Source organism: Clytia hemisphaerica, unplaced genomic scaffold, assembly GCF_902728285.1.
Source record: "Clytia hemisphaerica strain Z4C2 unplaced genomic scaffold, Clytia hemisphaerica genome assembly, whole genome shotgun sequence".
Lineage (NCBI taxonomy): Eukaryota > Metazoa > Cnidaria > Hydrozoa > Leptothecata > Clytiidae > Clytia > Clytia hemisphaerica.
The window spans coordinates 939245-1464641 of record NW_027104192.1 but is presented as its reverse complement, the minus strand read 5'-3'; the positions used below and the strand labels follow the sequence as shown (position 1 = coordinate 1464641).

General features: G+C 35.6%; 21 protein-coding genes and 3 long non-coding RNA genes across 27 annotated transcripts; 12 read left to right on the top strand and 12 right to left on the bottom strand.

Moving 5' to 3' along the window:
* The first annotated feature begins 11232 nt into the window (after positions 1-11232).
* LOC136815175 (uncharacterized) lies at positions 11233-19380 on the top strand. Its single transcript, XM_067071628.1, has 12 exons — positions 11233-11294; positions 11573-11647; positions 11914-11998; positions 12719-12904; positions 13250-13379; positions 14097-14223; positions 14360-14503; positions 15060-15213; positions 15482-15507; positions 15646-17850; positions 18386-18834; positions 19241-19380. The coding sequence occupies exons 1-11, from the start codon at positions 11262-11264 to the stop codon at positions 18821-18823; spliced, it is 3603 nt and encodes a 1200-aa protein (XP_066927729.1). The 5' UTR covers positions 11233-11261; the 3' UTR covers positions 18824-18834; positions 19241-19380.
* A 1445-nt stretch (positions 19381-20825) lies between these two features.
* Positions 20826-48611, top strand: LOC136815174 (early endosome antigen 1-like). 2 transcript variants are annotated; one of them, XM_067071627.1, is made up of 39 exons: positions 20826-20913; positions 21583-21663; positions 21966-22103; positions 22391-22555; positions 22740-22814; positions 23141-23207; positions 23538-23617; positions 24402-24488; positions 24798-24856; positions 25174-25326; positions 25662-25724; positions 26101-26293; positions 26766-26942; positions 27290-27343; positions 27656-27886; positions 28743-28877; positions 29322-29450; positions 30110-30265; positions 30425-30481; positions 31080-31163; positions 31565-31660; positions 31955-32002; positions 32304-32393; positions 32530-32613; positions 32777-32839; positions 33184-33291; positions 41034-41123; positions 42022-42083; positions 42357-42426; positions 42757-42852; positions 43219-43308; positions 43813-43926; positions 44688-44778; positions 45020-45074; positions 45321-45441; positions 46633-46731; positions 47308-47327; positions 47749-47869; positions 48343-48611. In XM_067071627.1, the coding sequence occupies exons 1-39, from the start codon at positions 20884-20886 to the stop codon at positions 48403-48405; spliced, it is 3795 nt and encodes a 1264-aa protein (XP_066927728.1). In that variant the 5' UTR covers positions 20826-20883; the 3' UTR covers positions 48406-48611. The 2 variants fall into 2 exon arrangements, with proteins under 2 accessions (XP_066927728.1, XP_066927727.1); XM_067071626.1 differs by having other exon boundaries at positions 31080-31178.
* Positions 48612-50697: 2086 nt separating this feature from the next.
* LOC136815173 (macrophage metalloelastase-like) lies at positions 50698-57702 on the bottom strand. Its single transcript, XM_067071624.1, has 10 exons — positions 57502-57702; positions 56709-56820; positions 56101-56243; positions 55315-55513; positions 54706-54855; positions 53900-54292; positions 52860-53397; positions 52293-52456; positions 51647-51821; positions 50698-50914 (listed from the first exon to the last, which is right to left on the bottom strand). Exons 1-10 carry the CDS (start codon positions 57601-57603, stop codon positions 50860-50862), a joined length of 2031 nt encoding a protein of 676 aa, XP_066927725.1. The 5' UTR covers positions 57604-57702; the 3' UTR covers positions 50698-50859.
* Positions 57703-60686: 2984 nt separating this feature from the next.
* LOC136815172 (uncharacterized) lies at positions 60687-65606 on the bottom strand. Its single transcript, XM_067071623.1, has 8 exons — positions 65259-65606; positions 64487-64752; positions 64066-64201; positions 63381-63538; positions 63042-63157; positions 62147-62288; positions 61631-61870; positions 60687-60987 (listed from the first exon to the last, which is right to left on the bottom strand). Exons 1-8 carry the CDS (start codon positions 65551-65553, stop codon positions 60835-60837), a joined length of 1506 nt encoding a protein of 501 aa, XP_066927724.1. The 5' UTR covers positions 65554-65606; the 3' UTR covers positions 60687-60834.
* Positions 65607-69661: 4055 nt separating this feature from the next.
* Positions 69662-78885, bottom strand: LOC136815171 (uncharacterized). Its single transcript, XM_067071622.1, has 12 exons — positions 78572-78885; positions 78027-78280; positions 77441-77597; positions 76930-76976; positions 76192-76450; positions 75337-75686; positions 74877-75066; positions 74086-74162; positions 73618-73760; positions 73018-73079; positions 71562-71641; positions 69662-71180 (listed from the first exon to the last, which is right to left on the bottom strand). The coding sequence occupies exons 1-12, from the start codon at positions 78873-78875 to the stop codon at positions 70356-70358; spliced, it is 2748 nt and encodes a 915-aa protein (XP_066927723.1). The 5' UTR covers positions 78876-78885; the 3' UTR covers positions 69662-70355.
* Positions 78886-88331: 9446 nt separating this feature from the next.
* LOC136815170 (DNA replication licensing factor mcm2-like) lies at positions 88332-109671 on the bottom strand. Its single transcript, XM_067071621.1, has 16 exons — positions 109535-109671; positions 99574-99755; positions 98249-98418; positions 96287-96785; positions 95910-96117; positions 95640-95774; positions 94572-94763; positions 93955-94048; positions 93551-93801; positions 91617-91706; positions 91407-91481; positions 90799-90972; positions 90449-90595; positions 90007-90189; positions 89282-89437; positions 88332-88944 (listed from the first exon to the last, which is right to left on the bottom strand). Exons 1-16 carry the CDS (start codon positions 109538-109540, stop codon positions 88834-88836), a joined length of 2673 nt encoding a protein of 890 aa, XP_066927722.1. The 5' UTR covers positions 109541-109671; the 3' UTR covers positions 88332-88833.
* Positions 109672-110072: 401 nt separating this feature from the next.
* LOC136815169 (E3 ubiquitin-protein ligase HUWE1-like) lies at positions 110073-159893 on the top strand. Of its 2 annotated transcripts, none has more exons than XM_067071620.1 (66): positions 110073-110254; positions 113212-113310; positions 113943-114077; positions 114513-114605; positions 115148-115300; positions 115642-115692; positions 115891-115968; positions 116221-116340; positions 116456-116555; positions 116797-116903; positions 117101-117251; positions 117562-117725; positions 117931-118032; positions 118263-118428; positions 118623-118877; positions 119231-119849; positions 120962-121016; positions 121376-121552; positions 121895-122137; positions 122406-122613; positions 122968-123256; positions 123644-123766; positions 124153-124217; positions 124542-124699; positions 125247-125522; positions 125919-126104; positions 126771-126857; positions 127346-127495; positions 127886-128140; positions 128533-128663; positions 129134-129209; positions 129533-129648; positions 132577-132628; positions 132908-133163; positions 133491-133536; positions 133877-134040; positions 134266-134874; positions 135194-135462; positions 135832-136423; positions 136708-136779; positions 137067-137150; positions 137367-137477; positions 137915-138175; positions 138957-139094; positions 139348-139467; positions 139670-139915; positions 140142-140483; positions 140622-141629; positions 141890-141992; positions 142642-142815; positions 143146-143335; positions 143536-145051; positions 145372-145554; positions 145783-146099; positions 146353-146505; positions 146853-147018; positions 148868-149073; positions 149733-149787; positions 150310-150402; positions 152288-152596; positions 153014-153165; positions 153409-153553; positions 153826-154181; positions 157077-157376; positions 158660-158850; positions 159130-159893. In XM_067071620.1, exons 1-66 carry the CDS (start codon positions 110210-110212, stop codon positions 159230-159232), a joined length of 14115 nt encoding a protein of 4704 aa, XP_066927721.1. In that variant the 5' UTR covers positions 110073-110209; the 3' UTR covers positions 159233-159893. The 2 variants fall into 2 exon arrangements, with proteins under 2 accessions (XP_066927721.1, XP_066927720.1); XM_067071619.1 differs by having other exon boundaries at positions 137064-137150.
* A 2795-nt stretch (positions 159894-162688) lies between these two features.
* On the top strand, positions 162689-234242 carry LOC136815166 (beta-1,3-galactosyl-O-glycosyl-glycoprotein beta-1,6-N-acetylglucosaminyltransferase 4-like). Its single transcript, XM_067071615.1, has 3 exons — positions 162689-162849; positions 177156-177210; positions 232609-234242. The coding sequence occupies exon 3, from the start codon at positions 232689-232691 to the stop codon at positions 234186-234188; it is 1500 nt and encodes a 499-aa protein (XP_066927716.1). The 5' UTR covers positions 162689-162849; positions 177156-177210; positions 232609-232688; the 3' UTR covers positions 234189-234242.
* On the top strand, positions 180602-193095 carry LOC136815167 (bone morphogenetic protein 4-like). Its single transcript, XM_067071616.1, has 2 exons — positions 180602-181573; positions 191568-193095. The coding sequence occupies exons 1-2, from the start codon at positions 181312-181314 to the stop codon at positions 192458-192460; spliced, it is 1155 nt and encodes a 384-aa protein (XP_066927717.1). The 5' UTR covers positions 180602-181311; the 3' UTR covers positions 192461-193095.
* LOC136815113 (putative uncharacterized protein DDB_G0277255) lies at positions 227383-231274 on the bottom strand. Its single transcript, XM_067071553.1, has 3 exons — positions 230187-231274; positions 228240-228471; positions 227383-227444 (listed from the first exon to the last, which is right to left on the bottom strand). The coding sequence occupies exon 1, from the start codon at positions 231272-231274 to the stop codon at positions 230189-230191; it is 1086 nt and encodes a 361-aa protein (XP_066927654.1). The 3' UTR covers positions 227383-227444; positions 228240-228471; positions 230187-230188.
* Positions 234243-239552: 5310 nt separating the features above from the next.
* LOC136815165 (centrosomal protein of 41 kDa B-like) lies at positions 239553-251648 on the bottom strand. The gene is made up of 12 exons (XM_067071614.1): positions 251543-251648; positions 246419-246476; positions 244811-244858; positions 244485-244546; positions 244280-244364; positions 243888-243942; positions 243392-243582; positions 242965-243032; positions 242587-242701; positions 242070-242222; positions 240957-241010; positions 239553-240688 (listed from the first exon to the last, which is right to left on the bottom strand). The coding sequence occupies exons 1-12, from the start codon at positions 251603-251605 to the stop codon at positions 240600-240602; spliced, it is 1041 nt and encodes a 346-aa protein (XP_066927715.1). The 5' UTR covers positions 251606-251648; the 3' UTR covers positions 239553-240599.
* A 150-nt stretch (positions 251649-251798) lies between these two features.
* On the top strand, positions 251799-266233 carry LOC136815162 (uncharacterized). 2 transcript variants are annotated; one of them, XR_010847681.1, is made up of 5 exons: positions 251799-251934; positions 264447-264547; positions 264774-264856; positions 265182-265328; positions 265999-266233. XR_010847681.1 is itself a non-coding variant. In XM_067071612.1 (5 exons), the coding sequence occupies exons 1-4, from the start codon at positions 260255-260257 to the stop codon at positions 265322-265324; spliced, it is 435 nt and encodes a 144-aa protein (XP_066927713.1). In that variant the 5' UTR covers positions 260215-260254; the 3' UTR covers positions 265325-265328; positions 265999-266233. The 2 variants fall into 2 exon arrangements, 1 of the variants encoding a protein (XP_066927713.1); XM_067071612.1 differs by lacking the exon at positions 251799-251934 and adding an exon at positions 260215-260362.
* A 1515-nt stretch (positions 266234-267748) lies between these two features.
* LOC136815163 (AN1-type zinc finger protein 1-like) lies at positions 267749-268586 on the top strand. Its single transcript, XM_067071613.1, has one exon. It carries the CDS (start codon positions 267799-267801, stop codon positions 268582-268584), a length of 786 nt encoding a protein of 261 aa, XP_066927714.1. The 5' UTR covers positions 267749-267798; the 3' UTR covers positions 268585-268586.
* Positions 268587-269529: 943 nt separating this feature from the next.
* LOC136815168 (uncharacterized) lies at positions 269530-299138 on the top strand. The gene is made up of 15 exons (XM_067071618.1): positions 269530-269641; positions 269971-270060; positions 288245-288325; positions 288721-289261; positions 290261-290583; positions 291818-291934; positions 292455-292595; positions 292978-293246; positions 293552-293638; positions 294048-294161; positions 294904-295051; positions 296276-296414; positions 297000-297136; positions 297820-297897; positions 298382-299138. Exons 3-15 carry the CDS (start codon positions 288271-288273, stop codon positions 298471-298473), a joined length of 2241 nt encoding a protein of 746 aa, XP_066927719.1. The 5' UTR covers positions 269530-269641; positions 269971-270060; positions 288245-288270; the 3' UTR covers positions 298474-299138.
* A 9323-nt stretch (positions 299139-308461) lies between these two features.
* LOC136815161 (uncharacterized) lies at positions 308462-316099 on the bottom strand. Its single transcript, XM_067071611.1, has 10 exons — positions 315900-316099; positions 314981-315200; positions 314316-314407; positions 313689-313852; positions 313041-313243; positions 312159-312281; positions 311253-311850; positions 310172-310432; positions 309705-309878; positions 308462-308764 (listed from the first exon to the last, which is right to left on the bottom strand). The coding sequence occupies exons 1-10, from the start codon at positions 316059-316061 to the stop codon at positions 308674-308676; spliced, it is 2088 nt and encodes a 695-aa protein (XP_066927712.1). The 5' UTR covers positions 316062-316099; the 3' UTR covers positions 308462-308673.
* Positions 316100-319640: 3541 nt separating this feature from the next.
* On the bottom strand, positions 319641-335275 carry LOC136815112 (tryptophan 2,3-dioxygenase-like). Its single transcript, XM_067071551.1, has 11 exons — positions 335101-335275; positions 334310-334352; positions 333813-333888; positions 332899-332969; positions 331290-331411; positions 330997-331072; positions 330598-330714; positions 329368-329484; positions 329000-329054; positions 320237-320374; positions 319641-319753 (listed from the first exon to the last, which is right to left on the bottom strand). Exons 1-11 carry the CDS (start codon positions 335154-335156, stop codon positions 319641-319643), a joined length of 984 nt encoding a protein of 327 aa, XP_066927652.1. The 5' UTR covers positions 335157-335275.
* Positions 335276-349167: 13892 nt separating this feature from the next.
* Positions 349168-355323, bottom strand: LOC136815111 (uncharacterized). Its single transcript, XM_067071550.1, has one exon. It carries the CDS (start codon positions 355321-355323, stop codon positions 349168-349170), a length of 6156 nt encoding a protein of 2051 aa, XP_066927651.1.
* A 41568-nt stretch (positions 355324-396891) lies between these two features.
* Positions 396892-398517, top strand: LOC136815086 (uncharacterized). Its single transcript, XR_010847674.1, has 3 exons — positions 396892-397164; positions 397533-397689; positions 398254-398517. It is a non-coding gene; the product is annotated as an uncharacterized lncRNA (long non-coding RNA).
* A 21247-nt stretch (positions 398518-419764) lies between these two features.
* Positions 419765-420690, top strand: LOC136815109 (uncharacterized). The gene is made up of 2 exons (XM_067071549.1): positions 419765-420198; positions 420437-420690. Exons 1-2 carry the CDS (start codon positions 419928-419930, stop codon positions 420688-420690), a joined length of 525 nt encoding a protein of 174 aa, XP_066927650.1. The 5' UTR covers positions 419765-419927.
* Positions 420691-420696: 6 nt separating this feature from the next.
* On the top strand, positions 420697-421646 carry LOC136815160 (uncharacterized). The gene is made up of 2 exons (XR_010847680.1): positions 420697-420741; positions 420916-421646. It is a non-coding gene; the product is annotated as an uncharacterized lncRNA (long non-coding RNA).
* A 9762-nt stretch (positions 421647-431408) lies between these two features.
* Positions 431409-433498, bottom strand: LOC136815159 (uncharacterized). Its single transcript, XR_010847679.1, has 3 exons — positions 433107-433498; positions 432352-432466; positions 431409-432128 (listed from the first exon to the last, which is right to left on the bottom strand). It is a non-coding gene; the product is annotated as an uncharacterized lncRNA (long non-coding RNA).
* An 18636-nt stretch (positions 433499-452134) lies between these two features.
* On the top strand, positions 452135-453076 carry LOC136815108 (putative uncharacterized protein DDB_G0290521). Its single transcript, XM_067071548.1, has one exon. The coding sequence runs from the start codon at positions 452135-452137 to the stop codon at positions 453074-453076; it is 942 nt and encodes a 313-aa protein (XP_066927649.1).
* Positions 453077-459426: 6350 nt separating this feature from the next.
* Positions 459427-461358, bottom strand: LOC136815107 (uncharacterized). The gene is made up of 2 exons (XM_067071547.1): positions 461304-461358; positions 459427-460513 (listed from the first exon to the last, which is right to left on the bottom strand). The coding sequence occupies exon 2, from the start codon at positions 460504-460506 to the stop codon at positions 459427-459429; it is 1080 nt and encodes a 359-aa protein (XP_066927648.1). The 5' UTR covers positions 460507-460513; positions 461304-461358.
* A 329-nt stretch (positions 461359-461687) lies between these two features.
* On the bottom strand, positions 461688-463671 carry LOC136815106 (ATP-dependent DNA helicase pif1-like). Its single transcript, XM_067071546.1, has 2 exons — positions 462016-463671; positions 461688-461708 (listed from the first exon to the last, which is right to left on the bottom strand). The coding sequence occupies exons 1-2, from the start codon at positions 463669-463671 to the stop codon at positions 461688-461690; spliced, it is 1677 nt and encodes a 558-aa protein (XP_066927647.1).
* Positions 463672-525397: the final 61726 nt, after the last annotated feature.

Here is a 525397-nt window from a genome sequence, read left to right as displayed (position 1 = left end):
AGCTTTTCAGCCATTAGAACCTAGTATACCATCTCTTAAAATGTGCTACCTCTTTATGATATCATTCACTTCAAATGTAGTATCAATTTTCCGAAAGGAATCAGCAGCCTAGCAATAATTCCAGTAACTTATCAACTAGTGAGATTTTTGAGGATGAAATTTGTATTTTGTGAGTTATTTTGCGATATTGTGTGTTCAGCAAAAAGATGTTCCCAATATTTCTTTATAAATCAATCCAAACCAGTCCAAACTAATTTTTTCAAGAAACCTTGCCTTGCAGAAAAAAATTCAAAACTTTCTATATCATATAAGTATATTAAAGTAATGCCTTTACTATTTATTAAGGCGGTAATAATAAGCGTTATCTACAAACGATTAATTCCTTCTCTTGAAGGGGCGCCAAATAAGAACAAATAACTATCGTGCGATTAGACAAGAAGCACAACCACTCCCAACAAGTCAAAGAGTTATGAAAATATAAGTTGATTTGCCGGTAAAAAACACTTTTTTGTAAAAGATATCTTGTTTGAAAATATATTTGAGCTAGCATCAAAAGTAACATATCGGTACTTTATCATTTAAAGTGTCTTTTGGGCTAAAGTCATCAATCATGCTTTTGTTCACTTTACTGTCGTACAAATATAAATCGGCATTATTCTAATTGATGATGATCAAGCTCCAATGTTAAACAAAAATCTCTCGAGAGTCAGCAAGCGATAAAATGGAATCAACAATCAATCAAGGCAAATCAAAATGATTCCATTCATTATCGAATAAATATTGAAGAAATCTTCAATGACGAAAATAATAGCAACTAGTAATTATCATTTTGATTCTGCTTTCCAGTACAGTCTTCTCTTTTGTCTCGTAAACATTGCACGGAATAACATGGAACTGGCACAATTTATATTCAGCAGGTCAGGACCATTTTTATTATTCTCCATCAATCACAATCTGTTTATACAGTCATAATGCTATGTACCGTGAGTGGTCCTAAATCCGACAGCCCTGCCTAAATCCGATGGGGTCTTTCAAAGATACAAACTAAAAAAAACGAACAACTTCGCTGTGACGCAATGAAGATACCAAAGTGTCAACTAAACTGAGAGATTTGATACACTGAACCAATTGAACCAAAACAATAATTGCTTCTTATACAAAAAATAATTTTTTATTACAAAATTGTTTAACGTTTTAAACACGAACAAAGGATTCAGAAAAATATAAAAGAGGTAATTATTTTTACAACTCACACTTTTTTGATCACATTAATTGACATTTTGACATTATAGTCATCTTGCATCTTGTTAGATGTTTTGTTTCGAGAGTTCTTTCAATAGTTTATTGTTCAACTTGGAGAGGGAATATTTGTACACATAGAATTTTTTTTCACAACAGTTATTTGGGGGGTCGGATTTAGGCAGGGTTGTCGGATTTAGGACCACTCACGGTATATTTTGGCTTTATGCTGCTTCTTTGTTGTGCACGTTCACCCACCAAAACTCTGAAACACTGCTGATTCAGCCAGTCGGCCGATCGGTAGTTAAAAGTCACCCATTACATCAATCAAGCTCCTTCACCTGAACCCTGAAGACAGAGAAAAGAGATGAAAATAATTATAGTTAGAGTAAAATTGAATAAACACACGACCCATATTAATAAAAATAAGCCTGTGGAAAGATGGCCATATGATAGCCATGAAACACATGGCCGAGAAAAAAACATTTTGTTTTATGAGATGAAATCCAATTTAATACAAAAAAGTCAACACAAAGAAAAAGTACTAATGTAACATTCCAAAGGTAGTTGAAACTATAAAGGTGAAAAAAACTGAAGATTTACCTTTCAATGGGCCATAATCAATCCAAAGGTTAATGCATGCACCTCAAAAACCGAAGAGATTCGTTGGTTTTCAGGGCCATCTTTGTTGTTTTGAAAATGAAACGCAGAAAAAATGACTGGGCCCAGACATCTGGAACAAGCGGGAAAAAAGCAAAGGAGATAAAGCTTTGACACTCTTACTATTAATTGTACAAAAGTTGCAATTTTAATCAAAAGTCTTACTTTATAATACTTTTGATATCAATCATATTCTATTGCAATAATTATTTTTACAAAACAGATACTTTTAATAGTGCTACAGAAAATTGATCCCATCCAACACGAAGCAAAGTCGATATGTCACCCTACGATTTTTTTTGAAATTTTCGTACATATAACATATACAAATTTTTTACGCCACACGCCCAGATCTAGAGAAAGGATGCTACACTCCCTATTCGGGCGCTTCGCGCCCTCAAAACGGTCGTTCCGCAAATATGGTACCATTTTTTCAAAATTCAACCTCAGTCAGTGTTCTTCTAAATCATCAAAAAATCTTGAAAGATACGGTTTTTTTTTTGTCTTTTCGAATTACTTCGAATTTTGAAAATGGGCCATTCCAGAATTAGCTAGACAGGAAAATCGTCCTGTATTTTTTTATAAGGCGGTAATCGAACTAGTGTATATGTATAAGAATTGCGAAGTGATCCAGGCAAGTCACTCGATTCGCAAGTTGCAAGCAAAATATTTATAGGGTCACACACTTAGAAATTGCAAGTTAAATAGATTCATATAGATCTACCTTATTGGAACTAATTTTCGCGGTCAACAAAAATATCCCAAAAATTGCATTTTGCGGGCTTTAATTTTCACGGTTTTTTCCATTCTGGAATTTTCGTGGATTTTAATTTTCGCGCTTTTGCCCTTTTTTGGACAAATTTCTTTCATTTTCCTAGGGATTTTTCAAATTTTTCGATAAAATTGGAAAAAATTGTATTTCTATGTCCGAACTCTGCTCGAGGGAACGTATGAAAAACTGATGTCAACATTTTTCATTCCTTTTGAAGGAACAAGGTCAACCACAACTTTTGAAAGTGTTTGCCCTTGACTCTTATGCACTGTATATACAGGCAAACGCAGGAACAAGAGGAAAATGAACCCGCTTCACTGACTTTTTTTTCCGAACTGGACTGTAAAAGATCTGTAAAAGATCTTGTAAAAGATTTTGGTGCATTTGAACGTTTGCATTTTGCCATTCATGTTATTTATAATTTTATATATAATTTATTATATTTAGCTAAACGAAATAAAGTTGTAGAATTGAACTATAGCAGTGAGGCTGGAACTTCGATTTTTGAGGATTACGATTTTACCAGTTTTTTAGCGATTTTTGCCTCGCTAGCCCAAATCTCGCAACCTCTTTACCTTAAAGGAAGATCGAAATTAGAGTTTTTCAGTGTTCCGAAAAAAACGCATAGCAGAAATTTTTTCATCTTCACATGATCGATTCTCAACAACAAAATACATCTTTTGGTCTTTGGGTTTGTTTCTGACGTTTTTTCTTCAAAGAATATCGATCACTTTCCTTTTCCCCTTGAGCGCGCGAGAAAAAAAATGACTAGCTCGTTTCGTGCGGGCGAATTAAGATGAGGCGGCAATCTTGCACTGAGGTGCTACTTAGTTTCCGCCCTATTTTGCGCCCCCGATAGAATGGTCCAAACACGGGGGTAGTCTAAATGATAAACTATGTCGTTCTGTAAGTGTTTATTTTCTGAGAGATATAAATAGTATATTTGAATATTATTAACTTATTTATTAAAGTATTTTTGAGCGCAAATTTAATTATATGGTTAAATAAAAAACGAATGATAACAGTTCTGTTTATTCCTCAAACCCCCGGGAGAAGTTTTTTTGTTGACTTAGCTATTTTACAAATCTCGGAAAAGAACTCCCATAGGAATTCCGATACCTAACCCGATTGGTTAATTTCGGAACGACTTCAAGAAAGTCATAATGGCAGATAATTTTAAAAGTTTCTGAGGGAATGTGTGTAATTTATCGATGTTGATGGCTTGTTGATTCTTTAAAGAAAAAAGATAACAGGTATAGCTTTTTCTAATCCTGGAATATCGAGGTTCCAGCTACACTGTATAGTGGAAAAACACCCCAGATATTCACCCAAGGAGCAAGTGTGCCAAATTTCAGCCAAATCTGACCATTTTTGAAGTCTCCAGGCAGCCCCAAAGTTTTAGCCTGGTTTTGGCAAAAAACTCGTCCCCAGGCCCCAAAAATCAAAATTTTCAAAAAATGAAAAAAAATCCTCCAAATATTCACCCAAGGAACAAGTGTGCCAAATTTCAGCCAAATCCAAGTATTTTTGAAGTCTCCAGGCTGCCCTAAAGTTTTTGTGACAGACAGACAGACAGTAAGTTTTAAGCCGCTAACAGCGGCCCTTAGCGTACATTAGCGGCCATTAGCAGCCCTTAGCGGCTCTTAGTTTTGTTTTTCAATTTACTTACATTTTCAAGTACATCTGGAACAAAGAAAGATTTTTTCAGAAATAAAAAAGGGCTAAACAAAAAAAAGATAAAAGGGAGGGCGCTCAAAATAAAGAAGGACCTAAGAAGCCATCAAATGTTGTAAAATAAAATAAAATGATTGCTTCCCCAGTAGAGGAGAGGGAAAGCTTCCAAAAGGGCATCTCACAGGCTTTGATTTCTTATAAGCTCCTGATTTGTCACAAGCTCCTGATCTGTGACCTTTCAAATGTGTGATGTAACTTTTAGAATGCGAGAGAGAGAAAAAGTGAAAATCACGTGAAAAGAAAGAGAACACACTCAGAAGGAGTGTATTTCATCACTATTTTTGGTAAAATATCACATGATACACGAAGGAAAGCACGCAGAGGGAGCTCAATGTAAACAAACATTTAGTAAAAGTCTGCACTCTGCTCGTTCGTTGTGGGTCATGCTGGGCTCGGCTGAACCTCAAGATATTTGGTCTCTCGACAGACGTTTTTCTTGCTTTCCAATTCTATATTATGATTTGAAAAGAAATGTAAGAGAGCAAAGTATTTTGCTATTTAAAAATACTAGATAAACAAATTCAGAATCTGTAAGTAGCTAAAAGAACAATTTTCAAGATAACCCTGTCTCACCACGAGCGATCCTTTTGTTAATATCCCCGTCTCAGTCAGTGGAATTCTCTATTATTATTTTAGACAGTGTAAAATTCTTTATAGCTGAAATTCGGTAAAACTATAACAGAATTCCACAAGCTTAAGCTGAATTCAATAATTACTTTTACTGAATTAGTTAAACTTTTTACTGAAGCGATTCGGTTAAACAGCCGAATTTAACCAAAACCATTTTACCGAAATTCAGTTATATTTTTTCGAAGATCCCTAAGATAAAAGCGAAAAAGGCTTAATAGACGATATCGGCTTAACCGAATTCTCCCCGAATGATTACCCATGATGCATTGCGCAAAAAAATTCACGGACGATAATCCTAACCCTAACAATGCATCATGGGTAATCATTCGGGGAGAATTCGGAAAGCCGATATCTTCTATTAATCGAATACAAGGATTAAAATAATCGAATATGGGAGATTAAAAATAATCGAATATAGGAGATTTAAAAAATAGTCGAATCATTAATCAAACTTCATAAACGAAAATCGATTATATTTTTGAGAAGATCCCTAAAGAAGGCCGCTAATAGGTCAAGAAAAAGCCTCTAATAGAGGCCTTGAGGCCGTTCTTGGAAAAATTTCATTGGCCACTTCATGGCCGACCTTTTAAAATGTCAGGCCGCTTGAACGATCGAATGTAAACAGCAGTAGAACGTCTTCATTTTGTACCGGCGCGCGCTTGTATCCTTTGTTTTTTGCATAGGCGGAAACGATAGCGTCATAAATTCATGCCAGTCAGAGCCATTGGAATTGGTAAGTCATGTATTGATGTTTTTCATATTTGGACTGAAAAAAAAATAGAAATAATGAAAACTTTTTAAATAATAAAAATTTTTAAGCGCTAGCTCAAACACACGCGGGCAGGTAACGGTAAACTAATACCTGACTTTCCTTCGCCTTATAGAAGGCGCTTCCCAGAGCGCCTGGAAGCAATCAGTAGAAGACCACTTTCGTTTTTGTTGCAGATTTCACTATAATAAGCTTCTCTCACGAATTACTTGTCAATGTGTTGTGTCAACTTGTCAGCATTGTATTGTTGTTAAGGGTAAGATAAAAGAAGTAAGACTAGCCTAGTTTCTAATCCTCTGATATAGAAGTTTAAGTATAGACTGTTTTGGATCAAAAATTTTCAGGTGGGATTTGGGAATTTTCAGGTTTTAGGTGGGAGAAACAAGTTAAGATAGTAGTTGGTGGATTTCAACACACTAGCAATGTGGAGATGGTTTTCTCCCAATTCACTGTCTCTGACCAGTCAGTAGACAAGAATTCACTTCCAGCTTTACCGATTGGCAATTGAGTCCTCGAGTTCCACATGGACCCGTAGCTCAATGGTAGAGCAAATACCCATGAATGGCATGGTTGTGACTTCGAGTAATGCCGGATCCGTTGGTTTTCCAACGGTTCTGGTGCCTGAGAGCGACTGTATTCACTTCAAAGAAGTCAATGCTTCAATCTCAAAGATTGCTTGGAATGAGTAATTATCGTTGATGCAATGGGAAACAATCGGTGCTAAGATCTCAAAGTCCATCAATATTTTGCCACTTGCATTGGGAAGCATCACCAGTGATTTTGAGACAATGGACCTCATCACACCCAACTGCTTAAAATTGGGTAGGAACAACGAACGCAGCCCTGTTGGTAAGATGATTATTACCAACAAATCAGACATACTCTAGTGGCTGAGTTAGGTCTCATATGCGCATCGGCGTATGGTCATTTTTTCTTTTGATCATGAAAGTATAGTCCTTGAAGAGTCAGAAAATGTGTCATGGCTCCGACTGGGGTCCCCCCTGAGAACAAGGTCCCCCCAGCCTAATAAAATATTAGGTCCCAGTATAGGGGAAAATTTTTATGGCATTCACAAAGCTCTATTTTATGTGTGTGCACTTTTAGAGAATGCAATAGAATGTCTTCATTTTTGTATTTTAAGGATCAGATCACACTTTGCATGAAAACATAAAGGTTTAGAGAAATTAAAAACCAACAGTAAAGAAAAATATTTAGGAAGTGTTATTTAGCCCCCAGAGTTACATAAACTAATGCAGGCCCCCCCCCCAAGATAGAGCTCCCCCCCGTCTGTTGGGAAAAGCAAGCAGGCTCCCACCTCTTATATGGCAAATTTTAGGTGTAGCTCCCCCGTTATTTGGATCAGGCACAAATTTCCATAATGGCGGATTTTAAATTTTCAACCCTTTTTAGCCCTCTTGCTTGAAAAAATTTCCTTATCAAGAGATATGAAGTACTTACGTTTTCTAAGTTTTGAAAACGAAAGTACTTCATATGCAGGGTTTTAAGCTCAAAAGAATATTTTTCTTTGGCTAGCAGAGCCTAAGAGCCCATGTGACGAAAGAAAGTTTTGAATCCGCCATTATGGATTTCAAAATTCATGTAAAAAAATGAATTTTCCTGAATTTTATTATTTGAACGGTAGGAAAGACCCTCCAAAAATTTCAAGTAAATCAAGTAAGCCAATCAAATGTAACAGCCACGCAAATTTGGAACCAAAAGTAGTCCTTTCAAAAAATCAAAATCGAAAGTGCTTCATATCTCCAGATAACGAAATTTTCAGATCATGGTTCTGACATTTTTCTTAATCAGCATAAAATTTGTGATCGATTGGTATTAATATGTCTATGTTTAAAGTTAAAAAAAAATTTTTTCAAGCAAGAGCGCTAAAAAGGGTTGAAAATCTAAAATCCGCCATTATGGAAATTTGTGCCTGATCCAAATAACGCCACACACGTTTTCTGACTCTTCAAGGACTATACTTTCATGATCAAAAGAAAAATTGACTATACGCCAATGTGCATACGAGACCTAACTGAGCCCCTAGAATAACAAGGTCATCATGGAAAATTCTCGTATCTTTGATGCATGGTTCGAAAATTGGCTTCAAAACCATGTACATGTACCCAAATTGATGGATCAACCAAAATGGTTTTCAACGGAAGACAGATGCAAAGGAGACGTTGTACTCTTTCTGAAAATTGAATCGAAGCTATCAAATACTTATCAATTTGGAGTTGTGGAGAACCTTGAACCTACCGATAGTGATGGAATCATTCGTAAGGTTGACGTAAAGTATAGGAATAGCAACGAAAACGTGTTTCGAGTGGCAAGAAGAGCTGTTCGTTCATTGGTCAAAATCAAGTCTTGTTATCGAGATCGGTCAAATGGCTTGTATTGCTAACAAAATTGTTTAATTGACTTTTGTGGGGAGTGTGAAATGGTTGTATCTTTTCATTTAAGTAATTATCAATTTGTTTTGATTTTATGTTTAGTAATTAAGACATCATTTCAGTTTAGTATCATTTTTATGTCTCTAGGGTAATTATATATTTTGATAAAAGTGATGTGCAGTGAAACTTTCTTGTTCAAAGAAATCAGTTCTTAAGAGAGGTATGAGTAAGGTTCTGTGTGTGTTTACACATTTCAAAACGCCTTCTCTACTCTAAGAAACTTGGTCGCCAAAGTTATGCTTGGTAAAGCATGTTTTTGTCTTGATCAATTTTTCCTTAAGTCTCTAATTTTCTATGTTTATAGTCCAAATTTCTAGCATTCAGTTGTCTATGTTCATAGCCTAGCATTTCATCACATCCATTTTGATAGTTTTCTTTTGTATTCAATTTTTAGTTTGAATTACTCTGCAAAGATTGTTTCAAACAGGCACATTTTTGTTGTTCTCCCGTCGCCCTTCTCAGACCACACATTTTATATGCATATTGTACGGTCAAGATAAAAACTTTCCGGTTGACATAGTCCCTGAATACAATGTGAATGTTCCCCAAGTGTTTGGAACTTTAAAGATATGAATTTTGCACCTTTAAAATTGTTTGAATAAAAATAAACCAGCAGAGGCTGGAAGGTCAGCCAAAAAGCTTAGCTTAGAAGGTCTAGAGCGCAAAGGGAAGCAAGAAATGATCAAACCGATGAAAACTTTGACAAAAATTTCATTACTCTCAACTAGAATGAGTAGAATGAATCTTGAATGTCATTGTATAGAGACTGAATTAAAAGAAGCATTAACAATGTTTTAGCATTCCTAAGTTACAGTGTTTTTTGTCAGTAATTTTTTTCTTTATTTTGTTTTTGCATAATTAGTGATATTTTGTGAAAGCTACTTTTATTTATCAATCAATCTAGGGGGCTTGTAGCCTTTTTTGTTAACATGGAAATTAAGTAAGTAATTGGGAGGTTTTAATCCATAAAATTAAATGTTCTGAATACACTTAATTAAACATATAATTGCATTATAAATCAATGAGTTACAGGTAAAACCAAGTAAAACCATTGAAAACAAACTTAAAACTTTTGCTTCATAAATTCAATTTCGCAAGAGTTTTTTGAAAATTTTCTATATGTGTCCCTGCACGCGATTTGGAGCACATTGAAAATGGGCCGATCCTTAAAAAGCCGAACTTTTGGCCGATCGGTCTGGACCGTTCCTGGCCGATGTTGACCGATCTGGGCCAATCTAGGCCGATCTTAGCTGAGCCATGTTTCTTAATCTTTTCTCTAAACAAAGGCCGATCTAGACCGGTCCAAATCGGCCAAATTCGGCCAAGTCCGGTCTGAAAACAAACAAGCAAATCTTTTTCGTATGACGGTATTTTTTTGTTTACATTTTCGAGTGCCTAAAAACTTTCGAATCTTTTTGTTAAGTGTTCGAATGAACTCCAGAGAACGTTCAAATGTTTTGAAAAGTCTCTGACTCTTAAACAAAAGCAAAAGGAAAAGTACCACAACAGAAGCAAGAAGGTGGAAGTATTTTTATTTTTATGTTTTCACTAGAGTGAAAACCGTCACGAGAATAATTTTTCATGAGCTAAAAATTAAGATTATAAATTATCAAGATAACTGTATTATTGGAATATCAGCAAAGGAAAAGGCAAGTAACAGTTTCTTTTTGAGAGATTAAGCTGTCGTTAGTTAAAAGGTCGAAACAACCAATTGTTCAATTTGGTTTTGGTCTTACTTTACTAGCTGTATATGAAATACGAAGAAAAATATTGACATGCAAGTTTTAACAGGGGAGATAGATATATGTAAATGAAACAGGGATGTCTAAATAAACTAACGAAGGGACACAGTGCAATTCTATTCTAAGGAGGATTTCTAATAATCTTTTCTAAATGGATTCATAAGAGCGAGTGAGTCAAGGTTATGAAATACAGGGGAGTATGTCATTTACGACGAAAAAACTGTTTGAAAACAATTTTGCTTATAATCAGTATTTTGGCTTCTGTAAAACGTTCTGGACCGGTTTGTATCGGCCTGGACCGGACCATATCAGCCTAGACCGGTCTTACATTGGCCGAACATCACTGTTTTTGTTTTATCAGGTTTGTAACTTAACAAAACCGGACCTGGGCCGTTATTGGCCGATCCAGACCGGACTTGGCCGATCCGAACCGGACCTGGCCGAACTAGGCCGATTTTGGCCGTAGAATTACTTGGCCGATGCTGGCCGATCTTGAATGTGCTCTAAATCGCTTGCAGCGACACATATGTTATGCTTTTTGATTTTTACCATGAATCGACAAAAAGCATTCGTGACTGAAATATTTCTCTACAAACACAAGAATAACAAATACATGGAAGAAAATTTATTCCATACTTTCACGCATAATTATCTCCCCTTTCGCAAAACATCGTTACGTCACATTTTTTATCATCAAAATATTAACAAAAGAGAATTTTTATGAATATACCACCAGTTCAACATGTACGGTTAGAACAAAAGAAAATAGCCATTGCGAGTCTTTCTAAATGTTCATATGTCTATGTATTTACATTTCTTTGAAAGCTTGTGAAAAGTTCTTTGTTGTCTAACATTTCGTTACCAGGATCTCCGAGCAATATCGCTTTTTGATTGGCTAAAAACTTTTTACATCCTAATCCTCTATGGCCAAGCATAAAATCAAGCTCCAGGTCGCCAGGCGATCGGGCTGGTTCCCCGATAATCCAAGGAAGAAATCGAAAGTGAAATCAGGTTAACACTTTTTTTCGTCTTCCCCTGAAAATGCGTAAATGAATGCTCAGCTTTGGCTGACCAAAAATCATTTTGGCATGTAAAGCTTTCATATTGGAATTATTGTGAAAATAATGGGACTTTTCACCCGTCGATTCAGTGCTGCTGCAAATTTGATATATTCAATAGTTTCTTGAAGGCAGATATGTCATGTAATAATATGTTATTTATCTGATTCTTTAAGCCAGTTAAAAAAAAAAGGCTTGGCTGATGAAATGGATGTTACGTTAATCAGAGACTGTGAAAAGGTAATACATTATGTTTTGTTGCTGAATACTTGATTTGTTTAATGATAAAAAACCTTGGTCTTTTGACTCTGACTTTTTGTTAGCTTTTCCTTTGTTTATAATAAAAGATGATCAAAAAGTGATCCAAGTCTTAATTTAAGAGCAAATAATTAGAAGGTAATCGAAACAAAAGAACTTTTTTATAGTTGTACACATGCTGTCATAAAATCTATGACCTTTCTTTTGAACAGTTTTGATATTTAATTTGAATTTTGAATATTATAATTGGTCACTTCTAGGAAATTCAGAAGAAGTTGGATGGATTACTAGAGTTGACAAATGCTTTAGAAAATGCCCTTGTTGCCCTCAAAAAGGTAAAGGTTTTTAGACAATTTCAAATTTTTATTAATTGACACACAGTTTTTGTGCTGCAACAAATTTTTAGCTTGGTAGTCTTTAGATGGACTTTAGGAAGCCTTGTGCTAAATTTCATATTTTTGAAATTATACATGGAATGTCAATGAACTTCCATTTCAAAATAATCATACTTTATGTCATTAATAATTCAGGCAATTATGAATGCAATCAAGAACATTAAATTTCATATGTATTTAAAATCTCTTTTATGTCTATTATTCAGGTTAAAGAATTATCACTTGATATTGATCAAGTCAATGTCACTGAATATCTTCAGGGTATTCTCAAAACTTGTGTTCGAAGAAAAGGTACTTTTTTATTTGCTAAAAGTTTATTTTGTAAGTGTATTTGATTAAGTGTGCATTCATTTTCTCATTTCTCAAGGTCAAACAGTGATTCAATTTTTCAATTTTCAAGATATCATTAGACCTACCTCTGAGCCAGTTTTGCTTTTTATTGAATTTTTTCATCATCAGGTCCAATCAGCATATTCAGCTTGTCGACAATATTAAATTTTTAGTAACTCTAAGTTTAAGTATGTACCAAAAACGTTTTTAGCACCAAAGTAAGGAAAAAGCTCTTTTTTCCTCATTTTCATAATTTTGCTCAAAAACTATAGTGCTGTGAATCATCTTTTCAAGGTAATTTGACAATATTTTTAAGCAAGCAAAGCAAAAAAAGACATTGCCCGCTTTTTTAAGCTACTGAACTTTTAAGAATTTTCATGGAAAAGGAGTGTTTTGAGTTGAGTTGAAGAAGTTTGTGCTGTTGAATTTGAAACTAACAAACATCATCCAATCCTCTCAAGAAGTTCTATTTTTTTGGTAAAAAAGTTACTTTGAAAACCAGAAGGTATTTTTGAATAATGTTTAAATATGGAAATGAGGATTTTTAAATCGTCTTTACAATTTCAGATTGAAATGATTTTCACTTTTTATCTCAACTTAGTTTGGGCTCTTGTACTCTTTTTATTTCTGTAAAATATATAGCATTGTGGTATCTATAAATATGTTTTATTGGTTGCTTAGAACTACCACAGCAAGATGAAAAAGAGCAAAAGCTGAAACCAAAAACAGACATCAATAGCGAATTAAATCAGGGAGAAATCAAAGAGGAAAAGAGTGAAGCCACTGTTCAAAAGACTAATCCACAAGAAAATGATTATATTTTACTAGACAATGATAAATTTATCACTGAACTGATGTGCACTTCAGGTAAGAGAATTATATATCACTTTGTGATACAGCTCGTTCAATTGAGCCTTAAGAAGTCCTTCATTAATTTAATGCTTTCTGCAATGTACCAGTGAATTACTAAATTTAGAAATCTTAATTACAAGAATTTTTGGTAATCTTTATGGAGATCTTTGGCTTTGTTTATTTCGAAGTAAATTCATTTATGTCATCTACTTCTCCTCAATGATGAAGAATAAGCTATGTAATTTGCATTATAATACAAGTAAAGAAAATTGCCTGAATATGAAGATTCTTACAAAAATTCTGCAGTATAACTAAAATGGTGGACATGGCTTTCCATTTATTTATAATTTAACTTTTCAGGGGCAAAGGTTGGGGTAAAGTATAAAGTGGAAGTGACAAGCCCTTTGCAAGTTGATGGTACTTTCTGGGCTTCTAATGTTGAAACTGGTTTCATGCAAGATAAACTTGAACCCCTTTCTGAAAAGCTAAGGTATAAAGTTTAATCATTTGCAGAGACAATGTATTTTTAACGCTTTAACTGCCGTGCATATTTTTTAAGGTTCGACCTATTTGCCAGATGTCGGCATATGCCGACATGGGCAAAAGGTAGCGATTTTGACTTCATTTTCTGAATAATATATGAAGTATCAGCCAAGGACTATAATTTTGAGTTGAACATTGTTGAATAGTTATTTTTGAACATAGAAAAGCTTTTAACTATTATCTTTTTTCATTTCAAACCATCTAATACAAAATCTTTGTAGAAGTGTTAAATTTTGCGGCAAAGAAATGGAAAGTGCCCATGTCGGCAAATTCCGACATCGGCAAAGAAATTGAAAGTGCTCATGTCGGGATATGCCGACATCGGTAGTTAAAGGGTTAACCTTCTCAAAAGCAAAAAAGGCATGATTCAATTTGCTTAATAATGATCTTTCTTAAGAAACTGATTGATGAGGAGAAATTGATAATTCATAAAATAGAGACTGGATAGTTATGAAATTTCTAGTATCATTGGAACTACCTGAGTTTTTCCTCCATCTGACTGTCTGTTCCACTTTTTTTCTGTTTCCAGCTTTTCTCTGGATAACCTCACTTTTTCTGATTTGAAAAGTCCCAGAAAGTATGCAAGAAAAATGGCTTTTTGGGATTTTATCGTTCATTGAGATTTCACTGTTCATCGACCCCAACTTTGTTTATATCTTCGCAGACAGGGAACCATGAAAGACAGAGAACTTTGGGTTGTTGATGATTATTCCAAAATGGTTTGTGTAAAGTCCTCCCAAAATAATCTTTGGATGAGGGCAAAAGTTATCAAAGATGTTAATCAAAGTACTGTGAGTATTAAATTTTCTTTATTACTAATTCCCAATGAGTTGTATTAAAAAAGCTATCAATGTTATTTATTTATTTCAATTCTACCAGAAATAAGCTGTCGTGGAAAATAACATTCTACTTTTATAATATTTTTAGGTTCGTGTTCAATTCATTGATATTGGTAGATCAGAGGAATGCGCAAAAAGTAAATTGTCACTAGTTCCCGAAGGTTTTGAAAAAATACCCTACATGGCATTCCATTGCACCCTATCAGAAGACAAAGTGAAAATCGATTATGAGGTTTGTGGTTTACAAAGAGAATTTTGATAAGACTGGATTTTAAAAAATGTTGGTTTGTCGACCGGCGACTCTTCTCCAACCTTGCCAATCTAAAACCATTTCAACGAAGAGAATTTTTTTTTCAAAATTACAAAATGTAGACAAAAATTCCATTGAATGACCAAAATAAATAAAAAATTCCAACCAACCAACCCACCTCCAAAATCTAAGGTCGGGTGACGGCAAACCAGGAATTTTTTAAGTCCAACCTAATTCTTGAAAAATAATTACTGTTTCCAATTTCAGTATGGTTGACTAGAAAAAATTTTGCACAATGCTAGTAAAATCATGCCAAAAATCAAAATTATTTTCTGTCAATATGAAGATCATGCATCCCAGAAAGCTTTTTTAGTACTACATTTGTTATGACGATGATGTTAGAGATCTTTTGGTAAGGAATTTCTAATGGCGTGAACGCTTTTCTATAACTATTAATTTCAATATCCACATTGTTTATCCGATTATTATAAATGTGCAGTTCTTTGCAAGTGTATCACATTCATTTTTCATGTTTCAGTTAAAATGGAAATTCAGTGATTTGGTCAAGAAGAAAGTATTGAATTTCACTGTTCAGAAATTGATCGATAGAGACAATGAAAAGTTTGCACTTGGAAAACTGGAAACTATTCTTGATTCACCACCAGTTATTATAAATGAACAAATTCTTTCAGGTGTGATATGTTATTAAGGCTTTGTTTTGGTTTTGTAAAGATGAAAATATTCTGGTTTTCTTTTAGCTCTAGCCCTCTTGATGCTTTTAAGTAGCACTCTTCTTTGTCAGCTTGGTGAGAGTAATTTCCTTGGTTTCCATATGGGGGCAAAAGCGAGTGCACACTTTAAATTTAAAGGACTTTGATTAGTTAATTAATTGATATTTTGTTTTATGTTTCTTTGTTTCTTATTTGGCCTTTTCAACCTCATCTAATTTTGTTTTTCAAGGTTGCTCTAATTCACAAGGAAGAAAGGTATGATTTAGATTAAAAAACCAAAAGTTTTTAAAGCAAAGGATATTGCAATGTTTTTAACAGAAGATTCATTTTACAAAGAAGACTTTCTACAATAAATTTACTTCTTTAACTTGAGGTTTCCAATTTTTTTTTCAGGATCAATCAAAACCTGACAGTATTAAGTCAAGAGATATACGTGTTCATGAAGGAGATCAAGACATAACATCAGTATCAGCAGTCATACGAAACAACAGTGTCAGCAGTTCAAAAGAGGATAAAATTACAGAGAAACCAAAAGAGGAAGCTAATAAATCTTCAGATGAGAAAAAAACCGCCACTTTGCCTTCAAAAGAATCAATACAAGATGCACAACAAGACATAACACCAGAAAAATGTAACAAGGACACTACAGAACAGGCCAACCCTAATAAAGAAGCCCCATCCTTGCCACCCATCAAAATCCCTGAGAGAACAAGCTCAGATGTCGACTGGGGTGAGAGCAAAACACCAGGAGCAGAAGAGCATTTTCAAATATCGCCTTTGGATGATAATGCTTTTGACAGTCCTAATAACAGCATGGGAGAAGGGCAACTTAAAAATGCATTGTTGGGTAAACCATCAACCGAAACAACAAATGCGCCAACACATCAGAATGCAGAACAAATCTCTAAACTCGAGCAACAATTGAGTGATTTGATTCAACAAAAAGACATTATTTTGCAAAAATCTCCTCCAGCTGAAAGAGATCAGGCTATTCAAGGACTGTTGTTACAGATTTTTAACATCCAGCAGCAAATCAAACAAGAGTCAGAATCTCGTGGTAGACCAGTTCTTCCACCAAGTTTTCTTCATCAACCTTCTACATCTCGAGGCCATCAACCATCAATGAATAATCTCGAGCCAGCAAACTTCACTCCACCTCAGTCTTTTAACCCTTTTGGCACTAGATCTCCAAGACCTGGGCAATTCAATAACCAACAAGGAATTCCCGAACAAGGAATTCCCCAACAAGGAATTCCCCAACAAGGAATTCCCCAACAAGGAATTCCCCAACAAGGAATTCCCCAACAAGGAATTCCCCAACAAGGAATTCCCCAACAAGGAATTCCCCAACAAGGAGTTCCCCAACAAGGAGTTCCCCAACAAGGAATTCCCCAACAACCTGTTATGGGGAACGTTTCGAATCCTGTATTATCTGGGAATGATTTTAATGTGAAAATACAACAGCTGGAGGCAATCAAAAGATGCCTTCAAATGCCAAGTGGACTTCTTGATCAAAATCAAATACAAAATTTGCATGTTATGAAACAGCAATTAGAGCAGCAATTTAAAGCTGAAAATCTACGCCAGATGCAAATGGGTATTACACAACCAACTGCTTTACCGCCAAATCTACAACCGCACCCTACAATGCCCCCTCTAACTTCAAACTTGCCTCCTCTCCCAGCCATGCAACCCAAATCACCACCCTTACCGACACATCTACAACCGCACCCTACAATGCCCCCTCTAACTTCAAACTTGCATCCTCTCCCAGCCATGCAACCCAAATCACCACCCTTACCGACAAATCTACAACCACAGGTCACTGTGCCTTCTCTAACTTCAAACTTGTCTCCTCCTCCACCAACTATAGAGAATCAACCTCCAAGTAATTTATGTAGTACAGAATTTCTGGATGAAATCAACCGTGAAACAGAGGAGTTTCGTAAACAAATGATATCTCCAGGTAAAAGTACAGATAGTCTTGGTGGTTCACGTCACTCGAATGCAGCTTCAAAAGAAATGTTAAACAAATCGATGGAGGAAGTCAAAAAAACGAAAAGCTTCATAGTACCAAGCTATCAAACTATTTCCACAGAATCAAAAGCAGACTGGACAGCACGTGAATTGAGAAATTTATCTAATCCTTTACTTTCAGACCCAACTGCGAGATTCTTTTCAACCATTGTATCAGAAAGAGAAGGAAAGTTTTTTCCAAGTTTGTTGAAAACTGCACAAAACGGACACTTCCTTTTTATTGATTCTGACGCAGCTATATTCGAAAGAGAATGGGCTAAAACGAAGGGTCCAAAATTCTTGATCGTCAAACACAAGCTAACTGATGGAACATGGGTTGCTGGTGGTGTTTTGGAGGTCATATCCAAAGTTAAAAGACGTTCTGGACCACTATCTGCTCAATGCGAAGTTAATATCATTAGCTCAGCTATGGCCAGTGATACCCCTTGGTTTCGCTCTGAAAAAGCAACCAGAGAAATCAGATCTGATATTGCTGAAAGATACATTGAGATGGTTGTTGACAAGCTAAAGAATGGAAAATCAACGACACTGTTTCGTTTTCAAGAAAAACAACTCCAACAGGTTCCTTAAATACTTTTAATAAATGAATCAACAATTTGAACACAAAAATTTCTAAGGAGCTACTTTTCCTCTAGAAAATAGCACGAGAAATATTGAAAATAGAAGCTTTTTCTTAGAATTTTCACTTCTATAATACACTCTCTTTTTTATAAGCATACAAGAAAATCGGGTCGAGGCTCAATATGTTCATCGAAATCTCATTTTCACTCTTAATTTATGCATAATTATATGCTTAGACTTCGATTTGTTGATTTGCTTTGGGATCATGAAAATTTTGAATTTTAAGTCGAAACTTTGATTCAGCTCATAAAAATGCAAGTTTTCTTTGTAACTTGGTGCTGCAGGCAAAAATGTTTGGGCTAAGAAAGCTCAAACAGCTTTAAAAGTAACCCTAAAAGGTCAGCATTTTAGAAAAGCTGCACGAATTTTTATGCATTCCAGCTTGAAAGTATGCTTAGCATTATCCTTATTTTTTACCGAATTTTAGCCTAAGTATGCTTATAAAAAAAGAGTGTATTAAAATTTTGTTTTCTAGAGTGCCGAACTCGCTCAAAAACAATCCAGACCCAACAATCCACCCATACTACCGCAAAGCAGCTCATACTTCTCCGACTCTATTACTACACCAAAAACTAACAAGACATCACAGCCATCAATGGAGATTGACACTGCATCGAGATCTAAGAACAATACCAACAGCAGCCAACAGTCATCGATTGGAGCGACAAATCCCAGCATTCAATTGTCAAACCCTCATTCTCTTCATCAAGCAGATGAAGATTGGGAATCTGAGCTATCACCCAAACCAACATCGCCAAAACCAGACTCGACCAATCTTCAACCAACACCATCAAATCATTTGAATGTCGATACAGGTTCCACTGAATATTTAGAGAACTCTGAGGACGAAAGTGAACGTAATATGAATGCTGAATATGAAACGTTTGGCTTGAGTGAAGATGATTTCAGCTAATCATATATGAGGTAGGTGTGAATACTTCCAATACAATCCAATCTTTTTAGGTTTTCAGAGGATGGAATTGAAGTAGTATTGTAGTCCAGTGTTCCAAGTTCAAATGATCTTCTTTCTTAAAACCTGAAGAATCTGTTTGTATAAACAAGAGTGCGTTGGTCTGGTAGCTCTTCCGATTGACCATTCTCATTGCAATCCACGGTTCTATTCCAAGTCAACAACAGCTGATTAACAAACTTTTTTGCTCACTTTATATCAATGTTTATAAGTGTCGCTTAACATTAGAACATTTCCTGGAGTAGCCTGTTTTAACCATAACTCTCCCTTACCAGGCATTAGAAATTCAGAAAAGGTAGTGCTACAATTAGGAATTGAATACTGTCAAAGATTCATCGATAAACTTTTTTTGAATTCCAGAGATGAGGACTTTCGTGAATCGAACGGATGTAATATATGTTGTATTTCTATCTTTTGTTGTGTTTAAACTCTTTTGTTTCAATTTTGTACATAAGAACTTTATCACACCCCTGTCTCAGTGCCCCGGTGGCATGGTTTCAGTACATGATCTTTTCCTACGTCACTGCAGTAATCAAATTTTTATTGCACTCATTTGTGAATTGAGATATAAATTGAATAAAGACAGCGACAATAAAAAACAGTTCTTGAATTCCCAAGCCATTTAGGATGATTACAAATGAGTGCAATAAAAATTTGATTACTGCAGTGACGTAGGAAAAAATCATGTACTGAAACCATGTACTGAAAAAAATCATGTATTGAAATCATGCCACCGGGGCACTGAGACAGGGGTGTTTTATCTTAAAGTGTTTTATGTTTTAGTACAGTTTTTGAAAATAATTATAGCTTCACATCACAATTGAAAGTTTTTTACCTTATTACATTAATTGCAAGGTAGATTTAATGCCAAACTGCAATTAAATGTAGCTTTTTAACTGCTTTAGCAATTTTAGTAAATTATAACAAGAAGGATAACATAATGTTCAAAGTTCTATCGTGTCTGACATAGTGAGTTACCACTTTAAATACTGTTTTGATTTTCCCATTAACTTTTATGAACATTTTCATCACCATTTTATTGGAAGTGAGAGTTTTTATTGTTATTTTTTATGAAATCTCTTTTTTTTAGATTTTTTTATTTTCTTCTGTTTTAACATATCTTTTAAGGTCGTCCTGACAGTAAGGCTGTTTCCAGATGCAAGACATTTTAAAAAATGAATTAAGATTTTTTATAGCTTTAAACAATGCTAAAGTTTTAAGTTTTGTTTCAAAGTGAAACGCATCGAAAATAGTTGAATAGTTAAATAAAGACGACCTCGTTAAGTTGTTCTTTCAAGTTGTATCCAAGCAATCATTGCTTTAAACTGATATCTTTCAGTATATGTTTTGATTTTCAAAACGTTTTGATATTTTTTTAATTGAGCTTGATTTACTTTGATTTTATTATGATTTAAAGCTTTGTTTTTGAGCGCTCAAGATAATTATTATATTTCATGATTTTGTTATTCTCATTTATGGTATCATCAAGTATTTTTTAGTATTTTTTCTTGATTTTGAAAGAAACTCAGGTAACATTTTTGGCTTTGTTTGGCTTCTTTTTCTTTGGCTCAATATTTTCAGTGAAGGTAGAGAGTGCTTCCCTAACCCTCTGCCAGGAAGTGTTTTGGATTTTAACACAGTCCAACCATCGGGGTGCTGTGATTCAGCTTCAACACTACCGATCGGCAGAATGTTAGTTGTGTGCAATGATAGCCTTATCTAAATGGCGAATGAATTTATACCAGACTTACACTGCAATGGACGGTGTTTTATTACCAAACACTTTGGGGTGGTTATAAGAAGCAACATTAGTTCAAATCTAGTTGTTTCAGAAATATATTCACAATCAGTTAAATAGGATGTCTAAGAAAGTGGGATAGGTCAGTACTCCTACTGGTTTTTTTTTTCATAGATCATTTTTTCTTACATTTATTTGTATTTTTTTAGAGTATTAAACTAACAAAAAGTTCATAAAATCACGTAGAAGAGCATCATTCAATAAGATGTTTAACCGTTTAAGAAAGAATTTGCCTGTAAGTAATCATTACATTCGAATTTGTTTGTTTATAATACTATTGAAACCATTTGGTTACCTTAATGCCATTAATTTTTGCCCCCTTTTTTTCACGCAGAATACGTGCTCGAAGATAAAAGGGGCTCGAAATAGGGATATTTTTGCGCGAATTCTTGGCTGTGCGAGAATTAAAGGTTCTGAATGTGAAGAAATCTTAGGGCTCTTTTAATAAAAAAAAATCTCGATTTATGTTAAATATGCCTATCTAATATAACATAGAATTTAGCTGAAATGCACACAAAACTCCTGATTTCTTATGTTTTTGCCCTCTTTACCTATATTTATCTTCGAAAACACTTTAAAAATGTCCCATACATTTTAAGATGCGTGAAAATTAAAGGATGCGCAAATATCCAATTTTACGTGGTGCGTGGAAAATAAAATGGAATTGCATGATGTCGTCATTAACTTAGAAAATTTACTTGAGAGGTCTTGCACTTAAAGTTTTTCATTGACTTCAAATGTCTCTTTCTTCCCTTGCATTCTCTTTGAAATTTTTTTGCTTCAATTTAACAATTTAAACGATTCTTTGATGATATTTTAAATAATACCGAACCTTCTATGCTATAAACATGTGCCTGGCCATTTGTTTTGAACTCTTGATTTGATCACATATCTTATTTTTCAGAGTAGGGGAGGAGGTGGGCAACAACAACAACCAAAAGATACATCTACTGAAGATCAGAAAGAAGATGAACCTGATACACAAGTACCTTCAGTTTCTTTATCTGCTCTCACCAGTGTCTAGTTTTAAAATTCTCCTTTTTACTGTACAGCGACGGTGGATTAACTAAAGTCAATATTTTATCTATTACAAATTTTGTCCCCGGGAAATTTGAGTAAGGTCCCTGGAAATTTTAAATATTTTCTTATAGCTCTTGGAATAAAAACGATGCAAAAATTACTTTTTTGACGACCCCATGAAAAAATGTTCGTGCACCCTCATGTATGAAAGTACAATGGAATGGCACTTTAACTAAATCTATTAAACTTTCTTCTTCTGGTTCTCAGGCTGGGTTCATCTGTCCAATGTGTATGGCAGCATTACCAGGACCAGCAGAATTACAAGTTCATTTCGAGAAAGTGCACAGTGAAGGTGGAAGCGATGCTGAGGGCAAACTTATCGATATTGACACGTCTGAAGATCAGGTTTTTGTTCTGTTTTTATTTTGGACAGTTAAAGTAGAGTTTGAGGTTTAGAGGTTTTTTCTTCTGAGAAACGTTTGTTTTGATCCCCAAATGTATGATTGAAGGGGAACCCCGGGTTGTTTACACCAATTCCAAATCAAATTTAGCTCAAAGATTGTTGAAATTTCGTATAACCAAGGAGAAACCAATTTTTTTATGAATGACCTAAAACTTCTTGTGTATTTATAATCCAGCATACTTGCAGCAACTAAAAAACTGGGAAATAACGATTCCTTAATCTTTTACAGACTGATGCTTTGCCGGATCAGATTCAAGAAGACCTTGCAATGAGCCCAAGCAATGATTTCTCCAAGAGTCAATTGGAAATGACTCTTGATTCCAATGCTCCGGACACTGAAAAAGAAGTCGTCCTTCTGCAACAAGAATTGTCCGAGATCAGTTCCCAATTAAAGGTTTTCATTAAAAGAAAAAAACAATTCACCATTGTGTTGCAACCTTTTACCTTTTAAAAAGTACTTTATCTGAAGTCAAGAATGGTTGATGCAATAATTATAAATATAATTTATGAAAATCGTTTAATACAAGCTACGCCTTGAATAGTTTTTGAAAATAATTGTTTTCACTTTTGAATTTCAGGAAGAAAAATGGTATTCTGGTCAACTCAAATTGGAGCTAGACAAAGTCTCAAAAGAACGAGATAAATTGGAAGAGGTTGGAAAACCTGGGCATGTGTAGACCTCTACCTATTTTGCTTGAAATGGACAGAATAGGCCTTTTTATGAATTATTTTGAGTGGAATAACTGCCTTGTTTTAAACCATTACCAAGGTGGTTAAATCCCTTGACTCTTCAGATAGAATGAACTTCTTATGAACTCCTCTGAGAGTCAATTACCATAGCAATATTTTGAAAATGAGGTAAGTGTCGCTCGTGATGTAATTTATGAAAAGGTCTATGAAAGAGAAAGACCACATACAAGAGGAGAGATCTGGGGGAATGCTCATCTCACTAAAATGTCATCACTTTACCTCTTCACAGGACAAACAGATGGTCGAGGAAGAATTTAGTTCGCAATTACGTTCCGCTGAAGCTGGTTATCTTCAAGGTTTGATTGCAGAACATTCCCAATATTCTTGTGCTCAAACGGCTTATTATATTAGATTGCTAAACACATTATGAACTCAATTTCCTACTTTAACCTGCGAAAACCATGCTGTTTCTGCCTGCTGTTAGAGTGCATACCGTCAGCTCTTTATAATTCGAACTTTTATAATTCGAACCTCTATATAATTCGAATACTTTTGTAATTCGAGCTAAAACATAGGTCCCCTTGACTGAAAAAGAAAAGTCTTTGTCCCTTAAAGATCGAATTATAGAGAGGCGATTGTTAATTGTAATTTTTTAAACAACCATTATTGGTCATTTCCATTTTCAGTGGCCCAAGAGAATGAGAAGTTAAAACAAGAACTGACATATGCTGACTACAAAACCACCAAAGACCGTCATGAAAAACTAGTAAGCTAAAGAAAATAATAGACAACCTGTTCATTGGTTAATTATTTTGATCATCAAGTAAAAAAATATTGATACCATGAAGGAAGAAATAATTCTGTTCTCTGTAAAATTGGAACTATTATGGTGAATTTCTAATGGAATTACTCTCGGGTACCTAATAGCCGGGGGGGTTGGAATAAGCGGGGAGGTTGGAAAAAATCTCAAAACTTAATAAGCGGGGGGGTTGGAATAAAAATGTCTTGGGTGGAAAATTTTTGAAAAGGAGGCTAATACAGCTGAATTAGGACAAAAAAGGGAACTTTTAAAAATCTTTCCCAAAAATTAATAAGCGGGGGGGTTGGAATAAGAATGTCCTGGGTGGAAAATTTTCGAAAAATTAATTAGCGGGGGGGGACGGCTATTAAGTACCCGAGAGTAGCTTATTAACGAACTTACATATATATTTAATGGAAGGTTATTCTGAAACAAATATTTTGTGAACCCTTCTCTTTATGAAACTTCGAAACCATTTTTTACGTATGCACCACCCAAATGTGATAAGCTCGTTTCAAGTCACAGTTTTTACTGAAAAATCTATTAAGAAAGAGATTATAAGATGATTTTTAATTTTTGAACTGCAGAAATCTCATTAGGTTCTTCCGTGGAATAAAATACCCCTTCCAAGGTTTAGATATGATAGAAGTCTAAAGTTTTTATTTTATTTTGGATACAGTTTTTGAGTGTTTGCTTATCCCAACTATTAGTTACTGGCAATTTATTACCAATTTGATCTTTTTCTCTTCAGCAACAAGAGATGCAAGCTTACAAGAATGATGCAGTAGAAGAAAAACAAAGGCGAATGGCTCTCGAAGAAAGTTTCAAATTGTTGCAGGTATAGTTCATTTTTTCTACTAAGCTAAAGACTTATTATTCATTCTTATATCATCCTCAAAGCTATTCAAGGTAAAAAGTTTGTCGGTAAAATCTTTTTATCGATGAATGTTATAGAAAAAGGAACGCTGGAAACATAGTAAAACGCCAGTCGGCTTGAAAAAATTTGTCGGTCATCAAAGAATTTTCTCGTCTCTTCTTGCCACAAACATTTTTACCAATAAGGTACAAGATCGTACTGCAATCAATAAGTCTGAAAGATTGCTTGCATGTAAATCAATACTGAATTTTTTCTCTCCTGTTTTGATAGGAAGATTATAACGAAGAACAAATGAAAAGCTCCAAAGTCGAAGAACAACTTCAGGCTAGGTATATTGAAATAAGAAAACAATGGTACACTTATTTTGTAGATATGTATTTTACCCCTCCTTAAAATATAGGAGATGTAGAAACTATGCCACTTAGAACTTTGAATTTCAAAGCAGCCTACATGCTTGTAGCCTGAGATTTATGAGGCCATTTTAGTATCATTGAAAATTTATTTTTATATTTTTTCTGAAAACATTTCCCCTTTAAATAAAATTGTCAAGAAATGACCCAATGTTATGGATTTGGTTTTTTATCATACCGCGTCCCTTGTTGTCTAACAAATTGATGATTACAAATAATTTCTTATCACATTGAAGACCTTCTAGCGATGTGATTGATGGGTTGGATAAGCAAGTTAAAGACTTACAAGCAGAAATAAATTCAATGAAACAGAAACATCAACAAGAATTGAATGAGTTCAAACAGAATGCGAAAACCAAAGAAGTGGATTTTGAAAAGGAAAAATCAAGGTATTGCAGATTTTCTTGTTCGTAAACAGAGCCGATGTTTCTACGGAAATTTCAAAATTCCTTGCCGTACAACGCTACGATAGGCGATACTCTGGTACAAAGTTCAAGTTGCTTTTCTAATCTATTTTTACATGTGGCAAAATTTAATTGTCGTTGAAGCATTACTGTATATTGCTATCCACTTTTCTCATGGTTCAAATTTATGAAAATTCAAATGCAGAGAGGTCAGCTTTTGTGTCACTAATCGCCCCATAGTCATAGGTAGAACCATCTTTTGGGATAGTAAATTAAGCCACCAGTATTTTTTCTAGATTACTATTTGTACTTATTTTCAGTTTGAACATGACAATTAAAGAATTGAAAGTTGAACGTGATTCTAAAGAAGAGCACATTTCCAGGTAAGAAATAAGAAGAAATAAAAATTCGATTAACTCATTAACTTGTGTCTGTGTCTGTTGCCTAATTCCAAATTTAACGGGTGTCGTTAGAAGTCAGACACACCTCTCATACCTAAGCCTTTGGTAAGAGTTCACCAGGAAGAACTAACGTCAAATGTCTTAAGTCTTGCGGTGATTTTCTCATAGACAAATTGACGTCATTCCTTCTTGGTAAATTCTTACCCAGTCTCTTGTCTCTTGTCGTGTGGTATACTACGTAACTAAATAAAATCATTCTTTTGATCGAATTCTCCACACGTGCACTTTAATTGATGATAGACCTCGTTGATTGGCTCTCAGCCATGGTGTAAAGATGAAAATTGATATCCATTTTCAGTCTACAGACAGCTGTGTCTACTTCATCCGAAGCCAGCAGTTTCTCGAAACAACAATTAAACGATAAACAACAACAAATCATCGAGCTTCAAAAGAATCTTTCCGAACAAGAAAACAATATGAAAGATAAGGATAACACCGTATCAACTTTGGAAAAGGAAATCAACTCGTTGAAGATCTTATCTGTGAATGAAGTGAGCAATTGAATCTTTAAAGGATTAAGGACTAAGCTCTGGACACGAGAACAATTTTTTGGTATAAAAAACTAAGTTGACCATGAGCTTCTATGATTTGTAGAATGTACAGTGCTGGGCCCAAGGGCTCGATACTTTTAGATATGTCAATGAATGTGTGAATCTTAAAGCTATTCGTATTAAAGTAAGATCTAGGAGAGGCAACTGCCCTACATTTGCGTGAAAAGGGAGTCTTCGGGCCACCCTCGATTGCGGTCTCTAACGTACTTTACTGTTGTGCACTTAATCAAAACAATGTGAACTAAGTCAGCAAAGTGCTCAATAACAAGCAGTTCAAAATTATATGTTCTTAGAATCTAGAAGAACATTATACTACCAACTGTACATCTGGTAAGTATCTGTGGCATGGAACAGTAGTAATGTACTTCTATCTATTTTGGAGCTATAATGTGCACTATTATCTCTTCTATAGACCTCGTCCAAAGAGCGACTGCAAGACGAACTGAATAACACTACCAGCAAGTTAGACGAGATGACACGTCTTCGTGAGAGCACAGAAAACAAACTTTCGGAGGTGGAAAATAAACTGGGTCAACAGAAAGATGAAATTGTAAGGTTGGAAAAGGAACGCATAGAACTCATCGCGAAGGTATTTACTTTTCCTGTACAGGTAGACCGGATTCGTTTATAATTTGTAATACAGTAATATGGGTGTTATAGAAATGATATTACGATAGTTGTTATCAGTTTGTATAAACTACAATTTGTCACTTTCATTATTTTTTAATGTTCTACGGAATGTGAATTGCAGTTTCAACACCCTGGTGATTCACTCACTTTTTATTATCATTATTTGAACAAGGAAAATAATTATTTGGAAAGCATATTATCTTCAGCTTGTCATCACTAGCGGTTTACTCTAAATGAATATAACGTTTTAACAACTTGAAATTGGAAAGCTTGACAAGTGTCTTCTTCTTTTCTTTGGAACTTCAGATTGAGGCAGGAGAAGGCACAGATACAGTTATACAACAACTGACTCAGGAAAAGGTATTGCTGTGTAGAGTACAATATGAACTTTTTCTTTTTAAAGGAGATAAGTTTCATATTCATAAGCTTATCTGTATGAGCGACTGATTCAGAAGTGTCTTCGAAAATGTTCATTTTAAACCTTTTTTGAAATTTTACTATATACATTTATAACCTTTACAGGAAATTGAAGCCAGAAAGATTTGAAAATCTAAGAGAACCGACGAAAGATTTATTTTTTTACCCTGTAGGAACGACTGTGACTCAACTTGACTTTAAAAGAGATTGCTCCGATTCGACAACATGCAAATTAAAAGCTTTCATTTCTCATAGAACAAGTTGCTTGAAACGATGACGTCATTGGAGAAATCATTGGCTGACCAAATGAAGCAACACCAGTCCGAGTTGGACGTCATACGAAAAGACAAAGGGGAAATAACAAACGAGTTACAACAGTCGAAACAGGATTACGAGAAAGTTCAATTATCGTGCAAAGAATTTGAAATGAAGCACGAGGTTGCTCAAGAGAGTATTGCAAACTTGAAGAAAGACCTCAAAAGCAAGGTACGCAACATATATTTCAGTTTCAACAGGTTTCAAGACACAATACGTTTAGAGAACAATACTACTTACAATATAAACAAACAAAGAATAAAAAGACCCTCAAATATAAAAAGTAGTCCACGAACATCACCGAAAGTTTGTTTAACAAACTTGAAGAAAGACTTATAAAAAGGTTTAAAAAATTAACGGCTATATTAATGTCCATGTAGTCTCATTTTATCTACTAGAGGTCACTTTTGTCTTTGCTTCTTAATCATCCATTAACCTGTTAACTTGCCATTTACATTATATGAGATCGCCCGATTTTAACGGTGACCAGTGAGATCAGGTCGAGGTCGACAATCTTTTCTTTGTTCGGGTGTATACACGACTATTTTGAAATGCTGAAGTGAAGGAGGGTAAATTCTTCATTAGCTAGAAATATATATATGAATGATAATCACACGATGAGTAATTTTTTCTTATTTGGTGCGCCTTCAAAGAGAGCAATTAATCGTTACTCTCACTCTTCGATGCCGCGCCAATGTTTGCAAAATTGATTTTAATGTATCTTCTCACATATTTTTTTTCCATCGAACGTTTAAATTGTATTCGAAATTCTTTTTGTGAGAAAGAAAATCTATATTAAACAAAAATAAAAGAAAAACGTAGAGAGAAGAAAAAAATATAAAACTCATTGTAATTTACTTTTCTAACGGGGATAAAGTAGTGAAATCCCACTGTGGGATTAGCTCGAAATCACATACTAACTGTAAATTCCAAATTATTTTTCAATGCAGCCTTTTCTATCTGCGGGACTAAAATTTAACGAGAATTTGAGTGTTTTATTTATGAATTTGCTTCCCACGTTTTTAAGAATGACGATTACTTTCAAATGGAATCTCACCATGCCAACGAGAAAACTCAATTGAACGAACAAATCTCACAACTGACAAAGACCAATGTGGAAATTAATGTGGAATTTGAGAAGACCAAAGAAAAATTGACACAGGTACTCTTTCCCTTGAGGGGTGAATTCTAAGTTCCTTTATGTAATTCAATAAAAACTAGTCAGATATTCAAAAGTACTGTCAGATCTTCAAAGATGCTTTGTATTCAAGTGCAACCTCAAAAGCTTGCCATTGTTGTCTTGAAAAATTTACCTTTTTCCAAATAATGATAAAAAGCTAGTAAACAAGTTATTAGGATAGCTTGAGATTTAAAAGCTAGAGTATTGAAACTCCAAGTTTTCAAACTTTTTGTCACTTGGAATTTGAATTAGAGAAAGTCAGCTATACTTTCATATTGGTTGGATCCCACCGAAGGTTTGTAAATTACCTTAAATGGAGGAAGCTTTATTTCAAAAGTTTCACTGACGATGGAACTTGAATAAGGCCGAAACATCTGAAAAAGATTTTATTATTTTAACACTAACATGAAGAAGTACATCTTTCAGGCTTTGAATGATTTGAACAAGAGCGACAAGAACCAAGCACAACAAGCATCATGGATTGAAACCAAAAACAACGCCATCGCTGAAATGACTGGCAAAATATCCTCATTACAAGAACAATTAAATTCCAAGGTATCGTTTTGGTATTGGTTCAGACATCATCACATTTTTCTCGTGACTATTTAAAGACCATTTATTTTCCCTTTAATTCAGTGCGGACAGACTTAAACATTTCCTTTTTTTGCGGCATCTCCATAATAATTCTTTAATCGGTCGTATTTAGAGAAATAACGCATCGGGCCCGAAGCTAGAATTTTCAACCTTTCTCAAGTGTATATGTATAAGAATTGGGAAGCGATCCAGGCTAGTCATTCGATTCGCCAGTTGCAAGCAAAAAATTTATAGGGTCGCGCACTAGAAATTGCGAGTTTGAATTGATTCGTAATCAATTCGTAAATGTAAACCTCGCGAAACCCCGACAACTCCACAGGTCCAGGAAGACCGGCCCCTTTAGAGATTTACTCAAACGCTTCATGCGTAAATACTTCAAATCCTCAGAGATTTTCCCGAGGAAGGGGAAATCCATCCTATTCTGTTAAGAACATTTAGGTGATTTCCTCAAAGCATTCTATAATCTTAATTTGTTGTTTGACGGGTAGGCAACCAAAGGACTTTCCAGGGTTATAAGGTGCAAAAACCTTTTTGGTTGCATTTTCATGGTTGGGTTGTACCAAGACTATGCATTTCTATTTCGCACTTGTAATTTGATAAATGTGTTTGCTGTTTTTTAGAACAATGATCTCACTGCTCTTAACCAATCAATGAATGAGAGAGTGGACGCACTCACTAAAGAAAAAGGATTACTCGAACTGAACTTAGAAGCATTAAATAAAGATTTGAGGGAAGTGAAAGCTCAGAAAGTCGACGCAGAAAAACTTATCGAATCCGTAAGTGGCTCACCTTTTCTTTCTTTTGCTTTATGGTATTACAACATTGTAACCTTAATTCCTACAACTCTGCGTAAATAAAAAGGCCAAATTGACGTTCAGAATCTGCAATGGTTGGTGACTTCAAATTTGTTAACAGAAATATGTTTGTTTTTATAGATCAGAGTGGAAAAAGAATCACTGGAAAAGATCGAAGCTCGCCTTCTCGAGAAACAGGTAACATACCGTTTCATATGCTCCACCCCCCCCCCAAGAAATTGTGGGTACCTTAAAAAAGGTGTTAAAAAAGCCAGGTACCTGGAAGTATTCTTAAATTTAGGGGGTACCTGATATGTTTGGGGGTACCTGCATTTTCATTAGGGGGCGGGGACTGTCGTTTTTGTATGAAGTATTTGATCCTTTACTAACCCAATTTTCCAATTTTGAGAGTTGGGGGGGGTTACTTTAGAATTCTAAAATATTTTGGGGTGCAAAAATGATTAGGGATACCTAAATGATTAGGGGTACCTAAATTTTTGGGGGTGCCTGAACCCTGGAGGATCCTATGCGTTTTCATTAAATTGATAAAAAAATGATTTTCTTCAGAGCGTAGAAAGCGTAAGATAAATAAAATAGTTTAAACAATTACAAATGCAAGTGAAAAACTGTGGTATACAAATATACTTAAGGTAACCGCCCTGTCTTCAAATTGAAATACACCTCTGTGTCTCCATGTGTTTCATTCTCAACAATGTTTCAATGAATGTTCATGTGTTCTTTACTCCTTCTATGAAAAGAAAAGCCTGTTCATAAAACGTTTCTTTGTTTCGCACAGGACGAATTAACAAAAGAAGTAGAAGATTTAAGAACAACATCCAAAGCACAAGAAGAAGAACTCCGTGCAGATAAAGAAAAGACTGTGAATGAACTTCAAGTAATTTTTTAAACCCCACGCAAGATTGAAAAGACTTCTGGCAGGAGAAGTCTGGAAAAAATTTTTGCAACTGACTGTCACTTTAAGGGCCATTCCAAGAATTATGCGCGATAAAAAATATATCTAGCAAAGCCGCCTCTATGTTAAGAGTGCTATCGAATAATAGATGGGTCGGGGCGCTCTTAGATCTTGACTGGTGGTATCCAATCAAAAATGAGCATGACATAACGTACTACTTAATTTGGAATTACTGATTACTTGAATTAGACTGAGCGATTATGGCTTTTGGAAATATGTAGGAGGAGGAGGAGTCATTCTCACCTATTACTGATCAGGTTAGACATTGTTGTATAGACAATCTATTACTTTCTGTTGCTTACCTTCAGGCTTCACATACATCAGCTCTGGATGGCTTGAAAAACGAATTGAGTGAAGTCAAAAACCAACTTGATGAGACAAAAATCAATCTTGAAAATACACAGGTACTAAATTGTTACTGTCCGGTATCTTTAAACAATCTTATTTAAGTCGTTCAATGTTGTTCTAGGTAATATGTCGAATGAGACATTTAAGAGCGCATTTATTAGTAGATGCGGTATTAATTATGACCTAATTCATGCAAGATTGATAATTTTTTGACATGCTTGAAGTAGATGTACATGCATCTCTCAAATCGCTGCAATCTCCCATAGAGGGAATTCAAAATGACATATTTATCTAAATTCTATCTTTCTTTTGTGAGTTACCCATTTAACCTAAGTCATGTTTTCTTTCAGCTAAATTTGGAGTCTGAAATCGTCAAGCGTAATAAAGCAGAAAAAAACGTAGGTTAATTATTTCCTTCGTTTCTCTTTCGGTCCATTTGTTTTGATAATGGGTGCTCAAGGTGTTTGATTCCTAGAGGTGCTTTCAAGCGAAAAGGTTCCTCAAGAACAACTTAACTATACAATAATTACACTATTTTTCATAAGAACCATAGGCTCGAAATCGACAAAGAATAAGAACAAGATGAATTGAGTCTCGAAGTTCCAAAAAATAAGTCTGAACTAAATCTAACGGTTACAGTTAAATAAAATTACAAAGGTATAGCTAGCTTTTCATTTTACATAGCTTTTCATTTCATAGATGATGGAGCTGGAACAAAAATATGCGCGCATCGAAAGCAGTTTGGAGCAAAAAGATGATGTGTTACGATCTGTGCAAGAAGAGCTGGAGGTTTCTTTTATAAAACTTATGAATAACATAGTCATCGTGATAGCACTGACGTAACCCTTTAACTAGTGTCAACTAATTTTCCCATTTGTTTCACATTCATCAAATTTAAGTGACCAACTTTTTCTGTTTATTGTAGGTTGCACAAAAAGAATTGAAAAAGCCTTGCGAAAGCTGCAAAAACTACGAGATTCAACTTTGCCGCTTGCAAGAGGCCACAAGGGTAAGAATCTTTTTCTCTCAGTTGCTGCTTGTCTCAATTGTGAGCTACTTATAAAAGAACAGTGGAATATTTTGGCTTTCTTCATTCATTATGACACTTTGAAATTTCACTATTACTTTGTGTAAACTATTATTATGTGCACCTTCCCATGGTTTTGTTGCAGGACCAAAGTGGACAAATCGAGAGATTAAACACTAAACTTGAAGAGGTTGAGACAAACTTAAAAGTAAGTAGAACTTGTCAAATGACCCCAGTTGAGAGTAACAGGAGTGGCAAGAATGCCGCCTTGTCAAGAAGAGTTTTTACTTCGAAAAATTTCAGTTATTTTTCTCTGAATTCTTTATAAAGTTTCTGCCCTGAAATAGTTTTTGAATAAGACGTTATTAACGTGGCTCACTGCTAAAAAACTAATTTTTTCAGGATACTTTTACGTACAATATCTTCTCTCATTACGTCACTTATGAGAATAGCTGATTGGTTGCAAGTGAGGTATAGGGGAGAAAAAGTAGTAAACTCTAATATTTCCTGAAGTCGTTGCAGTGGTGCATATCAATACAAATTCTTCTTCAGGAAAAGACAACAGAACACGAATCAAAATGCAAAGAATTCGAAAAATTAACTCATAATCATGAAGCCAAAGCAAACGAGTTAAATGGCCAGCTAAACAAGTTTAAGGAGGTTTGTTCAATTATATATTTTATATACATCACATTAAACGCGACTAGGTCTAAAAATTGACCTTTATATACCCTGAAGGCAGACTCAATCCCGGCCAAGCAAAATATTTTGATATTTTTTTGAAAAATACTTGTGACGATGTTGCGACGTTTGACGTTAACTTTTAACACGCAGCGGCTTCTTTGCGGGTACCAATAAATTCCGAACAAAGATGGCAGAAAAAGCTTTGTCCAGGGTTTATAAAGGTCAGTGGATATGAAAGTAAAACAGTTGCTTTGTTTTCTTTATCGACTTATTTTACCGGTAAAACTGACAAGGCGTTCACAATGTATCTATCAAGCTGCAAGGTGTTTGAAAGGGATTGAGTTGACGTGGATGATCAAGACACATCCCTGTCTAGATAGGGTTAATTTTCGACAATTTGTCGATTGTCATAGTTTATTTCTGTGTCCCAATTACTCATGAACAGTCTTGGGTCTTCAAAAATCGTTGAAATTCGATGAAACCGTTCACACTTGATCCTTTGATGACAATCTGGAGATTTTCCTTTGAACGAGTTTTCACAGCTGCTGGGACTGGGCCCTTCGAAGAGTTGCAGCCGTGGTATCAAAAGTCTTGAAAATGTAACAAAACATAATTTCAAAGATTTGATGTAATAGAAACTGAAAACATTATCTACATTCTCCATTAACAGCAGAAATGTTTTTTAGCATACTTCCTTAACTTTGCATCTTTATAAATGTAAATCAACGAATTTGCTGTAGTGCTCATGTAAACGAATACTTGAAGCCGAAAAAAATATTCCTTGACTTTATCTAAAAGTTCGAAATTATCTTTGACGACAACCATGATGATATTGACTATGGATGGAGGAAGTATTGTTATTATGTAAATGATCGAAATCCATAGCAGAGTTGAAACAGCATTTCGATTGCGTGCTTGAACTTGAGGATTTTGGATTTCAGTTGTTTCCCTTTGGGGTTTATCACGGAGATAATAAGCTGACGAGCAGTTTAAACCAACGAGCAAAATAATCTCGAGAATCTTCGAAGAACTACTGAAGCTCCAATAAGCAGTGGCGAGATAATATGAATTGTAAGACTGTGTGTTGACGAAAAACGTCATTAGGCTTTTCAAAACCATGTATAAATTCCAGCTGAAAAGTATTATTTTTACGTTGCTACCCGTTAACGAGTTTTCCAATGGCTTACGTATCGCCATGAATCGCATTAGGGAGATAATCAGAAATGTGCCCCATCCAAGCCCAAACAAGTAAACGATAAGCGCGGCAAATAAACTCCAAGCGAAACAAATCAGTTCTGGGTAAAATCTTATTATACCCAAACAGCAAGGAAACAAACATCCAACAGTGATATCTGTGATCGATAAATAAATGTAGAGTTTCTGGGATAGCGTTAGTCTTTTCTTGTAGACTTTCTTGAGAGAAACGGCAAGAAAAACGTTACAGAAAAGCACTACAAAACATGCAATCGTAAATATGCAATCCCACACACTGAAATCACTGTTGACTGAAAGTTTGTAAAATAGTTTTGTGTCATTCTTTCCAGTAAGGTCGGGTCGATATATAGTGACACAAACATGATTTCCAGCCATTTTCAAATATCAAGTCAACCTGATCTGAAATATGATTGATGGCGATCGATGAATATGAATTGAATTTTTTCATAAAAGTTAACTCGCAATTTTAATTTCACTTTCCTCCCTTCCTTCCTTTATTTTCCTTTCTTTTCTGATTCACACTGTGTTGTTGTTGTTGGCAGCTGATCAAGAAACTCGGTTTCTATCTCAGGGGCTTTTTTAATTAAGGAATTGTAAATAAATTCTTATTTCCACAATTCAACCGACTAAACTTTTGCTTTAGTGTTAGGTAGTGACCAAAGGGTATACACCTCCTTACAATAGTTTTGCCAACGAGGTGAAAATATAAAGTTATTAACTAAATACATACAATTTTAATTCTTTGACCCTTACTCTCTTTGAATTTAGACCGTCCAAGGTTAATATAAAATTAAAATATAAAATAATATTGTTTGTACATCAATTATTCTTATATTGATTTTCAGCCTCGTTGCTCCCAAGTAAAATTAGTTGAAATTGTTTCCACTGTCTTCTAAGATATGACTTCACTTTTGGTCTTTTGTATATAAACAGTTTATCTCACTTGGAACTTTTTTGAGCTTTGGATCCCGGGGACCTCTTCGGACGCTAGAGCACTTGAAAATCATTGGGTTTTCCAAGTTTTTATGGGAATCCCCTTCTTCAAACATCGTGACTTTGATTGTAGCAAGTCGAGTTTGGCCTCCATCTCATGGGATTGAGAATTTTTTTCCATCGATATTTTAATCAATATTCAGGTAGGTCCATTCAGCATGTAGCTTGTTTCGCACAGCTGAGAATTAACTAAAACATGTTCCTAAATAAATTATCAAAATGTTTTCTCTATTGCAATTAATCATACTAGTAAAAAATTTGTGAAAGAGATATATTTATTTCTCATCTCTACTCAAATAGTATCCATTAGAAAATGATCTCAGGAGATCTCAATTTGTTTAGTATATTTAAAGTATAATAGAAAACATAAAAAAATGAAGCGACTGCTTAAATAGAAATTTTCGTCATCTTTCGTGACTTCATCAGCATCATAAGCATAAAGTATGATACATATTAGTAAGGGGCCAAGCCTGGGGTCCTATGACATCTTTTTTACGACCTAGCCATTTTTAGTCCATTCCAAAGAACAGTATGTTAAAAGATATTTTGAGAGGGAGGGCGTGGATTAGGCCCGGGAAAACTTTTATGACCATAATAGTGACGCTAATAGCAAAACTGCTGATTTTCTTAAGTCAAAATAAACGAAAATTATTGGTACCATCTGAAAGAGCATGAAATTCTCAGCAAAAAAATCTATTACAACAACTCTCTGACTAAAACGCACAAAGAAATACAACCGCTTTAAGACCAACTAACTGTCAGCTCTACTGTGATTTGACGTCAAATCTTGTCTCGATCGTACTTCTTTGATCGTACTGGCGTCGATATGTTTTTGGACCTACCCCGGTGGGGTGGAGGTCCTATAAATTCACCTCTGTCCGTTCGTCCGTCCGTCCGTTCGTTACCAGCTTTTCTCGAGATTGAATCATAGGAATCAATTGATTTTTGGTACAAAGGTGCAAAACGGTGGTGGCCAAAATGTGACGGAGCCAGATTTTTCGACATTTTGGACAAATTTGGGCCAAAAAACGGCTAAAAAACGGGACTTTGTGAAAAATTGAATCATTCAATTTTTTTTGATTTTTTGCATGAAAGTAGGGTACCATCATAGGTAAAAGATGGCTCAAGCAGATTTTTTCAAAAAAATTTATTTGCCTTAAAAAACGCATGTTTATCTATAAGAATCACTATTAATAAGCATACATCAATGTTCTTTGTCAAATTACTCAATTTCTTTATGAGAGAGAAGTTTTTTTTTGCTCATGAAGGCTTACTTTTGAAGAATATGTGTGTTTAGACATGAAATTTTGGTTGCTTGGCGTGTTTTTATAGAAAAACTGGCCAAATTCGATATCTTTTTATAAGCACATTATCAATTACTTAGTTATTAGCTTTTCTCGAGACTGTCTCTTTCCTTCTTTAAGACTTTTTGCACAAAGATGCATAACTATAAACCCTCGAATGTGACGGAGCCCAATTTTCGAAAAAAAAAATGTTTTTGGGCAAATTTCAGCCAAAAAACGGCTAAAAAGCGGGCTTTTTGGACTTTGTGAAAAATTGGATCATTGATTTTTTCAGATTTTTTGCATGGAAGTAGGGTACCATCATAGGTAAAAGATGGCTCAAGCAGATTTTTGCAAAAAAATTTGTTGGCTCAAAAAAGCATGTTTATCTATAAGAATCACTATTAATAAGCATACATTAATGTTCTTAGTCAAATTACTCAATTTTTTTATGAGATACAGTTCACGCTCTCTAATTCGACATTCTACTATTCGATAGGCTCCCTTATTCGATGAAATTTAAAGTCCCTGTCAACAAGAAACCCTCATAAACGACGCTCCCTTATTCGATAAGCTCCCTTATTCGATGATAATCCAATTCCCCTTCAAGATCGAATAGAGAGGGTCAACTGTAGATGTTTTTTTTTGCTCACGAGGGCTTACTTTTGAAGTATATGTGTGTTTAGACATGAAATTTTGGTTACTTGGCGTGTTTTTATAGAAAAACTGGCCAAATTCGATATTTTTTTATAAACACATTATCAATTACTTAGGTATTAGCTTTTCTCGAGATTGGCTCTTTCATTCTTTATGATTTTATGCACAAAGATGCATAACTATAAACCGTCGAATGTGACTGAGCCCGATTTTCGAAAAGCTAAAAAACGGCTAAAAAAAGGGTTTTTTGGACTTTGTGAAATATTGGATCGTTGTTTTTTCTGATTTTTTGCATGAAAGTAGGTAAAAGATGGGTCAAGCAGATTTTTGTAAAAAAACTTTTCAGCTCAAAAAACGCATCTTTATCTATAAGAATCACTATTAATAAGCATACATCAATGTTCTTAGCCAAATTACTCAATTTTTTGATCAGATAGATGTCTTTTTATGCTCACGAAGTCTTGAATATGAAAGAATATTTCAAGAGCATGAAATTTTGGTTTCTAAACGTTTTTTTATAAGAAACAAACGACTAATTTTATTAAATCGTCACTATGTTCTGAATGATTGTTTAACGTTCATGCTCACGTAGATATCAATTATATATGTGTTAAATGCATAACCAGGTAGGTCCATAAAAGTATCACTTGTTGAACTTCAAGAGGCTGTATTTCTTTTTGTGTTGGAGTCAGAGAGTTGATGTAATACATTTTTTTGCTCAGAATTTCATGCTCTTTTAGAATCATCTAAAAATGCATGAAATTCTGAGCAAATCTTTTTCGTTTATTTCGAATTTTGAAAATCAGCTATTATCACGTCACTATTATGGTCATAAAAGGTTTTCCCGGGCCTAATCGGCGTCCTTCCTCTCAAAAATATCTTTTAATATACTTGAATAGATATACTTTGGAATAGACCTAAAATGGCTAGGTCGTAAAAAAGATGTCCTTTACTATACGTCTGTTAAGTTAATTAAAGTAATCGATCACGTAAAGAGGAAACTCAGTTATGGATAACCTAACGATTTGTTTGACGATTTATCAAAATCGTAACTAACTAACGTAATCGTAATCGTAAACGAATAGCAACAGCCAGTGGCGTGGTGGGAAAATTTCGCTGGGGTGGCCAAGGCAAATATGGCGCCCTTTTTAAAGATTTTTTGTTTTTGGCGCTCCTCTCTATACGCTCATTATGAACCCAAAAAGGGAGTGTGCGCATGTTGAAAAAGTGTTTTGTTGTTTTGTTGTCGTCAATCAACCTTTGGAATTGATAGAACATTTTCACAGCAACATTAGAAACTCACAGAAAAGATGACACTCGCAGATGACTTAGAAACAGAATTCTCTTACACATACAACTTCACACGTATTGCTTTTAGCCAAGGTGTGGATACACGCTTTTTTATAAGAACACTCACGAAACAAGACAATGCTGAATTTTAAGAGAAACAAAGGGTCAAAGAAGTGAAAATTTGATATAAAGCTTAAAAAACACCTGAATTTAAGAACAGCCGAGCCTCTGCAAAGATTTTCTGCTTTAATTAGAAAGAAATGGCTTCAAAATTTGCAGACCTGCCTCTAAACAAGTTGCTTGGTGATAAAGGATGACTTTTAATGGCGAAAGTTGATGTATGTGTGTTTAATGTATATATTCTTTAAAGTCGAAAAATGTGTACAAATCTGTACTAGCTTTAAAGCTAATAGAGTTCGACTGCCTATTTTACAAAATGAATCATTCATCATCATCTGTTAATGCCCAATCGCTGACGATTTCTTCTGTAGAGCGTTTTTGTTTATAATTTGAAGATATTTTTGTTCGGTTTTGTAATTTTTTAACGAAGCGTAGTTTTGTTCTTGGGCTTCCTCTTACGCACCAGTTGAATCCTTTATTGTTATTGTCTTTGTTAAGTTTCTTCGCTTGTTCGTGCATCTCCTTGATCTTTTTCCGTTCGTTGATTGTGAAATCTTCTGTTATACTTACCTGAAAGAAACAAGTTTCTTTTAGCATGTGTAAATTCTTCATGATAAGATCTTTGTCATGTTGACTTTGCAGGGTGACTTTCAGAGGACGGCCATTCTTTGTTTTTCTGTCTCCTAATCTGTGGTGAGTAACATTGATTTTTGGAACATTGATGTCATCTAGGAGTTCTCGGAACCGAAATATGTCATATTTTTTCCCATTTTCTTCTTCTTCCTTATCTGGGCCTGATTCGAGAAACCCGTGAACGATCATATTTAGTTTTCTAGATTCTATGTCTCTCTTTTCACTTTCTTCCTTCCGTTTTTGTTCTTCGGCAGATTTTAAGTCTTCTTTGTGCTTCTTGGTAATCTCAGCGTATGTTTTCTTTGATGTTTCCGTTATTATTTCTGATGTGTGCTTTATTTCCTCTTTAATCATGCTTCTTGTCTTCTCCTCCATCTCTTGCAGTTTTCCTGCCAGAAAGGTTTTGAGGTCATTTTTAATGGAATCACGGGTTTTGGTGTTGGTGTTGACCTCGTTGTTCAGTTTTTGTATGACGTCGTCTTTCTTTTTAAGTTCATTTTGCATCATATGTTGAGTGTTTTTTCCCACTTTATTTCTTAGGTTTTTCGTTATTCGTACGCAGTTTGAACATAAGTAATGGTCGTTGTAGGATGTCACAAATATTTGTAGTTGATACAGGGGTAACTGTGTGCACTCATAATGAACTGATCTTTTACATTTTTTGCATGTTAAGCAATCCAGGTCTTCGTCTTCAGTACATCTTGACGGCGTGCAAGCTTGAGGTGGTGAGGCTGCTTCGAAAGGCTGATCTTTATCCATTTTGATGTTATTTTCATGAATTTTGATGTTTTTGATGTTTTTATTGGTTTTCAGCCATTTTTTCGAAGAGCGTTGCAAAAGCGTCTGATCTAGTTGACGTGATGGGATGCTGAGACAATCGACTTGAGGCGTAATACCATCATCACCAATATATTGATTTTGTATATACATTAATTGACTCAAATTATAATTATATTGAAATTTATCTATCCAAATTTGCCCGTGGGAAATCAAGAAATAATTTATAGCAAATGAAATGCACAAAAAAACATTTAATGAGATCCGTAATTAATTGAGCTAAAGAGATTACTCTCATATAGGTGGGGGAAATTGTTATTAAAAGTCTTATTATATATAAAGGATTTCACAGCTGGAAATTATTATGAGTTTCGATGAATTCCTACCTGTCAAAAGTATATCATCGAGGTTATTTAGGACCGAGTTTCGTAAGTTTTATATGGTCACTTTCCTTTTTTTCCAATTTTTCTGTAAGAAAAATACCGTATCATTCAGTTTGATGTTTTTTATTCCAAGCCACATTCAGATTTGACTTGATTACCCAATTTCGATGGATGTTAACTTTTATGGTGGGAAGCGTTCGATTTGCGTAAAAAGTCGCCTCTACAAATTCGAATGTTGGCTTCCAAAAGATTCCAAGATTTTCTCTTATTACATGTTACATAATTTTGCCAAAACCTAAAAACCTCTACAACCAAAACAATGCCATTGAAAATTCAATCTCTTAAATATAGTATTTATTCATTGTAGGATATTGTTCACCATTTAGAAGAGATCGAAAGTCTGAAGAGTGAAATCGAGAACCTCAAGCAACAAATCAACGTCTCCAACGATGAAAAGGTATAGAGTTGATTTAGTATCCTCATAAACAATGGTTGTCGTAGCCAGACGATCTGGCTCTGGTGACTAAAGCCGTTACTAAAGCCATTGTCTTTTATACAAAAATCAGTAAGATTGCATTCAGCAAACGGGTTTTCGTCGCCAGGTTTCCGGCCTATGTCGGTAAAACGAAAAAGGACGTTAGCCTGAAGATTACGACTGTCCTCCATCGCCTAAGCGCAAGGCTTGGGTACGAGTCTTTGAAAAGAATAGTTTCTTGATTATTTAACCTTTTCTTGATTTTGGGATATGTACACGGATTGATGATCTATTGAAGAAAGCTCCATTCATTTATTTGGTGTCTGCATTTTTCCAAACTATATAAGGCTTCAATGGCCAAAATTATAAGAACAAGCTTAGAACATTTTAAGGCTTTATTGACTCTAAAACACCCAATTTCTTAGTAAATGGAGTGGACCTAAATAGTCACAATATGGTGAGAATAAGAACATACTAAGAATATTTTCAGGCTTATAACTCAAAAAGTTAAGAATATCCGAAGGCTTCGAAAATTTTAGATGTTCTTATAAAAAACGTGCCAGAATCGTTTGGGGGTTAGTAAATAATAACAATCGCATATCTTCTCTCATTAAACGTGCAATCAAATGTAATTGATTCCCTTAAAACAAAATATAATTTCAATTGTAAAATGTGTTGAATTTCACACCTACTGAAAATTGTCGAACATTTCTCTAACAACATTTCGATAGTGCAGGTAAAATGTGCTGCTTTGAATTGTCATCAAGTTTGACTTTACTGTAAAATGTTTCTTCACCACTCTTCGTTTTCATTGAAAAAGGTCGTTCTCAAATGGATAATCTTACTAGTCTCATGTGTAATAATGGTCTTTGATCTTCAGAATCAAACAAAGTTGTTGCTAAGCGAAGAAACGGAGAAAAAGCAAACATTAAAGACAGAAAAGTGAGTTTATTTTGTTTTTAATTAATGTATTGTCTAGCTTGAACGAGCATCGAACAAACATTTCCTACTTCTACTTTCATAAAATTGTCTTCTTAGAAGTGAACTGGAGAATGAAGTACTCGACTTGAAAGCAGAAAATTGTTTTTTTAGAAGTGAACTGGAGAATGAAGTACTCGACTTGAAAGCAGAAAATTGTTTTTTTAGAAGTGAACTGGAGAATGAGTGACTGGAGAATGAAGTACTCGACTTGAAAGCAGAAAATTGTTTTTTTAGAAGTGAACTGGAGAATGAAGTACTCGACTTGAAAGCAGAAGTTGAACTCAACAATGAAAGCATACAACAGGTGATAATAATAAGTCTACTACCCTTATCTTTCCATCTATGGCAAAATGTTCGTTAGTTATCCTAGTAAATTTGTAAATAAAGTTTTCAGCCACTCCACTTTTGTATCAGTTCCGTGGCCCCTGTAAGCGGTTTTTTGTAATGGTCGTTGTACACCTGGTTTTCTTTAGCCTCTAGAATCGGAAGACTGGTAGAAGTTGGTATTTTTGCGTCACTCACAAAATTAAGATGACGGTTTTAGTCTTGATCGTGTGGCCAGGTGCATTCTTTCAGGTGCATTTTCATAGATTTCGGGGTAATTCATCTTAATTTAAATCGATCTTTTCAACAGCTTGAAGACTCTTTAAAGGAAAAGGATGAAGCTTTGAAACAGCAAAGCGATGAGAACCAAAAGAAAATAGAAGACCTCCAACAGAAGCTCCATAATGTAAGATTCTTTAGTCTGTTAGTCTGACTGTCTTTTTTATTGCGACGAGATATTAAGTAAAAGAGCGTGTATCAAACTCTACAATAAGCAGACACTTGACACAAAATACTTCCTTGCAAATGTTTAGAATGATTCGCATAGCTAAGATTCTATATGTTCGATGAAAAAATAATTTTCCTTAGGATGAGCAGAGCTCTTCATGTTAAGTGTGGCCCAGACCTTTAGAGGGATTCTCAGAATTTATCAGAGGAGCTTATTCTTTTTGTAAATATCTTCTAGAGATTCAAGGTCATATTTTTATGTGTAAGATAAGTGTCATCCAAGTAAATGAGTTATCTTCAGAATTATCTCTTTGAATATATCCAGGAGACTGAAGTGCACCAAGCAAGCAAAACAACTATGGCTTCCATCCAACAAACGCTGAAAGATGAATCTGTAGCTCTCCAAAATAAACTGGTAAACTGGTCTTAATTGGTTTATAGCCTCAAAGAAATGTCTTAAGTTCTGACCATTTCAAAGTATGGCTTTGAACTAAAAAATTTGGCGTTTTCTGCTGTAAAAGTAAGGTTTTATTAAAGGTTTTATTTTTACATAAACATGTTCCCGTTTCATATCAGACACATGTGTCATATTAGGACAGTGTCTGCCTATTGTTAAATTGTGCTGAATAAACAAAAAATAGTTCTTTTCCTTTTTCTGACCAATCTTGCTCCACATCCGTGTCAATTCAATGTAAAAAAGCTTGTAAGTTGAAATTAATGAGTAAGCAAACGATTGTCACTCTTATTTAAAAACAAAACCTTTAAGACCTATTTTTGGTTGATGGGGCTACTCATCTTTCTAAAACTAGTTTTAAACTAAATACAGTACTTGACATCCAATTTTTCATCGGCTATATATTTCATCGGCTATATATTTCCAACAATCGACGGACAAGGCGAATTTCCCATTATTTTTTAGGACGCAGCGACCAAAGAAACAATGCAAGTTCGACGTATGAAAGATGAAAGCGAGAAAAGTCATAACGAAGAACTACAAAATATCAAGAATGCCCTCAAGAGACAAGAGCAGGAAGTATGACCACAGATATCTTTTATAAAACACTAGATGGAGCTACTTGGTCCCTGGCTGAAGCAAAATGGTCGACTTAGTAATCTTAAAAGTAAATCACAGTTCAGTGACAACAATTCGATCAATAAATATTATTCCCGCGCCTCCTCGTTTCCCGCCATGTCAGTTGTTTTTTGGTATTGAACAAATTGCCGATGCCGAACTGTATTCTAATAGAAAACTGTAGCCTACTCATCAAAGATGGGACATTATTTTGCTTAAACTGCCGTGGATTGAGAAAGACAAAGTAGCTCTATCTAGGGTTTTTATGTAAGATATCTGTGGGTACGGCACCATTGCAATAGTTTGTAATAGATGGTGACAACAATCGTTGGAATGGACTTTTAAGGATCAGCATTAATCATAGAAGATCGTCTATCTTTTCTGCGTTCAATGGAATCGAACTCGTCAATTCAATTATCTTCAAAAACATAAGACTGTTTTGATATTATTCAGTTGATCTTTTGTCAACCTTCGTTCAAAATTAGAAGATTCAAAGCAGAGAATCAGCTGTTAGTTTACGCTAGAAAATCATCAAAGCGGAACTCACCAAGAAACGGAATGAAAAATCCCGGTATTTGGTTAGGTGCTCGCTAAGTCAGCTGTTAATCAGAGTTAATTCTTTTGGTCTCTTACCGGCAAGCCTTACGTCAGTTTTGGACTTTCACATTCTGTTACAAAAGCTGTAGAGGGTCCGAAATATTTATGCCAGCTTACTTTTTTAGATACAAAACCGTGACCGGAGGTTGAACGAAAACGAGTTAGCAATCAAAACCATCGAGAAAGAAAGAAATGATATCAAAGGAGAATTAACAGGTGAAAATTCAAGTTTTTATTCATTTGCTGACAGTTTTGAAGAATTCTGTAAAATATTAATCATTCCTCGCTGACACTCGACAACCCTTCCCCAATCAAATTTGATAATGTCGAGTGGCTGTAAAGGATCAAAAACTGTGAAAATATCCCAACTTGTGACAAATATTAGTTTGTAGTTTGGTTTTCTTTTCAATAATGGTCTTGAAGTCCCATACACGGAAATTTTTTTTTCTGTATTTAGTATCCCAAGCCAAATTGGAGAATAGCAAAGATGAAAACAAGCTCTTGATGGAAAGGTAATAGTTGATGTTGATAGAAAAATCCCCCTCCATTTCCACTTCCTTGTAACGACTGGCAATATATCTTCAAGATTTTGCTCGCAATATTGATTAATTTAGATTTAAACCTTTTTTTGTCCTAGCAATCAAGACCCACGCCATTCTTTCACTGGAATTTGGAAGTCATGTATTCGTAAATTCTCTCTTGGTACAAGATTTCCAAATTGATCATAAGGTTATTTCTAACTAATGTTGTATCTTTAGATTGATTGAATCAGAAGAAAAGGAAACGAAAGCTAAGCAGAAATATTCTGAAACCAACCGAAAGCTAGAACAAGCTTTGGGTGGTCTACAAGAGCTTGGTCAAGAAAATCAAAACATTCAAGTAAGTCTCTTAACCATATCAATCTATTATATCTAGTATTTTAAAAACTTCAAAATTTTGAAATGATGACCTTTCCGTGCTCTGAAATCCCTTGAAAAGAGTTAATATCTAAATCTATTCATCATTTTTGGACCTACCTCCGGGTGCCCCGGTGGAGGTTCTATAAATTAACCCATGTCCGTTCGTTCGTTCGTTCGTCCGTCTGTTACCAGCTTTTCTCAGGATTGGCTCATTAACTTTTTCTGATTTTATGCACAATGATGCAAAATGGCAATGCCCAGAACGTGACGGAGCCCGATTTTTGAGAAAAAATTTATTTGGGCAAATTTGGGCCAAAAACTACCTAAAAATAGGGTTTTTTTGGACTTTGTGCAAAATCCTGTCATTACTTTTTTCTGATTTCTTGTACAAAGATGGAGGACAAGATTCTCTAAAGAATGACTGAAGTGGTTTTTCCCGAAAAATTCTTTTTCGCCTTAAAAAACGGATTTTCGTATTTTGGGGAAATTCCCTTTAACCAAATAAGAAAATATAGCTTTTCTCAAAGTTGACTCATTATTTTTTTCTGGTTTTTTGCACAATGATGCAAAATGGCAATGCCTAAAATGTGACGAAGCCAGATTTTCAAAAAAAAATATATTTGGGCAAATTTGGCCCAAAAAGTGCCTGAAATACGGTTTTTTGGACTTTGTGCAAAATCCTGTTATTACTTTTTTCTGATTTTTTATACGAAGATGGAAGGCAAGATTTTCTAAAGAATGACTGAAGTGGTTTCTCCCGGGAAATTCTTATTCGCCTTAAAAGACGGATTTTCGTATTTTGGGGAAATCCCCTTTAACCAAATAAGAAAATATAGCTTTTCTCAATGTTGACTCCTAATATTTTTCTGATTTTTTGCACAATGATGCAAAATGGCATTGCCCAAAATGTGACGGAGCCAGATTTTTAAGGAAAATTATTTTGGGCAAATTTGGGCCAAAAACAGCTTAAAAGGTTTTTTGGGCCTGAATGGTTTTAGTGATTTTCGTATTTGGGGAAATTCCTTTTTACCATTTTACATTATTCAACACACAAGCTTTATTTTTCCATTCTGAATTTTTGTACAATTATTGTCACTTTTTCCTTATTTTCATCTGATGTTAATCATTAGGTAGGTCTATTCAGCATGTTGCTTGTTTGTTTTGACTTCAGGTACAGCAACAAATGAAATCGACACGACAATGGGAAAATGATGCAGATATATCAAACTGTAAAAAATGTGACAAATCTTTCTCTTTTTCTGTTAGAAAGGTGAGTTAGCCCAACAAAATAGTTTCAAATTTTTTCAGAAAAAAAAAACTTTTGATGGGCCATTCCATTAACAATGATAAAAAAGAAAAGGCTTAAAAATCTTCTAGCAATAAAATTATACATGGGGAAGTTAAAAGAATTTAGGCTACGTCATATCTTCCTTCGTTTCGAGCGTAAAACTCCTACTCTTTGGGCTATGAGCACTGCTCTTGTTTTGAATATTGAAATTCTCCAGATAAATCGCATGCGCACTGAGGTTTTAATGAAACAATAGAGAGTTTCGAAACCTAAGCCAATCAGCTGTGTTTTAAACATTCTTTCATTTAAAATCTCTATTGATAAACATCTTTTGTGAATGTTGTCTATTTTGTTTAAACCTATTAATACGCAATTCCCGGTGGGGGTCACTAGTGGCCGCCTATAGCAGTGCCTATAGACCAAGAGTAAGGCCTAAAAGCCTGGATCTGTCTATTGTGTAGACTAAAAGAATTCAGCTCACAGTTATGAGTAAACAACATATTGACCCCTTTAAATTACGGTTAAAAACCTGAAAGATACGCTTTCTTTTCTTTTTAGCACCATTGCAGAAACTGCGGGTAAGTTTGAATAAAGGTTACGTCATCTTCAATTTGAAGAACTACATTCAACTTAGTCATAATTTAGTCGTCTTTCTGCCCTGCCTATTATAATTATTAGAGTAGGCAAAAGTGGGTAGAAATTTGGCAGCTAACCAACTAAAATCTTTTCTTGAAAGAAGTTATTGCATTAACGTCAGAAGAGGTCAATCATCGATCATTGACTTCAGATAGTCAACTTTCTGCCAACTTTAATTCAGAATTTGAATAGGTAGGGCAAAAAGTGGGCCATCTAAACCAGAGCTTGTCACTTGTCGTTTGTCCTGGGAAAACTTTTCTCAGAAGAAAATCTAGATTTTTTGCTTATTCTCCTCAAACCAAATTCGTAGTTACGTCTCTAGATAATTTTTGTTTTAAAAAGCCATTCCCTATTTAATTACAGATGTATTTTCTGCAAAGACTGTTCAGCATGGTCAGCAGTATTGGCGTCCAGCAAGAAACCAGTGCGTGTGTGTGAACATTGCTCTATGGAGTTGAATAACGTACGAGGATCCAGTGTCAGGGTATGTAATGATAGAAATATAATAATAACATCTGTTTTAAGTGACGTGCTTCAAAGTACTTCAAATTTTGTAAGCAGCTGAAGAATCTTTCCACGAAAGCCATTTCGAAAACTGAAACAAGAACGACATAAAGATGAACAAAAAATAAATATTTATTGAAACAAAAAAGGATTTATATGTAACCAAAGATTTAGTAACCAAACAATTTTAATCTCGAGATTCTAAGTGGGCCTCGCACCCCCCACCCCACCAAGATGCTTCCCCTAGTAAAAAAAAATTGAAGATGCTCGAAGGGTTATAACTGATGTGTTATGAACGAATAGTCACTCGTTGATACCTGACACAAAACAGCACTAAACCTTTCTAATGAATTTCAGCTCTTTTATTCTCTTTGGGGATTTACGGTATGACAAGATATCAACTGAACTTAAACTATGATTTTAAAGAAAATTTGTTCTTCCCTTATATTTCAGCGACTATCAACGACGTCCATTCAATCAACCGCGTCATCGGTTGCATCGCCGTACCGACCGTAAACTGAAAGTTACTCGTAACATATATTGTGGAATGTAATAATGGGTTGTTAAAAAGTCTTATATCTTAAATTGTATATAATCTTGACATGGGTTTGGTACGATATATGGTAAGTAAGTCGACAGGCTTTAAATCTCAAAAACACAGTTGCTGTCTGGATAATCATGCTTGCTTGAAGAAGAAGAAGTGAAACTAGAAACGCGTAATGTCTTGTGAGAACCTGGCATTGTCTATGGTGATTACATAATCGTTACTTGTACAGTGAAGTGTTGTTATACAAGTGCCCTTGATGATCTCAATGTTTGTAATGTTGAACTTGCTAGCAGCTATTTTTTTACAAATTTTTTGTTTATTTCAATTATGCATTCTCTCTATTCACATACAAATTACAGTCATAGATTCTTAATTATCGTTATTCATCCAAAGTCTTCTGTATTGAAAACCCAAGAAGCTTGAATTTGACCCCCTGTTTGTTAAATTTAGAAAATATATACAGTATAGCTGTCAAAAGTTAAGTCTCTTATTTTGCTCTAAGTTGCCTCATTTTCACTATGTTTAACTTATCTCGGGGAGATAGATTTTTAGTCCGTTTGGTAACTTCGTCCCTGTTTATTAATATCATCTTGTAAATCTCATAGATGCTCAATTTTTGTACAGAGATATATTTTTATCACATTTAATCAATGCTGTGAAGTCTGTCTTAATTGTGCGTGGGCTCTTTTCTGCATTAATGTGAGAACCAGGGCCATTGGTATCTTCTCGATTTAAAAACGATCGCAACGTACGAGTGGACAAAAAGTAAGAAATTGAACCTTTGCAATGCAGAGGAGGCTTAAAAAATGGTCTGATTTTTCAAATATTAGACCCTGAAAAACTTTTTTAAAATCCGAATCTTCAGTCTGGTCGGGAAGGGTCTTCGCACTCTTAGGGTAGACTTAAATTAATCTTATCATTTTGAATTAGGAACTTAAACAATTCAAGCAATTCTTCATATTTTATCCACGTTCAATGTCACTGTCTTACTGTATTTGAGATGTCATCCAGTCTGGACCATAATTTTGCCCTTCACGTTCTTCTACCTTGTTTTATTGTTGGCCCTTTTGATACCGACCCCTTCATGATTGTGCTTACCCTTAGATTACGCCACTGTCAATTACGCTCACAAATAACTGAAGAGAAAATACAATTCGGTTTCAAAACAACAAATATTGTGAACATTTTAATTGAAGTTTTTGGAGAATACTTTTTACCGTAACTTTTTTAAGCATCAGAGGGTTTTGGATAATTTTTCATATTTGAAAAAAAACAAAAACGCCTGGGGTAGTTTTAACATATTTAGGGTGAATGGATTGGTACGGGGTTGTTCCGCAGGAAACTCGGGCAGTCCATCATAAAGTGACTTTTTTTGGATAAAACAAGAAAATTTTGGATTCCAATTCAGGGTATCTTTATACACAAACTCCAAATAAGACCTACTTTGAACTTCAGCGTCATACTGTGTAAGGGGTAGCACGCCTTTCCTGGGAGAAAAAGATTGCGCAATTGTTAGGAGAAATAAACTCGCAACGTTTGAAACATCCTCCGTTCTTAGTAAACAAAAAAGACTAGCTTTTCGAATGTTTTCTGAAAGACATCCTATTCCTCCTATTCAAGAAATTGACTACTTAAATTATTTCACAATATTTTTACCAATCAAATCGCGCTGTTTAAATGACTTGTGTTATATCTCGTTTTTGATTGGCTCTTTCTTTTCCGAAACATGATAAGATTCGATCTCTTGTCATTTCGAAATATTATATACAAACAAGTGAAAGAAAGTGTGCAAGCGTAGAAATATTGTGACAAAAAATATTACATTCATGCAACATATACATGATAAGATATTTCAATGAGAACGTTAGGAAATCTGAACTTTTGGAACCGACGAGGAATGGATCTTTCTTATTCTTCTGTTTTTCTTTTAGTTTATTGTTGTACTAAGAATATGTAAAAAAATAAAAAGAAGATTTGGATTTTTGGAATTGATTTTGCTGTCAAAGAATCGGATAGACGCAGGAAATAAATGGGGATGGAAAAACTTTTTCAATTTGGACGTAAGTTTCAGTTATTTCTTTGTTTCATGTTTAAATAGACAGATTGTTTAAATAGACAGATTGTTACAACATCCCCGTTGCTTTGGAGAAAAAGTTCCTCATAAAAATCTGGATCCAAAACGTAAGACGCAAGTTTATATAGTATCCCAGCGTTGTCTCACGTTGTTTGGAAGTTGGATGGTATTGTTTTTGACGTTTGTGTCACTGGGTTGAACGATCTCAATAATAATGAAAAAAAGTTTGGAGGAGGGTTTCGAGGGTTTTGGTCTTTGTACATCTCTTTTGGCTCTTTTGCATTTTGCATTTTGGATATAATAATATAAGTATTTTATCTTTGCTGTTTGTTGTTATAAGGTCATTTTTTCATGGGCATTTCAAGAATTCTGCAACTGTCATCGTCTCCCTTACATAACCAGTTCTAAAGTAAAAGAAAACTTTCCTTTGCTATAGGGTATGAACATTGAGTTTCAAGCCGAAAACTAAAGTGGACCGGTTTGAATTTATCACTTTCTTTGTTTTCGCGTTTTACTTTTTTATTATTCTACCGGTAAATGTTATTTCCAGTCCATCATTTGTATGAAAACCGTGCGGGTCGCACCACATATGTAGGAAATAATTGGCTTCGAATCCTACATAGGAGATTCGATTCCTTCATCGGCTATATATTTTAAAGTTTTAAAGTAGATAGTACTCAACAGACACTTCATTATCGAAGAGTATACTTTAGATTAATAGAATACCACGGGATTTGTTTACCTTATTGGAACTAATTTTCGCGGGTTTTAATTTTAGCGTTTTTCGCGGTTTTTCGTCGAAATCGCGAAAATTTGATCCCGCGAAAAATTCTGAGAGTTAAGAACCGCGAAAATTAATTCCCGCGAAATACAATTTGTTTCCAATTTTATCGAAAAATTTGAAAAATCCCTAGGAAAATGAAAGAAATTTGTCCAAAAAAGGGCAAAACCGCAAAAATTAAAACCCGCGAAAATTCCAGAATGGAAAAAACCGCGAAAATTAAGACCCGCGAAATGCAATTTTTCGGTTATTTTTTTTCGACCGCGAAAATTAGTTCCCGCGAAAATTAGTTCCAATAAGGTAGTTGCATTCTTGGGGGTACATAAGATTTGGAACTGATGGTAACAAGTTTTACCTATCATTGAGAATGTAGACCATATCGCCAGAAATGAAATAAGTGACATCCAAATCTTCCGAAGACAATGCTGCATCGACTTGATCTGGAATTCCCTCCCATCTGGTTTTGATTTGTTTTGGATAGCCGTCCGCCATCTTCTTTTGTTTTGCATCATATTTCCAATACAGTGCATCTAATAGAGAAATTCAACTTTTATTTTTGTAGTCCTCATTCTTTCAGTTAGTGAAGATTCCGGAACATAATGGAATGAGTGTACAGTCAAGGCTTTAACCGACTGATATAAGGACATTTCAGAGGAATGGACCATTGCATGTCACGACTCATGCACATTCAATATTGCCAATAGAAGCAGGTCAATCAGGCATGTAGACTTGGAGATTTGAATAGGGAGGATGTTTTCCATTATGAATACCATTACAAATATCGCTCAAGGGAGGGCTAAAACACATGGAATTTAATAAATTTGGAGGATGACCAAAACCCTTCAAAACTGAAACTCAATAGGGTTGAATTTTTTTAATTTTGTAAAAGAATTCCAGAGGGTTTGAACTTGCAACTGATATTTCAGGAGCATATAGTATTCTTTGCTATATCATAGCCAAATTCAGCAATTTTTAATAATTGACGAAAGAAATAAACTCACCGGTGAAGAAATAGGTCATGCCATCAGAAGTCCATGTCATTGCTGCATCAATTTTCTTGACCCATCTTGGGAATTGAAAGTTCATTGGATTTTCCTCATCATGTATAGAGTAAGGTCCAGCCTTCTTGAAAACGTTCGAGACGAAATCTCGATAAAGATAGTAGCTGAAAAATAATACTCGTTAAGTAAGTAAAGTAAGTATATTCATCTGGTGGCAGTTTATCCTCTTTTCTATTTGCATTAGGCCTGGGAGATTGAATGCTGAAGTGGAGTGCCACTCAGATCCCCATTACTTACCGCCCATATCACAGCAAATAATCTAAGCTACTCTTTCGGCTGAGTTGGTGGTGACCAGGGATCGAACCCACAACACTTGGCGAATGCTCGACCGATTGAGGTACCCGCTCTAATATTTAAATTACAGTGAATATTCTTACTAAGGTCTTATTGTTCTTATCCATAATAAATACACACGCAAATTTTTGTCTTATGAGTTTTTCCTAGAACTACAATTGGACTCAGACACTCAGACACTAAATATGAGATTCCATGGCATTGATATCTTACCTTTCACCAGAGAAGATGATTTGGTATGGCCCTCTATTCTCACCATCAATATTCAACACAGCATCAATGCCATCTCGGATCTTTGGTAGGTAGTTAAACCTGCTCACTACAAGAACTTCCAACGAATTCGGTCTTACAAAAGATAGCATGTTATTCTCATTGAAAACGAAAGTAATCCCATATCTCGAGCTGTGATAAACTGCTTCGATCTGGTCGACAGCTCTTGGACATGTCAAAGTATTAACATCTTTCGTAGTTCCTGCTTTTTCCTCATTTTCGTTTGATTTTGTTGTCTCTATTGAGTTAATCGTTGATGAGATTTCTGTGGTGGAAGGTATAATCATTGCAGGCTGCGTACTCGATTCAAAAGGGTTAATGCTTGACCCCTCCATCACTGCGTTAGATACTTCCTTAAATTCAGTGGCTGGTTGATTGGTGCTTGTCATGGTTGATGACGTCTCTACGGTGGGCTCCTGGTAATTAGTTGTCGATGTCTGCAGGGTTTCTGTTGGATCCCCTGACTCAGATTTTGTTGAGACTATTGAGGGAAAAAAAGATTTCTATTTTTAAGGCTTGTTTCTCAGAAGTCAGAAGAGTTAAGCTGCTAGAATCGTAAAGACTACACATAGTTCGGACCCCCCTCCTTTCTTAAGGGGGGGGGGATGACACCTTCCAAAAAAGTGAAGAAGGGGGGGATCAGAAATTTTCACTAAAAAGGGGGGGTAGCAAGGAGGGGGGGCTTACATATATTGTAGATTATTTTCCAGCACTGTTATGAAATTTGGTCTGCATGAAAGGAAGTTCTTTATTTTCACTAAAAAGTTGGATAATATTTGCCAGACTAAATTTTTCGTTACTGTTTCCCTTCCCTTTTTACCATAAAAATTTAGCCCGAAACCCTTGGGGATAGGCATTTTTAAAGGTTGGGGGGATGTCAAGAAGGGGGGATCATTTAAGAAGGGGGGATCAGACCCCTTTCCGCACTATGCTACAAAATCAGTTTTCCACTCTTTACTTTCCATCGGAAAGTCGTCTCCTACCTTTTGGAGTGGCTGTGGATGTTAAAGAAAGTGTTGTTTCGTGTGTTGTGACAGGTTCACCGGTCGTTGAAACCTCAGTACTCGTTGAATCCTCGCTACTCGTTGAAACTCCTTCACTTCTTATTCTCCCTGTTGTTCTCATTGGACCAATAGAAGCCTCCAAAGTTGACTCGGGGTTTGTTGTAAATATCAAACTAGGGGTCTTCATATCAGTACTTGGCGTACTAAGGCCACTTGAGGTCGTAGGTGGGGCCAATTCAACGTTCTTATATAATCTTCTTAGAGCACGGATATCGCTTTTGTGAAGTTTAACCATTTTGTGTTTTTGTTTGTCGTACCATGGAAACATAACTGAGCCTTTGATTTGCGAATGACGGAGTCCAAGTGAATGACCTATGAAGAGAAAGCAAATTTTTTATTTAGGGTCAGGACTTAGCCATTATCGCTGAATGCCCGATCTGCGTTTTTTTCACTCAATGCTGGAGTAAAAGTAACATTTAAGAAAGCATTGTTGAATCTGTCATCGAAATTGCGGATTCGATTTTAAACGTTAGCCATGGCAGTAGCGCTTCAGCATGATTTGCCCCTCTCGTTTCGGTTTTACTTCGATCATAAATCACAATAAGGTCACAAGTAGAAATAACGCTTCCTTAATTTAGTTAGCTCTTTCACCCGAACCTATAAATTGATAAAGATATCGTGCAAAATCTAGCAAGTCAATTAAAATACTCTCCGTAATTCGAAGACGACTCTTGGTCTCGTGAAGATCGAATTAGAGATAGTCAACTCTGTATTTCTTTTCTTACCAATTTCATGAGTAGCAAGCCATACAAAATAGTTTCGTCCCTCTTTACTTTGAGCTTCAAATTGTTCAGCATTATCAAAGTGAATATCTCCAACCAGTGTTTCACTACCTTGTTTTCCTGATTGTGGGTAAAACGCATGCGCAAGAATTCCTGAAGAAAGATTTGATACCTGTTTCTTTATGGGATAATATTTCAGGGGTTTGTAATAAATAAGTAAAATTAAGTAGTAATTTTTAGTAGCCATTGAAAGATTGTGTCACGGGGGGGGATGTTTGCCTGTCTCTCAGAGTAGTTCAAATCGTTTTCTAGAAGGAATCATGCTCGCCCCTCCCATTACAATTTCAACCTTCTTCCCTCAGTTCGGTCAAATTGATCTCAATATTTGATATTTTTCAGTATATTAAACTTCCCTTTCGGAAATTTCAAATTCTGTTGTCTACGTCTGAAATATATATCCATAGGGGGTCTTCATACTTTTAATATCGGGATGGGAGGTTATGTTAGTTTTCCAATCGAGATTAAATAATCAATTCTGAAGTAGTCTCTAAAGCAAGTTTCCAACTGGTGAAATTCGTTTTTCCAACATCCCTGAAATCCCCGAATATTTACCTCCTCTCCCATCAAAATAATTTCCGTCGCCATGTCCTCGACTCTGAAAGCTGATTTCAATATCAGGATTGTTTCGCACTTGTTTAAAACGAATATCGCACGCAGAAGACCAAAGTTTGAATGCTTTCGTGATGATGTGAACAACCTTTGCTTTTGTTATCTGTTGACCTCCATTCTTGACTGACCATGTTAGCAATTTCTATTACGTGAAAAAGATAAAAACTATTATTACACAATATTAATTCTGTACTCTCTTTCACCTCTTACGTTTCTACCAAACATATCTCAAATAGGAAATTATAATTCTGAGCCTTGTATACTTAGAACCTATAGTAAAGAGATTTTATGGAAGGGAAGATCCTCATAACTAATCCTCACTCTTTAACGGGCAAGGGGAGGGTAACTAAGACAAAAATAGGTGTTGAGTATGTGCGGACGGTAAAGTTCGGTTTTTTACCTCCGCAAATCTCTCAAATGGTAGGAACAAAAGGTCTCAGTAATCTTTCTAAGGGTCGGAATTTCCCCTCTTTGTGTTAACCATGAAAAGACAAAAACGTCTCTCTAAGGTGATGAAATTTTTTTAATTAATCTTGGGTCACTATTTCCCGGACTGTGTCTCTGTAAGAGTAACTTTTTCGCAATAATCGGAAGTCCGGTCCGCAAATACTCTTCAACATACAACATACAACCCAAATTTTAGCCTCTCACTGTAAAATTATTGCAAGCTAGAAGCTAAAGTTACGGTTATTTTTCTGACGTATTTTACTGTATGGAATTTGGACGGACCTCCTCTCTCTTGTCAAACAGTGAGAGCCATGATGTGGTTCTTTGACTTGTTTTTATCTTGTTTTCATTTTGTTGTTCAACTTCATCGATCATACCACATCTTGGTTGGCGCATCTGTTGAAATGTTCTGCCATCCAAAATACCTATGAGAAGGCTAAGTATTCTAAATAGTGCGGCCAACTCCCTATTTTTAAACCAGTAGGAAAAATGATCTTCATCGTCAAATTAAGCAATTTTCCTTGAAAGTAACTTTCAAACGATGCATAATTTTTTAATCTAGCATAAGTACGATAAGAAGATGTTTGAAAACAAATTGCTCACTTTTGAGACAAGCTTGCCTGATAGTTTTTCAAATGGCCTGTTCCATTAAATTTCCATACAGGGAGATGGACGAATCTTTTCACGTTTCACGTGAAATGTGAAGAAAAACCTTTTAACTGAGGGTGGACGAACTAAAATCAGTCTGGAGCAAGTTTTCAACTCCTAGAAAGACGAAAAAAATTCCTTTGGACCCCAAGAAAATTCTTCCCGGGTTACCCCTGGAATTATTCGTACACCCGCCCTCCGTATGCATCCATATAAAATGGAATGGCCCACTATACTCTTACCTGTCAAGGGGAGGCCTGCAAACTTTTGGAAACTTGTGATGGTATTTGACTTCAATGGTAGATTTTCTGTGAAATCGTTGGTAGACACATACCCATACTTGAACAAATAGACCTGTCGAGAAAATACCAGTGACGGATTTAATGAGAGGTTCAAAATTACTGATGGAGAGCGTTTCTTTTAGTCAAACTCCTTATAAGGAAATGAAAACTCGACTAGCACCGCTGTAACACATTCTTGGTCGACCAGCACCGCTGTAACACATTCTTGGTCGACCAGCACCGCTGTAACACATTCTTGGTCGACCAGCACACTGTAACACATCTTGGTCGACCACACACTGTAACACATTCTTGGTCGACCAGCACCGCTGTAACACATTCTTGGTCGACCAGCACCACTGTAACACATTCTTGGTCGACCAGCACCACTGTAACACATTCTTGGTACGTCGTTATAATTTCGACGTAGAAGTTATGAGAGGAGTTTTGCTATGAGTTTTTGTTGGGAAATGTTTGAAAATGTTCAAATTAGCAGAAAGTCCTGTGGTAGGTATTTTGCGCAGATAATTCATAAAAATATAGTTTACCTACCTACCTTACCTTTACCGTGTAAAGACTTTTTTGAGGTTTCTGTTTGAGTTCCCAGTCAAGTTAGTTTAGTATAAAGTCTATCTTTGAACCAGCCGACTTTAAAGGCCATTTCCCTAGTCATTATAAATAAAGTCGTGAAGTCATTATAGACTTAATAGTGTTCAAACATTTTTTGAGTCAATTTCAATTAATGTGAACTCACCAGAGGCTGCACTGTTCCTTTTGATTTAACAGGTTTCTGACATTCTGTGATAACCAAGTAATGCAGTGTCAGCAAAATAAACTTTTGCATCAACATTTTCATATCCAAACTTTACTAGTACTGGTGTAAATCTCACTTATAGACCTTTAGAGTTTCATGCCTGTAGAAAACTTTTATGTAAAAGGTTGCGAGAAAATAGCAAAAGTTTGAAAGGCTATCTCTTTTAGAAAATACTTTGTCAAAAAATGTTATATCTGTAACACTTTTCTTTCTTTCTTACTTTAAATATAAGCTTATCCCCGAAGTTAGCTATACTTAACTTTGTCCACCAAATAAGAACTCGTATTTTTAATAATGCTAAAACATTCGGGCTTAATTTTTGTTTGAGTCAAGTGCAGTCAAAATATGTACTCATAAAGCCATCAATTTTGCCATGAGTCGACGCCCAAATAGGATAATTCCGAATTTGTTTTTATTTTAGACTACAAATACGTTCATGGACGATATTCTCGCTTCTTGAATATCATTGCTTAGCGTGAAAATGTTATTTTTATATCTCCAAACTAAGATTGATTGATCAATGAAAATCAACTGTTATATTTGAGGTCATAAAAGCTGAACAACAAAAAAGATATAAAGGTGACTAGATTTTTCATCATATTCCATAGATTCTTCATTTTATCCCAACTGGCTAAAAAACTATAACTGGAATACTGACACAGGGGTGTACGGTTTCATTCCGTTGTTTCCCGGTGGGAGGGGCACTCGATTAAAAACGCAACTACCTCATGTGTATTAATTTTTGCGGGGATTAAATTTGGCGGATTTGGCGGTTTTTGGTAGAATCCGCCAAATTAAATACCCGCCAAAATTTTGATAATTTACCACCCGCTGAATTAAATACCTGCTAAATTTAACAAAAATCTAGGCTTCTGCTCATCCTCTAGCGAAAAAATCTCTTATATAGGAAGCATATCTATAGAGGTCTTCGATTCAGACTAACAAAATATCTTTAAGAATTTCTATATGGAATCATCAATTTTTAAGTAAAAGCTGTTAAAATACCAAGTAATTTTTTATTTACAGTGCCTTAAATATCCCCGTCCGCCAAAAATCGCATTTCTGGCCAACCGCCAGATTTAGTACACGCGAAAATTAATACACTTAAGGGCTCTGACCATAGTGAATTTTTCATAATTGCCGTGTTTAAAATGTGTTTTCTGACTGATGTAACCAACAAAACTATGGCATGTTATACATTTTCTGTTAGACAAACTATTCCTGAATCTGAAAATTCAAAAAGTGCATTGAAAAAATTTGATGAAGAAGAAAATGAAGACTTTTGCGAGGAAGAGTATTTCAACTTTGAAGAGCTTAGTTTCGGCGAAGAAAAAACATTTTGAAAAGATTTTCGCAGTAGATGGTGTATCTTTTACCGAACAATAAAAAATTTTGCGGAAAATTTTTGTAAATGCTTCTTTGTCTCAAAATCTTCAAAATAGTGGATTTTCATCAATTTTTCATCTGGATTTTGCTTGAAAAAACAGTCATAACTTTTGACACATCTTTTTAGAAAAATTTTCCGCAAAATCTAAAATAGTTCAATTCTTTGCGGACAGTTTGAAAAAACTTCGAAACAAAAAGGTTAATTACCCATTAAAACTTAGCACTTTTTATAAAAGAAGGTGATGCAACATATTATTAACGTCTTTTTAAAGTTCATAACGTCATTTTTGCAATTAAGTTCTTAATTACTCTTAAGGGATTTGATTTAAAAGCAATTTATAAAGGCAATTCTTTGTTAAAAGTGTTAAAGAATCTAAAACATAACTTTCATGTTCAGATGCTAAAATCAATATATTCCGACTATGGTCAGAGCCCTTAAGACAATGTGCGACCCATATTAGACCTTTAATGTCGGACTCTTATAGTCCGAAGAAAATTAAGCCCAATTTGATAGATCTTCCAAAGTTTTGCTCACAAACTTTTTATTCACATACACCCCTAGAGTGTACTCTCTCTCATTTCTATCTTTAAAGTGTACTTTGGAAATCCTGGAAAACTCACCCTAAAAGGTAAACGATGCTATCGTCCGTATAATATGTTATTATGATATAACATATTGTATATTATATAAAACGTAATATGTTTCGCGGCGGATAGAGTCTGTGTTTACAACAGCTACTCCCGTAAAAAATTCCCGTCTCATATGTTTGTTCCTCTTTGATGAAACTCGTCTTTAAAAGGAAACTTCTCTTGACTGTCCCCTCCCCCTTCCTTGCGATTGTTTCCTTCTGGATGCCGCAAAAGAAATTGGTTAAGTTAAAAGCCATTTTTTTCCTTGAATTCTATTTCCACCTATTTACAATTTGCTATAAAAACAAATTTTCCCTAATCTGTTGATAAAAGCCTCTAAGAAAATTACGTAAAAAATCTAAAAACCCTCAATAAAATGTCCATTAAGTCTTTAATTTTCTTGTTTCCACATACAATCTCGGTCAAAATATATTGAGAATTTTGGTTAATTCGTCGATTTTAGCAATCTCAAGTTTGGGCGAGAAAATGGCTTTTGGGCTAATTGATAAATTTATTCGAATATTTCAATTCGGGAGGGGTTTTTAGACTTCCAGGCTATATTCAGAGCCCTATTGGACCATTCTTGGACTTTTGGATCCTCAGATCCTAGGTTCGTAAGTCTTAAGTCTAGCGTTAAAAGTAACCTAATTTAGAGCGCTTCTAAATCGTTTGTGGTGTAAAATTTCGTGGGGATTTCCTTTTTTTCTCAAATATTATTACCTTGATTGTAGAAGCGAGCAAGAATAGGCGATTAAAGCAAATAGACTTTAAAACAGTAGCAATAATAAATGTCTACAAAGATAATCAGTTGCGTGTCAATGACTCTCCTTGTACCAAAATTTTGTCTTTCTTGTCTCCCCTAAAACATGTATCGACAAACGGCTGTGGTTCATCAGTAACAAAGCCCCAGCTAATTAAGGTATGATATGAAGTTTGGAAATTTCACTCGTATTAGTGGTCATCGGCCGCTCAATAATGGTTTCAGAAGTATCCGCGCGAGGTAAATTGAACCCTGCACAAACCATGACGTTTTTCCATTGTTGTTGTACTTGTCATAGACAGTAGACAATAATTTAGCAAACACCATTCACTTTGATTTAATTGTATCGTGATGTTTTATTGATTTTATCTGAAACAAGGTATCTCATACCACGAGCTGTTTGTTTATCGCAACACTACACATCACTCCACATCTTTAATCAACTTGATCGTGATGTTTATTCTGGAACTAAAAACCTTAACAGACCAAAAGGCTATTCACCTCAACACATTTCCAACCTCTTCGTATTTTTCACCATCATTATCAACACCTCCAACTTGATCGTATCCTAACGGGGGTCTAGCTGCTGGTCGCCCTTTCATTCGTCCAGGTGCTGGCTGCGAATTTTCCCACGGCTCCTTTTTAACGATCTAAAGACAGGTTAAATATCTTGTTGAAAGAGATGCAATGAATAGTTAAACCTTAAAACATGTGATTTCACGATTTCTTCTTTTGTAAAAAAGGAATCTTTAGCATCATGAAAAAGTTGAAAAGTCACTAGACTGGCACTGTCGGGCGGGAACGATGACAGGCGGGAAAAGTGAGCGGTTAATGTGTCAGGTAAAAGTAGGAAGAAAATTTGTAGACGGGAGGGACCGAAAGGGAATTAGCATTATCTTCTTGCTCAATAAATTAAAACCGATTGTATAAGCAACACGACTTGTATATTTTCTCTAATTAATCAATTGTAAGAAAAAGCCGTCATTCGTCATAAGGAAAAAGAGGCCATGTAGCATCTGACTCCTAATAGAGGTAGCTTTTTCGTCTGTTGTAGAGATGGTAAACAATTTTAGATTCGATACTTTACGTGGATAGCATAGTAATCTCGAACTTTTCGATTGTTTTCACTAGGTCGACGGCCAGCCAGAGCTCAGTTATATATGAACATTGGAAGGGACGGAGATTTGAAGCAGGAATCCCTGGTTTGAGGCGTTAACCCCCTTATCACTCGGCCATTTCTTCCTAAAACCGTTTCTTATTTACGTTACAACACATAACTGTAATTATTGTTACCTTAGTATAACCACCTTCTCTCTCAAAAGTAGCATTAGCTGGTATGGCTTGATACAGATGGCCTGCATTCGGGTCTTCATATTCTGCCTCTTCGCTAATATCAGTTGGTTTTGTCAGATCTACGGTAGTAGGCTCATAATGATTTTGACTCCTTTGTCGTGAGGGTGCTTGTTTATTTTTGAAAGACACTTTTGGATCTTCATTTGATGGTTGGTAATAAAGATTTTCTGAAGATTGACCCTTTAAGACGAGGATAGGAGAAATATAAGTTTAGAAGAAGAATGGCTGTCTCGTTTACCTGTTTTTAAACTGTTCACTCTCAAAACGTTCGTCTTTTTCCACTTTTTGAAGACTATCCGTCTTTTGAAGTGTTTCTTAATCTGAGAGGAACTATATAATCACAAATAAATCGCCAATTTTTTAAATTTTTGAGAAAAGAATTTACGAATTAGGTAACTGTATAATAGTAATTGTATAAGTAACTGTTATAAGTTTATAGTGGTGAAGGTTATTTACCAAATCTTTAGGTGACGCATAATTGGTAGCAACTGATGTATAATCATTTTCACGTTTTTCTGACCTCCTTGAAGGTGATGCAACGTCTTCCATTTGTAAATCCCTGGAATCCGCGTTCACCAAGTGCCCATGTAACTGTTTCCTGCGTATTAGACGAAAGAAATGAAAGTTGAATGTAACTTTGCGCACGTGATTTGATTCTTTTCTCGTGCTTGCTTGCTATTTGGCATGGTGACGAACAGTCACCTGTTCCGCGGACGAAGGGGCCTTTTTGACCTCCTGGACCCCGCTTTAATAAAGGCCGCTACCCACTCAGCATTTTATGGTCGACGAACAAGGCGCGCGGTTTAATTATTGCATAAATTACATAAATCAAGCCTTCAAAGGCTATCGCTTTGAGCGCATCAAGAGTTGAAACTTTTCAACTTTTTTCGCTAGGCTGTGCAGCTTCCCTATTGTTAATTTTAAAATAGCCAATCAGAGGAAACATTTAAGTTTTTTGTACCGTGTGGAAAAGAATTTCCAAACAAAAGAGAAAAGAAAAATGTGCAGCACATCTCCCCTTTATTTTGGATCAGTGGAATGAGAAAAGCGTTCAGCGACCAAAGCGCCCGAGCCGTGCGCCTTGTTCACCGAACATAAAATGCTGAGTGGATAGCGGCCTTTAGATTTGTAAAATCAAGAGACCTAATTCCAATTCCCCCACTAGACCATGCAATAAGGAAAGGGAAAGGTTTTTGGGACTTCCAAGATTGGAATTATGCGCAAACAAATTTTCTTTTTAGAAATTGGGTGACACCCACAAATATTGTGACCACTGCAAATAAAACATCCAGATAAAACAGATCGCGGGAATGCTTGTTTGGGTATGGGAAGTCGTCAGAGGTTTCTTTACCTTTGTCTTCTCCTTCGTACAACGAATACAATGATAACGATGACCACCACTAAAAGTAAAACCACGATGACGATTATGATGATGGTCGTCGTTGAGGAATCCTCAGATGATGTCTCCTAAAAGGAAAAACACATGAACAATCGAAAATTTCAATTCTCCATTTCTTTTCCTTTCCACGACCTCTCCACACATTTCTCCAGTGAATAAAATTCTATATTGAAATAGCTTTATTAGGTGGTCACGTATCGAAAATTTTCGGTTTTTCACCGCGAAGTATTGAAAGAATCCAACTTTTCACCCGACATGTCAAGTTTATTTTGTTTGTGGATTTGTACCCACCTTCGTTATCCCGCTGTTCTTTCCATCCATTGTTGAGTTAGTTGTAGTTGGTGATGTCGTTGCTTCATGTGTCGGTTTGATTGGTGCTTTCGTTGTGGTGGTGGATGTTTCCTTGGTTACCGGTGGTAGCGTGGGTGGAAGAGTGGGTGCTACTGATTCTAAACGAAGGTTTCGTAAATAATGTTTAAGGAATGCTTCTTAACAAGTACTGTAGCATAAAAATACACTTAATTTTTCAATTTAGCTTTCTCTGAAATTTAACTTGTGACACACGGACTGTAAGAATTCTAACGCACAGGTCTCAATCGCATTACTATTCAAAGAAACGAAGATGGAGAGCCCATAGCATCATTTAAGCTTAAGGAAATAGACTATACAATTACCTATATCTAGTTTCAGCAATTTTCACGAGTTTCCTTTTCGAAAGAGATCCTTTTTTAACATTCCCGAGTTTATCCGATTCTAAAGTGTGTAACATTGATTGGCTCGGCCTTTATTCAAGATCATGGGTAATTGCCTTGGTTACTTTTGTTCTTGCTGTATGCACGCTGATTAGAATCGATGTTTGTCCTCACAGTGTAAGATTCATACACTCTGATTCTCACGGTAGGTAAAGATGGGTAAAACATCAGAGATATTCCATTCATGGATTCCCCCGAAAATAAAAGGCTACAATTTGTCTTACTGTCAACATCGAGTCTTCCACTTCTGTGAAAAAGTAAACAGTGATCGTCGTCGTTGTTCAAATTCTGACATGTAAACAAGACTTTAACAATTTGACCATTCCATGATCCAAAGTCACATTTGTTGCCTGATGTGCACTGAAATATGGAGTCAGAAAATGGACGAAATATAATGGTTTTATTTTTTGCCATTCGGTGATATTTTTGTCCCCAATTAATCAGTTAACAACTCAATTATTATCACTCTAGGCTCACAGTATTTTTTTCATTCGTCGTTCTTTTTTCTCTCCGTTAATCAGTTCGTTGTCCTAAATCATATGACTGCTCAAAAGCATTATCTTCAACAAAAGCAGACAATATGTACCGATATTGGGTCTTTGAAATATATTTGACAGACGCGATATGGGTATACTTTTGGCTTACCTTCACACAATATTCAAATATCCCATTGGCTGTATGTTGTAAATGTCCAAATTCTAAATCGTATCGCTGCTCAAAAGCGTTATCTTCAACAAAAGTGGACGATCCTTGATCGTACAGTAAGACTTTATCGAACTGGCAATTACTGTATGGGTTTACATATTGATCGACGTGTGTGAAATATACACATTTCTCTGTTTTAGGGCTGAATCCTGGATGTAGAATTACGTCACCTACTGTGTTTGTGTTAGGAGGCCAGCATGGTTTACCTAAAAGAAGGAAAGTTTTGATTGGATATAGTCAAGAACTTTTGGACAATGTATTGGTGGTTTTCACGAGGTCCACAGTCAGCCGGCTCGCATATCTATGAACTAATCGGAACATTGAAAGGAACGGAGGTTTAAACCAGGAACCTCTATATTGCTATGCTTGCATTTTGTATCACTCGGTGGTCATCGTTCCTCGTGACCTTACATATTTGACCTGAATAACAGACTACTACAAGGTTTTGATTAAGTAGCACGTATTCGTTAGTGGATGCCGGTTTTCGATTATCAGTATTTTTCAAATAGGGCTTTAAAATACACCGGCAAATTTCACCACAGTAGACCAAAGTTCGGCGCCGGCAAATAGCTCAATCAAAACGATCAACAAGCATGGTGAGAAACAAGGAAATTATAAATTGACACTGATGGTCTACTTTTTAAAGAATTTGCTTCGGCGGGGACGTACAAGCTCCATCTAGTGTTTCATATAGATATCTGTGTAATGATACCTGGACTTAACGTTGTCATAGCTTTAGCATTATCCATGCATCCATATTTATATGAGATGAACATTTTAGATTCTCCTGGCCTCTCGTTACATTGACACTGATGGCATTCTTGATCAAAACATTCCCCGTTCAATTGTACACAAAATCGTTCATCCGACCATGGGTTTTCAAACAGATCATTCACTCGCCAAAAACGAGTGCTACCGACTTTAGTCGTTTTTTGTCGATCGATTGTAATTTTATCTGCGTTCAAGCAAATTAGTAATGCAGAGATGACAACAAGTGCTTTGTACATTATGCTTTTTGTTTTACTACTGTATAAAAATGAAACTTTAAAGTAGAATATTAACTGAAATAATATAGGATTGGAAGAAAAACTGATCGAATGAATTTCTACTTACTACTCTTACTTTCTGCTCGCCAACTAAAGATTTATAGCCTCAATCAGGGATCCTGACTTTCCTCTTTCTGTCACAATTACAAATCATTACTAGTTATTTTGAGACCGATTTCAACTATGCTATCGTCCGTAAAGCTTTATTAGCGCGGGAAAATATGGTTCGCGTCTTTGCATTTGTTCCTCTTACACACCCCTGCCTCTGTGACCCAGTGGGATCCACCCCACTGGCCACCCCAGTGAAATTTTTTACCAAAAATGGCTCATTTTTTAGCCTCACTGGACAAATCACTCACCCCAATGGAATGTTGTAGTAAAAAAACAGCCCATTGAAAATGATGAAAAGTTTACACACAACCCACTCGAAATGCCCTTATTTTAACGTACCCCAGTAGAACTTTTCTTTCAAAAAATCACTAGAATTTTGTCCTTCCCCTTCTTTAAAGGTGAAATATCCAAAAAAGCCAAAAAAATCTACTCGCTTCGCTCGCTTGCCATAAAATGTTCCACTTCAATATATTAACTGTATTGAACCCGACTTCTATCGTCATTGTCATGGTCATTTTAAAACGTAGAAAATGAAACGAGACGGGGTTGAAAATCAAAAATTTCTGTCAGCGCAAACCACAGTAGTACTTGTACCTTTCTTTCTTTAAAGCTAGGTTATAGCCTGAAAGATTTTCGAGAGGCTTTCTCACTTGTGTAGATACTGAAAGAAAGACCTCTACTTAAATCATGTTGACTAAACATTACTAGGTTCCAGAGTTCATAAAATTTGATATAACGTACTGCTCCTCTATACCGGGGGGGGGGTACTAGAGTTGCGAGCTGACGGGGGTGCCGCCCGACTTTCGACCCTTACCGGGACTAAAAAGGAGAAAACAAAGGAGAATTTTGGGAATTTTGCGTCTCTTAGCGGGACAAATTTGACCAATTTTGACCAAATTTCGATCTTTCAGGGGGTAAAATGTCGAAATTGTCCTATTTTTCTGACCCTTAGCGGGACTTTGTAAGTCCAAAAAGGTACCCTTAAGGGCGGCACATAACGTGCCCTCAAATTGCCTAAGTACCCCCCCCCCAGGCCTCTAGAGCCCCCTTCCCCCAGACCTCATTACATTTCATGTTACAGTGATTACAGAGTAGATCCACCTGATTAAAATGATATTTCTAGTGATATTTAGTAGCATGTAAGAAGCAGATTTTTACTAGCACTAAACCAAAAGTTAGCCATCACCTTCGAAGCGGTCTACAGTCTAACACACAGGCTAACGAAAATTTAACTCATGCAAAAGATTCTTTCTCACCCCAGTGAATGTCAAGGAAATTTTCGCCACCCCACTCAATATTTGAAAGAATACTTTTGACCCCAGTGAATTTCAGGTTTTTGATTCTCACCCACTGGGGCACAGAGACAGGGGTGTTCTTACATGGAACTCGTCTCAGACTATAAATTGTCCAGTTTACAATCAGTATCAAATCAGGGAAATGCAAAACATGGTGTCTAAATGACCTCAAATTAAAAATTTATCTGTTTGTTCCTAGACCATTGATCCGGTTCGGAAAGTCAGTAGTATAATTAGAACGCTGGTTGGCTTTTAGTTCAACGAAAACACAGCATTTCAGCGTCTTTCTACATTCATCATTCAGCTTTGTTGGCTCATTTCAAATCGATTGATCTACCGTTCTTGTTTCAAAATAAAACTTGTGTGAATATGTCAAAATTTTACTTTTGATGACGTAATAAAAATACACCAAACTTATAACGTTAGTAACATTTAGTAACGTTGATGACATGAAGTCATCTCACCATGTCCATGTCCATGTCACATTTGAGCTCATCTTTCGAGCAGACCTTCTATCAGTCTGTAAACTTTTTGGAAACTTTCTGGAAACATAAAAATCTTACAACGGTAAAAATGTAAGGACGTTAAGTTTTTCAAATTGTGTCACTTTTTTGGATATGCCACCCCTCATCCACCAACAAAGCTTCTGACAAATGGGTTATAAGCCCTGAGAATGTATTTCATAAGTACTGTTTCAGTTATGTTTAGATTCTCCTACAGACAAATGCAGAAAGCGAAAGTACAATTCCTGATGTTAAAATGTTTCTAATTTTTGAAACAAACAAATAAAGCCTATATACACTATTGATTGTCGACTGTAATACTGTACTGCAACAACAAATTATTTGTTTGAGAAGCTTGGATGGTGAATCACGGTAAGTGTCTTGGGTGTATTCAAGAGAAAAAAGGTACAAACCACTGTAACACAACATCGACAAATTACTCAAAAATTATCAAAAATTGCCAATCACACAAAAATGATGTATGTAGTACATAAAAGTATATAACCATCACAGGTTCATATTACATTTTCGTTGAGAAACCAAAACACAACATTACTGCACTCATATGACACTGAACATAATATGACAAAACACACTTTTAATAACAAGAAAATGTCAAGGACATTTATTCATAGATCAGTCACTAACCAGACGAAGAGGGATATTTAATAACCTTTGGAATAATAAGTCGATGACGTATACCACATATTATACTCGCATGATAGTATTTGAGGTATTATTAGTTATTTATAAGCACAACTTCACATTTTAGTCTGTTATCACGTTATACTTGTATGACGGTATGTAGACGTTCTTTATAAGAACGCCCAAGATTCTAAAAGCCTTCGGATGTTCATAAGTTTTTGAGTTTTAACCCTTTAAGCGCCACGGTCGTTTTTTCTAAGTTTTTTAAAGAAAATCGCTAGTTCAAACTTTAAAGGCTTATATCTCCGGATCTAGGAGTTTGAAGCTCGTTTTTAGTCCGTTGAATAGCTGCACGGACCTGCCTGAATGATAGGTTCCCAGTGGTAAAACTTCAAATCAATTCGCTAGAGGACAGAATCAAGTAAATCAGGGCCAAATATGGAGGTTCTTGGCTCACTCGTTGACCTAAAATGGTCAATCAAATCTTAAAAAAGTTGATTTTTGTCAATATTTGCATTTTTCTGACTTTTTAGCTTAAAATCTCGCTGAAAAGACTCACTTTTGATTTTTTTCCTTGACGATAAAACCCAATCCAATTCCTACGAGTTAGATCAAAAATGACAATTTCTAACTCAAACTGGACTAAGGCTTCGCCCTCCTACATAGTCCATGTCTGATTTATACGACATCGGCACTTAAAGGGTTAAGCGTAAAAATGTTTGCTTAAAAATTTTTTTACTTTCAATATTTTCCGAATATTAAAAACCTAACTTGATGTTTTTAGAGTCAGCAAAGCCCGGGGGCACTTGATTTTTAAATGGTGACATGTGCCGCCAAAAAGATGGCTTTAAAAATCGGACCCTTACAGTGAAGCCTTTTAGCAGTGAAATAGTACCCTTACAGTGCATTTTACCGAACGATTATGACCCTTACAGTGTAGTTCGATTTCATATACTATTTTGCTGGAGCCACCTGAAAACAAGCCCGAGAAGTCGACACAATGTGCAAAATAAATCAATATTGGTGCGAGTCACAATTATAAAGATAAATCAGATTTTTACTGTCAGACTTCAATTCAGCAGTCCTCAAAACACCCTTACAGTGTAATATAATGTCCGGGTAAAAGAAGACCCTCTAGACACTATCAAAAGTACACCCTTACAGTGCATTTCGAGGGTCTCGAAAACCTACCCTTAAGGGCGGCACGTGTCGTGGGTCGGAACATACGAGTGCCCCTCCCCCCGGGCAGCAAAGTCTTATAATGTCTTGACTTGTTATCATTTTATACATCAACTTTGCCACCACCTATTTCATTTCAAATTTAACTATTTCATTCCTGGGTATTTTCTAGCTAGACTTAAATACATAAGGGGTATAGAGTTCCCATTATCTTCATATTTTAAAATTCTGGAAGAAAATATTTTCATGATATTCCACTCTGGGTTGTCTTTCCAAAAAGTTTAAAATCGGTATCTCATTGAATTATCTCAAAAGTAGTAATTAGTTTAACAATTTACTGATAATCGGCCTAGACAAGTAGGCTTGTCTATATCTCTCTTCTAATATAGCCTATAAAACTCATAGGTCTGAAAGAATAGCGAAATTAACTATTTTTGAAATACTTAAAATAAAATGTATTTTTCTTTGGATTTTTAAAAGTAAACATGATCAAAATGTACAGGATTTTTATTTACAAAATGATGTTTTAGTCAAAATACTTGTTAATACTACGAAAATGTTTGTATCATCTACAGAAATACAAACAATAAGTGCGGATGGGGGTAAAATTCGGTAAAGAAAAATACTGCAAGTGGTGACCAAAATTCATGACGGAGAGTGTCCCTTTTAGCTATACTCCTGATAAGAAAATCAAGGCTCCCCGTCATAAAATCTAAGCACCTCCTCCTCAGATCCGCCACTGTCTGAATTATGATGTAAGTAATGTCAATAATAGAGAAAAAATCTTGAGCAGTGTGTCCCAAAAAGTAAGACCCCTTTCATCTTAAATTTAAAGTAGGTAAAACTTTCTATTCTTTTTTAATCTGTAATCTATGAAATATTGAATTGGCTAACATTGCATCAATTAAAAGTGCAACTCTTATTTTCTTACAGTTTTTTCCTAATTTTACCTTGCATTTTTAGTTATCAATTAAAGTTTTAACGTTTTTCAATACCACCTGTTTTAGACACCTGAGATTTTTTTTTTTGGTTAACATCTCTTATCAGAAGCATACGCATATTCTGAGTCTTTTTGATTGACAGAATCCATATTTCCGTAATACGGTTCTTTAATATTCTGTCCCTTTCCGTAATACAAGTTTCCGGTCTCTCGGTCATGACTTTGGTTGTTAATTGGTTTGATATCTTTCAGCTGGCTCATCCTGAGCATCTTTGGCGTATCATAGTCGGAGTTACCTGTATTTGTAATTTTCCCCGGAGGTTGATATCCAGTATTTAGATCGCTGACTGTTCCGTATAGATGTGGGTCTTCGGGCTCTGTTTCTTCGTAGAGATTGTAGGTCGGAACTTGTGGAGATATCATGTTCTTGTTTTGATATTGGGGAGTTAATGGTTTGTCAGTAGAAGCGTACAAATGTTCTGTCTGTGGATGTTGAGATGATGGAATACTTGCATTACTAAATTGTGGAGATAATTGCTTATCCACAACTGCATATCCAGCCTGTTGGGTATCAGTTGTAGCACATAAATTCCCTGGTGAAGGAAATATGGTCTGATCAGTAACACCAGCATAGAGATGACCCGAAACTTGACTTTGTGGAGGTAAGCCAAAGTTTAATTCAGCTTCAGATTTTGGATTTAACAGGTTCGTAGCAGTGCTATACATGTTGTTTTGACTTTCAAGAGTTGAGTTTGCACCGTGTAAAGTACCATACTCTACTCCATACATATCATTTTCGTTTTGTAGATAACCCGCCTGTGATATTTCATTTTCAGTGTATAGACTGTTGACTTTCACATCCCCCATGCTGGACGCTTCGTAGTATAAATTTTCTTTCCCTTTCAAAGTTGTGTCCTGTGAACGAGTCAAAAAATATAGTTTGTCAGCAAAAAGCTAGACTAGCAAGCGTCGCCATGCCTTGGACACAGAAATGTGGGAATACTGCTTATAAAGAATTCTCATAGAAAAGATAAATGACCGCGGGAAAGTGCTTTGGAAAGTCATTGTTGTATTTAGCAAACGTAGTGAGCCCATTGCAAGCGTAAACTTTCTCACAGTCCTGCTTAAATTGACCGAGAGAACTTCTTCTTATTCCCTTTGGACAGTTTCTCCCAAAATAAAAAAGAACTCGTTAGGGTAACTCGTGTAAGATTTTTTCACAAACAAAAGAAAAATCTTTGAAATTTTACAATTTAGAAAAACCGGAGCAATAACCTTTGTAGTAGTAAACCTTACTTGGTCCGTGTTTCTTTGTTGTAAAATGGCGACTTCGGAGTATTTATTGCCTTTTGATTTGCCTTTGAGTTGGACAAAATCTGAAATGATAAAGTATTATCGGTCTTAGCTTGGTTTTTGTGGTACTTGAGTACAGTGCATTTATCAAAAGTCTATACTCACACTGCATTTTTGCTACCTTGAAAAACATACCCTTAACCGCCGTACATACTCGTCAGTCAATTTGCCTGACTGCCCTCCCCCTCCTCGGGCTTGCTTCGAATCATGATGCTCGAATATATCCGCGTATGAAATTGATTTTGCGTGGATTGAATTTCGCGATTTTAAGATCTGATTTCGTGGATGACTGTATTGTGAGATAATATTTTCATGATTCTGAGCATGTTTTTGCTATTTTACTGCCAAAATATGCATGTTGGTTATGAAATACACATTATTACCGCTTCTTTGATGGCGGGCGGTAAACATGTTAAAATTGTCATATTTAAAATTTGAACAGGGGGGGGTCAGTGTACCAGAAGGTGGCATGTATCCTGGGGTGGGTGGGTGTTTGAGAAAAAAATTTGTCATGTACTACCTGTGTACTATAATTGGGGTGCTGGGTCCAAAATCGAATTTGATTTTTACTACCTGTGTACCAAAATAGGGGTGTTGGGTCCAAAATCGATGTTAAAAGTGTGGAAACAAAAAGGTTCAGAAATTATCTGCTAAAATAGAAATGTAAAGTTGTTCTATCATAAATTGATCAAGCCAAGTTTGTCCAAGATCATTCTTCCAAACTTCTTGGAATGAATTGAAATCCTACTAGATCCCACTGAAATGAAGGTTTATCGAGTCAATGTAAACATTCGAACATTTGAATTCAAACATTCAACATTGGTGCCAACTCTCACGCATTGGGTGTGAGACTCATGCATTTCCACATGGTCTCGCGTAATTTTGAAAAGTTTGATTTCTCACGCATTTTGCATTTTTGAGAAAAATTTTCCTGTTTTTCCGATTTTTGGAAAAAAGTTTTCCCAATTTCCCGATTTCCCGATTTTTGGAAAAATGTTTACCCGATTTTCCGATTTTCTGAAAAAGTTTCTTTATTTTCCGGATTTTTCTAGGTAGTGCCCGGTAGTAAATGGGGGGTATGGGGTTGTTTTGGTTTTTTCCAGGTACTACCCGGTAGTAAATAGGGGGTATGGGGTGGTTTTGGGATTTTTCCATGTAGTATAGTGTACTTCAGGGGTGGGTGGGTGTCAAGTATTGAAAAATACCTTGTAGTACACATACATGCCACCTTCTAGTACACTGACCCCCCTGATTTGAACAACATTTTTCAACAGACTTTTCAGTAGTAGATAACTTAGTCGAATGTATTATTGAAAGAACTAATAAAGTCAACTTATTATTAACATATAAAAACCGACAATGCCATACACGCATCATAGAGAATTGGTCCAGAACTTACTCATATCCTCTTCTTCATCTCTTTCGTCCGATATATAATGATGACCGCATTTCGTTCTCTTCCTAAAAATAATAAAATTTGACGTTTTTTAAAATGTAATTTTAAATGGCCTGCCTGGCTACCGAAATTGAGTAAGTAATCAGAAAAACGGTTTTTGTACGGCACCAGCGGACTACATTTTATTTTAAACTGTGATTAGTTGTCGTTACACCCAAAAATAACTAAAACCTTTAGTAGTGTTATGTGTAGAGATGTGTCTTATTGTTTTCTAATATCAGAAATTTGTGAAAATATGAGAAACGGGAGCGTAGGATAGACAGGGAAATTGTTCCCCTCTCCCCAGTAGTTTTCACGATCACATGATGTCTTTTTGGCGTGCTGGCGTGATCTATAAGTTCAAAAAGCGTGATGCGTGATAGCCTCTATCATGGTGTCGAGGAAAAAGCCGTGGTCGTCTGGTACAGGCAAGACGCGTGTTTAATGAGAGAATCTTTTTGTTAAATTACGTTATGAAAGAATTTTTTCGAGTAATGGTGTGTTAAATTTTTTTTGGTGTGATGTCGTGATCGGGGATTGGAGCTCGTTGATAGACTAACTTACTTCCTCAGATATCTCTTTCTCGTATGTACCAGTAATGCAATCATTACAATCAAAACCACAACCAATGAACTGAGAATCCCGATGACGGTTGTTGATTTGAAACTTGAACTTGATCTCCCAGAACTTGCATGGTTCTGCTGTTTCTGAAAGTTGAGAATGTTATCGCGTGATTGCTGGCTGACATGTGTCGTAATTAAAATATCTACGGTGTTTTTATTATGATTTGCTGGAATTAGATTAAACCTTTATTAGACTTTTGTAAATCAGCATAAAAATTCACGAGATTTAATTTTGCTAAGTCGAAAACTCGCGTAATTTTCTGTCTCCTGCATTTCAATGTTCAAATTTTACGTGTAAGCAGTCTCGTCCGATAATCATCTCCGTGAAAAAAAAAGGCAAAAATTCGAGAGCGTCAAAGAAAATCCATGAAAATTACTGAATACGGGTTGAATTCTGAAATAAACCTACGGTGAATGGTGCAAAGGTACTTGCAGTAGTTGGTACCACAACCTCTTTCTCCTCAAAAATATCTGCGTACGCGGAGGCTAAACAAAGGGAAAACAAGACAAGTGAAAAATGAAATTTTATTTCATAAATTATTTTAAGTGCAACGGTTGCCTCGTTTTGAAACCATTAGGATGGTAATTATATCCTTCTAGTTTTATGCTATTTAAAAAAGAGTAAACTTCTTATGAACTCTTTTGGTACTCTTCGCTTTGCCATGGCAATATTTTGAAATAAGGTAAGCGTTGATCATTACGTAATTTACGAAAAGGTTTATTGATGAAAACTTCTCAACATCATACAAAGGCAAACTCATTTTTTTTGTGGGAATGTGTTTATTTTAAATTTGTTATCTCTTTTACAAGAGTTAAGTAGAAATTGGGTGTTTAAAAGTCTGTGAAGCCTTAAAATGCTTTTGCTTGTTCTTAATATCATGGTCAGTCTTTATAAAAAAACCTGTAGCGATGCTTTGGCCAAATTTGCCGATGGAGAGAGGAGCCCACCGGGTTTCTGATATAATGATTTCTAAACCTGTGTTCGCCTAAGTAACTTAAGGAAGTAGCCTGACCAAAAAGTACCTTTCCTTTACATGTTTCAAACAGAAGATGTAATATTTTATACAGAAGCACCCAAAAAAGACCAGGTTTTTGACACTTTTTCTGAATTTAAACAATAAAGATAGTGGAAAATCCCCGGAAAAATCCCGGGCTATATTGTGTCATGAATATCAAGAATATTTCATTGTGCATTCTTACCATTAACATATGATTCACCAGTGAACTTGAATACAATGGAACTGCTATGACCTTCGCCATATTCTACAACATCTTCAAAAGATTCATTTCTTCTCTCATCTTTATTATTCTGGATTTTTCCGGTGCATGTTATTTCGATTTGCATGACCAAAGATGAGAATGGTGTAAGGTCACATGTGAAGTTTTTGCACTGTAAGAAATCAAAGATAGACCGATGATAAAAGTCCAAATCAGGCATCACGGCTAAAAAAAGATTTTAGTCAATGGACACTTTAGCCTCACATAACAGGGCTATGGCATTCTTTCCAGGTGAACTTACAATAGTACACGTTGGTTTAAACGCGTTTTGAGTTATAACGAGCTTCTCGGACGTTGTTTTTTGGACGTTTTAGTATTCTGAAATACTCAACTTTTCACAATTAAAATGACAAACTGTAAATAATCACGGTCTTTTCTTTACCTTTAAACAATAAGAATCTTTACCAATCGTCGACAACGACATCAACTCAAAAGGTTGCTCAAAACCATCTTCCCCATCTAACAACTGTCCTTCAACAATGTTAACACTGGACACCTTTGTGATATTGCAAGTTCTGTTTGCTGTCCGAAAAAAAGGTTTCTCTTCGTGTTCGTTCTCTTTTAACTTGCTTAATGAAGATAACCCTTCTTGATATGAACAACCAGGATCGATGTTTATTGCAATACATGTTCCAAACATAAACAAATCTGTGTTGAATTGTGGAACTTCGTTCGCACTGAAAGTTTTGTTGTTGATTTCCAAAGATGAATCTGTCGTTGTCTTACCTGTAACTATAAAGTAAAGCATTTTAACCCCGTTTTAACTAATAAATTCCCATAGTTCGATCGACATTTACATAGAAATTTGACAAAGACATCTCGCATACTGCTAGAAACTTTACAACCACAAATCTCTTATATTAAACACTGGAATGTTCTTGTCTGAAGCTCTTTATCAGAAGACCACAGTTCGGCAATTTCATCAATCAAAAACATTCTCCTAACTCGTTTCCCGCCATTCTACGTTGCACAAGATATCTGTGGCTACAAATGATGTTGAAAATCGTAACTAAGTACTCATATGTAAAAGTTCAAGGTTTCAACTTTCTCATGCCTAAGAATGAAGATTAACATTCAAACCCTTCCGGTGCTGTAGCCCTGGTTTCGCTTAAGGTTTTTCAATAGACGTGGAACGGCGTGTCAGTACTTCATTGTACTCGTCATTCAAAATGATCAAAGTTGAGCAAGAAGCAGACTCTAGTTTAAATCAAATGATTTTAACTGGTAAAATGCTTACTTTTGAAGAGTTCTTTTATTTTTGATTCACTTTGACAGCCGTGTTTGAATGATACGAATATCGTGTCATCTGGGCATTGACAAAAGTTGCATTCCGTTCCATTACCAGTTGTCAATGAAGTGACGTTCAATGCGCAATGTCCGTTGAATTGACCACAAAATCCTTCTTTATCTCTTGTATAAGTGTTTTGGAAAATGTCTTTGAAAGAGAAATCAAGACTTGTTTCCAAGCTGTTGACAGAAATGTAATCTGATGAGCCCTATAATGAAGAAGGTCAGTGCTGGAGAATCAAAATGTTTTCAACGCAATGTTTGAAATGGTATTTGAAAAAGGGTATTCGGTTATTAAAGTCTCTGTCGTTAAGTTTAAATTCCCGAAGTTGTTGGAGTTAAAACTCTCGGATGGAAAGCCACTTATTTCGCTTTCGCCAGATTGAAAAAAAAAGATCCATCGCTAAATTTGATGCCGCTTAAAAAACACAGAAAGCGCTTGATGCAATCCGTCAAATCTTAATAAGACTTCACTTTTCCTTGCTTTAGAAAGGTTGTAATTCCTCTCTAGCCCATGTCGGGGCTTTAAACTCGATGGTCTCTGTACTTCTAACACGAGGAGGAAATAAATTTGCTTGAGTTACTATGAAAAGTTAATAAGGATTTGTTAAACCGAGTTCACCTGAAAACAGGTTCATCCTTCGCCTGGAAACACAGAAATGAAAAACAAATCGTAACCGTTTCTTACGTTGGAAACAGGAGCAGGTTTTGTAACTGTTGGGATGTCTGTTGGCACTGAAATCATATTTATATAAGAATATAACCACTAAAGGTTCTGCTCAAAACCAGATTCTCGCTTGCAATCCTATCAATTATTATATTAAACCCAGAAGTTAGGATATCTTGCTACAGGAAAGTTTCGTAAAAACTATAAAATCTAAGTTCTGTAAGTTAAGTTCTCCTTTCAATAAAAGACAAAAACCAATCAAATCCATCTTTTTACCCATCAAAAGTAAAAATTTCGATTTCTTTTCTTACATTACTAAAGAGTCGAGATTAGACCATTTAAAATCTTTAGAAATAGGTTCTTACACGGTTCTTACCTCAAAATTATATTTTTCTCTTTATCTTGAAGAGTTGGGCAGAAAGATTTGAAGGTTTTGCTCCAGGACCATTGAAATAATTTACAGGAAAAGTATCTTAAAACAATCCAATTATCCCTTTAAGGAAATGTCTGTCCTCTGTCTGTCTACACTCACCATTTAGTATGGTATTTCCATCACCTTTTCCAAGAACCGCCATCTTCGTGATCGTCTTGTCAGTGCCATAACTTGTACATGTTATCTGTACGCTACCTACTTTCCCTTTGAACGACTCTTTGCATATGTCAAGGTCGTGTCCATCAAATCTGTTGCACTGTTGTAAAATAAAACTAGATATATGATTTATATCTGATTATATGATTTTTAGCTCCCTAGGGTAATGATATCTTTCACGAGGTGAATAGCACTCAAAGTTTGATAGGCGCGGTGATAAAGTTGAATTTGTAGGTTCCTGGGGAGGAGCTTTAAAGTTCTAATTTTGAGGTCCTAATTTTTGTTTGCGCTTTTGTTTTCAATCATGTAGCCCCTGGATGGGAGGCTGAGGAGCATCTGCTAGAACTTTTCAATCTTATTTTCTTATTTTCTTATCTTTCAAGGTTTTGGTCTGTTTACATTGCTTAGACGCACATACCGTCAGTTGTCCCCCTCACCGGGGCAGAATTCAAATCTTCACTTCCCAATCCATATAGAAGTATACTCGCAATTGCACCATTAGTTGCCCTGTAAAAGTTTAAAATCTTACCTTGACTCGGTAGTAATATTTTCCATCAGTACCGGGATTTTTACTGACTATCATCATACGGTTTCGGTTCGGTTTCATCACCAGCTGGGATGTCCCCTCATCAATCAACTCCATTTGATCTACATTGCAAACACCACGTATGTACTTATATGCAAACGATGGATCAAGCATCATGTTAAGGTACGGGATGACGCCTGTAGACTCTATAGCCCCTGAATACCAAGGCTCCATAGATGGTGGAAAGACATTTGTATCTGAAAAAAGTAAGGAGTTATTATGCGATAGTTCTCTCTTTCATTTTTTTTTTCGTTAGAAGATTTCACAATATTGCATGTCCAAAGAATTTGAAGGTTGTGACGAGCATAGAATGAGAACCCTTTATCGGCTTCTTTGGGATTCAGAAGCAACATCCATAGTGCAGTCTTTAGATAAACGAGAAAAAACTTCTTACAAAGGGGCGTCAACGCAAGCTTCACAGAAGAATCTACCCAGGTTGATGGAGCGCGCTACTGAAGACAAGTGTTGGTGTGTTTACATTTACTAACCTCCAGTCAAAAGCTTCTTTGACGCTTCAAAACTCATGCATCCATAAGTATAGGAGATGAAATTTTCGAAGCCAACTTGACACGTACACTCCTTGCAATCTGTGCCTGAACAACGAGCGTTACGAATTGAGCAAAATAATTCCGCTTTCAACGGGTTTTCGAAATAGTCTTTGGTTTCACAAAATTCTTCCATGTAGAGACAAAATCGATCTAGCTGTTCTCTACGGATTCTCAGTGTACCCATCATTGGTCTCCATATCATTGATAGGAACGCGAAAATGACGACTTGTCTAAGTTTGAACATACTCTAAACTAACATTTAGTTGTTAAATAAAAAACATAATTCTAAATTCGATTATAATCGCATCTCGGGGATGGGAGGATGTGCCAAAGCTCGAAATTCAAAGTTTTGTAGATTTAGTCAAATTTTTGACGTTTTGACAATGTATTTTACTACTTTACTATGATTTTCACAACTTTGAAACCTTTATAAAGACTGAATTGTTTTTACTTTTGGATTTCTACTGAAGTATGAAATGGGACCCTTGGGGCTTACACATATCCAGCACCCGTTTCCTCTTAAGTGTACCCCCTCCCGTCGGCCTCTAAATACAATAGATTATAACTAGCCGTATGCGCAGCGTCGCACGCTGCGTGTCCCAATCCAGTGAATCACTACACATCTGAAAAATTCTAAGGGAAGAAAGATAACCGCCGATTGATGATTTGATTTTGATTTTAGGAAATAAAGGAGAAAAAAAGATAACGTTGCATTGCAATTTTTAACCACAGTTAAATAAATGGCTTAGCAAAAGTATATTTTAAATATTCTTAGCCATCGTGGCTGGCCATCGTGGTTGAACATTCGAGGGTGACTTTGAAATACTTTGAAAAGTTATGGAAGTGATAAGGTAGCCGCTATTGTAAACAGACATTTTTTTATAAGAGCATCTGAATAAGAATTCTTTAAAATGACAAAAAACATTGGGAAGAAGGTTGGTTTTAACCCATCAAGCTCCAAATGAATGGTGAATAGAAAATAGTATCTTGGGGTCTCAAAGTTAGTCTAGTGGTGGGAAATCTGCTTAAGGAGCAAAAAGATGATGGTTCAACGCCATGAAGAGGAGGCTTTGTAGAGCTTTGTTAGATTTTCGAAAACTTTTTACAAAACGTTGTAAACACACACGTTTAAGCGTATTAATATATAGACAGGAACCCGTCTGCGTATTTTTTTTAAATCTGATGAATACTTGACGGGTCAGAGCTGTGAGTCCGATTTTGGACTCAAAAAAATTATAGTGGGAAATTCGAATTTAGCGCTGTCCTCACTTACTAAAATAAAAACCAAATTTCGGAACTTGGGCTTTCTTTAAGAAAGTGTGACCAGTGAAACAATAACAGGATTTGATTGGCTGTGTTTTTAACCGTTATTAGGATATGGGAAATTCAAACTGTCAGCCCAAACCATGCTATATATTTCGCCATCAGTATATAGAATAAGAAATCATAGCATGGATCTCCAGGCTAATTAATATATAGATTCATTTGTGCCTTTTGAAATTTTCAAGTGCAAATCGTACAATGAATAGCCACAATACAAAACAATTGCAAACAATATTTTCGCTCAATTTTCCCAACCATCAATTTAAGGGAGATGAAAAGTTATAATACTTGGATCCCACAATATTCTTTGAAAACCTTTGAACGGCAAAATTATCAAGATTATCATAATCAATATGCTGTGACAAGCTTTTTCGCGAGAAAGTTTTTTATCTTATCACGAGGCAAACATACGAAGATGTATTTTGCTGTGTACAAAATTGGACATGTTTAACTAAGTTTATCACTTTGCAAATATACGGAAAACAAAATAATGCCATGTCAATATATTAAATTTCGTAAAACTAAATAGAGTATTTTAGATAAAAATTAGGGTAACTTTAAAAAGTTACGAAAAAAAACTTAATTTAGACATGTGAATTATTTTGACGAGACATAACAGCAACTTTTTGATTTTGACGTGAACTAATTTTTCGCGCATTTTTGCATTCGTCAAAATTAGTTCCCTTACGAGGTCAAAAACAACATTTTTACGTCAAATGTTCACCACTCACAACGAAAACCTTTAATGCGATAAAATAATCAATTTTGATATTATTAATGAAATCTACAAGCAACCTTAGCTAATATATTACTGAAGTACATCATAAATCTTGGAGCTAATGTTAATTCAACCCAATAGCCTCAACCCCCAAACACCATGCTAAACGATGAGTGTTTTTAAATAGATTTTTCTTGATATTTATTTTTGCGGAGGATTTATTATGCAATGTCAACTTAGAAATGTTTGACTATTTGTCTTATGGTATGTGATATTTTCGCATGTCTGCTCAGACTTGCCAAACCTTTCGAGAAGCCACTTTCTTACCATAACAAAACAGAGTTATAATTCAAATTCAAAGGAAATGAAAGGCAATCATATTTTTGGTTGGTTTTCCGTTCCCACTCATCCTTTTTTTGTACTTTCGCTTAGCCCCGTTGAAAGTCATTTTAATTAGTGACATGACTAGTTCGTATCAGTTAATGAAAAAAAGATACTAGTCTGCATTCAAAACTGTTCGCATATAATTCTCCAAAATAAATTAGTTCATTCAAGCCAGTCTTGCCAGGATAAAATATATAAAGTCTGTCAAAAAGATAAGGGGGAGTTTAGTTATCGTTTTTTTAGAATAACCTTTTGTCACAAAGTCGGCTAGATCCCCTCTCCTATCAAATTTAGCCAAAAAGTAATTGCAGTTGTTAAAATACCCTTATATGAACGAAATGAAAGCATTCACATGGCGTTTTATAGCTTAAAACAATAGATTTTATACCCCCTTAGGAATTTTTACCTCAGCTGAGTTATAAAAAGTTCCATCAAAGCAATGTTACAGGGGTGTAATAGGATTCCCCTTTACCACTGTAGTAGCGCAAGGACTGTTAAATTTTTCAAAGATAGATATAGATAGATATGATCATATGATCCAAATGCATTCGGGATGGGTCCTACCCACGAAGGAGTAGAAATCACGGCGCTGACAGACATTGCGACTTGACAGACGTGAGCTGCCAAGCCATGGCGTATACCATGACACTCGAACGACACTAAGAGAGCGATGCTCACACCAGGCCGAACCTTATGAGTGCCACAGCACGTCACAACGTCCGTCTTATCTACCCACACTTGTATCAGAGTAATGGTACCCAATTCCCCTCAGATGGCATGGGTTGACTCGTGCGAAGGTATATTCTCTTGCCAAGTGAATAGTAGAGACACGGTGGCTATCGATCTCGGGCTCCCCAGGCGGGAGTCGAGGATGATAAACACTATACCACTACGCCTAATTTTGTCAAAGATGAAAAAACACCTTTACAGTTAAACTGTCAGATCTTTTGTCATTAGTTGTCATAATCTTGGGGTCTATCTAGAACTCTGCCTTTAAGTCCTCATAATATTTCTAAAAACCACAAAATAAGCTGTAATGTACCGGTGCACCACAAAAAACTGAAAAAAGTTTCTCGAGTTCTTTGACTCTTAAAAAACTGAACCCTTGTCTACTGGAAAGAGGAAAGATAAACTCAATTTTTTTGGGTCATTCGTCAAATTTGGTTCATTGAATTGAAAGTTATGACAAACCTGAAAAACTTACTTATCGAAATTTAAATTCTAATTATCACTTTTAATCACTAGAACAAAAAAACTGAACCAAATTTAAAGTCCGTATTAGTAACTCCATTACGTCCCTTGCTCTTTTTTATCTTATTCAACGATTTCCCGGATAGTCAAAAAATCATTATTATGTACGCAGACGACACCGTCATATAATGGAACGGACAATCGAAAACGCAAATTAATGGCCAAATTTTTCCAGTGAATGTGATCTGAACCTGACTTGCAGAAAATCTCAGAATACTTCGAAAAAATGAAACTATGCTCTTTGGAACTGCAAAACGGATTGTCTATGGTCGACAAATTTCTCAATGTTTTCTACACAGAGGCCAACAAATCAATTACGTACAAATCTTAACTTCAATAAAATCTTTGAAACCTCCTACAAAATTGCTTCAGGTAGATTGAGACTTCTTCACAAACTCCGCCTATGACAAGTACAATCACAGGAAAAAATCTTGAAATCCCATGCTAGAAAAATGGCCATATTCCGGGTGGGATTTGCCCTGGAAAAGTGAGACACCTCCTAGGCAAATTCCAACCTGGAAATCGGCACTTTCCCAGTACTGGGTTTAAAAGATTTCGGAGTTCCAGGCCTGGACTTTTCAAATTCAGGGTGGAAAATGGCCATTTTCCATGCTTGGACTTTTCAAATTCGGGGTGGAAAATGGCAATTTCCAGGGCAAATTCTAACCTGGAAATCGGCACTTTCCCAGCACTGGGTTTGTAAAATTTCGGAGTTCCAGACCTGGACTTTTCAAATTCAGGGCGGAAAATGGCCGAAAATCCGCCGAATCCTGCATCTCAATATCCATCCCATTCTTGTCGAGTCTTTATTAGAGCCTCGCATACGAAATTTTGTGTATGATAATCCGCTGTGTGTATCATTAAAACTGTGATTCTCGATTAATTTTCTGAGATTTCTGATGAATATTTATCTATTTACACATTGTACACGTTTATTTTTATTACATTTCCGATTTTAATTTTTGTATGTGTTTGAAGCGAAGGAGATATGACTTATATGTATAAAGTCAGATCGGTGTCAAAATCAAAACGTCGGGCCGTAATGTCAAACCATTAGATCGTGAAGCCTGAAGCCTTTGCTCAATTATAAATCTTGTTGCAGTGGGTGAAGTAAATTCTTTTGGGTCAAAGGGTCAGGTCGTGATGTCAAAAGGTCGGGTCGTAATATCGAACGGTCGGATCGAAGCGTCGAGTCAGACCGCCGGTTTAAACAGCCGGGATCCAATGCCGGTTTATCGGGATATTTAACATCGTTCTGTAAAATATCATTTTTTAAGGCCCGATGTACATCATCGCTTTTTTATTTTTTTGACGTTTTTAGAATAAATCTAGCCTGGAGTCCACTTAGTGCTTATTGATAGACTGGATGATGCTCTAAAACTATCAGAGAAAGCAAAGTTCAGCCGCCAGGAGTAGACTCTAGTCTAAGAATAATCCTAAATATCTTTCTCTCTGTTGTTACTCTTCTGTGCTTAATTGTAGGGTTGTAGGGGGCTATACACCCTTGCTTTATTCTTTAATCTTTGGAAGACCAAAGACAATATAATTACAGAGGTAATGCTTAATGTAACTGCTGTAAATTGAAACTGATACCAAAATTTTCGTTTTTAGTTTGATTGTTACACAGCTTTTGAATCCGATAAGCCCGATAAACCCGATAATCCGGCATTGTATCCCCGCAGTTTAACCCGGCTGTCTGGTTCGACGCTACGACCCGGCCGTTCGACATCGCGGCCCGACCCGACCTTTTGATATTACGACCCGAGCCTTTGATATTACGACCTGACCTTTTGACATTACGACCTGACGGTTCGGCCCGACGATCTAACGGTTTGACATTACGACCCGATGTTTTGATTTTGACACCGATCTGACTTTATATATACAGTATGAGTTTTGAGTTTTCAAGCCACCGAAATAAAATCTGTCATTCTGAAGCGTAATGTATTGATATACTCTCCATTGGAAATCCAAAAGAATTTACTTCACCCACTGCAACAAGATTTATAATTGAGCAAAGGCTTCAGTTAAAAGTTTTTCTACAATAACAACATAACGATGATAACAGTTTTGAAGGTAGAACGATTGCATGGCTGCGTCTATACTGAATTTGTTTCCATTTCACGTGTTTTTATTCTAAAAACAAAATAAAAACATTAGATAATGTGAAAAAAATATAACTTTACGAGCCAGAAATTCAACCAAAACTCAACACCACTTCATCTACCTAAGGACTTTTGAGAGAAATAACGAAATAAACATACAAACTTTCCACATGTCCGCTCAAAATCACATGATTGAGTACTCGCATTTGGATTGGCTGGAGATATTGTATAAATTATTTTAATAATTATTTTTGACCGACTAAAGTGGTTTCAATTGGTAAATTTTATATGGAAAAACTTGCTTTTAAATTTTAAAAGCGATAAGAATGGAATAAAATTGATATGACTTACCTGAAAAAAGTTTTTAAAAATAAGACGCATCAAACTTCGTTTGCTATTTTCTTCTGTACAAAAACTCAACACGATGTTTATTGAATTAAGATAATAATAAACCACGTTTTCTTTCTTTCTTTCGTTTTCTTTCGTTGAAAATGTTAAACAAAATGCGGCCTCATTCGTTCGCAATGGACTTACGTCGCATGGGCTCAGTGGATCGGTGAGACGGGTTTGAGGTCATTAAGTTGGCTCTCAGGTGCAGCTCCGCTGATGTGAAAAAAGTGCCGGGATTCTCAAAATAGCGTAATTACATGACAGAACGAATGGGAGCTAACAAACCAATGCTCAAAAAATGATCAAATACATTTAACAATTTATTAAACGTAATTCAAAGTTTTTTCGAGGTGTAAAATGGTCATTTTCGGGGTGGGATTCATTTTTCAAAAAATCAGAGATTTGAAAACCCACCCCGAAAATGGGCATTTCCCAGGCCTGAGATTTTTCGGGGTGTAAAAGTTCCATTTTCGGGGTGGCTTTTCAAATATTTAATTTCACCCCGAAAATGGCAATTTTCAGGCTAGATCAAAAAATAAATTACCTCCACGAAAGATGTTTGAGGATAGTGTATTCTGATCATACATCTACTTTTGAGCAGCTTTTAGAGAAAGACGGTGCCATCAAATTCTACCATAAAAATCTTCAGTTGTTAGCAATAGAACTTTTCAAATGTAAAAATAACATATCAGATCTAACTAAAGAAATTTTCAAACATGATAAAAATATCAAAGTAAATCGCAAAACACCTTACTTCAGATCAAGAGAAATAAATTTTGTTTTTCACGGTTCAGAGTCACTTTCATTTTTAGGGCCAAAAGTTTGGGAATTAATTCCGGATGAGTATAGAGATATAGTTGATCTTAGTATCTTTAAGGAAAATATTAAGCAGTGGAGGCCTACATCATGCCCGTGTAGAAACTGCCGGACCTATATTGACGGTGTCGGCTTTTTGTAATCACCTTACAAATCGTAAAGTAGCGTTGACTTTTATTAGCCTTTGTTGCTACCTGTTCGTCAACTTGAAATAAACTATTACATACAAACATACATACATCCCGAGAAATTCCAGGCCTGGGAAATGCCCATTTTCGGGTTAGGATTTCAGGAAAAAATCCCACCTTCAAAATGGCCATTTTAACAACCCAAAAAATCCCAGGCCTGGGAAATGGTCATTTTCGGGGTGGGATTTTTTTAATCAAAAATTGGAAATTCCAGGCTTGTAAAATGGTCATTTTCAGGGTGGAGTTTCAAATCTCCAAATTTTGCTTCGAAAAAAATTCCACCCGGAAAATGACCATTTTCCAAGCATGGGATTTGAAGATTTTTTCCTGTGAATACAATACAATAGATGCCTATCATATTCAATATTCACTATGATGCACAGGGGTCCGATTAAGCTAAAATTCACCGAAACACATATGAAACAGTTTAAATCCTTCGAACCAAGAGCTCATTGGTTGGCAGGGAAACGTATTCCATCGATACTTAACCTGATACACGTAGAAGCATTGAAAGTTGGTCAAACTTGTTCAAATCTCAATGGTTATTTTAAACTGAGAATACATACCAAAACGAGAAACGTAGGGTTTTTGATGGAGACTTCAAAAATGAAACATGAACTTGGAAAACAAAGCTTCAAATACAGTGGAGTAAAATCTTTTAAGAGGCCCCCCCCCCAGCGGTTGGCGTGATGGCGCGATGTTTTTCGTGGCGTGATGGCGTGAAATTTTGGAAAAAACGGCGTGATGGCGTGAAAATGAAGTGCCGGCGTGATCGTGAAATCGAGTTTTTTTAGGCGTGATGGCGTGAAATTTGCAGTTCAGCGTGATCGTGAAAATTATATTTATTACTTGAATCGTAATTCTATGTCCAATTTACATTTATCCTTGTAACTTCCAATTGTTTTTAGCAATTGCTAGCTCTGTTAGCTAGTCTTCAAAATAAAGTCGAATGCTATGAGTAGGGTCGAAAATTGAAAATTTCTCCCGTCGGCGCAAACCATGGTTGCGCTTCCTCCGTAACTAACATTTTCCTCTCTTTCTTAGATGCATCAAAGACATCAGGTCCTTTATTTCAGGAAAATATATATTTGTAGCAAAGCCTTAAACAGAAAGAAGCAACAGGTTTATTTTGAATATGAGGTGCAATTTTGAGCAGATTGGCATTGATCAAAGGAATCCTGTGATGTTTTTAAACCATATTTTGAAAAAAAGAGAGTAAATGAGGCGGAATTTTAGCCATACTAAATTGAAAATTTCTCCTGGCGTGCGCAAACCATGGTTGCGCCTCCTCGTTCCCCTTTTGAAAACTATTCACAATAATTCACAATTAATTCCTATGGGTCCTGTCAATGGGGGGTACCAGAGGGCATGGCCCCTCATGATTGTACCAAAAAAGCTACTTGTACGTTTAAAAGATTTCCATTATTTTTACATGAATTCTTTTTCAAATTGAATTGAAATGGGTCCTAAAATAGCACTTTGAGCCCTTCAAAATTCAAAAATTTTCTCCGTTGCCCAATCATAGTGGGCTTTGTCAATTTACTCGAATATACCTCAGGCCCTAAAACCTGGGCCCTTTGATGTGACCCACCAGTTGTCAAACAATTTTTGATATGCATAAGTCAAGATTACGTCATTTTTCCTATCCGAAACACCCAAAAAAACTAGAATTTGACCCCTGTGTATTACTAAAAATAGAAAAACAGAGGTCAAATTCCTTCCAGATTTTTCGGGTGTTTCCGATAGAAAAAATGATATAATCTTGACTTATGCGCTTGAGAATGCTGAAAAACTGATTGACAGAAAAATCAAGTTTATATAACGCCATTTTATCCATACCAATGGGTCTAAACGTGGTCTAAAACTGAATTTATCCTGAGAATATGAGCGTGAAACAAAATTTTCTAGGAGAAATGGCGTGAAATCGAAAAAAATTGGCGTGATCGTGAAAATCAAATTTTTCAGGCGTGATGGCGTGAAATCGAAAAAAAATTGGCGTGATGGCGTGAATTTTGGGTCCGCTGGGGGGCCTCTTTTAACGATCTACCATTTGACGTTAGGAAAACTATTTCAAATAAAGATTTTTCTGCCACAATGAAGAAGCACCTGAAAGTTTAAGCAATATCGCTTTCAGATGTAGGTTTTTCTTTTGGAAGCTCTTCATAAAGTTTTACTATTTTTAGGTGCAAGCTATTTTATATCTTTCAATTATATATATTTTCTGGCCTATCATATTCTATCACCTATCGTCCACATTTATCTTCAAAAGAAATGGAATAAACCATCCAAATTAAAGTTTAACTTTGCTTTTTCCAATGGGGGGGGGGGGTGGAGGATATTTTGTCCGGGGGTAGCCAAAAATCATCAAAATTTGCCTTGTCCGGGGGGTAAAACCCGTTGCCCGGGGGCCAAAAGTCAAGCCCAATGCAACAAAGTACCTACGCACCTGCGAGTATATTATATACAGCAAACTTCATGTGTTATCGAGCCTCGGCTCAAAGTAAGCGAGAAGAAGATAATAATGATACCTTGTAGAAATCTTTTTTATAAATATGTCAAATATTTTTGTGTATTATTTTACAAACCTATAGTACTTTATAATAAAATGAAACATGAAAAAGCTTAATAATAATTCTCTATGTTTCTAAAAAAGTTAAAAAAAATTAATCTGAAACCTCTATCTTGAGGAGAGTATATTGCAAAGTCAGAAAAAATGTTGCAAAGCTAAACCTGCCCGTCTGATATCCTGAATATCTGGAAGACTTTTTTTTTCAGGAAGAGAGTGGTACAATTATGTATATCCAATTATTCCGGAAGGTAAAGTTAAAACTTCTTGATACAATCGTGTTTCATTTTAGTCTTCACATAGGAGACTTTTCGCACATCATTTTTTTAGTATAAATGTTCACGGATAATCTTCCAGTCCTCGGGACCATCAGTAGTAGGGGGCATCGGCATAGTGTCGCCACATGAACGTCCCCTGGTCCAGTTTTATATAGGTGTTATTTACGTAGCAGATTGAAACATTTACAGGTTTTGGATGACACATTTTCGTTTTTTATCGTGAGTGAAACGATTGGATGTGAACAAAGGACTTTCGTAGAACGTCGCCAGGCTATGGATGTTGATTTGTCGCGCCTGGAAAAACATTAAGAAATGAAAATATCAAGATTAAGTTGTGAGAATATCCGATGATAACAATCATTTTTGTCTAATTCGATTTTTAAAAATCATCAATTTTAATCATTTCGGGGATTAGGAGTTCTGCCTACAACGTCATTTTTTGCCCATAAAAACTTTTCCCAGGCCTAATTCGCGGTCTCCTCTCAAAAAAGTTTCAAAATCCTATTTACTTTCGAACCAATCACGTGCGATTGAGTTCCACAAAAGATGCTACGGATCATAAGGTACTACTATACACGAATCTTTCTTGAGAACAAGAAAGGTGATGAATTTGTGAAAGAACTAATCTTACCCTTTCCATGAAGTCCTCTTCCTCGATTTCGATGATGTCTGGTTCACTACGGTATCGGTTCTTGTAATAACTCACTTGATCACGCACCAATTGTTTGAGCACGAACAATAATAACTCGTTATTATCTCGTTTGAACGATAAGTAGCTGGCGAAGGTCTAGAGAGATGCAAAACAACACGTAAAATAAAGACTGCTTGATTTCTCGCGAAACAAGGGATATGGCCACTTATTTAACGAAACGACATATACCTGATAATAAAATTAAACATTTTGGAGAAAATGATTTGGAAATTATAATGAAAGCATCTCTATTTGGAGGAACTATCAACACTTTTGAAAAAGACTTTTGAAAAAGAGTTACAGATCCGCTTTTTGAGCCAATAAATTCTTTCGGCTTCAGCGAACTTTTACTTCCATGCAAAAAAAAGAGAAACATTTTATGATCCAATTTTTCGCCAAATCCAAAAAAATTTACCCAAATTTTTTTTTTTTGAAAATTGAGCCGATCTCGAGAAAAGCTGGTAACGAACAAACGAACAAACAACGGTTAATTTATAGGACCACCTCAAGGTAGGCCAATTATAACTTAGTGTGACTGTGAGCTTTACTAAAATCTAAATATCAATACTGATTTAATGCGATGGCAAGCATGCTTCGAAATAAAGATAGCATGGTTTTTTTTTAAATGATTCCTCATAATTTGCAGGAAATAAAAACACATCTACCTTTTTCATGTTCCTCATGACGGAGAATTTCTGCGTGTCAATGAAACTTTCCAACATTACACGAATGGCCATATTGACGTCGTCTTCGTGAACGTACTCACGTAAATGCATACGCGCGTGCGCTTCCGACATACGGATCATTGACTCGATGTGACGCACTGTAATTGGGATACTGCCGGTAATCTACAAAGGAAAATGAGAATTCAAAACAAATTTAGAATAGACAGGAACTAGGTTACTCTTTTTTATGAAACACTAAAAGCGAGGAGGTAAAAAAAGGGAAAAATACAGAATACCCAATCTTATTTCAGCCCTTTAATCTGCTTTAATGCATTTTTTCTTCTTTCTCTGCCTCAACCACTTTGAAACTCTGGAAAAAGTACACTGATAGAAATTGGTGCAATAAAGTTTTCTGTAAATATCATGAAGAAATGTGACTTACCATTGATTCTCGTCTCAGTGAAGCGAACATTTTGGACACTTTATCTTGATCCATGTTCAGGAGATTGGGTGTGACTTTGTCTTTTGCGTAAATAATATATTTCTTTAGCATCTCTTGTGATAGCTGTTCAACTTTGCTCTCGCCAGCCTGTATGAGAGAAATATGAAAAGGTTGAAGAAATTTATCATCTGACGGAGGCCAATATTTAGAGGCTTGTTAATTAAGTCAATGATTACGATGAGTCATCGCTTTTTGAAGCAAAGCAGAGTTCAATAAGGGATGTGCGAGTTACCAATGTGAAATTGCACCGAAAAACCTCACAATACACACAAAAAAAAGGATTTCATTACCGTGTTTTCTTCTTCTTTATCTTCCTCTTCTTCATCTTCCAATCCGTTAGGATGATGTCTGACGTGACTTCCAACCACAAAACGCGCCAACATTTCGTCTTGCACGGGATCGACAACGTCTCGCACCACACACAAAATGTCGAAACGAGAAAGAATGGGCTCTGTGAGGTCGACCTAAACAAGTTAGAAAAGTCATGTAAAAATCAGCTACAAATGTTACAAAAATATCAGCTCGCATATACAGTTTGTTTACTGAAAGGGCCAAGCAACTTGTTTGAGTTATTACAATGCCACATGAGCTAAAACACACAATTTTCGATAAAATTAATGGTTCCCTTAACCAAGTTAGCTATAAATACATGTTTCTTTTTACAAGCAAGTGTCTGCCCCTATATCAGGCTCGCATTATACTTAGTATTCTATTGTTCTCAAACAATAGAGCCATTTTTAACATTAATCCCTTGATCTCCCAAAATATTGCTTCTTACAAGAAAAGTTGTGTGATATAACGTTTGGAACTTTTTACATAATGAGTAAACAAGCCTAGGACTCTGAATTTACCAAGTAATATTTGGCAGTAAATTTAAACTGTGAAAAATAATACTTACATTTTCAGCAAAAGTAAGCGAGGCGTCATATCTTCCTCCGATCGGGTTAGCAGCAGCTATAATACTGCACCTTGCCTGACATAAACGAGATCAATCAAATATTGAAGAATGAGACAGGCGAAATAAGGAGAAATTTTTAAATGCAGATCTTGAAAACCGGTAGGCTCAAATGAATAGCAAAAATCCAAAAGGCATTGATGAGCGAAATACCTGTAACGAGGTCACGATACCAGCTTTGGAAATAGAGATTGATTGTTGTTCCATTGCTTCGTGAATACTTGTACGATCAGCATCGTTCATCTAAAAATGGTCAAAACAATACACAATTGACAAAGAGACCCATTAACATTTCGATGTTGTGGCCAAAATTAAGGATTGAATAAACCTTCTGACAAAATTTATTATTGATGACTTCATTGACGCCTAATGATGTTATCAATACGTGTATGTTAAGGACCGACCCAAATTTAACCGAAATTATATATTTCTCAGGTTTGAGAAATGCTATTTACTTAAGACTTTATTTTGACAATATAAGCCCACTGTTAAAATTTCTGCTAAATTTGACAACAAACTATGTAGAGTGAGAATTTTAGATAAAATACTGACAGGTCTCTAAAATTAAAATACAGGAAGCTAACCGTAATAACTAATTTTCAGTGAGCCAATAAAATTGCTCCGTCCTAAGCTTATAATAGGAAGAATAGCGAAGGGTTAAAAGTATATGCTCTGCAGAATCGATTATTGATGAAAAAGTCAGTTGCTACAGAAACAGACACTTTTAAAGGAAAATTGTAAATGTAAACAATGTCATTTTGATATTTGGCTCTGCAGACGTATTATGGAGCACTCTTAAGAATGAAAGAAAACAGAATCAACTTTTTTCTGGCTCTCATGTTCCATTTTCCCTCATTCTATACCAACGTCGGAGGTTGTAGGGAGAGCAAAAAAGAGCATAAGCAAAATATGGAGTTCGATAAAAACGAAAAATGCGATGTTTCGCGCGAGAAAGAAGAGTTACGTGCGATGAAAGTCCGTTTCGAAAAAATGGAAGACAAGCATACCATTGAAATATTGAAAAAGGAGAACAAAATCGGAGAACTAGAAAAGAGAGTTGCAGAGTTAGAGACAATAATATCGAATAAAGACAATCGCATCCTGAAATACGATTTCGACATAAAACAGTTGATAAAAGACCAAGAAAGGTTTTCGAAAAAAAGGAAACTTGAGAGTAGTTCAGCTGAACATTCGAGTCGTGATGTTGACAAGAGATTGAAAGTATTAGAAGAAAAGGTCAATGACAATCAAACCAAGATAACCGAACTCACCCAAGAAACAAGCAAGTTACAAACACAAATCGAGGTGTTCGAAAAAACAATTGATATCAAAACAGAAGACAAAGTCGAGGAAAAAGGAGCTGCAGAAGCGACAGTAAGCCATGATGACCGACAAACGTTGATCGGTGGAGCTATCAAGCTATCATGCTATCAAGCCTTCAAGCTTCATGACAGCAAACAGACAGGCCAGGGGATCTCGCGTAAATCTTATGAAGAATGGCACCGATGTTTTACTGCAGTTTTTAAAGATCGTCCCTCTGGAATTTACGCTGACGGAGATTACGTGTTTATCAAACATGAAGTAAAAGGCTTAATAACACGCTTGGGGCTCCTCATGATGAAAGAAGGATGTGTTGGCCGGCACGACGAACGAATTACCGTTCAGTTCATCAAACCTTGCAAAGACGCAAGATTTATCCTTCTTCATCCTAAGAAAATTGGAAAGTTGTTTTGTCGCTTGGAGCAGAGAAAAGAACGACCGAGAGAAGACAGTGAGGATTGGCACGCAGAACAAATTACCAAAGATTTTTATAAACAAGACACTGGAGATTTCGTTCTAGTTTTAGGAATTTTGAAATGAACAATAAATACACAGTGATCTCAGATATATAGACTCTTTTTTATGGACTATATTTTTTTGGGATACGTAACTAAAAAAGACATTTTATGAATTATAGCTTTTTTCTTGTGTAATCAAATATAGATGTAGATTTAATTGTAAAGAAGATAAAAGGATTTAGCATACTTTCAGCATTAATGGGGACGTACTATATTGAACTTAAGAACTGTAAATGAAAAATTACAAACCTTATCGAACTCATCAATAAGACATACACCACGATCAGCAAGTACCAACGCACCAGCCTCTAGTGTCCATTCTTTAGTTACAGGATGTCTTTGTACGTAAGCAGTTAAACCCACAGCACTTGCACCTTGACCGGTCGTGAACACAGGTCTGATAGCAGTCTTTTCAAGGTATTTCAAAAATTGTGATTTGGCAGTTCCAGGGTCTCCACATAATAAGATGTTAATATCTCCACGAAGTTTGTGTTTGCCTCCTGTAAGGATAAAAAACAACAACTCGATATCATGTTGCATCTCTCTTGTTTTTATTAGATCAAAGATACAGAATTAAAAAAAACAACGTCAGCCCAACACTGATTAAATTAATTATAAAAATTTTTTTCTCCAGTTGAAAATTCTCTGCTCACCTGGATTTTTAGGTACGCCACCAAACAATGCTAAAGCAATGCCACGCTTGATATCATCATGACCATAAATGGATGGTGCGATACTTGCCATGATCTACGAATAGCAGGTGGACATGGGTAATCAAATATTTGATGTGTAACGAGGTGAGTACTGAAATAACTCAGTTTAAATCAACGGATAGTGGTATCGATTCCACTCAGTTCTCAATATTCCGCATTGTTGCGGTTTTTTGCAACGTTTCAACCGGGATGCGTTGCTATTCTACGCAACGCTCCCGATTGAAACTTGTGATTTGAAATTATAAAGGCCGATCAATTTTTTCTAAACACAAGCAAAATCAGGAAAAATCTCGCTATTTTGAATAAAGTAGCTTTACTTTCAAGACTGATGTTCTTAATTACACCATTTCGTGAGTGTTTTTGTGCAATTTTCAAAGGAAAAGGGTGTTTTAGAGTCCATATAGCCTCAAAAAGTTTTTATAACTTGATGTTCTCAATATTTTTGTCATCAAAGCCTGATGTTCTTATATTGTTTATTCTTATAAAAAAACGTAGAAAATATGATCCTGACTGACCAGTTGAAAATAATGACTTGAGAAACACACAACTCTACTAACTCTGTCAGCAATCTTTTCGTCTTTTGAAAGCTTAATGATTTCCCGAACATCTTCATCTGTGAGATTAGTGACCGCCATTTTGTCATCTTGTTTAGTCACGTGATTGGCTTCGATGACAGTTGCGAAAACAGGGAAACCGTTTGCAGTGTTGAGTGAACCATCATAATTATTCCGATAGATACCGGTAACCTCCTACAATGGGAAATAAAAAACATTTCCTTTTCTCTTTTAAGATATATACTGGTGTTCGTTTTTCAGGTGAAAAATACATAGGAGTACCTTAAGTGGATTAAATATCGCGTGGATTGATTTTCGCAAAAAGTTTAAAATCCCAAAATTGGCCAAAAATGAAAAAAATGAAGGAGTTTAGAGAACAGAGGCAAATTCGAAATTTTTGTCCACGCAAAAAATTTTAGATTCTCGATTTGCGAAGAAAAAGTCCGCGCGAGAATTAATCCACTTCAGGTCTGCCGTGATCTGACAAAAGGAAGTAAATGCATTTTTCTTATTTTGAGATAATTGCATAAACGAGTTGACCTTATTCAAGATTAATGGTATCATTTTAAGATCAAAACTTTTGCTGATTGTGAAAGACCAAACCCTAGAATAGTATAATATTTAAAAGGAAGGGAGTTATAAAAGGAGTTTATTTTTTTTCTCCAAGCCACTAAATCATGATTCAAAATAAATAAACAACACAAAAATTTTGATTTTATTCAAACAAAGCTTTTCGAGTCTTAACTGCTCATCATCAGGTTAAAAATGAAATTTCTAGGTTGAAAAATGTATCTACATATATTTTTAACCTGATGATGAGCAGTTAAGACTCGAAAAGCTTTGTTTGAATAAAATCAAAATTTTTGTGTTGTTTATTTATTTTGAAAAAAGGAGTTTAACATCTTGATTTTTGCAAAAAATATGAATCTTCAAAAATTGATGGTTACTTCCTTTTGTCACATCATAGCAGAGGTATGATGCCATCCCAAATAAAAAACATGACAAAATCACATTGCATTCAAAGAAATTAGCACGTTTAGCCTTCGACGTGAAGGAAGGAAATAAACATACGATTTCGTCGCCCGGTTTGCATGCATCAACAAGATCAGCAAGCAGTACGACATCTTTTGACCTTGGTAGACGACCGGCTGCAACTTTTGATGGACTTTCTTGTATTTTGATCTTTTGGTAATTTTGATACAGAGTCTGAGTAAAAGAACAAATATTAACATGGTTGGTTAACAATGAAAGAAGAAAGTATTTTTTCTAGATCTTTGCACTTTTTCAACCAAAGCCTAAAAAAGGTTAAAAATGTTGCGAAGAAAAGAAAAACATGTTTACCTGTTCCATGTTGATTTCAAATGGACCTCTAGATTGACATTGAGGGCACGATCCTGGTTTCAGTTCTTGGTTTTGTCCTTGAAAGAATGGACCCAGCACAAACCGGCATTTAACACAATCATATTTAACCATGTTCAATTGTGGAAGAATGCCAGAGCTACAAGTCACCACACCACCTGTGCGGATCAATTGATTCAAATGAAGTTGTCTACAAATAAAAGAAAGTTTCACCGATCATTTTCTAAAATTGTGTTTCTATAAATTGCATATAACATCTTATGGATAAAATAACATATAATTTTACATTAGTCATTCACAAAATAAGGGACATTTCCTATGCATTTTGAAAGAGATATTTAGGCATATAGCCAACTTACCTTAGTGAACGTAAGTCTTCCATTAAAGGCAGCTCACTGACCCTAACATGAATATCAGGTGCAATACGTTCATAATTTTTGAACATAGACAAAACAACTTCTTTTGCTGCTTCATCAAAGATTTTCAACATTTCAGCAGGTGCTTCTGGTAAGAAATAAGCCAAAACTTGATGTTCGTTAGCAAGAGTGTTGTAGTCAACTGTCAAGCTTTGTTTATTGTTTTCACACATTTGTTTGATTTTGGTACGATAAACGTTCTCTCCTCTTTCATCACAGAAAGTCTTTAAAAATTGTTTGAATCTGTTTTTGATTTCTAGACGTGGCGCTGCAAGTGAGACCCATTCACGAACAGAGTGTCCCTTCATATCTTCCAGGTTTTCAATACTCTCAATCATCTCATCATCATCATCTGCATATTCTCTTTCTGCAGCTCTTTCAGCAGCCATTCTTCTTCGTCTTGAAGCAGTTGGTTCTGCTGCTTCATCTTCTTCACTCTCGTCTGAAAAGTAACAAATGAAAGAAAATGCAACAAGAAAAGAGGTCCGGAAAACCCAAGTTACAAAAACCCGAGTTACGACGAATGTGACGTCACAAGTCTCAAATTATGACGTCATAAGTGGGCTTTTTAACACGAAAAAGTTTTTTACTGTTGTTTTGTAACTCTAAATATTTTTTTAAAATTTTGTTTTAGAGTTATGTAACTCGAAAATAAATTTTAATTTCATTTTTCGAGTTACGTAACTTGAAATTGCAGTACATTATTTGAACTTTCGAGTTATCTTCAGGTGAAACCAAGTAGACCAAAAATTCTAGAATTCATATTATTAATAAATATACACCATTTCTTTCGAAAAGAATCAATAGATCCGATTAGAATAGAAACTTATTTTAAAGCGGAAATGATAGAAACAGCCAGAAACAGCGCCAAAAGATCTAATTTACAAAACGATATAATAGACCAGAAGAGCAGGCATTATAAACATGATTTTGAACAATCAGAAAAATATTTTAAACAATTATTCTAAACATTTATTTTAACGATTACAATTGATTATATTATTTTTGTACATTGCGCAATCGAGAATCTTTTCAACGAAATATGTGTTGTGTTTTTTTATAAGAACATCTAAAAATTCGAAGCCTTCGGATCTTTAGTTTTTTAGTCGAGCCTTAAAATTTTCTTAAAATGTTCCTTTTTCACTATTAGCATTACAGGTGAGTATTTTCTGCAATTTTCAAAGAAATTAGGTGTTTTTGAGTCCATAAGGCCTTAAAATGTCAAGAAACGTTCTTAACTTATTGTTACTATTTTAGCCCTCGCAAACCTTACTGTTCTCGTATGGTTTGTTCTTAAAAATGTGTGAAAAACCTAAAGAAACTACAAGTTCTACCGAAGTTTTTAGTTTTTAGCGAAATGACAATGAATTTATTTGAATTTAACAATGTGGAATACAAAATGTATTTCGAGTAATCGAATCTTTTAGATTTTAGTCTGCTTCACCCAACAAAACTTTCAGAAATTCCCATCAAAATAGAGGTATATAAGTTTCAAGAAAATTACAGAAAATTGTTTACTGTTCCCTTTCATTTTTATTCCCTTCCATCTTCTCTACTTTTAGTTTTATAGATCAAAAACCCCATTCGTAAACTAAAAGAAAAAAAGCGTTATGTAACTCTAAAACAAAATTTTAAAAAAATATTTAGAGTTACAAAAGAACAGTAAGTAACTTTTTCGAGTTAAGAAGTCCCCTTATGACCTCATAATTTGAGACTTATGACGTCACATTCGTCGTAACTCGGGTCTTTGTAACTCTGGTTTTTGTAACTCGAGTTTTTGTAACTCAGGTCTTCCGGGCCTCACAAGATAATCCACATGGTTATCAAAATGTGAAAATTGGATATACTAAAAGATTATAGAAAAATAAAGGGCTAAGAACTCAATCATCAACATAGAGTTATTACCATAAAGCAAGCCTCTTCTCATACGACCACCAGCAAAACCGTCTTCTCTATCCCTTTTGCGCATGGCACGTTCTGCCTCCACTCGGCCGTCCACGCTAAGCTCACTTTGATCTTCATCATCAAGAATAGATTGATCATAAGTGTCAAGTTGAGGTATGGGTCGGTAATCACTAAAAAAGAATTGAAAACAAAACTCAAACCAAGGCTACAAAAAATCTAATTGAGATATTTATCAACTCCAAGAGGAGTCTGCTAAATTACGTGGGTTACGTGCGTATCGTGGGTTCGTGCCCTTGTGGGTGTTCGTGGGTTAAAATGTCTCGTGGGTTCGTGGGTTCGTGGGTCAAAATATCTCGTGGGTTCGTGGGTCAAAAAAAAATCACGTGGGTTGAAATTGCTCGTGGGTTCGTGGGTCAAAATCGCTCGTGGGTCCAAATTTTCCCGTATTTCAGCTAGTTGATAAAGAAGAATTGTTAATGTTGGTTATATATGGTTATATATGACTTTTTATAAATACCCAGGAAATGTTTTTAATAAAACGAAACCATTCTTTTAAAAATATCTTGTATTAATTGTGTGGTAGGAGGAACATGGTAAACCTTAAAGGGAGATAAAAATAAGATTCCTCATAGTGACGTTAATTGGGCTATATATATTATAAATCTTTTGATGGAAGTCGTTTTTTTAAGGTCAGCGGTAGAAATATTGATATTAAAATCAGATCAGCTGGAGATGTTTCTTGACATTTTCCATTTCGCTCTTTCTTCTCATAAAAACTATTGAAGAACGAAGAACAATGAGGAAGTTTTTCAATTTTAAACTTTTACAATTTTTGCTTTACTATAGGTCGTAGATAGCGTTTTCGACTACTCTAAAAAATACCCGATGACCCATACAAATTTTTATTTTTTATTTTTATTTTTGGAAAATTATTGGAATTTTTGAACCCACGAGAAACTTTGGACCCACGAGAAACTTTGGACCCACGAACCCACGAACCCACGAGCAATTTCAACCCACGTGATTTTTTTTTGGACCCACGAACCCACGAACCCACGAGATATTTTGACCCACGAACCCACGAGACATTTTAACCCACGAACACCCACGAGGGCACAAACCCACGAACCCACGACACGCACGTAACCCACGTAATTTAGCAGACTCCTCCAAGAGTTGTGATATAAAATGATAACATTTTCATTTTACATGAGAGCCAATAATGACCAAACATCCCACACTTTTTGAACTTCTCCATTTAAGGAAAGACTGTTGTTATCAAAGAAAGGCAACACAATAACAATGGAACAAATCTTCTTTCATACTTTTCCATGTCATCACCAAAAAGTTCTTCTCCATCTCCCTCTTCTTCATCTGGTGCTTCATTCCCAAGAAGAGCATCAGTTTCATCTTCAAACGGTGCAAGGTCATCACGACCAGGACTGGAAGTTACAACACCAGTTCTTGGACTTTCTCCACCTCTTCTTTCTGGAGTTCCAGGCTCATCCTATAATTCAAAGTTTGGGTTTTTTTACATACGTTTTATGAATTTTAATGGCAAAAAAGGTGAATATAGGTAGAGAAAGACCAGGGAATGGCACTCTAAAGGCACTCTTGTTTACGCTTGTAAACGAACAAAAAGTTTATTCATCCCTGTTTCAGAGCAGCTTGTGAAGCTACTTCATAAGAGAGCTCATGTTATACAATTTTCATTCACAAAGCTACCGTACCTACTACTAAAAATGTTATAAATCTAAACTTTACACCATCAGAAAATAGAAAAACTTGAATTTGCTACACCTGGCTACACCTGTTCAAAAGTTATGTAGAAAATTCGAAAAAATTCTCTTTCAAAAAAGGGTTATTTTGAGAAAAAAGTGTGGATCAATTAGCTAATTTTATGGTGAAGATTTCAAGTCATATTCTCACATTCAATTTGAAGCATAGAAAGGTATTTACGAGAAATCTTCTGACTACTCAATATACTCCCGTGGTTGATGATGATGAAAACTAATTCAAATTTCCCTTAGAATTAAACCCTAAGGGCTTTTGATGCGCAAGCTAAACCGGCGTTTGCGACGACGGGAACCGTTTAGTTTTCTCTATTTCTCTTTTGTACAAGAAACCAAAAAAAGAGAGCTCTTTCTCTTTTGTACAAGAAAAGAGAGCATTTTGAGTTTTGAGTTTTTTTGACAAATCTGCGAAATGAAATTTGCAAAACAGGAATATTCTCAGGATTTAAAAAATCACCTATAACATTGGTCTTTTTAGGGCAAAATAGGCCATATTATAAACAAAAAGTTCTCTCAACCGCGAAATTAAATTCCGGCAAAATTTCTTCCCACAAAAACTACTTTGATTAAGGTAACATTTTCATTAGGCCAAAATTAAAAAAATGTAGTGTTTCTGGAAACCGGCAGGGTGAAAAAAGAGATTTTTCTGACCCGGCCGCAGACTATGGGGTTCATCTATATGTTTCATCATATGTTTCATCTTATTTCGTAGAGGTCGATAGACCTGTGAAATATAATTCTATGAATAAAAATAAAAATAAAGAAAATCAAGTTTATCGTTCAAGCTATCAAATGTCGTTTGGTTAGATATCCCGGCTTGTAAATCAAGTTTTGTTCACTAGTAGTTGATACATTAGTATTCAAGGCTTACTTCATACTGTTTATACATAAAAGTTATCTTTAAAGTTCTATTTCAATCTTAAGTTATCAAAAATAGCTAAAAAAAAATTTTCAGAGCTTTTTCATTCATCTGCATTCCGGAAACACTACATTTTTTTATTTTCGCCTAAGATCAATTTTTTTTCTTAGGGTTTTTTTCAAATTCTCAGCACAATATCATGAATTGGTCAGATGTCCACAACTCTTATCCAATAAACCTTTTACTACTCTACCATTTTGACTCACTAATTAGCGGCACAAACATTACGTAATGATTGAAAAAAAAGCGGTACAATAAGCTGATAATAGATTTTAATTTTCACGCATTTTTGTATCTTACTGTGTTTCTTAAACAAAGCGTTCACATGCCCAGCCTAAAAGTACACATACAAACATTAAGTCTACTACAAGACAGTATGACACTTACTACCATGGTGGTACTGTTTTCAAAAATTTTGAGTTTGTCAAAACACTTGTTATACATTTTTGGAAAGCTAAGGGGTAGGGGAATCGAAATAACTTGGGTGCCAATTTCGGACACTTCGGTGTGATTTTCGGACCAAAAATCTCAGGCAAAAATTATTATATTTAATAATTAAATTGAAAATTCATGAAAATTTTAGCTTGAGAAAATAGAGACCTGTTGTATATTTTTGGAAAGCTCTCAAAAAATTAAGATTAGAGATATATTGCGAATGTAGGTGATTTCAGTACCTAACTCGAGATATTGAGCTTCAAAAAGCACAAAGACTGGACAAAACAGCTGTTTCTGGCTTAAAAACACTGCTTTTAAGGGTTAATATCTAACTTGGAACGATTGGTCGAAATATGGGACTGCTGATATCTGGCCTGTATTTTCACTTACTATTAAATCTCTTTGACAACAAATTTATTTTGATAACTCCACCAAGTTTATCAATCATACTTTCTGTCATAACATGTCACGATAACTTTCACTGATACTGTGAAGTCGGGTAACTTGCATCAGTGGAGGGAAACTTGCATAGCCATCAAATGACTGACCAATCAAAGCAGCAAAATTTCAAAACAAATGAACTACGCAGCTCGCAGCTCTTCTTTACCATTTTTGTTTTGATTTAACTTTGTATTTTAATGACCAGCCAGGCCTATGCATGTTTGCCTCCACTGATGCAAGTTACCCGATCTCACGGTAGCGTGCCCTTTTTAACTTTTTTGTTTTCATTCAAAATGACCGGACACCGATTGGAGAATTAGAGAACACCTGCCGCCTAACCGCTTATCGCCTGGTGGAACTATATTTTCCTAATTTCCAGAAACATTTTGTTCATCAATAGTTGCAACTTTTTTCTTTCCCGTTGCAGACAAATTTTGAAATATTGCAAAAATGTTTGGTACTTTACCAATTTGCCATCTAGCCCGTGTCCCCTTCGTCCACAGTGTTATATACCGTTGGAAAGCTAAGATCCAGGCTTTCTTTCAGTAAAAACCGGAACGCTTTAGCATACAATAGAAAATAAACCAGCTCCGCTGCAAGCTTAAGAGATTAAAAGATGTGAAGAATGAGTTTATTGAGTTGTGTTAGAACGTTACCCACAAACTAATAATCAGAAAGCAAAGTAATAATTTTATTGTAGAGCGAGTATGGGAAATAATCTTAATGAATAAATAAACCAGCTGGAAGTTTAACTCTTCTAAGTGATTACACATGCAATTTCTTGCCTAAAGTGCCAACCCAACCCCCCTCCCCACTCATCCCCCCGACTAAAAAGTACAAAATTGGATCTAAAGGAGATAAACGTCAATAGAAGTCAATATTTCCAAGTTCTTATAAATTTATATTTTTCTAAACTAGCTAATAGCCAAGCCATGATGCGTCCGTTGATTTGATTGTCCGGACCGGGAGAAAAATAGCCTAAATTAGAGGCCACAGCTTTTAGCTAAGCATTATTCTGTTGAGATAATACTTGGAGGAGACTAGGATAAATCAAATAAAATGGTACAATAGTGTGTATGTAATAGTAGTATGTTTGGAAAAAACCTGTGTCCGGTTTAAAAAATCTTCAAAAGGAACGGTTGCCCAAGCCTTCGAAATTATGACAAAGTCCAAAAAATGATCATTTTCAGCCACAATACTGTGAAAATTTCTCCGATCTTGTTCAAATTTACACAGGAATTGTGTTTTAGTATCCTTTTTTGAATTCCTACAGTGGTATGTTTGGAAAGAATCTGTGTCGGGCTTGAAAAATCAAAAGGAACGGTCGCCAGCCGATGATGAATACGACAATAACAAAGTCCAAAACAGGATCATTTTCAGCCATACATAACACCACAACTACTCAGATCGTTTTCAAATTTACACTGTAATCGTAATTTAGTATTCTCTTTTGAATTTCAATGGCTGTGTGTTTGAAAGTTTCATTGTCAAGTTTGAAAATCCAAAAGGGACGACCACCAATTATATCATCATCACATCATGAAAAATGACAAAGTCCAAAATATGATCATTTTTACAGCATAAAATCATGAGAAATGCACCTTCAATCTTACTCAAATTTACACACAAGTAGTATACTGAATTCAAATATATTAATAGTTTGCTCTCAAAAAGTTTCCATCAATCTTGAAAAAACAGAGTTTTTGGGTTTTGTGCATCTAGAAGAGAAGTTAGCCATAGTTATATGTATTATAAACACTCGATCAGCTGAAGATTCATGGCAAAAATTTCTCCAAAGTCTTTCCACATTGTTAGAGAGCCAGTATGCATCAAACTTCTCATAAATCATGTCCAAAACATCATGAATAATGATGAAAATGATCAATTTGCCAGTATTTGCTACACAGTCAGCTAGTCCACTTTCGGCAGCAATCTTTTTCTAAATACTTTCGGCCAATCAAATCACAGTATTATCGGAATCAGTGATCCGCTTTTGTTAAATCGGACTGGATCATCGGATTAGATAAACAAACAAAAATGTCTTGACCGTCAGAAGAGAAAATTAAAGGCTCCTAGGCCGGAGTAAAAAGTTAGAAGGGTTCAAAGTTCACGGAAAAATGAAACATTTGGTTTGACGTCAACAAAAGTTGTGTGACTTCTGGAGTTGCTAAAATGGTGGCCGAATTGCCGTCCCATGTTATGTCAGTTACGACCCTGGACACCGCTGTACATTGTACGGTGTTGTCTGGGGGGCGTTATTTAATGTACGGTGGGATTTTAGCTTTCGGATCGCTCGTAAAAACGCGTGTCCCTGGTCAACTGCAGTCTTTAAAATTTTTTTGGGTTTTCTCTGTTTTAGAAAACAATCTAGTATAAATCTGATCACGTTCAATCTTTTTTGCGTGGTTTGTTTTCATTTTGTTGATTTTCCGTCTTCCCTCATGTCCTTTACTTCGTAGGTCAGGCGGGGACAAATCTTGAAAGAGGGCGGAAGTGCTATATGGCGTTATATGAGTCAAAAGCGGCTACACCGGACGAGTACGGTGGGAATAAATCTTTGAGGAATAGCCGCCGTACCTTGTACGGTGCATGTGCGTTTGGTTTGGGAATGCGAAACACGAACGCAAACTACCCATGTCTAAACTTTTCAATACATCTCCAGAACTAACAAATTTTTTGAAATTCTGTAATTAAAGGTCCAAGTTCCTGGATAGTTTTACTATGTTCTGTGAAAAAATCATAACCATCAGTGAAATACTCGTTCATCTACCTTAAGTGGATAAATTTTCGCGTGGATTAATTTTCGCGATTTTCGCGTATTTTGGCCATTTTCGCGAAATTTTGTCCACGCGAAAAATTTAAAATTATGATTTTTGCCAAAACCCCTAGGAAAATGAAAGAAATTAGGTGAAAAAGAGGCTGATTCGCGAAATTTAGTCCACGCGAAAATTTTCGATTTTCGATTCGCGAAAAAAAGTCCACGCGAAAATTTATCCACTTAAGGTATTTAAGATTGAAGACAAAAATTTGCGAAGAAAAATATAAATCTTGAGCACAAAAAATGCTTTTTTAAACACTTTTTTCCACCGAAAAACAAATAACTTTTATAGACTTACCTTCCCCAAACATTGAAGAAGCCTCTACTAATTAAAGTAAATGAGATAAGATAAGATAAAACCTTAAAATCAACCAGAATTTACAACCTTTCGTCCAAAGCAAAAGACGTGCTTTTCTCGCCGCCATCTTGTTTTAGAATGAGAATTCCAGAGAATTCCATTCGGTTCCAGCTCCCACCGTCTTTTTTCATCCAATCAGATTGCGAGATTTCACTTTCGCTTTCTCTAGTCCAATAAGACTGCAAGATTTGAGTCACGTGACATCTATATTGAAAACCCCGCGCCGAATAAAATAGAAATACAGGGGGTCACACTATTGGCTACAGGAACTGAAAGCAAGCAATTAAGGCCAATATTTTTGGTTTTTCTGAAGGACAGGAAGCTTTACTGAAGGAGGGATAAGGCTGGGACTATCTATTTAAAAGATATGGACAAAAAAATGCACTTTTTTGGGTGATAATTAAGATTTTACTTAGAAACTTTAATTCTCTTACCTCTCGGGCCCCTCTGATATGAGCAAGGGAACCATGTTGGCCAATTCGATTTTTGCATTTCGCCATTTTACATAACGCACGTGGGTGGTCAAAATAGGTTGACTTGTTCCCACCGTACGCCCACCGAACAACACCGTACAATAATGTACGGCGGTGTACAAGGTCGTTATCAGTCCCAAGTTAGAGCAGTTGACGGTAATCTGGAGTTAGTTGAGTGAGTATTTGATCACAGATAAAATCGATAGGTGGTCACTGATCACCTTCGATTACTATTGATCATTATCAATTACTTCGATCACAATCGAATGTTCAATTGGTACCGTCTGTTGCAATTGCTCGAGTCGAAGAATGGAGAATTTAAAAAATTGATGTTTTTGGTGGGAAAAATTAAACAAGCAACATGCTGAATGGACCTACCTAATGATTAACATCAGATGAAAATAAGAAAAAAGTGACAATAATTGTAAAAAAATTCAGAATGGAAAAATAAAGCTTGTGTGTTGAATAATGTAAAATGGTAAAAAGGAATTTCCCCAAATACGAAAATCACTTAAACCATTCAGGCCCAAAAAACCTTTTAAGCTGTTTTTGGCCCAAATTTGCCCAAAAAAATTTTCCTTAAAAATCTGACTCCTTCACATTTTGGGCATTGCCATTTTGCATCATTGTGCAAAAAATCAGAAAAAAATTATGAGTCAACATTGAGAAAAGCTATATTTTCTTATTTGGTTAAAGGGAATTTCCCCCAAAATACGAAAAATCCATCTTTTAAGGCGAATAAGAATTTTCCAGGAAAAACCACTTCAGCCATTCTTTAGAGAATCTTGCCCTCCATCTTTGTACAAAAAATCAGAAAAAAGTAGTGACAGGATTTTGCACAAAGTCCAAAAAACCCTATTTTTAGGCAGTTTTTTGCCCAAATTTGCCCAAATATATTTTTTTTCGAAAATCGGGCTCCGTCACATTTTAGGCATTGCCATTTTGCATCATTGTGCAAAAAATCAGAAAAAAATAATGAGTCAACTTTGAGAAAAGCTATATTTTCTTATTTGGTTAAAGGGAATTTCCCCAAAATACGAAAATCCGTTTTTTAAGGCGAATAAGAATTTTCCGGGAAAAACCACTTTAGCCATTCTTTAGAGAATCTTGCCCTCCATCTTTGTACAAAAAATCAGAAAAAAGTAATGACAGGATTTTGCACAAAGTCCAAAAAACCCTATTTTTAGGCAGTTTTTGGCCCAAATTTGCCCAAATATATATTTTTTCGAAAATCGGGCTCCAACACATTTTAGGCATTGTCATTTTGCATCATTGTGCAAAAAATCAGAAAAAAATAATGAGTCAACTTTGAGAAAAGCTATATTTTCTTATTTGGTTAAAGGGAATTTCCCCAAAATACGAAAATCTGTTTTTTAAGGCGAATAAGAATTTTCCAGGAAAAACCACTTTAGCCATTCTTTAGAGAATCTTGCCCTCCATCTTTGTACAAAAAATCAGAAAAAATAACGACAGGATTTTGCACAAAGTCCAAAAAACCCTATTTTTAGGCAGTTTTTGGCCCAAATTTGCGCAAATATATTTTTTTTCGAAAATCGGGCTCCGACACATTTTAGGCATTGCCATTTTGCATCATTGTGCAAAAAATTAGAAAAAAATAACGAGTCAACATTGATAAAAGCTATATTTTCTTATTTGGTTAAAGGGAATTTCCCCAAAATACGAAAATCCGTTTTTTAAGGCGAATAAGAATTTTCCGGGAAAAACCACTTCAGCCATTCTTTAGAGAATCTTGCCCTCCATCTTTGTACAAAAATCAGAAAAAAGTAATGACAGGATTTTGCACAAAGTCCAAAAAACCCTATTTTTAGGTAGTTTTTGGCCCAAATTTGCCCAAATAAATTTTTTCTCAAAAATCGGGCTCCGTCACGTTCTGGGCATTGCCATTTTGCATCATTGTGCAAAAAATCAGAAAAAACTAATGAGCCAATCCTGAGAAAAGCTGGTAACAGACGGACGGACGAACGAACGGACATGGGTTAAATTTATAGAACCTCCACCGGGGTACCCGGAGGTAGGTCCAAAAAGTTTCCATTTTAGCTACCGACTGACAGACCGACCGACCCATTTTTTTAAAGCTTCTAGGACACAAACCAAACAATCAATTGGGCAAGCCCAGGCGGTGTCAACCGAACCCTATCGAACTTTATCAAACAAAATAGAAAGATAGCTGTTCGATTACCGAACCCGATCAAAACACAGGCACCGTATGCTTCACTCATTATTGGTCATTTGAAATAATAGAGATAACACTTTTTTTAAAGGAAGTAATAAAAATGAAAATCTTTGTTTTTACAAATTAACGACCAAAGAGCTTGTATGTAAAAGCTCCAGCTTGTCCCCCATCCGATGGGATAGAATATATAGTATGGCCCGCGAGAATGGCCCGCGAGAATGACCCGTGGACGGCCCCGCCAATACGCCCTCGGAATGTAAATAAAAAATTGGGCAGCAAGGTATAAATCGATTTAATCGAACCAACCAAACTTCATCGATCTTAATAGACCTTTTTTCAAAGAGGCAACCCTGTTGAATAATTATGTAGTCCAGCCATACAAACAATGATAGGGTGGTCAGAGGAAACTTCAAACTTACTTGCAGAATACCAAACCAAGTTTAATGGAAAGCCATAACCATCAGAAGAAAAATGAGGGGTCATTTACCTTCCAATTCTTTAAAGTTCCAAAGATATTACATTTTGCAGTTCAATTTTTCAAGCATTTTCGTGCACGCATCGCCAGCCATTTTGTACCTTCATTACGGCACCAAAAGCGAAAGTGTTTTATGAAAAATTCCGCGCGGGAAGTTTGGTGCGAGTTTTATTTTCCGTAGATGTAGCTGAAACGGGGGTAATTACACCATAATCTTTCCCTTAGCGCTTGCCACCGGAAACAGCTTGATTCTTACTTTTTTCACATTTGGAAAGAAAAAACATTGTTCTTTCAAAAAAATTCACGTTCGATAAAAAAAATTGATTTTTTCAATGAAAAAAACGCATTTTAAGTACATAATTTGACTTCCTGAAAAATATACGTTGCTCCAACCAACGAACGTGGTACGTCTCAAAAGCTAAACGTCGAAACGATTGCGGGGAGCGATGCAAAAAATTCCAGGTCGATAGCTATTTCGGGTGGCTAGCGCTTTGGATTTTAGAACCCCCGGATAAAAAATTTTGCCGTGCTGCGAACAAGAAGTTTGAAAAAAACTCACCCGGGAGTACTCATTTTCAAATTTTGAAGGAACATGAAGACATGATGTGCTGATTTTTTCTGCAAAAGAAAGCTGAATAAATTCTCTACACTTTGGAAAAAATACTTATGTTAAAAGAGGTTTCCTTCCTTGAGATATGTAAGCTTGAATATTTTTTTTCAAAAATCTATGTTTTGTTAGGGGTCACTCACATATCGATTCTTCCCACGACTAACGTCAAATTGACGCTAATTTGAAAACCCCCCCACCCCCACCTCTTAACGTCAAAGTTCAAAAATTATCGAAAATCGATGAAAATCTAAATTTTCTCCTTCACTTTCATCGTTGTTTCGTCAGCCATCGGTTTGCGTCAGTACGGCTTGCTCAGGCAGTTTACATTTTAAAAATAATGGAGATAATTTCTAAACTTTTTTCAAAGTTGCCGGAATTAATTATCTCCATTATCATTATCAACAGAAAAGCAAAAAAAGTTGACAAAAAAAAGAAATTCAAGGGCCGTGCGGACCGTCTGAACAAAAGGAACTTGAGACATAAACATCGGGCCGTTTGTTTTGGTTAAAATTTCTGTAAAATAGCGAAGCGAATGAATTTTTAGGTATGTAAAAGGAGGAAAAGAAATATGGAAAGTAACATTTGTCACGGAATAAACGTATTAAAAATCGATATTTCTGGTGAAATTTCTTAACGTCAAAGACTTCGATAATCGAACAGTTCGATTGACACCGTCTGCAAATAAAAAAAAAGTGGTGTAGAAGCTGATTCAGAGCTACTTGGCTGATTGAAATATAGCAAAAAAAAAGTCAAGTTCGTTAAATACTTACAGACATAGTTCCAGGATTTGATTTTTGGTTTAAAAAAGAATTTGTGAGTGCTGGTGATTCGTATTTGGTATTTCACTCGTCTTTTTCTTAACTGACTGATTTTGTCCGGCTAAAAACAACAACAGATATTTTCCCGCGCGTTTGGAGCAAAATGGCCACACAGTACCGATATCCCTAATATGAACTATAATCGATTTCATATCAAGTGAGTGTGGGCAATATTAGAAACTCGAGTCACATGTTCCATCGTTCTATTGATTTGCAGAGTCAGCAGGATTATTACACTATGTACAGGAATATGATCGTTCACCTTGTGTTATGACTGTTCGCAGAAATGGCACTCGGCAATTGTGTACTTAGCTAAATATGTCCCGTACGGCAAAGGTTAGACGACAAGATGGCGACTTTTTCGGGTCAGCAAATTCCAAAATGCAAGGACCGGCGAAATAACTATCAAAATGCATAAAATATATCTCCTGGTAGGTCAAAGAGAGCGAATTAATCTAGCCCAACTAACCTTTATACAATCTTTTATTATAGATACATCATATTGAATTGCTACATATCTAGACAAAATGACGTGAGTTGTGAAAAACAAACAAAAAACACTTTCAAATATTTCATAAATTTTTGAGCCAATGACAAAGGAAGAACAACTCTTTGGATCTTGCAACTATGAAAATAGATCGCTCCAAGATAAAGAAAAGCTCATCTGAAGTGGTAAGTTAATATTATTTTATATCAGAAGCTTGGGGAGAAAGCCCGCCGAAGGGCTAGATCAATCAGGGCTTCCTTGGCATTTTTTAGCATTAGTTCGGATAGAATGAAAACATACCTGATCAACACAACCAAAGCTTGTGTCTTCTGTTACTCTTTCCTTCTCAACAACTTTCGCTTTTGGTTATGTACTGTCAACTGCTCTAACTTGGGACTATCTGACAAAACATGGGACTGCTGCGATTCGGCCACCATTTCACCGAACCTTCAAAAGTCATCATTTGATTTGTATTTGAGTTAATGAACGGTGTATTAAAAAAAACACGATTTCTCTTTCGCACCGAGTAGGGTTTTAAATCGAAATGTGAAAAAATCCGTAGTGGAGAACACGATGGAGCAGCAAGTTACACATTCTTTATGGCGGCAATCAAAAATATGTTGCGTTCGGGTCGTCCAACAGACTGTTTATTTACAAGAAAACCCGATTCGGAAAGTTGGTAAAATCATCAGGTTTTTTTAGGGCGCTGTTCGCAGGTTTGGATCTTTCCCATAATGGCGGGCACGGGCAAACGGAGCATGTCTTTGAATCATTATTCTTTGTTTACTTAACCCACATTGAGTCTGGGTCAAGTTTTTTCATGTACCCTTATTGAAATTTTCATATCAAAATTCAGCAACGCGGTAGGGCCAATATCCTGGGGGCCGAAAATAAGGGCTGCTTTAAGGTTTTAACACATGTGCGCGCACATTTAGTTTGGCAAAATAAAGATGGCGTCATAAGATTCTGTTGATTGCCGACTTGATTCATCGGGATTTACTAGATCTTAAAAATCCGACAAAATTTACTACCGACCAACCGACCGACTGGATTTGAAGATGTTTTGGGACCCGAATGGAACATATTTTTGATTGCCGCCTACCGTAACTTGGTCTATTTTCGACATCCCTCTTCTAATTTCGACACCCTTTTTTAGAGATAGGAATAGTAGAAAGATTGGAATCGCTTATGGAAACTATATTTCTTTGCTTAGCTACCAGAGAAGAAAAAATCTTTTGTCTATCAGTGATTCTGACCTTACTATTATTCCTATCGCTAAAACTGGGTGTCGGAATTAGAAGAGGGATGTCAAAATTAGACCAACTTACGGTATTTGTTAATCCCATCGAGCGATAGGCGGTTAGGCGGCGGTGGATGGCGGTGGGCAGCGGTGGGCAGCGGGCATTCTCTAATTCTCCAATCGGTGTCTGGTCATTTTGAATGAAAATAAAAAAGTTTAAAAGGGCGTGCTATCAGTGAAAGTTATCGTGATATGTTATGACAGAAAGTATGATTGATAAACTTGGTGGAGTTATCAAAACAAATTTGCTGTCAAAGAGATTTGACAGTAAGTGAAAATACAGGCCAGATTATCAACAGCCCCATGTTTTGACCAATCGTCCCAAGTTAGAGCAGTTGACGGTAGGTTTTAAAATCCACAAGTAATGAACCTCTGATAGCTTTATCTAAATAAATCTTGTTGAAAACCTTCTGTCAGGTTTCATTCCGTACCATAACTTGGTTTAATGTTGGCACCCCTCCTCTAATTCCAACACCCTTTTTATCAGCAGAAATTTATAGAAACTGTTTTTCTTTGCTTAGTCAGTGAGGCTGGAACTTCGATTTTTGAGGATTACGATTTTACCAGCTTTTTAGCGATTTTTGCCTCGCTTACCCAAATCTTGCAACCTCTTTTACAAGGAAGATCAAAATTAGAGTTTTTCAGCGTTCCGAAAAAAAAGGCATAGTAGAAATTTTTTTATCTTCACAGGATCGATTCTCAACAACAAAATACATCTTTTGGTCTTTGGGTTTGTTTCTGACGTTTTTCCTTCAAAGAATATCGATCACTTTCCTTTTCTCCTTGAGTGCGCAAAAAAAACGATTAGCTTGCATTCTCGCGCAGGCGAATAAAGATGAGGCAGCAATCTTTTCCTCTTTTTCTGTTAAAAATTTGGGGCAAAAACTGCCTGAAAATGGGGTTGTAGAGGAACGGTTCTTTACAGTTTTTATTTTTAAATCTGACAGAGCCTAATCTTATAAAAATGTTTCAGCAAATGTGGGCCAAATTTTGGACTTTTCTCAAAATTGTTTCATTGGTTTTCTTCCCGATAAAAAAGGATTATTTATGTTTACTGTATGCATAGCTTCAGCTCCCCCCTTTCTTGTTTTTTTTTGGGGGGGGGGGCTAAGAAATATTTTGGCCTTTGAAGGCTAAAATTACCAAAATATTTGGGGGGACCTAGATGATCTGACTGAGACTCTGGGGGCTGTTCAGCTAATTTCAAAAGATCTCTTATCTTACTATTAAATCAAATATAAAAAGCAAAAGATTTGTAAACATAAATATTAATACAAGTAAAATTTAGTTTTCATTTATCAGTACTGTACACTTGCATATATTTTTTATTGACTTCTCTCTACGGGGAGGGGAGAACAATGTTTTTGTTTTAGGTTATCTTGCTTAGGGGACCTAGCACAAGGCAACTTTTTGGGGGGAGCTAAATTGTTGGGGGGAGCTAGAAACCTGGCTGAAGCTATGGTATGCCGAAAACATAGCATGGTTTGATTTCCAAAAAATAATTTTATTTGGGGCTAAATTATTACCTCTTAAACAAGGGAATCCATCGTAGAACAAATTTTTTTCATCTTTTCAAGCTTGCACATCTTTGTGCATTGCTGTTAACTTTCTTTATTTTGTTTGAACATTTTCATCATCATTCAGCATGTGCCTTGATGTCCTGCATGTTCCTCTGTAAATCTAATATATTTATGGGATTTACTCTTTCAAATTTGGCTGCAAACTGCCATATTGATCACTTTGATTGTTTTCTGAAAATAGTGCTGGGAAAACAGAAAATATTGAAATCTTAAAATGGATAAATAATGTATTATTGAATTAATTAAATATTTTTCTGTCTAGCCTGGAGACTGTCAGAAAGTCATCCAATTCTTGAAGACTTGCAGCGATGAAGAGCTTCTGCAAAAATTGGAACAAATCAATGTTTGGTATTTTGGCAAGGTAAGATATTATTCAAGCAGGACTGCCACTATAACAGGGCTCGAAATAACGGTCGGACATCGGACATTGTCTGACCCAATTGCTGAAATGTCCGCCCAAATCGATTCTAGTCGGACATCATGTCCGACCCAATTACTTTCGGTGCCTTCAAATAAATTGTCAGATGCGTTGTGAACTTTCCAAAAGAAATTATAATTTACATAGAATTAGTAACTTCTTTATTTACACACAAAAACTCTCCAAGTTGCGATCATTAGTGTCAGATATTCATTTTGTGTGATGCTTTTTCTCAACAAATGAAAGTATGCTTCAAGTAAAAATCATGGGCTTCTGACCATTAATTGGCATCGGTTTAGCTTCTTCGTGATCAATGTGAAATTCTATCAGAAACTTTTATTAGACATGAAGTATACCCCACATAAAAATCAATCGGACATGTCCGACCCATTTTACTTTAAAAGCCTTAGGACATGTCCGACCCAAATCAATTTTTGATCGGACAATGTGTCCGACCACCTAAATATCGTTATTTCGAGCCCTGCTATAAAACAAAGGTGTGAGGTCTTTAGAATGAATTCTTTATCAGCTCATTGAGTAATCTGAACCAAATTTTTTAATTTTTATTTCATTAGTGTGAACTTTATCACTGGATTGATGTGCTTGACCGCTTTGATGACATCTTGGCAACTGTTGCAAAACCCACTGATGGGCATCAATGGATTTTTCAATTTGATATGTTAAAAAATATCCTTGGTGATCATCAAGGCGTAAGGAATTCCCCAACTTATCTATCATACCTTAAGTGGATTTTCTTTTCTTTTTTTTTTGGCGAATCAAGTATCCATTTTTTGTATGGACAAAATTTCACAGATCAGCCTCTTATCACCCAATTTCTTTCATTTCATTTTTTTGGGATTTTGGCCGAATCCAGATTTTAAGTAGGACTAATTTTGGTCAAATGGCAAAATTTCGCAAAAATTTAATCCACATTAAAATTCAATCCACTTTAAGGTATCTTTTGAGGTATTATGGGTCATTCAAAAATGCGTATATGCTCCTTTTGGAGAGTGGGTCAATTTCACAATATTATATTTTGTGCGTAAACTCCAAAAGTAAATTTATTTGTTGTGTGATTCAAATTTTAACAACAAAAACTTGTATTTTTGTATTATTTCCATAATTTCGTCAATTTTCTTTTTTAGACACAACATCAGAGCTTGATATTTCACATTTTGAAATTTACTGCACTGTTGATTGAGCATTCCTATGCCAGACATCTTTACAATTCTGTTGAAGTAGGTACTCTTTTCTTTTTGCGTCTTCATACTCATCCTGACCTTCTCATAAACAGAAGCATATCTCTTTAAAATTCTTCCAATATACTGATACTGACAAATCTATCGGCTGTTGACTGGCAATTTGCCAGAAACAAAGAAAAATCTCTGGCAATTTGCTGGTACAAAAGAAGACACTTTTTACAACCTATGACAGCTGGCAATTTGCCAGCTACTGTTATTACAATGTCGGCTACACCAAACAAATAACCAGCTAATGGTTGGCAAAAACAAAGCTGGATAGTTGCTGACAAAAATTTCATGTCCTTTGAATGGCATGTATAGTCACATTTCTGTAATATGTTTCAACTAGAGGTATAACTAAAGCCTGATTGTATTTTTTTAAATACTGTAGTTGTTAATATCATGCCAGGTATAACTTTAGTAATGGCAGTTAGCGTTCACTAGAAGGCTATTTATTGTAATTTTTTCTCACAATTCAATAAGACAGAAAGCATCTATTAACCAGACCCTAGTAGTTTGATTTGTTGTTTGATCTCTAGCACTTGATCACTCTTCTGGATTGTGCTGATGGTGACATCATCCTGGCTGTACTCAACTTGATATACGTCTTCAGTAAACGATCAAATTATCTCTCTCGTTTACCATCTGAGAAGAAGAAAGTTTTGCAAGAAAAGTTGGTCGATTTAGCTCAGGTAAGAAGATAAAGATATCTGATAATGTTCTCTTTACTTCATAAGTTGTGTGAAATTGAAAAATTAATCTGGGATTATATCTAGGCTGAATTTCATTTTACTTCTACAAATATTCTGAATTAGGATGGACTAAACAGGATTTCGAAATAAGGATCAGACATTTTGTCCAACTTTTCAGACACAAAATTAGTCATAGTTTTTGATTGAAATGTACAGTTTGATTCTTTGCATTTGGTGCAATTCTTTATCCTATGTACCTTCTTTCACTAGTGTCTCTCTTCGAGTTTTTCTACTTAGCTTTAAAAATCTAAGGAGAAATGATAATTCACACTCTTTTTTAGACATGGGGAGGTTTGGAAGCAGGTTGTGCACTTGAGCAGTGTTGTTCAGAGGTATCATAAGTTTTATTAACAAGTTTTAAAACCTCATAATCTTTACTCTAAAACATACAGATCTTTTATCTTACATTTATTTAACAAACATTTTGCTGTACTAAAAGTGTCACATCCTAGTGCAATAAGAATGAATTCAATAAGCAATTTTTCAAGTGTGGCTTCCCTAAAACATCTAGGATAACCTTTTTCATTTAGGATGTCCCAACTGGAGCTGGGAATGTTTATTTTGAGTATTATGTGAATGACACAGATGGGAGCAGTGAAAACAGCAAGGTGAATTTTGATTTTAAGTTTAAATTTATAAGAACATAAGAGAGAGAGAGTGAACCATCCTAGATCATTAGGAATTGGCCTAGAAAAATTAAATATTAAATAAAATATCTCTAGGAAATTACTACGCGTAATAAGAACATAACTTATATTAATAGTAACTTGGCTTTTTAAAAATAACCACTTTATTTCTCACCACATGAATAATTTGACAAGAAAAGGAGAATGATGACATGTTCTTATGTAAATTTTAAGGGAAACGGATCTACAAGGTTTTGTATTGACCTTAAAAACATTCATCAAATATCAACCAGTAATGTTGGTGAACTCATGGAGAGCATTATCAAAGCTAAAAAGATTCCTGATAATATACAGGTAATAAATTATCAACATTCAGATGGTTTTAGATTATATTCTTTGTAGAGGCATGGTGTCATAAGATGAGAGAATAGTTACTGAAGAATATATTGCTATTTATCTATCTTTTTAGATGGCATTTTATCACAGATTGCGGTTGGCTCATGCTATGACAACTTACACTAAAAGGCTGCAATTTGTACAAGCTCGACTTCAAGCTTTGTCTATTTTGGGTAATAATTTTAACATTGTATTTTTTATTTCATAAAAGAGTTGAAGTATAAAGCCTGGCCTATTTCCAAACTATTATTTTAGGCTTTGTCTTTTGCAAAATTCGTACTATGTAGTAGAAATCTAGTTTTATGACCTATTTTTGATCACACACTTACATCGCATACTTTGAAACTTGCAGGTGATGCAGTCTTGCTATAAAATAGGTTAAATATTAAATTTATTTTTCAATCTTATGTTAAGTGTACTCCAATGCTGCAGTCCATGTTAACACTTTGGTCTACGATGGACTGATAGAAGAAATTGTAAATACACTAAAACATAATGAAATTGGATACAAAAAGCTAGCAGTAAGTCTGCTTTTTATAATTTGATTTAGCCATGCTTGTTGGCAAAGCCTGGATTTAATTTTAGTTAATTTTTATCAAGGAGATTTAATAGAGAAGGTTATTTTTCTCTTTATCGATGCCTTTCCCTTTTTGCTTCTTTCAGAGACAAACACCTTTCCAACAAAAAGTGACTTAGAAAATTACCTTAATTTTTACAGGAAGTCAAGGCATCTTGTTTAAAAACACTGACTGCAATAATTCATCTGGACCGTAATCCTCGCTTGCAATCCATTATTGACAGTACAGGAGCAACATCTTATCATGGGTTCTTACCAACACTTGTTCGACAGTGCATTCAGCACATGACAAGTAAGGCTATTTCACGACCTTACCAGTTGCACAATCTTTCAATCCCTTACTTGACTTCAATTTCATCTTTTTGTCAAAACAAGTTGATGCTATGCTGCAAGCTTTGTACTCCAACTTCTTAATAGATAGTTTGAATTTGATAGTTTTATACTTGAATACTACAAAATTGTTGGATGCAAAATTCTCTATTCAATCCCTTTAAAGTTTTAGTATAATTTTTATGACCATTCTTGACCCTTCTCAAATTCATGCGCATTGCAATCTGCTGCATTGATTATGATATTAACCATTAAAAAATCTTTAATTTTAGGAGCTGATCTGGAGCCTTTTCCACAACAGCTAGCAACATCACTTTTTTCATTTCTCTATCACTTGGCAAGTTATGAGTCAGGATGTGAAGCCTTAGTTGCATCAGGACTGATTGAACCACTTCTGAAAGTTGTTTTATGGCCTGGCCAAGACGATCATATCACAGTAAGTTTGGTGTAGAAAGAGAGTTCAATTTGAATTCTTTGTCAATAAAATTTAATTTAGATTACATCTAGATTACTTCTCTTCATTCCAGAATTTCTTTCACCTTATTTTTTATCAAAATTTATTTATAAGTTTGTAATAATAATAATCTCAAACTATAAACTGCCAAGACATTGCAAACCAGATTATGGAATTATCTTTCCAGTTTGTTACAAGAGCAGTACGTGTCATTGATCTCATCACCAATCTTGATATGGCAGCTTTTCAAACACATAATGGCCTAAATGCCCTTGTTGGAAGATTACAGGTATGATTTTTGTTTTTTCTAATTGCTCTCACTTGCTCTTTTGATTCCAACCTAGAAAACGAATTTGATTTACTTGAAAGAAACTTGTGTGTGGTGGCGCAGTCGCACAAAATAAGACTTTTTGTGTACCTTTTTGGAAATCTCAATTTAGACACAAAAAGCTCTTTCACAAAAGACATGGATAAAATTTATTTGATTGACAAATTTGATTCTTTTTTCTTCATTTTTAGAATGAAGTAAAACTATGTAGTGGTTTTCATGGTCCATCATTACCATCAACACCACCAATCCCACCAACAGGTAGCAGCGATGATGACTGTACAATGTCAACAGGATTGAATGAAAATGTCACAGAAACAGCCGCCAGTGGAACCGCCAGTGATGTGGAAATGAAAGGTGAGAAAGCATTATTTTTATACATTGATACTTAAAATGTGTTCTAAAGAAATTCTTGACTTTGTAAAGATACTTTAAATCCTTTCTTTAAAGCTATTTTCACAATGTTAACAACAATATTAGAAAAGTTGTTAAGCAATGCACACACACTGACCTGTTATAAACTTGTGCATGTAAACCGTATTTCTTTATAGAAGATGAGCCAACCACTTCCACATCAACATCAACACCATCATCAGCAACAATAATAACAAAACGAAACAATCACAATCAATGCCTGCCACAACGTGCTGCTCTTCTGAAGTCCATTTTGAATTTTCTGAAGAAAGCTATCCCAGATGCTGCATTTGTTGACATTACCCGCTCACTCATGGATGAGAACTTACAAAACGCTCTCAAAATGATCATCAGTAATGCTGAGTATTATGGTGCATTGTTGTTTTTACTTGGTAAGATTAAAGTTAGCCCCTTAACAATTTCAAGTCTAGGTTTGAAACCTTTGAAAGCCTTACTTAAAGGTCAAACCCAAACTTTCAGTGACTTATAGATTTAGGCTTGTTCATTTGAAGGCTGGCCAACTGGAGTTGGCTTGAATGAACCTTATTTGTTACAAAAGAGTTCAATGCAAAATACCATATAGCCAACTTGGCCCAGAGAATAAACATAACACTTAATAATATATTTATTTATATTAATAGTTTATTAAAGTCTATTCAGTTGTTCCTAATCAAGTGTTTTGCATAGTTTTACAGAGAAATATACAAATTAGATCTACTCACTTCAATTCCTTTTTCTTTAACAGCAACTGATGTTGTGACAGTCTTCATTTTCCATGAGCCCTCTATGTTATCAAGTCTTCAAGACAGTGGTTTGACATGGGTTGTTTTGAGAGCTCTTATAGTGAAAGATGTTCCTGCAACGCGTGAGAACCTTGCATCATTGCCAAACACTCTGAGTGCTTTATGCTTGAACACAAGAGGATTAGAGGCTTTCGTTCAGTGCAAACCGTTTGAACGACTGTTCCAAATTCTGGTCAGCCCTGAATATCTCCCTGCCATGAAACGCAGGAGAAGTTCTGATCCACAAGGTGACACTGCAATGCACTTAGGCTCTGCAATGGACGAGTTGATGCGTCATCAACCAACTCTGAAAACAGATGCTATGAAAGCAATAATCAAGCTCTTACAACGGTTATCAGAAATGGGTGCAGACAACAAGATCATTGCCTTCCATCCAACGGATACTTCAAAATCTACCAAAATGACTTCAAAAGAATCTCAAGAGACGTCTGCAGCAGTCTCAGCAACTCCTGAGGAACCTCTTTCTGATGATGAGATGGAGGAGGAATATCAATCACTTCTTATACGAAAACAAGACAAGAAAGAACATGAAGATACAGAACCACCTGTAGATCAAACCAAGTAGGTCTTTCTATTCGGTTTTTGTAAACAGTCACAAGGTCTTATCATTGGAAAGGTATCATCAGATAGAAAATAAATTCAAGCTTAAAGGCGCCCTAAGTAATTTTCATGACGTTAATGACTATAAACTAAAACTATCAAATATTTTGACAAACTAACGTTCGGAAGCTAAGATTTGAAATCCCAGACTCGCATTCCACACGTACTCGCGTTGAAATTCTTTATGTTTCTGAGCAAAAATCCTTTTCGATAAATATGGGTTGCATACTTCTACTATTGTAGGTATTCGTGGATTGAAGGTTTTTCTCAATCAAAGGTGGACTTATTGAATTGCTTAAAATCATGAAATGCAATATATTAAAATCATCGATTTGCTTATTTATCAAAAGATCATTTGTAGTATGAATATAAAATCCTTGACAAAGCAGTGATAATGAGATTCTTAAAACTACTTCTTTCTATCTCATATTTTTGTGTACAGTACCTGTTATGAGTTATCCATGACTTCTACATGTTTCATTTGTGTGTTCATCATTCAGAAAAACCACAACCTAGATAGTATGATAACGATGCAATTAAAGCACCAAAAACTTTCAGAACTCTCCAAGTAGATACTTACATCAAAGAGCTACAAAGTAAATCAAAGTGTGAAAGTGAGATCCGTGAAAGTGACATTTTATAACATCGCAATTAAAAGTCTTGCTGTATCCATATAAACTCGAGAAAAGTAAAGATAAAAATAACTTTAAAGATTTTTTGTTTGTTGACTTTCTTAACCCCAACCATTTCTAGTCTACACAATAGACTCGAAATAAGCTCGAAACAAAGGAAGATATGACATAAGCCTTAGACCATTTCAATTTCGATTTCAAGTCTTTTCAAAACAAAACATTCGAATCTTGAACTAAACATTCGAAAGCGCATTCGTCAATATGCAATGTCTTCTTTTTTTTCTCAATCGAACGCGAGGGAGACAGGATACGGTATATATCCCACCTCCACGCGATGTCTTTTGACCAATGAAATCGCTAGAATTTTACTGATTCGGGATAAGATATTAATGAGATATGAGATATTTATCACTCAATAAATCAATTTTGTTGTTTTTTTAGGTCAAAAACATCAGAAAGGAAGTTTGTTCCTGTTGTAGATTACGTGCTCAATGTGGTAAGTAAACATCACTTTCTTTATCGATTTAATGTAAAGTTGAAGTAGACTTTTTGTTCAGCTTATTATCAATGAGAGAACAGTTCTATTCAGCAGCATCAAAACGAAAAAGTTGAAGTTTTAGAAAGTGTCCTTTTTTCGGCATTTTTAAAAACGATGACATCTTCGATTTTCATTTGAATCTGCAAAACGTTGTATGGAAGAAAATTGAATATAGTCGCTAATTTCAAACAACAGGAGCTATATTATATGTGGCAGCATCTGACTCCAGTAAATCAGGAGTCAGTTTTCTCGTCGAGTTAGGGTTGAATGTTGTTAGATACTTTTCTGATGTTGTGGTACGTTCTCTCTTTTAACAGACGAAGTTTCTTGACAACATCCTCAGCAACAATGGTACAGATGATCACTGCGTCGAATTCGTTCGTTTGGACGGATTGCAACCTTTATACGGTTTGCTACAGATGCCCAACTTCCCACTTGAATTTCCACTAATGACTGCATGCCAATCAATCGCTCAAGTCTCCAAGTCTATAGCTGTAAGTTTATTTTCAATAGAACAGTAGTGGGGTAGTGTCTCTTTTTCAAATTCTTCTTCCTGTTACCCACTGACATTAGATCATCTCTTAACTTTTACTCTAGATTCGCCTATCTATAGTCCTGGATCCCCTGTATTTTACTACTAGTTTACCCTCCTGGTTCACCTTAAAACTACATGCATTCCCTGGGTTCACGTTTCACAAACATAAATCCTCCTATAGACCATTGAATTCAGGAATTCCATTGAATTCAGGAATTCTTTCCTTTTTTGGGGGTGGTATATCCATCTATTAAGTAATGAACTTTTTTACCATTTCATTTTCTGTATGTTTCATTTCCAGATGTTATCACAAGAAACAAAGGTCTTTAAAGAAGGGTTGAAGCAGCTTAACGACCTGATGGACAACTTAGATCAACTGTATGCAAACGTCAAAACATCTGGTTCAGTCCTTCTAAACGAATTAGCAGGCACTGACAACCCACTGGAAGCTCTGTACGACTCCACACAGACGCCCATCGTTCATGCAATGTCGGCTGTGCATGCTTATATCAACGTCTTTGTCTACCTTAGCCGTGGCGCTCAGGTATGAAGCACGCTTTTTTATAAGAACGGTTTTATAAGAACTCGATTCCAAATTTTAGCAATAACGTTGTTGACAATCTAGGCCTCGGATTTAAGAAATTTTTCAGCAATTAGTTAAATTGCCTAGTTCTAATCCCTAAGGAAATAAGAAGATGATGGCTATGTAAAAACATGTAGCGAATTTTTTTTACTATACCATGAATAAATTACTTTATGAAATCCATTTCTATTGTCTGAAATGCTTTGAATTACAATAACAATTTTCACAGTCTGACGTTCGAAACATGTCCATCCAAAACTGGGGCTCTGAACTTGGCAAGACCGTACTGGAGAAACTCAGTACGCTATACATGAAACTGGTGTGGGAAAGCAGTGCATTGTTAACCCTATGCACACCAAATATTGCTTCACAAGAAGACCTGTCCTTTGCTGCTGAAGACTTGGAGAAATTGACTATGAAAAAGATAGAGAAAGAAGGTATGGTTATTTTCGTAGTACCCCTTCTCTTTTAGCGATTTCACAGTCAAAATGAATCATGGGTATTCAGGACTGATTGTACCCACATTACGGCCTCCCGCTGGTTACACGCAAAAACATCGAAAATTTCATGCTAACAGAAAGTCGTTATTAGAGCACGTTGATCCCACAATTACCATGATCGAACGTAATGGTTGGAAAAATTAGAATGAACTCAATCACCTTTTTTTCAAGCAAAATAAATTACTTACAATTGATTCTTTCAAAAAGCAAAAAGTATTGGAGCCATTTGTGTCATCGGTACTATTCACGTTTGAGTCCAATTCATGTTTATTTTATAATTCAACTTTTTAGAAAGTGGCGAAGTGAGCAACAAGAAAGGGATGACACAAATCACACTCATGAAATGGTTACTCACTTCTTCCTCGCATCTTGGGCGAGCTCTTGCCGAATTGTTCGGCCTCTTAGTTCATCAATGTGTCGGTATGGACCAAGGTTCTCGTCTCCGAAGACACGCGCCCAACTCTAATCAACCTGTTGCACCATCTGTCAAAGCACGGTCCATTGCAACGTTGTTAACAAGACTTCTTATGAAGGGATTGTCTTGGAAATGCCCGGATAGCATCAAAGTTCCTCGGTTGAGGTTAGTAGGGTTCACCAACATGGTTTCATCCTAGTTTTTATGTTGAATTGAAACTCTTTGTTCTTTTGTCAGTTTGGGTGCGAGCTAAGCGATAAAAAAACAAGCAAGAAATCTAACACATGTGAATTCATTATAGTTATGCCATGAAAATCCTTCAGTAGAAAAATGATTCCTTGGTAGCACGAATAATACATTCTATTAAGTTGTCGATGATTAGGACACAGGGTAGTCCATTCGGAGACAAAATCTGTTTTTTTTTTCAAATAAAAAAAAGCCAATATTTTGAATAAACTGAAGATCAAATCTTGAGTCAAATAGGGCTCTTTAGAGAAGATTTAAAATGAAACTTTATAAACTGTCTGAAATGTTTTTTCTCCTTTTTTACAGGTTGACGTTTTACATTTGTTCTGTTGGATTTTCGACACCGATGCTATTTGACAATCTGAAAAATCCATATCATCTCATGCTGCAAGAATTCCAAAAAGCTGGTGGTTTAGAAGCTCTTTTTGAGTAAGTGATCTTTGTAAATCACTTAGAAACCTGCATTTGCTGACCTAACCGACCAGAGATGGCATTCTCTATTTGCTTTAGTTCCTGTTAGTTCACAAATCTATAGTATTCAATGCCCGCTTAACTACATTCAACTCCTCTAATTCGAATTTCTAATCTGAATCTTTCTGTAAATCGAACTAAAACATTGGTCCCTAACTGTAAAGTAGTGTAAACGGTCTCTATAACTCGAAACTTTCTCTAATTTGATGAAAGTTAATTAGTCCTTTGAAAATCGAATTTTAGAGAGAGGCAACTGTAGTAATACCTGTCACACACAAACCTTTACCCTAAGCTCTCTCACTCACTACCAAGAAAAGTCTATGAAATTTCCTAAACTTTTCTAGCGCATTTGACGTTGTATTACAAGAATATATCATTGGTAAAAGACACGAAGATATCAAATCTACAGGTTCGATTTCATTTACAATAACCGATTTATACCACAATTTGTCCCATGATGTGAAGATCTAATTTTACGTCACCGACGTGTATTGACAGCTTTTTTGTGCTTGCTATCTTATCCTGACCTTAAAACTAATACTCGAGATACGAACCGCTCCATTTGACAGAGTGAGATATTTTTGAGTCAATGCAACAGCTTCAGACATTTTTTGACGCGTTTTGACGTCATTCCTACTGGTGAACACGGACCCAGTTTCATCAAGCTTTTAAGGGTTGGTGGAAATAGGTGTAGTGTATTTAACTGTGTTTTTAAATACGATTCTTTCTTCAGTGGGTATTGGTGAATTCCTGGAAGGATGGCTTGGTTTGGTCAACCGTTTGGCGAATACTAAATATTTATTCGAATCAACGCATACATTGCCGACCACGTCTTTTGTACCTGGTCACGAGCCTTTCAATTCTGCCGAGTTCATGGTTTACGTTCATAAGGTATGTGTGAGGAATTACCTCATAATTAGAGTGCGAATCGCTTTCTGTTTTTGCTTTCTGTTTTGTAACAATTAGGCTGACTAAGGCACTGAAGAGCTTAACCCTAACACTGGGAATTCGAGGGACGACGCTATTTCATGCATGGTTAGCATCCAAATTCATTCCAGACAGTAGTCGAGAGCGATACTATGCTCCTCCTGTTGATTATGTATCACAACCATTAATCCTCTAAAGGTCTTCTCACTCCACCTCGCCCCAAAAAGCTTAATAAAACTTGGCTAAATCTTTGTGAGAATGAAACTTACGAGACTATCTTTTTTAAATTGATATATTGTCTTCTTTGTGGCATTTTTTCAAATTTTCTTTAATAGCAATTGAAAACCTACAAAGGTGTGTCCAATTTTAAGTAGGAAGTAAAATTTCAACAAGGAACATTTATTTACTGTAAATCTTCTTTTGCCTTATACTGAATTATTAATAAAAGGTTTGCTTTCCTACTTTCATATCCCAGAATAATATTTTCACATACATTGTATTATGTTTACAGTATGCTTTCAACTCGATTATGAAATTATGGGATGAAAGAGTCTTCAAGAATTCTGACAATCATCTCGTTGCTGAGCGTATCCTCAGTATTTTTTGTCACATTCTAAAAGGCGAATCACAGCTACCCGAGAAATTTTTACAATCAGCAGCCAGTAAAGGAGCAGACGAGAAATCAAAAAAGAACGGATTATTGACTGAGATTTACCGGACCCCAGCACCGACCACTTTCGGCACACAGTCTACAGCAGAAATTGTTAATGAAACTTTCGTGCAGCAGGTTCGTTCTTATTCAAGTTGTTCTAATTAGAGTTTTATTAATTCCAGCCAACATTTCGTATTAAAGGTTGGACCAGATCTCGTGCTAGGTTTTTACGTGGGAACGTGAGGACGCTGCTTGTATATCTAATGTCCTTCGACAAAATCAGCGTAATGAAAAATTATGAAAATAGAGTTGTCGGTACCAGTACCAGTAGTCAGTTGTTAAAAAGTCGTCTGGCTGATTGAAATGTTAAGATGATATCTTCTTTCAGTCAAAAATTACTGCTTAAACTTTTACGTCTGTAGACTGAAATCAATTTAGTTAAAATTTATTGAGGATTTCCGGGTGCAAAAATGAAAAATCTGGTGACCTCTGTACTTTCCAGGTATTTTTTTGTTGTGTTGTCTTTTATAGTTCGTGGACATGGGTTTCTCCGCTCAACACGCTCGTGAAGCCTTACTACATGCAAACAACAATTTTGACGCAGCCACAGAATACCTCCTAACAACTCCTGCACCTGCGGTTCCCGCTGAGAGTGGCAGCGGTGGTGCCACAGGAACTGAGTCTGCTGCTATTGCTGCTGCTACCAATACTCAAGAGGTGAGTGAATTCATGCAATGGGCATTTTGGGTTTCACAAATTATCGCCTCATCGAATTCGAGTCGAATTTCTTGCGTAGTGGAGGATGTTCCACTAAGTTACAAACTTTGTCAAACCCGGAAGGTTCTTCATTTTATCAGCGTTTAGATTTCGAAGCTATGCTAGAGCTTACCAACGAAAGATAAATCATTAGCGACTATTTGTTTGTTTAATGTAGCGGAGACGGTCAGTTTTTCATTTGTCTATATCCTGTTTGACTGGCGACGATGGTAAATTAGTAATTTAATGCCATCCTTAATTGTGCGGGTCTAAACTGCGTGTCGCTCCAAATTGTTCCAGTCACTTTGCCGTCCCCAAAAGGGAGCTCGCTATTCAATGCATTGACGCGGAAAAAAAAATTAAGTTAAAAGAAAATTTTCCGGGGGATACAAGAATGTCGCTTTCTGATAACATGACGTTGCTTGATGTTGGGCTTAGCTTGTTAAATACTAATTTGCGCTTGATCAACATGAAGTCATCATATACGGTGATACAGAAAGACGAAAATCAAAGAAGAATTTATATCGATTTCTTCTTGACAACAAAGAACAAAGAGTTGAAAAGTCGAATGAACGGGGTCAATTTAGGAAGAGTCTACTGAATTTATTTAATGTGGTTTCTCTGCAGGGAATGGACGTAGACGTGATGTCTGAAGATGAGATGATGATCCAAGCCATCGCCCTGTCGCTTGCCACTACACAAGAGACTACCAAGGTATGTATTGCTCCCATGTACCCAAGCACTTAGGCTCCGGTTATGAAAATTTCAAATGCATAACAATTTAAATAAAATAATAAATAAAAGAAATAACGTAGATCACCCCTGGTCATTGAAGTAAATTGTTATCCATTTGAAATTTTCATAACCGGAGCCTAAGCGCCAGGGTTAATAAGAGCAATTACAAACAGTAACAAAATAACCTTTAACCCTTCGTTTAGTTTATACATGGAAGAAAATGGAGATCGGGATTACCAGGGTCAAATAGCGTCAAACGTCGGAACATTTAAAATATTTTATATGTATGTTTTTTGCCTTTTTTTGCCCCTGTTTCTAAGATTTTGCCTTCAAACCGAAAGTGAAACCACAAAAAGTAAAAGTGAAAACGGTCTGCACACTAAATCCTGATATATATCTTGATATAGGAGTTTTAGTTTTACCTATCAGTGTTAATAGGAAAATTGCTTATTTATTTTTAAACAAAGGAAGGAGCATCATCAAGCATTGCATCCTCATCCTCCACAGAACAACAAGACACGTCTCCAACACCACCTAAGCTGACGGTTGACGACCTCACCAACTTCCAAAGCCTTGTGGTGGAAAACATGAAGGGAATCTTCTTCGGATCTCTGGAGGTAAACAAGATGACGTCTATCCACCCTAGTCCGAATGCCGCTCTACGGGAACTATCATAGAAAAATACAGTCGACGCACGCTTTCTAATTCGGTGTTCTACTATTCGATAAGCTCCATTATTCAATAATTGAAAGGCACAGTCAGCGGGCAGCTCTCATAAACGACAATCTACTATTTCGATGAAAACCTTATTCCCTTATACAAATAAGAGTGTCAACTGTAGGAATGCAGTTTATTTTAAGTGTAATTCTTCAAATTCTCTGCCTTTATTTGTTATTGTATAATATAGAAATCGAGTTAAAATTGGCTTCAGAAGTATTAGTATAACTCGAGGTCCCTACTAAGAGTTAAGCACTTTCAAGTCAAACTCGTCTTCAAATTCTCTTCAGCTTCTTGACGCCGTCCCCAGTGCCGTCCACACAGTCTGTGATCTTCACTTAGCGATGGCCAGTAAGAATGGCGAAGAATGGCGAAGAGAAACACTTGGTGAACTCACCGAACAGATCATGAGGAATTCTCAAGTGATTTGTGATAAGATTTTATCCTCCAACGAAACTGAACAATCCCTTATGAAGTTTCTATGTGAAAGTAAAGAATCGCAACAATTGGCTACTAGGCTGCATTTATTCTTGTTAATGTCACAAGTAAGTTTATGTTCAACTCCCTAACCATACCGGTACGATTAGCCTGAGGTCTAACTAAGGCCTTTTGTTGGACCGAATAGTGCGATTAATCCACTGAACTCTCAAAAGTTAAGCTCAGCCAGAAGTAGACTCAGTCTATTGGGTCGTTTGCTATTACTTGACTGTAATTTTGTGGTTACAGAATTTGAATCTGAATTGTTACCCTGTTTGCTTTAGGGACTTCTTAATTGGATAGAGAATGGCCGAGCTTTTATCTATAATACGTTTTCTGTTCTTATATTTTGATTGGTCAAAAGTCGTTGTCTTGACACACGAGCCGACCCTTCTCCATGACATAACTTCCATAAGACTGAATTTATATGACACATGCTAAACCACTTTTATCAACTCAGGGACTTGGTAATGTGTGGGGAAATGTTTTACAGACAGGAAATCCATTCAACTTACTCATCATGTTGTTGAAGATGGTCTCCAACGTTCTTACCAAAGTCAAACAGATCGGATTGGAAGTGAAAACACCAGAGTAAGCTGCCCTTGATTCATTCACTCGGACACTTCTTTTCTCGATTAAATATTTAATGTCTTCTTTTTTTGCGTTTTATTTTCTCATGAAATTGAGGGCTTAAAGTAAGTACCCATATCGCCTAATAAATGCCCCCGGCTTGTTAACTTTTTCGATTTTTTGCCCTCCCCCCTCTCTGTTTATTAATTTAAAAAAATATTCGCCTGTCAAAAGAAGAGCCCCTTATTTTGCTCTTACTTAAAAGCCTAGTTTTTTTCTCAAGAATTTACCTTATTTTGGTATTTTAGAGATTTCCATCCCCCAGCAATTAGGCCAACCCGTTTATTAGGCACCTGGGAGTGGTTATCTATAAAGTTGCATCCGTCCTGAGTGGGGCATAAGCTCATAAGCTGGTTAGAAAAATTGTGATCTAGTGCAAGTTGACTTCTCCTAAAGTTTTTAACGCCCCCCTCAATTTTTTTGTCAACCAGATTGCTATCACCACTGCTGCTCACGTTTGACCAATACGAGAAAGTGGTTTTGTTCTCCAAACGCAAACAAAAGCAGGTATAATTATATTTTAGTCTTTCACCAAAGCACTCTGACTTTCCATCCTCATTTCATTTTAAAATGTGTGCCTCCTTTGATGGTTCACATTTTTATTAATTTTTCATAAGAAATTTTCGCATACAATGCCTTAGGTTAAATTCCTTTCCATACAGTTCCATAAGGAAGATTCAGCCTGTAGCAAACACTACTTTACCGAAAACATGACCACCATATAATAATTTCTAAAAGACCAAATTGCTCATTGTGGTACATACATGCTATATACCTATGCGTAAGTTTTTGAAATACTAACCTTTTCTATCTGCTTTTTTTGATCTCAGGAAAAAAGTCACACATGGAAATGGTTCGATGATCGTAGTGGGCGTTGGTGTAATTACAGTGTCAGTAACAACACATCCATTGATACTGCTTACCAAGCTGGCGAGTCAACTGTTAGGTAATGTTTCAATGAAAATTGTATCCTAAATTGTTTACAAGCGTACTACAAAGCCTCATACTACGCTTAAGAGCCATTTTTTTTAAGAGTCTTCAGGGTGTGATACCTCACCCTCTTGGATTTTGCTGAAATTTAGACCAAATGATCTATCACACAAGAAAATAAGACTCTGAAAATTTCACCTTGATATCTCAAGTAGTTTTGAAGATACAGCGTCTCAAAGATAGGCTACTAAGCGAAAATTGACCCCTAAAAATCATGAACTCTGGTGGGGAGCAGATTTTGAAAGCCAATGAATTTTTATTCAAGTACATTAGAAAGCTGATTTACAGTGGATTTGAAGAACTTTTTGTAGGGAATCAGAAAAAATCAAATTGAGTCTCCAAAATTTTCCCCGAAAATCTCTAGCACCTCCTGTAGAGGGCTTCAAACTTTGCGTAATCTGGGTTTGGAAGCACTTTTAGCTGGCTGCTGATGGTCCTTGGGACTTTTTTGAAGTAAACTTTTGACCTGGAGTGGTTTACTGGTGGGTTTTGGCCACAAAAATAACATTTTCAGGATTTCCATCTTTGCGTAACTGTCAAAAATGGCCGAAAAAATTGCTATTTTGGCAGACCTGGAGCAAAATTCAAGATGGCGTATCTTTTTAAGGCAACACCAAATTTTTTTGAAATTTTCAGCAAGGCTTCCTTAGTAGGTCTAGTTTATAGCCTCAAAAAAATCTCAATGGGCTTTTGAAGTCTCTTAAAGATATGATCGATTGAAAATTTGCTTAACTTCGTTGTTTTCTCCCTCTTAAAATGCTAAATCAGGCCCACTTAAGGGCTCTAACAGGTTAATTTTTGTCAAAATATTGGTTGATCTTCTCTAGCCAACTAATCATTGGCATTAGGGGAACAACTGAAAAAGATTTCAGGTCATTTCCATCAACAGATGACATTTTATGACTGTTTCTTTATTTTTAAGTACAGAATATGTAAAAAAATGAGACTGGCATCTGGCCTTTCCTACCATTCCAGAGCCCATATTTCCAGGAAACGCCTCAACCTTTCACAGTTTGGTGAATAATAATCTTAAATATAAGCAGGCTACTTCAACTAAATGGGTTTAACAGTACTTAATTCCTATTCAAAAACTGTTTAGACTCATTCAGAAATCCTACTTTGACAATAATTTGCGCTGTACCGCAAAATTTCTAAGTCCAAGTGTTGTGATTAGCTTTAGACTGTCCAATATTTCTTGTCCAGAAGATTTAAACAGCATTGTTTGCAGTATCTCATAAATTATCACCCTAGTAATGTTGCTTAGTTATTTAAGAATCAACAAGTAAGACTGTTAGTGTACACTATTATAGAGATATTGGACAGTCTAAAAGCTAATCACGACACTTGGACTTAGAAATTTTGCGGTAAAGCGCAAATTATTGTCAAAGTAGGATTTCTGAATGAGTCTAAAAAGTTTTTGAATAGGAATTGAGTACTGTTAAACACATTAAGTTGAAGTAACCTGCTTATATTTAAGATTAATATTCACCAAACTGTGAAAGGTTGAGTTTTTTTCTGGAAATATAGGCCCTGGAATGGTAGGAAACGCCAGATGGCAGTCTCATTTTTTTACATATTCTGTACTTAAAAATAAAGAAACTGTCATAAAATGTCATCTGTTGAAGGAAATGACCTGAAATCTTTTTCAGTTGTTCCCCTAATGCCAATGATTAGTTGGCTAGAGAAGATCAACCAATATTTTGACAAAAATTAACCTGTTAGAGCCCTTAAGTGGGCCTGATTTAGCATTTTAAGAGGGAGAAAACAACGAAGTTAAGCAAATTTTCAATCGATCATATCTTTAAGAGACTTCCAAAGCCCATTGAGATTTTTTTGAGGCTATAAACTAGACCTACTAAGGAAGCCTTGCTGAAAATTTCAAAAAAATTTGGTGTTGCCTTAAAAAGATACGCCATCTTGAATTTTGCTCCAGGTCTGCCAAAATAGCAATTTTTTCGGCCATTTTTGACGGTTACGCAAAGATGGAAATCCTGAAAATGTTATTTTTGTGGCCAAAACCCACCAGTAAACCACTCCAGGTCAAAAGTTTACTTCAAAAAAGTCCCAAGGACCATCAGCAGCCAGCTAAAAGTGCTTCCAAACCCAGATTACGCAAAGTTTGAAGCCCTCTACAGGAGGTGCTAGAGATTTTCGGGGAAAATTTTGGAGACTCAATTTGATTTTTTCTGATTCCCTACAAAAAGTTCTTGAAATCCACTGTAAATCAGCTTTCTAATGTACTTGAATAAAAATTCATTGGCTTTCAAAATCTGCTCCCCACCAGAGTTCATGATTTTTAGGGGTCAATTTTCGCTTAGTAGCCTATCTTTGAGACGCTGTATCTTCAAAACTACTTGAGATATCAAGGTGAAATTTTCAGAGTCTTATTTTCTTGTGTGATAGATCATTTGGTCAAAATTTCATCAAAATCTAAGAGGGTGAGGTATCAGACTTTCTTTATTCTGAAGATTTTTAAAAAAAATGGCTCTTAAGGCTATTTTCATCAAATGTTTTGTACCTTTTGAGCCAGTTTGAGCGGTTCCTAGTTTTTCTGCTCTTTTAACTGAACATTTTTTATATAATCTTGTCAACCTACGCTCTAAGCACAACCTTCTCTACCAGAAATTTCTTTGATGCACAGCGGATGATGACAAATTAGGCCGAGTCTGACAAACGGAATTTATTGTCAAAAATGCTGGAGACTTCTTTGGAAGCTCGCATGGATTGATAACGATTCTAAGTGATTATAACCACCGATTTGCGATTTGACTGACGCTGTATAATAGTGTGTGTTTTAGGTAACCAGACCAGCTGAAAAAACAAGCATGTTATGGAGATTATGTTATGACCCATCTCAACTTTTGCTTCTCTTATACTTTTCTAGGTTCACAGCCGGTAGAAGACGCTACATGGTTTTCTTTAAGACTTTGGTTCAGGTAATGACCTGATTTTTTTCGTTTTGAAAACTTAACAATTTGTTGATGTCCAATGTGAAATCAGCACTCACCGCAATGAGATAATCTTCTTACGTCCCATCTAAGTATATACTAAAGAGACGCATCCGTCTCGAATTCTGCATAGGTACACCAAAATCTCAAGAATATGTGCTAATTTGCTGTATAAAATCCACTTTCCCGTCTCAGACCACTGTTTAAATCATCTTCCAGGGGCCATTCTTAAATCAAAATTTCTTTCCTTTACTTCAACTCTCTTAGATCAACGAAGACACGGGCAACAGACGGCCCATCATGCTCGACGTATTGCAAAAGAAAACTAACAATACCAAGACTACGGAAAACAACAAATCAACGGACGCCAATAACGCGGAAACGTCCTCCTCATCCAAATCGAAAACAGATGTTGTGATGACTCCCGTTGAAAGACCGAGCGGCAAATCGTTGAAGCGAAAGTTAAGTCGAGAAGAACCGGCCTCTTCTTCTTCAACCAGTTTGCCTGAACCGAAGAAAATTGGTACTCATGAGTTTTTATTTGTTTTTTTAAATTATAGTCAGTATAAGTGAGCATATAAGATGCTGTCATTGCTGGTACACGACTTCATAAACTTCACACATAATGCAATCACTCTGTAACTCAATCCAAATGTGCACACACACCCCAACTAAGATATTTTCTAGCTGCTTTCCATACAGTTTTTTTATCTCGTGTGATGCTAGCCTAGTGGCACTCAACTCAAAGTAAATAATTGACGAACCTTTCTTGTTAGAATTTTGAACTTAAAAATATAAGTCTGTTGCGAGAATTGAATAGATCATTAAAATCTGTTTTGTTTAATTTTAGAAGTACTGGAAGGATTGAACAATGCTCAAATTGAATCCATTATCGAGTAAGTGAAAAAAAAACTTTGTGCTTGATAACCTAGTGGTTGAAATTGATTGCTCAATTATCTTACTAAGAAAATCAGTGTTTCACATCTGATTCTCCCATTACAGTTTCATTTTGACCCGATGTATGAAAGGTCGTTAAACCACCGATCAACCCTTGCGCCAAATGGTAAAGGAGTATGGGTTTGAGTAAAGGGTCAAATGACGGAAAATATGTGAAGCCATTGCATATGCCGCCCACAAATAACGCAAATCCGCCATATATTCAACCCTAGACCCTTTTTGCATTACGGTTATAATAGGTTTATTGTAGTAGTAACCAAATAACTAATCTTTTTCTAGGTATTGTGTCGATCTGCTTTCTCTTCAAGTCAATTCGAACACTTTGAACGCCATCATGAGGTTATTACTGCGCTTCACAAGAGATTACAACATGGCGCAAGCTTTTGCTCATGGAAATGGTGTACAGCATCTTCTCAACTTGACTGAAGCATCCAGTTTTCCTGGTATACTTTAATGTTTTTTAGAAAGATCTTTTTGCCGTCGCCGGGTAGCTTAATCAATATATGTCACAATAAAAGAATTGTCACTGCCAACTCTGCGAATGAGATAGGAGGAGGAGATAAGTGCATTGACTCGAAGCTCTGAGTAAATGGGGGTATTTCACTGCCCCTTTTTCTTATCTTAACCTTGTCCACTGAAACTTCTAATAATTTTTTCCTGTTTTTTAGGTGCTTTACATTTATCGTCGCTACTTCTCCGCCATATTGTGGAAGATACGGAAACTATGAAAAATGCCGTCAACCGAGCCGTTGCCTTGGCATCAAACGGGGGTGTTCCCAACATGTTTTGCGGTGTCGGTCAAAATTCAGTCGGTGCAAAAGAACTACATTATCTACTTAGGGCGCTTGGTCCAATCGCTTGTAGGAACGCCGACTTGTACAACGAAAGCACAAGAAAAGTTATGAGAATTTCTACCAATTCTTGGAGAGGCCAGCTCGACAAAGGATTGCCTCCTAGTATCACTCAAATCGTGAAAGTTCCACAAGACATGAAAACGATAGGACTGAACGGTAACGTCAAACCAACTACCGTAATATCCGATTTCGTATACATCTTGTTAACGACACTTGCCGAACGATATGCGCTGGAGCGTAACTCACCAACTAAACAGACGGAAAAGGTGACTTCAAAAACGACAGCGACCTCATCCAAGAAGACGGACGACGGGCGTAAATTAATGGCGACAGACAGCCATTTGACGGCGTCGAGAACACCGCAGTTGACGTTGGTGAGAAGGTTGACGGGAGAGCATATTGATGAAGATGAAATGACTATATGTAAGCGTTCTTAATTTTAGTAGTTATTAAGTTATTTTATAGTTGTAGACTGACGGACTGACTAGTTCTTTAAAGTCTTCATTTTATAAGAATTTCTCTCGATTTCAAAGCTCTTTCTTATGATATCTTTATAGTGTGATGTATCATCGACTTTTTATTAGATAGTAAATTTTTACTTTTAGTTATGCAATATATTATGATATCAGTCTCCTAAAAAGTCGATTTGCTTTTATCCATCAAACTCTCTCTCCAAACTCTCCAATCTCAAACGGGTCGAAGAGAAAGCCTCTATTATGTTTCAAATTTATCACTATCAAAGGTACCCCACAACAAGCGACAACTTCTCAAGCCACGACTAGCAGTAAATTACCGATCGACGACTCTGTAAAAGGCCAGGAAGATTCTTCGTCAACAACACCGGATTCATCTAATACAGACGAAGCTAAAAAGAAGCCGCTACTATCAGCGTCCGCCATCTTGAAGCTGTTGGCTGAGTTATCGAAAAGTTACGCCGCGGTCGCACGAATCATCGTCGATTTTGTTTACGATACGTCGAACTTGTCGCAAAGTGCCCGCAGTTACGTTAATGTAAGTGATATCACTTAGTATCCCCAGAAAAATTTACCCCTCCTATGTCGAAGAACTCGTATTTTCCGTCCGGAGGGAACTCTTAAGAGCTCCTGTGATATCCCTGAAATTTAAACAAAAATCCAGGGAGATATAGTAGAAACATTTGCTGAAAATCCAGGAGGGTTTGAATTTTCAAAATGATCTCCTTTCAAGATAAGATGGTTATATTTTTTCTTGAATAGCCATTTAAATCTTTGTGAGGTTTCCGTTTTCAACCAGCCTGTTTATTAATGCCTGCTCATCCTCGATATAGAGAAAATTGTCGTTCTTACTGTCTAATAAAGAGACACCGTCAAGATTTTATATTTTGTCTTAACGACTCTCCAGGATGGATCCACGGCCCTGTGTTTTATCTTCGATCGCTTGCTACCTTACTCAACGCGTGACCCTACACAAGCAACCACCGAAAACACCAAAGATAATAAACCATCAGTCATCTCGACACTGGCGCGTCAACTTCTCTCCGTCCTCGGTTCATACTGGCACAACGTGGACATTCAAAACGTTTTCATCACTGAACTCAAAAGTGCGTTATCAAGGACGCTACAATATCCAGAAAGTCGCTCAAAACATCTTCATTTGCAAGCTCTATTTAACTTAATCACTTCCATGATTGAATCTGCAGCTCCTATCTCGTTCTCGTCCCAGCCTCCCTTACAAAACACGACCTTCGTCAAACTTCTTATCAAACGAGGCTTGATATCCGATCTAGCTAAAATCACGCACAGTCTCGATTTATCAAGTCACGATCTAGTCCCTACTGTAAATCTCATGTTGAAACCGCTCGAAAAATTATCGAATTTGGCCAACTGTCAAAATGTGCAGAACAATAACAAAGGAGATAAAGAGAAAGACGGTGCAACGCCCTCTATCAACGCTATCACAATGGGTGGTTCTTCAAATTCAAATGCGAACCAAGGTAACCTAACATTTCATTGAGATCTAAACAATCTTTTAAACCTTCCTTTTATTTGAGTCGATATGTTTGATAAATTCCCGCTCCCGTTTTAAGTTTATTTTCGAGAAACACAATAATTATAGTTTTGGATAATCGTTAACGGCTTCCAACTTTCTTTCCACTATAAAAAAAAATGCTTGTAAAAAATTATCAGATGATAGTGGACGGACTATATCCTGAGAAACACATCTCCCCTAAAAGCCTGACTTTGGGGAAAACTTTCAAACTCAACTCCAATCCAATAGATAATGCGATGGATAATGGTGTAACCACCAACTCGTCTTCTAACATTCAACAATCAACAGAAAGCATCAGAGGTACATACATACAGTGCACTTTTTTTTTCACATTTCTTTACTTCTTCCGCTCTATGATATTTTTTTTCAAAAGCTACACTGGGATCGAGTTCACTTTCACTAGTGTTATTAGGACCAGCAGTCTCTCTTGTTAATGTTTTTCATAAATTATTTGAAAACACTCGAAAACACGGCTTTTTTTTTGTCATTTGATATCAAAAAATTTTGGTGCCAAAAACCCTGTCTTTTTATTTCGTTCCTGTGCAAAAGAATATGTCATGAATTACATTCTCCTTATCTCTCAGTAGGAAGTTCAGTAGCAGAAGACCCAGTAGTGTCACAACCTCAAGGTTTGGAAGATATTGTTGAAGTAATGGTTGGTGATGGAAATGGTAAACCCTTTGGTAGTTTTAATACAAACCTCCTATGAGGATTATTACACCACGAATCTCCATTCAGATTTGTGATCTCCATTCGGATTTGTGACTTTGTGACTCGTTTTATAACAATATCCGCACAGGCTCTCATTTATCATATTAGGAAACCAGATATCAATAAAAATTTATTTATTTTGGCCATGGTTTTATAAAGTTTATTGATTTTTTTAGGGGAATCGAACGTTTTCGGAGAGACTCTGATCACGCAATCAAACAATGGTGGTGATAATCTAGTCATGGCAACCAGTGGTCCAAACGCCGATTGGTCCTCTGATGATGAAGGTGAAATAAAAATCTATTATCTGGACCTTCAGTGGACTGGCCCTCTTCACGTTAATATTGGTTCGCTGTGAAAATTTAATCTTGACTGTTTTGAAGCCAATGTAGGGCTAAGCTTATATTTGGGCATGGGCGAATTAAGGGCTGGCGTAAAAGGTGTATTTACGAGAAAGATGCTTAACATTCTTGACCAACAACTAGCTTCCCTAGGAAAGGCATGAGAAAGGGATTGTTCAACAAATGTTTGTAAACAAGATAGTCTCACAGTGTGTCTTTAGCATGTATTTGTTGTGATGCTGCCACTATAATATTGAAGCGTTTTCTTCTTTTCAACTGGAGTTGTACGAAAAAGATTCTCTCAACATTTTGAGTTGAGAACGTTCGCAAATGCGGCATCTCCTGGGCTGAAAATTTTAACGAATTTCTACCTTTTTACACAGGAGCAAATGACACAATGAATGATGATGACGACACGAACATCGTTTCACAAGACGACGTTTCCGCTCTCATTACTGTCACGACGGGCCTGGATGACGACGACTTGGAAGCGGACTTATTAGACCATCCGAACGCTACTTCATCCCAAGTGGTGGCAGAAGGAGATGGAGATGAACTTATCAACGCTTTAGAGTTGATTTCTCAACAAGAACAACAAGACGATGATGACTCCCAATACGCTGATACCATCATCATCGAACCAGGTAATCCGATTTCCTATCCGATATTCCGATTTTTTAAGTTAGCCTGATTTTGCATTTAAGCCAGTTTGTAGAGCATGCTTGCTCGAGATCTTGAGTACTTACCCCACAAATACTGGTGAAAATTATTCGGTTTCCAGCACACAGGTTTTTAACCTCAAGTGCCGAAGTTTGCTACTCTTTCATCGTGTTCAGCAAATGTTTAGCAATTTTAAAAGATTTCTAGCTTATTTAGGTGAATACTTGATGTCTACAGGGTGACCTGCAAAATATAAAAGGGCTCGATAGTTTACTTTACCTGCATTGATGAAAACTTTGAATTTCAAGTTTGAATTTTTGTTAAATTCTTTCAATTGGTCCTTTGGTGAATTCATGGGGTATTATCATAATTGAGTGATGCAAAAGATACCGGAGTTGAACCAAATTACGGACACAATTAACCCATATACCAACCCACTTTTTTGTGTCACCCAATAGTTGCACCTTGTCCCCCACCAAATGTAGCAGAAATTTTAACTATCGAATTTATCTTTGTGCTGTTGTCCGACCATACTCTGCAAACTAGTCTCCTCGACATCTACGGTGGAGTCTCTTTAACTCATGCCTCGAATGTCTCCTTAACTCGAGCAAGTTTTATGGTCCCTTCTAAACAACAATGCATTACGAACCTTACTCCATAATTCGAACAAATTTGTGTTCCCATTGTGTGTTTGAGAATCCACTGTATATATTCCAAACTGATTCAACAAGGAGTCAACTGTAATTCGATTTCCCCTATTTGTAGGTGTGGGAGATGACGGGGAAGGTGAGGAAGATGAGGATCAAGATGTGTTGGCAAATGAAGAAGACGAAGAAGATGACGATGACGATGATGATGAAACCGATGATGAGGATGAAAATGAAAACGACGAAGATGATGAAGGTAAACCCAGTTTCCCCGACTTTCGACCTATTATTTTTCGTAAAAGATGAAAATAGTCGGATGTAAATGGTAACGAAGAAAAGATTTCCCGAAAAACAAAACCGAATCTCATCGATTCTTTTGTTTTAGTTTTTCTTATGATAGCCTATACCTTCCCAAAAGCTTTGATCAAGTTGAAAAGAAGATGAACGCAACGGTTTTCCGATCTGACCAATGATGAAATCTGAATTTTGTCTCTTCTTTTCAATCACAGGAAGCGATATGGAAGCGGACGACACGATCGCTGCAGCAGACGATAACGTCATTTTTGGTGAAGAAGGAGACGAAGGTGGTGATGACGTCACTGATCCTTTCGCCGACCTCGATGATAATTGTAAGGCATACAAACTCAGATTTCTGGAAAAGTTATCAATTCCCTTTGCTGAATAACATTATTAGTCCTAGAAATTAGTTATTCATGCGTCTGCTTATGACAAAGTCATTTCATTCTCTGAGTGTTCAAGTTGGGCTTTTTTCCGTTAGTAGAAAGCTCTAATATTTATTATTTCTGACATTATTTTACTATCTCATTTAAGCTGGAGTGTTGGAGATTAATTTCCCACAAAGACCTTTCACAGTGCACATCCCTCAAGTCACAGATACTGGGATGACAGATAACCTTCAATCGCGCTCTTCCATTCTCTCACATCCACTCATGGTTCGACAGAACGAACAACCAAATCGAACAAACGAGCGCTCGTCTCGTGGCCGCGCGGGTAGAGTAGATCGCGCTCTTACTCGTCAACATGGTAACACGATACACATCCACGGCGGTAATTCAGGTACATCATTAATTCTTGTTATCTTTTGAATAGGCCAATTTTTCAAGCTTAAAGATTGGAATTTGTTGAGGTTTTTTAACGTTTTGTCTTCTTATTCATATTAAATTTTTGGCATGACTTACATGATTTTTCGGCTGGCGATAGCTGCGAATTTCATGGAATTGATGTCAGAAGATTGTGTTCTCAAAATTCATTTTTTAATAATGCTATTTCAATATTTTAACAGGTTTCGCTCGTATCTTGATCGGTGATGAGTTACGACCCACCAATTCACGATCAGTGGACAACACTTTAATCCCTGGGGACGACGTCTTTTTCGACATCTTTGGAGACGGTTATGAAACACCTTCAGGCCTTCTTAACTCTGTACCCAGCGCTCTATCCCGGTGGACCGTAGAAAGCCGCTTGTTGGACGGTTCCAGTGTCCATGATTGTGTGAACACCCTCAAACCTGATATTATCAAGCACCTGGAGAAACTACAAATGGTGGAGATTCAAGAAAAAATCGCCGAAGAAAAAGCGAAAAAAGAGGAAAGCAAACGAGCGGCTGCCGAAAAAGCGAAATCAAGTAAGTGATTTTTTTCGTTTTCCTGTGCAATAAAAAGTGTAATGTTTTGATTTGAATGTTTGATGGTTTTTAGGAGGCTCTCTTTACATTCAGTTTTCTATGGCTTTAATGTTGACATGACCTGTGTTGCTCTTTCAGGTCAAAGCACCACAACAAGTACCACTGCCTCTTCGAATACGACATCAACCACAACGACTTCAAACACACTTACAACCATCACCTCATCAGCAGCAGTTACTTTAAGTGTCGAGCCATCAAACGCTACGGCAGCTCATACTTCCACGCCGTCTCTTGAAAGCTCTACGAGGTCTCCACGCCTCGTCTCAAGCCGACTCACGACCCAAGACTTCACAGCGCCAAGTAACAATATTACGTCAGCCGATAACCAAGAATCCGGAGATCAAGAGGCCAATCAAATGGACGTTTCACCTTCTTCGAGCTCAACCGTTGCAGATATACCGCCTCCCATCGCGGAAACGCCCGCTTCGGCGGAATCTACAATTGCATATGACACGCCCTTCAACCCAATGCCTGAATTCATACCAAACGCCCCACAACGTGAAGAGCCCACCTCAAACGCAGGGGCGCAAGCCACTCCAGCAGCTGGGCGACCGCTCATCAATAGCTCACAGTCAATGATGGAAATTCTAGCTGTTTCACCAGGCCGTGTGTCTGCAATGGAAACGCCCCATGACATAAATCGCATGAATCAATTACGAGGATCAGACCAAAACGCATTGACTGGTGGTTTAGGATTTACGCCCCGTATACCAAACTCGGCAATGACCACGCCCAATATTGAACCAAGAAGCATTTCGGAGATTCTAGCCACACCCCACGACATTCCAAGTTTACCACATCTAAGGAACGGCTCTCTTTTCCCCGCTTCCTCGAGTTCGCTCGCTTCAACGAATGCTACCCCAGTGTTGCCACCAAGTCTCAGAAATACACTTTCAAGTCAAAACGCACCCAGTCCATTAACGATTGAAACAAATTCGACGCCGTCATCCAGCGCCTCTATATCGGGTTCCTCAACAAGCGGAACAAATTCAGTGGTCGCTGCTGATCTGGCTGCCGCCATTATGTCCCAACTGGTGACATCATCGCCTACACCGTCAATCTCCACAACTGCTAACACTACGGATAGTAAGACATGTGGTTTTTCTATCAATACACTTCTAAAAAGGAACAATAAGTTTTGAACTGTTTTACTACTAATCCCCACTCGAACTCAAGTTTTTTCAGGTTTTGCTAAAATTACGCAATTTAAGCGACATTCGACATCACGAAAGCAAACGTTCGAATTCGTAAATAAATTCTCCAATTTAGACTTTTGCTTCCATATGGCGGATAGTCAACAACTGAAAAACTCTATTAACCCTCCTTTGTATTTTCAATCAATTTAGATATGCAATCAACTACGACGACTTTCGTATCGTCAGAGAACACACAACAAGTCACTTCAACTACCTCCACCACTGCACAAGACCTCTCTTCAACTAATGCAACGTACGCCTTTCTATAAATACAGTTGACACTCTCTAATTTGATTTTAAAGGGGAATCGGATATTCATCGGATAAGGGAGCGTATGGAACATGAGAGCGGCAGTTATGAGGGTTTATCGCTGAAAATAGTAGAACGTCGAGCTAGAGAGCGTCAACTGTAGTTTGTAGTTTGTCTTTGTTTGACTTACGTAGTTTTTCTTTAGCGGTAGTTACTGTTTGATCTTTGTTAATTATCTATTATTAGACAGTTGACACTTTCTGTTCCGTGTTTCTTCGTTATTGCTGAATATCAACAGCAAGTCGAACGTCTAAAGTCAATAAAATTGCTTCTTCGAATCCTTGTTAAACAAAAGTCAGTGCTGCAAAAAACGGCCGGTGACCGGTAATTACATAAAAGCCAATCGAAGTGTCATTTCAAACTCTGCTCCGCCCCCAACAACCCCCTTTTCATTTTTTTAATGCTACGCTCGCAAAATTACCGGTCAACTGAAATTTCCTTATTTGCAGCACTGAAAGTAGTATTAACCGACTTCTCGTCGGTCTTCTGGTGCCTCTCGTATCATACGTCGGCGAGGTAGAAAATACAGCCGTCTAGATGTAGTATATGGTTATATCTTATTTCCAAAGAAAAATTAAACTCCTCCTCTTCAGGGTGATATCGACGGAAGGCACAATACAGGCAGAAGTGAGTTCAACAGACGATGCAACTCCTGGCCCATCGAGCTCACAAACGACTGCAGACCAAATCCGACGAGAATTGGAAAGTTTAGGAATGCCAGAGGGAGTTGACCCTTCGTTCTTAGCCGCCCTTCCCGACAACATAAGGTGGATTTTTGTTTGTTTATTTTCCCGCAGTGAAGCTACTTCTCGTATTTCGAGGAACTTACACTCCTATTTATGGGGGTGTTAAACCAAACGTTAAACTGTATTACAAACCTAAGCCAAAATAAATAAAATAAAATACTATATTCACTTTTCAAAATTAATTTCCTAGTTCCCAAAGGTTTTCAAAGTAGCCTCTATTGTGATTTTGATCTGGCTGTTTAGTAAAGGGGAGAAATTCGGTAGAAAATATTGAAATAACAACCCCATAAAGATTCCAGTTCTGCTAACTTTTTGCAATAATTTAATGGTGCCAAAATTATTTTGTCATAGGGAAGAGGTCCTGCGCGAGCAGTTTGGAATCCGTTTACAATCGACGCGTGCGACAACGGGAAGCAGCAGCTCTGGTGCAGGTCCTTCGTTATCTTTACTACAACAAGGCGCTGCTGCTGTTACAAGTGATCCGCCACAAGAAGTCTCACCTGAATTCTTAGCAGCTCTTCCTGAAGAATTTCAACGGGAGGTGAGTCGGTTCATTTCATTTCACTCAACGATGCGAACAATTTAAATGACAGTCAAAGCGGCGAAGAAATGTTTCTTTTTCTCTCTAAATTTTTATCTTGAAAGGGTAATAGACAAGAAAGTAGACCAATCAAGGCACATGATTTTGCCTGTTGCTCGTTTTTGTCTTTTGGGTGCATCATTTTTTCGTTCTTCAATCAGGTTCTCGAGCAGCAACGTATGGAACAAGCCCGTTTCACTGCTGCCCAACAAACGCCGGACGTACCCGTTGATGCAGCAGAATTCGTCCGGAATTTACCCCCGCCGTTACGACGACAAGTTTTGGCAGACATGGACGATACGGTATTGGCCGTTTTACCAGCGGAACTCAGCACTGAGGCTCAAGGACTACGTCGAGAGCTCGAGCAACGGCGTGCTAATCAGACTCGCACCGACTTTTCGCAAATTCTACGACACACTGGTATGGCGCGTAGTGGTGGAGCCAGCTTTCAATCCATTGCTCGCCTTTTCCCGCGTGGTGGCCCAATGAGCTCGTGGAAGGTCACAGACGGACACCCGAACTCTAGTGGACAAAAGAAACTTGGCAGACAATTATTAGATCCTGAAAGTTTAACTTGTCTTTTAGTTCTGCTATTCTTGAATGACTCTACACTGAACGCTACACGGCTGCATCGTATTCTACGAAATTTGAGTTATCACAACCCAACGAAACAGTGGATCATTTTAGCGCTCATATCCATATTACGTCGAACGAGTAGTTTAAACCAAGAAAACATGGTCGCCCTTAATAAGCAATTTGCAGCGCCAACCTCAACCCCGACTACGTCTTCGACTAACAAATCACCGAAATCATCAAAAAGGGTGGTCAAATCGGGTGATTTTTGTGAAGAACTTCCACCTAATAGTAACGTCTCTCAGTCTTCAGTTCACGAGCACTGGTTATCCAGGACACTAAATCTCGCGTTCGGAGGTTGTGTTAATATTTTTCAAATACACAAAGAGAGTGAGAGCAGTCGTAAACCATGGGACTATTTTGTTACCGTACACCAACAAGCCTGTCTTGATGTAAGTAAACAGACTTTAGAAGCACTTTCGTTTTTGGCCAAGAACTTCCCGTCGAGTTTCACGCCGCAGCTCGAAAAGAACAAAGAGGAGGAGAGCCAAGGAGAATCAGGGGTTAAAGAACCCGACGCAGATGCTAGCTCACAGAGTGAGTTCTGGGACGTTCTGGTGCGCTTAAATTCATCACGTAGTGGTCAGAAAGGAAAAGCTCCCTCGAAATGTTTGAAAGAATTTCCGAAAGTTGAGAACTCGACGTCTTTTGTTGGTTCCCCTTTGGTGAAAATTTTAAGCATGCTTTCACATCCTGTAATTAAACAAAGCACCTTATTGACGGATAAACTTTTGAGATTATTAGCCGTTATTTCCATGTCACTACCGGAAAGGCCGAAACAACTACAAGCGCGTCAAGTCGACAATATCCACGATTCGGAGACGCAAAGTCAGCCTCCGGATAACCCTGTTTTACCTCCGGAAATGCCGCCCCATCACACCGTGACGTTTGCTGATAGGGACGACGTTCTTTCGTCTCGGGAACCGTACGATGATTCGATTGAGTACGACCGTGATCAAAACGTAGCGGAATCCGTCACAGCGTGTTCGGAAACTGCGTCCGTTACGTCTTCATTGTATGTTGAACCACCTGAAATCGCTGAAGGTAAAATTTCTTGTTTAACAAAACTTTCGATTTAATAACCCTTTAGGTTTGATTGCTTTTTCTATAAATGGGGGAAATCAACATTAAATATTTCAAAATAAGTCACCTTTTTTTAATCATCAACGCCTTTTTGTTTTAAACTTGTGTGCTGTGCTTGGAAAAATTAATACTCTTGACAATGTTGTAGAAGTTTGAAAGTAGATAGCACTTTGATACTTTTTTGAAAGATAGCCTGTTAAATATTGCATGGCCAAGAGACAGACGTTACAAGCAAAACTCTTAACCCGAAAAAATAGGCAACGGATCTCTTATTTTTACAGGTCGGATGCTTCTACCACGAGACGTCCGGTCACCTCAAGCATCCATATTCTCTGCTTTCTCGGACAGTACAGCGGTACACAGTGACGTAACCGGTGAGCACCAAACGGAACATGGACACGAGTCAATGACAATGGATGTTGATGCTGTGTCACACGCTATCTCTGATACTTCGTCTGCTGGAGGTATAAATAGAATATTTTTGTACTATGTGATCGCGAGACAGCTGAACGCACGAAACCAATGTCTGGTTTTAAAAGGTTTTTTTTTCGGCCCTATGCATTATATGCAGCTAATCAGCTGTGGTAAAAAGACGTAATTTTGGAGGACATTGCATTGGTTCATATCGTGAATTCCATCCTACTGTATCACCCTGTATAAGTTATTCAATATCTCAAATCACTGTTTTCTAGACAATCGTTCTTCGCCGGCTCTCTCCATGGTTCAAATGTCACCCGAGAAAGAACCGTCTATTCTGATCGGTCAATTACGTCTTGCAGTAAACGTTCTCACAGCTGGTACGTGCTCCGACGAGGGTCTGGAAGACGCTACAACCCTTCTCTTGCACCTTTCACGAACGGAGCCCGTCACACGTGACAGTATCTTAGAGTTGTTACTGGAGGGTGCACAAGAGACGGCTAATTGCTTGCAACTGGAGATCAAGAGTCTTCTCAACGAGTTGAAAGAACGAAACTTGAAAGCAGGAAAACAACCAGCCTCAGAGAATAAGGTGAGCGTCCCTTTGTCTTTCCTAGCCGTTTTCTAGTGACTTTATCTGAAAAGGGGCTGGGTTTCAGTTTACTTTCGAATGATGTCAATTTCTGACGCATTTACATATGATGGGCATTTGACAATTCTCTATTCGCGATAGGGTTAATTGGTATTATACAATTTTTAAAATTACAGAAATTGTAAAATAAGTGTAAAAAAAAGCGCCTACAATTCTGTTGTTTAATTAATGGATTGTTTTCTTCATTTTACAGTCGTCGAAACAGAACGTCCCAGTCATCGTCAACCCTTCGTTATCACGCAGCCAGCCGTGGAGAGGGCGTGGCGCCCGCTCTAACACCCAATCAAGGCGGAGAGGTGGTTTAACAATGGGTGGTCAAACACAAAGACGTAATGTTCCTAAGCCGGTAAGATGATTCGATGTAAATCTTGATTGCCGTTATTTCGAATTTTTGTCTAAATACGGCGTTGTATTTTTTCATCCTTTATGTTTTTGGCTTTCAAAATGAACTGACGTTTCCATAATACCGACCGTATTTATTTGACAAATCCATCTTCTTTTAAACGAACGCGTGGTTGTTTCATACACCAGTGAAAGTAAGTAAAGATGAATTAACATAACAAGCTTCATCCATAAACATCCTTCTTTCTATATGCTTTTCTCTAACCCTAAACTTGACTTAGCTTTATAGCTTTTTCCAAGAATTTATTTCAGTCAGATGTTTGAATTCTTATTCTGGCCACTTTCAAACAGGTGATCTACGACCTTCATTTACCAGCGATGGCTACTCTAACAGCAAAGCGATCCAACCAATCTTTGTTTTTACGCATCTTGAAAGTCATCTTACAATTGCGTGATGCTGCAAAGAAGATCGCAAAGAAACCACAAGGTTCTAGTAACCCAACTAGTAGACCAAGAGGTAGGGTTTGTTAATAAATCTCTCTATTACATAATACCCCATATCGTCGCATCAAAATAAGAAAGCCTTAAGTCCATTTTTTCAAAAATTGAGTTATGACCATACCGATGCTTTACACCCCATTTTTTATCGAATTTTTGGCTTAAATCCATCAAAAACCAACCTAAAGTGGCCTAATTTTAAGTTTTTTGAAAAATAAGAATTTTTATTTTTGAAATTTTCTCAAGTTAAGAAAGTCTTAAGTCCATTGTCATTTTAGTTGGACTTTAGGACCTTTTAGATTAAGGTTTTAGTTAAAGAGTTCAAAAAAGTTAAGAAAGTTTAAAGCAAGAAAGTCTTAAGTCCATTTTGGAGTTAAGACACTTTTTCACTGGAAATTTTTCAAATTTTCAGTTTTAATCAAGGAAATTTACATAGAAAAAAAGGTTTAAGTCCATTCTCGAAAAACATGCTATGAAGAAGCATTCATATCTCCGCAATGGTATAAGTGACAATGTTGATACTTTAGAACTTGAAAGATCTTTCTTCATTTATATTCATATCAAAAAAGCAGCTAGCTAGCCCAACATGGTCAAAAATGGCAGCCATTTCAAACCTTTAAACTTGATTTTCTCAAAACTACAAAAATGGACTTAAGGCTTTCTTATTTTGATGCGACGATATGCCCCCCATAATACCTGTGTAGTAAAAGTACCACCACTAAAATCCTTCAAAATTCTAGATCACTGGTTACTGAAGAGTTATTTTCATATGCTACTGTAGTTTTATTGGCCGTTTAAAAAGAGTTAACTTCGAAGCAAATTTAACGCTATTATTATCAGGCTTTTTCGGATTTTGTATTCTCAAGGGGGGGGGGGGTGTTTTCCACCAGCCTTGCATAACTTTTGATCTAGAAAAGATATGGACTTGAAATTTAGCAGAAATGTTCTTTACCATAAAAGGAGTTCATAGAAAAAGATTTGGGTTGATGACGTCATCATAAAGGTGATGACGTCATCACAAAGTTTCACAATTATCGATGACCAATGAAAAAGTACTATTCAATAAAATAGCAATTAAAGTAGAACAAATGGAGATTTTTCAATTCTGTTTTGAATTTCTAAAAGCCAAAATAAATAATTTTCACATATTTGCCGGTTTTTAACATACTAATAAAATTGACGTTTAAAATTTATGCAGAAAATGAGTAATTTTTTTCAAAAAATAATGACGTCATTTTTGATGACGTCAGCAGTTAATCAGAATTTTTAAAATATTTTTTAAAATTTATTATTGATACCTAAAACCTGTCAAAATTTGAAGTCAGTTGGATATCTAGATCCAAAGTTATGCTAAATTTAAGATTTTGGGATTTTACAGGGTTTTAGCTGGATTTTATGATATGCCTGCACAAAAAAGTCATAAAACCTGATCTGGTCAGTGTATAATTGTAAAATTTGGTATACATGCTGCTAATAGAATTATATTAAAAGTCAAAAACTTTCAAAGTGTTAAAAGTTTTTTTCGGTGAGCTATTAGCAAAAGAATGCCAGCCTGGTGGAAAACACCCCCCCCCCTGATAAAAATAGGGTTAAGCAAAAGCTTGTTACAATGCAATGTCTTCTAAGATAGGTGTATGTAAAGTCTATAAACGAATCACAAAGTTTGTCAAAATTTTCCCCTGGTTTTATGAAAATATTCTTTTGACAAATAAAGCTGCGTTTGATAATATACTAATGTACTTTGTTTCATCGGAAATTTGACCTAGATGCATATAGTTTGATTGAATGCGCAAATGTTCAAAGTTATTGGGTTCTTGTGATTTGAGTCAAGTTTTTATGTATTTTTCCTCAATTCTTTTGTGTTTTAGGTTTCCGCCTCATAGAGCGCTTACACCACGGTGGAAGCAGTCTACGTGAAGTCGTGGCCGCCCTCGAAGCCGACATGGAAGCTATGTATGATATGATTGACCGCTTTGGCGGAGGCAATGCTGGCGCGGGCGCAGAGGGCGGAGCCGGATCAAGAAACCGGACTGGTGCTGACAGTAATGCTGGAAATAACGCCGGCAATAACGCTGTAAGGAATGATCTCGTTTTTCTTATCTGTAGGAAAATTTCGTCGGTGAAAAAACTCGTCGATAAAAATGTTCGTCACGTTTTGCCGACAAATCTTCTACCGATAAGGTATCGAATATTACAACATCTTGGCTCAAATCAATAAAATTTTATTTCAATGGTTCATTATTAATAGAGAATATCTCAATACACCAATCAACCCTCAGCGGTGCGATCGGCTTTTTAGGGGACTGGTAACGAATTTACAAGAAACATTTGTTTTCGGTGCACGACATTTTTAGACTGCAACTAAATCAAACTAAGCAACTTCCTGCAAGCACTTTAGAGACATTTTCCCAGATATCTAGAATCTGCAAACTATTTAACATATGAATAACTTAACCATATTGTTGTTACTTTATCACATCGCTGCAAGGGTATCTCACACTTGTGTTTTCGATATCGTCTTCGTTACTTTCGTTTCGCTGTCTGCGACATGAAATGTTGATGGATGTCTTATAAAAGGTGTCGATTACTTTGAGATGTCTTTGAGCATACAAATATGCGTAAGGTATAAGGATTGTTGATATCCTCCCATGTTGTTAATCCGAAGTTTAATTTTCTTTCTCTTAAATGAGGAACTTTTATATGAGGAACTTTTTATAATTTTTTTTATTTCAGTCAAACGATCAGGCAGGAAACAATGAAGATAGCGCTGCAGGCTCCTCAAATCAAGGTACCCATAAAACTATAATCAACCAATGCTTATTTTACTTTTCGTAAATGTATCTTCATAAATTACTTTCGGCTCGGAAGTTGAATGACTGCTCAGAGCTGAAACCTTACGTTGACAGCGACATTACGTATTCTTATACGTCGCCGTGTCTAACAAACATGAATGTCGAGTTTTAAGACGTCACAGTTAACTTGACGTATATTTATGAAACCGACGATTTCGTTCACCCATATATCGCGAAGCTGCCAACAAAATCATCGACATCGTTGGCATATTTTCCAGAATTATGATTCCACAAAAAAACATACAGTAAACGTTATACGTCATGTTTTAGAGGGCAATACCAACGTCAAAAGTATAGCTTGAGCTTGCAAGGGATTAACGACAGGCGGAGATGTCTGTTTTGTGCCTGTTCAATAATTGCCATCATCTTCCAAATCTTGTCTTTTAAAATCCGATGCTTTTACAACATTGAAACAAACTATACATTGCTTATACCATTCATTCGCTTTTTCCCAACAGAAGACAAGCCTGCAGAAGAAGAAGAACCAGAAATGCCGAAATTCCCTGCTCTCAGTTCGCAACTTCAACTAGATGCTTTATGGGATGTGTTAGGTAAATTAATCCTTTTCTTCCCAAGACTGACCATTAAATGATGTTCAGGGTGAGCTAGACCCACTTGTAGAAACCTTCACTTGAGAAATAAGTTATAAGAAAAGTTTGAGGAACAACACATTTTCGGCTAATTTTTTTACGCCCTTCAGGTACCATGTAACTAACAACGTATTTCAACATTTTTGTCAACATTTTCTTTCAGTTAGGATTCCTTTTATTATTTTCACAAGTCATTTAATAACCGCGATCACAGCACTCAAAATTCTTTATTTTATTGGTGCATTTCTCAGCCAAAATTGGGAATTAATCGACTTATAGTTATTGCGAAATTCGTATTAATTCCTTTTTAATGAAATCAATCGAAAGTGACGCTGTATTGATTGGAAGTCTCAAAATAATTTAGCTGGAAACATTTCAAGAAGAAAAAATCGAGCCAGGCATTATTTATTGCAATCAGCGATCAAAGAGACCGCCTGCTTATCAATTAATGGATTTGCTAATTTATTCGTGTCTGACTTTGACTCAACTAAAACTATTTAATATATTGGCCCTCCTTTTCTGTCAACTCAAATAACCATAAAACCGCCAAATTTTTCTTGTTGTCTTCGATCCTTGTTTTCGTTGACTACTTTAATTTTCTTGACAATGACCATTTGCGGGAGTAGGCAAGACGACAGGTCTAGCTATTCATAGTTTAAGGTCCTCATACTTGAAGCAATCGGTTCCTTCTATATTTGAAATTCTCCTAGAGAGGGATCAGTGCTACGATCTCAGTGTTTGTGACGTTTAGTGACGTTGTATACCAAGAGAACTTAAATCCTTTTAGAATCAATCTTGTGGTACTCGGATATCATAAGAAGTGTTGTATAGAGGAAAATTAGTCATTTCTGTCAATATTTGAATTATATTTTTATCTTTTCATCTTTCCTACGAAAGCTTATTTTTTACACAAAGTCGAATCTCTGAAAGGTTTCATTCCAGTTAAAAAGTTGGTGCCTTAAAAAAAAAAGAACTTTGAAAGCTGGTCCTAAAATTAGGTCGAGGAATATCCCAAATACCACTTCACGCAATTGTGGAGATTGTATTTCTCAAAAATTCCTTAAAATTCTTTTAGTCTTCAAATATGACTAAGATTTTGCGTGCTGTCACCCAGTACCAATAGTTCCTCTATGATAACTGAAAAACTTGCTTTAAATTTAGGATTGAGACGTTCAGTAATTAACATTAAATGCAGTAATGCAACCTCACTAATATCGCTTTCTGACCTTTTCTGATAATTATTTTAACCAGTAACGTCACTACATTTTTGCAGTAAGCTTTGTAATACCCTGCAATCATATTTTCTTCCAGCATTCAGTGCTAGATTTCTAAATGTTTTGTATATAGTGCAGTAGATTGATAATACGCCCCAGTTAAAGATATCAAGTGTTAAAGGTTCCAGTTATGGCTGTTCCACTTTATTCCTGGTACGCAATCGATTACCTTAAGGGAACTAATTTTCGTGGTAACTAATCTTCGCGGAACCAATTTTACGCGTTTTTGGGTGTCTACCGCGAAAATTAGTTCCGTGAAATGCAATTTTTACTATATATTCTCGAAAACTCCTAGGAAAATGAAAGAATTTCGACAAAAGTGAATGTCAAACGCGAAAATTAGTTTCGAAAAAGACGCAAAATTTCATATCCTCGCTACGCAAAAATAAGCTCTGCGAAAACTAGTTATCGCGAAAATTAGTTCCCTTAAAAAAGGTACAATCGCTGAAATCTCGGCAGACCAATGCAAAGGTCGCATAGTGTAATGTATCTATAATAATATAAGGTACTAATGTGCACAAAGAAAGATGAAATTCGCCTTCACTTTATATTCTTTTTTTTTTTCATTTTAGGCGACGCGTTAGCAGAACTGGCAGAGACAACCGATACCAACGCTGTGTTAGTTTTACAACCAGCCGTTGAATCTTTCTTCCTCGTTCACGGTTCAGAAAAAGAAGAAAGTGCTGATAAAAACAAAGACCAGAACACGTCACGTGACGCGTTACAGTCCACGTCGTCCATCGATATTCCACCTAGCCCGGGTCCCTACTCTCCTGGTAGCTCTTTGAGTCCGGCTAGTTCAAGGCATGGTTCTCAAAGTGTCACGACGACGTCGTACGCTAATCTTCCACCAGATACGCAGAAGTTCTTACGCTTCGCAGGTTAGTTCTCAATCCTTTGACTAGCTCATCGTTTTTTCATGAATTAAGGAAAAATATAACCAATTGACAAAAACTAAAAACCATTCTAAGCTCAAAATGTTCGACTGAATACAAAATACAGCCAATTCTCTCTCTAATTCGAACCCACATTATTCGATTCTCTCTAATTCGAAATGAAATATCGATCGCAACAGTTCGAAAGTTTCATGAAAAACTCTACATGATTAGAATCTTTCTCACATTTGAAGAAAATTGCTGGTCCCTGAAAGGCGGAATTAGAGAGAGGGAGAGTCCACTCTATGTATTGTCAACTAATGAATTTGAGCACCAAGTTGTGGCGAAAACAATTTGAGCCAATCTAAAATTTCATCATTCTAAAAAATTAAACTAACTGATAATAAAACGAATTTCTTATAGAGACGCATCGTACCGTATTGAACCAGATCTTGAGACAATCAAACAGTACCTTAGCTGAAGGTCCGTTTGCTGTGTTGGTGAATCACACCAGGTTGTTGGATTTCGACATCAAGAGACGTCATTTCCGACAAGAACTGGATAAACAAGATAAGGTACCAATCTCGTTTTTTTTAGAAATCTTTGAACCTTTTTAGACTTGAAACGTTAAATTATTATGTCACACTTTAAAAAACAACTGTGAAAATAAGAAAAAGTACTAACAACCAATCAATTGCTGTGAAATTGGGATAACGCCTGAAAAATTGCAGGAGTGTATATCTTGAATTGGGCCAAAATTTACTTCATCGATCCTTCTAATTTAAACATGATTTCTATCTTCCCTTCAACAAAAACAGGGTCATAGACGTGAAGATATGGCAGTGCACATCCGACGTGACCGGGTGTTCGAAGATTCTTTCCGCGAGCTGCACAGGCGGTCAGCAGAAGAGATGAAGAACAGATTGTATATCGTGTTCGATGGGGAAGAAGGTCAAGATGCAGGTACGGGTTTTTGTCGATCGAACTTCGCACCATCTCTTTAGCAAAGGAGATGTTGGTAGAGTAGCGCTTCGGTGTTGCCTGTTTTTCCGACAAATGTTCTCGAATAAAGGCTACTTTTTTTCTTGGTCTTTAATTCTAATATCTGAGTATTTTTGTTTTGACTACGATCATTTTATGGTTCTCTATCGTTCTGAAACGAAATCATATGTCAGCCAATCAAATTCATTTATTTTCGCAACGATTTATATCACCTCTTTTCTTTTATACCATAGGTGGATTACTCCGTGAATGGTACGGCATCATGGCACGAGAACTTTTCAACCCTGATTACGCTCTCTTCATGACATCACAAGGAGAGAAAGCAACCTATCTTCCAAACCGAAACTCCGAATGTAACCCCAACCATTTATCCTACTTCAAATTCGCTGGACGTATCGTCGCCAAAGCCATCTTTGACAACAAATTACTGGACTGTTATTTCACTCGATCTTTTTACAAACACATCCTTGGCAAAGCAGTCTCCTACACTGATATGGAGATCGAAGATTATTCATTCTACCAAGGTTTGGTGTATCTTCTTGAGCATGATATTGCGGATCTCGGATACGAGGTGACATTCTCACTCGAGGTTAGTTGATTTGGCAAAATGATTATTCTTAATTCTTAATATTTCATTATTTTAAGTCCAACACTCGTTAGAGTGTTTTGGAAATCAGAAGGGGAAGTATTTAAGTGGCCAAATTTTACTTTAGTTTTGCCACAGAACGTTATTAGTTGGATCTGTAAGTTTTTTTACAACTATAGTTCTTTAGACATACGAGGAAGCCTCTTAACGAATACTACTCTTTTGTGAAATAGTTGGCAACTTGCCAATCGTTTCATCTGACTTAATTGATATTTTCCATAAATATGTTACTGTTTTCTCCTATTCTCAACTTCAGTTGAGCTATAATCTGAGAATGTCTGTATGTCTGTCTGTATGTATGTATGTCCGTCCGAAAACTTTAGGGCAGGCTGGACACTTCAAAAAAGGTCGGATTTGGCTGAAATTTGGCACACTTGTTCCTTGGGTGAATATCTGGGGGTGTTTTTTTCATTTTTTGAAAATTTTGATTTTTGGGGCCTGGGGACGAGTTTTTCGCCAAAACGAGGCTAAAACTTTGGGGCAGCCTGGACACTTCAAAAAAGGTCGGATTTGGCTGAAATTTGGCACACTTGTTCCTTGGGTGAATATCTGGGGGTTGTTTTTTTCATTTTTTGAAAATTTTGATTTTTGGGGCCTGGGGACGAGTTTTTCGCCAAAACGAGGCTAAAACTTTGGGGCAGCCTGGACACTTCAAAAAAGGTCGGATTTGACTGAAATTTGGCACACTTGTTCCTTGGGTGAATGAATATCTGGGGGTGTTTTTTTCATTTTTTGAAAATTTTGATTTTTGGGGCCTGGGGACGAGTTTTTCACCAAAACGAGGCTGGCAGCCTGGACACTTCAAAAAAGGTCGGATTTAGCTGAAATTTTGCTCACTTGTTCCTTGGGTGAATATCTGGGGGGACTTTTTTCATTTTTTGAAAATTTTGATTTTTGGGGCCTGGGGACAAGTTTTTCACCAAAACGAGGCTGGCAGCTTGGAGACTTTAAAAACGGTCCGATTTGGCTGAAATTTGGCACACTTGTTCCTTGGGTGAATATCTGGGGGTGTTTTTTTCATTTTTTGAAAATTTTGATTTTTGGGGCCTGGGGACGAGTTTTTCACCAAAACGAGGCTGGCAGCTTGGAGACTTGTGTGAACAAAAGCCACAAAAGGTTCGAGGAACTTTCTCCTAAGTTATTTATTTTGAAAGGCTCTTAGGACGAGGACACTATTCTAACGCACATAAAAGAATGAAAAAATTAAGATAAAAACACCCCCAGGTATTCACCCAAGGAACAAGTGTACCAAATTTCAGCCAAAACGGACAAAGTATATTTGCTACCTAATACTAAATATTTGAAATGTTACAATTGGGCCTTCTAATAACGGGAAAATCTGAAGTTGAGCCCAGTGCGGTGCGCACGTTCGACTATTTCAAACTGAAGACATTAATATACATTTTATGAAATTCTGTGGCCAATCCATTAAAATCTTTCGGGAGCAAATCTCTTCCCACGTAACGTAAACCCAAAAAAGCCTGTATTTAGATTTTTATGAAGCCGGAAATGATAATGAGCCACAGTGGTATGTGAGTTATTAATCTGCCTTGTGTAATCATACCTTTTTACGGTAAATGAACTGAGATTTGGCCAACGATTACTCTCGTACAACTACCCTCGAGTTCCTAACAAATGGTATGGTAGCGAATAGAAAGCAAAAGATCAATTATTGACCTCCTAACATAAGCGAAAGGATCCCTTAATTAGGTTTTTACACCTCTTTTTCGACCATGTTGAGAAAAACTCAATTGCCAAAGATAGGAAAGGGAATAAGCAACTTGAAATAGAGTAGCTGATAATGTTCATTCAAATCAATAAACATACTGTAACTGAGAGGAGAGTATCATAACGAAATGCTTCGTGTGTTGTAATTAAAGCCTCAAAATCTTTCGTGTATCCTTCCAAGTTATTACAGTCAAATAGTGACGATTAAAATTAAAACGACCAATACGATTGCTACAGACTGTATGCAAACTAGTGTTGAAAATCTAATGTTTTCTATGTAAGCGCTAAGACATACTCGTTGAAAATCTTCTCATCAGCTCTTTGTTTTTCGCCCGCCCTTCAAAATACAATAGAAGTTTTTGTCTACAGACACAATCTGTTACACAATGATAGTTATTCTTGAAAACAAATTTGAATGTTTCGAAAGCCATAAAAAAACCATGAAATCCTCATCTTGGAATATTAAGTATCTCTCAATTAAATTGTTTGTTACATTTTTTGGTGTAACGATTTTCAAAATAATCCCAAGAAATGAGCAATTAAAAAACCATCAGTACTATTTTAGTACTCAATTGAAACCAGATAATGATATGCTCCTTTATCTCTCGAAAATTATCTTTCTTTTTGATATCAATTCTAAGATATTCTTTTGGTCCCTTTAGTATCGTGGTACTGCGTATAATTTTGTCACCTTTTTCAAACAGTGAATTCGATTTGAATTTTTGATTGTTTTTTAGAAAGGTTTTTTAGGTTTCCAGGTTTGCTTGAGTTGCAAACTACCGCCATTGCTTTCTCAATAACTCGAAAATGTCTTTATCCATAATGGTGGATTTTCAGCTAAGTAACTTTGGAAAAACCTCGTCTGGTCTGATATATTTTTGCCACTATGACAAAAAAACATCCGAGTTACGTAAGGAATCGCCTCCTCAAATTCGAACTTTTTTCCATATGGGCGGTGGATTTCCACCATAGTAACTTCGCAAGAACCTTCAAAGCGCATAAAAGATCGTCTCCTCAGATTCAAATGTTTTCTTCCATTATGGGGTATTTCCTGCTAGCTGACATAACCTTCTTAAACTTGAAAGCTGAGAACACTCGTATTCTTTACAGGTACAACGTTTTGGGTTGAATGAAGTACACGACCTCAAACCGAACGGACGTAACATCCCCGTCACGGAAGACACCAAACGCCAATATGTCAAATTGGTTTGTATCGAGAAAATGACCAACTCCATACAACAACAAATCGACAGTTTCTTAGAAGGTTTTTACGAGATCATCCCCAAAAGATTGATTTCGATTTTTGATGAGCAAGAGCTGGAGTTGTTGATTGCTGGCTTACACACCATCGATATTGAAGATCTTAAACTGAACACGGAGTACCATAAATACACAGAGTCCTCACTACAGGTACCAACTTTACCAAGAAATTTTATACATTTTATACAGGTTTATTTAGGCGACCTGACATTATGTCAGCTTTAAAACTGGGCACACTCCCTGTCATGGGACGCCTGATCAAGTCACAAATATTTGGAGGAAAGTGTGATATCCTTGGTCAACACTTTTAAGTAATCATCGCGCTAGTCAAAAGCTTTTAGGTAAGCAATGCGACGTAAAAATATTCATTTACAAAGTTTTTACGAGGCGGAAAACTGAAACTGTGGTTACATATCTGTCAAGTTTCTCCAAGATTAAATGATGTCCTTACCAAATTTCACTGGACTGGTAGAAGTATCTTTCTATAAACTTTGGGGCATCTTTCCAAACCTCCAAGTATCTTGTTTAAGATAGTTTATTGACGCAAATGTAATATTTGGAATTCCTTTTCCAAAACGACAAATTTCTCCAGAGACTTGTACCTTGCCCTAAATTAAGAAAGGCTCTTCTACCTCACAAAATTCCCGATTGCTGCATGCATATAATATGCCTGGATGTCATATGGATCTAAACCTGTGTTCGTCCGTTCGTCCCTCCTTACCAGCATTTTTCGGGATTGGCTCATCTACACTTTTACTTTTTCGGCACAAAAATGCAAAATGGCCCGTTTGTCGAAAAAAATTCTGCTCAACAGATCCGGAAATGTCCTAAAATATTCGTTTTCAGGATTTTCTCGAGATTTTCTTATTTTGATTTGATGCGAATTAGTCCTTTAATCAATATGTTGGAAACTGTTTCCTGAAGAAAATGTTTGACCGGTCTGTAGAACCCGAAATATGCCGGAAATGATGACTCTTTTTCATAATTCAGCGACATTTCTTCATTTTTATATGATTATTTCTTTGCAGAAAAAGGTACTAAATGATGGTGCATGCATCGTTTGATTACCATAATAATAGTTTTTCAACCCGTAACTCTTTAAAAATCGCCGGAACAGCCAAAAACCGGCGTAAAACGGGCTTCTTTCAATTTTTCGAGCTAAGCTCGACAAATGTTCATGACATTTTGCACAATTAGGCAAAATAGTAATTTCCTTTTTATGGAATTCTTCGAGATTTTCTTAATTAGTTTTCCCTGATTTTTCGTTTATCTTTTTATGTTTTTTGGTCAGCCAGGTAGGTCCATAAAAGTATTAGTTTACAAATTTAGTTTACGACACACAACTATCCCATAAAATCAACGAAGATTCTTGACATTCAGATGCGATTTGAAAGTATCTCGGTGTTTTCTTCAATAACTTTTCTTATTTTCAGATTCAATGGTTCTGGCGTGCTTTGCGCTCATTCGATCAAGCAGACCGCGCCAAATTCCTACAATTCGTCACCGGAACATCCAAAGTTCCGCTTCTTGGTTTTGCAAAACTTGAAGGGATGAATGGAGTTCAGAAATTCCAGATTCATCGTGATGATCGATCCACTGACCGACTTCCATGCGCTCACACTTGGTAAGTTTTGATATTACGTGCAAAAACAATTTTTACGCGAGGGAGCGGTAACTTTTTTTTCATACAAAAAGGCTCTAAGAAATTCAATTAAACGAATTAAGTAAACGTCAAGTTTAATACACTTATTAGGACATGCAATTTTGTTACCCGTAATAGACCAAAATTCTACTTTCCAGGGGAGATTTGTGTCCTAATGTCCCTGGAAGCCTCTAGATCAAATCTGACCGAATCTCTTATTCCCTTCGCCTTAATACTTTCTCTTTTCCATTATCTCTTTAGTTTCAATCAATTGGATTTACCAGCGTATGAGACCTACGATAAACTGTTTTCACAGTTACTTAAGGCTATTCAAGAGTGTACTGAAGGTTTTGGTTTGGCTTGAGAAATTTCTTGTTCGTCATAAAGTTTCCTGTAGTAAAGCTTCAGGAGTGTGTTTGGGCCATCGAGGCTTTTCGATTCCTAAGAACAGGTTGGTCTCGTTTACACCTGGTACAAATTGACTGCAAAGAAGAAATTTGTAAAAATAAATAACGTTCAATCGTCGTGTTGGTTTTGAAAGGAAATTTGTAGAATCGTTTGGTCACTGGCTCAACAAGGCCAGTGTTAAGCGCCGCAAAAGCGCCGTGTTTTTAGTCATTGTTTTTCTTAAAACATAAAATTATTGTATATACGTTTAGTGTAATACTAAAAATAGCTGAAGATTTTCAAAGGATAGTATTGGTTGAAAAAGTTTGTTTTCATTGATCAAGTTCATAACTCGGCTTAAGACTAAGTCACCGAGTTTTTCTTACTAAACCTTTGGCATCTTTTTGCTGATTCATCAAAAATCGTTTTGTTTTTTTAAAAAACGATTTACTTTCTAGATAGGTTACGGTTTAGTTAAATTATATATTTTGCCAGCTTACTTACTTTTTTCGATTTTATTATTACTTATATACTATTGTTTAGCATTTTTCTTAATTTCTACCCTTATGCTAAGTTGAAATGTGCTCTAAAAATATTTGAGATTTTTTTGAAGAAAATTACGAATTCAAGAATTTGAATACTCCTGTCTCAATTTTTTGTTTTGGTTTCCTAAAAGTGCTCTTATAAATAGCTTTTCCATATAGATTTTTGTGTTAATTTATTATGCGGAAATACCCGAAAAGACCGGCCTTTGCCACTAGTGTAATTGTTTAATTTAGCACTCCAAAAAACAGTATTTCTATACTCATACGATAGCGTCATGATTCATGAATATCTGGATAGCAATTTTACTTCTCAACTAAATTTGAAACCTCAAACCATGGTTTTGTTGCAGTTTTTCTAACAGATTCTTTTTCCCAGTCTGTTGGCCTGCACGTTTACCTAGACTATGTTTCCTGCGACCGCTAGAACTAGCATGTGACTTTCTTTTTGATTATTTGGGAATTTTTGATGTGACCACAATTCATTTAAAGAATTCGCCTTTACGCATTTTTTAACATAAATCATGAACAATATGTGTGTAGGAGTGACAGATATTAACTTTTTTTCGCAACCTGCAAAGGTTAAATAGTAACCATCTCAATAAATTAGAATTCTACGTCTGTATCTAAAAATGCATAAAAGAAAACGCTCAAAAATTCTCCTGCAAATTGCCGTTTCGAATTCCGGGTACTAGTCTAATTTAGTCAAGAATAGTCACTGCATTGACTTCATCAAAGAAACCAACTATGACTTAACTCGTGATGAATTTACTGAGTGTTAAGAGTGTAAAATCTCCCTCGGAAAAAAAGAATCTATTATCTTTAGAAATCCTTTTACGCGTCACTCTTTGTTTATATTACCTGCCCTTTTAATGTCTTTTATTCGACACTGACACTGCCAAATTTCTAGCTTTAACGTCAATAAGAACCGGCGTCTGAAGGGTATCTGAATTCTTTATTTTAATTTCAATTCTCCGCCCTTAAAGTTTACTTGCCACGAATGCTGCAAGCTGTGTTGAATGCAGACAATAAAATGTAGCAAACCTATCAAAAAGCCATTCACCTTGGAGCCTTTGCTCATTAACTTTACACCAAGAATAGTAACAAGCGCAAATCTAAAAAGAAATAATTATTTAAAAAACCAGAATTACCGTCCTGTACTGACGGCAATTTGGAACTTTGCCAACATTCTTGAGTCTTTTAATAACTCATTAAAAACCATTAATTTATTTTGCTAACAATTCCATTCATATTGAAATTTTCCTTTTTCGGATATTTTGGTTTTTTATCATTAGTGACCAAAAATATTTCTTAAACATAATCCAACGTGTTTGCAGGGAGTAAGAGTTTTTATAAGAAATGATTTCATTGGTAGAAACTTGCTATGAGGCAAGGCGAGATAGACAATTGCCCAATTCTTTTATTTACTGCTTCTGACTCGATTTTACCACGTTTTGATCTGCCTCCTTAAAAACATGCTCCATGCTCCTTTATTTTATCCAATCAGAAAAATGTCAGCAAATTTCAATGAATGATCATTTATCATTAAAATTTGTTAATTTTGGACTTAATTTCTTTTAGCCGACATTTCAACCTCACTCGTGCCTTGGTAATTGCATTGTTTACTCTTTTCCGCCAAATTTACGTCTAGTTTTTATTATGCAATTTGGTGTAGAATAAATGTATCAATATTTTTTCAGTACCTTATCGGCCCTTTTTACGCCTGCCCTTATTGGCGTTATTTTTAGGCTCTTGGCGTAATAAAGGCCGGTTTAAAAAGAGCCCAAATTCTGCAAATTTTACTTAAAAGTGGCGTTAATTTTTAACCATTTTTCTCTATTTAAGGATTTTGGGTATGATTCGAAGACAAAAAAATTATTCATTGTTTTACTCCATATCTAAAACTTCGCAAAGATCTGTCATTTTCAATGGAATTTTCAACAGCTTACTACTGAAAAATTATATTTTAATGTAAAGTCTGTCTCAAAATAATTTGCAACTGGAGAAAAAAATGGCTGTAACTTTTGATAGAATTGGAATCAAGCTGCGATTTTGTGCTCGTTAAAAAGATATTTGTGAGTGGAATATTATCAAGTAAAAAATTTGAGAAAAAAAAGGAAAATGAAAATGAAAAATGAAGAAGAAAAAAATCAACTTTTTGTAGAAATGTGGTATAATTACCATTTTCACAGGAGTGACTCTTTAATCTTAGATCATCATCACTGTGAAAAATTTTTTCAAAAATATTCATTCAATCAAAAGATATCAAACAAAGTTTATTGCTGGTTGATCGACAAAAGGCTGTTTTTTGTCGTTTTTTAACGTTTTTTACTACTATATAGAGTCAACCAGCAATAAACTTTGTTTGATATCTTTTGATTGAATGAATATTTTTGAAAACTTTTTTGACAGTGATGATGATCTAAGATTGAAGAGTCACTTTTGTGAAAATGGTAATTATACCACATTTCTACAAAAAGTTGATTTTTTTCTTCTTCATTTTTCATTTTCATTTTCCTTTTTTTTTTCAAAATTTTTTACTTGATAATATTCCACTCACAAATATCTTTTTAACGAGCACAAAATCGCAACTTGATTCCAATTTTATCAAAAGTTACAGCCATTTTTGTTTCCAGCTGCAAATTATTTTGAGACAGACTTTAAATTGAAGCATAAATAGCCATTCTAGCAAATTTTGGCGTTATTTACGGCCTAATTGGCGTAAGCCCTAAATCAGGCTGTGGCGTTAAATAAGGGCCGGCGTAAAAAGGGCCGATAAGGTATTTAGATTCAATGAAATTGCTTCTGCTGGTTTTCCTCTGAATGTCATCATATTTTTTAACAAGTTTAACATTTTATGACTACTAATCTTTGTGTCTTTTCTCTTTTTCAGTTTTTGTACTTAGAAAAATAAATTCGAATAAGAAAAATAATTATTACACAATGAGGACGACAGACGAAGATTTTCATGTTTTGGTCAAGATTGGTCAATATCCACTCAACAGAATCACATGAGAACACCAAACAATGTCCTAAATTTTGGGGTTATCTTGTAAGTGAAACGTTTATTTTCTTTACGAACTGGTAAGTTTTAGCTCAAAAAATGTTTGAAGATGTTCTAATAAATTCGGTTTAGGTTTTTACCCGCCTCTTTCGGGGAAAATTTTTTTCTGGTTTATAGAACTGGAAATATGCCGGAAATGGCTGTGTTTTTTGGATTTCCACGACATTTTTAGATTCAATTTGATCTTATCCTAAAACAGAAAAAGGTATCCCATGGTGATGCCTAAATCTTTGCCTCGTTTGATTTCCAAAACTTTTTTAAACTCGAAACTCCTTAAAATCACCGGAACAACCGAAAACCGGCGTAAACGGGTTTCCTTATTTTTTGAGTTGCACTTGACAAATTTTCGTGATTCGTGAAAATTTCGGTCGACGGATGATCCGGAAATTTCCAGAAAGAAGTATTTTTTTTCTTATTTTCTTTTAATGTTAATGTTTTCTGTTTATATGTTAAGTATGTCTATACAAAGTCTTGTTTTTTTCATGGAAAGGTTTATAATGATGCTGTCATCAGAAAATTTTACACCTCGAAAACTTATTCGATTTAACATTAGATTTCGAATATTTTAAAAACAATAATTTTTGCTTAGCCACCTGATGACGTCATTTTGCAGGTAGCTAGGTGACATAAGTCAGTTTTTGAGTCAAATCTGTCTGTCGGACAGCTTATTACTTCTAAATATGTAGCGATCCTCGGTTGGCCAAGCTTTCGTTATTTTCAAAAAGATGAAGAGGCTTGTGTTGACGGGATTTAGGATAATTGTTTTGAACTCTACTTAGCTATCTCAAAAGTGACCCTGTAAAATTTGCGCGCCAAATTAATCAAAGCAAACATCTTGTCTTGACATCAAAATGACTGGCAGTTTCAGCCCATTTAAAATATTTTTAAAATAATGATGTGCATAAAAATGTAATGTGGAGGCAGATTAATTGGTTTTCATATATAGATCCCTTTTTAAATGACTTTTTGTGCCTTGTTTGATTTACACGAGTTGCCGTATTACATTGATGGGTTTTAAATCGATTAGGAACGTCTCTTGATCTTGTCCTTATTTGGCGAGATAAATCATTCATTCTGCTGACACAGCAGAATTAGCAGCGAGAAAATAATTTGAATGTGATTGTTCAATGCAGGTTATGGGTCTGGTTTTGCCATTCGAACGTTTTTTTCTTCACAGTACATTGTTTCCGGAAAGAAACGGAATATGGGTTACATTCGTTACCCTCGCCCAGATTGAAAAACTCTTACGAAAAAGTGAAAAAATATGTTTTCTATGAACAGGGTGTTCCGTCCTCAGGTTATCTGATTTCTTCCATCGAAGAGACTTCATCATTATTGTCATTTAAAACATAAAGTGAAAGGTTTTCTGTTTACATAAATTCTGATCCGCTTTCTTTACGGACACACTGTATTCGACCCTTCTTGATGTTCATTTCTTTTTCTTCTTTACTTACTAGTTTCTTCTTCTGTGCTGTGTTTCTATCATATTCTTACCACAGCACGACATTACATTTATTACATTTTCGCTTGGGACACTTCACAGTCCAAACTCAGTTGCTGCCCATAGAGTTCGTTTTTCCCTTTTACCTATAAAATAGTTAACTAATCCTAATATAATAAAATTTATATTTTAATGAAAATTTAATCATCAAAGCTCCTTCTATTGTGGAAGAAATGAATCACTAAAGATCTGCAAAAATAAAGTAGTTTAAAACTGAAGCATTTTACAAAAGCATATCTACAAAACATACAAAGTGCTGTATCTTAAAGGTGAAAAAATTCAAAGGATTATCATTCAGACAAACTCTCTCGAATTGTTCACAATATTTAGTCTACGAGTAAAGATGTGAATCCTAGAAACTATCGGGCAAATTATTTCCGTTCGCAGAGTGATATTGACCTTTTAAAGATGCCGTACCAACCTGGAAAGAATAACATTTTTGGTTTCGTTACCATATGTTTTGGTGTTTTATCACTATGGTTACTTTTAATTACGGCCGGTGGAAACAACATGCTAACCTTAACTTCGACTCAGCCATCACCAACTATCAATCATACTCAACCGAAACATCAAACGAAATTTCGAATCGATCTATGGAAGATATGCCAAATACAACGTTCAAGACGCAACGGCTTGCCTCGGTTCGCATCGTGTCGTGCGTTCGATGATTCCGTACCAAGCTGGAGTATGCTCCAAGTTTGCCGTATATCGTGCGTTATTGCACTTTCAATCACTTTTCTCGGAATCATTTTAAATACGGGACATCTTATTAACCATAAACTCTCCTTGTGGTTTGCTTTCTCATTTTACGCATGCGCGTTTACATTTCAAGCAATTTCAACATTGCTCTGGGTGAAAAACGCTAGACCGTTTCTGGTTGAGTGGATAGGAGGAAATTCAACACATGGTTGGACTTTTTATGTTAGTGTGGCTGCTGTCACTTCCCTTGTGATGACAGCTCTCTTTTCTGCGCTTGCGCAAACGAGAATTTGTAGAAGACGCTCTTCAAGATTTCGCTCAGTCAAATCTCGTGCTTTGCTGACTGATTTTCAAAAGAATTAAAACTTAGTTGAAGATAGTTGAATTCTTGTAGTAATCTAATCGGGAATCTTTGTTAGATTTTGGGGGAACATTCGCCATGTAAAATTTCATTCAATCATCCCAACAAAACGTTATAAGGAACTGAGCTTGCATTGGTGTTGCATCGGTGTTGCATCAGTGAGTGTTCGATGAGGTTAAATGTCTGAAAAGATAGACAAGACGCGCATACTTTTGATTTCATTTTACTTCATTATTTAAATTTGGAGATGCGATTCGCCTTAAATGGAAGAAATTTTTGTAGAAAGAAATGAAAAGTTCCAGACAGTGTTCACCCTTTTCCAGATAAAATATACATTTAGAATTGTGATAAAATAATCTAAAATGATAGGTTATTAACCAAAATAAAATCCACCAAATCGTATTAAAATTAAAACCTTAGTTAAAACCTTAAATTAAAAAATTGGCAAATTCGTCAAAAAGTATTTTGAATAAATGGTGACCTTAAACCCAATAAACCGGTGATATTTTACCCCCCCTTCTTTTTTTTAAGAGGTAAAACTAGGATTTTATCAAATGAAATGAAATTGAAAATGAAAAAAGGTTTGAAAGCAGATTGAATTTAGAATCTCAAAAGGTGGCCATTTGTGTCGATGCTGCTTCTTCATATATTTTACAATATGACCGAGTATATTTCGTGTTATAGAACATTCAGCGGGTAACGTTGAATAAGACATTTTAATCTAATAACTACACTAGTAATTTATCGTACTTTACAGCTGTAAATTAGACTGTAATTATTGGAAAGATTATCTGGAATTAACCGCTGAACAAATCTTATTAAAATGTAACATAATCTCATTATCGACCTTTTCCCGCTAATACTCCGTTTCTGATCAAAATCTCTTAGTGATCGGCCCGCTAAGCTAGGATAATTTCTTGTAAACAGGAATCAATTAGAGGAAGGATGTGGTGGCTACCGGAAGATATAAGTTACGGAGTTTCCTGTCTAACGGTCGATTTCAGACGATAGCGCTTCCTTGTTAGTTCTTAATTCTTAAGACGTCGGTTAAATAGATTTGAATTGATTAGTGCAAAGATTATGTGGTATAAGTTGATCAAAATTCTTCAATATTTGTTGAGTCATACATTCTTCTTTATGCCTGTCCACGAGTTACGTCATCATTAAACAACACTTGTTTTCGAAATAATTCTATGTGATAATAACCAATGAGATTTAGCGAAGTCAGGAGTCGAATCTCATGTGTACTACAGTTTCAGGGTGTCTACGGGACCTTGAAAACCTTGAAAACCTTGAAAGTGAATGTAATTTCAGAGAATTCCTTGAAAACCTTGAAAAAGCATGATTGTGATTGTATAGTTGTCTTGTATTGGCATCTGAAGTTTCGGTCTATGCTAATGCTCTAAAAATTTTCTTGCTTGCTTCACTCGCAATCATTGTTTCTAAATCAAACGCTGGTAGTCACCTTTATTGCACCTTGTCAAGACAGTCATATCCTACTATTTAAGTCTATTTTACTTCTGAAAAACCTTAAAAAACACTAAAACTTTGCCAAAAGAACCTTGAAAACCTTGAAAATGGTGAAAAATAATCCGTAGACACCCTGATAGTTTTGAGCTATTCAATTTCTACATAAGTTCCGCGACCTACGCTGTTTTCATATACGCGCTTAGGGGCCACTCACATATCGATGTTTCCCACGACTAACGTTAAATTGACGCGAAGGTTGGGGGGGGGGGGGTTCACGGGTAGCGACGCTAAGAAAATCAATCAAAACATCGATTTTTAAAAATGTAAAAGAAATTCGTCATCAAACCATGGTGGGCGACCCTTTCTTTTCCTTAAACTTTTGTATCCTAACTTCAAACAGTTTGCCGAGGTCCTTTTAAAAAAGGAAGATTTTTTCAAATGGATTGTTCAAAAATCTCGATCGAGTCTCTCTGATTGTACATCTATTCGTTTTTTCTTATAATACGTGACATTATTAATCTCAGTTTATCAATACTTTTCGTTAAAACCTCTCCATTAACCGTGGATAAGATGATATCAAAAGGCTGTCTTAATGACCACGTGACTGCTTGAATGTCATCGCACGTGGGCTTTCTTCTTCATTTCAAGTACTATGTAAAACCAGACTTTTGTCACAAACAATTTTTAAGGATTACATGTCTTTTTTATGAAGCAAGTATCTACCGCTAAACCAGGCTCACATTCTATTCTATTGTTCTCTAAAACAAAAAGAGCGATTGTTTAGGCACCAAAAACTGATCCTGCGTATGCATATAAACGTTATGCTTATGGAGAAAAAAACATGTACACTCCGAGAAAAGAAGACTGTCAGGGACACAGGTTTTGACAGACGATAGTAATGTGCCCGTTGGAAGCGCTAAATTTACTTTGCATCTTCCGTAGATAGCGTTTACAGACAATATTTAATTTGACCTTTCCAAATTTTACTGATATTTTTATAACGCTTGATTTTTGAATCCTCACCATAAAATTGAAAAGGTGATCTTTCCAAGGGTCGTGTTTCGACCTTGTTTTTCACAATTGAAGGGAAGGGAAAAAACCCGAGGTCAGGCCAAAAACATTTTAGAGCCACATTTTAAGCCCTTCGGGCTTGAAACTCGATGGTTTTTACAGGGTTTAGCATTCAACGGGTGACGGAATCTGGGCCGTGCGGCCGTCCGCGTACGAATGATAAGAAAGCACATGACAGATTATTCCAACTGATAAAGTGACGTGTCTTTCAATTAAGCGTTATTAAACATGCGGTCGAAGCGAAATTTGCAAAAGTTTATCGATCTCTGTGTGTTTCATGATTTTATCAACCTAATTTGATTAGATTGTGACTTTGCTGTGTGATTCTTTCTACCCACTCGTATCCGTGTCTTTGGAAAAACGGCGTGAAAAAGGTCATCAAACCTATATCTATATAGCGTCGAGTGGCCCTGTTTACGCCGGTGACTTATAGAGCGACCCTTGTATGTCGCAACCATAATTTGAGTGAAGCTTATGCGAACAATCTCAACACTCTGGACTTTTTTTACATTTCACCAACACTCATTGGACCATTATATTTTACATCCGTATGGACGAACATTTCCAGAGGGTAATCCGAGAAAATTTCCAGGGGGTGCTTTTTCATTTTTCCAAGGGGGGTAAAAAGCTATGTAAAGATTTCCAGGGAGTAAAAGACTGATTTTAGTTCGTCCACCCTCACTTTAAGGTATAAAAATAATTTTTCCAAGGGTATTTTTGCAAATTTTGCCATTTTCCAGGGGTTATCCACACATTTTCAATAATTTCTTTTTGACTTAAAAAGATTCGTCTAACCCCCTGTTTTTTATGGAACAGCCCATTTTGCGAGGTCGTAGACCAACCAACTACTTCAATGGGATAGCGCTTCTTTGATGCCATTAAAAGTAGTTTATTTGACATTTTTTAGTTTTGTTTAAAAATATTTCGCGGACAAGACCTTTCCAAATTTCCTTTGGGATTTAATTTTTTAATGACACTCAAATTCGCGAAATCCGCGAAATTTAATCCCCACGAAATTTTATCCCATATAAAATAAGAGAAGAATTTTCGGCAAGAAGATATTTTAGCAAATCCTATCTAACTTTTTAATCCTATCTGACTGGAGGTATAATACTAAGTATTTCAGCTGAAAAAGTTTTTCGATAAAATTCTAAACCAAAGCTAAAGAAAATTGAATTTGGCGAGAATTGAGGTTTGGCGAGAATTGAGGTTTGGCGAGTTTAGCGAATTTCTGATTGCTTGGAGAAAATTAGCTTGAAAGGAAATTATTATTATAAGAATGGTCAACTAAAAATGCTTATATAATGCTTGGTAAGAATTTTTGATCACTCACTCTCACATGTCATTAATTCCATTTAATTTATCTCTTAATTACAAATTATTCATTTGAAGTGGAAAATGAAATCTTATCACGATTATCAAAGAGAAAACAATATGGGAACCATTTGATATCAACGTTGAGAAAGTGTGATTTCCGATATATTTTGAAAAAATAATCCGGAAATCGAATATCTTATACGGTTCCGGACGAAAGTACCGGCATGCGAATTCTTGAGCATGCGCTATAAAAGGGAGAGATTAGTAGACGTGTCATCTCATTGCAACGCAAAGGTCGTGTACTTAAACCGTATTTAATTATTTGACGTATTTCTTTTTTCATTTACGCGTTCTTACCACGTAAAATGACGGACAACAGCTGACCGACTGAGAAGACACAGAAGCAGAACCGAGAAAATCGATACGGGTACGAGGAGGAGATTCACCGGCAGATTTATTTATTTATTTAACGACCCAAGGTTTTTGTCCTGCCAAAAGATCGGTCAGATTGGCGAACGAAGGCCGACCCCTATAGCTCGAGGGAGGTAGGTTTTCGTCCAAGGGAGGAGCTCGTTAGTTCAGGGAGTTCCTTAGGTTTATTTATAATTATACAAGGATAAGGAAGATCAAGATACATAGACAACGGTCACCATAAAACGAAGAAAATTGAGATATAATGAGAAATGATTTAAGACGGACTTAATTTAGAGACTTAGCATATACATACTTGACCGGAGAGATGAGAAAAATGTTTGTTCGTCATACAATTGATCTTGTTTATAGATAATATATAATACATTTCTTGTGATTATGTAATTCGTTTAACTTTATTCATATTATCTATTTATATTATGTATAATTATATATTACAGGCCTTGCCTTACAAAGATAATCCAATTGTCTCCAAGAGAGAGTAGTCATGTTTAATGTCTGGATATTGTGTACTGATAAGGAGGAAAAGTTAAGATTACTGATTATTGATCTGATTTCCGCTCAGATAAGCTATTGGCAACACATGGTAGTATGTTTCTATATTTTTTGAGGGGTGGAGGCTTTTCACTTGGAAATGTGCGACATTGATATACAGCTGGAAAATTACTTGTGTAAACTATTTCAGAAAAAAATATTCTCAAACTTTTTTTAACTTTTAAGAAATTTTGTGAACATTTTCAAAGCTGAACTGCAGAATTTCAACTACTTTTTCATCACTGAAATAAATTTTTCCATAGCTTAGAAAATAACATCTCAAAGTTGAGCGAGCCTGCCTGTGTTATAAGAATACACGTTTTTTTATAAGAACAAACTATGTTAGAACTTGAAGTTTCGATGGCTAAAATATTAAGAACATGGTTAAGAAAACTTTTGGGCGAAAAACTAAAAAAAGTTAAGAACATCCTAAGGCTTCAAATTTTCGACTGTTCTTATAAAAAAACGTGTATTATAAGTTGAATACCGTATTTATTTCGAATAAACGACCCCTTCTTTTAAACGCCCCTTCTAATTAACGCCCCTCTTTTAAGGAAAAACCTTTAATGGACGTCCCCTCGAGTAAACGCCCCCCTTCGAATGAAAGTATGATATGAAGAATAACTTACATATACAACAATAATTGTATTGAACTGGTTTTGACCCATTTCTACATCCTTAAATTGACATATTTGCGGAACGACCGTTTTGAGGGCGCGAAGCGCCCGAAAGGGAGTGTAGCATCCTTTCTCTAGATCTGGGCGTGTGGCGTAAAAAATTTGTATATGCACGAAATTTTCAAAAAAAATCGTCCGGTGACATATCGACTTTGCTTCGTGTTGGATGGGATCAATTTTCTGTAGCACTATTAAAAGTATCTGTTTTGTAAAAATATTTATTGCAATAGAATATGATTGATATCAAAAGTATTATAAAGTAAGACTTTTGATTAAAATTGCAACTTTTGTACAATTAATAGTAAGAGTGTCAAAGCTTTATCTTCTTTGCTTTTTTTCCCCGCCTGTTCTAAATTTCGGTCCTAGGCCTTTTCTGCGTTTCATTTTCAAAACAACAAAGATGGCCTTGAAAACCAACGAATCTCTTCGGTTTTTGAGGTGCACGCATTAACCTTTGGACTGATTATGGCCCATTGAAAGGTAAATCTTAATTTTTTTTCACCTCTATAGTTTCAACGACCTCTGGAATGTTACATTATAGTACTTTTTCTTTGTGTTGACTTTTTTGTATTAAATTGGATTTCATCTCAAAAACAAATGTTTTTTTCTCGGCCATGTGTTTCATGGATATCATATGGCCATGTTTTCTTTCCACAGGCTTATTTTTATTCATATGGGTCGTGTGTTTATTCCATTTTACTCTAACTATAATTATTTTCATCTCTTCTGTCTTCAGGGTTCAGGTGAAGGAGCTTGATTGATGTGATGCGATCGGCCGACGACTGGCTGAATCAGCAGTGTTTCAGAGTTTTGGTGGGTGAACGTGCACAACAAAGAAGCAGCATAAAACCAAATTATACATAGCATTATGACTGTTGACTGTATGAACAGATTGTGATTGATGGAGAATAATAAAATGGTACTGCTGAATATAAATTGTGCCAGTTCCATGTTATTCTGTGCAATGTTTACGAGACAAAAGAGAAGACTGTACTGGAAAGCAGAATCAAAATGATAATTACTAGTTGCTATTTTTGTCATTGAAGATTTCTTCAATATTTATTCGATAATGGAATCATTTTGATTTGGCTTGATTGATTGTTGATTCCGACTCTCGAGAAATTTTTGTTTCACATAACATTGGAGCTTGATCATCATCAATTACACGTCTTTTTTTTTTTAAGAAACACACTTGCTTTTAAGAAACATAAGGCTCAGAATGCATGCCTAAAAACTAAGAAACATTTAAGAAACATGCTGAGGCTGAGAATGGGAAAATAACATTTTTTAATTCGGTTTTTTATAAGAACCTTCCAATCAAGGCTAATGTCAAAAAGTTTAGAAACATGTAAGAAACATTTAAGGCTCAAAAGGCCGATTTCTTAAGAAACATTGAGGCTGCTTGGTAAAACTAGTTTCTTAAAAAAACAAAACGTGTAGAATAATGCCGATTTATATTTGTACGATAAAGTGATAACAAAAGCATGATTGATGGCTTTAGCCCAAAAGACAATTAAATGATAAAAGTACCTATATGTTACTTTTGATGCTAGCTCGAATATATTTTCAAACAAGATATCTTTCACAAAAAAGTGTTTTTACCGGCGAATCAACTTATATTTTCATAAACTCTTTGACATGAGATTGTAGATAACGCTTGTTATTATTACCGCCTAATAAATAGTAATGGCATTACTTTAATATACTTATATATATATGAATTATAGAAGTTTTTGAATTTTATTCTGCAAGGCAAGGTTCTTGAAAAAATTAGTTTTGACTGGTTTGGATTGATTTTATAAATGAAACATTGGGAACATCTTTTTGCCGAACACACAATATCGCAAAAATAGACTCACAAAAAGAAAAAATTTCATCACACAAAAAAATCTCACTACTGTAGTCTTGATAAGTTACTGGAAATTATTGCTAGGCTGCTGATTCCTTTTCGCAAAATTGATGCTACATTTTAAGTGAATGATATCATAAAGAGGTAGCACATTTTGAGAGATTGTATACTAGGTTCTAATGGCTGAAAAGCTCAAGATCATCTTTCAAACTACGCACTATTTTCTTTTAAATTTTGAAGGGAAATGTATAATATAATTTTTGAATTGTTGTTAAATTTGTCTTTGTAAAAGTTTTATAGAGAGCTAAGTAATTGTTTCAAAAACTCACAAAAAGATGGGATAAAAGTCTTTCAATTTATTCAGATAAACTACCAGCCTAAAACCTAATGTAATATCTTTGTTGTTGGTCATTCAGCCATTGCACAAAAAACATGTGTGTTCTTTTTTGTCACTTGCACTCTTTTTTATAAGAACCAGTAAATTTTTTTAAAGGTTTGGCTGTCCTTTTTTGCACTTTGAGCCTGAAATTGTTTTTGAATTGCTCAAAACCCGGCGTATTTAACTTTTGAGCCTCGTATTGTTCTTATAAAAAAGAAAGAGTTGAGTTGGAAAACATTATCAATAAAAGTTTGACTTATAAAAATAATTTGTTAGTGTCGAAACTTCTTCGCTTTGCGAAAACGGAACGGTCGTTCCGCAACCCCTTTTATGTTGATTTTACCCAAACAATAATGAAAAGGCAAAATAAGGTTCCAACAAGTTACTAAAATGATCTTGTCTCTAAATCATTTAATAAACGCCCTCATTCTTTTAAACACCCCCTCAAATAAACGCCCTCTTAAGAACCAAAAAATTTAACAAACGCCCTGGGCGTTTATTCGAAGTCATACGGTGCCAACTTTTTTACACTATTCCATACTTTCTAGACAAAATTTAGAAACGTAAGCTGGAGTTGCTTATAAAAAACATGTAAAGGTCTTTTCTATCACTACCCCTTACCTCGGACTGCGAAAATTAACTCTCGAAGTTGTTGTCCAAATTTCCAGCTGGAAATACAGAGCTGTTCCTATTAAGTATCATAGAACTTTTTTCCACGCAAAGCATTGTGGGCAATTCTCGGAGGTCAAATCTGAGTTTTCACGTTAAGCCGATATCGTCTATTGTTGTATTATGCTGATATAAACAAAAAAATTTTCTTTCCCTCGTTCTGATCATCTTGCTCCGCAACCGTGTCAATCCAATGTGAAAAAGTGTAAATTAAAATTGATGAGTAAGCAAACGATATCACTCTTATTTAAAAACAAAGCTTTTATAAAACTCTACTGCCAAAATAATTTATATGTGCGCATGTGCACATTCCCAGCGAGCACTAATCACCTTTTAAAGCACTGTTAATGACCAAATCATTTTCTTAAAGATATTTTAGTATGACCCCACATTGAAATTTTCATTCATAATTTTAGTCTAATAGCTCTTTATTTCTTGTTGGCTCTGCTCCAAGTCACTATATTGCTGTCCAAATTTTTCTGTCTAAAGTCATTTTTGTCACAACTCTCTTGTACGGTTTTATCTACTACAGTGTGTCCAAAGCAAAGTGGAAAAGATTAAAATTGACACAATTTGACTTTCTATAATAATGTTGTTTTTCATTTCATTAGATTTAAATCATTTCATAACATTAAAAATTAAGGTTTTTTTTTCATTTCATAATTCAATATCCTTACATTTTACGGGGAAATCATTCGCAAATATTCTTACGGCATTCTGTCAATTTTGAACACTCTTTTGAAAATTTACTTTTATCGAAGTCGACAAAAATGGTTGACCGTGAGAAATTTGTTTAATCTGAATCTGTTGTATATCTGAGCCCATTAAAACGTGATAACAAGTTGACAAATACTGGATTAATTAAAAAACTATAAACAAACCAATCATTTCCTCCTAAAAGGAGTTTAGTTTCATCACGTGGTACAGAATTAACCAATCAGAATATAGTATTTCCCTCCACAATGATTGAACAGCCAATCAGGTTCACGCGATCATATATGGTTCAGTCACGTGATCGTCAAATCAACCAATGACGTGTCAAAGAGGTGTTAAAAGATTAAGGATAATCCTTTGTCATCAGAGGAAGTCATTCATTGACAGGAGACTCGGTAAAATTTTTGAGATCACGATAGTATTTCTCAGTGTCGGTTCTGAACAAAGATTCAGTTTTTTATAAGAGTCATTAAATTTTATTGACGCTTTGTACCTCAAATTGTTCTTATCATATTCTTATTGCTTGAAAAAATCGTACAGAGCGCGCCAAAAAAACAAACCGGTTAACAAGAGACAATAGTGGCGGAGTTTATTTTTTGAATTAGTAGTGCAAAGGTTGAATTACACTGTATTCATTATGTAAAATTAGTCAAAGTTCATCTTTAGGCATCAAAATCTGAGAGTAATAATACACCTTTTCGACCGTAGTCTCGTGTTCAGGCGCGTGTCACTTTATTATTTAATTATCCCCCTAAACTCGATCCAATCTTTTTTTACACCTTTTTCTATTGTTTGTAGGTGCGAAGACTGGGACAGTTTTAGGGTGGTAAAACGGACAAAAAAATGCCAGCGTGGAAATTGGCTACGGTCGAAAAGGTGTATTTGGTTATTTACTTTTTAATGAGAAACAATAATTAAGAACAATAATTTCAAAACTTTCAGAACAAAAGAATTTCAAGCAATTTATTTACTTTACAAAGTATTAAAGCCTAAGAAGCCGCAACTTTTCCCTGAAAATAAGAACAAGCTTAGCGGGTTCTAACTGTAAAACATAAGAACAAGCTTAGGGGGTTCTAACTGTAAAACATAAGAACAAGCTTAGGGGGTTCTAACTGTAAAACATAAGAACAAGCTTAGGGGGTTCTAACTGTAAAAATAAGAACAAACTTAGGGGGTTCTAACTGTAAAAAATAAGAACAAACTTAGGGGGTTCTAACTGTAAAAAATAAGACCATCCGAGCTTTGACAAGAATCACTTGGGAAAAGTTTCTCAGTCCTGGCCTACCAAAATTTTAAATAAAGTTCAATCCCGTTTACAGTACCTGAAAAACTATCATAATTCTTCTCAATATGATATTTGGTTGATGTTTTAATCATCTTCAATTCGAAAGGATTTGATTATCAACACCATCTTTTTCACTGCAGAAGATTTCCGCCGTATAATTGACACATGAAAATGAGAATGCTAATCACCCTACAACTTCCTCTTGTCGCCTCTATGATTAGCTTTTCTCGAAACTTTGTACGGAACTTTTATTTGGACAGATCTAGAAAGTATTAAAACTATCCGCATTTTATTGGGAGGGGTCTTTTACACAGTACACAACTCACTAGATAATTGGTAAAATATATCTGGTTTGCTCGAAGCCCAGCGAAACCCTTCAACCTTGTTAGTAATTTCAATTCCAGGAAATAAAGATCTTTTATATTTTCCTCCTTAGAAATTGAAGTCAAAACAAAAATAGACTAGCAGTGTCGCAATTTCTTTCATTTTTTGTCCTTGAAAATTTGTTTAATTGAGAGATCTTAGTTTCCGTTTATTTGTCATTTAACAGAATATCTCGGGGAAATGATCCATCGAACCCGATAATTATAATATCGTAATGATATTGAAAAATTAACAATCTTACACTTATGAAAGACCTGTTGTCTCGTTTCTGACATCGAAGACTATTTTACTTTCCATCCGGACTATAATGTATCCGTATCCCACATCATAATGGGCCATTCAATTTTTAAACCATACAGGGGGCGGACGAACTTTTCCAGGGGCAATCCGAGAAGAATTTCCAGGATGTCCAAAGAAGTGTTTTGTCGTTTTTCCGGGGGTAATAAGCTATTTATTTTTAAGCTTCCAGGGGTTAAACGACTGATATTGGTTCGTCCACCCTCACTTTAAGACATGAAAATTTTTTCCAGGTTCTTTTTTGCATATTTTGCCATTTTCCAGGGAGTATCCACACATTTCCAAGAAATTAGTTTTGACTTGAAAAGGTTCCTCCACCCCCTGTATGAAGATTTTTTGGAACAGCCCAATGGATGACCATCAGTTAGCTTTTTAAAACAGGTACACTTCCTTGTATGGATTGGTTTCAAACTCTAATGGAGATTTATAGTGTGTCCAGGGAGCCAGCGGGTGGAGAAAATAAGCATGTCTCAATCTTAATCAATTAAACAAATTTAAACGGTTTAAGACGGCCCAGGACTAGCTGACAAGTAGGTCTCTATGACCAAAACCACTGTTTTTTTACCCCACCCAATTAAAGTCAGCAAATTATTTGAAAATTTGTATACTGTAGTGAATTACAGTAAGTTGATTATTTTTGTTTCAATTTTTGTAGGAGCCGGACTTATGAAAATATCTTGAAATACAATGAAGCAAAGAATTTCATCGAGGTATGTCTTATATTTTTACTAAGTCTATGGTCATCGCCTAAATAAGATGGTTCGCCTGAATAAACGTCGCCAGTTTTTTTGGCAACATCCAATTCTTAAGATCCTTGAATGTTCATTGATTTGACCATATGCATTGTTTTAATACCTGCTTTGTTTATAGTTAATCTTTCATTAATGATGGATATCTTATAATTTGACTTGTAAAATTGGTGTTAATGAGCGGGACAAATTATAATGTAATAGAGCTAAAAGGTGCGCGGGTGTTTCAATCGAAAAGTTGTTAGTGTCAGTCAGCAACATTGAAAAGCAGCATCGGATATCTGTTTTAGATTTATACTTTTTCAGGATAGGTGTAATTATTTTGTTTTCCGTTAACTTGTAATAGAGAGATGATAAATGATATTAGCCTTGTCAGCGGGGTTTTTCGGAGCAAAGTTGTCTCGGAATGGTCTTTCTGGGGTCTGTCTCTATCTGATCTTCCACATGACTTATACGCGATCTGCTGTATGGCCGAAATCGTTTCATTTTGCTGTGTAACTCCCAAGCTATACAGATCTGCGTTAAAATCGACAGGTAAAAGGCCTATATGAAATATTCTCTGGCTGCTAGGTGTCATCAACCCACTTATATACGATTGTAATTTCACCCTTTGCTTAATAAAGGTTCTGGACACTCTTGTCGTACCTCCTCTCAAAAAGGCCTCTAAATACATTCGAGAACGGCCGCTCAAACCAAGCTGTTGAAGCACATTAATGTGTACAGTGTTCTACCATCTTTAGATGGAGGTAATTTCTGAGTTTTATCCATGGAATCGATTTGTAGTGATCAAACATTCTCTATCTTTGAGGAACCCTTTCCAGTTTTTCCAGACACTCTTTAGAGATCAAAAATCAAACATTCTCTCTTTTGGTAAAATATCTTGAAATATCTTTCATTTCACTCTCGTATTGTTTTTGTGATTAATGTATTCGTTTTGAGACCTGAGTAACAATGGTAGGGTCTCGCAATCGTTTCCAATCGGACTATCGCGGGGAACACAGTTTTCAGAGTTAACGACTTGTTTTTGTAGGAAGGGAAAATTGAATTGATATTGCAATGTTCTTCAATATCTCACCGGAATGTCATAAAATACTCATTCATCGAATATAGGATGTCTATGGTCATTAAATGATGATATTATTTTTAACCAGGTGTAAATATCAAGCATCGCCATAAAAAAAATATGATCTCACCAAAGTCACTTTATCACTTAGTGCCGTTTGCACAACAGACAGTATACTTTTACAGCATTTTTTTACTTTACTTTTTTGGTTATTTTGACTGTTGAAGTAATTTTTTAATGAACTATGGCTGTTGACCCTTTTCTCTTACCAGCGCCTATAACTACTTGTTTTACTGCTCTTAGTTTTCTTAAAATCTTCAATCCGAACTTATCTACTTTTTAAAAGGACCACTAAAGGACCCTGCTCCTTACAATGTTCTGTCCAGTTCATAGATAGCCGATCCGGCTGGCCGTGAATCCCGTGAAAACACTCGAAAGACTGCTTAAAAGTCCTAGACTACTGGGCTATCCACGCAAATATAGACTGTGTCTATCTTACACCTGATCAAATCAAAGGATAGGTTACACAAGATAAAGTGTTAGGGCATTTTACCAATGACGACAGGTTTTGAACGTGTGAACAAAAATGACTTCTTTTTTCCAAGATGTAATCAATCTTTATCTCTCTCTGATTCAGATATACGTTGTTGTTGATGATGGATCAAAACTGTAAATCTTGTTACTTCATATTTCATCATGTATTTAGATCTCACTATGACGTCATTTTTCGATGAAGTCGTGAGGTTTGGGGACTTTATTCGTTCTAATTTTCATGACTGGCAGAATTCTGAAAACATGGACACCACAAATGATTTCAAACCTCCTTATCCGTGTTTTGTTGTGAATAAATAGCCAACCGATCCGTTGAGGATATCAATATAACTGATCTGGAGGACTGAAATGAGTCATGAGCTGGACTCAGGAGTGCTTCTTGACCAGGTTTCAAATCTCGATTGCAGAAAGCCAATCTACTGGTTGAAAGTGTCAGTTTTAACGCACGAGAACCTACGCTCGATATTTTTGATCGAAATATGGCACTTTATTTTATTCGGTGTCCCTTTATTCTTCCTTACGTTTTTTGCCACCGAAAAAGAGGCTAAAACCCAAATCAGCGATTTTTCGAGAATTTTCCGCTTGATTGCCTCAAACGAAAGACAGATAAAATCGTAAGATCATTGGCTGACTCACTGATTACTTTTGTTGTGCGCTTTGTCTCCGTTGCAAGTGGGTTTCCATGGTGATAAGGTTTTATCGTTTCCAACATCTAAATTCGTTGATTAAAAGAAGTGTATGATGATTTCGTTAGTAAACGATAGATGATCGTAACCAAGAGAGCCTGACTCTAGTATGGGTATTTTACCTTTAGTTTTACACTGATGACCTCCTAAAAACCCTAACTTAAAGCTCTGTAATTGATAAAGATTTTTGTCGGTGGGTTATACAGTAGTGAGCAGGGAGCGAGCATCGATACTTTTATCAATACCTTCTTCTTAAAGCATGGATGGCATTTAACCTTTACACTGAAAAGCCATTCTCGATCGAAAGAGACAGGGGTGGGACTGGTATGATTATCGTTCTCGCACTGATGATGTCAGGCATGCTTTGTTCTAAAACACACACACAACAAAAAAGACCATTCGCATTGTCGTACTTCCTTCACCCGTAGAAAACCTGAGTTTATTTTTGAAATATTAGACGTAAGTTCGTTGTTTAGTATTTCTCACGTTGAAACTGATTCGCAAACTCTTTCCAAAACATTCCATCTCTGCGTTATGATTCTTTAGTTAGAAATGACTGTTAAGTTCAATGTGTAGCATTTCTCCTTTGGAATCTGCCTAGATCTAATGACGGGGGAAATCGTCATATTTCGTAGAATATAAGGTTTTATTAATTGAACGACCGCAAAAATACATGGTTACCCTATAAGGAGAAAAGCCTGGAACTGGACGCGTCATCTGATACGTCAGTAGGCTGTTAAAATACCGAAAAGAGTCTTGATTTCGCAAGCCAATCAAAATGTAACAAAAAAGAAAAAATGTGGAATGATGCTTCAAAACAAAAGAAGAAGGGTAATAAAAAATAGGGGCAGTAAAAAATTAATCATAAAAATGCAATAAAATGTTTATGATGATGAAACATTATGTTTCCATGAAAAGAGAAGTGAAAAGAACACAATGATTGCTTTATTTTTATGATTGATTGTTGACTGATTAAGGAACAAAAGCTATTTAAAATTCTTGTTGTTGAATTGAATAGATGTAGGGGTAATTAAATGCTCGTAAAAATTGTATAAAAGGCATTAGATTAAAACAATCATAACATGAAATCGTCACTTTGAAATAACTCGCAATCACTCAGGTACGGCCGCAACACGCGTATTATTTTTTATCCAAAACAAACACCAAAAACGTACTGAAAAATATTCGGAGTTATTTACATCTATACAATTTGAAGAAGAACTTGTTTGCCAAAAGTAGGAAACCGAGATATTGCTATATTTACTACACACACCAACAGCAAACGGCATTCAGCACATCATTACCGACCGCAAGAATATTGGAACGACTGCGCGTAGAATCAGATTTTCTCATTTTGTTATTTAAACATATATGGTATAGACATACTAACATTACAGATCAGACAACATTTTTTAGGTGTCATTGATTGAGCGACTTGAATCGTTGATAAAAGATTACGGAATAAGGATTTTTCTTTATAATCTGTCACCTCATACATACTTTGTTACAAACACCTTCACCGAACCAATCGTCGCGTCGACGAAAATCAGCTACTAATAACCCATTGTACAGCGGGAATTATCTGCCATATAGACAAATCCTTTTGTTCAACGTCATTTCACAGTAGTCGTCAGATGTTACAGACGCGCTGACAGTTTCCAACACGGAGAATTTCATTTTTAAAATCGCTTGGTTTTGTTGGAGTGTAGTGGGTTTACACAAATCCAATATTTCTGAATATACTTTTCACATAATTTCAAAATGTATCGATTTGAACTCGAAGGTTTATTTCTAGCTGTTGTTATCCTGATTTTACACACGCCGCGGTCAACTGACTCCGCCCCAGTATTCACGGACAACACAAATAAAAAACTCACGGCAGCTGAAAACGTGCATCGCGATCGTGCCAAAAGCTTCGAGGATATTCCGACCTACATTAAAGACTTGTATGGCATCGTATCGAAACAGAAACGTCCTGACCTGATGCACCACAGTGACTCCGTCAGAAGTTACTTCGATGAAGGTTTGTTATATTTTCATTCAGTGGATATTGTCTGAAGCTGACTGAGTTTTCCTCATCTCCTTAGATATTGTTCTTTGACCTGGACACGTTTAGAAAGCAGACATCTTTTTCAGTTTTAATGTCAAAAAGGCAACTTAATCTGACTAAAAAAAAAATTGGGTCAAGTTGGTGACTTCTAGTATCCATACTAAAAGTTCAACACACCTACAGTTCAATTTTCTTACAACCTTTGATGTTTTTGAAGGTAAAAATCAGGGTGTATTTTTCAACAATGTTTTGTAACCATTAAGTTTATTTTTGAACACGTAATTTCCTTGTTAATGGATGCTACTAATCGGTCATAAGGGGCATCATTACGGTTGCTAAACGCTGTTGTTTAAAGAGTAGTCAAAATTCTTCTGCATATTCTTTCCCTAATGTTATCGCTAGTAATTTCAACGAGAGAAATAGTTACAAAATTACAAGATAAATCTGTCATTCTGATTTTCAAAATTTTTATCTTTTTTTTGCCAATTTTCAAAAAAAAGAAATTTTTATCTTTCGTTTCTCATGCTGATAAAACTTATTCAATCTTGAAAAGAAGACAGTTATTATGATTTCGCTTTGAAGATAAGGCGCACAAAAATTTTGATGACCCTGATCGCTCGACTGCTCTATCTGTATGTGTAATTCTAATCTTAATGAATCGCCTTATCTTCTTTGAGTACTATCCCAAAGGCTTTAAAGTTTCTGATTTTGTGTTTTATTGTGCCTGCCTGCAATCAGAATCTCGTCAAAATATACTATCATACGTGATACAATCTCGTGCGCAATGTCAACTCTAGCTACTTAATGGCTATTTTATCCTCGAACGTTCAAACAATAATTTGATTTTAGATTTATCCATTTATTGTACAACAATTAGCATTTCTTTATGGAATCAAAACTCGTTATAACTTCCTCAGAAAGCTCACTTAACGGCTTCAACCGGGACATTCCTTCATAAACCAAAAACCAAATAAAGTATTCTGAAGTGAAGTAATGCCAAAGAATTCTTCATTCAACATTCCTTGACATACCTAACTTTTTCCTTCTTTCATTAACAAAAAAATTATTTTGTATTATTAGCATCGCAATTTCCGATCTAAATTATTGAGAAAATGAGCTGCGAAAAAGTGTCGTTAGAAACTTGTACAGGAATAACGTAAATTGTGCTGTTATGTGAAAAAGTGCTGGTTAAAAAAGTCCTTATTCAACATGTTCTGATGCTGCATGCATAGCAATTTTTGTATCACTAGATTTGTACCAAACACTCTGTCTTAACTCTCCTTTTTTTAAACTTGACAAAATTTCATTTTCATTTTCACTCCTTATAGGACCTTTAGAGTTAGTGAATCATTTTCAATTAGGGGTCATTCGTATTTTGTACAATTTCTTTCACATACAAATGATTCTATTCATACCTTAAGAAATTTCAACTTCTTTTTTCTTCTTGACTGTATTTCAAAGTATTTCGAAACAACTAGTAAACAGACTACATAATCGTGAAATTATATTTTGACGTCGAAGCCAATTTAGGGCTATTAACTTCCGTTTTTCATCAAGCTATTTTTATGCTTGCCTTTTTGATAGAAGAGACTATCAACAATTTTCTCGGAACTTTCATTTCATCTTTCTTGTGGTTTTTCGGTTATGGCGATTTTTTCTTACGTCAGCTGAGTTATGGGTTTCGCTTTTTTGTTGTGTCTCGTGTTCTGCCAGTTTTGCCAAAATTCTGTCTCTGGAAATGCTTCCTTCATTAAGATATAATGCTTATTTAAGCATTAGTATATCATATAGCACATAACAATCATTAATGTTGTTGCTACATAGATTGGTCATTTTGATGCTACTTAAGTTTGATTTTTAAGTACCAAGTTATAACCAAAAACAAAGAAACGTACTGAGCACGTCGTTAACTACCAGCTTTTAGCATTTTGATTGATCAAAGTACCTTTTAAGTGTAACCTATTAGCCCGTTATGTTTCAACCAATGCGGTTCGGTGTTTTCCTGGAAACCAAAACATGACTCGGAAGATCTCCTCTGTATTGCTAGTATAATGTGTCCCTACTAAAGAGAGTGAGTTATTTACGGAAATATTCAAATTAGAGTTTTAAATGGCTTGGAATTTCATGTATGCTAAATTAAATCTAGATAGCGTCAGAAATATTATCTGGACAAGATAGCAAACCTGCCGGAAATTGAACAAGTTATTAATTTTGTAAGAAAAACACACAAGTTCATAAAAACAACCCATGACACTTTACAAACTTCAACTAAAAAACTCGATTTCTCTTCTTTAATTATAGTTCCGAAACAGTTGTCCATTCTTGAAATCCTTCTTGAAGACTGAAGCCAATATCGTTTTCGATTGTATTTTTTAGGACGTGAGCTGTATATGTAGTAGGTAGTTCCAGTTAAAAAGGAAAGAGTTTTTCTAGAATTTGCCCTGAAAAGTGAAGGGGGGTCTAATATGAGTGTATGGAAATTATTCTTGGGGTTTATCAAAACTTTTCAAAGAGAAGTTGTGCATTTGTCCGTGCATTCGTTGTAAATTCATTCTCTCCTCTCCAATTAAGGCTGAAGTCAAACCATGGCCATGAGAGAAGAAACAAATTCGCTAGTTATTTATTGCAGGAGGGGTGTTTAAAAAACAAGCTCTTTGCTAAATTTTTGATATAGGAATCCACGCAGCAATTAATTAGCTTTGGTATGAAAAATGCCCGGGGGGGCACTGGGTTTGCGGACTGACGGTATGTGCGGGCCAAAAATTGGCTTTTAAAATTGCACCCTTACAGTGCAGCAAAAATCAGTGAAAATCATACCCTTAGAGTGCATTTTCCCCAAAATTTTTTATCGTTTTCGTGCAAAAAATGGTCAAAATTCTAGCATTTTTGGTCAAAATATCTAGATTTTTCAAAAATTTTCTGTAATTTCTACCCTTACAGCGCAGGCGGCAAAAAACCCACCCTTACAGTGCATTTCTGATGCCTTGAAAAATACACCCTTAGTGCCCGCACATACCCGTCAGTCATTTTGCTTGGCTGCCCCCCCCGGGGAAAAATGGTATGTTTATTACAAACATTTGACAGACAACAATACAAAGCAGAGCACAAATAAGCATAAACATTGATTCTGATATCAAATAGGGAAATATTTTATCATATTAATCCAGTTAAAATCTCATCTTCTATTCTAAAAAGGCGCTTTTTCGTAAAAAGCAAAAGCTTTCAGAAGCAATAGTTAAGAGTGATAGATTATTTGATTGAATTATGTTACCATTTTAATGGGATTAAATTTTGTTATCTCGCGAGTAAATACACACACAAAGTTTTAAACCTAGGGTATCCATTACCCGAGAAGACCTCATTTTTGAAAGCTTCTTTGTAATAAATAATTAGAGGCTAGATACTGGCTAGGGGTGACGCTATCAAATTTGCTTGATCAAGATTTCTTTTTACGATAACATCGTTCGCTAATTTGTTTATAGTCTTTCTTGACGTTTGATTAGGTACAGGGATACCGAAACATTGTTTTTTCGATTGTTTTTTATTTTAGTTTTGGTTTGAAAAGGTCCAGAAAGGTCATCACTCTTTTGTCAAAAGGATAAAGGCCACGATCTGACAAAAATCGGTCAAAAATAGACGATAAGGCCAGGTTTTGGCAAAAAGTTTACGATTCACAATATCACTTCACTCGATACTCCTGACCAAAATGAAAAGCAATTGTGTTAGAACGCTTTGCTCGATTATCCCTTGTCAAAATAACAATCAGTCCTATAGAAACTTTGAACGAAAATGAAAGATGTCCCTTCATGATGAGATGTGACAACCACTAACGAAGCCATTAGAAAGCATTAACGTTAATTAAAAACACACTATCAAAGAAGCAAGATTTTCTGCAGCGTAGATTACGTTCTTGATTACCTTGTAGTAATTTGAAATAGATAAAAAGTTATTTTCCATTGATAAAAGCGACCAAAAGAGCAATCGAAACATTTGTTGCCGAAAACTTGTAGATAACATTCTTTAAAATTAAAAAGTCAGAGAAGAAAAAAAGGACTTTTTTAACTTGTATGTACAGAGTACTTTCTCACTTATGCTGATTATTTTCAAAGTTCAGACTTAAGTGTAGGCGGTATTTGACCACCAACCTCTAAAGCCCGTGAGGATAGACAGAGATGTTAAGATTCCCTGTAACAGTGAAAACAAGCAAGCTAAGTATTAAAGCTTATAACAGTTCCAGTCTTTATTTACGAGTTCAGTGTGTTCAACCTCCAATAAGAAAGGATTGACATGGAGTTGACCTAGAAGTGTAAATATGACATTTCAAAGATAGCTCGACGTTGTATCTTCTCTTTTTAGAGTTCATAATATCTCCATCGGAAATAAATCAGAAATTTTATGATTACCTGTGTGTCCACATTACAAGGAATTTTTAGAGCAGGAAATGGTGCGAGCCGAGTGCAATTAAAGGTGTGATTAACGCGTTATGTGTTAGCGGAAACGACAGCTCATTCTCGCAGGTAATTGAGGAATTAGGAGGACTTCGGCTATTCTAGTCTCGACAGCTAGCAAATATCTCGTAATCATCGTATTTCCCTTTGTTTTCGTGACCACAAATAATAAAATATCTTTAGCTTAAACGTATCTACCTGTTCACGCTTTATTGAAGGTTCTGCTGTATGGCTTTGTTACAGAGTGAGGAAAGTCAATTCTAAACGTCATCATATTAGAGGTCTGTGAATTGTGTTGTTGTGGTTGTTGCTGGAGATTTTGTTTACTTTTTAAAACGTTTCGAAGATAGTTACAGCCTAAAATATATGGTTATTGTACAGATAACTTGAGTTATCTTGCTTAGTCATTGTTTATTTTGTTTTCATTTGTTTGTTCAACGCACGGTTAGTGTTTCCTGGCATTCCACTTTTACATTTCCTGCTATTAGCGAAAAAGTTGAATCTCAACTAGACATGACGATCGCATTATCCCACGCAGTGAAACATTGAAGAATAGTTTTGCGAAGACTGTCTACGAATAGTATTTTTACAGGAAAAAGTGTTTCAAAACAAACGATTTTTTTTTTTGGCATCCTTCCGAAGTAATGATTGTTTTTATGTAATCTCATAGAATTTGGTCGTTGATGGAAATCTTTATGATAGTGGGCGTCTCCTTTTGTTTGTTTTTAGAGCGCAAAATAAAATATGGCATGGGGTCAAGGTCAAGGTAGCCTGGAAATCAAGGCTGTAAAATAGGTTTTTAACTTGATGGTTGCACGCTGCTAAGAAAAAAAACTTAGCACTTGATATACAGACATCTAAGAAGATCAGGTTGTACACAAGGAACATCAAAATGAAAACAGTCCCGGCAGAACAACCGTAAAAGAAGGGAGGTTGAAGGCTCAAAATGAGATAAAATTTGCCAGAAAAAATTTATTAGGTCACTGTTGCAAAACCACACTGTGAAGCCATATTGTTAAATTATAATATTGTGCAATTGGGAAAGTGGAAACCAAAATACGAAATATCAGAGCAACAAGCATTGCACGCGTAATATCATTCCACATTATATTTAGTGTACAGAATCAACTATCAACCACCATATAGAAATTCTTTCATCTCTTCATTTTTAAGATTGTTGTTGGCATCTTGCCAATTTGTCTCTTTTGAGGTAAGACAGGAATGCCTAAAGATTGCAACACGAATTACTGAGCTATGCATCTGACGTCATATCCATGCGCACAAGTTATCGAGATTTCTACTCTGAATTTTCTTACAAAAAGAAACCTTCTAAATTTCTACAGCTTTGTAGGTCTTTTTAGAGAAAGCTTTGGTGAAAGTGCCAATAGACCTTTGTTGGTTTTGATAGAGGTGACTCGTTCAAACAAAATGAAAAAATGACCTTGGCAGACTTTGTGGAGCTGGGAAAAACTTTTTGATATTTTTCATAAGCAAAGTTCTTATCTTCCACCAACGATCTTGACATCTCATCTTTTTAAGAATTCCCTTGCAAAAGCCCAATTATGTGGTCACCCATTTGCAGAAACATTCAAAATCAGTGTAAATCATACTAAATAGTTGGCAAATTGCCAGCAAATTCAACAAACACAGAAATTGTGTGTTTTTCATTTTAGTTTATCTTGATGATGTGGGATGTTTTATAAGAACTTTAAACTGAGCATTGCATTGATTTTTATAAAATACAGGAAATGTTAAGAATTTCCATTGTATTCAAACAATTATTCTTTCGTTTGGAGAACCTTCAAAAAATAACAAGAGTTAAGTTTTCAAGCCCTGGTATCCTCTACTAATGATACTTGAGGATAAATTTTAAAATGTCATTTGAACTTTTCTTTAAAGGCCCTAAATTTATGCTTACAAAAATGTTTTCGTATTTTGTAATCGTTATTTGCACGGTGATTAAGAACTAACCGTACACTACTTAAATTTCGAAAGCAATTTGAAAGGAAGTTTTAAAATAAACTTTCTCTTAAAGAACGTCTATGTATTTGGAAGTTTTCCAAGAAATATTTGATTGCAGTAAATAGTCCCATTATTATGGAGTCATAAAGTGGACCTAGAAAATCGGTATTATTGACATGCACGTTGAAATTTTTATTGTAAGCAATTTTGAAGGTGTACAAACCACCCTGACTGGCTGAGTATGAAATAATTGGTATTTTACCGGCTTCGTGTTAGTCAACACCCAAATCTAATTTGAAGAGTTCACAGGTTTTGGCAACGTTTAGTAGATTGCTTATAAAGAAAATGAAGCAATTGAAATGTTTTTGATTGGTGCTAATTTTTGTGTCTCCATTTTTCTTTTTCAAACATCTCTTTAATGCTGGAGAATTTAATAATTTGGCCCACTCAATATCAAACATACGAAACTTTTATCAATTCGACCGATCTTAATTTCTTCATTACCGTTCGTCTGCTACCAAGAGATTTTAATCGTATGTCTACAATCTCGGAATTTATATACACGCTTTTTTTTTTATAAGAATGGTGTTTTTTCAATTCATCATGAATATTCTTAACTTTTTGGCGAAAATCATCCAAAAATATTCTTACGGTATTCTTAGGTTAAGATCGAAATTGGCAATCTACAGGTTAAAATGCATTAAAAATGGCATTCTTAGGTTCGGTTGCTAAATTCCATGATGGTGATATTCTTACCATATTCTTAATTTTTTGGCCATTTTCATCATGGACATTCTTATAAAGTGTATTCTTATAAAAAAAAAAGCGTGTATCACAAAGGAAATCCAAAATCTCGAGACACTATATATGATTCGATTTAGATTTGTCTTCTAATGTAGTCAAAAGATTATTACTTGGCAAATGTTCACTTGTCTCCTTTTCGATTGATACCGGACTGGCATCAGTTCGCTCAGATTAAGGCATGTTTAAAATTCCAAACTAATTGAAAACGTCGCCCAATTTCTTTTTACTTTGGGGCTATTTCGCTCATTAAGTATCTGTTTAAGGGAATGATTAAAATACGATTATAACAAAACTCGTTATTTATGTAAAGAGCTTAATTTTTTGCCGCTAAAATCTAGCTAAGAACCTAACTTAGCTAGCTAACTACGCTAAAAACTTTGGGTTTTTTATTTGAATGCACAATATCTTTGTGGGATCTGTAAAAAAGAGGGTTCATCCCCCACGTTTAAAAGTAAATTATTAATCTTAAAAAATATTCAATAGCTTTAATTGCATTCTTAAATAATTGTCCCCGGTAATTTACGTACTAATTTTCCCAAACGATGAGGTCAGGCGTACAGGAAATCAACTAAAATATCTTTAGGGAGAAATTATAACATATTTAGATGCCTTCGACAAATATTTGTCGACTAATTATGAGAATATGCACAAGGCATTTTATGTTAATGACCCTATTATGATTTAAAGGCGAAACAGGGTCACATGTTAATGATTTTGTTAAAGTGGTTTCATAATAATATGCTTATAAATTCAATGGAAGGTATTCAAAAATATTTCCATGTGCAGTCAGATAAGTGTTACGCGTGGGCCTCATTGAACCGATCTAGCCTTATTAAAAATCATTAATGTGATACCTTAATTCCATACCTCAATTAAGATTTTCTTTCTGCCACAGATATTTTTTATACCACTGAAAGATTTTCGTCAATAAAAATGATGAAGATCGCATAGTCATTAGTGGTTGATACTTTGTTATTTCTGTTTTCAATATTTTGAAGTTTTGCCAAGTTTTGCTCCATTATTCAAATGCTTAGATTAGAGCTTTTTGCCTCCATGAGACAGGTAAGTAAAGATTTGAGAAGCCCCATGCTCCAATGCTTTTCTTATTTTCGCCATAATGAGCCCGAAACCCTTCGAATGACCATCGAGGCTCAATATTTTTTGATGGCCATCTTGATGGTTTTTATTGAAAAGTTTTAGTCGTCAAGGGAGAAAAAATTCAATCATCAGCTTTAGGGTTTTAACGCAAGCTAATCGTATACATGATTTAATCGCGTACATGATTTAAAATTCTATCACTTTTAACATACAGAAGGAGAAAAATTGTTAAGTATTATAAGACTCGTTGACAGCTTAATGCTTTCTGAAAGGTGTTTGAAAGTTTTTCATTGCATCTCGTTATTTAAAGGTTTTTAATCGTGTGAAAAAATTTTAAACGAAGTCATTTGAAGAAGGTAGATTTGAAAGATGGCTTTAAGATAACCGCATGTGTGTCTGATTGTATAAGATTGAGGAATCTAGGAGGTGTGTGAAGGCTTTGGAATCGATTTGCTAAATTTCAAGATAAAAAAATCAAAATTATCAAAATTATTAAAATGGGTCTGTTAAAAAGAGAATGTTACTGTTCTCGATCATCTTGGCTTTCAAATCTTAGACATTTTACAAACATTTTTTAGAAATCCCGTTCAAATTCTCAACTTTGTAGATACGTCCAACTTACATCCATTTAACATCCATACCGATAACGATAACGTCTGTTTAGTCGAAAAATTCAGACATTCGGAAAACAAGATCATCAAAATACCATCCACTAATGATATTACAATTTAACAAACAAAGATATATTATTTTCGAGTTAAAAAAATCATAGGGAATTTTCTTTGATCATTTAAGCATGCTTTAAATTATACGTAAGCAATTTAAAGGGTATATGGAACAACATGCCACTAGCATTCAAAAGACGTCCCGAGGATTTTTATACGTATTTGGAATCAACTTAGTCATTTTCACAGCACATAGTTCTGTTTTATCATTTTTTATAAATCTGAGTATTTGAAATCTTGAAGCTGTAAAAATACACAAATTCAGTACACTTCTTGGTAAATTTTAAAATACAAGGTTTTCAATGTGTTCTTAAATTTTGATCGAATTTCAGCCTCATGTTCTTATAAATAAAAAATAATTTTCGCCACGTGCACCTATTCCATAAAGAATTCTCCTTGCCAGAACGTTTTCCTTAGTTGACAGCACTTTGAGATAAGTTTCAAGAATGCTTTTGATTGGCTGCCTCTTAAAAATTAGCCAATCAAAGTGCAGCTTTCCTAGAAGGTTTTGAACAAAATTAAGGAAGAAAGTCCAATATTGGGTTGTTTACTTTTAATGACAAATTATTAGTGAGAAATTAAAAATTTTAATTTGTTTTAAGTAGTGTTTATTTTCTTGTGGTCACGAAATCATTGAATTCTACAATAAAGAAGCATGCTTTAAGAAGGTGTATGAAAAATTCGCCTTTAGCACTGTAAATTGAACTGAAATGCTCAACAAACACGACTTGATCCAATTTTCCATTTTAAAATCAATGAAAATCGGTAAAATGTGTCTGCACTGCAGAAGATGCTCCAGTGTCCAGATCCCATCTTATGTAGAAATTTGGTAATCGTCTTTATTGACTGCAATATTTCACCTGAAACCCATTTGTCTTGATTTTTATCTTATCCTTAACTTAAAGTGTTTCTTTCCTTTTCATCGATCAGGTACTGAAGAGAACGAGAATAAACAACACAAATATCAATTCAATGTTAACGATATCAACCGTAAAGAAGAAAAGATACAAAATGCAGAACTGCATCTCTTCAAACAATATCAACCGAACGGCCAGGGTCGGCCTCGTAGCGCCATGATCCAGATCGATATTATAAACATGCACAACGAGCGTGTAATCAGCTCGCGTATCGTCAGCGTTCATGTACACGGATGGTTACGTTTTCCCGTCACGAAAATAGTTAAACGTTGGGTACGCAAACGTAAGAATAATAAAGGTTTACAAGTTCGCATCCGTAATATTGGAGATGATAAAAACAATGTAAAATTCGGAACCAAAAACACTTTACGGCGTGAACCTATGCTGGTCGTATTCACGAAGCGCGTGAAAGGAAGTAGCCTTGCTGCTCTGCTGAACGGTAATGGACTCAATATTTTACAGAATAACGAGAAAAAGAAACGAGTTAAGCGGACCATAGTCACTATGAATGATGACAAACCAAATAATCATATAGAGCATCATCACAAAGATGGGCATTTAGAATGCCAGTTAAAACCATTGCGTATAAACACTAGAAACATGGGTTTCGGAGAAAACATTATAAACCCTACAGAAATCAATATTAACCAATGTGTTGGGTCATGCCCAGCTAGAATTAAAGAAGACTTTTTAAACAATCGCCATACTTCACACGCTATTTTTCAAGCTATCGTGGCTGATTCCAGTAGACCAGGCGCAACTCACGACCAACCGGCGCTGCCTTGTTGTTCGCCGTCCGAATTTAAAGATGAGGTGATGATAATTAGCGGACGGAAGGGCTCACAAGAACTAATACAGTTGGTGAAGTTTGAGAAATTGATTGCCACCAAATGTGCTTGTTTGTAGAGCAATGGTAGCTGAATTCGGGACAATCTTATCCCATTGACACTCGCACGCTAGTACAATAAAGTCCATTAAAAGACTCGACAGGCACAATTGGCCAAATAACTTTCTTTAGTTTGTCTGTAGTTATGTTGATGCAATCGTAGAACCATTTCTTCTCCCGATAATTTATCCTGGAAATTGCCCTTTAATTTTCCCTTTTTGTATAAATTTTATATATAATATGTAGTATAGCTTTTATGGTAACTTTTTTTTGTTCAAGTTGCTCATCAGAAAAATTTGCGAACAGCGTCCTACTTACTCAAAGATGTTTCGGGTTTAACAGGAATGGAAAATCGGAATTACTTATCGGATTTCCCTGTATAAAATAGGAAAAAAAAAACCCGGCAGTCAACCGTGACGCTTTTGACAAATATTTTTGACCGTTTTACTTTCGTTTAGAGAGAGAAAGAATATTTATATAGTCAACCCCCTTTTCGTTTTTTTACAAAATGAAGAGAAATTCCTTAATTTATATAATGTGAATAATATTATATAGTCATAAATTCTTACAGATATTTAAAATTTTAAAGAAAAAGAAATATTTTATACATACAGAGATTTGCTTATAGAAAATAGTAGAGAATTAGAGAGAACAACTCGCTTTGTTTTATCTTTCCAACCTCAACGAAGAGTTATTTTCTTTGCTCCAGTCACACCAAAATTATGTGAGTTTTCGGCGGAATACTTCAATCAGATTAAAAATCGATAAATCTTTTGAATTTTGAATATTTTACGTGCATTTAACTATGTGAATGAGTTTGAGATGAGCTGGCAATGGTCTTGAATGGTCTTGAAGGTGCTATTTTTTGCTAGAAATAAAACAGGCAGTGGTTTTTGCGTATGTTTATTTTATGCGGATGAGCAATTTTACGTGATTTCGCGAGATTTATTTTTGCGAAAAAGCTTAAAATCCACGAAAAGGCAAAATTTAACATTGCGAAATTAATATAATTGCTCTGTCAAATTTAGCTGACAACGAACTTTAGTGCTTCATGAAAATTTCGTTTGTTAATTGATGCGAGATTCTATACGTTTACAAATTTCTACGGTACATTAAAAATCGGTTAACTTTCGTTATCGATTTACAGAGAGATTCGAATTGCAGAAAGTATTTTAAGAAGGTTTCTCCTTGACGGGGAACATGGAAATTAATTCGAAAATCAGTGCCTTTTTATCACTCCCCGCCCCGCGGGGTGTTATCGGTGTTCGGATTTGTTGTTAGTCATGTGGTACGTCCATGTGAGTTGTTTGTATTGTATATAACGTACAACAAATTACAACAACCAGTACGTATCGTTATTACTGTGAATGTTCATATCACATCCAATCAACGTCCTTATCAAAAGCAAATGAAACAATGAATCTGTCAATCAATCATTGTTATACAAGTTTAAGCACCAAACATTAACGGTTGTAAATGGTTTTAAAATCGCCTGACCGATGATGTGTATATTAAGTACCTTATTTTTGAGCACCATTACATTGGAAACTTTTCGCGAATATGTAACAATTTCGCGGTCGAAAATACACATTTGATAGTAAATTATTGTAGTGTTGTTATGAAACCGAATCAAATCATATTTCGAGAAAGTGGATTTTAAGGACTGGCGCCATCATTATCACCATTATTTAAGTGTAAACATTTTGAGTTTTGGGCATTTTCGGTGAACATATGGCATTGGTCGAGATTAAAATTCCAAAATTTTCTGAATAATTTTTCCGACAATTTTCTTTACACTTCAAAGAAACTCACGCATATTTTTTTCCCTTAACAAAATGAACTTATTTAAATGGTGGAGACTAGGTCGTTCAATAGGGTGTCCTCATTCTGACTGACTTTATCACCAGCTGATGATGGTACATAGGCTGAAAATGTTATCTTTATTTTATTGAAGAATCTGAAACAGCAAGCAAGCGGAACTATCTTGTGTGTACAGTAGGAAAGTGGCGACTACAATTTTTTTCTAGAAGCATAACTTAAATGATGTAGCGAAAATTACGATGGGATTCAAAGAATGTTTACGCCTCCCTCTCCATGATTTACGAGTAGCAGTAGCGGCTGCAAAAATAGACTGGTCGCATTTTTGTTCAGGGACAAAACGTCAATTTACAAGTTCTCCTTTTTTTTCACGTTTGTGTTTTTGAATTTTTAAAACGAATAAAACCATGGTTTTTGGCTTCCCCTCAGCTCAGTCACTTGTAATTAAAGAGTTCAAGCCTACAGAAAAGTGGCTGCAATAATATACCTGTCGTTATCAGGGTCCATGCCACGATTTCCAATGTGTAGGAGCTAAAGAATTGAGGTTAAACACCTTTGGAAAATTTTAATTTCATCCACTCAAATAGAAATGGTCATATTTCAGATTCGGTTCTGTCGAGAAATAAAGCTGAATATTGGATATTAGATATGCAATGCTCTTTTTTTCATTTCATTCCATTTTATTCTTCTTAGTTGCTATTAGTGCAAAAGAAATCGGATGCGATATTCCTTCGAAAACTAACAACTTACACACCCAAAACGTCATGATGTCTTATTTTTATTTCGATAATATCTTACCCAAAAAGGGCAATATTCTTTTTCAGGTACCTTATCGGCCCTTTTTACATCGGCCCTTTTTGGCGTTACTTTTGGGCTCGTGGCGTAATAAGGGCGTGAAAAGGGCCAAGATTTTGCAATTTTAACCTAAATGCGGCGTTATTTTTTTATCATTATTTCTCAATTTAAAGGATTTTAGGTATGATTCGAAGACGAAAATTATCTATTGTTTTACTCCATATTTAAAACTTCAGTGAAATATTTAATTTGCTTAAAAATCAGTGATTTTCGATCGAATTTTCAACAGTTTACTACTGAAAAGATGAGATTTTAATGTAATGATTTTAATGACATAAGTAGTCATTTTTACAAATTTTGGCGTTATTAACAGCCCTAATTGCCCAAAATAAGGCTGTGGCGTAATAAGGGCCGGCGTAAAAAAGGCCGATAAGGTAGTTGAAAATTTCGTGTACTGTATTTATTTCCAATCTATATTTTAAAGTACAACTCTCCAGCGCGCAATATATTTTTTAAAAGTGTGTTAAGGGAATGAATTTTGGCGAATGAGCAAATGGTGCAATTTATTTAGGCAATTTAATAAAATTTCTAAATTTGGAAAGAATTAATTTTGGCGAACAACCCATATTTAAGCTTAAAAGGATGAAAAAGGGGTTTTTAGGAGAAATAGAGACTAGTGTGAAAGGAATTTAAATTTGGCGAGAATTAATTTTGGCGAACAACCCATATTTAAGCTTAAAAGGATGAAAAAGGGGTTTTTAGGAGAAATAGAGACTAGTGTGAAAGGAATTTAAATTTGGCGAGAATCAATTTTGGCGAATGGCCTATAAATCTAATTTTGGCGGGAAGAAATTTTGGCGAATTTGACAAATTTTTGAGGCAATTCGCCAAATTCGCCGAAATTTCTTTCCACCAAAACTTCTCCTAAGATAACTCTTTTTTTAAATCAAAAATTTCAAACTGTCATAAAAGCTTGTAACTTGAGAATTAAACAATGGTTTCGGTACCACTAGAAAGGTATTTTAAACTTTTTCTAAAAGCATTCTGTTTATGCCCTTTAAAATCAAGTGGTTAGCAGTTGAAGCCTTAAGTCTTGGACTCGGTATATTGGCAAAATACACGTCACTTGGGTTTGAGGGGTTAAACAATATTGACAAGATGGTTACAGAAGCTTACCTGGTTATTCAACCAAACTTTTACTTCGCACAAAAAAGCGAATGCGAAAGCGACTGAGTTCTAATGTTTATGTTTATAATGGGTTATTTTTTCTTATTTGGCACGCCCTCAAAGAGAGCAATTAATCGTTAATTGCATCCTGTAGAGAGCAATTAATCGTTAATCACACTCTCCAATGCCGCGCCAATGTTTACAAAATTGATTTTAATGTTTTTTCTTACTTTTTTTTTGCATCGAACGTTTTAATTGCATTCGAAATTTATTTTGTGAGAAAGAAAATCAATAAACAACAATAAAAGAAAGACATAAAGAGAAGAGAAAAATATAAAACTCTCAATTAATTTCTGTAATTTACTTTCCTAACTGGGAAAAAGTAGTGAAAGCCATTGTGCGATTAGCTCGTAATCACATAATAACTCGTACAATTCGAAAATTGCACTCGTGCAATTATATTCGAATTGCACTCGTTATCATGTGATTACATATACTAATTGACGTTAGTTTTGGTTCTATTATTTTACTTATAGCCAATCACCGCGCTTAAAAGCTCATCCATAATGTGCATTCCAAATCTGGATTATAAAAAAGATCGAAGTGGTTCAGATTCTTTCACAGCAATGATCATTGCCACTAGAGTCAATGCGTATCAGGGGCGGAGTGATCAGAATGTTTGTGAAGATTAAATTATTTCAAAAAGGAAGCCCAAAAGCTGTCACGATTCCTGACTTAAAATTGTGCAAAAGTTAAGAAAATATTCCAGCGATTTTCCTTCCATGTGCTTCCAGAAGTAAATGACCATTATGCCGAGCCCTATAAATCAACACTTTGTCAAACAGTGCAGCTGGGAAATTTGCACATTTAATAATAATCTCCATTTATAATGACCATTCATTACACACTATCACTTGTTCAACGAAAAGGAAGTCGACCTTGACATTACCATATTTGAAAGGTCATAAATAACAAAATGTTTAGAAAGCCTACTTCCTGATTTGGATTGCTTTGTTTTTGGAATTTGTCTCTGTCTACCTTAGTAGAAAAGTGATTGCACTTGCAATCTTAGAAATTCCTCGCTCAGCTTACCTTAAGGGAAGAAATTTTCGCGGAAGAAATTTTCGCGGAATTTAATTTCGCGAATTTGGGCGTAATTCGCGAAATTAAATTACGCGAAACACACCAAAATTGTTAAATCGCGAAATTAAATTCCGCGAAATTCGATTTTTTTTTCTTCTTCTTTTATTTTATTGTTTTTGACCAGGTATTACCAAAAAAGATGGACACAATTGATTTTTAAGCATTATAACGTGTATTTTTTATCAAATATAAACAAATATAAACAACTCTGCGAGTTGATAAATTCTTCTCAATCGCGAAATTAAATTCCGTGAAACTTTTAAAATTGGCTCATTCGCGAAATTAAATTCCGCGAAATTTGCCATTTTGAAACTCTGATTCGCGAAATTAAATTCCGCGAAAATTTCTTCTCGCGAAAGATTCTTCGCTTAAGGTAGTCAGAAATAATCTCTTGTCCAACTGCTTACAAATGATATATCCCGATATTCCCAATCTCCCGATGCTATTTCTCTTTTGACTGAATGGCTTTTTACACTTGCCAGCTATTTTCATGATCTGCACATTGTTTCTCGGTCATAGGACATGATAAATTACCAAGCTAAGGCTGTTCATGTTTCTGGCATATCTTAAATCAAGTAAGGTGGTTTAATAGTAAGCTGCTACTACTTATTCAAAGATGTTCATCAACAAAGCTGATCAATGTCACTTAAATCTTGTCACTAATTGCAAAGATAAATCATATATTTTAATACCCTTCAAAATTTAAGTTTTTGTGGTTTGACCGACTCAATCTGAATGGCAGATTTCCATTAAAGAGCAGATGCACATGGCGGGTTTCCATTAAAGAGCAGATGCTCATGGCGGGTTTCCATTAAAGAGCAGATGCTCATGGCGGGTTTCCATTAAAGAGCAGATGCTCATGGCGGAAATAAAAAGACTTAATAAGCTTCACAAAACATGATTAAGATACTTATTAGTCAAAGGCATTTCTCAAATGTCAGTTTTTTCTTCGGTTTTGATTTTAGCGGGTTCAGCTTTGACTTCCGTGTCATTTCAGGTGTTTCGAGGAAAATTTATGGGACATGCATGATGTATTAATCATAATAACATGAAAGTCAATTTAAATCATTGAAATATTTGTTCGACGAGCACTATATTTCAAGCGTAAGATACCTCTGGAGATTTTTCTAGCTGGTATGATTTTCGTCCATGCAGGTGGATGTTAGAAATGATACTTTCTTCTTTACATTTTGGGTATAGCTTAGATACCCGGACTGTAAAATGCGTGGATTATTTTTCGTGGTTTTCGCGAATTTTGGCCATTTTCGCGAAATTTAATCCACGCGAAATCGTGTCTATTGTTTACGGCCCGGTTACCAAGATTGTCTGCACTCGGAGGAAAACAGAGCCGCTTGCTTTCGCTCACTGCAATAGTATCGTCAGGATTTTCATACACAGGGCTTTTAAGAATTTTTAAAGGCTACCAGTGTTAAGTGTGGATAGTCTGGTTATCTTAGAAACTTCGTGGGTATCTACAAAAAAACTCCGCTAATTTTTGGTTAATTGGTTGGTCGCTCGGTCGCTCGGTCGCTCGTTCGGTCCGTTGATTCATCGAAACCTTCCACTCGCTTACATTTCATCAAAATTTAAGATTCTAAAAGTCAGATATAAGTTTGTTAGTAAAAAGGATTAGAGAAAGATGTTGTGATTTCTGTTTTTCTTACAAAATTGACGTCACATTGTTACAGTTCATGTGTAATTAAAACTCTATACACTGAGCTATATCTGTCATCTTACTCACAATAGTACCTGTTATAAAAATCGCATGCCTGCTTTAATTACCGTATTACTTCAAATAACCCCACGTTTTTTTAGGAAAACTTATCAACACCGTCAAATAAACGCCAAAAATTACGACTACTAGAAAATCAACTTGTTATTAAAGTTCATGAAATTAAAACTAACCAAACAAACATGTTAAAGAATAACTAGAATTTTGGTCTTTAATTAAGCCCGAAAAAGGAGGTTTATTTATCTAAACGCGTGTAAGTTAGTTCTGTTAGACGTTTTAAGAGTTAGTTTAGATAATAAAAACCTTCAGAGATTGGACAAACATGAGGATTCAGTTTCTACACAGTTTGTGATTTGTGTCAGTGAAATATTGTGTCACCGAAAATCATTGATCGGGACTATGATTAAAACCAGCAAAGGTAAAATATTTTTAGCACCAAAACCACCAGAGTTGGAGATTCAACCAAAGGATGATTCAACATATTCAAGACTTTCTCAACGTCGTCACCAGAAGGACATTCTCAATCCAATATGGTTCCAGCATTTCGATAAATTCCAAGGTAGCAACGTGAACCTGACTGGTGGATCTCGAAATGCTTCGATTTCATTGGTTAATCAAGATGTGAAGAATCACGTGACTTTAGTTCATGATTATACATTGAAAGATTATGAGTTGCGGGAACAGAACACTGTGAAGATTGATGACGTCATTGAATCTACATGGTTTGATTCAAAGCTTTTATTACCGAATCGGGAACACTGTTTATTGTTTTCTAAAAACGGATTTTGTGTGGATGTGAATCTTTTGAGACTTGATGGAACTCGTATCCAGTTTTCGGAAGAATCGTCCATAACACTGAAAGAGTCGCAGCACGGAGCGCTCGATCCAATCCTTATTTGTATGTCTGTGGAGAAAAATATCGTTGGTGTGATCAGGTTTCACGCTAAATCGTCTTTCTTTGACGAATCTTACCTAACAATAGACTTGATCAAAATTCACCCGACACCTTGTAGTGATATACGATTGGAAGCTCTTGCGCATGCGCGTTTAGTTCTCAATAAAACAAGTCAGATTCTTGATTGCCAATTGATAAACAACGGGGAAAACCTTATAATTGTCACTGACTCGCCCTCAAAAGAACTTAACGTCTTTTTATGCTTCTCTGTACCTCAGCTAGAGAAATTATTTACCAAGAAAATCCAATGTGACAGATTACCAAAAGGCTGGTTTTTCTACGGACACAAATTGATAGGACAACGAATGGTATTGATTACCTCAAACGTAACGGATATTGAATTCAATGTGGCATCAGTCAGAACTGACAGAGAAAGTGCTGGTTTGATTCACTTTAAAACATTCTCACTTTCCATGCTTGGGATACCCGCTCCTGGACAGGACTGCACTCATCAGTCATATACAGTCCATTGTGATTCCAACATTTTATTCATCACATTTGGTAAAGTGACCTATATGGTGGACATAGAGAAACAAATATTGGTTTACTCTTTCTTGTTAACTCAAGTCCAAAATTCCATGACCGAACATTTAGATATCAGCTATGAAGACAATAAACTGTTTGTTTGGAGAAAATTAACATTAACTCCTTATTTCGATGAAGATTTGGATCAATATTTCGATATATCATTCGCCAATTATTACCTAGATGTATATCATGTTCCGCTACCAGAGATCACGCTGTTCGGGAGATGTAGAGATGTGATTTGTGACTTATTGCTTTCTGTGGAGGATATAGGAGAGTTAAGTCTGCCACGTGACCTGAAAAGGAAGTTAGCTGTATTCAAAGAACATTATCATCCTTCTTAAAGAAATACCAACTGAAGCAAATGTGAAAGACACGATAAAGCCCTGAAGGTTGAGGAATTTTTCAGAAAGTGGATTATGGAGCTTGCTTTGTTGCGATACGAATTTCAGCGGAGGTGCCAAGCCCTTATTTCGGAAAATCAACTAGGATGTCGGCACATCAAAGGATGACTATTATTCTTATAGGAAAAAGGCCCGCTCCTTGTGACTTTTAGAAAAGCTGCGCGAATGCGTGAGTTGGAAAACTTTACACGAACAGAAATTACGTGAATTTCGAAAAAAAATTATCGCGAATGCGTGAATATAGAAAAAAAGTGCGTGATTGCGTGAATACACGGATTTCGATTTAGATTTTTGCGTAGCTTTTGCTTTGATCTCATGTAATTTGCACGAAAAAACAAACAAAGGAGTAAACAAAACAGAGAGTGGTCATGCGACGAGCAATTTTTCCATTTTGGCATACTGTATGGGTCACTATAACAGCCGAAAACATAAAAATGATAAGTCAATTGTATAATTTTAAACAACCACGCGTGTAATCAAACTTATCTGTCAAAACGTCTCCCTACGGTTCACTTTTTCCCTTAAATCTAGTCTCTCTAACGGTCGAGAGTTAAGAGCACTGGTTCGCACCTACCCGACTCTCACCGTCCCGTCGTGAGAAACATGGATAATTATTGTAGATGAAAAAAGTTAACCGGTATATAATAATACTTGTTACCGTTTTAGATTGTATTTGAGTGAAGGAGTGTGCAATTCTGCATGAATATTTGACATCATGATTATACTCAAATTAGAGTATTACAAAATATGGTTCCTTTGGTTATCGGAAATTGATCTCTTGTCTTGATTTGGATTTGATTTGTTATCCTTTTTTTTAACTGTGTTTGTTTATCGTTACCGGAAGGTTCCTGTCCTGTCATCAACAAAACTTGAAATGTTTGAAGACATTAAGAACAAATTAGCCACGTTTGAAGTAATATTTCGGTGCCCTATTTCATTATTTTCGTTAAAAATTATTTTTGGGGAGGGGTGTGGTTTTCTTTTTGAAGGGGAGCACTGCTACTTATTGAACATCCAAGAACTAGAGTAAAACAACCCATTTGCTTGCTTTGTATTGAAATGATAAATCAGGAAATGCGAAAATACTTGAAAGTATTGCAACCGTGATCGCTTAATCACGCAACTGTCACGCTTAGCGGAAATCATTTAAAGTAGAAAGATAATGGATGACCTAAAGCCATGACACACTTTGTAATATAGTCATGTAACTTTTTCCCCATTCTTGAGGAAGCTGCAAAAGTAGAGAGTCTAGGTTTAATGCTTAACCAGAATTACACAAAATCTAGAAACTCATCTCTCATCGATATTTTCACTAACCTTTATCAGTAGCATGGGGATCCAATTTTCGAAAGTTGGGATTTTGGCGCCCCCGCGATAAGACATTTAGCTCTTCTATACGCATTCTTACAAAACCATCCAAAATTTTGGAAGACTTCAAATGTTCTTCATTTCACCACTTTGTGAGTATTTTGGTAAATTTTCTTAAAAAATCGGAGGGAATTTTAGAGCTTGACAACCCTTAAATATGTTCTCAACTTGTTCTTAAAATTTCGGCCACCGAAGGCTTCGTTTTGCTCATAATAAAAAAACCTGTACATTGAAACTCCCCTTCGTTTCTTGTATTAAGGGCTACATACACTACACAATATATTGATGAACAATATCTGACAATATGGTTTGCGGACCGTAGTGTACTTAAATAGCAGGTACTTTATTATAAAAAGGAATTTTCTTTCTGTAAAGAATCTTCTCCCTATATTGTTGGAATATTGCAAATTGATCTGACAATATATTGTGGAACCTTTTCAATATATTGCCGGCATTCAGCATTATGTTATCAATATATTGCATGACAATATATTGTGCAGTGTATGTAGCCCTTAAACGAGACCACGAAAAGTTTTTAATGCAGAGCAATGTTGTTTTCTCGTATTTACTCTCCCGCATTTTTGATGAACGCAAGTGTCTTATCAAAACAACTCGATGGGCAGCTACGGGGATGGAAATTTGGAATCTATTTCAAGATGTCGTGACATTATTTTCAGAATTTCTCAACTAATTCTTTTAACTCAATTCATCATATCACATTAAATTGTTGCCGAGACCTACACCATGCAGAAAAGACAAAGCCGTTACCAAATCACCTCTCCTCTCTCGTCGCACCTAAAAAGAAAACTTGAAAAAAACGCTTTCTCCCAAAGAGCGGTGCTTATTAGAAATACACAGGGCTTCACCTTTTTTTCAAAATCTTTTATCCTTTAGATTATTCTCTTTGGAAATATCTTTCCAACGGTGTATAACTTTCTAACATAGTATGAATGGGTAATGAGAAAAGGTCAAACAAATACGAAGTATATGGCCCCCAAAATGTAGACCGTCATTAAGATGAGAATTCTGACCTGTAGATTTATCAGAATTAAACGATTTTTGTTTATTTTGAAAGAATGATGGTCATACTTAAAAATGAGCATGTCTTTGATGGTTTAAGACGGATTCAAAATAACATATTTTGCGTCTGAAGGAAATATTTCAACACACCAAAATAGACGATATCGGCTTAACGTGAAAACTCAGATTTGATCCCCGAATATTGCCCACAGTGCTTTGTGCGGAAAAAGTTTCACCGTGAATTTTTTTCCGCGCAAAGCACTGTGGGCAATATTCGGGGATCAAATCTGAGTTTTCACGTTAAGCCGATATTGTCTATTAGATGAAAATTGCATCTAACTCACTCTAGCTCCTTGGATATTTAAAATAAGTTATGAAAATGGGATAAAGGAAACTTTCTACACCTAAGGCCGTTCAGAAAATGCAGATACATCTGTTATGTGACTTTAGAAGATGCTGGGTAAAAGATATAGCATCTTAAAGGTCAACCAGTATTTTGGGGCCCTAGAATCAGCATTGATAAAACCGAGAATTCTAAATATGAGAAACAGCAAAAAATCTTTGCTGAATCAGCAAAAACGGCAAATTGGGCTCTTCCAGAAAAAATCCGTTCATGGGGGGTGGAGGATATATTATTTTTTTCATGATTTACCCCTGGACATTTTGATTTTTGACCCCCTGGACACGGGTTATACCCCTGGACAAACATCAAATCAACCCCGTGGACACAAAAAATCACCCCTCGACATTGCAATTTTTTGGCATTTTTTCAATACCCCTGGACAATTCATACTGTTAAAATTTTATCAAACAAATTTATGCCCAAACCCTCTAAATCACATTTCCAAATTATGGTCAAATTTTTGTATTCATATTTTAAAGATATCTCGAGAATTCGCTAAAATTGTAAACCTCCGAGGCCATTAGAAAAAAAGCTACCTATCTTTAATTGATTGAAAAATATTATTGAAATTGAAAATTTTGAAAAAGAACTTTCGGCAAAGAAAATAAAGATGTTAAAGTTTTGCATGCAGCAAAAAGTTTTGTAAAACCTCTTTTCCTCTAGATTTCAGAGAAATTTTAAATTTGATCGACTTTTTGGGGGCCACATACTGTAAAGTGTCACATACTTTTGAGACAGGCTTTAATTGTGTAAGCTTGAGAAAAAGCAAAAAAAAGTGTTTTTAATTCTTGACTGGCAAAGCAAGTTTCCCAAAACCGGGTACGTACACTAATAATATATTTGAACCTACTTTGGAGGTCCTTTAATTTAACCTTTGTTTGTCCTTCCGTCCGTCCGTCTGTTACCAGCTTAGTCTCGACTGCGGTTGAGCAATGATGATGATGATGATTTTACTAGCTTTTCTCGGATTGGCCCATTATTTTTCTCGGATTTTTTAAATTTTGACCAAAAAGTGGATTTTTGGACCTTATGTGATATTGCATCATTTGCTTTTCTGATTTTTTGCATAAAGATAAAGGGCAAGGTTCTCTAAAAAGTGGCTGAAGCTGTTTTTTTTTTGCACACTGAACACAACTGGTATTTTTTTAAAAATCTGATAGAGCCCGATTTTAGAAAAAAATAATTTTGGCAAATTTTGGCCGAAAAAGTGGCGAAATTATTTGTAAGGGTATTTTTGTGTGAAATTCTTTCTTTAGCTTTTCCTGATTTTTTCCATCAATATTGGGCATATAAAAATTTGCATCATTATGTAGACCAGCGTCCGAGATTCAGAAAAGGCTTTAAAAATAGTTTTCGTAGGGCACCCCTTAGATCAGGGCAAATTTTTGATATTATGCTCTTAATAGGGTGTAGAATTTACAAAAAAAATTTGCCCCTCGAATCGCCTGCAGTTTTCAAGTGAATCGATTTTTAGTTAATCGATAGAACTTATCAAGGGTCACTTTACTAACGTTTTTTTTCGAAGTCTGAAAATCAAATATCTGAGGCTACCAGCGGATTCAGTGTGAAAAGTAGATAAAGAAAATGGGGTCATTTGTCAAGTTCAAAAAACATACTGACGTCAGAATGACCAGGACAAGATTTTGACGTCAAATCGCAGTAGAGCTTACAGTTATTTGGTCTTAAAGCGGCTGTATTTCTTTGTGTGTTTTAGTCAGAGTAGAGTTGTTGTGCTACAATTTTTTGCCCAGAATTTCATACTCTTTCAGATGGTACCAATCATTTTCGTTTTATTTTGACTTTAGAAAATCAGCTATTTCTCTACCACTTATTTTTGCCTATGGCGTCACTATTTTGGTCATAAAAAGTTTTCCCGGGCCTAATCCGCGTCCTTCCTCTCAAAAATATCTTGTAATATACCGGGTGCGCCACAAAAAAGTTTCTCTCTTTAAAACTAATTTTATAGAAATCTAAAAATTTTAAAAGAACCATTTTAATTTCATTGAAAAGAAGAAAAATAAACTTAAATTTTGATGGGTCATTTATTAAATTCGATTCATTAGATCAAAAGTTATGCTCGATTGAATGAAAAAGTTAATTTCAGAAAGTGCTCGAAAACGTTGAAAATCGACCTATCAAATTTTTACTTTAAAATTGGCAATTGCAATAGCCTTTACATGATTAAATGCATTTTTCAGTAATTAAACACATAAATCTTGAAACTAAAAGGTGAGAAGGGTTTTACAATCTTCATCAAAATCACTTTAATTTACTTTTACCGAAATTTTCCTCAGATTTTTGGTTTTAGATTGGATAAAGTCTATGTAAGGCTGGATGTACCTCGGAACCTATGTTTGGGGTAATTTTATGAATTTTTGGCCTTTTTCGACGAAGTTTCTGCCTTTTATTGAAATTCAACCATCCTTTATATAACAAAAGGCCATTTATACAGCTAATTAACATTTTTTGACTGCGAAACGAAAATACTGATGCATCAAGTAATTATGCTTCTGTTTAAAATTTGATAGGTTGATTTTTAACGGTTTTGAGCACTTTCAGAAAGTAACTTTTTTATTTATTTGAGCATAACTTTTGATCTAATGAATCAAATTTAATAAATGACCCATCAAAATTTAAGTTTATCTCTGTTCTTTCCAATGGAATAGGAACGGTTCTTTTAAAATTTCTAAATTTTGAGAAAATTAGTTTTAAAGAGAGAAACTTTTTTGTGGCGCACCCGGTACTGTTCTTTGAAATAGACTAAAAATGGTTAGGTCGTAGAAACGATGTCACGGAACCCCAGGCTTGCCCCCTACTATTTTTAAATTTAACTTCGATCGTTTTTGGAAAATTTTTTCAAATCTTTTGACGGAAATTCGATTTCCCCGTACATGAGTTTAGTGGGGGTAAAAAAGTCAAATGTGTTTTAAACACTAGAAAAAGTGGTATAGACATTATTGCGCATATAAAGGCCGTGATAGGCTATATGTGCAACAGATGATTAGCGTTTTTCTTTTCACGCTTTAAGATGATAGCTAAATGGGTGTGCTACTTGAGTGTCTTTTAGTTGAGCAGAAATAGCAAAGAAGTAATGTAATCCTGCATGGATATTCCCCGTCATTATTATTGAGTATCACAATTGTCGCAATAGTTTTATGGTTCCTGGGCCATCGGAAATTGATCTGTGGTCTTGATTTCCAAATAATTTGTCATTTATTTCTTTTTTAATTGAAAGACATTTTATTTTTATTCGTCTTCGCCGGAAGGTTGTTGTTATAAACAAAAGTTAGATATTTTGAGTCAATGACAAATTAGCCTTGTTTGCAGAGCTTTCGGTGCACTGTTTCACGTCTTCAGGTGTTTTTTGTCGTTCTATTTTTGTCATCGTCATTAAAAAATAGTGGACTCGAATTCGAACAATCTCACCCTCTGTCAGAGGGAAACCCTTACCGTGGAAAGCACATATTTAAATTATATTCCGACCTGTGCCGACCAATCAAGATTCTATTCAGCGTGCAATCAACGCTAAGAAAAGTAACCATGACGACAATCCAAGATCTTGAATTAAGTTCAAAAATTGATGTATTTATTTGCGTCGTTGAAAACACAACTCAAAAAATGCTTTTTAAGTCAGTGATAGAGAATCATAACATAAAGATCTGTCTATTATCTCGATCCCATTGAAGAAACATTACTATAATTCAATAATTAATAGTTTAGTAATGTTATACTGTTATACATTTAGGAATCATGTAGAAAATCTTTTTGAAAGAAACTCATTTCGATACACCCTTTCGACCGTAGTCGCACGGTCACGCGCGTGCCACTTAATTACTTGATTATCCCCCTAAACTCGATCCAATCCTTTTTTGACACATTTTATTTTTCTATTGCCTATAGTTGCAAAAAAAGAACTGGGACGGTTTTAGTGGGATAAAGTGGACAAAAAAATGTCCAAGCGGCAATTGACGGCTACGGTTGAAAAGGTGTATTGCACTTGAAGGTTTCTGTGCGATAAAACTTCTTCATTCAGAGGTTGATGTTCTTTGAAAACTCATACTCAGGATAGGAAACCCTCGTAAGAAATTTCTATAATTCGAAACCCCCTGTAATTCGATCAAATAAGACTTCTCGTTGGAGCTCGAATTAGCTAGAATTAACTCTGCTCATTCGCGCATTTAGTCTGTCCAATATTATTTGAGTAATGACTTATAACTGGCCAAGCTGAAAATGCTACATCTTTTAACCAGTGAAACACCTCGGAGTTCGTGGTGACCTAAGTGATTGTAGCCAAGTGGACGAACTTGAAAACATGTCAGTATACATAGTCTCTTTATTTTCGAAAAGTATTAAATAAAGGACTCTCGTTCACAATATTAAAAGAAATTAATTTCCCCCAGGCGGGCCTTTTACTGTGACAATGAAGAGAGAGACACCACAGAAATACTTAAATAAAGTGATTGCTTGCCTTGTACTGAAATAGTAAATCAAGAAATGCGAAGATACTTAGACGTTTTGAAACCGTGATCGCTTCATCACGCAACTGTCACGTTAGCGGGAATCATTTAAAATGAATTAACGGTTGACATGCTGACACGCTTTGTAATATAGTTATGTAACTTTTATCCCCACGGTCACTGACGTGCCCTATACATCATCATTAAGCAAGTAGACGCAAGCTGCTATTCATTTTTACATCTTCACAAGATCATCTATCTTCCTGCCGGCTTAGCGAACCTACAACATACTCTTAGTTTAGTCAATTATCTTGAGTATAACCCTCCAGTGTCGAATACAGTTGGAACTTGTCCTACGCATAAAAATCTTAAGCTTGCAAGATGACATGGAAATTATTGGCGGTTGCAGGATATTTTTGGCCAAAGCGTTCTTAAATAAGCAAAAAAACCTGTTTTAAGGCTTGAAATAGCACGAATTTGGGGAACATGTGTGAACTGAATCAAATTTGGCGGGAATTTAATTTGGCGGATGGAGGAAAAAATAAATTTTGGCGGGAACTTGGTAAATCCGCCAAATTTTCTTTCCGCCAAAATTTCTTCCTTTAAGGTATGTCACTTTCTTTGTCATTTTTTTAGATTTTCCTAGAAATAATTTTTCTGTTTTCCCTGTGTTGATATCTACAACTCCGCTCCGAACTTAATTTAATTCCTGTCTATAGTTAAGGCAAGGGATTTCTGATTTTTCTGAAACAAGTTCCATGAGATGGCAGTCAGCTGATGTAAACAAAAAGGAAATATTAAAAAAAGCAAAATTATTTTTATGGTTCCTGTATAGTTTTTAAGGCTGTCGGAAATTGATGCGTAGTCCTAATGTAAAAATATGAAAACAATGGACTTTGTTCGTTAGGATGAATGCGTCTTCCTGTTTCCATTTTCGATTAGATTTTGTATCTTCTCGATTCCTTCCTCTCTTACTTTCCTTATCCAGTTCCCCTCCTCTTCTTTCTACTCTCTCCCACCCTAGCTCCCTCATTAATCTTAAGTATCATTTTGCCAAGAAATTTCATTTGAGCTTTCCATAACTTGATTAATCAAGCCCACCCTTGACGCTCGATTTTAGGGAGAATTGATTGCATCTTTGTTTTCTTCACTGTTGACCTATATTGGTCAGCGTGTAGACAATTGCGCCATTATTTTGATAAATAGGTTCTCACAAAGGAAATATCGAAATCTATTTAAAGGTGGTTGAAATCGTGTTATTTAATCACACAATCGTTGTCACGGAAACAATAAACAAGACAAAATTATTGACCTAAACTGTATATATGTAACTAACCACCAACAAACAAATGTAAAAAAGCCTTGGCTCTTATCAGGGAGGTAAAGTTCGACTTGGTTCAATCTATGACTATAAAGTGGTCAAGTGTCCAGGTCTTTAAGGTAACGAAACCTTTAGATATTATCATTTCTATCATAGTCAATTAATAGAACGTCATTTTAAAGATAAAACTGATAAAACTTTATGATGAGGTAAACAAACAAACAAACAAATAAATAAACAAAATTAATGTCGAGCAATGACATCAGATAAACCAGTAGAACAGATAAGCTTTCAGCAGTGGTAAATCGTCCTAACGCGTACGGTACCTTGATGGTACTACTAGATTCAAAAAAGAGTGGGACAGATGGTGTAGTGACACAAACCGAATGAGATTATTCAAACAATTAATAAAAATTATTATAACAATGGGCTTTTCCAGAAATAGTCCGTGCCCCCCCCCCCCCTATTGAGGATATCGGATATCCAGGGTGTTAACGATTTTTAATCAAAAGTGGATATCCAGGGGGTTATATATCTACAAGGGAGCGGATATCCAGGGGCTTGAGCAAATTTTTAAGAGTGGATATCGAGGGGGTCTTTTTACTAATAATGTAGTATATCCAGGGGGTTCGATACTTTGAAAAATCACTATCCTCAACAGTGGGGGTAAAATATTTTTCTGAAAAAGCCCAATATACCTTTTATTACGATATATAAGTGAAGTTATATTATAACACGGATTATAAACGACTCCAGTCTATGATATGATGTCATGTTGAGTTTCAAGCCCGAAGGGGGCTTCCGGGGGGGGGGATTCGTGTGGTTTGAACCATGGTATGTGCCGCCTTTAAGGGTAGGTTCTTCAAGATCCTCGAAATGCACTGTAAGGGTGTGTTAGGGGAATGCTGAATTGCAAGTCTGACAGTAAAAGCTGACCTATCTTTAGTAGTAAGCCACTGTCACCTGTTTATTGTGGAGTGAAAAGTGATGGTCGAGGTACTGGGTAATTCAAGAGATAAAATGCGAAACGTCGACGTGATGTGATAAGAATCTTTTAATTTGCTAAGTAGTTTTTATCGACTTAAACTTTCATGTGTTACGTACTTTAGTGTGTGAACAAATTAATTAGATCATTAATTTTATCTTTGTAACGAACAAAAATGAGTTATACTTTTAATCCTGTTTACCTATACATACGTACTGCGGACGCAATTTCGAAATCCTTGTGTTCCCTTTCAGTGAGAAAAAATCAAATAAAATTCACATTAGCGGGTGGGTGTTTTTTGAGTCTCATCCCCATCCCATCGCGTAATCAAAACTTATTCAGGGATGTGAGCAGTCTATGGGAATGATAAATTATCTCCAGTCGATGATGCATTCAAGAATTGTAAAATCGTAGATTCTTTCGTGTCTTGGCTGCTGAGAGTTGTCGTCCGACGGTCCGAAATAAAGTACGATAAAGTTTTGATAAATTTGACCATCTTTTGATGTTTTTCATTGAAGATTTAACTGTATTTTCCACTCTGTCAACTGTGAATGTAGATAGACCAGCAGAGATATAAAAACGTCATTTTTCGTCTTCTCATTATTGCAGCGGAAATATCTAGTCGTAGATGGGAAGCCATCAAGGAGTTTTTCGCTCACTCACTCTTTAAAAACTATTCTCGGAGAAATCAGCCCTATGAACACGTAACTAAATAATTGCCCCCTTCCTGATTTCGTTGGTAGGAGGAGAGACTTTTTAAATAGACTATTGAGGTTGGCTTTACAATCAAATCAAGGGTAATTGGACCAGTTGATTTATGAAGGTTGTTGAATGCATCTCATTCCTTGCCGCCATATTTTTGTGATCATTAGATTTAAAAAGGTGATCTAACATAAATTGAAAAGGTACGTCCTGTGTTTCGAATAATTAGGTGATTATTATTTCCTGTTTTTCCCGCTGGTATTGATTGAATATATTGAATAAGGTGGTAGATTGAATTTTGGAGTTATCTCACTGATAATGTGTGAGAAAATAAACTATTGAACAGTCAGCTGTTCTATATCAGCTACGATGTCAAAGGTTGTGGGTTCGATTCCCAGCCAGGTCATACCAAAGATTCCCAAAATGGTACTTGATGCCTCTCTGCTTGATGCTCAGCAATTAAAAAGACGGATCAAGGGTTAGTAGGTAAATCCAGGGAAAGACGTGGCGCCCTCCCCTACCTTCGGGTAGACAGCTAGAGAAAAGGGAGCCTTCGGGTCGCCCTCGACTGCGGTCGCAAACTTACTGACTTACTTACTCATATGATCCGACCCACGGCATGTGCCGCCCTCAAGGGTAGGTTTGAGACCCTCGAAATGCACTGTAAGGATGTACTTTTGATAGAGTGCACTTCTTTTAGCTGGATACATTGTAAGGGTGTGTTTAGGGACTGTTGAATTACAAGTCTGACAGTAAAAGCTGACGTATCTTTATAGTTTTGACTCAAACCCATTCTGATTTGTTTTGCACGTTGTGTCGACTTCTCAGGCTTGTTTTCAGGTGGCTTCAGCAAAATAAGTTATGAAATGAAACTACACTGTAAGGGTCAGAAACGTTCGGTAAAATGTACTGTAAGGGTTCCTTTTCACTGCTCAAGGGCTGCACTGTAAGGGTCCGATTCTGAAAGTCATTTTTTTGGTGGCACATGCCGTCGTTTAGAAATCAAGAGCCCCCCCCCCCGGATTTTGAACCGTTTGTTAATTTAAGTGCATTGTTACAACATTTCCAGTTGCTTCGAAACCTACGCCAAAGAAACAAAGGCAATTATTACTTTCGCTTGAACGTTTCACGTGCATCAGCATAAAGTAGTAAAAATTATTTTCTTTTCTATACATTTATCATTTTACCAACAAAACCAGTAGCGTGGTGGCAGTGCCCCGCCCAAGCGGCCGATTTTCTTGGGGGGAGGGGGGGGGGGGCAAAATAAAAATGGAGCAAAAGACGCCTTTGTTAACTAATTTTAGCGTTCCTTCCTTCCTCTAAAATTGCCTCCCATTTTGCGCGAATTTTGGTAGACCCACCACGCTACGGAAAAAAACATTTTTATGACTTAAACACGTTAAGGCCATTTTAACAAAAAATGTGATAAAACGGTGAATAGGCCAAAACTATTTATATAAGTTGTGGATGAAAAGAGATGGTTACACGTTTATGTTTTCTTTTGGAAAAAACAATTTCATTTCCCACAGCAAATCTTTTGTATTTCCTGATCCGCTTATCCTAGCTCTTTTGTTCTCTAAAACATGCCCTCGATCATGTATCTATTGGATTAGAAAATACGTGCGAAATACAAACGATTTTTCTTTTTCTTCTTTAACAAATTACAATATTTTTCTGAAAAGAAAAAATTAACCTGCAACCATCTTTTTTCATCCACAATGATTTTTGGCTTATTCGAAAGATAATTAAAAAACAAGTAAATTTGGGATATAAACTTGGGTCTGAATATGCTCTAATCATTGATTTTCGAGCACTTTCGATTTAGGCTAAAACGTAGATTTTAGGCCCAAAATACAATGCCCAAAATGAGCAGTTTGGGAATCGATTAAAAACAAATCGGTCGATGACCTGAGATGTAAGGGTTAAGCTGCTGAAAACCGAAAAAAAACAGAGATTGGAGTCCTTTTCCGTGCGGAGCATGGCTATGTGACTGACTAGTATTCATTGTTTTATGAAATGTTTCATTAATCCCGTTAGCTCAAGCCGTCAGTGAAAAAACACTCTCAGTGTGAATATACCTTAGGGACTTTTAACAAAAAATTGCCTTTAGAAATTGCTTTTTAATCAAATCCCTTAACCCTATTCATACTTGGATTTTAGGGGCGGTTTAAAACTAGGGAGGCTGTTCTTGTACCAGACCACCCCTTAACTATTGATCTAGTTGGTCTTTTTGGATAAAATTTGGCACACATGATCGCTGTTATATAAGGTAACTTTTGACATCGGATATTCTGAATAAGGTCATAAAAAGTTATGAGAATATTCATTTAAATAAATTCAGTTCTCTTTTTTCTGGACACAATGTATACAGGAAAAAATTTTCGATTTCCAAGGTTGGAAATTCAATATTTTTGGGTTGGAAATTTTGGTTTTATAATTGAAGGTTGGAAATTTGAGCGATTGCCTTAAGCAGATTTGGAAAACGTAAATTACCCATAGGTTTTGTAGAATAAACCAATGCCCTTGAAAAATCAAGTGAAAAAACCCATGTAGAAATGACAATTTTCCAAGGCTGGTTCCAATGACTTTTTGGGTGGGAAATTTTTATTTTCCAAACAGTTTGGGAATTGAAAAAAGGTCAAAAATCATTGTGAAAATACATATTTTTGTAAATTTGATACCTCGGGTTGAAAAACTAGACTTTTTGGGTTGGAAATTTGTGTTTCTCCCAAACAGTTTGGAAAACGTTAAAAATCCATGTGGAAATTATATTTTTCTAAGATTGAGACCCTTTCTTGGAAAACTAGACTTTTTGGGTTGGAAATTTGTGTTTCTCCCAAACAGTTTGGAAAACGTTAAAGATCCATGTGGATATTACATTTTTGTGAAGTTTAGACTCTTCCCTGGAAAACTAGACTTTTTGGGTTGGAAATTTGTGTTTCTCCAAACAGTTTGGAAAACGTTTAAAATCCATGTGGAAATTACATTTTTGTAAGCATTTTTTGCGCATGTCCTTTGAGAAAACCACAAGCGATTTTTCGCTCAAAACTGTTTTGATGTATAGCTAACCTAGATATCAAAATATAATGTGAGCAGTCAAGTTGTAAGTTTCCGTCAGGTGAGGCGTCTCTTCGGGGCGGCCTCGGTCAATCGTAGTGACTTGTGTCATAGTTTCAAATAGTGCCCTGCTGAGCTGTGTGAGTGATCTAAGATCAACCACGTATCTGTGCGAACAATAACGAGAGATTGACCGGGAGCCATCGAGCCTAGGCTAGCGAGTGACTGTTCACAAAAACAAAAAGCTTGTTTAAGATCTCTTTTTCACTTTTTGGATTTTGGCTTTTTTCAACCTGAATTTTTGAAAATTCCAACCTTTTTTAGCTTGGATTTTGGCTTTTTTCAACCTGAATTTTTGAAAATTCCAACCTTTTTTAGCTTGGATTTTGGCTTTTTTCAACCTGAATTTTTGAAAATTCCTACCTTTTTGGCTTAGATTTTGGCTTTATTCAACCTGGATTTTTGAAAATTCCAAGTTTGTTTACTTTGGATTTTGGCTTCTTTTCCATTTGGATTTTCGAAAATTCCAACCTTGTTAAATTCGGATTTTGGCTTTTTTCAACCTGGATTTTTTTTAAATTCCAAGCCATGGAAAATGCAAAATTTCCAACCTTGGAGAATGTCCCACATTTTCAGGTTGGATTTTCCATTGGATTTTATCTTTTTTACAACTAAGAAAGCTTGAAATTTCCAACCTTGGAAATCGGAAATTTTTTCCTGTGGTAGGTTTGGTTTCAGTTGTAATTCACATAATTTACCGCCAACATTTGCCTTTCGCATTTATATTGGCTAGCTTGTTATAAATCAATTTTTTTCGGCGAGAAATTGCCCCCCCCCCCGCTTTACAATTCTCAACTTCTGTTGAGCTACAATCTGACAATGTCTGTGTGTCTGTCTGTCTGTGTGGCAAATTTTTTTTCCGTACATGGACGGGAGTATCATCGACGGTCGGGAGTATCTCATCTTGACGGTCGGGAGTATCATCGACGGTCGGGAGTATCTCATATTGACGGTCAGGAGTATCATCGACGGGCGGGAGTATCTTAAACTTATCTTAAACCTTGAAATATCGACCCGACCGGGGTTCGAACCCACCAAATGAAAGAGTTTCTGATTAGAAACCCAGCGCGCTATCCGTTGAGGCACACTCGCACAGCAGAACACAAAATTGGGAAATACTTATAGAATGACAAAAAAGACGGGGGTAATGTTATTATGATATGGGTAAAATTGTCCCTTTTTTAACCTGACTGAAATTCGAGCCGTTACTAGCAACCCTGCGGGGCCCAAGGCGCCGAGTATGCACCCGGCACAGTGACAAGCCGTTACTAGCAACCTTGACCTAAGCAATTCCAAACAACAAAACCAAACAACAAAGATGAGATACTCCCGACCGTCGATGATACTCCCGTCCGTGTACGGAAAAAAATTTGCGTGTGTGTGTGTGTCTGTCACAAAAACTTTAGGGCAGCCTGGAGACTTCAAAAATGCTTTGATTTGGCTGAAATTTGGCACACTTGTTCCTTGGGTGAACATCTGGGGGTGATTTTTTCATTTTTTGAAAATTTTGATTTTTGGGGCCTGGAGACGAGTTTTTCGCCAAAACGAGGCTAAAACTTTAGGGCAGCCTGGAGACTTCAAAAATTGTTTGATTTGGCTGAGATTTTGCACACTTGTTCCTTGGGTGAATATCTGGGGATGTTTTTTCCATTTTTCAAAACTTTTGATTTTTGGGGCCTGGGGACGAGTATTTCGCCAAAACGAGGCTAAGACCTTGGGGCAGCCTGGAGACTTCAAAAATTGTCAGATTTGGCTTAAATTTGGCACACTTTTTCCCTTGATGAATATCTTGGGGTCTACAATTGGGCCTATAAATAACTTGAAGCTACTGAAGTTGAGCCCAGTGCGTTGCGCACGTTCGACTATTATATTTCTTAATAATTTACTCCCAGGTGACTAATAAAAATCCCCACTTGTAAAATTTGTAATTTGTATTTTTTAACCCCTTCAGATCTTCTTAGGACCCCCCACCTCGTTTATTAAGTTTTGAAAATATTCTCAGATGTCAAAAGAAGAATCCCTTATTTTTCTCCAAAAAGCCAGAACTTAGTCTATGATAATTAAGGGGATAATTACCTTATTTTGACGTACAATTCCCAACCCCCGTAATAAGGTTTTCTCCCCCCGTTTATTAAGATTTGAAGATTCCAACCTTCCCGTTTATTCCGACCCCCCCCCTAGTAAGGGTCTATTTCATTCGACCCAAATGAAGAAATCACCATGGCTGATTCGTAGCTTTTATTATCGCCTTCTACCATTGTCTCGTATCATTGGTGAAAATTTCAAGTCATTAGTACATAAATATGTTCTAGTTGTTTGACTGACTTTCCTTCAATATTGTTTCTCTAGACGTTTGCTATTCTAACGGAAGTGTTTAAAAAACAAACACCATTTTCAAGTCAAGACACACAGGACGCCCATTAAAACGATGATAGGTCAAACCTACGCCATTTGTTTTGCGAAGGCCCACGCCACTTTCATTATTTTTGAGTTTAACGGAAATCGTTTAAAAGCCTTTAAGTTTTGAATTTGGTTGCGCAACTTGCTGTGTCTCCTATCTTGGATAAATCTTTTCCGATTTTAGTTTGTTTGGATATTTATTTTCTCTCTCTATAAAGTTTTACTGGGAGTTGAGAGCTGTTGTAGTAAGTAAATTTGCGAATTCAGGGTGACCCGAATGCTCTCTTCTTTTCTCTAGCTGCCTATTATCAGAGGTAGTGAAGGGCGCCACCCATTTCCCTGGATTCCTCCACTTACCCTTCACCCATTTCTTTAGTTGCTGACCACCAAGCAGAAAGGTGCCAAGTACAATTTTGTTATCTTAGCCATCAACCGACTGGAGCTTAACCCACAATCTTGTGTACCGTAGCTAGAGCATGATATGAGCGCTTATAAAGGAGCTGTTGTAACTGAAACCGTTTCAATGGCTCTCAGAAAGCTCGTGTGAGTTATGATATGTCCAATAATGTCATAAGTAGAGCGCAAAAAACTGGGAGCCTTAGGCATAATCATTGGAACCAGAAAAGCATATTTGGAAGGGCAATTCAGAAATCGTTTTTAATAAAGTTTCCTTTTGAACAGTTAGGGAAAAATGGCTAGTCTTCGCAACTTCGGACACTTTTATGTCTGTGCGCTTCGAAAACAATAGAAATAGTAATTTCGGTCAAAATCACAAAATCTTAAAGTTAAAAAAAAGGGCTTACTTTTTCGTTGGAAATGGCATCAAAGCTGCATTTTTAACCCTTCGATTTTTTTAGTGGTGCTAAATCAAAAAAGTTCATGGGTGAATACGTTGACAAGATAAAGTTCTGATTCCCAGAATTTTGAACGACGAAAGTATATTTCTCGCCTTGCTTGGTATCCCTTTTACTTGGGATCGAATCATTCAGAGCTCTTTTACACGTGATTCTCAGTTCTTAGCATTGACTCGATTTAATATGATGATATTTTCATTTAAATAAAAGGAAGGAAAAGTTCATTTTACGAGCCAGAGATAACGCCCTTTCAAATCTTACGTAATTTTGAAATATTTTTGGTCAAAGGTTAAATCATAGTCATTATAAAAATACTGGTCTGGAAGGCTTTTGTCTCTTTTTATTGTTAAAAGATGGAGCTTACGTACCGAAATCGATTTATTTTGCAAACTTTTTGATCATGTGATTAGAAAATAGACCAATCCCAAGAGGAGATTTTGGTAACGTGATCAAAAAGTATGCAAATCTCAACTTGTCTTTTGTTTGTAACAAAAGAAAATTGAACAAAAAGCTAAAACAATACATTGCCAGACCGGGGTTTTTTATAATGACTATGGTTAAATTTGGCATGTGATTCGAATTGACTTTGCTTTTTAATTGGTCATTAGCGCTTCCGCTTATTGAACTGGTTGCAAAAAAAGTTTAACGTACTTTTAATTAGTCAGACAACGACTTCAATTTTCTCAGTGCCACCAGTGGATACTCCTTAAAACCTACAAAAAATAGAGGTACTCTCAAGTCGAATTTGAGGCTGAACTTTTTGTGTTAAAAGTACGCTGTCTATGGTGTTCTTCCCTAGCAGTGATGTTTTGTAGAAACCAGTTTTCAGTTTTTCACGAGGATAATGCAATTGCGTCTGTTTTTTGTTAAAAAACGGTTTTGAAGGGTCACAACTTTTATTGACTTCATTTTTGACATATGGTACTAATGTTTTTCTAAATCTTCATCAAATTTGTGACATTTTGGTATGCAATATCATCACCGTACTTTGAGAAAGTCGCTTTTCAGATTTTACTGACCACTACTTTAATGGGATAAACTTTCGCGGAGATTAGATTTCGCGGATTTCGCGGATTTGGGTGTCATCCGCGAAAATCCGCGAAATTAAGTCCCAATGGAAATTTGAAAGGGCCTCATCCGCGAAATATTTCTAAACAAAACTCAAAAAATGTCAAATAAATACTTTTTGAATGGTTACTGGCGTCAAAGAGGCGCTAATAATGTGTATTTCAACAATCAACATGCATGATTTGACAGTAAAAGTCACAAAATCGTGAAAATATTGTCACCCAATAGTGCCACCCGCGAAATTATGTCCCCGCAAAATTTTTGAATTTCGCGGATAGGTCCAACCGCGAAATTTAATCCCCGCGAAAGTTTATCCCATTAAAGTACCTTAAATGAGCTTTGAACTACATATAACTTTGAGGGTCTTACGATTTATTTGGGCTCTAACCATAAAGGAGAAAATGATTTTTTCATGCCAACCATAAGTATAGGTACCTAAAAAAAAGCATAGGTTTTATGTACCTAAAAAGTATAGGTTTTATGACCTTAAATTCGATTGTGTAATCTCTAGGTCCGAAAAACTTGATTTTTGAAGGTATTTTTGATAAAATCTTGAGTAACTTCGAATTTTACGACTTTGCGAAGAGGTTGTAAAAAAGTGAGTTATACACATTATTGAATTAAGTTTGGTGGCTAAGAGAGCCCAAAGTGCAACTTTGTAGGTTTAAGGGGTATGTGGTTTTAAGGAGTATAGCACATGCATTGCAACCTCAATCAAGCTGTGAACTACTTATAAGGCTCATGACCATTGAGCTTAAAGCCGATAGCTAGAGAGGAATATTGAACCTCTCCAGTTTATTTTGTACTAAACTGATTTCTGACAGGGTTCTTTTTTTGCTTCAGCGGCACGCCCCCATCAGTTGTCAAGTTTTCAGAGACCGACATATACTAGTCCAACGGTACATTGGATGGTTGCACCAGTTTTCCTAAACAGTTTTGTCCGACATCAAGTGATAAAAAGAATTAGTGTTTCGACAAAAACAACAGTACCAACCGCATTTTTGCACAGTAAGCCTGTCTGTCTTTTACACAGGGTTGTTAATAAAAAACGACTTATATCTAAAATGAATTTGTTCTTTACTGTAGTCGCAATTAGAAAACACATTTCTATGTTTAGCAAAATATTCAGTTTCTAAGTCGTCTTTTGTCAGTTGGCCACTGCCAGGCAAAAGAAGAAGTTCGAAAATGATAAAAGATCGTAAGACTATTTTTAGAAAAAAAAAGGTAGTCGGAGTAGAAATACTTTCGGGCTGATTCCATTTCGTCTGGATTTGGACTGTTTTGTTGTCTGATTATAAAGTGTCGAACTAGTGAAACGTATCCGTCAAGGTCAATACCCCGTCTTCGTCCGGCTTTTTCTCTACTTAATATTCTTGATTTACTTAATTGAGTAAAAGGGGAAAAATTTAAACGAAATTATTTCGGTCAGAGGATTAATGTATCAGGAAAGCCTCCTCCATCTTTCTATATATTCTACTTTTAAAATGTTCTGGGACTTGGTGATAGTCCTCTTTGCCGATTATTGTTCGCTTTTTTTTTTTTAATTGTATTTTTCCATTTCATCAAGGATATTCTCAATTCTTTTTGGAATTCATCCTAAAATACTGTTGAGGTTTTCTTAGGTTAAGATCCAAACCCATCGCAAATTTAGTGTGAAGGTTTCAAGCATAGCTTACAGATAATTGGTAACTTACGCGTAAAGTGCTCTAAAATTGGCATTCCTTAGGTCACGGATTAATTTCAATGTTTAGGTTAAGTATCCGAATTCCATGATGGTAGTATTCTTAACATTGTATTTTTTGACCAATTTTATCATGAATATTCTTATAAAGTATATTCTAATAAAAACTCGTATATGCTATACATTATTTTAAAATTCAAATTGATCGTGAATGATATCTGGATGGGGTAAGCCGTACGGAATTTGGACAGTGACTCGACAAGTATTCCCTGTAATTTTTGTTGTGTTCTTGATGGAAGCTATCAAAGTAACCTTGATCTAAATTTCTCAAACTCTTTTGTCCTTTTTATCAGCTTCCGAAGTCTGGGGATTGTATGGTCCTTGCCCAGCCGGTATACTACAATACCAAATAAAAGTTTTTTTGAGTTAGTTTTTCCTGAGATCAGAGCAGGAAAAAGTATTTATGACGTTGAAGTAAAAAAAGGGTGTTATTTCCTGCTTAGCATATTTATCAAAATTATCTAAATTTGGATTTGATCACCTTTCAATGGCTGCCCACATAAATGCCAAATTTAAAGTCTGCTTCGATCAGCCTCCGGAAATCCGAACCGAAAGATAAACAAGATTCAAAAGACCAATTATTAAAGGAAAGAGAGTAGGTAATAAATCGAATTTTAATCGTCTGCAATTTTGACTTGAAAGTTTATTTTCTCCGGAAAAGAATCGATATTACAGTTTGGCAGTCTGCCCGGACTTTTTAGCTTATTTTTGGAATTGAATTCACGTCATGTCTATTTCTTTGTCCTTCCAGTTAGTTTCTATCAAGCTGATGGTATCTTTTGAAAAATTCTTGCTCCTTGTATGCCAAAATTTGCGCCAAAAGAATTGTTTTTAAAACATTTCTCTTTAGGGAACAAGATAAAGTCAACACACTCTAATTCGAACCTCTATTATTCGAATCTGTTATTTGAACTAAAATATTTTGGTCACCTCAGCTGGAAAGTGGTTTAAATTACTCTCTGTAATTCGAATCTTTCTCTAATTCGAAGAGAGATTTTGATCCCATGGGATCGAATTAGAGAGAATCAATTGTAGCTAACAATACCTCATTGGAAAGATATTTTTTAAAAAGCTCGATGTAAACTTTTTATCTCACCTCCAACAGTGCGACTTACGGTCACAAAAACACAAATATAACAAAATCAGTCCTTTGCAGGGTGCCTTTTTACAAGATTCTAGGAAAAGAAAAATTTGGTAAGTCTCCTGTAATTTTGGAGCTTTATTGGCACACTCTCAGGTTTCGGCCCTCTTGAAGTAAACTATAACTAGTCATAGCTTTCACTAAATGCCACCACATAAAGATCATGTCATGCACTTATAAAGCTTTAATGCTTTAAATATTAAACATTAAAAAATAATCAGGAATAATTGATTGATTTAATTATTGATTGATTGATTGATTGATTGATTGATTGATTGATTGATTGGGAAATTATAAGGAAATTATATTATATAAGGAAAATTAGGAAAACCCTCTCAAAAATATATTTAAAAAGTTATGGTATCATTATCTTACTGATTTTCACATCTCCTGTTTGTTTGTTTTTTCTCCTAGTTTCTTTCTTATAACGATATATGTCATGATTATTATTCACTAAATAGACCTTTTCTAATAATGTCGCAGACATCTTAGATTGTAGGCAAAATATATGGACATACGCAGTGAATATATCCACAAGGTAACCAATCAGAAATAGCTTGTTTTTTTTTCATTGGCTGCTATATTTCAACATTTCTCTATTGATACTTTGCCTAATAAACAATAGTCAAGAGGATACTGCGTATAAAATTTATCAAAAAGTTTTGCACCATCTTAAGTTGGGTGAAATAGAAACTCACTTATCCTAGTTAAGGCCCGGGCTCTACTAGCGTACGCTGTGATTGCACTTCTCAAGCAAAATCTTCTATGTTGTTGGTCAAAAGAAAAGTAAAGGAATGCCATTGTGGTTCATTCAGACGTACAGTCGAGAAAAGTTAAAATGCGCCGATTACAAATGTCGCGCTATTTATATATCCACGTGACCCTACTGGTCACGTGGTCAAACTGTCAATCATAATTTCTATTCCACGACACGCCTAAATTTCTTTTCAAGTGCATAGTCCTTTTTCATGATGCAATCTTTTCTCCAAGCTGATCGCAGCGCAGACAATGAAGAGACGTGCCTTCAGGAAGCTAGACTTTTTGAGTTTATAGCTAGCGATATACTTTCCCTTTATGGTGTTTCTGTATGACTGTCTGTGTACCTAGTCTATTAACCACCGTTAAATGCCTTCAGGAAGGTCTCTCCTAAGTTAGAAAGCCAGAATTTGGAGCTATTTCACCAAACCACTGGAGCGTAAGTTATTTAGGCTATCACAACTGCATGAAAAAGTTTAACGTGCGCATGTAAAGTTTAACGAGTAAACAAACTTTTTTCAGGTTTTTGAAAAAGATTTACCACACTGAAAAGACGTAAAAACACTCTAAGTGAGGTAAATTATTTTGAAGACCAAAAGAAAAAATCAACCACGTTTGGATATTCAACTTTACATATGCGTACATTCATCTTTTTTGTACTTTGCCGGTAAGAAGGACTTTCTCGAGTTACGACCATATGATGGTATTTAAAGCTCAAGAAGCCCTATAAACAATAAAGGTAGTTATCAATAAAATGACAGACAAAAATAAATTAGAGTTTGAACAAAAATATCAAATGTACATTTGAAAACTTAAGCAAATTTCTTTTAAGATTCTGGAAAAAGAATTGAAATCATTGCTGAAGTGAACTTCTGACTAAATTACAGTAGTTAGTATTCAGTTTCAAAGACAAGAAACAAAATTTGACATACAAAACACTTTTTCTAGTCAATGAATCAGCTCAGCATCATCATAACCAGTCTGCCATTTTGTTTGTTTTGATTTGCACAAGTAATATTGTAATTCGTGTTATATCATACACTGTTTTGATTTATAACATTTATAACACTCGCTTCAGCTTTTCAAAGCTAAATCAAAACTAAAATTGTAATATGTAATATGAAAATATGTATACTACCGTCCCGGAAAAAACCGAACATTTACGGAAGAGACTAACTACGGATATGCTTACGCGACAACAACAACAAAACAATTCGCAAAGTTTTGAGATTCCAGTCCAATATCTATGCTAATAACTATGAGTGCCTCCTTGTCGCTACGCTCCTGCGGGGGCAATAATGGTTTATAATTGGTGTAACCTTTGATCTGATAGTAGTGAGCAGGATGAATTTACGAATTCAACGAGACTTACCTGTAAGTTGAAGTTGAATGAGAATTCTACAAATTCTAGTTTCCAGGTAAATAGGGAGTTAGGTGCCCACCCACCACATTACCCAGCACCCTATTTCCGGAAAAACATGAGACTGTACTACTTCGAAAAATGATTCACTGTGCCGCCCACGCTCGCTATATCTCACCTAACTCCCTATTTACCTGGAAACTAGAATTTGTAGAATTCTCATTCAACTTCAACTTACAGGTAAGTCTCGTTGAATTCGTAAATTCAACGGCATTCTAGTTTCCAGGTCTCTAGAGAGCTAGGTGAGACTTCGTAGCCTCGGAATAACATGTGACTTATTAAATATAAGAGACACTGAACAAAGGATTTATTTATCCTTGCATGTATATTTATATTTTAAAGAATTTTACAGACAGTCGAGCACTGAGCGATCTTTTCAAGTCATCTCTATACAAAAAAGAAAAGCAAAAAGACCTATCGAATGAGAACATCATAATGTTCCACCGCAGAGTAACTTGTGTTTTGAATCTATCAAAGCAATTAAAACACTAGAAATCTTCAAATCCCACGATATCCAAAAACTCGAGAACACGCAAGCAAATTGATTTTGCAACTGTTTAAATTGAAACTTGAAAATGTTATTAACACTTAGTTAATCGGCATAATTAGTGAGATTAGATATAATTTGATCATTTTTCCGATTTCATTTTTAGGGCCTGTCTTCTTTGGAATCAAGATGGAGCAAGAAACGAAGACTTTTTATAAGAACAAAAAAACTCATCAAGCATTTGCTTTGCGTTTGTTTTTTTTTACCAAAGCTGTGAAGATCACATGTCAGAAGGATAAGCGAGCAATAGAAGAACATAATAATCTGCACAACACTCTCGTATCACAGAACCAGGTGGGGACCTACAGCGGGAAATTTCTATTGCAAATTTCTTAACGGGGAAGAAAATTTGGGGTTTTAAATGGTCGGGGAAAAATTGCGACGGCGTGTACTTTTGTTAACTCTTCGAAATGTTCATCATTTCCCCCCAAATTTTTCAAGTTTATCCCCTTTGGAAAGTTCTATCGGCTATCTGAGCCCCTCCGAATGACTTAATTACTCAATATGGAGTTTTTCTCTCCCCAATTCATAAACAGATGCATGATATGCATTGTCCCGGGACATTTACTAACACGCATAGACGTACATTTTCTATATTTCATATATAATAGAACACCCCTTTCTCAGTGACCCAGTGAAGTTTTGAAACCCACCGGGTCTTAATATAGGATCTCCAAAGCTCACTAAGTGGTAACCTTTGACTTCCTCTGGTAGGGAAAAATTGACTTTCAACTAATATTCAAGAATTCTTAAAAAAACTGAGATTGACCGGGGTAAGACGGTAAGACCATAAATAAGATCTTTGATTTGGGTTCTATGCAATTTCTTTCACCGGGTAATTCATCATTGAGTGGAGCTGACCGGGTCACTGATATAGGGGTGTAATAAAATAGTTTGTATATATAATCTCCGTGGATACAATCGGGTGCATAGTTCTTCGCGCTTCGATGGTGAATGAACAAAGATTTTTCTGTCGTGTTTTAGTCAAGTTGACAATTAAGAGTCATGTCTACCTGAGAACGATCTCGATTATCGGTTCACCCAGTGGTACCTATAAAAGGCAACGAATGAATTAAAAAAAATTGTCATGAAACTAATTTTGCGGTATATTCAGGACTTTCTTTAGATTATTGAGCTTATCTTTAGATAGAAGTCAACGACCTTAAATAGGGGTGTATGACAAAATTATTTTACTAGGAGAAAAGATACATATTAAAATGGTATAAAGGATTACGATAAAGCCAGGTGAAACATTCGAGAACGAAATACCTTTTCCTAATTAGTGTTGCATGTGCAATATGACGATGCGTTGACTTCTCGATCCGGGATACTTGATAGCTGTACCATTATTCGGCAAGTCCATTTGGAATATCTAGAAAGAAAAGCAATATATTCAAATTATTTTAATCATCAACTGGCAAAACCACATCTTAATAACGATCAAATATGAAACAGTTGACACACAACAGCGTTTCAAAACCTTTCTAACATTTTTAAATGTCCACATCATGTGGCGTTAGAAGATCTTTACAGTCCCCAAACCGGTGAAATTCTGTACTCAAATACCTTACGTATCTGCCGCTTTAGGTGGATTAAACTTCGCATGGAGTAATTGAAAATGACATCGACCTCTTACTTCGCGTGGAGTAATTGAAAATGGCATCGACCTCTAACGTTAGAGGTCGATCAAAATGGTAAATTCGTAATTTTCATGAGTTTTGGCCTTTTTCGCAAAACTTAGTTCTTGCTATAAATTGAAAATCCGTTAAAACTAAAGAAATTTGGTGAAATCTAGTGAAAAAGAGGCTGCTTCGCAGCGAATTTTTTAAAACTCTCCATTCTCTAAAAAAAAGTACATGCGAAAATTAATCGACTTAGCGTAATAATAGCGGTATTCTAAGTCGTGTCATTAAGACAAAAGTGACGAGAAAGTAAAAAATCCCACTCGCACAAGACAGAGATGTAATGTGTATTCCGACAAGGACATGATGTGTATTTCCTTCGTTGTGAGACAGGGAGATAGGAAAGCAAAACATCACTCGCACACTCGCATGAGACAGGGATGTAATATGGTATATTTCCTTTGTTGTGACACAGGGAGGTGCGAGAGGCGGGAGAGCTAAAATACCACTCGCGTGATACAGGGATAATCACGTACCTGATAAAATAATATTTCTTCCCACTATTTTACCGAGCTTTTAATATATTATATTTTAATATGCCTTAATATATACATTAATGCTTGTGAGTGAGAAAGCATAAAGAGCAAGCTTTTATCCCCTATTGATCGTGATATAAAGAGGGTCTTAGATAATATCCTTGAACTCATTCGCATGTCAATGACCTTCTTAAAGTAACTCTCACAGGAATCTGCAAAGACGTCATCCTAATAGACGTAATAAAAAACTTACCATTGTTGAAAGAATAACTTTTCGTAATCACTTGGGAATATAATTACTACTTGCATCGTGTTTACGTCATATTTCTCATCTTTTCACTTTTCTACCGTGTAGGAGTGCCAAACATGAGATTTCTATAAGGAAATTTGAAAAACTTCACCGCAGAAATATTTTCAATATTTTGCTCAATTTTTCGACTGCAAGTTGTGGGGTAGCAGAAATATATATCAATGTGTTCCTTATAAGAGCCGCTAAACGGATATCGTATTTTTGTTTTCACCACGACGTGTTATTGAACGTTTTAAGTACTTTTTGTTTTAAGCCTTTGATCTTTCTTTTTTTTCTTTTGTTTAGCGTGACGCTAAATGATGTGATTACTCATTTTTTTGTCGTTTAAAATATGACAGTGTGCTCGACTGACAGAGAATACTGTAACACAATTTCGAAAAGAATTGATTTTTTCATAAACTAATATTTGGTTTTTAACTCAAATGTAATCGCTTATTATGGTATGTAAGGTTACTATTCCACAAAGTGACTGGAAAATATAATATAATTCATAACGCAAATGTTTAAAGTCATTCAAAATGTTCATTTATCAACATATCCATTTAATAATGTTCATGTATCAATCATAGCAGTACCAATGGATGTTTCGATTTGTTTTTCGTAAAACCTTGCAAAGGTCGATTCACATGACCAACCTGCTGAGTCTAGTATCTTCTTTACATCAATTTTTGTTTTCAAATTCGACGACGCAGCAGACCTGCAAGAATGAGAAGTATATCTCTTGATATCAACACCCGATAACTGTAAAAAATCCTTGCACCATCTTGCAACTGTATCTTTTGAAACAGGCTTGAATGGTTTTATGTAACTGATAAACAAAGGGTAAGAGGTTCTATTATTTATAGTTTTAGATAGGTAGGCTTTCAGATTTGATGGCACGCAAAGCTTTGGTTCATTAGGATACTGCAAAAACTCAAGTGGTTTAAGGTGTTTTCCAGGTTTAGTTTGCTTGATTTTATCCATAATGGGGATAATAATTTTATTTGGTTCAACTGTTATGTCTCTTAAGTCGATTTTATGAATAGTCTGCATTCTTTGACCACCTGCGAGTAGGGCCATTAGAACCACAAGCTTTTTACATAATATCTTCAAGGGAAGATCGTCTTGATGAGGTAATTTTCTGATGTAGTCAAATACTATTTTAACATCCCATGTTGAATAGAAACGAGGAAATGTTGGTTTACATTCAAAAAATCTTTTAATTTTCAAAGTCTTTTAATAACAGGGTATTCTCCAAATGGAATGCCTTTATCAACCCAGAGAATAGAAGAGAGGGCTGATCTAGCTGTACAGAGCTGAGAGTAAGAATAACCTGATCGTGACAGTTGGACTAAAAACGACATTGCATCATCTAAGTTTGGATGGACAATGTTTACTTTATTTTCTAAGCAAAACGTATACCACTTTCTAAGAATGGGTTTATATTTGGCCAATGTGTTTTTCCTCCAACTTGTCATGATTACATCCACCACTTCGGGTGAAATCTTCATACCTATGTATGCAGCCCTGACAATAGACACATCATCAAAGGAATTTTGTGAGCCATCGGATGAACACCTTTTCCCACAAACATATTGGCTTTTTGGGGCTTTATGTTGAACGGCGGTTGAATCATAAGACGTTCTAGCATAGGATACCAAGCTTGAGTTGGCCAACGAGGAACAACCATTAAGACTCTTCTTGGCTTGTCCCTTCTGATCTTTTGTAGCACTCTTCCGATTAGGCTAAAAGGTGGAAATAAATAACACTTATACTTTGACCAGTCGACAGTAAAAGCATCGGTGGCAAAGGAGTTCTTCTTTGGGAATCTACATACAAATCTATCAATTTGGGCATTTGAGGGGCTTGCAAAACAGTCCAAGTCAGGCATGAAATTTAACTGTTTAATGCCTTCATTGAAAAGCTCCCTATTAAGCATTGCTTCAGCATTTTTATACAACTTTCTAGACAGGGCATCAGCTTCAATATTCTCCTTTCCAGGAATGAATGTACAGGTAATCCATATACAATTTTCAATACAGTATTCCCAAATAAGTTGTCCTAATTTATTACAATTAGTGCTGTGACTGGTTCCCATTTTATTGATAGTTGAAACAGCAGTAACATTATCACAGTACACTTTAATGTGTGAATTTTTTATGTATTTTGTAAACTTAGTGATTGTATTGAGTATTGCCTGCATTTCTAACACATTAATGTGTACATCTTCAACAAAATCCCAATGACCAGATAACTTTTTATTGGAAAATACAGCACCCCACCCTGTTTTTGAAGCATCAGTATATATTTCATGATCAAAAGGGGGTAGATCAATAGATTTCTTCATGTCCATGACCTTATCTCTCCACCAGGAGCATTCTATTTTACATTCAGGAGTGAGCCTAATTTTAGCATCAAAATTGCCTTTGTTTTCTCGAAGACAAACAGTTTTATAGCTTTCAAGACATCTATAGTGTAATGGCCCATATGTTGAGCCAGGAAAGGTTGCAACGATTTTACCAATAAATCCAGCTAATTGTCTGATAGATATTTGAAAGGATTCTATTAAGGTAACTGCAAAACTCAAAATGTCATCTTTTTTCTCCTGTGTTATTTCAACAGTCATGTCAATGGAATTAATCACAAAACCTAGATATGTAATCTCATTTGATGGTATTAAATGGGATTTTATTGGATGGATAACATAACCTACTCCATCGAAGAGTTTTATTGATTTTATGACTCCTTTTTCACATTCATTGTATGTTTGACCTTGAAGGAAGAAATCGTCAATAAATTCAACAACAAAATGGCCTTTTTTTGTCGTAAATAGCACAGCAAAGGTTTGTTCAGTTTTGTAAACTTCCTTGGACATGGTCCGAGGCCATTCGGGTAACAGGTAAATTTATAGAGTCTTCCATCAAAAGAAAATTTTTTAAAAATCTTTGATATTTTTCATCAATTCTAACACTGTAATATGCATCTTTGAGATCCATGGATGCCATGTAACATTTAGGAGTGATATTTTCTAAAACAGTTTTAATAGTATCCATTTTAAAGTGTTTAAACTCAACATTTTATTAAGATTTTTTAGATTCAAAATAAATCTTCTTCCACCATCAGTTTTTGGTACTGTGAAAATTGGGGAGACAAATTCTTTTTCTTCTGGTTCACATTGAACTATTACTCCTTTTGAAATAAGTTTTCGAATTTCTGTTGACACAAAGGCTTCTTCCACAAGAGTGAAATTAGCATTTTTACAAAAATGCTGATAATAGAAATCATGGTTAAATTTAATAGTGTCACCAAGAACAATTTGAAGAATTTCTGGATCACTTGTATAATTCTCCCATTCTTCTAAATGATTGGAGAGTTGTCCAGCACTAAAGTTTTCAACTTTCGCTGTTAAGTAATCATTCAATGCTTCAATTTGTTCTTTGATGTTTTTCAAAGAACTCACTTTTAGTTTTTTCTCTTTTGATTTCTGTTGTTGTTGTTGTTGCTTGAATGACGATGATTGTGATAATTCTTCCGACCTTGTTGCCAGGAATTTCGGCCGTGTCCTAAAAAAGACTGCGATTTGTTGTAAGATCTGTCTTGTCTGTCATAGGATTCTTTCTTTTGGTACGACGATCGGTTGTTGTACTTCTTTATTTTTCCACCAACTTTGTTGGTAATATCAATACTTTTCAAGACTTTCGATACATTTTCACCGAATAGTTTTGAATTTGAGGATTTAGTTTGTGTCGTCAAGCATTTGAATTCTGGTTTCAACACAGAAACGGCATGTTTTTTCCTGATGTCAGAAATGTCAGTGTTTACACGGCCAAGTAAGGCCACGATGTCAATCCCCACTTGGTAAATCTGTTGTTGGGTCAATTTTTCAGGTGAGGTTGTCGTTGACACAGCAGCATCTACTAAAGTTAATGCTCCACAAACTGCAGTCCTGAGTGCTTTTTGTATGCCTTTATATCTCCTGTCATTCTTCTTTTGGAAAGACGAAAGCAGTTTGTTAATCTCCTCATTCATATCCAAAATGGTTAGTTTCTGACAATTTTTTGGGACTACATATTTCTCCATGAGTGGTTTAAGTTTGTCAACAGTTTTGGAGTTACTCCATTGTTTATCTATTATTTTAGCCCAACCATCATCGATTTTTTCGCCCTTTTTCTCTTCTGTGCTCACAAGGTTGAGATTAGAGTATAAGTCAAGAGAAGTTTCTTCTTTACCAACACTTTCGTTGTTTTTCTTTTCAGCAGCACTTTGGCTGTCATTTTTGTAGCTACTTTGGCTACCATTTTTATCAGGGGTTTCCCCTGCATGAATAGATAAAGCATCACTGTCACTCAAATGTTCTTCTCTTCTCCTCCTCTTTTTTCTTTGTTTTGAATGATCGCTTGAGGAACTATCAGATGAAGATGAAATCGATGAACCACTGCTGCTGTTGTCGGAGTCAGATGATGATGATGAGTCAGAACTAGTATAACTTCGTTTTCTTCTTGGAGATGATGTCTCAAGTCCTTTTAAAATATCTTGTATATCAGCCATTTTTCTCAGAGAGGAGAATTCCTAGATTTAGATTCACTTCTAAAAGAAAAAGGAAAGAAATTGTACTTTTTATCAGAAATTGTAAAATATACTCTTTTAAAATGAAATCCTTCTGTTCAAGAAGGTTTGTTGTACACGTGTGCGCTTACCACGACAGCTTGCTATGGAATGATTCACTGTGCCGCCCACGCTCGCTATATCTCACCTAGCTCTCTAGAGACCTGGAAACTAGAATGCCGTTGAATATATGAAATCCATTCTAAGTTCAATTTTAAAGTATTTTTCCAAATGAAATTTCGGATGTAAATACACGTAAATACATTTTTTTATATGAACAAAACTAATGAAGAACATAAGGCTTCGATTGCCAAAATATTAAGAACAAGTTAAGAACATTTCAAGGCTGCAGACTCTAAAACACATCTGATTTCTTAGGAAATCGGACAAAAATACTTACAAAACTGTGAAAATAAGAACAGGTTAACAACATTTCTAGGCTTAAAACGAAGTTAAGAACTTCCGAAGGTTTTAAAATTTTTGCTTTTGCTTATGAAAAAACATGGAAGCCGAAAGTGCCGAAGTTCCTTCAAAAATATGTTCCGAAAGAACGTTGTAAGGCTGGAATTATCATTGCGGGGGCTGATAGGGGACAAGGGGATAATGGGAGAGTCTTTTAATATCTGCATTTTTAATCAAAAGATTCTGTTGCTCTTAAACAATGGATTTGAGTATACATGTGTTCCAATAAGAAAAACATTTGCTCGCTTTCAGAATATCGTATTGAATGACGCTATGTTTTATTTTATCTTTAAAAGCTTTTAAAAAAAGTTTTGCTTTGGGAATGCAGAAAATGTGTCTAACAAACAAAAACCCTTTTGTTTTCATTGTTTGTTTCTCCTTTGAAAGGTTTATTTACACTTAGTTTGTTAATACTTTAGAAACATCGCTTCAGCTGTTAGATAGAGTGTAAGGTGGGCCTTACCAGAATTTCAAGTGTTTGTGAAAGTTTTGAAAGTTTCACAAGCAGACATATTGATTTGACGAAGAAAGTAAAGGGTTTAGGAGTAATTCTCAAATGTTGTTATCTTGTGGTTGTACTTTTGAATATTGTAATTCCTTTTCAGAGAATCGAGCTGTAGATAAGTCAAATGTTATTTCCTGAAAAAAATTTTCTGCATCATTTTGACAATTTACTGTACAATATTAACTTTGGACAACTGATGATTTTCGGACTCGGGCCTTCTGATGATCTGAAATATTGATGACTATTACAACAGTATGTTTCTAAAATTATCAGTGCAGTACTTTAGATAGGTTTGTATTTATTTTTTTAGGTGCGATCCTACAAAATGACTTGGTGATGTATATGATAATATGACAAATAACCGGATTATCAATCAAGTTCGATTATAGTATGCGCTCGCTTCGACGTGGAATTGTTTTGGTTTTAACATTTTGTATCATGGTCTTCTGGATGAAAAAGAGGTACTCTAATTCCACACACAAAAGTTTCAAATATTCGTCCATTTCACTTATCTATAACCAAGAGGTTAATAGGAAAAGGTCTTTGTTGGAACTACAGCAGAAAGCTGATTTCTATATCACTGGTCAAAACTTGACAGTGCCTAAACGTCGGCAACCATCAACTAGAGCTTTGAAAATATCGAAACAAGTCTCAGAAGTCGATTCGAATTATCGATTAAATCGATTGTTGTATCAATTATGGGATCCATACACGAACGAAAATGAACATAATATGTTCACATGTCAGCATTTAGTCAGCGAAAATCGTAAGATCTATCAACACGGAAAACGATTTGCTCGAAAACTAAATAAAAAGTTCTACGAATATGCTAAATTGCAAAATATTTTGGACGCGATTGGACCGACATGTAACAATTTACGGAAACTGTTCCGCTATCAGACGCCGAATTTTGGACCGGCGTCTTATTCGGTTGCTTACACGGTAACACTGGAAAGGACCGCTGAGCAATCGTTACGTATGTTACTAAGCATATATCACCATGACAACGTCTATTGTTTACATCCCAACGCTAAATTTGGTATGAAGTACTATAACGTATTCCGAAAAGTATCGGAATGTATTCCGAATATTTATTTACCCGATCGGATTTTTGAGATCAGAGTTAAAACACATAATCGGTTAAAAGCGGAAGCGCAGTGTTTCAAGAAAATGTTGAGCGTACCGGTACCCTGGAAATACGGAATCAACCTACCGTCCACAGTATTTCCGCTGTATAACCATTCGAAGATTGTACACTATTTACGCTCCAAACCATATGAGGTTTCGATCAACTGGAAAACTCCGAATGAAGCACATTTTATGAGCCGTGTGCAGTTTGTGCACGTTGCAAGGAGTATCGAAGGAGGAGATCGTGCCCTTGTGAGGACTTCTAAACGGAAAGCTCCTCCCCCACATGGCATCAAAATTTATCGGAAAGGAACCTCTTTTATTGGTACTCGACAGTTTTACGAATTCCTAGTGAACGACCCGTTAGCGAAACAGTTCTTAGATTGGACGCGGGATACGAAGAATCCTGAAGACTTTTATTATGCTAGCTTATATAAACATATAACGAGAGAACCTCGGTCGTCACCCGATTTTGGCACTTCGGGATTGATATCGGGATACAAAGTTCGCCCGGAACACAAATTGCAAGATGTATCTGTAGACCCTGAGAATAACTTGTTAATTTCACTTTGGGGGAGTGATCGTGGGCATCGGTGCCACGGAAAATACAGAGGCTCTGTATGTATCCTAGGATCTGCTGATTTGAAATGGCTTTTGCAGCAAGGATATTTATTCGCGAATTCGTTCGATTTTCGAGTTGATCGACTGGTTGTCGATTGTTTATCGAAGAATTTGAAGGATCCGATTTTGAAAAGTTTGTGAGTTAGTGATTTAATGATTTATTTTTGCAGAAAGATCTATGATAAATGTTTTAAATTACTTTGTTTCTCAATTCAAGCCAAGGGATTATCGCTCCAGAAATAATGACGATGGTTACGTGAAAGTCTTTTCCGGCTTATTTGGACATTTTTAGGAATCAGTTATTAGGCCAGTACAGTACACTAAGGTCCCGAAAAAACATCTCCCCCGGTTATAAATTTTCAGAAATGTCATTTATTTATTTTTGAAAGTATTTTCAGCTATCAAGAATTGCTCTAAATAGCCTGGTTTTAGTATATAATTACCTTGCTATAGGGTTTTTAGAGATGCAATTCCCAACCCCTCCACCCCCGGCGAACCTTGTTTTTCACGGCGGCAAAAAATGGCCTTTTTTCTCCCACTCGCTCAGCAACCTAATACAACTTGCGGCATTTTCGACCACTTTGTTGATCATTATACACTTTTTGTTCCACCATCAACCTTTATATGAATTTCCAAAAAAAAATTCAAAAAAATTTTGAAAAAAGAATTGTCACGTGATAGCTGATGACGTCATCGAATTTAGAACGAAAAAATAAAAATTCAGTTAGCTCTTTGGTAGTACGACCATTCGATAGCTCTCAATGAGTAGTACTCGAAAATGGGGTCAATTGTTATCGAGACCCTTCTGAAATTCGAAAAATTTAGATTTTCGTTTTGCCCATATATGGTAAAAATCAACGATTGACCAGGCAATTTTGCTTGAAAAAGCTTGGAGGGGTATTTATACGGTATGTTTCCGACATTGTAGAGACCTGAAATTTGGCATGAAGCAAGCCTAAGTGAAAATAAAAAATTTGAATTTTAGACTTTTTCAATTTAGGCATTTTTCTTGTTGCTAGGCAATATTTTATTAAAAGACGGGGGTAAAATTTGGGTTTTTCGTTAATTAAAAATCGGGAAATCGGAATTGCAAAAATTCAAAAATTCAAAATGATTCTTTCATCATAGGGAACCTACCTACCAAATTTGACGATTTTTCGACAACCCTAAGAGGGTGTTTAAATAGGGTCCCATGTTTCAAAAACTAGAGTTTCGAGTAAATCGACTTTTAAACTTTTATTTCTGGTAGAAATCCTCATGAAATTCGATATTAACCTGAGTATTCCGAAAGAAATAAACCTTAAATCGGCTTTAAAAGTTGTTTGGCTGAAAATATAGATAAGTTCGAGTTGTTTAAGCCAATAAAACGAATTTTGAACAATTTTCGACCTTACCCCCTGAATAATTTATGGTTTTATATTTAGCAACCTCGTCCCAGTCTCCTAAAAAAATTAAATTACGATATCTCGTGACCAGATTATCCTAGAATAAAAAGTGACCCCATTTTCTGACGCAGAATTTTATGCTCTTTGTAACTGAAGTAGATTCAAGGTTTGATTCTGACTTTTAAATTCAGATTTTTTAGAAAAACTGCTAAAAAGGGACTGGGCACGAATTTTGAAAATTTTTTGAAATTTGAATTTTTTTTGCCAAATCATATCCTTTAAGAATATCTATAGGTTTGACAACCTAACAGTCACTAATAAGCTAATTTGAGGCCAGTGGGAGAAAATAACTCAGTTTTTGCCGCCGTGTTTCATATTTCGAGAAAATATCTCACCCTGTCCCCTACCATAGAGTATACAACAGCTTTGCGTTTTTTTCAAATTTTCAAAAGAGGTTCGGTCTGAGCTGGTTTGAAAGTACTTGTTCCTCCAATGAATATTGAAGAGCATGTTTCCTTTATGTTAACACACTAGCTTTCACCCGGTCTTGCTCTCGCTCCCGCCAAACAAAATGGGATAAGCTGAACGCATCATTAGTCTTTTCATTCGATAGTGCATAATTTCCAGCAGGATGCAAAAAAAGAAAGAAATCTTATACAGGTGTAACATAGAATAAGTACTCCCCAGAAAAAGTACTCCCCAGAAAAAGTACTCCCCAGAAAAAGTACTCCCCAGAATAAGTACTCCCCGGAATAAGTACTCCCCGTACTTATTTTCCGAATAAGTACTCCCCGTACTTATTTTCCGGGGAATGAATATTCTCCACCGGTACTATTTTCCTAGGAAATTAGTACCCCCTCTGGGAAATTAGTACCCCCTCTGGAAAGTTCTTACCCCCTCTGGGAAATTTGTACCCCCTCTTGAAAATTCTTACCCCCTCTGGGACATTTGTACCCCCTCTGGGACATTTGTACCCCCTCTGGGAAATTAGTACCCCTGTAAAAAATACCTTTTTTCCAGGTAAAAAGTTAATACAGTAAGACTTAAAATGGGACCTTAATTTTCTAGCTTCTCTTTTACTCTCTCTCGACCTCCAATCAGCTGGAGCTGATAGATAATCGATCAAACAGAATATCTTGAGTCCTTTTGTAATGCCCTTTGAAAACGTCTTAAAGAATCATGCTTTTTCGAGAATACCTCTGAAACTCTAAAAGTCTCGAAATTCTACATTGGCGACGAACATCGGTACGGTCGATAGTCCAAATATTAATTTAAAAAATCTACTGTTAGAGGCCATTTTCATAATATCCGAAAGCATGCTAAAAAAGCAAAAAGATCACACACTGGAACAATTCATAATTTCTAAAAAATGTTAAAAAGAAAAAAAAGTTCTTATACCCGGACACAATTTCTTGTTGACAATAAAAATTTTCCCCATTTGTAAAAAAGCATGTCAAAAAATTTCAAGTTGATAACAGAGTTTGTCCACATTTTGAAAGCAAATGGAAGAAATCTTAAAGTCTTACACATTTTAAACGCACTTTGTAATTTAAAGCTTCCACATTTCAAAAGCATACGGACAAGATATTTCCCAGTGGGACGAAAGTTTTCCATAATTTTAAGAACTTCTTCAATCTTTTGAGTCACTTGTAAAATTTGCAATTGAGCCAAAATTTAAAATTTTGAAAAGAGAGCAAAAGAAAAATTGAAAAAAGAAACACCTTTAACCCTATTAGCCCCAGGAGGCGGGGGTACAATCTTCCACGCTGGTGTTCTTTTGTGTATATCTTGGAGATAACTTTTGAACTATTTAACCAATCATTTTCAAATTTTGACACGTGATAGGCATTAACAGTGTGAATTAAAAAAAAATTGAAAAAAAATGATGACGCCATGAAATTTTGAAAATTTTACTTATCTTAGCATATGGATTTTAAACCCTTTGCGTGCCGTTACCTTGTTTTTGTACCCCAATCCATTTGCCGAGGGGTAATTTTTTTTAGTAACCTGATTTGCCGATGTCGTATATATACGACATGCAAATTTTAACTCGTGTTGCCGCATGTCGTATATATACGACAAGGATATTTTATTCCTATTTGCCAATGTTTGACATTTGTATTTGACATTTGTTTTATATATATTTTATGATGATAGACTAAAATAAACCTGAAATAAATCTTTTGAGCACTTAACCTTTCCGCCACGCTGTTTTTTATATTTTCACGCTGTCCCAACGCAACTTTTTTTGAGAAAACGCAGTGTTTGGGAAAAGTGCCATATCTCAAGAACTAGAAATCTTTTGGTAAAAAATAAGCTATCCCTGAAAAGCTAATTAAATTCTGCAGCTTTTAGGTTGGGTGAAAGTTCAATTAAATTACTCTAACTAAAATGGTAGCTCTACATTCACCAATGTTTTTTTCTTCACTTTTCGGCAATGTCACTTTTTTGGCATTTTTCACTTCCTATGCAAAAAAAAGTGGGGGGATCTTAATTATTAAATATTTCTTTAGTGTTTTATCAATATGTACTTACTCCTGAAGCCATATACCAAAAATAAGTATCCAAAAACAATTCTAGTCTGTCTAGTGGTCACAAGGGCTTTTCAAACATTGCTCACTTTTCTCAGAAATCAGTGTTTTTTCCGTCCGCCATCTTGAATCAGTGTTTTTATTTGAAAAGTGCTGACTCACACCGTGATCATAACATTACATCATTATATATCAACGGAAAGCTTAGACTCTCTACTTTCTTTTTCTTCTTTTTTCAACGATCAGAAAGCAAGCCAATCAAAGATATTGTGCGAGAAAGATATGCCTATCAAATTGCGTTTATGTACGGCATTCGGGACGACTCAAGGACGTATATGTACGGCATTCGGGTTCAAAAGGTTAATATATACTTTCACTACTACTATGGATTTTTTTATGTCGGATATATACGACATTGGCAAATAAGAAAACCATTTTCCTAAAAGCTGATTTCTCGGCAATAGAGCTCACTCTTTTTTAAAGGCCTCGGCAACTAGGTAAAAAAATTTGATGTCGGATATATCCGACATTGGCAAGTAGAGTGAAAATTTGCATGTCGGATATATACGACATCGGCACGGAAAGGGTTTTAACAGAAAAATCTTAATGGAAAATGCAAAACCAGCAAATATATTAAAGAGGAAGCTTTTGATGCTAAATAAAACTATCGGCATTTTGACCCTAAAATGAAAATTTTGAAAAAAAACAACAACAAAAGAATGCTAACAGAGCATTCACGAATTAATGCATCGGATCATTTCAAAGATTTCCAGGCTGCCACAAGTTTTTCATATACAATTTTCATATTCTTCTCGAGGTGGGATACGGGATTTGATTCTTATGAAATAAATGCTTATAAGAAAAATAATTATGCTCATATTGCGCACGGTCCTTTGTTTACTTTGTAAGAACTAATTACCGAAAGGTATATCACCGTCTATCAAGAGTTATTGAGTTGATTCTTATAAAGTAAATGCTTATAAGAAAAATGAATATGCTCATATTGTGCACCGTCCTTTGTTTACTTTGTAAGAACTAATTACCGAAAGGTATGTCACCGTCTATCAAGAGTTATTGATTTGATTCTTATAAAAAGCTGATAAGAAAGTAAAGAAAAAATCAAAACTGTGAAGCTAAAGACACAAAGATATATGACGTAATCCAAAGAAAACCCGCGAAAATCGTCCGTGGTTATACGAGCGTGTAATTTGTAAATTGATTTTAGTGAGTTCGTCCACCGTATCAAGTACTTTCGTTTTCTAATATTTTTTTCCGCACCGCGGAAGCTGATTGTAATACTTTCGCTAGGCGAAATTAACAAAAAATTCATTCGTCAAGTAATGGTAAGTAAGTAATTTTCCGACCGCAGTCGAGGGCGACCCAAAGGCTCCCTTTTCGTATAGCTGTCTACCCGAAGGTAGGGGAGGGCGCCACTCCTTTCCCTGGATTTCTCCACTTACCCTTGATCCGTCTCATTAGTTGCTGAGCAGAGAGGCATCAAGTACCATTTTGTGAATCTTTGGTATAACCCGGCAGGGGATATATATTGAAAATGATAAATACTCAGGACAAGGATTGAAAATCAAAATTTACCTCTTTTGTCAAGTTATATTTCTTTATTTTAAATCGTTTTCAAATATATTCAGCATTAGTAAAAATCGTGTATATAATAATTATAAAAAAGAAATGAACATTTATAATAATAATTTTAATACAATTTTACAAGGATACCATTTCCAGTAAATAAAAACAAATATTTTCTTTTTCTATTTTCTTAAAATAAAGCTAAATGATGCCCTGGAAAAATTGACGATTGCCCTTTTTTTCCACGTCGTGACGTCATGAGGAGGATTTGCCGTTGTTACCGTTGCCGTTGCTTGGCTTGAGTCAAGGCATAAACTTGAATAATATTTTTCGTATTTTTTTTTCTATTTCGTAAATGTCTTTCCTCATGGAGAAATAAATTAGAGCAAAAAACCGAAAAATCTTTCCAGGAACCTTATAGGAAATCACAATAAACATAAAATTCTAAGGCAAAGTATAAAACACAAAACATCTCATCCTTTTTCGGTAAAGACAAATTAGAGGAGTTTTATAATTCATCAATAAGCTCTGGTAATTGGGCTCTTCCAGAAAAAAATCCGTTCATTGGGGGTGGAGGATGAATTGTCCAAGGGTCCCAAAAAAGTCCTAAAAATTGCACTGTCCAGAGGGTGAAAAACGAAAATGCCCTGGGGTAAATCATTGAAAAAATAATACATCCTCCACCCCCAATGAACGGATTTTTTCTGGAAGAGCCCATTCCCTGTCGATGCATAAAGGGAACATTAATTTTGGCGAGGCCTGTCATTCGTCAAAATTTAAAAAGTTTGACAATTCGTCAAAATGAATTGACGCCAAAATTAAAAATGTTCATAATTTTTGCTGCTCGCCAAAATTAGTTCCCTTAAAATGTAGCTGAAGAATATACGAAATCAGGACGTCCCGAAATAACTTTCCATGACGACTTTTCGAAAATAAATAGAAAGGAAGATATTACAAAGTAAAGAAGGTCAGAGTTTGGAAAAATGTCGAATGGCTCAATTGTCTGTGCTGGAGATAATCTGTGTTTAAAACGACAGAATTGATTAAACTCATCAGCGATAGCTTGAAGCAGTCGATGGAGCGCTTGAGCGAGCGGATGAAACTTTACTATTTCGTGTGGTAGTACGTGAAGACATTCGACCTAGAAAAAGATTCATCATTTCATGCTGTTAAAATCAAGTTTGTGCAAAAGTTCAGAAGTAGTGAAAATTCAAAACAGCTTAATCAAAAGAATAGACTTTATTGGTTCAGGGAAAGAAATATTGATGAAAAATTCATCGATGAATTTACAAACGTGGTTGGTGTAAAAGATTGTGAAGAATCTGTGTTTAAACTGGGATGTTTTTAAAGAATTGATCATATTTGAGATACTTATTAGAAAGCCAAAAGTAAACAATGAGTTCACTTACTTGACTCGTTACTGAGAAGGACTTCATCCAGATGCTCTTGAATTGATTCTAACACTAAATTGTTTCAGAAATCAAGAGTCAAGGAAATGATCTAACTCATGCTTGGAAGAACAATTGAATCGATTCGTTACTACGCAAATCACACTCGTGTCAGAACTTATTTCCCAGTGTGTAACCCGGTTCGTTTTTTAAAAGGTTTACACCTTGTTGAATTAATTATCAAACCAAAAGTTCAATCTACAATCCCAATCTGACTTAATTCTTCTTAAATTTGAGGTGTTTTAGTCTGATGTTCAATGCAACATGATGTAAACACTAAGGGTGTTACTCTTTTGTGCTTATTTGTAGGGGGGTCACTTTGCAATTGGAAAAAGTAAACCAACAGCATTTTATAATGACCCCCCCCCCATTTTGTGAAATTTTCCTCACTTAATACCCCCCCCCCCATTTTATGAATTTCTTTTCTCCCAGAGTACCAACCCCCTGCTTATTCCACCCCCCCCCCCTTGCAATTAAGCACACAAGAGCTTTTACGATTTCGCACCTGTGTGGGAAACGAACCGAGTCCCACCCTGGCAAAATCTGATTTATCGATTTCCGCATTACGCAATTTGTCAGTATAAGGTAAAATCCATTCATGGGAGTGGGCTGGAGTGGGCGAAAATTTTCAATCCAAAGATAAAATGGAAAATAATAAATTTGCCAAAATAATCCTTGAAAAAATTCGCTAAAAGTGAGGGTGGAAGAAGTAAAATCAGTCTCTTACTCCCTGGAGACTTTTTACCTCCTGGAAAAATAAAAAACATTCCTTAAACCCCCTGGAAATTCTTATTCAGATTACCCCTTGGAAGGTTCGTCCACCCCCACCCCCTTGTATGGGCATACAATGGAATGGCCCAATTGTGCTCGTGCAGAACAGATGTTGATCTTTTTTGTATAAAAATGTTGCATAGGCAAATGTTAGGAGATTAAATGATGTCCTGTAAAATTGCGCTACTTTATCTCTCGAGAAATTTCACGAGGAAATAAACTATCCTTTGGAGAAGAAAAGAAGTCAGTGGGTCCAAATAAAAACTTAACAAAGTGAAGTAATATTTCATTTGAAAAGGATACGTTCTGGTGTATACCATTCCACTCCTATATTTGAAATGACTTTTGGAGGTGGTTTCAATTTCCCTTTGCGGTCTGTCTTTGGTGAGAAACAAGTGGAAGGTACTGTCCCCGTGATGAAACAAGATGGAAATTTCTTGTGTAAAACTTTCATTCCTAAAAATTAAAAACAATGAATTGCTCTGGTGAGATACGATTTCAGAAAACCCTCTGCGGGCAGAAAGGGTGTCAATGAGGTGGCGAGAAAATCGATCTTGAATAATAAAACTGAATTCCTGAACTAGACCTCGTTAAGATCCCCGTTTACTTATTTTTGAGAATATTTATCTTGTTCACCTTTTGAGGTGTTTGGAGATAAGTTTTTCAATTCTGACCCCCTCTGTATTCAAACTTTTTAACCCAAATTTTGATCAAGAACTAAAGATTACAAAAAGTGAAACCAAAGGAACTTATAGGGTTGTTTGAAAACCCTCTGATCTTCGTATCATTATTGTAAGTGACGAGCCACGAACTAACTAACCTCCTGACAGCATAATGACATTTTCAACATCTTTTTGTAACAACGAGGTGGCGACTTGTGGAGCAAGTTTTTCGTCATCGTCGTAAACAATTATTATTTTTCCAGGTTTGTTTTTCTATCGTGTGAACATTTGATTGTCAAGGAAAAAACTTGAACATCAGAGAGGACAAATAGCCAACTTTTAAGAAGCTAAATAGGCGAATCTCAACAATTGTTGATCATTCTAATCTAACTGGTTTGGGGCCAAACACTGAATCGCCGAAAGCTTGAATTTAAGTTTCTATAGAAAGGTTATCTAATAATTATGACGTTTGAAAGTCGGTGTAGTAGCTGTTACAAATCAGATTAAAGTGTGTGGAAATGATTTGAAAAAGATACGAATGCGCATATTTCTTTGGAAAGATAATTAACTGTCCTATTTAACATCGCTGATGGATAGTTGATGGCTAGAAATAAAAAGAAAGGAACATTTTAAATTCAAACTTCAACGCAAACTTCAAGAAATTTTTCTGTCCTAGGGTAACCAATCATTCAAACCTTGAGGAAACTAATTTTGTCGAGAAGTAAAAATGCTAAAAGTTATTGAATTTGGCGATGGACTTGAAAAGGCACAAATGTTTTGAATTTAAGCGAGAGTGGATTTAGAACGCCGTCGAACTAATTTTGGTAAGGTAAATTGATTCTTTTTTACGTTGAAATGATTGTTTTAATCGAAAATTCTAAGAAGTATGAATTACCTTATGGGAAGAAATTTTGACGGAGAGAAAATTTGGCGGATTTGTCAGGGTGATAAAGGGATTTTTACCTCCAATAATATGTCCTTCGTCAAAAGCATCACTGTCACGTATATCAAGCAACAGGTACGGAAGACTCAACGGGTCAGGTGCAACGATCTCTCTGTGATGCTGTTCTTCTTTTTCTTCAGATTCAACTGTATCATTATTATTATTGTTGTTGTTTCCACTCGTACTCAGTTCCCCGACACCGCGTATAACACTGTCAGGAATATAAAATATTGTGAATGACACAACCAAAATAGACCAAATTACCATCATCGAACTGTTGACAATGACTTCCGTTCAAATGATCCAAAGGAACCTAAACCTAAGCAGATTTCCAACGGCACTAAAATCCGTTTCTAAGTTTCAAGCTACAAGGCAGGTTAGAGTTTAAGTAAGAAGCAAAGAAATTGCAAGCGTAAAATACAAATTCTATGAAATTTGTAAGTATTTAAGGGAAGGATGGTATAGATAAATTTAACTACTTTTGAAGGTACACAATGATTTGGCGTAAAACCTTACTCTAGTAGACAAGATCGATCGGTACCACCTCCTCCGTCTGTTTGTTCTTCTTGTTCTGAAGAAATGATAATCGATTGGTTAAAATACCTACGTTGGAAATTTTTTTGTGAGGAAGTCCTGTTGTGACTTTGCACATATATATCAAAGACCAGAACATTTTTCGTTCTTGAGGCTATGACAGTTATCTCACACTTATGAAAATAACCTCAAATGACTACAGTACTGCTAACAAAAAGGAAGAATGTCAAAGTATACGTCATGGTGTCCAAAAAGACCTGATTCCTGATAACATTTTTTACCAGTTTTTTTTAAACATTGAACCAAAAGGGTAAACCATTTTAAAATTGGTTATTTTCTTTAGGTAGTGGAGAAAGCTCTAACTAAAAACAAACCTGGAAGTAGACTTCTGGGAGAGTTTTCATCCAATTCTGAAATTCTTTCCATTTCTAAATTTACCACTTCTGCAACTTGCAATACCTGGAAAAAACATTAAAAAAAAGGAGACATACAAGACATACAAGACCATTTGATTTCAAAATCAACTAATTAAACCTGAGATAACTTTTGCTCATAAAATAATATTTAATGCTTTCTTACCAATTGCGAAAACGTTGAGATTTTCATCCTTTTGAATAATTCATCTTTGCGAAATCTATAATCTGGTTAAGAAAAAACAAACAAAACATTGCTTACAAATTCGAAAATAGCACACAACCAACAAAGCATGCAAATTACACTAATTCAGACAACCGCACTTTTTATATCTTATTGTAGCTTAAAGGTAGATCATAAATTAGGAAGAAATGAATGTCAAAAAATTATAGACCAAAGGAAGAAATGTGGGAAATTTCACTACAATGTCACCGTTTACAAAATCTCCCTGCTGTCTCACTTTTTTTTTCATGGTGAAACATACAACTTACTTTTCCGTAGATCCTCGATTTTGGACATGTAGTTGGAAACACTAGAACCTATTTAAAAAGAAATGAAACAATAAGATATCAAATCAAAAATTGCGTGACATAACACTGTTTTTTGTAAAGTGAAAGTAAAATTGACATGGTCATTAAAAAGTTTTTGTGTCTAATAAAACCATACTAGCCGGTACCCGGCGTCGCACGCCGGTTTAGCTGTTTGCTGAACGCATTTAAAGTCCTTTGAGATGTTGGGAAGGTGGCTTAAACACGATAAAATCAAAATTAAAGGGAAGAATTTTCTTCAAATTTTGACTCTATCCCTCCCGGGTGACGTATCTTTTAACCATATTTTGAAAAAGATTTTTGTGGCAAAAATGATCAGAAAACAAAAAGGGCGTCATTCTCAAATTACACATATACCGGCGACTACCGGCGACCAGCGACGTCCGAGACGGCTCTGCAATTAGATTTTTTTCTCGTTTCGCTCGCGTTATATTTGCCGTAGCTCTTGATGTTTAGGAAAACTTTGATGTCAAGATAAGCGGAGTGAAATAATAGACATGACACACTATTCTTCAAAAAAAGGCAGCCCTGGGGAGGGGGTACTTAGGCAAGAGAAGGGTATGGGTATGTGCCGGCCTTAAGGGTGCCTTTTTTGAAACATGGCAGTTTGAAAAATCGGAAAATCAAACTTCAGTCCCACTAAGAATTGGAAAAATTGGATAGAAATTTGGTCAAATTAGTTCCAAAAAGTTAATTGAAATTCACACAATTTCCCTTGTTTCTTCTCCTCTTTATTCTGCTAAGGGTCCGAGGGGCAGGGCCGAAAGTCAGCTCGCAACCATAGTCCCCCCGGAAGGCAGCTAGGACACGCAGAAAAAAAAAAGCGTGATAGCGCAATTTTATGTTGCTTTTTATAAAATAACTTCGTCATAACTTCAATAATTTTTCAAATTCAACAATGACTTAGATTTACAGCAAAATAATTATCGACATACATGTTTAAAGGTCCCTTTTTACGAAGAAAGAATTCTAGTTTTTACCGCCTTTTGATTGTATTTTTAATGTTGCTGTTGTTCTAACAAACTTGTTATGTTATGTGATTCTTGTGTTTTATTTTAAATTTGTTCTTTTATTTAACAGATTCTGTTTAAAAGATTTCTTTTGTTTTGAAAAGAATTCGAATGTCTCAAATCAAATAAGGTCGTCAATTACATTCGAAAACATAAAACAAAAGAAAAGAAAGAAAAAAAAAGAAAAGAAAAAGTCTAATCTATCAATCAAAACAAAGTCTTTATAAAACGGCGCGAATATCGTTAAACAAATTTGTGGAGCAAGAACAAAATAAAAGTCATCTTTTGGAAGAACAAAAACATTGCGTGCGAAAACGAAAGTAGTACAGACAGAAAGAAAGCAAGACGACAAAACGACATACAGACTACCACTATTAATATATAGATAACTTGCGGCAATAGAATTAAAATTTTAGCTGGTTTTAGGTGTGATACCGATACTAGTCCAAAAAATGTTTGGTGTGTGTTAATGTGTTCAAGGAACAAAAACCCAAAAGAACCAGGCCTAATTGAAAGAATCAAAACAACTAGAATAAAATACCTGTATCCACCACTGCCTTAACATGTTCGAATTTCTTGTTGGTTTTTCCAAGGTAAGTCTATAAAAAGTAAACAGAGTTATTTTTGAGAATTGACCAAAATTGACACTACTTTTTTAGGCGTACAAACTTTTGCGAGGTAGAAAAATCACGAAACTTACGACATTCATTTAACGAATTTGATGTTAAAAAACATAGAAATGAGAATTTTCACACAAAAAAAAACCATAGAGGGACGAATTCTTCCTGAATTGGATTGAAACTTTTATCTTATAACATAAGGGGCTTTAACAGGCAAAAGTGCCATAAAGTTAAAAGTTTTACAGATTTTCTATTTTTCAAGAATTTTTCGCGAGCATAAATTTTCGCGAATGGCCCGTTCAAGAATTTGTACCGAATTTTCACGAAAGTTTATATGCCTTAAAAATATATTCTGGCAATAGAGCTATTGGTTGTAGTGTGTGTTGAAGTTTTTTAACAAAATAATTTGGATTTAAATTGCCTCAAGGGAACAAATTTTCACTGGAACAAATTTTTGCTGAACAAATTTTTGCTGAACAAATTTTTTCGTAATTTAATTTTGCAGTTTTTTGGCAAATCCCCGCAGTCAAATTTTGCGAAAAACATGTATTCTCAGAATTTAAAAAACAACCTCCAAATTTGGTCTTTTTAGGGTAAGATAGGCCATATTGTAATCAAAAACACAAACTTAAACTTTGCAAAGCTTCCAAAATTTGAGCTGTGAACCGCAAAATTAAATCCCGCAAAAATTTCTTCCCTTAAGGTGATTGAAATATAAGTTGTTGCTAGTTTCAATTTCTTCATATTTTTTAAGCTTTAAACAGCACCTTGACTAATTCCTCAATGCAGTGCCAGACGAACTGCTGCTTCCTAATTATTCATGATAGTTCATGATAGCTATTTCAAACAATGTATCAGTAATGGTCAACCATCCGATTTAACAAATTGGATGAGTACCATAAAATAGAAAAAAACAACAAAAGTATCAATACAAAGTAAGTAACATTGAACCCTTTGAAGAAAATGCCCCATAGTTGGCTAGCGTTGTGGACATGAGAGACAAAAATTGCATGATAAATGGAGGATGTGAATTGGTACATTGATGCCCTTCTCAATTTAGCAGTTCATCAAGGTGCACAACCAAATATTTCACACTCTAGCTTTGTGTAAGGATTTTACCGCAGAGATCGATCATTGGAAAACAGTCCATCCGTCTCCATGAGGAACAGAAAATAACAAACTGAGTTTTGCTAGCATTCAAGAAAAATTTGTTGGCATTTAGTCAGCTGACTAAGATTTTTTCGTCTCTGAGTCTTTTAAAAGCATAAAAAGTCTTAATTAATATCAGTGATTCTGACCTTCTTTCATTATTATTCTGACCTTCTTTCATCCATAATCTCAATACAACAATATATAATCAATTTATAGAGAAAGGAAACCCAGACTGAATTTCTAAGCTTATCCTCATGTACAAAGAGGATAAGCTTAGAAATTCAGGGATGCAATGTTTATGCATACATAGGGTTTGTCTTTCAGTCCCAGACGACCGCACTGCAGTCCCTTTGGACACGTCGTTTTTTCCCAGAGGACTGCACAGCGGTCCCTGACTTCTTTTTTCAAATTGTGATGTTTTGGCGGGAAATAAAGAGATGTCTTTAAGTAGCTTTCATAGAAGATAAGATAGCGCGTCGTGTGCAAAAGACCGCATAAAAAATCTTGTTCGAGTAAAAAGTTTTGTTTACAAAAATATTTACAAACATTTTTGCAAGCAAAATCTGTAAGGCTGGAAATGGGATTTTTTACAAACTTCTATCAATCATTATGATTTTTCTATGAGGGCTAATCAAACAATTTTTTTTTCAGTTAGTAGATACTGTTGTGCTAATCATTTATCAGAAGAATGAATGGGTTTAAACCATTTTTTTCATAAAAAAAATTATCATTGAATGGCAAAAAATTGCTGTTTTCAATTTTTTTTGCCTTTCTCCGGTCACGTGACACGCTGATGACGTCTACATTTTGCAAATTTCTTTCAATCAAAATGATCCTCATACTATAAGTGAAAAAGGGTAAAAACTTGAGAGGCCTAGGTTTAGTGATTCCATAGATATTGAAGCATAAGTAAATGTATTCAAAAACTCATTTTACGGCTCTGGGAAAGTAGATGTGAAAACTCCGGGACTGAAAGGAGTTACTGTTACTATTGGCAGTAAAAAATACAACTTTTGTATTTTTCCCTTTTTTTGCAACAGTTCCAGAAATGAAAATAAAGAAATACTATCCAATGATGATCCTCGGCACTATATTAAGCTAGAATTGCTTTGCGTCCCTTCGCCTGAGAAAAAAATCTGTAATTGACAGATTAAACCGTGCGGGCGTTCTGCAAGCGTTCTCGCCTCAATCCTCAGACCGCGCACTATGTAAAATGGTAGACTTAGCTGCAGCAGATCTTTTTATGGAATTTGTTGGAATGTTTGCAAGGCTCTTGACAGAAAATTGTTTGTTTGATTGTCAATGATGACAGTGTGCCGTTATTAATTTTATTAGGTCTGACAAATTGATGTTTGGACAGGCTAGCCCTAAAGCTCTAAAACAGCATCTATTAACATGAAAACCAGAATATTTTACTATACTAAATGAGTTTATGAAAAATTACTGTAACGCAAGAAGCTCCTGCAGTGACTTCTTAACAAAAATAATTCTAACGTCAATTATTCAAAACACGATGTGACGTAAATTTTCAAACTTTAGAAGACGTGGCACTTTCTACGAAAAAGTTAGTAAAAATATAGTTTTTAAATAGTCAATGCGCAGGTAAAAACGAAGGTCTTCCGCGCGAGAAGTGAATTTAAGTTGTTGTTCCGTAAGTTCGGATATAACCATGATTGTTTTGAAATCAATGTTTCTATTTCTATTTCTATTTGGTTTAGTTGCAGGAGGCTTTAGAGGCTTATTCTTGCAACTATAGACGCTTACTAATGAGCGTCCTGTCAGCACCTTGAACTGACTACCCAATTCCCCTCACATGGCATGGGTTGACCTGGGCGAAGGAAGGTTCACTTGCTAAGTGAACTGCCATGAGTGGGAATCGAACCCTGGCCTCCTGCACAGAAGTCAAGGTCGACTACCACTATACCACGGCATGTATTTCTTATCTGGTCTTTTAAGGCGCGTCATGTTGCACATTCTTATACACTGATGATATATTGACGCTCTCAATTTGACGTTTTACTGCTCAATGATAAGTTCCCGTTTTCAATTAAATTGAAATCGCTTTCAAACTTCCAGAAGAAACTCTCGTAATTTAAGGTTTATTATTTACTTAGCTCATATTTATGGTGAAGATTTCAAGTCTCATTCTCTTATTCCATTTGAAGCATATATTATAAGAATGTATTTACAAAACATCTTCACACTACTCGATATACTCCTGTGGTTGATAAAAAACTAATTCATATCCCCCTTAAAAAAGATAAAGTTAGAGAGCATCAACAGTGCTGCAAATAACAGCCGTTGACCGGTAATTACCGGTCATTTCATAGTTTCTACCGGCCATTCTGAAGCTCAGTTTTTTCATTTTGTCTGATTAAAATTTGAAGATAAGAGGCTTAGATTAATACTTAATAGCGCTTCATTAAAATAGATGTTTAGCCAATCTAATAATCCAATAAGTCAATCTGTAATAACAGACTACAAAGATGGTTCCGCCAGACCCCCTACTCGTTACACTCGAAAAATTACCGGCCAACTGAAATTTCCCTATCAGTGTATACCTAACTCTTCATACAAAAATTACGGGAAACGCATATTTGGACTTTGTACCCTATGCTGCACTCAAGCACTTGAGCCAAAATCCTGCAAAGGCGGGACAAAAATCAGTTTTTTGAAGTTTGCAATAAAACGCCACATAGAAGATCTTTCAAATTCAGTATGTGAATAGAGCAGTAAAAACTACAACTTTTCTATTTTTCCTTTCTTTTGCAAAAGTTCTAGGAATGAAAATAAAGGGATAATGATAATTGAATACTATCCATTGATGACCCGCGGCACTATCGTAAAGCTAGAATTGCTTCGCGTACTCTTCGCTTGAGAAAATGATTGACAGATTGAAGTTTTTCATCCCCGCGGTGCGCGCCGCGCGGGAGCTCGGGCGCTCTGCGAGAGCTCTCGGGTCAATCCTCGGACCGCGCTTAAATGGTAGACTGAGCTGTGATAGATCATTTGGAAGTTGTTGGAATGTTTACAAGGCTCTTGACAGAATATTGTTTGTTTTATTGTCAATGATGACAGTGCTGTTATAAATTTTGATAGATCTGACAAATTGATGTTTGTAAGTGCACTTTATAGTTTTGATTCCCATTGAAGAATCATTTTCTGGTTTTCATGTTGTTATATGCTGTTTTAGAGCTTTAGAGCTACACTGCCTATTTGCAGCACTGATCAACAATACCATCTTTGTCATCAAGGGCTTTTGATGCGCAAGCTAAACCAGCGTTTGCAACGACGGGAACTGTCTAGTGATTTTTATTTCTATTTCTTCTATGATGGGAATCAAAACTATAAAATGCACTTTCAAATATGCGTTTCCAGTAAGTTTTGTATGAAGAGAAGAGTTAGGTCTATACTGCTAGAGAAGCCACCGAGCCCCTCAAAAATCAAAATATTAAATTAAAGAAAGTGGAAGTTCCAAAATTAGCAATTCTTGCCTGAACTTTAAATTGTGAAAATTGTTAACACACACTACTAAAGTCTCAACATATTTTGGGAATACAAAACAAATAATGTATATAATTATAAAAGCATGATAAAGAGAAGATAAACAATGAAGATAGAGATTAAGTTACTAATTTGCGTATAAGACCAGAGCCTTGTTTTATTTTGTGATGGATATGAGCTTGCCAATCTATTCTCATCAATATAAATTTATTCCGTAAGGTAAGATATTTTACTTGTGTGAACGACGTTTTATTATGATTTTGTAAAAATTGGGGAAATTATCACTCTTCTAGTTATGTACTATAGGAATAGACATCATCCTATGTTTTAAAAGGAATATTTCCACTGGTACCGAGGAAAATTAACGAAATTTATGGAAAATTTCTCACCGTAGGTTTCTTTGTTTTTCCTCCTCTGGACGCCATGTTTGTATCTGAATTTTTTGTAAACATAAAATTTTTACGACCTTCGAAACCAATCCATTGCGATGTTATTTTACCGCCAAAAAAGACTAGGACTAGGTTTATCTAAAACACGAAAGTACTGAGGCAAGCGATTGATTGGTTCAAAGAAAGTTTAAGCTCTTTGATTGGTTTAAAAATGGTATTTATACCCGAAAAATTCTAATTCACGTGGGCACAACGAAGACAGACTCTCCGAGTTCGCATGGTGGAAACACTTTGTGATTCTCTGGGAAAAGTCCCCGGACCTGTGGTAGAAATACCTTGCTTTGAGAGCTGATAGAAGCAACGATTCTCGTCTGAGCGAAGATCCTTTCGAGGTGAGCAATGTGAGGAGTTGATTTCTTTTAGTCATAGCAAAGTCATGTCTGTGCAGCTTCTCATTTGTACGAAGTTGTTACTCAACGGGGCTTACTCTCGTTGTGTCCCCACCCCTTTTAAATCTCTTAAAGAACAAATCTATTTTGCTATATCTAAATCATTTTGGGACATTTGGGTCCCATTATGAAATTTGTGTCAAGTTTCCTGCCCAAGTCTCAATCGGAAAGTTGAAGTCAAACAAAATGGTGGACATTAGATTCCAATCGAAATGTGTATCAAAATCATTCATTGAGAAGCTGTGCACACATAACTTGGAGCCAAGGAGAGTCGTGGATTTTTGTGGAGGGAGCGCTTATCAGAAGTAATCATCAATTTTTTTTTTCTTATCAGTTAAATATTGTGTTTTTATCTTTATTTACATTTTTAGCAGTTCTTTTTACCATCTGTCATTCAGGAATAATGTCTTTCTTAAGACAGTGTGTCTTAATTTGGACATATGTACTAACTAGGAAATAAAAAATGTCCTTACTAGGCCATTTTTCCTATTTTTGCCTATAACTCAAAATCAAGAAAAATGCGCAAATTTTAACCATCGCCAATCGAAAGAGCACCAAAAAATAAAGCTTCTTGGTGATTTTCAAATATTTTGATCGAAGGAATCAAGAAATATCTTAATTTGAAAACTCAAGCAGCTAAAAGCCTAGTGCACATGTTACAAAAACTGCAATTTTTTAATGTAGACAGTCCTTTATTTGTAAAATCAGGAATTTTCATAATGGTAGACCAAGCGGCAGTGAATTATCACGGCAATGTCTAAAGCTTTAACTGGAGAAACTTATTGGCCGTATTCATAGACACATAAGCGAGATAATGTATATATCGAGGATATTCTACGGCTACGGTTACGTCAATTATCAAACTTGCTTTCACCCGCCATTATTTGCCTTACTCGCCGCTTTAGCCTTAGCCGTACAGATATATAATCTCGCTAATAGAGAAAAGACCCTTCCGCAGATTTTGAAGAAATTTTCAACATATTATATCAATTAAAGGTTGCTATTAGTTTGGTTATGTTTTTAGCATGTGTATTTTCCTCTAAAATGGGGGTTTAAATTAAAAATGTCCTACTTGGGCCATCTATGGCCTAATTAGGACATTTAAAAAATGTCCTTCTTAGGCCATTGTCCTAGTTAGGCCATTAGGCCATTGTCCTAACTGAGACATTGTTCCTGACTGTCTGTTCTGTACATTGTATGACTTTCATCAATCTCATGAATGAGTATCCCAAAATGAGTGCTTGGATTAAACAAAGGATTAAACACCATTGTTAGACTTAAAAGCTTCTTTTTTTTCTCCAGTGCTTTTTTTTGAGTTCCTATAGGTTTTATTTCACAAATAAGATTATGGTCCTTCTTAGGGGCCGTCGACATTCGACTTTCGAATTTTTTAACGGCATTTGGCCGTTAAGGGGGGGAAGGGGGTCGACCATGTGCCGTTAAGGGAAGGTCGAAAATCTCTTTAGGGGTCAACTCACCACATATCAATTATTTTCACCAGAAAATATTGATTTTTGAGACGTTTATTCCATACAAATGTTACTTTCCATATTTCTTTTCCTTCCTTCAACTAAGATCTGCTAAAGTCACATACCTAAAGTATTCACTTCGCTATTTTTTAGAATAATTTTAACCAAAACAAACGACCCGATGTTTATGTCTCGTGTTCCATTTGTTTAGACGGTCCGCACGGCCCTTGAATTTCGCAGACGGTCGGTTTTTTTTCTTTGAAATGCCACTATTCTTTTGATTATGATTACGGAGATAATTAATTCGCGCAACTTTCGGAAAAAAGTTTAGAAATTATCTCCGTTATTTTTAAAATGTAAACTGAGCGAAGCCGTAGCGATAATAAAGATGGCTTACGAAACAACGATGAAAGTGAAGGAGAAAATTTAGAGTTTCATCGATTTTTGACAATTTTTTAACGTTAGAGAATTTGATGGCCGTTAACGTAGAGGGGGGAGGGGGTCAGAACCATAACGGCCAAATGCCGTTAAAAAATTCGAAAGTCGAATGTCGACGGCCCCTTATCTATCATGTATTCCACGTCTTAAAAATCCACTTTAAGTACATGGATTCTTATCGGAATTTCCGACCACCACTGGAAAAGAAAAACTACTTCTGAGGCTAGAAAAAATTAAAAGATGCAATTCGTCCGACGGGGGGTAACAAAAATTTTCTGGAATGGCCCATTCAATCAGTCAGATATTTTGGGCATAGAAAAGCCATGCTCTTTTCTTGTAGTGGGGGTATAGCGACCATCAATGACATGTTCCGTTTACATCATAATCATTTTCAAATTTGGTGGGTCAGTCTTTAGGTAGGAAATGTAATTGGATCTCCAAGTCAGATGGTACTAAGGCGGTCATCAAAATATTGTTCTGTTTGCGTCGCCAGGTGTCGCAGCAGTTTTTAAAAATACCTAGGGTAGGCGGACGGAAAGGTTTTGGGGTTTTTGAAAAAGGTGTCAGTAAGCCAATTTCTTCTTGAGAAATCTGACACGAACAGAGTTTGCTGATGGTGGACTGAAAGACGCCTTAATCCAAAGTTCAGTCATTGCTGAAGGTTCTGTTGACTCAGCCTTGCGTGGTAAAAGCTACAACCGAGGTGTCCGGATGTATAAGCTGTTTTATGAAGCCCTCCAGCGCCTTCTAATTGACCAATTGGTGGAAAGTGGAAAGTGTGGTCGAGTTGATGAGGCTTGCAATGAATTGGTCTTGGACAAGATCAACAAACAAATCTACGATACCATAGACGCAGATACATGTATCGAGGAGTATTTCAACAATTACATTGACCTTAAGGATCAGATTAAAGCCTCAGAATTCAGCTTGCCGAAATTTTGGATTAGCTACATTGAAATGGTGGAGCTACTTTTGAATGTAATTTACGCCTGCAGAGCTGGTTTGTGGGATCTTCTTCTTGAATGCATCCGCGAAATCATCCCATTTGCTTTCGCTTACGACAACATCAATTACGCAAGGTACCTTTCAGTGATGCTTGGCGATATGCTTGCTTTGGAAACCGAATTTCCTGAAATATACGAGCAGTTTCTTCTTGGCAATTTTACTGCACAGATTAGTGACGGTGTTTTCAACAGAGTGGAGACCGACAAGGTGATTGAGATGACCCTAAACATGTGGAATGTTGTGATGCGTGTGGTTGTGATGATTGTGGAAATCGAGATGATGAAGAGAACGATCAAGACGACGAAGAGTTTGAAAGTGATGAAGAAAGTGATATCGAGGACAATTAATAAATCTGAAACCTCTGCTAATTTTCCATTTTTACTTTTACAAAATAGCTGTTGCTAACCCTTACCAAGTTTAACTAACCTTTATAAGTTTCAAAATTCCTAAATTTTACATTTTAATCTAGTATTTCATAAGATTTTACTTATAGCTTAAAAATTTCTGACATTACTGAATATTAACCAAAATTAGGAAGATCATGATTTACGAGCGAATTAAGCGTAATGTTTTTGAAGGTTTGGCGCCTCATAAGAACAATAAATCAATCATTATGGAGCAATTACTTTAAATTCTAACAAAGTAAGTGATAAATTCTTTAAGGTCAGGTGAATTCAACCTTTTGATTAAGTTTAAGGCAAGATTTTGAATTTTTTCTATTTTGGCGCCCCTTACTGGCGTCATAGGGTCGTTTTTGAAAATAAGTATAAACTCTTTTCCATTTTCATCTAGGAATCTTTAGTTATCAATTTGATTTTTGGAACAATAATTGACTAGTTTTTCAAATATTTACAAAAATTAGGGAAATGCTGATTTACAGATCAAAACGAGCGTAAATTATTTTTGATGCTTTGGCGCCCCATGAAAACCCAACGAATACTTTATTTTGAAGTATTTACTTCGTAACATGAGATTATAGGTGGTAAATTGTGTTTTTCTCGTATTTTGAGTGGTACAGGCCAAGTTAACACAAACTTTTGATCGAAATTTAGGCAAAATTTTTCTTTTTTTCTCATTTTTTCAATTTCGGCGCGCCTTGGTGACGTCATAAATGATTTTTTTTCAGTTTTTTTTCTTTGAATGTAATTGTCACCTCATTATGAACATATGCTCCAAATTTCGTAGCAATACCAATTTTAGTTCCCCGAGATATTTCCCAAAAAGTAGAATCTTGGTCTGACTAATTTTCACACCTTTTTTTTTCACCAGGTGTCATTGTGACGTCACTAAATCCTTATTCCATTAAATTTGACCTTGCTAACATCGAAATTCTTATTCTACATAAAATTTGGAAACTTTTCATATATAATTTGTCCGGTGCACTCGTTGAGCCCATTTTGACCTCCAGCTCATGGACTAGAGCAGTTTTTCAATGGCTGCCTAAATCAATAAATTTGATTAGGAGTTTAATATGTTCGGTTCGGGTCACAAAGCATTCCCAAATCTGTTCGGTCGGTAGCAAATGTTGTCAGATTTCTTTAAATTAGTAAATCCCTAAGAATCCAGTTGGTGGGAAACAGAATCCCTTGCTGCCCTGTTTAAATTTGATAAAATAAATACAGTGAAATGTGTTGAGCTTAAAACTGGACCCGATTTTGGGCCCTCAGGGGTACTGGCTCTACCATGTCAGTGAATTTCAACTTATAATTTCAATAAGGGACTCAATGTGGGTGAAGTAAACAAAAACCTGAAGCGAATGGTGATGTGGAAAAGGGCTTAACTAAGGAAAAACTCGGGATTATGTTTTGAAGGTGAGTCAGTCAGGCAACCCAAACAGAACATATTATTGATGTTCGCCTTATTGAAGTAATCGTAGTATAGTAATCCAGATGTTTTTCATTTTTTTAAATAGTTATTCAACAATGTTTTGCAGACCCTCTTGATAATTAAAAGTTTTTAATCGTGAAGGATAAATGCAGCAGCAGAATCATTGGCTATTAGGAAATTCAAATTTCACGAGTTTGTAATTTAAAAAGTTAAATTTCATATCAAATTTTAATGTCAGGGTACAGAGATTGAACAAAATCAATCTGAATCAATATTATCTGAATATAATTGATGTGCAAAAACTAGGAGAAGCTATTATTAGTACATAATTTTAGAACAGAATAGATTCACTCATTACCAAATGCTATCACAGAAAAAATGTTTTTGCTTCAGGCTTGATCAAAAATAAAACTTGAAAATATTGAAGAAGTCCAGAACAAACAAACTTCAAAGTCATTTATACTTATTACTCATTTACAGTCATTATACTCAAAAGCTAAAACAAATCCAATTGAAACCTGTTAAATAAAGAGTAAATCTGATTAAAATAAAGAACATACTGTCCTGACTGACTTTTTAACTGTAAAAAGCTTTCTGCCTCCTTAACTAATAAACACAGAAACACTAACAGAAATTCGATTTGAATACTTTCGAATGTTTTAAAATTCGAATGTCTTTTGCACATTCGAAATTAGAATTTTCACAAAAACAAAAACAAAAAGAAAAATAAGATTTGTTTACTCTGGGTTGTTTGATACTTACACTACATCCTGCTTGATCCAGTTTGCTTTGGTGTTAGAGTTTTACCTTTATACAAAAACGACCAAGATAATAAAGAAATACAGACTGTTTAATTTTTTCGGGGTATTTTCTAGCTATAAGGGCAAAAATTAGGAAAGTTTTGCTGTCATTTTGATATGGATACCAACTTTCTGAATCATATTATTTAAAAAAAGGGGTACCCACCCCCTATTTTGGTATCAATACCAACTGAGGATAACTCTTTTTTTCTAAAAAAAGGGGGACCCGCCCCCATCAATACCAACTTGCCTTTTCAGACTTTTAAAGGAAAAAAAGACACCACCACCCGGCTATGGGTCTGGTATCTGGATGTTGACCCCCCCCCTGGAGAACCACTACAAACGATTCTTATTGTTGGTCACATAAGNGATTTTTCATGTACTAAATTCTTCTTAAATTCTGAGACCCCACCTATTTGGATTTAGTACACATGGACTAAATGCTTTAAGTCCTTGTTTTTGTAATACTGCCACGTCACTAAAAGTCATGATGTCTGAAATTTTAGTACCGACCCCCCCTGTTTTGGGGAGTTATTGGCAATTTAATGGTAAAATGTTCTAAAAATTCCAATCTTAGGTTCAGTTGCCAAATTCCATTATGGCTGATTATGGTGATATTCTTAGCATATTCTTAATTTTTCTGCCAATTTCATCATAAATATTCTTATAAAGTATATTCTTATTAAAAAAAGAGTGTACTCAACATTATATAACATGAATTCCATGAGAAAATTAACATCTAGGTCAAAATTTCAAATTCAGAAATAACATAAGTTTTCATTTTCTCTTGAATATACATATGTTGAAGTGTGAGAATCCAGAAAATCTTTCTTTAAAGTCCATTTTTCACGCTTCTGTGCTGGGGTGAAGCCTTTAATACAAAAAAATACAAAATTGCTTGAAAAAACCAAGAACTTTGCCAGAAACTTTCTTCATCCAAATATGATTGTATCAGTACACAAATCTGTGATAGAGTACTGACAACCATTATAGAAAACATATCAATAGTCAAAATCTGCTTTGCTTAACTCCTATTTGTTTTTTTATGGCTGTTATGCATGCCCACCCGACTGTCCGTTAGTCACATTGATAAGAAGAAAAGTTCCAATGAAAGCCAAGGGAAGCTGCATGTTTCTTTTATTTTTGTCTTAAAAACAGAAGTACTATGTCCATAAAATAAGTGCAAAATTTTAGCCCTAAAGGTTGAGTGGGTAGCTCACAAGAGGCTCATCAAGAAGAAGTGTCCGTTAGTCACGAAAATCATCCTACCTGAGATGAAATTTTTCAAAATGCTTGGTTTCTAACACCTTATTGCAAACAAATTGAGGCTAAACTTACCAAAAATGAAGTATTTTTCCACTAAAAGTTGTTTTCTGTTAGTAAACATGGCAATTGTCCGTTAGTCACGAAATAGATTTAAAATTCAGAGTTCGGAGAATATAATAGACGGCACTCGCTTAAAAAACCATGTATTTTGTTCTTATTAAAGCTATTTTGACTATATTTACCCATTTCACCCATAGATATATGTTAAATAGTCAATCCTTTCTTTGTGTGTGCATTTTACATTTTCGTGACTAACGGACTAGTTGTCATAATAGGGAGAATAATCCTTTTCCAAAGTAAATAAATAAAATACCCTTACCCAATTTGTCTGTCTTTGTCCTGATTCAACAAAGAAACAATGCAGTGCAAAAAAACACCCATAAAAACTCAACAGATCTTTATATTTCAAAATTTTCAAATTTTCGGGATCTATGAACTTGATAGGAATGGTACCACACAGAGAAAAATGAGAATTCTTCTATTCTTTTAGGCTTTTGTCATTCTATTGATATAACATTTCACCCCAAAAGCACCAAATATAGGAATGGTTGGATTGCCTCGTCAGAATCATAAAAAAACGTTTTGTCCGTTAGTCACGTTTTTAAATGTCCGTTAGTCACAGCCTTTTCTGCCCAATTTTTGTCATATTTTCTTACTTTGACATTTTTTTTTCAAAATTAATTTTGAAACATAAAATTCAACCTTTCCTCTAGTGAATTTAAGCAAAAAACCCAAACTGTAGCTTTAGGACACAGCACTTTACAGCTGTTTGTAAAAGTGTCCCATTTTAGATGTTAATTTTTGTGTCCGTTAGTCACGGGCCTATTAATTGCAATTTCTGACCAAGTCAAAGTCAAGAGAAAAAGTTTTATATGGTTCTTGAAACTTTGACCCCCACTGATAGTTACCACACCAAAAGAAGTTTTATTCCTATTTTCAAGCTTGACTTCTAGCCTGCTAAACAGTGGAAATGTCAGTTAGTCACATATGGAATTCATGATAAGGTTATATAGATAAACATGGTATGGCAGCGTCTCAAAGAATAGACCTTTTGTTAGTCAGGATGTCATGTTAAAACAATTTTCCAGCATCAAAAGAATGACATATTATTGCATAATTATTAAAGTTTGCATTAATTTTTTTTCATTGTTTGGGTGCTAAATTTTTTAATTATTTAACATGACATCCTAATACACATTCAGCAAATGTCAGGACTTAACCCTTTGTGCATCTTTGGAGGGGGCTAAATAAAAGTTTCTGATAAATTTTGAAATATTTATGCAAAAAGATATCACTGATACACTGATAATGTTAACTTTCATTTTGTTAAAGGGGTGATTGCAAAGTATTAAACTCTGTCATCAATGAAGTCAAATCTTACGTAGATCTTATTTTAGTATGAATAATTCCAATAATAAAACAAAAGGGAAGAAGAACAAGACAAAGGACAAGAAAGGAAACTTTCCCAAAAGAGATGCATATGAACGAGTTGAGTTTCTCAAACAGGTATCATTTTGAATTGTTTCCTTATAATCTGCTTTAATGCATATTTTCAGCCTGTTACTCTTAAAAGTAATAAATGTGGCCCCAGCGGTTTGCGTCAGTGGCCGTGAAAATTGAAAAAATGCATGAATGCATGATTGAAAAAGCTTCAGCATGAACGTGAAAATCTCATTTTTAAATTTTTGAATTTGTTCTCTTTTTTTGTGAATACGTGAATTTTACCTTTTTCCTTTGATTACGTTTAAATTTCTCTGACTGTCAAATGTTTCCCTGATTTTTACAGTACCTAAAATTTTCTGAAAAATTTGGTTTGCCTGAATCTCAAGAAAAATTTATGTAAATGTGTGAATTTAAAGAGAAACGCATGAATCCGTGAATCGAGTACTAATAAACGTTTCCCCAGCCTTGGATGACACTCTTTTTTCCACCTACCTCAACTCCTTAAATTTTAGGTAAAATCTTTATGAAAGTCTCCTGCGAAGAATCCTGCATTACAACACACATGTCTAATTTGTCGTTTTTCTAACCATATGTAGTTGATCTTTGATAAAGAATTTAAAAGATTGGAGTGGGCAAACTTGCTGGGTCCAAGCTGTGAATGACTAGATTTGTCGTTGTTTTCAATTAGTTGTTCTTTTTGCTTATTTTTTTTGTAAATGTAGGATCCTTTAGATTAAGAGCAGATGCGGCTAAGGATCAGAAATATGGAATTAGGGGGGTCCTCAGATTTTGATGAAATTTGGCACATATGTGAGGAACCTTGAGCTGATCACATCCAGAAAATTTCAGCGCTCTAGCACCAGCGGTTCGAAAGTTATGCCCAATTTTGTAAAAGTCTATTTTACTGACCGGTAATTTACAGACCAGAATTAAAACTGCTATAACTCCTTCAATATTTATCCAATTGAGCTGAAATTTTGCACACATGAAGAACTTATGGATTACTTTGAGGCAAAGTCAAAAAAAAATTTTTCGAGACCACTGATGTTCCGCCATTATGGATTTTCGTTTTGAAAATTCTAAAATCTTTGCGCAACTCGTGCCCAATTTCCCAAAAAAGGGGTTGTCAGAATTTTGAGTGTCATATATCATTTGAAAGCTCAGACTGTCTTCTTTCAAGACAAAAAAGAATTAGGATGGAACTCTAATCCTAACTAAAGAAAATTTGATTTGAAGTGGGGTCATTTTTTACCGAAAAATTCAAAATTTCCCTAGCAACCATGTATGAATTCCTTAGTAACCAAGGTAAATATTAATTTCAAATGATCTGATTCATTCATAGGAACATTTTCTTATGTGTCTTTGAGCATCAACAGATGTAAACACCCCTCAATTAATCATCAAGGTCATTTTTTTTCTATTTTCCACCTGAATTAGCAAATTTTCCTTAGCAACAAATGACAGTCCTAGGCAACCAAAGCGGTAATTTATTGTTTTATTATTTTATTTACCTATTTCATCTTTTTCCTTGGTAAAAAAGTGAAAAAAGGAGGAAAAGTATACTGAAGTATCAAGGATAGAAAATTAGAGAGAAAGGTATCCCAAAATCTTGTCCTCACTTTGGGAATGCTTAACTATTTATTTTACTTACAATTCAACATGATTCCTTTACTAATCCCACTCCAAAGCCTGTCCATTATGTAAATATAAGTGTTTTTATTTATTTTTCTCATTTTTTAAATATATAAATGTTATTTCTATGAAGGCTCATTTGAAGAAAAAGTTTGAAGAAGCACTATCAAAATTTTTTTGATCATTTGAAATATAAAAGTGGCTGTAATGGTTTTAGATCAATTTTGATAAAATATGTTTTAAACTATTCTAAAAATAATATAAAATTCTACTGGGTGACCCCAAAAAAGTGTAAATAGGAAAGGTAAAATTAATTTCAGCATATATTATTTTAAAATTTGGTTCAGTACTTCTCTAGGTTTTTCTTGAAGTCAAAATTCACTTTTTTTGGGTCACCCTGTAGATGGCACAATCTAAGAAAAAAAAGTTGAGTTGCTTTGTTGGTGAGAGATTAAATGAAGAATGTGGTTTGACTTGGTTTGGATCTAATGATAGTAATTCTCTTCCTGTAAACTTTGGTGAGTGTCGTCAGGATCCTACCACCCATCTTTCATCATTGGGATTCTCAGATGAAACAATCTTTCACTGCCCAAACACCAATGAACAATGGCTTATCATGCATCGTCTTCAATTTACAATCCCAGATGAGGCGCTAATATGCCCAAAGCACCGATTAAAATTTGGATTAGGATGGAAACCTGAAGTGTCATGCCAATATCCCAGCCACAAGAAATCAAAATTGAAAGCAAAGAATATGCGCAAAATACCAATTTCAGCAGCAGCACAGTGCCACCTCCTCTTTTCTAGTGCTGGAGAGAAAACAGTCATTCAAGTTGGTTCCAAATGGTGCAGTAGTTGTCGAGTCAAATACCATCCCTCTTTAATGGAACAAAACAAAATAGACCTAGGTCATAGGTGTTGTCTATGTCTTGAAATGCATGACACAAATGAGATGGATGTTTCCTTAATCTCAATGGATGACAATCAGCCTGACCACCTAAATGCATCTATTGTTTCAACAGAACCAGAACCTGCTGACAGTGATTATGAACCTGAGACTCAATATTCCGAAAAAGAAATCTTCAATCGATCCATGAGTAGCATGTCAAAAGAATGGGAGCCATTGACATTTCAACTACATAGAGACTTTGATGACTTGGATGAAAAGAACCAGAAAATGCTTGTCAGAAAAAGTTTATCAGCCATTGACACCGTGTTTGAATCAATTGCACCAGGCCAAGCAGAAAAATTGAAAAAAGCATGTGCCAATCCAACACCCGACACCTATCTTACCGAAGCACTTCAGCACTTTATATTTTCAGGTTTGAGCCAAACGCAATGATTGAAGAGAACACACAACTGACCAAAGTCAACAATCGATGAAAAACGAAAACAATCACATAGATATTATTTCATTAGCCATTCTTCTTTAATTTTGACAAGAACTATAGTATCCAAAAACCATTATTTCTATACATTCACTCCTTCATTCCACTTTTTTCATACTTTTTTTCTCCATCTCTTTGCCTCAGGATTGAGAGAATTTGCATATTTTGAAGGAAATTTTGAAATAAAACTTTGATATTGGTTAAAAAATGTTTGGATCCATCATGTACACTCTCAAAAAAGATTTATCAAAGGACCTACAGGCAAAAATTAAAACATTAAAAGGGGGATTTTTAGCGGTTTCTAAGGAATTTTTGCTTGTTGCAAGGGAAAATTTGCTAGTTCTGGTTGAAAATAGAAAAAAAATTGACCTTGATGATTACTTGTAGGGTGTTTACATCTGTTTATGCTCAAAGACACATAAGAAAATGTTACTATGAATGAATCAGATCATTTGAATTAATATTTACTTTGGTTACTAAGGAATTCATACACGGTTGCTAGGGAAATTTTGAATTTTTCGGTAAAAAAATGACCCCACTTCAAATCAAATTTTCTTTAGTTAGGATTAGAGTTCCATCCTAATTCTTTTTTGTCTTGAAAGAAGACAGTCTGAGCTTTCAAATGATATATGACACTCAAAATTCTGACAACCCCTTTTTTGGGAAATTGGGCACGAGTTGCGCAAAGATTTTAGAATTTTCAAAACGAAAATCCATAATGGCGGAAGATCGGTGGTCTCAAAAAAATTTTTTTTGACTTTACCTGAAAGTAATCCATAAGTTCTTCATGTATGCAAAATTTCAGCACAATTGGATAAATATTGAAGGAGTTATAGCATATTTAATTCTGGTCTGTAAATTACCGGTCAGTAAAATAGACTTTTACAAAATTGGGCATAACTTTCGAACCGCTGGTGCTAGAACGCTGAAATTTTCTGGATGTGATCAGCTCAAGGTTCCTCACATATGTGCCAAATTTCATCAAAATCTGAGGACCCCCCTAATTCCACTTTATATGGAGGCCTTCTGAATCTTAGGTGCATCTGCTCTTAAATCCCTCGTTCATCTGTAGCCTCTGATTCAGCCTCTTGTATTATGATTTTTTGAAACCCTTTTCACTCATTTAGGCTGCACAATTGAATCTGAGAATCAACCCACACAATGAGGAGCTATCCAGGCACTATGTCAAATGTTTGAGATCTGTCAAAGAGAAAAAATGCTTATCACTGTATGTTTTACTATATTTAATAATGGCTCGTCTCAGGTCCCAGGCCTTTGTTGGATCTGTGAAATAATTTTTGAAACTTTATGAAACTCTCCAAACCACATTGATGATTGAAACTACTACACAAGAGCCACTAAATTAATTCTACTTCTTAACAAACTTATTTTTCAAGCCAAATAGAATTCCATCTCAAGAAAGAAAAACTTTCAGTAATTGTTTCTTCTTTAAGGACAAACGAAATGAAGCGCAGTATTTGTAAAGGCTGTAACATGATACTGGTGCCTGGAGTGACAACCAGAGTTAGAGTTGGAGGTTTGTTATTATTTATTTCAAAAAATTGAAGTTTTGGTCTTTTAGTTAGGGACTATTTTCTTTACCTCGCAACTTCTTTTGAAAGGTATATAATAAAAGAAGTAACACAAAAAAGAAATCTTGGCTTAGAGTTGCATTTCTTGTAAATTTTCCGCAACATAAAAAGAATCTTTCTGTCAATTAAAGAAAAGTTACTTCAAATTTACCTATTTTTAATTCAGCCAGAGACTCTTTTTACAATTGAAGGTTATTTTTAAGGGTAGATTCTAGTTGGCCCTAGATTTATAGAATTTAGAAATAAAGTAAAATGATTTGTCCCACTTAGACCATAAACGGATCAACATCACATGTTTGACTTGCAATAACAAAAAGAGAGTACATATTAGAAATAAGAAGAGACAAAAAGGTGCAAAGAAGACCAACAAACCAACTGAAGAAACCGATGAAACAGCAAAGGGAAAAAGCTGAGAAGGTATGGAAAAATTATTTTCAAATTTCAGAGAGGGAGGCGTTCAATCAAGGTGTACTCTTAGGTTCCAAATAAACGGGCCCCCCCGCTTGTTAATTTTTCGAAAAATTTCCAACCCCCCCGGACCTTATTAGGACCCCCCCGTTTATTAATCTCTAAGAATATTTTCAGCTTTCAGAGAGAAGGCCCCTTATTTTGCTCTAAATAGCCTGATTTTAGCCTATTTTTACCTTATTTTTGGGTTTCAGAAGTACAATTTCCAACCCCCCCGGCAATTAGGTCCTCCCCGCTTATTAAAATCTAGAAAATTTTCCAACCCCCCCCCCCCCCCCCCCGTTTATTCGAACCCCCCCGTTTATTTGGAACCTAAGAGTAAGGGGGTATGCTGTGAGTCAGGATCGAATTTTTTTCAAGGCAATGACTACTGTGTGTAAAAGAATCAGCCAAGTTTGGCAGACAGCTTTGATGTTTCATCCAGGTATGGGATGAATATCAAATTAGTTTTTAAATGGGGAGTTTGGCTGGAATGCGCACAATGGATCCATAGTGATATTGGATTAGGCACTTCTTACTACTGTTAAGATTTAAGAAATCATTTTCTTCAGACATTTACCGTTTTTTACTTACTCTTTTTTATTTGTTTTTTAAAGGTAGATTCTAATTCTTTTTATAGTTTCACACTGGATTGAAAATTATTTGGAGGGCTGTTCAAATTTGATTCCTCCTAGCCAACACAAGGATTGTGTTATTTGTGGTTATTATGATGTAACTTGGGATCAGTGTTGATTTCTAATGATCTTGTTTGAATCATTAAAAGTTTATTGTTTTGATATCAAAGTCAAATATATGGACCTTCCTTGTACGGATATATTTTAGTAGAACTCATTGAAACATACAGATGACAGATACATACAGACATATGCTTTTCCAGAATAATTACATGAAGAGTAATTATTAGCAGTCAAAATTTGTCTTCAAAGAGAAGAATTTTTCAGTTGCAAAGTGAGGAAATCAGATTCACTAAAGATTATACAAAGTTTTTGAACGAATGAACTCATGTCAATTTATATTGTGTTAAACGGGATCTAACTTACTATATTATAATGAACTGTCCAGGGGGGGGGTGAAGTTTCAGACATCGTGTTCTTTAGTGATGTGTGTGTAAACACTCAAAAGTCCTTTTAGCACCAAGTTGGTATCCAGTCAAAAATATAAAAAATTTTAGTACATTGGTATTAAAATTTGTAATCATTTGAGCCTTTTTCTGAAATTTTCCTCATTTTTCAAAGAAAATTAAAATTTTCCTATTTTTAAAGAAAATTTCCGATGCTCAATTATTTTTACATTCAGTTTTACATTTTAGTTTCATGTTGCCAAAATCAGCTCAGCACTTTTGAGAAATATGGTCCAGAGAAGACAACATTTTGTCCTCAGAAGACCAAAATATGGTTGTCTTTGTGTCAAAATATCCCAAGAAATTTAAGAACATGGTTACTATAAAAATACCATTTATGGGGTATACAAAAAAGTTCTTAAACCACTTTAGTATACATATATGTGATATTTAAGTACTCAACCACCCCCCTCCCCCCTGAACTGTCCACATTGAAAATTTATTTTTCTGTATAGAATAGCAGGAAAGATCAACGATTATAAGTTTATCCCGGAATGAGAAAATTTAGCCATCTTGAGTATTTTATTATTTATTACCTTAATTATTTTATTTTCTTCTAGTATAATAATATAGCTAAGCCTTAAAAGCTAGAGATCAATAAAAAAAACCTAAAATCATAGTGTCCCCTCCACCTTAATAAAGGGGGGCTCTGATTTTGCACCTTTTTATTTTGGAAATTTTGAACTTCACTGATTTCAAGGTGATCTTGTGGCAAGAACTGTTTGAGCAATAAAAGCAGCAAATCTTCTTGGACAAACTCAACTTTTCAATATAATTTCTTTTTTCAAGCACTTTAAAGGACTATAATCTGTCTCCCCATATGGGGGAACGGCAAAATTGTCAAATAGCTGGGGGAATGCAAAGAAGAGGGGGGAACCGAAAACTTTTGAATATTGCGGGGGAACCAACTCAGGAGGACACTATGAAAATAATTTACAAGAAGTTTCCCTAGTATGATGTTAATTTCCATTTTATTTTTTATAAACATTGCACTTCTAGGCTTAGATAAAGCAAAAATTTAGCCATATGCTAAACATTACCTCAGCCTACATTTTCCGATTTTGGCTGCTTTTGGCTGGGATTTTACAGATTTTCGGAATTCCCCTAGAATTTTGCTAAGGATAATAAGCATTCTTCGAGCATTTTTCAGCCTTGTCAGCCTCTTGATTTAAGCATATCCGAGCCAGTTTACGGATCTTTGTATACTTTTAAAAAACATTTATTTCCTTTTCAACTAATTATATTTGCAAAATTGATATTTTTCTAGAAAAGATAAGAAAAATAAACAAAATAATAACTATGGCAGAGTTGATGCACATTGGCAAGCATTGTGGGCATTCAGAATGTAACCAGTTGGATTTTCTGCCCATTCAATGTCAACTTTGTAAAAAGGTGTTCTGTAGTTTACACGTCAAGTCTAATGAGCATGGTTGTAAATCACAAGATAATATTCTAACAGACGAAGATGTTCAAAATTTAACGGCTCCAGCCTCGTTTTCGTGTACTTATGGAACTTGTAAAGGACGAGAATTGACACCAATAACATGTGATAAATGCATTGAGCAATTTTGTTTGAAACATCGGTTGCCTGGTGACCATGAGTGTAAACAAATGACACTGTCCAAAAAAAGTGAATATGATGGTTTAACAGCGAAAGAGAAAGTTGAAAAAATTACTGGTAAATCTTTAGTGACTGAGAAGACTTCAGGACGGGTGGGAAAGAAATCAACAAAGACCTCAAACAAAGTTTTAGAAATGAAATTGAAAATGAAAGCGAAAGGAGAAAATTCAATACCTATTCCAGAGAGAATATACTTTGAAGTGAAATTTAATATTGAGAGCTGTAAAACTAAATCGTTACCCTTGTTTTTCAGTAAGGAGTATACTATTGGTAGAATTATTGACTTGATTGCAAAATATGCCAAACTCTTGAATCAGAATCATGTGTCAACTGCACCAAAACTACGCTTGTATGTTGAAGACGGTGTATATTTTCCTGTCGATTCAAAATTAAAGAATTTGCTTGAAGAGGAATCAAATGGTTTGAGGAATTTTGGTGAAATTGAAATGAAATATGTGAAATAAGATTCGTGTTGTTTTTGAGTGTTAAACTTTCATAAGAATTATTATTTTTGGTGGGTGCAAAAAGCCTTGAGAATCGCCAAGTTCATAATGTTTACCCAGGGAAGGGTACGAAAATCTCAGACATTAAAAAAATTAGAAATCCTTTTAGTACCATGAGATACTAAAATACCAAAAAGGTGGTATTAAGACAAAAAAGTATCTTTAGTACAAATGGTGCTAAAAATAGTGATTTTTTATCATTTTTATAATCGTTTCCAGGATTTTTTAATTTAATTTCCTATGCTCAACTATTTTGCATTCAGTCAAATGTTCTTAATTTTTCTCAATTCATTAAGAAACATTGTTTAAAATATCAACTGTTGTGCAAGAAATTGATTATGTTGCAAAAATCAACACTTTTGAGAAAATGGTCCCGAAAAGACTAAATGTGTCCTAAAATGACCAAGGGTAGCCTCTTTGTCAAAATGTCCACAAATATTTAAGTGCATGATTGTGTAATGAATTACAACTTCTTTAAAATGGGTGGATGGTAATAAATGCTTCAAAACAGTCCAACACCCTTTTTAGTATGTATATATTTTTACATTTATGTCTGAGATTTTAGTATTTACTCCCCTGTGTTACGTTGAATATTGTTACGACTTTCTATGTTTAGAATTTTACCAATTTTAGAAACCAAGAAGTCCTAAATAAATATCCTACGTTGTAATTATTTCATTCAGTGTATTCTGTATTTAATTTATTTTTAACATCAATAATTTTCATTGTGTTTAATTATTCTATTTAAGTTAATAAAATCTTCAAATGCATACAACTCCTGGTTTGATTTCAATTTGAAGAAATTAATGAAAATTATTTGAATGTTTTAGATTGAGTTTAAATTAATGAGAACTATTTGGGACTACAGTAAAAACAATTAACCACTTATTATCTTATTCATATTTTAGAGAAAAGGTAAAATGGAAAAATAATGCCCGAAAATGGATCAATTAAACTTTGGCATGGCATTGACATTGACAACAATATTACATGGTTATTTGGACTGGTTTACTAAATGGTGAGTTTAAAGCTCATTGTTATTGTTATTGATTGTTATACATATTGCAAAATTTGTCCTCCAATAAAGTTTCTTTTTTTCTACGACAATCGATTCAGCAGAAAATAATTTTTAACGTACCAAAAAATATTTCTGCTTTAACTTGTGAATTTACTTAGAAAAAATCCTAATAGAACATTCTATTAGAATGACTGTCAATTGCCTCCTTTTAAAAATGTATGTACATAACCAGACGTATCATGTCCAGCCCACTTTTTTACAAATTCTGTAAATTTATTATGAACTTTCTCTTGAACTTGTAAAGTGAACAATTCTTTACTTTCTTTTAGCATTCGAGTAAGTACAGAAGCAATCTGAAATGGAAATTGATTCATTGATGAAGACGATATGAGATACAAATGAAAAACAATCACATTATGGTAAGTTTTACAATTACTCTGTTTCAGCCCAAAACTTTCGCTAATTTAAAAGCATAGAAAAATAGTAACGAAATAGCTTGAAATGGGTCTCTTTAAAGGTCAAAGTTTAATGCGATATGTGGGTAAAAACCTGCAGAAATCTCACCGAAAGTTTTCTTTACAATAATTTATGGGGGCACTCGAGCTAAGCGACCTACCGTAGGTTCATAATCTTAAAGGTTTTGTTTTTAAATATGAGTTATATCGTTTGCTTACTTGTCAATTTTTTTAACCTACAAGCTTTTCCACATTGAATTTACACGCCACGGATGTGGATGATTCTTTGCTTATATCAGCATAATATAACAATAAGCTGATATAAAATATGTGTCTGATATGAAACGAAAACACTTATGTAAAAATGTAACCTTTAAGGGTAACGTTTAAATCGAGTGCACCCCATGGGGGCTTTTGACATGATGCATGGTTTCTGTATGCATATAAAATAGTTATTTAGGAGGAACTGATTCAATTTAAATTATCTTATCATTGTGTTTATACTCTAGGAGCTGAGTTGTGTCCCACATGCACATTGGCGTATAGTCATTTTTTCTTTTGATCATGAAAGTATAGTCCTTGAAGAGTTAGAAAACGTGTGTGGCGTTATTTGGATCAGGCTCAAATTTCCATAATGGCGGATTTTAGATTTTCAACCCTTTTTAGCCCTCTTGCTTGAAAAACCCTTTTTTTTGACTTCAAACATAGACATATTATATACCAATCGATCACAAATTTTATGCTGATTAAGAAAAAGGTCAGAACCATGGTCTGAAAATTTCGCTATCTAAAGATATGAAGCACTTTCGATTTTGATTTTTTGAAATGATTACTTTTGGTTCCAAATTTGCGTGGCTGTAACATTTGATTGGCTTACTTGATTTACTTGAAATTTTCCGAGGGTCTTGTCTACCTTCCAAATAATAAAATTCAGGAAAAAATTTTTTTCTACATAAATTTAGAAATCCATAATGGCGGATTCAAAATTTTCTTTCGTCACATGGGGTCCTAGGCTCTGCTAGCCTAAGAAAAATATTTTTTGATCTTAAAACCATGTGGGTAATTCCATCTCAAGTCATCCAGGGCATGTAACCCTTACATCTCAGATTTCTTTGAAATTTTTACCAGGGAAAGTTATAAATGACAAATGAAAATCCTGAAAATTTCAGCCTCATAGCTTTTTTAGTTCCCAAGATATCGCCATTTGAAATTTTGCCCCTTTTTGCCTTGCGGTCCCAAAATCCGCCATTTTGAATTTACGTTTTCTTTAATATTTCCTGAATGAAGAATGCTACAGGGCTGAAATTTTGGATTTAGGGTAATTTTGAGGTGAGGAATTCAAAAAAAGCACTTAAAACCATTAAAAATAAAGTCTTGACATGCTATAGATCTGTTTTAATTCTCCCCCCTTGGTAGACCATGTGACCAAAAAAGGGGCGTGGCCAAACTTTTTTTGGGAAAATTTTTTTTTCAATCGAATTTAGAGTACTTGAACTGCAATTTGACCAAAAAACTAAGAATGTTCTCTTTTAGATCAGTCATAATCAAAGATCAAATGCAGGGTATTTTTTAAAGGTTTAAAATGGGGAAAACTAGCAAATTGTCACCAAGAAATCACATACTTGGCCTGTAAACTGTTCTTTGGGGTTCATTCAAAGATTGTTTTCTTCATTTGATTTGAAATGTTGTTTTCAAACTTATTTATTTTATTTGCTTTGACCTACCTACACTTTGCTTCAAGCTTTGACCCTCTTTACTCATAGTAAGTATATCATGAAGAATAATTTATTTGTTAAATATATTTTCTGGGGAAAAATCCCATTTTCATCACTTTCAGAATGCCTCATGGTGACCTCATTTGCAGAATGGATACATTTTAAAATACATGTCTTTATTTTGAGAGTACCTCATGCTTTCACACTAAGTTCATAAGAAAAGCACAAGGTTAGCATGGTTACATCTTTTATATCCTCACCTTGAGAATATTAAGACAGTATAAGTAGCCTAGAAAAATGTGGATATCAGTTTTAATAATAATATGAATGGAAGATGAAGTGTTTGAAAAAATGAGTGAAGAAAATAACTGCAGTTTTGGAGAAATTCTCAATCAGGCTTGTAACCAATTAAATAACACCAGGACAACTACCCTACGTACATTGACTGACTTTTCTGACGAAAAAGCGATTTTAATTTGGAGATCCAACTTACATGATTCTAAAGATGATATTTCTACAATTTGCAACCGTCATTTTGAGCAATTTGGACGTGTTTTTGAAAGGAATCAAGTTAAATGCATTGGGTTGGATACGCCAAAGAGTCATAAGGCAAAAGGACAAAAGACAATTTCTTTAATTGAGGCAACTAAACTGAAAGAGAAAGGGTATCTTGTTGTTCCAGGACAAAAGCTTTGTCGGCAGTGTATTAAAAAGTATCAGGAAATCATTTCACGAGCTAATGTAGAGCCTGAAAAAATGGATACAGAAACAGAAACTGAAGGGGAAAGTCAAAATGAAACTGAGGATGAACATGTTGAGTATGAAGAATCACCAAGGAAAAGGTTAAATTCGAGCTTTGAATCAGTCGGAGTATCTCCAGTAAATCTTCATTCTCTTCCGCCACATTCGAGAGTGAATAGAGCAAAAGAAAAACTTAAAACTGTAATGAGTAAATTTGAAGAGTCAATATCCACTGTTTACAACTTCCCAATGGAAGAATTAAAGGACAGTGAGCCTTCAAATAATGATAAAAGGGAGACAATTGATAAGAAGGCAGACGAATTTGATAAACTGTGCACTGCTATCAAAGAAAAGTTACTTATCAGTTCATACCCTGAAAAGGTACAATTACTAACACTTGCGCCTGATAGCTGGTCCAGAGAGTATTGTTCGAAATACTTTGATGTTTCTGAATATCTAGTACGAAAAGCAAGGGATTTAAAAAGGGATTCTGGTATACTTGCCACACCATTACCTAAAAAAGGGAAAACAATACCTCAGGAGCATATTATTGACATAGAGAATTTTTATAAAAGTGACGAGAATAGTAGACAAATGCCAGGTAAAAAAGACTGCGTAAGCATACGAAAAAATGTACATGAACAAAAACGTCTTGTCTTATGTAACTTGCGTGAACTTTATGCAGCATTCAAGATGCAAAACCCTGACATCAAGGTAGGCTTTTCTAAATTTTGTGCATTGAGACCTAAGTCTTGCATAATTGCTGGAAAGTCTGGGACTCATTCAGTTTGTGTATGTTCCATACATCAAAATGCTGTTTTGCTTGTTGACGCAATTCAGTGGGATATAACTTACAAAGATTTAGTCAATAAAGTTGTTTGTGACTCTACCAATAGAATATGCATGATGCACCGTTGTGAAAATTGTCCTGGAGTTGAAGCTTTGAAAGTTTTTGTGAAAGAAAAACTCAAAGATTTTGATGAAGAGGAAGAGTTTCATTATATGCAGTGGGATACAACTGATAGAGCAAGTTTACAGACAATTACAACCAATTGTAATGACTATGTTGATACTTTGTGTAAAGACATAGATGAGCTTACTAAACACTCATTCGTCACTAAATGTCAAGCCAAATTTCTTAAAGCAAAGAAAGAGTCTCTTTTGCCAAACGAAGCTATTGTTCTTGGTGATTTCGCAGAGAACTATCAATTTTTAATACAAGACGAAATTCAGAGCTACCACTGGAGCAAGGAATACTGTACTTTACATCCAGTTGTTGTCTATTATCAGAGTGAAGGAACACTCAAACACAAATCATTCTGTTTCATTTCCAATGATAACACCCACGACACTAATTTTGTTTATAAAGTTCAAACATTGGTTGTAGAATATTTGAAAGAAAACCTTCCTCGAATTAGCAAGCTTTATTATTTCTCAGATGGATGTGCAGGCCAGTATAAGAATTATAAAAATTTTATGAATCTCTGCCACCATCAAGAGGATTTTGGAATTGATGCAGAGTGGATCTTCTTTGCCACCAGTCATGGAAAATCTCCATGTGACGGTATAGGAGGTTTCGTTAAGAGACATGTAGTAAAAAGGAGCTTGCAAAGACCACTGAAAAACCAAATACTAGATTATGAAGCAATGCTAGATTTGTGTGTAACCGAAATAAAGGACATACATTTTGTTGGAATAAGCCAAGAGGAAATGAAGGTAGTTAGAGAAGAATTGAAAAAACGTTTTGATGCTGGTGATACTGTTCCAGGAACAAGAAAAAGCCATCATTTTGTACCTCAATCCAAGTCGAAAATCACTCACAAGTTGACAAGTGAGGATAACAACTCCATTCTTTTTGATTTTAGATTAAAGGTATTTGAGCAGATTGATATTGCGTCCTTGAAAAATTTTAGCTATGTTGCATGTGTTTATGGAGACTTTTGGTGGGTAGGAATGATTACAGAAGTTGACATGAATAAGCAAGATGTATTGATTGAATTTTTACACCCTCATGGACCTCGTAAGAACTTTTACTGGCCTACTAAACAAGATAAGTGTCTAGTACCAATACAATGGATTCTAGCTTGTATTGAGACACCAGCAACAACAACTGGAAGAATGTATGAAATTTCAGAGAAAGATCATGCTAATATTATCTTTTCATATGATTGTTTTGTTAACAAGGTTTAGATTTTTCTTTGAGTCCTAGTATTTTCAATACTTTATTGTAAATTGTATCGTTATGCGTAAGAAAAATTTGCTAGTTTTCCCCATTTAAACCTTTAAGAAATACCCTGTTTTTGATCTTTGATTATGACTGATCTAAAAGAGAACATTCTTAATCTTTTGGTCAAATTGCAGTTCAAGTACTCTAAATTCAGATGAAAAAAAAAAAATTCCAAAAAAAGTTCGGCCACGCCCCTTTTTTGGTCACATGGGCTACCAAGGGGGGAGAATTAAAACAGATCTATAGCATGTCAAGACTTTATTTTTAATGGTTTTAAGTGCTTTTTTTGAATTCCTCACCTCAAAATTACCCTAAATCCAAAATTTCAGCCCTGTAGCATTCTTCATTTAGGAAATATTAAAGAAAACGTAAATTCAAAATGGCGGATTTTGGGACCGCAAGGCAAAAAGGGGCAAATTTTCAAATGGCGATATCTTGGGAACTAAAAAAGCTACGAGGCTGAAATTTTCAGGATTTTCATTTCTCATTGATAACTTTCACTGGTAAAAATTTCAAAGAAATCTGAGATATAAGGGTTACATTTTTCAAAAATATTGGATGATTTGAGATGGAATTACCCGTATATTATATACCAATTGATCAGAAATTTTATGCTGGTTGAGAAAAAGGTCAAAGCCATGGTCTTAAAATATCGCTATCAAGAGATACGAAGTACTTTCGTTTTCTAAGTTTTGAGAACGAAAGTACTTCATAGCTCAAGATAGAAAAATTTTCAGACCATAATATTGACCTTTTTTCTTAATCAGCATAGAATTTCTGATCGATTGGTATATAATATATATGGTTTTAAGATCAAAAATATTTTTCTTAGGCTAGCAGAGCCTAGGACCCCATGTAACGAAAGAAAATTTTGAATCCGCCATTATGGATTTCTAAATTCATGTAGAAAAATTTTTTTTCCTGAATTTTATTATTTGGAAGGTAGACAAGACCCTCGGAAAATTTCAAGTAAATCAAGTAAGCCAATCAAATGTTACAGCCACGCAAATTTGGAACCAAAAGTAATCATTTCAAAAAATCAAAATCGAAAGTGCTTCATATCTTTAGATAGCGAGATTTTAAGACCATGGTTCTGACCTTTTTTCTTAATCAGCATAAAATTTGTGATCGATTGGTATATAATATGTCTATGTTTGAAGTCAAAAAAAAATTTATTTTCAAGCAAGAGGGCTAAAAAGGGTTGAAAATCTAAAATCCGCCATTATGGAAATTTGAGCCTGATCCAAATAACGCCACACACATTTTCTGACTCTTCAAGGACTATACTTTCATGATCAAAAGAAAAAATGACTATACGCCGATGTGCATACGGGACCTAACTCAGCTCCTAGAGTATTACTGATGTAGTTATTTTTCGAGCTCAAAAACGTTGAATTTGAAATTTTCTGTCTTATATGCAAATGTAAATACAAATAGAGAACTCAGTATAAAACTCTAGCACTTTATGTATTCAGCTTGATCACACTGTATGAACACTAAATCAATTATGAAGGATTTATTTTAACAGTGTAATCAATAAAAGTGAGAAATCGTACTCACTGGTCTCGTTTTTAGTTTCGTTTCGTGCTTAGAATAAAATTAGAATGTTGCCTGGTATGTTCCAATTTTTCACGGATAATGTTTATTGGTAACAATAAGAAAGCAAGGTAAATGCTGAATGGACCTACCTGAAAATTGTTGTATGAGAAAATAGTAGAAAAAATGGCGGCAATAAAGAAAAGGCTGACAAAAAAGAGGTCCCTCGTTCGCCTGTTACCAGCTTTTCTTGGGATTGGCTCATTAGTTCTTTTCTGATTTTTTGCATGGTTAAGTAAAATGACAATACCCAAAACGTGACGGAGCCCGGTTTTCGCATAAAAAATTTTGGGGTTTACAAATTAGGCCAAAAACGGCCTAAAATTAGGGTTTTTTGTACTTTTTCTAAAAAATTGCTCCTTAGTTATTATTCTGTTTTTTTTTTGCATAACAAAACAGACTAATGATCTTTAAAAAATGGCTGAAGCGCAATGGTGATATTCATAAAAGAATGTTTTTGGGCAAATTTGGACCAAAACGGCTTAAAAATTCCCTTTCGTCATTTTTAAGGAAAATGCACATTCCCTGCGACTGACATGTTTTTTTTCTGATTTTTGCACATTGATGTACACTTTTTTTATAAAAGAACTAGTAAATCTTTGATAATTTTTTTGGCACTCTGAGGCTCAAATTGTTCTTATCATGTTCTTATTTATAGGTTGAAATTGAAGTATCTTTGCATTTATACCCAATTTTACTACTTTGACCCCAAAATTGCTTGAGATTGAATGCCAGACATAGCATAGCATTGTTCTTATTTCTTGGCGATTTTGAGCCATTGTTCTTATAAAAGAAAAAAGTATAAGATGGTGATGTTTAAAATCTGGCAGAGCCCAATCTTCAAAGTAAAATTTGGGGGTGGATAAATTTGGGCCAAAACTGCCTAAAAATAGGGTTTTTTATTTTGTGCGTAATCGTCTCATTACTTTTTCCTGATTTTTTACATAACGATGCGATGTGATCATTCAGCATGTTTTCTTCACCAGAAAGGTCCATTCAGTATGTAGCTAGTTTAGTTCTAAGCCTAGAAATGTTCTTAATATTTTCTCATCAGTTTTACCATATTGTTGTGCAACTTCCTAAGAAATTGGGTATTTTAGGGTTCATAAGGACTTAAATTGTTTTTGATTTGATCATGTTATTTACTCACCGAAGCGTGGCATGATATATTAACATATTTTTACTAAATCACCCAATTACCTTTAGTTGAGCAACCACAATCTATCATTAGTGATACACGCTTCTTTTTTATAAGAATAGTGTACTTTGGATGAGGGTCAAGTATTCTTAAGAAAGTGCCAAAATAGAGGGTGAAATATTCTTAACGTATTGTTACTTTTTTAGACTTGACTTTTTTACAAACATGAGAAATTATCAACTTGAGAGTTTTGGACTATTGAGTGAACATTTTGGTTAAAATTACATTTCTTTCTCAAAGCTTCAATTTATCTCTAATAAAGGAAGCAGTTTTTTTCTGTTAACCAAATGCAAATTGACTGTATTCTTATCAAATTCTGTGAAATTCACCCTAGAGGGTATTCTTACGATTTGGCCAATTTTCACCCTGATATTGTTATAGAAGATATTTTTATAAAAAAAAGCGTGTATTTAAATTAGCTGTATTTCGCAGCATTTAAAGATCGTCATTTCCTGGAACTTGCAATCCTTATTGTTATCAGATTAATTAGCAAAATGTTTGTTTACTTTGATTTTGAAGAAGAAAAGAGAGCTTCAATTAATCTCATCTATAGATCAAATACGGTCATGAGTCCAACTAGTTTATTTTTCGTGGTCGTCTTTGTTTCATCTTATTTTGTTGATCATTCGAGTACTGTGAGCACGAACAGTGTCTCTTACTGTATTCAACAGAGTCGTATCACTATTATTCCTGACTTTGTTGATGATGATTTAAACTTAGCTTATTCTTCCTGGAAACATCTACTTGAATTAGTTCGATCGTTGGTGAGAGACAAATGTGTGAAAGTATCAATTTATTCACCTGGACATAAACGATTTCTTGATATTCATATTGGTAATGTTTACAACGTTTTTGAAACTGGACGATTCGGAGAAGATCTAAACATTGATTTTGTGGAAGTACTTAATTATTTCATAGATATACTACAAGTGAATACCGAGAGCGTCAAGAGCAGTGTTGAACAGACATTCCTATATATCCATTTCCCAAGAAATTACCCATCGTCTACCGACATTTTTCTTTCGAAACAGTTAAAATCATTGCGTGTACAGCATAGATACAATGTCATCTTTCTCTGTTTATATCAGAGTGATTTATGCACGATGTGTAAAAAATGGTTACCGCAACACCATTTAGTCATCTTCAATGCTTTACCAAACCAATTTTCTCTTACAGATATTACAAAAATCATGTTGGATTTATTACGAAATCCAAATTACAACCGGTACACAAATTACAAAACCTTGGCTCACCACTGTAACGAGACAAACAACAAATTTAAAATCTTTTTTTGGAATATTAAAAAAGGGCCTGGAGAGAAACAATCAGAAATGTTTCTCAATCTTTATGTTTTGAATTTCTTTACCATCATATTCCCCAAAGCTGACAGCTTCATGGTCGTGCAACTTGGGGATAACTATATTGCTTCATCGACTGGAAATTCTTTGTTCCCAAACCATACAAATTATAATGCAGATGATAGATTTATCTCCTTGAGATCTCATTTATATAGCAGCAAGACGAAGGCTATCCATGTCAATTACGAAATGAAAAACTCTGCATTTCAAAGAGATAAAGATATTCTACGCACAGAGAACACTGTAAATATAATAGTGACCACAGACCCAATCAAGGCTCCTTTCCTTAAAAATGGCGAGTTCATTATTCACGAAGAAGATTCGATGAGTCATCATTTCCTCACATTATTGATCAACAGGATAAATTTTGTTTTATGTCACATGAAGTAAAATGAAAGAACATGACGAGCTTGGCGATGGAAATAAACCAGTTTTGGTTTTTGACTTGAATTGTTGTCTTTTAAAAAATAATTTTTTAATGTAATAATTTTCGGACCCTACTTGGAGGTCCTATAAATCAACCTTCCGTCCGTCCGTTTGTTACCAGCTTTTCAAGAGATTATTTGCTCATTAGTTTTTTTCTGATTTCTTGCACAGTGTTGCAAATGGTGATGCCCAATTACAGGAGGGCCAATCATTGAAACCACTTATTTCCTATCCAGAACGCCAGCGCGTAGTTTTTCCACAAACGCCGGATTAAAACAAAATCTATCGCTAAATTTCAAATAATGTAGTCCTACAAAACAAAGGAACCGTTAGATACAATCTGTCGTCATGATTACGGCGCCTTCTATGCGCGTTTTGGATGGGAAAATAAGTGGCTTCAATTTCTCTTGCCTGAGAAGAGTTAAAGTTTTGCCTCTAACCCTTCGGGCTTGAGACTCAATGGGGCTAATCATATAAATATCGGTGAGCAGGGTATTTTTCAAGCATGTTTTTACACCGTTATTCGGTGGTAAAAACTCAATGTAAAAAAATCAATTTTGTGAGGAAAAAGATGTGTAAGTGAAATAATGCAAATAAAGTAGAGAATTCGTGATACAAAAACTTAAGGAAAATCAACTAAGATACTAAGGGCAAAAACTTTCTTCCTTGTCCAACCATGGTGGGCGACATTTAAACACAACTGCATTGAAACTGGATTTTTTCAGACCAAAACGGTGGTTAGGAAAAGTGTTTGGTAAAAACCCTGGTGAGCATTTTAAAAATTCGTGTTAGAGAAATTCTTGTTAGAGACTATTTTAGACATTCATTTCCCCCCTAATACTTGAAGCGATTAACAAGGACTTCAAAATTTCTTTTTCTGACCATGGAATCTTTTATCTAAAGTGAGATTAAAGCCGATCCTTTGTTAAAACAAGGTATTATAAAACAGTTAATGCTTTCTTTTGATATTCATTACATGCTCTTTGTAAGCTGATGGGAAATTGTTGGATAGAACGGGTATAATACACGCGTTAGGAATTTGATTGGAGTGGCTTTTATAAGAAATGGAATCATTCGTCAGTTGGCCAAACTTTACCGGTTCTTTTTCCGGCATTGGATTTGCAGTATAAGTAACTTTTAACAGTACTCGAATATTCTGTTCTTTACAATGAAATTCGTTACGGTTCTATATATCCCGTCAAAGTGATCTCAAGGAAATTGACATGTTAAATTATTACCCATGAGAGCAAAGAAGATTTCTAATAGCTAATACATTATTTTCTTTATTGAATCAATCTATTTTAAATACTCTCCCGTGTTTCAAATTTATATCTCGTTTAAAACTGGATGCATTTATTACAATAAGTTGCGCAGTATGGTTGTGGTTTACACAGATCAAGAAAGATTACTTAGAAACGATTTTTTGAAACATGATGACAAGTCAAAATCTTGCTATTTGATTTTCTGCAGGGTGATATACGAACGTGAGGAGAATTTTTGCAAATTTCGCAAATTTACAGGGAGCATTTATATGAAATATTTTTGTCCTTCAGTATTAATTGAGCCTTTTATATACGTTATCGTTTTCATCTTTAAAATTGGGTTTATAAATGAGACTTTCACGGAGATTATGTAGTTAATAATAGGTCATTTGTCTTTTCCATTTCTGCGGTCTCGTATAGTCTTGACAAATTCTTAGCATTTTTGGTCGTTCATGGTTGATTTATAATTCTTGTACATCTGATGGATCACAGGGGATGTATACCCTTTTGATGAATTGTTTTGGTTTCGAAATTTTGATATTTCTTTATGGTTACTGATTTTTAACTCTTGTGACTCTTAAGCTTTGAAATTATCACTGTTTTAACCTAGTCTGAATCGCAGACCTCTGGTATTTTTGGATTTGTACCCAATTTTTACTACTTTGCTTGAAATTGATTAATTCCAGGATAAGCATTGTTCTATAAAAGGAAAAGAGTGTATTTGGAAGTGTTTTCAATGATTAATCCGTGTTAGGGGACAGAAGAAATTTTTGTCTAATTTTTGATTATCATAGCAGGGCATCAAAATGTTTTGTCCCGACGGTAAAGCTTCAAAATAAGGTTACAGGAAAATGACTGCTGAGTTTTTTTGAGGTCTTTAAATTATCTGCAATTTAATCCGCTTATGTTTATTCGATTCGTCTTATGCGTTGTACCTTCCGTGTTTAGTCGAATTAGACATCCCATTAAGATATTCCCTTAATGATCAATTGAAATCCGTTTTGAATTTTTCTCATCGTTTAATTCATAAGATAAAGGATCATTTTAAGCCATCTCAAAATCAATTCTTAATAAAAGTATTGATAAGCATGCCATAATGCTCGTAATTAGATTTTCGACTTATGTCCACTCACAATAAAACGTTTGAGATAATCTAAATACACGCTTTTTGATAAGAACAAATTATATATGAACGTTAATGTCCTCGGTGGAAAATTATACTCTACAATGCTAGACAAAAGGTTTGTAGACTTCTGCAATATTTGCAAAATACTTCAATATCGATCAAAAACAAGTTCCCAAGAGGCTCTGGGTGCTTTCCAAACCCATTCAAAGCTGTTCAAAGCTGTTCAAAGTCTTTGAAAGTCACCCACTGCAGTCTAACCACTGCAGTCTAACCACTGCAGTCTAACCACTGCAGTCTAACCACTGCAGTCTAACCACTGCAGTCTAACCACTGCAGTCTAACCACTGCAGTCTAACCACTGCAGTCTAACCACTGCAGTCTAACCACTGCAGTCTAACCACTGCAGTCTAACCACTGCAGTCTAACCACTGCAGTCTAACCACTGCAGTCTAACCACTGCAGTCTAACCACAAGGGCAAACCACAAGGGCAAACCACAAGGGCTTGATTAACTGGCTTACACCAGTATCAAAACGCTGATTTTTTGCTTGTGGTTCCCTCAAAAGCAATTCAAAAGCAATGCAACGACTTCAAAAGTGTTTTTCTTAACTCCATCCCCTTTCAGACACATTGAAGAGTCATTTTGCTCTATTTCTCATCATTTTTCACTTAAATTTCATTTGTCTACAACCTTTTGTCCGGCATTGTAATTTTTGCCCTCGCTTAAAATAATATGATGCTATTTTCCACATCCCCACTGAATTTTCTGACTTGAAAACAATGGAATTTGAATCCCCAGCCATAAATAATATGGGAATATCAATCCCCATCAAGTTTAAGCCTATTATTTCACCCACACTGACTGAAGAAATTCTGTGAAAAGGGGGTGTAATAATATTCAAAAAAACGGTAAATTAGGAACATTTAAGAACATTAGGCATTCAGGCTTAAAACTCAAAAAGTTTAGAGCATCTTCAGGCTTAAAAGGTTTTCCATGGTTTAATAAAAAAAACTTTTATCCAAGTTGAAAAAGGGTTTGCGAAACGTTGCTCTTTATTTTGATGCGTCTGCTCATTACCACTTGCTTTCCATAGAAAGCCAGGGCGAAGATATTCGTAGTTGCGACAGATCATTCAATTGACAAAAACACATATTCTGCCTCCTGATTTAGCAGATTGATTTACGAAGATCAGACGGTAAACCAGAAACTTTTGAAATCTGATTGTAGTTTAGAGCTCTGATACCAAGTCCACGTTTCAACGACCTTCAACGGGAAAGTCATACAACAAAGTCAGTGTCAAATAATTTTTCGCTGATCATGTTATGTAAATTAAGGCTTCAAACTAATTAACTGTGTTGAAATTTTGGTTTCTCTTTAATTAATTAGTTTCAAAGTTTGTGACAAGGAAGATGAGCTTTTTGCTTGATTCAGCGCCAGTACGATATATTCCCTTTTGAGAGTAGAAGAGAATGGTTGTTATTGTCGATGATTTCAGCTCTAAGATTTCTATAGCTCCTAGCTGGCAGCAAACTGTAGTTTTTGATGTATTATGTTTTTGGCTCATCGCCTGGATTGATTTACATTCGTAACAGATGGTATATGATTACTTTATATCATACGTCAACCGAATGAGATGTTCGGGACTCCACATAGATTTGGTTGCAGAGCTTAGATTTGTGGGAAAATACAAAGCTGGAGTGGCGAAAGCTCTGGAAGAAAGGATTGGCTGAAAGCAAAAATTAGCTACTACATAAATTTGGTTTGGAGTTTGAGTTAAAGTTTTGATCAAAAGTAGGGAGACTGAATGAGATTTTTATCTCTTACGTCATGTTGGTTGTAGTGTTTTATGCAATATACACTTGTCTTTTTTCAGGAATCTTTCTCTTTCATCATCACTTACCGCTAATTACTTCACAAGAAAATGATATGATTATGATGTCTGTGTGGACAGACAGACATCCTCTAATAAATAGATTTGCTACCTTATGTAAATTGTAGCACAGCCTGCATTTATTATAACATAATGATAACATGATATATAATACCAGTTTGTTTCCATCTTTCCAAAGCTTAACTCAGAAAGAAAGTTTACCAGAAAGAGAGACATGCTAAGTTTTTGGATTTTTGATAAAAAGCTTAGTTGATACATTACACGTTTTTTTTATAAGAGCATAATGCTTCGATGGCCAAAATATTTAAGTTAAGAACATTTTAAGGCTTTGCGGACTCTAAAACGGCCGATTCCCTAAGAAAATTGACAAAAATACTCACAAAATGGTGAAAATAAGAACATGTTTTAAAGAACATTTTCAGGCTTAAATCTCTAAAAGTTAAGAACATCCCAAGGCTTCAAAAAGTTTGGATGTTCTTATAAAAAAAACGTGTAGAACAGTATATATGTTGTTGAACATGTATTTTTGAATGCTGTGAAAGTTTTGAGATTTTTTCGCATAAGGCTGTTCAAACGATGCTTTGGATTGACATTTTAGAAGTTGAACTCTAAATAAAAAAATATCAGAGATTTAATCATAGAAAAGTATTAATGGTGAACCAGTGATTCAAGTTTGGTCTGGTAATTAGGTTGGGCTGGTAATGATTGAATCCTAAACCTGTTGCAGTGCGAGGGAGTTGTACCACACAACAGTATCCATACCACTATTTTTCAAAAGAACAACCACGCGATCTCATATTCTATATAAGCTATCATAAAACTATTTAGGAGTTATGTTTTCTTATGATAATTAGATCGAAATCTGTATTATAACCACATACCGTATGTTCGTTGGTCGTTTATTAAAAGATGGGAGGGTCAACTAGCTGGAGGTCATTCATTTAGTTCTATGATGTCATATTTACCATAAAGTCCTCAGTGAGGAATGTAATTCATTCGAGGATTACTCAAACACTTTAATCGTTTTATTTTTATTGCTTGTCACTTTGGTGCTTTGGTTGATGGGTGCAGTGGATCTTCCATACAACTCAAGCACACACATGGAACATACATTTTCGAGTTATGAAAGCTATTCATAATGGTTTGTTAACACAGGAGGCAAGAAATTCGAGTTAGAATCTCCACTGTACTCTTTGAAAATTCAAGAAGGTCTTAGGCGTTATACCTCTGACAGTCAAAATTATATTATGAAGTATACCAATGAAAATGATCAGTGGTCTTTCATTGGTCTTAAACCAAATGGAGCTATCCTCTGTCTCTTGGACTTAGACTAAAATTGACTTAACGTTTAATATTGCTTCTGAGTGATATTAAACTTTAAGCAGTGCAACAACATTTGTTCCTAATTAAGGTTTTCTGCTAATCTGATAAGGTTGCCTTTTTGAATGATATGTAAAAAACCTTAAGACTTCTTATTGATAATTCGTATTGATTGAGGCCCGGGTGAGACCTATAAATGAATGCTTTAGCTAATTAGTCTTTACATTAAAGTAGAGATAATGTTTAGTCAATGCAACTTTTTAATAAAGAGCAGTATGGGGTTTGAAATGCCAAATGTTTTTCTCCAGTTTTTCTCCTTTAAAAAATTACTCATTCGATCAATGATAATTTTCTTATCTCGTGTAAAAGTTCTTTTTGGATGTCGATTTCGTTTGGCTGCTTTTTTAGGATCTTTTTTGGCGACTATGGAAAGACGAGATATTTGATGGAATCCATAGCGCTGACTGCTGTTTTTCCCCGGTTCACCTGTTGTTTCAAGAATTTGCCGCTTAATGCACCCCCTTCTCACAGGATATTTTTCACTCAATGGGGGTAAAAATATCGGATTGAAACTCGATTGGGATTGATATTCCCATATTTTTTATGACTGGGGACTACAATTCTTTTGTTTTTTAAGTCAGAAATTTCAGTGGGGATAAAGAAAATAGCATAATATTTTGCAGTGAGAATTGGTTTATTTGGTTGTTTCGGTGGGGAGTATCATTTTACATCGGGGACAATATTTTGGCCAATTTTCCTAGTGGGAAAGGGTTCCAGTGGGTCTATGAGAAGGGTGTGTTATACAGGCTTCTTCAAGCAATTCATATGTAAGAATCGAAACTAGGTCAAAATAGTACATAGGAAAATCATTTTTTAGATTGGTTTTCTCTAATATTACCATACATGGTTTTTTAAGGTATTTAACATGATGACTAATGATTGAGTCCCACGCATAAGAAGGTTTTTCAATGGTATAGCATGATTTTGTTGGTTAATAACGAACAAGGAAAATTGGCACTCGTGATTCGTTCATGTGTGTAAAAAAAGTTAAAGTTACCATGTTACTAAAGCTTATGAGTATTTAGTTTGGATGATTCATAGAATGCACCCCCTCCCCTGAGCTTGGGGGGGGGGGGCTAAACCATTTTTGCTTGATTGGGGCTGTATTTTCAAAGAATACTGGGGGCTAGCTTGCTAGGGGGGCTGAGTGTTTTGTAATAGAACTGGGGGCAGAGCTGATAGGTTGAAGATATTTAAAATTACGCTAAAAATCTATGCTATATGGGGAAGGTTTTATCCTTCTTGAAAAAGAATTTATCGATAATTTGCATGCAAAATTTCTTTGATATTTTGCTTTGTGAAGGTGGGGGCTATGTTTCTAGAATTTAGCCGGGTGCTATTTTCCTTAACGGCTTATTTTTATATCTTCAACTTTCTTCTAATATCCACATATTGTTAGACCTTTTGGAAATATTTAGTTCTTTATGTATTAGATTAACAGCTTCTCCCAAATACATAGCTCTGTAAGATAAGACTAATCAGCTTAATAGATACGACATGACGTAAATCGCTATTATTATTAGAGATATGATGCGCTTTAAGAAAACATTATAAACGTCTCACTTTGATACAAATTTCGCAACTCAGTAACGAAAAATGTCAAATATCTTGTCGTTTTCCTTACTTGTCAGTAGAGATTCAAACATTGATGCTGATTGATGCTATATTTGTTTATTTATGATAAAACATGCGTGGACAAGTTGATCTCTATGAATTCAAATGATATCTAGATCTTGATGATGATGTTTTGTTGGAATCTATATACGAGAGAATGTTATTATTTTTGTTACATTTTGATGAAACTGGTGAATGGACTTTGTTTATATGAACATTGAGGCTCGAAAATACCGAAAATAAGAACAAATTAAGAGTAAATGCTGAGCTTGAAAGATTAACATATTAAGGATCACAGTTGCAAAATAGGATACAAAGGCTAAAAGTACTTCAATATAACACTAAAACAGGATAAAAACAATGTAGATACTTTGGGCATTGGGTTTGCAAAAGTAAGTTTGTATGTAAGGTAAGGTAAGGTAAGGCGATCTTCGAATTAAGAAAAGCGAAACTTTACATTGGAATACTTTAATGGGATAAATTCTCGCGGATAACTATATTACGAGATATTTTTCCGATTCTGCGTCATTTTTGCTATTTTACTGCCAAGCTATGCATGTTTGTTGTGAAATACGCATTATTAACGCTTCTGTGATGGCGGGCGGTAAACATGTTAAAAGTGGTCTTTTAACATTTTTTGGATAATTTTCGCGGATAAAACCTTTTTAACTTTCCAACTTTCCATTGGGACTTATTTTCGCGGATAACAACCAAATCTAGGAAACTGCGAAATTTAATTCCATTAAAGTATCTTAGCTTTCCACCCTCTGCAAAATGACTTGAGTCATCAACGTGTCCAATAATTTTTGTCCCTGATAAATGGGTTTGATGATTCATTCATGTGACTTTCGCTTCCTTAATTCTGTCGTCGTGTATGTGCCTGAACATTTTTCAACAATGCTTTTTTTTTTTTTTTTTTAATTTTTAATGTTTGAAGTTCTGTGGTAAATGCTTAATATTACAATCTTTCGTTTGGCTTATGTCAATATTTTGATGCGCATTGAGTAATCTGTCAAAAGCATCTATTAGCAATAAACTTTGATTTGTAATTTTACACCAATAATCATATGAGGTTTCATAAGACACTTTTTCTCTAAATTTGTACTTACCTTACCTCGAAAGGTTTGTGCATGGTGGTGTGTGAAAAAACACAACATTTTTTTATATTTGCTTGAAATCAAGTGTGTTTTAAATTGATTAAGGGTTGATAAATCATCCAGCCATTGAGATTTATTTAGGTTTGGTTAAATTTCTTTTTTTTTTGCCATTGCACCATTTAGAAATACATTTGAATCGCATTTAGGATATCATCTCTTCAGATTCGAATGTTTTTTCCATAATGGTGGATTTTCTGCTAGAAGTGGTGTTGTCAAACCTGACGGTCTTCATAGTTAATAAACAGACACCTGGGGGGGCGAGGCTTTTATGTAGACTGATTCGACTCCAGTCTCCTTTTAGTTTAATATTCTTGATACTTGTTGTTTGGGTCGAATTTAGAAACAGTGCTGGAATAGTTTAACCATTATCTGCGAAGTTTCGTATAAGTTTTTGTTCAAAAAGATGACAATAATTTTTATATAACACTTCTATCTAATTTGTTTTTGTTTTTTACAGATTTCAGTAGATGAAAAATAAATCTTATGCTCGCCACAATGACCTGTCAAAAGTTGTTTTCCTTATGCATTACGCTAACCGGTAAGTAGAACGCCGTCGTTCGTTCGTTCGTTCGTTCGTTCGTTCGTTCGTTCGTTCGTTCGTTCGTTCGTTCGTTCGTTCGTTCGTTCGTTCGTTCGTTCGTTCGTTCGTTCGTTCGTTCGTTCGTTCGTTCGTTCGTTCGTTCGTTCGTTCGTTCGTTCGTTCGTTTGTTTGTTTAGCAAAAAGGTCGAGCCAATCTAATTTCAAGAGTCTCAACGTTTGTGTTTTTAAGTTGGTTATAAGGTTACTGGGTAAATTTTGATAAATTCACGTGGGAAATCTGATCAAAAATTCTGTATTTTGTTAAATTGCTGTTAAAAGCTAAAAGCACCCTTTGTTTTGAAATTAAATATCAAAGATAAGCTATAATTCTCATTTTTTCCTCCACCACACAGTTCTGTTCTGTCTATGCCAAGCACGTGATGGTGATGATGTGGTTGCATATATTAGCGAAGGTGATATCAAGGGGAGTTTCCATTTTGAGCAGTTCAACTCGACCATTGTCAAGATCACAATCAAACTAAGCTATGATGGTGTGGATAATAAATTGTATCGCATTCATCAACATCCATCTAACTACCAACAAAAATGTAAACATCTTGGCGAAAAAGTTTTCGATATGGACTCCATAAAAGGGCATTTGGGTAAAGAAGAAACATTGTATGTTGATGCAAACAAAATACCTTTACATGGTAAAAACTCAATCCAGGGACGATCGATTAGCGTTGCCTTATCATCGAACACAAGCAAGATTTTAGCCTGCGGTACTTTAGTCTCCAAAGGCACTGAGAACAGCTATGCAGTGGCATCGATTTCTAACTCGAAGATTGCTGGTAAATTTGAATTTGTCCAACAAGGTTTGAATGGAGATACCATGATCACCGGAGAAATTTCACATTCAGACAGGTCCACAGTGGCAACTGATAATCATAAATGGTATGCTTTTCTTTCGAAAAAACAAACTTTTCGGAACAGTAATAAGCAGTAATAAGTAATACTTGATAAAAGAGTAATAAGTCGCAAAAAAATACTGACAGGTAAATTTTTAATCTAGTATACTAGGTTAACTATTGAACCATTATTAAGCTTGATTTTTCACGTTAGCTGAAATTAGAACAACTCAGCTTTTAGCTGAACTACTAATAGTAAGGTACAAACCCTAAAGACACGTGACATCTTTTGTGCAACGCAACCAAACATGGTTCATCTCAAAGAATTTTACCAGTTTTTGGCGAGGGAAGGGGTTTCTGCTAAGGCCTTTAAAAAACTGACGTTACAGCCAAAACCCCCTTGACCCCAAACTTTGACGAAATTTCAAAGTCAATAAAACCCAAAACCACTTATTATAAGTTAAATACATCATTCTTTGAAATGAACCAGGTTTTGTTGCGTCACATAAAAGATGTCACGGGTCCTAAGGGTTTGCCCCCTACTATAATCATAGTCATTATATAAAACACCGGTCTGGCAATGTATTGTTTCAGCTTTGTGTTCAATTCTTTTGTTACAAACAAAAGAGAAGTTGTGATTTCCATACTTTTTGATCACGTTAATAAAATCTCCTCTTTGGATTGGCCTATTTTCTAATCACATGATCAAAAAGTTTGGAAATTAAATCGATTTTGATACGTAAGCTCCATCTTTTAACAATAAAAAGAGACAAAAGCCTTCCAGACCAGTGTTTTTATAATGACTATGCTATAATGAACTTTGAAGTAGACTAGAGGATCTTTTGAGAATTTTATCTTTCATTTTCAAAAAATTATGTTAATTAAATGATTTCGATTTGTTTATCTTTAAACACAAACTGGATCTGTAATGGAGCGAGTCGGTATAACACCGAGCCATTTATCAGCGCCATCCAGTCCATCAAAAACCCGGGCTAAGGGTGACAATTCTAATTTTTTTAAATAATATCTTTCTCCTATTTAAAAGGTATATTTTGGGCTCAACAGAACCAGAAGAATGGGTTGCAAATTGTCAAACTCATATGAACTGGACACAAGTCTTCGATTCTGATCGAATGAGCCAATCAGGATGCAATTCGACGGACGCGAAAACGTGCGCAATTGGAGATTTAACCGGAAAACATGGTACCTTGGATGTGGGTGTAGCTGGCGATAAAAAATTGACCGTTATTGATTCGAATCTTCCTCTTTTCGGTGAAGGCGATAATAATGTCAAGCAGCATGTGTTCGTAATTTTGGAGCAGGGTTCGAATGATAAAGTTCTTGGTTGTGGCATCATTAAACCAAAAGGTAAGTGAGACTTTCCCCGATCACCCTATCAGGGGGGGGGCAGAGTCAGAATTTCGCCGGAAATTTTGGCGTCAAAATAGTTCCTCGGTCGGCGGAAATACCGAGTTTATGTATCGGAGGATATCGAGGGCGACGGTAAGTGAAATCGATACAAAACAAAGTCGATAGTTGATATACGGCTCTATGTCGCCTTTGCTCACCTAAACAGACGACGGTATTTCGGTGTTTTACCGTCGTCGAGCAAAGTGGACGGTGATTTTGGAGACATGTCAACTTTGCTTTATACCGTCCCCCTCGATTTATCTCGAATACATAAACTCACTAATGTCATATGTCCGACGGAAAATTGGCCATCGGAATAGTCATCGGGTCTGCAGAAAACTGGCCGTCGGAAAAGTTTTCCGGTCCGCGGAAATTGAGGGCGAGTTATTTTTTTCGAGTTATTTTTTATGAGCTACGAAAAAATGAGTTATAGTAACATTTTTCGTAAATTTTGATTTAATCATGATGTCATCATTGTCATTATCAATTTCGTTACTCGGTTTTTTTTTCCGGCGAATTCTGACCCTGACCCTGACCCCCCTGATATCAGCCTTACTCCGACGTTCATTTAACGTTGATTTGATGTTATGAACAGAACATACCTATCGCATCAGTGAAATCACAACGTGGTGCAAGTGGTTCTTGGTACAAGATTAAGACTTTGACTTCTGTCCAAAAGCGAAACATGGGTACTATGCTTTACAAATTGTAGCGGAAATGATTACAATAAAGGTTTTATTTTTAGTGTTCCCGTTTCAAATCAGACAGCTGTTTCATATCAGGACCGTGCCTGTCTATTGTCATTTTGTGCTGAATAAACAAAAAAATGTTTTTCTTTTCCTATTTCTGTCCAATCTTGCTCCACATCCGTGTCAATGCGATATAAAAACGCTTGTAAGTTAAAATTGATGAGTAAGCAAACGATATCACTCTAATTTAAAAACACAACCTTTAATGTTGTTTGGCAGACAGACAAGACAAAATCACTTTGAAGGTGCGGTATTATACACTGTATGTTTCTTAGCAAGACCCAAAGACATCTACGGAATCTTTGTTAATATCATGCAGGGGGGGGTTACTGAAAAAATCGCAGTAACCTAACAATGGTTAAACCATGGTTAAACTAGTTTATCTTCAGGAATGAATAACTCAGTCTGAGAATAATCATGATTTTGAACTCTTGTTTTTGTAGGTCCATTCAAAGCTATATCAACGTTCGTAGCTGATAAAAATAGTGGAGTTTCAGGGACAGTCGAGTTCGAACAAATTTCACCATATCATCGAACTTACTTTGTCGTTAATTTAAAAGGTATACCCATCTGTTTAACCATTGATAATTATCTGGTTACACATTTTACGATCGCCAGTAAGTTTCTTATTGAGGCTCAGCAGTTCTCATTTTTTGGCTAAATTTATTCTCATTCTATTCGTATTTCTACAATCAGTACCAGAATATATTTGCACTTTTGGCTGATTTACCATTTTTCGAAAATTGAAGTTCGAGCGAGAATGTCAATTTCAGGCCTTCAATTTGATTTTATCGATTATTTTGATCTGGGAGGGATTTATTGGTTTCTAGGATATATTTCAAGCCCTACTGGACCATTTTTAAACTTTTGGATCCTCAGATCCTAAGGTACTGAGTTTTAAGTCTAGCGGTAAAACTTCAATAATCTAATAAACTTTACATAACACAAAAAAGGAAGAACCATTCCTCTGGTTTTGATTTTGGAAAACATTTTTAGCCGTTATAGGAAAATTCTTTAATTTCGTAACTTAATAAAACTTAAATTTATGATTTCATGATAATGATATTCTGTTTTGACCAGGACTTGACGAGAGAGCCAAAGGATACCATGTCCATAAATTTCCAATCTCCGATTCATCCAATCCCTGTTCTGCTGCCAGTGTTGGTGGACATCTCAATCCATGGGGAATCAACCCTAATAACTCACCAAAACCTGGCACAGGTAAAATAGAAACTAAGAAAAAATACAAAATCTTCTTCTCTGTTAAATCTTGTCCCCTTCTTCTTCTTCTTCTTCTTCTTCTTCTTCTTCTTCTTCTTCTTCTTCTTCTTCTTCTTCTTCTTCTTCTTCTTCTTCTTCTTCTTCTTCTTCTTCTTCTTCTTCTTCTTCTTCTTCTTCTTCTTCTTCTTCTTCTGCTTCTTTTTTACAACGTCAATCGGTGACACGACACAAGCAAATTTTATTGCTTTGCTCTCGGGCGGTCTCTAATAGTAAAATCCCATAGTATTAAAAGAGCACAGGTGTTAAACGGTCAGGCTATGATAGTATAATAACAGAGAATCTCTCCAAGACAAGAAACGTAATTTGTACCCTATCATCACAGGTCCTATGGATAAATACGAAGCTGGAGATTTGAGCGGAAAATTCGGTAATCTTGCCAACAAAACAGACTACGAGCTCAAAATATATGATGAGAATTTGCCGATGTTTGGCCACCATGCATTGGTTGGACGTTCTATTGTTATCCACAATAATGATGCTTCAAATTCACGAATGACATGCGCAAACATTATCCCTCATCAAGGTGTTAAAATTGAATCATGGACCAATTTCACGAAACAAAGCGATCTGTTTGACGGTTATGTTCAATTGGTAACTTTCAATTATTTTATTTTAGCTCTGTTGCCTCTAGTCTGGTTCGCATAAAAATCTTACGAGACGGGTTTTTACTGAAGTAATGGACCTATTAACAAACTATTTCAAAACGTATGTTTTAAGACACTTTGAAATAAAGTCAAAATCGCTGCAGAGGGGGAGGGGTACATAAATTTCCGTTGAAGAGAAATTCACGTAGAGAGAACGAAGCTCGTGGGCCGTTATAAGTTACCATGAAATGCAACGTAGTGGTCGGATAATCTTAATTCAAGGTGGCTAAATAACCTCTCGACTTTTTTTAGGTACAATACGTCTTACCAAATGGAATTGTCACTCCCACAATGTACATTATCGACGTTGTATATCAAGATAACCCAACCTCTCGAAAGGTGAGGAAAACTTACAATTCTTTTAATACGAAAACTAATATATAAGTACACAAGGCTTCGATGGCCGAAATGTTAAGAACAAGTTAAAAACATTTTCACTCTATAACGCTAAATTATTTTTTCGAAATCACACAAAAATATCCACAAAATGGTGAAAACAAAAACATTATAAGAAAATTTTTAGGGTTCAAAATTTAATTTAAAAGTGTAGAAGAACCGAAGGATAGATGCTCCTATAGAAAAACATAGTTCTATGCATTAGAACAGCTGACTTAATCGTTAATTCCAACCCTCAACTCCCTCGAATCAAAACTACCGCCACTGACCAAGAACATAGGTTTGCGTTTCGAATGAGTTTCTATTAATGTTATATAATTTAAACCATTCCATCATTATTATCTTACGTTAGACTTTGAAACACAACTTCCACGTACATGTCAAACCATTGGGAAATGACACGCAAGCCAATGGTACTTGCATGAGTGTTGGTGGTCATTACAATCCAAACTCCGTCGATGTTGGGGTAAGAAATCTACTTGTTGTGTTGTCTTAGGATCTATAATCTTGCATGTCTGGAAGTTGAAATTTTCACAAAATTGAGTCTCTCGTTTTTGAGTGGAGTTTTTCTTGGTTACGACCCGTATGTGTTGAACATTATACAACTAGTAAGGCCAGTATATGGTTGTTGTGAAGGTTTCTGTTCATCCTTTAACTAAACATTTTCTTACAGAAATCAAGACATATCGCCTTGATTTCTATCAAGAAATGTTTAGTTAAAGGTTAACAAACAAATCAGACAACACACTACTAACAAAAAAAATAGTCTCCCCCCCCCCCGCCAGAGGTACATGGCTATATAAAAGAAAAGCATGTCTGAAGAGTTCCAGATCCGGACTAGTTGTTGTGTTGTTTATATATTTACTAAGGACTTAGCTTAGCGACCGTAGTATAGTAGTAGAGCATCAGGCTACGTTTTGCAAGGTTATGGGTTCAACCCTCAGCCGGGTCATTCTAAAGATTCTCAAAATGGTACTTGATGCCTCTCTGCTTGATGCTCAGCAATTAAGAGACGGATCAAGGGTAAGTGGAGTAATCCAGGGAGAAAGAGTGGCGCCCTCCCCACCTTTGGTTAGATAGTTATCGAAAGAGGAGCCTTCGACTTACTTACTACTAAGGATTTTGAAAGTGCTACTTTATGCCTAGCTCCTAATGAGAAATACTATTTGTTTCTTTGACGAACTCACAATTTTCCCCGTTCGTTTTAGAACGATGTTTACAAGGAGCAGTGCGATCAAGACCATCCCTACAGATGTGAAGTTGGAGATACCAGTGCTAAAGTTGGCACGTATGATGTCGGTTATGGAAAGCGGTTCTACTGTGATGAGGACTCCCCTCTTTATGGACCCCACACTGGTTAGTTTTTTTAAACCACTATTTACTGCTTAAATGGATACTGAATAGAGATTTTTAAGCTACGTAATTTCCGCTATTATGGAAGCAACCGCTGAAATCTGTAGTGACGATGCAGTTTTTTTTCCGTCAGCGGACGCAGACCTTAATTAACGGCCGAAGACCTGATTTAGCAGCCGAAGACCTGAATTAAAAACCAAAAACTTGATGCAGCGGTCGAATACCTTTTTTAACGGCCGAAGAGCTGGAGAAAATGAATTGTGGAAATTTGTTATAAATCTTTTTTATAAATTCAATCAAGATTTTTTTATATTTCAATGGGAAATAATATTGAAAACAAATTAAGTTAAAAGATTCCAAACTGAAAACAATGAATAATAATGCCAATAGCTCGTCTCAAACTACCCATCTTTCGTTTTCGATAACACTGCACTAACCACTGGACCATCGCAACTGATGCCTTACCGAGTGCATCAAGCTAGTTTAACTGATCCTAACTTATCTATCAGGTATTCGGCTAGTGACTTGCTAAATCAGGTCTTCGGCCGTTGATTCAGGTCTTCGACCGTTGATTCAGGTCTTTGACCGTTGATTCAGGTCTTCGACCGTTAATTTAGGTCTTCGGGCGCTAAATCAATTCTTCGTCCGCTGACGGAAAAAAGTTTGCAGTGGCGATCCCTTACGCAAATTCGAACGTTTGCTTCGGAAATTACGTAACTTAACAAAACATGCAAAACGTCTATAGATGACATCCCATTAATGCATGTTTTGTTTAACGACCAATAACACAACATGAACCATAAAGGGATTCGAATGTGGCTACGACTAATGGCTATGTTAATAGCTATGAAAACTCTTATCTTTACATGGGTTCACCAAAAAAGTTTTATATCATAGCCTTTTCTACAGAGCAGATGTTTTGATGCATATAGTTCATCATCAAATAACTGAGACATTTTTTTTCTGGGTAAATAGAAACGGTCCATTTTATGTAATTTTCTAATCTACAATCATGGACTTTAATGTTTGAGAAAAACACTGGAAAATGCTCTGGAAAAACCATGGAATGGTCCCCCCTTCCCCCCAGTGGCAATGTTTAGTGCGAACGACCTTCCCACCGACTTTTCCAATGCCCTTCAACATTGCCACTGGGGGGAAGGGGGGGAGGAGGGTTGTCTCACAATTTTCGTCCATGATTGTAGTCAACGTTTCCTTTACTTTACCTAGTTTTGGGCCGTTCCATTGTTTTCCACGCCAAAGAAATGGGTGCGCCACGGCTCGCTTGCGCCGACGTCGTTCCTGTTGAAGGGTCCATGGTCAAGAAACACACTGTTGAAGGTTCAAAGAAAATAGTTGATTCTAATAGGTAAATGCACTCTTGTATTTTTCAACAATTTCGAAAACCAGTTCTTGTTCGAAACTTTGTGTTACTCAAACCCGAACTCACGATTTGGCAGCAATGGATTTAGAAGTTTTGCTTCAGACGGATCTTTGTAAAGATTCACGTTGATGTGTTCGAGTTAAGAAGACTCGACTGGATTGAATATAATTGACAAACCTTTACAAACCCGGGGCTAAGCTTTAAGATTTTTTTTGAAAGTGGCACCCGCAAAGTAGCGCCACAGTGTTATAAAGGTAACGTCAAACGTCGCTACATCATCACAAGTATTAAAGGAAAAGTAGAGCCTCCCCCCTAGCGCCCTCGATGCATTTACAACGATGCTGAGTAATGTTACCATTAGAAAGAAAACTCCAATCAAAGATTATGGTTGGCTGGCATTGAGAAACTCCAGTAAAGCCACCATTAGAATCTCTTGATTTGTAAATGTTTTAAATGATGTCCCGTGACATTCGCCTGCGAATTTTCAAGGTTTTTTTCTAAATGAATCATTGGTCTTGGTTTCATTTCAGCAGTAACTAATTTTCATTATTTCCTTTCCCCTTATCCCAGAGGTGCATCAATGGTAGACATCTTGTTAGAGAAATTCGGTTTACCTCAAAGTGAAGATTGGAGATTCGGTTATCCACGATTGGAAGATGGTTCAAATAATAAAGAATGTTACTCCTTCTCTTTCTACATGCTTGATAGTAAGTTTTGATTGTCTTTTCATTATTTGTTATTATATGTAAAAAAAGCAACATTGTTCCCTCTTCTTTAACTAAAATTGACCAACCAGATGTCATCTTTTTACTTAAGTAAGTCTGCGACCACAGTCGGAAGCGACTTGAAGGCTTTTCTTTCAATAGCCCTGTAGGTAGAGGAGACATTTTCACCCTGGATCTCTCCGCTTACCCTTGATCTTGCTGAGCATCAATCAGAGAGGCATCAAGAACTATTTTGGGAATCTTTGGTATGACCCGACTTTGGGTTGAACCAACAACCTTGCGAACCGTAGCCGGATGCTCTACCATTCTACTTTTTACTTACTCTCGTGTACAACTAATAAAGACCCCGTTCGTTTGTAAAATTTTCGACCCTTTTTATTTGAAGCAAGCACATGCCCCTTGGTCAGCTTCGGTAAATACTTAACGTTATTTTGTTCTATTGTTCCAGCCTCTGTTTGAAATCCAAATTCTGAGTATAATATGCTTAAAAATGGCTTCCTTAAACATATTCTTTGATTATCAATGAACTATTTTAACCCAAAATTTGGAAGCAAAACATTAGATTTTGAAGAGGTGATCGTTTTGTTTGATTTTTACGCTAGAATGGCAGAAACTGAAAGAACCTCAAAAGCTTATGATAGACAACATATTTTTAATCTATTTAGAGGCAAATAAACAAACCGAAGCGACGAAAAAGATCAAAGAAGCATTTGAAGCAAACAAATCGTCTTACCGGCCATGTCGTAAGTTTCTTTGCTTTCATCCGGGAGACTAAGGTTTCAAAATGTCGGGTTAAACTAAACCTTAGAAAAACTAAATTTTTGTGAAAAATTGACTCTTAAAGAAAAAAAATAGGCTAAAAGAGGAGACTTCGATTTACAACTTTTTGTTGTTTTAGTTGCTTCGACCGTTCTTACTTTTCAAAGTTTAAAGACATAAAAACGCTATTGAAGGTTTTATTTTTACATAAGTGTTCCCGTTTCATATCAGTCACATATTTCATATCAGGACAGTGTCTGCCCATTGTTATTTTATGCTGATATATGCAAAAATTGTTTTTTCCCTCTTTCTGTTAAATTTCATTAAAATTGATGAGTAAGCAAACGATATCACTTTTTTTTAAAAACAAAAACTTTTTTTGTTTTTAAAAGACTTAATCTTAGGTTCCAAATAAACTGCGAGTATTTTAAATGAAATTTCTTTATGAATTTCAATTTCTTTCTATAGCTGAAAATGAGGACAGCGGATCGATCAGTACGCAATCTTCAATCTTTTTGTCAATTCTATGCGTGTTATCAACACTGATATTATGGAGATAAGTTGCGTTTTTAACATTATGGAGGTAAAATGCACGAATTTTAATTCACTTATCAAAGGATTTGAGTTGGATTTTATAAAATAAACGAATTAGGATATTTAAAATTTCAATGAAAAAATAATGAGGAATGCCGACACTGCAACATGTTATTCGTGATATTCATGATGTAGTGTTTCTACAAAAGCACCAAAAAAGGACCGAGTGTTTGCCACTAATTTTGAATTTAAAATGATAAAACCAGTGGCAAACGCCCGGGCCATATTGAGCGCTTCCATAAGAAACATTACGTTATAAGTATCGAAAACATTCATCTAACATTTACAACGGGCGTCTGATGGGCGTTTTGTGTCGGCTTGGGGCGTTGGTAATGTTCGTTGATGCGTATTCTTGAAAATCCTTATCATACTCGAAAACTAGCTTTGTTTCGTCATAAATTGCAAAAGAAATTTTATAAATGTTTTTGTTGCTTTCTTTGCTAAGGCAAGGTTTTTAGTCACTTTAATTGCTCAACTTTTAGCAAGCTGTGTTTGGTTACTTCAAATTACGTTTTTTTGTTATGATTTACTTTTAGCGCACTATTTTACTCTATGATTGATATCTGTTGATATCAAAATCTGAAATTTGTAAATATTTAATATAATACATACATATAATGATGCAATTCTATATATACAATATTTGTGTTTCGACTTTTAAATTAGCATTTCACCAAGTCTCGTATGTTTAGTCAATTTTTTACTTTATCCTCAATCAAATTTTCATTTCGTTTTGAAAAGCAACAACCCATATAAACATCTGCCTTTTATATTAAACTCAAACTGACTTTTTAATGATTTGCCAATCCCTTTTTGTAGAATTTCAGCTTTCATTGTAATTATGATTTCCCATAATTATTATTATCTTTGTTTCTTGTAAGTTTCAAGTATAAAAGTGGAAATGGTACCCAAAAAGAATTTAATGTTAAAATAGGTCAAATATATAATGTTTTCTGTAAATTCCCTTTTTGGATGAGGATGCTTTTCATCTTTGGCCCTTAAGCCTGTAACTATTTTCGAGATTTGTAGTCCAAACTCAATTAATAAAGCTGAAAGCAAATCAAGTATAGTCTAATCAAGCCCCTGCCTTATCTCATAACAGATTATCCATTCTGCGCATACGACTTTCTGCTCTGAAGGGATACGGCAAATGTGACAGTCTGGTTGTTCAGCCAAAACATTCAAAACGGTATTGCCCTTTGCTTGAAAACGAAAGCAAAAGTGACTGGGCCCTAATATTTGTGATTGACTTTTGATTTTGGGTGCGATTGCACCAATCAGCACGCTTCAAATCTCATTTAGTATTCATACCAAAACGGAATGAAAAAGATAAGATTGCTTCGCCAACCTGGGCAGATTATCTTACGGAACCATTGCTATTAAAGTGAATACGTGCCAGCGCGGATAGAATCTGCTGCTAGGATATTAGTCCCAGTCTCAGTGGGGATAAAATGAAGGTCTGTCGTAAAGAAAGTATTTTTAGCTGAAAACAAAATTCCGACTCTCATAGACCTCATATAACATTTCTAATGTCTTTCAAATCCAAGTGGGGTAAGTTGTTCGTATTTTTCAGTACACTTTTAGTGATATTAGCTGGGAAAAGAAGTTACAATTCTTGTGGACCATTGACTCACTGAATAAAGTTTAAAGCATATAACAACCCTGTAGGTTCTGATCATCAATAACATAGAAGCAATCTTGTGAGCCTTTTCAATATTAGACAGGTACACAGCTTTAATTAACATGGTGAGATCCTCTCAGCTGGGAATGGGGTCCAGACAAGGACACTTGTATAGCGTAGCTGGACTGAGTACAACGGCTATTTCTCTTTCTCTTTTTAAAACATGTCTGTCGTAGCGAATCCGCGAACCCTGGTCAGCGGTTGAGAATATTATTTTCAAATTAATTGAAATAATTAGTTGTTGCAAAGTTTATTAGTTTTCATAAGGGACTTTTTTGCAAGGTTTTATATTTGACTTTATCTTGAATGAAGATTTTTAAAATAAAATATAAGTTTGATCGATTTATAAGCCAAAAACCTTGAAAAAAGGGTCCTTCGAAAAAGTTAAATTGTAAATTACGTAAGTTATTTCAAGGTGTAACAAATATTTTAAACAACTCTTAGAAGGTTGAAGGTGAAAATGACAAAGAAAAAATGAGTAAAAAATAGCCTAAACTCGCCTAAACTTTCACCAAAGTACCCAAATCTTATAATGGCTATAGCAAGATGTCGAACAAGGAACGGAATACATCATACTACAGCTGCTAAAAGCGAAATCTAAACATCATTCACGAGAAAGGAAATTTTCTCTTTTTTAATAATTTGATTGTATAAAGGTGTGATAAAACTCATTATAAAATAATTGTTCGATTGTAATTTTCTTGTTATTGCAATCATGTCAAAGAAATTTCATAAAATATCTTCAGCAACAAACGTGCAAAATCCATCTGTCTGACGATGGTTTTTCATTGGTAAGTACTTTTATTAAAAAGTATTTCTGATTGGTTAAAAAAACATGAGGAACGACCTCTTATTGGTCAAAGAAAGACAATATCTATTATTACGACGACACACATGGTTCAAAGGAAATAAATTTGTGCTCAGTCCAGCTACGCTATACAAGTGTCCTTGGTCCAGATTAAGGTTCCCGTGCAACTCATCAGTAGGGAGTGAAAGTTCAGGATGATTTTAGATGGCTTATTAGCCACGTGGTCCCCACTAGTCTCTACCAGATTGTATCTCACGAATAACGTAGTCTCTACGGCAACGAATTTTGGAATTTTCGTAGATATGGGGTTTGTTTACAGACAAGGTATGCTGTATACCATGTCTCTGTTAATTGGGCGTTATTTCAAAATAATTTAACTTTTTATCCGTTTTAGGAAAATTGGAAGAATTTGTAAACAAACCTTGTATCCTTTTTCTTTTAGATAAATAATAAAAAGTGAAATGATTAATGCCTTCCTTCCTTTAAAGGGGGGGGTACGGAATTGTGGAGATGGACCCTTTTTTCTTCGGAATTTCGGAAATCGGGAAAAATTCCTTCGGTATTTCAGAATTTTGAAATTGTTTCGGTATCGGAAATCTTTGAATTTTTGCTTCGAAATTTTGGTATTATAAAGTTTTTATCCTTCTTTTTCGGAATTCATACATGAGAAATCAAATTTGATGAAAAGTTAGTCAAAACGAGGAAAAATACGCCAAAAAATCGGTATCGGAATCGCAAGTACTTTTTTACGGAATTTCGGAAATTTTGGCAAATTTGTTTGGTATTTCGGAAATCGCAAACCCCGTACCCTTTAAAGAAGTACACATATGAAGCCTTACTTATATGTGTACTTCTTTAACAAAATGCACTGGATGATCATTACACTGGTCATAGTTGCTAAGGTTAGCAACCCATCCCTGAAACTGAGCATGAACATGGAAAGCAACCAAAAATACCTAAAGACAGAGGTATTTTCGGTAAAAGAAACGATGAGCCCCCCTCCCCCAAAAAGAACTTTTTAAAGCTTTTAAAATATTTTTTCAATTGACTTGAAATTTTGTCGTAAGACGATTGAATAGTTTTTGAGATTGAAATGTTAATGAAATGTTTGGCTCCCCTTAAAATGCTTCCCCTAGTAATAAAATTTGAAGATACTCGAAGGGTTAACCCTATTCTTCATGACCTTATTTTTTGTCAAAGACAGCGTGGGTACTTTACGTTTGGGCTTCGGTCCTTAATCACTACCTACAATTCAACACTGCGGCTAAAATTATTTTCACGAAAAAGAAACAAGACAATCAAAGGAACCAGCATGAGACTAATAAACCGATTTTAAAAACTCAATTTGTCTTAATTTGTTTTTCAAATGGTCACGTGATGTCCTTCCTCTTCCTTAGTTTGTAAAGAATTGCCTATTGACAAAATGTGATCATGTGATCAAAGCTCTAATCATTCTATATAATTATATCTATCTTATCAAAGTAAAGTTCAAAAAACTGGTAGCTTCGAAAGCAGAGAGAGATAGAGAGTGGGAAATCTGTAAGAATTCTTATTGACGTTGATTTTTTATGAATGACTCTATTTTCATCGAACTAAATTTGTCTACTAAATCTTCCGTCAACAGGGAATTTCACGGTAGCAAGTATTTTAAGAGGAAAACATTTTAATTTATGATTGGTGGCCAGTTTCGTAGCTGCCGAGGAATAAAAAGTGTTGTTTTGTAAACGGCCGTAGTGTTCGACATTTTCGAAGTCCTAGACTAGAGGACAATATCAAAAATCATTCGTTTGTTTCTGGTAAAAAGTGTTTTGGAGCTGGAGTATATCTAGGAACCCGGTAATTCGATAAGCAAACAAGGATGTCAAGCTTGTCATCGAAAAACTCAACTCTTGGTAGCACGTCCTCCGACAATATTGGTAAATCAACATCAACTTCATGTACTGGTGGAAATCAACAATCCAAACAGACGAACGCTTTGGGATCAAATAAAACACTTAGTGGTTCATCCACACTTTGCAGTAATAACAAACAGATTATTGGTATTAGGAAAAATATCGGTTTGAGATAAATGGAAATTTTTCCACAGAAGCATCTTTTACTCTGGTTATCCAAATAAATTTTGTTAAGCCCTGGATCTGATTGAAAGCTAGCCTGGTGATGAAAAACAGTTGATTGAATTCTGTCAATTTATAAATTTTATTGACCGCATGTTAATCGTCAACAGCCAACGCAAGCACTCTTCTAAATTTTAATTTTCTAGAAAATTATTCTGATGTTTTACATCTAATGAAGGATAATCTTTCCTGTAACGTAAATATTTTACAGCTTAGCCATGTCTGGGTTTTGAGAATATTTGAAAAGTGTTTTGACACTTTTAAGACAACTTTTCCCAAATAAGTTGATTGCAGTTCGATTTTGAACGCCTTTTCCAAAGGAAACAAAGTGGGGGGGGGTACTCAGGAAAAAAGTGCTGGTTATGATAAGTGTCGATGTCGATGTCCAACCTTCCTTAAAACAATATCTTTTGTTAGCTTTTAATGGAAAATTGTTTTTCCTCTTTTGGTAATTAGAATCCCTAGGTTCCGATCTGGCTCCCTTAATGGCAATCTTGTTTCTGTATCATTACGAAAGAAATTGGCTCAAAAATCTTAAAAGGAAAATCCTTGCAATCGCAAGAAAAATTTGCAATACATTCGGATTCATTGATGGTCTGAATGCAACGAATGATGGTGGTGAATTCGAAAAACATCAATATTTTTTCCATCTCTGTTAATATTAAAGAAACAACACGGAAATATTAGTGCTTCATTTTTAGATCTTGATATTGAAATTGAAAACAAGACCAAACTTTTTCATAAAAGTGATGTATATGTACACTCTTTAAGCAATTTTTTAAAATGTTCAATCGTTCTCTCGGTCCAGAGAATTGAAAAAAATTGGGTATCCTTAACCTCTTATCATCTCCAAAGTTAGCCTTTTCTTCAAAAAGTTATTTCTTCAAAATTGTTTGTGTTTATTACGCTTAACTGAACCGGGAGTCCACTGTGTATTCATATCCTTAGCTTCTTTCAAATATCACAACCAACACGCATAACTTATTCTAAAACGTGTTTTTGAAAGAACTCATAATGGTGAACACGTGTAAAATCTAGAGTTACGTGACAAATACTTAGTATGATGTCGAGATCAAATGGCAATTTTCCAGATTAATTAATGCTAATTGCAGTACACCGTTGCTTCAATGAACTCTCTCTTCAATTGTATTAAAATTGACTTAATTAAGATTATCTAGGAGGCCGGAAAATACTTATGCTGTGCTGTGTGAATTCTGAAACTTTTGACCCTACCATAACAGAGGCCCCCAAAATTATAATATTGAAAATATTCTAGAATCATGAATTCTATGCACGAAAAATTTTATTACAAACTCCATCAAAGATGAATTACGAATTTTCGACCAAGATTATTTGAAAATATTACTTAAAGCCCAATTACCTTCTTTGATTAATGAAAATCTTATTTTTATTTTACCGACCGACAGACTCATAATTTGCTAACAATCTGCCCGTAGAAAAACAAATCAAATTGGTCTCGCTTGATATCTTTATCTGCGTCACGTCTAATAAGGTAGTTTGTGCCTCCCAAAACTTTCGGTTACCCATAATTATATCAAATGTAATTACGTCCTCTAACGTCGTGGGCTTGAATCGCAATCGCAATGCAACGTTATAAAAGGTGTAAAGTAAATTATCTTGAAGTTATGAGATGACTTGTTTTTCGGATTTTCACTTTTCCTCTCCGTCTAATGTACATTATGCAGTCTTTTTTATTTCACATTTTGCACTAATCTTTTATTTCACATTTTGCACTGATGAAAGAAATAAACCATGGTTGTATATTCTTATTTCTGCATATGCACCAATCGGAGCTCCCAAACAAACACCCCTTTCTTACAGACCCGGTAAATTTTTTCAGCCAATTGGGATGAAAATATCGGTCTGAAACTCAATGGGGATTAATATTCCCATATTTTTTATGGCTGGGGATTTCAATTCTTTTGTCTTCAAGTCAAAAGATTCAGTGGAAATGGGAAAAATAGCATAAAATTTTGCATTGAGGATTGGTTTATTTGATTATTTTCAATGGGGACAAAAGTTAGAGGATAAATTTCTACCGGGGACGGTATTTTGTAGGAAGGGGACCCAGTGGGTGTGCGAGAAGGGAGTGTAAACAACATGGAATCGTTTTTTTGGGATTGATATCAAACACGAAAATGATATTCTGATCATTGGTTGCGACACTGACTCCTCTATGGGCACCTGCAATGATGCTCGAATAAGTACATTCATCCCGTCGATAAATAATTCAGGTAAATTTGATATCTCATGCAGCAGGTACTCGTTTTCTCACCTTTCTTGAAATCAATTATTTGATTGCAACAATAACATACTTTCAGAAAGATTCTTATGTTACATGGTGTCACACTCGCTCAAAACTTCCTTACCAAATCGACCATATTCTTGGCAAGAAATAGAATTTCTGTCGTGTTATCAATGTATCAACCGTGAAATCAGTTAATGCTTTTGGTTCTTTGAGAAAAGCGCTCTTCTCAAACCGCTCGATATCTCACCAGGCAAAGGGTTCTGCCTATCAATCGCTCATCCTTCCGATTCTTCTACATGGTGCTGAAACCTGGTTTCTTACAGAGAAATTTTCACCACATTTGCATCAGAACCTTGTGTCGAGTAAACCGTACCCAAGTATTAGCACCAAAACTCCCCTACAACGTCTATCCCTCAGAAAAATTGCTTGGCTTTGGCATGTTGCGCGAAAAGGGAAAAAGACAAACTTCAAGCAAGCTTCTCTCGTCTTGGTTTTATAGTCGTCGTCCAAAAGGAGCCTCAGAATTTACATTTATTTAATTTTTTTGAAAATTTATAAGAAATTAAAGTTATTAAAACTTTGAAATGTTCTTAACTTATTGTTAATAGCCATCCATAGCCACTATGTTCTTATATAGTTTGTTCTTATTAAAAGCACATGCAGTTCACCTTACCTTTTATTGACCTTTGGAAGTCAAGCCACAATGAACTTTTAACACATTTAACTTTCTTTGGCCCTTAAAATCCGGAGAAAAACTATTAAAAAAAACTTTCGCATTTCAATCGAGGAATTTTAAAAGAGGAAGAAAGTACTTCAAATTTGCGGAAAATACAAATCAAACAAAATGAAAATGTAAATTAGGAATACAAATGACGTTCCCAAACCAATTTAGACTTATCATGATCGCAGGGGGGGTGCACTCAAGGTAAACGACCTACCGTACTTGTGGTCCTTAAGGGTCCCTTTGCTTCATTTGGTGAACTGTAATGGTCGAAATGAGCAAAGATAAGAAAAATTGCACTCTAAGGGTAAAAACCTGAGATTTGGGAAGACCGAATTTTCAATAAGGGAAATTCTAGGCTGCCAGGTGTAATAAGCCTTGTGATACTATGTTGAATCACAAAGGATATTGGAAGTTTATCGTGGCTTGGATCACGAGATTTACGTTTCAAAAGATTCTTCTTCCATCATCGGGTAATGTGGAGGATGTTTTCGACTAGTACTATTTGTACTAACACCTTCTGATTACCCATAATTATCAAGTGTAATTTCCTTACAAGGTGTGAACCCCCATGTTACCATAGGTGTAGGGTAAATTATCTCTTGAATTTATGAGATTACTCATTACTCTGATTTTCATTTCGCCTCTCTGTCTGGATGTTAGCAACCCAAATATTAAGTAGAATGTATGAAATGCTATTAATGTGATTCTCATCTTTTAAGGAATGACACTAAAAATCTCATCCTCATCTACCATCACTGTCCTAAAATATTCAGAGAACACCTTAGAGTTCTCAGAATGCCACTCCTCGTTGTTTGAGTACAGATTTAGTATGCTAGCGTTTTGTTTGGACACTTTGTACAGAGGTGTTCCTCTATAAGACACGATATGTCTCTAGGAAAATTGCAAATTTGTGCTCGAAAATCTTGTTTTTTGCTCTAAAAGAGTTTAAAATTTGCAAAAAGGGTATGAATTTCACCGATTTTTTCGGTACTGTAAGGGTGCGATTTTAAAAGCCATTTTTTTCGCCGCACATACCGTCAGTTGGTAAACCCACTCAAGGGTATGCTTCCTGAGTACATTTGCTATTCGCAAGAAAGCTCGACGAACTGTTTACGTTCACGAAAGTCTTGTTTACATAAGAAGCACGTCATCAACTCATTCATAATTTCGCATGCGTGCTGAACACAATGATCATTTTATATAATCAACTACGTATTTTACTCTAATTTAATCTGCACTGACAGTTTTCTTAATTAGGATTTTCTCCATAGATTGAACTTTGATTGACAGACTATTAAGGGTTCCCCTATATAAATGAGAGCTTTTACAACCGCTTTCATATCATTTGCTTCTTGCAACTCGACGGGAACTCAACGAAGAGAGATCATACAAAAAAAGAAGAGTTTCAATTTTAAAAGTGCTTTCTATACAGTAGAAGAAAATAAACTAACAACTGTATCATTGTGAGGCTGCATCCTTGGAAGTTCTTAAACAGGCGTTTATCAGCAGCTTATATAGTTTTGGAATATACCTTTTGGAATAAGCAAGATCATCCAAAATGTCTTCAGGATGGAATGGTTTTGCATCTTCGTTCGCCAGCGTTTCCAGTAATGCAGTACAATCATCGACAAACAAATCTTCAAGCAACTCCTTTAAAACAACAACTTCAACATCTTCAAAGATCAAGTCCGCCCTGGGAATGACCAAGAAGACGGCATTAAATAGTTCATGTGGTGGCAAAGCTATCAATACGAGAAAAACCATTGGACTTCGTTGAAAGCGTTTTGGATTAGACCATCCGGTAGACTCCACTGATCTCAATCAAGTCATTCTAAAAGCTCTAGTTACAGAAGTGGTACCGATGTTATCTTTTGTAAAACTGAAGCTAAATAATTAACTCAGAATTTTGAGACATACAAAACATAACATTTTTTGGGTGAATGGATAACATGGAAAATTACACGTTTTTTTTTTTATTAGAACCCAGTTTATAAGAACATTGAGGCTGAAATTCGTCAAAAAATTAAGAACATCGTAAGAACATGCCCAGCCTCAGTTTGGAAAAAAATGACAAGAAACTACAATTTTTTTCTCTTTTCAAGCAGTTTTAACCCAACTTAGGCATGGATTTTCTAAACTCGAAAGTCAAATATTGTCCAAATTGTACCAATTTTAAGTGCTCTTTATTTTGCATGATATTATCAATTTAGAGTAGTCTGAACAATTAAGAACGTATTTAAGAACATTTTAGGCTGAAAATTGCTAAAAAAATAAGCACATCCAGGCTCAGCCAAATTTTAGATGTTCTAATAAAAAAAAAAACGTGTATAATGTATAAAATTATCAAAAACAAATCAATTAGGTCTTTTCCAAAGATAATGTATTATATTATATAGCATTGTATATTTTTGTATTGTAAAAATTAAATATTACAAAATTAAACTTGACGTTGTGAAATGTTATTTTCTTTTTCTGTTTTAGAGACTACTTTTCATTATGATTTAGTTAGTTCCATCGATTTTAGTTCTCATGAAAATTCTGATATCACCTCTTCTCTTCACCTGAACTTTTTATAATCGACAATATCGTTTGTTTTCTGGTATTTTACGCAATTCTTTATGAAGTGGTTTTCGTTCAACCCTCTTCTGTCTCTTCTTTGGGCTGAAAAATATTTACAAAAGAAATGAAACAAATCCACAGAACTTCATAGTGCTGACATTTCAACCAATGATTCATAATAACACCCGTCTCACAGACCCGGTTGGATCCACTACCCACCGGAAAATTTCGTTAAATTTCGTCCCCGATGGAAAAATTACCCTACAATTTCAGCCCAACTAGAAAATTGAATTCTTTATCCATTTGAAATTCAATGGGAGAAATTAGCAGTCTATAATGTATGGACAAAAGATCAAAAGAAATTTCTACCTCTACAGGGAATGTGAGGCAGGGGTGTATAACATGACCGATGTTAAGCTATGTCTCTATTATTCGCTCTTTTTTAGACTTGAAACAATTAACCCAATTAATACTTTAGGGCACTTGTATTAATTACGACCTGACATCATTTCACACAAAAAGCTTGATTATTATGACTCCCGAGAAAGGGAACGCTCATCCAAGGTGCGTGCCACAGCACGTGTACCGTGTTGTCAGTACCAGACGACCACGGCTTTTTCCTCGACACCGTGGACAGAATGATAAAAAAATCACGTGTTGGAATAGAGAATAGAGAGGCTACGTACTGTGCGGCTTTTAAGCTTTTTTCACATGCTCGTAAAATTTTACTTTAGACCTTACGGAAAATCATTCGTAAGGCTGTCTTTTGGGAAAGTCACCGACATTATGTAGACGAACGATTACGTAAGACGAACGATGTAGACGAACAATTTTACGTAAGGTCTAAGGTAAAATTTTACGTGTATGTGAAAAAAGCTTTAAGGGTAAATTTTCAATCATACAAATTTGCTCAGAGAGTAAAAAACTGAGAAAAAAAAGTTTTTCATAAAGGTAAATAAGAATTTTAAAATCCGAGGGGTTGGGTGTTGTATAATTATTCTGCACGAAGTGAAATGATGAATATTGGGAAAAAAAATCTTACCGGTCATGGAGGATGTAAAAATAGTTTGATGATCTGGAGAAAAGAACCAAATGTCCCTTCTTCTCATTCCAGAAAGCTGCATTAATGCTTTTCAATCGATATCGCTTGACCAAATGTTTTAAGGTGTGACTTTTCTTGTGTGTTTTTCCTTTCCTCAAATCGTGTGTGTAATACCTACAGGATGAATTTAAAACATAGATAAAAGAATTTTATTAAATTTGAGCTTGTAAATTCGGTCTTTCTTAAATTTCAGGTTAAATCAGAGAATGGCTTTCTCGTATCAATTTTCCTTTGAATTAGTTTGAACCTCTGCAAAAGTAGTAGTATAAGAACCACATTTAGTAAGTTAAACCAGTGTATGATTTCCCAGGTCACTAGTCTACCTGTGGTTTTCCCGCAGCTGACAATGTTGGAAACATTGTTCTGAAGTCAAACAGTTAATGGAATAATAGAATCAAATTGTTTACCTCGATGTAGCAAACAGATACAGCTTTCCACCTTTCCAAACAGTTGCAGCCGTTACAATATGGTTTCTTGGTAAAACAATATTCAATGGATTGCTTAGCCTAGAATCAGGCTTTTTTTTCTCTTTCTTTCCTTTTCGACTGTTCTTTTTGTGGCCCTTGGACCCTTTACGCCGCTTGGGCCCTTTATGTCCTTTAGGCTTCTTCATTGCATGGTAGGTGAAAGGGCCTACTGGTTTTTCTGAATCTTTGATGATGAAGTAACTGTCGAAAAAAAAGAAAATTTATGGATTACAAACCATGTATTTAGAACTGTATAGGCTTGGGGACACAAGAAGTTTTTTTCGCGTTGGTGCAATGCAACATGCTTCATCCCACCAACCTGGAACGCTTTCTCATGTCTCTACTCCATTTTTCTTTCTACCAATAAAAGTGAAATCTCATTTTTGTCCCAGGGACAAAATCAGCGTGTCTTTTGGGTATTTCTCTCAATTTTTGTCCCATAAAACAAAAAAAGAAACCATGGTACACACACTTTTTTTCTTGTGTTGGTGAGATGGAGCATGTTGCATTGCACCAACACGAAAAAAACTTCTCGTATCCCCAAGCATTATCTTTTACTGTAATCTGTAACGAAGGGAGTTTTATCATTTGCATATTCCTCGGGGGACTAATAGATAGATAATAAAATATAAGAATTTTAAAGGGTATGTCAGAGGGTTCTCTGATTTTAACACCTCTATCTCAGAGACCCTCTTGAAACGTTTCGGAAGGGTGTATTCGCACTGTTTCTTGAAAGTTGTTTGAAATAACGGGAACAAAGAATTGCACGATCTTCTCCTTTTTCTCTTATTATCTAACTTTGCACGATCACGATATTGACTGAAGGAAGTCTTGTTCCAATGGGAATTGAAATTCTAAAACCCTAGTATTTTCAAAATTAATTCAATGTGATAAGAGCTCAGGGTAGTTTTCCTGTGGGGTGAGATTCTAGGTAATCTTCTCAGAGGGGAAGGATTCGGTAGGGGGTCCCACCGTGTTTTAAATCCGGGTGTATTTGCTATTTTCAGCGATGGTGCCTCACCTCCTGCCAACAAATCGCAATTCCACAGTTTCTCCTTTATATTGAATTTGTGTGGAAGCCATGCGGTGGCTAATGAAGTTTCTCTTCTCTTGTGGTGAGAATGTAGCTCCCTCTGTTAAACGACCATCATTGTGATAAGTGATGATTCTATCTCTTGTAAATAAATTTATGGTTTGTGTATTCTTGTTGTAGTAAGAAGCATGAGGCCGAAGTGATCTTGGACATTTTGGTTTTGTTACTGGAGGGACTGGGTCAGGGGTGGTCGTAGTTTTTGGAGGGGTGGTCGTTGTCGTTGTTGTCTGAGGAGTGGTTGTTGTCGTAGTTGTTGTTGTAATAGGGTCAGTTGAAGTAGTTGTAGTGGTAGTCGTTGTCATGGGAGGCATAGGTGTCGTTGTCGTTGAAAGAGTTGTCGTCGTAGTTGGAAGGTTGGTCGTTGTTGTTATCGGAGTAGCGGTCGTTGTTGTTGTAGGGGCGGTCGTTGACGTTGTAGGGGTGGTTGTTGATGTTGTGGGAAGGGTGGTCGTCGATGTTGTGGGAAGGGTGGTCGTCGATGTTGTGGGAAGGGTGATCGTCGTTGTTGTGGGAGTTTCTTTGATACCTAGATCAATTATAGTTTGCTCTTGAAAGATTTTACCGAACAGATATCTTGTTTTTATCAAGCTTTTCTTATCAACTGTAAATAACTTTTAGTTGGGTTAGAGTGGTATTTGAACACTATTTCTTTATATTACGGAATGGTAAAGAAAAAAATAATTTAAGACGTTGGACAATCAAACAATCTTATCCTCGAAGTGAGCTGTGTTAGCTTTATTCTCGAAAATTAACAATCAACCGGACAATTTAAGAAGGGTTATAAAACCATAGTATAAGAAAGCCGCGGCTTTCTTATACTATGATAAAACATACCGTATATTGACTGAATACCCAGAATATCATCTATATTTAGTGCAAAATCTGGTCTATACCCTGTGTACACTGGATACATTAAAGCTCCGTTTACATTGGAATGCTCCAAACCAAGTGAGTGTCCTGAAAAAAGAAGATTTCTTAATTTCATTGCTAGCTTAACCTTCTTATATCCTAAACATACTTTCAGCGAGGGCGTGGTTGGAATAAACGGATACCTGTATATACAAAAATGAGGGCTTTTGACATCTGATAATAGTTATAACAGGGGGTCCTAATAAAGACCTGAGAGTATTCTAGGCTACGTCATATCTTCCTTCGTTTCGAGAGTAAAACTTCTACTCTTCGGGATATGAGCACTGCTCTTGTTTTGAATATTGAAATTCTTCGGATAAATCGCATGCGCACTGAGGTTTTAATGATACAATAGAGAGTTTCGAAACCTAAGCCAATCAGCTGTGTTTTAGACTCTATTGATAAATATCTTTTGTGAAAGTTGTCTATTATGTTTAAACCTATTAATAAGCAATTCCCGGTGGGAGCTACTAGTGGCAGCCTATAGCAGTGCCTATATACGACTAAGACTAAGGCCTAAAAGCCTGGAGCTGTCTATTGTGTAGACTAAGAGTATTCTTGATATGCGTAAGTCATTTTTCTAGCGGAAACACCCGAAAAAATCCGGGATTTGACCCCTCTCTGTTACTAAAAATAGAAACACGGAGGTCAAAATCCGACTTATTTTGAGTGCTTCCGTTAAAAAATATGACGTCATTTTGATTTACGCATATCAAGAATAGTGATTTGATACTAAGACTGTTTGATAGTTAGTAGGTTGGTTAAAGATCCAAACAATCTTATTCCGATTGGGCTAGTGATTTTTACCGATTTCGTGTGTAGCAACCCACAATAAATTGGTTCCTTGTTCCGATTGGATTGTATAATCTTCATCGTCATCAAAGTGGACGTCACCCGATAATCCGTCATTGGACAATGGGTAGAACGCATGCGCGAGAGTTCCACCTTGGCCATCAAAAGGATATGGATCACCATGGTCTTCATTCCCAAAACTCACCAAAATCTCAATGCTGAAAGTTATCAAGTTATGTTAATTGATTTACAAAAGATTTATGATACATACTTTGAATCACGAAAATCGAATATTTTTAACCAGCCACACTAGAATTGAGGATGAGTAGCTCCAGTAAAGTAGTTAGGTCAAAATGACGTGTTTTTACAGATTGGGTCGATGTCAGCCCATAGGAGAGCACGGCGTGTCAAGAAGGACGAGCAACACACGAACAGGTCCAGTCGCAATGATTTCGAGATTACCAACAATAAAAAGCTAATGAAATAATTAGTAGTGACATGTTCATCTCCCACTTAGCTTCTGGAAATATTTTGAAAATATGATATTTCCTAAACTTTGGAAATATACTTTACTTTACTAATGTATATGGAAATATCATATTTTCAAGATATTTCCAGGATTGGAAATCTCTTATTTCGCCCAGTGAACCACCAACAACTTACTCATCTTTTGCATATTTCTTATCAACATTTTCCAATGGAACTTCTTCAAAAATCAAATTGGTGACATCAGCCCAAAATTGAAATGCTTTTCTCGTCTCTACAAGAACTTCTTCACGTGATAGAAGTTGTGTGCCGGTACTTAATAATGTCCATTTCAGCTTGTTCTAAAGACAGACAACAAAATGATAAATATTTACCACTTTGCATTCTGATTGATCAAGGGCGAGGAATTAAACAGTATGACAGACCCTTATGGGTCTTTTATCTTGAAAATTCTATCCAGTACCGGGGCACAGCAGCTTTTGCTTTAACGACCATCAAATGAACGCAATATGGATGTTATGGAGGGTTTGATGGACGCTGTTTTGGCGTACCTGGAGGGGGGCACTACCTTTACCGACCAAGGGGGGTGTGCCACTGAAGTTTGAAAAATGGGACTCATTTTCTGTAAATTCCCTAAAAAGGCACCCTACGAGGGACTGATTTTTCATTTTTGGTATTTTTGCGACCCCACCTTGGACCCATGGAGTTGAAAAAAGGTACCCTGACCCACAGCACATCCCCGTACCCCTTTTTGCCCAAGCACCCGGGCCTGTTTCTATTTGGTGAACTGCTTAATGGTTTTACCTCACCAGTCTTTTCAAATAACGGTAACCAGCTTGTTCCTTGTTGAAGGAAACGTTTTCCGCGGTGGATTCGATATTTCTTTGGTTTGCCTCCTTTGTAAATAAAATTCATGAAGTCAAAAAATACTTGTTGTCCTTTCATAGTAAACACCGCTGAAGAGCGAAACTTTTGTTTCCTCTAAGAGCGCTATCAGAATCTTAAAAAAAACTAACGGGCTAATCAAATCCTTGAAGGCTTTTTAATAAAATAGGGTAAATCTTTATCCACGTTTTATAGAATGACCGTTGAATTATGACGTAGAACTTCTTACATCGGAACATAGGACTGTAAAACTCTAACGAAACCGTTTAGTTGTTTTTTAAGATTCTGAAAGCGCTCTTGAAAGCACCAACGTCCCTCAGTAGAATTAAGGTCCAAGTGGCTCTGTCTGGGTGTTAGACGATCCTATCGTCTACACAAGATCACTAAAAAAGGGAATAGTTTAGGAGAAGTGATAATAAATTCGGGCGGAGTCAGCAGTGGCGGAGGTGTTTACTTTTGTTCCAAACTGTCACACGACTATGCTCTTATATATTTTCCTGCGGTTACTGACCCTCTAAAACGGACGATAGCATCGTCTATGTGGGTGTGAGGTAATGAGCTATTCTTTAAAAAACGACCATCACCTTTCCGACCGCGTCTTGGACCTTTCCCTTTTCCATATTTCTTATCCTTGAATCTTTCTATCGGATCAGTCATGCCGCATCTTGGTTGTTCCATTGTCCGCATAGTGACGTAATCAAGTTGACCGGTCAGCGGTAGACCAAAAAAGTCTTGGTAATCGAGAATAGGGTCTTCCGTTTCGATTTCAGGGTCAGATGAATAACCAATGTCCCATAAGTATTTCTAAAAAGTGAAAAAAGATTTTGATAACAAACTGATTTGTTGTTTCAGGTAATTGTATGTTAAGTTGATGTTTTGGACGTTATTTGGTGAGTTTTGATGACTCGCAAGCCCACAGCTATCTTAAAAGCACTAGACAGAGACTCTGTTGTTCTTAAGCCATGGCAAAGCAAGAAAATGCACCATCTTTGCTTATCGAGCCATAGTTGTACTGGCATGGCGGGAAACGAGGAGGAGAGAGAATGGTTTTGATTGATCAAATTTCCAGCATCGAATTGTGGTCTACTTAAAAAACATGGCTTATCTGATATTCAAATGGTGGATTGGCGGCTGCCCACGCTAAAGCTCTTTAAAAGGGCGGGTCAATTTCCCATCGGAGAGGAATGATAGTCGGCCTTTGATGTGCCACCGCCCTAGTTGGGTTCACATACCCTTGCGCGTAAACTTGAAAATATTTCAGTTCGACTCGCCAAGCCCCGAAGACGAGGACCCTTCTGCTGCAAAATCCTTGACGTGGTCTTGCAAAATTCCGTAATCTAAACATTCCAAATGTTGAAAAACTTTCCCGAGTTTCAGAGCTTTAGAATGTTGGATGAAAATTTTTAGCATCTGGATGGTAGATATGTCAGCCAGGGACATTTGCGTTTTGTGAAAAATATTTGTAGGGTGACTATTGTAATAAGAAAAGATAATCTTTCTCACCTTTGGTTCAAGTTTGAATTTCTTCCGACTTTTTCGATCTCTACCCTTCGGTCCTTTGTCTTTCCCCTTTGGTCCTTTCCCCTTTTTGCATTCTGCAGAATTCAACATCGTTGCAATGGTTGCAACAAACAGTAGCAACCCAAGAATAAAGTTGGTTCTCATCTTGATAATTTTTATTGATAGTTCAATTTTTAGCTGATGCAAAAAAAAATTGTTCCAATATTTAAATAAAAGGAAGAATTTTGGCTCAAAGAAAATTTTGCGAATATTCCGAAATCTTTTCCTTCATCCGCAAATTAAATTCTCATCAAAATTCTCGCACTATTCTCGACTTCCTTCTTCATGCTTCTTCATGCAAAAGTGTTTTTATAGTCAAAAATATTCTGCAACCAAATTCATATCTTTCAGTCATCAATCGAATCAAATTAGCTCTGATTTCACCGGTACGGGCGTAATTCAAAAATACATAGAAACTGAACAAAAAATCAAAATAGAAGATAGGAAAGTAGAAAATAAGGAGCAATAAGAGACTATTCATAGACATTGATATGATATCAAAACAGTCCATTTTCCAATTCTACCTAATTGCTTGCCGTATAACTACCTCTTGAAATTTACTTTTCATCTATGTATTTTGGGGACCCGTTTAAATACTCAAATCATCAAGAAAAATCAACGATTTTTTCCGCATGAAAATTAAGAAGAAATCCTGAAAACTTAAAAACTCTTTATATTTCTATTACAATGTATCAACCTAGATTAGTGAGTGGAAACTCTATAGTCTGTCTTATTTATACCAATCTTGAAATCGTTTCAAAAACACCTTCTCAGCATATCATTTGACACTAAGTATTATAGCTGCTTACGTGAATTTGCGGCTAACCTACATCAGGGGAGTCTAGCACTATGATGATTATATTAGACATCAAACGTGATATTTTCATAAAACATTACGTCACTGGAAAATCTATAACTTTTCCAGAGGAATGGATATTAAAAATAATTCGTGATTTCTATTACAATTTAGGTGCGAATAGATCAAAGTACCAAGAAAGATGTTAATTTGTGAACAAAAGAGATAGAAACGGATGAACGATGCTTGGGTTCCAGCTAAGATGAGCAATCCAGTCATATTTTCTTTCAAATCATGGTCAAAAATCATCCAGACTTTGTAGACAATATTTTTTGCACACGGTACAAAAGTAGATATACGATTCTATAATTTCGACGTCAATATTTAGGTTTTGTGACCTCCATCTAACCCTTCTGACAGATAATAAAACTTTTTGAAAAAAAGCGAAAATTATGAAAGTGCTACTTTTAGGTTAAGAGCGTTCTCTTAATAAAATATATAACTTTAGCAATATCGAGCATTTCTGACCCTTACAGTGTAGTTTGATTTTGCTTTGCTGAAACCACCTAAAAATGAGCCCGAGATCATAATGTGGAAAACAAATCGAAAACTACTAAAAATGCTTCAGATTTTTACTGTCAGATTGTAATTCAGCAGTCCCAAAACACACTTACAGTGTAATGTCCGGGTAAAAGAAGACCCTCTAGACACTCTATCAAAAGTACACCCTTACAGTGCATTTCGAGGGTCTCGAAAAACCTACCCTAAAGGACGGCACATGCCGTAGGTCGGACCATATGAGTGCCTCTCCGAGCCTTATTCTCACTTTTTTAAATAATTTTGGTCGTGAGAATCCATTCGCAACATGCTAAAAAAGCAAATCGTTATGGATACGAGGTTGCTGTAATGCCTGAACATAGTTTAAATGGGTTGGAACATTCCAAATAAGGATCCAGTTTTTTTTTACAGCAGGCTCATAAATCTACGTCACAAAAAACGTCAAATTTGACAACAAAAGGTCTTGAAAACAATCCCTGGCCGAAACATATTGGACATTTCTAGAATGTAATGGTATTTTTCTCTCGATCATCCGTAGTCTGAATAGCAGACCTCAGAAATACTTCCTATGTAAGAAATCTATTCGCTAGAGGATGAGCAGAAGCCTAGATCATCAGATTATCCGTTAAAATTATCCACTATTTTCCAGACATTCAGTCCATGCAAGGTATTTGCATAGTTTTTACAAAGAACACAAATTCGGATGTACGCATGCCTAAAAAGGGAGAGCTTTACAGATGTAAATTGTTTTTGATACTTGGTTTACCATGTTTTTTGAAAGCTCCATTCATCCTCTCCTCGCAGAAAAAAGGGAATTTGCTTTCAATCAATATGATATTAAAAATATTTTCAAAATCATTACAATAACTTATATTTACAGAGTAGAATACCGAGCAATGTATTCTTAGCTATATGTTTCACTGCGTTTTTTTACGACGGGCTTTTTGACATCTTTTATCTGTGATTCTTCGTTTTCTCGTCCAACATCTTCTCAATTCTGTAACATACATGGAATAAAAGAAGTATAGGTTAAGTTGGATGGGATATTTTCTCCGATGCTTTTTTTCCTTCACCGTATTCTTGTATTAATCAAAAAATATGGCTGTTTTTCTATAAAAAATTGGGATGAAAAATTGGTCAAAAAGCACTATTTTCAAGATAAGACAATATTTTCAAGAGACAAAAAGCTTTTAGAAAAATTTTCCGAAAATCTATTTTTAGTTTGGTGAAAGATACACCGTCTACCGCAAAAAAAATTCAAATAATTTTTTCTTCGCCGAAAATAAGCTCTTCAAAATTGAAATACTATTCTTCGCAAAAGTCTTCATTTTCTTCTTCATCAAATTTTTTCATTGCGATTCTCAAATTTTCAGACTCAAGGATAATTGGACTAACAGAAAATGTATAGCATTTTTGTGTGAAAATGTATAACAGTTTTGTGTGCTACATCAAGTAGAAATTTATATATTGAAAATTCACTATGGTTGGAACCTTAAGGTACATGTTCACGCTAATTAATACATAGGCTCGCTAAGATTTCGCCGGCATAGAATCTAGAATTCACATGAGTTAATTTTTTATTCGCCAGGCTACCAAAAACAAAGCAAAACTCCTGCTGCGAGTGTCAAATTTGTGTAGCAAAGTAAGTCATTAAAATCAAAAATTTAAAAGCTAAATTACAGATTAGACAGAATCTCATGCTTCACTCATAGTAGACTATGCAATAGTCTAAGACGAATTTCATCTAAGAGGAACAAACGTGAAGACGGGAATTTTTTTGGGGGTAGCTGTTGTCACAGACTCTATCCGCCGCGCAACATATTACGTTTTATAATATACAAACAATACAATAATATATCATGATGATATATTATACGGACGATAGCATCGTCTACACTCATAGATACTTTCAGATCAAGGAACTCCTTTTTCTTTGAAGTGTATACAATACATCTATGGCGCATTATTCATAAATGTTTGATATTTTGTTCTGAAAATAAAACCCTTGTCTCAGCAACCTGACAAGAACTTTCTGTAGTCCTTTCTTGCGTGGTTTGATACTGTTCTCCTCATGCGTCATCCTCACGACGAGAAGGATTTCTCAAAAAGTTTTTCCGGAATCAAGCAGGATGAAAGTCGAAACAAATCTTTGAACACATGATAACGTTCACTAAAAGGAAAGATTGTTGATGGAAATCGAAAAAAGTAAATGAACAATTTCTTCTATTAGATCTTTCTTGTATCGGGCAAACAGTTTTTCATATATTTTAAGAATTTAATTCATCAATGAATATTTATGTATAGACGTTTTGATCTTAAAAAACTTTTAATTAAGATTTCTTTAAAAACCGTAAGCGGACGCTCTGTAGGTAATAGTATCCCGATGAGCCTACAGTTCCGCGTTTTACTCCAATTTGGCGATAAACTAAACTCAAATGCACGACTAAAATAAAAAAGGACATAGAACGCGAGGTTAAAACTGTCCGTGAGATTGAAGTCAAGTCATCCTAAAGACAACTGTATATTCAAAACATTAGAAAATATAAATTTTTCTCTTGATTTTATTCACTTCTGGTGTATTTTTCAGCAATGTAAAGGCCTAATTTGTCGGTAAACTTAAGCCCCCCATATCCATTTTCGATTTCAATCTCCCTCGATTTGATTATCTGATTATTTTCAGCGGGGACAACAATTAGAGTATAACTTTCCACTGAGGACGTTATTTTGGCTAATTTTTCCAGTGGGAAAGGGTTCCTAGTAGGTCTGTGAGAAGGGGTGTAGCAATGGCTTCAAAACAAAGCAGCAGTTGCGTCTTTCACTAAAATGATTTATGAAATAGCCTTTATTTTGTGGAATGATCAATAAGTATTTTGGTTAGAGTAGAATATGTATATTTGACCGTGCGTTATCGAAAAATTTCCCTTACATCTCCACTTCATGAAAATTTGATCCAAGTCCATCAACAGATTTAGTAATTGCCATTCGTTCTTAAACGAACCAAACTTTCCTTGATATTGGATGGTCAAAGCTGTTACGAAGGACTCCCAACTCAGCCTTCGTTCACCTTAGGGAAAAAGTCTTTCTTTAGAGTGCAGCCTCATTCGAGAGAGTTTCTCTTTCTGCATATTTACAAAAACAATAGAAAACCTATCTGAAGATGTTTACGAATGCCAATCGAGGAACCTAATTCGTGTCAGAGAATGAATTCTTTTTGAGATATTATCGAGGAAAAAAATGTCGGGGTTTTAATACACTCTTCTCGAGATGCATAAATTTATTGTTGTCCTTGTTTTCAAACAGGTTTCATTGCTATAAAATTACATATTCACAATAATAATTGTGTTGTTTATACCTCATGAGACATTTTGAATTTCAAGTACTTTTGTTTTAGAGTTAATGTTTGCCTTTTGGGAATTTAAATTGCTTTAAATGTATAATTTCATAGCAATGAAATCTGTTTGAAAACGAGGACAACAATAAATTTATGTATCTCGAGAAGAGTGTATTAGTCAGGGAAAAATTTCGTCACCTAGAGGCATTTTCGTCACTTTTCCCCAACCAAAATTTTCAAATTCGTCACTTCCATCCGACTAAATTGTCCAAATGAGATGGTTTCCTTCACTAGCTCGAAAATGTAACTCACAATTCGACGTTTAAAGCAGCAATTTCGGTTATTAAAGGCGTATAACATTTGGATTTGAATTTAGGTTGGGGGAAAAAAATCGAGTAAAACTTTGGTCGGGGATAAAAAAATCGGGTAAAAGTTTTGGTCGGGTGATAAAATGCTGGGAATAAATTCCGTCGGGGAAAGATTTCGTCACCCCTTCAAAATTTTTGTCACCATAGGTCTATGTTGTCACTTTCTCCTAAAATTTTTTTCCCCGATAAGGTATGTAAAGATGACGCGTCTATTTTTTGCTTACAAAGCACAATCAACCGAAGAGAGTAGGTATAATGTGAGAGTTTGAACACAATGGGTATTGTTAACATGAATAGAAATGAATGGGTATTGTTAACGTGAATAGAACACAATGGGTATTGTTAACATGAATAAAAATGAATAGGCATTGTGTTAGACCAGAAATGAATAGGCATTGTGTTAGACCAAAAATGAATAGGCATTGTGTTAGAGCAGAAATGAATAGGCATTGTGTTAGAGCAGAAATGAATAGGCATTGTGTTAGAGCAGAAATGAATAGGCATTGTGTTAGAATAGAAATGGATAGGTATTGTGTTTACTTTAAGTCGATAAATTTAAAACGACGAGGCATGAGTAGAGCTGAAAATGAATAAGCATTGTTTTATATTGCACTTTGATTAAAACACCAAACATGAGCAGAAATGAATAGGCATTGTGTTAGACCAGAAATGAATAGGCATTGTGTTAGAGCAGAAATGAATAAGCATTGTGTTAGAGCAGAAATGAATAGGCATTGTGTTGGAATAGAAATGGATAAGTATTGTGTTTACTTTAAGTCGTTAAATTTAAAACGACGAGGCATGAGTAGAGCTGAAAATGAATAAGCATTGTTTTATATTGCGCTTTGATTAAAACACTAACATGAGCAGAAATGAATAGGTATTGTGTTAGAGCAGAAATGAATAGACATTGTGTTAGAGTGAAAATGAATAGGCATTGTGTTTGAGTAGAAATGAATAGGCATTGTGTTTATTTTAAATCGTTAAATTTTAAAACGACGAGGCATGAGACAGTGGTGTATCTAGGAATTTTGCAAAGTAGGTCAAAAATTTGAAGCCGAGTGGTTGCAAGTGCTTGGAAAGTCTATATTCATGCATCTCGCGTTTATTATTTTTCATTTCATCGCTATCTGGAGTTATTCTATGCAATATTCCACTTTTGTTGTATCGCACTCGTACTTTGCAAATTATGAGAAAATTTTTACTCAAAAACAGGGTTATTCTCACGTTTTCACCACCTTTTTACGCTAATTAACCGCTTGTGGTAAAAAAATAGATTCTGATGTGGAGCAATGTCTGTTTCCCCAAACAAGAATATAGATGAGTTATAGTTGAGTTTATAGGCCTATATATCCCTAAAATTAATTTTTATGTTTTGAATTGAATAGGAAGTAATTAAATGGTGTCAAATCATTTCAGATATTCATTTTCGCTCACAACAACAACCAAAAAGCAGGTAAAAACAAAGTATTAAAAGACTTTGAAAAATGCTTCGTTTTTGCTAAAAAATAACCATTATTAGTTCAACTTAAAGCAGTGACAACTGGTGCTGATGCTTAATACCCTGACTATCAATTCTTAGCAATCAATCCACAAGAATTAAAGCTATAAGATCAGTTAAGAAAGTCACTTTGAATTTCACAAAATTTCAGATCAAACTCAAAAGTTAACTGGATCGCTTCAGCCAATCTCAGCTCTGTAAACTGAGCTTCTCTCAATAATAAACTGTAAAAGAGATCAGTTAGGAATGTGAATTTAGTATTGTTTTTTTATAAACTCGACAGAGAAGCTGTACGTAGGCCTCATAGCTATTTGCCCGATTTTTTCAGAGATTTTAATAGGTCGTTTCAGTCATTTCTAGCTATGTCTCTCGGCTTCATATTATCTCTAAATGAAAGGCGCCAGAAATATAAGCAGTCATTGAAGGTCATTACACGTGAATTTTGAGAGAAGTTGAGCTCGGTAATAATATGATCCCGATTTGCTAGGGCGGAAGAGGTCAAAAAGGGTGTTTCTAAGTCACTCGGGCGGGGCGATATGGGTCGGGCGGTATTAAAAAGGTTTTCAGATTATCAAAATAAAAGCCTCTAAATAGCGAAAGGTTCACGCGCAAAACATTAGGGAGGGCAAAACTGCGGAGATAAATCTTTAAGTCAAAGTTTTAACTACCGCACGCATAAAATTGGTAAAGTTGATACGCAAGACATGGCATCTGAAGGAGAAGTATCATAAAAGGAATAAGAAAGCCTGTTTCACAATTTTTCATAATTTCCAATTTCTCGGAACTATGCATCTTGACCTACTTGACCTACCCTGAATACGCCTCTGTGAGAAGAGCTGAAAATGAATAAGCATTGTTTTTCACTTTTTTAAAGTAAATCAAGATATAATTTTTGTGCTTTGATTAAAACACAACCTATAAAAGGATGAAAATTGCTCATGTTTTTTTCTCAGTTTTTACCTTTTCAAAGTTGGAGAGCTGTTAAAGGAATAAACAAAATGGCGACTTTTAAAGAAGATACTTCAAACACCAAATGATATGAACAACATTGGCGACAAGGCATCATATGGAACGCCGGAGGCGTTCCTCGCCCAGCGATTTCAGTTAATGATGTGAATTGGAAGAAAAAATCCAAGGGATTATATAATCTCAAATAAAGATTAGTTAATCCCAAAGAGGGATTGGGTAATCTAATAAAGGGATTCGGTAATCTCTAAAAGATTTACTTGAATCAGGTAATTACAAAGAGGGATTAGGAAATCTTATAATAGGGGTTAGGTGATCTGAGATAAGGATTAGCTCGAATTAGATAAACCCAAACAGAGATTAGGTGATCCCAAACAGAGATTAAGTGAAGGATTAGGTAATCTTAAACAGGGATTAGGTGATCTCCAAAACATATTAATATGGGTTCAGTATAATCCCAATTAAAGATTAGGTAATCTTAAACATGGATTAGGTGATCTCAAAAAGGATAGCCTTAGATTCAGTATAATCCCAATTAAAGATTAGGTAATATTTAATAGGGATTAATTAATCCCAAACAAAAATTAGGTGAAAGTCCCAAAATGATTAATAGAACAGACTAGAAATGTAGAAAAAGATCAAGCTAGCTTAGTCTCAAAATCGATTGTAAAGAAAAGAAAAAAAAGACACGAGCGTATTCAATTGAAGAAGAAGAATCCAAGATCCTAAAGAGAAACCCGATATCGGATTCCTCTTGCATTTGGACTATAAATTGGCAAGAAAAGATTCCATTTCTTCATAATGTTTAAAACCAAGGGCGACGATGTATGAATGTGACGATTGCGAAAAGACCTTACAGAGATTAGATAATCCTAAACAGAGATTAAGTGAAGGATTAGGTAATCTTAAACAGTGATTAGGTGATCTCCAAAACATATTAACATGGATTCAGTATAGTCCCAATTAAAGATTAGGTAATCTTAAACATGGGTTAGGTGATCTCAAAAAGGATTGCCTTAGATTAGGTAATCCCAAAGAGGGATTAGGTAATCTTTAATAGGGATTAGGTAATCCCAAACAAAAATTAGGTGAAAGTCCCAAAATGATTAATAAAATAAAGTGACGCAACACTTGAATGAGCCTCAAATAACTTCAAAAAAATTCATTCTTTACAGTTAAAAATAAGACATCATTGTTTTCTTTAATCACAATTACTGATGCTTTGGTCATTTTGTTATTACAATACTCCATTTTATTTATATTTATACATTTCTTCTAGCTTTTTGTTAAAGTGCTAACATCCTTGTCCTGTTACGTTTATTCTTAAACAACGTAGCTGAAACTTAGAGCATCATATATATTATCATGATGTTTCAGTAACCCTACCTTACGCTAAATGCTTGACCTCGGGTGAAATGATTGACCCAAATAAATAAAATACAAGTATAATCTAATCAGAGAGCAATATATTCAGAGCTTTAATGAAAATACAAGTGTCCATTACAGAGATCGATTCGTTTCATTCATTCATTAACATCATTTGAAAATTGAATTATTTGTCGATGAATCAAAGACCGACGTTTTTCAATGGCAAAATCCAATGCTTCCTCAAAGTCCATATCTTCTTCGTCTCTAACTCTTTGCAAAGTTTGCATGATGGCTTTATGAGCTTTTTTATAAATTTCATTAATTGATAACCAGTCTCTTTGCATTCGTTGAACATGGTTTCCCAGATATTTATCGTTTCTTCATCACCTTGAGATTGTTCACTGTCATCAGAATCTTCATCATTGGACATTGAATCGCTGTCTGAATAATCCTCATCTTCTTCCTCTTCAGATTCTTCAGGGTGGGCTTTTGCAGCATGGCGATTGTAATTGCTTTTTGTGGAAAAGGTCTTTTCGCAATCGTCACATTCATACATCATCGCCCTTGGTTTTAAACATTATGAAGAAATGGAATCTTTTCTTGCCAATTTATAGTCCAAATGCAAGAGGAATCCGATATCGGGTTTCTCTTTAGGATCTTGGATTCTTCTTCTTCAATTGAATACGCTCGTGTCTTTTTTTTCTTTTCTTTACAATCGATTTTGAGACTAAGCTAGCTTGATCTTTTTCTACATTTCTAGTCTGTTCTATTAATCATTTTGGGACTTTCACCTAATTTTTGTTTGGGATTAATTAATCCCTATTAAAGATTACCTAATCTTTAATTGGGATTATACTGAATCTAAGGCTATCCTTTTTGAGATCACCTAATCCATGTTTAAGATTACCTAATCTTTAATTGGGATTATACTGAACCCATATTAATATGTTTTGGAGATCACCTAATCCCTGTTTAAGATTACCTAATCCTTCACTTAATCTCTGTTTGGGATCACCTAATCTCTGTTTGGGTTTATCTAATTCGAGCTAATCCTTATCTCAGATCACCTAACCCCTATTATAAGATTTCCTAATCCCTCTTTGTAATTACCTGATTCAAGTAAATCTTTTAGAGATTACCGAATCCCTTTATTAGATTACCCAATCCCTCTTTGGGATTAACTAATCTTTATTTGAGATTATATAATCCCTTGGATTTTTTCTTCCAATTCACATCATTAACTGAAATCGCTGGGCGAGGAACGCCTCCGGCGTTCCGTACGATGCCTTGTCGCCAATGTTGTTCATATCATTTGGTGTTTGAAGTATCTTCTTTAAAAGTCGCCATTTTGTTTATTCCTTTAACAGCTCTCCAACTTTGAAAAGGTAAAAACTGAGAAAAAAACATGAGCAATTTTCATCCTTTTATAGGTTGTGTTTTAATCAAAGCACAAAAATTATATCTTGATTTACTTTAAATAAGTGAAAAACAATGCTTATTCATTTTCAGCTCTTCTCACAGAGGCGTATTCAGGGTAGGTCAAGTAGGTCAAGATGCATAGTTCCGAGAAATTGGAAATTATGAAAAATTGTGAAACAGGCTTTCTTATTCCTTTTATGATACTTCTCCTTCAGATGCCATGTCTTGCGTATCAACTTTACCAATTTTATGCGTGCGGTAGTTAAAACTTTGACTTAAAGATTTATCTCCGCAGTTTTGCCCTCCCTAATGTTTTGCGCGTGAACCTTTCGCTATTTAGAGGCTTTTATTTTGATAATCTGAAAACCTTTCTAATACCGCCCGACCCATATCACCCCGCCCGAGTGACTTAGAAACACCCTTTTTGACCTCTTCCGCCCTAGCAAATCGGGATCATATTATTACCGAGCTCAACTTCTCTCAAAATTCACGTGTAATGACCTTCAATGACTGCTTATATTTCTGGCGCCTTTCATTTAGAGATAATATGAAGCCGAGAGACATAGCTAGAAATGACTGAAACGACCTATTAAAATCTCTGAAAAAATCGGGCAAATAGCTATGAGGCCTACGTACAGCTTCTCTGTCGAGTTTATAAAAAAACAATACTAAATTCACATTCCTAACTGATCTCTTTTACAGTTTATTATTGAGAGAAGCTCAGTTTACAGAGCTGAGATTGGCTGAAGCGATCCAGTTAACTTTTGAGTTTGATCTGAAATTTTGTGAAATTCAAAGTGACTTTCTTAACTGATCTTATAGCTTTAATTCTTGTGGATTGATTGCTAAGAATTGATAGTCAGGGTATTAAGCATCAGCACCAGTTGTCACTGCTTTAAGTTGAACTAATAATGGTTATTTTTTAGCAAAAACGAAGCATTTTTCAAAGTCTTTTAATACTTTGTTTTTACCTGCTTTTTGGTTGTTGTTGTGAGCGAAAATGAATATCTGAAATGATTTGACACCATTTAATTACTTCCTATTCAATTCAAAACATAAAAATTAATTTTAGGGATATATAGGCCTATAAACTCAACTATAACTCATCTATATTTCTTGTTTGGGGGAAACAGACATTGCTCCACATCAGAATCTATTTTTTTACCACAAGCGGTTAATTAGCGTAAAAAGGTGGTGAAAACGTGAGAATAACCCTGTTTTTGAGTAAAAATTTTCTCATAATTTGCAAAGTACGAGTGCGATACAACAAAAGTGGAATATTGCATAGAATAACTCCAGATAGCGATGAAATGAAAAATAATAAACGCGAGATGCATGAATATAGACTTTCCAAGCACTTGCAACCACTCGGCTTCAAATTTTTGACCTACTTTGCAAAATTCCTAGATACACCACTGTCTCATGCCTCGTCGTTTTAAAATTTAACGATTTAAAATAAACACAATGCCTATTCATTTCTGCTCTAACACAATACCTATTCATTTCTGCTCATGTTAGTGTTTTAATCAAAGCGCAATATAAAACAATGCTTATTCATTTTCAGCTCTACTCGTCATGCCTCGTCGTTTTAAAATTTAACGATTTAAAGTAAACACAATACCTATTCATTTCTATTCTAACACAATACCTATCCATTTCTGCTCATGTTCAGTGTTTTAATAAAAGCGCAATATAAAACAATGCTTATTCATTTTTGGTCTAACACAATGCCTATTCATTTTTGGTCTAACACAATGCCTATTCATTTTTGGTCTAACACAATGCTTACTCATTTTTGGTCTAACCCAATGCCTATTCATTTTCTGCTCTAACACAATACCTATTCATTTCTATTCTAACACAATGCCTATTCATTTCTGCTCATGATAGTGTTTTAATCAAAGCGCAATATAAAACAATGCTTATTCATTTTCAGCTCTACTCATGCCTCGTCGTTTTAAATTTAACGACTTAAAGTAAACACAATACCTATCCATTTCTATTCTAACACAATGCCTATTCATTTCTACTCTATCACAATGCCTATTCATTTCTGCTCTAACATAATGCCTATTCGTTTTTGGTCTAACACAATGCCTATTCATTTTTGGTCTAACACAATGCCTATTCATTTCTGGTCTAACACAATGCCTATTCATTTCTGCTCATGTTTGGTGTTTTAATCAAAGTGCAATATAAAACAATGCTTATTTATTTTCAGCTCTACTCATGCCTCGTCGTTTTAAATTTATCGACTTAAAGTAAACACAATACCTATTAATTTCTATTCTAACACAATGCCTATTCACTTTTGGTCTAACACAATGCCTATTCATTTCTGCTTTAACACAATGCCTATTCATTTCTGCTCTAACACAATGCCTATTCATTTTTGGTCTAACACAATGCCTATTTGTTTCTGCTCTAACACAATGCCTATTCATTTTTATTCATGTTAACAATACCCATTGTGTTCTATTCACGTTAACAATACCCATTCATTTCTATTCATGTTAACAATACCCATTGTGTTCAAACTCTCACATTATACCTACTGAAGAGTTTCTCAAAATATGTACGTGCGCGGCATGATGGTGGAGGGAAACTGAAATTTCTTTTGTTTGAAAATGCTTAGTAAGAAAACGGTAGGGGAGATACGTTATATGATATCCCTGAACGTTAAAATGATATTATGGAACTTTCATGTTTTTTGGATTAAGGGAATAAAAAACAGACCTTTTGCTAGAAGTTGATCATAAATCCTTGTATCAGTGATTTCTTTCAAAGTATCCTACAAGATAAGTTTTACAATTTATTCTAAACACTACTAACACCAACAGATGATTGTGTTTTGCTAGTACTAAGTTATTATTTACATTTCAAGTCTAAAAATTTAAAATAGGTACAAATACTCCAATAGTCTAAGACTTTGGTAAGACTTTGGTCTCTATAACTCGAATACGCACGGGGAACACAAAATTTGTTTGAGTTATGGAGTAAGGTTTATAAAACTAAAAAACTTGTTCGAGTTAAGGAAACATTCGAGTTATAGAGGCTCAACTTAAAGAGACTTCACTATAGCTGATTGAATTGAGGTTAGTTACCTGGAATTCCTGTGAATTTTCCTTTGACGTTGGTTGGCTAATAAATGCCTTCGAAAAGTTGTTTAAAAAATCTTGGACGATTTCATTTGAGCTTTCGTAAAGCTCTTTTAACCATTCCTAAAATGGAAAATTAAATTTAATAATTTCTGTCTAAATAAGACGATAAGGTTGGTTAAAGACTTTTTACGCTATTTCACAACCCTTTCAGCCAGTGGGGATAATAATAACAGACTGAAACTCGATACGGATTGATATTTCTTTGGGCGGGGATTTAAATTCATTGGGGATGGGCAAAATAGCATAATAGTTTGCACTGCAGATTGGTTTATCAGATTATTTTGAGTGGGGACAAAAATTGAAGTATAATTTTCCACTGGGGACGGAATTCTGGCCAGTTTTTCCAGTGGGAAGGGGTCCCAGTGGGCCTGTGAGAAGGGGGTGTTATTTCTTATGATATAGGAAGGAGGCACGTATCTTATGCTGACAAAGCAGAATAAAAAAGAAAATGAGGTTGATTAAGCCAATAGTCGAATAAGTTTCACACAACCCACGTTCTCATTATTCCCTTAAGGTGAATTTTTTTAAAGTAATGATTCAACTTGCTTATTCAGCCATTTTAACCCGACTTTCGGAATTCGTATTTTTTTGCCAGCGCTGTGTCTCCAATACTCTAGCAACATGTCTAAGAACTTTTTATAATGTCCATCGGCCTCAATAGTCTAGTCTGTAAGTTGCGAATTTCATAACAATCCTGCATTTGGTGACAAAGCATAAAGTTTTGCACATACATGACTAATGATATTCTGACAAAGGATTGACGGGGGCACTCCCAAAAATCAACTAATTGCCGACTAGCCATTATGATTTTCTTAGAGTATCTAAAACTATCAAGTATCATATAACGTTGGAAGGGAAGTAAACTTGCACTCTACCATGTCTACCACGCCATCGAATTAAGAGCGAGTTTACATGAACGAATACATATTCGAGATAAATCGACATAAAGCAAAGTTGAAAATCACCGTCCACTTTGCTCGACGACGGTAAAAACATCAAAATACTGTTGTCTGTTTGTGAGCAAACGAGGTATAGGTATACCAACTATCGACTTTGTTTTGTGTCGATTTCACTTACTGTCACACTCAATATCCTCCAATACTTAAACTCGCTACTAATTCTTTTGATCCCATGAAAGCAAAAATTTGACTTTAGTTTCACTTTCATTCTTACATTGACGCGATCAAAGAGAGATTCTTTAGTTTCCGTATCTTCAATCTTCTCCAATGTCTCAGGATCTTTCTTGAAAACTTCACTGTAATGTTTTTGGTTGTGTAGAATGCGGCTCTCCTAAGACGTAATGATGTAAGAACCTGGGGTATTAAGTTCGCTAGCTGCCGAGTATGTCCGAGCTAAAGTTCCCAAATCGACACGGTTGTACCGATAATTTTATCGGTTCCAGTGAAGTCAACACCAAAATACTGACAGTTTTTTCAGGAATTTTTGTGCCGATTACAAAAAACAAGTTAACTGAAAAATATAGCAGCAGTACAAGAGTAAACTCCGATGCAGCTCTGAGTATGGCTAAAGAAAATGAATGAAAACATGAAATTTTGCTTTTTGCTCGCTTACCTTTTTGATGCCAATCTTGTTTTCGATCATTCGAAATTGAAAACTTTCGAAACCGGATGATTGACCCAGATGTGATCTGAATGGAAAGAGGTGTGAAAAGAGTAGTGTTTATGAGAAGCAAAATTCAAGCTTTTATATTTTTTCTTTAAGTGAGCTCTGGAAAAAACAATAATTATAAGTCTTAAGGAAATTAAAAAAATGAAGCTGTGCTCTAGACGATCGTAGAAATACTCAAGACCAAGTAATAGACCTGTTGAACATTCCTTATCATAAAATAGATTAGAAACAATTACCTGAAGTTGACGAATTCAAGGGGATTGAGCGTTTCCATGACTTTCATTTGATCACACAGCACTTCAAACATTTTGATGATTCTATCCAACCTTTCTATGATAAGCATGATATTCTGATGGACCTGTAGCGTGCAAAGATACAAGTCACAATTTAGCCTTTTTTTATATAAAATTCGTGTTTTGAGTACATGATATCTTTCTACCCCGACATGGGTGCTCCGCTGAGGTTCGAAAAATGGACCCTACGTGGGACTGGTTTTGAAAATTTGCCAAAATTTGAGGAAAAAAGGGTCACAAAATTTTCTCATAATTTTCTACTTTTTACACAAATGTTCCAAAATGGCACCCTACGAGGGACTAATTTTTCTATTTTGGTGTTTTTGCGACCCTACCTGGGACTCGTGGAGGTTAAAAAAGGTACCCTGACCAGCGGCACATCCCCGTAACCCATTTTGCCTTAGTACTCTCCCAGGTTTTCTAAGTCACTGTAGTAATCATTGAACACACTTTTGCGAATTGGAGCTAACTTGTTTAGCTCGGCCTTTTAAGCTATTGTGTTTCTCAATTTCCCACCCTCCCTTCCACACTTGGAGTTAGGGAGGGACATAGTACCCTTTTTCTCTCTCTCATTTCAGGATGATTGGCGCCGACGTTCGCGGCAGAAGTTCGGGGACGCACAAGCAGCCGTAGTGCAGCTAGTCCCAGCCAGTTCTTTTTTCACAAAAACAAGGCCGGAACTTCGAAGCTATATATAAACCCTAAAAATGTTTTGATTTTGGTGAAACTTTTCTCAGTTGACATATGAGAGAATATTTGTAGTGACGTGTATAGTTGACTCTCTCTAAATCGAGCTTCAAGGAATATTCTTCGAATTAGAGAAAAATTAGAATTAGGAGAAAATTTTATACTAATTTCCAAAATTGAGGGGACCAATGTTTTAGTTCGAATTACAAGAAGATTCGAATTACAGAAGTTCGAATTTAAAAGGTTTGACTGTTTTTTCCTTTTTTGAAAATTTTGACTTATTACAAAAGCAAGGCTGAAACTTTGAAACATTCAATCGTACCAGGCGACAAAAGAATGCATCAAATTGACTTTAGATAGTTTAGACTTTTCTGTCTGTCGTTTTTTTGACAAAAATGAGGGGAGCAAAGGTCGACCGTTCAAAATCAAAGCTCACTTAAGTGGGGGTTTGCGATTTCCGAAATACCGAATAATTTTGCCAAAATTTCCGAAATTCCGTAAAAAATACGTGCAATTCCGGTACCGATTTTTTGGGTATTTTTCCTTGTTTTGACTCATTTTCCATCAAATTTGATTTTTCATGTATAAATTCCGAAAAAGAGGGATAAAAACTTTATAATACCGAAATTTCGAAGCAAAAATTCATGGATTTCCGATACCGAAACAATTTCAGGATTCCAAAATACTGAAGGAATTTTGCCCGATTTCCGCAATTCCAAAGAAAAAAGGGTGGATTTCTGCAATTCCGAAATAAAGTACGCTCCCCACACTTAACTGCTAGGGATAGAAACTTGATATTTTATTGTTGAAGACATATCATATGTTTTGCTTTTCAGATAAAGCTAGAAATTTTAGCAGCACAAACCTTGTGTTCCATGAATATGACTTGTATAGAGTCGAGCTCTGTGATGATCTGCCGGAACCATAATTCAGTGACTGTGAATAACAAATTACAAATTCGTTGATTTTGTTGAAGATTCTTTACTGGTTAGCTTGTGATTTTTTATACCAAGCTATGTAACTTCAATACATCTCCAAAACTAAAGCCAACTGACTTTTAAAAGAAGCAATCCAAAACTAAAGCCAACTGACTTTTAAAAGAAGCAATCCAAAACTAAAGCCAACTGACTTTTAAAAAAAGCAAAAGCCAAAAGCTTTTTAAAAACTATAAATCTTTCCCTTGTAGTCGCAAAACAAATCTTCCTTAACAACATTTCCTTATTATTGAATTTTTACAAACAAACACTGGCGTGAATCCAATGAATAGCATGGTTTGAGCTATGAGTTTGAACTTCTAATATCACAATGACCCGGGGGGGGTACTAGGTTTGCGAGGTGACGGGTATGTCCGAGCCAAAAATCAAAAATCGACCCTTTGAGAGACAAAATTTTAGTGATTGTGGGACCCTTTGAGAGACTTTTTCCTAAATTTTGGTCCATTTTTTCCAGATTTTGGCTTGATTTTCACCAAATTTTGGTCAAAATTTTTGGAAATCGTGACCCTTTGAGAGAGAAATTTTAGATTTTCGTGATTTTGGGACCCTTTCAGAGACTAACTTTTGAATTTGTACCCCTTTGAGAGACTTTTGAGGAATGAGAAAAGGTACCCTTATGGCTCGCACATACCCGGCACCCATTTTGCCTCAGTACCCCCCCCCCCCTCCGGTACAATGATGACTCGTATGGAACTTTTTTGCTACCAACCAGGACGTTACGATTGTATGTACGTGTGTGTGTGTGTACGATTGAAAAGAAATTTTGGAAGTTAACAAAACATACTTTGGTGATAAGTGTGAAAGAATATTTCATCGTGTCTTCCAGAGTGGTTGGTGATCAACTTCAGCAAAGGGTTTGCCTGAAATATCAAAATGATAGAAATCAGTTCAATTCTTTTTGAAGAAGCGCTATAGTGAATTTCGCAAATGAAAAGTCGTAAACACATATCTCTCTAGAACTCCTTCAGTACTGTACGAAACTAACATTTAAAAATTTTTTAAAGCTGAGATAACGTCAACTTTAAATACAGTTTTCTTGGCTTTTGTTAAAGCAAAATAAGTCGTGTTTGGTTTGCACAATTTATAATTTTTTCTTTTTTATGAATTACTAGTAGGTCTTAATCAAAATTACCGACTGAAATATTGTTCATAACACTGGTAGCTTGGAAATCCATGCCATGATTTCTTCTTTTATACACTGATTGCAAAATGAATAGCATGGTTTTGGCTATGAGTTTAAATTTCCCAGCTGGTTTAAAGACTTTAATTCCCAAGATTAACCTTTATGTTGTCTTTATAGGTGACTTTGTCATCGACTGGTGCTCTATAAAATAGAAATACTATTACTATTGTTTTTAAGAGTCTCAGCAAAAATTCGCTGTTTTCAATTTTAAACCCTGAATTGAGAAGTCAACATGTTTAACAGGTTTGAAATAACTTGTCTTTTTCTACAAAAGGCCTTCTCGTTTAGGGCCTAGTAGGATTATAATTTGAGGTATCTTACATACTGTATTGATCAGCCAAAGATTTGGAAAAGAGCATTATAAAACATTTCTGGTTAAGCAAAACTAACAAAAACGATCCTCAAAACCTACGTCAGTACGATGTAGACAAGTTTTGACGTCAAGTCACAATGGAGACATGGTCTTAAAAAATATTCTGTGATTGAGATGGGGATTTCTTGTCCCTGGGGAGGGGTACTACTCTTGCCGACCAACGGGGGTGCTCCGCCGAGGTTTGAAAAATGGACCCTACGTGGGACTCGTTTTTTTAAAAATGTTACCGAAATTTGCGAAAAAAGTGATCCTGAATGGGACTGATTTTTCTATTTTGGTGTTTTTGCGACCCTACCTGGGACCTGTGAAGGTTAAAAAGGGTACCCTGACCAGCAGCGCATCCCCGTAACCCATGTTGCTCTAGTACCCCTCCCCCGGGGTTTTCGTACTCTAATCCATTATTGCGAAGACAAGACAAACTAACTATATTTGGAATACGAAACTTAAAATTCAAAAGAGATATGGAGATTGTTGGACAATGATGATTCTAATTTAAGCATCTTAGTATCTACTTACCGTTCAATCTGGCCAGAAGCATCATGGACTGTTAATGGACATTTACTACTCGACATCGCAATCAATAATTGTATCTTGAAATATCGAGAAATTAGCCGATCTATTACCCTATTACGTTTTACATGTTTTGTCAAGTTACATAATTCCAACCATTACGGTAGCAAACGTTCGAATCTGTAGAGGCGATTCAATGAAGTAAAAGCCAAAGGGCTAGAAGCGAATTTTAAACCTTTTTCAGGCAAGAAAAAGCGAAGCCTTAGAATATACGTCGTATTTTTTACCACGGTTTGAATTTATCGGTTTCTTTGTTTTCCAGTGATATATTTTTTGAAATCTAGTAGAAAATTCGTATTAAAACCACAAGGCCGCTCAAGACCGCGTAACTTAGGTAGGATTTAGCTGCTTCAAATCCTGCGTAGGAGATTCGCTTCTAACCCTTCGGGCTTTTACTTCATTGGGTGATTCCTTATGCAAATCGAATGTTGACTTCCATAATGGCAGAGATTACGCATTAAAAAAACATGAGAAACCTCCATCAAGTTGTAATCGACCGTCGGAGGCGGTTTTTTTACATTGGTCTTCTAATCTCGTTTTGGTTCTTTGATTTCACTTTGGTACTCACCGTATACATTTTTTCGTTTCAAAATGAATAATCGAGTCTTATCTATTTAAGCGTTGCTACCAGTCAGGAACTATTGCAAATTAGGATAAATGCGAGAGCCTAAATAGGACAAAATCTATATCCTAATTAGGATAAAAGGCAGAAAAACTTGATTTATTGAAGAAACTTTGAGATCCGCGTCGAGATTTGCATGGATTTGAGTAAATTAGAGCTATAGCAAAGGATGCTTGTGATGTTTATCTCTCAGTCAGGGTGCGTTCAGAAGTTATTCAATTTTTAAGCATCGAACTTTCTTAGTGATAACTTTGCTTATGATGATTGTTTTTAAAGAGAATTTTTCAATAGAGATATAGATAAACAAATCAACATAAAAGGGGTTGCGGAACGACCGTTCTGTTTTCGCAAAGCGAAGAAATTTCGACACTAACAAATTATTTTTATAAGTCAAACTTTTATTGATAATGTTTTCCAACTCAACTCTTTCTTTTTTATAAGAATTTTATAAGAACAATACGAGGCTCAAAAATTAAATACGCCGGGTTTTGAAATTGCTCTTCTAAAACAAAAACAATTTCAGGCTCAAAGTGCAAAAAAGGACAGCCAAACCTTTAAAAAAATAAATCTTTTAAATAAGACTTTTATCCCATCTTTTTGTGAGTTTTTGAAACAATTACTTAGCTCTCTATAAAACTTTTACAAAGACAAATTTATCAACAATTCAAAAATTATATTATACATTTCCCTTCAAAATTTAAAAGAAAATAGTGCGTAGTTTAAAAGATGATCTTGAGCTTTTCAGCCATTAGAACCTAGTATACAATCTCTCAAAATGTGCTACCTCTTTATGATATCATTCACTTCAACTGTAGTATCAATTTTCCGAAAAGGAATCAGCAGCCTAGCAATAATTTCCAGTAACTTATCAAGACTAGTGAGATTTTTTGCGTGATGAAATTTTGTCTTTTTGTGAGTCTATTTTTGCGATATTATGTGTTCGGCAAAAAGATGTTCCCAATGTTTCATTTATAAAATCAATCCAAACCAGTCCAAACTAATTTTTTCAAGAACCTTGCCTTGCAGAATAAAATTCAAAAACTTCTATAATTCATATAAGTATATTAAAGTAATGGCCATTACTATTTATTAGGCGGTAATAATAACAAGCGTTATCTACAATCTCACGTAAAAGAGTTTATGAAAATATAAGTTGATTTGCCAGTAAAAAACACTTTTTTGTGAAAGATATCTTGTTTGAAAATATATTCGAGCTAGCATCAAAAGAAACATATAGGTACTTTTATCATTTAAGTTGTCATTTGGGCCAAAGTCATCAATCATGCTTTTGTTATCACTTTATCATACAAATATAAATCGGCATTATTCTAATTGATGATGATCAAGCTCCAATGTTAAACAAAAATCTCTCGAGAGTCAGCAAGCGATAATGGAATCAACAATCAATCAAGCCAAATCAAAATGATTCCATTATCAGATAAATATTGAAGAAATCTTCAATGACGAAAATAGCAACTAGTAATTATCATTTTGATTCTGCTTTCCAGTACAGTCTTCTCTTTTGTCTCGTAAACATTGCACGGAATAACATGGAACTGGCACAATTTATATTCAGCAGGACCATTTTATTATTCTCCATCAATCAAAATCTGTTCATACAGTCATAATGCTATGTATATTTTGGTTTTATGCTGCTTCTTTGTTGTGCTCGTTCACCCACCAAAACTCTGAAACACTGCTGATTCAGCACGACCCTGCCTATGCCCCGGACAGTCCGGGGTTTTTTGATGCGTGCCCGGGGTCCGTATTATTTGTTTTTGAGAGACTACCCCGGACGCCCCAGACAGCCCGCGCGGTCGCTTTTTATAGAATCACTGACCGCACGGGCTTTTTTCTAATTCATTGAAATATTCTTCCGTGGACAAACGCCGTCTTCCAAAAGATCTTGTAATGTCCTGATTTTGGCGTTTCGTGTGTGAGGCCTGTATTTGAACCTTAAAATCTAACCGAAAGCTGAAAAATGGATCCTGATCAGACAGAGAAAGGTAAGTAAAGTTAGTTTTTTTATTTTTAATTAATTTATTAACCTTGCCTAGTTTATAAAAAAAATCTCTCACTTTTTTTGAATTTCACTGTATTTGTGTCTCTATGTTGACTCAATTTTGTGAAAAAACTGTCCGGGGGTTTAAAGTGTGCTCGGCGATATACGTCCGGGGTAAATATATGGCGCAAAAATTGGAGCCCCGGACGTAGGTCCGGGGAAAAAGTTATTTTTTTCAGACCCCAGACATTTGCCCCGGACTGTCCGGGGCATAGGCAGGGTCGTGATTCAGCCAGTCGGCCGATCGGTAGTTAAAAGTCACCACCCATCACATCTCATCAATCAAGCTCCTTCACCTGAACCCTGAAGACAGAAGAGATGAAAATAATTATAGTTAGAGTAAAATGAAATAAACACACGACCCATATGAATAAAAATCCATGAGAAACACATGGCCGAGAAAAAACATTTTGTTTTGTGAGATGAAATCCAATTTTTTAATACAAAAAAGTCAACATAAAGAAAATGTACTAATGTAACATTCCAAAGGTAGTTGAAACTATAAAGGTGAAAAAAAATGAAGATTTACCTTTCAATGGGCCATAATCAGTCCAAAAGTTAATGCATGCACCTCAAAAACCGAAGAGATTCCTTGGTTTTCAGGGCTATCTTTGTTGTTTTGAAAATGAAACGTAGAAAAAAAGACTGGGCCCAGACATCTGGAAGAAGCGGGAAAAAAGCAAAGGAGATAAAGTTTTGGTACTATTACTATTATTTGTACAAAAGTTGCAATTTTCATAAAAGATCTTACATTATAATACTCAAAACATAGATTATATTCTATTGCAATAAATATTTTTACAAAACAGATATTTTTAATAGTGCTACAGAAAATTGATCCCATCCAACACGAAGCAAAGTCGATATGTCACCGTACGGTTTTTTTTGAAAATTTCGTGCATATACAAATTTTTTACGCCACACGCCCAGATCTAGAGAAAGGATGCTACACTCCCTTTCGGGCGCTTCGCGCCCTCAAAACGGTCGTTCCGCAAACAAGTTTGAGCGAATTAAAGTGTCAGAAGTGTTCATTTTCCTTGAAATAAATGTAAATAACGCTCTCTTATCTTATTTGCGGAACGACCGTTTTGAGGGCGCGAAGCGCCCGAAAGGGAGTGTAGCATCCTTTCTCTAGATCTGGGCGTGTGGCGTAAAAAATTTGTATATGCACGAAATTTTCAAAAAAAACCGTACGGTGACATATCGACTTTGCTTCGTGTTGGATGGGATCAATTTTCTGTAGCGCTATTAAAAGTATCTGTTTTGTAAAAATATTTATTGCAATAGAATATGATCTATGTTTTGAGTATTATAATGTAAGATCTTTTATGAAAATTGCAACTTTTGTACAAATAATAGTAATAGTACCAAAACTTTATCTCCTTTGCTTTTTTCCCGCTTCTTCCAGATGTCTGGGCCCAGTCTTTTTTTCTGCGTTTCATTTGCAAAACAACAAAGATGGCCCTGAAATCCAACGAATCTCTTCGGTTTTTGAGGTGCATGCATTAACTTTTGGACTGATTATGGCCCATTGAAAGGTAAATCTTCATTTTTTTTTACCTTTATAGTTTCAACTACCTTTGGAATGTTACATTAGTACTTTTTCTTTGTGTTGACTTTTTTGTATTAAATTGGATTTTCATCTCACAAAACAAAATGTTTTTTTCTCGGCCATGTTTTCATGGATATGATATGGCCATATGTTTTCTTTCCACAGGCTTATTTTTATTCATATAGGTCGTGTGTTTATTCCATTTTACTCTAACTATAATTATTTTCATCTCTTCTGTCTTCAGGCTCAGGGTTCAGGTGAAGGAGCTTGATTGATGTGATGCTGATTGGTGACTTTTAACGCTACCGATCGGCCGACTGGCTGAATCAGCAGTGTTTCAGAGTTTTGGTGGGTGAACGTGCACAACAAAGAAGCAGCATAAAACCAAAATATACATAGCATTATGACTGTATGAGCAGATTGTGATTGATGGAGAATAATAAAATGGTCCTGCTGAATATAAATTGTGCCAGTTCCATGTTATTCCGTGCAATGTTTACGAGACAAAAGAGAAGACTGTACTGGAAAGCAGAATCAAAATGATAATAGACCTTTTTTCAAAGAGGACATCCTGTTGAATAATTATGTAGCCCAGCCATAAAAACAATGATAGAGCCATGTATAATTACTGTATCATGGATATTGTAATAATTATGCATGGTTTTATCATTGTTTTTCTGCTGGACTACATAATTATTCAACAGGGTGGCCTCTTTGAAAAAAGGTCTATTACTAGTTGCTATTTTCGTCATTGAAGATTTCTTCAATATTTATTCGATAATGGAATCATTTTGATTTAGCTTGATTGATTGTTGATTCCATTATCGCTTGCTGACTCTCGAGAGATTTTTGTTTAACATTGGAGCTTGATCATCATCAATTAGAATAATGCCGATTTATATTTGTACGATAAAGTGATAACAAAAGCATGATTGATGACTTTAGCCCAAAAGACAACTAAATGATAAAAGTACCTATATGTTACTTTTGATGCTAGCTCGAATATATTTTCAAACAAGATATCTTTCACAAAAAAGTGTTTTTTACTGGCGAATCAACTTATATTTTCATAAACTCTTTGACGTGAGATTGTAGATAACGCTTGTTATTATTACCGCCTAATAAATAGTAATGGCATTACTTTAATATACTTATATGAATTATAGAAGTTTTTGAATTTTATTGTGCAAGGCAAGGTTCTTGAAAAAATTAATTTGGACTGGTTTGTATTGATTTTATAAATGAAACATTGGGAACATCTTTTTGCCGAACACACAATATTGCAAAAATGACAAGATTTCATCACGAGACCATTCAAAAAGTACGTACGCTCTGAGGGGGAGGGGAGGGTACTACCAAAAGCGTACGAAAGCGTACGAGGGGGAGGGGGAGGTCAGGTAGAAAGGTACGTACGCTTTGACATTTTTCAATACAACGAAATTTCAGTCAAAGTTTGGTTAGATCTTCTGATTATATCATCAACAAAGACAAACAGAAATTGAACTTATTTAATTTTCTCAAAATCCCCTAATTTACCTTTGTATAGACTGTTTTAATACGATCTAAAATTTTTTTGAGGGGGGGGGGTCATTCAAAAGCGTACGTACGCGAAAGGGGGGGTAATGCCAAAGCGTACGAGAGCGTACAAGGGGGGGAGGGGGTGGTCAATTTTCACCGATTTTGAGCGTACGTACTTTTTGAATGGTCCCCACGCAAAAAATCTCACTAGTCTTGATAAGTTACTGGAAATTATTGCTAGGCTGCTGATTCCTTTTCCGAAAATTGATACTACATTTGAAGTGAATGATATCATAAAAAGAGGTAGCACATTTTGAGAGATTGTATACTAGGTTCTAATGGCTGAAAAGCTCAAGATCATTTTTCAAACTACGCACTATTTTCTTTTAAATTTTGAAGGGAAATGTATAATATAATTTTTGAATTGTTGATAAATTTGTCTTTGTAAAAGTTTTATAGAGAGCTAAGTAATTGTTTCAAAAAGTCACAAAAAGATGGGATAAAAGTCTTTCAATTTATTCAGATAAACTGCCAGCCTAAAGCCTAATGTAATATCTTTGTTGTTGGTCATTCAGCCATTGCACAAGAAACATGTGTGTTCTTTTTTGTCACTTGCACTCTTTTTTATAAGAACCAGTAAATTTTTTTAAAGGTTTGGCTGTCCTTTTTTGCACTTTGAGCCTGAAATTGTATTTGAATTGCTCAAAACCCGGCGTATTTAATTTTTGAGCCTCGTATTGTTCTTATAAAATTCTTATAAAAAAGAAATAGTTGAGTTGGAAAACATTATCAATAAAAGTTTGACTTATAAAAATAATTTGTTAGTGTCGAAATTTCTTCGCTTTGCGAAAACGGAACGGTCGTTCCGCAACCCCTTTTATGTTGATTTAAAGTCTCCATTTTCTTTATGACGGAAAAAGCGCGTAACATATAAAACATTATGTTACTATTCCTCCTAATTAGGCTATTTTATCCTAGTTAGGATGAATGTTTTATATTTACTTACTCCGCGCTAATAAGAAGTTCAATGTCCGGTGAAGTTACTTTGTATGCATAATTGATTAAAAGAGTAAAGAAGACTCAAATCTGTATCATTCTTCCAATATTTCAGTTTGAATTTTTCATATAGCCTAACTAGGATAAATTATCCTAACTAGGATAAATATTCTAACCTAGCAATAGCTCCTGACTGGCTACGATCAATTGTTTACTAAAATGGTAGCGGTGCTACGATCAACTTTTTGCCGGCGGTCGTTTCAGTGTGATTTGCACACTGTGACCTAGTAGACGTTAAAGCGTAGAAAAAACTAGGTCACAGTGTAACACACTGAGGCGACCGCGGTCAAATCTTATGAAATTTATGAATTTGTACACCATTTACCTATGAACAGTAAATCGAAAAATCCTTAAATCTTATAGAAAGTTTGGTTTGACTACAGTTAGTTTTAACCAGATGGTTTTCCAAGTTTTTTAAGAATTATATAAATCGAAATGATTCGTGATCTAAAATTTCACCAATTTGAGCCCTAAAAAACACTGTTTTCATGCTGTTTGTAACAGTCGGGTCGAAAAACTATGGAGTATATTGTATATTTTTTCCTTTAAAACTGTTTTATCTCCGTAATACTTTGCAAATACAGAAATCTAAGGAAGATAATTACTTTTTCCGAGCGAGTGTTATTCAGAGACTTCAAAGATAGAGAAACGAGATTGTTGATTTCGTCAGCTTTCCGTGACTTTAGAGAACGGATTACCGCGCGCAAATATGCGAGATTTTTCACCATACAAAACGTCTCTGAATACACCGCTCCGCGGTCGATAAATCCATCTGGTACAGATAATCAAGTATTACAGTAGAACCAAATTACAATTGCTGCACAAGCCGTGTAGCAATTATAACTTAGTTCTTTTATCGCTCGATTAATTGATTCTTGAAACTTGTATTTTCCCATTCTATTTTGTCTACGCATAGACAGCTCCGGGCTTTTAGGCCTTAATAGTAGAAGTTTTAAGCTCAAATTGAAGGAAGAGGCACCCAGCGGTAACTCTGATCACGATGTCACGTAATTCTTTGTCTTCAACCACGATCACGCACATCAGAAAAAAAAAATGGGCAATTACGCATACCTTTGAAAAAAGTCCGTATCACGTATCACGGCTCAAAAATCTTTCAGAATACGTTCACGTTTTGACCTCTCATCGCGCAATCACGATGAATGAATTTTCAAATCACGTACTCAGGCTGCAAAAAAGTCCCTATCCTGTCATCTCATCAAGATAACCGCTTAGGGGCCTCAAGGAAGGTATGACGTAGCCTACATTATATTTAGCTCATTGTATCTTTAAGTAATAATAATCAAAATAACTGCCAATATTCGCGAATGAAAATTTACAAACTAATTCACAGCGCTAAACTGTCCTTCAAGGTTAAAGCAATCACAATTAAATGTACGTGTTTATATGCACTTAACTTGTTTGTATGACCTAATAAGATACGTTTGAGGTGCCTTACACAAAATCTTATTTTTCATTTGCTTGATTTTTTTGTCCCAATGTTTATCTTATAAATAACCTACAAGTTATTTTACACGACAATGTGAATGAATTATCTTTTTATATCGTCGTCCGTAAAAGATAAAGAAAACATACTTGAAAAACGACATTAAGAAATGCCAAGTTTGTCGCATGGGCTGTGTTGTTATTTAGAAAATTTTATTAAAAAGTATTTTACAATACCCACCTACGGTGGTCAACAACTGCCACGCCAAAAATAGGTCACGACAAAAAGAAAAAAAGTTCGCGGCAAAAAGAAAACTCTCACGGTAAAAAGAACAAGACGACTGGAAGTCAAAAATTTCGTCTATTTTGTTAAAAAACCTTATATATTGGTATTAAAAAAATTTCGCGATTCGATACAGCCGAAGTTTATTCCAGGTTGCTGTGTCAGGTTATGAAAGACCACGATTCCACGGCCATCATCAACAAGGCAATGAAATTCTTTTTCGAGGCTGTCCGAAGAAAACTGCGCAAAAGAGATGGGCTCACAGTAACCGATTTATGAAGATTTTGAGGAGGGTGAACCATTTGCCAAACTGACGATTAGACCATCAATGCCACAAAATTCAAGACCAGATCTCCACAAAGCCATGAAAAATATTCAATTTTTGACTACACGTTTTTTTTTTATTAGAACACCTAAAATTTGGCTGAGCCTGGATGTGCTTATTCTTTTTAGCAATTTTCAGCCTAAAATGTTCTTAAGTGCGTTCTTAATTTTTCAGACTACTCTAAATCGAGGTAATCATGCAAAATAAAGAGCACTTAAAATTGGTAAAATTTGGACAATGTTTGACTCTCGATTTTAGAAAATCTATGCCTAAGTTGCCTAAGTTCAGTTAAAACTGCTTGAAAAGAGGAAAAAATTGTAGTTTCTTGTCAATTTTTTCCAAACTGAGGCTGGGCATGTTCTTACGATGTTCTTAATTTTTCGACGAATTTTAGCCTCAATGTTCTTATAAACTGGGTTCTAATAAAAAAAAACGTGTATAGCCTTTACCATTGACGTTGCAGAATCTACCAATGGTAAGTTTTAAATAGAATTATCGCCTATGGTTCTTAAAGGGCTTTGAATTTAATTTTCTTTTGCTTGTTTGCAAATTTAGCTTGCTAGTTCCCATTAGTATCACGTTGTTCTTTGTTGTTACTTAATTTCTAGAGAAAAAGTGGATAGTGGCTGTTTGGGGTTGTAAAATTTTTAACTTTTTTAGTATCTTATCTTCGAGAAGTAGACTATTGGCATATCGATTCCTGTGCAAAAGTGAATTTGGGCGTGTCTCGAGTAAAAACGTTGACAATTTCGGTTCAATCATTTCTATTTTAGGTGGTTTAATCATGCTCTCACAGAAACACGCCAGTGCAACAAAGGTGATGTACAACTCGGGTTTTTTATCACTACGAATGTGCTACCAAACTTTGGAATATCGAAAGATCATGACGCTGTATACAACTGGCTGAAGGTGTTCTCAACAAATCCGTTACCAAAGAATGATTCCAGTGTAACAAGTAAGGCATTATAGTAAACTAATAGTAAACTACGTTTGTTAAATTGAAGCAATTTATTTTGCAATTTCTTAGAACGTATAGTAGATTATGTATTTCCTATGTCTCACGTCTTGATTATGCAGCTGATTTAAATGAACGATTTCCATTTAATTCTAACAGGATGGCTGAGGTGTCACTGTTGTACAGAGGTGCTTAAGGAGACGCCACTATTCGAGAGCTGCGATGACGCTTACGTATTTTCTACTAAAGATGACAAAGTTGGAAGCATATACAATGATTATGACGGCGATTCCGACAAGCTAATTATGGAGTCAGACTTTCAGGAGGACGAACTATCATGTTCCCAGTCTGCCCATGAACTAATACAACAGGAAATCGTCAGAGACCCGATTGTGGATGACGAGGATATGGATTTCTATTTTCTTGAGTCCGACGAGGCAACTCCAGCTAGGTGGACTAAAACGCACAAACTTTTCTACACGGAGAAAGGAACTACTCATTACCAGTTGTGTATCAATATTTTGAACTATATGTCTAACGAGGAATGGAGGAAGGTGCCTATCAACCAGGAGGACATTAAGAGGTATTTGTTATTATTTCTCTCAAAGTGTGATACTGAACCTGGAAATCGTTTTGAAAAGGTTAATTTGCCAAGTTTTACCATTGAATGTATTATGGACTTGAAATTCTTATGCTCCATGCTCTGATTGAAACATAAGGAAACTTCCAGCACCACGAAACTGTGATGTTATATTGACGGCTTATTTCATTATCTTTTTAGGTACGAGATAAGAAGAAAACGCAAATGGCGTGGCGGAGACACCTTTTACGAGGCTTGAATGGCACGGCAGGACACGGTGCCTGAAACTCCGTTAAAGGATATGCCCGCCCCAAGTGTTTCAACCTCCACCCCTACTAATGTAGCTGGGCAAAACTCTAACTCTTCTAGTCCAAAAAAACGACAGTTCCCAACCGAGTGTTAAACTTCAGTCCTATCAAAAGGAAAAAGTGTTCCCAGAAAAGTTCTTCCACCCCATCAAGCTCGAGTAAAACCTTTGCATGCTCACCGCCGAATTCTTCAAAAGCTCTCCTCTGAATCTATTGAAGATTCTTTACAGCGACAATACAAGTGATGACGACGATGAAGTTCTTCCATCCCTGAAGCGGACGAAGAAATCACAAAAATCGGAAACGTCTAATGCAATCGATAGTGGCACGTCAACGGAAAGCGCTTCGGACGAAGATAAAAAACCGCCACGAATTAAAGGTAGAAAAACGCACTCTGTAATCACGGACCCAGTCTCCTTGATCACAACAGACGAAGAAGGGGGTGAGGTCAAGCCAAAGATCCGTTTAAAACCTGTACGCAAAACTTCCTCAGAGATAACAAACCCAATCGAAATACCGGATACTGATGGAGAAGATTTTGTTCCATACTTTTTATTTCTTTTAAACCCTATAACTAGATTTATAAATTCTTTTGTAATGTCGTGTTATTGTCATTATATTATATAAAGATAAATTTCTGAGGAGCCCCCAAGTCTTACTTGTGTAAACTACAGCCTCTGACAATCACAATTCACCTTTTCTCTGGAAAATAAGTAACAACCAGGAACAACGTGACACAAAAGGGAACAAGCAGGCTATTTTTAAGGAACAGTCTGGGAACCAGAAAAAATCTACAATTTCGACCCACTTTTTCTCTAGAAAATAAGTAACAACCAGGAACAACGTGACACTAACGGGAACAAGCCGGCTATTTTTAAGGAACAGTCTGGGAACAAGAAAAAATCTACAATTTCGACCCACTTTTTCTCTAGAAAATAAGTAACAACCAAGAACAACGTGACACTAACGGGAACAAGCAGGCTATTTTTAAGGAACAATCTGGGAAAAAGAAAAAAATCTAGGAACAACGTGACACTAACGGGAACAAGCCGGCTATTTCTAAGGAACAGTCTGAGAACCAGAAAAAATCTACAATTTCGACCCACTTTTTCTCTAGAAAATAAGTAACAACCAGGAACAACGTGACACTAACGGGAACAAGCCGGCTATTTTTAAGGAACAGTCTGGGAACAAGAAAAAATCTACAATTTCGACCCACTTTTTCTCTAGAAAATAAGTAACAACCAGGAACAACGTGACACTAACGGGAACAAGCAGGTATTTTAAGGAACAGTCTGGGAACAAGAAAAAAATCTACAATTTCGACCTACTTTTCTCTAAATAGAAATTAAGTAACAACCAGGAACAACGTGACACTAACGGGAACAAGCAGGCTATTTTTAGGGAACAATCTGGGAGCAAGAAAAAATCTACAATTTCGACCCACCTTTTCTCTAGAAAATAAGTAACAACCAGGAACAACGTGACACTAACGGGAACAAGCAGGCTATTTTTAAGGAACAGTCTGGGAACAAGAAAAAATCTACAATTTCGACCCACTTTTTCTCTAGAAAGTAAGTAACAACCAGGAACAACGTGACACTAACGGGAACAAGCAGCTATTTTTTAGGGAACAATCTGGGAGCAGCAGAAAAAATCTACAATTTCGACCCACCTTTTCTCTAGAGAAACAATAAGTAAAACCAGGAACAACGTGACACTAACGGGAACAAGCAGGCTATTTTTAAGGAACAGTCTGGGAACAAGAAAAAATCTACAATTTCGACCCACTTTTTCTCTAGAAAATAAGTAACAACCAGGAACAACGTGACACTAACGGGAACAAGCAGGCTATTTTTAGGGAACAATCTGGGAGCAAGAAAAAATCTACAATTTCGACCCACTTTTTCTCTAGAAAATAAGTAACAACCAGTGTTGTGGGAACAGCGAATTGAGACGAGTCAGTACGTGACGTGTTTGTAACAGTGCGTTCAAACTAAGAACAAAAGAAAATTCTTTGGTCACAAATCTTATCAAAATTTGTACAAAATCAAATCAAGAATTGTCCTCAATCTGATAAAATAAATATTCACAAATCTCAGTGAAAATAGAAAATATTGTTTGACAAGCCAAATATTCTAAGTCTAGAAAATAGGGCAAAAATATCAAACTTAATAAAATGAAATATTATCTTACCAGCGTGCGACTGCATGAATGCTGTGTATAAAACGTCTCAAGAACACTACACCACAATTTCAAGGTGACAGTGAAAAGTTATCAATATTGTTCATCAAACATAAAATCAAAGACAAAAAATGTTGACATCGTCAACTCTCAACAACCTTATCTCAAAAGTTGCAAAAAGATTCCGCCTACAAAAAATTAATAGCTTTCTCCATCGTATGGTCATTAACTTGATCTCCAAATGAAAGTCATTAAATTTTTATCGAGGCTCTCCCATGGAGAGCAACAAGTTCGTAATTACTTTCCCTTGAGAATTTGGGTTTCATCGATAATTACGTTTACTCACTCGACACTCCCCACCATGAAACAATCAAAGTTCGAAAGGGTGTGTCAAAACAACAACAATTTTCTCAATACATAAGTAACTCTGACATCGTCAGAACCCAGTTGTCGAACATCACCAAATTGAAATGAATGTTGATCGTCACGAAATTGAACGAGTGTCGCAGATCACGAAATTGAACGAGTGTTGCACATCACGAAATTGAACGAGTGTTGCACATCACGAAATTGAACGAGTGTTGCACATCACGAAATTGAACGAGTGTTGCACATCACGAAATTGAACGAGTGTTGCACATCACGAAATTGAACGAGTGTTGCACATCACGAAATTGAACGAGTGTTGCACATCACGAAATTGAACGAGTGTTGCACATCACGAAATTGAACGAGTGTTGCACATCACGAAATTGAACGAGTGTTGTACATCACGAAATTGAACGAGTGTTGTACATCACGAAATTGAACGAGTGTTGCACATCACGAAATTGAACGAGTGTTGTACATCACGAAATTGAACGAGTTGATCACCAATGAATCTAAATAAACTCAGCTTCAGAGAAGTTATCATAGGTTCTCAACATAGGGACTTCATGCATAACGTTGGCTTTGCTCAGTCAACGATATTGTAACATCACCGATGTCAAATTTGAATGCCTTGTAACGTCGATGTGAAGCGTCGACGTCATCTTGTAGAAATCACGAACACGAGTAGTATCAGTAGTATGTACAGTAATGAAAATAAGTAATACATCACCTGGAATAGCTGCAACGACGAAATCATCAGTTGCTCCAGTGGAAACGAGAGTCAGCGAGTGCAGCCATTGTACCGAGCTCTTTCATAATGTCAATCTCATCAAACGATCTGATGAGAACGAGTGAACGAATGGCGCGTTTGGTGAGTCGAAATGCTTGTTCCTGATGGTTTTTGTACTTGACAGTTGCTTGTCTGATGACATCATCTTTGCCCTTGTGGACACTGTCAATCATCCCATATTGATAGGTGTTGTTGATGTTGGATTCGTGCTTGAGAAATAGCACGATATCTCCTTTTGATGGTTGTCCGTCTGAAGTGAACCACTTCTCCTGTGACAAAAGCTTGGGTACATGAGTTGACAGCCAAACTTCAAACCATGCGTCGAAACATTGTTGGTTGGCATCCAAGATTTTGTTTGGGTGAATTGTTGTTAGCATCTCTCCTTCAGGGCTTCGCTCATTGTTTCGTCCTAAGCGAAGTCTGTTTGGGGTGAGTAGATCCATCGACTCGAAATCTGAAACTTCATTTCTGATCCCAATAGGTTGATTGTTGATGCAATTGGCAATCTGAGAGGACAAAGTCTCCCATTGAAGCAATGATAAACGTTCATTGGAGATGCTTCGTTCTAATGACTTGTTGATTTCTTGAATTCGTCTTTCCACTTTCCCATGGAAATTATGGCCACCTACTGGACATGAGTTGAATTCGACTTCCACATCTTGATGTAGCTGATTCACAGTATCCTTGAATTTCAGTCTCATATCTTTGCAACCCTTGAGCAATTGACTTCCTTCGTCACAGTAGAGGGTTTTTGGAAAGCCTGCATCACTGGCGAAACGAATGAAGGCTTGTAAGAAAGCAGGTGTAGAATAATCGTCCATGACTTTAATTGAAGTTGACGAGGTAGTTGAGCAGCAAAATACTACAAGCCAGATTTTGATCGTGGCTCGTTTGTTGTGTGGAGAGAATGCTTTGTATGGACCCGATAGATCAACTTGACACATGTAAAACGCAGGAGCAACAGTGAGTCTTGAGCTTGGAATTGGACCCATAGCAACTTCGATAGTTTTCTTCTCAAGGTACCTGCATCTAGGACACGATCGTTTGATAGCTTTGATGATTGATCTAACTTCCAATATGTAAGCATGTCTGAGTACGGCTCTCAAAGTTGTTTCTATTCCCCGATGAGAAGCATTCTGGTCATTCCAGTGTACGTCATTAACAATGGCGTATGCAACAGGTGAGTGTTTATCAACCAAGGGGACGCAGAAGCTTGTGGATGAGAGATCTTTCATTGCCTTTGTAAATCTTCCGGTAACAGTGATGTCATCACATGTTAAGACTCTTCCGGTGTAAATGAGAACTCCATCTTTCATCCTTGAAATCTTCTCATACTTTTTCTTTGGCAGAAAGTGTTGAATCTCTGCCGTGCATTTCTTGAAGTAGTAAGATTTGGCTTTGTCAGTGTCAGATGTCGATACAACTTTGCACCATGGGTGGGACTTCAGTTTGGAAGGATTAACTTTACGTGAAAGGATCTTGCGGATGAACTTCATAACCATTGTCATTAGCCTGATTACTTTGCTGTATGAGTGTTTGTTTGGATCAATGATATACTGTAAAAAATCGAAGTGTTTCTTAACTTCAGAAGGTACTGATTGGTTACTCAAGAACGTTGATTCCTGAGGATATGTTTCTTTGTTGGCTTCTGTTATCTGGGATGCATCAAGCTTCAAGCTGTTGATTGGAGTGACTGGAAATTCAGATTGATCTTTCGACATCCATTCATATCCGTTAATCCAATCAGAATCCATTGATATATCCTCAATTGAGCATCCTCTTCTGGTTCCCAAGTCAGCAATCATGTTCTTGGATGATACATAGTACCAGTCAGATGGTTGGGAGAAACGACGAATCTCAATCACTCTGTCCCTAACCCATTGTTTGAGTGGTTTTTTATCATTGCCAATCCAGTGCAGTACAACTTGGCTGTCACAAAGTTTCATAGACGACTTATGAAGATCTCCAAGTGATCTCTTTACGACCTCACTGGTGTGAATGTTGAGTAGAGCTGCAATCATCTCAGCTCTTGGTTGGGAGGTATGATCAGGAAGGATTTTTGACCTGGCAAACAGAAGTTGACAGCAGTAATCACCACTACGCCTTTTGATCCTTGAATAGATGGCTGAGCAGGCAATACTTGAACTGGCATCACCTGTGTCAATCGTTTCAATCGATAATGATTCGGCATCCTCAGGTACAACACATCTCTTGAAGTAAACTGTTTTCATCTCTTGCATCATTTGGAAGTTGTTTATCCAAGTTGGTCTCAGCTCCTTTGGAATAGCATCATCCCAGTCAAGCTTGTGGATGACTAAGTCATGAAGGTCTAATTTGAATCCTGCTGAAATTGGCGTCATCTTTCCAAGAAGGTCGTATATCTCTCCTACCTTGGAGGCACAATGGCGTTTGGTTAATCGTTCTGGAATTGAATTATCACTGACAGGTGGTTTCCTCCCACGTTTGCGTTTGGCAAAATTCAATTCTCCAATGTTCAACAATATCACATCGTCTTTTGGAAACCATTTGAGTCCAGCAACAACCAGTGACTTGCCATCATCAGACAAGTTCTCATTTGGATTCTCACCGGATAAAGTAATGCCTTTCAGTTTGTAACCACCACGATTGACGATTAACTCCATTTCATCAGCTCTTTGACTAGCCATTTCGAGTGAGGCTGCACCACTAATGCAATCATCAACGTATATGTCCTTCTTGATGATTCTACTGGTTTCAGGAAATTCATTTTTCGACATGTCAGCAATCTTTCTAAGCCCATATTCAGCTTGATTCCCACTTGGCTTCACTCCATAAATAAGTGTTTTGATCACCTTTTCGTCAGGGATTTTTGTGGGGTCGAGATTCTCATGCCAGATATATCTTTGCAAGCACCAATCTCTTTGGTCGAGCCGAATGGTATTGTACATTTTGCTGATATCTGAGTGAATACCAACTTGGTGTGTTGACCAACGAATGGCGATCTCCTGCAATTTGTTCAAACCATTCTTTCCTTTAGCGAGAATATCATTAAGACTGTAGCCTGATGATGTAACCATAGATGCATCAAAGACTATACGGCAAGGGGTTGAGATAGATGTGGGTTTCCACACTGCCCTCCACGGGATAAAATTTTGGACAGGATTGTTTCTCAGATCAACTTGGACATCAGCAGGGAGATTTTTCACATAATCAACGAATCCAAGTTTCTGCAACTTTGCTTCTGATTCTAACACATCCGACTTATCTTGGGCATTCGTGGGATTGTTAAGCTTTTTTATCTGCTGGCTGTATACTTTCAAAGCGACCGATTTATTGGGTGCGAGGCGCTTTACTGGATCGAACATTAACGGTAGCCTGGCAGTGGTCGTGCACGTATTTGTATCAATCGATACGGATGAATTAATTATGGCTTGCTCAGCTTCCTCTTTTATGCTAATAGCCTCAATCGATTCATGGGATTTGCAATCTTTGCAATTTCGGCACGTTGTACAACGATACGTTATCTGTGAACCTGCGTTCTCGGCAGATTCAAAAGATTTCAGAATGTTTGATCGATAAGCTGTATGATCAATCAAAGGAGTGGAATTTTGGATAGTTGGGGATTCCACAATCGAGAGTTCGCGGATACGGGCGAGTTCCGTATAGAAAGTTGCTGACAGATGAGCATCGAAAGTACGGGAAAATGATTCATGTGGACCGCCAAGGACACCGGTGGTTCCATCAGAACCTCTGAAAACTGATTTGAATATGGATAAACCCGTTGGTGATTGGAATATAAGTTTTGGGAAATAGCGAAAGTAGGAAATGCCGATCATCATATCGACTTTGCCACCGGCAGATTTTGGTAATTTTGGGAATATTTTCGCTATTGCGCCCGCTGCATCGAAAAGACTCTTCTCCGCATCACATAGTGAATATCGCGGAAATTCATCGGTCAGTTTCGGTAAGCAGAGTCCGGATAACTGCGCATGTTTCCCGGTAGATAACGGTAATTTAATCCGGTACAAGCCATGATCTGATATTGTTTTTGATCCAGCAAGTCCTCCAACGGAAACAGGAACTTTTGACAGCATTGTAGCACTGGAACCAAGACGATTAACTGCATCCTCGGTAATCAGGAAATCACTGCAGCCTGAATCGAAGAATATGTTGAACAGTTCGCTATGAAGCTTGATCTGTTGGAGCATATAGATTCCACGATCTTTGATATCTTCCTCTGAATCAGCAACGTTTGATTCTACAAAGTTCTGCACAGGAACATTCGGTTGCAGGACATTTTTCTCAGCAACTGGCTGATGGATTTCAGAGGTAAGGATTGCGCTGCTCGCGTGAAATGATAATTTAATTTCTCTGGAAAAGGACGGTAAGCTAGGATTTCTCATGCATTTTGCCTTATATCGTTCCAGTAATTCCTCGTTATCCTTGGAATTTTTATGCTCGTCACAGAGTAAGACGTGCTTCTTTTTGGGATAAGAATTGTGTGAAGGGTGTGGACATATAAATTCAGCTTGACATTCCCCTTTGGCATGTTTCCCTTTGTTCCAGTCAGCCCCAGGGTAGAGACATTGGAAGCAAAATCCCTTCCTTCGTAACATCGAGAATCGTTGGGAGGGTGTTTTTTCAGCAAAAGCACGACAGGAAAAGTATTGGATTACTTTGGATCCAATTGATCCAGTGGAAACATGATCATGTTCCCCATCCTTTGCCCCACACAATAAACATTTCTTGCATTCTTGCTTTTCCCCAAAAAATGCACACGAGCCTTTTCCGCCCTTTGGACCTGGGGGTGATTTTTCATTGTTCCCACAGAATCTCAGCCTCTGTTGCTCAACTTTAAGCTCCTTCTCGAGAAAAAGTAGAAGTTGGTTCCATAGGACTTTCTCATTTGCCTCTAACTCACAGGATTCCTTCAGCCACTGGGTCATACGAGCATTCCCCATTAAACGATAGATTTTTTCCAAACCTTCCCCGTAAAATAGGTTTTTTTCAATGTTGTGCTTGGAAGCCAAATTTAAGAGATCCCTCATCAGGCTAATGATCTGACTGATTCCGGCAATCAACTTCTCAGGGTCCTTGGTTTTCCCCAGCTGAGAGATATTGTCTAATTTGGCAACCTTCCTGGCCAAAAGAAATCTGGTGTCCCCATAAGTTGCTTTCAATCGTTCCCAGATCTCAGAGATTTTATCAACATGCTTAACCAGAGACAATGCTGGCTCTGATAGATGGTTATTAATCAAAAGGTCCGGTAGCATTCTCTTAGTTGTAGTACGAACATAAAGCTTCTCGAACTCAGTTTGGAAGGTATAGATGTCCAAAGGTGAATCGTACCCAGAAAATTTTGCCAAATTGATATTCAGCTTCCCCTCCTTGATTAGATCCCTCTTGTTGAGCTCCCTTTGATCCACTTCTTTCTCCAGGTCCTTCAGAAAGTCAGTCTTCTTAGAAATAATAAAATCATATTTCTTACCAAGTTCTTCTACTGCTTTCTTCATTGCACCAGATGCAGCAGGGTATTTCAGGATTTCTTGGTAGTTCTGGGTCACAGTTTCCAATTTCTTTGCCGACACCTTCTGGTTATCCTGTAGCTTCAAGAGTTGGTCATCAGTCAGTTGTGGAATGGTGGACTCACACCATTCGGACTCGAGCTCTGTTGCAATCCTGAGGGTTGTGTTGACTTGGAAAAGCTTCGACTTCTCCTGGTGGTTGAGAATGGTCTTCTGGGTTGCTGCTTCCTTTGATTGAGCTTCCTTGGACATTTCGATACCAGTTTTGATCTTCTGGATGACGTCATCGAATTCTCGTTTGTAATCAGTATTGTACCTGGGAGTGCCAATTAATAATTTTATCTTGGTGTGCTTGGTCCTAAACTCGGACCTCAATTCCTTTAATGTGGCGATTATCTCACGTGCTGGAGTTACATCAAATGACATCTCGTCCACAAAATCTCCAATATCATCTTTCAGGACTTCCACTTCAACGAATAAGTCCACCGGGTCGATGGGTTGTTTGCCATCTTCTTGTTTTTCGTCTGCCATAGTTGACGGTTCGGTTAAGGGCACACGTTTGCCTGTGTTATGCAGGGCGCTATAATCGATTCGTTTAGCGGCTGCTCTTTTGTTCATTTATATCATACGGTCTGCTGTTTGAATGTTGTGGGAACAGCGAATTGAGACGAGTCAGTACGTGACGTGTTTGTAACAGTGCGTTCAAACTAAGAACAAAAGAAAATTCTTTGGTCACAAATCTTATCAAAATTTGTACAAAATCAAATCAAGAATTGTCCTCAATCTGATAAAATAAATATTCACAAATCTCAGTGAAAATAGAAAATATTGTTTGACAAGCCAAATATTCTAAGTCTAGAAAATAGGGCAAAAATATCAAACTTAATAAAATGAAATATTATCTTACCAGCGTGCGACTGCATGAATGTTGTGTATAAAACGTCTCAAGAACACTACACCACAATTTCAAGGTGACAGTGAAAAGTTATCAATATTGTTCATCAAACATAAAATCAAAGACAAAAATGTTGACATCGTCAACTCTCAACAACCTTATCTCAAAAATTGCAAAAAGATTCCGCCTACAAAAAATTAATAGCTTTCTCCATCGTATGGTCATTAACTTGATCTCCAAATGAAAGTCATTAAATTTTTATCGAGGCTCTCCCATGGAGAGCAACAAGTTCGTAATTACTTTCCCTTGAGAATTTGGGTTTCATCGATAATTACGTTTACTCACTCGACAACCAGGAACAACATAACACTGACGGGAACAAGCAGGCTATTTTTAAGGGAACAATCTAAGAACAAGATAAAAATTACAAATTTTACAGACTTAGACAGCCACTATCCACTTTTTCTCTAAAAATTAAGTAACAACAAAGAACAACGTGACACCGACGGGAACAAGCAGGCTATATTTAGGGAACAATTAGGGAACAAGATAAAAGTCACAAATTTCACAGACTTAGACGGCCACAATACATCTTTTCTCTAGAAATAGGGTAGCAACAAGGAACAATGTGACACTAAGTGGAACAAGCAGGCTATTTTTAAGGAACAGTCTGGGAACAAGAAAAAAATCTACAATTTCGACCCACCTTTTCTCTAGAAAATATGTAAAAACCAGGAACAACGTGACACTAACGGGAACAAGCAGGCTATTTTTAGGGAACAATCTGGGAACAAGAAAAAAATCTACAATTTTGACCTACCTTTTCTCTAGAAAATAAGTAACAACCAGGAACAACGTGACACTAACGGGAACAAGCAGGCTATTTTTAGGGAACAATCTGGGAACAAGAAAAAAATCTACAATTTCGACCTACCTTTTCTCTAGAAAATAAGTAACAACCAGGAACAACGTGACACTAACGGGAACAAGCCGGCTATTTTTAAGGAACAGTCTGGGAACAAGAAAAAATCTACAATTTCGACCCACTTTTTCTCTAGAAAATAAGTAACAACCAGGAACAACGTGACACTAACGGGAACAAGCCGGCTATTTTTAAGGAACAGTCTGGGAACAAGAAAAAATCTACAATTTCGACCTACTTTTTCTCTAGAAAATAAGTAACAACCAGGAACAACGTGACACTAACGGGAACAAGCCGGCTACTTTTAAGGAACAGTCTGGGAACAAGAAAAAATCTACAATTTCGACCCACTTTTTCTCTAGAAAAAGTAACAACCAGGAACAACGTGACACTAACGGGAACAAGCAGGCTATTTTTAATGAACAATCTCGAAATAAGAAAAGCAATTTAAGTTTTATATTCTTAAGCTGCCGAAATTGATCGTATCTATGGTTTCACTAGTATCAAAGAAGATCTTGATATTATCGGGAACAAGCATGTTAAATTTGGGAAGCAGCGTTTTTGAAAACGTTTTAGTTAAAATGTTTATCGCTCTAATTTTTAAGAAAAAACTTTTTCTACAAATTCTTTGATTTTTTTAATGTAATAAATACTTATCATAAATGTTAAGTTAAGAAAATATTAATTCCAGTTTTTTGTTTATTTGGGTTGTTTCTTCTTTAGTTTTTTGAAAGCTGTCGTGTCTGCACGCACTCTAAGAGAATCTCGTGTCCGTGTTGGATGGAATTGGTATCGTGTGTCCTTTAAGATTGCTGTCCAACTTTTTTCGCCATGTCTTAAAATACCCTTTAATAACTGTTCATCTTCTTCGACGGAAAATTTTACATTCGGGTGCTTCTTCATCCACTGATCTCACTACTTCCATTTGGATACCCTCACTGTCGTCAAGATTTGCGTTATCATCCGGCGAACACATGTTTTGAACTCGTTTGCGATGCAGGTCTGTGATCGAACCCTTCACACTACCACATATATTACTCTCTTTCTCTCTCAATCCGGCTGATAACCGAAGTATCGATTGATGTATAATTACAGATGTAGAACGACAAGCTCGGTATATTTACCTGAAATTGCTTGTTGTTGGTCCTTTCGTGCGTCTCCAAGCATTTTTTCCATGCATCTTTTCCCCTCCGTTGCCACAATTCTTGACTGTTTTTTCTTATAATGAACCTTTGCTACCTCTGAGCTATGTTTTTGATCTTCGGAGACTATTTCTTGTTCTGAATGGGATAACCTGTCAGCACTGGTGGTCTCGATAATCTGTCTGTAGCGAGTTGGATGGTTGTACTTTCATATTGCTTGGTGTACAAGGATCGTCATTGCACTTGTTAAGGATTGGTATTGATTTCTGGCTGTTGATACCAATAGATAGCGACATGCTGGCTTCATGTGAGGTCTGACAATATCAATGTAATTATCCAAAATTGTAAAGACTTCCTCTGTTAGAATTAAAGTGTCGAATAGGTATTTACCACTTGAATTGAATTCTCTTTGATCAATGAATCCATCAGTCTGCTTTGCCTTTTCGATCATCGGAAGAGTTAGATACTGAAATGTCATGGGTCTGCGGCATTTAACACGTAAAAAAAGATAGGTTGTCACGAAATGAGTGCAAAATGTTAATTGCTGCTTACTAGGTAATGTTGTTTGTGATTTGCACTTTTCAACGACCTGCTTGAAGCTATTGATATGGTAAGGGATAACCTGCTCCATTTCTTCCAAGCTTGCCCAGCTCTCGCGACCGATGAGGGTTTCTAAATCAAAATTTCTTGTGCTATCAAGACGTTTCTTTTTCCTTAGATTATCCCTTTCCCTCCTCAAGTAAACCTCTGTAATAGTAAAACAACGCAATTTGCTATCATTGATCCCCATCGCTTTTCTATAATCCATCAAATCAGAGATTGATTTTACATAGTTCAATGCTCCAGAGGAAGATAATTTCCATTCCTCCTCTAATACAGTCATGAATTTTAAGATGATGCTTGTCGAGCCCAAACAACAATCGATCAGCTCATAAGACAATGATGCCTGAGATTCATTGTCTCCAGTACTACTCATTAAAAACTTTAGTGCACGTTCGGAGATCTGTTTAGCTTCCTTTTCATTTTTACCTCGGCCACAGGTAGTTCGTAGCCAATTGAGAAACGCCTTGCCGATACCGTCTTCTATAGAATAGTGAGGTTTTGAGTGGGTAGCCTTTCTATGAGCCATTAGTTGATTCAGTTCAATTTCCTGTCTATTGATCTCAGGCTGATCATCAAAATGATAAAGCCAGGGGTGTTTATTGTCGATGTGTTTCCGCAAGCCCCGTTTACTATCAAAGTCGGCATGTAAGCAAAGTTTAGCTGGACAAGATAATTTACCTTTATCGTTTTCTTCGAAAATCAACTTCCGCTTTCCATTTGCTGATCCATTGAGTGAATTCCAGTCTACGAAGAGCACTGGTCGGTGTGCCATACCGGCTTTTGATAATTTAGTACCTTATCGGGGAAAACTTCGTCGGGGAAAAGTGACAAAATTTTGGCCAAGTGACGAATATTTTTCCCCGACGAAAATTTTCCCCAGCCTTAATGCCGTTTACCAACTACCAGCAAGTGACGAATATTTTTCCTTCGACGAAGTTTTCCCCGATAAGGTATATAAATTAGGTCCTTATATACTATTTTGATTGAGGAAATATTCATTTACACGGGGTGTCCCATTCTTTTAAAATAAGGAAATTTATTATCATCTTTATATTGGCAGCCTTCTGATTGGTTTACTTGTTAAACGGGGGTAAAAATTATTTGGCGCCGAAAAAACAACACATTTTGCCCCCATAAATGAGGGTTCCAGACTGAACTTTTATTCAACCAAGTTTACTTTTTTTTTTTTTTTTTTTTTTATCTATATATAGGTAACACGAACAAATAGTACAAAACTAAAGGTTCCTAACCTCCCGCAAAAGGACCACCAGATCATACCGCCAGGAGGTAGGAACCCTACTAAGCTAACAATAAACTATTAAATTAACTAATAAATGGAAAAAAGAAAACAAACTACAGAGGATAAATACTAACAGAAATAAAAAACAAAAACTAAAAGAAGCTAGGAGAGCAGTTGGAGTAGACTAAAATAACGGTCCCCCAAAACGGCTTGTATCACAGATAAATTTTATCGTTATACTCAATATATCATGATTTTGGATAATGCTAAAATCGGGGTCGCCATAAAGAAGTATTCTACACAATGTTTTGGGATTAAATGGAAACAAGGTTATGTCAAGTTGAAGAAGGCTGTCGAACATAACAAGTCTGTTATTGGAGTAATCAGAGCAATGCATCAGGAAATGTTGTGTCGTTTCAACAGAATTACTTCGACAGTTGCAGAATGGGTCGATTGTGTCTGCAAAGTTATGTCTAAATTTGTGGTCCCGAAGATGACTGAAACCAACCCTTAATCGGTTAAGTAGAACCACGCCATCGTTGTCACTAGCCCTGAAAACTGAGTTAGCGCAAGGTCTGAGAAATTTAAGAATCGCTTGTTTGAATAATGAAATAGAAGGAAGATTTCGTATATTTTCGCCCAGGTTATTCCATTCATTGATGCAAAAGGGGAAAAATGAGGCACGGTAACGTTCAGTCCTACAAAATGGTGCCTCAAATGGTGGTTGTATCCTCCGCCCTGCCCTACGTTCCTCCTCCCCTCTTTGGGGAGGAAGAACATTTGAGAGATAAGCAGGTGCAAAGCCATTGATTATTTTATAAAAGTAAATTAGTCTTCGACTTAGTCGCCTGTCCGACAGGCTTTCAAGACCTAACTCAAGATAAATTTTTTCTCTGGAAGTTCCTCTGAAACATCCAGTTATTGCAAGACAAGCATCATATTGAACTGATTCTAGTTTTTCAGAAAAAGTGGAATTACCTGGACGATCATACACGACATCTCCATAATCTAAATGTGGTCTAATATGGGTTTTAAATATCGTGACTAGTGAATCCCTAGGTAGGAATGCACGAAGCCGACGAATAAGACCAATACCTTGATTGGCTTTTTTAATTTTTTCATCAAGATGACGGTCAAAAGCCAGCTCATGATCAAGAATGAGACCAAGATGTTTTTGATGATCTTGTCGAGCAATGGCTGCGTTGTTAAAATAAATTTCTGGAAGATCAGGTAGATTTATCCTCCGAGTGAAGTACACTTCAACAGCCTGTTTAGAAGGATCAGGGTTGAAGGTCATTTTCCATTGATGAGCCCACTCACTAACCTTCTGCATGTCACTGTTCAATTCGTTTGAACAGCGAATATGATCAAGGATAAGGGAGAATATTGACGAGTCATCAGCAAAAATTTTGATCATGGAAATAATTCCTTCAGGGAGGTCGTTAATATATATCAGAAAGAAGAGCGGTCCTAGAATAGAGCCTTGAGGTACACCGGCCAAGACCTCCGTCCAATTGGAAGCTTGGCCATCAAGAACCACCCGCTGCAACCTACCTGAGAGAAAATTTTGAAGTAATGAGAGAAGGGGCCCGGACACACCATACGACTTAAGTTTGAAAATCAGCCCATCATGCCAAACTCTGTCAAAAGCTTTGGAAATATCAAGAAATACTCCGCGAGTATCTAGAGGTGGATTTGAATCGAAACCTACCAGGATGTCGTGCGTTATGGACAAAAGCTGGGACACACAAGAGTCACCCTTGCGGAAACCAGACTGGGAATTAGTAAAGAGATTGTTGTTTTCAAAATAGGTGTAAACAGAGTCAAAGATGCATTTTTCAAAGATTTTACCAAAAATAGGTAGAAGAGATACTGGCCTGTAGTTTTTTAACACACTCTTGTCCCCTTTGTTTTTATAAACAGGGACAACATTTGCTTTTTTCCAATTCGATGGAAAAACACAAGAATCTAGGGAAAATTGATAAACTTTCATAAGAGGTTTAACCAAGGATTCATCACAGATCTTAATCATCTGTATGGAGATGTCATCCCAACCATGCGCTTTGTTAGATGTAAGTGCGCGTATAAGGGCTAAAATTTTTGCTTCATCAAGAGCAATATTGTTTATTTCAAGATTTGTAGCAAAGCTTTGTTGTGGCAAAACACTATCAGTGTCTATGAGAGAGCACTGATTAGCAAAAAATTTGTTAAACATATTTGTTTTTGTTGGAACATCAGCAATGAGATTATTGCTGGAGTCTCGAACAGGGGGAATCCTTGGCGTCTTCCTCTTATGAAGAAATTGATTTAAAATGGACCAGTATTTTTTCGTTCCCAGATTTGGATCACTAAAATTAGTTGCTAAACGAGAAAAATAAGAATTTTTTGCATCTCTGACTACCCTTCTACACCTAGACTGATGTTCATGGAGGGTTTCAAGATCTTCTACCCTCCTCCCATTTTTGACATACCGCTTATAGACTTTAGATTTTTCAAGTAGGGCTCTCTTTATCCCAGCCGTCATCCATACTGCATCCTTGTTCCTGACGGTTATGACCTTATTTGGCACGAAATTTGACATGATATTGATTATAGTTTCAGTCATAAGAGAAACCTTCCCGTCGACATCAAGACCCTCAAAACATACATCCCAGTCTACCATGTCTAATGCCCTCCGAATAGGAATGGGGTTTGCTCTGGAAAAGTCCCAAATTTTACGTTCATAAGATGGAGCTAAAGGGATTTTAAAATTTAATTTGCAAAAGGTTATCTGGTGATGGCATTTAGGGTGCAAAGAGGGAAGGATACCAGAATCCAAGACCAAATGATCTGCTGATGAGAAAATTAGATCAATGCAAGAAGAAGAATTTTGAAGGAGGTGACTTGGTCCATCAATCAATTGACGCAGACCATGCTGGGTAGCTAGATTTTGAATATCTCTACCACCAGGATCAGTGACGTCACCGCCCCACCAGTCAGAATTCTTGACATTAAAATCCCCAAGAAAAATTGTAGCAGTCGGAGAAAAATTATTAATGTTTATAATTGTCTCCTCCCATTTACGAGAGAAAACCTCAAACTCATCAGAAGTCTGACTGGGGGAGCGATAACAAAGAGAAAGAAAAAACCGGTTCCCACCGGTTTTCATCTCAGCTACAAGACATTCGTCCAATGTAGTGAGTTGTGGTTTCACATCGAGATCTAGATGATCTCGGTAATAGATACAAACACCACCTCTCTTATTATTAGAGGGATGGTCGCATCTTTTGATCTCATAATTATCAATAGCCAGCCTAGGATCGTCATCCTTTATCTCAGAATTCAAAAAAGTTTCACCCAAACAAACGATGTCAAATTTGTAAATGTTCAAAAATGCAGAAAGTTGCTTGATCTTAATAAAATCTCCCACAGAATCTTCAACCCAAACACTATTCAGATTCCAGTGACAAATACTTAGCGTGGTCTCCTTTTCCGGCCCAGGGTTAACTTCAACGTCACCGGATAAAATAAGGCAAAGAAATATGAATATAAAAAGTAGGTTTTGTAGGGTACATAAGCCAGAAGAATAACTAAGCTTACCATGGTATTTCAAACGTAAGTTATTGAAACATCCAATGCATGCTCTGTACTGTCTAAGACTTACACCCATAACATCCTGCTGTGTTCAACAACCCTCAAACAACATAACACAAAAAATTTGCTCCCACTGCTCGCTAAACCAAAAAAAAGTAACATAATAAAAAAATAACTAAATACATTTAAACTGAAAGAAATGGTCATTAAAGGAACCTTTAATATCATGTCATTCATGATACAAAAAGTCATATATAAACACAATAGATGCGCGTAAGTTGTTTATGACAAACCTACCTTAGTGAAAGGGCCATTATTAATTGAAAAAATATATATCTCAAAATGTGAACATAAAAAAGATTTCCTACAAAGCGAACTGTGTGTGAAATTTTGTATTTAAGACTTGAGAGGAGTTAATCGAAAGAAAAAACAAAAACAATTTGTGTGTTGCCGTGAAAGTCAAAAATCAGATTTAGAAGGGAAACTTAAAGTTAGGAAACATATCCTGAATGTCATGTTCATGCTCAATGTTTATATAACCATTGCCTCCAACCTTTTTGACTCTCACCATTCCATTTCGTGTTGCTACGTTGGCAAGCTGACCTTCTTTTTTGAGCAAACCACACCTCCCACGAATAAGTTTGTTTTTCGGACAAAGAGTTTCATTGACAAATATTTCTTTAGGCAACTCAGATTTCAAGGATAGAATCTTATGAACATGTTTACGGTTTGTAAACTTAATAATGACAGTTTTTTTCTTGCCATATCTGTGACAAGCTTGTACATCCTTGTCCTTGTCCAGAGCCACACCGATGTTCGAAAAAAGAGTACATACATTTGTTTCAAGGTCTTCGTCACTGTCATCTCCCAAACCAGTAATGTCGAGACATTCACGCCTGCTATATTGTTCAGATTTGAGTAATGCTTTTTCTAGCTCTTTGACTTTACAAAAAAGTAAATTAGAAGCATTCTCCCTGACCAAACTGATACTTTGTATTTCATCGATTTTCTTCTCCAGAGATCCAAGTTTAATGTTCAAATCATTTAATTCGCTTCGAGTCTTTTGCTGTTCAAGTATTATGTCAATAAGTTGATCCTTCTTTAAGCTTGTCAAATCATTTTTAGTGTAAACCATTTTACAAAAAGAAAAACTTCACTTTAAAAATCCACCCTTTTCACAAAATGCTTTCTAAGAGGACATCCGCACGCCTCGGAGGTAAAAAAAAAAAGCAACAAGTTTACTTTGACTTGGGATTTGGAAATTTTCTAGTGCTTACAACGCATTGTTTCTTACAGATTAGAAGAGTTGCCTCCCTTTGAGTCGATTCTGTACAGAAAAGGCAAGCTAATTGGACATTTATCAAAAGACACTTTGTTTCATATTAACATACGAAATTGTCTCTAAAGTATTGGAAGAAATTATTCCTGTATTGAAAGAAAGGTTTTAATATTGAACACGCCACCATATTAGACAATTGTCATGGTACATTCTCTTTTATTTTGCCGAACAAAATCGTTCTCCCACAGAATGGAGCAAAGTATTCCTTGTTGGACATTTTACCAAGGGATATTATGTTCTACTTTAACGTGTGAAATTGTTCACTGGTGGGTTAGAAGAAATTATTCATTTCTCGAGGGAAGGATTTTGAAAATGAAAAGCAAACTAATTGGATATTTGTCAAGGGACACATTCTTTTCCATCAACAGACAAAACTGTTCTCTAAAAAGGAACCAAAGTGAACAAGTTGAGAGCCTCTGTGGAATATTTCTCAAAGTGTACAATAAAGAACATAATAGAGACAAAATTACTGTTCCTTCGATGTACATCGCCATTACAGAAGACCTCGATTTTTTTAAATGCCGTTAATCATTGAAAAGTCTCTAGGGACAACAATTACCATAAGAAGTAAGACATTAAAAGATGCTCTACCAAATTTTGTTGTTACTCCTATTATCGAATACTATCATCTCTTTGCGTTGCGTTTGGGATGTCAATGAAGAGGACTTACCCGAGGCTAGTTTTAACATCATCAGAAAGAAAGAACAAATTGAAGCCAAAATAAATGAAGTCGAGGAGATCGTGATGTATTTTAGTTGTCTTTGTGCAATTGAGTCTACCGTACTGAGAAAAGAGCTTATCAGGGAGGATCCAGAAAATAGTGGAGATGATTACAAAGATGAATGTATGATTCCTGGTAAGTGTTTTTTAAACTATTTTTCTACAGGGATACTTATAATTGAGTTAGATATAAGATATCATATGTAAAACATTGATTTCTGAATTACACAATTTATTCTTTTTCATACCGGGTGTGCCACAAATAAGTTACCCTCTTTGATTTGATATTGCAGGCATTAGCAGCAAGATTTTTCAAAGATTGTTTCCGAATCATTCAGAGGAAAGCCTAACTTAAAGTTTGGTGTATTACTTTGTAATTTTAGTTCAAAAGTTATGTTCAAAAAAGGCTTCAATTTGCTTCCAAAGTAGCTACCAGTAACAGCCTACCAACACATCCACCTCCTCGCTTCCCAGCACCACTCAACAATAATACCCACCAATTCGTACCCTCACTCCTCCAACCACAACGCCTAACGAAAAAACAACAACCCACCATATCATCTTTACAACCTCAATTCAAACCGCAACGCGAGAATGATCACCCTAAACAACCGGTCATGTTCATCCCAACATGGCATCACCGGTCAGACCAAACCATTATCACTGTTCATTGGTGGCTTCGACCCAAACCTCTCCATTAATCAAATGAAATCATACATTGAAAACGATATCCAGACAAAGTCCTTAGAATAGAATCAAACAAAATCAACAACTACAACCAGTCTATCAGGGTGGATATCCCTTCAAAGGACAATATCAGAGCCTTCAATGCTTCCACCTGGAGTGCAGGACTTGTAATTAAACCATACCGAACAAGATCACGTAATCATCCCAGCAAAACTTCTCATCAACCACTATGACTCAGACTTTTAAAATGGAGGTCATCGTAACGCTTAACTGTAATGGCCTCAAAGGCTAATTTTGTTTATTAGTACGGTCTAGTTGTGCTATATATCATAACAATTGTGCACGAGTGCGTAAAAGTATGAAACTTTGCACAGTGATACTTTAGGGGTCAAAGATTAATTTAAATCTCAGACCAAAAAAAAAACACCTGCTTTGTGTATTTTACAGACCAGATCCGGTTTCCATGGAAACGAAAAAAATTTTCTCCAAAGTATGTCATGTTATATATCGTTGGATCGCATTTTTCAAGAGGAACAAACAGTTTGCTTACACAAAAATCTGAAAATGAACTGGGAACGAGTTATAAGCTGATTTCTGAGCCTATGTATCAGTGGGGCTGGAGAGCCAAGAATATTGCAAAGTATGCAAAATGCAACGTTAAGCGTCATTAAAAGGCTGTACAAGTATGAAACTTGGCACAGCAATACTTCAGGGACCAAAGTTTGATTTAAACCTCAGACCCAAAAAAAACACACCTGTTTTGTTTATTTTACAGACCAGATCCGGTTTCCATGGAAACAATTTTTTCTCCAAAGTATGTCATGTTATATATCGTTGAATCGCACTTTTCAAGAGGAACGAAAAATTTGCTTACTCAAAAATCTGAAAATGAACTGGGAACTAGTATAAGCATATTTCTGAGACTTACTAGGTATCAGGGGCTGGGTATCCACAGATATAGCCACCAACTGGATGCTCTTTTTCACTTTATTGTCTTATTTATTAATAAACTATTCTTCTCGTTCGAATTTCGAACGTTTGAAAATTCGAATTTTTGACAATTTTCCAAATTCAGAATGTAAAATAAAACTGTGTGTACAACGTTATTGCATGAGTGAGAATGCAAAATCGAAGACGGTTAAATAACTAAGCTGAATAAAAGGGTGCAAGCCTGTCTCAACAAATCATTTCGTGTTTACTTATCTCCTTGTCCTCTGTTACTTTGTTTTCAAAGCCTTTAACTGTACTTACGTTTTTCTGAAGGATTAGTAATAGTAATGATATGACATTGAGGGAAAAATATGGGATAAACACAAAACATGTTCGCGGTTGCCTCAGGAAAAACAAATACCGTTATTTGCAGTCGCGCAAGAAAGGCCTCCTAAATGAAAATGACAAGAAGCTCAGGGTTGCTTGGGCCAGAGAGTATTCGAAGAAACCATTGTCCTACTGGCAGTCAGATGTGGAATTTTATTTAGACGGTGTCGGTTTCGCCCACAAACCCAACCCTGCTGGAGAGGCGAGAGCAGTGACGTCCATGACTTGGCGCAGGCCAGACGAAGGCCTGCAAATAACGACCAAGGGCAGGAAGGAAGGAAACGGGGAGGGGGGGGGCAGATAAACGGTGAGAACTTTTCAAATTTGATTCGACGAGAATTTCAAAAGCATTCCAGAAGTAAAAACTATGAGCTGTTCAAAATTCCTGTTCGCTCCCCAGACCTAAACATAATAGAAAATCTATTCCATCTTATTCGGAAAAGACTTCGCGAAGACCCAAGACGCAAAACAACAGAACCTAACGCAAGAAACGTACAATGAGTTTGTGGCACGAGTCGAGAAAACGTTTGCTGATTTTCCGGTGGCAACGATCAATAAAATTTGATCAACTCTATCCTGAAACGCTTGAAGATGGTCATCGAAAAGCAAGGCCTTCGTACCAAATATTGAACTCAAAAACAATACGGTTTATATTATATCTACATGTACAAAACATAGGTTTATGAACGTTTCCATGCGTCACCAAAGCGTCACCAACTTATAAACAGGCTTTTTGAGCCAAATATCATGCGTCACCATGTCACAATATTTTGCCTGAAAACCTGCTTTCCAGTTGGTGACGCATTGGTGACAGATTGGTGACACACTTTAGGCGGGACGGCAAGATACTTCCATCAATAACAAAATTAATGTATGGAGGCTTTGAGTTTTTATGTTCAGTCATTCATGCCACGGGTGTCGAGCACACTGAAGCAATGAGGGCACTCCTTTATTTTTCTAAGGGTCTCCTGGGGCATTTCATGGGTGAATTTCATTTGTCGCCAATGCGCTTCCATCATCAGGGTGTCCTTATTTTTGTCTTTCTCCTCTTGAGGTTCTTCCCTTGAGGCTCCACCCCTGTTGTAGACTAAGGGTAACGTGGTGGTTGCGAAAAATGGGATGGTGTTCAAATACAGACAATCAGTTCTGTAATATTTGGCAGTAAACAGTGATTTTCAGGTTTTTTGAAGTGAAACCCTCCCCCCAACTTCAATGGTTGGATTGGGCTCTCTGGGGCTTATCAACCATTGAAGTTGGGGGAAGGGGGTCTTAGAGAATTAAAAACATAGCTGAGGGATTGTTTTTGAGGCTTACTGCCAAAATATTACAGACCTGATTGAGGCAACTACAAGAATTATCGCATCGGTTTCATCATTTTCAAAAATCTCTCTCATTGCGTGGATGACTCCTGACTGTAGACCAGTTGCCATCTGTAGTGGGCCAGCACTGTCCTGTATATCATCTTTTAAAACCCATCCTATATGCATTTTCCGACTACTCTCCTCAAGATTTCCCCTACTCCAATCGGTCGAACTCCCGGATTCTTTTCGAGTGGTATGAGTCTACAGGCGACATATGATTCAAGGGTGAGTGGATCAACACATTTTGTGGCGAGAAGTTTCGTAAGCTTGGCAACTTAGATTTGAAGTTCCTTGTTCTCTTTTTTGATCTTCTTACTGGTAAGGATGTGCCTGTATAGTTCTGCGTCCATGTGCGATTGTTATCCAGCTCCTTTGGTTCGTGTGATGGCTTTAAAAACCATTCCTTCATCTATTTCGTCGAAATACGTTGGTAGCACTTTGTTTATGGGTCCTTGGTATAAGGTTTCGGGTGGTATCTTTTGGGCATCCGGGTGCTTTGCTTTCAGATCTCAAATGACTTGATTGTTCACTTCGTGCACTCCTATTTCCTCCTGTGATAGCATTGTTAGGGCTGCGTTCACTTTTCCTTGAAGCATTAGGTTTGAGAAAACTTTTGCCTTGTCTTCCTTGTGTGTCTGTTTAGATGCCAGTAATCTCTTTTGGATTTCTTGCCCTTCACGCAACAGGTCTTCAAAATTTCCTGTTTTCCATAATTTGAGTCTCTTTTCCAATCTGTTGGAGTGATCAAAGGATTTACTATTCTTCGACGGTTTTTGTAATAGTAAAGCAGGTAGTATCATAAACACTTTCATTGCGATGCAGTTCAAATTTTCTTGACTATTGAATGTCTCTAGCCAGAAAGTCAACTCCGTTATGAAATCCTTTCCTGGTTTTCCTGTGGGAAGTTTAAACAGGTTCTTCCTCAACTGTATTATCTTTTCGTAAGTGTTGTTGGTTTTTTCAATAAATTCGGTTGCTTTGAGACCGTAGATGATTTGGTTAGGATTGAGTATCTTTACTGGGTGAATGTCTCCAGGTTTGCGATGTAGTCATATTCACGTATAATTTATATTTCATCTGATTGTATGAGCATCTCCTGAATGTCGATAAGTGTGTGGTATTTACATCTTTCTCTTTTTTTATAATTTCATTATTTACATTATTTACATTTGGTTCGTCTGTAATATGGTTTTTGTTTATATTTGTTTGGTTTTTATGTCGTTGCTTGGTATTTACACGTTTATATTTACAAATGTACAGGTGAGTTTCGAGTTCTGCTTCTAGGCGAAATAATTTGCCACATTTTTCACAAATGAAGTTATAGTTCTCTGACATGATGGCATTGGTGTATTGTACAATGGTGATTCATGGGTTCTTCCACGTAATAAAGGTTTGTTTGAATGTTTGTTTTCAACTTCTTGTCAGAAAACAGCAGCAATACAACTTTTAGAGCTTTGAAACTACATTTTTCAAAATATAACACAGCTTCCTTCCGCCATCTTTATCTTTGTAATCCCGTCCGCCATTTTTATCTATATAATCCCGTCCGCCATCTTTATCGCATTTATAACGATATTCGATTATTTTAGCGCATTAAAGTCAAATAGTTAAATTAAGCCTAATTGTTCTTTGAGACAAGTGACATGCGCAAAACAAAAGGTTAGCCTCGTTTTGGACAAAGCTTAATATTGACTATATGAGAAAATAAAAAACAGGACATGCCAAAACAAATTGGAGACATTGTTTATCTCAACTCTGCGGATTCGAGCGGCGTAGAGACCGATCATATATCATGTTGATGGTCTTCCACATTTCAAACGGCGAAGGTTATACAAAGTCCATCACAGACGTAGCCTTACAAATTGGATGGTAAAAAAGATGGAAAAGGAAGAGCAAAGTCAAAAAACAACTGTAACTGATGAGGAGAATTCGAAAGAAAGTGCTGAAAAAAAGCTATCCACGTAAAAACTTTCTACTCAAACGACGTTGATATTGTAAAACTTTTGAGAACCAAATAAAATGCAATTGCTCAAATTTTTTTTGATTTCTGTCTTCCCTTTCCTGACCCTGAAATCTTATGCAAGGTTAACTTCACCCAGCTGGCACACAACGTTGTAACAACGTTGCTTATTGGTTTATATTTAGGTCGCAACGTTGTACAACCTAATAGCAACGTTGTACAACGTTGTGCCATAGTTCCTTTTCTAACGGTTTAAAAACCAACGTCTCTACAACGTAATATTAACGTAATGATAACAACGAAAAATATTTGTTTTGTTCTTTAGGGTATTTTTTGGTTAATTTTCTAACTTAACTGTAACGTTATATTGTTTACCGTTAAAGCAACACTTACATAACGTTGTTTTTGAGCATTTTGACGACTTCAACAAAACTTTGAAAATTTTTAATTTTTAAAGGGCTCTCTTCTGCTCTTTCGTGCTCTTTTCTCCGCTGAAAATTTTGAGCGTGCACGATAGCACTTCTTAAAATATAATCCATCAACCAATCAAGTGAGAGAAAAACTACGATGGCCCCTAAAGCTCACCACGCACTTCCAGTTCTTATAAAATTTGTGAACTAGAACTGTCTTGGGTCATGGCCAAGAAGGCTCACGAGACACTGCGCACTTCCGAGTTTTTTTGTGACGACACTGCGCACTTCTAAAAATATTTTAGTGACGCAAAAGTCCCCCTCGAAAGATAGCCGTTCTGGCCAGCAAAATAGATACCGAGTTTTAATAAATGAGTTGATGATGATAATATAGCGAAGAGGCTCTGAAATCCCGAGTTATTTTTCTCGAGTTAAAAAACCGCGTTATAAAAAAAACGAGTTATGTTCGGAAATAATGACGTCATTTTGTACCTTCTATATGACGTTATTCTCAATTTCGTAGCTCGGTTTTTTTCCTTGACTTTAAAATTTCGAGTTATTTCTGGTAATTTAACTCGAGTATTTTTTCTCCCTTTAAATTTTCGAGTTATTTCTCGTTTTTAACTCGGTTTATTTACATTCTTTTAGATTTTCGAGTTACTTTCCGTCCTGTAGATTCTCGAGTTAAGGCCGCTACCCATTCAGCATTTTATGGTCGGCGAACAAGACGCACGGCTCGGGCACTTTGGTCGCTGTACGCTTTTCTCATTCCACTCTGCAGCACATGTTTTTCTCTCTTCTTTTGTTTATCATCTTTTTGCACATGATACACATCTTTTGCACACGAGACAAGAAAAAAATTCTCTTTTCTGATTGGTTGATTTGATAAAAACAAAGGGTAAGCTGTCCAGCTTCGCGAAAAAAGTTAAAAAGTTTCAACTCTTGTTGCGCTCAAAGCGAACGCCTTTGAAGGCTTGATTTATGTAATTTATGCAATAATTAAGCCGCGCGCTTTGTTCGCCGACCATAAAATGCTGAGTGGGTAGCAGCCTTTATTTTGGCGCTCCCAGCAGAAGGCTCAAGAACACGCACTTCTAGTTTTCACGGATGCAAAAAACCAAGTTAATATTTGGTGACTTTTTTCTTCCCCGATTTAAGCCCGAAAATTCCCCAATTTTTACCACTGGGGGAAAATCTTGCTGACCAGCACTTAACTCGGAAATTTTAACCTGTAACTCTTGATATGAACAACTCGAAAATGTTAACTCATTTTGCGTAACTCGACATTCATTTTAAAGACCGAAAAACAATTCATAGCGCGGGCCGCTCGCTTGGAAATTTCCCGCCCTAAAAAAGTCAGAAGTGCGCAGTGTCACTTGAGCCTTCTGGGCCATTGACCCTAGGCAGTGTTCTAATTCACAAATTTTATAAGAGCTGGAAGTGCGTAAAAACTAGAAGTGCGTGTTTTGAGCCTTCTGGGCCATCGTAAAAAACAGCTGATCAAGCAAAAAATATAAACATACAGATTGTGTGAGAAGTTTGCCTCCTTGTTGATGGAAATCAACTGTTGACCGCGCGGAGTCTGCAACAAAATCTACTTAAAGAATTTTATCCACGCGGTCGATGGAAACAGGCCTTTACGCTAGCGCAAAGAGGAAAAGTTTTTGCTGGTCAGCCGACGACCCGACCATCCGACTTTTCGAATCGTTTTGAAGTCGTGGGTGGACGCTGCTAAGCGCCACCCGGAACCCGGAACCCGCCCAACTCCCGCCATGTCATATTATTCAGTCAAAAGACGGGGGTTATAACATTTAGCTCTTGAGCAAAATATTGGACTTTCTGCAACTCATTTCTTTAAAAAATGAGAAAATATTATTATATATGTGTTATTGGATTCTCAATCTAGATATTTAATCCAGATTACTTCCAAAAAGTATATTAATAGCTGGTTCAGCTGTAAATAAACCCCCTGAATGATTTTTGATCTCCCGTCATGCTTAGGACATTCCCGCCAATCAAGGAAAATATTTCGCGGGAAATTGTATACTCAGGTCCGAAATGACGATCAAGAGCCAGCAGCCAAAAACATAACAGTCTCTTCGCTGTACATTTCGCTGTGGATTCGGTCCTGTGTGATATGCAAAGTTGAGATTATTTTATATCACAATAAGAGCAATAATGATTTGCAGACTCTTTCTTTGTGCTATTTTGGTATGTATGAAACTAATTTTGACTGTTTGATTTGGGCTATTTCCAGTTATTTTTAAACCATATACAGATCATCAGCACTCTTCTTTTCCAGGGGGGTCAGAGCAATGATTTTTAAAGGGGATTTTGATCCTTTTTCAGAGTAGCAGTAGTAGTCTTTAAGTAGTAAAGATTATCAAATGATCATATAACATCCAGGGGATGTCAATCGAAGGATTCGATTGTCAAATCGATCGTAGGAAATGGAAGTAGATCGAGAAGTGGATTGGTCGAATCAATCAAGTTTCCAGGTGAAATCAATCGAAGGTGATCGAACGTCGAATAGTAATCGAACTAATCGAAATTAATCGAAAATAATCGAACGATTAAACTAATTCGATTATCAAATATAATCAAAATTAATCGTCTTCTAAATTCGATTGATTACGTACGATTACTATTCGATCACCTCCGATTACCGTTCGGCTACCTTCGATTACTATTCGATCACTTTCGATTAGTATTCGATTTACTATCATTATCAACCCTTCGATTCTTGACATGCGTAAGTATTTAGTCGGATTACGTTTTTTTTCCTAGGCGGAAACACCTGAAATTCGTTCGTCGCATTTGAGTTTACAGCCCGAGGGGCTAGAGCAGAGTCTTTAAAACCTTTCCCAGGCAAGGAAAAGTGAAGCAACTAATTTCCCATCCCGAACGCGCCACAATCATGATGATAGATTTATCTAGTGGTATTTTGTTATAGAGTACTACATTTTTTGAGATCTAGCGATATTTTTCTTCCAATCCAGCGCGATTGTGTAGAAAATCATGTGCGGGCGTTCTGGATGGGAAATAAGGCGGCCATCACGAATAACTTGTGTTCGCGTCGTCCGACCGGCTGATGATTTTTCCTAATTTTCCGACTATTTTGAGTCGGAAAGTCGGAAAGACGTTGGATTTTTACCCGACGATCTCGGTTATAAAAAAAATTACGGAAGGGTTAGGGTTCTCCTGCTAGAGATACTGAAATATCATTGTACAACAATACAAAAAGGGGCTACTTTGGTTTTTAGGGTCTTTTCTGGCAGGAATAACTATACTATTGTGACTTTAGTGTAACTTTCCGATAGATTGGTTTGAAAATCCATTTTTCCGACGTTTTTTTTGACGACCGACCGACCGACTCGTTTTTTAGACCTAAAAACGACGCGAACGGAACACATGTTATTTGTGATGGCCACCTAATTATCCTCTAGCTCCTTCGGGGCTTTAAACTCAATGGTCTGTCGTTGTAACTTAACCTCACTATTTACACGTCTATTTACATCGAACATAATCGAAGCTAATCGAATATAATCGAACTAATCAAACTGTAAACTAATCGAATATAAATCGAATTAATAGCGAAAAATGTTCCAATAAGGGTGTATGTCATGGGTTAAGTAATTGAAATCGATTGCGTTCAACAATCGAATCACAATTATTCAATTGTGTTCGATTACTTTCAATTGATTCGGCGTTCGATTCGTTCAATTGGAACTGTCTGGACATCTTTTTTTAGCTTTGATTGACTTTGATTGAACTTCAATTGACATTCCCTGGTCATGTCAATTAGTTTAGTGATTGCTTTTTTATACCAATAACGTAAAACAATAACAATCGATGCGAGATGGTAATCCATATTGATTGATAAGATTGTCTTAGTCTTGTTTGCTTATTATAATGTATGACTTACTTTACTAATGTTGAATAATCTTTTTGAAAATATGTAAACAAGGCAATATTTCTCATGGAACGTAATGAATATCAACGGCAATGGAGAAAAGAAAAACGTAGGATTGAAACCATCTTGCAAGACTTATCCTCATCTGATGAGTCATATGTTTCAGAAAACGAAATCGCGTCAAATAATACTCCTATTGGGTACTCTGACCCAACTAACTTTGAAAGCAATTTCTTGACTGAAAACCCTACAAGTGAAGAAGAACTGTCTGATTATGAGACAAGTACTGATGAAGATATTGATAACTTTTTGAGAGAACATATCAATGACACAGATGGAGAGGTTGAAAATGAAGAAGTTGACACAGCTTCTAACCTCGCTTCTGATCTCTCCTCTTGGATCTTGAAAAATAAAATAACTAAAACAGCCAATTACTTTCTTTGCTCAAAAAGAATGGACGCGATGAACAGCTACCAAAAGATACGAGAACTTTACTTGACACACCTCGTACTTGTGCCATTGTATCTAAAGCTGGAGGAGATTATTGTTATCTGGGCTTAATTATCTGACCTGTGGGGATATGAAAATAGCCTAAACTAAACACAGCCACTGTATCTTGAGTAGTAATCGAAATGGTGATCCTGTTTTACCTAATTGGATCAAAAGATAAGCCTGAATCAAAGTCCCTTAGTCTGATGTCCGAAATGAAGATCTTGTTTTGCCTAGCAAAGATTTGAGAATAAATGGAGACAAGATAATTGAATGAAGTCGAAATTTATTCAAATGAAATGACGTTAAACTTAATGGTTTGCTTTGGGGTAACATTGGGGATGTGCTGTGCTAATCAAAAAGGAGAACCATAATATCCAGTGCACTGTATGGGCTAAAGCAGCCAGGACAATGACACTAGGAAAGTAAGAAGGCCCTAAGGTTACCGAAGGTAAGCCAACACACCTTAAAATATCACTGTGGACCGAGGCCAAGCAGTGTAAATAATATCTGTAAGCACTGTGGACCGTGGCCGAGCCAGTGTAAATAGTATCTGTAAGAACTGTGGACCGTGGCCAAACCAGTATAAATAGTATCTGTAAGCACTGTGGACCGTGGCCGAGCCAGTGTAAAAAGTATCTGTAAGAACTGTGGACCGTGGCCGAACCAGTATAAATAGTATCTGTAAGCACTGTGGACCGTGGCCGAGCCAGTGTAAATAGTATCTGTAAGAACTGTGGACCGTGGCCGAACCAGTATAAATAGTATCTGTAAGCACTGTGGACCGTGGCCGAGCCAGTGTAAGAGACCATAATATTAGGATTTTTGAGAAGGGTAGATTTCGAGATAAAAACTACCGGTTAGTGATTACACAGCACATCCCAAATGGTCGGTCCTTGGGCTAAAAAACCTGCCATCAGGAAAAACTCTAGGACCAACAAAAAGGCGCTGGGTTACGATTGATTGATGACATCGTGTTCACCTGAAAAAGAAAGAAAAGAGGAGCAAAACAAGAAAGACATGTTGGGTGGGTGGGCGGTAAAATTATTTTGAAGCTATCTGGCAGAGATGGGGTATGCAAATGGAGTCTGATTTATAGGATCTGCGTTGGAATACTAGTTAGAGAAAATTGCCGTCAGCCGATGATTGAAAATAAAGATGGCGGAGAAGTAACGACGGGAATTAATTACCCGCAAAAGCGGGATGTTTAGCCCATGGAATCTGTGTGCAGTAGAAGTAGGTTCGATAATTAACCTAAGCTAATAAATTAGCTCCAATTAATTATCTGACCTGTGGGGATATGAAAATAGCCTAAACTAAACACAGCCACTGTATCTTGAGTAGTAATCGAAATGGTGATCCTGTTTTACCTAATTGGATCAAAAGATAAGCCTGAATCAAAGTCCCTTAGTCTGATGTCCGAAATGAAGATCTTGTTTTGCCTAGCAAAGATTTGAGAATAAATGGAGACAAGATAATTGAATGAAGTCGAAATTTATTCAAATGAAATGACGTTAAACTTAATGGTTTGCTTTGGGGTAACATTGGGGATGTGCTGTGCTAATCAAAAAGGAGAACCATAATATCCAGTGCACTGTATGGGCTAAAGCAGCCAGGACAATGACACTAGGAAAGTAAGAAGGCCCTAAGGTTGCCGAAGGTAAGCCAACACACCCAAAGTCACCCCAAATGCAAAAACAACATAGTAACAACAATATAGTAAAAACAACGGAAAAAAGGAAGAACTAAACACAATTATTGTCGATGGTAAAACATTACCATTTATCTGGGTCCCAAATAGTAGAGGTAAGTGTTAATGATGCTATGCGGGATTGAAAATGATGTATATCATTGTCTGAAATTCTGAGATAACGTAGATAACAGTCGCTGGTCCAGCGTCCTAGTGAGCGGATCATTGAATCAGAAGCACCCGATGACAGCGCGGCAGAGGCTCCACCAATTCGAAAACTGTGAGTATTTATGTTGGGTACATTGGGAAGGGCCAAGTTCAAAAGGGTAACTAGTTGACGACGTGTAAAAAATTGACCATTAGATCTGACAAAAAGAGGACCCGTTTGTGGTAGATTTGGCTGGAGATAATTTCTCATAGCTGCTACTGGGCAAAGTCGATGGGAAAGGCTGGATAATCTAATTGTAGTTCCCTGACGAAATGGGTCAGTTTTGCTGGCTTTGATTCTGACAAGCATCATTGTAAAATTTGCGTTGAAGGAAACATTTGATACTTGGAGGTGGGAAGTCGGATCAAATCTGCAGGGGGATGGGCATGTGTACTCTGATACTCTAAGTAATCCAAAGAATGCGAGAAGAGATGCAGCTTGGAACATGGCTTTGTCGGTAGGTGAGAATCCGGAGTGGTTGAGATAGTCCAGGATAATGTGAAGGTGTCGAATTGTGATAGGGGACCTGGGTGGTCGAGAAGACAAGTTACCTTGAGACCGCCGGATTCCACGAAGAGTGTGAAATAAGATGTTGAAATCTGATAAGCGAGAAAATTGACCCAGCATATTGTTTTGATAAAGGACCCCGAATATATACACTTTAATAGTCTTGAACGATAGCTTGCGATTGGCTAAGGAAACAGCATAAAAACACAAAGAAGCTTCGGTGACTGGAAAAGGAGTAACTTGATTCGAAAGACAGAATGTTGTGTAAGAACGGATGCCTGATCTGTAGGTGTTTTGTGTTGACGGAGCTGTAGACTGTCTCAAGAAATGGACAAGATCTCTTCCCAAAGGTCCATGATAGAGGTGTGAATGACTGACGGACATTGATCTGAAGCTGGGCAGATGGATTTGAATTTCTCGACCTGTAGACGAGATAGAAGATCAGAAAAGATGTTGTCTTTGCCTGCGACATGTTGGAAAGTAAAGGAGGCGTTGATTTCTACAGATAAGAAGAAAAGAGCTCGGACAATACACATGATTCTAGGATCTTTGGAGGTACCAGAAGCCCAGACAGAGACAATGGTCTCATTGTCTGTGAAGATCAAGACTTGTTGGGAAAAGAACGAATGTTTCCAGCAAGAGAGGGCAGCATAGATGGCAAACAACTCTAGGATAGCAATGTGAATAGGTTTTCCTTTGTGCTGAGCAGGAGGGGAAGGCCAGGGAACAGAGAACCAATGTCCCTGAAAAAAAGGAACCGAAACCCAAGAAGGATGCATCCGTAGACAAAGCTAGGGATTTGGAAGACACAACGGGGCTCAGCATAATGGATTTCCCATTCCAAGAGCGGAGGAAAGTAGACCACATAATAAGATCTTCTTGAACTGATTTAGAGAGAGAGATATGATGATGGAGCTTAGCTACAGAAGTAGAAAGGTTAATGAGACGACGCAGGAAAATTCTACCAGGTTTGATAACCTTGCATGCAAAGGAAAGAGAACCTATGAGAGAAAGAAGATCAAGCTTGGTGCATTTCTTCCGAACTAGCCAAGATTCAACAGTATTCAAAAGACTAAGTTTCTTGTCTGCAGGTAGACGGATGGTAAAGTCAACAGAATCTATCTCAATCCCCAAGAACACAATCCTCTGCGATGGGCCCTCAAACTTGTCCTTTGCTATGGGAACACCTAAGAAGTCGAAGACCTGAACCATAAGATCCATACGAGACTGACACTCTTCCTTTGTTCTGCCAACAACGAAAAAATCATCGAGGTAATGTACAAGAGCGGTAATGTTATACTTGACGACTAAAATCCATTGAAGTGCGTCAGAAAAGGTAGTGAAAATAAAAGGAGAAGATCTAAGTCCAAATGGCAATCTCAAATCAACATACCAACGAGATCTCCAGTAATATCCAAGTAGATACCAATCATCCGGATGTACTGGACAAAGCCTGAATGCGTGCTTGATGTCAATCTTTCCCATGAAGCAACCTCTACCCAAGAGATGAACTAAATCTACAGCATCATCAAAAGAAGAATATTTCACGTGGCACGATTCTATAGGGATACCGTCATTCACTGAACAGCCGTTAGGTTGAGACAAATCAAGAATAATACGAGAAGAACCATCATTTTTAGGTGCAGATCCAAGAGGAGAACAGTGAAGATTGGGAAGGGGAGAAGTAGCAAAGGGGCCTGCGGTGTGACCTCGCTCTAGTTCTTTCATAATGGACGCTGAAACTTTGTCCCCTACGATCATAGCCGAAGAATTGTTCCTCCAAAGCCCAAACGAAACCCATGGGAAAAACCATGAATTAAAAAATCAACAATATCAGGGGAGTACCCTGACAAAAGAAACTCGAGATTTGATATATTTACAGGCGAGGAAACAGAAGTGGGTAGAGAAGACTGTGAAGGAAAGGAATCTAGTAGAAGAGAATCACTGGCACTGGAATCCTGGGTGGTCACTGGCCCCACAGAAGATGCAGACATGGAGAAATCTGCAGCTATGGGAAGGTCGAATACACAGCCCTTGGTTCCATTTCCGGCACACTTGGCCACTATAGCCGGCAGTCTGGGATCGCTGGGGGGCAGGAAAGGGCGGTGGCCTGGAACCATGTTGGGAAGGCACAGAGAAACGAGAGGGGGCCTGAAAATTGGATGAGACACTGTGGGAATTTGATCCGAAAGAGCCTGGTTGGGTGGGTGGGAACCCAGGGGCCCGGGGCTTTTGAAAACTCTGCTGACTACTGCCAAACGATTGCAACTTATTCATGTTAGGAGCTGCTGGACTCTTGCCCTTTGCAGGGCAGGAGGGAGAGAGATGGCCACTGGAGCCACAGGTAAAACACTTAGCTCTTAAAATTTGATCCCTTACATACAGATTAAAAATATACCCGTCAGTTGAGCCCCACGTCACTTTCTGTGGATTGTTGGCGAGGGACTGACGAAATGCTTTGTCATAGTTATACCAGGCTGAAAAGATGTATTGATTTGCCAAGTTTGTAATATAGAGCTGGTATTGTAGAAGTTGATCAGCCAAATGGGCTTTAAATTGTACCATGATTTGAAAGAAAAAAGTCCAAGCTAGGGACCAAGTAAGAAAATCAGTGACTTTTGCTTTGTACTTCGGGTTGTCTTTTGTCGAGGTGTCGTTGTTGCTGGCCAAAGAGATACTATCCCCGTCAAAACTCAGGGAAATATGGGTGTTGGTGGCTCGCCCTACATTCTGAGGAAGCAAAGAATCAAAATTTACGAACTCACCACGTCTGATCCTGTTGATAACATTGGCTGAGACGGGAGGTAGTTGCAAATTCGAAAGTTCTTGAGGGCGGCCATTTTGATCGTCTTGTTGTTGAGAGTGGAGGGAAAGGAAATTTGCCGGCGCCGAGGGATTGTTTTGATTTTGTCGCAGCAAAGATGGTAGATCGAGTTGTTGTTGTTGAGATTGGTAGCGTTGATGGGGAACTGAGTTTGCAGGAGTACCAGGAGTAAGACTGTTGACGTTATTGGTTAGGAAACGAGACATGGTTGATGTGAGTCTGTCGTCAATCAGCATCATTAATTGATTTTGTGATAGGTTTGAGGAGTTATCTTCTCTCACGATTGAAATGGAATTGGTTGCTGGAGCTCCGCCAGATGGTCGTTGCATGGCTGGATCATCATGTTTTGGTTCAGAGTCCGTTGGTGTTGGTGATTGAGTTATAGGTACATTATCAGGTCTAACCGGGGATACATTACCGCCAGAAGTACTATTAGTCGTAGGAGGGTTGTAAATGTCGAACAGGACTGATCTAAGGGTAGCATCAGTAAGGGTGTTTGGGTTGAGGTTCTGGCTCTCAGCAATTAGTACAACTTCCTCTCTCAATAAGTTGTTCCAATCGTCGCGTGTGAACGTGTGAGGGTTGATGGTTCCCTTTGCAGAATTAGATGCCAGTTGATCATCATTTGGTGGTGTTAATGATTTTTCATCTGTTTTTGGTTTCTTCGCTTTTGGACCACAATCAACATGAGTGATCAAAAACAGGAACAAACTGAGTTTTAGACTTTTGTTAAATTTCATATTGAAATGATATAAAATTATTTTGAAGCTATCTGGCAGAGATGGGGTATGCAAATGGAGTCTGATTTATAGGATCTGCGTTGGAATACTAGTTAGAGAAAATTGCCGTCAGCCGATGATTGAAAATAAAGATGGCGGAGAAGTAACGACGGGAATTAATTACCCGCAAAAGCGGGATGTTTAGCCCATGGAATCTGTGTGCAGTAGAAGTAGGTTCGATAATTAACCTAAGCTAATAAATTAGCTCCAATTAAAGAAAGGAATTCTCAGAATACTCTCTAAGAATTCAGGACTCCATATACCTGGAAACTGTATAAAATTATGTGTGAATGTGGATGGACTCCCAATATTCAAGTCAACTAATGGTCAGTTTTGGCCTATAATGTGTAATTTTTCAAAGCTTACTCCATTCACAGTTGCTCTTTATTATGGCACTTCAAAGCCTACTGACCTTCGTGAGTTCCTAAATGATTTTCTTTTTGAATATGCTTCATTGAAATTGGAAGGGCTTGAGTTTGAAGGCATAGTTTATCAAGTTATAATTTTCTCTTTGCCCTGTGATGTCCCAGCTCGTCAACTTTTGAAGTGTGTTAAAGCACACAATGGCTATCACGGTTGTGAACGCTGTGTTGTCAAAGGAGAATGGTTTTTCATAACCTTAATTCTGATAAAAGGACTGATGAAGCATTTTCAAGATTTCAGTATGCTGAAAAACACCAATTGGAACTCTCCTGTTTAGTTGATTTTGGGATTTGCTGCGTCTCCCAATTTCCTCTTGACTATATGCACCTTGTTTGCCTTGGAGTTGTCAAAAGACTTTTATTTGTGTGGAAAGAAGGTGACAGACGATATAAACTATCTGCTGGGCAGCTAAATAGAATCTCATCACAGTTAAACAGCATGAATGGAAAATTTCCATCTGAATTTGCACGCCAACCCAGAGGCCAGAAGGACCTGAAAAGATGGAAAGCGACTGAATTTCGTCTTTTTTTACTGTATGTTGGGTTTATTGTTCTACGACAAATTTTGGATGAAGATCGCTACAAGCATTTCTTATCATTGACTATTGCATTCAGAATTTTGCTTGATTCGAACGATTTTATTAGAAATGAAAATTTGGACGATGCACGGAAATTGTTGAATAATTTCTGCATTTCCATTTGAAAATCATTTACAGTTTTTTAAGAAGTTCATCCGCAAGTCACAAAATCCTCTAAGTCAAATTGTACGTAGAATCCATGAGAATAGATTTGTGTACCAAGAAAGAAGTTGGAACAAAATTTTGGAACAGTGCAAAAGATTCTTGGTTTTTAACAAGAGATGGTAATTTTGCGCGGATTGAAAGCTCAAAAACAAAAGAAAGAAGTTGGAACAAAATTTGGGAACAGTGCAAAAGATTCTTGGTTTTTAACAAGAGATGGTAATTTTGCGCGGATTGAAAGCTCAAAAACAAACGTTCAATTGTAAAGTGTATAAGTCTGCTTTATGTCAAGACTTTTTTTCAGTGCCTTGCGTTTCCAGATCTGTCAACATTATCGCAATTACAAATTACAAAGGTCAATTAAAGGATTTGCACAAAAGTCAGTTTTTACAAAAAGCTGCATGTGTTGAATATGAAAATGGAATGGTCGTATCTGCTTTGTTAAATGATATTTCTTCATATTTTAGGAAAAATTTACTTAAATGGGATTAAATTTCATGGGGATTAAATTTTGCTTGTTGAGCTCATTCACAAAATTTTAAGATTTCGTGGGTTACTTATCATTGGGAGATGATATTTGTGCCTTTTTACTGCCAGTAAGAAGTACACATATTAGTGCTTCTTTGATGCTATAAATATTTTAAATGTGGTCTTTGATTTTTTTTTCTGGGATTTTATTCATATTTTGCCCAAATCAATCTGAGAAATTTAATCCCTCCAAAACTTTATTTCATAAAAGCATAGTAACTTTTTTATGGCAATAATTATGGCTGTTTGGCATAATTTGATTACTCTTGTCATTTTCATACAAATGGTGAAAAAAATCACATTCGCAGGAATTGATTTTTGCTGTTTTATCTTTTTTGGACAATTTTTTTCTAGCCTGGTTGAGATGGTCAACATGATTTGGTTCTAAAATTTTGCTTATAAAACTTTGGAAAAACATAATTTTCTCAATAATACATTTTGATAGTTTGAAATATCTAAATTTAATTTAGTGTGAAATTAAAATGTCTAAAATGCGATTAAAAATTGGAAGACAATCGAAAGTGAAAGTATCGTCTCAAGTCATTGGATTTCACCAGACAGAAAGATTCTGCACTGGCCAGATACACTAAATGTTGAATCAAGAAAGAACGATGTTCCAAACTGCAGTTGGTGTACCCTTGACATTGTGAAAGTGAAATTTACAGGTTTGAACCATTTTCTGATCTCTCATCTGTATTTTTCTGTGTCTTAATACCTTCATAAGATAAATTTACACAGAGGTATTAGATGCCTTCTAAGGGTGCGGGCTCAAAAGTTAACAAGGGGTGATACGTCAAAAAAGAAGACGTTACAAAGGAAAACAGATCGAAACAGTTTCGCTCCACTATTTTAATCGGAATGGAACTGCTCTGTTTTCTTGCTCCGAAACGTTCTGAAACCGGTATGAACACTTCCTATCCGTAACAAATACCACACCGGAGCGATACGAAACCGTAATGTCTGAACATGGTCTCAGAGATTTGTGTAAAAATGTCTGAGACACGGAATGTTGCCTAACCGTAACAAACCGAACTTCGCGTTATATTTTCAGACAGTGAAGAAGAGTTTGGTACAGGCTAAGCTTACATAAAACCTGAGAGACTACCATTGCCGACTGACAGGGGTGTTTTGCTGAGATTGAAGAATGGACCCTAACATTTGAAAAAAACGACCCTTAGTGGGACTGCAATTACAAAATATTCCCGAAATTTTTAACTTTTTTTTCTAAATTAAAAAAAAAATACACTATTGACGCTGGGAATAACATGAACTTTTACATTCTTTCCCGTTGTAACAGGCAATCAATAGCGATGAAGATGATGCATCTACAGAATATGAAGGAATAAAAACTGGCGGAAATTTTTCTATTCATGTATTTATGCACGATATCAAATTGCAAGTACAATGACATGAAATTGAAAGTCTCTCATTAGTAGAATCGACAATTCCAAAAACTAGCTTACAATCATTTCTTCGTAACCTTCCTATTGGCAATTTTCGTACTTTCATCGGATTAAATTTTACGAGCCTAAATTATCTCGATTTATTTCGCGAGTCACAGTTTTAAAAGATTTCGTCGGGGTTTAATTTCGCGTTAATCTTCAAAGAATTGATTCTCCATGTTGGTGTTTTGCAAGTTATGGAGGTGATAAAGGTAACATGCCCGTACCTATTTTGCCCTATTTTACCCCTTGCCGGGCAATCATAATTAGAAAATAACGTTTGTTAGCTAGACGCGTGTAGACAAAAAACAAGATCAGCCTTCCTTTGAGTAAATTGCTTCTATTTTTAGAAATAAAAAAAACTGCGGATGGCCATCTACCACATTTTTGCCAATTTTGCAGAAAACTAACCCCACCGCCGATGAATAGACATTACATCAGGAATCATGGGGATAACCCATTAGTAAAAATGGCACCAAGATCGCGGGAAAGGTTTGCAATTTTCTAACGGCTAACTGCCGAAGGTAGGTTAAAAACTTTCTTTATTGTACCATGGGATTTTTGTCACATTATATTTTCTATCCTCTGTTCAAACGAACTCCCCGTTTTTAAGGAGGAGCGATTACATGATGTAACAAAACATTACATCAAACCATTACATCAATTTAGTAAAAATCACATGTGTGAGATTTTCATCCAGACAATCCCAGGGCTAATCACTCCATCAATAAAATAAAAAACGTGATCAGTTATATGTACTGAATAAGAACATAATTTTGATGCTAACCTGAGCATAAACGGAAAAAGTAAATGAAAGTACTTAAATTACCTAAAACAGATATTACCGGAATTATATGGTATGATGATGTTCTAATACCTAATTTGAGGGCTTTTTGAGGTATTTTGAGGTATTTTAGACTCCAAAATCGATGAACATCTTTTAAAGGGACAATCAGATGGTTTTGATATTTGGTCAACAGATACCTTCTAATGGTCTTGAGAAAAACCTCTTTCTAAGCCTAAGCAACTTCGGGCCGAGATGGAGTAAAAAAATTCTCGGGAAAGCTTTGCGAGGAACTCCTTTCTGAGGCTACTTGATTCCTCTTTGTTACAGGTGATTACGAATACGATTGTGTCGCCTTAAAAAAGAAAGACGACCTCATCTGTGCCAGGCATCACAATAAAAATGAGGACGTTGTTTCTTGCCCTCACTGCAAGATACTTTTCAAAGCACGCTGCTACATCCAGCATGCAAAAAGATGTACACTAAATAAAACAGACGAGAAGAAAAGTTTAAAGAGTGCCAGAATGTTGAGAGCCACAAACGAATATGACCCTCTTCGGTTTACTGAAGTGTTTGAAAAGGTAATTATTCACCTACCCAATCTTTTTTTCCTAGAAAATTTATTTTTTTCTTATAATTCTCAAAAATGCTGAAAACACCAAAATATTTTTTAGAATTTTCTTCATTTTGTTTAACCCTAAACGTTCTAATGTTAGATATATCCGACATTCGACAAAGTGCAGTAGTGCCCAGTTTACTAAGTTTCAGTTAGAAATCATTATTTTTGGTCTAGCTCATAGGTATGGGTTACTGATGCATAGTCAAACAGAATTTTTTTTTTAAATCAGTCTTTTCAGCGGAAATATTGGCTCAAGAAGCATTGATTGAAAAATGGCACACAACGGACTTTAGGACCTTTTGATTTTGAGTCTTAAAAGAGCCCCCCCCCCAGAGATTTGCTTGATGGCGTGATTGGGGGGGGGGGGGGTTAACAAGCGTGATGGCGTGATTGCGAATTCTTTTTGGCGTGATAGCGTGATTGGAAGTTAGAACATGATCGTGATTTGACAAAGTTTAGGAGCGTGATGCGTGATTAAACGAAATTTTGCTCGGTAGTGTCGATAATTGCGTGATGAACTTCGATTTGGTTATTTTTCGTGATGTGTGATTGAACTTGAAATTTAGCGTGATCGCATGATTTGGGTCCACGCTGGGGGGGGGGGCTTCTTTAAAATTATTCAAAAAGGAAAATACTTGCTTCTGAAGCAAATTCACCGTCTTACGATAAGACTTTCCAAAATTTTAGGATTTGGTGCTTTATATGTTTTTTAATTTTTTAGATTTATCAAAAAGCATACTCCAACAAAGACCTGCAAATCATTATCAGAAATGACCAACTGTTGTTGGTCTATTAAAATACAATGGCCAATGCTAAAGAGGTCTCACGTTATCAAGACATCAGCTGGGGTGAGTTGATAATCACTTTTCAAAATTAGCAAACTTGTCAGCTTTTTAGAAATTTGGTGATCTTCTAAATGCTAAATCTGCTAAATTTGCGAAATTAAATTTGTTTGATTCGCGAAAATTAATTCTCATGAGATGTAGTTTTCTGAGTCATTTTTTATTTTACACGAAAACAGGATCTTAACCTTATTTTGCCCGTGCATTTGCCTGTGAAGGTCCAATGTTGTGAAAACTAATTCCTGTCAAATAAATTGATTTTGCTGATTCGCGAAATTAAAAAATAAATTCCAACACGCGAAATTTCAGAAATGACCTGATTCATGAAAGTTTCTGGATTTATTTTATAAAATGTACATATATACATTGAAGTTCTAGAGAAAATTTTGGTCACTAAATATCTGAATCATTTCAGTTCACTTCCAACAAGGTTACTTGTACTGAAAACTCATTCATACTTTTAGGAATGAATTTATTGGCAAGAGTCTTGCAAAAACTGAGGATTATCATGGATCAACCAACACTAAGATCCGAAGCGCTATTGTTACCTCAAAATTATGATAACCTCATTAAAGCAGTTTTAGATGTTTCCGGTATGTCTTTGAATTTCTCTTACATATCGAAATTAATTTTTTATCGTAGTTTTGAATTGTGATTTCGAATATAATGAGAAAAAATTAATTCGGTAAAATTTTTACTAATATACTAATGGTCGTTAAAGTGGAGGTCTGTTTCCCTAGAATGGAGGTTTTGTTGAAAAGAACTCATTAACTAAAGAGAATTAAAAACAAGAACCATTATGCATTAATATTTTCTTATTGGTTGGTAAATGTAATATGAAGTTGTCAGTTATTCTGAAAGATTTAATAATTTTGTATGATGCCATGTTAAAATTGAAAATTCCGAAATTTGATAAAACCGATTTTTCACTTAATGACGTAATTATCAATATTTAAATAATTTCCTTTTCAAAGTATTGACTATTGAGTGACATCTAAAGTTTATGACGAAAGCTCAAACCAATTCGAAAAAAATAGAGTTTAAAATTACTTTCCCTTATCTTCTACACCAGAAATAGGCATTATTAAAGTTCTTTGAGCTAGATAAATGAGATCTTTGGCTGATTTCTGTGCTTTACTGCAAATCAACAATACAGGGTATCCCGGTAAAAAAGTCATGTGTCAGAACAAGTAGAAAGATTTTCGTGTAAAACAAATCTTCTGGTCAGAATCCTCGTTTAATTGACGACCTCTGGGCCATTTCCATTTATCCACTGTACAAAGAAAGATTTGCTCAAAAACGATCATTAACACGTTTTTATTTGCTGTAGCCACGGCAAACTTGGCTTTTCTTAATGTCATTTTCAATATGTTTTGTTTGTCTTTTCCGTCTCAAGTAACTCGAAAGAATTTTATCTCTGACAAAAAAAGAATAGGGTGTTTTCACATTGCGGGTTTCAAGCTAGTGGGCTTAACATGCTCAAATCATAAAAATGAATAAAGAAAGGTTTAAAAAGAAAATAATTTTACTACGGGTGCTTTTTCACAACTGTTGTGGGAATCGGTAATGTAATTTCTTTGACGAATCGATTTTCACGATACTTGCTCAGTGGCACACCCCAACTTCTTGCTGAAACGCGCGTGATACGGTCAAACTAAAGTCATCTTTGCTTTTTGCTCTCTTGGGGTAGGGTTTGGAACAACTTGAAATGTTAAAACAATGAAATTAAATTACCAAACTGTTCAAATTACAGCGAAGTCATCTTGATATTCAGGGTGTCCGTAAAAACGACATCTAGTTTTCATCTGTTTTTCGCCAAATTTGTATGGAAATTCTAGTCCTCTACAATATTGGGAATTTCTACGGTTGTTCAAAATTTGAAGTTCGGGCAAGAAAGTAAATTTTGGGCTAAATAATTTGGAAATTTTGGCTGGGAGGCCTGTAAATGTAATCGATAATTTCAAAAGCAGTTTTCTCAAACATTGGCTGCGTTTAGACCGGCCTGGCATTTGTAATTGCTTGCAGATTCTTTTGAATTCTATTAGAAATGCCATTTTGAGCGAAGGAATCCCCTTTTCCGGCATTTCAAATCAAGCAAAGGAACCAAAACAAAGAGAAAAAATTACATTTTTGATTTTTTAAAGTGTGCTCACGTTTTCTATTCAATTTTTTTTATACGTTATAAAATTTGCATGTTTTGCCGAAGCCTTGGCCTACGGCAAAAATTTGAATGTTAATTACATCAATTTAAAAAAAGTTTGACGAGGATTCCTTCATAACATAACAAAAAGAGAGAAAAATATTGTGATGGCGATATCTCTCAACAGTTCATGAAACCAATTATCACGGCGACTTTAACGCCAGTAACTTTTCGATGAATAGCCCAAACTATTCATATAATCTTTGGATGAAAAGAGATGGTTGCACGTTAATTTTTTCTTTTTAGCAAAGGGAAGAACTTGAGAAAAACGTTGAATCTTTCGTATTTTGCACTTAATTTTTAATCCACTAGATACATGGTCGAGGGCATGTTTGAGAGGACACAAGAGCCTGGATAAGCGGATCAGGAAATACAAAAGATTTTGTGATTTTCTGCTATGTTGCTGTGGAAAATGAAATTATTTTTTTCAAAAGAAAACATAAACGTGTAACCATCTCTTTTCATCCACAAAATATAAGAATACTTCTGTGCTACCTTATTAGTATTATATTTCGCGATTCGCGATTCGCGAAATTTTTTCGAGGAAACGTTTTCGCGTGTACTAAATTTCGCGATTGCCAGTTCCTGGAAATTTTCGCGTGTATTAAATTTCGCGATTCATTAAATTATGCATCTTCAAAAAGTGGGAATAAAGCAAGAAAATGGCTGATTTTGTATGAAACACAACGTATTGGGTGTAAACATACCAAATAGTGACAAAAATTGTAATTAAGAGTAACAAATAAGTATTTTCGATTTTCGAACTACTTTGAAAATTTTTCGCGAGTATTTAATTTCACGATTTTGTATTTTTTCAAAAATTTAAACGGTATAAAATTTCGCGAAATTTGGCCTAAATAATCGCGAAATTAAGTACCCGCGAAATTTAATACACGCAAAATATAATACCAATAATACACGTTTCCTGTTAGCTTGAGCCGTCAGTGGAAAAACACCCTATAACAGCAATCTCCTTATACTTAACGATAAAACAATGGGTTTGTAATTTATCAACAAAGAAATTTGGAATGGATTGTCAGAAACTGATAGAATGTCTTAAGATTTTAAAAATATTCTAAAAAGACAATAAGAAGCTTCTAAAACTTCTATGGCACTAATTGGTGTGCAAGTAGCAACGTTCTTGTGCGACCATTTTTTTCTTGTCCACCCTGTATAATTTTTATAAGAAATAGTTTCATATTTTCGATGGGTGGGAAAGAGCTTTAAAGTACCAAAAATAGTTCCAATGACTTCGAAAATCTGTTTACAAGATCATCCTTATCTATTTTCAGAATATACTGGTCCCCGCGAAATCTCCCAGCCAAATATGTGGGTACAGATTGAAAGGTCTGAGCCACGCAGCAGAATGCGAGGCAATTAAATGCGGTGAAGAGACGAAAGCGTTCCAATCATTTCAAGCTCTATACGAGGCAGACTTTAAAATATATCAAGACAATGCCCGGATAGTGAAAGAAAACAAATGCCAAATGATGCCATCTGTGCTACCGGAAAAAGAGGATATTGATGTTTTTAAGAGCTATTGCTCAGAAAAATTGTGGAGCTGACAGGTTTAATCAATTCCGACCAGGGCACTCCAGCTCAATACCGGTCGTTAAACAAATTTGGTCTCGGCCGATCTCTAACATTCAATGCGCGACGGGGTGCAGAGGTTATAAAGTTAACCTTGGCAGATTGGGAAGGTGTGGAGAGTGGGAGGTGGAAGAAGGGCAAAGAAATCGAAATGTTGACCGACCCAATCGAGATTGCCTTAGCAAAACGGCTACAGCTTTGCTACGTGCCTGGGAAAAAGAAAGCTGGATCATCAGCCCCAGCTATGGTAAGGAAGTATACTTCTTAAATAATATACCGGGTGACCCACGAAAAAGTTCGGACAGTTTTCGGTGTCTCGAGGCCGAACAAATGTTTGAAGTGCTTGAAATTTTAATATGTAGAAAGTAGATATTCTAACTTTATATTCTAAGTTTAATCTGTTAGCTTTTAAATTTGACCCACAAGTTCCCTACTTATGAGCTTTTAAAGTCAAAATTCACTTTTCAGAAAGAGCGAAATTACGTCAAAAAAGAGGTATCAAATTGTTTCATTATCAATCAATCAAGCAAGGTCGTTAAATCGTTAGAAAAGAGCATGTTAGATATTTTTATTCAATTTTAAAACTTTTTTTAGATTCTTTACTTTCACAAAATTTATTAACAAGTTATTCGTTCAGAAAAGAACCACCACCCATGGCCTACTAAAAATTCGGCCATATATGTCAAATTTTTCCAAAAAATTAAGAGGCCTAATATTTGTTGATTTATTACTATTACTATTATAATCTTGGTCATATTTGCTGGAAAGACACATGGTTTTGGCTTGTTTTTTCAAGCTTGTAAACCATATTTCTTTTATATTTTGATTTTTCTTCTTCATTTATAATACACAAAGAAAAATACAGTAAACAAAATACCCAACAAACAATACAGAATAATATAAATACCGGAGAATGAAAATGTTATGTTTAAAAACGAGAGTGTTCGAGAGGCTGCAAGACAAGTTATTGTGAGCTTCTTTTAGCTTTAAAATTATGAATTATGAGTCTTCCATGATTATTCTTAACTGGCTGTAGGGAGCTAAAGTCAAACCCAAATTCAAATCAAAAGTGGAACAATAATATCACATTAAACCATACTACATTAAAAGGAAGACATCACTCTTTGGCACAGATCCTGCAGACTCCCAAAGCATTTCAAACACTTTTTCTCTGCAAAAGCAAACCAAAACTACTACGGTTACTACTTCATAGCTTCACAGCCTCATCAGCATAAATTTCATACATGTAATCACTTCATATCATCCTCCAAGAAGTTAGCACCCTCTTTGATTTTTTAGCTTGAAATGCTAAAATTCTCTCCAAAGTATATCATATCACGCACCAAAAATTTACCACCGTTCATTTGACGATACTGAGAAAAGCGAGGGTCACTTTTGAAAAACGTACTCTTAAAAACCAAATTGTAGCCAACAATTACAACTGCTCATTATTTACGATAGCAGCTCGTGATGTACTAGTGGTTCAAGGGTTTGAATCATCAAAGTACATACAGGAGGTTTTGATCTCTCATAAGTCCACAAAGCAAAAACACGATTAGATATAGACAGAAATAGGCAGAAAATATTCATAAACTTAAGTTCCATTTACTCTGCAACAGGAATGTACCTAGCTTTTATCGTTCATTAGTACAATATCGTTCGATCACTGACACTACTACAAATTCAAACATAAGTAAGTATGAAAGCCACAGAACGACAGTGTTTTCAATTCTGAAAAGTAAATTCTGATGGAGATTTGATTTGTTTAAAGTCAATCGAGTTTTAACATATAATAATGACTCTGGATTTGAATTCCTTGTTAAATGGTCTTCTTGTGAGTTTTGTTTGATGGAGGCTTACAAGGGGCTTACAAGATATTGTTTGTAGTTGGTACACCGATTTTCAAGCTCAGTCAAGCTCCTTAGAATGTTTTGTTGGAAGAACAGGGTCTAAATGACCTAAATCCCAGTTGAGTGAAGCCCTTTGGCGATTTCGTGTCAAACATTTATACTCAGAATACTGTGTGTTCACATAAAACTGTATGTTTTATTGGAGTCCAGTGAGCACGATTGGGCGAATCCATTTGTTATTCATCAGTTCCTCTTTACGTTTGCTCAAAGAAAAATGAAATGTACATTATCTCTACGATTTTACCAGTAGGGTCGTGGCTTGTGGCCTACAAGATAGAGTTATGCAAGAATACCCAGTCTTGCATTTCGTTGTAGTAGAGCATTTGGTAACCATAATTTTATGTTCATATAATCATATAAATAACCTTCTGAAATGAAAAAGTCAGTTAGTATATCTATAATCCATGAAATAACTATTTGAAAAAAATATCCCATCTAATTTCTTTCTACACACTACACTCCACACATCTCACACAACAAACTACCATAAACTCTTGTGCACACACTCGCACAAAATTATGGCGCGCCAAAGCGGAAATAAATACTATCTTTCATTTCGCGAAACTATCTTTCATTTCGCGGCACTATCTTTCATTTCGCGGCACTATCTTTCAGTTCGTGAAACTATCTTTCATTTCGCGAAACTATCTTTCAGTTCGCAACACTATTTTTCAGTTCGCGACACTATCTTTCCGTTCGCGACACTATTTTCCCAAATAAACATTATCTTAATTGAAACAATACTATCTTTTTCAAAAAAAATGTTTTAAGAAAAAAGTTTTTTTTGGGAGACAAAAAAGCGAAAACCTTTTTTGCCTGATTCCGTGCATGCTTACACCAAAAGTCCACCGTATAAATAAATTTGAAAAAATAAAAACTTTTTGGCCTGATTCCTCCCAGGCGGCACACTTACGTACAACTTTCGTTTTCATACTTCCTGGATTTGTCTTTGGATTTGACTTTTGTTCAGACCAAATTATTTTTTTGCACATCACATAGATGTCAATCCACAAACAATTCAAGTTGACAGAACCGAATTTTAAAGAAAAAAAATTATTTTGGGCAAGTTTGGGCCAAAAAAGGGCGCAAAAAGTGCGGTTTATTTCGTCAGGTAAAAAAATCGTCACCTAGAAGTATTTTCGTCACTTTCTCCCGACCAAAATTTCAAATTCGTCACTTTTCCCCGACCAAATTTACAATTTAGTTAGTCACTTTCACATGACTAAACTGTCCAAATGAAATGGTTTTCTTCACTTAGCTCGAAAATAGATCTTGTAATTCGACGTTTATAAAATAAAACACTAATTTCGGTTAATAAAGGTGTAAAAAATTTGGATTTGAAGTTTGGTTGGGGGAAAAATTGAGTAAAAGTTTTTGGTCGGGAATAAAAAAATCGGGTAAAAAAAGTTTTGGTCAGGTGATGAAATGTCGGGAATAAATTTTGTTGGGGAAAAATTTCGTCACCCCTTCAAAATTTTCGTCACTTTCCGCTGACATTTTTTCCCATAATAATAACAACGTAGGTAAAATTTATTTTTTTTCATAAAAGTAGAGTATCATAAATAGGTAGGTAACGGTTGCGTTAGACTTCGGTAACAAAAATTAATGTACATAACAAACCGCGAAAAGCGCTAAAATTAAAACCCGCGAGAAGTAGTTCCAATAAGGTATGTTTTAAGGTTTTAATTTTTTTTTCTAAAGTAAAATTAAATTTTTTTCTCTAAATTGATAATTTTTCTAAGTTAAATTTTTTTTTACTAAAATTAAATATTTTTTTCCCAATTTAAATTAAATTTTCTAAAATTAAATATTTTGTTTCTAAATTTAAATTTATTTTCTAAAATCAAATATTTTTCTCTGAATTCAAATTTATTTTTCTAAAATTAAATATTCTTTTATTCTAAAATTAATTATTTTTTTCTGAAATTAAATATTTTTTTGTCGATGGCACCTCTCGGCTTCCATAAAAAAAGATAGTATCCCGTAAAAAAGATAGTATTGTTTCAATTAAGATAATGTTTTTTTGGAAAGATTGGAAAGATCGTTTTAAAAAAGATAGTGTCATTTTAATAAAGATAGCGTCGCGAAATAAAAGATAGTGCCGCGAAATGAAAGATAGTGCCGCGAAATGAAAGATAGTGCCGCGAAATGAAAGATAGTATTTATTTCCGCTTTGGCGCGCCATACAAAATAATCGGTTTTTCTTTCCTATTGTTTTATTGTAAAGTACCTGTCTGTTTATTTACTTTGTATGTAATGAATTTTTAATGAAGTTTTTTTTTAATAAATCTTTTATAACAATAGAAAATCAATAACAGTCAATGAATAGGTAGTATAATTAAAGAGAAAGTATAAATAGTTTTCAAGTCTACAGTGCCATTCGGTAGTAAAACTTTTTAGGCCTCTTAATTTTTTGAAAAAAATGTGACATATATGTCCGTATTTTTAGTAGGCCATGCACCACCATACACTTTCTAGCATATTCCAGGCAAACCCACACTCTCTGTTCTTTCATAAGACGCAACATTTTCATAAAGAAGGCAAATTTTGCCCATTTGCAAAATATTTTTGATAAAAATATTTACAATAAATTTATATAAATCTACTTCGTTCTTATTTGTTTTTGACTTTAAAAGCTCATAAATGAAGAACCACTGAACCAAATTTAAAAAGTAATAGCTCAAAGTTTAAGTTAGAGCATCCTCTATCTTTTAAAAAATGATTGAGTTTATATTACTTTTATTTCAGACCCTAGCCAACGAAAACTGTCCGAACTTTTTCGTGGGTCACCAGGTACAGTGAAATCTCGTATAATTACCCCGTGATTCCTTGCAACCATAAAATAGCCTTCATAGCCTGTTTATCCTATTTTTGACCTCTTGGTAAATACTAAACTTGAAAACAATATTCCTAAGGGCTAAATTTAGTGCTTTTGAACAATCTCTGGTTGAAATGGGAAGAGTAATTATAATCAGTAATTATAATCAGCAGCTCAATCAATTACCGCCTACAAAGAAAATATAACAGCTTCTTTTTGAGTGATCACAATCTTTTCTCCCCTCGTTGCAAATACAATTGATGCTCTTTAACAGACCTTTATTCCAATGTTTGTTATTCTATGTTAAGCCAAAGCATTACAAGTTTTCTGGACTTCACTTTTGTGATCTAACAAAAAAAAAGAATTTTAACTGTTAATTTTTACATACCTTATTGGTACTAATTTTCGCGCGTACTAATTTTCGTGCAATTTCGCGCAGAGGCCCAAAAATGCGTGAAATTTAATACCGAAATTGTGCGCGGTCAGGGAGTGCGGGAAAATTTTTAAAGAAAGTGACATTTATCTTCTAAAATTTCTTTGTTTGATTATAAGCCCGATAGCGTCATTTGGGCCCGACGCGAAGCGGACGACCTCAAACTGAACGCTATTGTTATATTCATCCCGCTGTGTGAAAAAGCTCCCATAGAGCTTAGAAAATGCTAACTTAATCGAAGAGATTTTCGATCTTTTAGAGTTTTACTGTTGATTCACGAAATATAGTTCACTCAAAAACTCGTTCCTTAAATTAAATCAAACTTAATCAAACCGACTTAAAAAATAGTTTGGGATAAATTTTAGGTCGATGGATGCATGGATAAATTTTAACAAAAATTAACAACCATTAATAACTATACATATAACCAATTTTAATTTTACAAATTTGCCTATCTTCCCGCAAAAGTTTCTTTTCTAAAAATATTACTTCACAATGTGAGACAAAAGTTACCTTGTATAGCATGGTCCCCGCTTGTTGCCAGTAACAACTTGTTAGTTTCTTTGACATTGTTGAGGTGACGATGTCTTTTGAGGCAGCACATCCCTTTGAAAACCTCATCGGTGAACAAGATGGGAACCTTAGGGAGAAGAGCAAAGAATCTTAAAATTGATCTTTAAAAAATATGTTCTAAGCAAAATTTGGCTTCCAAAATCTACTTTGGAATTATTATATATTATCGTGTTTTTCAATCAAAATCATACGACAACTATTACAAACGTATTATACCATCTTGGAATACTGCATACGTAGAATTACCTTATTGGAGAGTTAATTTATGAGCGAAGCAGTTTTGCTATATTGTGTTTAACTTCTATCCCAAAGCGAAAATTGGTCCAAAATTTGCTATATAAATCACATCTTCAAACCGATGATTTTGTCAAAATGACCTTGAATGGTTTGGCTTGAAGCCACAAGAGTTTTCTCGGTTTGCTAGCTATGACTGCAAAAAATGCCGTTTTAAAATGGTGTACCCTAGCAGTGAACAGAAAAAAATTACCGGAAGCCGAAAAAACAACACCCGCCGCCGCCCGCGCATCGCTCTTTTTTTCCTTAACGTTTGCCCGTTTTATTCAGAAATTATAGCTGAGTCAATACACCCAATAAATAAGGCAAAGTGCTCTAGTTTGCAATTTCTTTGATAGAGTTGACGGATTTACTAACCTCTGGCTTAAAAATGCTAGAGATATTTAGCTAGTGATGGTCAGTGGACTAAGAATGTCCTGAGTGAATTTTTTTAGAAAAGTCAATTAGTGAGGGAGTCTACTGAGATCCAAGAGTATCAATTACTTCTTTTTTCTTTGCAGCTTTCCAACAAACAGTAATTACGTAGACATGTCCAAAGCAATAATTGAGAAATTGACCTATTTGATCAATTCACATCACAATCATGAGGATGCTGTAAACTTTTAAAGAGAAGAAGGAGAAAACGACCAGTCACAGGAGGAAAATGATCATTTCCACATATCCATTGCTTGCCACAAAGAGCGAGGTGAGATATTCTTATTAATTTTATAAATTTCTTATTATTTCTTATTAACGATTTCCAAGTGTCTTGTTGCACTATTAGAAAACTGTATTCAGGGGTCATCTTTGTTATCATTGAATTATAAGTACTCCAGGTCTCTAACAGACGGGGGTCTGGAATAAGCAGGGGGTTGGAAAAATTAATTGCCTTAAAAAGGACTTTCTTTTTCTTAGAAAGGGGTTGATATCCAAGAATTGAGGTGAAATGAGGAATTTTTCAAAATATTTTTTCAAATTTTGATAAGCTGGTAGGGTGGTTTAAGAATGTCTCAGGTGGAAATTTGCGTTTATTTAGATACCAGAGAGTATTAGCCAATTCCCAAACTATCTGAGATCTTTCTGAGTTTGGTTGGAGGATGGTCCACCACCAGTCGGTTGGAAACCATAAAGAATATACCCATCCTTCGTATCACTACAACGGTGGAAAAAAACTACTTAACCAATGTTAGAGCAATGCTAGCTGGTTGTAAAACAGAAGAGTCGAAATTATGTAAGTAATTTGAAACCCTCCGCATGAAAAGTTTTTTCAGAGGGAATTTATTTCGCGAATTGGTAATAATAGAGTTATTATGGAATCCCGTGTAATTATAGGGCCAAAATCAGGGTGAGAACACGCATAGGGCGATTTCTGCACGTTTGTGATTTTAGAGATCTTTTTTTTCTGTTACATCTACAGAAAAAATCTATATATAATAAAATCCTCATCAGTCATGTCGCATTTTTTAATTAATTATTATTTATCTTTTTCTTTGCAAAAAATAACTATTTTGACTTTGGATATTGATATCTATTGAATAATCAAAGAGCTTTCATGATGTAGTGATTCAATCAAATTTCACAAGATAAACGTTTTAGAGGATTTTATTTTATATCTTTTTTTATCCACTTTTTCCGGACACCCTATATAACCCCTTAGTGACCTCTGGGCCAAATTCTAGCCTAAGACCCTTTTTTGTTGAAATTCTACAGGATTATTTGTTTTTAAAAAATGTACAGCACTTAAATAAGAAAATTTACTACAACTTGATTTATCGTTTCTTTGTTTTTTTTTTAGATGTGAAGAATTGTTTGAAACTGATGTTAGTTTCGTTTCTACTTAGAGAAAGTACTTTTGCAATATTTGATCCAACAAAAACGTATCCAAGGCTGGTTGGAACATCAGCATCATTCAACGAAACTGACCTAAGCACTGCTCTCCTTGAGAGTGCCTCATTTGATGTTAAAATCGAGGGACAGTTGGTTGCTCAGGCGAATGATTTCATCGAAGCATTTGCAGTGATGATCGCAACGTATTATGTATTCAACCTGGCCTACCCAAAAGAGTTGTTCATTAAGTTTTATTCAAAATACATTTTGGACATTGGAAAACATTTAGCAGAGTTAGTGGGTTAATAAATAAGTTGAAAAAGCTCTCCTCAAATCATTTAGTACTAAATCGCATGAGAAACCGAAAAAGACGAATTGATTTTCAAATTTGAAATAAAGATTGCATTCTTCTATTTGGTTCTCTAGTTCTCAATTTCTTTGTGGAGTCAAACTACCTTGTAAAAGATTCAATTTTTATCAAAGAGGATCAAAAGCTGTTCATAAGAGTTCGTGCAAGAGCATTTTTATTTATTCCAATTATTCTAGCTAATTATTCTGTATATTCTAACAAATAGTACACGCGTTTTTTATAGGAACATCAAAATTCGAAGAAGCCATCTTTGTTCTTAGCTTTTTTTATTTCAAGCCTCAAAATGTTCTTAATTAAGTCTTTTAATTTAAGTCTCAAAATTTTCTCTGGGGGACTTTATTGGCTCTAAACGCGATTTCCTCACTTATTAAGTCAGCTGGCTTCAAACAATTATCGACATGCTACACAAATTAGCCTTGAATTAAAATGTTCTTAATTTTTTGACCTCTCGAAGCTTTATGTTCTTATTTAAAAAAACTTGAGTATAATGATATAATATCTAATATAATTATTGATCTCATAAATTATATACTATTATATTTATTCTATTTTTTTATTTATTCAGTCTGAAATCGTTTTAAAAGGTGTCTATGAGCCACAAAATAGAGAATGGACTTATCGAAAAACAAGGTTTTCTTCTTTCAAAATCCTCAAATGGATTCTTGATTTCATATCTGCTTAATTTGCATGATTTAAAATAAGAAACTCAAGTCTGTTCACGATAAGGGTGCAGTTATTTTCTTATAGCTATAGGTTTTGGAGGAATTCTTCAATCATAATAATTTTAGTATTGTTGGAATCACTACTGCAAAAATGATAAATGATAATCTTTCCAACGATACTAAATCTATTATGATCGGAAAAATCCTTCTAAAGCTACAGACAGAGGAGAAGAACGAATCTCAAGATCAGAGTATTTGTCAAGACTCCTAACAATTGTACTAAACATTATAGATTATTATAACTTTGACTAACTTTTCTATGAATTTCAAAAAAGAAAATTATATTTCAACACTGATGATCTTCTAGCTTTTGTTTACTTCATAATCCTGAAATATAAAGAAAAGTCCTGTGATAACATTTTCTGTGTTTTACAATCAAGACCTGAAATAAATGCCTTTATATAAAGGTCTCTTTCGAACATCCTAATGGTCACAGTCGGTATAAGGCTTATTTTGAAACAAGCCCTTGAAGGTTTGAATTAGAATGAGACCGTATAGGTTCTGCGATAAAGGACTCCGATATGAGTCCTTAAAAGGTCTCTTTCAAACATCCTAATGGTTTTTTTTCGGACATCTTAATGGTCTAGTTACAATCAAGACCTTAAAAGGTTTAAATTATCATTCCTATAATGGTCTCTTTCGAACACCCTAATGGTTTCAATCGAGATACAATAACAAACCCTTGAAGGTCTCAATTAGAATAAGACCTTATAGGTTATGGGCAGCAAGAGAAGTAGTAAAAATTATTTTCTTTTCTAGACTTTCCTTATTCTATCAACAAAAAAGTTTTATGATTCAAACATGTTAAACTCATTAGCTTTAAACTTTCAGTACACCCTAAAACTTTGGTCATTAAACTTCAAACTTGATAATAAACGTCGAATTACAAGATCAGTTTTCGAGCTAGGAAAGGAAACCATTTTATTTGGAAAGTTTAGTCGGGTCGAATGACTAAATTGTAAATTTGGTCGGGAAAAGTGACGAATTTAAAATTTTGGTCGGGGAAAAGTGATGAAAATACCTCTTGGAGACGAAATTTTCACCCGATATTTTTAAACCCCGAAATTATTTTCCCCGATAAAGTATATGATGCTTCGATGTCCACACGATTCAAATTTCTCTTGCAATCGCTTTTGAACAGTACTTTATTAATGCATAATGGGATTAATTTTCGTGGGGATTAAATTACACGAATTTCGCGGATTAGGTTGTCGTCCTTGAAAATAAGTCCCAATGGAAATTTGAAAAGCTCTTATCCGCAATTTTGTTTTAATTAAAACCCAAAAAAATGGCAAAAGACCACTTTTATAGCATGTTTACCGCCATCAAAGAACCGCTAATAATGCTTATATCATCAACATGAAAAATGTAAGCAATCTGATTGGCTAACAACGCGTACATAAATGTACAAATAGAAGACTGCGTTCAAAAAGGGGTCTGGTAAGCGAGAGATCGTATTTTGAACTTTCTTGTTGTATCTTTTACCGAAATCTCTTCGTTTTCCTCTCAAATCACAAAAAAGTTGTCAAATAAGAGTGTTTTGATCTTTTAAAGAGCATTCCTATTATTTTCGAATGTTTTGATGTTGATTTCACTAAAATTGTACTCAGTACCGTGTGATAACTATTACGTATTTCACAACCATCATGCGTTAGTTCCACAGTAAAATAGCAAAAATAAGCACAAAATCGTGAAAATATTATCTAACAATAGAGTCATCCTTGAAATGACGTCCCCACGAAATTTTGAGATTTCGTGGATGAGCTCAAACGCGAAATTTAATACCCGCGAAAATTAATCCCATTAATATTAAGGTTTAAAACAATAAAACTATTTAATTTAGAAAGACATGCGCCAACTAAACAACAAGTTGTTATCAATAATGCCTGTCCCAAACCGCACAGCGAGACGATTTTCAAAAAAATCTTGCCGTGTGTGGGTTTGTAACGGTTAGACGATTTTCTTGTGTTGTCCCCAGATCTGCAGCTTGCCTACGTAACTTACTTTGTTTGGGGGAGCGCAAGATTCTTGAGGCAAATATCCGGGGGCCAATTACCCTAGGGGGCAATTTTCCGGGGGGCAAAATACTGGGTGGCAAATGTCTGGGGGGCAATTTTCCTGTCACCTTCTAAGGAACGTGCTCATCTGCCATTTTACGGGATTAGTCAATCGACAACTTCTCTTGGGTCGATGCGGTTATATCAAGTTTGCCTTCGTCAGAGTGGTTAATAATTACTTGCGGTTCAAAAGGGGAATTTCCCATAAGAAAGGAATTTCTCTCAATTCAATTCCCTAAGGCAACAAATAAAAAGACAAACATAGCTTTAAAATGGGTAATCAGATCAAAACAAATTCAGAAATGTGTTTTAAATGACGATGAAATAATAGAAATACAGTTAAGCTGAGTGGGCCATTCCATTTTATGTCCATACATAGGGGTGGACGAACTTTTCCAGGGGGTATTTTGATTAAAATTTCCAGCGGATATTTGGAAAATTTTCAGGGGTTTCTGTAAAATTGAGACTATTTTCCAGGGGTTAGACAAGTAAGCATCGTCCTCCAGATATTTGACTTAGGGGTCAAATCGAAGTTACAAAAATTTCCAGGGTATAAAAAAATTTATGACCAATTTCCAGAGGGCTAAATGATGATATGAATTCTTCCAGGGGGTTATTTTACTTCGTCCACCCTACCACCAGAACCATGAGAAAAAAATTTCCAGGGGGTGGTGGAAGAAATGTTTCCAGGAGTTTTTCAGATTTTAACACTTTTCCAGGGGGTATAGACACATTTTCAGAGAAAAAATTTACCCTAAAAAGGTTCGTCCACACCCCTGTGGGTTTTTTTACTAAGAATCTTGTTTTTTTCAGTACGAATCTTTTTTTGTGATATCGTTCGATGGCAGCCCACGCTAAAGCTCTGGGCGGAGAGGGTTGAAGTCGCCCTTTGATGCGGCGACATAACCAGTCGGGTTAAACTCTTTCTTCCCGGAAAACTTTAAAAATCGTGGTTGGCTCGGCTCAGTGGTTGGAGCCCAACCTCGTCCTTGTGTAGCCCAGGCTTTATTTACATTTCTGATTGACGTCAGAGAAGAACAAATTCTCACTGCAAAATATCTTACTTTTTTCATCCCGACTAAATTTTTTTGACCTGAACACAATCGAGCTCAAATCCTTGGGGACACTCTATGGTCCGACCTACGGCATGTGCTACCCTTAAGGGTAAGTTTTTCGAAATCCTCGAAATACACTGTAAGGGTGTATTTTTGATAGAATGTACTATAAGGGTCTTCTTTTAGCTGGGTACACTGTAAGGGTGTGTTTAGGACTGCTAAATTAAAAGTCTGACAAAAAAATCTGATGTATGTTAAGATTTCTAGCTCGCTCCCCATTTTTGATTTATTTTTCACAATGTGTCGACAACCTTATGCTAATTTTCAAGTTGCTTCAGCAAATTAAGATATGGAATTAACTACCCTGTAAGAGAAAAAACGTTCGGTAAAATGTACTGTAAGGGTACCTTTTAACTGCTCAAGGGCTGCCTGCACTGTAAGGGTCCGATTTTGAAAGCTATATTTTTAGGCGACACATGCCATCGTTTTGAAACCGAGTGTCCCACCCCGGGTTCAAATCCCAAGCCATTAAAAAACATGGGGATATCAATCCCAATTGAGTTTGAGTCCTTCATTTTTACCCCTACTGCCTGAAAAAGTCCTACCACGTCTGTGAGCGCCACTCAGTCTGCTATTACATGCAGAAACATATGATAATTAGTGATGTCATTGCATACACAGCGGCGGATCTGAGGGGGTTCAAATGGTTCAGCTGAACCACCCCAACCCTTTTAGTACATAAAAAAAACAAAGACCATTTCTTCAAGTAAAATCTAGTTTTCTGATCGGAACTGATTTTTCTTTTTGGTCATATCTCGATATTATTTTACCAGGGGTTGTATGCATGTGGCGTGCGTTTCCGTGGTGTGCGCGACAAACTTAGCTTTTTATGGGCTAAAAAATCTTTAGGTTATGTGTGTACGGCGTAGCTAGCTTTTCCGCGCTGTAAAAAATCTTTGTTATGACTTTTTTTTGCGGGATATCTAGCTGTGTTCTGTGCTAGGAAAATCTTCGATTTTGAACCTGGTTCAGAAAATGCATCCAGTGAAATGGCAAATTTGAGGTGGTTCAAGGAAATTTCTCGAAAATACGAGACCGACCGTTTTGAGCGTAAAAGATTCTCCTACAAAAATAACTTTCAGTCGCATGTCGTCGCCGGCAAAATATTGAAATGATTTGAAGGGTAGCCATTCGTACGGCAAACGACCTCACTTCTTTGCAAGCGTTCAATGCAGTGTTTTAAAGAAAGGAATTGAAGTCCTGAAAAGTGGTAATAATCAGGCAATTACTTATCTTTTTGAGGACATTTTTGGTTCAATTTAATCAGTAAATTTGAGAATCACACAACAATATCAAGCAATGTATGATGATTTTGACAAAGACTCTGTGTGATGGAATTTTCATCTGCTTTTGTTTGATGTGGTGAAGAGAGACAAAAGAAAAAGACTTTCATTCTGAGGAAACATTTTTGTTTTGGTTTATCTTTAGAAGAAAAGCATTCATACCAACAAAAACAAAACTTAAATCAATTTTGCTTGATAAATGAAGTTTGGAATTTGTTTATGGGAAAGAACTTATTTGTGAATATTTGGTGGAAGTTTATCGTGTCTTGAATATAATCACGAATTTACGTTTGGCTCTTCTCCCATCATCGGGCATCGGGAATATCACGGGGAAAAATCTACCTAGCTACATATGGATCACGAGATTTGCGATTGGCTACGTTTCGAGAGATTCTTCTCCCATCATTGGACATTGATGAATTTCACATTGCTACGTTTCGAGAGATTCACGACCCTGCCTATGCCCCGGACAGTCCGGGGTTTTTTTGATGCGTGCCCGGGGTCCGTATTATTTGTTTTTGAGAGACTACCCCGGACGCCCCAGACAGCCCGCGCGGTCGCTTTTTATAGAATCGCTGACCGCGCGGGCTTTTTTCTAATTCATTGAAATATTCTTCCATGGACAAACGCCGTCTTCCAAAAGATCTTGTAATGTCCTGATTTTGGCGTTTCGTGTGTGAGGCCTGTATTTGAACCTTAAATCTCAAGCGTGGTTTGTTCAGCAATCAAATTCTAAAATCTAACCGAAAGCTGAAAAATGGATCCTGATCAGACAGAGAAAGGTAAGTAAAGTTAGTTTTTTTATTTTTAATTAATTTATTAACCTTGCCTAGTTTATAAAAAAAATCTATATATACGTCCGGGGTAAATTTATGGCGCAAAAATTGGAGCCCCGGACGTAGGTCCGGGGAAAAAGTTATTTTTTTCAAACCCCAGACATTTGCCCCGGACTGTCCGGGGCATAGGCAGGGTCGTAGAGATTCTTCTCCCATCATTGGACATTGATGAATTTCACATGGAAAAAAAGCTAGCTGGCTTTATTTTTGAAAACTATTATAGAAAAACAAAACAAAATTTTTTTTATAACAGAGACTGGAAGAAAGGTTAGGGAACAACATTTTAGCAATTTGATTGAATTTGGTTGAAGAATGAAATTTCTGGAAAGGTGAACCTTCATGCATGCTTCAAGATAATGTGATGCGAGGAAATATTTTTGGTTTCGTCATGTCATAAGAAGGGAGAGTTCATACCACTTTATACTTGCAAAACAAAACTAAGATTACTTTTACGTGATCATATGAAAATATGGTGTACTTTTATACAAAAAGAGGCATTGGTGACCTCTGAAAAAATAAACCTTTTTTAAAAGAGGCAACCCTGTAGAATAATTATGTAGTCCAGCATAAAAACAATGATACAGCCATGCATAATTACTGTTTCATGCATATTATAATAATTATGCATGGCTATATCATTGTTTTTTTGCTGGACTACATAATTATTCAACAGGGTGGCCTCATTAAAAAAAGGTCTATTACCCACTTGTGCTTAATTGTAGGTGGACATTTTGCAATTTTTTGGGAAAAATCACCCAATTAGCATTTTGTAATGACCTCTAATTTATCAAATTGTCCTGATAAAGTGCCAAACCTTCATTTTCCTTGAGTTTTTTGGGGAAATCACCCCAAAATCAGTTAATAATGACCCCCCATTTCATGAATTTTCTCTGAGAGTACTGCCCCTGCATCTTCCACCCCCTACAAGTAAGCATAAAAGAGTACGATTGAATGCAGAATTTTTGAAATGATATATAACAACAATCTCTACCAAAAGAATTATAAACAATACTCCATACAATTGTGAAAGTTGAAAAAGTGCTTTCCTATAGATTGTTGATGATTACTGTTAGTACTTTTAATAATGCTTAAAACATTGAATGTAAAAAGTACTTTTTTATAAGATTATTCATCTAATTTGAGAGCTAGAATTTCTTGAGTCTGTTTGCACATAAAACACATTATATCAGTACTCATGGTGTACTCCACTTTTTGGCAATCTTTTATTTTTCCATCTTAAGAATATATTGTTGTATTCCCTTGTGTGTATTATATAAATAATCTCCTTTATTTTTTAACTTGGTCACTGTTTTCAAAATATTATCCATTTTTGGTTTTATAATGTAAACATACTCAACATGAAAAGTTTTTGCTTGATTGTCAGCCAATTAATTCGCTACAAAGAAATTCCATAAAAAAATGGTTATAAGAATAAATTATCGAACTTTTTTACTATGTTTTAAATATTCACGAAATGAAACTGAAGTGTGTAAAGTATTTAATATTATAAATTGTCTTATTTTTTCTTCAAACTTTTCTTCAAAACCATTTATTTGCTCTTTTATCTATGGCTTTCTCAAAAACATTTTCTACAAGAACCATGAATATATAAAAGAATATACACCAAACAAGCAGTTCTGAGCATGCTCTGGGTGTCTGTTTTATCAAAATAAAAGGTTAAACCAAAGAAATATAATATACTAACTATATTTGCGTTTTATGAACGTTTTGTGTGATAAGATTGAAATTGCAGTTAGGGAATTTCCCAATGTATATATGAATATCACCACAAACGATTATTGCACGTTCAGCATCTGGCTGTTCAAGCCGGGTCAAAAAAAAATTGGCCTACCGCCCTCCTTTCAACGCATGGGACCATTCAAAAAGTACGTACGCTCGAGAGGGGGGGGGTACTCCCAAAAACGGGGGGAGGGGGTCCTTGAGGAGAAGTACGTACGCTTGTAATTTTTCCTAAACTGTCTTTCTTGAGAGAAAAACGCAACATTTTCACATCAATAATGGTTTTTGCGATTGTTATTTTTCATTTCTCTTAAATTGGTATTTTTATTCATCTTATAGATTCTTTTAATTTCTTGAGACTTTGTTATAAATACGATTGGATTTTCTACTGTTACAAGAGTTACAAGTTTCGACTTTGGTTAGGGGGTGTACTAAAAAGCGTACGTACGCTGAAGGGGGGGGGGTACACATAAAGCGTACAAAAGCGTACAATGGGGGAGGGGTAGTCAAAAATTTGCCATTTTCGAGCGTACTTTACGAACGTACTTTTTGAATGGTCCCCCGCTGAGGCCTATTTTTGGAGTTCATAGGTAATGGGAACTGCAGACGTGCAGGCGCTCATTAACGTCCCCCATGTTGAATGGAAAAAAGGTGACACCGCCCAAACAGGGCGGGTGCAAAATTTACGCCCAAAACGTTTGTTCCGAAAAAAATTTTTTGAAAAGAGATTTTTGAACCCCCTCAGAAAAATCCCAGATCCGCCTCTGATACATACAATAAATATTAGAGTGGTACGGGGTTTCCGATGCCCGGTGTGAAAAGGGCTGATATAAGGTATTAGCTTAGTTACAAACACGGTCAAAGATTCTCACCTGAAATCAAAGATTCTTAGTGAAAATAAAAGATTCTTAGCAAAAAACAAGAGCCGCAAAGATGCGGGTAAAAATTTCTTCTGCAATTGATTCAATAGCCCTTACACATGCACACAATGAAAAGAGTGAAAAGACCAATAAAGCAGTTCTTCTTGATTTAACGAGACTTATAAAGACAATTTAATAGGTGATAATGGTGACCAAAAGTTACGGTAAATTATATATTTTCTAGACATGTCGTATAACCTTTAGTATAACTTACTTAAGTAATACTAAGCTTACAAGAAACCATCTTTCAAATAGGCATGTTATTAGAAACACATCCTCGACCCTGTGTGCGCCATCCCTTGTTTACTTTGTAAGAACTAATTACCGAAAGGTATATCACCGTCTATCAAGAGTTATTGATTTGATTCTTATAAAGTATATGCTTATAAGAAAAATATATATGCTCATATTGTGCGTCATCCCTTGTTTACTTTGTAAGAACTAATTACCGAAAGGTATATTACAGTATATCAAGAGTTATTGATTTGATTCTCATAAAGTATATGCTTCTAAGAAAATAAAGAAAAAATCAAAACTGTGGAGCTAAAGACACAAAGATATATGACGTAATCCAAAGAAAACCCACAAAAATTGTCCGTGGTTATACGAGCGTGTAATTTGTAAATTAAATTTAGTGAAATCGTACACCGTATCAAGCACTTTCGTTTTCTAATTTGTTTTCCGAGGACACCGCCGCCGCCAAAGGCTATCGTAATACTTTCGCTATGCGAAATTTATAACTTATAATTTTTTTTATTCAAATATATAAATAGTATTCAATTCAAATAATAAACACGCGCTTCAAAAATAAAAAGAAAGAAAAAAAACTTATCATTATTTATTCCTTCAATAAAAAAATTCCATAAAACAAAACTTCTAAAAAATGGGCTTAATGCAACACGCTAAACCGCGGGCGAACGGGTGGTATTGAGGCGGATTTGATAGGGGCGGCACATTTCTGTGGAAGGAAGAACATAATAAGAAAAAGGAGAAAAGCCGTTTTCAGAAAAAAAGATTCTTTACCCTTAGTATCAGAGGACAAGTTTTCTTTGAAAATATTGACCTCTGACGACAAATGCTATGATTTTCACCACGCATGCCCAAACCATTTGCAAAATTTAATTGTTATTATCTCAAAGAACTACCTAATAAAAACTATGGGGTGGAGAGAATTCATTGCCTTTACTTACTACAGTCTTATTTAGCAAATAATAAACCTTGTGCTCAGAACTAAAATAATTACACCATTAGAAGCTCTTGACTTTCAAAGAATTATGATATAAAAATGGCATCTTGAACAAAACAAAAAACTTGACATTATTGGCTGCATTTAGGCCAACTTGCATTTGCAATTGCTTACAGTATTCTTTTGAATTCTGTTGTTCCGCGCTATTTGTTCTCCAAGAGAGGGGTAGACCTCTCTTGGCTTAATGACCAATTAAGCGAAAAAGCAGCATAAATAAATTGGTTGCCATAAAAGTAGCAGAATGTGCAGTGGGATTCTTTTGTAAAAAATTGGTCATATGGGAAAAGTGTTTTCTTTCCCGATAGAGTTGAAGAGCAAACTTTCATCTGTATTGATTTGATACAAAAGACGAGGAATCTTGTCACAGAAAATGTTCATTAGAAGGCTGTAATTCTCAATCCCTTGGGTGCTTTTTCACTACGCAAGATAGATAACTGGTTCTCATCAACGGTCCTTTTCATAAATTTCTAAGGGTTGTAAAAAATATACAATGAAAATTCGTGCTATAACATCAGATTTTGATCGCTTCATATCAGCATTCCAGATTTAACGTTGAGAATTGGTCATTAAACCTTTTGTCCTCCAAGAGAGGGCTAGACCTCTCTTGGCTTAATGACCAATTAAGCGAAAAAGGCAGCATAAATAAATTGGTTGCCATAAAAGTAGCAGAATGTGCAGAGGGATTCTTTTGTAAAAAATTGGTCATATGGGAAAAGTGTTTTCTTTCCCGATAGAGTTGAAGAGTAAACTTTCATCTGTATTGATTTGATACAAAAGACGGGGAATCTTGTCACAGAAAATGTTCATTAGAAGGCTGTAATTCTAAATCCCTTTATATGCGAGTTGATGATTTTTAATAAAATTTTCTTCAAATTCAAAGGGTTGTAAACGCTTTGACAACTGTTTTGGGAGTCAGTAATGCTTTCATATCAATTTTCTTTGTTTCAGCTAATCGATTTTCGCCAGACAGTCTCAGTGAAAAACCACCCTATGAAAAAGACCGTTGATGAAAACCACTTATCTATCTAGCGTAGTGAAAAAGCACCCCTAGCTCTGCCCAATTATATGTTACCCTCCTTAGGGAGTATGATTATCAACTTTCTTCTCTTTTCTGAAATGAACGTCTTTTTTTCGATTTCCAAAAGACTCCCCTGACTAGAAAACTAGTCAGTTATTACTTCTAACCTTATTAAAAAACTGTCAATCAAATAATTTATCTGATATGCCGATGGCGGATTGGCGGCCGCCCACGCTAAAGCTCTAAAGGAGCGAGCCAATTTCTCTTCGAAAAGGAATGATAGTCGGCCTTTGATCAACTACCCTTGCGCGTAAAACTTAAAGTATTTTCGTTGGACCCGCCAATCCCCGAAAACGAGGGCTGGGTTACCTTGACGCGGTCTTAAAAAATTCCGTAATCTAAACCTTCCAGCTGAAAATTTATATCAGCATTGGTGTAATGGGCCGTCGTTCCATTTTCAACATCATTTTTCCCGTAGACAAAAAGCTTAAGCAACGGCCCGAGCGTTTCCTCCTGAGCACAAGGTTTATTATTTGCTAAATAAGACTGTAGTAAGTAAAGGCAATGAATTCTCTCCACCCCATAGTTTTTATTAGTTAGTTCTTTGAGATAATAACAATTAAATTTTGCAAATGGTTTGGGCATGCGTGATGAAAATCATAGCATTTGTCGTCAGAGGTCAATATTTTCAAAGAAAACTTGTCCTCTGATACTAAGGGTAAAGAATCTTTTTTTCTGAAAACGGCTTTTCTCCTTTTTCTTATTATGTTCTTCCTTCCACAGAAATGTGCCGCCCCTATCAAATCCGCCTCAATACCACCCGTTCGCCCGCGGTTTAGCGTGTTGCATTAAGCCCATTTTTAGAAGTTTTGTTTTATGGAATTTTTTTATTGAAGGAATAAATAATGATAAGTTTTTTTTCTTTCTTTTTATTTTTGAAGCGCGTGTTTTTATTTGAATTGAATACTATTTATATATTTGAATAAAAAAATTATAAGTTATAAATTTCGCATAGCGAAAGTATTACGATAGCCTTTGGCGGCGGCGGTGTCCTCGGAAAACAAATTAGAAAACGAAAGTGCTTGATAAGGTGTACGATTTCACTAAATTTAATTTACAAATTACACGCTCGTATAACCACGGACAATTTTTGTGGGTTTTCTTTGGATTACGTCATATATCTTTGTGTCTTTAGCTCCACAGTTTTGATTTTTTCTTTATTTTCTTAGAAGCATATACTTTATGAGAATCAAATCAATAACTCTTGATATACTGTAATATACCTTTCGGTAATTAGTTCTTACAAAGTAAACAAGGGTGACGCGCACAATATGAGCATATATATTTTCTTATAAGCATATACTTTATAAGAATCAAATCAATAACTCTTGATAGACGGTGATATACCTTTCGGTAATTAGTTCTTACAAAGTAAACAAGGGATGGCGCAACAGGGTCGAGGATGTGTTTCTAATAACATTGCCTATTTGAAAGATGGTTTTCTTGTAAGCTTAGTATTACTTATAGTAAGTTATACTAAAGGTTATACGACATGTCTAGAAAAATATTAATTTACCGTAACTTTTGGTCACCATTATCACCTATTAAATTGTCTTTATAAGTCTCGTTAAATCAAGAAGAACTGCTTTATTGGTCTTTTCACTCTTTTCATTGTGTGCATGTGTAAGGGCTATTGAATCAATTGCAGAAGAAATTTTTACCCGCATCTTTGCGGCTCTTGTTTTTTGCTAAGAATCTTTTATTTTCACTAAGAATCTTTGATTTCAGGTGAGAATCTTTGACCGTGTTTGTAACTAAGCTAATACCTTATATCAGCCCTTTTCACACCAGGCATCGGAAACCCCGTACCACTCTAATATTTATTGTATGTATGCAATGACATCACTAATTATCATATGTTTCTGCATGTAATAGCAGACTGAGTGGCGCTCACAGACGTGGTAGGACTTTTTCAGGCAGTAGGGGTAAAAATGAAGGACTCAAACTCAATTGGGATTGATATCCCCATGTTTTTTAATGGCTTGGGATTTGAACCCGGGGTGGGACACTCGGTTTCAAAACGATGGCATGTGTCGCCTAAAAATATAGCTTTCAAAATCGGACCCTTACAGTGCAGGCAGCCCTTGAGCAGTTAAAAGGTACCCTTACAGTACATTTTACCGAACGTTTTTTACTCTTACAGGGTAGTTAATTCCATATCTTAATTTGCTGAAGCAACTTGAAAATTAGCATAAGGTTGTCGACACATTGTGAAAAATAAATCAAAAAATGGGGAGCGAGCTAGACATCTAACATACATCAGATTTTTTTGTCAGACTTTTAATTTAGCAGTCCTAAACACACCCCTTCCAGTGTCCCAGCTAAAAGAAGACCCTTATAGTACATTCTATCAAAAATACACCCTTACAGTGTATTTCGCGGATTTCGAAAAACCCCTTAAGGGTAGCCCATGCCGTAGGTCGGACCATAGAGTGTCCCAAGGATTGAGCTCGATTGTGTTCAGGTCATTTAACATCTATAGTATGCAAAATGATGGAGTCAGTGCTACGAAAAGCAATTATGGATCATCTTGTGGAAGAAAATCTTTTATCTGAAAAACAGTACGGTTTTATTGGTAAGCGATCAACAGTCACTCAACTTCTTTACTACATTGACCAATGTTGTGAAACGATGGCAGAAGGCAAAGTTGTCGATTGCATCTATTTTGATTTTGCAAAAGCGTTTGACACCGTCCCTCACAGGAGGTTAAAGAAAAAACTGGAATGTTACGGGGTAGGTGGAAGTCTACTAAACTGGATAACATCGTTTTTGTCAGATCGCAAGCAGCTGGTCAAAGTCAACTCAGCCAAATCAACAACTAACCCTGTCGTAAGTGGGATTCCTCAAGGAAGTGTACTTGGACCTCTGCTATTTGTCATTTACATTAATGATTTGCCAGACAAAGTAGTTTCGGATGCATTTCTCTTCGCCGATGACACGAAAATAGTGAAGACTATAGATTCGGTAGAAGACTCTATCGTTGTACAAAGAGATATCGATGAAATGGAAAAGTGGTCTCAGGATTGGTTACTCACGTTCCATCCTGATAAATGTCATGTCTTAACAATAGGTAAATTCGCCAACATCAAGCATGCACACAGATACCAGCTTGGGGGTAATGAACTTGAACATGTTTTTGAAGAAAAAGACCTCGGCATCTTGATCGATTCCGAACTAACTTTCGAGGAGCATATATCCAAACAGGTTAACAAAGCAAATTCAATCCTTGGAGTCATCAAAAGAAGTTTTAACGACTTGAGTCCTTCGGCATTTTGTACTCTGTACACCACCTTTGTCAGACCTCACTTGGAATATGCACAATCAGTATGGCAGCCAAAATTACGTCGTAGTATAAATTTGATTGAAGGTGTTCAAAGACGGGCGACAAGACTGATTCCTCAATATCGTAATCTCCACTACGAAGAACGTTTAAAAAGACTCAAACTTCCATCTCTTGAGTTCAGAAGGCTTTTCAGTGATATGGTGCAAATATATAAGCATATTCATTTTTACGACCCACAGACAACTCGGAACAAGTTTGTTAAAAAATCCCGTCCAACCAGATTCCATGATCATGAATTTGTTCCAAACTTTGCTGATGATGGTTTTCGTGGGGCTCAGACGAAATCTTTCTACTATAGATCGATCCCAACATGGAATGCACTACCGCGATATGTCATCGAGTCGACCTCAATCAAATCGTTTAAAGAAAGCCTAAACAAAGCGTGGGAAAAACACCAACTAAGATACTTGACATATTAATATTGTAATTAGAAATCGGTTCGTAGAGGTCCACCTCGGGCCTGTGAGCTTGTATACATCATAATAATAATAATAATAATAATAATATTTTGTACGTGTTGGACAGATATACCGTTTCTGTGAAGGCATACCATGAGCTATCACAGATAGCCTTTGATCTGCCCAGAACCCATCAAGTCGAAAGGACCCAAACAGAACTCTCTGGAAGCTTTGATATTGACTACACCCCAGGGGACACCATTGGAGCTCAATATTCACTGATGGGAAAACTAAGAAGAGATTCACGAGTTAAGCCAGCAGATTAAAGTATCATGGTATGTATAATAATCAGCAGCTCCATTGGTGTATGGGAAATACGTCAAAAAGGTCCTAACCTCGAAAAAAGTTACACATGGCTGAAATTTTTGTTATTTGTAACTCAAGGCTTGAGAAAACATGAAAAATCTTAATTTTTTAACTAAAATATTAGTTTGTCAGTTAGGATCATAGGTATTAAAGTTTGATATTATTAACTTTAGCTAAAAGTCAGTGGTGATGGCACAAAACTCACTCGAAAGTCGAACCTTGTGGTGATGTCGTAAACTATTATAGAGGAGTCTAGATCATTCTACAAAAACTCTGGTGAGTAAAAAAGTTCCGGATAAGTAAGTGTGCAACCTGAAATGTAAGATGATTCTCTTAACTGTAAGCTTGATTTCAACAAATACAAAATAATGTAGGAAAAAGATCAATTACAAAAAATCACCAAGGATGATTTATATAAAACTCTCAGCTTTAAAAAATCTCACACTTTACAAATCTCAAATACATTTTTAGCCAAGATCCTTCAAAGTCAGGATGCAAGGATGACCCAATCTTATCCCATGTACCAATCGATCACTATTGCGTTTATAAACTGCATCTTTAATGAGGGTCACAGACCGGTTGGAGGATGGAAGGTTACGTACCATTATTGATATTGATGAAGTGAGTGGACTTTCAATGAAATTCAAATTAAAAATGTTTCAAATTATTACTACTAATTGAAAGTCATCATAGATAGGGATTTAGGCTAGGTGTATTTTTCACAAATCAAAAACTTATCCCCTAATAATTTCTCTTTAGAAAAATGGAAAGAATGATATACAATTAAAACTTTTGTCTGCAATGAAATCAATCGGTATCACATTGAAATTTTGGAGAGACAAGAAAAATAAATTGGAGTGAACATCATTAATGGGTAGTGATAAAAATAGAATGGTGAAGAAGCTGCCAGCATACTTTGGTGAATTTTTGCCATTTTTTTTGTTGGATGTGGCTCCAACACAAAATCTGTGGAAGCTAAATGCCAATAAACCAGCTGCGCTGGAAGGTCAGCCAACACAGCATTAAACATAGTTTAATGGTTATTAATAGATGCACGGGAATAGAGATTAGATTAAAAGTGTTATAATAGCGAGGTTGAGTATAAAAATCAACACGACAAACGGGGACTTTGATCCGCAATCTGCAGTAAACATGTAGACCTGCAGTTTTTAGTACCCAGGGTAAAAAAGCTCTAGAACGAAAAAACATCGTCAAAATCTTCGTTGTTGAACAAATTAGATAAACATCTGCTTTGTCACCCTTACCATCTTGCAGAGAAAAAAACCCATTCGTCGCATTGATTTATCGTCAATACTTAACCTAATGTTGCGCAAAATGGGAAATTAATTTGGACCGTTTAATTTATGCAATGCCTCTCAGCAGTTTGAGTATCCATTATTAACTGGTATCTTTTCTTGTTATCGTTGTTTAACCGATCACGGGATCTTCAACTAATCAATCATATGCGATAGGTATCGTTTTCAACACTCAAATGATGAATTCCACTCTATGTCCAGGTCATTTTTCAAACCACTGACACATTTATTATAATTGGCCGACACATAGACCAATTTTAAAACTTTATTCAGCATCTCTAAAAAAAGTATTAATTTTTACTGAAATTTTATGTAATTATCACAATATGTACCTTATATAATGACTTATTAGATTGTTGCAAATATTTTATATAAGCAAATCTACATATCTTGTATGTTTCAATAATATATTGCGTACAGTCGAAAATTTTGGTTTTGGAAGTCCAACATAAAAACGACTGTTCCGTTTTCGCAGAGCGAAGAAATTTTGACACGAAAAAATAATTTTTATAAGTCAAACTTTTATTGATAATGTTTTCCAACTCAGCTTTCTTTTTTGTAAGAATTTTATAAGAACAATACGAGGCTCAAAAATTAAATACGCCGGGTTACGCCGGGTTTTAAATTAGTAAAAGATGGTACAGTATAACGGAAATGGAATAAAAACAATTTCAGGCTCAAAGTGCAAAAAAAAGAACAGCTAAACCTTAAAAAAACTTGTTGGTTCTTATAGATAGAGAGTGTAAGTGACAAAAAATGACACACATGTTTCTTGTGTTATGACTGAATGACCAACAGCAAAGATATTGGGAGGGAAACTTGCATAGCCATCAAATGGCTGATCAATTAAAGCAGTAAAATTTCAAAACAATGATCTATGCAGCTCCGCGTTTTTTTGTTTTGATTTAACTTTGTATTTTAATAACCAGCCAGGATACTCTTTTGAGGGTTATGCATGTTAGCCTCCACTGATGCAAGTTACCCGATCTCACGGTACAATCTCTCAAATTTTGTCTTTTTGTGAGTCTATTTTTGCGATATTGTGTGTTCGGCAAAAAAATGTTCAGTGCAATCTACCCAATGTTTCATTTAGCTAGCATCAAAAGTCACATATAGGTAATTTTATCATTTAAGTTGTCTTTTGGGCGAAAGCCATCAATCATGCTTTTGTTATCACTTTATCGGACAAATATAAATTGGTCTTATTGTAATTGGTCAAGTTCCAATGAACAAAAATCTCTCGAGAGCCAGCAAGCGATGGAATCAATCAAACCAAATCAAAATTATTTCGTTATATCGAACAACTATTGAAGAAATCACCTATGACAAAAATAGCAACCATTAATTATCATTTTGATTCTGCCTTCCAGTCAGTCATCTTCTAAAAGGTTTTTTCTCTCTTTGACTTTTGTCTCGTAAACATTGCAATTGCAGGAAATAAACGTTCGACGCCAATGCCTATTGGTAAATACAGTTAGCTTTCTTAAATACGAACTTACCATAGTTGAAATAGTGAAAGGACTGGTGTTATTTCGTATTAGTTTTTGAGGCGCTTGAAACTAGGGGGTGGTGGTGCTTTTCCTGAATCACCTTTTTTTTGAATGCATTTTGGCACATGGCAAGATCCTTGTCATATAAGGTAACTTTTCACCAAATACATTTTTCAATGATGTCATGCCGGAAAAAAACTTATGCCCAAAACTTCCTTCGTTCGTTAAAAAAAGCTATTGTAAACAAACGTACCCATTAGAAAAAAGTTCCCCCGAGCTTAAGATGCTTAATGTATCATAATTATTAAATAGTTTACGATTTAAACGCTTTATTTAACATGAGAAATGAATACATACTGAGACAGGGGTTGTGCAGGTGGAATGCTAGAAATGCAATTTCTCTCACAACCCCTGTCTCATTGAACGATTTGGGAGAGGTCATTGTTTATTGTTGCATAGCTGATTTTTTTACTCTTGAATGTAACACTGATATGAAATACGGGAATCTCATATTTATTGATTTTTATTTTATAGAAATTCAGATCGCGGAAGGGCAGACCTTCAGACAAATGGGTGAGACGTTTTATTCGGCGCCACAAACTTTCTTTTCGGAAGGCTGACAAGTTGAAGACCGCTAGGGCGTCCGTAACACGTGACCAAATTGTAAACTATTGCAGGAACATAGCAGAAGAGTTAGAAGGTAAGACAATATGCTCCTCTTTATGAGGACTGTTACATTTAAATCACCGCATTTTTATTTATTCAGTAAGAAATTCTTGAACATACGCACGTTCGCTTCTCTATTCATGATTTTATTGCCAAAGATTCCCTGGTCATTGATGTTTCAACTATTTAGATTTTCTTTACAGGTGTACCAAACAACTGCATTTTAACTTTGAAGCGACCAATTTTGCCAACTTTGCAACTACGTCAACACTGGGAAGGTATATGTCAAAATTACGTGTATTTTTTTATTTTGATAGCGAAACTGTGCGAAATGGAGGGGTAGCACAAGCCTGCTTAGAAAGAATATGGCTAGACCCTAAGTTCATAATTTTAAACGTTGCTGAAAATTTATGTTTATCCACACGAAGAGACGTTGTTTCTAAATTTGTTTGATTTAAATAGGGGTTTTAACACCGAGCTTTATATGGACCCTAGGGAGGCAGTAATTATTTCAGTCAAATGCAAAGTCTTTTATCAGATTTCTTTTTGCATGGTGCTCTAAGCACTACTGAATAAAAATGTGTAAATGCAATTTAAGCACTAGGTCAAGTTTTTCTTGAATACGTTGCGCCTGTTGACGTTAATTTTGACCATGACATTGTATTTTCTGTGGGTACAACTTGAAATATAACCCACTTATGGTGAATCTCATGCTTAAATATGGGTTAATAACTTGCGGCCCTCTCTTTATATTGTAAGGTTATTGTGAAGCTTGGTATGCGCCGAGTAGAGAAAGCTGTGGACACCAGCAAACAAAACATCTCAGTTATGTTTTGTGGTGATGCAGATGGCAATTTAATTCCCCCAATGGTGGTATATAAATCAAAATGGGTTTGGGACAAATGGACGGAAGGCGGTCCTAGAGGCGAGATATGCCATTAATGGTTGCTTGTAATAGCTCATTAACCTTGTCGCTTTTGCATTGTACTGATAGACAGAAGTTATTACCATTTTCCATGTGTTGCTCTAATGGCAAGTCGGACATTCCACCCGTTTGCTAGCAGAATTTCCGGAAATGTAACCCTTTTTAGACGTACTTGAACGGGCTAGGGGCACAACCTCCATGTTAGATGAGAGAACTTTAGTACATTTTTAGGAACTGTTTATTCACACTCCGCAAAAGGCTGGTTCGAGACTCGCACGTTCGGTCAATGGTTCAAGTTAGTCCTGCTGCCACACTTACAAAAGTTACCACCCGGCAAAAAAGTAATCATTGGCGACAATCTAGGATGTCATTTTTCAGCTGAGGTATGTTATATTTGTGCACCACAAAACAAATCGGTTTTTAACTAAACTTAATGATTTTCTTCGCAATAAAACATGCTTGAAAGTGTCTCTGTTTAAAGTTTACATCTCCACACTTATCCTTTGCAGCAGCGAGCGTCATACAATAGCTCTCTATCTTCTCTTAAACACAGGTCATTTCGCTATGTAAAGAAAATTCTATCAGTTTCCAGGCATGAAGAAAGAAATCCCCAAGACATCGTTTCCCTTACTTTTAAGGCGGACGTGCATAAATCTCAAACAAAAGAACTTGAAGTCCGGTACGTTTTTTTAGCGCATCTTTACCACCATTTGCTTTGCTTGCCACAAAGTGGGAGACATAAGGAGTATGTTGCCATCAATATTCGCTTTATGGGTATGACATGTTTGCCCGGGATATAAGACCATTTCTCCCTCAATTGAAAGATAATCCTTTTGATAAGAAAAGTTTCCCAAATTCGAAGAAAGAAAACAATGACAACACAGGGATTTAAAAGTCGATAGTTGGGCTATTTACCAAAACATTAAACTAATAGCTAGGTATTCTTTATCATTTTTAGGATTTCGTACATGTGATATCGCTCCTGTGAACAAAGATGAAATCCTGAGAAAAATCCCCCCAGAGGAAAGAAGTTTTAGGAACGTTCTGAACCAGGGGACGGTAGAACTCCTGAAAGAAATGTACCCAAAAAACACAAGTAAGGCTACGTAATTAAAAAAGAACAATTCTGTGATTTGTGCAGAGTATGCATAGAATCGATTATAAGGTACCTTAAGTGGATAAATTTTGACGTTGATTTAATTTGGCAATTGGCCAAAATACGATTTTTTGGCGGGGATTTAATTTGGTGAATTTTGGCAAAATTCACCAAATGTCCCAATTTTAATCCTCCCAAAATTTATCCACTTGTGGTAATTATCGGTGAATTTAATTTCCCACTATACCAATTATATATTTGAAATGTTACATTTCACAGCTCAGACACAGAAGAGAGGCCGTAAAGTCGAACCCGGCAGCAACGTGGCAGATATGAGCACGGACGAGGAAGACAGAGAAAGTGACACAGTGTTGTAAGATGAAGAAGAAGAAAAGGAAGAAGAAGAAGAAGTAACGGACTGGTCCGACGAAGAAAGTGAAGACGAAGAACTGAACGATGAAGAGGTTAATGAAGATCTTGCTGACCGACACGACTCTACCCATCTTTGCCAGGCAGCATGGCGTTCTAAATTCAAGGCCTAGCAAGCGTGCTTTGACGTCAAAATCCTGTGGACCTAATTAATGATGTCATTGCAGTGTTGACGTCAAAAGAAAGAAAAAAATCTAACGTTCACACCCATTTTTGACGTCGTGCAAGAAAAACAACACCGAAAAAATGGGTAGAAAATGCATTGTGCGTGGCTGCAAATCTAATTATAACAAAAGTAAAGCGTCGCAAAATGATAATATACGAATCAGGAATGAAGAAAAATTAGCCGATTTTCGTAAAATTCCAATGTATGGTTTCCCAAGCAAGAAGAAAAGACTCTATGAAAGGCAGCGCTGGATCAAATCCATTCCGTACCTTACCGAAGAGATCGTCAATAATAACAATACACCAGCGGTTTGCCGTAAACATTGGCCAGAAAACACTACTTTTGAAACAGGTGTGTAACCTTATTGCTTTCGTGGAATATTTGAACAAGCTAAATAAAGTCTTCGGATAAGTTTTTCTCTGTTCATAGGTTATCTATTAACATATTTTCGATATTATAAAAAATCCAAATCTGATGCTTGTTTTTGTTGAAAATGTTTATTTATAATTCACTCATAGGCCCATAAGATACAAATCTACAACACAAAGTTCAATTAACTCTTAAACGCTATGTTTATTTCTTTCTTTAGGTCAGAACGGCCTTCCTCGACCAATCGAACCACCATCAATCTTTGATAATATACCGTCCAGTTCCATTCCAACACCTCTTCCACCTCCAAGACCAACAAAACGCACGTCTTTCGAAACTCGCAGCCAGCAGGAGGATGAGATGGAAGAGTTTAGAAATCGCGACAAACTAAAATTTGAGGACATCGCCAACTCCGATCGATTGACATTACTCGGTTTGCCTATTGTCGCATTTCAAGTCAATGGTGAACAGTGAATAGTGATCCATTGGAAAAAGAATTTGGAAAGCTGAGACAAGGTTCCGGAGGTGAGAACACTTTTTAATTTCTTCTAATTGAAATGAGGTCTTCATTTTAAACATTGTTAATCATTTTACGGCTTGAATTGTTTACGCACGTAATTATTAGTTTGCGATGCGTTTTTCGATTACTTACAAGTTTACACCGAAAATTCAAAATTTTCCTTTTATCTTCATCTACAGGAACGTATTTTATCACTGCTCAACAAGTACTCGAAAAACTCGATATCAAGAAAACCAAACTTTTGCTAAAGTTGAATGTCGACCTGTCCGTTTTACGAGCTGAACCGGGTCATTGTTGTGACAAGTGTTTTTTTGCTCTTGATCGTGATGGAATAAGTTTGCTCAACCAGTTAGAAGAGGAAGAGATGTCCATCCCGGTCGAAACGAAAATGTCTCTTATATATATGGCCGGTTATGTAGCTCGTAAAGATGAGATGAGTGAGCAGGAGTTATTCGATGCTACGATGTTTTACGCTCAAAAGTACGGGAAATATCTTCACGAGCTTGACCGTGGTGGTTTGAAAATTCCGACTGATACGATTTGTCAATGGACGATGTTTTCATACATAATGTTCAATCATATCCGACATCTCGTCTGCCGAACATCACTGTCTGATGTCTTGATGTCTATCGCTCACACATACGCTTTTGACTCTATCACTAAAAATAATGCTATGATATTATCGAACATCTTTCTGAACAATTTCTGCAAATCGCAGACGCCTCGCTCCTCGAAGGAGGCGAGCCAGAAAGTTCTAAAGCTAAAAGAAAAATGAAACATCTTTTTCTATCATCACACTCTGAGTGCATCCAGTTCTTTCAATTTTCTATAGTTTATTTTCTTAAATAAAGTGTTCAGATTTCATTGTACTTAGGATATCGTAGTGAAAATAACAGAAATGATAAACTAACTTATTCCTAAATCATATTGTCTAGATAAACATTTTCCGTAGCTATCTCTCTGAAAGATTTGAAGTTTCATCGTAAAACCTTGACTTTTTTTCTTTCTTTTGACGTCAACACTGCAATGACATCATTAATTAGGTCCACAGGATTTTGACGTCAAAGCACGCTTGCTAGGCCTTGAATTTAGAACGCCATGCCAGGCAGGCATGAAGAAAGAAATCCCAAAGACATCGTTTCCCTTACTGTTAAGGCGGACATGCATAAATCTCAAACAAAATAACTTGAAGTCCGGTACGTTTTTTAGCGCATCTTTACCACCATTTGCTTTGCTTGCCACAAAGTGGGAGACATAAGGAGTATGTTGCCATCAATATTCGCTTTATGGGTATGGTATGTTTGCCCAGGATGACGATCTTATCACGAGTGAAAATCAGGAAGAGCTAGATGAGGATATAGTAAGTGACATTCACTGCGGTATATAACTAACCATTTGGGACTATCTTTATCATGTCGCCCTATATTTGGGAGGATGTCGGGAGACCATAGGGATTATTCGACAAGATCTTATTTATAAGCTCTATTATCAAATGGGTATGCGATTATTAGGCCGTCCCGGCCATCTTTGGAAAAGGACATAATATGACACACAGGGTTGTGTACAAGTATTAACCTTAATATTTTGCCCTTAATGGATTAAGCTGTTGATTACGAGTTCTTCGAGAACGTTTCACCCTATGAAGAAGACGACGAAGACGACGAAGACGACGAGCTGTCAGTATGTCAAGTAGACAATGAACAAAATGATGATGAAGAAGAAGGGTAATGGATTTGCTTCAAGTGTAAAAAAGATTATGACGATGCCAATGAAGAAATGTAAGACTTCTTAATAGCATCTGCCGGTATATATTAGATTAGTGATTGCCGTTGGAACCATAGAATATAGAACCAAAGGAAAATAGTGTCAGTGTTTAACACAAGATTGGCAACATAAGTTACTCAGAGCATGCTAAGGCTTACTCGTGGCCAGTGAAAAGCTCACCCAAAGAAGATCTAACCTGTTAGCCTGAGTTTACAAGAGAAAAGTAAGTAGAATAAATCACACAAAATCGTTATTTCATAGATGGGTTGAATGCGAGTTTCAAAAATGTCGGAAACGCTTCCACGTGGAATGCAGCGGAATTCGTGGCGGGCCCTACACCTGCGAAGAACAACTGAAAGGTGTCAACTTCCGATATCGACATTGTCGTCGAATGAAATGATTTATTTTCGTCCATCCTTTCAATCGTAAACTATTTTTTCGTTTGTCAATATTCGTCAAAAATATCTTTGATTTGTAAATATTATGATCTCGCAAAAGAATATAAACAAATATGGCGCATTTATTTCTCGCCCCAGTCCGCGCAAAATTTTGATTACAACTCAGTTTAGGCGAGGAAGGAGAAGAGAAAAGACTGATGTTCAAAAGCTGTTTGTTGATTATTTGAATATTGGATTTTATATCCGCAGAGAAAATAAACACAAAAGGAAAGACTGAGTATTCAAAAGCTGCTTGTTTATTGCCCCCGCAGGAGCGCAGCGACGAGGAGGCACTCATAGCTTCACGCATAGATATTGGACTGAAATCTCGGTTTTTTGCGTTTTTGCGCATTGTAATCGGCTTTCCGGTAGCGTTTATAGCTTAGCAAATAGCTTTTCTTTTTAAACGTGCGCGGTGGACGTTTTTCTTTATTTTTCTCTTCGGAGTTTTTTGTAGCAGATTGATTTGTGGATTATACGTTTTCAAAAGCAGGTTATTCTTTGTACGTTTTTTAATTAAGAGACCATCTTGATTTTCAAAATCTGTTTTGAAAGCTCTTTTGCAAGTCCAACAGTCGAATTGCATGAATATTTTTCAAAAATATAAGATATAAAACACAGTGAATTTGCTGACAGTCAAATTATACAACCTGTCTCCTGTCTTAGACATTCAGATTGACTTATTTTTTGGCCGAACAGTTTATTCATCACGTTCAAACTGCCACAGTTCAGAGAGGAAACTCAGGGTTGGGATAAACACTGTCAAACCCAGTTTGAGTAGCACCCTCAAGCTGATTGAAAGTGAATTAAAGTAAAGGAATTATTGAAAATTAACTAATTATGTTAAGAAGTTTGATTAAAGGGATAATCCAATACTACGCAAATCAAAATATTATGGTCACGTGTCAGGAATTTGATTGGACGAGCGCGATAAAAGTTTACAATTTGATTGGTAGAACGGGATTTTCACTTTCGTCTTTTTTCACAAACCGAAAAATACTTTGCGACATAAACAAGTTCGAAGTTTGGAGGGGAATGAAAAATCTTTCGTGTACTTTCTTCTGTCTTGTATCATACTTATATGAAGGGAATTTTCTCTTTTGCTATGCCAAAATTGATTCACAAATGTAAATACCACACAAGAGTTTTTCTATACACTAAGATTTTGTGAGATGAGAAGATATAAACAGTTCTTTTTTGTTTTCCTGTGTTCTTTGTGTTTCATCAAGAGCAGATGAACAAAATAACAAATAGTAAATAAAGCATAAAACATTTTTTGAAAAAATAACATCACATTACAAAATTCCTGTATATACATTTGGATTTTGAAAACTATATAAAGTATTTACAAATTCTTTATGGCTTCACTTTTATCAAGAGTGATTCAAGAGTGATGCAAAAGTATTTGAATAATAATATGACCTCCTCTTTGAAGTTGCCTTCCAAAATATTTCTTTCCATTCAAAAAAGAATTCTCAATTAAAGCACCCTCAGAATTTTTCACACAGTAGCACTTCATAGGGAAAAAAGTTACCTAGTAAATAAAATTTTATCAAAACTGTTGGTGAAAAAATACTTCCTTGTTTTAGCAGAAAATGTTTTTAATATCTTAAAATTTTATCATTGAGTATATGTATTTATCGTCACTCCATACAACATCAGTCACAATATTCCACATTCACTCAAGTTAACAACGTAAATAAAATGTAAACAGTTCTTCTTACAGCAGCATATCCATACCACTGTAAAAAATGCAGCTATGTCCATCCATCACGAAACAAACTGGTACATGAAAAATATGTTCAACTGTTCCCAAATCATAGCATGTACGAGGACTTTCAAAAATGGTGCAGAGATATGTAGCTTCAGAGTCGAACCATGCCAGAAGCACAAGAAGACAAAGTCCCTTGATCGATGGTTTGATCTTAATTTTCAATGATAGTCACAGGATTTTAAATTTAATCAAATCAACGTGTCCTACTGCTACTTCCTCAATATTATTTCATAAAATTCCAAATCAGTACAAAATGATGCTCAGAACCAGAGTTTTTCGTTCATCGTAGAGTTACTTTTCACTTCATTTGATTTGGTTCGTGCAAAATCTCATGATACAGTGCTTTTATCGAGAAAATAATATCCGCGTTCCATGATTCTATCGAAGTATTCTGAAGTTATGTAGACTACAGTCTCCAGAGTTGATTTTTCAAGTCATTGGATGAACAAAAATGTCCCATATTTTGAAGTACGAACCATGAAAATCTTCTTTGAACAAGGCTTTCTTGTCTTGATGAGTTTCAGTCACTTCTCAGATCCATATATGCACACTTTCGAGAGATGAACAAGTCTTTCTTGTCTTGTTGATGAGTTTCATTTCACTTCTCAGAACCATATGCACACTTTCGAGAGAAAATAGAAATCTCTTTCCCCTCTTGAGTGTTCAAAATTGACTACATTGTTATTTAACTGAAAGAAGCAAGAGAAGAGATAGTTCTGTATAAATTGGTTAGCAAAAGAATTGCACAAGGATAGTTGAATAAAAACACTTTATGATTTTGATAATATTAACATGTTATAGACACCTAAAAGTATATTTAATCAGTGGTAAAAAAATGAAACAATTTTATTAGCTAGCGTCACATTTTTTCGATCCTTTTGTTAATAGGACAAACGTAATCGTGAACCGTGATGCTTTGGGTATTAAATAATGATCATTTTTAGATTTGCCTTTCGAGAACTGTTCTTCTTTGTAAACTTGCTTTTATTTATTAATCAGGAATATCCGACGAAAATAACGCAACTGAGATGACAACGGTGACTCTTTCGTTCGAAGGTACGAAATGAAATCCTGCACTGTTCAGATTCGTCGTTTTGCCATTACTTTTAGTTTTAAAATAAAGTAAAGTTATCTTTTTTAAGAGCCTTCTGATACGTTAAAAATAATACCGTTACAAACTATTTGCTTAGCTTATGAAAATTTAAAGGCTATAAATCTGCTTGTTTATCAGACTCTGATGTACCCCAACGTTGTGTGCCAAATGAAACTGGCGAAACCACGCAAAATGTGATTGGTAAGTTAAATGTGTTCTCTGGTTTTTGATAGCCGAAAAAATCTTTACCTCTATGTGTCAAGTTAATAAATTTTCTATAAAAAATACAAAATTTTAGCAAATTCAAATACTGCTCGTTTTTTTATAATGCTAATTAATTTCTACTAACCCGTTTTTCATTATGACGTTAAGCGTCTTTTGTTCTAGTAATGGATTATCCCTTTAAGGAAAAGCCAATTTGAAAACTTTTTTTCTCAGTCATGTAAGAGGAAGACTTTTTAATTGATTTAGACACTGCATTGAGTGTTGCACATTTCCGAAATTCAAGCAGAACGACCAGTGGGCGTACCTATTCTTGCGCTGTTGATTGTTTTCTCAACATATCCTCGGAAACGATTCCAATATACATTGAAGGCTAATAAAATGTGATATTAATGTATACCATTGAAATCGTTCAAGGTTTAGTTTCAATGGGATTTCAATGTATTGCATTGAAATTTGAGTTTTGATGTTGTACATTGAAACTTCAGGCTTCAGTTTGAAGAAGATAGCTTGTATTTGTGCACCGTTTTAGCCTGCGGAAGCAACCTAACAAGTGATCCCAACAAGGTGATGATAGTTTACAGATTTACGAGTTCAGATGTTGAGATACATTAGGACCCTGCCGACGCACCGGACTTAACGAACACCGGTCACGCGAAAGTCCGGTGTAAAATGAGAATTTTTTTTACCACCGGACAATTTTTTCACCGGACTTAAGGAAGTGGGATCGTAAAAAATTGCTGAGTATAAATTGTAAACTGCTTCAATCACCAGATTCATTCTGTGCTGTGTTTGTATATATTAATTAGTTAAACTATCGTATGGATTTTTTATTTAAGAACACACCTTACCTTGGTGGAATGAGAAGACTTTTGTAAATGTATTCGGTTTATGAGGATTCAAAATTAGTGTGTGTTGTCAAACAACTGGTTTTGGGTTTACCCCTTGTTCGAAACCATAAGCATTAATAAGTAGTCAACAATCTTTTTTGTCAAACAACTGTGTTACACAGTCTGCGCGAACTGGACCTGCTGTACAACAACAAAAGAGTGTTTGTTAAACAAGTGACACTTTCTTTCAAATAAGTGGATATTTGATCAGCTGGGCTTTCAATCACCAATGACCACCCTCTTGTTTGACAGGTCATTTGACCGACACAAGTGCATTACCACCTAAACTTCATCAAATTTTATAGATGGATTTTTGGATTCCTGGCTTGCTTTTTCCGGTTTGCTCATAATAATAATGTTGTATATACCGTGAGTGCATGGATTTATTATAGAGACTCTTGATAAACATCGAATGAAACGGTTGAGAGCGAAGTATTGTCTTTCTATTGTTTCAGAAAACAATCAATGTACAGGCTTTGTCCGCAAACGACAACCGTCATGGCGGCTCGAAGGACTCTGATTTTGAAAAATGATTAACAGATTAATACTCTTATTTCTAAAAAGTTCTCTAACTTTTTCAGATCGTACATTTGCTGGCTAAAAGTTTGGAAATAAATGCTAGAATACCAAGTGAATACATTTATGAAATCTGGTGTGAGAAAAACATCATCAGACGAGTAAAATCAAACAAAATGCTTATAATGACACAAAATTTTGAATTGGGAATATCTTTCCAATATTTCTCTGATAAGAGCTAAGATTAACATATATTAGACGTGTGTCTCATAGCTCCACTGTGGTAAAATTTCTGGTGTCAATATTCAATTTCTTATACATAGCATGTTTTTGCATCTTTGCATCTTTCTTGAAATTCAAAACATCATAACGACGTTAGTAATTAACTAGATGAGTTTGAATCTCGGAGGAGATTGGGAATAGGATGAGTGTATTTTGATGAGAAATGCAATTAAAATGCTAAGAAAATTTTTAATATTGGGAGGAGGGTGAACAATAATGTCATTACTGCCAACAAGGCTTGTACATGAGAAATTGGCAAAAATCAGCCCGTTGTTTTTCCAGTGTCTATAATATATATGGTGAAGATCAGAGATCTGACCTCAAGGAGAGGAAGTGTTGAAAATACTAAATAAAATAAAGATGAAACATAAAAAGGCACTAATATTTTTATAATTATATATTTTTTTCCATTTTTTTGAATTTTTGTAAATATATAAATCAAACCAATCAAACATCCTGTCAAGAAATGAGAATTTTATGCGAAAAAGAACCAACAATCCAATAGACATAAAGTTTAAAAAGTCAAGCAGAAAAACACAAACACCGAAAACCACTCAAAAACCCAACCAATGCAATCTGGAGTCCCTGACTTGCGACAGGCGCAGCGGCTTTAAACATGTTTTATGGACGTCCAACACTCAGCCTCCCCCAGATTCCATAACCCTGAGCCGACCGGCAGTCCAAACATAGAAAGATAAACAAAAACTCCCAAACAATTACAAAGAAACAAAAAAGGGTAAACAACAGACAAGAACAAGACAAACGACAAAATACAAGTATCAAAAAACACAACTTTTCAAAAGGTAGGCCCAGAACCCGGTTCGACACCTAAAGTCCGTGCAGCCGTCTGTACGGGAAAGAACGAAAAAGAAAATGACTGAGAAAACTAACATACAATAAATAATATTAAAAAAAAAAAAAAAAAAAATGTTTCAATTTTTCAAAAATGCAGTTGCGCTAAAAGACCATTTAAAGATTCTCCGAATTTCATGAAAGTCTCTGGAAATCTATCAAAACACTTTACAATTTGTTTTCGCAAGAAAGATCTTTCAGCTCCCTGATTGAGCATGCGCTTATAGTTATACAATCCTGTTTTGGAGTCCTTAAATATCGACAGATAGAAAATTTTCACACAAAGTCAAAATTCTTGAGTAATTACAATAAGTTTTGGGTGCTTCAAAATTGCAATCCTGTTTTGGAGTCCTTAAACCGTATCAATAAAAAGAAGAATGCTAAGTCTATTTCCACCTTTGACTTCAGTACTCTTTACACAAAGATCCCTCATGACAAACTTATTAAAGAATTGGCAGAGGTTATTGACTTTGTTTTTGATGCAGGTAGTTCGAAATATATTGCCATCTCCCAGAACGACAAAGCTTACTGGTCGAGAACGAAACCTAAATCGTCTATTTCCTTCAATGGGCATCGATCCAGCGCCATTTTGGGCTAACTTATTTTTATATCAATACGAACATAGATATATGACCCAGTTGATTGAACAAGATAAAGTGAAGGCTCGTCATTTTCATTCAACCAAACGATTCATTGATGATCTCTGTGCTGTAAACGATGGGAACATGTTCGAATCAGTATATAGAGAAATCTATCCAGATGAACTTGAGCTCAAAGTTGAACACTCAGGATCTCATGCTTCGTTCCTTAACCTTGACATTTCCATCAAAGACGGGGTTTTTGTTTACAAGTTGTTTGACAAACGCGATGCCTTCCCTTTTTGCGGAACGTGCGTTTGAGCGCGCGCAGCGTATCAGATCAGATCTGCGTACGCGGGGCGTAAATTTGTATATGTTCGAGAAATGCTGCCGATTTGGCTCACGAAAAAACCCCGAGCAAAGTAGACTTTTCTTTTTTTTATAAAATAAAAATGTTTTTAAAATTATATCGATTTTGACTATCCAATCAAGTGCGAGATGTTTGTTTTTGTGTCTTTGCTGCTACTTTCACTTTTGCACACTTGCGAAACAAAGATGGCAATTTTTGTCAAGGCATGATCCTGCTGATTTTTTAAGCTGGAAGGCATCATTTGCTTGTAAAATATAGCGTTGCTGCTGTTCACACTTATTGTAAATTTTACTCGAGTATCATTCTTGAGGTTTTTTACCACTTCCTCTGGGAGAGGAGAGCTGTCCTACCATCCACTTGCTAATGTGACAATAATGTGTGGCTGTTTTTTTGTTGTCAACTGAAATTTTCGATAAATGGTCTGACAGATGGTTGTTTACCTTGTGGCATCCATACTGCATGGCACATTTTTGTGACAATTGATTGGAGTAACCATTCCTATTACATCAATTGATCTCATTGAAAACTATTTTTATGGCTTGAGATCAAACCAAATATCTGCAACAGTCAAGTCAGATTTAAAGCAACATTTGGATTTCGAAATAATTTAACATTTAGACTTTATAATTTTATTGGAAATGTCATGTCATGGTTAAACTTTACAATCAGCCGAACAATGATTTTTTTTGTCATGTTGTCAATACACGGTTCAACGTATTTGAGTAAACGCTTTTACTACGAAAAAGATCATAATACGCTATCGAATATTGGGTGATTGTGGTCAGTAACATTTGTTGAGGAGGTATGCTGCGAAGAACAGACACGTTATTTTTTAATGGACCTTATCAGAGTTTTTTACTTTTCTAAAAAAGCGATGCATTGTGGGATTGTTTCGAGTGTATTACAAATAACATCTCTTAGGAACTCCTCGAGGGAATTCTACTGTAATACACATCGCTTTTCATAAGAAAGACTTTGTTGTAGTTTGAGATCAAGCAAACGCAAACATTACCAGATTCCTATCAAGATTCAATATTAGTATTATGTAGCTACGTATAATATAATGCAACACAAGAAGGGGGACAAATTGTGAATGTTTTAGTGGTACATGGGATGTTTTGTGTGTGACATGTGATGCTTACAATGACATTAACTTTTACATGTTAAGGCAGCAATCAGAAAATTCACTTCCATTTTATTTTTAATCTTTTTAAAGTCAGTAGTAGTAGAAAATTTCAAATTCACTGCTGCTGGTGGTGTCATTATTCAGTTTAAAACACTTTAAATAATTTCCAAATAGGATTTTTAGGATACCCTGCAAAAAAGATTCAGCTATATATAGTGATTCAGCTATATATAGTGTCTAAGGAGGGCCCACCATGGTTGGGCCCGACGGGCTAGAAAATTTTTGAATTTCGACCCTCTAGATTGGCTAAAACAGCCACCTTTTTATGCCCAATGTACCATGAACCAGAGATAAAGAATTAAAATTCATTTCATTTAAACACAAAATGAAGCTGGTAAAACTAAGATAGTTTTTTGGGTTAAAGAGTTTTAAAAACCAAAAAAGAGCGGCCTCTAAAATATGGAAAAAATGAAGGAAAGAGAAAGGAGGTGTAAAACATTGGTAATTCATTATATCAATGACAAAAATCATAACTATCATGAATTTTTTAAAGAACTTTGTGAAATTTACACAAAAAAGTGAAAAATGATAGCAAAATAATACAATAGCACACAAAAGATTATAAATTATACAAAAATCTTTATCTGATCGTAATAATAGCATTAACAATAATATTTACCAAACTGTCTAAAATGTTTTAATATAATTTTGATTCTTATTATGTCAAATTATTTATCTTATTGCTGCCAAAATGTGACTTAATAATTTCAAGCAGATTAATAATAATAGCCTTTTGCCATTTCAAATGAAAATTTAGAGAAAAAGAGCAAAACTATTTTATTCAGACTGCTCAAGAAAAGAGTATTTCATTAGAAAATTGATTAATGTGATGCATTAAAGTATCCAAAACTAGAATTTGTACTGAAGCTGAAATCTCTATAGTTGGTTCATCTTGAAATTGTAGTCTAGCCCCATTCTGGTGTCTCCTTTGGAACTGTTTGCCAAATCAAGCAGGGAATCCTGTACCAGGGGTAAAAAGCCCCCAATCCGAATTGAAAACAAACCATATGTCATCAGAAACTCATTTATTCATTATGTACGTAATGCAGCATGGTTGTTTGGTATCAAAATTCAGTTGTTGTGTTATAAATTTTATACTTTGTATATACATTATGCATCCAAATTCATTTGCATTGGCAATTACATGTCAAAATTAAATCAAGATGTACTTTCCAGAGATGACAAATATTGATATCCAGTTTACAGGAAAAATTTTGAATCCAAAAACTTCCAAGAAACTAAATGTTAGGTACACATCATCATTTTGATTGAATTATTCCATTCTGTTGTTTCCTTAAAGTTAAATATGGTTCCACTCATCTTATTAGCAGACTTTGTCAGTGTTTACAAAGATTTTGTACCAACCACGTGAAGGTGCAATATAATCCATTGATCTAGGGGCTACTGGACAGTATGATGGCAACTAACCTGAAAGTATATAATGAAGAGAGAATTAGGATCTTTGCAAGCTACACCTACATTAACAAACACAAAACAACAAAATTTAAGTCAAACGACAACTGGACAACCAATGAAATTAATCTTATATAATAACTGGCTGACTGTGGGTAACCGCCAACCGCAATGCTTTCATGAGTCTATCTACTTAACTTCTTGGATGGGTTTTTTTACTTCTGAGAATAATACTTACAATTCAGGAAAAGTTCTGCACACGTGCAAGACATCAAAGTGTATCCTTCAAAGAATTTTTGCCCACAAGATGGAGAGAAATGGAACTGTACAGGCAATTTCCATTTGGAAGAGAACTAAAACAAAATAGAGAAATCATTTTTAAGATTGTCGTGCAGTTTTTATGACCAGTACTTGACTGGCAGGTGCTGGCCCACAAACTAAACATAGTCAAATACAATCTGTTTGTGTACCTCAAAATAGTGTGCGAAAAACCCACCCAGCTCTTTCTCTCCTGCGAAAAACCCACCCAGCTCTTTCTCTCCCTAGAAAAATCTTTTAACCGGCCAAAACATATTAAAAACATTAGGGTGTCAAGGTCCTCAGCATCACAAAATTTTCAATGTTATTTTTTTTCTCTTATTTCAAAATAAAACCACAATAGGTTGGTTGTCCCTTTGCCTCTTAAATTGCCACAAATTCATCTCCTGTCGTCAACCTTTTCTTAGCCAGAGTGATTGGCCAAACAAACAGTAGCTACGTACCCCGATTGATCAAATATCTTATAAATATTTCATGATTGGCCACTCACTCACCACTCACTCACCACACACAACAAAAGGTTTTGTTGATTACCAAAAATTATGACAGGTCATAGTAGGCCATAGGCAGATCAGTAGAGAAAGAGGGGGGAAGGGAAGCAGTTTTTCCTGCACTTATCAGATTCTAATTGATAACATGCAGGCATGAAAAATAATAGAAAAAAATACCACATACCTTACAGATTTGACTTTCCTTGTTGCAATGGATTTCAGAAGATAACCATAAGAAGAAAAACAAACATTGAGATGACCTTGATGGCAGCCCTCAGATGACGAATTTGGAGAAGATCGAAAATGTGCAGGCTTCAAAACCCTTCAGAATTTGCGACAAAATAGATAAAATCAGGACTGTCTATTCTGTTTTTTCTTCTCCAAGCATCTAAAGCCATTTGACGAGTCTTGACTTTTAACGTTTTGACACTAACAGCCATCAAATCCCGGGCAAACCCTGCATTTTGACCTCATCCAGGTCTTTCTGCAAAACTTTGCAGGGTGCAGGCCTGCAAAACTCTTTTGTACACAAAGTCTAAAATACAGACTCGAATTCACGCTTCGTGAAACACCACTTGATAAACAGTTTTCTTATATTTACCGCGGACTTTAAGTCAGTAAAATAAATCTAATGACACTAACGAATGATCCGGAAAAACAACTCCGGTTAGGCTAAAAACAAGCTGCGACAAAAAAGACTCCGGAGCATACCCTGCGAGTGCATGTTTTGCAGGGGTGTCGCACCGCCCCTGCATCTGAAGAAGTTCGTCATTGCTGCCTTATGATATTGGAATGTTTCAAGGGGCTTGAAGTCATTGCATGATTTGCTTTTTTGATTGCATGAATGTATGAAAACTAGTAGTGATATATATTAGTGATATTTTTGTAAAAATGGATTTTATTATTTACCACTTTTAGTTATGACATCCTAAACTATCAAAAAGTCCATATTACAATGTCACATTTACTGTAATATTTTAAAACTACAGAATCAAAACAATGACGAGAAAGACTACATTATTACTAAAACTACATATCAATGTGTTATTGTTTTTATTACTTCATGATTGAAATAGAGTCTTTTTTTCACAGGATATGTTTGTTGAAAAATTCTAGGAGGATCTTTTAAAACTCATTAAATTATTTTCAGTTTAAAAGCGCTGTATGAAATACTCTGTGTTACCCTTTTAAATACCACTGTAACCCCTCGTGTTTATGTTATTAAGTCCATGCGAAAAGTTGTATTGAGCAGATATCTTTATACTTTTTCCAGGAAGATTTTTTGAAAGTGCTACAAAATTACACGTTCTTTTTTTTATAAGAACGTCAAAAATTTTCGAAGCCTTCGGATGTTCTTAGTTTTTTGGATTTGAAGCCTAAAAATGTTCTTAAGGTGTTCTTATTTTCAGCATTTTTTGAGCATTTTAATGTAATTTCTTAAGAAAATGCATGTTTTTAAGTCTCCAAAGCCTTAGAATGTTCTTAGAATGTTCTTAAATTTTTGGGCCTCGAAGCCTTATGTTCTTATATAGTTTGTTCTTATAAAAAAAAAACGTGTATTACAAAATGGAGTATATACAAATGACTTTTTATCTGTCTTTTAATTTTTCCAACATCCTCTTCTTTGACATTATTGTTATGACTCACTGGCAATAAATTCTTGGTGAATTGTAAAGTTCTTATTAGTTTGTTTTTTAAATTCTCTATTAATAATGGAGTCTTATACATTTTGAAATTTCTTCGCTTTGCGAAAACAGAACGCTCGTTCCGCAAGCCCTTTTATGTTGATTCTATGGTTCGTATGCCTCACATTGACAGTAATATGCCAGAATCCATCTTTTATTCTTCGTTTGTTGGTGAGTTTTTGAGAATAGCTCGATCCACTCTTTTATTTGAAGACTTGAGAGACAAATCTCACATATTTATTCAAAGAATGCGTGCCCAAGGCGCTACAGTTGGTAAACTCAATCTTAGTCTGCGTAGAGTCATTACACGTCACAGTTCTGAATTTTCAAGGTTTCAACTCAGTTTAAATGCAGTCGTTCAAAAGCTTTTGCGGTGAGCGGCCACGGGGGATACGAGGTATGGAACCGGGCTATCAGCCAACTTTTCAAAAAATTCTCATGTTTTTTTCCATCCTTTCAATCTTCTTCTCCCTCGTCATAGATAGTGGCAGTCTATTTCAAGTGTTTTTTCTTTATCTTCGAATGTATTATCTGCAACGTTAGTGGCAGAACGGGTCAAAGATGTGGCAACTTTGTCCAGTGGGTAGTACTTCTCTAGCTAGTTTTTGGTATCCTCGGCAGGTAGGACCAGATAGGTCATTCATTTGAGGGCTATGCATGTTGGCCTCCATAGATGCAAGTTACCCGATCTCACGGTACTAACTAACAAACAATTCTTGATCTACAAGTGGGAATATCTAACCAAACTACTTTTATAGCTTAAATGCTCCAACTTGATTTCTTTTATAATGAACTATATAGATGAACCCATAGTCTGCGACCAGATCAGAAAATTATTATTTTTCCCGGTTGGTTTCCAGAAACGCTACATTTTTTTATTTTCGCCTCAATTGAAAATTTTTTCAAGCAATATCCTGGCATGAAGACTTTTTTTCTTTTTGGAAATTTTGGAAATTATGATTGCCAATTATGTGACATTTTTGCTTTTGCAGCATGCTTTTGAAAATCACAAAATGCCTTCCTTTCGACGTTCTTTCAGATTATGAAAATGTTTCCCAGTATATATATATGAGATTATTTTTTCTTCTTTTGCATTACACTTTTTGGACCTACCTCCGGGTCCCCCGGTGGAGGTTCTATAAATTAACCCATGTCCGTCCGTTCGTTCGTCCGTCCGTCCGTCTGTCTGTTACCAGCTTTTCTCAGGATTGGCTCATTAGTTTCTTCTGATTTTTTGCACAATGATGCAAAATGGCAATGCCCAGAACGTGACGAAGCCCGATTTTTGAGGAAAAAATTTATTTGGGCAAATTTAGGCCAAAAACTACCTAAAAATAGGTTTTTTGGACTTTGTGCAAAATCCTGTCATTACTTTTTTCTGATTTTTTGTACAAAGATGGAGGGCAAGATTCTCTAAAGAATGGCTGAAGTGGTTTTTCCTGGAAAATTCTTATTCGCTTTAAAAAACGGATTTTCCGTATTTTGGGGAAATTCCCTTTAACCAAATAAGAAAATATAGCTTTTCTCAATGTTGACTCATAATTTTTTTCTGATTTTTTGCACAATGATGCAAAATGGCAATGCCCAAAATGTGACGGAGCCAGATTTTTAAGGAAAATTTTTTTGGGCAAATTTGGGCCAAAAACAGCTTAAAAGGTTTTTTGGGCCTGAATGGTTAAAGTGATTTTCGTATTTGGGGAAATTCCTTTTTACCATTTTACATTATTCAACACACAAGCTTTATTTTTCCATTCTGAATTTTTGTACAATTATTGTCACTTTTTTCTTATTTTCATCTGATGTTAATCATTAGGTAGGTCCATTCAGCATGTTGCTTGTTTTTATATAAGAACCAGTAAAATTTTTCTCAGCCTCGGCTGTTCTTTTTTCTTTTCTTTTTTTGCACTTTGAGCTTCTATCATGTTCTTATTAATAGGATGTAAGTCAGGTATTTTAGGAATTATTCCCAATTTTTATTACTCTGACTCCTAAATTGATTGAAATTGAGTAGTTTCAGGCTCAGCATTGTTCTTAAATTGTTCTTATTTTTTCTTATTTTTTGGCGATTTTGAGCCTCGTTGTTCTTATAAAATTGTTCTTATATTAAAAAAAGTGTATGTTTGAAATTATGAAATTGTTTCCCTGTTTTGAAAGTTTTTCACTTTTTGACATGCATTTCAAAAAATATAACTTTTGGATGCTATAATTTTTTACCTTTTCTCCAATATTTTATATATGAAAGTATATGCAAAATATTTCATCTATTTTGAAAATATAAATTTTCCTTTGGTTTTCTTATTGTAAAATATTCTCAATTTTTGATGAACAAGATCAACTTTTGTAGATATTCATTACCCCCTGATTTAAGAAAACGAGAAAAGAGAAAAAGTATTTAAGGTTGAAATTTTAACATATTTGAGTTAAAAAAAAAACTTCAAAAAAGCAGTTTGTTTTGAAAATAGAATATCAACTTTCTTTTGGTTCACCAGAGTTGTTTGTACATGTTTAAAATGCATTGATAGAAATTTTCCTTGCTCTCGTGACGATCATGAAAATTACCAAAAAAGGTTTGTTCACCATGCAAATATCGCGAAAATAGCCCAAATCATGCCTCGAATTATTTCCCGATCACGCATCACGCAAACGGCTGGGTACAACTTTTTAAAATTGTATCATAAAATGGCTAACTTTCTCATTTCCGGAATAACATATCTGCCCCGTCTCAGAGATCTTTTTGCTTCTAGGCGTCTCTGGCTAAAATCGGTGTTAAATCTACTTTTGTGGCGTTTTGGTCCTTTTCCGTTGTACACTAGCAATCGGAAAGTTTCGCTGGGAATAAGCAAGTTTAGCAATCCTACGGTATGTAGTGTAAAAAACCTTTCGCTTGCGAACACGAGATTTTCGTATCGTGCGTAACCCCTTTTACAATTGATATCACATACCTGGTTTCCATTTTATGAATATTCATCCTGAGCATGTTGTGTTGTTGTGCCTAGTACATCAGGATGTGCGAGGATGTCCCCTGCCTGGTGTCTAGTGCAGTCGGCTCCAAAGGAGTCTAAGGTGTTTACACCTTTGTTGATTCATGTTTTGTTTTCTTCTCCTGTCAGTCTACCTGGAGTTTGTTGTCATCTTGTACAGGCCGCTGGGGTAATGTCGCCTGACTGTCTTAAATGATAGTCAGCCTGTCCCAAGCCAGGATAAAGACAACATCGTCTCTCTAAGAGGAAAAATAATTCGGCCACTCTTTGTTGTTTGTAGTTCTGACAGGAGAAAACATTTTATTTTTTCATACTATATATATAATAATTCCATTGTGAGTGGTCATCCTAAATCCGACAGCCCCTGCCTAATTCCGATGGGGTCTTTCAAAGTTACAAACTAAAATAAAAACAAAACTTTCGCTGTGTGACGCAATAAAGATACCAAAGTGTCAACTAACTGAGAGATTTGATACATCGAACCCATTAAATCAAATAACATTTAACGTATTAAACACAAACAACAGATTCAGAATAAAAGGTATATAATATAATATATAGTTATTTAAAATTACTAATAATTTTTACAACTCACACTTTTTTATCACATTAATTCACATTGTGACATTTTAAAGCCATTGTTGGATTTTTTTTCAATAGTTCTTGCAATAGTTTATCGTTCAACTTGGAGAGGTAATGTTTGTAAACATAGAATTTTTTTTAATAACAGTTATTTGGGGGGTCGGAATTAGGCAGGGCTGTCGGATTTAGGACAACTCACGGTATATACCTAATGGTATTTTAGTGGCCCTTTTGTGGAAACAATTCCTCAAAAATTCCATGATATAGCATTAAAAACTGGGGTTGGTTTCATCAGAGCAAGGGGGTTATTTTCATCAGAGCAAGGGGGTTATTTTTATCAGAGCAAGGGGGTTACTTTCATCACTACCATGCCAGGTGCGATAAGGTGCTAATGTCGGGTGCTAAGTTTTAAAGTTTTACCACCAAACAGAATAGTGCAGTCGGGTCCTCAGCCTTAACGCCTAAAAACACCCGACAGCTTACTTCTGTAATGGGATGTTTGGTTTTGGATTTGTCGAACGGGTTGACTTGATATGGGAATAAGTCTACAGCAGTATAGAGCGTGCGTTGGAAATTTTAACTCTTGCAAATATCTTTTCGGGAGATTAAGTCTGTGTATTAATCTTACGTTTGGGGGGTTACCAAATCTTCTTCCCTATCGTTTCCATCTTTTCTGGTTACAATATTTTTATATACTTTTTCAGCTTAATCTACTTCTTTTAGCGGGAGATATCGAGTCCAAACCGGGGCCGAGAGAGAAAGATAACACCTTATCAATTTCTCATTGGAATCTAAACAGCGTTTGGGTTGATAAATTTTCAAAGATTGCTCAAATTACTGCCTTTCTGAGTGCTCATAAGTTTGATATCTTCTGCGTCGGTGAGTCGTTTCTTGATTCATCTATCGAGAGCGATGATTCGAGGTTGAAGATAGAAAATTATGAGTTGCTCAGATGTGATCACCCATCTAACTCAAAAATAGGTGGTGTTTGTCTTTATTATAGAAGGGGTCTTTCTATTGAGAGAAGGCCTGAGTTGTCTTCTCTTGACGAGTGCCTTGTTTGTGAGGTTAATTCTGGTTCGAAAAAACTTCTTCTTTGTCTTCTCTACCGAACTCCTAGTCAAAATGCAGAAGAAATTTCTGCATTTAAACAAAATTGGAGGAAACTATCAGAAAAATTTATGATGTTTCTCCTACTTCAGCTATTTTCCTCGGTGACTTTAACGCAAGAAACTCAGTTTGGTGGACTGGTGACATTACAAATTCTCCAGGAGAGGACATTAGCGAGTTAGCTTCACAATATGGGTTACATCAACTAATTGATGAGCCGACTCATCTTCATCCTGGGTGTTCTCCATCTTGCATTGATCTTATTTTTTCATCTTCGCGGACTCCTATTTTAGATTCCGGGGTTTTACCTTCACTTAATCCACGTTGCCACCACCAGATACCCTTCGTAAAACTAAACTTTCGAACTATATTCCCTCCAGCTTATAAACGCAAGATTTGGGACTTTTCTCGTGCTGATGAGAGGGGAATCGTGCTTGCCCTGAATGCCATTGATTGGGAAACCTCCTTTCTGGGACTCAACGTAGAAGATCGTGTTGCCCTACTCTCTGAATATATACTTAATATTATTTCTAATTTTGTTCCAAATAAAACTATCACCATCAGAGACAAAGATGCGTTATGGATGACTCCTGAGATTAAGCAGATGCTTTTGGATAAGGCTACGATATATCGTCGTTGGAGAAAATGGGGAAATCCTTTAGATGGTCAGACACTTGATGACATGGTTGACAGGTGCAGATTGGCCATCAAGACTGCCAAGGATAGTTATTTTTCTCGTCTTGGCAACTCTTTAAATGATCCAAACATAGGAAGTAAGAAATACTGGTCTACGCTGAAGCAGTTTCTGAACGTACGTAAAACCCCGAAAATTCCACCTATTCGAAATGAAAGAAACGTCCTTGTAAGTGATGTTTCTGAGAAGGCCGATATTTTTAACTCTTTTTTCTCAAACCAATGCTCACTTATCGATACTGGTACTGTTTTGCCACCTGAACAATTTCTTACTAACTCTAGACTGGATAATCTTGTATTTGAAGAAGAAAAAATCGAGTCTATTATTAATTCTTTGAATGTTAACAAAGCCCATATTTCTACTCGTATGGTCAGAATCTGTGGTAAGTCTCTAGTAAAACCTTTGCTTAGCATATTCAATCTTTCTATTAACTCTGGCATCTTCCCATCACAGTGGAAGAAAGGTAACGTGGTTCCTGTCTATAAAAAGGGAGACAGGAGCATAGCCAAAAACTACAGACCAGTGTCTCTTCTTCCTGTGTTTGGAAAAATATATGAAAAGTGTATTTACGATACACTTTACAGGTATTTTGAAAACAATAACTTATTTTCTCCTTGTCAGTCTGGTTTTCCTGCATTTCTCAGTTGTTATCCATAACGCATGATATTTATACAGGGTTTGACAAAGATCCTTCTCTAGATACCAGGGGGGTGTTTTTAGATATTTCAAAGGCATTCGATCGGGTGTGGCACGATGGCTTACTCTTTAAACTCAAATCTTATGGGGTGACTGGACCGTTGTTTTCCTTAATTCGCAGCTTTCTTAACGATAGGCATCAGAGAGCTGTGTTAAATGGAAAAAAATCTGAGTGGAAGCGAATCAATGCTGGGGTACCTCAAGGCTCGATTCTTGGTCCATTATTCTTCTTAATTTATATCAATGATCTTCCAAAAAACCTTGAGTCAAAACCGAAGATCTTTGCTGACGATACCTCTTTATTCTCTCTTGTGATTGATCAACTCTTGAGCCTTGATGTACTTAACAGAGATCTCTCCAGGATAACTGACTGGGCTTATCAATGGAAGATGTCTTTTAACCCTGACCCATCTAAGCAAGCCATTGAAGTCTATTTTACCTGTAGACTCACGCCTCCTAATGCTCCAGTAATCTCCTTTAATAATTCTAATATCGCGACCAGTGAGTACCAGAAACATCTTGGTCTAATCTTAGATTCAAAACTTTCTTTTGATCGCCATCTAGACGAGAAGATAAAAAAGGCCAATAAAGGAATTGGTCTTATTAACCGACTTCGCAAGCATGTGCCTAGGAGATCTCTACTAACCATTTATAAATCTTTCATTAGGCCTCATCTTGATTATGGTGATATCGTATATGACCGCCCGGGAAATGCTACCTTTGTGCAGAAGCTTGAATCTATTCAATATAATGCCTGTTTAGCTATAACAGGCTGTTTTCGTGGAACGTCTCAAGAAAAACTATATTCAGAACTTGGTCTTGAAAGTCTTGCTGACAGGCGCTTTGCTAGAAGAATGACATTCTTCTATAGAATTATTAACAATTTAGCCCCTTCGTATTTACGTAACTACCTGCCAGTAAGACTTACAGCACCAGGTGGCCTTAGAACAAGAAATCCTATTTGTGTCATCACAAGCGATTTGGATAACATAGTTTTGGATCGGTCCGATAAAATGATCGGTGAGACCAACCCGGACCGGCCCGGACCGGTGCCGACCGTTCTCGAGTGATACATTTATTTTCGCCGATCTTGTTTGTTTTGATAAGTCGATAGCTTGAATCTATCGTTCCCGTCCGTCCGTACAGAACGGGCCTTGGTCATAACTCTCGGCTGCCGGCAAAACTTTTGCACGTTTAAAAAAGGTAAACAGTACAACAGTGGAAAGTGATGTTCTCATTTCTGATAAATTGGTGCCTTGTTGTTGTCTATTGGATTATTTTGACACCAATTGTTTGGAACAAATACTTATTTGATACTGACATAATTTAACTTGCTCCAAAGTGATGAGTGTATATGTAGAATAAGAAGGCAACAAAAACAAGATATTGATGGATTTCCTAAGCTGCATGTAAAAGCAAGATGATTTAAAGTCTATAATTATATATATATCAAAAATCTTTTAACAAAGTCTATAGCTACTGTTTTTCTAAAACATAGATGAATTAAAAGTTCTGAAAAGCTGAGTCATTGTCCCAATTGTCCCAATTTTTTCAAGCAAGGATATTGAAAACTTCTTTTGTTCCCGTAAAAGAATAAAGGGTGCAAGAAAGTTTTGGTGATATAAAAGGCATGCAGGCGATATAAAAAGGCTGTGTTATGTTCGCTTCTTTGAAGCTCAGAAATTTCATATACGGGCAGGTAGGCGGGCAAACAGAAAAAAATCTGGAAATTTTATCTCTTCGGGCGGCAATCGAAAATATGTTCCGTTTGTGTCAAAAATTTTCTTCAAATTGAGTTGTCGTTTGGTTGGTAGTAAATTTAGTCAGGTTTTTGGAAAATGGTTTCAAAGTACATATAGTTTTTAAAATATTTATTCTTCGCTCGTTTGATGAAAAATTCCAACAATTTTCTGACTTGTCCGACTAGGAATTTTTGTCTACAACTACAAAGTTAGTTGGTCGGCTGACACGAACAGAACATATTTTCGATGGTCGCCTTATTTCATTTGCGTTCAATATTTTGAAGTTATATATATTATACTAAACCAAGCTTGGTTATTTGACCTGATTTTTCACATAAAACAACAAAAAAGAAATCCAATGTCATATTGCAACTAGAAAATACAATCAAAGAAAATATTTAACTTTGGTTGAATAAAAAATTGTTTTGAAATAACAAATAGATATTTGATTGAAAAAAATTAGTCACAGTATGATAATATTGAAGGAACTAAAGTTGAGATTTGTTCCCTAGTTAATGTGTATATACCCTAATTTGAAAAACTTTTTACCATCAACCGGAGCTACTTGTGATATTCCAGTCAAACACAGAATTCGTAGAAAATTTGTTTTCAGAAAAGGAGAACCAATAGTTGGTAGTCTCATGTTTGACTGGAGGATCCCAAGTAGCCCCTGTTGACAGTACTATGCAAATACTTATCAAATTGATGAGTATGTCATAATTTATTTCAACGTGCACCACAAAAATAATGATTTAATTTGCTTATTGTAGAGAAAAGACGGTACCGTATTTCCTCCAATAAGCACCGCACCAAAAGATTTTTTTTTCAAAATAAGCGCCACCCTCTTTTTAAGTTCTTTCTCTAATAATAGCGTTGCACCTAGAATCCAATGCAAAGCGGCGCTTATTAGAAAATCAAGAAAAATAAAGCTGCGCTTATTAAAACATAAAGACTTATATCATATGGTTTGTGATTCTCCTTGAATTTTGATTGAGATGAAATAAATAAAAAGCTTCTCGTTAAACAAAACGCATTCAATTTTTCTACTGAACCCAGAATTTAAAATCAAAAAACAAAAGTTTGCAATTTCGATATAAGCGCCGCCCTCTAATAAGTGCCGCAGCGCTTATTTGAGGAAATACGGTAATGGACTTTTGCTTTTTTTAAATCACTGAACATTAACAATTATTTTTTTCATTTTCAGAATGACTAATAGAAAGAATACTAAGAAACTAAATAATAATGATCTGGATCCGGTGCAGTTATGTTTTTCGTTTCTTCCGTGCAAAATTCTCTTATATCTGTGTAAAGATATTCCTTCCGTTGTCTTGAAAATCCTTTCGGTTCCACAACAGATGGCAAATCATGAGAGACTTTACGAACATCCTCAACAATACATATTTTGGTTGGTAAATCATCAAATGTTTTTGAGCAATACACAAAACCAGGTTCATCAGACGACATTCGAAAGTGATGGTACTCGAGGAGATTTTCGATTGGTTTAAACTTTTTCTGTATGAAATATTCCGTCCAATCATATGTGGGGACATGAATCTTTTGATTGTGTGTCCCAACAAGCACGGAAATGTTGCACTTGGTGCTGTCACAAACTTTGGCAACATCATACAGTGATGATACATGTGTTTTGCGGAATCTCTTTTTGAAGGCACCAAAGCATCTAATAAATCTAAGAAATTTTTGGCCCGCGCGCGAATTAGTTTTGTATTTCCCTCTTGGCAAACCCAACATAAATCGCTCATCGTTTTTGCGATCACGATGTGGGGCAATCTGGCTCTCCAAAATTCCGAAAATGTACTTAGACCCATAATGGGTAGATCGACAATATCACTAGCCTCCCGATACTTTTCATAAATTGTTTTCCTGGTTTCGTGCGACGGTAGCAGTTGTAGCCTGGCCTCTTCGTCACGATAATGCGGTACTCTGCCCGGTAGTAACAGAGCATTCTGCTCAGCAAAGTTGACGAGAAAGGTTTCCGCATGTTGTCGTGTTTCGATTGGAAGAGAATTATGTGGTGATTTTCTCTTATTTCCATGTTCACGAGGAACAAGGCCGTTCGTTTGGAAATATTTGCACAAAGTAGCATAGAGCTTTAGTGACAAGGCGAAACAAAATAAAAACGTAGTGCGACAAACACGTTGACCATACAAAAAAAAGTTATTATTTGATTTATTAGCCATAAGAAAACCCATTACGAGCATGTCTCTCTCTTTATTGTCCAACTCAAAAACGTCATCTCGAAACTTAGAAACTTGGTCCTTGGTGAATAATTGAAAACATTGCGATTTTTCAGGTCCAATTTTACAACCACAACCATCTCTAAAAAATTTGTCAACATTTTCCTCCTCTACAGTATCAAGTGCTCGTTTCTCAGACATGGTAAAATATAACGATCAAAATAACAAAATGCACTTGGAGACCTCAACTAAATGAATCAAAGTTCAAAAGTTTATCTGGGGTATTTATAAGAAACGAAACACATTATTTTCGAACGTTTGTTTATCTTTTCTTTTACAAAAATTACATAATATTACATTACATTATCCTTTTTTATGAGCATTCAGTTTTGTAGTTATCAACTCATAATTACACAACTTATAAGAACGTCAACAGACTGTGTTTTGACGCTACACAATACTACATTTAAGTGACGTTTTCTTAAGATTCGATTCGAACATTGGAGAATGTCGTTAATTAACGAACTGTCAAATGTGACGTAATAAAATGTTGCGAATTATTCGAAATGTTTCCGATTTACAATTTATCTCACTATAAAAGAGTTCGAATTTCCGATTTATTCACTTGTCTCAAAGCTTTTACGAAGTGATAATAAGAGATTTACGATATTATTGATCATGCCTAGTACACGTGTTAGAACTGTGGAGGATAAATTACCTCAATTTACTTTGATATTTTTTGCAATTGATGGTACCTCCGTAATTAAAAGTACGGACCAATTGAAATGGGTAATCAGAGGAGAGACCTGCCGTATCAGGATCAACACCAAAGAAGTTTTGGATGGAAAGGTTCTAGCAATGAGAGGTAGGCACAAAACAATTCCAGTTCTTGTTGAACGATGCTAGATTTTTTATTAGCAACATTTCGATTGGGACAGGCTACGTTTATCCTAAACGTAAAATACTTTGAAAGTTTGTACGCCTAAAGTATAAGAACAACGAGGCTGAAAACGGCCAAAAAACGTTTGTGACTAAGCTAGACTAGAGTCTACTTTTGGCTGAACTGCCATCCAGTCTATAAAAAAAGCTTTAAGTGGACCCCGGGCTATGACTAAGCTAATAGTTTCCTTATAGGACCCTGACTTGAAAATCTCATGCTCAAAAAGTATTTTTCCCACTAAAAATAGAATTAATTTAACTCATACTTTGGTCTATTTTTTACATTTTAGATACCAAGGAGGAACTCAATGATTTCGAGTTGGAGTGGGAGAAAACTCAAAACAAAGAGGTGGTCTCATCAGATACGGACACAGAACCAGAGGAAGAAGAAACAACTAAAGCGAAAGCGGTATGTAATTTTTATTTCTTCAGCCTTGCTTCAGCTTCATCTCCGGTAGTATTTTGCTCTCGATTTACGTTCGACCTGGAAAAAATATAGAATATTATTATCTTCGTAATGACCAATGGTATCAGAAACAATGAAGTATAAGCCCGAAAGGGCTAGAAGCATTGAGTTTAAAGCCCGAAGGGCTAGAGTTCAATCTCTAACCTTTCTCAGGCAAGAAAAAGCGAAGCCTTAAAAAATGCGCCGCATTTTTGACGACAGATTGAATCTAGCAATTCCTTTGTTTACGATTGATATTTTTTTCGAAATTTAGCGGTAAATTTTAGTTTCAATCCGTCATTTGTGTAAAAACCAGGCGAGCCGCTCAAGGCCGCGCAGCTTTGGTAGGATTTGTTAGCTTCAAATCCTACCAAGGAGATTGACTTCTAGCCCTTCGGGCTTATACTTCATTAGGATTTGACTCAAGTATGCCAAGATCGAAGCCTGCTACTGTCCATTCCTCGTCAGCCACTTTGTCATCGACCGTCCATCATTCCTTGTCAGCAAGTTCAACTGTCTCGACCGTCCATCTTTCCTCGTCAGCAAGTTCGATCGTCTCGTCACCAACAGTCCATTTCTCTATCGCGTCGACTGTCCACTCCTCCATCACGTCAACTGTCTTGACTGTACAGTCCTCAATTGCGTCAACAGTCTCGAATGTACAGTCCTCCATAGCGTCAACTGTCTCGACTGTCCAAGCCTCCATCGCGTCAACTGTCTCGACTGTCCAAGCCTCCATCGCGTCAACTGTCTCGACTGTCCAGTCCTCCATTGTTTCAACTGTCTCGACTGTCCAGTCCTCCATTGTGCCAACTGTCTCGACTGTCAAGTCCTCGTCAGCTAGCACCACCGTTCATTCCTCGTCGCCAGCTAGCACCACCGTTCATTCCTCGTCGCCAGCTAGCTCCACCGTTCATTCCTCGTCAGCAGCTAGCTCCACCGTTCATTCCTCGTCAGCAGCTAGCTCCACCGTTCTTTCTGTGTCAGCAAGTTCGTTCATTCAAGTCAATTCCTCATCCTTAATGTCGACTAACCATTCTACGTCTAGCCTACATCAGCCCATCCGACCAACTGCTTCTCCTTTGTTGACATCAACTCCAGGCTCAATCAATTACGGTGAAGTGGTTGATGATTCGTCAACTTCTTTTGAAATTCCGAATGCGTTGACAGACCACACCATGGAACCATTGACCACAAAACCATTTGATGTATCTGGACAAATTTTGTTAGAGCTGAGACAGCTACGCCAAGAAGTTTTTAAGTGGCAGGAGGCAACAATAAACTTGACCGATATGATGGTTTCATTGCAGCAGCAGCAGCAGCAGCAGCAGCAGCAGCAGCATGTTCAACAACCAATCACCAATCACCAACAACCACCAGAACAACCACAGTCATCTCAGGAAGTAGATTTGAATTTGGATTTGGTGGATGAGCTGTTGGGAAATACAAAAGGAAATCTTTCAGTTTATGAAATAAAACTTGTTGCGAAGGATGGGTTTGATTACATGAAAACGGTTTTTTCATCTCATCAGATGCTTCATTACACAATTTCTGGGTTGAGAGGCTATTTAAAATTCACGGAGGATGACATGGACAAAGTTTACCGTTATTTAACTAACAAATATAATTTAACAAAACCATATGTAAGCAATGCAATCATGCCAATTGTGTCTGATAAACTAAGAAAATATCGCAATAGTCATTTAAAGAAGCTCAACTAATTTTTTTCAGATATTTCTTGAACGGTTTTAAGTGTTGTCTTTGTGTTTTTTTTGCAGAACTTATTTTTCTTGATTCACTTGACACTGTAAAAAAAATAGTCTAGCCTTTTTAAAGTATTGTGATATTTCCTAGCTATACGTCAATCAGAGACAATCAGCATGATTGCTTGCCTGTTTATAGTCGGCAGTATTTTGGTCTTTTTTAATTAAAATTTTGTCCTTTTGCAGCCTATTATTTTCTCAAATATTCTTGATGCTAGAAAAAAGTCTTATCATGTAAGAGTTATGATTTTTTTGTCAATGGTAACCTTTCCGCAATTTTAGTTTTTCATCACATTTTAACTATGTGATCAACTACTACATTTAGGTATTTACTTAACAAATTTGGGATGTAGTTTTTAGATTATAATCCATATTTTCATTGTAATACTAAAATAATTTCTCATTTCCAAGAGCTTTTTTTGAAAGATTTCAAACTGAAAGTTTCATTCTTCCTTTCCTGTGTTTCAAAATAGATTAAAAACTCAACATACAAAAAACCTTACTTATTGTTAGAAATACAATGTACTTACCACAAATCTGGTTTCATGTTTCATAAGAGCAATAACATTAAAAAGGTTTTCGAGATTTTTCGTGCAGAGCACTGCTTCATTCAGTCACATGTGTGGAAAGGGTAATCTCAGTCTGTCAGCAGCGTTTTGGATCAAATTTACACACGTGAAAAGTGTAAAATGCAGAACAATTTAGAAAAAAGAAATCTTATCTTTATAGAATTATAGAATGTAAAAAATACAATTGTGATCACAGAATTAGAAAAACTACATTGATTTGTCAAATATGATTAATAATATCTCCTAAAAGATAGTTTAAAACGAAGATAACAAGGTAAATTTACGTTCTGTATTTTAACTCGATCGGCCATTTTGGTTTATTTTTCTCGTATGCCGTAAAACAAAAGGTTGGTCCAGAACGGTCCAGAACTAAAAAAAGGAACGGTCCGGCCCGGACCGGACTGGCCCGGACCGGACTGGCCCATAACGGTCCGGTAGCGTTTTGTTTTGATTTTGTTTGTTATGTTTTTCATGGAACTATCTGAATGTCGATGGACAATTACGGATCGGACAGGACCGATAGAGACCGATAGAGACCGATAAAGAACGTTACAGTACGGTCCGAATTTTAATGTTATCCAAATCGCTTGTGATGACACATTTATCCTCTTAATATACGAACTGAGCCTTTCCGTAACACTTTTTTTCCGTACTGCATATCTCAGTGGAATGTTCTGGGAGGTAATATACGAGATCTACCTTCAATTAAAACTTTCAAAAAAGCAATCTATGAATTTTTGAGACCCAAGAAATCTCATGTTTTTGATGTTCCTGACATTCAAGGAGTGATCTTTCTTAACCTTTACCACGCCTTCTCTCTGGGAACTTCACCCCGTGCACGCCTTGTCTTTTTGGGAAAAATGACAGTTTTACGCTTTCCGTCATAACTTTTGATCTACTAAACCGATTCAAAAAAAGAAGCCCATTCTGGAAAGCCCAACTATCCTGCTTTCCAAAAATGTTAAAATAAAGGATTTTCCTCTATCAATGGTGACACAGTAGTCTTCTGCCTTAGAGTTGAAAAAAATTCAAAACGCAATTTGTCATATTTTTCAAAATTTTAAGTTCCGGTTAAAAAAAAAGTGGGGAGAACATTTGCGATACCATAATTTTCTGGCTCATTGTTTCCACCATTATAACTACAACTGCTAGCCAAAAAATCACAATCATACCTTTACTAGAAAAGGCAGAATTCATTTTTAGAAAACCTTGGTTTTCGAGAAAATTTCCACGTAAATCAGAGGCACGTAAGGCAGAGGCCCCTTGAGGTAATTTTTATGGGAAATATCACTAAAAACAGCTAAAAATGACTTTCCTATCATCAACCAGCATAAAAGCAATAGAAATAACATAGTATATACACTTTGAAACTCTTTACAGCCTTATCAGAAGCCTTAACTATACGTATATTTACGGCCTCGGCTATAGCTTAAAACGTAAATTTACGGCCTCGGCGTGGTAAAGGTTAATCGACTTAGGGTCGGTTTCAGCCATCTCAACGAGCATAAATTTAGACATGGCTTCCGCGACACTTTAGACCCTTTCTGTGGTTGCCGAACTAACTCTGTTGAAAACACTCAGCACTTTCTTCAGCACTGCTCTATATATTCCCATGCAAGACAATCTTTGTTCGACAAACTTCAGACCCTATGCATTATTTTTCATCCGCCACTTAACCCTCCTTTTTTCTGTCGGCTTTTATTAAATGGTGATGAAAGTTTGACTTCAAATCTAAATAAATCTATTCTTTGTTCTGTTGTTGAATTTCTTAACGAAACTGGAGGGTTTAGCGGTGCTTTATTTTAGGCTTTTACCTTTTAAAAATTGTAGCTTCCTTTTCCAAGATTTTTTCTTTACTTACTTATTTATTCATATTTTACATAGTCTAGTACCTCTGGCGATATAACGTTAGTTCCTAGCGGGGGGAGGGACTATATTTTATGTTTAAGTAATGTTTTGTAATATATGTTCGTAGTGTACACGTGTTTTTGTTTCAATAAAGAAAAAAAAAAAAAAAAAAAAAAACACCTGACAGGTGACGTTGTCGGGTACTGTCTGTTGGGTATTTTAGAAAAATTAGAAAATTTTGAAACTTAAAAACAGAGGTTCCATCACCTGGCTGTCAGGTCCATCATCCAACTGTCGGATGCGTCGACAGGGTTGTCTTTCATTACCTCCATAAACATGCATTTGTAAACTATAACTATTGTAAACTAGGTTAAAATGAAAACCAGAAAAGTCTGTCATGTGAAGGTGATGAAAGTTACCCCAGTTGACAGTAAATTTTTACCTCCAAATATCAAAAAAGAAAAGTTTGAAGTCTTTTATAAAACATTGTTTGTTTCGTCTTGTTTCACAAAGGAATGGCATAATAAAATGAATTTACTGTTAATATTAAAGCCAACAAAAAAGCATGCAATCATCTTCAAAGACTACAAATTTTGTGATCCAGTGCAAATAGCAACTTTTGGTACTTAGTAGGTATATATATCCCTAGGAATTTTAGGCGCAGTAGTGTAGTGGTTATCAATCTTGACTGCCGTCCAGGAGGTCGGGGTTCGATTCCCGCTTGGTGCTGTGATTATTCACTTGGCAAGTGAATGTACCTTCGCCCGGGCCAACCCATGCCATGTGAGGGAAATTGGGTAGACAGAAACTCAAGAAGCCTGTCGGTGACTGTGCTAGGTATCAATTCCACAATCCATCGTGGATGAGGTGAGAGTGCGCTGGCCTTGTTCCCCAGTGGTTCACGCTGGACTTAACGCACTCGATGTGTGTCGAGTGTCTCGCAAGCTGGTCGCAGTATAAATCATCGCGTAGACGGTTCTAATGAGACGACTCCTAGACCGCTCAATACGGAACCGGGTGTCCTCTGCAAAGAGCAGCCAGTCATTATCATATCCCTAGGAATTCAAAATGGAGGTATAAGGCACTTAAGAAACTTATTTTGCTAGGTTTGAAATTTTGTTTTCAAATGAAATGTTTTGATTGAGAATGTTAAGCGAATCAGTTAAAAGTTGAGTGACAGCAAACCAACCTTTTTTTGCACATCCTGGCAAGTCTTGGCATTACAGCTAGCTTTGAGATAAAGTGTTTAAGAGTTCCAGGTTAATATTTATACAATAATAGCTGGTTTGGAGGTCAATACGCGAAAATGTTACCTCCCCCCCTGACCAAACCCCTGATGCATTTACTTCGCTTTTACAATTCATAGCTGCCAACCTGCATTGAACTAGGGACACCTGCAAAGTATTAAATATAAGATTTCTCCCAAATCTCCTGTATTTTAAATATATTTCCGTATTTTTCTTCCTTGCTGATTTTCCTGAAAATACACTTTTTTACAAGCTTTTCTAAAGACGATTTATCATTTTACTCACAGTCCAAATACATTTAAACACTCTTTATCCTCTCTCGCACATTAGCATGTATATCCAATGGCAACCATTATTCGCTTCACTCTACACAACAATTTTAAACTAAAGAACACACTCGATTAACGTTGTCAGGGTTACGTCTACTACTAATATATGTTCAAGTGTTTACCTTTAAACCCTTTCCCTCTACCTTTTAACATATATGTCTTACTTTTCGATCGCAGTCCAAGTGTTCACCTTTATCTTTCCATCCTTTCAAACCTAAACCATCTTACACACAAACCCACACTCACACTAAACAAAATGAACTATAATACTCACAATATTTACAATAATCTTGATTCAATCCCAACACTAATGATTTTATGTCACAATAACCTGAAATTACACTACTTATATACAATAAATTTACCATAGATTTTGATGACGATGTTATGAATGAAATCCCAGAAGCCACCTTGATTTCCCCTAGCCTGGTACGTCAACCGTTAGAGTTCAAAACAAACCTACCACCACGCTGTCTAATAAACACAAACGAAACCCTACCAAAAAGACTTACACCCACAAACAATACCGCGAAGAAAGAACAAAAGAAACTGACCAAATTATCCCACCATAAACAAACCAATCGCAACACAGAGAAACCATATGAATTACCACCACCCAGCGAATCACCACGAAAACCGCCTACACCTAAGAACACCAACACGAAATATGACCCGAACAAAATAGACACTAAGGATGATTCACCGAAACCCTTCAAAATTCGGAAAATCAATAAGGAAAACACCCAACCACCACCACCATATAAAACTCAAGAAACACCTCCGCCGCCACCACCAACGTCCATCCAAACGACACTATCTGATAACAACAACAAGCCAACAGATACAGAAGATGAAATCAAAAACTTCATGAGTACTGAAAAAAGAAGAAAACGATCCATCCCGGTAGACAACAACTTATTCGAACCACGAGCCAAGAGACTTGACCACCCGTCAGACAAAACAAAATACTTCAACCATACCTATTCTATGCTGAGCTTTAATGGACAGGAAGCATACTTAGAGGACAAAATTTACTCAGATACACCACCAAATGGCTTAAAAATACCTGAAATAGAATCAAAGACAAAACCCCACCTTAACAGTACGAGAAAAAGACAATGGGAGAGAGTTTTTGTTGATGCAAGCTTAAACCTCGCACGTATTATTCTTGATCCCGCCACTGAGGAAAACGAAAAACACGAACAAATTCGAAAATCAATTCGCGAACGCCTGACTGAAGAAACTTCAAAACAACTTGATAAAGATGCAATTTACAAGTACAAAACATTTAAAACTAACCAACAACAACGGAAATCAAAAAACCATTAATATATGTAAATAGTGTAAATACTCTTGTGAATAATATAACCGATATAACCAGTAGAAACACAGATTTATTAAAACGAAAACTACATGAACCATATAATAACATGTTTAATTACTATCCCTTTGAAAATATATCAAAAAATACACCCCCAAAAATACACAAAAATAAAAAAGATATACACGTAATTCAACAACCAATAAAAACACCGAATAGAATTACCAACTTATCTAAATTTAAACTCAGGAATCTTGATACCAACATTTTAAATAAGGGGTTGAGCTTCGTACCGTCCCCGGATACTAAAGAATTAAAAAACAACTTATCAATAGCGATTGACGAATTCTTTAATAGAATATCCATCAAATACTTTTTTTCGACACAAAAACAACAGCAAAACAAGAATTTACTGTACAGAAAATCATACTGGATAGCCCCAGCTCCAAAAAATAACAAACTAATCACTTATTTTACTAAAACGAAACGTGAATTAAAATCCCTACTCAGGGTAATTACAAACTGTAAAACTACCGAAAACTTGAATCCTACCGAAAAAAAGGCACTTACACGACTATCCAAAAACAAAGACATCACCATAAAAAAAGCCGACAAAGGAGGCTCGGTAGTTATCCTTGATACGGAGAATTATAAAAGAAAAGTTTTTGACCACCTCACAGACAAAAAATCATACCAAAAAATCTATGACCAACACGAAATAGCAAACTTAAGAACAAACATTATATCATTTCTTGAAACAATTTATTACCACTATCATATAAACAAGAATACTTTTACCTTTCTATTACCACCTATAAAACCTAGGACAAGCTTATTCTACATCCTACCCAAAATACATAAACCCATGATCCCTGGTAGACCTATTGTATCGTCTGTAAATTCTGTCACTGAGAACTTATCAGAGTTCCTCACAAAATGCACCCAACCTCTAACAAAACACGTAAATTCATACATAAAAGACACAAAAGATTTTTTAAAACTAATCCTTAAAGAAGATCCTTCCGAAATCGATTACCTGGTTACTATTGACATTAAATCATTATACACTAATATACCAAAGGATGAGGGCGTCGAGGCCTGCTTATCCTACATCAATGCATACAGGGAATCCATTCCCGAATTCACCCCGAACAACACTATTCTTCGCACACTCTTTTGGTTTGTACTAGAAAATAATTACTTTGAATTTAATGGGGAATTATACAAACAGACATACGGGACTTCAATGGGTACCAAGGTTGCCCCGATATACGCCACCTTATTCCTTGGAGACTTTGAAGAAAAATACATTCTCACAGATAACATGAATCATAACATACGTTTCTACAAGAGATTTTTAGATGACATATTTCTTTTATGGAAAGGCACTTTAACAAACTTGAAATCCTTCTTGGAACATCTGAATACATTACATCCTACTATAAAATTTACATGGGAATATTCAAAACGTGAAATTAACTTCCTAGACACCACAATATATTTAGACGAAAATACAAAGAGATTCAAAAGTAAACTTTACACCAAACCTACCGACGCTAAAATGCTACTCCACTATTCATCATATCACCCCGACCACACCAAAGCGAACATAATTTACACCCAAGCACTGAGATATAGATTACTTACCACAGACGACAAAATATTGAAATCAGAACTAGCAACACTGAAACAAGTCCTCCTCTCCAGAGGTTACCCAAATGAGATTATCAACAAAAACATAAAGAAAATCAAAGGGCTAACCCAAAACCAATGCCTCTATAAGAAACATAACTATATCACGCAAACTAGAGAACACACACAAACACTACCCTTCATCATTGAATATTATGAACACCTCAAGCCCGTTCAAAATCTATTAAGAAAACACTGGTCAATTATAGAGGAGGACCCATCACTGTGTAAAATACTACCAGAAAAACCACTCGTAATATACAAGAGACATAAAAACATTAAAGAATACGTGATGAAAACCAAATTCACTGAAACCCAACAAAAAGGGACCACACCATAACCTTTTACCCTAGAAGCTGTCTGGACAAATTCAAATACCTTAAAAACCAAGTAAAAACTTCAAATTTGTTGCCTACATAGAATAATTACCTAATATATTATCTTGACTTATCTAAAAATATTTTAACTATTTTAAATTGAAAACTCTCTATTTATTTACTTATCCCGAAACTCAGAGACTAGTACACTCGATATCTCGCCCACGACGCACGCTTAGAACTACCACCCGCTTGCCCGCACCTACGCCCATCAACACCCTATCTAGAATACACACTTATAGTAACCACCCGCTCGCCAACACCCACGCCATCCTTGTTGTATTAACAACACCAATTATTTCCCGCCAATACTCACGCCATTTTTTCTCCCTACCGAAAACAATAGAAACAACTACGGCCACTCAAAGAACGGCCCTCACGTTTTCCAAAAACCCTACAAAATAGAAATCGTGATAACACGAGTTCTTTTTGAAGCTACCACTCAAACAACCAAGATGAATCTTAACACAAACTTTGAAGTTCCTATTGAAGGTACAATTTTTATTCCACTCGTTCCCTCGTTCAATCATTTTATTCCACTTCTTCATTCATTCCTTCATACTAACATTCATTCGTTTTTTCCCATCACAATATTTTCCACCATTCCTTTCTTCAAACATTTTTCTAAAAACTTCTTTCTAACACTTTCTTCAAACACTACTTTTTCACTGACTGAACCACGGAGAAGCTGAGGATTTTGTTCACTATCTCTGAACAATTTGGCCCCCTGTTGCGATGAAGTTATTGAAAAGGGCCGAAAACTTCGCTTGAGTAACAGCATTCAACTGATGACCTCATTTTCGCTCTCCTAAGTCACCACGAAAACTTAACTATACTCTAATTACTCTACCACAACCACAAAAAATTACTCTACCACAACCACGAAAAGTTTCTCTTCACTTTAATAATTATGATTGCTTCTATACCAATATTCTAAATCTCCAAACCTATACACATAAAAATTCTACTTCTACCAATCTAAAACACACAATAAATTACAATATCATGTAAATTGACATACTATCACATGATAAGAACAGAGATTGCTCTTTTCAAGTTTAATTATGACTTGACCTCCTTTTCACAAAGCTTTTCTTCCTTGCTGATTTTCCTGAAAATACACTTTTTTACAAGCTTTTCTAAAGACAGGTTTAAAAACTTGAGATCTATAATATATTTTTTGCTCTTTTTAAACTTCAGATTTCAAATCATAAACATTTAATCAAAACAAAGACTGTCACATGACCAATGCAATTCACAATTGTGTTTATTTTAATAGAGTGTGGAATGCTGAATGAAATACCATATATCAGCATAATACAGAAATTTCAATACCAGTCTTGAGAGCGTTTTCTGTTTCATGAGCACATCGATTTTCAAATGGTTATGAACTCAAAAATATATTATTGTCATTGCAATATTTTTCCCTGTCACACGTATTGAAAGAAACTGTTCAACAGCTTATTAATGGTACCATGAGATATACTTTTCTCTTGTTATGGATATGACTGTCAGAAAATCCAAAATATTTGGTCATTGTCAATGGATTTCACCAGCCTGTATCGTAAGAAACTGTATATATAATGTTTGGTACGTCATGGTATTCTTATCATGGTGGTTATTGTTTACGTGGCATGGGAGTAATTATACACATTTTTTATACAATATTATAATACTAACCTACATAACATAATTAACAAGGCGCCCAAGGGCGTGAAGGCCCAGCTTTTACAAATAATGGTCAAAAATATAATCCGTCTACTTTAACTTTTTTAATGACTTTCAGGTGGAAGTTTTTTCTTTCAACCACCGAAAACAATGGAAATTGAGTGTTTGTAAAAAAGACATTAGCGAGGTTAAGTATCGGTAGATAACTCAGGACGACGGACGAATTTTTGAAGCCTTCGTTCGCGTTACGGCACTTTTCTACAGGCTAACCCGGAAGCTAGGCAGACATACCCCGGGTAAAAATATCGGATTTGCTCTAGAACGAGAAACTGAACGGAAACGTGTTCTAGAGCAAACCCGATATATTTGCCCGGGGTATGTCTGCCTTGCTTCCGGGTTAGCCTGTAGAAAGTGCCGTAGCGCGAACGAAGGCTTCAAAAATTCGTCCGTCGTCCTGAGTTATCTACCGATACTTAACCTCGCTATTATCCAAGTTAGAGTGAACGTACTATATACGAGAATACCGGGGTAACGGTGCTACACGGGATTGCCTCAAAAACGTTCAGTTTGCCAAATTTTTTTCCAGGCAAAATAATCAAAATTAAATTGAAATTTCCTAAGAGATCCTTTGTTTTTTTATTGCTGCTGTTGACTTTTTTATTTACATTGTCAGGATCAATGATCAAACAATTGGACGTCTATAATTTGGATTCCCCAGAAAAAGCAGCATTGCATTCAACTCGAGCTCCTGGGATTGTTTTTTATTCAATTAGACATATGAGATGTAATTGTCAACAGTAGTATTTTTACATGTAATATTTGTAGGTATTGTTACTGATGTATAAAAAAGATTTTTATTTTAGCCCAAATGAAATTTGTCTCTAATTAAAGTGTCACAAACATAAAATTTCGATCTTTAGTAATTCCTTGAACACCCGTAAACGGACAACAAATTGTCGAAAACATGTATATTGGAATACAGGAGCGTTTGTCGAATTTGTGGTTCTTTACCCTTTGAATTTAAAGCCCCGAAAGGGCTAAAGTGAATCTTTCATCTCTCAACCTTAAAATGTTTGTACGGAATTGCGGGATTTTTTGCCTGGACGGGAAATACCCTACTAAGGGAACTGATTTCGCGGTGCGTAGTAGACGGACACCCCTTTAAACACAATGTCTTAACACTACTGGCATGGGGAGGGGGTACAAATCATCCTCCCTTCAAACTTTTTTCACATGGCTATCCAGCTCGTACTAATATGGTATCGAAACTTTGTGACTTTTGCCAACTTTGGGTGTATTTTCCAAAAAGGTTATACAAAGATTTTGTATTTGCTGACGTCAGCATTTTCGAATATCCTACTAAATTTTTCTGCACAAAGAACAAGGAAATTTTGGAAAATTAAAAGTTAAGCTTCTCTTGAATGAAAAAAAGGTAGGACTTAAAATTTCCATCATCTATTCATGATGTAATCTTTTATACGGTAGCACACAAAATAATCCGAACTAGTGGCAAAATTTGCCACTAGTTAGTTCCGGGTTAACTCGGGTGCTTCCGTATAAAACTTTTTCGATGACGTCGTTGTTTCAAAATGGCGCGCTATTTCAAAGATTTTTTGTTCAGTTGGTTAAAAATCTAGTTTGTTACAAGCAAGTCGAAACAGATCTAATAATCACCAGGAGCTTTATTGCCACTCAAAAATTAGTATTTTTTAACCTTTTTCCATAACTTGCAAAATGAATGGTGTCGTGGTTCCCATAACAGCCTGTTATAATGCCTCAAAGAAAGATTTGAAGTTTCAAAGGAAAAACAAATGGAGTGAAATCCCCAAGACCTGTCTGTGATTTTAGAGATTTCTTTAAAATAGTTAGGGCTTTATTGGTGAGAAAAATACTCTGACAAAAAGTTGCATTTTAAATTTTGATAACTTTTTCTAACTATAAATGGTAAAAGCAAAATCAAAAGTTTTCCATCGTATCATAAAAATAAAATAAATGTAGCTAGGTTAAAAATCTAAAACAGCTTTCATAAATGCAAAAGTAAAATCTTGGTAGACATATTATCTGTACAGGGCTTTTGAGTTTTAAATATCTTGGTTCAAAAATTTTTAAAGTTTTTATTTAAAATATATGAAGCAACTTCTTACTGTACAGGGTTTTTAAGTTTTAAAAATATAGGTTAAAATGATGTCAAAAAGCTTTAAAAATATATATAACTAAAGTAAACTAGTTAAAAAAATGTCAAGAGTTTGTTATAAATGTGTAAAATGAATCTTTATATAAACTCGTACTGTACAGGGTTTTTCAGTTTTATATATCTAAGTTCAAAATGTCTAAAAATCTTTTTTTAAATAAAATATTAACAAAACTATCAAGGGTTAACACTTCAAATGTCTAGGTAAAATAAAATGTCAAGAACTGTTTAAATGTACAAAAAAATCCTAAAAAGCTGAAGAAAAGCAAACATCCTCCAATATTCAAATGTGCACCTTTAGGTTGACTAGTGTACTACAAATGTCAATTTTAAAAGACAACTTGAAGCAAAGCCAAAGTACAGTCACTTCAAAAATGTTATGTTTTCAAAAAGTAAACAAAGAAATTAAACGAAACTAAAAGAATATCAACTATATAAGTGAAAACCCACTAAAATATAAATTGTCACTTTTGTTTGCAGCAGTTTTAACAATTTCAAGATTTCCTGATCCACTGGTGTCTTGATCTGCTAGTTTGATAATAGTGATTTCGTTTGACTCTACAACATAGGTTACATCAACAAATTTTCCAAGAAGGAAATCTGAAATTTCTTCTTCTCCAAATAAAGTGTAATTCCACACTTCACTGTGGAGTATCAAATTCAAATGGTCGACTCCAAGAATAACCTTTTTTGACACTGATTCGACGGGCTGAATTGAATTGCATGGAACGCACCTGAATTTATGCGAGGTTAGGGCATGTTGAACCAATCTTGTACAAATGGAACATCTGGACCCACAAGTGAAGTCTTTCATAAATTTTATTTTGCCTTTAATGGTGTCAGTTGGCTTGATTGGTGTCTTGCGGAGTTTTTCATACAGCACTTTAAATTTTTTGTCTGGATTGTTCGCTGTTATTGTAGAGTTGGAATTTGTTGTAAGAGTCAGTATCCCGTTTCGTTCTTTTATGGCTACATTTTTCATTTCGAAACAGCTGTCACTGTTTTTAACGAAGATCTCTATGTTGGATGACCAAATTGAGATTGGCATTTGGCCGGTTGAGTCAGCAAATATTCCCTCCAGGAGTTCAAAACCACCACGATTTACCACTTTCTTGTCATGAGTAACGACACCTCTTACGGTTACAGAGTTGTCCATAGGATCAAACGGCTGAGATGCTATTTCATTAACAGTTTTCTTGGGTGCTGATTTCAATTCATGTCGCTCAAATGACATACTACCTGGCGCGATAACTTCAATGGTGGAATGATCATCAAAGATGATTTCCGCAAAGTTTGGATTATCAGGAACAACCTCTTTAACGTTTCGCAGTGTTACTGCTTTCCCAGAACTTTCAAGCGATTTAAATTCTGGACACGAGTCAGTGTTGAAACATATACCACGTCTCAGTGATTGATTTGAAGATGTTTGCATTTTAAAATTAATATGTTTTCTTTTCATAGGGCTTGTTTGGTTGATGTAACATGTTATTGATTTGCGCTTTGATGCCATTTTGTTTCTAAAATTAAAAAAAAGACAGCTGCTTTAAACTCATGAAGAGAAAAGTGTGATATATCTCTAACTTTATTTTATAGAAGTCTGGATCCCTTACAAAATATGGTTGAAAGGTTAAATATAGCTCATTGCAACAATTGTTGGTACGTAAATTGGGAAATTGTGGTAAATCCTATCATTGAACTTATATGAAAGATAGCTTCGAGGCAACAAAACAGGATTTGGATAGATAATTCAGAACAGGGTTCCCTGCAGTTCCCCAGAAGTATTTTCCCTGACAAAAGTACTGAAAAAGTGTAGTTTTTCCTGACATCAAGGTGAAAATAGACTTTTTTCTTTGACCGATATCAGTAATATTTATACTATTTGAGGGCCAACCATCATGGTTAAGCCTGACAAGGAAAATTTAAAAAAAATAGGGATTCCAAGATTGGCAACAAACCGTCAATTTCAAAGGATTCTGGAAAGAAATTCCCTGAACTTTCGTGAAAATAACCCTCTTTCCTGGTTTTCCCTGACTGTTGGCACTATGAAATCAAAAAGTGGTCACTTTCAGAAAGAATCACTTTTTTCACAAAAAGTGCAAAAAGAATAACATAAAAAGAATAACTTTTCAAAAAAGTGCCAAAAGAAACACTTTTTGATTTCATAAGAGTGGGAACCCTACAGAAAATCCACTGAAACCTTAGTTTACTAGCAACAGAAATAAAACATGTTATAACTAAATGGGTTTACTAGGATTAAACGATTATCAGTGAAAGTAATCTTAGAAAAAGTAATTGAAAGATAATTACCGATTGATTTCTCTGACTTTGCATTCGTAGTTTGTGAGTGAAAGGCCATTTGATCCACGTGAATCCTTTCATATCTCGAAATTTGGCGTTGGGCACATTTGATATCAGGTACATCACGCCCGCTACGCAATGGGCGTGCGGCGGATGGATGGCGGGCGTAAAATAGTGGTGCGAGCGCCGGGCGGCAGGACACGCTACCTGAGGATTCATGCTGATAAATTGTTAATACTAGCAAGTAGCTTTCACTATGATAATTTAAGTCGTTATATTAATGAGCCAGAAATATGAGTAGAGGTGGTGGTGGGTTGGTTAGAGAAACTCCGTAATAATAATAAAAATAACAATAATAATAATAATGGTTTTATTCGAATAAGGCTTTGAATTTTATTTGAATTGCATCATGGTCTGAAAAATATATACTATGTATGGAAGTTCGAGTTCCAAATTCTGTTTTTAAATCTTTATGGACGTAAACATGGTCGATCAATGAACCGGAAATATGAGTAGGTTCTTTAACAATCATCTCGTACTCTTCTTCTAGGTATTCTTTTAAAAAGCTACTTTCCGCAGTATAATAGTTTTTGTTAAAGTCTCCGAGAATGATATGGGTTTTTTCAACTATGTCCCGCAAATGCCGAATTTTGTAAAGAAAAAGATCATTTTCAAGATTTTGTTGACGATATAGAAGGATAATATTAAGTGGAAAATTTACCATAGAATGTTTAAAACTGTATAAAGTGGCACCAGGGATGATGTGGGCATCTAGTAACTGGATTTGATTTTCATTGTATGCAGCAGCAGTATTAGAATATATGTGTTCATCTGAATTGTTTGTATGTAATGATAAAGGTGTTAATATATTTTCAACTTCTTCGGAGTTATTTGCTAGTTGAGTTTCTGTCATAAATATTAAACCACTTTCAGAATAAATTGATTTATCATGCTTTATATCAATGGCATGTTTCTTTAGTGAGCGTACATTCAAAAGTGAAATCTTGAGTTCATTCTCATTAAGCAGTTCTTCATCAGTTGTAGTTTTCAAACTCAAATTTTCTCTCATGTAGTTATATTCCTCTGTGGCTTCAGTGTCACATCTTATTGCTTTTGTATTAAATTTTCCCATTAGGTATAAACCCTGCAATGAAGTAACACGGCTTAAGGCTACATAAACTTGACCAGCATTAAAATATCTTTGGCCGTATAAATCAAAATTGAAAACAATTTTTGAAAACGTCTGTCCTTGAACTTTATGTACGGTACATGCCCACGCTAGCATTAGTGGAAATTGAATTCGTTTGATTGAAGGGCGATGTCTACCTGGTTTAACACCAAACTCTTTCTCTATTTTTTCTATCGGCACTAGGTTATTCTCGCGTCCATAAGTATCGTTATTATTTTTCGCTTTTGTACCTATATCATCTTCATCCATTCTTAGATAAATGTGTGTCACTTTCCTCTCGAGGTTTAACTTTATATATTCTATAGTACCCATTTGACCATTGCAAAGCTTATCCTCAACATCGATATTTGAAGTTATCATTACCTTTGCACCAAGTTTGAAAGTGAACTTATGGGCTAGACCTCCAGTTTGCATTTGACTTCGTTTTAATGCATTAGCTTTATCTTCTGGGCTTATTTTGTCGGGAAATTTATCTATTGAGTCTACTTTTACTTCTTCGCCAGGTAACTCACTCAATTTTAGCATGTTGTGATCATGAACTGGTTGGTTTTCAGCCCACAAATGTACGGCATCCTTAGGGTATTCAGGATGGTCTTTATTAACGATTCTTTCCTTTAAGATATCAATATTGTTTTCATCGACGACGCCTATTCTAATGTTATTGAGTATATCTATAAAAACCTGGTCGCCTCGTTGTCTCATAACCTCCGTGAGCTCGGCTATTTTGAAATGTCTCCAGCAATGATCAATATTCAAAAGGGCATCCGGAAAAAGTGAAAATATTGTACCACCTTTGATTGGAGGTAATTGATAAAAATCTCCACAAGTTATTATCGAAATACCAGCAAATGGAACGTTCTCAGTGCATTCAAAGATATTGCAAAGTCTTTGATGAATATGTAATAGACGATACTTTGAAACCATTGAAATTTCATCAATAATAATGACCTGTAGTTCTGAAAGCCGCTTTTGAAGGCTTGAACGGACACTGTCGTGGAGTTTATTTATATGTTTACTAAACTCATAGCCAGGGGGTAAGCTAAATACAGAATTAATAGTTGAACCGGCTACATTCACCGCCGCCACACCCGTCGGTGCCATGGTAAGTAACCGCTCTTTTGAGGCATCTCTTGATCCATAAGATAACGCTTTTTTAGACAGGTACGAGCCAGGAAGTATCTTATCCATTTAGTGGACTAACTTTCTTGGGGTTTTTCTTGTTCCTTATGGTAATAAGAACATTTTAAGCTTCTGGGCCACCTGGATTTCTCACCTGGGTATCCATAATGGCGGATTTTTGGTCATGTGACCCCCGTAGGCAAAACTGAAAATTCTTCCAACCCAAATATAGGCATATCATATATCAATCGATCAGAAATTTGATACTGATTAATTTTGAGATACAAAGTTGGGTCTGAAAACTTTCCTATCTCGAGATATAATTCACTTTCGTTTTCTCAGGTTTGGCTGCAGTTGTAGACGGGCTTTCATGGAGTGAGGCAATTCTTTTAGTCATATCTCAAGAAATATGCTTTTAAACATATCAAAGCTTTATGTGCTCCTAGAAAAGGCATTAAAAATTGTTTGTGCAAATTTTCAAAAATTTTGCAGTATAATTGTGTATTTTACAGACCAGAGTACAATTTCCTTACCGTCGAAAAAAAGATCTTTTTCTCTCCAAATTGGCCTTTTTGTCTGAAATGAATGAGCGAAATGTTTCCCAATAGGGTTTAGAACCAATCACTACTTCGTAATCTCACTCAGAGGGGTACTTAACAACAAGTAAGGGCTAAATGTGTCCGGTCAGCACTTTATAAGTATGATTTACGGTAAGACATGATCCCGAAAACGGTGAAATTTCCAAATAATTAATGAAAAATTCTCTCATTGCATCTTAACATTAAACGAGAACCATCTGTTCTTTAGATTGACTAATGCAAAGAATTATGAATAATGTAAATCGTTACAGTGTGTATTTTACAGACCAGATTTAAGTGCTTCTAGGAGCTTGTCTTGTTCTAAAACGCTTTGGATTACTACAGAAACACCCGAACTTGAGAATTTACTGAGTTAATCCGTCAAAATTTACCAATTCCTTTATCTTTATTGTTCATGCATGAAACGAGATTTAGAGGGCTTAGAATCTGTGTTGTCTGTAGGGCCAAAAAACGGCATAATATGGCTTCGAGAAGCGATAATCCTAGGCCATTGTAGGAAGCCTAGTGATGGAGCCATATTTGTGAACCTGCTTGGGGCTATTCTGGTTACTGTTACAATTATAAGAGGTGTATAATGGTCCAATGCATCATTGTATATCCGCTTTAACTACATGAATGCAACACAACGCCTTCAGCTGGTTGAAGAAGCCAGACTGTAAGAATTTTAACTAAAAGCGCTTTAAAGAAGTTATTGCCATATAAAATAATTCTTTAAGCTACATGTCCAAAATATCCCCGTTTTCTTACAAAAATCTAAGTATAATATTAAGAAATCTTGATTTTAAAATTCTTATTTGTTTCGGAAATAGCTTGCTGATGGTGATCCCATTTTCCTTTCCCCTCATGAGGTTTTAAATTTTTAGAATCATCTGGTCTCTGTGGCTTTGTCAGAACATGAACAAACGACTGGACATCCGTCTCCTTCGAAAGCACTGCTAGCTTCGTTGCCGCCTCGTTAAAACATAAAATGAAACAATAGGTTTCGATGATCTACCTTGGGAATACCTTGCTAACAACGTCAAAACTTCGACAAAAGTCTCTGTTGTTCTACTCTTCTCCAGTCTTTTATCTATATCATAACAAAGATAACAGATGCGAAATCATCGTCATTTTTCAAAACTCCGATGAAATAATATCGATTACTTTAAGGGCAGAAACTTTCGCGGGTAGAAACTTTCTGCCAGGTAAGAAATTAAACAAGAAATTCGCGTTATAAGTTAATTTCGCGAAAAATGAAACTTCTCCTAAAAATCGCGTAAGTTTTTTCCAAGTTTTAAAAGCCGAAAAATCTAAATAAAACGAGGACTCGGGGAAAGGCCGGGAGAGGGTAAGAATAATTTCGTCCTAGCTATAAGGGGATGTAGATTCTCAAGGCAGTTAATAAAAGACAGGATTTTTAAAAATGCTTCGATAGCTTATTTTTTGTATTTTCTATAATGATTTACTCGATAGTGATACAATTTCCTTGCTCTTTTGCCTTCTTTTTACCACCTGAGGACATTTCACGAATATCTCTGCTTCCATTTCCAGCTTCTTCATTCGACTTTTCTTCCTTTTCTTTTTCTCGAATCACTGCATGAAAAGTTGTCTTCTCTAACGCAAGATATATGACGAAAAGTTAAGTTTTCTCTTAATTTTCTTGTTTTGAAATCATTGAATTTTCTTCTGTGCGAAAACAAGTAACAGTGAATCTTCACTGTTTCTCGAAAAGGCTAAATTTTCTAAATATCGACATGATTAACTTTTCGATGTACAAAATGATCACATTTTTAACCACGAAAAGTACCACTTTTCTCCGAAGTGAAAATATAAGACTTTCTCTACGCAGTGAAGATTCACTTTTACTTATTTTCTTGTCCATGGAAATGTTATATTCAAAATTGAGAAAAGGCGAAGGAAAGATTAACAATTTATTATTTACGTATTTTCGAAAAGATGCAGATATCTAAACCAGGCTGAAATAATCAACTTTTCGTTATTGATAATATATATCTGGGTAAAAAAATGATCCGTCTCATTTCATAACATTGAAAAAGTTTTCATCAACCGACATTACTGCCATTTTAAAGAAATTAGGCGGGAGATTAGATTTGATAAGATATTGAATTATTAAATATTTTTGGATAATTTTCTTCTTTAAAATTAAAGTCAATATTAAATAAATTCATAGTTATATCTATTTACTCATAATTCGTGTTCTAAAAATCTAAAGTATGCCTTATTTACATAAAATGACTTAAATTAGTAAGATAATAAATAATTCATAATATATATAATTTTTTTATAGAATGAGCTTATAGGGTTGGGGATATTTCTGACAAAATTTGACATTGTAAAGCACCCGTAAAGCACTATTCGAATTTAAGAGATAAGATTTAGGTTACGGTTCAAGAAATTGTATTCGTATAAAAATGGATGAACTAACTATAACAAAAAAAGTCGAACAATTACTTCTTCAGTTGTGTATCATGCTTCTTTTCCCGAGTGCTCTCCTAGTCTCCGTTTGATCTGTTTCTTTGGTGGTGTTGTCAAACAACCATATCTTTACTTCTTTTTCTTAATACGAATTATTTCTTGGTCTTCTGACGAGACGATGTTCATTTTGTGATAAGTTTTCTCCACACGTCTTTGACATTGCAGAGAATTGATATTTCGGCTCCCTCCGCCGAGCTCGCGATACGTTTTTCGACTTTCTGTAGAGAGAAAATGATAGAAATATACTCTACTTCTTAAACAGGATTATCAAACAGATTAATTGCCCATTTATCTTTATTTCAAATTGAAAATAATCCAAAATGACTTGAAGATTACAAAAAAAAAACATAATAGCAAAAAAGAAATAACGTGTTTTAGACAGGTTATTCCAAAAATAACTTGAACGAATGAGTACTTACATGATCATTGCAGGGCCACTTTAGCATTATTGACGTATAATAATCGCCAAGTCTTTACTTCTTACTTTTGTTTCACTCTTTGGCTTACTGTAAAGTTCGTATGAAAGCATTTTACAAGATTTCGTGACAAGTCAAGGGCTTTTCTTTCCCTCTTTTAATTTCTGCCAATTAAAATCTCTTTATCAACATTTTTCTATAAGAGACTTAATTGGACTGCGATTGAAAATATCGTGATTTCTCCACAATTATAAATGTGTTAACACAGGGTCCCAAAGGGAATGGTGTTGGTCAGTTCAAACAGTTAATTGTAATTGTTTTTGATGAAACCGCCAAAATTAATTTTTCAGCCTATGAAATATCGCCAAAAAAGAGAAATTACGAATCGTTATTTTCTTCCATCAAGTTAAAGCATTCGAGTTTAATTTTAACAAGTTTAATTAATTGAACTGTTTTATGAGCTCTTCATACACACCATTGCCCCAGGCTTACGAGGGTTAGTTAACGCAAAAACTTAATACTACATGTTTTTTATAAGAACAAACTATATAAGAGCATAAGGCTTAAATGGCCAAAATTTTAAGAACAAGTTGAGAACATTTTAAGGCTTTGGGGACTCAAAAACACCCGATTTCTTGGGAAAATGGACATAAATACTCATAAAATGGGGGAAAATAAGAACATGTTAAGAAATTTTTTTTGGCTTATAACTCACAAAGTTAAGAATATCCAAAGGCTTCAAAATTGTTGGATATTCTTATAAAAAAACGTGTATTCATGAAATATCAAAGCGATTTCTTTTTTTATACATTCCTGATTCGTTCTGTATGTAAATCTCGTCACACTTACTGACTATGAAAATTATTTACGGCTGATTTGCGAAATTCCCAATAATTTTATGCTATCTATAATGTAAAATATAGACTTAATTGCAGCCTGCTAGCCATAAGCGCAGCGTCGCAAACGCTGAGAAGCCCAAAACAGTGAATCGCTATAAATTCAAAATACTCAAACGAAACAAAGGTAGCTGCCAAAGCATTATACTATTTTCATTTAATGAAATTCTCAATTAAATTGTTCTTCATTCCTTCTACAAAACGCCTTTGCACTTGATTCAAATATATAGGGAGTAAAATTTGCCATGCATTACATTTTTCAACTATAATGAAGTAAATCGAGATTTACAGAATTAAATAAAATATCTTTGTAGGCATAATGGCTAGCCATTGTTGCTAGACATTCGAAAAAAAAAACTTTTAACATTTTGAAAATAATCTCAAAATGGAATAAAATGAAAGTCATATATTATGTATTTGAAGAAGATTGATTTGAGCACGTCCAGTTTCCAAACCTTCAACAAAAATCGTTTCCAAACATCTCCAATTAGTCTCGTTGTAGATAATCTGGTGAAGGTGCTGAAGCACAATGCTTCAAAGCCAGAAATGGGAGGATTTGTAGAGCTTTGTTAGTAGATTGAAAAAATGTATAGAAAATGTTTTAAACTAACACGAGCAAACGTTTTTATGTATAGATTTTACCGGTTTTTTGTAAAGATTATAAATTCCCAAGAATAAATTCAGGTGAACTTTAGGCAATACCCTCACCTAAAATCTTTATAATGAATTAATGAGTTAATAATTTTATTTTAATGCGTATGAAATGCATTAAAATCAATAAGCAATTAAAGAGGGAATCTTCATACACAACTATTTACTCAACTCCATTGAGACATCCCTGTGTCAAGACCCGCAGTTGGATAAAAAATTCCTTCGAAATCCCAATGGGGATAGAATTTTTATACTTTTTGAGTTCAAAAACTCAGTGGGATGGTTTTGAATGCAGTTTCTTAAATATAATTTTTCAATGGGGATGAATTCAAAGTCGATTTCCCTGTGGGGCTGAAATAATTAGACATTTTTTAACTAAAATATAATCTTTTCAATCAAGAAATCACTCCTAAAAAAGACATTATCTTGCTCCAAAAAAATTGAAATATTTATCTTACTTTTGCCAAATCAGCTGCAAGAAAAGCTGCTACTTACATTTATCCCGACGTAGAAATTATAATGTTTTTAAAATACGAAATTATTACCCTTTTTTTTTTTACTTGATGATTGTATTTTCGATAAATTCGGCATGAAAATTTGATATTTACATGAAAAAGCTTTTCGTTTAAAATTTCAACAAGAAAACTTTATATTTTCTTAAAATTCAAACGAAGAAAAGATAATCAATCTAGAAACATGTAATATTTACATTATGCGATTTTTTAACTAAAAAAAAAATCTTGTCAATCAAGAAATCACTCCTAAAGAAGACATTCTCATCTTGCTCCCCATAAAATTGAAATATATACTTTTCCCAAATCAGCTGCGCAAGAAAAGCTGCTCCTTACTTTTATCCCGACGTAGAAATTATAATGTTCTTTAAATACGAAAGTATTACTTTTTATTTTTTGTATTTGATGAATGTATTTTCGATAAATTCGGCATGAAAATTTGATATTTTCATGAAAAATCTTTTCGTTTAAATTTCAAGAAGAAAACTTTATATTTTCTTAAAATACAAACGAAGAAAAGATAGTCAATCTAGAAACATGCAATATTTACTTTTTAATGAAAAACGACAAAAGGAATTACCCATCTTTTCGAAGCAAGAAATGATTAAAGATAATCTTTTTTCAAGAACTTAAAGAAAAAGAATCTTTTCTTAAAACTGTAAGGAAAATTCGATGTTTCCGCAATTGTACGTTCGAAAATATTAAGTTTTTAAAGACAAGAAACTGGAAAGACTTATATTTCATGCAGTGAATGGGGTGGTGGATAGCGGTAACGTCATCACGAAATGAGATTTGAAATAATATTTTATTCACTTTCCCTAGCCATTCGCGAAAGTTATTGCTAACAAAATTGAACATTCGCAAAAAACCGCGAAAGTTTCTTCCGTAAATTTTCTTCAAAAAGTAAAAATCGCGAAACTTAAATCCGCAAAATTTCGCGACTTTTCGGTCTCGCGAAACTTTCTGCCCGCGAAACTTTCTGCCCTTAAAGTATATAGGATTGAGAGTATAGGATTCAAATTATGATATTCTTATGACACAGGCTCGCAACTTTGGCATACTTTTTTTTTCAAGTCAATAAAAAAACTAATTGAAATGACAAAAGTGATTCAAAAGTATACACGCAGTTGAAATTCTCCATTTCAGCGTATAAAGAAATTTGAAAATAATTATTTTGTGACTTAAGAGTAACTAGCCGTATGCGCAGCGGCCCCAATCCAGCAAATCACTATACATCTAAAAAAACCAACGGAAGAATAAAGATAGCTGCTGATTGATGATAAGATTTTGATTTTATAAAAGAAAGGAGAAAAAAGTTCAACGCCATGAAGAGGAGGCATTGTAGAGCCTTGTTAGATTTTCCAAAACTTTTTATAAAACGTTGTAAACACACACGTTTTAGCATATTAATATATAGATTTTCTAACTTTCAAGCTATCTATCAATCATTTTACCTAAGTATTTCAAAGAAATAGCATTGTGACGGAATATCAACGGATTTTTATACCAATTTTAAAATACAGGCGGCAACGAAGCTCGCTTCAAAGACACAATGGAAGATAGACGTCCATGTGAAGGCGCAGTAGTGTACCTAGTATTGACCGTCGTCTAGGAGATCAGGACTAACTCCAACTCGGTGCTGTGTTTCACTTAATGAAAAGTAAATGCTACTTTGCTAGGACCAACCCATACCATGTGATGGTTTTAGGGTGGACAGAAACTCTACAGGCCGTTCAGCGACTGTGCGACAAATCTGTGCTAGTGTCTAGACAAGCTTGCAAGAAATAAAAACTTTGGGGCTTTGTTCTTTTTTAGGAAAGTAATTCAAAGTCTGACGTCTGGCGCATACAAAGCTATCCAGGCTTAGTGGTCTCAAAGCCAGACTAATTTCATCAAAATTTTATGCTTATGTAGCTACGCAGTTCTGGAAGTCTTAAGCACTTCTCAAAGTCTCAAAGACAGGCTACACAGATTTCTCGTTACATGCATGAATAATAAAGATATAGGAATTAGAGGATCTTGACGGATTTTACTCAGTAAGATTCTCCAGCTCGGGTTTTTCCGTGGTAAGTTTAAACATTTTAGGGCAATATAACCACCTAGAAGCACTTAATTCTGGTCTGTAAAATACACACAGCGATTTACATGTATTCTTGATTCTTTGCATGTGTCAAACTAAAGAATAAGGTTCAACTTTGTTTAATGTCGAGATACAATGAGAGACTTTGTCAAATCTTTGAGTTCATAGCTTGGAAGTTTCACCGTTTTTTGGATCAAATCTTACCAAAAATAAAATGCTTATAAAGTGCTGACCGGACACATTTAGCCCTTATATATTCCCCACGTACCTCTCTGAGTATAATATGAAGAATCGAGTGGCTCTAAACCTTATTAAGCATCATTTCACTAATTCATTTCAGACAAAAAGGCCAATTTGGAGAGAAAAAGATATTTTTTCGACGGTAAGGAAATTGTACTCTGGTCTGTGAAATACACATTTTTACTGCAAAATTTTTGAAAATTTGCACAAACAATTTTTAATGCCTTTTCTAGGAGCACATAAAGTTTTGATATGTTTAAAAGCATATTTCTTGAGATATGACTAAAAAAATTGCCTCACTCCATGAAAGCCCGTCTACAACTGCAGCCAAACCTGAGAAAACGAAAGTGATTTATATCTCGAGATAGGAAAGTTTTCAGACCCAACTTTGTATCTCAAAATTAATCAGTATCAAATTTCTGATCGATTGATATATGATATGCCTATATTTGGGTTGGAAGAATTTTCAGTTTTCCCTACGGGGGTCACATGACCAAAAATCCGCCATTATGGATACCCAGGTGAGAAATCCAGGTGGCCCAGAAGCTTAAAATATTCTTATTACCATAAGGAACAAGAAAAACCCCAATAAAGTTAGTCCACCAAATGGATAAGATACTTCCTGGCTCGTACCTGTATATTTGTAAATAATACTTGATCGTATTTAAAGTGTACGATTTACCACAACCTGCACTACCAGTTAGAAAGATATAAAACGGATCGGGCTTCGTAGCAGTACTTGTTCGTAAGTTTTGCGAGGTCTTTTTAGACCATTTTACAATGTAGTCAAATATTTCCCGCTGTTTTTCATTGAGGGATCGTATTCTCCTACTTAGTTCATTATCAGATATTAAAGGTTCTATTGGCTGAATAGGTGCTTCACCACTATAAACATTTTCAGTGTTCTCTTCATTATCCAATTCTTCTTCACTTGCATAATTTCTTTCTTCCTCTCTTACGTCATCATTTTCCTGCTCACCGTAAATGTCAAATCCTCTAACATTTTCGCGAAAATTTAGCATGGCACCATCTACGGCATCGGCATAGGGTTCAAAAATTGCTTTATTTCTGTTGACAACTTCAATAACTTCGGGTGAGAACAATTTCTCAGTAAATGTTCCTGAAGGTGTATTTTTGAGCTCTTCTTCGTTTCTAAAAGGATAAAACATGAAAAGTAGATGATGCGCGTGATGTTCGGGTTTTTTCTCTTTACTTGGTACATGATACCGTAAAACAGATTTATTTTTTCGTAATTTCAATCGCTCTTTACTTGACATCAAAGGTACCGAGTTGGGTAGTGCTAGGTCTACAGCTTCAGCTGGGTCTAATTCGTCGAGAATTTCAGGTTGATAGTCATTCTCAATTTCTTTCTTTTTAGGTTCTAAATAGTAGTTCGACAAAAATTGAGCATAACATAAGGCGTCCATTGCAGCATATCTACCATTTTTGAAAGCTCTGTTCGGTCTATCTATATATCGGTCCAGCATATTCTTTTTAAAAACATTTGTATCATCAACATCCATATTTAAAATTTCTTCTTCGCTTTTACATACACGATAACGATTTTCTGGCAAGTTACTGTTTGCAAAAATTACACCTGGTGAGGTTTTTCTCAGCCAAATTTCTGGAAGTATTATTGCCACAGCTTCTTGAATTGACATTTCTCTTGACGTTCGGTATGCTCTTGACACAGATTTCATTTTTTCTCTGAGGGTTTGATTTGAATTCATAGCCTCCTTTGCCGCCTGCTTCATAGCTTCAGTAGTTTGATCTTCAGATTTCGATATATAAGCACACATGTAAGATACTGCTTTATGATAATCCATGACAGGCTGTATATCTAGATTTCCTCTCCATGCTAGTAAACCTTCTTCGAAGTAGTTATTTATGAAACATGCAGCTGGGGAGCGCTTGTAGTGTATTTGAAATCCCGTATCAGTTGAAATAGCCAGATTTTTGTAATAAACATCCTTCGGTATTTCTAGCTCATTTAATATTTCATCGATTGATTTCGGTTCTTCGTAGTTATCCTTTAAAGGATCAAGTGTGTTATTGTATCTTGGGTCAAAATGATCGTCAATGTATTTTTTAACCGGGGACAAAATAGTTTTTCTTTCTTTTAATATCTCATCTCTGTTGCTAACGCTAGGGTCAATAGGCTTGGCAATGATAGTTCTTTCAGTAAAAAACCTTCCAAAGTGATACCTGCATGGTTGGTTTTTGTATTTCCGACAGGATTTCGAATGTCTATGAACTTGATATGTTGTCACTAATTTATATAACTCACTCTCCTTATCCTCTGGTAGATCACATTTAACAACTCTGTCAACAAAATCTCGATATTCATCTATATTTTCGTGTGTTAATGTTGGAGCTCCTTCTATCCATGCAAGACAGTGAATATGGGGACTACCACGAGCTTGAAATTCTACTCTGATAGAATAATGTTTAAGTGTACCTCCCAGAGTGTCTTTCGCCAATATAGTTTTGAAAAAACATTCAACGCGATATTGGAAATGTCTCGCCATTAAAACGGGATTAGACTGAAGAATTTCTGTTCGTTCCTTGTAGGTCAAGTTTTTTATTTCTTCCTCTGTCATTTCATTACCCTTTATCTTTTGAATGATCTCAATTATTTCGGGCCATCTCAAATCAGCGCAAGAAAAGCTCATGAACCAGGTTGGTAGACCTAATTGTTTTACCATAGCAAGCGTTTCATATAAAAACCTTTCCAGTAAACTGGAGTTCCTTTCAAATTATTCATGAATCTAAAAGCGTCATCATTAGCTATTAAATTAGATATTGTTTCTTTGAAATTCTGTGACAAACGACCAGCAGTTAATCCCTCAGTTTGAATTTTCTTCAAGGCTGTGTTTATGCTGCTATTCAAATTCAAATGTTGCATTACAGACTGTGCGTAAAATATATAGTCCGAATCCGAGGAGAACTTTTGAGTATAATTTAGTAACCTCTGATTAAAATACCTGCATGGAGTTAACTTGATATCGCGTTTATAGGTATATCCAAATTTCCCTGTAGGAAATAAATAAGGATGTGCAAGTATTTCACATTGTTCATCGCAAATAATTGGCAAAGGTTCTTTATCTTCCCCAGGCGCTATGGTGACATTTGAGTCATCAATAATATGATGAGCTAATTCTGGCACAAAAACAGTTTCGGAAGCTGGAATTCGAAAACGATCTAATGGGTTATCATTCTCTTCGTCATTATCATTTTTGTCTACGTGCTCTGAATCTTCTTCATTAACGAAATCAATGTCATTACTTTGGTCATCATCTTCATTATTGATCATATTTATCCAAAATCTTGGAATATCGTCGACATTTATCTCAATGTCAGAATACAAAGGATTGTTATTTTTTAAGTACGTCAAAATTTCTCTTATGAATTGGGGTCTAACTGGTTCAAAATACACATTCGATTTGAAGCTCAATTTCTTTTTTAAAGCAACTCGCACTACACCGTTATTATCCATACCACGTGGTAGAATGTTACAAATATCATCAGCTTTAATAGGTACATTACAGATAGCTCCTTTCATTTTTGGCGCTTGACCTTTACTCATTATTGTTATTCTTTTAAACAAAAGGCGTTTTGCTATGATGACACGTTCCAGTTTTCTGATATCCGAGAATCTTTCTGGTAGATCAATAATTTGCAAGTCATTAACCACAGCTTGACAAGGAATGTTATTTTTAGTTAGCTTTTTATTACATGTGTTACAAATGTATTCTTTCCCATCAAAACTAAGAACGCGATATTGAAAAACCTCTCCGTCTACACCGCGATATTTGTTCTCGTCAAATAAATTGACCGTTACTTTATACAGGAGTCTGTTGCAAATGACGCAAATATAAAACGGGCCTTGTCGTATTTCCGTTCTAAATTTTTCTATTTTAGTCGCACTTGTCGTACCTCTTGCTCTGTTAGCGGATCTTCGTGCCCTCTGTCTTTTCTGGTTAACTGATTTTTTCTCAGGTGTGAGATTTGCGCGCGTTTTTGCCATTCTTTCACGTTCTTTTCATTGATGACTGATTTTTTCTCAGGTGTGAGATTTGCACGCATATTGGCCATACTTTCACGAGATTTTTCATTGATGACTGATTTTTTCTCAGGTGTAAGATTTGCGCGCATATCGGCCATTTTTTCTCGAGAATTTTCATTATTTAGAGTTATTTTCTCGGGTGAGAGGTTTGCGCGAAATTTAGACATTCTTGATCTGCTATGTTCATTTATCTTAGCTTTTTTTTCAGGAGTCTGGTATGCACTAGGAATGCTTGAGGCTGTGCGTTTCCTAAACTTAATCACGTTACGAAAAAATGTTCTCAGATTTTGAAGAGAATTAGCGGTAACGTTAACCTTTACATATTGAATTTCAATACCTTCAAACTCCTTGGAAAACTGATCAACATGGTACGCCGTTAAGTAGTTTTCAAGGTCAAATTTAGTCTGGAATACAAGCAAAACCGCCGTCCCTGTGCTTCCACCAAACATACCTTCCTCGTTTCGACTATGGGAATCAAATAGATAGTAAGAAGATTTATAGAATATGAAAGCCCTACTCGTTGAGCCCGCTAATATTATCCCTCTGTTGTAGCCAGCCGGTATATCAATGAAATTTCGACTTTCCGAAGACAAAGAGGAAACATTAGGAACTGTTCGTTCAAACTCGATTTTTGTATTTTCTATCTGAATTTGAAGGGGCAGCTCACGGAGATCTAAAAATGTATCGACATATCCGAAACTAGAGTACAAATCATTACCAGTATTAAGAATAGCGTCTAAATCGTTTTGTGTCCAGTAAGTGAGCGATTTTACGTTTGAATAAACAATTGCTGAGAGAGACATAAATGTACATTGAGAGCCTGCAGTCCTACCAAAAATAACGGCATTGCCTTGGTGGGTCGATGCTTTTACTACCTTAAATATTGTAACTGGGCCTGGATTATGTTCTACATCACCCGATCGAAGAAGCATAATGGAAATGTATAAAGCAATGGCTAAAAAAGGTAAAGGCTTAAATAATCGTGAAACCCCGTGGCTTGAAATAGAAGAGTTGACTATTAAATGACGATAAATTGAGCGGAGATCATATTGCCTTGTCCCGTTAAAGTTGCCGATTGAACTACGGTATGCTTCGATTGATATCATGTTTTGAAAAGGGGAATATAAAAAAATGATAAATACGTCAGTTTCAAATAATAATGTATATTTATTTCGAGTACTATCAAGTTAGCCGAGTAATATCAAGTTAGCTGAGTAATATCAAGTTAGCTGAGTAATATCAAGTTAGCTGAGTAGTGCCAAGTTAGCCGAGTAATATCAAGTTAGCCGAGTAATATCAAGTTAGCTGAGTAGTATCAAGTTAGCTGAGTAGTATCAAGTTAGCTGAGTAATATCAAGTTAGCCGAGTAGTATCAAGTTAGCCGAGTAGTATCAAGTTAGCCGAGTAGTATCAAGTTAGCCGAGTAGTATCAAGTTAGCCGAGTAGTATCAAGTTAGCCGAGTAATATCAAGTGAGCCGAGTATTATCAAGTTAGCCGAGTAATATCAAGTGAGCCGAGTAGTATCAATTGAGCCGTGTAAAACCAAATAAACTGGGTAAAACAAAGTATTCCAAGTGTATTCTGGTGAGCCAAGTGAATCCAATGTAAATCCAGATTGACCAAAGTAGCTATACACTGAATGATGTGGACTTGATGAACCCTGAAAAATAAAAACAAAAACGAAATTACCCAAACAGTCGCGTTCAACTGGAGTATACTACCATCATGTTCATAAATCGTAAAGCTCAGGTGCAGCCTAAGCTTGTTCCAAGTTCTGAAAGACTTTCATAATTATGTCCACCCGTTAGGAAGACACTTGCTTTTTGTTGAAAATTGAGGCGTGCAAGCATTTATAGGTCACAATTTTTTCGCACAACATAAAGAACCCGATATGAAATCTGATCATGATGTTTTACAAATACAAGTGAAAATCTCATTTCCAGGGCCGCTAACTTAAAAGTTTCAAACAAAAAGGACAAAAAATTACGAATCAAAAAACAATCTTTCTCTAGACTATAACCAACAATGGCCTTCTCTTTACCACGCTGTCCCCCAACCTCACAAAGATTTTGCAGTAAATGGTAATACACAACTTGATTTTTCACTTAAGTCAAAAGGTTACCAAGCCTTTTAATGATGAATCCTGAAGAAAATCAAATTCAAACTCACCTTAAGATTGGGTATCAATCAATCAGTGGGAACCAATCAGTCTGGATATGATGTACGATAACAGTCTTGATGTATATGGATGATAGATGGTCCAAAACTGTACAAAAAGAAAAACAAATATGATTCTTATTAACAAAAGTACAATCATTAGGCATGACCTGGAGTAATACCTTTAAGGAAACATTTTTTGGCGAGAACTTATTTGGGCAAACAACTAAGTAAAGTCAGCAAAAATCTTCATCGACGTGAGGCAATTACTATTTTATTTTCTGGTTTCCGGATTCGCCGACATTTTTTTTGTAAAAATAAAACAAAAATAAAATTGAAATTCACAAAAATTTTATACATAACATTAAATTCCATCGGCCTAATATTCGATTGAGATTCGATTGCGTTCAACAATGGAGTTTTAATTGTTCGCTTGCATTTGATCCAGACCCGATCAATCGAACTTGTCGAACCAATTGCACCAAAATTTTATACATAACATTAAATTCCATCGGCCTAATATTCGATTGAGATTCGATTGCGTTCAACAATGGAGTTTTGATTGTTCGCTTGCATTTGATCCAGACCCGATCAATCGAACTTGTCGAACCAATTGCACGATTAAAGTTCAATTAAAAAGATTAATCAAACTTAATCGAACACTCACAATTTTACCCAAAATTGAAGTACGATTAGTCTGGTATCGCCACTTCTTGGACCTTTGTAAAGCTGCCATCTAGCCAAGTCCCAGATATTTTGCTCTCCCAGATATTTAGTTTACCGAGCCGAATATTTAGTACGCACGACTGCCCAAGGAAAGTTCGATTAATATTTTTAATCAAACTTTAATTGTTCGATGAAGTTCGATTAGTTTGATGGTTCGATTGGTTCGACAAGTTCTACCTAACACCCTTAATTTGAGAATTAACCTTGCAGATTTTTTGTAGTTCGCAGATTGCAAAGGGCCAATCAATTTTAATCGTTCGATTGCATTCAATCTGGTTCGATCATTGGTTCCGTTCGATTGAGATCGTCTGGTACTGGTTTCGAGTATTGACCGAACGACCGACCGACCGACGGCATAATCGATAGAATACCTGTTTTCAAAATAAAAGCAGAAGCCAAACGACCCAATAGTGACCTGCGCTGCATTTTTTGTACAAGTGGAATTAATTGCCTGATTCTTACCTTCCTACCTAGCCCTTAATTTGATAATTAAACCTTGCAGATTTTTTGTATTTCCCAGAGTTTCTTGTTGCAAAAGGCCAATATTCTTATGATACTACTGGAGCACACAATAGAAATTTACCTTTATGAATGGCAGCAGCAGTCAGTGACAGTAAAGTCTTTATTTATCTTCTTTACTTCTTGGACTCTTCACTTCTCAGTCTTTGAGAGAAAAAGAGATCACGTTGAACGCTCCACGTTGAGTTGAAGATAGTCTATGTAGGTGGTAGACTATACGAAATACAGACAATAACAAGATATGGTCTTTAGCCATATGTCAACATATGGCTTTGCTTAGCCTGGGAATCCAAGCGTTAAACTTTTTTCACAGTCTAGTTTATGATATTTTTGCTGCTGGTTTAACGCTTGGTGCAGGTAACTCGCCTGCAGGGACATTTTTCCCTGCAATGCAGGTTCGGCCTGATTGGCCAGCTTTCGGCGTATTACTTAGTAGTACTTTCGCGCGCATTTTGATTATTTCGATGCGCGCGCATAATTTATGGAAAAAGCTGACTTTGCAGAAAAAAGGAAAACAAATGAAAATGAAAACATAGATTCATTTAGAAACAAAATGGCTGTTGAATGGAAGTCTAAATACATGTGGCTGATGTTTTGATGTGGTTTTTAGTAGTTTTGAAAGTCTTTAGAGCTTGTGAAAGAGTTTTTATGGTAAGTTGATTATGTGTGTTTGCCTGGGTTTCCAAAGTTCAGAAAGTCTGTCAACAAGGGTTCACACACAGACTGTTTATAACACTCTGTGTCAGACTAATCTACCTGCACCAAGCTCTATAATTTTAGAACTTTGTGAGAGGTGAGGTATTTTTTGTTTTTCTAAAATTATGAGCTTGGATTCCCAGGCTAGGCTTTGCTCGGCTTTGCTAGAGGATAGGTAATTGTACGCTAGCCGACAGACAACATTGACTATGACGATCCCTGTCGATCCCTCTACATTATAGCGCTATGACGATCCCTCTACATTTTAGCGCTGAGTTGAGTCAAATAGCCTGGAAAATGTACATTCTCGCGGAACACCGCCTAATTGCTTTGCGTAACTAACAAACGTACGGGCACTGCGCAGATGAAAGGCCCACTACGCTGCGCTGCTGGGCCAAAAAGTTAAAGTGGTAATTCAATTTATTTTTATTTCATTGGGTGAATGTTTTCGTAAAACTGAATATTTTTTGTCTTGTTATAAATTTTAATTGTATCAAAGTATTTATTTACTCCTGCTGTATAAACAACAGTTTTTTAGACATTACTTTCATACCTTTTTCATAACCCGAAGAGGCCTCCCCCAAAGATGGTTTGAACCAGTGGATAGTGGATTAATACCTCTCTATTTCTGATGAACCATTTATAGACAGTTAACTTCTTATCTTTTGTGCTTATTTGAAGGGTAAGGTCAAATTGAAATTTTAGGCACACACTTTGATATATAGCATTCTATCATTCTAGCTCAATCCCATTCCAATAGATTAATATATTTATGATAAAGCTTTAATTTTTCATATCTTTATCTTTATAATTGCCTCCCATTGTATGACCTTTCTCCTGAAATACTCACCGTCTGTTTATTCGGCCCCATAGGTCCAAAACTGATGGAATGGAAAATAAACCTGCTATTTTGGATTTGATTTTTACCATGGGTCACTTGTCAATAATATTTACATCTCGTTTTTTAGAAAAGAGTCAAGTCATTGGATACTGTACTGGAAAAAAAAGTTCACCTTGTATATTGTAAAGTTTTTATATTAATTTATCTTTTCTTGTTTGCTTTTTTTTCATTTAAAAAAGCCCTTACTTTAAGTTAAAAAAAAAAAACTAGAAATAAAACTAGAAACCCTTTTGAACCTAACAGTTGGTTGACTGAGTAAACGGGTCTAAATCTCAAAACTACCCTAATTTTATTACCCATTATTTTCCTTATAGTTTGCTATGATTAAGAGTTGTAATTTGAAAAAAAACGCATGATATTATTTACTAGATCTCCCAGCTTGTGTTTTCTTTTTTAATTTTGACTATCTTTTTTCGTGTTTAGCTATGAATACTAAAAAAACAAAGGTCTCTGCATTTCGACCTGCTCTTCTCCAAACGAATCAAAAAAAGAAAAGAAAACAAAGACGTCCATCGGTGATTGTCTACGAAAGAGATCTTGAAGGCAATAGAATTTACAAAGACCATAAACGTTATAAGCGAAATCAATGTAGCAGTACCTCGAATTCTCAAAACGAGCCATGTGGTAAGTCGATTTTTGTTAGTTTGAAAGTATGGTATAGTACTATGAAATGTCACTGAGGATCAGTATTCGGCGCGAGAAGGGGGTATCCTTTTTGTTCCGTTGGAATAATATTAAAGGCTGATTTGCTTATTTCTTTCATTTATCCAAATTCTTTAGCTCTTAATTGCAAAACTACTCTATTTCCAGTAAAGAAAAATGTTACACTAGACCACATAAAATGGAGCAAAACTCCAAAGTATGTAATCGTATTTTAAGCAATACACCTTTTATCTAGATGCAAGTGAAGATTTCCAGGCTAGTGATGATTTTGAGGCTAGTGGTAATGCCAATTGTAATGACAGAACTCATGAAGGTATTCCCATAGTATTCTCTAGTAAACGCTATACACCCGCCTGTTTGTGTTCTTACCATTCTTATTGTCTAATTTTGCCTCCATTTGCCCTATTTTCGGGTTTTCAGAAGCAAATTTTCCAACCTTGGGCAATTAGGACCCTCTGTTTATTAAATTTTGAAAATATTGACCCCATAACTATTAACTTTCCATATTCCTGATTTATTGATTTAATATCTTCCCGACCAACAAAGGTGACGATTTCTAGGGCCTCAAATATAACTTCTTGAATACTTATCAAAGTTAATTAAATTTTCACAAATTTTAGGTATCAAAAAAGGAAATTAAAAAAAAACAAAAAAAATTTCAAAAATATTTAGACGTCATTTTCTATGACGTCATAATTTTCAACATTTTTACTCGTATTAAGCATTGATTTTAAGGATTTAAATCTTATGGTAGGTATATTAACAACCGGCAAATATGTTAAAGAGTATCCTTTTGGCTTTCAGAAACTTCAAACAGAATTTAAAAATCTTTTTCCGTCCGGTTTCAATTGATCTATTTGTAAGTGTCATATTTTCCCTAAATCGCCAACAGGTGCCAAATTGGTGATGAAATCTAAGGTTGTCCTTGACAATTTAATAAAGACTAAAGAGTGGAATCGGTATTTATTTTCTTAGCTTATGGGTTTAGAAGAACAACACCACCATCATGGATTTGTTGTTGATCTGTCAAAAAATGGAAACGGGCATTCAATCGACCACAATGAGGAGGACGCGTTCTTTTCGTGGTTCTTGAAAGAGGACAATGAAGGAAAAAAACTCCTTCCTTACCTAAAGGATCGTTTCGTTGAGTGTGAGTTATTCTTTATTATTCTTATTATTATATAGATGTACAGTTTCAGGCACACTTTGGGCTTCTCGAACCGATTCTAATTTTACACAACTTTGTTGCCAGCATGTTCTCGGCTCTTCGACGTTTATTGATGGTGCCATCGAAATTACCAATAATACTGGGAACGAGGGAAACTCCACAATATGTTCAGGGGCTCCTGGTATAAGTGAATTTTTATAATTCGATATGCACATAATTTGCTCCAAACCCGCTAAATTAAGTCTCGACCAACTCTAAATATTTTCATGCATCGTCCGATTTTTATAATCAAGGCTCGAAAGTACACCTTTTTTAATATATTCACCCTAATTACGACCAGTTTCGACCTAAACATCTTGTTACTTCTCATCCAAATTAAATCCTGCCTGTTAGTAGGGGGCTAAATCTTAGGATCCTTGACATCTTTTTTGCGATACAACCAAACCTGGTTCAAGAGGGGGTTTTCTGCTAAGACCTGGCAAACTGTTTATGCCCCCAAAACTGACGTGGTCACAGGCAAAACCCCTTAAGCCCGAAAATTTGACGAAAATTCAAAGTTGATTGGCTCTCTACTGTACTAATTTAATGTGATTAATTTTCGCATGGATTAAATTTCGCAGATTATAGCCTCATCCGCGAAATTTAATCCTAGTGAAGCTTTGAAAAGAGGCCTTCCGCGAAAATTTATCCATGCAAAAATTTTAAAAAATCTTCTGATCCGCTATTAAGTTATTCTATAAGTGAAATTTAAACCTTCACTCCCCTGACTAGCTAGAAAATTGAGACTTTTCAATGATTGAATTGCTTTTTAGGACAAAAACTATTTTTAGAACTTAGTTCGTTACTGTTCAAAAATAATTAAATCCAAGGAAACACAAAAATAAGTCCCCGCAAAAAATTTGAAAACTTGTCAACCGCGAAACTTAACCCCTGCGAAAATTTACCCCATTTTTAAGTATGCACGGTATTATACGATATCTTTAACTTGAATTTTCAGGGTCCAAATCTCGACAAGCGAACGAACAAAGCCGCAACGACGAATAGAACATAGAAAACACCAACGGACAAAGCGGCAACAACGAACAGAACATAGAAAACACCAAGGGACAAAGCGGCAACGACAAACAGAACATAGAAAACACCAGCTGGAAAAGCGGCAACGACAAACAGAACATAGAAAACACCAACGGACAAAGCGGCAACGACGAACAGAACATAGAAAACACCAACAGACAAAGCGGCAACGACGAACAGAACATAGAAAACACCAACGGACAAAGCGGCAACGACGAACAGAACATAGATAACACCAACGGACAAAGCGGCAACGACGAACAGAACATAGAAAACACCAAAAGAAAAATAAAGAAGTACCCCAAGAGAGAGAAAAAAAACATAAGTATGTGACCGGGTTGGAGAAAGTTGAGGTAGAGGTGGAGCTGGAGGCTTCCATTTGTGATCGGAAGTCTCTCGTTGGTAAGTGTGTAGGTCTCCACACCGAAAACCAAAATGAATATTCGGTTTTCGGTGTGGAGAAAGTATCTACAAGGGGTGTTTGTGGTAGTTTTTATGATTGCTTCGATAAAGAAAATAGGCTTTATCAACATCATAGTGACAACAACGACAGCTTCTATGCGAATATCATTAGAAGTCTCCATAAAGAAGGTGTATAACAGCTCAAGTTTAATTTTACGCCTTGGTACCTCTCATTTGCCTAAAAGCTTTTTTTATAACAGTAACACCAGTAAGAATATCAGGGCGGAAATTGCTTAATTTTTTATAATAACAATATTTCTCGGAAGACACTTAAAATTGGCGAAGTTACTTGCTTAGAAACATTTATGAATTCTATAAAAAGTTAAAATATACCACAATTTTCGCAAATCTTTATTAACGAACTACTACACTCTCAGTGGAAAAACACTATTTTTATAAAAAAAGCTTTTGTCTTTTTTTAATGATACTCTACGTAGATCACAAGATAACAGCAACTGTCGTCCGTCACTATGATGTTGTTACAATCACGTGTTAATTGTATTGGTATTACTTACAGGAATTTAATTTAACGGATGGGAATCAAATTTACTTGAAAAAAAACCTGTATAGTAAAACTTGGTGGTCAAACTTTCCCCAAACCTTTTTATCTGACTTAAAATAGATCTTTTCATGAATTATTTTGTGAACATTAAGACAATTACCAAGGCAAATGTATAACTTGCGAATGTCTCACGGGAGGTCATATATTGAAACTTTTTACATTTTCAATGTAAGGTATTGAAAATTGGATTTCAATGTCGCATATTGAAACTATAATAGTAATCCCGCCTTAATAATATTTCAATGCTGTACATTGAAATTACGGGGAATCAGCTTTCAATTTAGTATATTGGAAATAGGTCCGAGGATGGTCTGGTTTTCTTGAAATATGTTACCGCTTGCTTCTTTCAGAAATTAAAGATAAGATGTTGTTTGAAGAATCAAGTGAATTAATAATTAATAATAATAACATAACATTAAAAGTAATGCTTTTCGACTGCTGGATGAAATTAGAGAACCGTTATGGTCAAGGATCATGGAAAATTGATGGTCAAACTTTCCCCAAACCTTTTTATCTGACTTAAAATAGATCTTTTCATGAATTATTTTGTGAACATTAAGACAATTACCAAGGCAAATGTATAACTTGCGAATGTCTCACGGGAGGTCATATATTGAAACTTTTTACATTTTTAATGTAAGGTATTGAAAATTGGATTTCAATGTCGCATATTGAAACTATAATAGTAATCCCGCCTTAATAATATTTCAATGCTGTACATTGAAATTACGGGGAATCAGCTTTCAATTTAGTATATTGGAAATAGGTCCGAGGATGGTCTGGTTTTCTTGAAATATGTTACCGCTTGCTTCTTTCAGAAATTAAAGATAAGATGTTGTTTGAAGAATCAAGTGAATTAATAATTAATAATAATAACATAACATTAAAAGTAATGCTTTTCGACTGCTGGATGAAATTAGAGAACCGTTATGGTCAAGGATCATGGAAAATTGTGATACATTTAAGAAAATATGATGCAAGTTCATGGCCGAACTGTGTATTGAATTCTCTTATTAATCAAATTCAGTGATAAATCGTGATACTTGCTCTGTCAATATACCAGCACAGGTTCAAGCTGTTGATTTTCCGAGTTTTCTTTTAATAGAATTTTCTACTTCATTATGCATAAACAATTGCAGATTTTTTGAGCAGATCTTAGTAAAAGAAATTAACTATAAATTGTATGCCATTGTAAGGAATTGTGGAGCCCATTTTGCATGTGGTATATTTATTGACAACAAATGGGTTTACATTGATGATCTAATTTCTGACAAGATATTTTATCAAAACATAAATGAAATGTTTTTAGAAAATAACGGAGGATGTTTTTTTGCGTTTTATAGAAAGGCTTCTGAAACAATTAACTTTGTTATAGATACGAGACTAATATTCAAGAAAATAATTTCAATGACGAAAGAACTTTTATTAAAAAAAATGAGACAAAAAAGAATATCCTAATCGGAAGAGAAATTTAATCAACTATGAAGGCCTTTGTAGCAAAGGTAATAATAAGAAAATTAAACTTGACAATTTATTTCAAAGCATTGACAAAAAGGTAAAGAATTTGAAACGAAAAGCCAATTATGACCCTGCAAAGTAAAAGGCATATTATGACCCTGCAAAGTAAAAGGCATATTATGACCCTGAAAAGCGAGAAACAAGTTATGACCTTGAAAAACAAAAAGCATCTTGTGAACCTGAAAAGGAAAAATCTGATTATGGAAAAGAAAAGCCAATTTACAATTCGCAAAAGCGAAAAGAAAAATATGATCGAAAACAATGAAAAGAAAGGTACAATTCGCAAAAGCAAAATAAAAATTTAGAAACCCAACAAAAAGAAACAGAGCTAAATGAAAGTATAAAAGATTTTCAGAAATCCATGAAGTTCTCAATAGCTCAATGTCAAACTTGTTTTGAATCCTGGCCGATAAAAGTTACATCAAAAGTAAACTCAGTCGATGATTACATTTGTACGCGTTGCAAAAGAGACAAAGGAACTCCAAAAAAATTCAGTGCCAACAATAATGTGTCAGAAGCACTAAAAGGTCTCACACAAGTTGAAGAAATTCTAATAGCTAGAGCCTTTCCTGTAATGCAAATGTAAACCCGGCCAAGAGGAGGTCAAAGAGCTTACAAAGGTCACGTTTTGAATTTGCCTCATAATGTACAAAAAATTGCAGATGTCCTTCCAAGAGAACCAAGTGACATTCCTGTAATGATTTTTAAAATAAATGGGAAAAATAATACCTCAAAAGAACTTGTTGTTTGACGTAAAAAAATGAAAAAGGTGAACCCAATAACTTTCTATATATATCAACATAAACATGGAAAAACTGCAAAAACTCCCTGAAGACTTTTGTGTACAAATGAACGAGAAAAATGAAAATGAGAACGGAGAACAAAATGATAGTGATGAGGAAAATGAAGATGGAATTGCCAGATTTAGGTCCCATTAATGATGATAATGATGAACGTGTTTTTGATGAAAACACTGAAATGAAAAGTTTCTTACCATCCAAACTTAAAAAAGCAAAGCTGACTTAACAAAAAGTGAAATTTTGAATTCAAAAACTGAAGTTGATATTGGATGTTCTCCGCTCAATGAATTCAATACACCTTAGCAAGTCTTGCGTTTCCAACATTGTTTTCAGACACAAAAGGTGACCAAACTAATCCTGCAATTATAAGGGAAATATCAAAAAGTGAAACTGAGAGTATTGAAACATTTAATTAAATTTGCCGAAGTTGATGACAAGGGAAAATGGTTTTATAGATTTGCATCTCATCCAAGATTTTCCTTTTGGGGCTTCAATATGTTGTATAGAAAACGGTTGATTAGCCAAGGAAATTTTTTTATCAAGCAAAACCCAGGTGAAGCTAACATAGTATTGAAGATTTGAAAGATCTTGTGAGGGATGATGATCACTATGTAGTAAGGAAAATACTGCAAAGATACTCAAAAAATGTAACAGGTACTAATGCTTATTGGTGTGATGTCAAGGAAAAATTAAAGGCCCCTATAACACAAATGGGCACTCCAACTATATTTTTGACATTGAGTATGTCTGATTTTCACTGGTCAGACATTCATGATTTCTTTTCTTCAAATGACGAATCTGACTCTTCTGATTTTAGACAAAACATCATTGATAATCCCCATATAGTAGATTGGCTTTTCACTGAACGAGTAAAAAGTTTTGTGAAACATTGGTTGTATGAATCTTTAAATGCAAAATGGCATAGGTATAGGTTTGAATTTGCTGTCATGCGAGGTTCAAGACATTGAATAACCTTGAAAATAATACTCTTTTGCATCTTGCTGTAGTTGAAGGAAACAATGCTGAAAGGCAAATCTGTGATTCTTTAATGACAGCTATGAATCCAATTGAAGGACTGATTGATGAATGGGAAAAACCAAATATTCATCCATGCAAAAAAAGACTCGAGGATATACCTGAAGAAGATATAGAACAAGATTACATAGATCTGGCAAATAGCGTACAACGACATACAAAATGTAGCTCGGCATATTGTCTTAGAACTGAGAATGACAAACAGGAATGTCGTTTCAAATTCCCTTTTGAATGCAACGATAAAACACACTTAACTTTTGAAAAAGTAAAATTGAAAGGAGGTGGTGAGAAGTATGTTCTAAACATTGCTTTGAAAAGAAATGATCCTAGTATGAATAGTCATCAACAGCTTCAATTACAATCATGGAGAGCTAACTGTGATATACAAATTATCCTTGACCACAATGCTTGCTTGAATTATATTGCTATCAAAAGCAGAAAAGGTATCTGATGTTGCCAAAGAAGCGTTTACATTTGTCATTAGTAATGCTTCAGGAAAGGAGACTTCTGGTAATATTTTTTGAAAACTGATTATCAAATCTGTCGGTGAAAGGGACTTTAGTGCTCAAGAAGTTATGCATCAAGGGAGTGTAGCATCCTTTCTCTAGATCTGCGCGTGGCGTAAAAAAATCTGTATATGTACGAAAATTTCTGAAAATGAGCCGGTGGGAATGTTATCTGATATTCCGATGGCGTATTGGCAGCCGCCCACGCTAAAGCTCTGAAGGAGCGGGCCAATATACCATCGGAGACCTATAGTAGTCATCGTTTGACGTACCGCATCACAGTCGTGTCTAGCTGTCCTTACACTTTTTGCCTGACTATCGGTTGCACCCGACTGAATTTAGCATGAAAATCTCTGCTGCCTGAGAGTCCTGCGAAACATTCAAACCTTGATTGTTGGCTGTTTTTGGTTTATTTTGGTGGATTTAGTGAAACTTGACAGTTTCATCAATTGTAAAAGGGGTTACGCACGATACGAAAATCTCGTGTTCGCAAGCGAAAGGTTTTTTACACTACATACCTTAGGATTGCTAAACTTCCTTATTCCCAGCGAAACTTTCCGATTGCTAGCGTACAGCGGAAAAGGACCAAAATGCCACAAAAATAGATTTAACACCGATTTTTGCCGGAGACGCCTAGAAGCGAAAATATCCCGGAGATGGGGCAGGTATGTTTTCCCGGGAATGAGAAAGTTAGCCATTTTATGATACAATCTTAAAAAGTTCTACCCAGCCGTTTGCATGATGCGTGATCGGGAAATAATTCGAGGCATGATTTGGGCTATTTTCGCGATACCTTTTTTGGTAATTTTCATGATCGTCACGAGAGCAAGGAAAATTTCTATCAATGCATTTTAAACATGTACAAACTCTGGTGAACCAAAAGAAAGTTGATATTCTATTTTCAAAACAAACTGCTTTTTTGAAGTTTTTTTAACTCAAATATCTTAAAACTTCGACCTAAAATAAGAACACAATAAGGATTTTTTGGTATAAAAAATGTCTTATGTAACGGAATTTCGTTCCGTCTTTTTCTCTTTTCTCGTTTTCTTAAATCAGGGGGTAATGTATATCTACAAAAATTGATCTTGTTCATCAAAAATTGAGAATATCTTACAATAAGAAAACCAAAGGAAAATTATATTTTCAAAATGGATTATATATATTTTGCATATACTTTCATATATAAAATATTGGAAAAAAGGTTTAATATATGAAATATTGAAAAAAAGGTAAAAAATTATAGCATCCAAAAGTTATATTTTTTGAAATGCGTGTCAAAAAGTAAAAAACTTTCAAAACATGGAAACAATTTCATAATTTCAAACATACACTTTTTTTAATATAAGAACAATTTTATAAGAACAACGAGGCTCAAAATCGCAAAAAAAATAAGAACAATTTAAGAACAATGCTGAGCCTGAAACTACTCAATTTCAACAGTCGAGGCTCAGAAAAATTTTACTGGTTCTTATATAAAAAACAGTGTATAATGCAAAAGAAGAAGAAAAAATCTCATATATACTGGGAAACATTTTCATAATCGGAAAGAACGTTGAAAGAAAAAAATTCCCCAAGCAGAAGGCATTGTATAATTTTCAAAAGCATGCTGCAAAAGCAAAAAATGTCACATAATTGGCAATCATAATTTCCAAAAATATCAAAAAGAATAAAAGCCTTCATGCCAGGATATTGCTTGAAAAAATTTTCCATTGAGGCGAAAATAAAAAAATGTAGCGTTTCTGGAAACCAACCGGGTGAAAAATAATAATTTTCTGATCTGGCCGCAGACTATGGGTTCATCTATACTGTATAGTTCATTATAAAAAAAATCAAGTTGGAGCATTTAAGCTATCAAAGTAGTTTGGTTAGATATTCCCACTTGTAAATCAAGATCTGTTCGTTAGTAGTTGATACATTAGTATATTAAGGGCTTACTTCATACTGTTTGTACATAAAAGTTATCTTTAAAGTTCTATTTCAATGATCTTATTACTTAAGTCATAAAAAAAATCAAATAAATTTTTTTTTTCTGGCCGGATGCATGAAAGCTTTTTTCCTTCACCCGCATTCCGGAAACACTACACTTTTTTATTTTTGCCTGACAGCAAAACTTTGTACATTCTTTTAAATGCATGTGGAAGAAAATGTCAAGTTCACGACAAAAGTTTTTAAACGCACGGGGAAGAAAATGTCCAAATTCACAGCAAAAATTTCCACGTTTTAAACGCACGTGGAAGAAAATGTCCAAATTCACAACCAAAAGTTTCCACGTTTTGAACGCACGTTGAAGAAAATGTCCAAATTCACAACCAAAAGTTTTCCACGTTTTGAACGCACGTGGAAGAAAATGTCCAAATTCACAACCAAAGGTTTTCCACGTTTAAAATGCACGTGGAAGAAAATGCCCAAATTCACAGCAAAAGTTTCCATGTTTTTAACGCACGCGAAAGAAAATGTCCAAAATCACAACCAAAAGTTTTCCATGTTTTAAATGCAAGTGGAAGAAAATATCCAAATTCACAGCAAAAATTTCCACGTTTTAAAGGCACGAGCAAGAAAATGTCCAAATTCACAACCAAAAGTTTTCCACGTTGCATTTTTAAAACACCAAGGGAAATTCAATCATCAATCAGTAAATTTTGCTCTGGGTTTAAATTTTTACATTAAAGCTAACCAGTTCATATCCAACCACATCCATTTCATTGAGTGCCGCATCCATGATCTGACCATCATAAAAAAGTGAGTTCAAACTTTTTTGCCTTGTTAGAATTTGTGTAAATATACAGGCAAAATTGAAGTTATAGTTTGTTGTGAAAGTTGATAAAATGTCCTGCTGTCTGCCTGTTTTTCAAGAGATTGCATCAATCTCTCATGCCAAACCAAACGAAACATCAAATCCAGGAAGGAATAATAAGAAAACTTCATCATCAACCATTTCTTGTAACAATCACACAAAAATCATGATCCAATTCAACTCATTAATAAAAACCAAAGAAAAATAGCGAAGAGCAGTAGCGTAGCAACCAGTTGTTTTTTTTTGCCGCCATCTTTGGTTTGACTGTTAGAAGCAGTATGGTCCGATCAACAATACGCTTCCGAACCGGGCGACGTTTCCCGATCGGCAAGGAGGATAGAGCGCCGTACCCATATTTTCCCCGACGTTTCTGAAGAAACGACGTTATCATCCTCGTATAAAAAACACCCCTACTGTGTTTCACGCCGGAGCTCGATTTAAAAAAGAGATCTGGAAAAAAATCCATTACGTAATGCTTCCGACAGACAGTCGGGTGCAGGTGACAATTCGCCATATTGGGACTTAAGACAGTTGCACACGACGACGAAAGTCTGAATGGAAACGAGGCTAAAAAAGGGTAACAAGCAAACATGCTGAATGGACCTACCTAATGATTAACAGCAGATGAAAATAAGAAAAAAGTGACAATAATTGTACAAAAATTCAGAATGGAATTTCCCCAAAATACGAATATCCATCTTTTAAGGCGAATAAGAATTTTCCAGGAAAAACCACTTCAGCCATTCTTTAGAGAATCTTGCCCTCCATCTTTGTACAAAAAATCAGAAAAAAGTATGACAGTATTTTGCACAAAGTCCAAAAAAACCCTATTTTTAGGCAGTTTTTGGCCCAAATTTGCCCAAAAATATTTTTTTTTCGAAAATCGGGCTCCGTCACATTTTAGGCATTGCCATTTTGCATCATTGTGCAGAAATCACAAAAAAAATAATGAGTTAACTTTGAAAAAAGCTATATTTTCTTTTTTGGTTAAAGGGAATTTCCCCAAAATACGAAAATCCGTTTTTTAAAGGCGAATAAGAATTTTCTGGGAAAAACCACTTCAGCCATTCTTTAGAGAATCTTGCCCTCCATCTTTGTACAAAAAATCAGAAAAAAGTAATGACAGGATTTTGCACAAAGTCCAAAAACCCTATTTTTAGGCAGTTTTTGGCCCAAATTTGCCCAAATATATTTTTATTCGAAAATCGGGCTCCGACACATTTTAGGCATTGCCATTTTGCATCGTTGTGCAAAAAATCAGAAAAAAATAACGAGTCAACATTGAGAAATGCTATATTTTCTTATTTGGTTAAAGGGAATTCCCCCAAAATACGAAAATCCGTTTTTTAAGGCGAATAAGAATTTTCCGGGAAAAACCCCTTCAGCCATTCTTTAGAGAATCTTGCCCTCCATCTTTGTAACAAAAAATCAGAAAAAAGTAATGACAGGATGTTGGCACAAAGTCCAAAAACCCTATTTTTAGGTAGTTTTTTGGCCCCAAATTTGCCCAAATAAATTTTTTCTCAAAAATCGGTCGGGCTCCGTCACGTTCTGGGCATTGCGATTTTGCATCATGTGCAAAAAAATCAGAAAAAACTTAATGAGCCAATCCCTGAGAAAAGCTGGTAACAGACGGACGGACGGACGGACGAACAGACGAACGGACATGGTTAATTATAGAACCTCCACCGGGGTACCCGGAGGTAGGTCCAAAAATGGATTTTATCACCCCGCTATCATCAGCGTTTTTTTCCCGCGCTTTTGCCAAAAAGAGTCGCACTCCGCCGCTCCCTAACGCTCGCTCCGTGCGTAATTACTTTTTCAGTATCATATTTAGTACCTAGTGTAATTTCTTAGTAAGTGCACCAAGTTAAAAATGCTTGACATTGATTATTATCTTTTGTTATTTATTTGTTTTTCGTGGTTGACTACTGGTTATATCAAAGAAAGCATATCAGGTATGTTTTATTTAGTTTTACCAATAGTTTTTATGCTGGAATTTTAAACTGCTGCATTCCAATTTAGACCTTTAGAGCCTGTCGACCGCCCTCCATGCAGAGCAAGCAGCGGATGCCCAACCCCAACCGACATCAACAAACTTGTTGATCATGACCTGTGTGTTATTTATTTGGAAAAGCCAGAATCCTCCTTCATCAATAACAAAGTTGGAGGGAGGCTCCCATATATTGTATCAGTATCTTGGGGACAAAGCTTTTATTTTTTGGTAATAGGACCATCTTTGCCTGTTTCGCCAAACTCTATTTTTAGAGGCTGACATGCATATTTCAGGTAGTGAAAGATCTAGTGCAGGTCTAATTTTCATTTGGTGTGTTGAGGCAAGCTTAATGATTATATATACTGCTGTATAAATTGGACTAGATTGAGGGAATTATCTCCAAGTCCAACTATATCATCTTTGGTGAAAACAAAACAGCTAACTTTCATGTCTCTATTTCAGGTCAATCTCTAAAGAAGGTTAACGAAACAAAATATCTGGGTGTTGTTATTGATCACAAGTTGAACTGGAAAGAACATCTGAAAAGGCTACATACTAAAATCAAGCAAAATACAGGTATATTACGAAAGGTAGGATGAATCCTTCCACGAGAGAACCTTATATCTCTATACTTCAGCCTTGTTAATTCACACCTAATCTATTGTATTTCTTCCTGGGGCTCTCCTAATACAAATGGTTTAAATATCATTAATGAAACCCTTTCTAAATGCATTAAATATATTGATCATGTATGTCCATCCATTGATAACAATAAATTCAACCCTGTAACTGCTGATAAACTCTTTAAATTGGAATCATGTAAACTTGTCCATCAGTATTTAAATGATAACATCCCTTCAGCTTTAGTTAATCTATTTCAAAGATTTAAATCAGACAGTTTAATATCAAGAAAAAATTCTAAGAATAATGTTGCTACCATCCATTATGATCAATCTTTTCACCCGCTTATGTTTTATGCACCACAATTATGGAATCAAGGAAAATACTACAAATCTGCAAGTCTTTCCTTTTCAGGTTTTTCATCTTTCATGAGGCCCCCCAAGCGGACCCAAAATTCACGCCATCACGCCAATTTTTTTTCGATTTGACGCCATCACGCCTGAAAAATTTTATTTTCACGATCACGCCAATTTTTTTCGATTTCACGCAATTGCACGCCTAGAAAATTTAGTTTTCACGCTCATATTCTTTGCTTTAGACCCATTGGTATGGATAAAAGACCGTTATATAAACTTAATTTTCGCCCACAAATAGGTGTGCGTTTAGTCGCCAATCAGTTTTTCGGCATTCTCATATGCGTAAGTCAAGATTATATCATTTCAAGTCATTTTCCTATCGGAAACACCCAAAAGGTGTGGAAAGGTGGAAGGAATTTGACCTCTGTTTTTCTATTTTTAGTGATACACAGTCAAATTCCAGTCTTTTCGGGTGTTTCCGATAGGAAAAATGACATAATCTTGACTCATGCTTATCAAAAACTATTTGAAAACTAGTGGGTCACATCAAAGGGCCCCGGTTTGAGGGCTGAGGTATATTTGAGTCAATTGACAAAGCCTACTATGGTTGGGCAACGAAGGAAATTTTTGAATTTTGAAGGGCTCGAAGTGCTATTTTAGGACCATTTCAATTCAATTTGAAAAATACTTCATGTAAAAATAATGGAAATCTTTTAAAAGTACAAGCAGCTTTTTTTGGTAAAAACATGAGGGGCCATGCCCCCGGTTCCCACGTTGACGGGAACCAATTGTGAATTAGCGTAAATAGTTTTCAAAAAGGGAACGAGGAGGCACAACCATGGTTTGCTAAAATCGCCCTCATTTACGCCCTTTTTTCCAAAATATGGTTTAAACATCACAGGATTCCTTTGATCAATACCAAGCTGCTCAAAATCAAACCTCATAATAAACCTGTTGCTTCTTTCTGTTTAAGGCTTTGCTATAAATATACCTATATTTTCCCGAAATAAAGGACCTGATGTCGTTGATGCATCTAAGAATAGGCATCTGAGAAAGAGAGGAAAATGTTAGTTAGGGAGGAAGCGCAACCATGGTTTGTGCCGACGGGAGAAATTTTCAGTTTTCGACCCTCTCATAGCATTTAGGCTTCTGCTCATCCTGTAGCGAAAAAAATTTTTTATAGTTTTTATTTAGTCTATATAGGAAATTTATCTGTAGAGGTCTGCGATTCAGACTACATAGCATTCGAATTTATTTTGAAGACTAGCTAGCAACTGCTAAAGACAATTGGAAGTTGCAAGGATAAATGGCAGATAAATAAAACTGTTTGCACCGTTTTTTTATGTTTTAAAATGAGATTTATAGGAGGCCCCACCTTAGTTGGGGCCAACCAAGAAAATTTTGAAATTTAGACCCTCTAAATTGGCTAAAATGGACATGAAATTACGTTTCAAGTAATAAATATAATTTTCACGTTCACGCTGAACTACAAATTTCACGCCATCACGCCTAAAAAAACTCGATTTCACGATCACGCCGGCACTTCATTTTCTCGCCGATCACGCCGTTTTTTTCAAAATTTCACGCCATCACGCCACGAAAAACCCTCCATCACGCCATCACGCAAACCGCTGGGGGGGCCTCTTTCATGAAAAAAGAGCTTGGGAAATTGGATTAAATTAGAGTTTTTAATGTATATAATGTATATGTTATCAATAGGGTTTGTTCTTTATTTTTTCTACATTTATCGCTCATAGTTTTCATGCATCATGTTTTCATTTTTGGTAATCCTTTAATTAAAGTTTAATATTCAAAAAATTTTCTTTCGTTAAAGTGTTTTCTCTTTTATTACACACTACTGTAAATACTTGGTATTTTGCCGTTGTTTTTTGTACTAGTCTTGCACTAGGTTTTTAAGACTTAACTGTGAATGACTTAGAAATCCTCATATAGGATATTTTTATTCCCAGACTTGTATTTATATTTAACGTTCGTACTATCATAAAGATAAACAAAAATTGAAAATTGAAAAAATTGAAATTTGGCTCATGGCCACTCTCTTCTAATTGTTTGGTTCGTTACATTGCTTGCTTACTTTTTTTAGGCAGTGACAGATCTTGAATAGGTGAAATTGTCATTCGATGTGAGGAGACAAACTTATTTATTCTAGTAGCAGCAAAGAATTCGCATTTTATTGCTATAAATTGAACTGTAATTGGGTTTGGGTTTAGAGCCACTCTCAATAAATTTTTAGTTCGCGTCCGGCTTTGTTTACATTTTTCAGTTCGGAGCACTATGTAGAAATCGCACGGGAAATTTTTTTTGCATGTGTACTCTTAGTTCGGGGCACTAGTAACTTTTTACCGTCCCCAGACTCTTTCTAAATTTTACGAACGCGGTCAGGAGAAATTCCGTAATCCAAAGGTTCCAGATGTTAAAATATGCCCGACCTTCAGAGCAAAGCGTGTCGTAGCATATTTCCACATCTGGTACCAGATAAGTGGGAAGGCGAAATATCGACTTTGCTTCGTGTTGGATGGGGTTAAAATTAGTTTAGCACTATTTGAAGTATTTGTTTCATAAATTACTTATTTTAATAGAATATAATCTATTTTTTGAGTATTATAATGTAAGATCTTTTATGAAAATTGCAACTTTTGTACAAATAATAGTAATAGTACCAAAACTTTATCTCCTTTGCTTTTTTTCCGCTTCTTCCTGATGTCTGAGCCCAGCCTTTTTTTCTGCGTTTCATTTTCAAAACAACAAAGATGGCCCTGAAAACCAACGAATTAACTTTTGGACTGATTATAGCCCATTGAAAGGTAAATCTTCTTTTCTTCACCTTTATAGTTTCAACTACCTTTGGAATGTTACATTAGTACTTTTTCTTTGTGCTGACTTTTTTGTATTAAATTGGATTTCATCTCACAAAACAAAATGTTTTTTTCTCGGCCATGTGTTTCATGGATATCATATGGCCATGTTTTCTTTCCACAGGCTTATTGGTCAGCCTAAGCTGAGCATTCAAATAGGTAAAATTTTCTTCCAGTTCCATCATCATCATAAGACGACAAAAAAAAATCCGATTTTCCGATCTCACTTTGATTTCTAAACTTTCTTCCGATCGGGTTAACTTTTTGGGTACTTTTAGCGTGCGTTGTTTTTACAGATCATAATGTGGTGTTTCAAGATGGCGGCTCAAGCGATAAGTCAGATGTGATAAGTCAGTGCTGTACCAAAGTATTTCCAGTGTAAATCCGTTGCAAGCTTCAATTTCTGTCATTTATTTTTTTAACTCGGCAAATCAAACAATGATTTTCATCAAGGGGATTCTTTTTTCTACATCTTTTGAAGGTTTAAAGCCGTTTGCTCAAGTTTTTGTTTATGTTGAATTACTTTATTGCTGCTTTTTAATAGTTTTTGCAATAAAAACATATTTTTCTTGTTTGCCTCTAGGGGGGATTGATGGTGTTATAATGTTATTGGAATTTGATAAAGTTTACAAAAGTACAGCTACTGTCTAAATTTGATAAAGACTGGATGCAATCGTGCTTTTTTGGACTTGGACGTGTTTGATAAGGCGAATCGCAAAAAATTGTTTGGTTCCCGTCATTTCTACTTTAAAAAGTGGGAGTCGTTTGGTCGGTCTGTCGAAAATATTTTTCTGTTAAGAAGCAGCTACATCTTGTTGAAAGGGAATCCGTGTGGACTGATCCGAATTTTAAAATTGAGAAACCGTGGATAAACTGGTTTTCGGTTTACTCTCCATTGGCATGCGGCTCTCTACTTCGATTTGAAAACTTGTAAACACAGAGCGTGCAGAGGTCGACAGTGGAAATCCAGCAAAGCAGCGGAAGAGTTTTCCGACTCTCCAACTCTACCTGCTGACCGTAAATCAGGGTTGGTCAGATGACGGGAACCAAATGATGCCATCACATCTCCTATTATTGGACTTGCAAAATTATGACAAATGGTCTTTGGAATTTGATCAATTATATTAATATTAATATATACAGTTCTTGTTGAAATTGATCAAACTATTTTTCACAAAGTTCCGGACGCAGATTGTGTTTTTCTAACCTTGACGCACGTTTTGACTGAATGATGGCGATAACAGTTTATACATATCTCTTATCAGACTTGCAGAAAGCGGACTGCAGAAATTTATGAAAAATGGTTTCTAGAATTTAATGAATTATACCGTCAAGTTACACAACATGCACACTCTCGTCACAACTTGCACAGCCATAGCAAACAGATCCATCTGGTCTTCATTTAACATTGTTTTAAAGTTTAAAAAACACTGCCAGTGCTTGGCACAGAAGAGAGGACTCCCAGTTGAAATTAATTGCTACTCCGCTGCCCTGTTGAGTTTATTTATTATGGTCGTGTGTTTATTCCGCCAAGGCGGTAAAGCGATCGCCCAAATTCATAGACCAATCAAAAGCATGTTTAAAGCAAAACGGGGGAAAAATGAGCTTAACCCCGCATAGTTTGAATTTTAAGTTTTGCTTTCGATTATCATTTTCGACCAGCAAAGTCTTCAAGATGGTTGTGTGCATGTCGTGTAACTTGACGGTACTAAACTACAAAATTTATTTACGTAGACTGGATGCAAATTGTATTTTTCTAGATTTTGTGATTTTGCTTCAATTGCAAAGTAGGACAATGATCAGTCACATTTTTGGACCTACCTGGAGGTCCTATAAATTAACCTGTGTTCGTTCGTTCGTCCGTCTGTTACCAACTTTTCTCGGGATTGAATCATAGGAATTGTTCACGTGTTTACGTTTTGCTAAGTTTTTGATGCAAATTGTGTTTTTCTGGAGTTTGCGCTTTGTGACTTAAATTTTGTAGCTTGTTAGTTTAAAGTGTTATTGGAGTTTTATCAAGTAAAACAAAAAGAACAGTATCTATGTATACTTGATGGATATCTTTATTTTGATTCTGACGTTTTGGCAATTTTCTTATTTATTTCTAGTATAACACTTTGGTCAGATGTGGATATTGTCTACATCCAACAGAAAAAATGTATCATACCTGACTGACTGGAATGAAATTAACAAAAAGTTTAATTACACTATGTTTCTCTTTTATTTTATAGTAATGAACTATAGCTTAATTGTTTGATGTCATAGAAACAGTGCTACAATGCTAAAGAGAAGTATACTTTGAGCTTCACGTGTGGGGGGGGGGTTGGAGGAGCTCTCAGGCTTGTTTTAAATAATTTTAAATCAAGTTATCAAATGTTTCACATTTTGTACATTACTCAACAATTTTAGTCTACTCTGTTTCAGTACATCTCTTACATCTGTTAACCCACTTATTAAAGCTATCTAGGTAAGCTCTATTGGCTGACCTTCCAGCCTCGGCTGGTTTATTTTTATTCATATGGGTCGTGTGTTTATTTCATTTTACTCTAACTATAATTATTTTCATCTCTTCTGTCTTCAGGGTTCAGGTGAAGGAGCTTGATTAATTTGATGGGTGACTTTTAACTACCGATCGGCCGACTGGCTGAATCAGCAGTGTTTCAGAGTTTTGGTGGGAAAGCATAATCAAAATGATAATAACTAGTTGCTATTTTCGTCATTGAAGATTTCTTCAATATTTATTCGATAATGGAATCATTTTGATTTGGCTTGATTGATCCCATTATTGCTTGCTGACTCTCGAGAGATTTTTGTTTAACATTGGAGCTTGATCATCATCAATTAGAATAATGCCGTTTTATACTTGTACGATAAAGTGATAACAAAAGCATGATTGATGATTTTAGCCCAAAAGACTACTTAAATGATAAAAGTACCTATATGTTACTTTTGATGCTAGCTCGGATATATTTTCAAACAAGATATCTTTCACAATTTTTTTTTTCTTACTGGCGAATCAACTTATATTTTCATAAACTCTTTGACGTGAGATCGTAGATAACCCTTGTTATTATTAGCGCCTAATAAATAGTAATGGCATTATTTTAATTACTGGTTTGGATTGATTTTATAAATGAAACATTGGGAACATCTTTTTGCCGAACACACAATCTTGCAAAACAGACTCACAAAAAGACAAAATTTCATCAAGCAAAAAACCTCACTAGTCTTGATAAGTTACTCTTAGGTTTCGAATAAACGAGGGGGTTGGAAAATTTTCTAGATTTTAATAAACGGGGGGGACCTAATTGCCGGTGGGGGGGGTTGGAAATTGTACTTCTGAAACCCAAAAATAAGGTAAAAATAGGCAAAAATCACGCTATTTAGAGCAAAATAAGGGACCTTCTCTTTGACAGCTGAAAACGGGGGGGGGTCCTAATAAGGTCCGGGGGGTTGGAAAATTTTCGAAAAATTAACAAGCGGGGGGCCCGTTTATTTGGAACCTAAGAGTACTTGAAATTATTGCTAGGCTGCTGATTCCTTTTTGGAAAATTGATACTACATTTGAAGTGAATGATATCATAAAGAGGTAGCACATTTTGAGAGATTGTATACTAGGTTCTAATAGCTGAAAAGCTCGAGATCATCTTTCAAACTACGCACTATTTTCTTATGAATTTTGAAGGGAAATGTATAATATAATTTTTGAATAGTTGATAAATTTGTCTTTGTAAAAGTTTTATAGAGAGCTAAGTAATTGTTTCAAAAACTAACAAAAAGATGGGATAAAAGTCTTTCAATTTATTCAGATAAACTACCAGCCTAAAAGCCTAATGTAATATCTTTATTGTTGGTCATTCAGCCATTGCACAAGAAACATGTGTGTTCTTTTTTGTCACTTGCACTATTTTTTATAAGAACCAGTAAATTTTTTTAAAGGTTTGACTGTCCTTTTCTGCACTTTGAGCCTGAAATTGTTTTTGAATTGCTCGAAACCCGGCATATTAAATTTTTGAGCCTCTTATTGTTCTTATAAAATTCTTATAAAAAAGAAAGTTGAGTTGGAAAACATTATCAGTAAAAGTGTGACTTATAAAAATAATTTGTTAGTGTCGAAATCTCTTCGCTTTGCGAAGAAAACGGAAAGGTCGTTCCGCAACCCCTTTTATGTTGATTTTGTAAATTTCAATTAATCAAATACAAACCACGGAATGATTCAATAGACAGTCTTTGGGAAGGTTTACAAGCAGCAAATGAGACATATTGCCAAAAATGGAAAGAATTCATTAACAGCTCTTTAGGAAGAGAATTAGTTACAAATTGGAGAAGGCATTACATCAATGCAAACAATTTCGAATATCAGGTCGAAGATGAGGAAAATATAGAGGAAGAAAGTGAAAATATTTCTTTACGTGAAGATTGGATGGATATAGCTGACCTGAATTCCATGCCCAATAATGTTTCTTCAGAAAATCAAGAGTATTGGACTGATTCTTTTGATTTTTATACTCAAGAGCAAATTAATGCAATGCCATTTTGGATTGTAGAAAAGAAAAAGACTTTCGAGAATGCAAATCTCACAGATTATAGTCAATATAAAGTCGAGAACTTAAATGCAGAGCGACTCCAAGCTTACAATATTGTACATAACCATGCTCAAAGTATAAATGCAGACCCTTTACAAATGATAGTTACTGGAATAGCAGGTAGTGGAAAGTCATATTTGATAAATTGCACTAAAAAACTCCTTGGCAAAAAGTGTCTATTGACATCTTATTTTGGTATTGCTGCCTTTAATATCAATGGAAGAACATTGCACAGCACTCTCAAAATTGCCAATTAGAAACAAATTAAAGCACGAGCTCAAATGAAAATCACTTGATAATTTACAAACTTGCCTTGAAGACATTAAGTATATAATTATTGATGATCAAATTGGTTGATCCTCCTGAATGAGTTCAATAAAAATTTCAAACACAGAAGCGATTTCATTTTATTTTCATAAAATCAAAATTTATTCAAGACGTTTCGGTGTCATCCGACCACCATCATCAGTTTAAAAACATTGAAATTTGAAGTCGCTTCTGTGTTTGAGAAATTTTTATTGAATTATTGATGAATTTTCTGTCGTAGGTCAAAGATTGCTATGCTGGATAGATAGACGCTGTCGTCAAGCAACAGGAAAATTAGAAACGTTATTTGGTGGAATATTTATTATATTAGTAGGAGACGTTGCACAGTTGCCACCTGTTATGGATGATGTATTGTACCATTCCTTTCCAAAATGAAATTGCAGTTGCTGGCTATCGAGCTTATTGTTGCTTCAGAACTGTTGTGAAACTGGAATCAAATATGAGATCAGCTGGTGAGGATGAGTCTCAAAAGAAATTTAGAAAAGCTTTCAAAAATTTGAAAATGGGAAATCAACAGTGGAGGACTGGAATTTTTTCTTAACCAGACAACCTGAAAAAAAACCCGGTTGACTATGATAAATGCATTCGGCTATCATTTGCAAATGACATTGTAAATGAACATAATGGGAAAATGTTGGATTCTTTACAACCACCCATTGCAGTCATCACAGCAAATCAACATAAAAGAGGTTGCGGAACGAGCGTTCTGTTTTCGCAAAGCGAAGAAATTTCAAAATGTATAAGAAATCGACGACTCCATTATTAAATACAGAAATTAAAAAACAAACTAATAAGACCTTTACATTTCACCAAGAATTTATTGCCAGTGAGTCATAACAATCATGTCAAAGAAGAGGATGTTGGAAAAATTAAAAGACAGATTAAAAAGTCATTTGAAATCGATTTTGTAATACTTTTGTAGTAGTTTCAAAAAATCTCCCTGGAAAAGGTATAAAGATATCTGCCCAATACACAAGGTAAAAAAACTAAAACTGTAAAGAATAACATTGTAGCATGGACTTAATAACATAGGGGGATTACAATGGTATTTAAAAGGGTAACACAGAGTATTTCATACGGGGCTATTAAACTGAAAATAATTTGACGAGTTTTAAAAGATCCTTCTAGAATTTTTCAACAAACGTATCTTGTGAAAAAAGACCCTATTTCAAAACAATAACATATTGATGTGTAGTTTTAGTAATAATGTAGTCTTTCTTGTCATTGTTTTGATTCTTTAGTTTTAAAATATTACAGTAAACGTGACATTGTAATTTGGACTTTTTGATAGTTTATGATGTTATAACTAAGCATGTCATTAAGCATCACATGTCACACACAAAACATCCCATGTACCACCAAAACATTCACAATTCGTCCCCCTTCTTGTGTTGAATTATATTATATGTAACTACATAATATTAATATTGAATCTTGATGGGAATCTGGTAATGTTTGCGTTTGCTTGATCTCAAACTACAACAAAGTCTTTCTCATGTCGTGTTGAATAATAGACCTTATTGGAGTTTTTGATTTTTCTAAAAAGCGATGTGTATTACAATAGAATTCCCTCGAGGAGTTCCTAAGAGATATTATTTGTAATACCTAGAAATACACTCGAAACAATCCAACAATGCATCGCTTTTTTAGAAAAGTCAAAAACCCTGATAAGGTCCATTAAAAAATAAAGTATCTGTTCTTCGCAGCATACCTCCTCAACAAATGTTACTGACCACCATCACCCAATATTTGATGGCGTATGTATGATCTTTTTCGTAAAAGCGTTTACGCGTTTACTCTAATACGTTGAACCGTGTACCTATTGACAGCATGACAAAAAAATCATTGTTCGGCTGAATGTAAAGTTTAACAATGACATGACATTTCCAGTAAAATTATAAAGTCTAAATGTTAAAATATTTCGAAATCCAAATGTTGCTTTAAATAAATCTGAATTGACTGTTGCAGATGGTTTGATCTCAAGCCATGAAATAGTTTTCGATGAGATCAATTGATGTAATAGGAATGGCTACTCCAATCAATTGTCACAAAAATGTGCCATGCAGTATGGATGCCACAAGGTAAACAACCATCTGTCAAACCATTTATCGAAAATTTCAGTTGACAACAAAAAAAAAACAGCCACACACATATTGTCACATGCTAATCGGATAATAGGACAGCTCTCCTCTCCCAGAGGAAGTGGTAAAAAACCTCAAGAATGATACTCGAGTAAAAATTCCAATAAGTGTGAACAGCAGCAACGTTATTTTACAAGCAAAAGATGCCTTCCAGCTTAAAAAAATCAGGATCCTGCCTTGAAAATAATCGCCATCTTTGTTTCGCAAGTGTGCAAAAGTGAAAGTAGCAGCAACGACACAAACAAACATCTCGCACTTGATTGGATAGTCAAACTCGATATAGTTTTAAAAACACTTTTATTTTATAAAATAAAGAAAAGTCTACTCAGCTCTGCATTGTTTTGTATTTTGCTTCTATCAATAGGAAATGACTTTTGATTTTTGCTTACAATCTAATTCATTTTTTTTCATTTCAGAAATATAGAATAAAATTATAAAAAATATGAACACACCAACTAAGCGTCCAGCTGATGGCATTAGCCAAGGTATTGTACCTTTATTTCAAACTTTAAAACAGATGTAAACTGATAGCTGAATTTAAAAATGTTGTGATAATGATGTAATCTATTCGCCCAATTACACTAAAATATTTATGATGACTATGTTCAGTGTAACAGGCCTACTATTCTAGGTGTTGTTTTTTTTAATTCAAAAACATTTTAAAATATTTTCCTTAGAAAGTCCAAGTACACCGAAAAGACATTATTATTCACCAGCTAATAATAACAACAACACACCAACATCCTCACAAGATGAGAAATTTGGTAAGTTGATGATGTTTTAAAAAAGTTTTCATTCCTTATATATATACCGGGTAGTCCAAAAAAAGTGTCCATAAAATTCATTTTTTGACGTAGCTTGTTTTTGTGGGTCTATTGACTTGAAATTTGGTACAGGCAATCTTTAGCATAACTCTGAGCACCCCTCAAAATTTCATTCTCAGAAAACAATTTTTCGAAAAGTTACAAACATTTTAATTAAATGTGTCGATCGCCTTGTTCAAAAATTTACGTCAAAACATATCAAACTAGTTTTTGTCTCCTGTTTTCTTTTTGTCCGCGGCGATCTTTTTCTCCGCTTTTGCAATGCAACGACCTCAAAGTAATTTTTGAAGTCATTACATTGCAATACCCAAAGTAACGAACTTCAGAAAAAGCTGGTCCCATCAAACCAAGACTGAACGCTTCGTGGAAACATGGTTTTTTCCAGTGAAGACAAGGCAGTAATCAAAAACGACTTTGAAGAAAAGGGCTGGACAGCCTATAAGATCTGGAAAGAACATCCAACCAAGAAGTGGGTTCTTAGGTCTGTTCAGCGCCTAGTCAACAAAATAAAGGAAACTGGAACATTTGAAAGAAGACCAGGTTCTGGCCGACCGGTAACTGCAACTACGGAAGAAAACGGGGTCCTCGTTGAGATGTTGATTTGCTCGCAAGAGGAGAGCCCGGGAACGCACAAAAGCCCTCAAGAAATTGCACCAATGGTTGGTATCAGTCGCAGCTCGGTAAAACGATTGGTCAAGCGAAGAGGTTATAAACAATTTAAACGTTTGAAAACGCCCAGAATGAGTGAAACTACCCGCCAACGTCGAACTGAACGCAGACTTGCTGATCGTTTCGAAAAGAATCCACGGCTAATTGAGAAATGTGCATTCCAGGATGAAAAGGACTTTACACTTGAGGTCCCGCTTAATCCGCAGAACGATCGAGTTTATTTCAAAGGTGATAAAAAAGATGTCCCAGAAGAAAATCTGTTTCATCAAACAAATCGGCAGTCCAAAAAGGTAATGGTTTCAGCATGTCTGACATGGAATGGAGCCACCCAACCGTTTTTTGTTAACGAAAATGGTATGAAAGTCAACGCTGTCACATACAAAAAACACCTTGAAAAAAAACTTATACCGTCCGTTGCGAAATTATTTCCTCATGAAAACTGGATCTTCTTACAAGATGGTGCCCCTTCACACGGTAGTAACTTGGTGCAAGGATTCATGGAAGAAAGATTACGAAAACGTTTCGTAAAAAAGACTGACTGGCCACCTTCGTCACCTGACTGCAATCCACTGGATTATTATTTCTGGGATGCAGTCAAGGCGGAGGTGTACAGGGGCCGTTTAAACAACCCGTTCGAAAACGAAGAACAATTGAAAAGAAAGATCAAATCAGTATGGAAAAAAATCGGTTCCAATCATGAAATCATCCGAAAAGCTTTGAAACAATTCCTACCGCGAGTTCGTACTGTGAATGAAAATAATGATGGATGTATCAAATTGGTTTACAATTAATTTTTGAATTTATTAAACGAACATTATGCTTAATGTTATTGTGGAAAGTTTTGAGAAAAAATGTGAATTCATGAATTCATTTCAATCGTTTTGAAATATTATGAAGCAAAATGCTCTCTGAAAATAATTGACGTCAATTTTTGAACAACCCACTTTTGACCTCCAATTTTTAGAATCTTTTAACTTTTCGAAAAATTGTTTTCTGAGAATGAAATTTTGAGGGGTGCTCAGAGTTATGCTAAAGATTGCCTGTACCAAATTTCAAGTCAATAGACCCACAAAAACAAGCTACGTCAAAAAATGAATTTTATGGACACTTTTTTTGGACTACCCGGTATATTATTTTAAGAATTTACTTTTGCATGTTTTCTTTTTGCATTATTTTTGGGTTGTTACTATAACGAAGAAGAAGAAGTAACGAGAAGTAACGAGAAGTAAGGAGTAGGAAACGAGAAGTAACGAGAGGTAACGAAAAGTAACGAGTTGACAAAATCTAATTAGGTAAATTTTAGGGTGTCACATGCCAAATTTGAAAGGAAACGGACAAGCCAATCACGAGATATAGGTGTCCGGATTCCAGTACCAAAAAGGGCCCAAATGATGACATCATAACAAAAATTGACAAAATTAAGGCATGATTGTCACAGTGTCACATGCCAAATTTGAAAGGAAACAGACAAGCCAATCACGAGATATAGGTGCCTGAAAAAAAATCTAGAAATGACGTCATCAATCTTAAAACAATTAACAAGACAATGGAGTGTCATTTTCTTGACTAAAGTACTCGTTACTTAGGTTTAGTACTCGTTACTTCCATTTGAGAACTCGTTACTTCTCGTTACTTCTTGTTCCTCGTTATAGTAACAACCTCATTTTTGAAGTTTTGTACAAAAATCTTAATTTCAATACTTTAAGGAAACTAATTTTTGTGGGAACTAAATTTTGCGGATTTGGCCCAAAACGGCATAATATAGTTTCTGCAAAATTTTTCATGTACAAAAAACAATAGCTATCTAACAGAACTAACAGAGCGACTATAATTTCTTAAAACATTGAAAATTCCGTAAAATTTACTTCCGCAATAAATTTAATTCCATAATAAATTTCAAAATAAAAGACCACAAAAATTAGTTCCTGCAAAAAATTCCCATAAGAATACGCATAGACTAGATTTCACCAATGTTGTTCTTAGAAAAGCAACAAATGTCCTATGACACTTTTTGGAAATCAGCAAATCTGAAATCGAACTATTTCGTAAAACAAAGAATTAAATTGAAGCTGCATAATAATTCTTTTTTCCGTAATATTGTTAATGATAATTTTGATAATTTTTTTATCTTTGGTCTATAATAGTTGTCCTGGTTGTCCCCGTTAATTAATATTCTACTGAAACATTCTTACTCCAGCTATTTCCCTCTTCCCGCAGCTATTAGTATTTGAAAAATTTCCAACCTCTCTGACTATTCCACACACCCCGTCTATTAGAGACCAAATAGTGTCAATGATAAATTAAAACAATGCTTTACTACCGTTTTAAAAGGTATTCTTATATTATTTATTTGCCAAACAACATAGAATATTCAAAAAAGTTGTTTGTATTTATTTTTTTGTATTTATATACTTATATCTTAGATTTAGATTATCTGAAATCATTCAAAATGTCCGTTTTCTCCATTTTATAGGTTTTAAAATTTCCAAAATATGAGTGTCATTCCCAAATTTAGTTCCCATTATAGAAATCTGAAAAATGGCTCATTTGGGAAATTAATTCTCCGCGAAATTTCATTTTATTGAAATGATAAAGTTGGCAAAGAAAATTCTTTTAAATTTTAAATGATTCAGATATTTATATTACGGTGTAAAAGATGAATAATTCTTCTGAAATAAACAGTTACAATGATTTATATGTCAAGATCTCTTCACATTTTATTCACCGCTTTATACCTGGACGCACTGTAAATACTTACAGTTGAAGCTCTATAATTCGATTTTCAAGGGGAATTAGATTTTGATGAAATTGGTTGATTAAAGTTAAATGTTTTTTGAGAGTTTTGGTATTTTTAATTGACTCATTACGTACATTTAATGTATGTTAGCTTATTTATATCTCAAAAAAATTAGCAAAGAAAAATCATTCAAATTACTCCTGATCTTTTCCAAGCTTTCTGTATAAAGCATTTAAAAGTCTTATCAATCTAGTTCAATCAGCATTAATTTTTTTTGTAGCGGGTGGCAGTTAGTGAAAGCTAAGACTAGTTATATTTGAATATTGTGTGCTACTATTTAATAAACTATGGAAGGTGTGTAGAACCAAAAGGTAACTTTCTTTGGATATCTAGGAACTTTTTTTGTGCAAAAACATTATGCATGCTGTTTTTGATGATATGGAACTGAATTTTACATGATTGAAATAAATTTAAGCATCATTTTTTCTTAACTAACATGGGTGGTTTTGTTTTGGAGGTGGGTGAGAGAAAGATAAAAATGATATGATATGGGCTATCTTAAACATTTGTGCTTTGCATTCTTTGTATATAAAATGCCTGGACAACGCTGTAATTTTTGTTCTAAAATGAGATATTTTAATATTTTCAGCGGTTTTGCAAGTGCAAATCGATGTGTACCAAAAGGGAAGGAAAATCTGGAAAAGGTGCAAGACAAGAGATGATAAATGCAATAAGCTTTGCCAATGTGGTGTGTGGAAGAAGAAAGAGCTTGTGGCTGGCTGCAAAAATGGTGGACCGACTATGAAGCAAAATACTACCACAGTCCGTGCAACAGTATGAACCTTTTTTGTTCTTTATTATTGCTGAAGTCGGGTCTGTTTGAAATTTGTTACACTTTTGGCTATTTTTTTTCTTCAAATTTTTCATTTTTAGGGCTCTGGTCCCAAAATGACCGTACCCTTCAAATAATTTAGAAATTACTGAAGTTGAGCTCAGTGTGCACGTTTTTATAAAGTTATAAATTTATAACTCTTTTCAGGTTAATCGTGAGCAAGCTAATGGTGCAAACAGCCAACAACAACCCAATCGAGCATCTCGGCCTTCAGACGGGTTTGTTTTAATGGAGGAAGAATTGGAAATTGCTGAAAGGGAAATCAGGGTATGTCCAAAGTTGTTTGTCTCCCAGCTATTTTTATCAATGTGAATTTGTATTGCAAAATTAGATAACTTGATAATAATTTCAAAATACATTCAGTTTTCTATTCTTTTGCTAAATGTATACACTGTCACAAAGAGCCTTCATCAGTCTCAAAATCATAGTCTTTCTGGCATTTATTTGTTTATAAAATGTTTTTGATTTTTATTGTTGGGTTCTTTTAGGCTTTATTCTACAAATTAGAAACCATAGCAGTCTTTTTATAAGCATAACGTTTATAAGCATAGATAGGGCCAGATTGAATCCTTGAAACAATAGATCAATTGTTTGAGAACAATAGAATTTAAGCATATTTATTACCCAGCCTGACCTAGGGGCAAGTAGTTGCTTATAGAAAAAAAGCATTAGTCTAAGTGGTGATAGAAGTTACTTTCCGAGTTATGATTATGTATGAAATTAAAATTTCTTTCTTTTCAGGCATTCTTGGATTCCCTGTCCCGAGAGGACCTAATGGAAATGTTGATTGTCCCCAATAATCATGGTAATGGCTCTCTCCAAGCATTGAGAGATAATTTGGCTGAAGCGCGGTACGAGCCACCAGAGCCTGAGGAGCCAGTCACAATAGCTCCAGATTGGTGTAAGTGCAAACAATACGTAGAAATGCCTACCCTTATTGAAAACAAGTGTTGCATGAGGAAGCATTGTGTTTCGAAACTTCTAAAATTTAAAAAGTACTGTTTGGATGAAGATTTATTAGTTTTGAGCATAAAAGCACGGGCTGATGTCAGAGCAGATATTTGGAATTTTGAAAGCAGAGAACTGCATTATGGAAGTATGGAAAGCTTGGAAAGGACAACAAGAGAGTAGTGTCATCATGTTGTATGGTGAAAGTCAGATCGGGTTTTCCAAGTCCAACTGGTACATACATGGGATACAAACCACACTAGTAGTACCACAGTGTTGGAAGCTGCTCATTTGAACTTTTGAAAAACTGTATATATTATCTTTTTTTCTTTTCTTTTGTAAATTATTTTTTTGATTTTAACTCTACCTGGTCCGTAAACTTTTTGTGATAACTTTATTGGGGGTCACTTTTATTTAAAAAAATGAAAAAATGTCACTGCTGATAACGCCATCACTTTTGTCAACATTAGTCAGATATTATAATATAAACACTGTATTTTTTAGGTTTGAATGTACTCGAACGTATGAAAAAAGACATCCCCAATTTCCTTGACGTCACCCTTGACTTGAATACTGGTACATTCAAACCTTATAGTAAACCTAACAGCCAACCTACCTACATACACGTCGACTCAAATCACCCTCCAAAAATAATCGAGCGCATCCCAAAAATGATTTCCGACCGTATCAGTGGTATTTCGTCGTCTAAAGAAATATTTGAACGCGCAGCACCTTTTTTACGACAACGCACTACAACAAAGTGGACACAAATCAAAAACCACCGCCAAACCAAACAACACGAAACGAAATAGAAAACGAAAAATCACGTGGTTCAACCCACCTTACAGTACAAATGTCAAGACAAACATCGCAAAAAAGTTTTTAAAACTCGTAGAGAAAAATTTCCCAAAGAAACACAGATTTTCGAAAAAATTTAACCGCAACAACCTTAAAGTGAGTTATAGCTGTTTACCAAACATAGCCAGTATTATACCTTCGCACAACAAAAGCATATTAACCAGCAAACCACCTGACAAGAGCAAAACGTGTAATTGTTGCAACAAAGATTCCTGCCGTTGAAAGGTAACTGCTTACAAGAACAAGTTATTTATCAATGTACCATTACTTCATCAGAAAGTGAGGAAGAAGCTAAGTACATTGGGCTTACCGAAAACAGCTTTAAAACACGTTGGAACCAACACAATTTCACATTCAGACATGAAGATAAGGCAAATTCGACTGAATTATCGAAACACATCTGGAGCCTACAAAAACAAGACATTCAACCCATATTATCATGTGAAATAATCGATCATGCTCGACCATTTGCAAACGGAGGTAAAACGTGTAATTTGTGCTTATCTGAAAAGTTCCACATCATCAATTCTAAACAAAAACTCTTAAATAAAAGATCCGAACTGATTTCCACGTGTAGGCACGTTAATAAACATTTGTTGAAAAACATTAAAAGCATCCCACCGGACACTTGAATCTTTTTAAAGTTTTATAGTTTTTTATCGCCTAATTTGTCATAATTGCTTTTAATCATTTTTACGATTTTTTTACGATTTTTTCCACACTTCAAATCTGTACATAAGACGGTTTTTTAAAAAATGTTTTTATACATCTGATGATTGCGATAAGCATGAAACTTTAAGTAATGTATTTTTTAACATTGTGAATTTTCGAAAGATATAATTTATGATTCGCTCTACGAAGTATTGAGCACTATTTTAATGGTTGTCCAACCAAGATGTTGTAATAATATTTCTAAAAATTATAATAATTCTAATAATTGACATATCACATAGGAGGGATTCCTGAGAAATAACCCTTGATTTTAGCACCATTTCTTTGACGTTTCGAGAAAAATTACCGTATCACCGATTGAAAATTTAACATTTTCTGTCACCGAAAAGCATCTCAAACACCGAAAGACCGACGCAAAAAAAGGTCAATACCGACACACCAACAAACTGGTACGCCCCCCTTATGTACCAAAAAGAAAACACGGTCACCTGCGACACAGGTCCACCGAAGTGGTCATCAGCAGCAATTTTCTTCCCAAACATACAATAAAGTAAACAAAAATAAAAATGCTCCCAGTAGGGGCTATCACAAAATAATTTTGAGTCGGCGCTGAACTCTTTAAGAAAAGGATGTTTACCGTACAATTTCTTCAAGACTCTCTGTATTCCTGATTTGTTTGCACCTTCTTTCAGCATTCTCCTATACAGGCAGTGACAAGACTCGATAAAACTACTAGTTAAAGAAGAAATTCGAGCAATACGGAGGGTCTCAGCTCCTATGCAGGAGTCAAAGATTTTGCAAGGCATGTTGGAAGATCTGTCTGGCATTCTAACAATTTCAATGGGAAATGCATCACGTTTATCAAAAAGTTTGGTTTTAAATTGCTTATTTTCAATTTGAATATCAAGATCCAAAAATGAAGCACTTTTACTACCGTGTTCCTTCTTTAATTCTAACTCAGGTGGATAGATATCTTTTAGATGCTTTTCAAATTCGCCACTATCATTCATTGCATTCAAATCATCAATGAATCTGAATGTATTTGAAAATTTTCTTGCAATTGTAAGATTTGTTTCTTTAAGATCTTTGAGCCAATTACTTTCGTAATGGTATAAAAACAAGTAGGCCGTAAAAGGGGCCGGATCGGAACCCATGGGGATTCCAATCACCTGTCTAAAAACACAATCACCACAAGAGAAAAAACAATTTTCCATCAAAAACTGATTTAAATGAATATATTTAGATGAATATTGAAAAGTAACGAATTTAATGTTGGTTTCATTGTCCATCTAACACCAGATTTAGCAACAGACAAAAACTTGTTAGGGTAACCCCGAAAACAGAAATCGACAGTCTCATTCAAAACTGAAATAAGTTTATCATGAGCTATTTTTGTATAAAGCGTAGAAAAGTCGAGAGTTGAAATTGACTTAGCTTTAGATTTTTTATTAAGTTTTTGAATCGCTGAAATAACAGGTTCATTGTTTTGACATTAGAATACACCCATACTTCCCTTTTTTGGACTTTTATTTTGACTTATTGTAATATTGTACGAAATTTTTTTGAGTGTTTTTTTTCGGGAGGCCTGCAAAATCAATCTTTTGAAAAAATGCTATATTTACAGTAAAATAAAAAGATTGTATCATGGTGGGCAAAATCGGATTTACGAATACCATAAATAGACTCAAAACTTCTTACTAGTAATATGTATTTCGATGGCGCCCAAGCTAGAACTCTAAAGAAGCGGGCCAAACAACCTTCGGAGTGAAAGCCATATTCGCACTTTGATGTACCTGAAAGACACAGCGTAAAAATTTTAATTGCGGCCGTGAAACCTCACCCAGTCCTTTTTTGGGTGAAATAAACGGACATTTTACTCCACGGAAATAAGGCGCGCCCGCCAATCCGCCCGATTCTGAGCGCGCGGAAATTGTCTAAATTGAAATTTGGATTTTTGATGCCAAAACTCATTATTTTTCACAAATTTTTTTTTAAATTGAAGATGCAACCTCTTTTCTTTGTCTGAAACTCTTTATTTTCTTTGTTTCTTCATTTTCCAGGCCTTTATAGCAGATCTGGAAAGGGTCATAAATTGTCACTTTTTTGGATTTTGCAACGTTAAGTTTGCTGTAATGACCCATTTTTTTTTGGATGTATCGAAACTATATACTTGTTGTAATATGTTTTTGACTAGTCTGATATGTTCCTATGGATATGTTTTATAAAAGTACACAAAACACATGCCATTTGCCCCTAGTAGAGGTTCTTTCAGGAAGCTGGTCGAATGTATGCTATCGTTGATACATCAGACCAGACATAATATAAAACTTCATTTTATTGGCTTTCCAAAAATGTATAGTTTTAAGTATGTTTATTTGCAAATAAGGTTGCAAGCTACCCTATTTTGATTGAAGGTAGACAATTTTTTACTGTGACTGGATTTTCAGGGAAAAGTTTGTTTACATATTGATCGGCACATAAAATACAGACCAGATCGTTTATGGCGCGAAAACTGCCCTTAGCCTGTGAATGCCGACGTGTTTTACCCAATCAGCGCCGAGATCAGCGCGGTCTACCCAGGCTATCTCGTTCCCGCCATGAAAATTGCTAGTACTCATTCTTCTATAATTGGCGCCATAGTGCACTAAAAGTGAAAGTTGGTCTGGTTGAAAGGTTGGGCTGTTGTGGTTGAGACTGGTTGAGTAGTTGTTGGATGTTTTAACCAGGTACTTTCTGGGTTTGGATGATAACTGATACCTGGATCATATGTAAGTAGTTTTTAAACTTTTATATCTATTCCTGCTGATAATATAATAGGACTTTTTTTTTTAAAAATACAGAATTACCGTTTGGTCTATAAATGTCGACATCCCTCCTCTAATTCCGTCACCGTTTTTAACAGCTGAAATTGATAGAAAAGTTGAAACTGTTTTTCTTTGCTTAGTTTTCATAGAAGAATAATCCTTTTTCAATCAGTGATTCCAACTTTTATATTATTCCTGTCTCTAAAGAAAAGGGTGTCGGAATGAAATAGACGAGAGATGTCGATATTAGACCAACTTACGGTACGAGTGGTTGTTAGCTGTGCTAGGTAAGTTTTATTTGCTTTGGCGGTTCTGTTCTGGGGGATTTTGTACTTTTACGGTGTGACAGGATTGGCCCTTTTTTAGTACAATATTACGGGATTTGACGGAAAAAAAGACAGGAAAACGGTATTTTAAAATTGATAGACGACGGTATGACAGTCAATACAATTTATTCTACATTAATCAATCAAGGTTTTTTCCCTTGACATGCTGCTATATGTTAAAGAGATAATTAATTATCTCAGTTACCGTCAACTGCCAGTCTGGGAAATCCTCTCAATTGCACGCTTATGTTCTGAGGCCGTAAGCGCGCAATTGCACGGTTATCAAAATGGCAGAATTTTTAAGCGTGTAATTACACGCTTATTGAAATTGTTCTGAAACGGGCGGTAAGCGTGCAATTGCACCCTTTATTATTCTGACACGAAATCCTTCCGAAAGCTCTGTTAAATTTCAAAAGCCTAAGATTCCGTAAAAATGGATTGCCTGTTAAACCATGCCTTCGCCCGAATTAGAGAATTCTGAACCCCTTGAAATCCCTAAGCAATTTCAACCAAGGCGGGAGCGGGCATAAATTATAACCATGCAATTGCGCGCTTACGCCCTCGGAACATAAGCGTGCAATTGAGAGGATTTCCCAGACTGACTGCTCCAACTTGGGACGGCCATTCCACAACCATTTCACCAAACCTCCAAAGTCATTTGATTTGAGTTTAATGAACCGTGTATTAAAAAATACACAATTTCTCATTTGATTTTACAGTAAGTGAAAATACAGACCAGATGTCACAAGTTGGAGCAGTTAATAGTATTTTTCAATATGAAAAGGGAACTATCCAAGTTGTATTTAGCCGTCTAATCAATATTTTGGATTCTGAACATTTTCTGAGAAAAGAGTTTTGATGGTTTTCCTTATAAAGTAAGTTTCTCCAGACTATTGTGGTATGTAATAGTTATCAGACAGTTGCAAGTACAATACAAGAAATATTTTACGAGTTTGGAAACTTTTTTGTATAATATACTGTATTAAAAAATCAGAATGAGTAAAAGTTTTCTGTACTGTACACAGGCTTATGTCTAAAATCTTTTTCACAAGCATGAACTTTTGCAAATAAAGATTAGTTGCATGTGTTTGTACCTTCGAGCTAAGCGTTGGAGCACCTTGATAACATGATCAGTAACTAGATAAAAGTGCTAATTTATTTGACTGGTTTAAGAGTTCTATACATGTTTTTATAAGCATAACACTTATAAGCATATTAAGGCTCAGATTTGCAGACTTCCTAAGCATAAAAAAATTTGGCTCATGGAGTGATTCGTAAGCATATAATAGACTCTGCCTGGATGCTTTGAAAGCTTAAAGCATACAGCCTGACCAAGGGGCAGACACTTGCTTATAAAAACATGTAGGTGCTGTGTTTTCCTTTCAGAAATCTAAAGAGTCAAGGTGTACACAAAACCTTATAATTTCTCCCATCCTGAATCAAAAGCTTTTTGTTCATAGCAAAAATTGAAAAAAACAGATTATAATGGCTAGAAGTCAAGAAGCCTTACTCAGACGGAAGTTGAAAAAAAAAAGTTACGTAAAGGATAAAAAGAAAAATGATAAACATGAAATGAATAATCTGAAGGAAAGGAATGAACTGCAGCAAAAAGAAACTGAGAAAGTCGTACAAGAAAAGCAAAAAGTTCTTGCAGAAAATGAAAAGGTGGAGGAAGAAAAGCAGCAAGCTATTAAAGAGAAAGAAAATGTTATCAAAGAAAATGAAATGATTGAAGAAAAAAACCAAAAGCTTGAAGCTGAAAAACAAAAACTCATCCTTGAAAAAGAAAAAGTGTTGGCTGAAAACAAGCAAATGCAAAACTTTGTTAATACAACCCAGAAAAAGCTTGTTTCCATGAACAGCAAATGCCTTAGCTCTTTTTCAAAACAAATAATTAGGGGCAAAGAAAAACACATCACCACAACAACCTATCAGAAGATGTAGTCGAACTAACAAATATTTCAATTGGCTCTGGCACATTCGGTGAAGTGAAAATTGGCAGGATGAGGTTGCTAAACATCGAATGTGCCATAAAAATCGGAAAATCCATTGAATATTTTAATGCCAATCATGAAGCTTCAATTTTGCAATTTTTACAAAATTCAAAATATTTCCCTCATCTTTTCGGCATCCTCCACAAGAAAAAAATTGTCATGGAGTATGTAAAGTTCAATGACAGCTCAATGACGGTATACAAAGCTAGGAGAGAAGGCATATTTAATCAAGACAAATGGACCCAAATATGTTATGATATGTTGAACGCCTTAATTCATATGCATAGACAGAACATTCTGCATAATGATTTGAAAAATAATAATGTTTTGATCAGGTCAAACTCAATCCCGGTAATCATAGATTTTGGTAAGGCAACACTTAGAAACAAACCAGAAATTTACAACCTAACTGCTAAACAAAGAGAACGTTATAATTCAAACCACCCATACCTAGCCTATGAATTGAGAAATCTTCCATGCATGAAAACTTCAGTATCGACAGACATTTTTTCATTGGGCTATATTTATAATTTTGTTGCAGACAAGGATAATGAAGTACTTCAAGATTTGCAGCGCAGAATGCAGACACAAGAGAGGGCAAGACGAATAACATCTGTTGATTCATTAAAAATATTTAAACATTGGGCTAAAAAATCTCAAACAGAATAGATTTTTAAAAGTATTTTTATTATGAGACTATATGGTACAATTTTTTCTTTGTTTTACCTTTTTGATACAGTTCATGGCTACTCCGGTGGCTAGAACAACAAGGCCACTTAGGTGGCTAGTTTTCTGTATGGTAGTACTCAAATTCTTTCCCTCTCTATCGAAATTTTCTTCATAAATAACTTTTTGTCTAAGAGTTTTTTTCAATTTTTTACAGTTCATGGCTACTCTGGTGGCTAGAACAACAAGGCCATTTAGGTGGCTAGTTTTCTGTATGGTACTCAAAGTCTTTCCCTCTCTATTCTAAAAATTTTTCATAAATCACTTATTGTCTACAGGCCTAAGAGTTTTTTTCAAATTTTGATACAGTTCATGGCTACTCCGGTGGCTAGAACAACAAGGCCACTTAGGTGGCTAGTTTTCTGTATGGTAGTACTCAAATTCTTTCCCTCTCTATCGAATTTTCTTCATAAATAACTTTTTGTCTAAGAGTTTTTTTCAATTTTTTACAGTTCACGGCTACTCTGGTGGCTAGAACAACAAGGCAATTTAGGTGGCTAGTTTTCTGTATGGTACTAAAAGTCTTTCCCTCTCTATTCTAAAAATTTTTCATAAATCACTTTTTGTCTGCAGGCCTAAGAGTTTTTTTCAATTTTTGATACAGTTCATGGCTACTCCGGTGGCTAGAACAACAAGGCCACTTAGGTGGCTAGTTTTCTGTATGGTAGTACTCAAATTCTTTCCCTCTCTATCCAGTTCTATCGAAATTTTTTCATAAATTACTTTTTGTCTAAGAGTTGTTTTCAAATTTTTTACAGTTCATGGCTACTCTTGTGGCTAGAACAACAAGGCCATTTAGGTGGCTAGTTTTCTGCATGGTACTCAAAGTTTTTCCCTCTCTATCCTTAAAAATTTTCATAAATCACTTTTTGTGTGCCTAAGAGTTTTTCAAATTCTTTTTATAGTTCATGGCTACTCTGGTGGCTAGAACAACAGGGCCACTTAGGTGGCTAGTTTTCTGTATAATACTCTCCCTCTCTTTCTAAAAATTTTTCATAAATTATTTTTTGTTTGCCTAAGAGTTTTTTTCATTTTTTGAAAACCTCTCTTTCTTAAAAAAATTTTCATAAAGTACTTTTTTCCCTGAAAGTCTTTCTTACATTTTCTATAGTTCATACTCTGGTGACTAGAACAACAAAGCCACTTGTGGCTAGTGTTATGTATTGTAAAGTCTCTCTTTATTGTAAATAATTTTTATAAAACACTCTTTGTCTGTCCAAGAGCCTTTTTAAACTTTTTTATTGTTCATAGCTACTCCAGTGGCTAGAACAACAAAGCCACTTAGGTACAATTAGTACTCAGAAAGTCTCTCATTAACTATTGTTAAGGTTGGTAAAAAGTTCCCTGTTTAGAAGTCTTTAACAATTCTGATAAATACATAACATTTTTAAATTAGAGAGCATAACTGTCATATTTTAAATCAGTGTGTTTTTTTCCGGTTTTACATTTTTTGAATGAAAAGTTCCTTATAACAATTTTCAAAATCAAAATTGTCAGATAGGCAAGATAAATTTGATTTGTTGTTTATTATAATGGATTTGAACTAGCTAGGAATAATGGATTTGATCTTGTGGCTAGGCAATCAACAGCAAAATATCTAAAATCTTAGGTATCACAAAATTTAACTTTAAACTGCTTTAAAACAACCAATCAAATTGGTCTTACTTAATGTAGTTGTTGATATGTATTGAATATTTATTGTTTAATTATTAAAGCTATTTATAGGTGGTTATCACATTCCAAAAAATTAATCTGGTTCTTTGAGGTTCCACCACGTCAATTTGTTTCATTTTAATTCTATCATCCCCTCCCCTTGGAAATGAGAGTTTTACAGGCAAATGCTATGTATTTTGATTGTAGAGCACAGTCGGAAAGTATCTAAAAGGCAATAGATAGAATTTTGCAAGACATTTTTCTCTTCTTAGATAGCAATTATAGTTACCATTTCAAGATGGTTTGCTTAGTGAAATTTGAAAAGTTTACTCTTATGCATGCAGTCTATCAGTCCAACTTTAGCATCCGTTTTTCTTATATTTAGGTGGAAAAGCTATTAGATTTATATGAAATAGAATTGAGAATTTTATCTTGATGATGATTTAAGAAATGGTTGGATAGTAAGCTATACTATTTTGAGCTTGACAGGTATATACATATACTATTTTTTCAAATTACTAGATTGTGGCGTGCAGACTTTTAAAAAGCAATTATCTTACTACAAGACTTCAAAAACAATGACATAATAGCATATCACATCTTTGCTACCTATTACCCTTGTCTTCCAATGTTGTCACCAAAACCTAAAAACTTTCTCAATGACACATGCCTTTCTTTGCTTTAAAATAATAAGATTTATGTTCATTTTTTTTATAGGAGCAATCCAGTAATAAGATGCCTACATTTTAATTTCTTTTGTATGATTTGAACGATGGATTTGCTGATATGGGTTAGTTGTTAAACAGGTATACACATAATTTTGACTGAATTTTGATAATATAGAAAAATACAAATTATAGTAGTCGCTTTAACTCGAACTTCTTTGACTGGAACTTCTTTAACTTGACAAGTTTTATGGTCCCTTCACCAATTCACTTTAGTTTCAAGAATACAGCTTTTGATGAACCAGAAGAAACTTAATTTTATCCGGATAAATATAAAACAGTTGTAGCCAACAAACATCCATGTTCAAACTCTTACACACAATAAGCTTACCATGGATTTCAGATACATTTTTAGACATACCCAGTACATAGTCCGGCAGCATCTTTTGATTTTTCATGAAAAGTTCAAGTAATGCTATAGAGTTTGATCTTTTTTCTTCATTCAGAAAACCAGTTATGCCGTCCATATTGGATCCTTTCTGTTGTGGCTTCGGAAAGATTATTTTGATTGAGTGTTGTGATCGTAATAGATTTAATAAGAATTCTAGTGTTGTTGATATTAGTAATGTTTTAAAGTCTGGTCTTGAGCACTTTGTAGAGTTGATGAATGAAGGGAATGGTTTCGATGTTAAGCGTAAGTGGTTCAACGACAATTCAAAGAAAATAAAAACTTGTTTGGAGACTCTTGGTAAGAGGGCGCATGCAACCAGGAAGCAGTTGATGGATGGATTTTCTAGCACAGCTTGGCTGAAACTGTCTGTAGCTCAAAGAGGTCGCCATAGTTTATTTGAATGCAAAGGTTGCTTGAACAATGAGAATTTGAGATCGATGTTACGTCTGTTTCCCATCAACAAGGATGGTCCATTTCTCAAGAAAGCGGAAGATGGGGGGTTGTTTAAGCCGTCAAAGGAGGAAATGAGAGCGTTGGCAGCAGAAAGAATCGGCGAACTTAATGAGGAGTTTTCTGCCAATCACGGGTGTAGTTTTGAAGAGGCACTTGGCAACTTAAGTAGTCACTTAAAAAGGAAAGAAAAGACGAATATGGCTCGGGAACTTAAAAAGACCGTTGAACAACATGATTTGGAAACAATAGTTTTGAGGTTTGATTTTTTATCTAAGCATAAGCCTAGAGAGATTTTTCAGCCTTCCGAGTTAAGAGTGAAGTGTTATCCTTTTTTATCCAGTAAAAAAGTTAGATTTTACTTAAGACTTTAATGTTTTGTTTATAAGTAAGAGTGGTATCGTTTGCTTACTCATCAATCAGAAAATCGGAACTGTTTTATTTCTTATTTTATCTAGATTCGTATTTTCTATGTTTGATACTTGGACTTTTTCTAGGGCCTATGGTAATGACGTTTCAATGAGTGCTCGTCTAAAAGAAAGAACCATCAAGTCGATGGAGTCAAAGGCCAATGCTATTCAAAGAACTGCTCAACAAAATGCTATGATTGCTGCTGGTACAAAGAGAGCTCATTGTCATGTTGGTCCGACAAACAGCTATCAAATTGATGATTTGGACGGCTGTTTGGAAAAGGTGTGTTGAATATTAACAAGCTTAAATGATCGTGTAAACGCTCAAACAAGCTTTAAAAATCAGTGTAGATTTTGACGACCTGTTGTGTCATTTAGGTGTCTTTCGCTCGCTGTTTGATATTTCCTGTTGTCAATAAATCTTATCTTTTTTTTACAGGTACGAGAGCTGAAAAGCAAAAACGAATTGGTTGTTTTCCAAGAATTAGCTGAGAAACATAACTTGGTGAATAAGAAAGGTTTGTAAGCAAAAGAAATGATTTAATCACTGGTCTCTCCCTCCAATCCAAATTCTATACAGTGTTTCTATTTGACAATCATATTCATTCTGTAAAAACAGGAACAATACTTGAGTCATCTTCAATTTTCTTAAACCTTGATTACATTGGTCTATTTTGAAACACCTCAGATTTTATTTTTGCAGGAATACGCCCGGGCAATGCTGGTCAAGTTTTGAAAAAGATGGTCGAGGAGAAAGGAGAAGACTTACAAGAACTCAAAACGAAATGCACAGGAGCAAGAACGCGAAAAAAGTATAGAAGGTCCGTAAAACTCAATTGATTATATTTGTTTGAGATGTTTGAAATTTTTCCTCACTTCTAACAGGTTGAAACTGGTTGAAGTTGCCTGATCTAAATAACTCCCTCAATTTACATAATTTATTTCAGTCTGTATGGTGAAGTCAGTGTTCCAATTGAAGCTAATAAACCAAAAATAAAAGCTGCTTTGAAAGAACTTATGGAAAAGGTATTACTATATCTAAAAATATTGACCTTCTTATGAGTGAGATTCTCCTGTATGAAAATCACTAGGAATATAAATTTGAAGTATTATAAGGGGAAAAATGTGCTGTCGTTTACGTAAATAAAGCCCCTTTCGAAAATTATCCTTCTTTAAAATTTGTTAGTAAACAACTACAAACAACTATGTTTCGACACTGCTTGAATATAACGGTAGATGAACGCACAATGGAGGAAGAAATTAACAAAGCTGACAATGTCTTTCATCCTCAAATACATCAGCAGCTAAATTTACATCGGATGGAGGTTGTAGAAAAAACTATTTTCGATAAGAACGTACCCTTCAAGACGTGTACTTTATCTTTAGGGCGTTTATTCGTATGGAGAGTGTATCGTGCCCCAAGAGTACACAAAACTAACTGTTAAAGAAGATGATGAAGGCAATAAGGAGATCGTGGAAACTACTTTAGAAATAGCAGGTAACCTAACCTAAGCACAGGGTCCTTTTTGACACTTTACAGTCAATTAAGTTACGTCTTTTGTTTTGGTTGAATGGTGGTTGAATAACTGCAATCTTATGATAGCTCAGCGTTTTTGAAGCAGCGATTCAGACCTCGGAAAACATCTTATCAATCTGGGTTTAAATCGTAAACTGCAATTATTTACAGTCTCAGTTTCATTCTGTTAATTTTTTTTCTGAAAGGTCGTAAATTCTCGGTCGAACGTATACGTCAACGCATTTTAAAGAAGACTGAAAAGTATCTACGTATTCATCCTGATGATTTCTTCGATAACATAACAGACGAACAACTTAAATTCGAATTGGCGAGATTGAATATGAATTTTTGTAGCGCACACTCACGTCAGCAACTTGTTGGTAGCCTTAAGAAATTCAATCGGCAAAGATTTATCGTATGCTGGCACGACACTTCTCCGATATCTGGCTCTTCTCACTTTCTTGTTACCTTTTCTTGTCTTTACGACCAAGCGCTGTTCATGTTAGATGAAGAGTATCTTCAAAAAACAGGTAATACTTTTCATTTGAATTTTTGATTAATTATTGCACCTATGTCACATACAGCCGAAAGTCTATCTGTGTCATAGAGCAGCAATAATGAACGAAATATATGAAATTTAAAAGACAACTTATGTTTCTTATTTCATTGCCATTCCCTCTAGAAGTAATTTGGTTTGGGTGGACATATTGTTAATGGTCTTTAAAAAATTTTAATTCCCTCTGATCCCAAGAATGTTTAAAATATACTCTAAGTGAATAAATTTTCGTGTGGCTTTTTTGCTACTTTAATGGAATAAACTTTCGCGGGGATTAAATTTCGTGGATTTCGGTGTCATACGCGAAATTAAGTCCCAATGGAAATTCGGAAGGGCCTTATCCGCGAAATATTTTTGAGAGAAATATTTCTAAAAAAAAATTAAAATATGTCAAATAAATACTAATTGAATGGTTACTTGCATCAAAGAGGCGCAAATAATGTGTATTTCAACAACCAATATTAATGATTTGACAGTAAAAGTCACAAAATCGAGAAAATAATGCCTCCCAATAGCGCCACCCGCGAAATTAAGCCCCCGCAAAGTTTTAGAATTTCGCGGAAAGGCCCAACCGCGAAATTTAATCCCCGCGAAAGTTTATCCCATTAAAATAGTTAGTGGAAAATATAAGATTCGTGAATCAGTCCCTTTTCGACCTAATTACTCCCTTTTATTCGATCAAAAAATGTCCACAGAAAATGTTTAATTTCACGGTTTGCTCTCAATTAAATAGTTTATTTGCAATTTCCCAGACTTTCCTTTTAAAGGTTGAAACCGTTTTTTTTGTGGATTTCAAACAAGTAAATTATATTATCAGATTTCGAAAAGTGTGCGTCGTGAAAACAATTCAATCCGTAATTCCAAAAAACGGCGTTATTTTTTCTTGCTTCTAGGGCTTTTAAACTACTATATCCTAACCTACTTGGGAATAGATCGTAAATATCATTTAAAGAAACCTAATTAATAAACTTTTTAATGGGATAAATTTTCGCATGGATTAAATTTCGCGGATTTGGGTGTCATCCGCAAGATCAAGTCCCAATGGAAATTCGGAAAGGCCTTATCCGCGAAATATTTTTGAGAGAAATTTGAAAAATACTCAAAATAACTACTTTTGAAATACTTACTAACATCGAAGGAGCGTTAATAATGCGTATTTCGACAACCAATATACATAGTTTGGCGTAAAAAGGTACAAAATCGTGTAAAAGTGCCATCTGCGAAAGCCTAAAATTTCGTGGATGAGCTCAACCGGGAAGCTTAGAAAATTTATCCCATTAAAGTATCTATTGTAAAACTGCAAATAAAAATATAGAGCGGATTCGTAGCGTGATATGTTGATTAAGATTTCTATCGGACAAGGATTTCATACAAGATGAGCATGCCCATATCAGAAGGAAGGCGTGCAGATGACGGGTGGTTAAGCTCACACCGTAAACATTCGAATCGATTTTCGCTACACGTTAGGAAGGAGTAGTTTACCTTGGACGAGGGTCAAGTACACAGATCTGTAAAGCCCAAAAGGCTAGATCTGCGGCCCTTTATAGAAAAGTGAAGCAAGCCTACCAAAGAAATTACGTGACAACAACAAGCAATTTTGCTGGTTTGAGAGATAGCGTTTGCCGCCTACTTTTTTTTATCTCGCGCTCCGAAAACAATTATATTAAAATGCTAGATCCTATCCATCGACACAAAATTTAAAAAGTCAAATTTTTGCTTCACTTTATTTTGCTGGAGAAAGTTTAAAGTTGCCTATCCAGCCCTTCGTGCTTTACGAATATCCTTAAGAAATTGCCAAAATCGTGGTTGTGTGCAAATCCGTGCAAAAATTGCGATGGCTTAAAGCACGACATCTAGCCATTCGGGCTTTTTAAATCATTGGCTATAATATTTCTGATTCATAGAAATAAAATTAATAATATAATTTTTTTAAGGCGAAAGAACGTCCGTACAGACCAATGTTGAATCTCCAGAGATATATATTTTGGCCAGATGTCCTGCTAACGATCAGCAGCTAATGTATAGTGAAATTCGTCTAGAGGACATCAAAGAATTTTCAAAGAACCCGGCCGTGTTAAACGGAGTAAAAGTCAAAGACAACCTGAGATTTTTCAAAGGTAAATAAGTTTTGATTTTTGGCAACCCGACCTCTGTTCATCCATTTCTTTCCAGAATAGCCGAGGAGGGGGTTGGAATAATATGTCCTAGGTGGAAAATGTTAAAC

What these genes read in the sequence shown, in the direction of transcription:
- LOC136815175 (XM_067071628.1), top strand. Translation starts at nt 11,262, where the DNA reads ATGGATGTTACGTTAATCAGAGACTGTGAAAAG. An exon ending in AAGATGTTAATCAAAGTACT is followed by an intron (nt 14,224 to 14,359) that starts GTGAGTATTAAA and finishes TAATATTTTTAG; the next exon opens with GTTCGTGTTCAATTCATTGA. An exon ending in AAGTGAAAATCGATTATGAG is followed by an intron (nt 14,504 to 15,059) that starts GTTTGTGGTTTA and finishes TTCATGTTTCAG; the next exon opens with TTAAAATGGAAATTCAGTGA.
- LOC136815113 (XM_067071553.1), bottom strand. Translation starts at nt 231,274, where the DNA reads ATGGCTGATATACAAGATATTTTAAAAGGACTTGAGACATCATCTCCA.
- LOC136815169 (XM_067071619.1), top strand. Translation starts at nt 110,210, where the DNA reads ATGAAAATAGATCGCTCCAAGATAAAGAAAAGCTCATCTGAAGTG. An exon ending in TCAAGCTTTGTCTATTTTGG is followed by an intron (nt 116,556 to 116,796) that starts GTAATAATTTTA and finishes TCTTATGTTAAG; the next exon opens with TGTACTCCAATGCTGCAGTC. An exon ending in CTGAAGAATTTCAACGGGAG is followed by an intron (nt 143,336 to 143,535) that starts GTGAGTCGGTTC and finishes TTCTTCAATCAG; the next exon opens with GTTCTCGAGCAGCAACGTAT.
- LOC136815107 (XM_067071547.1), bottom strand. Translation starts at nt 460,506, where the DNA reads ATGGCATCAAAGCGCAAATCAATAACATGTTACATCAACCAAACAAGC.
- LOC136815162 (XM_067071612.1), top strand. Translation starts at nt 260,255, where the DNA reads ATGAATAATTCCAATAATAAAACAAAAGGGAAGAAGAACAAGACAAAG. An exon ending in GAGTTGAGTTTCTCAAACAG is followed by an intron (nt 260,363 to 264,446) that starts GTATCATTTTGA and finishes TCACTCATTTAG; the next exon opens with GCTGCACAATTGAATCTGAG. An exon ending in GAGAAAAAATGCTTATCACT is followed by an intron (nt 264,548 to 264,773) that starts GTATGTTTTACT and finishes TTCTTCTTTAAG; the next exon opens with GACAAACGAAATGAAGCGCA.
- LOC136815168 (XM_067071618.1), top strand. Translation starts at nt 288,271, where the DNA reads ATGCTCGCCACAATGACCTGTCAAAAGTTGTTTTCCTTATGCATTACG. An exon ending in CTCACCAAAACCTGGCACAG is followed by an intron (nt 292,596 to 292,977) that starts GTAAAATAGAAA and finishes CTATCATCACAG; the next exon opens with GTCCTATGGATAAATACGAA. An exon ending in ATCGTCTTACCGGCCATGTC is followed by an intron (nt 297,898 to 298,381) that starts GTAAGTTTCTTT and finishes TTCTTTCTATAG; the next exon opens with CTGAAAATGAGGACAGCGGA.
- LOC136815106 (XM_067071546.1), bottom strand. Translation starts at nt 463,671, where the DNA reads ATGGATAAGATACTTCCTGGCTCGTACCTGTCTAAAAAAGCGTTATCT. An exon ending in ACAGTTTTAAACATTCTATG is followed by an intron (nt 461,709 to 462,015) that starts GTAAATTTTCCA and finishes TATATTTTTCAG; the next exon opens with ACCATGATGCAATTCAAATA.
- LOC136815170 (XM_067071621.1), bottom strand. An exon ending in TTTGGTGATGACATGGAAAA is followed by an intron (nt 98,419 to 99,573) that starts GTATGAAAGAAG and finishes ATTCTTTTTTAG; the next exon opens with TGATTACCGACCCATACCTC. An exon ending in GAGAAGAGGCTTGCTTTATG is followed by an intron (nt 96,786 to 98,248) that starts GTAATAACTCTA and finishes GTTACTTTTCAG; the next exon opens with ACGAGAGTGAAGAAGATGAA.
- LOC136815174 (XM_067071626.1), top strand. Translation starts at nt 20,884, where the DNA reads ATGTTTAACCGTTTAAGAAAGAATTTGCCT. An exon ending in TTTGAAAAGGAAAAATCAAG is followed by an intron (nt 25,327 to 25,661) that starts GTATTGCAGATT and finishes ACTTATTTTCAG; the next exon opens with TTTGAACATGACAATTAAAG. An exon ending in AGAAAGACCTCAAAAGCAAG is followed by an intron (nt 27,887 to 28,742) that starts GTACGCAACATA and finishes CACGTTTTTAAG; the next exon opens with AATGACGATTACTTTCAAAT.
- LOC136815163 (XM_067071613.1), top strand. Translation starts at nt 267,799, where the DNA reads ATGGCAGAGTTGATGCACATTGGCAAGCATTGTGGGCATTCAGAATGT.
- LOC136815173 (XM_067071624.1), bottom strand. Translation starts at nt 57,603, where the DNA reads ATGAAAATGTTGATGCAAAAGTTTATTTTGCTGACACTGCATTACTTG. An exon ending in AAGGAACAGTGCAGCCTCTG is followed by an intron (nt 56,821 to 57,501) that starts GTGAGTTCACAT and finishes TTTTCTCGACAG; the next exon opens with GTCTATTTGTTCAAGTATGG. An exon ending in TGTTTGACAAGAGAGAGGAG is followed by an intron (nt 55,514 to 56,100) that starts GTCCGTCCAAAT and finishes TTCACGTAATAG; the next exon opens with AAATTGCTAACATGGTCAGT.
- LOC136815109 (XM_067071549.1), top strand. Translation starts at nt 419,928, where the DNA reads ATGGGTAGAAAATGCATTGTGCGTGGCTGCAAATCTAATTATAACAAA. An exon ending in AAACACTACTTTTGAAACAG is followed by an intron (nt 420,199 to 420,436) that starts GTGTGTAACCTT and finishes TTCTTTCTTTAG; the next exon opens with GTCAGAACGGCCTTCCTCGA.
- LOC136815161 (XM_067071611.1), bottom strand. Translation starts at nt 316,061, where the DNA reads ATGAGAACCAACTTTATTCTTGGGTTGCTACTGTTTGTTGCAACCATT. An exon ending in GGTTGCTACACACGAAATCG is followed by an intron (nt 312,282 to 313,040) that starts GTAAAAATCACT and finishes TTCTTTTTTCAG; the next exon opens with GACACTCACTTGGTTTGGAG. An exon ending in TTGCGATTTGTTGGCAGGAG is followed by an intron (nt 310,433 to 311,252) that starts GTGAGGCACCAT and finishes TTTTTTCGACAG; the next exon opens with TTACTTCATCATCAAAGATT.
- LOC136815166 (XM_067071615.1), top strand. Translation starts at nt 232,689, where the DNA reads ATGCGCTCGCTTCGACGTGGAATTGTTTTGGTTTTAACATTTTGTATC.
- LOC136815172 (XM_067071623.1), bottom strand. Translation starts at nt 65,553, where the DNA reads ATGTACAAAGCACTTGTTGTCATCTCTGCATTACTAATTTGCTTGAAC. An exon ending in TATGACAACGTTAAGTCCAG is followed by an intron (nt 64,753 to 65,258) that starts GTATCATTACAC and finishes TCCTTCTTTTAG; the next exon opens with GTAAACCATGCTGGCCTCCT. An exon ending in AGAACAGCGGGATAACGAAG is followed by an intron (nt 63,158 to 63,380) that starts GTGGGTACAAAT and finishes TTTTCCTTTTAG; the next exon opens with GAGACATCATCTGAGGATTC.
- LOC136815108 (XM_067071548.1), top strand. Translation starts at nt 452,135, where the DNA reads ATGAATGAAATCCCAGAAGCCACCTTGATTTCCCCTAGCCTGGTACGT.
- LOC136815111 (XM_067071550.1), bottom strand. Translation starts at nt 355,323, where the DNA reads ATGAACAAAAGAGCAGCCGCTAAACGAATCGATTATAGCGCCCTGCAT.
- LOC136815171 (XM_067071622.1), bottom strand. Translation starts at nt 78,875, where the DNA reads ATGTTCAAACTTAGACAAGTCGTCATTTTCGCGTTCCTATCAATGATA. An exon ending in AATATTACTACCGAGTCAAG is followed by an intron (nt 77,598 to 78,026) that starts GTAAGATTTTAA and finishes ATTTTACAACAG; the next exon opens with TGCAACAGATTTGATGGACA. An exon ending in AACCTGCTCCTGTTTCCAAC is followed by an intron (nt 76,451 to 76,929) that starts GTAAGAAACGGT and finishes TCTTCATTATAG; the next exon opens with GGCTCATCAGATTACATTTC.
- LOC136815167 (XM_067071616.1), top strand. Translation starts at nt 181,312, where the DNA reads ATGTATCGATTTGAACTCGAAGGTTTATTTCTAGCTGTTGTTATCCTG. An exon ending in CAGAAGTTACTTCGATGAAG is followed by an intron (nt 181,574 to 191,567) that starts GTTTGTTATATT and finishes TTCATCGATCAG; the next exon opens with GTACTGAAGAGAACGAGAAT.
- LOC136815165 (XM_067071614.1), bottom strand. Translation starts at nt 251,605, where the DNA reads ATGTTTACAAAAAATTCAGATACAAACATGGCGTCCAGAGGAGGAAAA. An exon ending in TAAGGCAGTGGTGGATACAG is followed by an intron (nt 244,859 to 246,418) that starts GTATTTTATTCT and finishes CTTTTTAAATAG; the next exon opens with GTTCTAGTGTTTCCAACTAC. An exon ending in AATCGAGGATCTACGGAAAA is followed by an intron (nt 244,547 to 244,810) that starts GTAAGTTGTATG and finishes TTTCTTAACCAG; the next exon opens with ATTATAGATTTCGCAAAGAT.
- LOC136815112 (XM_067071551.1), bottom strand. Translation starts at nt 335,156, where the DNA reads ATGTCGAGTAGTAAATGTCCATTAACAGTCCATGATGCTTCTGGCCAG. An exon ending in TCATATTCATGGAACACAAG is followed by an intron (nt 331,412 to 332,898) that starts GTTTGTGCTGCT and finishes TGCACGCTACAG; the next exon opens with GTCCATCAGAATATCATGCT. An exon ending in TGATCAACTTCTAGCAAAAG is followed by an intron (nt 320,375 to 328,999) that starts GTCTGTTTTTTA and finishes TTTTTCCCTAAG; the next exon opens with GTGAACGAAGGCTGAGTTGG.